The sequence below is a fragment of the Panthera pardus genome, unplaced genomic scaffold (genome assembly GCF_024362965.1).
Source record: "Panthera pardus isolate Hobbes unplaced genomic scaffold, ASM2436296v1 HiC_scaffold_15, whole genome shotgun sequence".
Classification (NCBI taxonomy): Eukaryota; Metazoa; Chordata; class Mammalia; order Carnivora; family Felidae; genus Panthera; species Panthera pardus.
Window position 1 is genome coordinate 14,125,485 of NW_026526710.1, and position 513,822 is coordinate 14,639,306.

The 513,822-nt window shown below is 47.5% G+C and overlaps 6 protein-coding genes and 1 long non-coding RNA gene across 18 annotated transcripts; 2 read left to right on the forward strand and 5 right to left on the reverse strand.

The window, feature by feature from the left end:
• Window positions 1-4,984: 4,984 nt before the first annotated feature.
• SPECC1L (sperm antigen with calponin homology and coiled-coil domains 1 like) lies at window positions 4,985-145,477 on the reverse strand. Of its 3 annotated transcripts, none has more exons than XM_053902143.1 (17): window positions 145,324-145,437; window positions 138,608-138,721; window positions 112,516-112,705; window positions 96,288-96,441; window positions 90,367-92,000; window positions 89,128-89,335; window positions 77,610-77,683; window positions 76,289-76,464; window positions 71,620-71,783; window positions 67,230-67,321; window positions 61,454-61,544; window positions 47,769-47,852; window positions 45,342-45,498; window positions 41,530-41,632; window positions 10,212-10,328; window positions 9,323-9,382; window positions 4,985-7,626 (listed from the first exon to the last, which is right to left on the reverse strand). In XM_053902143.1, the coding sequence occupies exons 3-17, from the start codon at window positions 112,666-112,668 to the stop codon at window positions 7,537-7,539; spliced, it is 3,357 nt and encodes a 1,118-aa protein (XP_053758118.1). In that variant the 5' UTR covers window positions 112,669-112,705; window positions 138,608-138,721; window positions 145,324-145,437; the 3' UTR covers window positions 4,985-7,536. The 3 variants fall into 3 exon arrangements, with proteins under 3 accessions (XP_053758118.1, XP_053758119.1, XP_019322640.2); XM_053902144.1 differs by having other exon boundaries at window positions 138,608-138,724; window positions 145,324-145,418; XM_019467095.2 differs by lacking the exon at window positions 138,608-138,721 and having other exon boundaries at window positions 145,324-145,477.
• Window positions 145,478-145,671: 194 nt separating this feature from the next.
• Window positions 145,672-146,436, forward strand: LOC128777018 (uncharacterized). The gene is made up of 2 exons (XR_008422163.1): window positions 145,672-145,926; window positions 146,217-146,436. It is a non-coding gene; the product is annotated as an uncharacterized LOC128777018 (long non-coding RNA).
• Window positions 146,437-158,516: 12,080 nt separating this feature from the next.
• On the reverse strand, window positions 158,517-286,136 carry BCR (BCR activator of RhoGEF and GTPase). 4 transcript variants are annotated; one of them, XM_019467092.2, is made up of 23 exons: window positions 284,805-286,136; window positions 220,854-221,035; window positions 213,033-213,137; window positions 212,493-212,678; window positions 207,422-207,529; window positions 203,666-203,726; window positions 202,329-202,381; window positions 200,276-200,416; window positions 188,986-189,107; window positions 187,591-187,759; window positions 186,911-187,030; window positions 185,956-186,031; window positions 184,425-184,529; window positions 183,703-183,777; window positions 180,251-180,348; window positions 178,289-178,420; window positions 166,350-166,409; window positions 165,552-165,661; window positions 164,105-164,244; window positions 163,117-163,251; window positions 162,248-162,353; window positions 161,596-161,758; window positions 158,517-161,248 (listed from the first exon to the last, which is right to left on the reverse strand). In XM_019467092.2, the coding sequence occupies exons 1-23, from the start codon at window positions 286,117-286,119 to the stop codon at window positions 161,159-161,161; spliced, it is 3,852 nt and encodes a 1,283-aa protein (XP_019322637.2). In that variant the 5' UTR covers window positions 286,120-286,136; the 3' UTR covers window positions 158,517-161,158. The 4 variants fall into 4 exon arrangements, 3 of the variants coding, with proteins under 3 accessions (XP_019322637.2, XP_053758120.1, XP_019322638.2); XM_053902145.1 differs by lacking the exons at window positions 220,854-221,035; window positions 284,805-286,136 and adding an exon at window positions 217,433-217,621; XR_002085149.2 differs by lacking the exons at window positions 158,517-161,248; window positions 161,596-161,758; window positions 162,248-162,353; ... (2 more) ...; window positions 165,552-165,661; window positions 166,350-166,409 and adding exons at window positions 171,700-171,961; window positions 172,638-175,778.
• A 10,308-nt stretch (window positions 286,137-296,444) lies between these two features.
• On the reverse strand, window positions 296,445-313,308 carry RAB36 (RAB36, member RAS oncogene family). Of its 5 annotated transcripts, none has more exons than XM_053902150.1 (11): window positions 313,050-313,303; window positions 312,193-312,275; window positions 309,074-309,165; window positions 307,135-307,200; window positions 306,607-306,708; window positions 304,128-304,192; window positions 302,469-302,524; window positions 301,354-301,431; window positions 300,936-301,026; window positions 299,179-299,316; window positions 296,445-298,694 (listed from the first exon to the last, which is right to left on the reverse strand). In XM_053902150.1, the coding sequence occupies exons 2-11, from the start codon at window positions 312,259-312,261 to the stop codon at window positions 298,630-298,632; spliced, it is 822 nt and encodes a 273-aa protein (XP_053758125.1). In that variant the 5' UTR covers window positions 312,262-312,275; window positions 313,050-313,303; the 3' UTR covers window positions 296,445-298,629. The 5 variants fall into 5 exon arrangements, with proteins under 5 accessions (XP_053758125.1, XP_053758124.1, XP_053758126.1 ...); XM_053902149.1 differs by having other exon boundaries at window positions 299,219-299,316; window positions 313,050-313,302; XM_053902151.1 differs by having other exon boundaries at window positions 299,197-299,316; window positions 313,050-313,301.
• A 4,205-nt stretch (window positions 313,309-317,513) lies between these two features.
• On the forward strand, window positions 317,514-417,565 carry RSPH14 (radial spoke head 14 homolog). 3 transcript variants are annotated; one of them, XM_053902147.1, is made up of 7 exons: window positions 317,514-317,624; window positions 319,554-319,811; window positions 320,881-320,983; window positions 323,933-324,051; window positions 392,337-392,562; window positions 394,420-394,556; window positions 416,635-417,565. In XM_053902147.1, exons 2-7 carry the CDS (start codon window positions 319,613-319,615, stop codon window positions 416,682-416,684), a joined length of 834 nt encoding a protein of 277 aa, XP_053758122.1. In that variant the 5' UTR covers window positions 317,514-317,624; window positions 319,554-319,612; the 3' UTR covers window positions 416,685-417,565. The 3 variants fall into 3 exon arrangements, with proteins under 3 accessions (XP_053758122.1, XP_019322632.2, XP_019322631.2); XM_019467087.2 differs by lacking the exon at window positions 416,635-417,565 and adding an exon at window positions 396,839-397,138; XM_019467086.2 differs by lacking the exon at window positions 416,635-417,565 and adding an exon at window positions 396,839-397,138 and having other exon boundaries at window positions 317,620-317,672.
• Window positions 331,811-385,510, reverse strand: GNAZ (G protein subunit alpha z). Its single transcript, XM_019467085.2, has 3 exons — window positions 385,278-385,510; window positions 361,056-362,235; window positions 331,811-333,722 (listed from the first exon to the last, which is right to left on the reverse strand). Exons 2-3 carry the CDS (start codon window positions 361,776-361,778, stop codon window positions 333,378-333,380), a joined length of 1,068 nt encoding a protein of 355 aa, XP_019322630.1. The 5' UTR covers window positions 361,779-362,235; window positions 385,278-385,510; the 3' UTR covers window positions 331,811-333,377.
• Window positions 401,146-458,364, reverse strand: LOC109277431 (sodium/glucose cotransporter 1-like). Its single transcript, XM_019467084.2, has 15 exons — window positions 458,175-458,364; window positions 453,840-453,911; window positions 449,052-449,156; window positions 447,696-447,755; window positions 438,638-438,742; window positions 436,674-436,779; window positions 435,331-435,411; window positions 430,603-430,823; window positions 423,768-423,903; window positions 421,199-421,306; window positions 419,571-419,721; window positions 409,269-409,437; window positions 406,646-406,861; window positions 404,233-404,332; window positions 401,146-401,935 (listed from the first exon to the last, which is right to left on the reverse strand). The coding sequence occupies exons 1-15, from the start codon at window positions 458,295-458,297 to the stop codon at window positions 401,508-401,510; spliced, it is 2,181 nt and encodes a 726-aa protein (XP_019322629.2). The 5' UTR covers window positions 458,298-458,364; the 3' UTR covers window positions 401,146-401,507.
• Between the last annotated feature and the right edge of the window lie 55,458 nt (window positions 458,365-513,822).

The window sequence follows — 513,822 nt, forward strand, 5'->3', positions numbered from 1 at the left end:
CACTGCAGGATGAACTGCATCAGATGGCCACAGAGACCAGGACATTGGTGGCCAAGGGCTTGTGGGATTGCATTCTTGAACCTCCTGGGGCCAGCACAGTCACAGGGAAAAGCCCAGGAGAGGGGCTTGCACAGGGCCAGACTGGACCCTCGAGCTGAGGCCCTGGCAGGAGCATGAGGTCTCCCACAGGAGAGGACAGTTAGGAGGTCGGAGCCCAGGTACAGCTGAGGAACTAGAACCTGAGGCCCATCACTTGCCTGGATTCAGCCTCCAATGCCTGACAGCCTCTTCCAGCTCTTTCCCAAGTCTGGGCTCCTGTCTCCATTCAGCCAGCTCGGCCCCTCAGGTTCCTGTTTCCCCTAATACCAGTATTAGGATAGGCCGTGGGGGGGGGGTGGTGGGGCAAAGGAGGGCGGACTGGGAGCGGTCAAGACCCCAACACAACTCCAGGAAACCCAGGACCTCATGGTGAGATGCAGAAGACTTTTCAAATTGGGAATAGTTCCTGGATGCCTTTCCAACCTCCAGCCTTGCCCTGTCTCCTACTTGCCCCCCGCTCCCCAGCTTAGGAGTTTGTGGCCCCAGCCATCTTCCCACTCACCTCCTGTGAGGGTAATGGGGGACGGAAGGGAGGTGCTCCCTACCAGGCAGGGACCCTACCGCTGGGGCGACACTGGTGCTGTGGCTTTCCCTCAAGTCTTGAGTTTCTTCCCATAGCCTCACCTATAAAATATGAGTTTTGTTTCTGCCCTGCCACTTCTTGAGCCAGAGTCAGACTATGATGTACCAGCTGGGGGTGCTGCCTGGCCAGGGGATCCTCCCTCATGCCCCTGGCTTCCCACCCTTGCTTCTGTGCCATCTCATGGGATAAATTACTCCTATGGTGCAGACAAAACCCTCCTGCCCACACTTGTTGGACCCATATTCATTCAAGTCCTCACACAACATACCCTGCAAGGAACAGCTTGCAGGGAGACACCTTTGGGTCTAGAAGGGACTATGGGGGTTCATGAGGCAGAGACCAACACTCAGCCAACCCCAGGGGTCACTATTGCCCCTCTAGCCCCCAGTATGGGCCCACGTGAATCTCTCCCCTGCCATTTCTATTCTGGGGCCCAGCACTCTTTCCACCCTGACCTCCCCATGTGTGACCTGGCTGTGCACACACCTGTCTCCACACCAGACAGGCCCCATGCCCAGGGACTGAAGGCTTCATTTCTGCAGCTGGTCCTTAGGCCCAGAATGCCAAAGCCCTCAGAGTTCACCCCCAGGGCCCAGTGGGCAGCCCCCAACTCCTCAGCATGGGTGCCCCATGCCTGGGGTAGCTGTGTCTCTAAGCCAGAGGTGATTAGGAAGGGCTTGGTTCCACCACAGAGCCAGCTCCCTGCGGCCCCTGGGACCTGCCTATCACGGGAGCGTCACCAGGTCCCCAGCCTTGCCCTCCAGCAGTCCTTCCCCACCCAGCCTGTTAGAGGCAGAGGGAGCCGCTCCTATGGTTCTGTGTCATCTGTCATGTGCCTCTGTCCAGGTCTCCAGTGAAGCCATCACCTAGACAGAATACACCCAGGAGCCTCCAGTTCAGTAGTGACAGGAAGCAGGCATGTGGGAGGGCTGTTCACAAACCTCATCTCCCCACTGAGCGGACATGCTCATAGTTGACCCACATCTCCTCCAGGACTTCCAACACCAGGGGCCTGGGCTCCTGGCACCACCACAGTGTTGGCCTTGTGCTCTGGCCAGTGCTGTGCCCTCCTCAGCCTGGAAGTCACACTCAGGTGTCATGGCCATAGGGGAGGCCCCTGTGCATGCCCAAGGGAGTTCTGAGGGTAGGGCACAGGCCTGCTGCTCCTCAGGCATGGGGATGCCCTTGGCAGGACTCGTCTTCTATCTCTGGGCCTTGGTGCCCTGCCCAGGTCCAGGCCAGGCTTTGAAGGCTATGGGCGCCCACCCTTCCTTCCGTCCAAGTCCAGGATCCTCAGGCCAGGCAGTGGGGCCAGCTGGGCTCTCTCCTGCTCCAGATTTCTGGTCTCAGATGGTCCACTCCCACCCCACCCCCGCCAGCTTTGTTCCTATCCAGGATGCACCTGGGCGGCCTCTGGCCCCTGATTGTTTGCTCTGAGGCCAGCTGGGCCACATCAGGGGGAAAGAAATGCCAGACCCAGGACAAAGCACCCAGTGGGTGCTGGGGCCAGTGTCCCTGCGAACCAGCCAGGCCACCCTGAGATACCAACTTCTCTTTCAAATGGGCGGGGCACTACACACTTCCTGGGGCTCTGGAAATGAGGAAGTGGGGGACCTCACAGGGTTCCACTCTATGCTTAGATTAAAGCAGGCCCCAAGAAGACAGAATCATACCAGAGGAAGCTCCCTGAGCCACCTGTAGGCACGGCAGCGCTCCAATTCTCCAGCCCAGTCCCCAGCAAGATGTTCCAGCCCACATTGGCTTCTGGGTATGTCAGCAATCCCACTAGGAACTCTGTGCCTCTGAGCTGATCTGGGCAGATCCGTGTCCATGTGGGAACTGAGGTCCAGACAGGAGTGCGACCTCGTCCTGGGCTCCATGATGGACAGGGACCACATGCATGCAAGAGCGTGCCCCTCAACACCCTAAGAATGGCCCTAAGCCAGGAGCCCAGGCACTGGCATGCAGAAGCTGCCAGACCACCAAACCAGTTGCCCTCTCCCCACACTCCCTGCACCCTTATCTCCATGCCCTGCCAGGCACTTCCCTACCCCAATTCACAAAGAGCAGGGTGAGTGACAGGAGGGACCAGGAGGGGCCTTTTTTTGGGGGTCATCACATTGCAGAAGTGAGAAGAGTCCCAGCCTGTCACAAGCTGGTGCTAGACCTGGGGGTGGAGGGGGAACCCAGGTGTCCCAAGTCCCACTTGGTGCAACCTGCTTCCTGCCCAATGGTCCTGTGCTCTTCCCCAGCCCTCCTCTTAGGACTACAACCCCTTCCTAAGAACCCCATACTCACTCCATAATGAACACATCCTCCAGCGACTCCTGGGGCCTTTCCTTGCTCTGGGTCTGGCTCAGATCAGGTGGCGGTGTAGATGGCAGGCTGTGCCCAGTCACTCTCCACCCCTCACCCTTCTGACCCACCCTCACAGCCCCCCAGCTCCCAGCTCTATCTCCACACTCAGCCTGCTCTCCCACAGTGCGAGCCAGGCCCAGGGAATGTGGAGCCCTGTCCTCCCAGACCCCCACCCTGCCTCCTACACAGATGCACTAGCTGTGGCCCAGCAAAGTCCTGACTCCGTAGGCTCAGGGCTCCTATCTAGTACTTTCCCAATGGCCTGGAGCAGGCCCTGACTAGAATCCACCCCTTATCCACCTGGTACAGAGCACAAGACCCCTTATATCTGCCCCATCCTCCATTTAAAGGACAACCCAAACCAACTCAGGTCAAACCAAGGGTGGGAGAAGTGCAGCCCAGCAAGAATAGGGCCAAGGAGCTGGCCACTGTGTGTCACCAGAGCATGGCCACCCACGGCCGAGGACCCCACCCTGCGAGGCTGTGGATGGAGGGGTGAGAATGCTTCTGTATCTCTCCCCTTCCAGAGAAACGTGTTTTCCTGCTTTCACGCATCAAAGCCACCCCCCCCGCCCCCCCCCTGCCCCAAAGAGGTTCTAGAAACTTCCCTTAAGTCAAAGTGGAAACAATTCCCTCCCCAGAGAGCTAACCAGGGACAGGAAGAACAAGTGCTAAGTCTAGGGAGGCAGAGGCCTCGGGCTGGTCCCACTGGGAGCCACCAGGCTCTAAGCAGGTTAGGAAGTTGGGCTACAAATGGACTCCTCTATGGTCCACCTCAGTCTGCTCCTGAGGCAGCAGGCCTAACAGGCAGGAGGGATGTTTGAGGGAGGGCAGCCCCCACACCTAAGGGGTAGCAGCTGAGGGAGCCTGTGCTGTCCCTTTGCCCAGGGGTGCTGGGTGGCATCACCCCTCCTGCCGATCACAGCAGAACAACCACAGCGAAACACACAAGCTCACCCCAGGCCCCACAGCTGGTGAGTGGGGAGAAGCTGGAAACACACCCAGTCCTAGCTCAGTCCTCACGCCCAGCCCTGTAACCCAAGGGCTTGGGTGCTGCACTCTGGAAGCTGGGCCGAAATGGACACTCATGGCTATCAGCACCGTTTAGGGGACTCTTGAGCACTCACAGGACATACCTCAATTCAGACCGTGGGCTCTGGGGCTCCCCAGGTGTGTGTTCAGTTACTGGACAGATGCTGACCCTGGGGAGGGGGGTCTCAGGCCCAGGAAGGGCCTCCTAGGTCACTGAGTGTCCGGCAGGAGGCAGCCCCACGGGACCCTCTGCATGTGACATGTTACATGTGCAATGTGATAGGACCTGGTGTTGTTCTGGGCTGCACTCTGTGGATTCATCATCATTCCACACAAGATACACAGGAAAAATAAGGCTTGACTGGTTTGGTTGCCTCTGAGTGGTATAATTATCGATTTTTTGTTTCTCTATAATTTTATATATTCTGAAAATTATCTCCAAGATGATGCATTGCTAAAAAAAACAACAACAAAATCTCCAAGCCAAGGCACCCTGCCCCCCACTCTGTTCCCCAGAACAGCACATGTCTGGGCTACAGTTTGGGAATGCCAGGGCTTCTGTTCTTGTAGGGCAACTTAGACTGTGCTTCTGGGGTCTTGGTATCTGTTACACAATCTCAGTGGTCCCAGGGCCAGCCACCCTTGTCTCAGGCCCGGGCACTTGGTCATGCCTGGTGGCTCTGCACAACAGCCCAGGGTGGGACCTATCACACACCTCCTCCGTCCCTCAGGTCCTTTCCCCACAATGTTTCCTGGCCTATGAGCTGAAGGGGAGGGGGAGATAAAGGGGACAGAGCCTGGGCTCAGGTGCCCTCCTCTTGCCAAAACCCAGTCCCAGGAGGCTTCAAGGGTCCTGTTCACACATGTCAGAGGGGCAGCTGGAAATGTCGAGCTAGAAAAGCCCAAGCCTGATGTCTTTCAGCAATTTTAATACATTTGAGAATATTTCATAGAACAAAATAAAAAAGTATTGTCAGTCAGCAGAAGCCCATGGTTGAGGGATACAGAAATGTAACTGGCCCTTTTGCAGTAAAGCTTGTGCTTGAAGGGAGAAGAGGCAAAATGACTTCCTGGAGGCTTCAGGTCAAGTGCCACTGGACCAAAAGCACCTCACAGTAGCACTTTTAGGTATGTATGACCATCTAGAATTATCCTATAAAGCCAACATCATAAAAAGAATCCTATTAGAAAAAGCAAAAATCACGCTTCCAGAATCTTCTCACCTGTGGACCCACATGCAAAATGTGGGCAGCCCAGCCAGACACCCCTGCACAGCTTCTTGTCAGAGAGACAGAAATGGGCCTTTAAACAGGTGGGCCTCATCCCGGCACTCCCCGCGGCCACCCTCTGCCCTGTCACTGACCTCATGGCAGCCTTGTGAGCACAGCCCCATGCCTACCAGCATGAGTTGCCAGGGCTGGCTCGCTTGGCTAGGAAGGGACAGATGTGTGAACTGCAGATCCAGGGAAATCTTTTCCTTCACAGAACAAAAAAGCACCCCCCAACACAATAAATAAACAAAAACATGGCCGCAGATCAGACATACTGGGTCCAGACAGGAGCACAGGCTTCCATGAGGGCGAATGAGAGCCAAAGCGGAACTCAGAAAGACCAAGTGGAAAGACACTGAAAAACAATTAGTTCTCACCTAACAGTCCCTCCTGTGACAGCACAGGGCAACTGTCAACAGAACAACAGAAATCAGAATAGAACCTCGTCAGGAAGGTTGAGACAGGTACCATCTCCCAGGGTCTTCCAGTGTGCCCTGGGGCTGGACTCTGCTGACCTCTCCTTCCTTAGCTGAAAATAGGCATTTCACAAAGAGCCTCCAGTTGGGGCAGCAGGTTAGGACCTCTGGGCAGGGCTGATGGGCACTTACCAGCCACCTGACTGTGGGCCAGCAGGCCACATGCACACAACACACAGCCCATTTCACAATAACCACATTCTTCTCTAGGCTACAGACATATCAAGTCCTAGTCAGGAACACCACACTTGAACGCAGAACCCTCGGCCCATGTGTTGGCCGGGCACCTTCTTCACATCCTGTGGTTGGGGCAGTGATCCTGCTTCCACTGGTGGCAACTCTTCCTCATGCTGCTTTGCAGGTGCCAAACACAGCTGTGTTCTAGAAGCAACAGGTCTTGACACTGTTTAAACCAACAGCTACTGTGTTAGGCACACAAGAGATGCAGGCTCCCTGTTCCCAAGAAGGGCTGAGTCCCAGTCTGAGAGTCATCTCACCAGGACACCTCATGATAAGGCTTTGGTTCCGCTGCACAGAAGAGGTGCTGGTGCGGCTGCCTGTCACTCGGAACCTGGAAGGTGGTGTGGCAGGGGACCAACTCCATCGCTGGGCTGCATGTCATGAGCCCTGAAGACATCTGCTGTAGCTGTGTATGCAGTGGCCTCCAAGACCCCCCTTGCAAGGAGAGTTAAGGCACTTCCTTAAATTCTTGCCTAGGAGGATTTCGTCTGAGTGACTCAGAGTGACTTTAAATTACACTGTCTGGGCTGCCTCCAGCTGTTTAGCTTTTTCTCCTGCTATGTCCGACTTCATTTCTGGCTTTCACCAGGCTAATGTCCAGATTTTGTGTTTTAGCTCTACGTTCACGAAACAAATTTAACTTTGGTACCAATAGAACAGGAGCTTTTCCCCCCAATATTGCTCATAAGAAAAAAAAAAAATTTTAACCAGAACTCCTTTTGACCAATTCTTTTGTCCAGAAACCTAATGCCAGAGCTGGGTTTCCAAGCCCCTTCAAGGCTGAAGGACGGGTCGGCAGAGGCGTGACAAGGGGGACCCAGCAGCAAAACCAACCATTCAGCAGCAGCAGACCCTTTGAGCCAGGAACTTGAGTCGCAATCATTTGTTAGCTCAAGTTGCAAACACTTAAATCACACGGGCCAGGACAGCCCTGTCACCCGGAAGCGGTGGCCATCCCACTGCCATGGGATGCACGCCTTGAAACTGAGCCCACGTCCAGGGCCGTGGCCTGTTCACCCAGCCATCTCTGCCAGGTGCCGACTTCCCTGCCCAGTTCTCCCAGGTGACAGAACCTGCGCTGGCAAGGAGTCCAGAAGAGCTGCAGCTAAAGCTTTCACTAACCCCCTGTGAGCTGCCCACATCATTTCACCCCCTTCCCCAAGTTTAGCTGTGCGTGAGCCGTTTTTTACACCCCGCAGCACTAATGTAGTTCAATATTCTCTTCAGAAAAGAAACTCCGCAGCAAACAGCGTGTGTGATGTGCATTGAGCCCACGCCGACCTCTGACCTGACAGGTCATGTACGAGGAGCCCAGTGTGAGCCGTGGGCCACAGACGCCTGAGTTCTCCCAACTCAGAGGCCCCGGCTGAAGGCTCACACGCTGCGGGGCAGCCCAGAGAGTCGCTGAAAGCTTTACGGGGTGCATAGCTAATGGCGTTGGTGTCACTTGGTAATGGGGAGAGTCCTTCTGGTGTGCTCAGGTTTCAAAGTACTTGTAGATTGCTGTCACGTAAAGCATCACGCTTTGCCAATCAGGCCGCTCGGTCCGGACCATTTCATTAATGTCCTGGCGGAGAAGGAAGAGACCTGCTTAGAATCCCAGGTCACCTCTGGGCCCATCCCAACAGGCTCCCCCCACAGCTGGGGTCGGGGGCTTCGACTCTGGGCTAAGCTGGATCATACCCACCAAAGGCCTGGCCAAGATGCCTGCTCCATCGCTACCAAGTGTGCCTGCGAAGTGTCAGCATGGTCCCTGAGCTGCCTGTCTGTGCCTGAGCCCTACCCCAGAGTCCCACACCGGGGTGCCCATGCTCCCGGCCACAGCCCTCCAAGGCTGGCTTTTGTCTTCTTTGGGGCCTTGCTCTCTGCCTACCTCTCTTAAACCCCTCCACATGGTGGCTTCTGAGAGCCCTTCTCACCCTAGTCTCTGTCCTGAGAGAGTCTCTGTGGGCCCAGGGCTCCCAGAACTCAACTTTCCAATGTCCTTCACCATGGCAACCATCTGAAATCATCAAAGACACTGTTCTCTAACTGTATCCTGCAGAATATCAGTGATCTGTGAGATGCCAGCTGATGAAACCCAAGACTTGGATATATGACTAGAAGACCCCAAAAGAGTTTCACTGTTGCTGAAGAACATCCATGACTTTTCAGGGGAGCCATGCTCAAGAGAACCCGTGGAACCATGGGTGAGGGACACAGAACATGTTGCCACAGCCAGCACAATGGAACGGGCCACCCAATGGTGGTATAGAAAAAAGAAAATACGTTTGTTCAATGTAAGATCTTGACTAAAAGCTCTTTAGGGTGGGGAAACGGACAGCTTTTTATATGTTAGTACTTTACATGTGATATAAAATACCCAGCTAACGGGAAACATTTCAATAATGGTAATTTCTCTTTCTCTCTGTACAGCTGAATAGAGGACATATTTCTGTCAATTCAGAAGATACAACTTCTGGGACTTTACATGAACACTCCTGTGGGGTAAATATGAATGTAAACACTTCTTCAAAACCATCCAACGGTTACAAATGAGGGTAAGGGGTGTCCTTGAGTCCCTGACCCAGTCCCATAGGGCTCTTTACTCTGTGGAAATCTCAAGCTGGGCGCCCTGGACAAACACCTCAGTAGAGTTTATATATATAATGAAAGTGTCTCTAGGTGTGGAAGTACTGGCTTTGCATCTGGACGCAGTATTTTCTTCAGAAAGTCAGACATAGTGACAAGGTGAGAGCTCTGACAGAAGCATGTGTGGTTTGAGCTACTGCGGGCACTGAGCAGAGGCCTAATGACCCTGAAATGTGGGCTCTCTACAACTAATTTCTCACACTGTGAGTGGCATTTGCCACAGCACTTGTGAAGCGTGGCATACCTGCTCCACCTCTAAAGTCTCCTTCCTCGAATCGCACTCGCCTCCTCTCCCCCTAGCATGACAAAAGGCAGACAAACCCACAGGAATGCATCTCTGACAATGACATGTTATTGTCATGAGATTCACCTGAAAAAGAAGGTGACTCTAAGGAAGTCAAAGTCGCTGGGGCTGTGGTCAAGATGACTCCACCCACCTCAGGTGCTTCCTCAGGACGCACAAAGCGCCCACAGGACTGAGGTGAAACCCCTGCCGGGGCCCCTCTGGCAGGATGCTCACTCGGCCGGCCAGGGCCTGTGTGGACCCCTGTCTCGCCCAGTAGCCACCCAGGAACTCTCTTAATGAGAAGGAAGCTCTTCCCAACAAAAGAAGGGGTCTGCCAGTGACTCACCAGTGTGGATTTGATGCCGACGCTCTCAGCTGCCTGAAAGGCCAGGGTGAAGTTCCTTCGCTGTAAAAGAAACTGTGTGACTGGAGTGGACAAGCGAGGCCAGGAGGAAGGCAACCTGCACTACCTGTGCTGCCAGGGAAGATGGACAGCCACCTCCACTTGGTGCCAGAACAAACCTACACTGGAGCCCCTGAAGCCCCCACCTACCCTGACCACCCCTCCGCAGGGCCCACCCACTCCTCTGGTGACCGGCTGTAGAGCAATCTCCACAAGCCCCTTCTTTCCTCGCTGTGGAAAAGGGATGCTTCTGACACATCAGCCCTGAGCTGCCTGGACCTGGACCCCAAAAGCTGATCAGAAACACCTGTCAAATGAGCTTCCTCCCCAGGGGAAAATCTTCAAGGGTTATCTGAGGGCAGGAGGGGACCAGAGGAAGGCTCGGGCTTGGGACCTCTCCTAGTGCCCATCTGGACGAGGGTTCTCCCCAACCTGTCTCCAAGCACCTCCCTGAGTGGGACACCCGGACTGCACAGGGATGGTGGGAGGCTGGCCTGGTGTGGTGAGAGCCCTGCCCAGACTGCTCATGCCTTGAGCAGTTCTCCGTGGCCAGTTCTTGGTAAAACCCTCAATTCTAAATATCATCACCCAGGAAGGCTGACAGCTCCCACAGGGAATGTTGTCACTTGGGGAATTCTGAATCCACCAAATGTCCTAGAAAGGTTGGTCAGGGACTGGCTGGCTCAGCACAAATAACTCAATCCCAGAACAAAACTGAGCTGGGATGAGGCCACTGTGAGCCAGCAATGTGACTTGGGTCCTGCCAGTGGAAGGCTCTGCCTCTCCTATGCGGTAAGGACTCCAGGAGCTGGCCATTCCACAGCCGGCCTACCTTATCTTGGCTGTTCAGCTCTTGATATGGAATGTGGGCCGGAAGGTACGTATGCAGGAGAGCACAGAAGGCCAACCCGTCATTCCAACTGCTGCTGAAGTTTGTAATGTCAATATTCTGAAGGAAAAGAAGAAAAACAGGTAAGTAACACACGTTGTGATCTTCTGAGGAGGACGGTGAGGAGAAGAAAGGAGGCCTCAGATGCCACGTGGCCTCCAAATGCCAGGCAGGGGGAGCTTCCGGAGAAAGCACAGAGTGCTAGGGGCCATGTCCCAAGACCAGCAGGTGTCAGTGACTGGCCTTGTAGCAATTCCCCACTCCATCCTATCCACCACCTACAGATTGCTGCCACCTTGGTGGCACACGTTTGAGCCACCTCCTCTTCACGTGAAGAACAGTGGGCACAGGGCACTGTTCTGGCAGTTCTGCAGCATCGTGGGGCCCTGGGGAGCAGAGTTCTACGCTGAGAAGTTATGATTCAGCCTGACCTCCCCTATTAGGGCTCAGGCACAGATTTATAGTACATAAAAACCCCTGTGTTCTGAAGGCATCAACAGCTGCCATCTTGCATTAGGAGACATTGGGAGCTGATTCATGCTGGGGCTGTGTGCGTCCCCACAGCGCTTCTCCCAGATCACCTCGACTTTCTTGTAAGAGGTACCTCATTCCATATTTATAGTATAATTATTTGCAACCATAAAAGTAACATATTCAGAATAGTTGACTATATGGTAACACGATTTGGCTAATGTGTAGCCTTTACCTTTACTTGCGAGAATTCTTTTTTTTTCTTTGAGAGAGAGATAGAGAGAGAGAGAAGAGCATGCTCACTCGAGTGGGGGAGGGGCAGAGGGGCAAGGGGAGGGGCAGAAGGACAAGGAGAGGGGGAGAGGGAGAGAGGGAAGGAGCGGGAGGGAGAGGGAGAGAGAGAGAGGGAAGGAGGGAGGGAGGGGAGGAGAGAGAAAGAGAGAAAAAGAGAATATGAATCTTAAGCAGGCTCCACACTCAGCCCAGAGCCTGACTTGGGACTTAGCCGTGAGATCATGACCTGAGCTAAATCAAGAGTCTGATCCTTGGGGCGCCTGGGTGGCTCAGTCGGTTAAGCGGCCGACTTCGGCTCAGGTCATGATCTCGCGGTCCATGAGTTCGAGCCCCGCGTCGGGCTCTGTGCTGACAGCTCAGAGCCTGGAGCCTGTTTCAGATTCTGTGTCTCCCTCTCTCTGACCCTCCCCGTTCATGCTCTGTCTCTCTCTGTCTCAAAAATAAATAAACGTTAAAAAAAAAAGAGTCTGACCCTTAACCTTCTGAGCTACCCAGGCACCCCATAAGAATCCTTAAAAAAAATTTTTTTTTATTTATTTTTGAGAGAGACAGAGACAGAATACCAGTGGGTTAGGGGCAGAGAGGAAGACACAGAATCCAAAGCAGGCTCCAGGCTCTGAGCTGTCAGCACAGAGCCCGATGCGGGGCTCGAACCCACGAGCTGCGAGATCATGACCTGAGCCGAACTCGGACGCTCACCCGACTGAGCCACCCAGGCGCCCCAAGAATCCTTTTGAAAGTAAAACTCCACAATTAAATTTTGGAAATTCACACACTTTATATAAATGCCACAAACTGAAAAAGCGAGCACTTCCCAAACACCTCTTATTTAAGGTCACACTGTTCTTTCATGCAGACTTCAACTGCATCAAGGGTTAGTTCTTGGGGGGGCTGGGAAAGCCCACATTTTATTATTGAAGGCAAACCACCCGTTCCTGGGTACAGGTTCCTACTCCTTCCTGGGACAAGTGATCACACAATATGAATACCATGTGTACATGTACAGAGTTTTACAAACTTTGCCATCCCTGACCCTGGTTTACAGACTGTTAGGTTCTCACACCGAGTAGGGGAATGGATGAGGGGCAGGTGGGGAGGACAGGACCAGGCCTGGCAACTGGCCCTTCGGGAAAGACAGTCTTAGTCCAGACTCAGCAGCTCTCAGGCAGTTTCCTTACAAAAGCAGCAAGCAATGTGGAAGAGCACAGAGCTGAACTTTTCATAAGCTTTTATCATCCAAGTGAATTCTGGCCCTCGAATGCAGACACCCAGAATGCTGCCCTCTGGGGGCGGGGGGGGGGGGGGGCTTCTACTCAAACATAAGCCGTCAAAAAGGCAGCAGCTCTGTGGGCAATTATTCCAGAGGTCATTTCCCCTCTGTAACCTGATTATTTGGGGCAGCCAGTCACGCTGATCTGGCCTGAAATCATTGTTCATAAACTGTGGTGAGAGAAATTACCAGATTAAAGCACAAAAGGATACAAACCTGCCAAGAGTCACAGGGAAGATCGCAGTAAGCTTTCAGGGCCATCTGACTTGGCCTCAAAGAGTGCACCCGCCCACCCTCCCCCAGTGACTGGGGCCTGACAGGTCTTCCCTGCCTCGGTGCTGCAGTCCCCACACTTCCTGGCCACGAAGACACAGTCCAAATAAGCATGCCTGTCCGGTTTCCGACAGCCCCTCCCCGCCCCCCTCCAGGGGACAATACCAGTCACCACCTCCTTTAAGGGCGCCGTGCAACCAGTGGTGTCTGACAGTTACTGCTGAGCCGCCACAGCAAACGTGCCACTTTCATCTCACATGAATCTCAGGAAGCAGCCAGCCAAGGGGCGCCAGCACCATCTGGGAGGAAACTGGAAGTAGGGAAGGGAAATGACCTGTCCAAGGTGCTGGGCTGGTAGCAGGGAGGATTGAGTGTCAGTTTAATTCTATCACCCGGGAGCAGTTTTAGATAAGGAGGCTGGGGCGCAAGGAGGCCCAGGTCCCAGAGCTGATCTATGTGGTTATTCAAACTCAGGCCTGTCCAAAGCCCATCCACACTCCAGAAATCAGACTAGATCTCATGACAAGTGCCTTGATCAAAGACCCGAGGGCACGGAGTATCACTGTGTGGAAAGCATGGCGAGAAGCTTCTTAATGACTGTCCAAGGCCTGTGGGAGGCCAACAGCAACATGTGGCTGCTAAGGACTCCCAACCCTTGCCCCCAGAGGTCACATTCATTTCTGGAGGAAAACAAATCTCTACTTCCTGCTGCCACAGCCCCCTCTTCCAGCTCCTGAAAGTCAGGCGTCTGGCAGAGCTGCCTACGTGCCTGGCTTCCCAGCACCTCCAGAGGAAACTGCTGCGCTCCAGCTCCCCAGCTGTGGGAACCCCAGCCTTCGCCAGCTTCCTCAACACAAACCCAACCTCAAACCTGGAACCTCCAGGCAGAGCAGCGACTTCATTTACAAAACATGCCAAAGATATTTAAACAATGAGGAAACAATGGCTTCTTGAGTTTCAGGGCAGGGGGTGCTAACTTTGAAGTACCTGACTACCAAACTTCCAAATCAAAACAAAGTCCAAACCCAGGCAGGCTGGCAGGTGTCACTGTCCCCGCCAGCTGGAGGCGAGCCAGGCTAGGCGCTGTACCCAGCAGGGACACTGAGGCCAACATGCAGGAAACCCAAGTGAGACTTTCAAATGCCCTGTCCCCGTCCTTCTATCTCCTACCCCCTCCAGAGAGACCCTGGGGGAAAATGAGGCCAGTGCTTCAAAGGAAATGGAGAAAAGCCTAAAATCTGAGAAAGCAGGCCTCAGGCAAGGCTGCCATCACCCCATGCCACCATGGCTGTGCTGGGCCTGCACCCTCTGCTCCCAATCTCACTGCTTATTCATTTAAAAACAAATTTTTTTTAACGTTTATTTATTTTTGAGAGAGAGACAGAGAGCATGAGCAGGGGAGGGGCAGAGAGAGAGGGAGACACACCATCTAAAGCAGGTTTCATGCTCCAGAGTTGTCAGCACAGAGCCTGACGCAGGGCTCAAACTGAGATCATGAGCTGAGTTTAAGTCAGATACTTAACTGACTGAGCCAGGCGCCCTTCTGCTTGTTCGTTTTTGATGTTCAGGGCTGGGATATCAATCTACTGTGAAATAATGCAGACTGAACATGGAAAAGTCTATAAACAATGAAGCTGGTTCTCTGAGGCTGAAAAGGGTGCTAGAAAATCCAGATGGGAAGACAGGAAAGTTCTGCTGGCTTCCTCTCTGGAGCTCTTAATTTTGAGGCTATTAATTTAGGCTTAAGAAGCCACCTCGTCACAAAGTTATCTGTAACAGCCTTAGGACTTTCACAGATATACTTTTTGGCATGTTTATTTCACAAAGGATGTCTAGGAATGGACCTTCTATTTTCAAAAAGTGGCATTTTCAGTGCATAAGGGAAGTCCTTGACTGTAAAACCTAAGTGTACTTCTCCCTGGACAGAAGGGCCATTTACACCTTACAGATTACCACAGGGGCTGCGGTAGGATCAAGGGCCTTCCCCCGCTGGATGTGCCCTGACTCCTACATGGATGGCTTCTTCAGCAGGCCAGCCAATACCTATAAAATGAACTATTCTTAAAGCCCAAAGCATGATGTTTTCAGGGAATACACATACCAATGCTTTTCTTACTGTTCACTATTCACAGGTACTGATAATAACAAGCTCTCTAAGAAGGAAACAGTTTTCTTTTTCTTTTTAAAAATTTTTTAATTTTTAATTTTAGAGACAGAGAGAGCACAAGTGGAGGAGAGAGGCAGAAGGAGAGAGAGAGAATCTTAAGCAGGGACTTGATCCCACGATCCTGGGATCAAGACCTGAGCCAAAATCAAGAGCTGGACTCTCAACTGACTGAGCCACCCAGGTGCTCCCAATTTTGTTTTTAAAAGAGACACAGAAGTAGTAATTACAAAAATAGAGACATACAGTAGTAATTATAATGCAAGTTTCTTTAACAAAAATTTTTTTAACGTTTATTCATTTTTAATTAATTTTTTTTAATGTTTATTATTTATTTTTGAGAGTGAGACAACATGAGCAGGGAAGTAGCAGAGAAAGAGGGAGACACAGACTCTGAAGCAGGTTCCAGGCTCAGCACAGAGCCTGACACAGGCTCAGACCCACGAACCGTGATACCATGACCTGAGCCAAGTCAGACGCTTAACCGACTGAGCCACCCAGGCGCCCCCAATGTTTATTCATTTTTGAGAGACAAAGAGAGAGAGCACAAGCAGAAAAAGGGAGAGAGAGGGAGACACAGAATCTGAAGCAGGCTCCAGGCTCTGAGCGGTCAGCACAGAGCCTGACGCAGGACCCCAACCCACGAACTGTGAGATCATGACCTGAGCCGAACGAAGTCAGACACTCAACCAACTGAGCCACTCAGGTGCCCCTATAATGCAAGTTTCTACTTAATGAATTCAGATTTTGCATTCAGTTTTCAGGTCAATTCAGGACTTTTCTACTTTTCTAGAGAAGTCTATGTTTGGATTAGGCGGACAAAAACGAGAGGCTTATGATACGTGCCAGAACAAAAGTTCAGGAAAGCATTCAGCACAGACTCAAATGAGGCACTTTGTCGCATTTTCTCCCACAGCCGCACGTCCTCCCATCGAGGAAATGTCCACTAAGAGATCTGATGGGGCAGATGGACGTGGCCTGCTTCACAGGCCCATCTGTTGTCCTTTTCACTATCATAAAAATTCAGACCAGACACCTAACACCCTCACGCCCCTCCATAGGATTGGCTGGGTGATTCCCACTCATTCAATTCTTGACCTGGGCCAGAAGCCCTCTCCTACTCCTGTGACTTAGATATGATGCTGTCCTTTGTCTGTGGCCTTCAGGTAGCCCCACTTTGGTGTGTGTTTATATGCACTGAGAGTTGAGCGGTGGAGTAAGAGAGCAAAAAAATTACACAAAATCTCCACAGAAAAAAATTAAAAAGTGTCATAAAACATCTTAAAATGTTTTAATTGGTCTGAAGCTTAATTAAGGGCCATAAAATACACCCCCAAATTCCACATGTTCTTTAAATAGTTATTAAGGTTCTGATCTATTTAAGGAAATGCCACTTTTATGGGCACAGGGCAAAAAGCCAAATACCATGATTCATCTCTCTGCTCACATCAATTTCCTTATGCCCGTCTCAACTGTGGAAGAGTGGGATCACAGCCAAACACAGACAGAGAGGCCAGGTCCTTCCTGCGACTGAAGATGCTGGGAATGCTACCTGCTGGGGGTCACAGCCCAGCCTTCAGGAGACACAAGTGAATTACAAACAAAACCAACCCTGCCCAAGGTGCCTCAGCCCCAGGCCATGGGTCAAGTTCTGGAGGGTGTGTGGAAACCTGAGAGAGGCAGGCAGGAGAGGGTACCTTTAAATATGTGGTATGGTAGGGGGATGTGAGGTCTAAATAGCATGAGGCTCTTGATCTTGGGGTCGTGAGTTCAAGCCCCACACTGGGTGTAGAGATTACTTAAAAATAAAAACTTAAACAAACAAATAAATAAAATAGAGGGAAAAAACATCAAGAGACAGTATTTACCATTGCTGGTAGTGTTAAACACGGAGGCCTCAGAAGACTCTGGATGTAACCAGCAAAAGCCTGCTTGGTGCCCAGGGCTGCCATGGTGTGAACTGGCAGGCCCACTCTGGCTGCAGATCTAAGGGAGGTGTCCTGGGGACCTTAGTGCTTTCTCCTTTTTGAAGGAGAGCTAAGCTCTCTCTGCTCCAGGTCAGAGAAGGAGAGGGGAAGGGAGGGGAGGGGAGGGAAGGAGGGCAGCATATATCCATGAGGCTTGCTCACCATGGAGTCCAGTGTTGGGACTACGTGGTAAAGAGGGAGGAAGGAAGGAACCAGCAACCCTGAAGACAGGGCCCTGCAGCTCGTGCCACTTGTCAGGGAGGGGCTTCTAATAAGGACCTTTGATCTTCACTGTGCATCAGAATCACGTGCAAGGCCTTTCCAAGGCCACATGTTCAGCTCTACCCCAGAGAGGCTGACCCAGTTGTCTGGACGTTATTTTCGTTAAAGGTCCCCAGATCACCTGAGTCAGGACCACTGATCTAAAGACTGACAGCGGTGGAAGTGCAGTGGATGGGAACATTTAAAGGTGAAATCCGGGAGTTCATGATGATGCTCACAGAAGCACACCCAGCCCAGCTTGGAAACCACTCACAGTCTTGAGGGCTGGGAAACCAAGGGAGAGGATCAAGCACCGGATGGAACTTCCCCGACCAAACTGGATGTCAAAGCAATTAAACAGCTGATGAAAGAGTTTGTGAAGAGGAATTCCAAAGAAGCAGGAGTGACTGACAGAAATGGAATGGTACCATTTGGCAACAGTGATGATGAGTGGCCAGGACCATCTCAGAAACACAGAGCCAGTCCTGCTCTGCTCTATCTGAAAGGGCAGGACACAACTCCACAACTGAGGTGTTTCTGCCAAAACCTGGAACCGGAATCAGATCTAACCTGTAGTTCTATTTTCCAGCTTATATTAGGGAGAGCAGCACAGGGATGTAGTCAGCAAAACCTAAAATGTAGAACTCTATAGAATACATGATCCACTTCCCTCAAGAGGACAAACTGAAAGGAAAAAAAACGGGGGTGAATTTTACGATTAAAATAGACTTAAAAGAGGTATGTTATCCAAATGCAACGTGTGAACCTTATCTGGATCTTATTTGTAACAAATCAATGAAAAAAAACCATGATTCAATCGGGAAGTTTAAACTAAATGTGAGAGGGCATTAAATGACTGGGAGTTGTTCTGGAAACCTCCAGGTGGGGGTGGAGAGTGCAAGGACCATGTGCAATGACTTGTGTCCAGGGGGCATGTGCACAGGGTCACTTTGCCACTCTCATTACTGTAGTGGGTATTTGAAAATTTCCACAAAAAGACAAACCAACCTACAACTCAACAACTCAGCTAAAAGATAAATAACCCAACTGCCCAAATGCAAAATCGAGCAAAGGATCTGAACAGATATTTACCCAAAGAAGACAGATGAATGGCCAACAACACATAAGAAGACACTCAACTCCATTCGGCAGCAGGGAAATGCAAATCAAAACTACCAAGAGCTACCACTTCATAGCCAATAGAACACATGTCATTTTACAAAACAGAATAACAGGGGCATCTGGGTGGCTCAGTCGGTTGGGCGTCCAACTCTTGGTTTCAGCTTAGGTCACGATCTCACGGTTTCATGGGTCCAGGCCCGTGTTGGCCTCTGTACTGGCAGCGCAGAGCCTGCTTTGGGTTCTTTCTCCCTCCCCCAGTCGCACTGTCTCTGTCTCTCTCAAAATAAATGAATTAAAAAAAAATTGAATAACAAGTGCTGGTGAGGATGTAAAGAAATGAGAATTGTACACTGCTGATGGGAATGGAAAATGATGTAGCTGCTGTGGTAGTTCCTCAATAAGTTACACATATAATTATCAGATAACCTGGCAGTTCCACTCTAGTATCCACATAAAAGTGAAAACAGGCATGGAAATTAATACCTGCCCAGGAATGTTCACAGCAGCATTATTCACAATAGCCAAAATGTGGAAACAACCAACCAACAAAAGTCTACCAACAGAAAAATAAACACAATGTGGTATATCCATACAACGGAAATTTTTGAGTCATAAAAAAATGAAGTACTGGGACACCTGGGTGGCTCAGTCGGTTAAGCGTCCAACTTCAGTTCAGGTCATGATCTCACAGTCTGTGAGTTTGAGCTCCGCTTTGGGCTCTGTGCTGACAGCTCGGAGCCTGGATCCTGCTTCCGATTCTGTGTCTCCCTCTCTCTCTGTTCCTCCCCCACCTGCACTCTGTCTCTCTCTCTCTCTCTCCTCTCTCCTCAAAAATAAAGATAAAAAAATTTTTTTAAAAAGTGAAGTACTGACACGTTACAACACGGATAAATCTTGAAACATTCTGCTAGGTGAAAGCTAGACACAAAGGCCGCATATTGTAGGACTCCATTTATACTCAACATCCAACTTACTGAGATTCAGAGAAAGCAGATTAGTGGCTGTCAGGGCGTGGGAATAGGGAGTGACTGCTAATGGATATGGGGATTTCCATTTGGGGGTGAGGAAAAGTTCTGGAACCCCACACAGTGGTGATGGTTGCATAACACTGTGAATGTACTTAATGCCCCTGAACTGTGGACTTAAAAATGGCTGGAACGGGAAAATTTTAGGTTATGTCTGTTTTACCACAGTAAAAACAACAACAAAAACAAAACAAAACAAACAAAAAACAAACTCAACCCCCCCCCCCCAAAAAAAAAACTGGCGAATGGTCTGAAGTAGTTCATGCTCAATAAACTCTATACACCAAGTAGATCTCATAAGCAACTAACTTATCCTAGAGCGTTCACTGGGAAGTCACGTTTCTTAAATATGATTCAAAGTAGGTTTTATGGGAACTTTTACAGCCCTACTTAAAAAATTTTCTTAAAAACAAGTAGTTGAACACAGAAGGCAGGGTATCAACCTGTTCCCTTCACCACCAGGATAAATAAGCAACTATGGTAACTAGAAAGGAAGCTGATCTATCATTCTCTGTATGGCTGTTCCAAAGTCAAGGGAGGGAAACTGCCATGATTCTGTGGGTGAGACAGCTACATTTAACCACAATGATGTTGCTCAAAGTAGCAAGCACATTTCTAGGATACAGCTCCAACTGTATCGAAGCTTCACAAAAACAAAATCTAGTATAATAATAACATTTTGGGCTATATAAATTGTTTCAGTCAAATGAACCAATTTTGGGGGAACAATTCAGAATAAGTTAGCAAATGTCATCCTAAGAGATGGGAGTAATATCCCCACATTTCCCATAAACTCCTTCAAAGGGAGACTTTTTGTGGAGGAACACACAGGAACCAAGATACCTGCTTTTTGAAAATTCAGGAAAATTGCCACTAGGAAGGGACGGTAGGCAGGAGCCGCTGACTAGGTCCTACTTGTCCTGGGCATATTATGAGCAGTCTTATGAGCAGCTTAGGAATCAGTCCTGCCTTTTCTAGATTTAGTTTAGCTTTGGCAGAGGTTATTACTCATCAAAATGCAATTTGAACTAAAGGAGACACACACAGAAATCCTCAAGCAACATTTACCATGGTGTGTGCTCTGGGGAAGGGCTTGCTTGGCAAAGGAGGAGAGAAGCTTCATCTCCTCATCCTAACCTTCCCAACGGCTTCCCTGAGAATTCTTGTGTTTGAGAGGAAGAAAATGAGGCATTCCACAATATCTTTGGGATAGCCTCCTTTAGTCTATCCTTAGGACAAGTGCTACCAATTTTGTACTCAGGCTCTGAAACAGACAGATGCAGGGCAATCTGGGTAGTGAAGGCTGCCCAATGTAAGAAGCCATGGCTCACACCAAAACCCTGTTCAAATGCCTTCTCTGAGAAAAGGCTCTTCAGAACCTTCTGGTGACAGAACGGAAGCTCTTTACCTTGCAAGCCTGACTGCTCCTCCATTTTAAGTCTTAAGAAATTCTTTACACTGATTTGAAAGCCACAGCTCTTATAGATCATCACTGAAGAGAGAGTGGTGTGACAGGATACCATGGGTTTTAGAATCCCACAGACCTGGGCTTTGAATGTCAGGGCCACTTCCTACTACTAGCTAGCTACAAGACTGGGGGAGCATAATTTACCTCAGAGAGTCTCCATTCTCTCATATACAAAATGGGAAAGATACACAATTATGAGGATTTAATAAGACAGAGTCTATGAGGTACACAGAACAGCTCCCTCTGCTAGAGTTTGGCATATCCCGTCCCCTTCTCCCACCTCCCCCAAGATGGTGCTGATTCCACCTTCTAAACCACAAATAAGCATAAGACAAGAGACTCTGTCCCCACCCCAGGAAAATCCCCGGAGTACCAGAAGCCAGCCACACTGGTTCCGAGCCCCTCTCTTCTAGTTCACACCCTGGGACTTCAGGACACCTACCATCTGGGCCAGGGAATATCTGATGGCTCTGTGACAATCACATGGACTTCTGTCACGCGTCTCCCCTGTGCCTACTGCAAATAGATAGCACTTACATGACTTTGTTTCCCTCTCTCGGGAGTGTTCTTTGCCAAGCACTGAACTCAAAAGCTAGCACCCTCTTCAGGCACTCCACAAAGGTTTGCTGAATAACATGCTTGTTTAAGAAAACTGAGTGGGGCTGAGAAAGAAAAAAAGAAAACTCTGAGGAAAAGCAGAGAAATTCAAGGGAAAAAAAAATCCAGAGTATCGGAAAGCTTCAGTATAGAGGTAGGTCTTAAAAAAAAAAAAATGCTTCAGGGGCGCCTGGGTGGCTCAGTCAGTTGATCATCCAACTCTTGATTTTGGCTCGGGTCATGAGCTCCAGGATGGAGCTCACATCAGGCTCTGGGCTGAGTGTGGAGCCTGCTTAAGATTCTCTCTTCTCCCTCCGCCCCTTCCTGCTCTCTCAGAAAAAAAAAAAAAAGCTTCAGCTTCTAAACATGAGGGCTGCTAGAAGACAGCACTTATAAAGCATAAAGGACAGATACAAAGTATACCTAGACTCATCCAAACACCTTAAATTTGAAAAATGTGATTTGTGCAAAAAAGGATACTACTACACAGAGACTACAGGATACTATTAATTCCATGCAGAGCAAAGATTCAGACCGCTGCATTCATGGCAAGCCCCAGTTAGGACGTTGCCCATCTGGACATACTGTTATCCTCCCGGTGAGTACCGAGCACTCACATTTCAGGGAGCACTCACGTTCAGGTGCACCTTCTGATGCAAGCCCAGACAGAATGTGAGCCTAGAAGGACTACTGACCTTCCTTGGCACAGCACTTCCCTTTCTGAAATCATAGGGCACATATCTGGTCTGACCCAGGACACTGAAGTACAAGGCAGCCTGGATGTGAAGTGGCTATGGTAGTGCAGCAGCTTGGGAAGGAAATGATCTCAGGAAAGAATTGCTCCATATGGTGTGCCCACCTTAAGATGAACTTATCTTACTGCTTACAGCAGGAACGGTTCTTCTAAATCTGTCAGGGATTTGTTTCTACACCTATAAGGTACCATTTTGGCAGAAGGAAAATGGCAAAATGTCCAAAAACAGGTATCACACCTGTGGAACCACTCTCTTGTAACCCTAACTCAATGGTTTACTTACCTTCCCATTGGTGCAGTAAATGTGAAGGAAATGGTGAAACGCTTTACACTCTGAACCAGATACAACCAGATACCACCAGTGGAAGAAAATGACGGTGTTGTCACAGGGGAGGGGATGAGCCTGAATTCCACTGGGACCCTGTGTGTGGCACTTTACTCCTGACCCCATACTTATTTTTCTGGTTTTGCTTTGCATGCAAGTTGGTTACAGGCACTTTTTGTGGGTGTCTTGGTAAAAAACACTAATTAGGATGTAGCCAAATAGAGAGGGTTGAGGGTCCTAAGGAGGGATACGATGCAGCAGAAGTATAAAGGCCACTCAAAACTGGATTCTACACAGAACAGTCATGAATGCTTATGATTACAAATCTGAGTCATAAAAAAGGTTACAATTATGCCCAGGAAACGGCATACTTTTTAAAGGCCTGTAAATACTATTATGTCTCAGAAATAATTTTGAGAGTTTCTTGAGGGCAAAGGTCATGCTCTAGACTGCATCATATCCTTCCTTGTATTTAATGACCATTCTAGCTGTGCCTAGGCACATCACTGAAGAAGATACATGGATGTCAAATACGCACACAGAAAGATGCTCAACAGCACTGGTTCCCAGGCAATAGGAAAATTAAAACCATGAGGAGATATCACCACACAGTTATCAGAACGGCTGGAGGCTGACCACACAGTCTCGGTGAAGATGTACAGGAACTGGAACTCTTGTGCACTGATGGTGCAGCCACTTTGGAAGACAGTCTGGTGGCTTCTTAAAAAATGACACCGGGCCTCTGGGTGGCTCAGCTGGTTGAACGTCCGACTTCAACTCAGGTTACGATCTCACAGTTTGGGAATTTGAGCCCCACATCAGGCTCACTGCTGTCAGTGCAGAGCCTGTTACAGATCCTATGTCCCCCCTCACTCTCTGCCCCTCCCCCACTCACACTCTCTCTCAAAAATAAACATTAAAAAAAAAGTAACACCTACACCAACCACATGGTCTAGCCAACCCACTTTCAGATGCTGACACAAAGACCTGCACACGAATGCCCACAAGAGCCTCACTTATAAGCAATAGCTGGAAACAATCCAATGTCTGGCAACAGCTGAATGGATAAACAAATGGTGATATGTCCATGAAACAGACTTGCTCTTCAGAACAAAAAAAGGAAGTGAATTATTGATACACACAGTATTGAATAAATCTCACAATCATTATGCTAAGGATAATGCCAAGTGAAAGAAGCCAGAACTCTCCCCAAATTGTACACGCTATGATCCCATTTATACAAAATTATAAAAAATGCAAACACTATACAGTGACAGCAGACCGTGGTCGCCTGGGGATTGTGGAGGAGGCAGGGAAAGGCAGGATGAAGGGGATACAAAGAGGCATAAGGAATCTTCTGTGGAGATCGATATGCTTACCATGTGTGGGGACGGTTTCACAGGCATAGGTATGTCAAAACTCAAACTGTAAACCTTAAACATGTGCGATTTATTATGTGTCAATTCTACCTCAATGCATCCTTTTTTTTTTTTAATGTTTATTTTTGAGAGAAAGAGAAAGCACTAGCAGGGGAGAAGCAGAGAGAGAGAGAGAGAGAGAGAGAGAGAGAGAATCCTAAGCAGGCTCCAAGTTGACAGTGCAGAGCTGGCCCAATGCGGGGCTCGATCTCACAAACAGTGACAAGATCATGATCTGAGCCGAAATCAAGAGTTGGACACTTAACCGACTGAACCACCCAGGCGCCTCAATGCATCTGTTTTTCTAAAGCAATCTCAGGGCCACAAACACATTTAGGTGGTGCCTAGGTTCTCTCCATTAAAAAAAAAAAATTGTTTTTTTAATGTTTATTTATTTTTGAGAGAGAGAGAGAGAGAGAGAGAGAGAGAAAGAGCTAGTGGGGGAGGGACAGAGAGAGAGGGAGACACAGAATCAGAAGCAGGCTCCAGGCTCCGAGCTGTCAGCACAGAGCCCGATGCGGGCCCTGAACCCACCAACTGTGAGATCATGACCTGAGCCGAAGTCGGTCACCTAGCCAATTGAGCCACCCAGGTGTCCCAGTTCTCTCCATTTTTAAGCCTTTTCTTTATCCCCAGTGTTTCAGAGTGCTGTAACTGAATGTAGTCTGGGGTTAAACCACAGTATGACCAGATACAATCCAAGTGACTCTGCTACAAGACACCCTGGGCCAGCTCTGAGAAGGCAGAGTCATGTCCTTGAGTTCTCAAGGCTCTAGGTAATTTGCTACACATGACTGTAGAGACAAATGCAATTCAGCTTTCATAAGGTAGACTTCTTTGCCAGACTGTCACTACTCTACCCAGGTTCCCTCTTACCTGTGAGGCAATGTTTTTAAAAATACCATTATAGGGGCACCTGGGTGGCTCAGTCAGTTAAGCATTCGACTCTTGATTTCAGCTCAGGTCATGATCTCACGGTTCATGGGTTCAAGCTTCACATCAGTCTCTGTGCTGACAGCATGGGAGCCTGCTTAGGATTCTCTGTCTCCCTCTTTCCCTCTCTCTCTCTCTCTTAAATAAGTAAACAAAACATTAAAAAATATAAGGTTCTGCCAGGTTAGTGTCACATTATTAGGTTCTCTACTTAAATAAAAGACAACAGCACATTGGATTTTTCAAAAAAGGCCATAGCACTATATCTGACCCTAAATCTTTTCCAGAACTTTACTGCATCCCATCAAGGGGCAGAATCTATCTCCCTTCCCCTTACAATTGGGCAGGCCTTTGTGACTGCCTTGGCAGATAGAATGTGACAGAAGAGATGCTACATGACTCCCAAGACTAGGTCATAAAAAGTGAGGGGACTTCTGCCCATCTCTCTCTTGGGACATTTACCCTGGAACACAGCCAGGAGGCTGTGAGGAAGCCCAGTCCACATGGAGAGGCTGCAATGTGGGCTTCTAGTCCTGACCCAGGGAAAATCTCGGCAACCATCAGCCACCAGAAACGAGAGCGGGAGCCTCAGATGAAATTGAAGGGAGCAGAGATGAGCCGTCCCCACTAAGCCCCATCCAAACTGTAGATTTATGAGCTAAATAAATGTCATCATTATTTTAAGCTATTAACTTTTGGGGTGGTGACTGTTATATAGCAGTAGGTAACCAGACCATCCTCCTTTCTCCTGGATCTAAAGAGCCTATTTGGAAAATAGTTTGTCTTTTCCTCCTCCTTCCAGTATCTAATGGTTAATTACCCTTTCCATAATTATGTATCGTGAGGCAGCAAACAGAGCATCTTTATAAATTACCTGCTTCTACAAACAGAGAGGTCACCCTAAATTTCCTGAATGACCTTGGGCTAAACTCATTTGTGAAAAGCCAGAGCATCATGTATATAATAAAATTAACCTGTCAAATTTCAACTCCTCTGTAGACTTCATATTGTTATGTTGGCATCATCCAAAGTGAATGAACACACACACACACACACACACACACACACACACACACACACACACACACTTTCTCATGATGTAAGGCAGTAAAGGACTGCTGAGATGATGCATAAAGATTATTTGACGCAGATAATTTAATGATTCTGCTTTTAGCAAAATAATTAAGCAGCTTTTGAAAATGTCACTTACCTGATTTCTCCTGTATTTCTCAGTATTCCTCATAAGAAAAATGCCCATTTACTAGAATTTTAGTGAAGAGCCTGGGACCCTGCTGGGGAGGCAGGATAGTTAGCAGAAACAGCCTGAGGCTGGGTGTTTGGAGGCCCAGGTGAATGATCTCAGGCAAGTCTGCCATTTCTCTGATTTGCAGTTTCCTCACCTGAGAAGTAGAACCTCCTGTCTGCGTAATTCCTAGGGGTTATCTCAAGACCAATGTTCTCCAACTTCTAAGAGTGGAATTTTGGCTGCTCATTCAGATTAAGTACTTCAACTTTTATCTAAGCAAATGAACTCCTGAGACAATTGTATTACAGCTAACCAAGAGCACTGGCAATCAAACCATGTTCCTACTTCCAGCAGGTTTCCATTATGGATGGGAGTTAAATGGGGAAAGAATGAGGGGAAGAGAAACGGAGCCCCGAGTTATGGAGAACAACAGGCCTCTAGGGCTCTGTTCAAAGTCCTCAGGTCCCTCTGGCCTCTAGCACTTCCACAGTCCCATTCTGTTGATGAAGTCATAACAAGTACACGTGAGGGGGCTGTCAGCCAGCTGGGGTGGGGGAAGGGGGGGTAAATATGATTGAGTAGTGTCACCTACCATGCATGAAAACCCTGATCAAACTAATGTATGGTAATGGTATTAAGCAATTAATTAAAAAAAAAAATTTACAGACTTGACATTTCTGGAAATAGATGTTAACGGTTGCTATCAAATTATGTTTAAACAGAATGTAAGAAGTACATTGTGATTCTGGGAAAACTTTGTTTCCCAGCTGCTATGTTTGGCATTAAAAGGAATCCCCTGAAAACAGGAAGCCATTCTTTCACTCCGCTGTGACCATGAGGCCACCCGCCTAACCTCCACTGTGTGCAGCAGAGGACACAGGCCTGCAAAGAGCTCAGAGATGTGAGCTCTTTGTAGACATGTGAACTTCACACTGGGCCACCACAAGCTTTCTGGACATGAGGGCAGAGAATGACGAGGCTGTGGCAGTGTGAATGGCTTCACTGGAGAGAATGAGTGGTATATGGAATCCACATGACGACTGAGTGGGACTACAAATCTGCCATTCCTTTTCCCTTTGTTCAAGTATTTTTAACCCCTGGAACAGTGATATTTACAAACAATAAGATTTCTGCATGGAAACTTAGCTTCCATCCAAACTGACAATGTAAAACAGAAAAAAAAAAAATTTAGACTTTCAACCTAGATTCAATTCAGAACAAAACTCTTATCTGCTGCCTGCACCTTTCTTATTTTTTTAACTCTGGGAAGTCATTCCTGTGACCTAAGATTCCAGTTATAGAAGAGGAAATGAAACCATCTAAGCTTTGCTTTGACAATCAGGAATTCCGAATGTATTATTTTAACTGCACTCTATCTACTGGCAGAACTCCCAGCTCTCCTGACCTCTCCCATTCCACCCTCTCTGCCTCAGTCCTAACTTGAACCACAAAGAGAGGATGCTAGGAAAGTGGAAGGAGAAGACAGGGAAGAAGGACTGGGGGAAGAGGCACTCCACTCCGTAATGTTTCTGTGTGAGAGACTGAAGACCACTCCGAAAAGAAGGGGAGTATCAGTGGAAACACCATTCCACCCTCAGAGTTGAACAGACAAGGGGCAGGGGGACCATGTGTGTAGGGTATGCTTCTCTATTCCCTGCCCCAGGATGCAGTGAACAAGAAGAGGAATCACAAGAAACCTGAGCTTTGGGGGCCAGTATATTCAAGTAAGGAAAGCTACCTTTATCCGGAGAATTCACTCACCCCACAAGTTTCAGAGTGCTGGAAATGCACAGTGGCCCAAGGGAAGGTGGCAAATGCCAGGTGCCTGGGCTACCCAGGTAGACACTAGCAAGTATCATATAAACACTTCATAAATTTATTAAGAGAACTTCTTTTTCTCCTACTTGTCTATACCCTGTCTAATATTTCAAAGGAAGCTATGGGGGACTGAGCTATTTTTATCTGTCCATTAGTTCTTACTCTACTGACTCTTCAATTCATGGGGACACACAATTCTAGGAGAAGAAAGGGTAAGTACTCCTTTGTTATTGTTGCTTAGTGAAAGAGAGTCGAGGGGAAAAGAAATACAAAAAGGAAGCATGTGAGGAAACTGCCAGCTGTGGTGGGGCAGAGATTGACAATTCCTCTCTCTAAAAAACAAATATAAAACTGGACAAAATTGTCAAAAATAATAATTTCAGCATTCTGGAAATGAATCAAAGGCAAATAATTTCAGGTAAGAACAGTGGGAGTCTGTAGCCCTCATGCCTAAAACTGCTCTCACCTGTTTCCCTCTTTTAATTAAAAAAAATAATAACAATGAACAAAGTAATAACGATAACACTGTACTACTGGGTTTATAACACAAATAAATTGAATATATATGGCAAAAGCAGCACAAAGGAAGAGTGAAGAAGAGGACCCACATCAATATAGCAAAGTTGCTATATTTTACCATATTAAGTCTGAAAAACCTTAAATCAATTGGGATAAGATATGTATTGTCATCCCTAGAATAATCATTAGAAAAATAACGATTTCAGGGCACCTGGATGGCTCAGTAGGTTAAGTGTCCGACTTTGACTCAGGTGATGATCTTGTGGTTCATGAGTTCAAGCCCTGCATTGGGCTCTGTGCTGACAGCTCAGAGCCTGGAGACTGCTTCAGATCTGTGTCTCCCTCTCTCTCTGCCCCTCCCCTGCTCATGCTCTGTCTCTCTCTGTCTCAAAAATAAATAAAAAAAATTAAATTAAAAAAATAATAATAATAATAAAATAATAAAATAACTAAATAAACTTTATTAAAAAAGAGGATAAATAACTTTTATAAACCTCTAGCTAGATTAATCAGGAAAAAAGAATATACAAGTTGCATTGTCAGGAATGAGAACAGAGACAACACTTCAGATTCTACAGATATCTAAAAGAAGGGAATATTATGAACAACGTTATGCCAATAAATTCTACAACTCAGACAAAATGAACAGATTCCCTGAAAGACAACCAACCAAACCTCACTCCAGAAGAAACATAATCTGAATAGCTCTGTATCCATTAAAAAAAAACAACTGGATTTGTAATTAAAATTTTTCCCACAAAGAGAATCAGACCAGGTGACTTCACTGGGGAATTCTACCAATTATTTAAGAGGGAAGTAATACTGACTGCACATAAACTTTTTCAGAAAACTGAAGAAGAATTCTTACCAACTCATTCTATGGGTAACATTACAGATACCAAATCCCAGGAAAGACATTATCAACAAAGCAAACTGATCAATACTCCACAGAGACATAGATGCAAAAATTGTATACAGAATTCTACCAAGTTGAATTTGACTTGCTACAAAGGATAATACATCATAACTGAATAGAATGTGTCCCAGGAATATATGGTTGGTTTGCCACTCAAAATAAATTATCTTCACTTGATCTTAGCCAAAAGGCCGAGAAGCGATCAAAATAAATTCTCTTAAACAAACAATGGATCAAAGAAAAAAATCACAAGGGAAATCAGAAAATAATTGGAGACAAAGGTAAAGTAAAACACAATATATCAAAATATATGGGATACAGAGAAAGCAATTTAGGGGGAAATTTATAGCAATAAACTCTTATACATAAAAAATAAGAGAGGTGCCTAGATGGCTCAGTAGGTTAAGCGTCCGACTTCAGCTCAGGTCATGATCTTGTGGTTCGTGGGTTTGAGCCCCACGTCAGGCTCTGTGCTGACAGCTCAAAGTTTGGAGCCTGCTTCTGATTCTGTGTCTCCCTCTTTCTCTGCCCCTCCCCCACTCACACTCTGTCTCAGTCTCTCTCAAAAATAAACATTAAAAAACATTTTTTTAAATAAGACCTCAAATCAACAAACTAACCAATTTTAAAACTTAAGGAAGTAGGAAAATAAAAACTAAACCCAAAGCTTGCAGAAGAAAGTAAATAATAAAGATTAGAGCAGAGGTAAACACAAGAGAACAAACAACAGACAAAAAAAATCAATGTAATAAAAAAATTGGTTCACTAAAAGGTCAAAAAATTGACAAACCTTTAGATAGACTAAGGAAAAAAGAAGCCCCAAATTACTAAAATCAGAAATGGAACTGCAAATAACTATAGATTCTACAGAAATGAAAAGGATAATAACAGAATACTACGAACAACTGTCTGCCAACAAATTGTATTACCTAGATGAAATGGACAAATGCCTAGAAACACAAAACGTATCAAGACTGAATTACAAAGAACAGAAAAATCTGAGTAGATGTTTAACTAGTAAGATGACTGAATCAGTAACCAAAACTTTCCAGTAAAGAAAAGCCCTTGACCTGATGGCTTCGTTGGTGGATTCTACATAACAGTTAAAGAACTAATCCTAATTCTCCTGAAACTTCTCCAAAAATTGAAGAGGAAGTAACACTTTCTACCTCATTCTATGAGGTCAATATTACTCTGATACCAAAGCCAGATAAAGACACTATCAGAGAACAATGCTCAAGACCAATATTGATGCAAAAATCCTCAACAAAATACTAGCAAACCAAATTCAGCAGCACATTAAAAGGATTATACACAATGACCAAGTGGCACTTATTCCTGGAATGCAAGGATGATTCACAACATACACAAATCAATTTTTTTGATATACTAACCACATTAACAGAATGAAGGGGAAAAAACCCACATGATCATCTCAGTTGATACAGAAAAAGCATCTAATAAAACTCAACAAACTTTCATGATAAAAACATTTGAAAAACAGAAATAGAAAGAAATTATCTCCACACTATAAAAAGCTGTATATGAAAAACTCACAGCGAACATCGCACTCAATGGTGAAAGACTGAAAGCTTTCTTCTAAGCTGAGGAAGAACAAGCCAAGGATGTCCACTTTTGCCACTTCTATTCAACATAGTTCTGGAAGTTTTACCCGGGGCAATCAGGCAAGAAAGAGAAACAAAAGGCATCCATATTGGAAAAGAAGAAGTAAAATCATCACTGTCTGCAGACGATATGATCTCTGTAGAAAACCCTAAAAATTCCATACATACAAACTGTTAGATATAATCAATGAATTCAGCAAAATAGCAGGATAAAGGTCAACATACAAAAATCAACTGCATTTCTATACACTAACTATGAACCTAAAAGGGAAATTAGAAAATAATTCCATTCACAGGAGCACCAGAAAGGATAAAACAAATAGGAATCAACTTAATCCAGGAGGTAAAGGACTTGTATGATAAAACCTACAAAATTCTGCTGAAAGAAAGTAAAGACATCCCATATTCATGGGGTGGAATACTTAATACTGTTATGATGTTATTATTACCCAAAGTGATCTACAGATTCAGTGCAATCCCTACCAATGTCCCAGTGAGATTTTTTTTGCAGAAAGAGAAAAACCCTCCTAAAATCAATAACAAACTCAAGGGACCCTGAGTAGTCAAAACAATCTTATAGGGGCGCCTGGGTGGCTTGGTCAAGGTTAAGTGTCCGACTTCGGCTCAGGTCATGATCTCGCAGTCCGTGAGTTCGAGCCCCGCATCGGGCTCTGTGCTGACAGCTCAGAGCCTGGAGCCTGTTTCAGATTCTGTGTCTCCCTCTCTCTGTGACCCTCCCCCGTTCATGCTCTGTCTCTCTCTGTCTCAAAAATAAATAAACGTTTAAAAAAAAATTAAAAAAAAAAATCTTATAAAAATAAGAACAAAGCTAGAGGACTCACACTTCCTGATTTCAAAACTTACTGCATAGCTACAGTGATGAAAATACTGTAGTACTGGCATAGGCAGACCTATATACCAATGAAAGAGAATAAAAAGACCAGACAGGGAAATAAGTAAATAAACCATGAATATAGTCGATGAATTTTGACAAGGGTGCAAAGACCGTTCAATGGGGAGGAGTTTTTTTCAATAAAATGGGGCTGAAATTGTTACCCTCTTGGCCACAGCTTCTGCTGAGTTTCTCTAAGCCTGCCTCCACACACCTTAGGACATGACAAACAACCTTGAGGGCAAAAGCTAAGTCAAACTTGGAGCTCACTACCCTGGGATTGTCTTTTCCCTGAGATTTAGGACCCTCAAATCTTGACTGTGTCCTTGTAGCTCAAATTTTAGCATCCCTACTCAGAGACTCTGAAACAAGCTCTGGACTACTGCTTTTTCTGTTTGGTCTCTGTCCCATGCCAAGAGTTGGCAAATAGTCAGTCCAAAGATTTAAAAAAGCAGGGGTAAATATGGGGCTCAACTCAATGTGTTTTCTTTCTGCAATTCTGGTTTCTGCCAAATTGGTCTTAGTTGCCTAGGTTAGTCCCCAGTGCCTTCAAACACACACACACACACACACACACACGCAGACGTGTGTGTGTGTGTGTGTGTGTGTGTGTGTGTGTGTGTGTGTGTGTATTTTAAACAACATAGTAATTCTAAGTGGAGTCTGGTCTGATATTCTTACCTAAAAAGAAGTTCTAATTAGTTTTAATTATTGATGTGTATTTTACTGACTAGTCCATAAGCTTCCTGAGAATAGAAATTCTTTTTACTTACTGATTCTGCTTTAACACCCATAACACTATCTGGCACAGACTTTATTTAGTATGTATTTGGTAAGTTAATTTTTATATCAGGAAAAATTGCTAGAATGCAAGTAAAGCACAGCATATAAAAACATCACTTCCAACCATTCAAGTCCATCAATTCTTCTTTTTCCACTAATTTCCACTAAGACATGTACAATCTTTTGTTCTTCAGCCCAAGTATTAATGAGCAAATACCTCAATAATACTTCTTAATGCTTATTTGAGATTATCTCAGGCAATTCTAAAAACTTTTTTTTCATTTATTAAAACTATTCCACCATAACCAGTAAAGAAATTGAATTAGTAATCAAAAATCTCCCAAAAAACAAGAGTCCAGGGCCAGATGACTTTCCAGGGGAATTCTACCAAACATTTAAGGAAGAGTTAACACCTATTCTCTTGAAGCTCTTTCAAAAAATAGAAATGGAAGGAAAACTTCCAAACTCTTTCTATGAAACCAGCATTACCTTGATTCCAAAACCAGAGACCCCACTAAAAAGGAGAACTATAGACCAATTTTCCTGACGAACATGGATGCAAAAATCCTCAACAAGATATTAGCCAGCCGGATCCAACAACACATTAAAAAAATTATTCACCATGACCAAGTGGGATTTATACCTGGGATGCAGGGCTGGTTTAATATCCATAAAACAATTAATGTGATTCATCACATCAATAAAAGAAAGGACAAGAACCATATGATCCTCTCAATAGATGCAGAGAAAGCATTTGACAAAATATAGCATCGTTTCTTGATAAAAACCCTCAAGAAAGTAGGGACAGAAGGATCATACCTCAAGATCATAAAAGCCATATACGAAAGACCCAACACTAACATCATCCTCAATGGGGAAAAACTGAGAGCTTTCCCTCTAAGATCAGGAACAAGACAGGCATGTCCACTCTCATCACTGTTATTCAACATAGTTGGAAGTCTCAGCCTCTGCAATCAGACAACACAGAAATAAAAGGCATCCAAATCAGCCAGGAGGAGGTCAAACTTTCACTCTTCACAGACGACATGATACTCTATATGGAAAACCCAAAAGATTCCACCAAAAAAACTGCTAGAACTGATTCATGAATTCAACAAAGTTGCAGGATATAAAATCAATGCACAGAAATCGATTGCATTCCTATACACCAACTATGAAGCAACAGAAAGGGAAATCAAGGAATCAATCCCATTTACAATTGCACCAAAACCCATAAAATACCTAGGAATAAATCTAACCAAAGAGGTGAAAAATCTATACACTGAAAACTAGAGAAAGCTTATGAAAGAAACTGAAGAAGACACAAAAAAATGGAAAAAGATTCCATGCTCCTGGATAGGAAGAGCAAATATTGTTAAAATGTCGATACTACCCAAAGCAATCTACATATTCAATGCAATCCGTATCAAAATAACACCAGCATTCTTCAGAGCTAGAACAAATAATCCTAAAATTTGTATGGAACCAGAAAAGACCCTGAATAGCCAAAGCAATCTTGAAAAAGAAAACCAGGGGAGCCTGGGTGGCTCAGTCAGTTAAGCCTCTGACTTCAGCTCAGGTCATGATCTCATGACCCATGAGTTAGAGCCCCGTGTCAAGCTCTGTGCTGACAACTAAGAGCCTGGAGCCTGCTTCAGATTCTGTGTCTCCCTTTCTCTGCCCCTCCCCCACTTGCACTCTCTGTCTCTCAAAAATAAACAAACATTAAAAAAATTTAAGAAAAAGGAAAAGAAAACCAAACAAAGCAGGAGGCATCACAATCCCGGACTTCAAGCTGTACTACAAAGCTGTAATCATCAAGACAGTATGATACTGGCACAAAAACAGACACTCAGATCAATGGAACAGAATAGAGAACCCAGAAGTGGACTCACAAACGGATGACCAACTAATATTTGACAAAGCAGGAAGGAATATCCAATGGAATAAAGACAGTCTCTTCAGCAAGTGGTGCTGGGAAAACGGGACAGCAACATGCAGAAGAATGAACCTGGACCACTTCCTTACACCATACACAAAAATAAACTCAAAATGGATGAACGACCTAAACGTAAGACAGGAAACCATCAAAATCCTCAAGGAGAAAAGCAGGCAAAAACCTCTTTCATCTTCTTACTCAACCTCTTCTTACTCAATATGACTCCAGAGGCAAGGGAAACAAAAGCAAAAATGAATTATTGGGACCTCATCAAAATAAAAAGCTTCTGCACAGCGAAGGAAACAATCAGCAAAACTAAAAGACAACTGATGGAATGAGAGAAGATATTTGCAAATGACGTATCAGATAAAAGGTTAGTATCCAAAATCTATAAAGGACTTGTCAAACTCAACATCCAAAAAACAAAAAAATCCAGTGAAGAAATGAGCAAAAGACATGAACAGACCCTTCTCCAGGAAAGACATCCAGGTGGCCAACTGACACAGGAAAAAATGCTCAACTAACTCATCAACAGGGAAATACAAATCAAAACCACAATGAGATACCACCTTATACCTGTCAGAATGGCTAACATTAACAACTCAGGCAACAACAGATGTTGGTGAAGATGCGGAGAAAGAGGATCCCTTTGGCATTGTTGGTGGGAATGCAAGTTGGTGCAGCCACTCTGGAAAACAGTATGGAGGTTCCTCAAAAAATTAAAAATAGAACTACCCTATGACCCAGCAATCGCACTACTAAGGTATTTATCCAAGGGATACAGGTATGCTGTTTTGAAGGGACACATACACCCCAATGTTTATAGCAGCACTATCAACAACAGCCGAAGTATGGAAAGAGCCCAAATGTCCATCGAGAGATAAATGGATAAAGAAGATGTGGTACATGTATATACAATGGAGTATATTACTCGGCAATCAAAAAGAATGAAATCTTGTCATTTGCAACTACGTGGATGGAACTAGAGGGTATTATGCTAAGTGAAATTAGTCAAAGACAAATATCATATGACTTCACTCATATGAAGACTTTAAGACACAGAACAGATGAACCTAAGGGAAGCAAAAATAATAGAAAAACAGGGAGAGGGACAAAACATGAGACTCTTAAATATGGAGAACAAACAGAGGGATACTGGAGGGACTGTGGGAGGTGGGATGGGCTAAATGGGTAAGGGGCATTAAGGAATATACTCCTGAAATCACTGCTGCACTATATGCTAACTAATTTGGATGTAAATTTAAAAAATTAAATTAAAAAAAAAACTATTCTGTACAAGATTAAGTGATTTCATTATCCTTTGGATTAAATAATCCAATTCTAGGTCTGGCATTTTATCAGAAAACAAAGATTTTTCATCCAAAGTAGGGCTCTCTTAAAGCATAAGAGACTCTTGGGGCGCCTGGGTGGCTCAGTCGGTTAAGCGTCCGACTTCAGCTCAGGTCACGATCTCACGGTCCGTGGGCTGATGGCTCAGAGCCTGGAGCCTGCTTCCGATTCTGTGTCTCCCTCTCTCTCTGCCCCTCCCCCGTTCATGCTCTGTCTCTGTCTCAAAAATAAATAAACGTTAAAAAAAAAAAATTTTAAAAAAAGCATAAGAGACTCTTAAAAACTGAAAACAAACTAAGGGTTGATGGGGGGTGGGAGGGAGGGGAGTGTAGGTGATGGGTACTGAAGAGGGCATCTTTTGGGATGAGCACTGGGTGTTGTATGGAAACCAATTTGACAATAAATTTCATATATTAAAAAATAAAAAAAAAAACAAATTTAAAAAACTGAAAAAAAACCAAAAACCAAAAAACAAAGTAGGGCTCTCTTAAATTAACCTTTAGAGGCTCCTTGATTGTATTCAGTTAGGTTTTTCCAGAACAAGAAAACAATGGTACACCAGCTAAATATAAAGCTGCTAAATATAAAATTTATAATCAAAGAAAATATACTGAAACTATAAATTATTTTCTCAATTACCTTATCAATCTGATATTGTCAATCCCTAACCAAACATAGCCAGAAGAATTGAAAGTAGTTGCCTCTGGGAAGGAGAAATTATAGAGGTTATGAAATAGGGCAATGTATTAGCACTTTTCCCCATAAGCGCTTAAGAATTATTAATGTTAGGGGTGCCTGGGTGGCCCAGTTGGTTAAGCGTCTGACTTTGGCTCAGGTCATGATCTTGTGGTTTGTGAGTTCAAGCCCTGTGTCAGGCTCCACATTGACGGTGTAGAGCCTGCTTGGGATTCTTGCTCTCTGCCCCTCCTGCACACACACACTCTCTCTCTCAAAATAAATAAAGTTAAAAAAAATAATGTTAACTGCATATTTACATTAAACTTAAAAGCATAACTGTAGAAAAAATAAATAAAAACATAATATGTAGAAAATGAGGCACTGATTTAAAACACAAGGAAGATTTAATCCTTAAAGCAATAATGCTAAAGGTTGTTAGTATGATGTCGTGGACTCATGATACAGCTTTGAGGCTGTCATTTGTCCTGTGGGGGTTTTCAGTCCCACATTTGTAAACCTGACAGTAAATCAGAATGCCAAGGCCAACAGTAATAATTCTAGTATTCTAAAACTTCAGTGAACAATAAGTGGCAGGACATAATTTAAAAGAGAAAGTGTATTCGTTAGATAAAAGGCAAACTCAGAAGGGCTTGTTTTATAATGGATGGTTAATGAAGTTACAGTGATTAGCACAATTATTTTAGGATGACTCTTAAGAGAGTTAAAGGAAGATGATATGGTATTAGGGAATCTATCTCCGTTGATTAGACAGCTTCTACGACATAAAGCATGCATGGTCCAAGCATTAATGATGCATTTGGGGCCTGAGAGAGCAGTATGTGCTGAGTGTCACGTAACAGGTCCTGCTCTAGTGAGCTAGTCAAGTGTCACAACCTGCCCTTTCCTGTAGACTGTGAGTAGTCAGAGACCAAAAAAAAAAAAAAAAAAAGAAAAAAAAAAAAACAACTGGTCCCAAACTGCTGGCTCCTAAGGATGGGTATGGTCATCCATACTTAAAACTAGATAAGGGAAGGACTCTGGCACTTCTTACATGGCTCTTGACAAATTAAGAGCTTTATCAGATATATCTTTCAGTTTACAAAGGTTTTTCATTTCAAACTGTCCAATTTTAACTCACAGAGTTTGAAATAAAAGAACCAGCATCCTATCCACTTTTAAACAGCAAGAGTAGAGATCTGTGTCACAGGAAAGAAAAAGTAAGACAAACAAAAAAGCCGTACGTAGGTTATCATTACAGAAGTGTCCACAGGAGGTAAAGAAAGGGGAAACTGGGTTTGTAGCATAAGACCATCTAGTGTACAGAAAGGTTTTATCTATGTTCATTATTCTGGTATGCATTATATTTCTCCCTGTCCTGTAAGTACCCACTCAATGAAAAAAAACTTAAAATTATTAATTGAAGTTTTTAAGTTGATGTGTGTGTGTGTTATAACAGTTGGAGTACTTCTGTAATAAAGATTTCCTTATAAGAGCAGCGATATGGGAAGGTATCTGTGTAATGTCTACTTAACACTACAGAAGGATAAGACAAAATCTTTGGTATGCCCATTTCCAAAAGTCTTAATGGGGGGAACCATCTGGAACCAGCCACATGACAAATCCCATGTTCACTGAAGCCTCAAATGTTTCCTCGTGGGTACAAGTGTGGACAGATGCCAACAGGAAGCGACAGTTTCCTACACTACAAACTCCTAAGCAGGGCATCCAACTCACGAAAACTCCACAGGACCTCAGGGCCCCCCTGTAGCTTTCCTCAAAGTACCTTGGGATTAGCCTTGCTCTTCTCCCCTACACTTCTCCCCCTTCACTTCCCTCAGATTTGTGTTTTTTTGTTTTTTCAACCAAAACAATGTACTTTAGGATTATAATCAGAGAATTTAAGTGGAAAGGAACCAAGGGACATTAGTTAAATCATTGATTTAAGGCTTGAATCATCTAAATTTGATTATTTAACATTTTAAAAGTTCATCTTATTTATTCATTTATTTATTTATTTGAGAGTGAGAGTGAGAGTGAGAGTGAGAGAGAGAGAGAGAGAGAGAGAGAGAGAGAGAGACAGGGAGGGAGGGGGAAGGAGAGAAAGAGAATGCAAGCTGGGGAGGGGCAGAGAAAAAGAAGAGAAAATCCCATGCAGGCTCCGTGCTGCCTGTGCTGGAGTACTTAAGGCTTTTAGGCTGGAGCTTCCTGTCTGGCTTCTTCAAAAAGCATATTTTCTAAGTTCATTCATGCTGTAGCATGTATCAAAACTTCCAATCCATGAACATGGGATGTCTTTCCATTTATTTAGATTTTCTTTAATTTCTTTCAGCAATGTTTTACAGTTTTAAGTGTAAAAGCCTTGTTCCCTCCCCCACTTTGGTTAAATTTATTTCTAAGTACTTTATTCTTTTTGATGTTATTGCAAATGGGAGTGTTTTAATTTCATTTTCAGAGTTTCCATTACTAGTGTATAGAAATGCAAGTGGTTTTAGTATACTGACCTTGTATCCTGCAATTTAGCTGAATGTTTATTAGCTCTAACAGTTTGTATGTTAATTCTTTAAGACTTTCTAGATATAAATCATGTCATCTGCAGAGATGGTTTTACTTCTTCCTCTTCAATAACTTATTTTTTTTCTCTTGCCCAACTGCTCTAGCTAGAATTTCCAGGAAAATACTGAATAGAAGTGGTGAGAGTGGACGTCCTTTTTTGTTCCTGATATGATAACAGCTTTCAAAGGGAAAGCTTTCAAAGTCTTTCACCATGAGGTATGCTGTGAGCTGTGGGTTTTTCACATATGCTCTTTAACAGACTGAGAAAGCCCCCTTCTATTCCCAATTTGCTATTTTTTATCATAAATAGGTTTTTAATTTTGTCAAGTATTCTTTCTGTGCCTACTGACATGATTATCTTCGTTTTTTTCCCTTTATTATATGTTGATTAATTATCATATGTTGAACCAACCTTGCATTCCAGGGATAAATCCCACTTGGTCATGGTGTAGGATTCTTTTTATTTGCTCCTGGATTGTTTGTCAGTATTTTGTTAAGAATTTTTGCATAAAGAATATTGATCCATAGTTTTCTCTACAACGTTTCTTTCTGGGCTGGTTATCAGGGTAAATTGGCCTCAGGGAGTAAGTCACAAAGTGTTCTCTCTTCTGTTTTTGGAAGAGTTTGAGAAAGACTGGTGTTAATTCTTGTAAACATTTGGCAGAATTCACCAATGAAGCTATTCGGCCTTGAGCTTTTCTCTGTTGGAAGTATTCTGATTAATAATTCAGTCTCTTTCATTGTTATAGGTCTGTTCAGATTTTCTTTCTTCTTGGGTCATAATTGATAGTTTGCATATTTAAGAATTTCCCCTTTCATACCTAGGTTACCCAATTTGTCAGCATACAATTGTTCATAGTATTCCCTTTTAAGTATTCCTATTATTATTTACTAAGTAAATAAGTACTCCCTATTTCTGTGAGGTCACTAGTAATGTCCCCTCTTTTATTCCTGATTTTTTATTTATTTATTTATTTTTTTTTTTTAATTTTTTTTTTCCAACGTTTTTTATTTATTTTTGGGACAGAGAGAGACAGAGCATGAACGGGGGAGGGGCAGAGAGAGAGGGAGACACAGAATCGGAAACAGGCTCCAGGCTCCGAGTCATCAGCCCAGAGCCTGACGCGGGGCTCGAACTCACGGACCGCAAGATCGTGACCTGGCTGAAGTCGGACGCTTAACCGACTGCGCCACCCAGGCGCCCCTATTCCTGATTTTTAATTTCAGTCTGCTCTTTTTTCCTTTGTCCATCTAGCAAAAGGTTTGTTGATTTGTTGATCTTTTCAAAGAACCAACTTTTGGTTTCATTAATCTTCTCTACTGTTCTGTCTGCTGTAATCTTTATTTCTTTCCTTCTGATTGCTTTTGGCTCAGATTGTTCTTCTTTTTCTACTTTCCTAAAGTGAAAGGTTAGGATATTGATTTGAGATTTCTTCTCTTTAAAGGTAGGTGTTTATGGTTATAAATTTCCCTCAGAGAGCTGCTTTCAATGCCTCCCATAAGTTTTGATATGTTGTGTTTTCACTTTCATTCTTATTTTCTAATTTCCCTTGTGATTTATTCTTTGCCCACTGATTATCTAGAAACTGTGTTTAATTTCCACTTAGTTGTGAATTTTCCTTCTGTTATACATTTCTAATTTCATTCCACTATGGTTAGAAAAGATACTCGATATAATCTCAATCTTTGTTCAAATTTATTGAGTCATTTTATGACCCAACATATACCCTAACTTGTGATGTTCTACGTGCACCTGAGAAGAATGTGTATTCTTCTGTTGTTGGATGCCAGGAGTCTCCAAGCCTATACAGAATATAACTCATTTATCCATATATATCTGTACAGATATGCAGATACACCATCTATCTACATTTAGTATCTAGATATATAGTACCTAGTATATACTTCAAGTCATGTACATCCTTGCTGATTTTCTATTTACTTATATCCCATTCATTTACTTTTATTTTTTTGCTAAGTAATTTTTTATTGTAGTAAAATATAACATAAAATTTATAATTTTAATCATTGATGAAAATATTAATTTAAAGTAAAATAAATATATTTTCACTCTTAGATCAGATGGGACCTCAGTGAAGGCAGTTAACAGGAATTAGTTAAGAAAGTGTTATATTGGGGCGCCTGGGTGGCTCAGTCAGTTAAGCATCCGACTTCGGCTCAGGTCATGATCTCGCGGTTTGTGAGTTCGAGCCCCGCATCGGGCTCTGTGATAACAGCTCAGAGCCTGGAGCCTGCTTTGGATTCTGTGTCTCCTCCTCTCTCTGCCCCTCCCATGCTCATGCTCTGTCTCTCTCTGTCTCTCAATAACAAATAAATGTTAAAAAAAAAAAAAAGAAAAAAAAAAGAAAGTGTTATAATAGCTGAATAAAAGTACTGGAAAGATTAGCTACTCTGGTAAGGTAAAAAATTTATGCCATCCAAGTGACACTCAGCCAAGTTTGGGATAGACTTTGTGTTGAATGTGATCCTGAAATTCAGCACAGGATTCCCCATTTTAATGTGAGACGTGTAGCAAGCTCTGACACTCCAGCACCTGGTTTGGCCCTTGCTCATGTGGGAGAAAGGAACCATATGATTACCTGATAGCCTTCTGTTTTCTTCTGACACCACTTCAGCAAAGCATTCCTCTTTGATCCTCCATATTCTCTCGCCAATGCAGACAGAGGGTCTTTCCTTTCTTCCCTAAGTGAAAATAAGGAATCCAAAGTTAAAATATTTTTTATTTGAGCACATTATAAACCAGAAATCCCACAAAGAAGAAAGAACAGTGTCAGTTTGCATTCCTGGATGGGATAATTGCACATACTAAGGCATCTAATAGCAAGATGTAGGCTTTCATTCAATTGATTTTACTTCTCAATTTTTACAGGATCCTCACAGACCCAGTTTCTGCTATCTGAAGGGATGGACTCTGTTTATCATCCACACGGAAACTGGCAAAGATTTAGTATGGTGTGCACTCACAATTAATGGAATGCTTTCCAGAATGCTCAGGAGGAAAAACAACCTGACAGTGGCTGCATATGAAAGCTGTTATGGCCGACTTTTATTCAGTATCTTGCCCTTCCATAATCTTTATGCTTTTGTTTTACTTTACTAGTTTTTGTTTTCAACCTTTTATGTCCTCAATCATTTCGTCTTTTTTTAAAAAATAAATCACTTGGTGGGGGGGGCGCCTGGATGGCTCAGTCGGTTGAGCGTCCGTCCGACTTCAGCTCAGGTCATGATCTCACGGTCTGTGAGCTCGAGCGCCGCATCGGTCTCTGTGCTGCTGACAGCTCAGGGCCTGGAGCCTGCTTCGGATTCTGTGTCTCCCTCTCTCTCTGCCCCTCCCCTGCTCATGCTCTGTCTCTCTCTGTCAAAAATAAATAAACATTAAAAAAATTTTTTTAACTATTTAAAAAAATAAATAAATAAATCACTTGGGGCCCCTGGGTGGCTCATTCAGTTAAGTGTCCAACTTGGCTCAGGTCATATCTCACGGTTTATGAGTTCAAGCCCCGCGTCGGGCTCTGTTGCTGACAGCTCAGAGCCTGGAGCCTGCTTTGGATTCTGTGTCTCCCTCTCTCTCTGCCCCTCCTCCACTTGTGCTCTGTCTCTCTCTCTTTCTCTCAAAAATAAATGTAAAAAAAAATTTTTTTTAATATAAATAAAAATAAATCACTTATTGTAAATACAAAGGGCAAGATTATGCAAAGTGAAGGATTAGAAGGAATAGTGCCTACCTTCAAGGTGCTTACATTTAGGGGAAGCAGATAAGACAACAGATGGCAACACACATTAAAACATTCATAAAATGTTTCAAATGTGTTTATTGTGAAGATATACACTCTTTATTGACTACAGGTAACTAGAGTTTTATCTTGCATAGAAAATGGGATTTTTCTGTAAACTCACTCACTTGTTCAATACCTCCTTATGGAACACCACTCTGCCAGGCAATGGATAGTAAACAACACAGGGTTCCTGCCCCCTCAAGGAACTTCAAAGTTTAGTATAAAGTAGACACACCACAGGAGTTCAAAAAAAAAAAAACAAAAAACAAAAAACAAAAAAAAACAACAACGGCTACTTACAATTCATGTCTTAAAATTATATGTAGAGTACCTTTTAGGCACTGTCAATTTCCTTGAAGATAGAATAAATATCCTGCTCTAAATAAGACAATGAATCAAAAAAGATTTTGTGATCACTCTGGTGATGAAGCAAGTAAGGCATACAATCTGACATATCCTGGACCAAATCCTGCCTTTTAGTAACTACTTGATGAATACCTGGAGAGAGAGCGCTTCTAAAATGACCTGCTCTTTGATAAGTGGCATACTCTTAAAAGTTTGTTCTATTTTTTAGTGATTACTTTAGGAATAAAGCAGAGATTCTATCCCACACCCCATAAGTATACTTATGCCCAATAAGTATCCTAACGGCTACTATATTACAAGTGGCTTAATATTCTTCAGTGCATTGATTCTATGTTTTCACCCTTCAAGCTATGCTAGAAAATCAAAGAGTACATATTTATAACTGAAGCTTTTCCAATTCAGAGGTGTGCTCAAGCAGCACCGGTTTGATTTATCTTAGAACCAAAAGTAAAATACAAAAATTTCCAGCAAGGAGTTAAGACTGCTGTCTTGAAGAAATATACTTTTATGTTTGCATGCCAGCCCACCAGACTCCTGCTTTGGTTTAAAAAGCCCAGAGAAGTGTGTTATAATACCACTGAACATAGGAAAAGAGAATGAGAATAAAGTTAATGAAATACGAACACAAAAAAAACAAGCCAAATGAATGAATGAATGAATGCATGAATGAATAAATCTCCAACACGCTTAAAATAATACTATTATAATCAATGTGAAAGGTTTACTCTGGCTCACACCAGGTCTGTTTGTTTATAGAAACAGCTTAAAATTAAAGTATCAAAGAAGAGTTAACTTTATGGACTACAATGGCAAGCTTCAGAAAAGAGCCTCCCAGAGCTGGAGGGTCGTCTCTCATAACCTCTTCATTATAAGATGAAGACACCTTCCATTATAAGATGAAGACACCTTCCAGTTGAAGATCACAGCTTCTGAGTAGGGGAGCCAGAAGAGTGGGTGCACTTCCCACAGGCATACTACAGGTATGGCCTACCACCCAGGACAGAGACAGGTGTGAACAGTGCTCTCCCTGCATGAGCCTAGGCAGAGCATGAGCTAACCTCATCATCATTGCACCCCTACTTGCTCTGATGGCGCACAGCTTATGGGACCACTATTCTTAGAGGTTGAGTCCCTAGAGTCAGGGCTTTAAACTAAAGTATATAACTTGAGTTTGAGAGGCCAAACATTCCATTTTATTCTCATACATATAAGGCTAAAGTTCTGAAATCCACTCCTATCCCTCCTTCAATTCTTCCCAATACACCTCGACAGTTTTCCTCACCCCTATATACGATGTATGCTATCTTTTTGAAATTTTTTTTTTCCTCTAAATTATAACTACTTCTTAGTCCCAAATGGATTCTGACATAAGAGAAGTATGAATAAAATATACTACTACATTTTCAGGTACTGTTTACCAAAGATCAGTGTGGCACCATGTTCCCACCTTCTGGTCTAGAACAATTAAAACCGTCTCTGGTGGCTCTCATTCTTCCATTCCTTTTCTAGAAACCTGCTGCCAAAACCAATCATCTTTCCCTGTGAAAAGCCTCCTGAGTCCCACCTTCCCTTCACCATTTCCACTGCTGTCATACTGATTCGGATTCAGCATCTTTGTCCCCAAAATATTATAATGTCATTTCAGTTGTGTTCCCCGATTTTTGTCCACAATGGAAGAATCCTTGAATCATCTCCTCACTCTGATTTATTTACCCCACTTTATATCTCCTACTATATCAAAGTGATTCAATTTGACTGTAAGGAGGTTCCATGCCTAGCCACATCCTACCCTATCAATCTTTTCTTCCACTGCCCCCAGATATGGTGGGTCCACACCTTCCTCTGGTCTTCTGTGCCCATCCTCTCTGCACATGGTGTACCACCTACCCATAGCTCCCCCAAACCTTGGTTACTCACCCTTCTGTACATTCACTCATGTCTCTGACCTTGCCAGCCCACCCTCCACACCCAGGCACCACTCCCCTAGGAAGCTTCCCCCTAACCCTCCACCCACACCCCATATTGTAATTCCACAATGCTTAGGAGGAAAGGAACCACCTCTTTGACTTTGCCTTGCTTTTTACTTCTATACCATCTTACCCAATTCTGGGCATAGAAGAGATGAGAAAACAATAACCCACAAAGAAAAAAAATCAGTGCTCGATTGCCATTATTTTATAATCTGATTATTGATCTCCGAAGGCTAGGAGAGGTATACATGAAATCCATCAGTATTAACTGTTCTCTACCTTATCCGACTTCGGGTGGTGGGGGTGACGGACGCCGTGGGAGAGGAAGACAGGGAAAGCTGTGGAGACGTGGTTCCCATAGCCATAAGAGAGGCCGGCGATGCTCCCTCGGGTGCATTGATGTCTCGTTTCATCTCTTCACTACTTCGTCGAGATACTGATTGTGAAAAATAGTCATTATGCATTTCATAATGGAGAAAGATGGTTACTTTTATAAAATACTTTTAAATTAGGTTTTTGAGACCTTTTCTTCAGGTTCCAAAAAAAAGTAGAAATTACCATATATGAAAAAAACTAACATTTCCTTTATCATACTGGTAACTTGGAAGGATTTATTTCTTTCATTAAAAAACCTGTAAAAAAGATGCGGTTGAGATATGCATTGAACCCCACATTTCCTGAAGGTATGGAATACATCTTATCCTTCAACAATCACAGAACATACTATCCACTCTCAACTAAAGTAAACATAACCCTTCTGAACATAGCCAAAATACCATTTAAGGGGAAAAAAAAGGAAAAATACATCATCATTTAATTCTGGGTCAGGCCATGTTTTAAAAAACATAAACCAATGAGACAAACAGAAAACCAAAAGGTGTCACTTCAACTACTGAGAAACAAGATCAGTCAGAAAAGTTCTATTTTGAAAGGCTACCACAGTAAGCCATCACACCTTGTTAGAATTACGGAAGTTCTAAGAACTGCTAAGTGGAAGTAGCTCCTGCTTTAGCCGTTGGTAACAGAGCCACAACAAAAGCAAATTTCTAGCAAGGAGGCACTGAGTTGGCACAGGTGCTCAAGGCTCTGGGCTGAATGCGGGAAGAAGTGAAATATGAGACAAAGTTCCTGACCTCAGACATATACTCTCTCACATCAGAAGATGCTGGATATACAGGTGCCCTGAGCTGGCTGTAATCAATGTTATACATCAGTAATTCTTCCCAGATTACTGAAACTGCCCCTGCTTTTACGGACTAAAATTTTCTTGGTGATTATAGGATGGTCACAAGCAGAATATAACTCTGCATTAGTGAAGTGATGTCTGTAAAGATCCAGAGGAGAGAGACGCTTTCTCCTATTACATGATCTTATTAGAATGATATATTTATAAATATTTCTGACATAATTTTGTGATTATTCTTGTTTTTCTTTCAATATCAGATCTTCATATGCCTTAAATCAGCAGTTTCTTTTAAGTGGTGTGCTAGGAAATTGGATGAGAACCCCTTTCATAATTTTATATAAAATAGAGGAAACTGAGGGCACACCTGAGTGGCTCAATTGGTTAAGTGTCCGACTTCGGCTCAGGTCATGATCTCGCAGTTCGTGGGTTCAAGTCCCGTGTCAGCCTCTGTGCTGACAGCTTGGAGCCTGGAGCCTGCTTCTGATTCTGTGTCTCCCTCTCTCTCTGCCCCTCCCCCACTCATGGTCTGTCTCTCAAAAATAAACATCAAAAAATTTTTAAAAATATAGGGGAAACTGAAAACGAATCAGAAGAACTCTATGATAAGAAAAGGCTTTGGAGGCACCTGGGTGGCTCAGTCAGTTAAACATCCAACTTCGGCTCAGGTCATAATATTATGGTTCATGAGTTTGAGCCCCGCATTGGGCTCTGTGCTGACAGTGTGGAGCCTGCTTGGGATTTTCTCTCTCCCTCTCTCTCTACCCCTCCCCCCCCCCCCCCAATAAATAAATAAACTTTAAAAAAAATTCAAAAAAGCAAGAAAAGGCTTTGGAATCTGAGCTTTGGGATGGTAATTTTGGCTGGACTTCCCACTAATACAAAGATCTGGCTATAATGCATAAAAACTGTACTAGCTTAAATCCCCATGCAAGTGGAAGGTTAACTGTATGAGGTAAAGTTATAGGAATTTCTCCTTTTCTGGTCCAATTTCTAGCTGAGTTATTAAGGGCAAATAAGGGCCACAAAGGGAAAATAATGCGAGCAACTGATAAACTGGGGTTAGCTCTATGAGACAAAGTAAGCTTGTTACATTCATCATTATAGGATGGCTTTTTTATACTGGAAAAATCTGGTTTCCAGAGAATTTTTGGTGTGCTCTGAAATAACAGTCATGACACACCTTGGGATTAATACTAGAATCTTTCACAACTATACCAACTTTGTATCAAGCTATATTTTCAGCACGACATCTAGCCCATTCTAGGCACTTCACAAATCTTGTTAAATAAATGGAACAATCTAGTTTTGGGCCATGAAATTGACTATTTTGAAATCAGGGCCATGAAATGTGATTTCTATAGAATCTGAAAAATACAACAGGGGAAATTCAGAGTGAAAATAATCAACTCAAGAACTAAAGAGGCAAGAAAAGCTAGGTAAGTCTAAAGAGAAAGTATTTAGTACCATCACTAAGACCTCTGGAAGTCTTTCTAAGGGAAATTCCAGATAAAAGTCATCACCTGAGATGGTCTTGGCATTTTCCATGGCAGGTACTCTTGGCAGAGAAGCAGGTCGGCTGGTTGAAGATGTTCTTAATAGGTGCTCTGCACAAAATGGGAAGGGTCAAAATAAAGACATCAGACACTGAACTCTGAAGAAACAAAGGCAGCAGGAAGGTGAGCTCTCCTCCTGTCCCCCTGGAAGCTAACCCTTCTTTCTCAACCCAGGGCACTCTAACAATTCCCTATGGAGTCCATGTCTACTAAAGAGTTTCCTGAGACAAAGACTGTGGGAAAACATTTCATTCAATGTTTGATTTCTAGAGATAAGATTTGATACAGATGAATGCTTCTAAATCACTGACTGCTACTTACCACTTTGACGCAACTCAACCAAAATTCAAAGATCCCCTACTGTATGTAGGTCTAAAAGTACAAGCTAAATCAAAGGCTTGCCCTTCTGTGCCTAACAGTAGTGGGGAATCCATACATATACACAACCAGAGACAAGTCAGGACAGGACGATTGGAATAACAGAATGACAAAGTATTATCAAACCACAGAGTGAGAATCCATTCACTCTGATTTTAGGCAGCAGGGAGGTCTTCAACAACATAATGATATTAAGCTGAGCTTTACTAGTAGAGAAGAAGGGTGGGAACAGTATTTCAGCCAGACAACAAGCAGAACAAAGGTATAAGAGCATTCAAGTTACAGAACGATAAAATCCCAGTGGCCTCAACATGGGGCATATGGAAATCAGAAAGGGCGACAGAGAAAGGGGCTTTAAAGGGAAAATGAGGCTAACTAACAAGAGCCTTCGTTACTTAGTATGTGGACTTTAGTCTGAGGGCAACAAGGAAGCAACAGACATTTCTGAAATTCAAGGAAGGACGCAGAGAAAGAGTGCCTCCACTGTGCAGTTTGCAGCCGCACCCTGTTCCACTCCTCCCTTGCTCTCTAAACACAAGTCATCTTGGGAGTTTCTGGAGTTCCTCAAACACTGGCACTGTTCTCCTCCCTCCTATTCTCCTCCTCCATTTCCTCCATAGCCTGACTACTTTCATCACCCTTCTGGTCTAGCTTCAACATCACTTCCTCAGGACCTGCTACCCCAGAGTGGGAGCCCCCAAACACAGACCAGCACACTTCTTACCTAGGGCTATAAGCCTAACAAGGCTGTTGTCAGGCCAGGACGACAAGCACAAGGAGGGACAGACTAGATGTTCTGCCTGGCTGCCATGTCCTAAGGACATGTGATTAGCATGAGGGAAAACACCACCCCTTACATTTAATGAAGACTTAGCCTCACTGTCCAAGAATGGCCCTATAGCAAACATATTTTAACAAGGGAAAAGACAAGATTTACTGTACATTAGTCAAACAGGTCATTCACCACTTCTTTTTAAGAACCAACAATTAAAAAAAAAAAAATAGTTCCTCTCAGAATGTCATGATGTCAAAAGTAACGGCATATGGCACCTTTCAAGGATAGCACCTCTGTTATTCCAAAATTTATTTTCTAAGTGTATGAAGAACATTTGGTTCTAATTACACACAACTTTGAGAAGGATGAACTTCCTTTCTTAAGGAAGACAGGACTTACACAGCCTACAGTCATTACATCTTCCCAATCCTGAACAAGTATCACCTTTGTACGAAGAGCCTGCAAGCAAGCATCAATCAGAATTCTGAACCCTGTCAGCAGTTGGCACTCATCCTCACAGGAAAAGCATATTATGCACAACGTCTGACAGACAAAACAAAGTTAGTAGAACACGGAAATAGTAGGAAACAGAAATCAACATTTTTAATTTAATCAAAATTTCCATTTTACAATTCTGTAGCTAGTCATTTCCCTAAATTCTTAATCTCCCAAAACACAGCAAATGAAGCAAGTGAAAACAAAGGTTGTACAGACAAATGAATCCAAACACGTAGCATGCTGGCCAAGGCCAGAAGCCCTTGCCATTCTCTCCAGGGAAAGTGTTTCTAAATTACCTGACTTCTTTCTCTTTAACACTGCACACCACAGGCACACAACTGAAAGAAAGTTCATGATTCCTTTGCTCAACGCTGGCTAAGTCTTTTCTTGCTGCATGTCTAAGGATCCAAATGTGTCTCAAGTCAGCAGGTGGTGCCCTACCACATACCAACACCTACTTTTTGAAAATGTACAAAATTGTACTGAAGCCCCAGTTCAGTTATTCTTTCCAAAATTATTTGTGGTAAACTCAACAGGCACAACACAGCCTGCAGCCATTCCATGAAGTATTTTCACCATGAGACTCACACTCGCTCAGAGGCACTTGCCCCAGTGGGAGCACATGTCCAAAGACTCCTGCTGTAAGCAGCTGGGTTCCACCTTCATGTCATACTGTCAGTTTATCTCTTTTCAGGAAGTAAGATTAGTGTATTACAGTCAAGTATGGCAAGCAGGAGAGACTATATTTTACAGTAATAGAGTCTATTCTATTGTCATATGGAGCTTTTCTTGTCTCTAATCCATTCATTAAACAAAAATCCCTTGGATGTCCACTACTCACTAGGCACTGGGCTTGGTACAAAGGTCAGAGAAAGGAAGAGAAGAGGCAAGAAATGGGACTCAGAATCTAGAGCAGAAACCAGGCTTCTTTAAAAAGTCTTTATAAGTGAGGGATGCTAGGAAAGAACAAGTACTCGGGACTCTGGAAACACAACAGGGGACGTGACCTGCTCTTGAGGGGAGGTCCGGAAAAGCCTCCCCAGGAAATAACATCTCAGTTCAGACAAGAAGGGTAATTAATAGCTTTTATACAGGCAAAGGAGAGGTTGGAGGACAGAGAGTGTTCCCAGCTGAGTGCTCAGCACATACCAAAACAACCCCAGGGTGTCTATGTTCAGAGGACGGGGTGGAGGAAAGGAGCAGATGAGGTGGCAAAGGCAAGCTGGAAGGGCCAGAGCAGGCAAGGGCAAGCATGCAGGTGATGCAGGCCAAATTGAGGAGTGTGGACTTTATCCTGCTGGCAGTGAGGAGCCAATGAAGGTTTTATTAGGAAAGCATCTTTGTGGATGAAGCGGAGTGAAGGGCAACAGTGCACGCAGGATGAGGAGTTAGACTGTACAGGGGAGGGATGAGAATGACTTGGACTTGGGTTGTGCCGGGGGGATGGAGAGAAGTAAACAGCTTCAAGAGCTGTTCAATGAGGCAGAATCAACAGACTTGCTGACCCAATGGATATGGAGGTGACAACGGATAAGGTTCCACATACACAGACAAGAAAAGGGAAAAGTACTGTGGGAGGAAGATAGATGAGAACATGCTGAATTTGAGAACCCTATGAGAGATGCAGGGGAAGATGCAGAGCAACAGAGGAGGTTCAGGAGAAAAGTCAGAGGGGATACATCACTTTGGAAATTATCAGCACAGAGCTAATGAGAATGAACTTGGTGACCTGGGGGCCCTGGTAACCTCGGTCAGAGCAATCTCATACACTGGTGGGGACAAAAGTAAGGCAAGAATGTGCTGAGGAGTGACTGGGGAGAGAGGAAGAGGACAAGCTGTGCAAGGAGAAGAGAGAAAGTATGGTAGCTGCAGGAGGTGGGGAAGGGGAGAGAATTCTTTCTCTTAACCTCGGTGAGATGTGAGCATTTTTATTTTATTTATTTATTTTTTTTATAAATTTTTTTTTAACGTTTATTTATTTTTGAGACAGAGAGAGACAGAGCATGAACGGGGGAGGGGCAGAGAGAGAGGGAGACACAGAATCGGAAGCAGGCTCCAGGCTCTGAGCCATCAGCCCAGAGCCCGACGCGGGGCTCGAACTCACGGACCGTGAGATCGTGACCTGAGCTGAAGTCGGACGCTTAACCGACTGAGCCACCCAGGCGCCCCAAGATGTGAGCATTTTTAAATGACAGTGGAAGGGAGCCAGTAGAGAGGGTAAAGTTGAAGATATAGGAGAAGGGGGTAATAGTCCAAGGCTAACAGCATCTGTGAAACCTAAGGGGATGAGATCCAGGGCTCAGAGGAAGCGATAACCTACATAGAAGTGTTCTGTTTACCTCCAACAGACAGGCAGTGATAACATGAGCATACTAGGTCTGCTCCTTAATTCTCTTATTTTAGAAATCACAGTAATAAACAGGTACAGGCAGTTGTCCCTATATTGTCTCCCAAAACAAATTTACAGGCAAAATAGTGGGTTTAGAAATAGGAGCCTAAATAGCCAATTTCTGTTCAGACAGTAGTTCCAAATAGACCGATGCTCCTGCCAAAAACAAGTACAAAATCTGAAGAAAAAAAAAAAGAAAAGAAAGTCAACCACTTAAAGACACTAAAGAGAATCCAAAAGCAGGCAGAAGAGGAAAGAGCAGGGGGCAAATTTCCCAGTTTATGGCTATAGGCATGAGTGTAGACCCCAGCTAAGGCCACAAGGGCAAATGGTAGAAAACCCACAGCTTTACTGCCTTGAAGAAGCAGAAGATATATTTCAGGACAACCAAAGATGCTGGAAAAGGAGGGAGTAGAGGAAATACCAGAAAGAATCACAAATTCTGTATATAAACTCTGCCCAAATCTCTCACTGACCTCCGAAAACCACAAGCACAGATTCTAAGGAGTTGAATTAAGGACAAAATAACTGAACAGGTATTTCAAGTGAAGGAAAAGAGAGGTTGGATGGAGTTTGAGGTGAGCCAAGTTAATTCCTTGCTATCAAACCCCAATTTTCTGCACAGGAACAAAATAGAAAACAATCTCTACAATGTGTGATTCACGCCACCCAGGATACAATCCAAAATTACTGGACATACACAGAAAGAGAAAAAACTGACCCACACTCAAAAGAAATGGAAACCACCCAAGGATGACCCATGTGTTGAATTAGCAGAAAAGAATTTTAAAGCAGCTATTATTTCAAACATGTTGAACATTATAAAAGAAAATATGTTCTCAACAAATGAATAAATAAGACATTTCAGCTGAAAGAGCTGCAGGAGTATGAGACCAGCCCTAGCTGAGATGCAATGCAAAGGGAGCCTAAAGCTGAATTAGGAGCAGACATTGAGAAAACTCCCAAACACCAGCCCCTCTCTAAACACTAGGATTACTGGAGTAACTGGAAGGCTGCTATGCACTGAGGACATCACAGCAACTTAACAAAACTCAAACCCAACCCAGCTCCTGCACAGATTAACTCAAACTCCCACACTAAACAACTAATGGAGACAGGTGCACGTGTCAAGGCAAAAAACAAAAAAAAAAAAAAAACAAAAACAAAAACAAAAAAACAATCTACTGCCCTATACAAGATGTCCAGCTTTCAATAAAGAATTCATACACAGAAAGCAAGAAGAAAGAAAAAAAAAAAAACCAGTAAATCCAGTTCACTATGTCAAGGCACAAAGTAATCAGTAAAACCAGACTCAGATATGGCAGAATGTTGGAACTATTGGACAAGGCATTTGAAGTACTATGATGAATATGTTAAAGTCTCTGATGGAAATAGTAGATAAACACACAAGACCAACTAGGCTTTCCTATTTGTTTTTAGCTTATGGTTTCGATCTCTCTGCTGAAATTAGACAAACAGAACTGTGAGAACCATGTCTCCGGTTACTGCTACACACCCTACAATGCACAGAAGAGAATGAATTTTACTGGATACAATTTTTTTTTTCTAATCAACCAGAACTGGGGCGGGGGGGGGGAGGGGATGAAATGCAGACTGTGACAAAATTAATCTAACTGTATTACAGAAGCATGATAAAACCACACTGAGAGTGATGAAAAAAGGGGCTGATCTACGTATCTTTAAGAAAACAGGGGTTTTGACCGGATACTCTAAGGTTAAACACAAAATGAACTGTGTGCATTGTACTTTGGTAGATTTGCTTCTCAGGGGGGTATGGTGTAGCAACTTTGAAACTACTGCATACAAACAGGAGGGTTCAACAAGTAAGTCAATATATTGTAGATAATGAGAGCCAGGTTTCCCATTGTCGGGAGAAAGAAGGTATAAATAAGGAATAGGAAAAAGCTTAGAATGCACCCTTTGGTGCTGGCTCGGAGTCAAAGACATTAGCACAAACTCATGGTTTTTGATATAGAAATAATACATATGTGTATGCACACATGGGTTGGTATACATGCAAAGTTTTCCTAGCTCCATCCAGAGAGGGACAGGAGGCATTGAAACCTCAATGAGCAAAAAGCCAGCACCCAGATCTTGTTTTCAAATACTATTCTCTAATAAAAGTAAGCAGGGATCCTTGGAGAAGTGGTTAATTCCAGAGCTAGTAGAGGAAAAAGAACAAGTCTGGATCACTTGGTGCCCAAAAGTAAGAAAGTGCTTTTGAGGGGAGGGGGGCTGTGTCAAAAGAACAAGGAATCAATGTGAAAGAGTTCCCAGTGGCTCCCAAGTTGAAATAATTTAACAAAAGAAATAACAGTAAGAGATTACAACCCAAAGAATAAAATAAATGCCCATGAGTCTATACTAATACAAATAAATGTTATAAATAGAACAGTAGGTATAATAATATAAATAATTCCTTACAGAAAGAAAGAAAACAAAATCATGGTATAGAACACCACAGTAATAATTACTGCAGGCAAAATACACAAACAGATGCTAAAAGCAGTGAAAGAAAGTTTAAACAGGAACAGGATATTTATTAATTACCAGCAGACAACCATCTTAACCAAGTGGTCATGGCCAACACCGCCAGTAGTAAGATGTACTGACCTTACATGCCCCTGATATGATGATACCCTGAGAAGGGCACCTCACCTCTGTCGGGGTGCTTTCCCGACAGTACATAACCTCAACCCCATCAGAAGGAAATACCACACAAACCCATACTGAGAGATATTCTAAAAAGTTCACTGGTTAGTATTCTTCAAAGTCATGAAAGAGAAAGACTGATAAACTGGTGGAGACTTTAGGAGGTAAGACAACTAAGTCTTAAAGTGGGGCCCGGGATTTGACCCTAGAATAAAAAATGGGCAGCAGTGGAAAAACTGGTGAAATCCAAAGTCTGTAGTTTAGTTCATAATATTTTAATGATACAGATTTCTTATTTTTGATAACTGCCCTATGGTTGTATAGGATGCTCACATAAGGGAAGCTGGGGAAAGAGTGTAAGAGAGTTCTGTAATATTTTTCCAACTCTTCTGTAAGGCTAAACTTATCTCAAGAGTTTAAAGGCTGAGAGAACACCATAAATAAATATTGCAATGCATGCTCAAGTGTACCGATTGCAACTTACCTTGAAAAGCATTAAAAAAAAAAAGCATTAAAAAAAAGATGGATAGAGGGATGGATAAATGTGATAAAGTGAACACAGCAAAATGCTATAGCATCTAGATAGTAAGATGTGGGTTTCCACTATATAATTTCTTCCAACTTTTCTGTATGTTTGAAATTTTCCTAATAGTATGTTGGGAAAAAAATATGAGCCTAGATACTCTGGTTTATCAAGACAAATACCAAGAACTACAGAGAAAAAGAAGGAAAGGGCAGGGGCGGAGAAGGGGAATGTTTCAAAGTGAATAGGTAGATACTCACTAGACTATAAATAAAAGAGAGTAGTGTAGTAGTATGTCTATTTGAATTTTCCCTAGGAATTGTGCTGCTAGAGCTGGATCTAGGGCTGAATCAGATCCAGAATCTGATTTAGATCTATCCTCTGAAGAATGAAAATTACTGTGAAACTGTAAACAGAAAGCTCTTTTGCTTTTACTTATATTAACTTAAAAGAGACTATAACTTTTAACAAAGATTTGGCTTTCTAGTAAAACCTCCTTTGTATCACATTTATTATTTGCACCCTTACCATAAATCAATGTTTTCAAAATACTGTGTTTTGAAACTTTTTTACATCTCTAGATTCAAGTAATACAATTTAAACAGATGATAAGAGTATGAATTTCTTGGGGCGCCTGGATGGCTCAGTCGGGTAAGCATCTAACTCTCGATTTCAGCTTAGGTCATGGTCTCACAGCGGTGGGATCGAGCCCCACGTGGGGCTATGTGCTGTCAACATGGAGCCTGCTTGGGGTTTTCTGTCTCCCTCTCTCTCTGCCCCTCCCCGGCTTGTGTGTGCACTCTCTCTCTCTCCCCCTCAAAATAAATAAACATTAAAAAAAAGAAAAAAAAAAGAGTATGAATTTCTTTGGAGCACCTGGGTGGCTTAGTTGGTTTGAGTGTCCAACTCTTGATCTTGGCTCAGGTCATGATCTCAGGTCAGGATCAAGCCCTGTGGCAGGCTCTGCACTAAGCATGGAGTCTGCTTAAGACTCTGACTCACTCATTCTCTCTCTCTCTCTTTCTCTCTCTCTCTCTCTCTCCCCCTCCCTCTCTCCCTCCATTCCCCCCACCACTCACTCACACTTGCTCTAAAATAAAAATTTTTTTCATAAAGTATGAATTTCTTTACAGAACATAACTACACTTGGATTAATCAACTTTCACAGATACCAAATATCTGAGCCATGACACAGGACACTCACCAGGTCACCCTGATACTAAGCAAACCTAGGTTCCCCAACCATCTGCAACATCCAGCTGAGGTCTTTTGCTTAACACTCTGGACCTTATAAGATCACTGTGCAAGTGGGGACAGTAAACACCTTTTCAACCACCTGTATGCATGTATCTGGTTAGCAGATCTATCCTTTCCTGCTTACTAGGCCATAAACACTAACTCATATCCTATCTACAAAGAGTCACTGAGGGGGCACAATCATGACCCTAACCAACATTACCAACCAAACAGCATTTGATTAGTCCATTTATGATAAGATTTCTCGACTGAAACATTTTTCTGCAACTGACACATAAGCATGATGCTAAAATAGAGCAAACACAAAACCCCTATACCTGTTATAATACGCTTAACTGACAAAAACACCAAATTCTCTAACTTAAGTGTAGTAGAACAAGAGGCAGCACCTTTTAAAATTTTGGTAATGAAGCCACTGAAATTTTCAAAATGAAAATTATACATTGTTCTTTAATTTATGTCATAATAAAAGAAACCATCAAGGAAGAAAAGTGCTTCAAGAGAGAGCCTAGAAATCCTACTCTCTTATCACAGTTTGGATAACCATGGTGGCTTTTTATGACCAAGAATCACTTGGTTGTTCTTAGTTGCTGGGTTTTTTTTTAAGTTTATTTTGAGAGAGAATGAGAGAAAGAGTGAGCAGGGGAGGGGCAGAGAACAAGGGAAAGAGAATCCCAAGCAGGCTCTGTGCTGTCAGTGTGGAGACCAACACAGGGCTGAATCCCACAAACCATGAGATAATGACCTGAGCTGAAGTCAAGAGTCGGATGCTTAACCAACTGAGCCACCCAAGCCCCCTAGTTGTTCTTTGTTTTATACGTGGTTTCTTTCTCTAATGACTGTTTAAAATAAAAGATCACACTATCAACAAATTCTCAAATAAAATTCACCTAAGTAAAGGGGTGGCTGGGGGCTCAGTAAGTTGAGTTTCTGACTTTAGCTCAGGTCATGATCTCGCGGGCTCGTGAGTTCGAGCCCCTCATCAGGCTCAATATCAGCATGGGAGCCCACTTCAGACCCTCTGTTCCCCTCTCTCTCTCTGCCCATCCCCTGCTTGTGTTCTCTCTCTCAAAAATAAACATTAAAAAAAAAAAATTCACCTAGGTATGTTGCCCACTCTCTCTTGTATTTGCGCTGTTTCAGCTAAGCCCCATGAAGCACAGTCTAAAGTGGAGAAGGAGACCTGAATTAACACAGACTGACCACATACCCCCATATCCAATAGCATTATCATTTGATACCTTACCAGGTAATAAAATGAGGAGAACCAGGGAAATGTTGCATTCAGCAGAGCCCTGGAGACATTTAACACATTTAGTCTGTGTCAATAACCTTGGCCCACCAACCTTCCACACCCCCATTCTGTACCCACAAAAGCCAAGTTAATAGGAAAAACTAAATAATATTCTTTGCCCAATTTCCCCAATTTGTCCTTTCCCAGAATTACTTGGGGTGCTTATGAAAATGAAGTTTCCAAGCTCCCTTTCCTAGAGAGTATATGGCAGTAGATCTGAGGTGAGGCCCAGGATTCCCTATTTTACAAAACGACTCAAGTAAGTCTTGTCAACAGGTAAGTTCAAGAAACACTGCAGGTGCTGGCTTTCCCCAGTAAACCTTGCCTAGTTGCAAGCCGATCAAGAAGAGCCTGGGAAGGTAGCTGCTGAAAGGGGAGAAGGCTCCCATGGTCGGCTTCAGCATGGCCTTCGGAAGTTTGGAAGGCCCTGAGTCACTTCTCATTGGAGCATGGGGCATCCCCATCTTTCTCCAACTGTGACATGGGGACTCAGTTTTTTCTGGTGTCCAAGGATCACCTCAAGGCTCTAAAGATAGGGTCTCTCCCATAGGCCTGTCACTGGCCCAGGGTTATTTTATACATATTCTCGAAGGCTGTGGTATCGTGGCTCCTGGCTCCAACTGAACTTGGCACTGACTGCAGACTTTATTGATAGAACTAGGGCACATGCAACAGGCAGCTGAGTGGGAGTGCTCCTGAACCCTTGGCTTCTATTTTTGTCCTTAGTGCCTGCAGCTTATAGATGCCCAAAACATAACGCGTAGTGATGCTTTCTCACAACCACCTGCCGGCAGCTAAGCAAAATTCTAGAGACCTTGGTTGCCTTGCAATGAACTAAAATCTTGTACTCAGACAATAAAGAGCCATCCTTCTCAGCCACTTGCGCTATTAAGTTCACACATAATAGTAATAAAATTTAACAGTGGGCATTTACTGTGGACTAAAATCTATGCTAAGCCTTTTACAGGCTTTAACTTCATTCACTCATCTTACAATTTATTATCAAGAGCCCAGTACTTTGTAACAAGTGCTGAGATACCTCAGTGAACCAAACAGACATAAATCCTTGAAATCACGGACCTCCCGGTTTAGGGAGGAGGCAGACAATAAAAGTTACAGACAAGTCAACTATGTAGCCTGCCCGAAGGGATAAGTACTAAGTTAAAATTTTTTAAAGGGAAGAGGGGTCCTGGAAAGGGCATGTGAAGGAGAGTGTGGTTTATAATTTTAAGTATGGCATGCAGGGTCCAGCTGAGGTGAGACTAGAACACCTCACCTGCATTGAAGGAAGGCAAGAGTGGGCAGTCCAGACACACAGCAGAGCACTCCAGCAGCAGACACGCCAGCCCAAGGCTCCTCAGTCAAGAGTGTGCCTGAGTGCCCAGGGAGCACAAGGAAGTCCATGTGGCTGAGCAGAGTGACTGAGAGAGAAATGTGGGAAGGCCAGAGAGGCAACCAAGGCCACACTGGGAGGGCCTAGAGACCACTAAGAGAACTCTAGCTTTTCTTCTGAGAGAAATGGGGAGATAGGGGAAGGTTTTGAGTAGAATGACGTGTTACAATTTCTATTTTTCAAGATTATGCTGGCTGAAGGGTTAAGAATAGACTGTGAGGGGGATTAAGAATCTTTTTGCCAGAACCCTTGTGAGAAATGATGGTGGCTTGACCAGGGAGATGGTGGTAGAGGGAAGAGCAATGCTCTGAGTCTGGATGCAGAGCCAATGGAGCTTCCTAAAGAATGAAACAGTTTTGTAACTTTGTAATGGTGACAGATGGTATCTAGTAACTAGACTTATTGTGGTGATCATTCTGTAAGGTATACAAATACCGAATCATTGTGTTGTATACTTGAAACAAATACAATGTTATATGTCAGTTATACTCCAATTAAAAAATGGATTTGATCATGAAAAAAAAAAAGAGCCACACAGTTCTCACATATGGGGTCTAAGATAAAGAAGGGGGTTAAGGATGACACCAATAAAACTGCCATTAACTGAGATGGAGAAGACAGATTACAGGTAGAACAAGTTTAGGAAATGTGAGAATCTTGTACTGGACACACTCAGTCTGAGAGCATTCAATATCAAAACGGAGATATTGAATAGGCAAGTGGATAGATGAGTCTAGAGTTAGGGGAGAGAAACAGACTGGAGATATCCATTTGACAAATAACAGTTAAAGCCATGAAAAAGAATATAGTAACAGCGTGAGTACAGAGAGAGAAGAGAGGCCCAGGGACTGAGCTTGGAGGCACACCACCACTGACAGGTCATGGAGGGGGAGCAAGCACAGGAGATGGATGAGCAGCCTGGGAGGGAGGGAGAAGACACAGGAATGGGCATCACAGAAAGCAAAAAGAACTTCCCAGAAAAGGGAGTGCTCAACAGGGCCACATGCTGCCTACAGTTCACAGCAGATGAGGACTGAGAGGTTAGAACCACAACATCACTGACAACCTTGACAGAAGCAACCTCGGTGGAATGGTAAGGGTGAAAGACGGAGAGTGGATTTAAGAGCCCGGGAAGAGAGAGATTTAAGAAGTTTGCGATTATTTCCAATTCACAGATGAGAAGACAGCCTCAAAGAAGTCAATGGCCAGGACACACAAGGCCGATGATATATGCACTCTACACATACATAATCCTTAATGAATTCATCTGGGAGGGAAGGGTGAGAACATGGTCAAGATGTAGACAGAGACTTGATACCTTCTACTCTTTTTTCCATTAACAAAAGGACCTTCTGAGAGGAGAAAAGCCCTTAAGTCATGATTGATGAAGGCACCAGGGCAAAGAGCCAGGGGTAGAAGGCAAGCCTTTGTACAGGGAAGGGAGCAGCAGCACCATCTTGTGTTCCATTGTCCCTAAATATGGGCACAACCAGTTCATCTGAACATTCAAGACTGGCTGCAAAGGGCCAGTTCCATTGCCAAAAGGAATGCCTCCTGCACCAGGTGCTCCATGGAGTCCATAGAGCATCCTCTGGTTCTTTAAAGGGTTAATTCTCTCAAGTCTGCTTATTTCCTCCCCAAAACTGCTGAAACTTTGTAGTCTCACGCTTAGAAGCTACCTGCCACAACCAAGAAAATGTGCAGAGAAACACATGGAGGTGTCCAGCATGCATCAGTGAGAAGAGCTCCAGGCTCCTGAGGGATGTACACCCCTGAGCACATCCATGCCTACCGCAAAAGAAGTCCGACATCTGCATCTCACAGCACCATCCCCAATGCCAGAAACCATTTCTCCAGTGCACTTCAGCACCACACAGGAAGAGGCAGTGTAGGTAAGAGAAGGAGCTCTCACTTCCAAAGGCAGGAGATGTGGGTTCTGGTACTGGCTCTACCACAAGCTGTGTGAAAATGGGCAAACCCCTTACCAGTGGACAAAGGAATGGACCTTATCTGGACCTCATGTCTCAGAGTCTCAGTTTCCTCTCGTGGACAGTAATACAGAATACAGAGGTTGAAAGAATGGGCTTTTTGGTCAGGCTGCCTGGGTCCACTATTCATGAACTACGTTAACCTGTATTAAATTATTTAACTTTCTGAAACCTCATTTTTAGTAGCTATAAAATGCAGAGGGCAGTACGTACCCCATCAAGAACTATGAAAACAAAGTGTCCAGTAATGGTGTGGACCCTCCACTGCCTACTGTAATGCTACGAGAGAGCTGTCTTCCAAGATGCATTTATTAATAACTAATCTCCCCATCTATAACTAAGACATATAATTAGTAAACTTCTGATAAAGATATATACCAGATCAGTTGAAATAATGTCAAGAACAAAGAAAATCAAAATTTAGCCAAAAAAGTCTAAAGAATAAAAAATGAATAGCGAAAGTGAAAGACTGTGACAGATATACCTTGAACGGGGATCTCCCCATAGTTTGGTCTCTTATCTGACAGCGCTGTCAAGGGTTTGGATGCAGAGATCGGCCCACTTATAGAATGTCTCTGAAATCATAAGATAAACGGTATCAAAGTTAGCTTAAATCTAGAGCTGGGACTCAGAAATAAAGTCAATGTTGTAGAGAGTAAATATTTAGTTATGAATTTGCATAATTCTTTCCACATGATTATAATAAGGCTAACCATACACACACTTACAGGCATATAATGCAATCAATACACTATTTTAAAAATTCACAGAAATATCCCATGTGCCCATTACTGTTTACCCCAATGGTAACATGTACAGTATAATATCACAACCAGGATACTGACATTGATACACACAAGATAGAGAACATTTGCATCGCCACAAGGATGCCTCCCGTGACTTTTGTATAGTCATACTTTCCCTCCCCACATCACTGAACTCTGGTATTTTGAGTGTGATCTCATTATTTTGTTTAAAGAAAATTCTTAAATATTACATACCAATCAGCTAAATATGAAATGTGCTCCTACTACAACTGCCCCAGTACAACCCGTCATCTTGATCCATTACCACTGCAGTGGCTTCCCCACTGGCTTCCCCATCTCTGATCTTATACCCTCTCTCCTCTGCTTCATCTCCTGCCATCTCTAGGTAATGTTCAAATACCACCAAACTACTTATTTTCATACAGTCCATGGTGTTTACATCTCTGTCCTTTCTGTCATGCTTATTTCCCCAGTCTTTTTTTTTCATCTAGTGAGCATCAAACTACTTATTTCATATTCCCAGGAGAAAAGTATGCACGGCTCAACTTCACATCCTTATCAACAGTTGATATGGTCTTTTAATTTTAGCCATCTGAAAGGGTACATAATGGGATCTTATTGTAAATTTAATTTTTACCTCCCAGTGACTAATGGTGTTGGACATCTTTTCATGTGTTTACTGGCCAATTGTGTATCTTCTCTTAGGAAGGGACTTTTAAAATCTTTTGTCTGCAGGGCACCTGGGTGGCTCAGTTGGTTAAGCATCTGTCTTTGGCTCAGGTTGTGGTCTCGCAGTTTGTGAGTTCGAGCACAGACCCTGCTTTGGATTCTCTCTCTGCCCCTCCTCTTCCCTCTCTCTGGCGCTCTCTCTCTCTCTCTCTCTCTCTCTCTCTCAAAAATAAATAAATAAACGTTAAAATCTTTTGTCTGCTATTTACTGGTTTGTCTTCGATCAAGAAGACAAATACATCTTGGAATACAAGTGTTTTGACAGATAAATGTATTGCAATCATATTCTCCCCAGTCTTTCATCTCTTAATTTTTTTGTTTTGTTTTTTTTTGAAGGAGAGAGACAGAGCATGAGCGGGGAAGGAGCAGAGAGAGAGAGAGAGAGAGAGAGAGAGATACAGAATTAGAAGTGGGCTCCAGGCTCTAAGCTGTCAGCACAGAGGCCAATGTGGGGCTCGAACTCACGAACTGTGAGATCATGACCCGAGGTGAAGTCAGACACTCAACTGACTGAGCCACCCAGGCGCCCCTCCAGTCTTTCATTTCTTAATTATCTCTCAGAGCAGTTTCAAATTTTGATGCCCAATTTATTACTTTTATTTTATAATTCATTCTTTTTGTGTCCTAAATAAGAAATCCTGGCCTTCTCCAAAGTCAGGATGATTTTCTCTAACGTTTTCATTTAGAAGTTTTGTAGCTTTACCATGTACATTTAGGTCTACAGTTAATTTCAGGTTTTGTTTTTTTTTTTCTTTTTAAGTTTATTTTGAGAGAGAAAGAGAGAACATGGGGAAGGGCAGAGAGAGAGGGAGAGAGACAGAATCCCAAGCAGGCTCTGCACTGTCAGCACAGAGCCCGATGCGGGGTTCAAACTCATGAACTGTGAGAGCGTGACCTAAGCTGAAATCAAAAGTCCGACACTTAACCAACTTATCCACCCAGGAGCCCCAGTTTCAGTTTTTATACATGCCTTGAGGTAATGGTTGTGGTTATTCTTTCCCCATGTTGATTCTAGCTGTTCCAGAATCCTTTGTTGGGAAGGCTATCCCTCTCAATTGAATTACCTGGGCACCTTTGTTGAAAATCAACTGACCTATTGCTGGATTTTCTATCTATTCTGCTGATCTAATGTCTATGTTTAAACTTACGTCAGTAATTGCAACTTCTGGTACTCTAGCTATTTGTGGGATGGGGAGTTTACCAGCTTAATAAAGACTCTGTAAAAATGAATAAATAAACAAACTAGGTTGGTACCACACTGTCTTGATTACTGTAAGTGTTGTAATCAGGTAGTATAAGTCCTCCAAATTTGTTTCCTTTTTTATCCCCCAGATGCTCTGGATATTCAGGGTCCTTTGAATTTCCATATAAATTTAAATTTTTATTATCAATTTCTACAAAATAGCATGCAGGACTGTCATTGGGATTGTGCTGAATCTACAGATCAACGTAAGGGAGAACTATAAGATAATAACAACGAGTCTTCCAATCCATGAATATATCTCTCCATTTATTACTTAATTTCTCTCAGCAATGTTTTATACTTTCCACTGTACAGATCTTGCACAGTATTTTGTTAAATGTATTGCTAAGTATTCCAATTAAAAAATTTTTTTAATGTTTATTTATTTTTGAGAGAGAGAGAGACAGAGTGCGAGCAGGGGAAGGGGCAAAGAGAGAGGGAGACACAGAATCCGAAGCGGGCTCCAGGTTCCGAGCTGTCAGCATAGAGCCCGACGCGGGGCTCAAACTTATGAACTGTGAGATCATGACCCCAGTCTAAGTCAGACACTTAACCCACTGAGCCACCCTGGCGCCCCAGTATTTCAATTTTAAATTATTCACTGGAGTGACTAGATCTAAGAGTTAGCAAGAGGGGTCCTCAAGACATAGCTAATCTTTTTATAACCTTACCTTGTAAGTGACATCCCATGCCTTTTGCCACACTCTATTCATCAGAAGTGAGTCAGGAAGTCCAGCCAACATGGTTCCATAAGAGTGTGACTACCAGGAGGTGAAAGTCACTGAGAAGTATTTGAGAGGTTGAGTACCCCAGTTACTCATGGATCTCCTAGGTCTTTTTGAGCTTTATTTTTAAGGTCTTTTAAGGTAGGTCTATCATAGTGTTTACTCAAGAGCTGCTATTTAGTTCTACTTCATGGTGTGCCCCTTAGGGGTCTCTAATGAATGTTCCAAGTATCGCAAGATTTCTCCATGGTGACCAGTGACAACTCAAACGATTCCCTGCCCTGTGTGAACTATGGGAAGTGTTTGCTTGACAGCTCCCTGGTAACTCTATTTCCTGAAAATTGTTCATGCAGCCTTGTGAGAATTCACCCTGTGACTGGCATTTAAGCAAAGACTCACAGGGATGCCTCTGCAGAGTTCTAGACCCTTCCTCTGTGTAGCTCCCTTCTCCCAGGTCCTCTGCCCTGCAAATTCTAGCTCTCTCATTCTTCCTAAATGCTGATCTGGGTCTCTTCAGACCCAACTAGTTCCCCCTTCCCAGCTCTATCTGGATTCATCTCCCCTGTAACCACCATCTGAAACCTCCCTACAGGACACGTGTGGACCCAGCAGGACTTTTATTAACTTGTACTCATGGATCACAGTCTTGTACTGCCTGTTGTATGTGTCTGAATATAACTGCTTCCTATAATTTGTCCAGTGCTCAAGTTGCTTGGGGTGGCAGAGCAATCTGGCCGCCACTCCTGCACAGCTAGAAGAATTCCCACTCAGAGAGTTTTGAAAACTAACAATGCCAATCTTGGGCCCTATTCCATAGAGATTCTCATTCACTAGGATGAGGCCCAGGAATCTATGATTTTCATGCACAATTAGGTTTGAGAAGCACTGTGCTAACTATAAATAACCAAGGACTACAAAGCTACTAAATGGGACTTGTAATTATTAACTTTTTCAACTTACAGAGATCTTTTACCTCCTATCTTTACAAAGTCATGCTTTGTACATTAAATTTCAACTGACATATACCATTTAAAGAAACTTCACCTTATTTGAAGTTTATATTTTGCACCTTTATTTTGCTTTTATTTGTATCTTGAGGTCTTTAGAAAAAGTGTGATTAACAGAGAGCACATAAAGAGCATTAAATCTGGGCACCTTGCTGGCTCAGTCGGTTAAGCGTTCAACTTTGGCTCAGGTCATGATCTCGCAGTTTGTGAGTTTGAGCCCCACACTGGGCTGTGCTGATAGCTCAAAGCCTGGAGCCTGCTTCAGATTCTGCGTGTGTGTGTGTGTGTGTGTGTGTGTGTGTGTGTGTGTGTGTCTGCCTGCCCCTCCCCTGATCGCACTCTTTCTCTCAAAAATAAACAAACATTAAAAAAAAAAAAGCATTACATCTATAGATGGGATATGGAATTCCCTTGCCTTCTTGTAAATTAAGAGCATAACACCTTCTATATACATGCAAATACAGAGCCACTAACTTGCAGCATTACAAATGCAGGAGTGCACTTTTACCCTAAATGTCACACAGGAAAAAGTTAAAAAAAAAAAAAAAAAGTATTCATTAGCAAAATACATGGCCAATAATAGTTAACACAGAACAAAAGTCTCCACTCACAAATAAAATGCTCCCAAACCCTATGGCCAAGGCTACCCTGTATCACAGGGTACTAGGTTGAAGGCCATTTTTTCTTTGGCTACTCTCACCTAAGTGGAAAAACTCCATCAGAGCCATTCTTTCCAAAAGTGGCTAACCAACAAGAGCACAGTGAGAGGGCCTCTTGGGCACTACAGAGCAATAGCCATCTGCCTTGCTTCTGGTCTGCATTTCCACAGTGGTCGAAGAGCAACTTTGGAGACTTGTCTATAATGGATTAGCAATGCCCTTGTGCTAGCAATGCCCTTGTGATATAAAATGGTCCACAATGAACCACACTTTTCTGAATTCATGCCTTGTGCAGAACCCTCCCACTCTGAATCTGTGCTAGCTTTATGACTTGGCTGGACCAAAAGAATGGGACAGAAGTGACACTGTCCAAGTTCCAAGACTAGGTCTTAAGGGGCTTTGCTAACTTCCACATTCACCTTCATGGAGTTTGAGACACTGCACCATGAAGGAACCTGAGAGGAAAGACCACATGGAGAGAGTGACCCAGCCATCCCTGGTGACCCAGGCCCCAGACCACCCTACAGCTAAGTGCAGCTGCAGAAGTGAGCCCACGCAAAACCAGCAAAGAACTGCCTGGTCAACACTGAAATGTGAAAAATAATACAACTGCTGTCTTAAGCCACTAAGCTTTGAAGTGATTTGTTATATAGTAGAGACTCAGACATGCCAACTACAGCTTCTACTTAGAGAGATGGTCCCTGGAGCCACACGCCCAGGTTCGAATCCCAGTTCTATTACTTCTTCATTATATGATCCTCAGCAAGCTGCTTAACCTTTCTGGGCCTCAGTTTCTATATGTGAAAACTAGGGGTAAGAACAGTACCAAATACTCAATAGAGCTGTTTTAAGGATTAAATGAATTCACATTATAAAGCATTTGGAACAGTGTAGAACACACAGCAATTACTCAACCCCTGTTAGCTACTGCTATTATTGGAGACTTTCAGAAGAGTAACATAATTGACCTTTACATAATTTATCTCAATGTAAGGATACTTACAACATTTCACAATTCCAAGTACATCCCTCATGAGGTTGTCACTGCCCCCTAACGTAACTGTAAATGACTCTGAAGAGGACTTTCAAGTGCTGAGGTCCTCACAGCCTACATGGTCATGGACACTTACCTGCATAGGGGAGACAGCTGCTGCAGGAGGGGTTTTCATAGGACTTGGACTCAGAGGCGTTCGAGGAATTGCAGCTGCAGCAGGGTTTGGTACTACAAAAACAAACAAATACTGAGTGTATCACCGTACAGTGGACGCTTTCATAACTGGTCTCCCCTGAAAGGTTCCCAAATTATCCAATGCTTTGGCTCCCCTGGAAACCGTCCTGACGTCTAACCTCCACAACACAGACACAGTTGTGCCTAGCAGGTGGTGCTTCTCCCGACACTAGGTGGACTGCCTGTTCCTCAGAGTCTTTGCGTTGATTCTCAACCCTGGTTATGCCAGTCATTTCATCTTTGCCATTTAATTAACTTTTGTAGTTAAAGAGCTCCATAAGCCAATGAAATTCAAGTTCAAAAAACCCAAGAGGAGTATTTCCATAAAGGCATCAGGTGAGAAGCCTGACCCACAGTGGATGCACATTCAACGAAGGAACACTGGAAAACAAAAACAAGAAACAAAGGAACACTGGGCTCCTATTCATCTTTTCTCATGTTCTCCTGTGGAGTTCATCACTTCACAAGTATTTTCTGGTCTGCATTTAATGCATGATGTGTAATTATTCACTCGCATGTCAGTCTCCCTCTCTAAACTAAACTCTTCAAAAGTAGGATTCATAATTTACTCACTTCTAGATACTTGGGCTTGGTACAGATTCTGGTAGAGGGTGCATAAAAATGGTTATTCATTTGAAGTTAAATTAAATACAAAACAGGACAAACCAATGAAATCAGACATATCACACAGTGAGAAAAGATGAAGAAGTAGATCACTGTAGATCACTGTGGACCTTTTAAGGCAGCCAAGCACTTATATTTAAATTGCTATTGGGGCGCCTGGGTGGCTCAGTCGGTTAAGCGGCTGACTTCGGCCCAGGTCATGATCTCGCGGTCCATGAGTTTGAGCCCCGCGTCGGGCTCTGTGCTGACAGCTCAGAGCCTGGAGCCTGTTTCAGATTCTGTGTCTCCCTCTCTCTGACCCTCCTCCGTTCATGCTTTGTCTCTGTCTCAAAAATAAATAAACGCTAAAAAAAAAAAATTAATTAATTAAAAAAATAAATAAATAAATTGCTATTTCTTTTTAAGTTTATTTATGTTGAGAGAGAGAGAGAGAGAGAGAGAGAGAGAATATCCCAGGCACGTTCTGCACTGTCAGCTCGGAGCCCAATGTGGGGGCTTGATCTCATGAACCATGAATGAGATCATGACCTGAGCCAAAATCAAGAGTTGGATGCTTAACTGACTTAGCCACCCAGGCGTCCCTTAAACAGCTATTTTTAGATTCATTTTTTTTATGGAGATAAAATTCACATAATAGAAAGTAATTTTAAAATGTATAGCTCAATGGTATTTAGTATATTTACAAGATTGTGTAACTATCATCACTTCTACCTAGTTATAAAACATCTTTATTACCCTAAAAGGAACCTCAGTATCTATTAAGCAATCACTTCCCATTGATCTCTACCTGAGCCCCTGCCAACCGCCAAACTGCTTTCTGTCTCTATGGATTTACCTATTCTGCCTATTTCCTATAAATGGAATCTTACAACCTAAAGTCTTTTGTGTCTGGCTGCTTTTACTTAGCATGTTTTCCACATGGTAGTATGTATCAGTACTTCTTTTATTCCTCCTTATAGCTGAATAATATTCCATCAGATGGACACACCATATTCTGTTCATCCACTGATCGATTAATGGACATCTGGGTTGTTTCTACATTTTGGCTGTTGTGAAAAGTGCTGCCGTGAACACTTGTGTACAACTATCTGAATACTTATGTTAACTTGTTTTGCACATATAATTAAGCAGTGGAACTGCTGAGTCACTTAGATATATTTTATTATAACATTGCTTTTTCTTTTTTTTTTTAATGTTTATTTATTTTTGAGAGAGAGAGAGAGAGGGGTGGGGGAGGGCAGAGAGAGAGAGGGAGACACAGAATCTGAAACAGGCTCCAGGCTCTGAGCTGTCAACACAGAGCCCAACGGGGGGCTCGAACTCACGAACTGCGAGATCATGACCTGAGCCGAAGTCAGACGCTCAACCGACTGAGCCACCCAGGTGCCCCTATAATATTGCTTTTTCAAAAAGATCAGTATAGAAGCAGATTTATCATCTTTTTGCATTAGAGCTCGTTTCATCAATATTTTGAATAACTGCATGACTTTTAGTGTAGTCATTCCGTTATTATTTCATTTTAGAAGAATAGATTTTTGTAAGTCTTTCTTTCATCTTAGTCCATCATATTACCCAGAGGTAGCCACTAACAAGAGTTCCAAGTGCATCTTCCTGCACTTTTAGTGCAAAAATCTATGTATTTAAAAAACAAAATCACGCTATACAATACTAGTCTGCAACTTACTATAAAGTATTGCAGGCATATTTTAACATCAGTACTTCGAGACTGACCTCATCCTTATTAAAAAATGCACAGTATTCTATTGTACTAATGGGTCATAACTGACTTAATCCTTTAAATGGGCACATAAGCAATTTTCAGGTTTTCCATTTTTTCAAACAACGCTACATTGAAAACTTTGTGTGTATAGCTGTATCTATGCATCTTTATAAACTTGTTCCAGTATTATGTATGAGAACTTCAGGGTCTCTGAATATGGCATTTTAAATTGGAAGATATTGTCCTCCAAAACATTTGTACCAACAGTGTGTGTGAGTATACAAGTGACTTTTGCTCTGATTTTAAGTCAAAGAAAACTGATTTGTGTATAGTCATAGAACATAGATTATAGAAACTCTATTATTAGAGTGAATTAGTATAAAGCCTATCATGAAGTTTAAAGAATTTTTAGAAGAAAATATAAATTTTACGACACCTTATATTTAGTTGTTTTTTTTTTGAGATTTTACTTATTTTTTAAATGTCTACTTATTTTGAGAGAGACAGAGAGAGAGAGAGAGAGAAAGAGAGAGCACAAGCACATGTGAGTGAGTGGGAAAGGGGCAGAAAGAGGGAGAGAGAGAATCCCAAGCAGGTTCCACGCTCAGCACAGAGCCCGACATGGGGCTCAATCTCACCTCCTCGAAATCACAACCTGAGCAGATATCAGGAGTTGGACACTTAACTGACTAAGCCACCCAGGAGCCCTAAGATTTTAAGTAATCTCCACACTCAACGTGGCGCTCAAACTCACAATCCTGAGATCAAGAGTCACATGCTCTACTGACTAAGCCAGCCAGGTGTCCCCCATTTAGTTGTTTTTAAAAACTACATCCCTGGGGTGCATGGGTGACTCAGTCAGTTAAGCATCCAACTCTTCATTTCAGCTCAGGTCATGCTCTCATGGTTTGTGAGATGGAGCTCCGCGTCAGGCTAAGGCTGACAGTGCAGAGCCTGCTTGGGATTTTCTTTCTCTCTCCTCCCTCTGCCCCTTCCCCTGCTTGTGCTCACTCTCTCTTTCAAAATAAATAAGCAAACATAAAAACTACATCTTTTTCCCTTTCCCAGAGTTGAGGATTAGAGAGATGAAAAGGAGGCAGGCATCTGAAGGTAGGAAGAATGAGCTTCTGGGTACAGAAGAGCCCATGTGACATGGAGCCTGACTTATTTCTGGACTGAAGTCCAGTGAGGCAGGAGTATAGAGAGCAGGGGAAGAGTGATCCAACTGAGGCAAGAGGAAGGCAGGGTCAGACCACGTATGCATCTGGGGATCTGTATTTCATTCTAACTATAATAAAGCAGCTAAAGGAGTTTAAGCAAAAAAAAGATCTTTTTGTCATGAAATGAAATGGAGAGAACTGAAATTAGAAGATATGGTGGTTGGTACTAGCAGTTGATTGTGCTGCTAGAGATGGAGACAAGTAAACAGAACAAAGATGTGTCTGCTAGAGGCTAGACCGACATATGGAGGTGAGAAAGAAAAAGGATTTAAGGAAGGAGGATTTCTGGCTTAATTAACTGGGTAGAACAGTGCTGCCAGTTATAAGGGGAAAGACTGAAGCTCAAGGACAAGAGTGCGGTTTTGGACAGAAGATGTGTAGGAGATACCTGAGTGTCAATGTCAAGCAGGCCTTTGGATTTATAGACTTATAGGAATTTAGAGGAAGGGAAAGAGCTGAATTCATACATCCGGAAGATTTTAGGCACAGAGAAGACACTCAAAATCCCAAGACTATCTTAAGACCAAGTCTGAGACCAAGATGTCTGAAGTTGAACAGATCCTAAGTCTCCTGCTAAAGTCACTTGACTGTAAGACTAACTCATTAATACTACATGAAATTTGATGAGGCTTAGAGAATAGGATGGTAAAGAAAATCAAACCAGGCCAGAGAATTGATGGTAAGTGAATAATGACTGCCTGCCCATGGCATAGGGTATAAGAAATTACCTTGCGAAGCACTGTCGAAGGATTTGATGAGGGTTTTTACCGTTGGGGTTGGCTCAGAGGAAGTTGAGGACCTTCTACTCAGTCCCATCCCTTGCCTTAAGGCTGCCAAATCTCTCTCAACAGCATTCATGTAGTTGTACACCCGGCCTCGCTCTTCCTCTTGCCTGAAAACAATATTGAAATCAGGGAGTTTTTACACATATACTAGCAAATAACATTTTCCCCTCCCTACTGAAAAGCACTAAAAAATATCAGTTTTTAAAAAGACATTATCAATAGAGCTGAGTAAATTACCTAGTCTAATATTCTCATTTGCTTGGTAAATTCCAGGAAATGATATTAAAATTTTTATATCAGGTTATACTAAATAGGTTAAGTAACCATCAGAATCCATTTTCATCTGAGTAAGTGTAAGGTGAGGACATCAGTAATCAATTAGCAGTAAAATGGGAAGTGGACTGGCCAAATATCTTGACTCAGAACTGGGGATTTCAAGGTTCTGTCCTGCTTTGAAGAGTCTGGGAATTCACCAGTACATATGGATTATCTGTACTAGCAGGATCTAACATGCCATGCATAGACATTGAAATACAAAGAAATGAAATCAAAGCTCATATTCTTTAAAACAAACAAAATCTGCTACAGTCTCCAAATAGATTTCTACAAAGGAAAAAAAAAAAAAAAAAAAGCCTGGGCCCATATTAGTAACATGAGTCTCTGAAATGCTCAGTGTGATGGATCATGAGTCATTGAAAAAAATCAATTACACTTTATTTCTGGCCAGCTCTAATTCACTGAGCTGACAAAAGTTTTCATCTGTAATGAGATTCAGTTGCAGAGTTTGTGCATGTCATAAAACTATCAAGTAAGATTATAGGTGGACAAAAACAAAGTCAGACCTTAGGAAATTTTGGTAGCCACTTGGCTCTTCTGACAGTTTTTTTCCTCCAGATGTACCACAGGGTCTCATGCTCAGAAGGTTTAACAAAGAATCTGTAACAGTGATTATCAAACTTTTTGGTCTTGGAGCCCCTTTTCACTCTTAAAAATTACTGAGGATCCCAAAGAGCTTTTCTTTATGTGGCTTATATCTATTGACATTTATCGTAATGGAAATTTAAACTAAGACATATTTAAAATATTTAACGAACTAAAAATAAAAATAAACCCAGGACTTATCAATATGACATATTTTTATGAAAAACAGCTCTTTTCTAAAACCAAAAAAAAAAAAAAAAAAAAAAAAAAAAGGAAAAGGAAGAAGAACAGCAGTGTTTTTACACTTCTCCAAATCTCTTTGATAGCTGACTTAATAGAAGACTGCTAGGGGCACCTGGGTGGCTCAGTGAGTTAAACATCCAACTCTTGATTTTGGCTCAGGTCATGGTCTCAGTCTCACAGTCATGGGATTGAGCCCTGTGCTGGGTTCCGTGCTGACAGTGTGGAGCCTGCTTGGGATTCTCTCCTTCCCCATCTCTGCCCTTCCCCACTTGCTTATGCACATGTTCTCTCTCTCAAAAAATAAACTTAAACAAAATAGAAGACTGCTAGATTCTCATTTCTTCTCTATTCAGTCTATTGCAAAATAAAAAAGAACAAGCCTCACAGATAGTAGTAGCTGGAAAAGATTGTTTTAATGATATTAAAATAGATAACTGTGGCTTTTTAGACAACTGAGACTTTTTCCTTGATACTATACCAAAATGTAGTAAGTGGTGGTTACTTAAAAGTTAGGTGCAATGTGGAATTTGAAACCATGTGAATAAACTTTTCCTATTCTGTCCATTAAAAATCTCCTAGCCTAATGTGGAGAAAGAGGAACCTTTTGCATTGCTGGTGGGAATGCAAACTGGTGCAGCCACTCTGGAAAACAGTATGAAGGTTCCTCAAAAAATTAAAAATAGAACTACCCTACGACCCAACAATTGTACTACTAGGTATTTATCCAAAGGACACAGGTGCACCCCAATGTTTATAGCAGCACTATCGACAACAGCCAAAGTATGGAAAAAGCCCAAATGTCCATTGACAGATGAATGGATAAACAATGGATATATACGTGTGTGTGTGTGTGTATACACAACATATATATACATGTGTATACATATACACACACACATACATACATACATACATACACACATACATGGAGTATTACTTGGCGATCAAAAAGAATGAAATCTTGCTATTTGCAACAATGTGGATGGAACTAGAGTGTATCATGCTAAGAGAAATTTGCTAGTCAGAGAAAGACAAATACCGTATGACTTCACTCATATGTGGAATTTAAGATACAAAACAGATGAACATAAGGGAAGAGAAGCAAAAATAATATAAAAACAGGGAGGGGGGACAAAACATAAGAGACTCTTAAATATAGAGAACAAACTGAGGGTTGCTGGGAGGTTGTGGGTGGTGGGATGGACTAAATGGGCAAGGGGCTTTAAGGAGGATACTTGTTGGGATGAGCACTGGGTGTTATATGTAGGGGATGAATCCCTGGATTCTACTCCTGAAATCATTATTGCACTATATTTTAACTAACTTGAATGTAAATTGAAAAATAATAAATATAAATAAAAATTTAAAAAAATAAAAATCTCCTAGTCTACCTGACATTTTAAATAGATTTTTACCCATATGTGACTGTGTAAGATCATGCATTGATCATACTCAGTGTTCACTGAGTTACCTGAATTTTCCAAATGTTGACATCTGTCATCATAGGATTTATTTTTTAAAAGTCACATTTGTTTATATCCCCAGTGATCTCATCAGGAAACTCTTTAAATATGGGAAGCTGTTCTCTGTCTCAAAAATAAATAAACATTAAAAAAAAAAATTAAAAAAGGGGCGCCTGGGTGGCTCAGTCGGTTGAGCGTCCGACTTCAGCTCAGGTCACGATCTCACCGTTCGTGAGTTCGAGCCCTGCATCGGGCTCTGGGCTGATGGCTCAGAGCCTGGAGCCTGCTTCCGATTCTGTGTCTCCCTCTCTCTCTGCCCCTCCCCCATTCATGCTCTGTCTGTCTCTGTCTCAAAAATAAATAAACATTAAAAAAAAAAAAATTAAATATGGGAAGTTGCCAAGCTTGCGATGGTGGATACAAGTTTCCCCAAATCCTAACATTCACTTGAAAGCCCACATTTTAGCACTGGCAACAAATATGACCAGCTGTTTTCCTTGAAATGACATGGACAATCTCTCTTAATTCGTCTTCAAGAAATATCCACCAAATCTGAATACCCATAGTTTGCCAGTCAGAAAAAAACTCAAATTAAAATAATCACAGAAAGCTTTCCTGGAGACAACCTTGTACTTGGGTATATAGCAGACAGAGTGCCAAGTGCTTTATATATACTTCCCATTCATCACATGGAATGTTACAAAGAATATACTCAAGGACCAAAAGTTAGTAAAATTATTACATCAAAGACATCTTTAGGACGCAATGGAATGATTCTATAAGAACAGAATTTCAGTTACTCGGGTTAGCTTTAGAATGAAACATTTCTGATACACCATTCATTTAATAGTATACAGAAAAAAGGTAAAGTAATAGGAGTTTTACACCAATAGAGAAACAATACTCTTCCACCTCATTCTACGTTCTGCTTAAGGAAGCCAAAGAAAAATGGTTTAGTAATACTTTTCTCTGGGTCATACACTAGAGCTAGGCAACAATAAGACAAGATAGCTTTTCAATGATATCCTGTTAAATATTTTTCTATATTTTTTCCTCTGTCTACTAATTAATGCATAATCAAATTCTTTTTTTTTTCTTTCAGTAAACTCTATGCTCAAAGTAGGGTTCAAACTCACGACCCTGAGATCAAGAATCACATGCTCTACTGATTCAGCCAGCCATTATCAAAATCTTAGTAATATCCTCAAACATAAAAACTACTGCCCCCCTCCTCCACTCATTAGATGGAGTTTCACTGAGGAACTCAGAGCATATCACAAATGTCATCTCATCTAATACTTTACATGGGTTTCCAATGACCTCTATGTTAGGTGGGAAAAAACACTACTATAGAGATCCAGATGGTTATAAACATTACAACAAGTGAAAACTCAAGCTGAGTGATGGAGAGAAACTCACTTTGCATTCTTTATTTGGATCTCTAATAATATTAAAGTATACTCATCATTGCCCTGAGCACTGTATAGACAGATCTCCTTTAAGCCTTACAGCAATACTGTAAAGCAGGCAGTACTGTCTCCATTTTAAAGATGAGCAAACTGAGGCTTGGGGAAGTTAAGTGGCCTGACCAAGAACACACAGCCAGTAAGAGGCAGAACTGGACAGAAGCCAAGCCTGTCTGCCTCCAGAGTATACATCCTTAATCAGAGGCTATTAATCTAAAGAAAAGTAACAGTACTGGAGTGTGTGGATATAGGAAAGGAGAGACCATAAGGTACCATTCTGGTCCCTTCAGAGTTATTGATTACAGACGCTGCCAACAGCTCTGAAAGATCCATATAGACTGTGCTATTTTACAGGTGTCATAAAACGAGGCCAGGAAAGCTGAGTAACTCCCACTAGCATCCATACTCAGTCACACTAGTGTCAACCCCCACATTCTTTCCGTAATACCACATCACAAAATTGGGATTTAAGTGTTCTCTATTAAAACATAAGCGCACAATTGGCTTCTTAAAACATACTTGCGTGACTTTATTTCCTCCAATTCTTTTGTGAGCTTCTCATTTTTTTCTTGAGCCTCATGTAACCGGCGCTTCAGATCACCAATCTCCTCTTGGGCTTCAGATTTAATATCATTTGCAATTACCACAGCAGTCTGGAGATCAGCTTGAAACTGCCGCCATTCTGCAGATTCTTCCTACATTAAAAAACTAAATTTTTATTTCTAAAAGAAAGTAATAAAAACTTATAAAAACAATAAAATGTATTTATGATTCAGACTGTAATGCACTGTCCTAAATGATGATTAATTTCTTTTAAATCCCAGAGAATTGCTATTACCATTTCTAACAGGCAACAGGTAATACAATTAATAGTAGTAAACTTGTTCTTAATGAGGAAAAGATTTTCTAGTTGATCTGTCTGCTAAGGCATCAAGCACGAGTGCTCAATCAGTATGAATGACAATAATGTCAAGCCTCCCTTCCTTATGCAAGTTTATAAGTCTTATGAAAATAAACACATTATTTAAAATTTATATAGCATTTTACCTCTGAAAAGCTGAAGAAGGTAGATAAATGGTGTGTGAACCATACTGAAAAATTTTACATGAAAAACTATAAATATCCTGACATCAAAAACTAACAGGAAAAAAAAAATCAAAAGTAAAGGAAAAGGAAGAGGAAGCCAGAAGAAAAACACAAAACTCAAACTAGGCAGACAAAATCATACAAAAAGAGCAGCTAAGGAACTGTATGATCTGCTGCTTCCCACAGTCATGGAGGATGCGGGTGTGGCTGGGTGGGCAACCCTCCTCACCCCCCGCCCCAGGGCGTCTCCTCCACCAGAGCCACAGCTGTCCACTCCCAGGCCCAGCATCCATCACCCCAAAGCAATTTTCTGACACCATGAATATAGCCTAAGTAACTGAGAAAGGACCCAAACTATGAGATGAGCTTCCCCAATCTGCATCAGAGTGGCACTCCTATTGGCAAGCTGATCAAATCCACAGAAGACAGAAAACCCAAATGGAAACAGCTTGGTTTGGGACACTTTCTAATCAAGAGCTTATAAACTTTCTTTCCAAAATATAACACTTGCTTTCTAAATCCATCTTTTAAAAATTACCACTCATAAATTACTAGTAGATTCTTCTATCCAGAATCTAGCACTGATCCCAACTTGAAATGATGCCATTTACTTTCTGCCCAAAGCCCAGTGGGATCAGTATTTTAACCGTATCTGAAGCTTAAGATGAATGCTAACACAGTCACAGGCTACATGGCACTCAACTTTCAGAAACCTAGGTTTTCTAATGAGATAATACATGAAGATTTATCCTACCCGAAGTCTCCTGTGGAGTGTCTTGATTTCTCTTTCCATGTCATGTTTTTGGTCCTGGAGTTTTTTAACCGTATCTGAAAAGAGCACAGAAGTTTAAATATTTATTCTTAAAGCTGTGTTCAAAAGGAATAATATAAAGGGAGGAGGAATTTAAATATAACATTAAAAAAAAAGGTCATCCTGCCCAAAGACTTTATTTTTAATACAAAACTTTAAAAGAAAAAAAAGAATGTTCAATCCAAGTATTAACCAATATTACTTTATATGGAAAATACCAAATTTAAATCACAATTTCTGGATTGCTTCCTTCCTCAGTGTCTAAATTCTGAAACAAAAAGTTAAGTAAAATCAATTGTTAGAAACACGCACATTGTTGGCTCATAACCAATCAAAATAACACTGACTACTATTAAAGTGTGAATTTTTAATCAAAAGGGTTATTCAACTAAACTCTTTATGAAAGCATAACTTACTTTACACACTGGAAGAAATTCTAAGAAAGTGGTGAATTAGAAAAATTTTTACAGATTTCATTAATTATCTACATAATACCCTGGAGAGCTGCTATTTACATGAATTCTATGGAAAGTCTTTTTATAGAATAAGTGGTATATTCATAAAGTAAATTAATACTCCTCAAATTAGTTCTTGCATAATATAAATTTTCTTCATATAATTCCACATTCACTGTAAACATTTAATTAGTACCACTAATATGCAAAGTACCATTCTAGATACAGTGGGAATGCAAATGTGAAGGTACAGTCAAGACTGGTGCCCCTGGAACGAGAAATGTATGGGAAGTCACATTCTATTTGGAGGTTCTGCTCAAAAATCCATGCTTAAGAGGAAATGTCTTAGGAGGTGCCACACTGGTAAATGCCACCAAGTAAGTCTATCACAGTTGGTTACTTTGATAGCTCAGCACTTTCTCTTGGCTTAAGCACCAGAAAAGGCACTGATATCTAGAGACAAATACTCTAACTTTACCAGTTGTCCCCCACTGCAGGAGAATCCTATCCTTTCTGTGTTCCAACTGTTTGACTGTTAGTGCCAACACTATTAAATTTCTTTACACATCTGTCTTGACCACTAGACTGGAAACACTTCAAAGTCAGAAGCTATGTGGTAACTTCACAGCCCCAACACCTGGCACACGGTAGAACTGTAAACAGAATGTCGAAACATGCAAGCTAATGGAAGGAGAAAGAGAAAGCAATACTAAAATCATAACCTATGGAGTTTTAAAAAATACTCCACTGACAGGACTGAACTTTCTTTTTTAATTTTTTTATTTTATTTTAGAGAGAAAGGGTGCATAAGCAGAGGAGAGGGGCGGGGGGGGGGACAGAGAGCGAGAGAGAGAGAGAGAGAGAGAGAGAGAGAGAGAGAGAGAATCTTAAGAGGTCTCCTTGCTCAGCACAGAGCCCAATGGAGAGCTTGATCCCATGACCCAGGAAACCATGATCTGAACTGAAATCAAGAGTCAGATCCTCAATTAACTGAGCCACCCAGGCGCCCCTGAACTCTTTATTATCAGGGACATCATCACTATAGACATTGGTGTTTTTGGTAAAAATTCTCTCCTATTCATTACATTTTGTAGTAGGAACCTAGGCATAGTGAACACCTGCATGCAATGTCACATGTAATCAAAAAATCTTTCTTAAGGGGCACCTGGCTGGCTCAGTCGGTAGAGCATGCGACTCTTGATCTCAGGGTTGTAGGTTCAAGCCCCACATTGGGTGTAGAGATTACTCAAAATTAAAATCTTAAAAAAAAATCTCGGAGTGCCTGGGTGGCTCAGTCAGTTAAGTGTCCAACTCTTGGTTTTGGCTCAGGTCATGATCTTGTAGTTCATGGGTTCGAGCCCCAACGCAGGTCCCCCATTGTCAGCACACAGCCTGCTTGGGATTATCTCCCTCTCCCTCTCTCTGCCCCTCCCCCACTCGTGCATGCTCTCTCTCTAAATAAATAAACTCAAAAAAAAAAAAAACCAAGAGAATAAAAAAATCTGTCAATCAATTAATCAATCTTGGGGCACTTGGTTGGCTCAGCCAGTTAAAGTATGTGACTTCTGATCTCAAAGTTGTAGGTTCAAGCCCCATGCTGGGTGTAAAATCTTAGAAAAAAAACTTCCTTAAGCTAACAAATTATTAGCCTTTTTAACGTTTATTTATTTTGAGAGTAAGTGTGTGCGCAGGCAAGGGACAGAGAGTGGGGGAGGAGCAGAAAGAGAGGGGGACAAAGGATCTGAAGTGAGTTCCCATGCTGACAGCAGCAATCCTGATGAGGGGCTTGAACTCACAAGCCCACAAGATCATGACCGGAGCCAAAGTTGGACATTCAACCAACTGAGCCACCCAGGTGCCCCAGAAATTATTAGTTTTTAATCAACACACAAAAGTAGGGGTGTGCTGATGATGTCTTTTCTTAGACTGCTTATCTTCCCCTCCCAGTTCCATCAGAAACCTGCTCTGTTGTAACCTGTGTGACATGATACCTTTAATTCAGCATTGATACATTTGTGTTCAGATATTTTTAAATGACATGAATTCACTTCAGTAACAACATAAAAGCCTAGAATATTTATAACAATTATATGTGTAATATTATAAATATATAATGATGATAAATTTTCTAAAGCTGGAAAAAAAAATAAATGAGTAAAACATGGGGGGAAAAACTGGCCAATTTTGGTAGCCAGTAGTTAACTCCCTCCCATTCATCGCCACAAAATTCTTCAACCAATTTCGGGCCTTTGAAATAAAAACTGTTCAAAATTTACATCAATTCAACAAATACCTCATAAGTACGTACTTTGTGCCAGGCTTTTTTCCAGATGCTTAAGATACAAGGGAAAGGGAAAAAAGATATAGTCCTTACCCTCCTAGGGACAGAAAAGAGGATGTTTTTATAATGCAAAGGATTAAACTTTAAGTCTGTCTCTGTATAAGCTGCCTCAGACCTCATTTAACCTGGAAACAGGGCAAAAGGGCTATTCAATTTGGTTAAGGGCAAAGTGGACACCGATGAGTGAGTCCAATACCCTGATCCATATCTCCAGAAGCAAGGATAACTCTGGAACCAGCATGGGACCTCAGCTCCCTATTACCTATACATAGACAAATTCAAGGTCTTGGTGATATAATCATACACAAATAAGAAGGGCAGAAACTGAAATATTTCTAGTGTTGAAAACACTAGGAGTTATATTTTTCATTTACACTATATTTAAATGCAAAACATAATTAAAATAGGCAAGCGAACAAAAAAATGTGAATTTCTCCTCCTCTGCTAAAAACCATTTTCTTTTTCTTCTGGTCACAAAGGACATATATACCTATCTTTATATATAATTCACACAAGACAAATGACAGCAAATCTTAGTACTGTTCAATTTAACATCTGGTGTGTCTTTGTTCTCAAGTGACATGTGAAGCCACCCGGCCATCTTAGACTGATCATAAAACCTCAAATTTCATTCATTTATTTTGTTCTTATCCTTCTCTCTTTACCCGCCACATAATCACTACTCTTAAAAGGACATTCTTACACACTCAGCACTATGTATTTATTATCGTCATGTCTTATTAATGCTTTTAAATAGGAAGCTGGCAGCCAATGGAGATATTTAAGCAGAATGAAGTACACTACAAGTGTCTCTAGGGAATTTGATTTAAACTTCATGAATCCCAACCGTATTTTCACTTTGTAACATAAAGTATTAAAAATGACAACAGGCTTTTCCTCCTTGGAAACAGAGGAATGTGTACTTATGCTCTTGTTTGGAAGACTATCTTAGCAAAATTGCCATCTGGCCCAATTAATGGTTACACGAAAGGATACTGTTAGTCTTCAACTCTGGGGCCTGTAAAAGCAGTTTCCTTCCTCTTCCAAGTTCTTCTACAATGAGGGACACTGCCATCTACTGTCTTCAACTCAAAAGCAACATTAAATTCTACCAAAGAACAGAAGTACTACTATGATCTCATTTTTAATTACAAGTTACAACTCAATTTTACAATGTTATTTTTATTCTAGAAATCAAGTAAATTGCTATTCTCACTGTAATTAGACCAACTTTGCTCTGAACAATTCTGAGCACTGCTCTGCCCATTTAATAATGGGGTTCATAATCTTTTCACCACCAAGAACTCTCACCCCTGACAAAGAAGGAACAATCAACCAGGCCTTCGTTCCGGCTCCAGTTATATACCCATCACGCATGCTGATGTTACTGGGCAACTACCATGGGCACAGGCTCAACCTGTGACTCCTGGGGGTAGAAAATAACGAAAGTTCACAAGCAACCTTTCCTGTCCTCCAAATCCATGAAACTCCTCAGAATACTGATATCCCAATACCATCAGACCCTTACATCCTATCAAGCACCTCCACCTAACATCAGGGGCAATTACCAGAGGAAGAGAAATGGCAAGAGTAAAATACCAGTTAAAATACCATGCCTTAGGGGCAGAGGGGAGAGGCAGGCAGTACATCCAGCCACCAGGCCACACCTTTATCCCCAAACCACAATTCCTGATGCTTTGAAAGAGGACACAGATGAGTTTCAAATAAACCATTTACTACTATGTTTTTTTAATTTTTTATTCATTCTTATCACCCCTTCCCCCCAAAAAAGTAGATACAACTTTTTCCCTTCGACTCTAAAGGGAATGCATGCTCACGATAAACTCTGGAAAACAGAAAAGCATTGTAAAAATAAAATTACTCATTATTTGCATTTGGCATATATCCTTCCAGACTTCATACGTGTGTGAACTTTTTTCCTAAAAGTGGGATAATACTAATTATACTTCTTCATAAGCCTTTCTACTTAGCAGTAGCTAGATAATGGACAACTATTAATCAATTCAGATCTACAGCACTATCTGATGGCTGTTAGTGTTCCACCAGTTGGACATATGATTTGTTTTAGTAATCTCCTATTGACAAACAGAACGGTTCCACAATTTTTGTCATAAACACGATGAGTATCTTTACACAATTGTTCAGATATTTCTTGCAGACACATTTCTAGAACTGTAAGAAGTAATGAAGGACAACTTGGAACTATTGACAGGATCCAAGTCAATCCGTTAGAAGGATCCAGCACAAGAATGCAGAAAATTTTTTTGAGAAGTCACCAAGTTATAAAATTTATTGTATAGAATACACTGTATCAGTATTTCTTAAGGAAATCATCATGCCTGGTCACCATTTCAGTGTAATGCTGTATTTAAAACTTGTATGTTTTTTAATTACAGAAATAATACACACAGCTCATATTCTACTGTCCCATTATCTGCTTTATTCCATCTATGGCTGTACACATAGACCTGTCTAATTTATCCTCACTGATGAAACGGCAGCCATAGTGGGGATGCACTGTGCTCACAGGTTATTAACTAGATCTCAACTTCCAAGTTTTTGTGGTAACCAGTAATTCTGCAACATACATGTCTAAGCTTATATTTGCAAACTAGTAAGAATGTTTCTAAACATTGTTGCTAAAGTACTGTTGTACTTTAAATTCTGATCAATACCCCGAAAAGGTTGCAGCAATCTATACTCCTTCCGACAATACACAAGAGGTCCCTTTTCTCCTCTCCTACACACTATCATCCTTTTTCACTTTTCACACCTGCCAAGTGAAAACTGGCATCTTGTTTTAGAGTTTATTAGTGAAGTCAAGCATATTTTCACACCTTTTCTGCCTTACCTATTCATACACTCTTTTTGGCTAATGGATTATCCTAATGTCATTGATATATGTCAATATATATATATATATATATATATTGATACATATAAGACTCTCCTTATATATTTTATATGTGCTACAAATATTTCTCTCAAAGTCCTTTATGGTACTTTTATTTTGCTGAACTGAAAATTTCAGTAATACATAGTCAAATAGGAAACTTTCCTTTATGGCTTCCCACTAGTGTTGAAAAAGGATTTCCCATCAAGAATTATACAACTCTCCTCCATTTCCTTCTGCTACTTCTCTAATCTCAAGACACGTTTACTCACCATAGTCAATAGTGTTCCATGTAAAAGCGCAAAACCTGTGTTGCTAGATGTCAGGCCCTAGCCCCCAATCTCAGGAACTACAGAGGGCAGGAAAGGAGCTATACATAAATGCAAGCACACAGCAAGCATTACTACACAAATACAAAGTGGTCAAAAAAGTCACTGTAACTGATGGGCACATCACTTGAGCCATACCCGAGATCTCGTTCATGCCACTACCCTCAACACCACTCAGCTTTGGTTTGCTGGACTAGCAGTGAAGTTATTAACTTAATTTATTCAGGCTCAGTTAAGTTGCTTCTTTCTGCTGTTTTCCTTTTAAGAAACTAAATGTCCAGTAAGTCCTGGTTGGCCTTTCTTACAAAGGACAAGGATAATTAATATTAGTGACTTCCACATGTCTCTCAATAATTGTAGAAGTCACTGTTCTAACTACAGGCCTCTCCCCTCAACGCAATGACTGGATTAAGGCTCCACTGATGATATATGCCTACGGGGGGCCCTCTTCTGGAGGCAGAAGTGGGTGGCTTCAACCAAGGAAACAGGTGTGTGTGCGTGTGTGTGTGTGTGTGTGTGTGTGTGTCTGTGTTTGTGCGCGCACGCGCGCGCCCCCATTTCACTGCTGGGCCAAATTGCCTCTCCCTAAGTGTGGTCTTCATTTCAAGACAACATGGCAGCCTGCTGTTACTTCGGGCAGGGCTTTACTTCTCTTTCTGATACCGAAGTTACGGCAGGAGCCCCTGGCACCACGTTCCCCACCTTATTTAGAAAAAGAATTCGAGGAGCGCCTAGGTGGCTCAATCAGTTGAGCATCTGAAACTTGACTTCGGCTCAGGTCATGATTCCAGGGTTGTGGGATCGAGCCATGCGTCAGGCTCCGAGCTAAGCATGGAGCCTGCTTAAGATTCTCTCTCCCTTTGCCCTTCCCAACTCAAGCTCTCTCTCGTAATAAAAAAAAAAAAAAAAAAAAAAAAAAAAAATTGAGCCTGGGGCAAACACCACAGCCAGCACTCTACAATGGAGAGGGTGGTACAAATGCTGACAATCTTTTATACCACAGCCTGAAACTGCTGCTCGTCCCAGACCCTATGACCCCTGAGGAAGAGGTTTTAGTACCCCACCCCCAAAGTTTGGCTGGGAATATCAATACTCAGAGTTTCAGTGTTCTCCTGGACTGTAGGTTTTTTTTTTTTTTTTTTTCTGTTCTGTTTGATTTCTCCATAACTCCAATTCTGTCTGCTTTATATATTCCAGAAGTTACTCAAAATTGTTGATCTACTGATGAGACCCCTCACCTATTTTCTATCTTTGGTTTAGTTTCATTGTAAACTTTTTTTACTTTTTAAAAAATGTTTTTATTATTGAGAAAGAGACAGAGACAGACACAAGCAGGGGAGGGACAAAGAGAAACAGAATCTGAAGCAGGCTCCAGGCTCCGAGCTGGCAGCACAGAGCCTGACACAGGGCTTGAACTTGAGAACTGCGAGATCATGACCTGAGCTGAAGTCAGATGCTCAACCGACTGAGCCACCCAGGCACCCACAGATTCATTGTAATTTTTGTATTACATGGCAGGACCATGTTACTAGGATTTTGGGAGGGAGAGGAAGTATATGTGTGGCCTCAGGCCATCATCTTGAATCAGAAGTCTTAACAGTATTTATTTACTGAGTGAATTTTATATCAGATCTTTCTAATCTGGATGCTAAATCCAAATAGTACTAAAAGGTACTGCAGGCCAAATCTAATCAGTATGGCACTGATGCTATCTGGAAAGCCATCTGGGACTCCAACTACATGTTATGCCCTATGACACTGTCCCATACTCACTGATGCTGTACTCCTTTTTTTCAATCTTTTTTTTTTCTCTGTCCTGCAGACTGGATAGTGACTACTGACTGATCTTCAAGTTCACTGGCTCTTCTATGTTTTTAATTTGCTGTTTAAATGATTTAGTGGGCTGCCTGGATGGTTCAGTAAGTTAGGCATCTGACTCTTGGTTTCAGCTCAGGTCATGATCTGGTACAAGTCCTGATTTCGTGAGTTCGAGACTTGTGTTGGGCTCTGCGCTGGCAGCACAGAGCCTGCTTGGGATTCTCTCTCCCTCCCTCTCTCCTCCTCTACTTGCGCTGTCTCTGTGTCTCTCAAAATAAATAAACTTAAAAACTATTTTAATGATTTAGTAAACTTTTTAAATTAGCTATTAAATTTCTCAGTTCTATAACACATATTAGGTTCTTTTTAAACAGTTTTTATTTCTTTCCTGAGATTTGCAATTTGTTCATTCATTACTGGCAGATTTTCCTCAACACCCTGAGTGCAGTTACAACAGCTGCTTTAAAATCCTCGCCACTAATTCCAAAGTCAGGATCATTTGGGGGTCAATGTGACTACTAATGGGTACAGTTTCTTTTTAGGGTGATGAAAAAGTTCTAAAACTGAGTATGGTAATGGTTGCTAAAATATTCCACAAATGAAAAGCTCAATTTCTCAGGGACCTGGGCTGGCTCAGTTGGTGGGGCATACGACTCTTGATCTAGGGGTTGTAAATTCAAGCCTCATTTTGGGTGTAGAGATTAAAAACAAAATCTTAAAAAGAAAATCTCAATTTCTCAATTAACAGCGTTCCTTGTTATCAAGTGCCCTATACCAAGTGATGACTTAGCATCAATACCAAGTGCTAGAATTCACTAAGAAAGAAATTAACTCCTATCAGAATACAGGATCCTGGTTCCTAAGAAAACTGTTAAAAGTCATTTTGAAGACAGGTGAGAAAATCTGAATGTGAGCTATTAGATGGATACTAAGGAATTATGCCAAATTTAGTAGATATGATTATAAGGAAAACAGGCGTTGCATGACACCAAAATATTAAGTGTCTCATGGAGTCTACAACTTACTGCCAGCTGGTTCAGTTAAACACACACATATACAGATACACACATGGAAGGAGAATATTATAAAACATTAACGACTGTCAAATCTAGGCAGTGGGTGCTATCTCTACCATGTTTGCAGTATTTATGTATATTTGAAATTTTCATTTTAAAAAAATTGGGGGGAGAAGATACCGGGCTAAAAAAATTTATTCAGTATTTTCAGCCACTTCATAATAAAAATCCACATAAAGTTTATATAATTTTTATTTTGTCAATCATTTTTCATTCCAGGAATCCTTATCAGCTAACATTTTTCTAGCCATTAACCCAATTACCACAAGGTGTCACTCTTTCTGTGTTCAAATCAAAAGGCCTGCAAGGGAAAAGGTTGTCATCAGTACTACATGGAAAATGCACTCAACTTCCAAGTTAATCTGAAAAACTTTAGAACTTCTTACATTTAGGAAATACAGTTACATAAATCCTCTCCGTTCAGAGACACTGAAATACAGACTAGATACAAATGTTAAACTCTCCAAAGTTTTTCACAATTTCAGATAAGAAAGTTTTATCTGTAGGACTGTAACTGTCTCCAAGAAAAGAGTCCGACAGTCAGCTACTTCAGTAGCCAAATGACTCAAAATGTTCAGAATAACCTTGGGGTCAGTCCACAGATGCCGAGCCAACTAGCCAGAGCTCAGAACTGGCAAAAGACATGTTTAGGACTCCTGCAAATGACCCACTCTCTCCTGGAACTAGCTCAAACCTCCCTGCCTCTGTGCCCACAGCACATGGGATCTGGCCCAACGCTGTATTTGCCTACTGATCCTCTGTCAAGGAATAACACAGAGCTCAAAGGATCGGTATCATGAACCACAAGGCTGAAAAGCTTTAACCAATGTATCCAAAAAGGTTATTCACATTCTCCTTGTCCCCACTTGGCTATCATTAAAGTGTACTACAACTTAAAATTTGTTAACATTTGAGGAATCTGGATGAAGAACACTAAGAATTTTTAAGATGTATTATTTGGAAATAATTTCAAATTCACAAAAAGGTGCAAAAACCAGTACAAAAAGCACCCATATGACCACTTTACACAGATTTGCTTATGTTAACTGTTTACCCATCTTTTTCATCATTTGCCATCTTCTATCCCTATCTGTCTTTATCTATCCCTGATATTTTCCCTGAATCCTTTAAGGATATACATCATGGTCCTTTACCTCTAGATATTCAGTGTGTGATTCGTAAGAATAGGGATGTTGACTTACATAAACAGTATAGTTATCAACTTTATAAATTGATATGGTTACATACGTTTATCTATAATCCACTTTTGTCCTATCTAGTTTTTTAAAGTTCCAGTTCTGTCAGAACACCCGTTATAGCATTTTCCCTACAGCGTTAGACAGAGTCTAGGCACAGGTATTGCATTTAATTCATGTCTCCTCAGACCCCTTTAATCTAGAACTTTTCCATAGTCTTTGTCTTTTATGACAGACACTGGCAGTTCTGAGGAATACAGTGCCACACATTCTTGTGTTTTTAGTAAAACATTCATTTTTTGTCTATTTAAAGTTTCTTTTTTTTTTTTTTTACGTTTATTTATTTTGAGAAGAGAGAGAGAGGGAGCATGCTCAGAGGAGGGGCAAAAAGAGAGAAGGAGACAGAGAATCCCAAGCAGGCTCCACACTATCAAGTGTGGAACCTGACATAGGGCTTGAACCCACGAACTGTGAGATCATGACCTGAGCCAAAATCAAGAGTCAGACACTTAACCGACTGAGCCATCCAGGTGCCCCTATTTAATGTTTCTTTATGATTCATTACAGTTATGCTTCAGCCAGAATATGGCCCAGCTGATGGTGAGTCTGATTCTCTGTGCCTCTGTCATTTATTTACAGGATCACCAGTGAGGTCAAAGTGTTGCCCAATTTTTCCACTGAATAATTTCTGGTTGTTTCTTCTTCCTCACTTGCAACATAATAAATAGTCTGTGGGAAGACATTTTAAGATCAACCAAATTTTTGCTCCTCATCAAACTATCAACACAGAAATGCTTTGTACTAGTTTTGCGATTTTTGTAAGTGAAATAATTGTAAAATAATTTCAAAAAACTTAAAGCAATTTAAAATAGGAGTTTCAATTCTACCAGATCATAAAATCTCCATGGTTGGGAGGAAAACCAGACAAATAAAGAAAAACCTGTGCTTTAGACATAAGATTATGAAGGATGACGGATTTTTGTCTCAGTATACCTGCGATCATTAGAACAATAAATGGCTTTTCTTAAGATCTAAAAAAATAAAATAACAATCAGTTTTTCCTTAAATGATTTTCTGTAACCAAGCACAGTTTTGAAGCAATGCTTCCTCTTAACAGTTCTTCCTTATGAACAAAACATAGCAGTCCAAAGACTATTGGCTAATGTGTGAAATACGCTTTGCCACATGCGTATTTCTGCAGGCCACTGTCTACTGTGCCTGTCCACTTCAGCAGTGACAGCGACCAATTTTCATTTTGTTACTGAATGCAAACTGTCCCCACTCGTTAACATGGGTACAACAAAAGGAATGAAAAGCTCCCCCATCACTTACTCTCTAAATCGGAAATAATGAGGTTGTCATGAAGTTTCACAGCTCGGTGTTGTTCTACTTCATCTTCAAGTTCAAAGATGGTTTCTTTCATGTCACTCCTCTCTGTGTCTTTTTCTTCCAGCTCTGATCTTAGTTTCTCTAATGTCATATTCAAATCTTCTATTTGTTTCTTAGCTTCTTCTTGGAAGGCTCGGTATTCATCTTCTACCTGTATAGAACGATAGTGCACATTAGAAAAGTAGGAGCTGCTCTACAATGGATGTACACACTGTTTCAAAGGAAGCAAAGCATGAGTTCCGAGGTATGAGCTAAAACTAGCTCCGTAGTAACTGTATGAATCTATGAAAAAGCACTCTATAATACGCTTAAACATAATTTGTTGCTATATCACTGACAAATTATATTAACATATCACTGAACTTAACTAGATTATTTATGAGGAAATTTAAAAAAATTTCCCTTCTCCAAAGTATGGACCAAAGACATGTATTTGATTAATAATTAATATCCCTCTCCCATCCCACCCCCCCTAAGATGTCTGATTTGTGACAGTTTCATTACCAAATTAAAAATGGAAACAAATTCTCAAATACTGTTATTGCAAAAGTATTAGCTCAAAGTGCCTTCCAACATATATGTTCCAACAAATAATACATACCCTAACTTGTATCTCTAAACATCATCACTAAAAAATTACAATCTAAATTATTTAAATTTTGGCCAAAGATATACTAGTGTTTCTTTAAAAACCAGTGCCCTAAAACAGGAAATAAAATGGAAGATAGAATAATTGGGTAACTCATGCAAATAAACACTGCATCAGCAATGACATGGGGCACAGACCCCTGGCCAGAATGCCAGCAACCCCAGGCTGTAGTTCTGCATAAGTCCTTGCTATTATGCTACGTATAAAACAAGGGGGCTGGACCAATGATCTCTAAGGTCCTTCCTTGTCAGCAACAAGACATAGTCCTCTATGTGCCCCTGGGCGCACCTAGACTAGGGACAAATTCTGTCATAATTACAGTCCCATCCTCTCACAGGCAGTGAAAGTGACATTTTTTCAAGAATATGTTTTACTGTATCCCAATAAAGGAAAACCATTCTCAAGCTTTAAAACAAAATCAGCCTACAAAAAGTGAATGACATATCACAGAAATGATACCGGCTTTGGTAAGCATGGTGTGTACTGCAGCTGCATAATGCTGATGCAGAACATTCTGTCTACTTAAACGGTACCTTTGCAATGGTGTCCTGCAAACGATTGGCATCATTTCGGGTGTGAGCCAGATCTTCCTGCAGACTACTAGCCAAAGTCTCTGCTTTTTCTTTGTCCAGCCTGACGCTCTCCAGGAGATCTTGAATATCAGATTTGTCTCCAGAGTTATGGATGGAATACAGCTCTGCCACCTTCTGCTTCTCATTCTCCAGCTGGGCCTTCAGACGATTCATCTCTATCTGATCACTGGCCACTGTGGCTTTGTACTCCTCTAGCGTGGCTGCCAAGGCTGCTTTACCCTTCTGTTCAGACTCAATGATGCGCTCCATATGGTGATTGCGTTCTTTGAGTGCCCCTATCATTTCTTGAGCTTCCTTGTTGTCTTGTTCTGCCATCTTCAAAGTATTGCTTAAATGCTGCTGGACACCAAGAAGCTGCTCTCGTTCAAAACGGGCATTCTCAGCTAGATCCATGTAACGTTGCTCCAATTCCATATAGCGTCCGCTTTTTACATCTTCATCTATGACATAAGAAATGTGATGCTCATCCAGAAGGGAGCGGAAATATTCAATCTGTCGGCTAAAGTGTTCCAACTTATCACTCTGCTGACATAAAGACTCCATAAGAATAACCTTCTCTTCTCCAAGCCTTTCATTTTCACTATTCAGTTCTTGGGTTATCTGCTGCAAATCAGCTAGCTCTTGCAGAGTTGCCTGAAGTTCCTCACTCGTGCTGTGTTGGTTCTCTTCCATCTGGTGTATCCTTTCTGTCAAGCAAGCGACGGACACTTCACTCGCGTTGCCGCTGCTCCCCTTCCGGGAGCGCTCTATGCTTGGAATGCCTTCGGACTCTGAGGACGATGGCGCATCTAGGGCATCGTCACTCGATGTGAGGGGCTGGTACACCTCACTGCACTCACTGTCTAGATTGTCCATTGAGTTGCTGTGCTGATGGTCCATGAGGGTGTTCTCGTCCTGACTCAAGAGATCCTCCACAGACCCAGGGGCAGAGCCTTCCACCGAAGAGGTCAGGGTCCCTCCTCCATCACTCTGATTGCCAGGGGTGATTTCTGGGCTCAGGGACTGATAACCAAATAGCTTTTCAGAATTATCCAGCCTCTGCTCTAGGGAAAAGCCCAGGGCATTCAACCTGTCCTTTAACATTCTGTTCTCATTTTTCAGCTGGTTCAGTTCTTCACGGATGGCAGTATTCTGTTCCTGCAACTGCAACAAGGTGGACTCAACATCGGTTGGCTGGTGAGCAATGACGGCTTCCTTCTCCTCAGACTTTTCATCACCCTCTGAATGATCTTCATTAATGCCCAGCTGGGCCCGCATGTCTCGGAGCTCATTTCTCAAATGTAAGATTTCCACATCCTTTGTTTTTGCCAACGTGAGCAGCTCTTTCACTTTGGCTTCCAAAGCAGCTTTGTCACTGATCTGATTGTCCGACTTAGACTTGCTCATGCGAACATCACATTCTGTTGTGGTGCGACTGCGGGAACGCTTGGCCAATGCCACATCATTGGCTCCTTGACCCGCAGAGGGTACTTTTTTGCTCTGGTTTAGTCGGGTACGTTCGCGTAATCTTTCTCGTGTAGAACTGGATTCTTTATTACCTATAGAAGTGCTCCGCTTGGTTGAAGAACTTGTGCCTAAATGTTTATAACAAAGAATGTAAGGCAAAGATATTAGCAACAAAAGGCACAGAGGTTATTCCCTAGGTCTAATGAGATGAAATCTAGAGGCCTACACATTGATTTTGACCGACATTAATCCTGCCTTAGATTCTAATCACTGTAAAATTCAGTTTCCTCAAAACCAAATCATTTATTTTTTTAATTATCCATGAAAAAGAAGTTATACATTGTATTGTACGCTTTAAGTGGGTGGATTTTATAAAATGAGAATTATATCTCAATAAAGCTATTAACATAAGAAAAGTTACCCATTAACTTGAATCCTAAACCATGAACTTTAAACAAGTGGCCAGGGGCATAATACTCTAGGGCAAGCTAGATGAAGCAGACTCTAGGATTAGCCAGTCAGGTAGCAAACTAACTATAGAAGCAGATGGTAAAGAAGGATGAGCAAGAAGGGAAAAGCAGCCTCTGGACAAACCAAAAATCTAAGATACCTGTAATAAACAAAAAAAGTACGATCAAAGTAAGTGCAAAAAGTTTTTCACATCACAGAATGACATATAAATAGTACCAATAACATTAATTATAATATAGCTAACATGTACTTAGTGCTTATTTTACACATACACAGATGAACACTTCACATACATTAATTTATACAAGCCTCATTATTATTATCATGAAGAAACACAGAGATGTTAAGTAATTTGCCAACATCCCACATGTAATAAGTGGATGAGCAAGGATTCAAATGCAGGCAGGGAGTCTGGCTCCAGAATCCACAACTTAAATAGTACACTATGCTGCCTCTTTAAATGTTAGAAAACAGGGAAACCTGGGTGGCTCAGTTGGTTAAGCAAACGACTCTTGGTTTCAGCTCAGGTCATCTCACAGTTCATGGGTTGAAGCCCCACACTGGGCTCTGTGCTGACAGCACACAGTCTGTTTGGGATTCTGTCTCCCTCTCTCTCTGCCCCTCCCCCGCTCACTTTCTCTCTTTCTCTCTCTCTCAAAAAGAAAGAAAGAAAGAAAGAAAGAAAGAAAGAAAGAAAGAAAGAAAGAAAGAAAGAAAGAACGAGCAAGCTGGGGTGCCTGAGTGGCTCAGTCGGTTGAGCGTCCAACTTCGGCTTAGGTTGTAATCTCGCAGTTCATGAGTTTGAGCCCTGTGTCGGGCTCTGTGCTGACGGCTCAGAGCCTGGAGACTGCTTTGGATTCTGTGTCTTCCTCTCTCTCTCTCTGTTCCTCCCTTGTTCACACTCTCTGTCTGTCTCTCAAAAATAAACATTTAAAAAAAATTTTTTAATAAATAAATAAAAAAGCAAAGAAAAATAAGATCTACACCTAATCAGTATTTTGTAAAAACCTGCTAGTTCTTTACATGGCAGGCACCAGGCTTCAGGGGTAAGAGGGAGCAAAAGGTCTATGTGATATAGGTAGACAGCCACTGATTCTGCCAGGGGTTTGGTGTAGAGCAGGGGAGGCCAGAGGACAGAACAAGGAAGCAGAAGTGAACAGGACACACAGAAAGGAAAAGTAAGGTCACACAATTAATGGGAACAGTAGGGGAAGTTTCTACAGGGCCCTGAACATCAGGGAAAATTTAGTGAGTCACAATAGTAAATGTTTAATAAGTGTTCTGGAGCAGGGAAGACACACAGAAAAGAGAATTTTTATGAAAACTAATCTAGAGGCTAAGTGAAACATATAAGGAAGAAGAGCAGTTAAAGGAGGAATGTGGACAGGCAGAATAGTAAAAGAAAAAAAAGGAGGGCCTACATTTGGGGAGTGAGATCTGGATCTCTGTAAGAACACAGAAGGGATAATACATCTGTAACAGATTTAGGGTAGAAGAAACAAGATGAGAAGAAACAATTGCAAACCAAACCAAAATCCGGTGTAAGAAAGAAAAGATCTGGACATGCCTGAAAGCCAAAAAGGAAAGGAGCCAGTAATGAGGGAAGGGATTGACAATGCCCCAAAAGGAAAGGAGAGGTAAAGAAACAAGAAAGGAAGAGACAGACAGAACATGAAAAAGAAAAGCTCCCCTTCTGAGATTATTGTGACCAGCGAGTAGATAGAAAAATCTGAGTTACAGACAAGTGAACTGGTCTTAGAGAAGTCATGAGGAGTAAATAAACATAGAGTAGATGACCTGAAGAAGTAAGGATGTTGTGATGGGCTGAATTGTGTCCTATAAATTCTTATGTTGAGGACATAACCCCCAGTACCTCAGAATGTGACTGTATTTTGAAAAAGAGTAATCAACTTAAAGAGGTACTTATGTTAACAGAGGGTTATTAGGGTGGGCCCTAATCCAATCTGACTGGTATCTTTATAAGAAGAGGAGAATGGGATACAGACAGAGAGAGGGACCACCATGTGAGGACACAAGGAGAAAACAGCCGTCTACAAGCCAAGGAGAGAGGCCTCAGAAGAAACCAAACTGGCTGACAACCTTGATCTCAGACTTCAACCAGTTTTAGTGAGAAACTAAATGTCTGTGTTTGAGTCACCCAGGCTGTGTATTTTGTTACGAGTGCCCTAGCAAACTAATACAGATGTATAAAGCTGCCACCAGTAGGGGCAATGGATCCAGGGAGGTGATAACTGAATTCAGCCTTGTGAGGGAAGGTGTCAGTAGGGAACCAAGGCCCAAATCCAAGGGATCTCTCCCAGTAAATTCTAAAAACTGGAAACAGGAAGATATATAGATGGTATTAGAGTACTTAATTTCCTTCTTACCACACAAGCTGGAGTGTTAAATGTGGTGATGACCTCAGGCTTGAAAATAAAAGACCTAAGGTGCAGCCGTTGCTCCACTACCAGCTTTGTGGCCCGGTACAAAGCGAGTACCCAATAAATATTTTCTGAACAAACAAATGCAAGGCCTTAGGCCAAGATACTTGAGCTTTAAGCATAGCTCTCACAACTCTAAAATGAGGATAATAATAGCCTCTACCTCATAGGGCTATAGTGAGCATAAAATGGAATGATGCCTAATATAATGCCTTCCATGTTTCCTCCTCGTGATCATACACATAACTATTATAATTAGCAGGAGGGTGTGATCTGGGATGGAAGGAAAAAACCACAGAAGGTCAAAGCAAGAGAGAGGACAGTAGGTAAACCTGAGCTAGAAAAAAGTCTAATACATACAAAAAGGGCTAAGAGCCTAAATAAGGATGATAAAGAAGGTCTGTTATAATCTTTACTAACAGGCTTTCATCAGCTGTATTACAAACATATGGTCTTGTGTTCATTGGAAGACTTAAAGTTTTTCTGTAAGTGTAAAAAGTAAAAAATGATAGCATTACTCCTTGGACTACAGGACGAGTTAACTTATGGACTCTATCAAATCTAAAGCCAAATTGCTACTAATGAATAAAGAAAGAATGGTAGAACAGGAATGAATGGATACAGGCATTGATCATCAAAGGCTGCCTATATCATGGAAAGACAGACAACCAAAAATGATATGCCTAGTAGTGGATGGACAACTACCATGTTTGAAGGAGTCTTGGGGGTAAAAAATGAACCTGAATCTATCCCATCAAGACTCTAGATCCAATCGCATTAACAGTAAACAAACAAAGGAACATGGCCAAGGACATCAAAGGGATGTGACATCAAAATACAGATCACAGGAAAGTATAGGTCAAACAAACAGTTTTTACAAAAATTAAATTATAAGATAAAAATAGATTTAAGAAAGAAAACTTAAGAGGGGCGCCTGGGTGGCTCAGTTGGTTAAGTATCTGACTTCAGCTCAGGTCATTTCATGGTTAGTGAGTTCAAGCCCCATGTCGGGCTCTGTGCTGACAGTTCAGAGCCTGGAGCCTGCTTCGGATTCTGTGTCTCCCTCTCTCTCTCTGCCCCTCCCCCACTCATACTCTGTCTCTGTCTCTTGAAAATAAATAAATGTTAAAAAAAAATTTTTTTTTAAGTTGTAAATTTGAGTATTTCTCTATATTTATGATTTGAAGAATGATTACTAATTATTTTAAGTACTGATAATGGCATTGTGATTTTCTTTTTAGAAGAATCCTTATCTTTCAAAGATAATTATATATTTGTGGAAGAAATTAAATGACACCTGGAATTTGCTTCAAAATAACAAGGAGGGGAGGTGGATGTCAAGGAATTCAGACTGGCCATCAGTTGATAAAGGTGATGAGTACATGGGGTTGAAATACAAATACATGTCTGACATTTTCTAATTAGTGGAACCCCTTAAATACCACTGCACTCTGGCTTCAAACAAAAAAGCACTTTAACTCTTATTCTGAATGCCACCTATACCTGTGCTGATCTTGGATTTATTCTCCACGGTGGTCATGGCAGGGACCGATGCTGAAGATGCAGCAGAAGGGCAGGTGCTTTTCTTTCCTTTAACACCATTAGTCACTGTCACCCCTCCAGCCATTCCAGCTAAGAGGTCATCATTGCTCTTGGTCTAGAAGTAACAGAAAAGAAAAACAAATTGACTAGATGAAGCAAGAGTAAATAACATTTTGAGACTAAAGCAAAGTTCTTGGCTTTTATATTAAATTCAAGAGCCTCACAAAGACTTTCTGACAGTTACCAATGCATCATACTGTGCTGCAGAGAGTACTTTACTGGTTTATAAACAATCACACATTTCTTTTAAAAATGCAAAACTCTGGGGCGCCTGGGTGGCTCAGTTGGTTAAGCATCTGACTTTGGCTCAGGTCACGATCTCACAGTTCATGAGTTCAAGCCCCACATCAGGTTCTATGCTGACAGCTTAGAGCCTGCAGCCTGCTTCAGATTCTGTGTCTCCCACTTCTCTCTTTCCCTCTCCTACTCACGTTCTGTCTCTCTCTCTCTAAAAAATAAACATTAAAAAAAGTTTTTTTAATAAAAATAAAAATACAAAAATATGAGTGTCAACCCTTGATAACAGCTCAGGTTGCGATCCTGGGGGTAAGGGATTTGAGCCCTGTGTCGGGCTCCATGCTAAGCATGGACCCTGCTTGAGATTCTCTCTCTTTCTCTCTCTCTCTCTCTCTCTCTCTCTCCCTCTGCCCCTCTCCCTAAGTGGCATGCTCTCTCAAATAAAAATAAAATAAAATAAAATTTAATTTAATTTAAAAATTATATATATAATCAAAAACTTTATGGAAGCCGACTGTGTGCCCACATGTGCCACAGTCAGTGGGGGAGTGGAAAAAGTGAAGACATACTCTTTATTACTTTCAGATAGGACGTGACTTACGAACAGGGATCATCTGAGCACTATCACATGGGCTCCCAGTAAAGTTCTGTAATACCAAAGAAAATGCCATCCTGCAATTTCTAGAGAGAAAAACCACTGAGAATCCGATATAATATTCATTGCTTTATAGTAAATCATGGATGTAAAGTGATGGAGCCATTATTTGGAAATTTAGTTTTCTTATCTGATCTAATTTTTTAGTAGTCTAATTTAAGCCAAAATTGAAAGGTTTTTTTTGTTTGTTTGTTAAAAATTTTTTTTTTTTAACATTTATTTTTGAGACAGAGAGAGACAGAGCATGAACGGGGGAGGGGCAGAGAGAGAGGGAGACACAGAATCGGAAGCAGGCTCCAGGCTCTGAGCCATCAGCCCAGAGCCCAATGCGGGGCTCGAACTCACGGACTGCGAGATCGTGACCTGAGCTGAAGTCGGACGCTTAACCGACTGAGCCACCCAGGCGCCCCTGAAAGTTTTTTTAAAGCCGAGGTAATATATAAAAAACTAGAGAGTTTATGGTTAGAGTGAGGGTTAGTCAGTCTAAATGATCATACTACTTGAGAAAGACCCTTTGTATTAATTTATTTATATTTTATAAAGACGACTGAGAAAAATATGAGCTTTTTACAAAGAAAACAGGTGGCCGCAGCAACTTCTAACTCAACACGTCCCCAGAGGCAAGGGAAACAAAAGCAAAAATGTACTGGGACCTCATCAAAATAAAAACCTGCACAGCAAAGGAAACAATCAGCAAAACTAAAAGGCAACTGACAGAATGGGAGAAGATATTTGCAAACGACATATCAGATAAAGGGTAAGTATCCAAAATCTATAAAGAACTTATCAAACTCAACACCCAAAAAACAGATAATCCAGTGAAGAAATGGGCAAAAGGCATGAATAGACACTTCTCCAAGGAAGACATACAGATGGCCAACCGACACATGAAAAAAGCTCAACATCACTCATCATCAGGGAAATTCAAATCAAAACCACAATGAGGTACCACCTTACACCTGTCAGAATGGCTAACATTAACAACTCAGGCAACAACAGATGTTGGCGAGGATGCAGAGAAAGAAGATCTCTTTTGCATTGTTGGTGGGAATGCAAGCTGGTGCAGCCACTCTGGAAAACAGTATGGAGGTTCCTCAAAAAATTAAAAATAGAACTACCCTACGACCCGGCAATTGCACTACTAAGTATTTATCCAAGGGACACAGGTATGCTGTTTTGAAGGGACATATGCACCCCAATGTTTACAGCAGCACTATCAACAATAGCCAAAGTATGGAAAGGGCCCAAATGTCCATCGATGGATGAATAAAGAAAATGTGGTATAGGGGCACCTGGGTGGTTCAGTCGGTTGAGTGTCCGACTTCCGCTCAGGTCATGATCTCACAGCTTGTGAGTTCGAGCCCCGCGTCGGGTTCTGTGCTCAGAGCCTGGAGCCTGCTTCTGCTTCTGTGTCTCCCTCTCTCTCTGCCCCTAACCCACTCGCATTCTGTCTCTGTCTCTCTCAAAAATAAATAAACATTAAAAAAAAAATTTTTTTTAAAGAAGATGTGGTGTATATATATACAATGGAGTATTAGTCAGCAATCAAAAAGAATGAAATCTTGCCAATTGCAACTATGTGGATGGAACTAGAGGGTATTACGCTAAGCGAAATTAGTCAGAAAGACAAATATCATATGACTTCACTCATATGAGGACTTTAAGAAACAAAACAAATGAACAGAAGGGAAGGGAAATAAAAATAATATAAAAACAGGGAGGGGAACAAAACATAAGGGACTCTTAAATATGGAGAACAACAGAGGGTTACTGGAGGGATTGTGGGAGGGGGGATGGGCTAAATGGGTAAGGGGCATTAAGGAATATACTCCTGAAATCATTGCTGTACTATATGCTAACTAATTTGGATGTAAATTTTAAAAAATAAAACTAAAACTAAAATAAAATAAAGTAAAAAGAAAACAGACATAAACTATACTTCAATTAAAAAAAACAAAATAAGCACTCTGGATAATGAGATTGGGTATAAAATTATTACTTAAAAAAAAGAATGAAAAAAATTTATTTCTAGAAAGAACATAGAGGAGTTAAAAATCTGTGAAAAAAGAAAAACTACCTTTTTTTAAATATAATTTATTGTCAAATCAGCTTACATACAACACACAGTGCTCATCCCATCAAGTGCCCTCTTCAGTGCCCATCACCCATTTTCTCCTCTCACCCACCCCCCACATCCACCCTCAGTTTGTTCTCTGTATTTAAGAGTCTCTTGTGGTTTGCCTCCTTCCCTCTCTGTTCATAACTAATTTTTTCCCCTCCCCTTCCCCCATGGTCTTCTGTTAAGTTTCTCAAGATCCACATATGAGTGAAAACATATGATATCTTTCTCTGACTGACTTACTTCACTTAGCACAATACCTTCCAGTTCCATCCACGTTGTTACAAGTGGCCAGATTTCATTCTTTCTCATTGCCAAGTAGCATTCCATTGTGTATATAAACCACATCTTCTTTTTTTTTTTTTATTTTTTTTTATTTTTTAATATATGAAATTTACTGTCAAATTGGTTTCCATACAACACCCAGTGCTCATCCCAAAAGGTGCCCTCCTCAATACCCATAAACCACATCTTCTTTATCCATTCATCAGTTGGTGGACATTTAGGCTCTTTCCATAATCTGGCTATTGTTGAAAGCACTGCTATAAACATTGGGGTACGTGTGCCCCTATGCATCAGCACTCCTGTATCCCTTGGGTAAATTCCTAGCAGTGCTATTTCTGGGTCATAGGGTAGTTCTATTTTTAATTTTTTGAGGAACCTCCACATTGTTTTCTAGAGCGCTGCACCAATTTGCATTCCCACCAACAGTGCAAGAGGGTTCCCGTTTCTCCACATCCTCACCAGCACCTATGAAAAACTACTTTTTAATAAAAGAACCAAAAGTTTTGTCCCATGAAGGTGAAAGCACAAGTTAACCAACCGATTTAATATTATTGTCTATCTGGAGCCAAGCTTACTCTTAGATAATCATAATAAATTCATTTCAATAAATCAAAATGGCTCACAAATTATTAATCTCTAAAGTCTCTTCCTGTTCTAAATGTTAGTGGAGTAGATTCTGTTCTCATCATTCAATTATAAAAGTTACAATATAATACCATTAGGTAGGTCAGTCTCACTAAAAAAGAGGTAGAAAAAGATTAATGTTTTAATTTAAATGAATTAAACTAATTAAGCTTTGGTAATTTAGAGTTGTCACATTATGAAAAATCTGGTTATGTAAGAAGGAAGGAGGATATTGCATTAATCATAAAGGATTGCTCATATTCTTTAAGACTAGTTCCTGTTTATGAAATTGATCATCAACTATGATACAAAAAAAATCTGCAAATTAAGTTCTACTTCCTTCCTGTCAATTTGCCCCTCATCCATTAGTCAGTATATAAACTCAACACACTCTTATGTTTTCAAATCACCTTTTATATTCTGTTAATAAAAGTTAAATATATATATAATATACAAATATATATATTTATATATATTATATATATATAATATATAAATATATATCTTTGAGGTATTTTTTTCTTTCTCCATAAGTTAAATATGTTTTCTTTCATAAAAATTACATCTGAAGACAACCCTACACAGTCATGTGAAAAGTGGCTTAATCAAACACACTTCTGTTTACTATTTGTCTTTGGTTAATGGTGGAGTTCAACATACCTCAGAGAACCAAGTCAAAAATTCTGCAATTATCACATTAACTATGATAGTAGAGTAATGGCACATGAATAAACCAGTGGAACACAAAAGAATCCCAAAAGAAACTGCTTATATAGATACCTGTTTTATGACCAAAGAAAGAGTACAGGAAAAAAAAATGGGTTTTTCAATAAATAGTACTAGGTTAAAAGTATATTCACACACACACACAAAAACCCCTACAAAAATGAGTAAGCCCTATTTCACACCAAATCAAAAATAAGTCCCAAGGTTTTCTATGACTCAAAATCCTGAATGATAAAACAAAGAATTGATAAACCTAAGTCTATAAAAATTAAAATCTTAAAAAAAATTTAATCCTGTGTATGATACACAAATATCATCGTAAGCAAAATTTTAAAAAATGAGAAACGGGGAGAGTATATCTGCAATACCTCACAAATAAACAGCTAATATCCTTAATACAAAAAGAACTCTTAGCAATAAAGGGGTAAAAGACACATAGAAAGGTGACCAAAATGAACTATCACATATAATGAATACAGACACAATACAAAAGATATAACCAGTCTAACTCACAATAGGAGAAATGTAAATTAAACAACATTAAGACACCACATCTCACCTAAGAGACTGGCAAAAATGAAGAGTTATGCCACGTTCCTTTGGGAAGGATGTGGGGAAACAGGCACACTCACAGGTTGCTGGTGAGAACACAGCTGGATGTGGCCTTATGAAAGGAACCCAGCAATGTCTAACAGAACTACATATGCATTTACCTTGTGCCCAGCAATCCCACCTCTAGGAATTTCACCCGAAGACATACCTCCAATAATACAAAAATACATACACATAAGGTTAGTCAATGCAGCATTGTTTTTAACTGCAAAACACTGGAAACACTTTGAATGTCCATACATAGGACACTAGCTGAAAAAACTGTAGTACATCCATACAAAGACACATTAAACAGAATGAGAAAGGCTGCCATAAATTGGTATAAAGAGATTTCTAGAATATATTAGGTGAAAAAAAGAAAATGGGCAGAAGTAGATCTAATTATGGCAACTTTTGGGTAACAAAGGGGAAATAAAAAAATAAATATACATGTATCTGATCATTTGTGCAAAAGGAACACAGGAAGGATAAAAACAAAAACCCAACCAGACTCTTAACCTCCTAGGGACAGGTGGGGACAGAGTAAGAAGGAATCGGGGAGGAGAGGGACACTTTTCACATCTTGTCCTAGTTCTGACATGTAGAATTGAACTGTGGTAGTGTTTCACATGCTGGCAGTAAATTAAAATTAAATAAACAAGGGTTTAAGGTTTCCCCTAAAACGGAACACAATAGGAACAAATAGACCAAACTGCATTTCAAATAAATGACATAGTCACACGGGGTAGGGGGCAGGGGAAGAATCCAAATATCTTCTGAAAACAGTATTTTGACCATAAATCCTCAAACTCTCAAGCTAACCACTAAAAAGTATACATTTTGAACTCTAGCTAGTAGATTTGTTTTTGGCAGTGGCATGGGTGAGCAATTCTCTAACTAGGATTTAGAAAATAAGTAAATATAGATAATGAAAACCAGGTCTTTCACTGTCAAGAGACTGGGATTACGATTACATAAAGTGAAAAGGCTACTCTAAACATTGTATGTATGTCAACTGGATTTGGAAGTAACAGTGTGAACTCATAGGCTTTTTTTTTTTAATGTTTATTTTTGAGAGAGAGAGAAAAAAAAGAGAGAGAGCAGGGGAGGGGCAGAGAGGGAGACACAGAAGCAGAAGTAGGCTCCAGGCTCTGAGTTGTCAGCACATTACCTGACTCGGGACTCAAACCCATGGACCGCGAGATCATGACCTGAGATGAATTTGGCCACCCAACTAAGCCATCCAGGCGCCCCTCATAGGTTTTCAATATATGGAGAGAAACAGATATGAAAATTGATACAGATGTGTGTGTGTGTGTATGTTTCCTCTCTTGTCTACTAAGCAGGCTTAAAAACCATACACTCAAAAGCAAGAGCACACCTCATTTCCAAAGGCTTTAAGTTCCATCCTCTACTAAAAGGAACAAGTCCTCTTTGGAGAAAAGGCTGACTGACTATAGGGCTGGGGCTGGAGAAATAGAAAACTTATCATGTCAGGATGTCCACTCTCACCGCTGTTGTTTAACATAGTGTTGGAAATTCTAGCATCAACAATCAGACAACAAAAGGAAATCAAAGGCATCAAAATTGGCAAAGATGAAGTTAAGCTTTCACTTTTTGCAGATGACATGATATTATACGTGGAAAATCCGATAGACTCCACCAGAAGTCTGCTAGAACTGATACATGAATTTAGCAAAGTTGCAGGATACAAAATCAATGTACAGAAATCAGTTGCATTCTTATACACTAATAATGAAGCAACAGAAAGACAAATAAAGAAACTGATCCCATTCACAACTGCACCAAGAAGCATAAAATACCTAGGAATAAATCTAACCAAAGATGTAAAAGATCTGTATGCTGAAAACTATAGAAAGCTTATGAAGGAAATTGAAGAAGATATAAAGAAATGGAAAAACATTCCGTGCTCATGGGTTGGAAGAATAAATATTGTCAAAATGTCAATACTACCCAAAGCTATCTACACATTCAATGCAATCCCAATCAAAATTGCACCAGCATTCTTCTCGAAACTAGAACAAGCAATCCTAAAATTCATATGGAACCACAAAAGGCCCCGAAAAGCCAAAGTAATTTTGAAGAAGACCAAAGAGGGAGGCATCACAATCCCAGACTTTAGCCTCTACTACAAAGCTGTCATCATCAAGACAGCATGGTATTGGCACAAAAACAGACACATAGACCAATGGAATAGAATAGAAACCCCAGAACTAGACCCACAAACGTAAGGCCAACTAATCTTTGACAAAGCAGGAAAGAACATCCAATGGAAAAAAGACAGTCTCTTTAACAAATGGTGCTGGGAGAACTGGACAGCAACATGCAGAAGGTTGAAACTAGACCACTTTCTCACACCATTCACAAAAATAAACTCAAAATGGATAAAGGACCTGAATGTGAGACAGGAAACCATCAAAACCCTAGAAGAGAAAGCAGGAAAAGACCTCTCTGACCTCAGCCGTAGCAATTTCTTACTTGACACATCCCCAAAGGCAAGGGAATTAAAAGCAAAAATGAACTACTGGGACCTTATGACGATAAAAAGCTTCTGCACAACAAAGGAAACAATCAACAAAACCAGAAGGCAACCAACGGAATGGGAAAAGATATTTGCAAATGACATATCAGACAAAGGGCTAGTATCCAAAATCTATAAAGAGCTCACCAAACTCCACACCCGAAAAACAAATAACCCAGTGAATAAATGGGCAGAAAACATGAATAGACACTTCTCTAAAGAAGACATCCGGATGGCAAACAGGCACATGAAAAGATGCTCAACGTCGCTCCTCATCACGGAAATACAAATCAAAACCACACTCAGATATCACCTCACGCCAGTCAGAGTGGCCAAAATGAACAAATCAGGAGACTATAGATGCTGGCGAGGATGTGGAGAAATGGGAACCCTCTTGCACTGTTGGTGGGAATGCAAATTGGTGCAGCCACTCTGGAAAACAGTGTGGAGGTTCCTCAGAAAATTAAAAATAGACCTACCCTATGACCCAGCAATAGCACTGCTAGGAATTTACCCAAGGGATACAGGAGTACTGATGCATAGGGGCACTTGTACCCCAATGTTTATAGCAGCACTCTCAACAATAGCCAAATTATGGAAAGAGCCTAAATGTCCATCAGCTGATGAATGGATAAAGAAGATGTGGTTTATATACACAATGGAATACTACGTGGCAATGAGAAAGAATGAAATATGGCCTTTTGTAGCAACCTGGATGGAACTGGAGAGTGTGATGCTAAGTGAAATAAGCCATACAGAGAAAGACAGATACCATATGGTTTCACTCTTATGTGGATCCTGAGAAACTTAACAGAAACCCATGGGGGAGGGGAAGGAAAAAAAAAGGGGGGGTTAGAGTGGAAGAGAGCCAAAGCATAAGAGACTCTTAAAAACTGAGAACAAACTGAGGGTTAATGGGGGGTGGGAGGGAGGCGAGGGTGGGTGATGGGTATTGAGGAGAGCACCTTTTGGGATGAGCACTGGGTGTTGTATGGAAACCAATTTGACAATAAACTTCATATACTGAAGAAAAAAAAAAGAAAACTTACATCAGAAATTAAGAGGCTGTTCAAAAAAGAACAGGAACATGTCAAAAGAACATAGGAGCCAGCTTGAAGGGGACAATCTGAGCATCAAAATAAATCATGCTAACCATTGACAGCCCACTGAATAAACAGTCCATTATTCCACACTAATATGCAACTACTAAATGTAGAAAGAATGATGGAATTAAAAAACTACCACTTGGCAAAAATCATACTAATAACAGATTCTGGAAAGAATTACCAAAAATTGCTAGTTAGGGTGTGAAAGTTTGATGACAAAGAGGGTATTTATAAAATCTCCCAAGTGTTTTTGATAAGATACTTTATTAATTAACAAGAGGAAACATGGTAACCTGATAGTGGAAAAAACCAGACACCACCCTAATCAAATTAAGTTAATATCACCAGGAATGGAACAGATTGACAGCATGTACTTCTGGAAATGCTATGCCAAGGACATGTGGCTTCTGTAGGACTTCTGCCAAAAGTGCATATCCTCAACCTAATCACGAAGAAACATGAGAAACCTAAATTTGGAAGATAGTCTACCAAATAAACTGGCCTACATTCTTCTGCAATGTCAAGGTCATAAAAGACAAAAACTGAGGAACTATTCTAGATTTAAGAAGAATTTGGAGAGCATGACAACTAACTGTAATTCACTGTCCTAGACTGAAAGCTGGACCAGAAAAAAATGTTCGTCTTTTTTGCTAAAATGGACATTGGCACAATTGGTGAAATTTAATTAAAGTCTATAGATGAGATACTAGCATTTTATCAATGTTCACTTCCAGATCTAGTAACTATACTCTGGTTACAAGAGAAAATATCCTTGTTTTTTGGGAAATGCACACTGAAATATCCAGCAGTAAAGAAGCATTATCTCTACAATTTACACTTTCAAGTTCAAGAAAAAATTATATATGTATGTAGTACACGTGTAAAGGGAAAATGACCAGCCATGATAAGAGGTTAACATGTAGGGGGGCGCCTGGGTGGCTCAGTAGTTAAGCATCTGACTCTCAATTTTGGCTCAGGTCACAATCCCACAGTTTGTGAGTTCAAGTCCCACATAGGGCTCTGTGCTGAAGGCGCAGAGCCTACTTGGGATTCTCTCTTTCCCTCTCTCTCTACCCCTCTCCTGCTCATGTGCACACATGTGCATAGTCTCTCTCCCTCTCAAAATAAATTAAAAATAATAATAATAATAATAATAATAATACTCTTGAAAAAATACAGGAGACTCTCTTCCTGACCTTGGGATGACAAAACATTCCATAAACACACACACATACACACCACACATCCCTAACTATAAAGAAAAAATTAACAAACTGGACTATATTAAAATTAAGAACTTCCATTTATCAAAAGATACCATTAAAGAAAGAGAAAGAAAAGGCACAGAGTGGGAGGACATATGTGCAAGACATATAAATGACAAAGGACTCACATCTAGAATAGCCAAAGAACTATAAATCAGTACAAAAAAGACACACTACACCACTTCATATCCATTTCAGTGGTTACTATTAAAGAAAAAAAAAGTGTGGTGAGGACATGGGAAAATTAAAATACTTGTTGGGAAGAGAATTCCTTGATGGGAATGTAAAATGGTAGAGCTGCTGTGGAAAACAGTATGGAGGCTCCTCAAAAAATTAAAAATATAATTATCATATGACCCAGAAATTCCACTTCTGAATATATCCCCCAAAAACTGAAAGCAGGGCCTCTAAGAGATATTTTCTCACACAATTTCACAGCTATTATTTACAACAGCCAAAAGTCCACACAGAAACAACCAAAGTGTCCATTGATGGAAGAATGGATAAACAAAATGTGGTATATACATACAGTAGAATACTATTAAACCTTTAAAAAGGAAATTCTGATACATGCTACCATGTGGATGAACTCTGAGAACATTATGCTAAGTGAAATCAGCCAGTGGCAAAAAGACAAATATGATTCCACTCATATGAAGTACTTACATAGTCGGATTCAAAGAGACAGAAGGTAGTTGCCAGAGGCTGGGGAGGGGGAATGGGGAGTTGTTGATTAATGGAGACAGAGTTTCAGTTTTGCAAGATGAAAAAGTTCTGGAGATGGATGGTGGGAACAGTTGCTCAATGTGAATGTACTTAATAGTACTGAACCGTACACTTAAAAATGGTTAAGACGGTAAATGTGTTTTACTACAAAAAAAAAAAAAAAAGAGTTAAAAAAGAGAGACAACATAGTAAAAAAAATGGGCAAGTGATTTTAAGAAGCACTTCACAAATAAGATATCTAACTGTCCACTAAACACATAAAAGTAAGATACAAAAATGTGCTTAATCCCACTGATAATAATGCAAATGCAAACTGAAGCCACTTCGGAATCCCTCTACATACACCTGAATGGTTAAAATGGAGAGTGACTTAAGTGCAGGTGAGAATGTGGAGCCACCAGCAGTGTAAAATGGGAAATGATCTGGCCCTATATCCAAGAAAGCTGAACATTATGCACCCTATGACCTCATAGTTTCACTCCTAGTTACAGAGCCAACAGAAATGGCTGTACATGTGGACTAAAAGACATGAATAAGAATGTTCCTGGGGCACCTGGGTGGCTCAGTCAATTAGGTGTCTGACTTCGGCTCAAGTGATGATCTCACGGTTCATGAGTTTGGGCCCCGAATCAGGCTCTGTGCTGACAGCTCAGAGCCTGGAGCCTGCTTTGGATTCTGTGTGTCTCTCTCTTTGCCCTCCCCCCGCTCACACTCTGTCCCTCTTACTCAAAAATAAACATTAAAAAAAATTTTTTTTAAATGTTCCTAACAATACTGTTCTTAGTAGCCACAAAAGGGAAACTCCAGATGTCCATCAACAACAGAACAGATGAGTGACATAGTCATTCCATGGATTAGTAATCTGCAATGAAGACAGAACTGCTGTTATAACTATATGGATAAGCAAAGTGATGGTAACACTGAGTTAAGGAAATCATACAGACACAGAAAAGAACAGAGTGTACAATTATACCTATGTAAAGATAAAAAATTAGCAAAATTCAGACACCTGGTTGGCATAGTTGGTAGAGCATGCAACTCTTGATCTCAGGGTTCTAAGTTCGAGCCCCATGTTGGGTGTAGAGATTACTTAAAAATAAAAATCTTAAAAAACATTAGCAAAAATAACCTCTGGAGCTAGAAGTTAGGATGGTAGTTACTTCTAGAAAGGGCAGAAATTAAGAGGGGACATGTGGGGAGCCACTGTGATATAAGTCTGCTCTGTTCCTTGACCTAGTGGTGGCTGCAGAGTATATTTGCTTTGTGGTGATTCACTACACTGAACACAAGTGCTTTTGTGTTCTGGGTGTATACTTCATCAAAAAACTAAAAACAGGGATGCTTGGCTGGCTCAGTCAGAAGAGCATGCAACACTTGATCTCAGGTGGGGTTGTGAGCTTGAGCCCTATGTTGGGTGTAGAGATTACTAAAAAAATAAAGAAAGAAAAGAAACTTAAAAAATTAAAAACAAAAAACAACTCTGTACTCACCAACTTCCTTTTACATGAAGCTACTGCAGGCTGATATTTTTCCCTATTTCAATTTTTGTTAACACAATTCTGCAAATGCATGTGCATTTCCACATGTAAACTCCACCCTCCCCCACCATTAACAACAGGCCAAAAAATAAAATTGATGGAGGGAAGAGATTTTTAGCCTACTTTTTAATAACAGATACAAAAATATCATTTGATAGAAAACTTCTAGATACAGGCGCACCTGGCTGGTTCAATTGGTAGAACATCCAACTCTTGATCTCAGGGTCATAAATTCAAGCCTCATGTTGGGTATAGAGTTTACTTAATAAAAAAAAAAAAAAAGAATAAAAAAAATTTTCATTTTTTTAAACATTTATTTATTTTTGAGAGACAGAGAGAGACAAAGCATGAGCCAGGGAGGGGCAGAGAGAGGGGGAAACACAGAATCCAAAGCAGGCTCCAGGCTCTGAGCTGTCAGCACAGAGCCTGATGTGGGGCTCGAACTCACAAACTGTGAGATCATGAACTGAGCTGAAGTTGGATGCTTAACCGACTGAGCCACTCAGGTGCACCAATGAAAAATTTTTTTAAAAAGAATGTTTAAAAAAAACCCTTCCAGATACAAATAATGAAACAATACAACTAATGTATACATGCTTCTCAAGGTAAAGTCCACGTTTCATGGTCTGCATCACCAACTCAAAATTTAAGTTTAGTTTTTAAATTTTGCCTTTCAAGTTTCAGAGGTGGATTGTTCAATCACACGGTTAACTAATTTTTATACCGAAAAGGTGTATGATCACAAATAATCATAATCATCACAGTCATCAATTATTTAGACAGATTCTAACTGAAGTAACTACAATTTACTACTTATCTATTAACCTTTAGAAAAATGTATTCTTGGGACAATAAAAAAGTATATTACTTCTACTACAAGGATTAACCATGAACACCTGAGCAGTGTGTGAAACCTGGAAAGTGCAGGCACATAGGAGACCAAATCATCCTCTCCGCTCACTGTGACAAAGAATTAGTCATACAAAGGCTCCAAACCAGACGTCATAGCTACTCACAAGAATGGGAATAATTTCCTCAAAACTAGGAACAGTGGGTGGCTCAGTCAGTTAAGCATCTGATTTTGGCGTAGGTCATGATCTCATAGGTTCATGAGTTCAAGCCCTGCGTCGGGCTCTGTGCCGACAGCTAGGAGCCTGGAGCCTGCTTCAGATTCTGTGTCTCCCTCTCTCTCTGCCCCTCCCCCATGCACTCTCTGTCTCTCAAAAAATAATAATAATAATAATAATTAATTAATTTAAAAACCTAGGAACAGCAGTAGTGTTGTATTTTATATTTACAAAAGTTCCAATCAGCAGTGAGGTGCTCTGGTCAAAAAAGGTCCTTTCTCCTCCACCTTAACTAAATCTAGCCCCAAACAATATTTGAAATGAGAGGTAAAGAAACGTCCCCAGGCCCTGCCACTATAAGAAAAGTGTTGAACACTGTGCAGTGACAGAGACACATATGTGGGTGCCCACATGAGTGGGTGAGTATGTGTACATGGTGTCTACATGATCAAAAGCCAACAGCTTCATTCATCTGGTTAATCATCAATGCTCCAACCCAGTTACAGGAATTCAAGTTGTGGGAAGTATCCAAATGCCAGTAGAGAAGCACAGTGAAGTATGAAAAATTAGGAAAATAAAATAACACTTAATTTTGTGGGGTCTCCAAACCCTTTTGATCTGAAATTTTCAATTTTTCTGTTCATTTTCACTATTTCTTTCTTTCCTTCTGTGTCTTCTTCAATTTCTATTCAGTGACATTTTTCTTCTCCTTTCTTAAGTAAAAGCAATTGCTTCAGTCTGGATAAAGTGTTCCCAAACAGTTTCACCTCTTCTGAGACCCTTCCCACTCCACACACCCCCTACTTAAAAGAGCCAACAAAGGAGAGCCACAGCTATGGACAGCTGGCCATGTGCTGGCACAGAGCAGGAATACAGTTGTTTTTGCTTTACAATAAAAAAGTACTCACTGTTCAAAACCAAACTACCACCAACTCCAGATACAGACCTCAGAAGATCTGAAATGCCTCCTCAGGGCACACTCCATAGTGAACCTTCAAAAACTCTGCTTGCCACTGATGGGGAGGCAACAGAAGGAAAGCAGAACATATCCAATGCCAATGTTTCAACCTGTTCTTCCAGTCACGTAAATAAAAGGTCACCCAGTCACAAAGACACTCTGCTCTGAAGACAACCCTAGCAACTAAGTAACCTGTTAGGTCAGAAAATGCCAGCTATCTTACACAAAAGAGTGACAGCACTGCCACCAAGGAAGCAATTCAGGATCCTGATTCAGACTAACGGAAGTAGGACAAAGGTCTATTCCTGGTAGCCATAGGATGACACCCAGCAGCTCATCAAAGCTGTAGCAAGGAAGAAATCTGGGGGCAGGTGGAGTATGTCTGGGTTTAGTTTTGACAACCCTGGAATAGAAAAACCAGCATTCCCAGCTAGATCTTTCAATACATATAAGGAATTCCCTCATCTGCTGTTCCCATGAGATGCTTCTTAAAATAATTAAGCCACAATCTATCAAAGCCCTGCCTGGACAAAAGGCTTTTAAACAGATCATGTTTCAAGCAGTGCTTGGTTTCTCCCTATCAGACTAGCAGAAACCCTCTCCAGGTTTTCTCCATAGAGTCAAAGTTTTTACTCAAAACACAAAATTCCCAGGACAAACAAGCAAAGAACAAATAAGTAGATTCTGCACGAAGAAAGACTAGAAGACTGTGTGGATCTCTGCAGTGGATCTAAGATTTGACCAGCAGAAAAATGGTCTGGAGTCATCTTGTCCCTTGGATGGTCCAAATCAACCGAGACACTGAGAACACCCAAAGAAGACTATTATTTTCAGAAATCAGTCCTGAGCTGGTAAAAATTTCTAGAGGTAATCAATAAAAATGCTACTACCTGTCATTTTCAAAGCACTTGCCATGTGCCAGATTCTGTGCTAACCACTTCCATACATTCCTCCTTTCATCCTGACTATGATGACGCCGTGAAGCACATGCATACAAAGCCTGGGTCCGTCTGCTATTGAAGCCCATAGCCACTATCCTGTACCAACAAGAACTAAACCAGCCTCAAAAAGAATGTAAGAAAAACGAGTTATGCTCTAACTAAATAAATATTACCCAATTTTAACGGGATTAATACAGGATTAGCTGTCAGAAAAAGAGTAACAGTTTACGGTGTGCAAGGGGGTAAGACTGGAAATAAAAAATCCAATCTAGGGGTTCCAGGAATGTTATTGCTGGTCATCCTTTAAGACCTGGCACACATGCTCTTTTCATAAAACCTTCTTTGGCTGGAAACAATGTTTTCCTGAAATGCTTACACCGCTTTCCTGCTCTCCCGGGTATCTGAATTTTTTGCGTGAATTTTAGTTATGTTTGTATATGACAACCTCCACCCGTTACACCACAAGCTCCTTGAAGGCAGACTCTACCTCCAGCTCACACCAGCACAAGAGCCTTGCACAAGGCAAGTGCTCAGTGATTTGTTTCACAATAAGCCTACTATTTGGTTTCATTCATAAAGTCAGACCAAACACACCAAGTATACCACACTGTGAACTCTTCAAAGGCTGTGTGTTCCCAGAGGTTCACAGAAGGCAAACCCTAAATAATGTTTATTTAATAAATCAAACATTTTAAGATTCACTCCTCCTAAAATCCATCACATATTCAAACACTGCCACATTTTAATACCTTTGACAATGATGCTGTTGTTCCAGGTTTTACGAGTTTGCCTCCTGTAGATGCTGAAGAGCTGTTTTCAGGTTTAGTTTTTTCTACTGTTTGTGTTTTGCTTATCCCAGACACTTTAGGCACTGAGCCGACACTCCTGCTTGCTTTCTTCATTCTGGGCTGCCTCTTTGTGATGCATTTACAAGCAAATCTGTGAAAAGAAATGGCACTATACTGAGAACACAACTGGAAGAAAACTCTGTAGAAATTTGTTTCTGAAAAATTTTATTATAAATAAATAAATAAAAAGATAAATAAAACTGTTTGAAAGCTCGATGTTGATGCAGAAAAGAAAAAGCTGAAAAGGTCTTAGACTTAATCAGAATGCACCCCATGTTTAAGGCATCCTCCTTGAATATTACTAGCTTGAAACTATTTTGTGCATTTCAGTTCAGTCATTAAAAAGAATATCCTAGATCTCTAATGGAACTGGCTAAATACAACACAGCATACATTATCTTTGGCATTTAATGAAGCAATAATCAACCTGCCATTTGAGAATTAGCCATTTTACATGTATCTGAGGGTGATCGTATTTTCCAAATTATCCAGCATAGTCTTAATTTCAAATACTTGCTGTGATAGCCTCATAGAAGCCAGGAGAACTTCCCAGAAACTCCAACATTCAGTATCTAAATATATTTCTCAGCTTCTCTCTTTTATCCAGAGGTAGCATCAAAATTCCTTATTGGAGGGGGGAGTACAGGGGGTACCTGGGTGGCTCAGTCAGTTAAGCATCTGACTTCAGCTCAGGTCATGATCTCGAGGTTCATGGGTTTGGGCCCTGTGTCAGGCTCTGTGCTGATAGCTCAGAGCCTGGAGTCTGCTTTGGATACTGTCTCCCTCTCTCTCTCTTTGCCCCTCCCCCACTTGTGTGCACTCTCTCTCTCTCTCTCAAAAATAAATAAACATTTAAAAAAGTCTTTATCATAACATAAACCTTGAGGCACCTGAGTGGCTCAAGTGGTTAAGCATCAAGTCACAATCTCATGGTTTGTAAGTTTGAGCCCTCTTCACTGACAGTGCAGTGCCTGCTTGGGATTCTCTCTCGCTCTCTGCCCCTCTCCCACTTGTGCACTCTCTCTCAAAATAAATAAATAAACTTAAAAAAAAAAAAAACCTTTGGGAAAAAAAGAATATAAATCTCAATTTTTTGGTTCAGAAAACAAGGGCATCTATATTACCTGTAAGGAATGTGGCAAGTCTACCACCTAATGGCTCATACCTGATTTCACAGCTTAGAGGACTTAGAATAACACTGGCAGCACACAAAACTGCACCCAGATAAACCTTTAAATATATTTTTATTAACTAAGCTAGAAAAGCAATCCCTACAGTAAAGCATGTTTGGAAAGATGCCATGGACCAGGCTGGGTAGAGCAATACAATTTACAAAATGAAAGCCTACTTGAATGTAAGAAAGTTTGTGTATGGTGACTCTGAGACACTATAATCAGCACAAAAAGAGGCTATTCTATTCTATGAAGATTTCTACACCCTAATAAAAATAAACTTACAGAAGAACCTTTGGAAAAGAAAAGGCTCTTTCCAATAGCCTTAATGAATACTTTACCTAGACTGAGCTCGAACACTCCAGATTTATCTTGCCTTGGCATAATACAAACTGTACCAACTGGTTTGGTGGCAGGAGCAGTGAGACAGGGTGAAGGGGGCTCTGCTCCACCCTCAACATGATAAGGCCTTTGAGAAAAAGGCACTGTTATTAACAGCAACCAAAACACAGCGACACCTCAGAGACTCTGCTGCCTACCCTTCCTCCAACTTCCTGGTTATTCCTTATAGAAAATATTGTATACAGTAATGATCAAATTATCCACCTTTTTTTTTTTAACGGTTTAGCTTTCTACTTTCTATTCCATTTGAGTAATCTGCCCAGTGGAAGTACTCCCTACAGTTCAGCTCCACCATCTATCTCCTACACCTTCCCAGAGGATACTGAAACTGACCAAGATAGATTCAAGTAGCTTCCCCCTGCCAACCAGCAAGGAATGACACTGGGTCCATCACTAACTCAGAGTACTGTGGAAAACAATCAAGTCCCCAAGAGGCTTTCCTTCAACTTTTCACTTTCTCTTGTTTACCTGTTTGGGTTTTTGTTTTTTGTTTTTTGTTTTTTTGTTGTTGTTGTTTTTCTGTTTTGGGGTGGGGGTAGAGAGACAGAGACAGCATGAGTGGGGTGGGGGCAGAGGGAGAGGGACAGAGAGAATCCTAAGAAGGCTCCACGCTGCCAGCACAGGGCCCAATGCAGGGCTCAAACCCACAAAGCCAGGAGATCCTGACCTGAGCCAAAACTAAGAGCCAGACACTTAACCGACTGAGCCACCCATGCGCCCCTTACCTGCTCTTTTCTAAGTCTCATATCTTGCATATGGCTCCCTGGAGTTTTGTTCTTTTCTTCTCCAAATTCTATGCCTGCACCCCTTTTCTACACCACTCAGACCCTCTGTCATTCTCTGCCTACTTGTCCAACTCCTGCCAAATTAACTTCTCCTAGACAGGCAGCACCCAACAGAACCTACTGCAATGATGAAAATGTTCTATGTGTATTTGTGCTGTCCAACATAGTAACCACTGGCCACTTGTGGCTACTGAGCACTTGAAATGTGGCTAGTGTGACTGAGGAACTTAATTTTAAGTTTCATTTTAACCAATTTAAACTTAAAGGTAGTGGTAGCTACCAAAATGGACAATGTAACAGACTGTCCCTTTCCTGCTACTATCACCTAAAACCTAATGAATTACCACTTTTGACCCACTAGGAAGGCTATAATCAAAAAGATAGATGGTAACAAATGTTGGAAAGAATGTGCAGTAATTAAAACCTTCACATGCAGCATAAAATGATGCAGCTGCTTTGGAAAAGAGTCTAGCAGTTCCATTTCAAATGGTTAAACACAGAGTTACCATACAATCCAGCAATTCTATTCCTGGGTTTATACCCAAGAGAAATAAAAACATTTGTCCACACACAAACTTACGTACAAATGTCCATAGAAAGATTATTCATAATAGCCACAAACTGGAAACAACCCAAACAACCTCAAAAAATTCTCCCAAATTAAACGATAATAGAGCATTTAGATTACTTTTCATTATCAGCATGTATTTGTTACTGGATACATATTACTATCACTTAGTTCTATTTACATGCTTTCTACATACAAAATAACTTTTTGTTTCAATTCCAAATGTCTATCAACTGGTGAAAGATAAAGCAAATATGGCATACCTATTAAATGGAGTATTATTTCGGCATAAAAAAGAAATGAACTACCACTACCAGGGTACCTGGGTGGCTCAGGCAGCTGAGCATTTGACTATTGGTTTCAGCTCAGGTCATGTCGTCATGGTTCCTGGGTTCGAGCCCTGCATCAGGCTCCACGTTATCAGCAGAACCTGCTTGGGATTCTCTCTCTCTGCGCCTCCTCCACTCATTCTCCCTTTCCCTCTCTCTCTCAAAAATAAATAAATAAAACTTAAAAAAAAAAATGAACTACCAACAGAAAGTATAACATGGATGAACCCTGAAATCATTATACCAGGTGAAAGAAACCAGACACAAAGAATCACGTATATATGATTCCATTTATACAAACTGTCCAGAATAGGCAAATTCATAGAGACAGAAAGTAGATAAGAGGTCATCAGAGGCTAGGGTAGCGGAAATGGATACTGACTGCAAATGGACACAAGGCTTCTTTTGGGGGACGAAACATTCTAGACATTCAGTTTTTAAATGGGGGAATTGTACGGAAATATGAATTATATCTCAATAAAGCTGTTACAAAAACAAAACAAACCCTGGGGCTCCTGGCTAGCTCAGGGAAGAGCATGAGACTCTTGATGTTAGGGTTCTGAGTTTGAGTCCCACATTGGGTATAGAGATTACTTAAAAATAAAATCTTTAAAAAAATTAAAAACCTAATAAAAATCAAACAAGGACTTCTAGAAAGTAAATCCCAACACTGTAAAATACCCAATAAGATAAAGAAAAGGACTACAGTCTTGCAAATATCTGAGATGAGGCAAGCAGCACAGCCAAAAGCTTTAAAGATGCTGAGATACATAACTGGTCCAGGCGCCTGGCAGCTTGAGATCTTAGGAGAACTTAGACCAGTGGTTCTCACCCACATTGGACCCAAAGCTCCCTTTCTATAATAAATATGTAAATACCCTTTACTACTGAGTGAAATCCAAAGCTAACCTATTTATTATATACATACAGATGCTTTCTAAAGACATATGTGGCAAATACAACTTTTTAAAAAATGTTTTATTATTTGTGTGTGTGTGTGTGTGTGTGAGAGAGAGAGAGAGAGAGAGAGAGAGAGAGAGAGAGCAAGCATGAGTGGGGGAGGGGCGGAGAGAGAGGGAGACAGAATCTGAAGCAGGCTCCAGGCTCTGAGCTATCAGCACAGAGCCTGACACGGGGCTTGAACCCACCAACTGTGAGATCATGACCTGAGCCGAAGTCGGACGCTTAACCAACTGAACCACCCAGACGCTCCTAAAACTTTTATAAAAATAAAAAATAGAAGTATTCTGTAATAAAATAAATGTGAATTTCAATATGTGAATGTTCAAGCAATACTATGCTAGGAACAAAACAGTCAGAAATCACACCTCCAGGTTAAATCACTGAATTTGACAACTGCAAATAGTCTTGACTTGGGCCTGTGGTGGTACTACAACTGAGATACCATGCCATCTATCATGCATACTATCAATAATATGATTTTCGGGACACCTGGGTGGCTTAACCGGTTGAGTATCTGACTTCGGCTCAGGTCATGATCTCAGGGTTCATAGGTTTGAGTCCTGCATCTGTGCTGACAGCTCAGAGCCTGGAGCCTACTTCTGATTCTGTGTGTCTCTCTCTCTCTCCCCTCCCCCACTCGTGTTCTGTCTCTCTTTCTCTCTCTAATAAACAAACATTAAAATAATAATAACAATAATAATAATAATGTGATTTTCTAAGAGGATGAACCACATTTAGTGTGATAGTCAATTTTATATGCCAACTGACTACACCACAGAGTGCATAAACTTTTGGTCAAATTATCCTGGGTGTAAGGATGTTTCTGAAAGAGATTAACATTTAAATTTAGTTTCCTGACTCCTTGAGTTGGGATGTTGGTCTTTTCCTGTCTTTGGACTCCAACTTGAAAAACTGTATCTTCTTGGCTCTCAAGCCCACCAACTTTCAGACTAGAATTTACACCATCAGCTCTCTTGGTTCTCAGGCCTTCAGACTTGGACCAGAACTTACACTGTTGGCTCTCCTGGGTCTCCAGCTTGCTGACTGCAGATCCTGATACTTCTCAGCTCCATGATCATGTGAGCCAACTCCTTGTAATAAATCTATTTTGGGGGAGCACCTAGGGTGGCTCAGTTGGTTGAGCATCCGACTTCAGCTCAGGCCATGTCATGATCTCACGGTTTATGTGTTTGAGTCCCACATCAGGCTCGCTGCTGTTAGCGCAGAGCAGGCTTCCAATCCTCTGTCCCCCTCTCAAACTGCCTCTCTCTCTCAAAAATCAATAAAACATTAAAAAAAAAAACTTAAAAAGAAAATCTGTGTGTGTGTGTGTGTGTGTGTGTGTGTGTGTGTGTGTGTGTAGATCTTACTGGTTCTGTTCCTCTGGAGAACCCTGAATAATAAACTTGGTAAAGCTGAGAACAAAACAATTTCTCCTCAATGTCTACAGTAACTGCATTCCTGGAAAATTCCAGGAAGTGTAGTTCCAAAACTACAGTTAAAAAATGCCTTCTTTGTGTAAAATCGAATTAGATTCTAGGCTCAGTCATAAGCATTTTTTTTCTATCTATGTAAATTATTCAGCAAGATATTCCAAAGTTGTGGCAGATCACAGGAAAAGTTTGGTTCTATGGAATGGACACTTCATTGAGTCTAGAATTCCATGGCCCCTACCTACTAAATTTCAACAGCAACCACCAACCATTGAGACAACCAAAAAAGCTTCCATGATTTTCTAAAACAACCCCTATCTAAGGACAAAAGTCTTCAAAAACAGATTATAATTCATCAGTAGACCTTGGCCCCTACCTGGTTAAGAAGGGGGAATCACTACCCTCCCTAGAGAGCCTCTAGAGTCCCCTGAGCATAGGAGAGATTACAGAATGGAGGGAAAGGACCAGCACAGTTCACAGCACTTCAAGTGCCTGGAAGTTTAAAAAAGGGGTGGTGTGGTATATGTAAGTAACTACTATCCCTTCCCCAATTCTGTTCAGGGCGTCATGTCAGCACCCACCTCTCATCCAGAGAAGTCAAGGTTCAGGGGGACTAAAAAGCAGACCTCCTCACGGTAGTAACAGTATGGATCCTGTCTCTCTATATATACTAAGAATAATCTCAAACTACAATAAATCCATGAAGTATGTTAGATATCTTTCTCAAACAATATTTCTTAAAAACATCAAAATTGACGCACTGCTCCCAAAATAGGGAAAGGCACTGAAGGCCTTGAGCCGTGCCCTTCCGCCACCCCCCTCCCCGCCCAGCAAAGGGGCAGGCATCATGTCCCAGCTGTGCAGTACCCAGTACAGTTCACTGAATCTTCAAAAGAGCCCACACAGGCCTTGACAGAGGCTCAGAGAGTGTAACTCTCCCTGGGTCAACTATTCTTAAGTGGCGGTAGTCTGAATCCAAACCCCACACCCTACCCACCACCCCATATGGTCCCCAGTGCAACCATACCCAAAAACCTCATCAGGAATGTGCAGTGGTTTTTGGGTTTTTTTTTGTTTTTTTTTTTAACATTTATTCATTTTTGAGAGACAAAGACAGAGTGCAAAGTGGGGTGCGGCAGAGAGAGAGGGAGACACAGAATTCTAAACAGGCTCTAGGCTCTGAGCTGTGAGCACAGACCCAGGGCTCGAACCCATGAACTGAGAGATCATGACCTGAGCCGAAGTTGGACGCTTAACCGACTGAACCACCCAGGCACTCCAGGAATGTGCAGTTTTGATCTGAACAAATATTTCATAAGATATGAACAAAATGTTACAACACTAAAACTACACTGCTCAATCTGCACCTTCTAAATTTATCTACTTGTCCTATGGGTCAGTGTTGGTATTCCTGACCACATTTTTTTTTTCATTTTGAAGGTACTGTCATGTTATTTAATATAAAATCTATAGATTTTTTAGAGCAGAAAATGTATCACCAGTTCTAAATCAGTATATATTAAGTTACAGCTATAAAAGTAAAATTCTAAGCTGCTATTTTTTCATTTAAAATAATTATTTGTTAGGCATGGGCAGAGACACAGCTGCCCTCATTTTTTCAGAAATAACCCTGCATTTAGAGGGCTGCAATCTGGGTGGCCAGAACTCTCACCAGGATGTCCTAGCCCAAGTATGGGCTCCCCAGAACAGGATTTACAGCTCCAGGAGCCCTGCCTAAAGCTAATTACACATGCACAGCCATACAGGAAGCTTGAGCTTCCTTTACATCTACGAGATCACATAATTAAAACCTACTGAGGAAAACAAATAAAGCACCATCTCTTACCTGCCAGATATGGTAGATAAAATACTACTTAAAAATCAAACCACAGGGGCACCTGTCTGGCTCAGTCAGTGGAGCATTTGACTCTCGGTCTCAGGGTCGTGAGTTCCAGCCCCAATTTGGGTACAGAGATTACTTAAAAAAAAAAAAAAAATCAAACCACAGACTCCTAAAAATGGAAAAATATCTTGGAGACCATTTATAGGAAATCCTGCATGAAGCATCACTGACAAAAAATCTTCTAGGTACAAGCATCTACTGTTGGAGGAGACTGACTACTAAAAGTTATGAAGCAAGTCATTGTTTACTCAACATTCAGTGAACACTTACTTTGTGCCATGGGAAATGCCAATTCTCTAGGACACTAGTCAGACAAGGCATAAATAAATGGACACATAAAGATAATTAAGACAAAAATACCCACTTTCAAGGAGCTCACAGTTTAGTGGAAGAAACAAGATACATAAATAGTGAAGACCCAATCCTTCATAAATTTTACCAAAAAAACAAGGTAAGTATATATACAAGGCAGTCCTCGGTTCTGCCTCTGGGGAACCAGTGTGAGGCACACACCTGCCAGAGGTGTGAGAAAGCTTGGGCTCACTTGAAGGACTCTTAAGAACTGGATGTGGCTAGAATACCAAAATATCAAAATGAGGACTGGTGGGGAAGGGCCCAGTGGACCAAACCCTGGCCTTCATCTGACACAGGAAGGCAAACCGCAAATAGATTGTCAGTGCAACCCTAAGTCAGATTTGTTATTTCCTAAAGACAAACCTGGCACTGTTGTGGAGGAGGGACTGAGGGGCATAACGCCATGGCAGGGCTTAGGCAAGAGAAAACCTGATCGGCATCTCTAACTCCCTTCCTCTGACCTGGCTCCAAGCTCTCTACTCAAAACAAAAGTACACTGTCACCCCACAGCTCTCCCAGGATCTGAAGACCACCACAGCACTTCTCTATGCCTGCCTTTCTCCCACATCACTCCCATGAATTTTCAGCCACTCCTTCAGATTCAGCACCATCTGTGTCTGTCCGAAATGTGGTACATGGGCCCCTCGGAACTGGGCACAGATTACACGGATCTGGTCTGGCAAACAGAGATCCTCTTAACTTACAGGAAAAAAACCTGCTTTTCTAGGAGCTACCAGAGGCACATACTGAGTTCATGGCTACCTAATTAATACTCACATTTCTTTTTCACACATACAGACACTAAACTGTTTTTCTTTTTTGCCCTCCCCCCAACATTTCATTATGAAAAATTTCAAACACACGGAAATGTTGAAGAAAGTATAAACACCTCACTTTTCTCCTTTTCATAGCTGTGTAATTTATACTCTGAAAAATTTTCATTTGGTCCGATTCAGCTCAAGGCTGAACAGGGTATCTTAAAATTCTTTTTTTTTTTTTTTTTTTTTTAAACGTTTATTTTTGAGAGAGAGAGAGACAGAGCTCGAGGGAAGAAGGGCCAGAGAGAGAGGGAGACACAGAATCCGAAGCAGGCTCCAGGCTCCGAGCTGTCAGCACAGAGCCCGACGGGGGGCTCGAACTCACAAACCGCGAGATCATGACCTGAGCCGAAGTCGGACGCTTAACCGACTGAGCCACCCAGGCGCGCCGGATATTTTAAAATTCTGACTCTGACTTGAAACTCACAATTCTCCCTCCAACAAGTGCTTTCTTCAACCTAAGTCCCACGACCACTCAGGATCCTTATCTACAATACAAGGAGGCTGGATTCTAGGATCTCAAAGGTACCTTCCAACTCCAAAAAACTTCTAACTTAGTAAAATTCACAGTACTGATGACAATGTTACATAAGACAGGGTAATGACAAAGACCCCTCCGGGTCTCAAAACAGTAGCAGAATAGTGAACTAAAATCAGGAGAGATGGGTGCAACTGTTTCCTCTTCTAGAAGAGGAGCTGATAAAACCTAACTATGGAGTTCTACAAAATAACATGTATAGATGAAGGAAAAGAACAAAAATCCTGACATATTTATTCCAGGAGAATTTACTTTGCCAGCACTCGAAGGTCAGAAAAACAGTGCAACAATCCCAAGGTCAGGGATGGCACTTAATCTCAGTGATTCAGAAACCCCATCCTCCCAGGGCACCTGGGTGGCTCAGTCAGTTAAGCACCCAACTCTTGATTTTGCTCAGGTCATGAGATTGAGCCCCATGTCAGGATCCATGCTAAGTGTGGAGTCTGCCTAAGATTCTCTCTTTTTCTCTCTCTCTCTTTAGTTCTCTGCCCCTCCACCCTTCTTAAAATAAATGAATAAACATTAAAAAAAAAAAAAAACTCCACCCTCCCCAACCACCCACCTATGAAGAGCACACCAATCAAGTTTCAGAAATAATGCCAAAAGAACCTTGAAAATTTATCTTAACTGTCATGATATTACATCAAGAAGGATCCACCCTGCTGGAGAACACAGACTGTCTTGGTAACTACCAGAGAGCTGAGGCCCATCCCTCACTAAGAAGCACCTTCAGCCCTGGCAGAGTGAGGGAAAGGAACCCTTGATGGCACCTACAGGGTCATCCCCTAACTACCTCTTACAGTCACACCTCGATCTTGATACTGTCACTAATTTTTCCTTTGAACTCCTACTATTCACCTCCAATTAGAACCTTTTTTTTTTCCTGTTATGCAAAATGTATTGCTATTTAAAACTATTTAAATTTAATTATTATTTAATTGATATTTTTAAATCTACTGTGCTCCTTTAAAACAACCAGTGATCCCCGAGACTGCTCTACCTTGCATGAGCGAACCTGTATCCCTGGGCAAATTACTCCACCTCTCTGAAATCTCAGTTTCCTCATATGTAAAATGGGCTGCTAATGCTACCTACCTTATAAGGATTTTGAGAGAATTCAATGAAGTAATGAACCTAAAGTGCTTAGCAGGGTTGACAGCCCACAGTATAGATGGATAAATGTGGACTATCATAACGTAAAAGAATACACCGCATGCCCCAAGTATGACTAATGCCTTATTAAAATACAAGCAGCAATTCAAAAGGCACTTTGTAAGAGAAACCCTTTATAAGGAATGACTAAAGACTGTTTATACTCACTACTTACATTAAATTATATACTATTGCACATAGATGTCAACAAACAACACTTGCTGCTGGTTCTTTCCCACTGAAAATTATATATCAGGAAATACTGAAAATACATGGTAGGGAGTTCACTGGAATGATAATCAGGAGACCTGGATTGTGGTTGCAAGCCTGACAAGTCTGCATGAACTTGGTAAGTCATGCTACCTCTAGGAGCCTTGTTTATAAGGCAAGGAGGATGGATTAGGATCTTTCAGAAATTCAAAAATTCTATGCCATAACTTATACCATTCAGAACCAGGAATCAAAACTACTTTTAAAAAGGAAACTGCTGGGCGTCTGGGTAGCTAAGACAGTTAAGCATCTGACTTCAGCTCAGGTCATGATCTCACACACAGTTCATGAGCTCAGGGCCCGCTTTGAGTGAGCCCCGTTTCTCTCTCTCCACGTCTCCCCACCCCCCGCCCCTTGCTCACTTATGCCATAAATAAATAAATAAATAAATAAATAAATAAATAAATAAAACTGCTTATTAATTATTATTTTTTATTCCTATCAATATCCCACTAAAAATCCAAAAAGGGTTTCAACCTAAACAATCTAGGGATGCCTGGGTGGCTCAGTCGGTTAAGCGTCCAACTTCATTCAGCTCAGGCCATGATCTTGCAGTTCGTGAGTTTGAGCCCCCCGTCGGGCTCTGTGCCGATAGCTCAGAACCTGGAGCCTGCTTCAGATTCCGTGTCTCCCTCTCTCTCTGCCCCTCTCCCACTCACATACATTCTCTCTCTCTCACAAATAAACATTTAAAAAAATTAAAAACAATCTAAACGTATTTGTCCCTTATTTTAAAAACTCCGTATTTGAAATGTAGGGATCAATTCAAATTGTAAATTAAGAACAGACTTAAAACCCTGAGGAGAAGGAATCACACAGTCAAGGGAAATTTAGGAAACTAACCACACTGGAGTCAGTAACTACACGTTACTAAATGAATCAAAACCAACAACCAATCTTATCAAAGCATGTGTACTACAAAAAAACAAACAAAACACTGAAAAGAAATTCAGCAAGAAATGTTTTAATTAGATAAATCATAATGCAACATACTGATCCACTGAATTCCTCAACACATGTGTGTTTATAACCCTTCTTTTGTGAACTGACACACAATCAGAGAAGTGCATTTAAAGAGAGACTTGGAGCAAGACTCCATTGAAAAAAGTCAAGACTTACTCAGAGGAAAAGCATGAGCACTGTCAGGTCAAAAAACCGCACGTGTGCAAATGGGCGATACACAAGATACACACAACAGGGACAGGAAGGAGAGAGAAGACTTTGGATGTACAATTCTCTGCTTAGTCTGGATCCATATACAAAAGTCCATTACTGCCCCAAATACTTCAATGCTTACTAAGGAGCTTACTGACAATTATAATGCTCACTATTTTCAAATGCTTATTTTTACTGTTAACACAATACCTTCTCTCTTTTATTTGAGAAAGAGACAATATGTGTACATGCGAGATGGGGAGAGGGGCAGAGAGAGAGAATCTTTACCAGGCTCCAAACTCAGTAAGGAGGTCAACACATGGCTTGATCCCACGACCCTGCAGTCATGACCAGAGCCAAAATCGAGAGTCGGATGCTCAACCGACTGAGCCAACCAGGCACCCCCCTTCTCATTTTTAACACCAATTTTTTAAAGTATATTTATTTAAGTAATCACTACACCCAATATGGGGCTCGAGCTCACTACCCCAAGATCAAGAGTCTCATGGTCTTCTGACTGAGCCAGCCAGGCACCCCAATACCAATTTTATTTCATGCCTAAAATGAGGGTGTGATTATCAACTAATGTGCACATTTAATACAGTAGTCTGTCTTGTTATGGTACTGTTTCCAGAAATCAATGATCCACATTATGACTTAGTGAGGAAAGGTAGCATTAATATCCACCTCTCCTCCACTTCCACCTCCAGCCCTGAGAAGGAAGGAACTTCACCCCTATGTCCTCTTCTTTACCCTAGGGGTGCGCCGCCCTTAAACACCTACATGGTCACAGAAGAAGGAAAAAACAGCTTCCTCTCTGATTTCCCCCACTTTCCCTCCCAGCTTCCTCCTTTCTGATTCTGGCCACACTCTATGAAGGGAGCAGGAGAAAGGCCACACTGACCAGCCATGCCCAACTGGATACTGAAGTTAGCAATAAGGAGCTAATGGTAAGCAGGGCCAGCACAGCCCCCAGGGGAAGGTCAGGGGCCAAGTCAGACTGTAGTGGAATGGGATAAAAAGCTGAATAGATGAAGGATAAAGACCTTTTCAAAACTTTGGCTTTGTTAAAGGGGAGAATGTCAGAGAGTCATGAGGACGTGGAGACACTTTGCTGGTGTTGCTGTTGTTGCCTGGAGACTGTCAGCCTGCCAGCAAGAAAGGTCGGTGCTGCACCAACACACCTGATTCTCATCATTGCCCTACGTGCTGGGAAGGAGGAAGAAACTGGGGTTAGAGAGGTAAACAGCTTGCCCAAAGTCTGAGCTCTTTCCACTAAACCATAACTGACAGACAGGATGCTAAGAAAAGGAGTTAATTATCAGCAACAAAAATTCAAAAGCACAACTCCGTGTCCATGTGTTTTTGGCCAGAGAGAAGCCCACTCATATTAATTTATGATTTTTCTCTATTACTCTACAAGACTTAACACAAGGAAATCTTTAGAAACTAGAAGCTCCCTGGATTTTTCAAATTTAGAACCCTAAGTTTTCATTTTAGTGCTTTCCAAATAATGACAAATCTATTTTTTTCACTTAAATTCCAGTTAGTTAACAGTGTAATACTAGTTGCAAGTGTACAATATAGTAATTCAGCACTTCCATTCCTCACCCCGTGCTCACCACAACGAGTTGCACTCCTTAATCCCCGTCACCGATTCAGCCCATCCTCCCTCCTGCCCACCTCCCCTATGGTAACCATCAGTTTATTCCCTATAGTTAAGCATCTGTTTCTTGGTTTGTCTCTTTTTCTCTTTTCAAAAAACCTAATCTCATATGGAGACCTCTTCAGATCCATTTCTGGAGATCTCTCTTTTTAATACAAGCTGCTGAAAGGCTGTTAAACTGACAATACTTAACATTCCAGACAAGTGACAAGGCTGGAAGAGGACAGCCTGAAAGAATTTCTGGCTACAGTACACAAATGATTTTTCCAGATTTAGTCCAAAACAAATTGGTTCTCAAAGTTCAAACTCCCAGAATGCCAGAAATGTTGAGTCTCCTCTGGCCATTCCCTCCTAAGCCAAAGTCTGTGAATATTTATTTACAAAAAGAAAACGTTTATTCAGGACCCCTTCAAACCATGGCTTTATGCTCAGAGTTTTGGCAGACAGTTACACACTTGCACAATGCTATATTCATAGAATAAACTGTCAGCCATATTTTTAATTAAAAACACCATTTTGACATATTCTTACATTTATAACAAACTCTGATCTGAAACACAAAATGAAATATTTTCTTTGCATTTCACTAATCGTTCAATGTAACAGTGTAAAAAATCCTTTAAAAATAAGCTTGGGGGCACCTGGGTGGCTCAGTTGGTTAAGCGTCCAACTTCAACTCAGGTCACAATCTCATGATTCATGGGTTCGAGGTCTGCATTGAACTTCAGTTCCTCTGGCCACCCCCCCCCCCTGCCCATCCCCTGCAGTTCCTCTGGCCCCCCCCCTCTGCCCATCCCCTGCACTCTCTCACTCTCTCTCTCTCTCAAAAATAAATAAACATTTTAAAGAATAAGCTTACAGGGGAGCCTGGCTGGCTCAGTCAGTGGAGCATGCAACTTTTTAAAAATTTTTTTAGTGTTTATTTATTTTTGAGAGAGAGAGAGACAGAGCGTGAGCAGGGGAGAGGCAGAGAGGGAGACACAGAATCCGAAGAGGCTCCAGGCTCTGAGCTGTTAGCACAGAGACGGATGCAGGGCTCGAATCCACAAACCGTGAGATCATGACCTGATCTGAACTTGGAGGCTTAACCGACTGAGCCACCCAGGTGCCCCAAACGATTCTTGATCTCAGAATTATGAGTTCAAGCCCCCACACTGGGCATAGAGCTTACTTTAAAAAAATTTTTTATAAATTAAAATAAATAAATAATACAAAAAAGCTTAAAATTTTAGATTTGAACCACTTCACTAGAACAACCAAAATGAAAGACAGACTAAGTGTCAGTGAGGACAGGAACACCTGGAACTCTCACACACTGCTGCTACAAGAATACAACTTACTGCTACTCTGGAAAACATTTTGGCAGTTTCTCATAAATTTAAACACATACTTACCAGTACTTCCAACCCCAGGTATTTATCCAAAAGAAATTAAAACACATATCCACACACAAATATTCACAGCGGCTTTTAAAAAATACATACAGGGATGCCTGGGGTGACTCAGTTGGTTGAGCATCCGACTCTTGATTTTGGCTCCAGTCTTGATCCCAGGGCAATGGGATTGAGCCCCAAGTCTGTCTCCGTGCTAGGTGGGAGCCTGCTTAAGATCCTTTCTCTCTCTCTCTCCCTCTGCCCCTTCCCTGACCTGCGCTCTCTAAAATAAAATTTAAAATTTAAAAAGTTAAAAGTCAAAAATAAATACAAAATACAGGGGAGCCTGGGTGACTCAGTCGGTTAAGTGTCCGACTTAGGCTCAGGTCACAAACTCACAGCTTGTGGGTTTGAGCCCCGCATCGGGCTCTGTGCTGACAGCTTGGAGCCTAGAGCCTGCTTTGGATTGTGTCTCCCTCTCTCTCCACCCCTCTCCCACTCACGCTCTGTCAAAAAAATAAGTTAAATAAATAAATAAATAAATAATACACACAATAACTCCAAACCAGAAACAACCCAAATGCCCATCAACAAGGGAATGGATAAACAAACGGTGGTATGGCTATACAACGAAATAAAACTCTGCAAGAAAAAGGAAGAATCCACTGATAACATTCAACAGCATGGATGAATCTCAAAAGCATTATGATAAGCAAAAGCATATGAAACCAAGAGTCAGACACTTGGCCAACTGAGCTGCTGCCGGTTGAGCATCCAATTCTTGGTTTTGGCTCAGGTCATGATGTCAGGGGATCAAGCCCTGCATCAGGCTCCATGCTGACAGTGTGGAGCCTGCTTGGGATTTTCTCTCTCCCTCTCTCTATGCCCCTCCCCTGCTTGTGAGCGCACATACACACACACACACACACTTTCAAGACAAATAAACTTTAGGGGCGCTTGGGTGGCTCAGTCAGTTGAGCATCCGACTTCAGCTCAGGTCATGATCTCATTGCTTGTGAGTTTGAGCCCCACATCGGGTTCTGTGCTGACAGCTCAGAGCCTGGAGCCTGCTTCAGATTCTGTATCTCCCTCTCTCTCTGCCCCTCCCCTGCTCATGCTCTGTCTCTCTCTCTCAAAAATAAACATCAAAAATTTTTTTTCAAAATAAATAAACTTAAAAAAAAAGCATTATGATAAATGAAAGAAGCCTGATATATTCCATTTACATGAAATTCTACAAAATGCAAACTTTCCTACAGTGACAGAAAGTAGATCAGTGGTTGCTTAGGGGTGGAAGAAGGGGAAATCAATTGAACAAGATACAAGGGAACTTTTGGGGGTTATGGAAATACTCTGTATCTGGACTGAGGTGCTGCCAATATGGCTATATACATTTTCAAACCCCACCAAACTGTACATTTAAAATGGAAGCATTTTTCTGTATATAATCATATTGTAAAGTTCATTTAAAAAAATACAATAAAAAAATTCCTAAATGCTCAATTAAAAAAAGCAAAAATTTAGATCTGAGAATTGTCTTGTCAATAGCACAAAAGAAGTCTTTCTAAACTAGTTAAAACAGATTAGAATTTGAATTTGGTTTGATAAAAATGAAATCTTTTTCAACAAGCATTTCACTAGTTAGATAAAATGAAAATTAATAAAAAGAAATACTAAGGAGTCCTTTTTCCTTCTGTCTACTGAGTACAAGGTCATGGTCTCAATAGTACGCAATTTTGCCCCCTAGAGGACCACTGGCACTGTTGGTAGATATTTCTGGTTGTCATGATGGAGTAGAGCTGTTACTGGCATCAAGCGGGTAGAGGCCAGGGATGCTGTAAACATCCTACAATGCACAGAACAGCCCCTTTCAGCAAAGAACTGTTTGACCCAAAATATCAATAGTGCCAGGACGAAGAAACCTTGGGGTACAGGGATTGGTTTAAGCCTGGAAGGGAAGATGTCTATCTTTCTGCACCTTACCATACACAGGGTCACATTCGCACAGACATTCTGTTGAATTGAGAAAGCAACTCAACAGAATTGGCTGATAGGAAGGGACTGTCCCTGCCACAGGGCCTATTACTACCCTGGATTTCCACCCACATTTCCTGGGAAAGGACAGCTCAAAGAAGGGCTCTCTCTGATCTCCCAGAATGAAATGTGAGAAGGAGCCACAGGTCTCACTGCTTAGCTGCACCTCTTTCTGCAGTCCCCTAGCTGCCTGGCAGAGACTGACCACCCCAGAGGGTATGTATGGCCGAACTCTACCGTTCTCACAACCCTCTGAAACCTCACTGGCAAGAGGAAAAGAAGTAAAACCTGCAGGCCAACTATATGCACCAAGCACTATGCTGGAAACTTCACACACATCATTCCATTCAACTGTCCTTCATCTAAGAAGATGGGTGATTATCAAGTCCACTGTAAAAAGGATAACCTGACCCTTCACAGCTGGCAAATGTACAGCAGGGATCTGAGACGGTCTGATTCCAAAACCTAGGGCATTCCACCACAACTGGGGAACTCTGTGGATTGTCCTTCTTTATCTCAAGGGGTGGCATGTACAGTGAGACTCCAGAGGGCCTTTGGTGTGCTCAATGTTCACAGATGTTTCACTATGGTAGAGTCGTGTCTTGCCAAGACTTACAGCATTCCCTCCTCTCCATCCCCACCACCCCTGCAAGCCCAGCTCCAGCCTATTTCTGTTGGGAAAAAGTATAGCCTGACAACTACCACAGCCTCATGATGTTCTCCCAGACTGCAATGCTCCCACACCACAACTGTTTCTCCACACCGAAGCACAAAGTCCACCCTGCACTCCCCTGTGGCAGGCAATGCCCCACTCCCTGCCTCAGACCAAACACCCCAATGACTAACACACGTCCTCCAGATCTCAGCTCCCACCGACCCTCCCCACCTGGTTTCCTGTTTTACACACAAACATAGCCATGCTTTTCCAAACACCCACACTTCTGCTCCTACCGTTACCTATCCCTGAGAGCTCCTTACCATCTTCTTGCCTGAGAAATAGCTGCTCACATGTCACGTCAAGATTCAGCTCAAATGACATCTCCTGGTACTTCCACTACAGCAATCACTTCACTGTATTTTATCTAGGCAGCATTTGGTACACAATTAGAGCAAAAAAAAAAAAAAAAAAAAAAAATGCTGTTTATCTCAAATTTAAATATAATTGGGCATCTGTATTTTCTCTGGCAACCCTAGGCTTGGCACACAGATCCACAAGTAGGGAGGAAAGGAAAGGCACCAGTAGGGAAGGGAGCAAAAGAACACAAGAAATAATATACAAAGTGAACCACGATGAAAAAGATGAACAGAAGTCTTATGCCATACTCAGCAAGAATATTAAAAGTCCGAATCTCTTTGCTTGACATCAGTCCTCCACAAAACAGCCTGACCTACAATTCCAAAACCAGTCTCTGGGACTCCTCTCCAAACAGCCTAAGTTTAGAGCAGCAGGCCTGTTTCTCTTTCACGAATCCAGCACTGGTCACTCTGCCTTACTCACACAGCTCCCACGAACTGATGTGTTCTCCCCTCAACTCTAATGTCCATTCACTGAAAATGCCTCCTCCTTCAAAGCCAACCTCAAAGGACGAGCACAGCTCATGTACCCTCAAGGTCTAGCTCAGACAACCTATGGCACTGATACCAATGGTCCCCCCCACCTCATGAGGGCCCCAGCCCTTAGACTGTAACTCTTCCAGCAATTACCAACACACCTTCAGATGCAGTTGTATAGAGACTGGTCCCCACACTGAGCGGGGGGGGGGGGGTACAAATACCCACTTATGAGGCAAGGCACTGAGGATACAAATACCCACTTATGAGGCAAGGCAGGGATAAGTATTTAAAGATATCATTTAACAACTGTAAAGAAAATGGAACCAAATACCTGAAAAACAGACAAAAATCAAAGCTATGAGGTGAACAGCCCAAATCTCTGCTGAAAAGGACATGTGTGTCAGAAGTAAATCCTAATAAAGTCTTTCTAGACAGGCCAATTAACCACCTATTACACAGTTCACCGCCTGTTATGAGACAACCTGTAACAGAGTGTAGAACTTCTGTTCACTGATTAGTGGTAGGATAAGGATATAAGACGAAAAAGAGAAAAACAGTGGAAAGCACTTCCTTCTGAGTTCAAAATGTCATAGTCCACACTTCCTTGTTAAAATGCTGAGATACACCATTTAACTCAATTACACTGATTTTGCTGTTGCCAATTTAGGATCATACTGTTTGTCTTCAATGTTCAAGCAATAAACCTCAGTGACATGTCAGAATTTGAATAAACCACAACCAATCTGGTATTAAGAAAATATAACATGTAAAATTTTTTTCTTTTAATGTTTCATTCCAATCTTTTAAAAAGTAAAATTTTAGAGCACTGCTACATGATGTTATTATTAGCAAGTTGAATTTCAGTAAAAGGTTATTAGTAGCATATATTAAGAATAACAGATTCCCAGGGCGCCTGGCTGGCTCAGTTGGTTCAGCGTCCTACTTGGGCTCAGGTCATGATTTCATGGATCGTTGAGTTAAAGACCCGAGTCTGGCTCTGTGCTGACAAGCTCAGAGCCTGGAGCCTGCTTTGGATTCTGTGTCTCCCTCTCTATCTCTGCCCCTCCCTCCTCGTGTGCGCTCTCTCTAAAATAAACTTTTTAAAATTAAAAAATAGTAATAATAACAGATTCCCATACAAGTATCACAGCATCTTACCCCCAACTCAGCAATGGAAATCTTCAAATTCTAATACAGAGCTCTGGAAACAAGTCAAAGAAGAAAGACTTTCAACTTAAGAGGTTGTTTAAAAAATATGGCTGTTTTCAAATCTGAAAAAATCCAGAAGGCAGGAATAGGACTAGTGAACAACAGATATCAAGAGGCAGATTCCGGGACAGCTAATAATCAGAGATGCCCCTACACTAAATGAACTGTCTTGAAAGTAGTTGGATCCTCCTCTTTGCTCTTCAAAAGCCTTCTACTAGTGGGGCTGGGAGGGCTGATTTATCACCAGACATCAGCGGAAATGGGAAGTTCCTACACTAACCTCAGTTAGCTAGGTATCAGATATTCACAATGGTTCATCTCTAAACCATCAGACAGCAGTGGGATAAATTCAATTATTTTAAAAAGCATTGTATGGTAGTATGGCAGGAAGAATTCTCCTAGCTTACTTTCTCACTTGCTTGTAACTTGATGCAATCTTTTTTTTCAGTTCAGCTACCCTTACCATCTGAAATCCACCACGCACACTTCTGACACAGCATGGCATGGAGATTTAATCACTGAACAAATATCTAAAGTCTGGGCTTCTGACAAATTTTTTTTTAAGTACATAGACAAAAGATAAACCAGTAACTGCTATGCAAAAATTCATTGGCCATCTGAGAGATAACAGGTCTTTTTCTTCTTGATCTCACTAATCTCTGAAACCACTTTCAAAGATGTGTGGTGACTAAGAGTTCTAATGATCCTTTCTCAGAAGCCATTCTGATGTCAACACAGAACCTACTACCACTGCTTACCACCCTCTCTGCCCATCTGCAGTGTGTAACTCCTTTGGCTATGCAAACACAGTGCCTATGTAGCTTTTTCTATAATCACATGCAACTGGGAACAAAACAAGGTAAGAAACCTGGGTGTTTATCTCCAAGGATATAAACCTGGGTAAGACAGTAAATACTGCATTAGCCTTTCTTCAGAGAATCTCACACTTACAAAATAAACCTCTCTTTAGCCTACCATCCTAGTATACACTCTTCCCTTTTCATTTCCAGTTACAAAACAAAATCTCTGGGTGGCTCAGTCAGTTGAGCGTCTGACCTTGGTTCAGGTCATGATCCCACAGCTCATGATTCGAGCCCCACATCAGGCTCCCTGCTATCATGACAGCACAGAGCCGGCTTCAGATCCTTTGTCCCCCCCCCACCCCCCCCACCTTAAAAATAAATAAACATTTTAAAAAATCTCCCTAGGAATACTATTGGAAAAAATTATAAATTCAAAATTCATTCTTTACTGTCACTTTATTTAAAATAATACAGAAGGAAGGGCACTTGGCTGGCTCAATTGGTACAGCATACAACTCTTGATCTCAGGGTTGTGAGAGCCCCATGTTGGGTGCAGAGATTACTTAAAACCAGAATCTTTAAAAACATAAAATAAAATAAAGTAATACTTGGAGCATGTGGGGGACTCAGTTACTGAGCATCTGACTCTTGATTTTCGACTCAGGTCATGATCTCATGGTTCGTGGGATCAGGCCCCATGTCAGGCTCCATGCTGACAGTGCAGAGCCTGCTTGGGACTCTCTCTCTCTGCTCCTACCACCCCCCACCTGCATGCATGCACACATACACTCTCTCTCTAAAAAATAAAAAATAAATTAAGTAATACAGAAGGAATAAGGATATATTCTAAATGTGAGAAAAATGAACCAAAGAGAATTATCATTAAATATTAGCAAGAGACTGTCCCACTTTTAAGTTTTTTTAATGTTTATTTTTGAGAGTGTGAGTGAGGGAGGGGCAGAAAGAGAGGGAGACACAGAATCAGAAGCAGGCTCTAGGCTCAGAGCTGTCAGCACAGAGCCCAACGTGGGGCTCAAACTCACAAACCGTGAGATCATGATCTGAGCTGAAGTCAGATGCTCAACCGACTGAGCCACCCAGGCGTCCCATGTCCCACTTTGAAAACTTGACTCTGAGTGGCTTAAGGAAAAAGAGGCAAGGAGAAGGGAGGAGGCCCAGCCAAGAGCTCAGGCAAGAAAGGATGCAGAGGGAGGAAGCAAAGAAACGTAAAAGGGGAGAGGATGTTGCTAACAGTGGTCTGGCATCAAGTTTAATCCCCTACTCATCATCCCTCAACACCCAAAGCCTTCATTATTAGGTAGTAGCTTCAAGGGCAGCCCCTCCAATTCTTGGGCAGTTTATGGAGCCAAATGTCAGTACAACTTTAACTACCACTTACCAGAATACCTGCCAAAGCAAAGGGAATAATTTCACCCCTCTTTACACATGAAAGCTCTTCAAATATTTCAGTTACAAGAGAAACAACACCCACCTAAGTCTTCCATTCTCCAGGCTACAAAGTACTGTAGTTCCTTCAACCTTATGACAAATGCATTCTAGTTGAAAGGCAGCAAAAACATAAAACTTTTAATCAGAAACCGTGGCTCAAATCCAAGCGTGGCCACTGGTTAACTCTGTATTTTTAACCTTGTTTCCTCATTTATAAAATTAAGGAAAATAATAGTTGTGCTAACTACCTCAAGATGTGTTGTGAGAGGACCATATTTAATGAAAGATACACATGAAATGTATGCTTTTTCAGCTCTGCTGCTATAGATGCTCAATCGATTCCACAGTACTATTAACATAAACCTCATAAACCTTATGAATTAAATTAGTTTTATAAATAAAGTTTTGGAACCCAACCCAACTAAGCACATGTGTGATGGGAGGAGTCAGAGCAAAGCCAGGAGAGGAAGTGATTAAAAATCCCAGTACAAAATAAACAAACAAACAAACAAACCAGTACAGCTAGACAGCTTTCTGATTGACATTTATATTCTATACTAGACTTTTAAGAAATCCAAAATTTAGGATGCCCGGCTGGCTAGGTTGGGGGAACATGCAACTCTTGATCTCGGGGTTGTGAGTTCGAGCCCCATGTTGGGTGTAGAGATTACTTAAAAAAAGATAACTAAAAAAAACCAAACAAACAAACTTTAGAGCATTTGGGTGGCTCAGTCAGTTACGTGTCAACTCTTGGTTTTGGCTCAGGTCATGATCTCATAACTCCTGGGTTCAAGGCCTGCATTAGGAGCAGTACAGAGCCTCCGGGATTCTCTGTCTCCCTCTCTCTCTCTGCCCCTCCCCCACTTGCTCTCTCAAAAATAAACAAACATTACAAAAAAAACTTTAACATAAACTTCCAGTTTGCATTTTTTTAATTTAAAAACAAGGAACATTAGTAACTGAAATGCCAAAAAACTTTTTTTGCAAAGTATTTTATTAACTACAGTGAAATTCTGGTTATTAATAAATGATTTGCATTCCATGATGATTGAGCTGGGTCTGGCCCAGCAAGCCTTTGAACTGGATAGGTAACAGGAAGGTTGAGTAAATGCGTGTCTAAAGTGTGTATTTCTAACTTCATTTCCAAGTCAAATACAAATATAAAAAAACAAAATCAGAACAGAAATGTTTAACTGCATTACTTCTAGAGCCAACCAAGAGGAGTTAGTGCAGGCCCCACTAGGCTGCATATCAATGTAAATCTGCCCTTGTGGGGAGGACATCTTTTTTCCCTCCAGACCTAACCACTCTAGATGACCCAGATTATTTTCCCTAAGCATCAGCATGAATAATTTAGAGTAGGCTTTACTGTAGGGGCAATTTCAATAATTCACAGGGCAGTATTATAAGTATATAAAAGTTCAGGAAGAAAACAAGACTATCGTGTGGGCCTGGAAGTTTTGCCAAGTCACCCAAAAATCCTCTTGGCTGCACCCATCAAAAACTTCCAACACATATTATATACCTTACATGGCTTTTTGGTCAAGGTTGTTTATTACTGATCACTAGAGTAAGGGGATTTGTATACAATTTATAAATATGCAAACTTTGCTACCAAGGACTTACCCACTTACCTTTCAGGCCTATCAGTTTATCCCCCAGAAAAACTCTGTATCTGCATTATCCAGCTGGTTTTCTATTTTCCCCTTTATGAAAGTTGCTTTTACCTGCAAGGTGAGTAATACTAATACTGACTTACAATAACTTGTAATGTTTAGGGTAATCTAGCCTTTGGTACTTCATATACGCTACTCAGAAACTGCCACAGACTCACACTGCACTGGTAAAATCCTATCTATATTATTTATTTCCCGACTTCCCACCCACTCCCCCACCAGAAAATAGAATTCTCAGAGTGCAGGGGAGTTTGGCTGGTTTGTTCAATGCTGTTGCCCCAGAGCTTAGAACAGTGCCTGGCACTTAACAGCCACTTAATAGATATCTGAACTGATGGAGCGCCTGGCTAGCATAGTTGGTAGAGTATGTGACTTGATCTTGGGGTCTTGAGTTTTACTCCCACAATGGGCATAGAGTTTATTAAAGAAAATGAAAAATAAACAAATAATTATCTCCTGACTTGAAAAACTAATATATTTTTATTATGGATTATTACTAGGAAGTCTTTAATCACGAGTAAGAGTGATACCAGCTAATTTTTTTAAGTTTGTTTGTTTGTTTATTTATTTATTTAGAGAAAGAGGGGCAGAGAGAAAGGGAAAGAGAGAGAATCCCAAGCAGGCTTATTTATTTAGAGAAAGAGGGGCAGAGAGAAAGGGAAAGAGAGAGAATCCCAAGCAGGCTCCACACCGTTAGCATGGAGCCCTACACGGGGCTCAAACTCACGAACCATGAGATCATGACCTGAGCTGGAAGCAAGAGTCAGATACTTAACCAACTGAGCCACCCAGGTACCCAATACCAGCTAATTTAATGGAGCTTCCAGAAGTATTAAGCAAAGAAAACAAGAAGCATGGGTGGTTCAGTTGGTTGAGCATCCAACTCTTGATTTCGGCTAAGGTCATGATCTCATTGTTCATGGGTTTGAGCCCCGCATCGGGCTCTGTGCTGAAGGTGTGGAGTCTGCTTAGGATTCTGTCTCCCTCTTTCTCTCTGCCCTTCCCCTGTTCGCTCGCTGTCTCTCAAAATAAGTGGATAAACATTAAAAAGAAAAAGAAAACAAGAAGCAAAAGTGTCAAAAATATCCCATTTATTTTTTAAAAGTATCCTCCAAAAACCCAATGCTGATGAGAAGGGAAGAACTTGAAACCCTCATACACTGCTGGTGGGAATGTAAAATGATGCATTTTTGGAAAACTGCATCACTGGTGGTTCCTCAAAAACTTTAGCATAGCTACCACATGACCCAGTGATTCCACTCTGAAATACATATGCAAGAGAACTGAAAATACTCATCCACAAAGAAACCTGTACATGAATGTTCACAGCAGCATTATTCATAATCGTCAAAAGTGGAAAAAACCCAAATGTCCATCAACAAAATATAAACTATTATTTGGCCATAAAAGGAATAAAGTGTAAATAAATGTTACAACATCAACAACCCTTAAAAAGATTACACTAAATGAAGGAAGGCAGACAAATGACCACAATTTGTAGGATTCCACTTATATGAAATATCCAGAATAGGCAAATCCACAAAGACAGAAAGTAGATTGGGATTTCCAGGGACTGCAGGGAAGGGAGAATGGGGAGAATGGGGAGAATGGGGGACTATTAATCAGAACAAGGCTTCTTGGGGTGCCTGGGTGACTCAGTTGGTTAAGCATCCGACTTCAGCTCAGGTCACAATCTCACGGTTCATGGGTTTGAGCCCAGGGTCAGGCTCTGTGCTGACAGCTCAGAGCCCGGAGCCTGCTTCAGATTCTGAGTCTCCCTCTCTCTCTGTCCCTCCCCCGACTCATGCTCTGTCTCTCTCTCAAAAATAACTAAATACTAAAAAAAAAAAAAAAAAAGTTCAAGGCTTCTTTCTGAGGTGATGAAAATGTTCTGAAATTAGTGAATGGTGATCAATGCACAACTCTATCGATATACTTAAAACCACTGAAGTGTACACTTCGAAAAGGGTGAACTTTAGGGTGAACTTTATCTCAATAAACCTGTTCTTTTAAAAGAAATATACATGGGGCATCTGGGTGGCTCAGTCGGTTAAGCATCCGACTTCGACTCAGGTCACAATCTCACCCGCGTCGGGCTCTGTGCTGACACCTTGGAGCCTGCTTCGGATTCTGTGTCTCCTCTCTCTGCCCCTCCCCAATTTGTGCTCCGTCTCTCAATAAATAAATAAATATTAAAAAAAAATACATGTTTGCAAATGAATACATGAATACATCATTCAGGTATTCAAATGAATATATGCACTCAGGTATTCCTGTGTTCAAATGAACACATGACATGATAAAGAATGTTAAAGAATAAAGTATGGGAGGGAGAGGGAGACAAGAGTTGAAGCAAGGAAGAGATAAACAAAAAAACAAAGACAGACCAGGGGCACCAGGGTGGCTCAGTCCATTAAGCATCTGACTCGATCTCAGCTCAGGTCTTGATCTCAGGGTTGTGAGTTCAGGCTCCACAGTGGGCTCTGCGCTAGGCATGAAGCCTACTTAAAGAGAAAAACAAAAACAAAAACAAAACAAAGAAGGATTAAAAAAATACAAGGCTGGGGGCACCTGGGTGGCTCAGTCGGTTAAGCGTCCGCCTTCAGCTCAGGTCACGATCTCGCGGTCTGTGAGTTCGAGCCCTGCGTCGGGCTCTGGGCTGATGGCTCAGAGCCTGGAGCCTGCTTCTGATTCTGTGTCTCCCTCTCTCTCTGCCCCTCCCCCGTTCATGCTCTGTCTCTCTCTGTCTCAAAAATAAATAAACATTAAAAAAAAAAAAATTAAAAAAAAAAATACAAGGCTGCAGGCCTTGCGTGGGGGGACTGAGTCAGGCTGAATAAGCGTACAATGAGGGGAGCATAAAGAATAAAAATGAGGGAGCTCCGGTTGCAGAGTCCAGCAGGTAATTTGTAACAGGGGAGAGACAGCAAACCTGGGTAACTGTAACGATTCAATGGAGTTTGCAGAAACCGGACCAGAAAGGGAGAACAAGAAAGAACATGAGAGAAAAGATTTAAGACTAGCCCAAACCCACTAATATTTAAAAAGAAAAGTGTACAAGAAGAAAATTTAATAGTTTCCGCTCAAGAATCCTTGAGCCTGGTAGGATAAAACCAAACCATAACAAGAAGCTTCCAGGCAAAGAAGGGAGTGGGCCTCAGGACACTGGCTGTCTTCTATGTAGGAGAAAAGGGGCATCTCTTGGGAGAAAGTGCAATTGTGACTGTTCTGGAAAACAAGCAGCTCCAACAGACTGCCTTGGGAATTCTCGGTAGAAGAGGTGTGACTGAAAAATGGCTGACTTAGGATTTTTCCCAAGAACATGAGAAGGGAGAGAGGAAGAAAAGGACACCTTTAATTTTTAACAGATACTTCTTTATAAATCTTAACAATGCTGCCAGATTTTTTGCATGCTTCTTTCCTAAGCTTAACCAAGGTCTTTTAAATTTTTCTTCGGATAACCTCAGTTCTTTTGACAAGAAGTATAATATGGGCTTTTATCATTTTTTTCTTAAGATTTATTTTTAAGTAATCTCTACGTCCAACATGGGGCTCAAACTCACAACCCTGAGATCAAGAGTCACACTCTCTCCCCACTGAGCCAGCCAAGCGCCCTTCCTTTATCATTTTTGTTTTCCCTAGGCTACACGCACAATGGATAAACTTGAAATTTAATATCTTGATTTCTTAAACCTTGATTGTCCAAATACATCAAATTAAAACAAAAAACCAACCAAGGTGAAGGTATATATACAAGGGGAGAGGGGGAAGCAATATACAACAAATGCATATTTCCTCTAGAGCCAGGAAGAAAGTTAATGCCCACCTGGTTTCTGGATTACAACACAGATATTAGAGATAGTCCCCTCCTTCAAGAAGTAAGATTTGAATTAGACACCAAGATACAATTAAATAGACTGCAAACTGGTGTGTACAATGGGAGGTGTCTCAGGGCCTGAGAGGTCATGCACACCTGGAGTGAAAAACTCCAAAGGGCAGGGACTAGGTGATCTCTACACTCTTGGTAGTGCTGACATGCCTAGCACATAACACACCCAGCAGATGTAACAACCTTCAGTCAAACCACACACTCTGCTGTGCACTGTGATGTCACTGGCTCATGGAGTAAACAGACAAAACACAGGCCACCAAATCCTACCTGGACAAGGAACTGGACAAGTATGCCGGAGATAGGTCAAGAGATCCCTTCAAGGCAAGGTAATATCTAAGCTGAGTTTGAAGGAGATAATTCAGATGAAGTGAGCGAAGAGCATTCCAGCAGAGGGAAACATGGAGACTGGAAAGAGGTAAGGGACCAAGAGTTACTCAGCAAAACTCAGTGAAGCACCAAAAAGGGGGAGTAGAGGGATGAGAGTGGAGGCCAGAGCCCAGTGATGAGGTGTCACAGATACCAAGCTAAGGATTAGTAAATCCGATTATGAAGATAGTGGGAGCCACTGAAGTCCTTAAAATTGGGGATGGGGGTGAGGGTGGGGTTGGGAGGAGTGACTATGAACAGATATATTTTGGAAATATGGAGGCAGGAACAAACCTCTGGATTTAATCAGAAAAGAACTACACTGAAGACATGGGAAACGATCAAGAAAAGCACTGTAAACAAGATCTGCACTCTTTTCTAGGGGACAAATTTCCTTTTGGGGGTTACCAAATTATCCTTTGAAAATGGACAACTTATGGAGCACCTGGCTGGCTCAATAGGTGGAGCACATGACTCCTGATCTCAGTGTTGTGAGTTCAAGCCCCACATTTGGCGTGAAGCCTACTTAAAATAAAAATTTGGGGGGTACCTGGGTGGCTTAGTCGGTTAAGCATCCAACTTCAGCTCAGGTCATGGTCTCACAGTTGGTAACTTCGAGCCCCGCATTGGGTTCTTTGCTGTCAGTGCAAATCCCACTTCAAATCCTCTCACTCCTCTCTGTCAGTACCCTCCCCTATGCGCAGACACTGTCTCTCTCTCAAAAAAAATAAACATTAAAATAAATAAATAAAATAAAAAATTTTTTAAAGTTTTGAACATGGAGAACTTACAGGTAGCTGAGAAGAGTACAGAAGTTAGTATTACGAAAAATTAAACTGCATTTGTAATTTTAATTCAAGACACTTAAAATGAGGGGCACCTGGGTTGGCTCAGTTGGTTGAGCATCTAACTCTTGGTTTCAGCTCAGATAATGACCTCACTGTGAATTCAAGCCCCAAGTCAGGCTCTACGCTGATAGTGTTGAGCCTGCTTGGGATTCTCTCTCCCTCTCTCTCTCTGCCCTTCCCCCACGCTTGCGTGTGCCCGTGCTTCTAGGCACTTTCTCTCAAAATAAATAAATAAACTTAAAAAAAAAAAAAAGACACTTTTAAAATATATGTTTGGAGCACCTGGGTGGCTCAGTCGGTTAAGCATCCAACTTCAGCTCAGGCCATGATCTTGCAGTTTGTGAGTTTGAGCCCCACATTGGGCTCTGTGCTGACAGCTCAGAGCTGGCAGCCTGCTTTGGATTCTGTATCTCCTCCTCTCTCTGCCCCTCCCATGCTCATGCTCTGTCTCTGTCTCTCAATAATAAATAAATGTTAAAAAAAATTTTTAATGTATGATACATTTTAATATATTACAGTTTTGTGAGTACAAAAATAAGTAAGTAAAAAAATTTACAATAACTAACTCTAAGTCCTATTAACAACAGACCAGGATGAATTTTATAAAGACTTCGCAGATATAGAGATCATCTGCTACATTAGTTTTGAGAGACAGAGCACAAGCTGGGGAGGGCCAGAGAGAGGGGGAGACACAGAATCCGAGGCAGGCTCCAGGCTGTGAGCTGTCAGTACAGAGCCTAATGTGGGGCTCGAACTCACCAGTCGTGAGATCATGATCTGAGCCTAAGTCGGATGCTTAAACGTCAAAATCTGAGCCGAAGTGGGACGTAACCCAATGAGCCACCCAGGCGCCCCTGCTACATTCACTTTGGAACAAAGCATAGCCACTTCTTTGCTTCAGCATATCTGAAATTCAATCTATAAGCCTAATTTCTTGATAAGCTGTTTCACAGCAAAATTCTAAAGTCACATACTAAAAGATTTCTGAGCTAACAGAGAAACCCCATGGGGGTTCTTTACCTCGGCAGCTAGTCTATTCACCACTAACAATTCCAACTACCAGGAGGAATTTCCCTGCCTAGGCTTATTTTGTTGGCACAAGCACACACACACACACACACACACAAAATATCCTGACACTTTATATCCAGTAGGAAAGAATAATCAGAATAGTAACATCTTTAATATCAAGCAAATGTAACAAAGCCTTCTCAGTTGCCTGTGTATTTGGACAGATGACCACGAAGTAAACTCATACTTACTTTTAAAAAATAACCTTTATTTTAATTTTTTTAGCACCAAAAGCCCCAGGAAATTTTCCCTGAACTCCCTAACAATAGCAAAACAATAGTTTCTAGGCTCTCTTTTTATCTAAAAATATATTATTGTGATAAGATAACCAGCCTGTATTTGCCATTTACAATCACCATATACCACCATTTGCCAGCACCATCATTTCATAAAAGATGTTTAATTTTTAACACCAAGAAAATGACATATATTTTTTTAGAAAGGGCAATCCTGGGGCGCCTGGGTGGCTCAGTCGGTTGGGCGTCCGACTTCAACTCAGGTCACAATCTCACAGTCCGTGAGTTCGAGCCCCGCGTCAGGCTCTGGGCTGATGGCTCAGAGCCTGGAGCCTGCTTCCGATTCTGTGTCTCCCTCTCTCTCTGCCCCTCCCCCATTCATGCTCTGTCTCTCTCTGTCTCAAAAATAAATAAACGTTAAAAAAAAAATTTTTTTTTTTTAAAAAAAAGAAAGGGCAATCCTTTAATTGAATAAATTTAATGAAAAATTTCCCATATTGTCCTTGTTTTTCTCAATATGCCAAGGCCCATTCAACACTCCATTTCAGGGGTCTGACCAAGAGTCTCCAAGATTTGTTCTCACCAACTCCCAGTCCTTGTGGAGGGACCACAAACAATGTCATGGAACTGGTGAGAAGACCCAGTTCTACCAAAAGCCAGAGGACTCTATTGACAAGGATACATTAAATGTTAAAACTGGCAACTTGGGCGCCTGCGTGGCTTGGTCAGTTAAGTGTCTGACTTCAGCTCACATAATAATCTCCTCACGAGTTCAAGCCCTGCATGAGGCTCTCTGCTGTCAACACACACAGCCTGCTTCAGATCTTCTGTCCCCCTCTCTCTCTGCCCCTGCCCTGCTTGCGCTCGCGTTCTCTCTCTCTCTCTAATCAATAAACATTAAAAACAAAAACAAAAACAAAAAACGGGAACTCAAGCTCCTTTCACCTCCACCCCTCCTTCACCCACTCCACCCCCATCCACACTTTACAAATAGGGAAAGGAAGGTCCAGAAAGGAAAACTGACTTGCCCAAAGCCATAAAACCAAGAGAATCTCTAGCCTGCTGACACCCTCACTGACTAGTCCTCGACTGAGCTGGACAGTTGATGTAATACTATATACAAGTTAGCCATGTGATTTAAATATGTATGTGGTTATATGGCAAGTCTTAGGTGAAAACCCAACCCTGGTAGTAATTTTGAACCCATATACTATCATCTGAGTCATCTGAAATTAAGATGTACTGTCTCAAATCAATTATAAAGAGAACCTCTGCTTCACAGAAACCCCATCTCAAGACACACAATGTAGATATACATCCTAAAAATGCAAGTTTAAAGCTTTTCTATGGCACAATATTCACTTTCTTACTGAAAATGAATGTCAAGAAAAATCCCTACACACCTAGAGTATACACAGGCTATTAAGAAACATTCTCCAGCTACCTAAAGTTGCTGAGTCTTTAAAGGCTCTGCTTGGTGCACACTAAATCAAAAGAGGGAAAGAGACATTTTTAAGAAGGAAGATAAATTATTGGATCAACTAGCTATTTCTTTACCAAAAAATTTTTCCCCAAATCAATAACCCTACTGCTCCTTACAGATATACCTATCAGTATTGTTTGACTATTTCATAACCTGCGTGTGTTATGCTGATGTCTACTGATATCTACAAAGCTCTGATTTCATCTCAAGATACATCCTCCTGGCTGACAGCAAACGCTCTTGGGCTCTGCAACATTTTTCAGTTTCCTGAATCTGTTGTAAACTTAGGAAACATTATCAATGACTTGAGACGCTCTTCTTACGATATTTTTCTCTGTAACCAACACACTGCAGAGAATTTATAGGAATTTTTCCTGGCCCTCCCATACCTGCCGGGAAATTACCAAGGGCATTAACAAATGAAGGATCTCTACATTTGAATGATCACAGGAATTCTTACTTGGTCTCGTAAATAGGCTGAAACTACGTGGAAACTGATTTATTTTCCAGTCATCTCCAGGGGAGGTGCTCAACAATGAAGTATGTCTTAAATATAACCAGTTATGCCATACAATGACCAGATTGAGTTAAATGCAGAATTCCTCGGCAAAACACCAGATTCATATCCAACCTGATGCAAGTAACCAGGTTTCAAGAAAAAAACATTCCGCTCGCATAAAGATGACCTCCCATGGGCGCGGGCGAGGGTGGGGGCGCGTGCCCTGGCGGAAACAGAGCCTTCAGGAGGCCCGGGGTCCGGCGCCCGCAGCCCTGCTCCCAGAACCGCGTCCTCGAGGCCCCGGGCAGCGCTGTCTCCGCAGGGAGAAGGGACCAGGGCTATGGGGCGCCGGCCCCAGCCTCTCCTGGGGAGCGAGGAAAGGAAACGGAGAGGGTCACGTTCAGCCCGACGCCTCAAAGGGACCAGCAGGCGGGGACTGGGGTGGGGGGGGTGCAGAGCCACCTGGGACCCAATAACAGACAGGAGTGGCCGCGGACCCAGGGGTCGGCCTAGGTGCCCGGGAAGGGGACAGCGCAGGCGCGGGACGGGCCGGGGGGGGGGGGGGGGGGGGGGGGGGCCAGTGGGGGACCGCGCAGGCGCGGGCCCGCTGGGGTCTGCGGGGCCGCCTGGGCCTGGCCGCGCGGGCGGCGCTGAGGAGATGGACAGGCCCGCCAGCGCACACTGAGGGAACCCGGCCCCGGCTCTTACCGCGCGGCGCCGCCTCGCTCGCTCGCTGGCTCCGGGATGGGGCCGGGCGGCGAGCTCGCCCGGTGGCGCGGCCCGAATCCGTTGAGTCCGGCCTCAGGGCAGCAGCCAACCCCGCGGCGCCGTTCGCCCGGCCCGCCCTGCCTCCTTCGCGGCCCCCGCCCTCGGCCCGCCCCTGGTCCGCCCCACACAGCGCCTGACAATTGCGCAGGCGCCCTAAGGCTCCGCCCACGTCCCGTCGCCGCGCAGGCGCCTACGGCCCCGCCCACTCCGTTCACCTCCCGCCGGTCTCTGGGTAGCGCAGGCGCCCTTTCACCTGGCCAGCCACAAAAAAAGACTCCGGCACGTGGTTCTGACGGGTCAGGTTTTGCGCCAGAGCTCCGGATGGCAGATGCTCCTGGGTGCTGCGTTTGGCGCGGTGGGGTGATGAGTGTAGAGCTCTCTTGTCCCAAAGCCTTACCTCAGCTCAAAGGTCCACCTTTCCTGCAGCACGTATTTACAGTGTACCAAGGACGGTGCCAGGCATGAGGTAGACAGTAGCGATAAAAACACAAGCCCTGCCCTCCTGGCGCTCCCCGTGCAGCAGGGGACACAGACACTAAACAGGTGAGCAACCAAAAACATGAAGCTAAGTATCTTTATCAAGTTAAGGAAGTTCTGTTAGGTCACTATTATCTTACAGATTTTTTCCTTTGCTTGAACTACGTTAATAAATGTTTATTACATCATGTTAGTTTCCCGTGAAAAAGAAAAATTGGACTTGATAAATTTTTCATACATTGCTGGACTATTCACTAATATTTTATTTAGCATTTTTGCATTTATGCCCATAAAGGATGTTGCCCTTTACTTTTTGCTTTCTTTTTTTATTTATTTTCTGTTTTGGAGAAAGAGAGAGCACCAGCGGGGGAGAGGGGCCGAGGGAGAGAGAATCCTAAGCAGGGTCCATGCTCAGCATAGAGCCCAACACGGGCTCGATCCTACGACCCTGGGAGCTGAAATCAAGAGACCTACGCCCAACCCACTGAGCTGCCCGATACCCCTACTTTTGCTTTCTTGTACTGTCCATGGCTGGTTTGGGATTTAATTTATAATAAAGTCATAATGAGTTGAGGCGACTGCTGTTTTCTTCTTTATCTGGAAGATTATGTATAAGAGGATGTTTCTGTTCTTTGCAATGTTTGCTGAGGTTGCCTATAAAATTATCCAGGCATGGTATTTTTCTTTGGTTTTGTTTGTTGTGAGACTTTTCGGGGGATAGGATGCTGATTTTAAACTAAGCATTCCATTTCTTTAATGGTTCTATATTTAGACAATTTTTTTTTAATGTAGGCTCTATGCCCAACATGGGGCTTGAACTCACTACTCAGATCAAGAGTTGCGTGCTCTACAGACTGAGCCAGCCAAGCACCCCCAGACAGAATTTCTACTTCTTTCTGTGTCATCTTTGATAAGTCATATTTTTGTAGGAAAGTGGCTGTTTTATTGATGTTTTCAAAAACCATTGGCATAAAGTTATTCATATAATTCCCTTATGGTTATTTGTTTTAATTTTATTTCAGAATTTTAATTTCAGAAGACATCCATTCCTATGGTTCCTCTTCCCAAATGCACTTACTTGTATTCAGTTTCTGGATATCCTTCTAGAGATACTTTATGAATATAAACAAATATAAAAAATAAATAGATATGTTCTAGGGCACCTGGGTGGCTCTGTCAGTTAAGCGTCCATCTTCGCCTCAGGTCATGGTCTCATGGTTTGCCAGTTCGAGCCCCACATAGGGCTCTCTGCTGTCAGCACAGAGCCCACTTTGGATCCTCTGTCCCCCTGTTTCTCTGCCCCTCCCCTGCTTGTGCTCTCTCTCTCTCTCAAAAATAAGTAAACATTAAAAAAAAAAACCCACATGAGCAAGTTTACCTCTGTACCGTCGGTTCCATCCTTTAGACCCTTACCTAGGTCCTCACGGGCCCCTGTGTCTCTGCAGCCATGAAGACAAAACCTGTTTCCCACAAGATGGAGAATACATACAGGTTTCTTACATTTGCTGAACAATTGGGGAATGTGAATATTGATATTATTCACCAGATTGATAGAACTGCAAGCTATGATGAGGAAGTCGAAACCTACTTTTTTGAGGATCTGCTGAAATGGAGAGAACTGAACCTTACAGAACACTTTGGCAAATTTTACAAAGAAGTTATTGACAAGTGCCAGTCCTTCAATCAGTTGGTCTGTCATCAAAATGAGATAGTTCAGAGTTTGAAGACTCACCTGCAAACCAAGAACAGTTTTGCTCATCAGCCCCTTTTGGATTTGGTTGTACAGTTGGCACGAGATCTGCAGACAGACTTCTATCCACATTTTCAGGATTTTTTCCCGACCATCACCTCAATCCTGGAGACTCAGGACACAGTTACTAGAATGGGCTTTCACCTCACTGTCCTATCTTTACAAGTACCTGTGAAGACTGATGGTGAAGGACATGTCCAATATATACAGATGACCCTTTTCTCTCTCTAATTTGGGTTTGGTTTGATTTTTGTTCCTTTTAAATTTTAGTTTATCTTACGTACAATTCAGTGCTGTTTAGTAAATTTATAAAGTTGTGTAAATACGACCATAATCCAGTTTAAAAACATTTCCATCATCCCCAAAAGATTTCTTATGTCTGTCTACAAGTCAGTTGTGCTCCCCCTCTGCATCAGTTTTGAGGGCAAAAGCATATGGCCTCTCCTTCACTAACGCTCTCTCTCTCCCTTTCTCTCTCTCAAATTGAAAGAGAGAAAGGGAGGGAGAGAAAAAAAGAAGGAAAGATTTCATAGAAACATTCTGCTTTCAGATTACAGGGGAAACCTTTATTGTTTTCTTTATAAATACTATTATTTATTTTCTTTTTTTATTGTCATTTTTTATTTTTAATGTTTATTTTTGAGAGAGACAGAGTGTGAGTGGGGGAGGGGCAGAGAAGGAGACACAGAATCGGAAGCAGGCTCCAGGCTCTGAGCTGTCAGCATAGAGCCCGACACAGGGCTCGAACCCACGAATCATAAGATCATGACTTGAGCCAAAGTCAGACGCTCAACCAACTGAGCCACTCAGGTGCCCCACTATTATTTATTTTCTATTCTTCTGCCTCCTTTCACTCAACATTAGGCCTATGAGATTAATCAATTTTGTTGCATGTACCTGTGGCATGCAAAATTAATATCTATTTGGTTACTGTATAGTGTTCCATTGTGTGAATTTACCATACCATACTAGATCCATTTTCCTACTGATGGACATTTGGTTTGTCTTCAGCTGTGAGCTGTTAGTGGATGGAAAATTGCATGAAGCAAAAAAGATTCCTGGATTCTCCAATGGAAAGTTATGCATCCTTGGAACATACCCTTCTAGGTTGTCTGGTTCTGATTTTGTGGGGGCTCTGAGCCTTCTATTATCTTTGAGCTCTTTTACAACTCTGCAAATTGTAGAAAACTGATAGCAATGCAAATGGTTCTTATCTAAGGATAACCCTCCCCCACAGTGGAAAAGTCAGTTTTGCCTCCATTTGCAAGTTTATTTCAATATTTCTGATCTATAAATGTGTCTGACCTTTGGATTCTACTTTGAACTGATAGTAGCATCTTTTTTTTTCTTAAAGTATATTTATTTTGAGAGAGAGAGCAGGGGAGGGGCAGAGAGACAGAGAGAGAGAGAGAGAGAGAGAGAGAGAGAGACCATCCCAAGCAGGCTCAGCACTGCCAGAAATAGGCTTGATCTCACGACCCTGAGCCGAAATTAAGAGCTGGACACAACTCACTGAGCAACCCAGGTGCCCCCTGATAGTAACATCTTACTGGCAACTTGTTTAATTAACAAATTGTTACTTGGTACGTGTTTATTTTATATCCACCTAAGGGTCATGATTTTACTTTTTTTTTTCATTTTTAAATTTAATTTTAAATTTTATCCTCTAACACTAGAAAGAAAGTTCCTAGGAATATCCGGGATCTAGCAAAGTACTTTTAATGAGCCAAAACTACTGAAATAGATGTTCTCCCATTGAAATTCCAAAGCAAAAGAGCCATTTTTGACCAAGCAGGAGGCTGCTGACATTTCCTGAGCAGCAACCAGGCCTGTGGAACCAGACCCTGTGCCTGGGGCTGGGGCTGGGGATGGGGCAGAGATGGCTTTGACCAGTTATCTAGCCTCTAAGAATCTTCTCTGGCCCAGGCAGCAGGGTAAACTGGTCCTAAATCAGGTAAGCAGTTGCTAAGGTGTCCTGGAGGAATCAGTGGTATTTGAGCAGCATTTCCATAAAGAGAGGGCACATCCCGGATAGAGGACAGCAGGAGAAAGAGCAAGGAACTGAAGGCAAACAGGCATTGGCAAAGACAAGGAACAGAGCAGCAGGCAGCATGGCTGTCCATGCAGAGGTGGGGGTAGGGGCAGAGCAGAGAATCTTCCCCACCAGGCCTTAGAACTTGGGTTCAATAGTGTGGACAGCGACTAGTAACTGCACCTTTGGGACACGGAAGTGATGTACTGCAAGATTGCCTTTGGAGGACCGGCGTCCTGGCATGCACAGGATTGGGAGGCAACCCTCACAGTCGGGGGCCTGCTCATGGTTCTGGGGGTTGGGGAGTCTGGGAGGTCTGGGCTAGTGACAGGGTGGGAGAGAAGGAGACAAATCTGAGGGTGGGGCACACAGAACCATCTGGACTTCAGTCTGTGGCTGGACCTCAGTGCTGGCATCTGTGTGGTCCCATCAACCTCATCCATACTCCATCCTTTGTCCTTGCTCATCCTCCTTGGCTCCCCAGAACCAAAGGGGAGGAAAGAACAGGCATTTGTTGCAGCTGCTGGCCTGGAGCAAGAGAGAACCTGGGGAAGCATGTGGCTCACTGCCTGTGCAGGAGGTCATCTATCAGTGTGTGAGCCCCTCCCAGGTCCCAACCTCCATCTGGCTATGGCCACCGAGTGGCAGGGTTTGGGACACTGTGATGATTCATTCGTGAGCTGAGAGCGCCCCTCGGGTCAGACCCTGCTGGCCCTACCATGCTAGGGTCTCAACACCACTAAGGTGTGCTGAGCCCTGCAGCCTGGAACCCCTTTGAGCTCAGTGCTGCTGTTTTCCCACTGACCCACTCAGCTCACCCGGATGCCCACCGCAATCACTGACTGCCCCACTCAGGCCCAGCTGCTTCATCCGCACCACAGCTGGAGAAATCAAACAGCATCGGCAGTAGGCCAAGTTGTAATCGGAAAACAACTGTTCCCAACAGTTAGCAAGCCATCAGCTTTGAGTGCCAGGACGTGGAGTTTGAGATTCTTGACATGCATCCCTCAGAGCCAGGGAAGCTCTGGGTCCCAGGAAATATGCAACTGTCAGCTGAGCAATGATGTGTCTGCAAGCAGAGATGGGCTGTTGGCCTTCCACATCTATGCTGCTCGCTCCAGGAGGGACCCATGTACTGGCGACCACAGCCTGAAACCCCAAAACCTCCTTGCAATGCCCAGCTGGCCTGCAGGTGACCCAGAAGGATACAAGGCATCCACCTTGTGGCCACCTTATGGCCTACAGAGATCAGACATAATCAGGCCCTCTTATGACACAGTCAGGGAAACTGAGGCCTGTGAGCATTTCTGGGGGTCCCAGACTTGAGCTCAAACCCTGGCTCAGACAGCCACTGGCTATGTGACCTCAAGCATATTCCTCAACCTCTCTATGCCTCCAGTTCTTCTGTGAACAATGGCAATACTCCCCTGCCAGTTGGGGTCCTGGGGGGACTAAATAACAGGACCCCACACTATTTCATGCCCCCTGCACACCACACTTCTCTTCGAAGTCTTTGGCACATGGAAATCACATGGCTAATAAACGGCAATGATGCATTTAGTGTCTGCTGACATGGAGACTGTAAACATCCCAAGGACAGGGCTTGGCATGTGGTAAGGGCTCATGACATGGTTCCTCTTGTCTCTCAGTGTCCAAGTTCCCATCCACAGAAAGCAATAACCCTTGTCCAGCTTCCTGATTCAACTACCCAGCACTGGGGACCTCTGGGAAACAAATGCACATCTTGATGGGAATATGGGGACAGCAGTGATGAGCTGGAGAAAGGGACTCTAATGTAAAATGTCCAGGGTTTATTTTTTTAATTAAAGAAAAACATTTTAAATATTTAGTTTTTGAGAGAAAGAGAGATAGAGCGTGAGGGAGGGAGGGGCAGAGAGAGAGGGAGACACAGAATCCGAAGCAGGCTCCAGGCTCAGAGCTGTCAGCAGAGAGGCCGATGCGGGGCTGGAACTCAAGAACCATGAGATCATGACCTGAGCTGAAGTTGGACTCTCAATCGACTGAGCCACCCAGGCGCCCCTAAAGTGCCTGAGGTTTAAGTAATGGTCATCGGTCTTCCTAGTGTCAGTGTCTAACTGAATCCTTATTTATCCTTATTTTCCAGGTGAGGAAAGTGAGCTTCAGTAAGATAAATTAATCATCCAAGAGGTGCCACAAGTCTTGGCTTCTAAATCCTGGGGCTGCACCCCCAGCTGGTGTTGCCCCACACCTTGCAAAGGAGCCTCCTGGGAATTTTGCACACAACCCGAACCTCCCAACACGCCCACATCGCTGAGAACCATGTTCAGGATTTTTGGAAAAATTCACCCTTTGAGGGTAAATTTCACTCTGGGGAAATTTTAAGAAAATGGGTAAAAAGAGAGGGACATAACAGTGTATCATTATCCTGTTTGGAACCCAAAGCACTGTTTTCGCAGGAAAACCTGAAGGCAATTCAGAGAAGCTCTAGAAATATCTGGAGGAAAGACACGCCTGCTGAGAAAACATGAAACTGCCCTGGGGAATTAATTTCAAACTGGTTAGCAGGACACACCTGTCACAGAAGCCAGGGGAGGAGGGGATCAGCAGGAGGGACAGGTAGCCATGTCAGAGGCTGTCAGGGCGGGAACGGCCTTTGGCTTCCAGGCAGAGCCAGACTGACCCGGACACAAAGGAAGTGGGCACTGAGGGGCGAGACTGCAAGGGCAGGCAGCCCTTCCTGGGAGCTCGATGGGGAAGGAGAAGGAGGGTGTGGTTGTACCTGGGCGGGGGGAGTGTCAAGAAAGGGCTGTTTCTTCTTTCCCTCCTGCTTTCTGCGAGCTAGAAGTGAACTGAGTGTGTTTATGGGCAGCAGTGTTGAGATATGTGGGGCATCCTGATTGCAGAGTTCAGTAGCGGGTGGAAAAAGAATTCACCCAAGGCAGAACACAGGAGATAGAAGGACTAGGGAGCAGTGGGCAGGACAGCAAAGGAGAGACTGTCTGCCACAGGGTGGTGGTGGGGGAGACTATAGTTACAGGGTGGAGTGAGGAGGCATGGGAACAGATGGAATTTCCCCTTTTTTGGTAACTGTGACTGGTTGTAAGTAGCCCATTGGTCAGTGAGGGCTTATGGCCATTTTGAGGCAGGCGGCTTAATGAGCCTGTTTGCATTCAGCCCAGTGGTCACTGTGGGCCCTTTTGCCTTGCTTAAGTTTCCATTGCTCAAGCCTGTTGCCTAAAAGTGGCCTCTACAGGATTCTCTGCAGAGGTGGGGCACAGGGGGTCTATAGGTTGAGCTGCCTGAGGAGACAGGCCAGGAAAGAGCTGTCTACTTTCTCAGGGTTTCTCTTTCTCTCTCTCTTTTAAGTTTATTTATTTATTTATTTTGAGAGCGAGCGAGAGAGAGAGAGAGAGAAAGAGAAAGAGAGCATGAGAGGGGGAGAGGCAGAGAGAGAGAATCCCAAGCAGGCTCTGCACTGCCATCACAGAGCCTGACACAGGGATCGAACTCACAGACTGTGACATCATGACCTGAGCTGAAATCACGAGTCTGATACTTAACTGACTGAGCCACCCAGGCGCCCCTCTCAGGGTCTTTTGTAGGCAGGGCTGTGGTGGAAGAGGGACCCGAGGACAGTAGCCAAAGCTCTCAGGCTGGGTTGTGTGTGATGATCCCCGTGTCTGTCTCCAGGGACCCCACCCCAGCCTTTCAGTCTCTGGCCCTAGGACAAAGGAGGGACAATCCATTTCTGTTCTGAGCAGGAGCGCATTTGGAGGTGGGAGAACAGGCGAGGAAGCTGGAAAGCCAGGGTCTGGCCACAGTGTTGGATTTACTAGCAGGATGACAGTATTAGTTTCTGGAGATGGCATTACACAAGGGGGCTTAACACAACCGCAGTGGGTTCTTTCCCAGTTCTGGAAGCTGAAGTCCCAAATGCAGGTGGGAACAGGGGATGTTTCTTTCTGGATTTTTGGAGGGAGAATCCCTGTCCATGCCTCTCTCCTGGCTTCTGGTGGCTGCCAACAACCGTCAGCTTATAGATGTATCTAGCGAATCTTGGCCTTCAATCCATGTGGTGTTCTCCCTGCGTGTCTATCTTCTCTTTTTCTGTCTCGTGTAAGGATGATTGTCATTGGCTTTAGAGCACACCCTAATCTGCGAGGATCTCATCTAGAGATCCTTACCTCAATGATATCTGAAATGACCCTTATACCAAATAATATCACATTACAAGTTTCCAGTTGGACCTATCTTGAGGGGGGGAGCACAATTCACCCATTACAGGGATGATGGAAGAGCCACTTCCTCTTTCAGAGGTATTGTCTGAACGTGGGAATACTCTCATAAGGAGAATCAGAGACAATGATGGCCATGAGCTGGCTTTAGGGACCACATGGTCCAGCCAGGACAGGCATGTGGCTTAAGTTCTAAGGACCTTGAGAGCAGCAGTCATACATTACCAAGGCAAAAGGCCACAGTGCGTACCTCCTGGCAGTGCATGCCAGTCTGTCCAGTATCCCAGCCTTGTTTCCCAGTTAGCTTTTACTCCACTGGGGCTTAGGAAATCCTCAGTACCCTGAGGCCTCCCCTCCCCTACCACATTTGGGGTTCAGCCTTGACCTGCCTGTCAGGTGCTACAATTTCTCACCCATCCACTTGGCCCGGGAAGTAGGAAGCACAGGCCTTGACCCTGAGTTGGGACCTCAGAACTCTAGGGGAGGGGTCTCGAGGCTGAGTAGCTGAGGGGATGGGGGGAGCTGCATAGGGGTTTTGGGCCCCTAAGGATCACCATTGTCTGGGGACCCTCACAGTGAAACAAGCAAGCATGTGGGCCTCAGCTTGGGATGACCCTGTATATGCCATGCCTGGGTGGTGGCTATGGTTAGGTCACTCATAGGAGCCACAGGGTGACTGTGAATTAAAAAAGATTTGCATTGACTATAAGCAGAAGAGGAGGCCACAAAATATGTTTGTCTGTGAGGTTCACTGATGTAGCCTAGACAGGGCAGGTGAGTGACACCCCCTTCCCTCTGTGTGGTCATCCTGGCCCCCCACGGAGGAGTATAGGGAGAACTTAGGTTCCCAGCTTGGTTCCACTTCCAGGAGCTACAAACAAATACAAACAAAGGTCATTGTATTAACCTTAGTTACCTCTCTAAGGGCTTCTGAATATAGTCACATTGGGGGTTAGGACTTTAACATATGAATTTCCGGGGAACACAGTTCAGTTCATAACAGCCATGGCATAGTGGAGTCTGGAAAACTCTAGGTCAGCCATGAAGAGTGTGGGAAGGGGGTAGGTAATGCCAACCAGGCAGAAGAGGGATTTTTGCTGCACTCCAGCACCCCAGCATGGCATCAGTAGGAGGCAGGTCTGGCAGGAGGTGGCCTGGGTGGGCCGAAACTCAGAGGCTGGAGACCGGTCTGCAGGGGTGGTTAGGGCTCCTGCAGTCACTGCTCATTGTCCAGGCGCCCCGAGAGTTGTTTCTTGGTGATCACCAGGTGAAAGGGCCCCAGTTGGGAAGTGCAGCCCAGAAGTGTTTACCTAATGGAGCACACAAACAAGGTCATAGATGCCTTAGCTTGTTCCAAACAACTGCTCGCCACTCCCCAACATTGTAAATACTGTCTCCAAAAAATAGAAAAGACAGCAGCTATTCCCCTCTGTCCATTGTTTTTCTCTCCTTCTGGCCCATTTTCCCCTGCAGCTGGGAGGTGGGGCTCACCTCCCAGAGTTGAGACAGCAAATCCTGAGGGGGGTCCGTCAACACCACTCCTTCATGTAATTTAAATGATAGCTGTATTTAAATGAGCATCTGCAGAATCTGCTTCCCAGTGGGATGGGGCTGGAGTTTCCCTGCTGGCTGTTGGGGGCCATGCCACGGGTTTGGGAGGTCCATCTGTCCTGGTCACTCAAGCTCTTCACCCCTGGGGAGTTCCTGGGGCCGGGGTGGCCACCATCCTGGCATCTCTGCTTCTGTGGCTACTCAGCCTGCAGCTACTTTGGGACCTGAACTTGCTTAGGTACCCAGACTTGTTTAGGCCCCATTCCTAAGGCCCCTTCTTTGTCCAGCATCCCATTTGAACTTACACACCCTTGGCTGCCAGGCTCAGGTTGCAACAGAGTGACTGAAAAACGTATGGAAGAGTTTCTGGTTGGGCCCTGCCTAATTCCACCCACAGGAGAATGGAAAAGTAGTTGGTGTGTGGACTGCCCTCAGTGTTCTAGCTGAACTGGCCGGAGAGGCGCCTAGAAGGCCCTTCTCTGGACACATGGCCACGTGATGTCCGGTCAGCTGCCTGACCCAGGGTGCTCAATGCATCTTGTTTGGGAGTGCACAGATGAGCAGCTTAGGTCCCCCAAAGCAGCTGGTTTCCTTTCTGATCTCAACACATCTGAGAGGTGCAACGGGGCCCTGTCTTCCCAGAAACCGTTTACGTGGGTGCCTCTTTGTCACGGCCCTGGTTGGCCTTTCTGGGCTACAAGTATTGGGGTGACAGAGACACAGGGCTACGCCTGGCAGCTGACCCATTGCTCTCCTCCACTCCAGTTACATTGAGTTCCAACACCCCTTCCCTCAGGCCTGACAGTCCCTCCTCATCCTGGCGTGCCCCTCAGCCTGCTGCTGCTTGCTGACCCATGGCAGCTTCTCCAGGAGGCCATTTGGGCCTCTTCAAGAGCTGGGTCTGTCACCCCCTCACTTTTTCTGTTTATCTTTCCAGAGCTATTTGTGATAGTCCATCGTTAGTTCGTGGAAATGTTTCCTTTTAATGCAATTGATGCATTTTTTTGAGGGGCAAGTATAGAAGTTTTGCTGAGATTTCTACACAAAACTTTGTCTCCTTTTATTTGCCCAGGGTGTGTACATGTGGGCTACCTGGAGGCCTCAGCCTGTGTGCCCTCACGAGCCTTGCCACATCTAGGCAAAGGCTGGTGGTCAAGGCCTGGCTCTGCCCTTTCCTGCAGAAAGGGAGCTAGCTTGGGGAGCCAGCAGAACGCAGAGATCCTAGCCTCTGCTCATCTACTGGCTCTGGGACCCTGGGTGGGGAGGACTTGGTGCCCACCCCACCCCCGGCCTTGCGTGCCTCAGTGTCCCCATCTATCAAGCAAAGGGATTGGACTAAGAGGCCTCTGAGGGCCCTTTGAGGTGGAAGATCTCAGATTTGGGACCACTGGCTTGGACTTGGCTGGACATGGAGCCTGCTCTTAGGAACTTGGGTAGTCAGCTCTTGCCCGAAAAATCAACTCCTAGTAGGAGTGATATGGTAGGGCTTTATTTTATTTATTTATTTTTTGAACGTTTACTTATTTTTGAGACAGAGAGCATGAACGGGGGAGGGGCAGAGAGAGAGGGAGACACAGAATTGGAAGCAGGCTCCAGGCTCTGAGCCATCAGCCCAGAGCCCAACGTGGGGCTCGAACTCACGGACCGCGAGATCGTGACCTGAGCTGAAGTCGGACGCTCAACCGACTGCGCCACCCAGGCGCCCCTGGTAGGGCTTTAAAACATTGCAAGGCGCCTGGGTGGCTCAGTCAGGTAAGCATCTGACTCCTGGTTTCGGCTCAGGTCATGGTCTCACAGTTTGTGGGTTCAAGCCCCATGTCAGGCTCTGCACTGACAGTGTGGGGCCTACTTGAGATTCTCTCTCTTCCCTCTCTGTCCCTCCCCTACTTGTGCATATGCTCTCTGTCTCAAAAATAAACTTAAAAAAATAAAACATTTTGTTATTGTTATTGGTTTTCAAACAGGACCATGACTGTAGGGACAGAGAAAACTAACTGTAGCCTTTTAGGGGTCGAATACTCGGACAAGGGCCAGTGGGAGCCTGTTCTTCATCGGTAGATGTCAGAGTAGACAGATGGCATGGTGTAGGTGAAGCTTTTCCAATGCAGGCAAAACCCAATGTCAACTCTTATACTTGCGAGAGGAGGGCACACTGTGGGAGGAGGACTTGTGGGGGGATATTGTGGGAGGGGATGCTGGAGGGGTGCTGTGGGAGGGGGCTCTGATGCCTTTGGAGATTCTGAGGGGGGAGGCTCATCCCAGGGCATCCTGTTGCACTCTCGGTGTGACCTCCTCCGGGTCACCACAGGCCAGTGAAACGGCCGCAGTGATGCCCCATAGGCAGCAGTGTTGGGAGGCCAGCCAGAGGGAGAATCACAGGGCAGGCAGAGGACCACACACCACACTGCCCCCACCCTCGGGAGCAGACCAGGCAGCCGACGAGGAGACCTTCCTCCCTGGGGGTCTGAGGAAGGCCTTCACTGGTCACTTGCAGTCTCCGAGGTGAGCCTTACCCTTAGGAGGGTCTCGGGGTGAGACGCAGGGGGGTGGCAAATGAGTGTGACCCAGCTTCCCCCAAGTCCTACACCGGTCTCCGCCCTGGGCACAACTTCCCTGTAAACTGGACAGACTTTTCCTGAGGGCAAGGCTGGTGGCAGCTCAGAGAGACCCATGCCTGCAGGCAGCAGGAAGGCCAGACATGGCAGGACCACCAAACCTTGGTGTCAGCGGAAACCACAGAGACCAAGGAACCGGTGCAGGGCCAGGCTGTGGGGGCTGGAGTCCTCCCTGCCTCTGGGCTTGGCATGGCTGGTACCCCCACCGCCCTAAACCAGAGGGCTCCAAGCTCCTGCTCTGCTGCTTCACGTCCCAACACTGCCTGCGGTGCCCGCCTGTGGTACGTAGACACCACTGGGCCTGGCTTCTTCACTGTGGTGTGCGCTGCCCTCCTAGGTGGCCTCCGGGGCACCCGGGCCCTCTACATCGCCTGCTGCTGCTTCCAGCTCTGCTGCCCACCCCCAGCTCCCACCCAGCAGCTCGGGGACCCTCCCAGAGGTTCCGATCGTGTTTTTTTCCTTCTGAATGGAGCAATCACCACTGACACAAGTAGTCTCAGGTAACTTTAATGAAAGTGTCAGCAGTCCCTTCCCCCACGGTGGTATAGGGATGGCTGGGCCCAAAGCAGAAATGCAGCTGCAGAGACAGCCAAGCTCCCTGCTCCAGATTCGGGGGCCAGATCAAGCTCCCTGCTCCAGGCTTCTCGTCTGCTGCAGAGTCCAGCAGCCATGCCTCGTGGAAGGTCATCTCTGGGCTTTAGCACTCTATTTGCCCTATGCTCGCTTTACCAACCCCCAGGCCCGTGTGTGAGACAGGGCGACAGAGGCGGCCAGTGACCACTGCCACTGTGACCCGGCGAAGGAGCGCTTTTAGAGCTATACAAGGAAGAGTGGTCATTCTGTCATCAAACAGCACACATTCTATATAAATAAAAAGTAAGAAGGGGGAGGAGGTAGGGGGAGGGAACGAAAATTGGCACAGACACTGATATATTGCTTTCCAGTTTCAATGCGACAGATGCAAATCATGACACCAGGGGAACAGAAACGAGTGCTGGGTGTAGCTTTTCTAAGCAGAGTGTGTTCCCCTTGCAGGGCTGGAGGGATGCTAAGATGGATGGGGCTGGGAAGCCAGGCCAGAGGCGGCCCAGAGCTGGAGGCCTAAGAAACCCAGTGAGTCCAGAAATGTGCAGAGGGCAGAGGACCCTGCTCCCTGCCTCTACCCCCAGGAGAGCCACACTCCTTTAAAATGGTGGGTCTGCTCTCCTCGCAAGGAAAAAGTACAAAGAAATAAATATGGTATGTGGACATAAAACCTTTAAGGGACTTTGTTTTCTGCTGCCCTTCCCCACCCCCACCCTGCTTCAGCAGGTCCACAAGCAGAGGGGAGGCTGGAGAGCACATGTCCCCCCATGTGCTGCGAGTTTGGGCAAGAGCTGCCTATTGACGTGTCAGGCGAGCCCTCCCACCCCCACCCCTGCCACCCAGGACATGGGAGGGATCATGGGACATTGCCACCGTTACTGGTGTAATCATGTGACAAGCAAACACCTTTTCCTGAGTCACACTATTGCTTTCCTCCTCTGGTTCACTACATTCTCTTTTCTTGCAAGACCAGCATGGAAACTTGGCTTCTCAAGGTTTTTCTCCTTGCCCTAACCCCTCTCTTAAAAAAAAAAAAAAAAAAAAAAAAAAAAAAAAAAGGATGCAATTGTTTATAGATCTATTTCTTCAAAAGACTTAGCGGCCTCCCTCGTTCTCTTTTCTACAAGCTGGATGGTCAGGAGGGTTACCAGGAATGTCCTGGCTTCTGTACCGGTATCTGGAGAGCAGGGAGGGGAGGTAGCTGCCAGTCCCTGTCCTTCTACCTGCTCCAGGACAGGAGCGCCCCACCCTGAGCCTGGCCAGTGGAACAGCCCCCTGCTCCTAACCACCCCCTCCCCCCACATTCCTGACGCTCAGGAGACTTCAGAACCGGCCCCTGACAAAAACAGAGTTGGCGTGTAGAGGAAGACAAAATGCCGCTGGGACACGAATTGTCCATGGAGTACATTCTAATATCGTATTAGTTATCTGAATCTGTTAGGAAAAAAATTAGAAACTATGTAGAAAACTTAAAAATATTCAAGTATCAAAAGGCTATTCAGATCAAAGTTTAAAACGAGCTGTCAGCAAGCTGTTGCTGCCGAGAGGAAACTTTTACAAAAGTTTACTGAGTTTGTTCAGCAGAGAGCAAGAGAATGAAGTGACTGATGTCGGGGGATGATCAGGGGGAGGGAGGGTGTGGGCAGAGGGGGCGACAGGCTGGAGGAAGCCAGAAAGACTGAGGCCTTTTTAAGCCAAAGAGGAGAGCTTGTGCCCAACAGGCAGTGGACAGGGTCACTATCCCTGGAGAAGAAGCCATAAAGTGCGCAGCCTGGGCCTCCCTCCCCCTGGTGTCAGTCCTGGACAGACAGACAGGCGTTACAAGGCTCCACGGGGAGCTGCCTTCTGAGGGGCACATGAACAGCAAAAACAACGCAACAGGACAGAATAGGAAGACCCATTTCTGGACAGAGTTCCTTCTAGAAAGAAGGAGAAGGAAGGAGGCGAAAGGGGTCAAACGCTACACAGTGTTGACTTAGCTTTTCAAACTCTGTTACACAAACAGAGTTAAATTTCTAAGTCAGGGAAACTGAAAAGCCCCCACCCACACAGGGACAGGGCTGTGGCCCCCACGGTATGAAGCAGCATTGGTGTTTATTCAAGACACGATAGTGAGGGAATCTGGTCACGTTCCCTTCTCCCTGGAGAGGGTGCATCTTGACAAGCGTTCCAGTAGAAATCTCTTAAACTCTGGTAAGTTCGTAGAAACCACTCCCTTCACCTGGTCCCACGGCCAGGCCTGCTGCGCGCTGAGGCATGCTGGCTTGGGGCACCCTCTGGTGGCAGCATGGAAAACCACAGTCTGAGGCTCCTTGCAAGCTCACAGGCCCAGGGGCCGGGGGGCGGGGTCCAGAACTGCCCAGGCCACTTAGCCTTTTGCCTTGGGTAGTTGTCTCTAGGCAGTCCCTAGACAAGGGTAGTCCAGCCCTTGGGGGCGGGGTGGCCTAATTACTCCTCAAGAAGATTCGGTTCCCACTCTGTGGATAGCCCGTTTTTCCAGGAGGTTTCCAGGTCGTTCTGCTGGCCTCTCAGAGATGGAATTGACCCTTTAGACTTCAGTGGAGAATAGGATGCTCTGTCTCTTGCTGTCTGGGGCAGGGATGGCCTCCAGCTGCAGGAAGTACAGCAGCACCTGGACCTGCCGGGGCAGAGCAGGGAGGAGGAAAGAGGAAAGTGGCTCAGAGGGGTGCTCACAGCTGCAGAGTGTGCTGGCGACACAAGCCCCTCCCGCCAAGAGATCTGAAGGCCCCTGAAAATATCAGACAGGCCTTGAGAAGCCCCAGTAAGAAACAGAAAGAAGGACAGTGGCCTGGGTCCTCCCTTCCCCTCCCAGCCACACGGCCTCAGGCAAGTGCCTCTCTCAGCACCTTGGACCCCTCCCCCTGTACACCTTGGATGGGAATAACCCATAGGACCCTGGGTGGGCCAGGCAGAAGCCACCTCTGAGATCAGGCGGCATGAGCTGGAGCCTGTTTCTGCTCATACCTGGGACATGACTTCCAGGGACCAGCTGTCGGTCATGGATATGGGCTGGCTGGGGTTGGCAGGGAGCTTGCTCTCCTTCTCTGATGGCCGGAGCAGCGTGGGGCCGAAGACTGTGGCAAGGTTGTGCAGGGACATCTTGTTCACCGTCTCCTTCTCTGCCACCCTGCAGAGGGCCAAAGCAGAGGGTGCTGTTGAGACACGGCCTTCAGGATGGAGGTGAGGTGGAGGGGCCAGACCACTCTGGAGGGTGGCTCAGGGAATGTGAGAGTGGGAGCCACCCCTTTCTGCCTTGGGTTGGCTCCACAACACAGACACCCCACCCCTGGATGTGCTGGAAGCAGACTGCACCCCGGTTCTTCTGGGTTGGAGGGGCCTAGGACAAAGAGCACCTGGGGCTGGCAGGTGGCTGGGCCAGCTGTGGGCCATGACCTGGAGCGGGGAGGAAGCCCAGGCACACCACGGGCCATGGCTGAAGCGCTTCACTCTTCCCTTAAGGCCGTGGAGCAATACCCAGAACGGATGAGTAACCACAGACAGGGGTGGGGGGAGAGGGCCCTAGGAGCCATGGAGTGTGACTAGGGCCTAGGAGCCAGTGGGCCACAAGAGAACGTGCCTTGCTGCCTGGGGGCCCCTGAGGAAGAGCTGGGGTTACCTTTTCAGGTGGTCCAGAAGGAAGAGGAAGGTCAGCAGGTTGGCCTCTGGGAGCGACAGCAGCAAATTAAGCATGCAGCTCTCCTTTGCAACGGGGTCTGAAAGAGCTGCAGGGGGTTGGGAGGGGTGTTATTCTCAGGGTCATGACCAAGTTGGAGGCCCCTCCTGGGGCTCTCAGGGCAGTCCAGGCCCATCATTGTCCTGGCCCACATAGCACTGGCCCCCAGTGAGGATCCAGTGCCAGGAGGTGGCAGGCATCACCGCCCTCCCAGCCGACCTGGCCATTCCCACCTTCTGCTCAGAAGAGCCCAAGGCATGAGGAGCTGAGCATGGACTGAAGCATGAAGAGTGAGGGCAGGAAGGTTTCAAGGCCCTGGAAGTTCCCTCATCACCCTGCATACCCTGGGGGTCCTCTGCTGAATGAATGGCCCTGGAGGCTGGGTGTGGAAGCTGCAGTTGCCTTGTCCCCCCACACCCCCACTTCGGACACCACCCTCCAGGAGGACCTAGGGTCAGGTTGGGCTTGAAGCCCTATGTGACGGGACCAGGAGCTGGGGTTAGAGGAGCAGAGGGGCACTGCAGTGAGGAGGAAGGAGCCTCCAGGACCCCATACTCCGGTGTGCCGCAGTGGTACCAGCCCTTTCACCCTTTTGGGCTCCTTGGAGGAATGGGGACAGCAGGAGGCCCTTTGAGGATAGGCAAAGGCCTTCTAGGACCAACTAGGTTCTTGGTCCACTGCCACTGTGAAGTTTGGGCTCAAAGGTGGACCATGGTGGAGGGGGTGCAGCTCACCCTCACCTTGCTGTTGACATCTCTCCCACCTCAGAGCACCACTGGACAGGAGGGGCTGGGAAGACCTCCCATGCTCACCGATGCCTTCGGCGAAGTTGGGGTAGAACTCGTCGGTGAAGAGGGGCTCCGGCAACTCACGGAAATACAGCTTCAGCGTTCCGGCAATGGCGTTCACGTCCATCTCACTCATCATCACGGACACATCCTTGTTATCTGGAAGGAGCGTGGAGATGAAGCACGACCTACCTACTCACGGAGACCAAGTAGGGTTCTGCTCTCCTTGCCTCAGGCAAGTCAGCCCATAGCAGGCAGATGGTTTTTGGGGTTCCTCCTTTGAGCAGGTTGTGTCTTCTTCCAAGCATGCCAGCAGTTCTGGCAGAGGAGGCATCCTCCCGACCCCTCCCTTGCTGGGCAAGGGGAGGCCTGGCAGCAGAGCCACCACGAGAGGCTGTCAAGGCCAGTGGAGGTATCATAGACACGGTGCCCGGGCAGGAGTTGGGTGGCTACGCTCTGCAGCAACTACCTGACGGCAGGCATCTTCTGATACCGGGATTATTTGTGCCACTCTACAGTTTAAACCAGTGCCTTCCCTCTGGCCTCAGGTGGCCACTGGCCCTCTGTGTCACAAACCAGGGAGGGAAGAGTATCCAGGCACGATGTCCTGACTCTGCCACCTTCTACTCTGAGGAGCCTCTGGGGTCTCAGTGGCCTCATCTGGGGATTGAGGTAGTTCCACCAACTTAGAAGTCAGACCACACTGACTCCAAAGCTTTGGTCAGCACCTCTTTCCTACCCTGTGAAGCAGGCCAAGCCCCAGTGGGAGGTGGGGCGGCCCCACATAAGCCCCTGGGCCAACTCCACGAGAGCCATGCACATGTGGCTCAGACAGGAGAACGGGCTTCTGCGGAACCTCCTCTCACCCCTCCCTCTTCTTTTCACTGGAAAAATCAGACAAGAAGTGAAGAAAATGTACGGAGCCTAATATACTCAGCAGGAGCCTTGACCATGGAGGGTGCAAGGTCACCACACCACACCCCATCCTGCACCGCGTGGGGCCGACACTCACTGACGTCAAAGGCCGCCTTCAGCGCCTGGATGTCTGTGGCCACTCCAGACACACGGTAGATGCCTACTTCCTCCATGCCCCGCCGCTCGATCTCCTCCACGCACTGGCGCACGATGTAGGGCACCTTGGACCTCTCTCTCCTGCAGGGTGAGGGGAAGCACCTTCAGTGCCTGGCAGCCCCTGGCTCAGGCCACGGGGCTGGACCCATCAACTGTCTGCACACCTGGATGCCTAGAGATGGGGGTGATGAAGACCCCCGGGTGTGGGCGTACACAGACCCTCCTGCTGCATGCCTTCCCTTTGCTCTCAGAGTTCATGATTACCATTGTTTAGATCTTATTAGGGTCTTTCTAAGGTAGTCAGATGACCTGTGAGTTATATGTGATCTTTAGGGAAGGTCAGGAGGCTTTCCTAGGTGTTATCAGCCATAGGAAGTCAGTTAAAACATTCCAGGCATCGGGTTAATAGGTGGCTGCGGAGTCCTGGACCCAGGCTTGGCTCTGCCAAGACTGCTATGTGAGAGGTGAACCCTGACCCCTCCAGGCCTGAGCAAGAGGTGAGCCCTGTACATAGCAGCACTCCAACACCTGCTGGATTGCTGGATGAACAACCCCACAGGGCTGCCTAACCTCAGCACTCAGAATCCTGTGGTTCTAAACACTTTTTGCTCACATCTTAACAACACCCAATTCCCAGAGTAGGAGTACCCTAAAAATAGGAGATGTGCTGTTTGGAAGGTCAGCTTTAGACTAGTTTAGCAACTGGATTCGGGAGCTCAGCAAAGTTCCTTCCCAAGCCACCCCCATTAGCGGTGCTTATTTGGGGTAACTGCTGACACAGTCCTCTCTGCTCAAGCCCAGGTCCACCCAGAGAGCTGTAGGGAAGGCTGGGGTGCAGCTGGGGGCAGGGAGTGGTGTTTGGATACAATTAGGTGTCCGGGGGACATGTGACGCAGGCTCTGGCCTTTGAGGTCAGGGGCCCGGCTGGATTCCAAACAGGGGAAGTGAATGGATTCTGGGAGGAAGAGGCCTGTGTCCCTGAGAACTGCTCTCAAACCAGCATACAAACTTCTCCTCACAAGTGACCTGTGCCCCAGGGGCTGGGGTTGCCACAGGAACCCTGACTGTGACAAATTCAGAGCCAGGGAAGAAGACCCTGACTCTGTGCTGCTCCAGTGGTAGTGTGGGAGCCAGCCCGCTGGCCTGCATGAGGGGGCGAGGACATTCCTGAACTGATGAGGACAAGTTTCTAGGTAAACACAGGAGGCAGCTAAGCACACTGAGTGCTCCATTGGCCTGAGAGGCATCCTGTGCTCAGAGGACCACGCAGAGAGTGGAGACCCTTGCCTGCTCTTTCCTTCAGAAACACCTGCTCGGCGGGGGTGGGACGGGGTGCCCTCTGTGCCTGAGGATGAGAGATGCATGAGCCCTCACCCCTCTCCACTCACTTGGTGACCACGGCAATCTTGACTCCGAAGACACCTGTCTGTTTTCGGGAAGGCATTCTCTTCAAGCTGAACTCCCTGCTGGTGAACTTGATGGAGAGTTTCACTTCAATCTGCAGGGGGAGGCAGGGAGCACAGCCCTCTAACCCTTCTGAGACTCACAGTCTGAGTTCCCAGAGGCCCTGGGGGCTTGGCAAATCATCCCCCTCCCCAGGTAAGCGGGCTAAGATCCCAGCACAGGGCAGCCCCCTGGCCCAACTCAGCAAGGGCCAGGAACAGTCAGGGTGATTTAAAGATTGGCTCTTGCAGGACACTGCTCCCCACCCTAATCCCCACTGCTTCTCTTTCTTTCTTAATAGTTAACAAGAGGAAAAGCATAGAAAGTAACATAACAAAAAGCCATGAATTATCTATCAAATGTAATATTTTGTTATATATGCCCAGACCTCTCCTGGTAGGTAATTGTTTTGTTTCTTTTTTCTTTCTTTTTTAAAGATTTAAATCCTTCTGGGGCACTGAAAACTAATCAGGGATCTCCATTTCTACAGGCAGACCCCAGGGTTGAGGCCCTGCCTAACTTGGTGGTACCACTGGATCACTGTTTGGGGAGGGAGGCTCAGTGCCTGGCTGGTGACTATGACACCAGCCACCAAATGTTCATAGTGACTCTGCTTTGCAGCACCGCTGCCTCCTGCAGCCATGCCCCACCTCACACACTAGCTCAGGCTTAGCCTCCTTCGGACTGTTTTGGAAGGAATGGGGGCCACCCTAATCTTCTGGGAAAAGTAGGTGCCAACATACCCCGTTCATGGCGATGACAGTCCGCTGCCAGTCTCTGTCCTGCAGGGCCTGGGGGTCCAGCTGAAAGCAAGCAGTCATGATTACTAGGTGCCCTGGGGGCTGTGCAGAGATCCTGCCAGGCAGCAAGCAGCCCAAGCCTGTGATGTCTCCACACTTAAGTCAGAATTGGAGCCGGACCTCTGCTGGCACCTGAGAGGGGTCCAGAAAGAGGACCTGCTAGAAAACCCCTGGAAACTGAGAGCTCTCCTATGCTTCATGTGTCCCAGACTCACCCCTGGTGTGAGTTGGTGACAGCTCTGGGCCCTGCACCCTGCTCCTCCCTCCGTGCCTTCTGGATGGGAGCTCAAGTCCATGGCAGCAGCTGTCCTGCTCCCCCTCACCAGCCATCACAGGTGCTACACACAGCTCAGTGGAGGCCGAGCTGTCAGCTTAAATATTTTGGGAAACCCCGTTTCAATAGTAATTTTCAGAAGGTGTGCCAGCCAAGAGTTTGAAACTGTTTTTTCCCTGTGAGTGCCTGGTGGTTTAATTGTAGGAGCCCATGCAGGAGGGGGTCTCCAGTCCAGGCCAGTCCTATGGCTCAGAGTCAGGCCCAGAAGGATCCAGAGCCCAGCTCCAAACCACACAGCTAGTGACAGGGCTGGAGGAAGGCCCTCTGCAGCCCTCTGACTTCTACCCCACAGAGTACTGTCTGAGTGCCGGCCCACGGGACCATGCTGCCCCATCTCACCTGACAGCTTGTGCTGCTGTAACATACCCAACTTTGTGCTCGGCCAAGCTCTCCCCATCTATGAGGTCTCCATCCTCCCTGTTTTGGGGAGCACACATTCACACCAGTGGGCTGGACAAATGAGCACCTGGGAAGAGCTTGTTTGAAAAAACAGCTCCCTGAGTTCTACTCACAGAGTTGCACTCACAGCTCAGGGTGGGATCTGGGGTTCACTTAACTAGAAACCTCCCTAAGTGATTCTGGTATAAAGCCAAGTTAAGGAGCCACTGTCTGACACCATGTAACCTGGTATTCCTCATACAGGGCCTTGTGATGCATGGCTGAAACTAGGCAAACCACTTGAGAGCAGGGTCCATGTCTCGTGATTTCTGCACACACAAACTTGTGTGTACACACACACACGACGGTACTGAGCATAGTGCCAGGTCCAGTGGGGTGCTCAGGACAGGCATCCCATGTTTATCCACTGCAAGGGACCCAAGAGATGACAGCCACGTGGACCTTGTGCAGGTGAGAAAACAAGGTCCAGTGGCTGCTACCTCTCAGCTGTGTGCAACGAGAGCCTCTATCCCTGCACTGCTTGGCATGGAGGCTCGTCACAGGCACTCCTGGGGTGTGGGCTCCCCTTACCTCCCCTTCACCATCCTACCGGTTAACATCTCCAAAGATTTGAAATGTACAGACACAATGACAAAGAAAAACAAAGGGTGGCAGAGTGTTTCCCTCCTGGGGCTGTGTGGTTACAGGTTCTTGCTCCATATCTGTCCCTGGAAGTTCTTGGGGGTGGGCATACTGTTGGGCCATGGGGACCCCACCCTGAGGGGCAAGGCCTGTCAGCAGGGACCAGTCAGTCACAAACCACTCAGAAAAGGAAACCTCCCAACTAGTGTTCCCCCGCTAGAGTGAATCCTAGGCATCCAGCTCAGGGAACAGCCTCCTCCGGGGGGAGGCAGGAGGGGGATGACGCTAGGGCCCTAACTCACTCTCAACCAGACAAGGTATGGTGGGAAAAGGCAAGGGAGGGGGGGGCATACTGCCAGACTATCACACTCAACTCCTGTGCCCTGGCTTCTCAGGAAGGAAGGGGATAGACATCATACCTCCGGCTCCTAAGGAAAGGGAGAGCTCAACACCGCCACCAGGAGTTTTCTTTAAAGGAGACACAGAAGCAGCTTCAGCAGGAAATCCCCTTCCCTTTCCCTCCCAGGAACAGTAATCACTGGATCCCTTTCCTCAATGTAGCCAACAGGCAGAGGGACCCCTGGTCCTACACGGCCCACCCAGGAGACCATGGCACCCCCATCTGCCCACCTTGCCCTTGCAGATGAGGTTTCGGATGTGGGTCCACATGGCCGTGCCCCGAGCACACAGATGCTTTTCGGCAGAGGCCAGTCGGCTCCGGCTGGCCCGGCTAGGGTGGAAGTACCGTAGGAGGCCCTGCATGGCGGCGGGGGCAGATGGCGTCTCTCGCATCCCTGGCCCTGCTGTTCTGAGAGGCCGATGTGGCTAACAGGAGCACGTCCAGACAGAAGCGCAGATGGACAGTAGTGTGACAAACTCCCGGCCTCTACTGCCTTTTGACCACGCTTCTCGGGAAGCCCCACCCCTGCAGCCTGGCTCACCAAGGTCAAAGTTTCCGATCACCCCTGGATTCTCCTTTTTTGTGTGTGTTTGGAAAATAAACCCCCGTCCCCCCACCAACAGCCTATTGGTTACGGGAACTCCAGCGTGTCAGTTTTCTTTAAAGCCCAGAAAAGCCAAACTTCCTTCTCAAGTGGCTGGTTTCCTGTGGGCGCATTTGGAGACATTGAGTAACACACGTCTGCCTGGCCAGTCTGTCTCATGGCTGTACATGTTCTAGAGACCCCCTCCCCAGAGCCAGTACCACACCAGCTAGTGACACCAATAACAGCTTGCACAGTCTCGACTGGACTCGAGCAGAGAACACCCTGTGGCCCCCCTCCCAGAGCATGGCCAGCCCAGTGGAGGGGGGGGGTTCAGTGCCATCATCCACCACCAGCACCAATGTCCAGCCCCACTGCTACCTGGCCCCAGAGGCTGTGGCACGAGCTGGCCTCCAGAGTGCAGATCTGGGCCATGGCGCTGCCAGGCGGCTCCTCACCCAGCCCCCAGGACTCGCGGCAGCTCCAGTGGGAAAGACCGACCCCATGCTGGCTCAGCTCCAAAGAACAGACTGTGCCGAGAAGAGCGGAAGGAGCATGAAGAATAACACGATGATGAAGCCCAAGGCTCAGTGCAGTCCAGTCCCAAACGAAATTCAAGGCTGGCACGCGCTCTCATGTGGCTATTTAAAGGACCAGAGAAGTAAACAAGCTGGGGACTGGGATTTGGAAAAATAGATGACAGAGTGGAGAGAACCAGGAAATGGTGCTTCTGATGCCTGTGGGCGCCCCTTGGGGTCTCAAGGTCTCAGTGAGGAATGTGCCTGCTGCAGGGGGGCTGGAGGACTGGACAGGGACTGGGTGGGTGGGGGGTGTCTGCTCACACTCAGTGTTCTCAGAAGGAAGGGATGGTTTCCTGCTTGTCTCCTCGGGGTTGGGTGAGGCAGGGGCCTCGAAGGAACAACAGTGGGTAAGTGGGGCTGGTAGATGGTTGCCCCCCTGTGCCCAGGTGGCTTTGCTGAGGACCAGGCATTATTACCCTGAGCCTGAGAGGCAGGACTAAACAGTCCGCAGGAGGCAATGCCCATTCCCTCCTCATTAGCCTCCGTGTAGACTGTAGTTCCCCCTGTGCCCACTGTCACTGCCCAGGATGGTCCAGCAGGGTTTCCCCAGAGCTCCTTACTGAGCTCCATGTCTGCACTAGAAGCTACTCCCTGGAATGGGACTTCTCAGAGCTGCCTGGAGAAATCTCTCCGGGAGGGAAATTTGGTCTCCCGGTTCTGCTTTTGTTGTCACAATCTGTTCTCCTGAGCTCTAGCATCCACATCTTTAATTCTTTGCTACCCTTCTCTGATCCCCACCAGGCTCCAGCATCACTTAAAAGGATAAAGGAACACTGCCCAGGACATCTATGATCTAAAAGACAGATGGTAACAAGTGTTGGTTAGGCTGTGGAGAAACAGGAGCCCTCAGACTCTGCCGTTAGGGATATAAAATACTGCAGCCACTATGGAAAAGTAGGGCAGCTCCTCACAAAGCTAAACTTGGCTGCTCGACACAGCATTTCCACCCCCAGGTCTCCACACGGGAAGAATGAAAACATCCATTCACACAAAGACTTGTGTGCCCACGTTCACAGAAGCGTTAACGGTAATAGCCCCGAGCTGGAAACAACCCAGTGTCCATCAACTGGTGAATGGATAAATAAAACGTGGTAAATGAATGTACAGAATGGAATATGATTCAGCCATAATGAGGAATGAAGGGCTGATACTTGCTATGATGTGCGGGATGCTCAAAAACTTGCTAAGGGGAAGAAGCCTGTTGCAAAAGACTACATAAATATACAATAATTCCATTTACATGAAACATGCAGGAAGGGCAAATCTATACACAAAAAGCAGATCGGCCTGGGTCTGGGGGTAAGAATGGTGAGTGATTATAAATGGGAATAAGGAAATCATTTTGGGGGATGGAAATACAGTAAAACCTTGGATTGCAAATAGCTTGTTCTGCGAGTGTTCCACAAGACAAGCAAATATTTCTAATAAATTTTAACTTGATAAACAAGTGATGTCTTGCAACACGAGTAGTACGTGATGCCAAATGTCACATGATCACAACTGAGCCAACGGTTCTTGAAATTTGCTTTGATATACAAGTGATTTGGGTTACAAGCATGTTTCTGGAACAAATTATGCTTGCAAACCAAGGTTTTACTGTATTCTAAATCTGGATTGTTGGTGATTGTTCTACAACTCTGTAAATTTACCAAAAATGATTGAATTGCATACTTATAATGGATGCATTCTATGGTATGCCAGCTAAAGAAAAAAAGATAGGGTCCCAAACTGGACCTCAGTTGAGCAAGGAGGGTCCAGGTCACGTGGCCACACTTTCTCCACGGTGGTAGTGGTATGCTTCTTCAGGACAAATCTTGGGGAAATCTGTACAAGAAGGATTTGCTCACATGTTTTTACATGTTCGTAACTTCTACAGCCAAAAATCTTCCTTAGATGTTTGTTAAAAACAATCATCACCCATTTTATGTTACTGATGCAAAAAACCCTTTGGACCTGCTCCCTCCAAGATGGTTTAAGAGGGGACATTGGTTTCTCCTCTTGCTCACCCCCAACGCAGGCTGCACCTCATTCATCTCTGAGCACCGCACCCCCAACCACGCAGGAAGGCATCCCTCCCCCCAATAATAGGAGGCCCTGGCACAGTGAATGGCTGTGTGGGTGGACAGTGCATGGCCCTGAGATAATCCCCTGTAATGAAAGGCTGGATCTCTCGGTACCCTTGTAGTAGTACCTGCTGTACGCAACTACCGAACTGAAAACCACATCTCCCCCAAACCCCATCTCCTTCCCACCTGACCACAGCTCTTACTCTTATTTCGGTTGACGTCTGCCTCTCCTACCAGCCCCGACGACAGGGCTTTTGTCTATTTCATTCGCTGTGGTATCTCAGGGCCAAGACATGTGTTTATAAGACATACAGTATAAACATATTTAATATACACGTGTTGCAGTACATATTGGCACAGAGTGAGCATTTGGTCACTGGGAACTGCTGAGAGCCAGACGTTTGCCCTCTTACAGGTGAGGGTGCCGAGGCTCCAAAGGGTGGCTGTAAGAGACTTCTGAAAGTGGCTTTTCCACCATGCTGCACCGAGCAGGGGCTGACTGTCATTCTGCTGAGGGATTTCATGAAAGGGCAAGTGGCTGGGTCTGGGCTCCCATGTCCATTCCTGTACCCTGTGGACATGTTAACTGTTTTTTCTTTTTTTTTTTTTAATTTTTATTAGTATTATTTTTTAATGTTTTTATTTATTTTTGAAAGAGAGACAGAGTGTGAGTGCGGGAAGGGCAGAGAGAGAGGGAGACACAGAATCCGAAGCAGGCTCCAGTCTCTGAGCTGTCAGCGCAGAGCCCAACCTGAGGATCGAACCCACAAACTGTGAGATCATGACCTGAGCTGAAGTCGGACGCTCAACTGACTGAGCCACCCAAGCACCCCATGACATGCTAACTCTTTAAAAAATGGTGGTAAAATATATATAACATAAAATTAACCATTTTTAAGTGCACAGTTCAATGGCATTAAGTACATCCATAATGTTGTGCAATCACCACCACTACCTATCTCCAAAACGTTTTCATCATCCCAAACATCATATCTGTGAAACAGTAGCTCCCCATTTCCACCCTCCTCCGGCCCCTGGTAACTTTTATTCCACTCTTAGTCTTGAGGAATTAGCCAGTCTTAGATACTTCATGTAAGTGTCATCATATATTACTTATCCCTTTGTGTCTGGCTTCTTTCACTTATGTCTTCAAGTTTCATTCATGTAGTGTGTATCAGAATGTCCCTCCTTTGTTCTGGCTGCATAGTATTTCATACGGATATATCACACTTGGCTTATGAACTCACCAGCTGATGGGCACTTAGCTTCTTTCCAGTTTCGGGTTGGCATACTCAGTGCTGTGGCTGCACACGTGCGTGTCCAAGTGTTGGTGGCATCTCCACATTCATACAGCTGTTGCTGGGCACTTCAGTGGGCTCTTGGGGCACAAGTGCCACAGAACTGGTGGTCGAATGAGGATACTGCCCGTGAGTGGGCAGACCTTACAGTGAGGTCTTGGTGAGGGCTGGAGTGTGGGTGCCAGGGCACCCCCTGGAAAGGGGCACCGTTGGACCTGTCGGTCTGTATTCAACCAGGTTTCTACGCGTGAGGCAAACAACCCAGGCTGGCAGAGAAGTTTGGGAAACCACATACAGACAGCCCTAAGTACCAGTTTCGAATAAAGTAAGGGTCAGACCAGAGATCTGAGGCCCCAGTCTCAACCAAGACTCACAAAAAAATGTTTAAAAAAAAAAAAAAATCAACTTTGACGTCCCCATTGGAACGTGAGTCGTGAGCCCAGCTAGACACATAAAATATCAGGAGAAATGGCAGATGACAATATTCTAGGATTTGATATAAAGTTAATCACTAAGAAGGAATAGGGTAGGGGGTTCAAACAACACAGAAAATTTGAAAATGGAGAAGAGAAGGGTGCCTGGGTGGCTCAGTCAGTTAAGCAGCTGACTTTGGCTCAGCCCTCCGTTCTCCTCTCATGGAGACTGCATCATTTAGGAGGGGAAGCATGGATCTGCCAAGTCATCTGAAGAGCAAGAGCTGGAACCTCAGACTCAGGCCAGTGGTTCCTGAACCCTCAGCTCACCACCATCATGTAAGGCAGTAAAACCAGACCGATCTAGGACCCCAGCTCTGGGAAATCAGGCCCTAGCTCCCCAGATGACTCTGACACCATGTGCCCAGACAGGCATGTGAGCAGCTTTGCTGGAAACTTGATTTCTGTCCCTGGCCCCTTGGAGGGACCTGCCTGGCCTCTGCCCTTCTGGCCAGCTGTGGGCTTCTCCTGGGCCCCCTCAGATACTCCCAGGGTGCTGCACCTTCTCCACCTCACAGGAAGGGCTTTCCACTAAACTTACGAGTCAAAGAGCATGTGGCAGGTGGGGGTGGAAGGCACCTGCAGGAGAAGGCCATGCTATTCCCACCTCCCCTACCCCAGCAACAGGATGGACAGGGCTACGTGTCTGTCCCACATGGCATACTCGGAAGGTGCCTGGTATTATTGGGAAAAGCCCCCACTCAGGAAGGCTGTCCCCCCCTAGAGTCACGAATACCCTCCCCTAAGGGTGCCCCACACAGAAAACAATGTCTGTGGGGGTTGGGGGAGGCAGAAAGAGGCCTGGCTAGGGTCACAGGGCGTCATCACCGCTCTTCCTCTGACTTCCTTCCTACTCGTATTGGGGATCCCGGGTTTGTAAACAAGCCCCCCCCCTCCCCACGGGAATGGGGGTCCTCAGGGGCCAGGCTGGCCACTGCCTACTCTTTGTGAGTCACAAACGGACCTTGGGTTATGCTGGGATTCCTTCCTGGCTAATGATTGCTCAGCGGCCAGGCTTTCCATTCACTCATCTCTTCCACCGAAGCAGACACAGACGAAGGAGTGGAGCCAGAGCCTGCCTTCTCCACTAACAGTGACGACAATGAGTAATAATAACAGTGGCAGCTGACACTGAAGGCCTCCACATCCGGCTTCGTGGCCCCCGAGTAAAGTTTACATTGAGGAAACAAGTTTATACAGGCAGTGATGAATTGCCCCAGGTCACAGGAGGCACACTGGGGCTGAGGAAGTGGACAGAGTCTCCCCTTGACCAAACCAGTCGGGCTCCTCTGAGTTGTTTTCCAATAGACCTCATTCTTGGGAATTTCCCTAAGAGCCCAATTTTAGCAAAAACCCTGCCTCGATATCCTTAATAGTGGATTACCCTCAACGTCTAACCAGATTCCTCATTTCTTCCCCCCGCCCCAGCCCCCAGTAACATCTGATTGCCCTGGCCTGCCCATTAGGTAGGTTTAGCCAGAATCTCCCTTACCCCTGATGTTTCCTTTTAGTAACTTCCAATCGATGACCGCCCCCCCCACCACCCCACACCCTGCTCCTTGTCTATAAATTCCCCCTTCCCTTGTTATAGTCAGAGTTGGGGGTCCATCTCTCTCCCCTGCTGCAAAACCCCCCTGCAGTGGTCCCTATACCTGTATCCCGCTGAATATTGTTCACCTTTCTGTTCTAATGAGGTTGTAATTTTTTTTCTTTTTAAATACAGTCCATGTCCTCTACTCCTGTCCCATCTTGTCCTACTGAAGGAAAAGCAAGGGAGATTATTTGCTGAGGAGCACCTCTCAAAGCACCTGTGAGGGGAAACGCAGACTGGGGCTAGATGGCGGAAAGGGGCAGAGAACAGCCAGAGTTTGGAGAAATGCCCCAAGCCAGCCCCCATAACACCACTTGCTGTCTTCTTCCCTGGGACAGGACAGGGTGCTCATCTGACACGTCCATGTGTCCGAGAGTGTTTGAGAGCACAGGTTATGTGCACAGAGGAATATTTTGTTTATATCCGGCAGTAATGTGGCAAAGGGTTTCCAAAGAGGTCTCAATACAATAAAAGAAGAGGACAAGTATCTGTTCTTTTCTCTCTTCCACTGAGACCCCCCAGTTACCCACCAGTGCTCAGAGGCTCTGGTTCAAATCTCACTGCCTCCTGGATTATTGGAAGGAGTCACCTATTGGAGAATTTGGATGATTTGAGTCAAAGGTTTGTGGAATCTGAGCCTCCTTTAGCCTTGTGTAATGGGCTGAAAAAAGGGGCCAGACACCCAGCCTGTCTGCATCCTCAGATTGCCATTGGGCTCTGCAAGATGGGGGTCAGGGCTGGGTGTGGAGAAGGGATGCCCAGGCTGGAACAGATGCAAGCATGGAAAGGGAGAAGGGAGGGGTAGAAAGAGGAACACATTAGTTGTGAAGCAGCAGAGCAGAGCCCAAGCTGTGACTGTTGCCCAGTAATGCCAAAACATGTCAGTTTTCAAAGATGTCCAGCACCAGCATGCTCACAGAATAGCAAAATCTGGAAAACTTAGTGTCCATTAAGAGCAGAATGGCTCAACGATGTGGTTGATTCAATCCATGGGATCCTCCGTAAAGCCAAGAAGGTGAACGCAATCTATGTGGAAATACAGAGTTGGATCTCAAGGACACTGGGGGGTCAATGTCTCAAGGACACTGGGGGGCTGCAGAGTGGTGAATGTCTGCATTGGGCATGCGAGCCATTCCCAAGCATCACCCCAACTTTGCAGTGGGTGTACGTATCGGTCAAGATGCGACGCATGCTGAGCTCATGGGGGTGACCCTGGTTGGGGAAGGTACCTGGCTCGTCAAAGATCCTTGGATAGGACCCTAAGAGTGGAACAACTGAAGAGCACTGGCTTTCATTTCTGCTTCTTCCACCCAGAAGCCTTTTGCCACCAAGACCCTACAACTGGCTCAATGGTGTGCCAGGCTCATGGGAAGCAAGGAGGAACCATCTCCTTCTCCCTTAGCATCTAAGTCACAGGTAGGACTCAGGTCCAAGACATCCACTGAGTGCCCCTGGACTAGGAGCTGGCCTACACAGACTCTGCCCATTGAAAGAGGATTTCAACTACCTCCATTACGATCTCAGTCCGTACTTCCTCACTGATGAAGTTCTTTCCAGCTCATCTCTTAACTACGGCAAAAGAATTAGCAGGCAAAGCATCCCCTGAGAACTGAAGCTACCCCTCAAGTAATAAGGACTATCCTGATGTCAGCAAGACACGACATGACTGACCCCAAGACAATGCTTCACCTGACCATCACTGCCCACCTGCATACGCCCACCGACCTTTGTCCCACACTTATCTCATATGAACCTGGAAGCATTTTTGGCACGTTGGAGACAGTCTTTGGGATTCTAGTCCCGTCTTCCCAGTGTTGGCCTCTCTGAAATAAATTCCCTATTTCACCACCACTCCTCTCTGTGCCTTTGGATTTTATCAGCAGTGAGTGGCAAACCTGGTCTGTTTGGGACCCCCTGTGCCCCAGTTACATCTTCTGAGAGGGGCCAAGAATCCTGCTTTCCCTATGCTGGGCAAGGCTGCCCCACTGATCCCCCCAACATGCACCCCACACTTCAGTGGACTCACTGGAGTATTGCCCCAGGCTGGTCTTACTGCCCACCTTAGGAGAGTCCAGCCCCAGGTCCTGTCTGTAGGGTCAGCTGAAGCCTTGGACCTGCTCTCCTAGGAAGGTATGGGATGTGGCGCGGGGGTGGGGAGGTGCTTCATTAGTTTCCTTTCTCTGTGTCTTTGTGTGGGGGTAGTGTCTGCCCCCTGGCTGGGTGATGTCTGCTGGCAGGTAGGTGGTGGTGGGGGGGGGGGGCGGGGGGGCCAGGTATAAGGTGGTCAGAGGAGCATTTTTACTTTTAGATCTGGTCTCAAGGTATGGGGTGGGAGTGGGTCCCTGGAGACCCTGAGCCACTGAGTTCCCTAATAAGCTTCCAGGGTGGGGAAACAGGCAGCGTGAAAACTGTCCTGAGGACCTGGTGAAACAGAGGGAATCCAGAGCCACTGCTCAGGGAGGACTTGCTGGTCTGAATGAATGCATGTGGGCCCTCCCCAATTACTCAGGGGAGACTCATCCTTCTCCTTCATTCCTACCGCTTAGTATTTCAGCCCAAAAAGAATTTTACTTCTTGCCCTCAGGGAAGGGAGGTGGGGCTTCATGGAGAGCCCCTTTCTCCCACAGACACCTGGAACGCCCAGCCAGCCCACTCCTGCTGGAGGCTTTGTCGAAGGATCTGAGGGTCTGAAAGGAGTGGAACAGTCAGTGCCCACCTCCAGGGCAGGGCAGGGAGGAAACTGCTCAGCTGGGTCTGGTAAGATGCCCTGTAAGGAATGTGTATATCAGGGTTTCCCCTGATGGGGCACAGAACTGCACAGGTGAGGCCGTGAGAAACACAAGGCAGGCGGCGCAGCTCCTGTCTGCCAAGAAGCACAAGGGCTGATGGTGGGCTTCCAGTGGCTAGGCAAGCTTCTGAAGGACCGAGGGCCTGCATGGTTTTCACTGAGGACCTGGGGTTCCCTTGCTCGTCCTGTATGGACACTTACTCTTAGCCCATCAGGGGGCTTCTATGCCAACTCTGGTGGGGGGGGGGTGTGTGTGCTGTGTCTGCCCTGCTTAGGGATGCAGTTGCACCCCCTGGAAGCCGGGTCTAGAAGCCATAGAGAAGATGTCAGGTGGGTAGACTCCAGGATTTTTGTGCTTTTTCTAATTTGAGATGGTCTCTGAACTGCTAACTGCAGCCCACAGCACCGCCTCACCGTTTTGCCTTTGGACTTTGCTAACTAAGGGTATGGAGGAACTGAGGCCCCCGCCGCAAAACAAGTCAAACTGAACTTCCTGTGGGGGCAAGATGGGGCATAACAGGCACTCAAACAGAGAGAGGGGCAGGAATTCCCCCAATCACTCCCAACCTGTGGAGCCAGGCAACCTCAGTGTCCCAGAAGGTCAAATGGGGAAAGAAACTGGAGCATTTGGAGGAGGGTGTGGGCGGGTTCAGGGGCAGGTGTACGAAGCTGTGTCGGAGGTGGGGGGGGGGGCACGCGGTGGTGGCAGAGGGACTCTGCAGGGGGCAGAGGAGGGCGGCAGCCTCACCTGGACTTGGCCCTTCCCCATGATCCTGTCTGTGCTCTCGCCGTCCTCCTTGGTGATCTTTGTTTTGTTGTAACACTTTTCATAGCAGAGAATCCTCAAGGTCTGGGAGCCTTCCAGCTCGATCTCAAACTCCTGTAGCCCCAAGAAAGGAAAGTCCCTTGTTAACAGGTCCAATGACTTCCTTGCTGCCCCAAAAGGACCCATGACTTGAGACCCTGCTTACTTTAGTCCTGTGACAAAGACCCTCAGAAGCTACTTCCCTGTGAGCATCCCATTGTGGCTCAATCTGGATGCTTCTGGAAGCTCAGAATGCCTCTCACACTGAATCCAAACTTCCTAAGCTAGTATGTCAAAAGGCAGTCCCCATTCCCCCTGCATCAGAAGCTCATGGGTGCTGGTTATAAATGCAGATATTCTATGGACTTTGGGTGATAATGATGTCAGTGTAGGTTCATTGATTAGTTGGGGAGGCTGTGCATGTTTGGGGACAGTGGGCATATGGGAAATCTCTGTCCTTTCTGCTCTGGACCTAAAGCTGTGGACCTAAAGCTGCTCTATAAATTAAGTTTATTTGAAAGCGGGGAAGGAAATCGACCCATGGAGGTGATATAGGAGAGGAAAGAACCGTTCTTATAGGTTTTCGAGTTGTCTGCTGTGGGATGTGTGGTGTTGACTTTCTCCTCCATCACCACATGATGTCTTCAGTAAATTCTACATTTCACACCAGTGTTTTTGCAGGCACAGGTTCACGGTGGGGAAATGGAAGAGGGTGGGGGAAAAGAAAGGAGATATTTCTGAGCCTGCATGGGGGTGGGGAGGGTGTGTGTGTGCCAGGAATGTGTAACAGCCCTGATGATCCATATGCACACCCAGGGTGGCCACCAGGTGATGCTGGTCTGGAATCCTCCATGCCTGGGTTCCTTGAGCCCTCTACTGCTGGTGCCTCCAGAACCCCTCCCTCATTGCCCCTGTCAGGTCATGCTCATTTACTCTCTGCAAAGCCTTTGATGGATCCGTCTGGCTGTGATGCTCCCTTGTCACGGCAGCCATCACCCTTTCTGCACAGATGCCCAGAGCTATAATGATTGGGCAATCCTATGGGCTCCCTGTGCCCCAGTCCTACTAAGGCAGCAAATCTGATGATGAGAGTCATGGATGCCAAGAAAGGAGAGCTGGGTGCTGGCCCCATGGCTCTACCAGCCACATGACCCAAAGTGGACCAGACAGCCACTTGGTCTTAGCTTCTTCTTCTCCAAGGGAGCAGGTGGTTTGCTTTCCACCCACAGCCTCAAGCATGAGGCTTTCCTAGGCCACAGCTACTCCAGAAACTGGGAAATGGCATTCTCACAGATCTGGGGACTTCATCAATATTGGCTACTCTATAATCATTCCCACACTCCCAAAGGCTCAAGGTGAGATGGTGAGCAAGTTACACAACAGCTCTCCAAGTTGAAGGAGAACAGAGCAGCAAACTATACAAATCCAACACTCGGGACAGGCAAGTAGGGTCCCTACCCCAGCCCTCCCCCGGCAGAGCCCCAGGCTTCCAGAAACCAAGAGGGCTACAGGGCTCATTCCAACTTGCGAGGAAAAACAGTATGGAAATCTACCAAGTAAACTAAGCAATAACAAAGGCAGCACAAAAAACCCTTTTAAGTTTCTTTTCCAAAACCTTCTCCAGAAAAATAGGCTGTTTCTTTGTGATGGGGAGTGAAGGGGGTTGGATTCTCAGGAACACAGAGATAAAATCTCTTGGACTGGTCGCCCCCCCTCCTCCCAGGAGATTCCTGGAATGCTGGTGGAATGTGGGCAGCGGAGGCAGAGGCGGCTGCCTGCGAGGAAAGACATTAGGGAGCCCAGGGCGGGTGGGGTGGGGGCGGTGTTCAGACTCTCCCCATGGAAAAGATCCTGGCCTGCCAGCCAGGGCCAACATACAAGACTTGCCTGGAAGTAGTGCCTCACCTCATTCCAGTTGGGCTCAGCTGTGTCTCTGTAAACGCGAGTCTTGGCTTTATTCACAAAATAACCGAAGGAATCAACCTCCAGGGTACAGTACAGATCTGTGGGAGGGCAACAAAGGGAAGGTGATCGTACTTTTCCATATTACCCGAATTTTCTATCAGAAGCAGGGGCTATTTTTGTAGGGGACCAAGGGCAGGCTGCCCCAAGATGGGCGGGCCACTGGGACAAGAAGATCATTCTGAGCTGAGAGCAATCAAGACCATCTGGGCTCAAGAGAAATTTTGCCCTTCCTGTAACTGCACAGAAGAATCTAAATTGGGGGGTCTTTCCCAGAATAAGGGTTATTAGCAGAGATAAATCTAATCTGAGTGACCTACTGGTGAGGCAGGGCAAACATCTAGTTGCTAAATATCTGCTCTTCCTGTCGTCCTGTGAAGTGCATTCCTTTCCTCTGAAGCCCCAGACCTCTGCCCCCTTCTCCTAGGTTCAGGATGACATATATGCCTCATTTTGCCTGTCTTTGTAACTTCCATGTCTGTGTGGATTCCCAGCGTGTGTGCTATTAAGTTTAATTTTTTCCTGTTAGTTGGCCTTGAAGGGGACAGGAGTTCTTGCTCCTTGACATTTTCAAAATCAGAAAAAAAAAAAAGTCTTAAGTTTCTTTTCAAAATAACACAACACTGAAACCAATAACCAATATTGCACTGCACATTAACTAACTAGAATTTTAATAAAAATTTGGAAAAAATAAAGCAAAACACCAGTGGCCAGCATGGGCCCCAACACCTCACGTGCAGATTCCGCCCCGTGGTACAGCTGAACCAGCACCTGTCAGAACGTGTGCTCACCTGGTCATTTGACAAATCCTGGCTAAAGCCTCTATGTGAGCAGAACCCTATGGGTGGTGACCTGGGCAGAGATGAACGTACCATCACCATCAGGAGGATGATGCACAGAGAAGGGTGGGGCTAGGGGAAGTGCCGACCACCTGCGCAGACCCTGCTGTAAGTTTACTAGGTCAACTGGGGCAAAGGGTGCTGCAGGCCAGGATGGGGCACCAAAAACAGCTCACTGCTGGGAGAATTGTGGGGTGCAGGGAGAGCGGAGGTAGGGACCAGGGAGGAGGCCACTCCCAGGGCCTGGATGAAGGGTGGGGCAGGTGGCCAGAGGTAATGAGGAAACTCCACGGACAGAGAATGTCATCTTACTGATATGGCTAGGGAACCAGATGGTGGTTTCTGTCCTAGCCACAGGGCAGAGAGGGTGGCACCTCTCACTGGGGCAGGGCATAAAATAAGAGAAACAAGTTTGGGAGCCCAAGTGATAGATTCAGTTTCGGGATGTGGAGCGTAGAGTGTGGGACACTGGGGACTCAGACAGAAAGTAATAGAGGGAGGCCAGGAGACAAGAGTGGGGACAGAGAGGCAGTTCCAGACATCAACTGCGCTGTTGATGGAAGGGCCCCTGGACCTAGGAAGAGGGAGTGTATGCAGTGAGGGAGGAAGGCCTAGATGGAACCCTTGAAAACACCAGCATTTGTGTGAGAGGGGTGTGGAGCAGGTGCTCCCAGGGGAACAATTACACCTATGTGACAACCTAATGGAGGTAAAATCTGCACACTGTACAATCCATTTGCTGTAAGTTTGAGGATTTTTAGTAAATCAGCATTGCCACTGTTGCAGAACACTGCTGCCCCCGCCCCCCCCCCCCCCCAAAGGCCCTTTGGAATCAACTGCAGGCAAATCTCCCATCCCCAGTCCCAGGAAACCCCTGCTAGGCTTTGTCTCCAAATTTTGCCTTAGAAATTTTACACATGTGGAATGATACAACATGTAATCTTTTGCACCTGGTGTCTTTTTTTGGGAATAATTCTTTTGAGGTTCATCCCTATCGTTGCCTGTATCAGTACTCCATTCCTTTTTATTGCAGAATGGCGCTCTGTCGCATGGATGAACGTGTTATGTTTATCAGGCACATCCAAGTCTTTATACAGACATGTTCTTATATCTCTGGAATAAATACTTAAAAGCAGGGCTGCTGGGTCACGTGGTACGGGTGTGTTTAACTTTTTAAGAAAGTGTGAAACTGTCTTCCAGGGTGGCCAAACCATTTCACATCCTCACCAGCGGAGTGTCTGAGGGTTCCCATTTCTCCATATCCCCACCAACAGTCGTCACTGTGTACCTTTCTGGTCATCACCATCCTGGTGGGCATGAAGTGGAACCTCAATGTGGTTTTATTTTTTTTTTTTTAATGTTGATTTTTTAGAAGGTGCAAGTGGGATAGGGGTGGAGACAGAGGATCTGAAGTGGGCTCTGTGCTGACAGCAGTGAGACTGATGTGGGGCTGGAACTCACAAACTGTGAGATCATGACCTGAGCCGAAGCTGGATGCTGAACCGACTGAGCCACCCAGGTGCCCCCTCACTGTGGTTTTAGTTTACATTTCCCTATGACCGTGAGCATCTTCCCATGTGCTTATTAGCTACTTGTATTTCTTTGGTGAAGTGTCTATTCAAATCTTTTGCTCATTTTATTTTATTTTTATTTTTTTTTAATGTTTATTTATTTTTGAGACAATGCGACAGACAGAGTGCAAGCAGTGGAGGGGCAGACAGAGACAGACACAGAATCTGAAGCGGGCTCTAGGCTCTGAGCTGTCAGCCCAGAGCCCGCCGGGGCTCGAACTCACGAACCGTGAGATCATGACCTGAGCTGATGTCGGATGCTTAATCGACTGAGCCACTCAGGCACCCCTATCTTTTGCTCATTTTAAAAAACTGGCTTGTCTCCTTAGCACTGAGGTCTAAGAGTTCTATAATATGCTCTGAATACAAGTCCCATATCATGTATATATGGTTTGTAAATATTGTCTTCTATGCTGTGGCTTGTCAGGGATTTCTTGTTTAGTTTTGCAGCATCAGTGGGACAGGTCAATAGCACAGTGCCTGTCCTCTGTCCTCCTAAGAGGGACGATGAGGACTTGTTTGGAGTGCCATGCTGAGAGACACAGTATGTGCCACCCTGGACTGAAATGCAACCAGCCCTCACTGATCTGACAGCTTGCGTAGCTGAGAGGCGTTCCCCGCCTGGGAGGGGAAGGATGAAAAGGGTAACCAGTTAGCTGTCAGCAGCCAAATCTACTCTACTGGCTGGGGTCAAAGTGCTCCCTGCAGCCCTCCTTGCCTGGAACTCAGGCTGTATTTCCTGGCTACAGAAAACTCCAGTGCCTGCAATTACAAGACCCGCCTGCAGGGGGCAACTCACCAGCTCACACATCCCGTCCACAGACCAAAGAAGGCAACAGTCCACTCTGGGTATCAACCAGCACAGGACCTCACCCGGTTAAGGGCCAAAGGCGCCTGATGATATTCTGAGCCACGACCCTGGTTCCAGGGTCCACAGCCTCCAGCTTGGTGCCCTGTCACCTTCTTCCTCAAAGTAACCACTTACTTGAACTCTGCTTAAAGCCGCTGGCGGAGTGGACGATGACATTGAGAAATCCATAGAGCCCCGGAGATTCATCATCTGCGCAAGAGACCAAAGAGGTGAGCATCGTTCTCCTGAGGGAGGCAAATGACAGGCTGTGCTTCAAAATCAACCCTCAACGGGAGGGTTTGCCATTTGCTCAGCATGGGGCCAGGTGATGTCATGAGCCAGAAACATAACCATTGTAGCCTCTGTCTCAGGGGTCTTAGGATCTGAGTTGGGTTTACAACACAGGCAGACCAGGGACTGGGTTGAAACACAGTAAGGTTCCCAGGACAGGAGAGGGGAGGGGTAGGGTGTGTCATGTGACATGCATGTTGTCATGTGAGGAGTGGCATGTGATATGTGTTCATGTGCACAAGCACATACCTATGAGTGGGAATGAGTGTACATAAGTGTGTGTGCAAGTGAATGCAAAACACAGCATGACCAAAGGTGTGGGTGGGAAGTGCCTGGCTGGGAGGACAGGGGAGCAGGACCAAACCCAAAGCACAGAGGATCCGAGATGCGTCATGTGACCAGGCACAAAGTCATGGGGACAGACCACCCCTGACCCATCCCATCTACCCCTGGGAGGGGCCAACAGACCCTATGCAGCACACACATTCTGTCAGGATGAAAACCCATGGTCTCACAGACAGTGCTGGCAGCAAAAAGGGAAAGCAGCCCTTGTGAGGACAGCCCACCTTCTTTGTTGATGGTCAGTGGAATGCTGTGGACGGTCTGAAGTTTGACACACGAATTGGTCAACATCTGCAGCTCCACGGATGTTAGGGAGAAGCTTTTGAAACCTGAAGAAAGTGGAACCCAGGTGCATCAGCCAGCCAGTCAGCAGACTCCAGGGACACCCAGAGCGCCTTCTCCAATGTGCCTGCACTGGACCTGCACCACACCCTGGTGAGGAGCTGTGATGGCCAGGAGGGGGCGATCTGCTCCCACAAGAGGAGCTGGTAAGTGGCCAAGCAAGGTGTGGCTTTGGCCCAGGCTGGGTTTGGCTGGTGGGGACGGGATTAGCATTATGCTTGCAAACCCATGAGCTGGCCAGGCAACTGTGAGTGGTGACCTGCAGAACCTTCCCGTGGGGTATCCCCCCACAGACACCCAGTACAACCCTGCCCTGCACTCTGCTAATGAGGGCTCCCCATCCCCACCCGGTGAGGAAAAGGGGTTTATTTCTGTTACGGTGCTGAGCAGAGAATAGACGCTGACATGCTGCAAATGGTTGGGGTCCCCTGGTTACAAAAGGAAACCCGGGACATGAGCATGGATGGGCAGGGCAGCAGGCACCGGCCATCAGAGCTGCCAGGAGTGCCTTGTCCTCCAGGACACAGGGGCACTGCGGGGGGTGGGGGTGGGGGGCACTGGCTCAGCACAGGCACGGATGATAAGCTTGGAGGGTAGGGAGCTCAGGACAGGGAGCTCAGGACAGGTAGGGAGGCATGTGGGGCTCCCAGCCCACCTGGGACACGGTGCTCAGCCTGGCTCTCTCTGCAGACACTCTCAGAACAGTGGGCACACAGAGTGCACATGGGAACCTCTTAACAAGACAGCTGAGGAATCCCAAACTATACAGCTGGGGGGCAGAGGAAGGAAACAGGACCTGTGGCAGAGTCTGTCTTCCCACCCTTGAAGACGGCCAGACAGAACCAGGGGCAGCTCTGAGCTTGGGAGAAGCAGGAAAGAACAGCTAAGAGAGGGAAGCGCCCAGGGAATGGACTGCCCCAGACAGGAGCAAGCACCCTATCCTAAGAGTGGTCAAGTGCTGGCCCCTCAGATAGCAGAGAGGGGCCAGCACAGTGTGGCTGTTCAGGCTGGTCCAGCCAAGGGCTCCTTTGGCAATAGCACCTGCTGAGGGGACAGGCAAGAGTGCAGGGGGAGCCACAGGGAGCAGGCAGGTTCAGGAGGCAGGCAGGGCATTGGGGGAAGGCATGGGTGGGGGGGTGGTGGGAAGGAAGGGTTCATAGGGGAGGTCAGAAAGTGGGAGGGGGTGATGCACAGGGGATGTGGGGAAGGCCTTGGAAAGGGGGTACAGGGGGTAGGGCCCTGGCAGGAGCTCCTGACCAATTTATTTTCTGAATCAGAGCTCCCTGTAGCCTCTCACTTGGATAAGAGTGCCACTGCCCAGCTCCTCAGGAAGAAAGAAAAGGCTTGAAACCACAGGAGGAGACGAGCATCCAGGCCTGAGGTTCTAAGCCTCTACATGCGGATGCCACTTACACTTCTTCTGCTGCTCCCGGATGTTCTCTCTCCACTCAGCACGCTCATAGTCAGATGAGATGAGGAATGTGTAACTCTAGGGAGTGAGAAGGAGAATACACCCTGGTTACCTCCACTGCAGCTCAGGCACCCACATAGAGTCCTGCAGTGCACCCCTCCAAGGCACACCTTGGGGCCAGAGACTGGCTGGAGCCTGGTGGCTGAGTGTGCTCACGGCTTGGCTCATGCTTCTGGCACTCTCCACCCTTCCTGCCAGCTGGGCTTCAGGCCATAGCTCCTGTGCCCTGGGCAGCTCTGCCTCTGGCACCAGCCCCCCTGCCTGGACTGCCTGGGCCAGGGCATGACATGTTGTAGCTTAGGGGCCACAGAGAAGGTTAGCAGGTGGGATCTGCAGAAGCCGATGCCACTTTGACTGACCACCTGTGTCTAACACACGAGCCCTGAGCTGCGACCCAGAGACAAGGCTCCTGCAGAGCCCACCAGCTGCCTCTCCTAGCTGCACGCTGACAGCTATGTGTGATGCCCACAGCCCCAGAGGGAGAGGCCCGGGCTCCAGATGGCCCCAGGAGCCAGACTCAGGAGAGAAGGTACCTCGCAGGTTCACAAGGTCCCTGGACAGAATCCCCGTACGAAGAGCCTGGTCTGCACAGATCTGTGAACCCCCTGCCCTATTTGAACTTCTTGGAGACGCTGTTACCGCCCAGCTGTGGGGGTTGAGCCAGCTGTCAGTCAGTCTGGGGGGCTCCGGCCTAAAGCACCAGTCAGAGGGACACATGGGCCTGGGTGTGCTATACTGAACAAGTGTCTCTTGGCATGGGAACATTCTCCAGAAGAAGAGGGCTGCTGTTGTAGAGGCCACACAGGAGCCAGAGACCACAGCTGCCACACAGCTGGGTGGTGAGTCTCGGCCACAGCACAGTGAGATTCTAGATAGACAGGAGCCAGGGGCACTCACCTTGCCATTGCGGTTGTGCACCCTGAAGGCCATGCTGGGGGACATAAGCAGGAGCAGTGACTCTTGCTCTGAAAGCTTCTTCTTCAGCCTCTCGATGGCCTTGCTGCCCTTGTTTGCTCTCTGTGGGGAGAGGCCACATGATCACATTTCCATTCTGGGGGCCCCTTGTTACCCGTTCCTGCCTGGCCCAGTCCCACTGCCCCCGGTGCCTCCCTCAACCTGTTCGGTTTGTGGTGTAGTAGGCCAGCAGGTGGGTGAGGGTTGAGGAGACCCCTGTCCTGCTGAGCCCACCTCAGCCAGGCATCCCCGAGCTGAAGCCCAACCTTCTGGGGACCCACTTTGTCTGTGGCCACCGCATGGTACCTGCTCTGGCCGGGCCTAATCCTACACTTGAATGCCCCATCTTCACTGTTCCTCAAGTCTTGTAAACCTCTCCAGAAACAACTGGGGGCCGGCCTAGGGTGGGCTGGAGGGGCTGTTCCCCCACCTGGAACGCTGTCCCCATTAGGGCAGCTGAGCACCCCTCCCACCCCCTATGCAGGATGGCTCCAAGCTTGACGGCGGGCTCACAGGGGTCCCAGCAGGCCCCAGGCTCAGGAGTGGGTCAGATACTTGTGTGCAAGGGGCTGCTGCCACTCAAGCTGCAGAGCCCAGCCTTGCTCCTTTCCAGCTGGTCTCACCTTCTCTCTCTGGATATCATTCTTGATCTGGGATATCTTGATCTTCATGGCATCCAACTCCTCGTCCAGCACCAGGGGGATGTTGGGAGCCGCCTCCGACTCATCCACTGTCTGGAAGCTGAGATCCGTGAGCGGGATGTACCATTTGCAGTCATACTGCTGGGTTTTGCTGAGTGAGGAAACCACACATTAACACTCTGCTTTCCTTCGCTAACGTCTCTGTTTTCAAGAGCCGGGAAACCCCAAGTTTGGGGCTTGCGCAGTTTACCTGAACTTAAAACCTAGCTTGTGGTCCATGTAGCAAGCTGGCATAAGGCCATCGGCAGACACTGGTGACCCTGGGAATGGGCACTCGGCACATGTGACTTAGGCCAGGTCCACCTTATCCTGGGCTGATGGTGGCAGCTCCCTGGCTCCCTGACGTGGGAGCATATCGGGGAATCCACTGGCAGGACAGGACTGCAGACACCCACAGAGCTGTAGAGTTTGAGGGGCTACAGACCTACCAGGGGTAATCCTCTGCCTTGACAGAAGGGGAAACTGAGGCTCTCTTCTGAGGTGACTGATTTAAATCTGCTCAGAACGGGGGAAAGAGCCTAGCTCTGGTCTTTCCCAACATAACCTTCTTTCCTCCATTCCAGCTGGTGCAACCTGGGTCATCTGAGTCCCAGGAAGAGGTGTGTGTGTGTGTGGTGGGGGAGCACCTGCAGCCTAGGCTGAGAACAATTTAGAAGCTCTCACAGGTATGGGGAGACAAAATACAGTGATGGTCCAGTGATACCGGCCCCACTCTGCCAGCCTGTACTAGACCCTGCAGCTCCCTCTCCTGCCACTTACTCTTCCTGGGTCATGACATGACAGTTGCCCAACAGTACCTTGTCAGGTAGGTCCCCCTTTTTTTCTTTTAATGTTTACTTATTTTTGAGAGAGAGCTAGAGACAGAGCACAAGTGGGGGAGAGGCAGAGAGAGAGGGAGACACAGAATCTGAAGCAGGCTCCAGGCTCTGAGCTGTCAGCACAGAGCCCGACGTAGTGCTGGAACTCACAAACCTTGAGATCATGACCTGAGCCAAAGTTGGACTCTTAACCAACTGAGCCACCCAGGCACCCCGATCCCCCTTTTATCTATAGGAGGCAATAGGCTGGTCACTGATCCTGAACTAGACTGTCTCCAGGTTGTTAATGATGACCTTTAACCCTGAGCCTGGCATCATGGCCAGTTGGAAACAATGTAACTTAAAGAGTATATCCTGACCACATAGTTACAGAACTCTTTGGGCTCATGTCACAAGAGAAAAACAAAAGCCAGGTTTCGTCCATCTGTGAAACCCACCCTGTCCCCCCGACCCCAAGACCCTTCCCACCCGGCAGGATGGGCGCCATGTAGTCACTCACCCTCCACTCTGCTTCTTCAGCTTGGTGCAGAGGAGCAGGTCGGTGAACAGGAAGACGTGGCGCAGCTTGCGGGCCCCCTCCACCAGCTCCACCATGAAGCTGTCCTTCAGCAGCTGCCGGTGCTATAGGGGGGGCAGGGGGATGGTGTGGGCTCGAGTTAGGGCAGTGGGCCAGCAGGGGGGCAGGCCCTCACACCCTCAGCCTCCTACTTTCAGGCCCACTCTCCAGTGCTCCCTCTGTCTCAGCAAACACACACTACACTTTCCTCTTTGTTCAGTAAAGTTTCTTGAGTGCTTGGCCTGTTGAGGAGGGTGAGTGGATAGAGTACCAGCCATTGGCTTGGAGGCTGGGGAGGGGGAACACTATAGCTACGTTGATGGCCTGCAGAGAAAATGATGGCAGGAAAAACCCCTGTGGGCAGGGCGGTCCACGCCTCTCCGAGACAGCAACTGGAGACGCAGAATGGGCAATAGGCCAGCCATGTGAAGGACATTCTTGTAGAGGGACCATCATAGCCCAGGCCTGTGGCTAGAAGAGCTTGGTGCTCCAGGCATGGGTGGGGCAGCCTGGTGAGTGGAGAGGAGGTGGGCCCAGAACACTTTAAGGGGGCAGCCCCGACAATCATGGTAGAGGCTGAACTTAGTTTTCCGTTTTTGTTTTTTAAAGTTTATTTATTTATTTTGAGAGAGAGAGAAGGTGCGAGTAGGGGAGGAGCAGAGAGGAGAGAGTGAGAATCTCAAGGAGGCTCCATGCTACCAGTGTGGAGCCCGATGCAGGGCTCGAACCCACAAACTATGAGATCATGACCTGAGCTGACCTGAGCTGAAGTCAGACACTTAACCAACGGAGGCACCCAGGTGCCCCTGGACTTAATTCGAGGGCAATAGGAAGCTGAGTAGTGTGCCTACAGATGGGACTCCATGCTCTAATCTTTCTAAAGTCAGTGCCCACTGACAGGCAGAAGCCCACATAGGATGCCTGGATTCCGACAGCCTGAGTCTGAGATGACCTTCCCAGGGCCCACTGGACCTAGACCTAGAAGGGGGATGCGAGGCACTAGCCCACCAGCAAGCTACACGCCTCTGCACCCGGGTACTTCATCTGAAAGACCAGAACATTCCCACTGGGTCACACAGCTCCAGGGGTGGCTGAATGACGTGAATGGCACACCAAGGTAAGTCAGTAATTCATCTGAAAAACAGTGCCCAGAACCTCATGTGGGTCAATGCTGTACCATGCCAAGGACACAAAGACAGGACGAGAGGCTGACGTGGTGAGCCTTTCCTTTCCCCGTGCACATTCCAAGTATGCTGTGCAAGCAAGTACACGGCCTGATTATTGGATGGGATCCCCAGAACACCCTGTGGGCAGGTCCTTAGGCCCATTTCACAGGTGAGAAATGGGAGCCTCAGATAGGTTTACCACCTGTCCCAGGCAGCACAGTGAGCGAGCAAGCAGCAACGCTGAGCAGTCTCTGTCCTTGGGAACTCACAAACCCAGGGGAGAGAGACCAGGTGCTTAGAGGCAACCCAGCCAGCCTGGCTCCAGGGAAGGCCCCCCAAAGAGGGTGACTCTCCACTTCTCACTGTGATGGCCAGGGAAGGGTCTGGAGGATCAGGTACATATATAAGAGTGGGCAAAGACCCATAGCATCTCCCCAGCAAGAGGCATCTCCAACGCCCTGTGAACTTGGCAGGCCCACACGCCTGGCTCCACTGCGACCTGCAGCCTCAGAGTTGTCTCGGGGAGTATCTGCCTCCCTGAACTTTCCCATACTCTCTGCGAGAGCTGGAGCCAGCAGGGCTGCCCAGAAGCAAGTATAGCTTGGGCTGGGCCCCAACACTCCCAGGTGCAAAGGCCACACGTCATTGTCGCATTCAGCTTGGCTCACAATGGCCAGCTGGGTCCTGGCTACAGAGAGCAAATGATTTAAATGGGAGAGCATGAGTGGAAGGGCTGGAAGGCTGCCTGTGTGCGAAGGCCATGACTCATTGTCACTCACCCTGTGCCTGCCTGCCATGGGCAGACAGCCCACCTGGCATTGACACCCACAGGAAGCAAAAAAGTGTGCACCTGGAGAAATGTCCACACAGGGCTGGAGACCCTGGGGTAAACCTGACTGCTGGGTCCTCACTGGGGAGCAGGTCTGAGACGGGTCCTGGGACCCTGAAGTCCCAGAGGAATGAGTGGACACATGCCCCCTCAGCAGGGACAGGACAGAGGGTCTTCCAGCCCAGAGGGCAGGGACCAAGGGACCTTCTGTGATGAAACATGGATCCTTTCTCCATACAGAGGGGCTGAGCTTCTGGCCACCACCAGCAGAGGGCCCCCTACGTCCAGCTCAGAAGTAGACTCCTCCCCTGTCAACAGGTCAGAAATGCCCAGAATCCAGGCAGTGACCACCCTCCACACACCAGCTGGCCCACCTTTTCTCCCTGCGAGGTCCTGTTGCTCACACATTCAGCTGAAGTGTCACATTCATCCTCCACAGGATCACTGAGTGTCACCCTGGTGCTTGTGGCAGCCCACACACCTGCCTTGCTGTGTTGAGAGGACATATGGCTGGCTGACTGTGGGGAGCACACAGGTGCCCCGAGGGCTCAGACTGCAGCCCTGGGAGGCTCTGATGGGCTGACCCTGTTCTGATACTGTGACAGTCGCCAGGCCCCTCCCCATGAACGCTTGCCTGTGCAAACCCTCATCTTTCTATGAGAAATCCCAAAGCTGAGGGCACCCTGACACTTCCCTCGAAGCATCCCAGTCCAAACCCTGCTCTGGGCCACACTCTGTCTCCAAGGGCCATGCAGAGCATGTGAATCATGCGTGTCACCTGCCAGACCCTGGCAGCATGGGTGGTGAACAGCAGCAGCTCTTCAGAGTAAGGCTCATTCACTGTGAGTTTTCCCTGTCATGTCACAGTTGGCCTCCCTCGCGAGGAGGCACAGGGCCTTGCTTCTGAACCCCAGTCCACCCTGGGTCTTGCAGCATGCCCAAACAGAAAATACCCAGCCAATGGGCAGGAGGGGGTTCCCAGCCCCAAGAAAACAGGCCCCCAATTACCATGCTGGCAGATCCACAAAGGGAGTCTGGACCCTGGCACAGAGACCAGAGCCAAGGGAACAGGAGGGCAGCAGACTGATGGAGTGTGAGGGAGATGGGGGCTGGACCTGAGGCACAGACTCTTAAGGCTGGTAGTCCCATCCTGATGCACAGTCTAGAGCCCTGACCCCTGGGTAGATGCCACATCTTGACTATGGAGGTCAGCCAGCCTGGGCCTGGGATCAGCCCTGCTCAGAGCCCAGCTCCAAGCCATACGCTGAGGAAGGATCCTGCTGCTGAAATAGGCCCATGAAGAAACAGCAACAAATCCCCATCTGCACCCACCCAATTTCAGGAAAGAGAGAGGCCAAGGGTAGATGATCGTGGAGGAGGACAGAAATGAAAGGAGGGATGGACAAGCTGCAGGTCCAACAGCGAGCTTGTGAGGGGATGCTCGGCCCTTTGATCGAGGCATCTGAGAGACTGCTGGACCCTATGGCCATCACTTGGGTCTCTTCTCAGAACCCTGGCTTCTGCAGGGACACCCTGACAGCCCACATGGGACCAGTGTAGAGCCGGGAGGCCTGTGCCTGCCCAGGAGACAGCCCTCTCAAAAATGATCATGAGCCCTAACCCCAGGCCCTCAGAACCAGTACGACTTCCAGTCTGGCCCACCTGTCAGGTCCTCCAGGGGCCACAGGCAGGGCCACAGCCTGGGCTGCACCTGGGTCACAGTCCCATAGCACTGTGGGCTGTGGTCTAAAGATGGTGTGACGCCAAGTGGCTGGTAAGGACTGTCCCTTTGACTCAGCATCTCATGCAGAGCAAACACGCCTGGGTAGAGCTGTAGGGAGAGAGCTAGAACCCACTGGACCCCAGGACAGGGTAGCATGATGCTTCTTGAGGTCTGAGGGACAGTGACTCAGAAGAGCCAGCTTGCTGGGGCCATAGGAATGTGTGTGAAAGAGAATCCATGTGTCTCTGTGTCTCTTTGTGTGCATCCCCAAGCAGGCAGGCATGTTTGTGTGTGTGTGTGTGCGTGCGTGCGTCCCTGTTGGTGTGTGTCCAACTAATCTCTTTGTGTGTCCCATATATATGTCTCTGTGTGTCCCCTGTGTGTATCCCTGTGTATGTGACCACATGTGTGGGTCATGTTCCTGTGTTTCTGTATGTCCTTCTGTAAGTTTCCATGCCCCTGTGTGCCCCAACCTATGTGTCCATGTGTATGTGTCCCCCATATATGTCTGTGTGTGTGTTTGTGTTCCTGTGGATATCACAATGTGTGTCCCCTCGTGTGCATGTCTTTGTGTGCACTCTGGGGCACCGTAGTGGTGGCAGGAGGGAAGGCACTCCCCTTGGGAGTGGGGAACACCTGCTCGAAGGGACAGCATTGCCTCCTTGAAAAACTAACATCACCCCGCCAGGGAGTGAGGTGTCTGCAGCCGCTGCTGTGCACCTTCACTGCCTGTGGCCCATCCTCTTCTCTCTGCAGGGATAATGCTGGCTCAGCCACTTCAGTTTTCTGAGCCTCAGTTTCCTTAAACATAAGAAGGGATGCAAATACCTGCCTGGTGGCATTTTTTAGAGGATTAAATGGGCCCCACAGGGGGCTATTGGTACTATAAGCCAAGTCCTCTGTAGGTACAGGCCTTGTGTTGAGAGATGCCCTATTGTCGTCGGGCCTCCCACAGTTGATGATGACTCTGAGTGGGGAAGGTACCACCACCCCCATTTCTACAGACAAGGAAACTGAGGATAGTGAGGTTACATCCTGTGTCCGCAGTCTTCTGAGGACGGGCCCCTCCTTCCCCAGGGGTCTTCCCCTAGGCTGGCCGGCCTCCTCCAGCTGTCATCTGGGCAACATTGGCCCTCACCCCTAGACAGAGCCCATTCAGGGAAGACCCATCTGGAAGAAGTGCATTGTTATGGACTGATGTTTGTGTCTACTCCAAAATTCATATGTTGATGCCCTAACCCTTAATGTGACAGTATCCAGAGGCAGGGCCTTTGGGGTGATTAGGTTTAGGTGAGCCCATGAAAGTGGGAGCCTGTGATGAGACTGGTGTCCTTATACGAAAAAGAAGACAGAGATCTCTCCATGTGCCATCTCCAAGCTGGGAGCCATCTCCAAGCCAGGAAATAGGCTCTTACCAGATCCTGAGCACACACCTTGACCTTGGGACTCCCAGCCTCTAGAACTGTGAGAAATGAACATCTGTTGTTTAAGCCCCTAGTTGATGGTATTTTGTCATAGCAGCTGAGCAGACTCAGACACAAGGTTCTGAGAAGAAGAAGCTAGAGCCCAAGGTTCCATGGAGGGGGTACTGGGAAGTTTCCTCAGGTACAGGAACTGGAGTTTAGTGATAAACCTGTAGGGCCTTGCCAGGTGAGACCAAGAAGGGTTGCCAAGGAGGGCACAGGTGGGGGCAGAGAGAAGAAGGAAGATGGTCAAGGCAAGGACCAATGAGGCATCAGTTGTTGGCTGAGGATGCCTGGTTTGGCTCCAAGCAGGGCCGGATTTAGCATGTTTGGCCCTGGAGGAGGCCAGGGGCCCGAACCTCCATTCCCATGCCCCCAGAGCAAGACCTGAACCTGGGGATAGCTGGCTGCATGCCAGCGACCCAGCTGACATTGCCCATCAGAGCAGCCCTGGCTGTGGGGTAACTCAGTGGGGTGTGGAGGTTCAGAAGGTGGAAGAAAAAGTGTCCCCAAAACAACATACCCAGCAGCTGAGTGTGTGCTGAGGGTCCTGCCTGACCCTCCTGCCCTCAAACCTGTTCGAGGGCTCTCAGTACCTCCCTGCAGAACACGCCTCCACTCCCTGGTCCCTGAGAAAGCCTCTTGTTTCCCATGCCCTGGAGAGACACCTCATAAGACAACTGATCGGGGAGGATGAAATCAGAGCATGACACCGCCCGGAAAGGACAGGAACCTGCTGGGTGGAGAGCAGGGTGAGCCTGGGAAGCACACTGCTGATTCATAGCAGTAATGTTCACTGAGCACTTGTTGGGTGCTGGGACCTGTGCAGAGAGTGCTTCATAAAACATCTCCTTTCACTTGGCAGGACTGTCCCAGGCAGCAGGTTCTAGCTCCACCACTTGTTGGAGAAGGAAACGCTCAGAGAGGTAAGTAACATGCCCAAGTTCCTAGAAGAATCCAAACCTGGGCCTGGACAGGTTGACAATCCAAGCTCCATTTACAAATATTTATAAAGGGTTGAGAAAAGACCCAGACATGGAGCACTGGCTTTGCCCTTATGGGGCTCCTATGTTGTGGACATCCTTTGAAACTGTGGACAGCACATGGTCTAGGCTCACCCCAATCCCACAGCTGAGCAAACTGTTGCTCAGAGGTGAGTGGTATTGCTGAGGTCACATGCCATGTCTGATGGCGCTGGAACCCCAATCCCTATGCTGTCTTCACCCCCACCCCCTTCCCACAGCATCTCTTACAAACTCTGCCAACAGGGTCTGGAGTCTCCAATTCTCTAATCCTCAAGCAAGAGCCCTCTCTTCTCCTCTGCCTGAGCCTCACCACCTCTCGTCCTCAGCCTGCACCAGTGACATTTCCTCAGCGGCTCCTATTCGGCCTGCCCACCTGCCTTCTTCCATGAGGGGCATTTGGGAATCTGGATAGAGAATGGTTCCAAGAAGTGGCTGGCTGTTGGGAAACAAAACACCCACACGAAATCATCCCGTTTGTGTCCCAGCCTGAGTTGGGGATGCCGGGCAGCACAGGGTGCAGTGCTAAGAACAGGCAGGCAGCCACATGGGGAAATCACTTGGCAGTGTAAAGTTAATTCAGCTAAATAAATGAGCACCCACCCACTAGCCCATAGGACCCAGGCCTGGGAAGAAAAGTGCCAGCAGGATCCCTTGGTCCTGACTGGTTCCTGGGAGCCTGAGAAGGGTATCCTCCTGGGATATGCTTGCTGCTCACAGCCCCTGGGGTGCCAGGGTGAGAGCATGCAGGCTGGTGACAGCATGTTCCAGCCACAGTTTAGTGTCAAGGAGACACCTGTAATGCTGCCCAAAGTCACTCTTCCTCAAAGAACACAGCCCTGGAGCTGTGGGGACTGGCTGAAAAGGATGATGAGATCATAGAAGCCATAGCAGGGGCTGGGGCTGTTGGCTCTGCTCAGGGCTCACACTGGGGCATCTCCACAATGCCCTGACTTACTCAGGTTGAGCAGATGGAGACAGGCCACTTCCCAGGGGACCAGCAGTGACTGTGGGAATACCTCCAAACACCCAAGCCAATGGAGGTACCTCTCTTCTCCCTAGAAACTGCTGAGAGAGCTAGAAACAGAGACACCCCTCCCCAACCCCTATTCACTGACATGTTCCCAGCAGGAGAAGCAGGGGAAGGGGCTCCACTCAGTGCTTAAGACTCTAGTAGCATGCTGAACCAAAGGGGCACATTCTCCTCCTTGTGACCACCTATGCCCAGGTAGCTCTTCATACATGGACCAGAGGAGGGGTGGACATTGGTTCAAAGGAGTGTCAGGGGAGTGAGAGGTGACGATAAATCATAACACACCTGTGATGAACACAGGTGCCAGGGCACATTTGGCCTCACATCCTGGGTTAGCTACTTAGTGGCTGTGTGACTGTGGCCAATTTCTTCAACAACCTTTCTGAGCTGCAGTGTCCTCACCTGGAAAATACCTCCTGACTTCACAGAGTCATCAAGAGAACTCAGAAGCCCACTTCCTCTCGTCTTTTGGAAACTTGATATTCAATGTCATATACCAAATTTAGAGACAGGAACACAGGAAAAAAAAACAACAACAGGTATTTCCAAATCTCAGGTCCTCCCCAGCTGCAAGTTCTAAGAGGAAGTAGCCCGCAGCTCCCACCCCTCCTGGGACCTGCAGATTCCCTCCTGACTGGTGATGTAGAGGGTGCTTTCCCCACATCTACAATATGGACAGTGTCCATGTGGGGAAATCAGCACCCCCTGCTTTTAGACAGCCCCTCAGAGGTCATGAGATCCTTTCTGCCTCACAACAACCCCATGGAGGGGCCACAGGCCCTGAGTCACTGTCCTCAGAGAATATGGACACTCAGCAAAGAAATAGGGACTTCCCAAATCAATACCACTGGTAAGTAGTGGGCAGGACTAAACCCAGGTTGGGAGACTACCCTTATAACATCCTTTTTTTTTAAGCTTTAAAATATTTTTTTATTAAAGAACTATAACCAAATGAGAATAAATCAAATAATAGTACTTTAAGAATAGCAAGTTTCCTCCATTTATTTCTTACTCCCAATTATACTTCCCAGTTACTCTCTTTCCCTATTTAATTCTGGTGATTTTATAATTTTGGAAGGTATGCTCATACCTCTGATCCTTGATTCACTGACTTGATTTATTCAATTTGTTGATTTGCACACTGATTCCTTGAGATAAAAAATTAGGACTTACCACACACTACTGCCATCCTCATCCTCCTCTCCTCTTCATGTCTGATGCTTATCCAAGTAGTGTCCTTTCTACCACACTGGGGACTGTAAGCTGGGTTGGGCAGCCTGAGAGGATACACTGAGGAGGACACTCCGGCTGCAGTCAGCTCAGAGTGTAAGTGCCCGACTGAATAGTGATGTCTGCTCCTGGAACAGTGGGGGTGGGGAGCATGAGTGTGGGCACCTGTCTGTCATACTGGGCTGGCCACCACCACCCTTACCATGCGTGGGAGGGAGAGGAGGTGCGTGCAAGTCAGACTCACGGCGTTTCAGAGGGCATTTGCTTCTCTCCTCTCTTGCAGCTGAGGTACCCAGGTGATCCCTCCCACTGAGCAAGTATCATCAAAGCCAACAGGGCCAGATGCTGATGGGGGAGAGGGTGGGTACAGATAAAAGCCCTTGTCCTCATGAAGTGCCCGGCCCCTACATATTTCCTGTCTGGTGGCCCTGAGACCCTGACCGTGGGTCCGCACGAAGGAAGCCTGTGATAACAGATGTGGGAACAAGGGCAGGGCTGCCAACTCCCAATTTTCCTCAATTCCCTAGGGCAGCTGCCTCCAAGGATCCGAAAAGCAAGAAGGGATTTCTCTCCAGGGATCCTGAACAGCAGGATAGGGGGGCTGAGGTCAGACTCAGCACCATATGAAAAGCTGAGAGGAAAAAGGACTCGCACGTTTGCTTCCCAGGAGGACAGTGCTCTCATAAAAGAACAGTCGGCAAAGGAGACAGAGCAGGTGTCCTAGGAGCTGGGCACAAACGCACTCAGTATAAGTGGACTGGGCAGAAGCAAATCCCACATCCAGTTAGGGAGGCCAAAGCTTGGCACTCCTTCGGGGTCCCTAAACTTGGGGCAGGAGTGAACCAGGGGCAGGGCCCCGTTGTTGCTTCAGGAAATGAGATCTGAACCCCCAGGGTCTGGCCACTGGACAGCTGGGTGTGGAGGTCCTAGGAGGTGCTGGGGACCCACTTCTGCCTTCTATGAGCTCAGAGACTGCTTCTGTATGTTGGCTGGCAGGGCTCTTTCCATAAACCATGCCCCTTTGGGTGCCCAGGCACCCATCAAGGTGGGCCCGCGTTCCCATCCTGCTGTAAAAAGGAGGAACAGGCCCAGAGAGGAGGAGCAAGCATCGTCCAGGCTGCGTGGTAGTATGTTCACAGCGATGCTGGCATTGGATCTCGATGTCGGCCTGGCTCCAGGCTCTGGTCAAGCACAGAGGGTGGACTGGAGGGGATACCTCTCTCCTCCTTGGCCCTTCCTGGCCCAGGTCCACCAGGAGAAATCCCACCAAGCCTGTCACTCATGGTCAAGCCTGATGAGACTCTGGGCACATGGGAGCTTTCTGCTCAGCACTTAGGTACCACTTCCCAAAGAGGAATGGGGAAGACAGATCTGACAGTGGCCTGCCCACCAGCCCAGGCAGGAGGAGAAGAAACCCTGAGATGGGAGGGTCAGGCCTCAGTACTGAGCACCTAGCACATGAACTGGAAGGAAGAAGTGGCTTTCAGTGGCAACTACAGTCAGGTTCACTGCCAGCCATGTCCTTCCTGGGCTGTATGGCTCCTGTCCCTGCATAAGACCCCAGAGGCAGGTCAGCTTCCCTTGCCATGGTGCTACTTCTGATAATAGATGCTCATGCTTGTGTGGGGTGCCGGCCTCCAGATTTATACAACTCTGCTCTCTCACTAAGTGCTGCCCGCCCAGGATGGCACCTGCCTAGCATCTCACTGGGCCCCTCCCAGAAGGGTCAGAGGCCACTGGGGCAGGCTGGGTCCATGAATTCTTAGCCCCTCTGTTCTATATCCTCTTTTCAATGATGTGCAGGCAGATAAAGACCAGGGGTCGCTGTTAAGCAAGGAGGGAGGAGGAGGACGAAGGAGAATCCTCTTAGCTGAAGACAAGTCAGGCCTATAAACTGCATGTACCTCCCTTTCTTTTTTCCTTTTAATTCCTTAAATCTGATCATACGGATTTCCTGTGCTAGCTACCAAGTCTGTGTTATACCACTTTACTTTTACCAAAGACCTATGTTAGTATCTGTTTTCAGTAACAAAAATGAATCCGAAGATTTTCACTTTTACAAATGGTAATGGCTTCTTCATTTTAACCATTTAAGTTTACAAACGATTTTTTGTTAAGTTTATTTATTTTGAGGTAGAGAGAGAATGTGAGCAGGGGAGGGTCAGAGAGAGAGAGAGAGAGAGAGAGAGAGACAGAGACAGAGACAGAGACAGAGAGAGAGACAGAGAGAAAATCCTGTCAGCACAGAGCCCGATGCAGGGCTTGAACCCATAACTGTGAGATCATGACCTGAGCCGAAATCAAGAGTTGGATGCTCAACCGACTGAGCCACCCAGGCGCTCCAGTTTACAAAAGATTTCACAGGAACACTCTACCTTTGGATAGCAGGGAAAACCTGGGACTGTTTTTTAATGAAAGAACACTGAGAAGGAACCATGTAGTTCCAGACAGACAAAATGACATCCTCCTTCTCACCAGTCAGACCATGAGCTGACAAGGGTGTGAGGAAAAGAAGGGGTGCCGTGGATACAACCTGCCACGATGGAAGAAGAGGTAGCCAAGTGAGGCGTGCAGCCCTGTAACTCCACCCTGACTCCCCACACAAGGGATTTTTACCCTGCCAGCGTCAAAGACCCTCAAAGGTAACACATTTTCTGTGTTAGGCTGAATGGCAGGCACAGTCTGCCAAAGACGAGAAAGGTGCCCTGAATTCCCCCTGCCCGGTGGGGCAGGCTAGCAAACCCAGACCATCCCCAGTCCCGCTCACCTCTCCCTTCTTCACAGTCATGGACTGGCGGCGGGGCGTGATCTCCTCATTGATGCTGGACAAGAAGTTCTGTGAGATACGTAGGGCATCCTGCAGCAGAGGGTGGTCTGGGTGGCTGGAGGGCGTGTGCTTCAGCAAGTCCTGTGTCGGGTGAAGAGAGGACTCAAATCAGAGACAGCACAGCCCAGGCCCCACCACTGTGTGCAAACTGTAGACACACACTGGGCAGACCCAGGGTCACCAGCTTGCCAAGCATCACCACCACCTCTAGACAGGCTAGGGCTATGCGGGTAGTGCTTGCACGAGTATCACCCCACAAGCAGGTCCTAAACCTAGACGGTGCTCCCATAAGCCCATGTTGTGTGCACGCTGCCAACAAGCTTTTCCACTCTCAGGAGCTAGGGCAGGATTCTCCATCTTCGGCCCTAACACTCTGGGTTGGATCATTCCTTGTGGTGGGGGCTGTCCTGTGCACTGTAGGATGTCAGCTCCCCATCCCTGGCCTCTACCCACTAGATGCTAGCTAGCACTCCTCTTCCTTTGCAGCTGTGACAAGCGACAATGTCTCCGACATGCCCCTAGGGGGCAGAATCAATCTCCTCTAGGACCACTTGTCTGTGTAAGCTCAGGAGAAAGCACCTGGCCTTCCTGGCTCCTCCCCCTTTAGAGACTGAACCTCTCAAATAAGATAAAAACAGAGGCAGGCAAACCATAAGAGACTCTTAAATATAGAGAACAAACTATAAGGGTTGCTGGAGGGGAGTTGGGTAGGAGCATGGTCTAAATGGGTGATGGGCACTAAGGAGGGCACTTGTTGGGATGAGCACTGGGTGTTATATGTAAGTGATGAGTCACTGAATTCTACTCCTGAAACCATTATTACACTATATGTTAACTAACTTGGATTTAAATAAAATTAAAAAAAAAAAAAACAGAATCGAGAGGGAAATGTTGACTCCTTCACCAGGAACGTGTATAATTTGTGCTCAAGGTCAACAGCACCCTGGTTCAGAGAAACAAACTCCGCCCTGGAGAGAACTTAGCTCTCAAATCCCCCTTGGTGAGAAGCCCCCTGCAGAGGTGAAACAAGTCTGGAGGAAGGTTCTGGTGTCAGTGGTCCCAGAACCCCCACACCACCCCCCAGGGTGGCTCTGTCTTCTCCCTATCAGGACGCTCAGCTCAGCGAGGGGACAGAATAAAGGTCTCTGACACTCCATTGGGTCACCTGCCAGAGCCTCCCAAACCACGCCTTTCATCTCCCTCTTAACTGGAGGAGAGTGAGGTATTATGAAATGTGCACTCGACAGAATGCTACATGGCTTAAATACTACAGGCAGAGCTGTTTGGGCTGAAGTAGGACAATATCTACCATATCATATTAAGAGGAAAAAAAAGCAAAGTGTGGAACGATACGTATAGCATGATGCCTTCTGTGTAATTAAAAAAAAAATGTTCAGGTATGTTGGCATGTGCATAAAAGAATCCCTGTGGTGCTGGCTCCTTTGTGGGGAAGAAACAGGAAAGGAAACTTCACACACTTTTATGACTTGATTGTGAATTTAAAAAAAAAACAACCACGCATGTACAACTTGCTCTAAACATAAATGAAAAGGGCCACCTGGGCAGTAGGATTAGGGGCCATTTTTGTTTCCCCCACTGCCTTTAGGAGCAGCCCCACTGAAGTGTGCTCTCCCCATGCTCCCTCTCCCCAGGTTGCAAGGCCGTGGTCATCCTCACGGGCCTGGAATGCACCTGCTGTCTGTGTCCTCACCCCATCTACCTTCGAGGCTCGTTTCATGCACTGGGACCAAGAGGCCCTTCCTACGTGGGACAGGGCACTCCCTCCCTGCACTGCCTCCTACGAGAGCACCCATGATAGCTCCAGAACCTGCTTTCTTCCTTGCCATGAGCCCCTCATTTCTGCATATTCAACAAAGGTATGTGGCAGGAAAAGGGGGAATGGCTGGGCAGCACTGACAAACATCAGTGTCAGGCCCAGAACAACAGAAGCCAAGAACCCCAGGGTGAGAAGGTCCCGGGTGGAGTGACTCACATGCAGAACCAGCGTGCTGCGCGTCACCCGGTCCACAGGCTTGTAGAGCAGGGCTGCAGAGAGATGGGCAGGGCAGGTGAGAGGTGGCCAGGCATGGAGAAAGCAGCACCAGACCACCCGCCTGCCTGTCCTTGCTGTAAGTGCTTGGGCAGAGGGAGCAGCCCAGCCCAACCTCCACATCCCCTGGGAACTACCCATCCCCAGTGACAAGGGCAAACAAACCCCAAGCACCTAGAAGGCCAGGCACGTGGCTTTGAGATTTTGGTCCGTAACATTAAAGCTGAGTCCAGAGCTACTGGTCAGAACCCAAGTTGATGCTCTTCCCTCTGGAGTTGGGGAGGCCACCTGCACTCGACTACAGATGGGCTGGCAAGGATGCCAATCCTGGCGGGACACCTGCTCTCTGGCCTGGTGGGTCCCCCAGAAGCAGACTGGCACACTGCTAGTGATGTCCATCTTGGCGCAGTTTGGAGGCCTGATTCGGAGGCTGGCAGAAACTAACTCAGCTGCCAACATAGCTCTTGGCTTTCAAGTGTTTTCAGACAGCTAGACTCCAGCAGCACAGAAACCCTGGCCAGCCTTGGCAGCCCCCACTTCTCCATGACGATGTCAAGCCCAGCCCAACACGGGCATGGATGCTTAGATGTGTTCTGACACAAGTCAGGTACATTTCCTCATGTGATTCCCACGACTACCATAAGACACGCATTGTTATTTATTCCCATTTTACAGATGAGAAACTGAGACTCAGAGCATGGTGAAGGTCTGGGACCAGAGCCATGGCTGCTGTTCTCTGTAACTATTCATGCTGTCCTAACAACCACAACTGAGAAGTGACTTATCAGTCCTGATCCCCTGCTCTTTGCCCAGAGTGAAGAAGGAGGCTGAACACACAGGCCTGGGAGCCTGATGACTCTGGCTTTATCCCTGCCTGGCCACTTAGGACCTGTGTTCCATATGGGTTACTTTCATTCTAAATCTGTTTTGTCATCTGAAAAAAGGGAAAACAAAATCCTCCTCACAGGGTTGCTGGGGAGAACATGATGACATTTTAAACGCCCAGCAGTGCCTGATTGGTGGGCGTTTGCAAAACCCTCCCATTCTTCCTGGTTGCTACTGTTGGTGGCAAGCTGGTCCTGCCTGTGTCCTTCCCCACCCTGCCATATCCAGTGCCACTTTTTCCACATCCCTGCTCTCAGTATTGGAAGTCAGGAACAGCAAAGGAGCCAGAGGCTGACCCAACTGGGTGCCATGTTTGTTTTTGCAGCCAATGCCCTATCCTCTCGCAGCAGCTGCCCCACAGGGAGCACGAAGAGGCCTCGGCATAGAGAACTCACTTTCCAAAGAGTTCTTGGTCGTCTGATCCTTGGCATCCTTGTTGCTTCTGGCTCTCAGGTTCTGCAAAGAGAAAAGCACATTTTCACACAGGACAACTGACGCGGCTTTGATGTGGCAGGACGTTCTGTGGTCAGAAACCTTTAGCAAGAAAACTCACCCTTCACTCACTGCAAAAAAATCTTAGTTGAGGCAAGCCTTATGGGGCATCCTGGACCATAGCATGAAATACAGGATGGGCAGAACACAAGGCATGCCCTAGGTGCTGTAGGTTCGTCTGGAACTGTTGATACTTGGGGACAGAAATTCTCTTACTGTGGGGGCCTGTCTTGTGCACCTCAGGCCACTGAGCAGCATTCCTGGCCTCTATCTATTGATGTAGCAGCACACCTTCCTCCTGCTAGGACAATCAAAAATCCCCAGGCATTGCTAAGTTGTCGCTTGGGACAAAGATCACCCCTGCTCAAGAGCCTGTGACATAAGGAATCCTATAAAAACAAGGCAAATCGCAGTGCCCTCCCTAAATGCATAGAACTGTTTTCTCAGAGAAGTTAAACAGTGGGCAAGGGGGCTGGGGGGTGTGAAGAGCAGTCACCTTTAGAAATGGCCAGGGCAGCCCCACCACCACTGAGACTAACACTGGATTCCACCTCCTCCCCACCCTCTCCTGACTTTGCAAATATACTGGCATACCTCGGGGTGCTGCAGGTATGGTTCTGGACCACTGCGATAAAACGAACATCGCCAAAAAGCAAGCCCAGTGAATCTTTTTTTTGTTTTCCAATGCATATAAAAATTATGTTTACCAGTACATTGTAGTCTATTAAGTGATCGACAGCATCATGTCTATAAGCAATGTATGTACCTTCGTTAAAAAATGCTTTATTGCTAAAGAATGTTAACCATCAACTAAGCTTTCAGCAATCATAATCAATGATCACAGATCATAAGAAATATAATAAAAAGGGGCGCCTGGGTGGCTCAGTCGGTTGACTGTACAACTTCAGCTCAGGTCATGGTCTCACAGCTCGTGAGTTCGAGCCCTGCGTTGAGCTCTGTGCTGACAGTTCGGAGCCTGGAGCCTGCTTTGGATTCTGTGTCTCCCTCTCTCTCTATCCTCCTCCACTCGCATTCTGTCTCTGTCTCTCTCAAAAATAAATAAACATTAAAAAATTTTTGAAAAAAAAAAAGAAATATAATAATATTGCACAAGCTTGAAATAGCCTGAGAATTACCAAAATTTGACACAGTGAGTAAATGCTGCCGGGAAGGTGGCACTGACAGATTTGCTCAATACAGGGATGCCACAAACCTTCAATATGTAAAAAACACAGGATCTGCAAAGTGCACTAAAGCAAGGTATGCCTGTAGCTGCTAACAAAGAGGTGCTATGATCCCCAGGAGGAGAGCAGAGCTTTTCAGTGGGTAGGTCATGCTTTCACACAACTGCATCAAAGGATTCACTGATTTGGTCCAAGGTACCAAGAAAAGCCAGGATATAAGATGCCTGGGTACCTGAAATCATCTCTGGAAAGAAGCTATGGTTAATCCCATTACTAGGTTGCTGAACAACAACAAAAACAGCATGGGAACAGGAAGGGACTCAGACATGGCTCTCCCAACCTCTTGCACTGCGGTAAACTTCTCAAGACTAAAAATGATGGTATCTTAAACTCCTTGGGACCAAACTCCACAATGCTCTTTGGAACCTCTCTTGAGAGTTTAATGGCCCTCACAGTGATTATTCCTCTGAACATCTGCCTCAGCAGTTCCAAAGGGGTGTGGGGGTATGAGGGCATGTGAGAGCTGAACCTGAGCCTCTGTAAAAATCTGCGTCCATGCTCACGTAGATCTGCGAGGCAGCCTTCACACCACATGCCCCTGGACAGTCCCATGCACATTAGCATGCAGAGCTCCAGAAATCCTGTCTCAAGGAAACTTATGATTTGGCTTAATCCCCCAGTTCTCAAACTTAACTTGATTCCAGAGGCCCTTTTCCCAGAACTCCATCATGTGGGAGCTGGCATTCCATGAAACCCAGTTTAGGCAGCTCTGGCCTAACTGGAAACTGCCCTGGCTCATTTTCAGGACTGGGAGATGAGGGACCACGGCTCCACAGCTCCCTCTCCTGGAGGTGACCATCCACTCCCCATATCTGAGTTCTGACCCCCAGAGTGAACCTCTACACAGCCTGCTGCTTCTGTTTCCTTTGGCTCCATTTTGCTCTGTCTGGGTGGTTCCAATCTCTCTGAGTCTCTTTAAAAAATATAGGTGGAGAACCAAAGTGGATGATGCCTCCAAAGTACAAGCTTCACTGAGGACCAGCTTTCGGCTGGCCCCAAGATGCTGTCACCCTCCCGGCATCCCTGCCTCAGCTCAGATTCCCACTTGTGCGTGGTCAGTGGGACCACGTGACCCTGGGTTGGTGTCCCATCATTGCTTCCTCCCTCCTCTTCTAGAAGCCTGTCTGGGTGGACTTGAGCTTGGCTCCATTTAACTAGAGCCTGCTCTTAAAGGATTAGGTCTCTAATTTGTCAAGGTCACTCAGGATTCTGTGCCAACATTGCAGCTGTCAGGGGTGGGGGGGAGGGTTGCTAAGTGAATGACCTAAAGAAAGATATGGTCTAAATGACAGGGAGGGACATCTGGAGCCAGCCTGGAACCCTGGGTGCATGCAGCCTGTTACCAGCAGCACCAGGCAGGGAGTGGATGGCCCCACGGGCTCTGGAGGAACAGCATGGCACCCATTACCACCATGAGGGACGATCAGCACCCACAACATGCCACCTCTCATGATAAATTACAAAATGGCACAAAGCCCCCGGAACAAAGCCAGGTATGATAGGGTATGATTGTCTCTCAGCAAGGGAGACCCCACTCACTCCCTATTTCTAGTTTCCATTTATCTTTCTTATGCTAATTTCTCCCTTGGAGCCTTTCCATCTAGAATCCTTGTTTGGTGGAGGGAAGGCAAGTCAGAGCTCCGAGGAGCTGGAGGCATCACAAGTGATGACAGGCCCAGAAAGAGGAAATGTCACCCCGATGCAGAGGGTAGAAACAGGATGTGGAAGGGTGGGGAAAACCCCTGCCGGGAACCCTGGGAGGCAGGCGCTGCAGGTCCTGGTCCAGGCATGGGCACCAGCCCCAACAGGCCACTTGTCCTGTGTATCTGAGAAAGTCTTTTGAGGCCCCTCATGCTAATACTGGGGGCTTGAGGTTTCAGTCCTCCTGGAGCTCCAGCCTGGAGCTTTCTGCCCACGTGGGTCTAGAGACAGCAGCTATAGCAGCTCCACGCCCCTGTGCTAGGGCTCAGCTTCCCTGGTGAGCAAGGTCACCAGCAGGCTACAAGAGAAACGGAGCAAAACACACCTCCCCACCTGCTCTCTAGTGACAAGGTGCATAGCTGGCCTCGGGACTCGCATGGCCAGACCTCTGCTCATGAGACAGAACTACGGACACTCCTTACTGCACACAGGTGGTACAAGACAGCATCTGTCTGGGGGACTTGGCAGAGCCCCAGAATTGAGTCCTGGACCCTAGAGAGTCAGGGAACTCATGGAGCTGCTCCTCCTATCTGTTCACAACAGAGTCCCCCACACAAGGCTGACAGAGCCAACCCAGAAACATCTGGAAACAGAGCTGAGATTTGCCACCAGAACTTGGCTTGGTGCACCCGGGTCACGGTGTACCAACGGCCAGCCCACATCCTACCCGTGGGAGGTGGAGGGGTGCACCTGTCTGAACAGTGTCACGAGTACCTCAGAGATTTCTGCAAACTGAGCGTTGGCCTGACAGCACTTCTCAGCCGTTTCCATGGCAACTCCGTAGTTATCTACAAAGGCCCGGTACACACCCAGCTGGCTGGCCTGTAGGAAGGAAGGAAGAGAGTGTGGGACAGGTGCAGGACAGGTGCTGCTGCTCCCCATCTTTCTGAGAAATGGGCTTCCGTGCACAGCTCTGGAGAAATCCCAGGTGCAGCAGGCAGCGCAGAGCTGCAGACACCTCAGCTCTTTCCCGCTATCGCATCCCACCTGCTTCCCCCCACCCCCCACGCACTGTGCATGCTTCCCTCTTCCCAAGTGACATGCTGAGAAGTGACTCACTGCCCCAGGCAGGTAACAGTTTCCTTCCACAGCTGCTTGTTCCTCCCACCTCACTCATTTTAATAGTGCCACCGGCAGTAGCTAAAATTTGAGGCTGTCAGTGAACGCGGACAAGAGTCTACATATATAGTGGGATGGAGTGGCACCTTTTCGTGCTGGCTGCAGGAGACTCTAGTGGACAAGGAGGTCGGCCCCCTGGCCTATGGTAGCCACAGTGCTCCGCTCATGTCTGATCCCTTCAAACACATTAGGAACACGCAATCTAGCTGCTCTTGGAGAAGATGGGCTCCCACTGTCCAGACATGAGGCCAGCCCAAACCTGGTAAGGGGGGTCCAGGTATTATATGCCACACCTGGCGTGCAGGAGACCTGCTGGCTGCCAGCTGCAAGGCGAGAGGCATTTTATTTGTCTTGTGTCAAACCAAAGGCATTAACAGAGGGTCTCTTCACTTAACCTTCTGGTCAGATACTCAACTGAGAGACAGCTTCCAAGGGCAAGTGTGTGTGTGTGTGTGTGTGTGTGTGTGTGTGTGAGCACACACGTGTATGTATGCACATGTGGGCCCTAGGTCACCTTCAGAGGCAGCCAAGGGGAAACCAGCCCCCATCTTGTACCAGCAAAGCCAGGCCTGGGAGGGTAATGGAGGACCCTGGTGACCGGCTGGCCAGGCCTTCCCACGGCAGCCGACCAGCTGGAAGCCTAAAGCTTTAGCTGATCCTGGTGTTTGTTCTGTGCTGAATCTAAATTTTATTTCTATATGCATTTGCATTTATATTGAATTTTATGTTTCTTCAGATGACAAGCCCAGATGCTGGGTAAGCCAGGCGCCCTTGGCACTGTCTGGTCTCTGGCTCCGCTCCCTGTGGGGGCTGCACGGAGGCCCTGCCGGGCCCCTGCTGCACTGATCACCCTGACAAGTCACTGCATTCTCAAATACCAATAGCTACGACAGTCAGACCCAGAGCATCTCCTTCTCTGTCTCCGTCACCGGTCACTGAGTGCCTCCCCCAACAAAGACTTGCTTTAGGCACTGTCACCACAGCCGCAAATCACTCGGACACAGTGAGGCCAGTAGCAGGAAAGATACATGATAAATTAATCAACAAACACGTAATATACCAAAGAGCTGAGAACAGAGGTTGAAAGCTATGGGGCTGCTTTAGATAATTTGGTGAGGAGCCCAGAGGGGATGTTACTGTTGAAATGCATCACTTCAAAATTCCTATGTTGAAACCCTAACTCCCAGCACCTCAGAATGTGTACTTAGAGAGAGGGCAGAAGAGGAGATAGGTTAAAATGAGGTTTTTAGTGTGGATCCTAATCTAGTAGGACTGCTGTTCTTGGAAGAGATAAAGGACACAGACCCACAGAGGGACACCTGTGAAGACACAGGGAGAAGGTGGTCATCTGCAAGCTGAGGAGAGAGGCCTCAGGAGACCAACCTTGCTGGTGCCTGATCTCGGAACCCCAGCCTCCAGAACTATGAGGAAATCCATTTCTGTTGTTCAAGTTGTGCAGACTGTGGCAGCCTTAGCAAACTGATACAAGGTCCAGGAGAGGAGAATCCCTTCCATTACTTCTCCTTCTCCCTTTCCCTACGGAACTCCCATCTCCCATGTGGCATTTGAGAAGTGCCCAAACAGTCTAATCTTTTTAGCTAATCTAAAATGAAGCTATACCAATAATGGGATAAATAGAGATCACGTGCCTCCTGATACGAGGCACTGAGGAGGACACGACATCACTGCTGTGGCTTGTTTTGTTTCATTTTGGCTGGAAGCACGAAACTTGAATCTATTCCTGAGGAAACATCAGACAAACACAACATGGCCTATACCATTCAAAAATGTCAAGGCCATGGAAGATAAGCAAAGGCCAAGGAACTGGTACAGTTTGAAGAAAACTAAAGAGATGTGAAAAGCAAGTCCATTTTGTAACCTTGGATTGGATCCTGAATCAGGGAATGAAAGTGGCTATCAAGAACATGATGGCCAACAGGAGAAATTTGCATATGGATTGCATATTAAATAACAGCACCACACCAATATGAAAGTCCCCGAATTCGATCACTGTACTACGGGTTATGGAAGGAGTTTGTCTTTGTTTTTAGCAAGTACACAATGAAGTATTTAGGGGTAAAAGGGCAGATATATCTGCAAGTTATTTTCAAATTATTTAGCACGTGTGTGTGTGTGCACATGTGCACACATGTTTATAAAAATGATAGAGAAAAAGATAAAACAAATTTGGCAAAATGTCACAACTGGTGTATCTGGCACATGGGAATTCTTGTACTATTTCTGCAACTTTTCTGGAAGTTTGAAAGGATCAGAAAAGCAAAAACATAGCTTGACAAAATTTCGGACAGAAACAAACCCCTGAGCAATTGCAGTTAACCTGTACGTTCCTGCAGGAAGGGATCCAGGCTTTCTGAACTACCAGACACAGCTCATAAATCCCTGGGCAGGGGAGGTGTCATAACTGGGGCATAGCAATGTGGGCTCCCCTGGTCCTAAAACTCTCCCAGCTAGGGAGCCTGATGGGGTGACCCCCCCACCCCCATCTGTGGGGCCAACCGCACTTGTGCTGGTCAGCAAGGAATGGCAGAGCCCCAGCTCCTAGCTGGGTGGCGCACATGAACACTCTCCACTTGGTTCCGGGCATGACTTCCCACTGTAGCTCCCTCTCAGTCCTGCTGCAACATCTGACCCACAAAGGTAGCTCAAGCACACCAGGGAAACCAGAAGAAATTTTCCAAATTCTGGCGTTCGTCGAACTATGAACATTTGAAAGATAATTTTCTGAGTGATGTTGGAATGTTATTCAGGGAAGAGTGCTGTTGCAGTTTCTTCTCAACAACACAATTCTCCCATTCTAAGGAGGGCTACAGGCTGAGCCAAATCTACTAGGTTAGAACCTGCTGACACTTCACACGGGGAGAAATGGGGTGAGGGTGGGTTTCAGAGCTGGGGGTGCTGCACCAATACAGTCTCCTGCTTTTTGGCTATGGAGAAAGGGGTCTCATGTGACAGGAATCTGAACAAAAAGGCATTTTTTCATGTGTTTCTTGTATCTTCATTCCGGCCTGGAGTCCAAGGTAGCTGCAGCCCAGGACAGTGTAGAGAGGACCACCAATAGGAAGACCACACCTTGGAGCAGATCACTCAAGCCCAGGTGCAAGCCAAGGCAAGGACTGGGTCTGGGCAGCTCAGAGGGCTGTGCTCTGAGTACTTGGAAGGGGCCTGTGACCTTGGGCCACCTCTACCCCTGGAGGATTGGTTTCCCTTGGGAGCAGGAAGGCTCCAGGAAAAAAGCATGTCCATGGGGCGCCTGGATAATCTGGTCTTGGGATTAGGAATCCTCAGAAGTAGAACCTCTATTACAGGGTCCTGCCTGGCACCTGCCTTCAGTGGCAGGCCCAGGACAGCTGCTAAACTCCTCTACTCAGACTCCCTTCTCCCATGGCCTCCTCTGAAAGGGACTGACTGGTTGCACACTTTAGAACTGCAAAAGAGGTGGGGACTCCTTTCCACACACGTTGGAACTTTGTATATTAGAAGACAGATGTCGATCCAACAGCTCTCGGGTTTTCTCCTTCCTCCCGAGTCCCTTAACTGTTTCTTCCTTTTGGACAAGTTTTACTTGACCCAGGTCTTGGTTAAATATGCACTTCAAGCCAATCCCTGTCCCAGATGTGGCCTGGCCAGTGCCAAGGGGCCTGCCACAGCATCTTTCATCTGATTGCTAGGTTTTATTGGTTCCATTGATGTTTTAGAAGCCATATACTTGGCTCTTCTTGGGTCCTGTGGTCAGCAAAGGGCTGCAGAGGCCCTTGACCTGCTTTCACGGTGGGCCCTTTCTGTCCTGATCGGGTGCTTCTGCCTCTGGGACCTGAACGGCCACAGCCTGAACCCACAGCCACCTCTGCCATAAGGATTCCTTGTCAGTATGGGCTCATCAAGCCCTTTCAGAAATTCTTATTTTGTCATCCAGCACCAACTATCCTTCAGTTTTATGACCCCTGAAGGCAGCAGCAAAGGCCCTCCTTTTGGAGACAAACCAGGATTACAGTCCCAGCAAATGACCTGCAGTTCCTCAGGCTTCTCACCCCCTCAGTGGTGAGGACAGGACCTGCCTTATAGGGCCTGCCTCAGCTAAGGTGAGATGGGCCCCCTTGTACCCTGCTACTCAGGAGCCAGACTGCCTCTCACTGAGAGGCTATGCCTCAGTCCACACTCCGCAGTTACAAACCACCCTGCCCTGCATTTCTCTAGTCTATCCATAAGAACCAGTCTTGATTTCTATAAGGCATGAAGGTGTCCCTGTCAAAGTCAGCATTAAATATGCCTGTTGTTTCTGAAAACAGCTGCTGGTAGGAGCTAAGGTGGGTTTTCCCCACCTCTCTCTACCAGGGCCCTCCTTCAGGCTCCAGGGGTACTTTTCCCGCTACCTTGATTTTTAGTGACCACATCTCCCCTCCCCACACCACTTAAAAAAAAAAAAAAAATTCTCCAAGGGCGCCTGGCTGGCTCAGTTGGTACAGCATGTGACTCTTGATCTCAGGGTCGTGAGTTCAAGTCCCATGTTGAGTGTGGAGCCTTAAAATAAGGGTTCGGTGTCCCAGAGCCCTTGGCAACACATGCCTGCAGGTCAAGGGAGAGGCTTGATCCCTGTAGAGCTGCAAGCTCCTGGGAGGCTGCCGTGCACCTGTTCCGAGTCACTCACCAGTTTCTGGAAGAGGTCACCCACTCGCTGCTGGTGGCTCCACTGCTGTACTCGGGGGAAGAGCCCGTCATAGAACTCCTTGTGGATCTCATAGAGCTCAGGCACTTTAAAGAAGATGGTCTCAATCTGCTGGCTTGTCAGCACTGGCTGAGAGGTGGTGGCAGCAGCCTTCAAAGGCTTCATGGGCTGGAAGAGGGCACAGGTGAGGTGACACAGGTGACAGGTGGAGTGGCACACATGAGAGGGCCTGCCCTTTCTCAGGTGCATGGTGTGACCACAGAAAGTCATGGCTAAGTGACACGTGTGTTTTTCTTTTTAAATTCCATTAAAAATAAAAATGTAAAGCCAGCTTGGTTTGGCACCTGTCCTATGTTAGTGTCCACTGCCCCACGGGGAAGCCCAACTTCTACAGAGGGGAAATTTCTGGCCCGCCTACCGATGTCTCAGTGACTCCAGGCAAGGGGGGTTGCCTTCTGATGGCTGACCTGGGGCCTGTGAGCAGCGTGCCCCGGCCCAGCTCAGGCCCTCCCCGCTCCTCACCAGCAGCAGCGCCTCCAGGTGGCTCAGGTAAGTCTCTTCGCTAGCCAGGATTCCAGACAGCACCCACTTCCTCATCTCCAAGCCCTTTTCCAAGTCCAGCTCATTCTGCAGGAGAAACAGACAGAGGTCAGACCTGGGGGACGATGCCCTATGTGGCCACTCTCAGAGAGGAAGGCCTGTTTCTCAACCTGAGGACAAGCCTCTGGAGAAGGCTCCATGTAGAAATAAAGGGAGGCACTGGAGCCTCGGCCAGTCGGCCACTTGTACATGGTCACTGAAAATTCTGGAGGGGTCATCCAGCAAAACCAAGAGCCACCCTTTGTCATGACATTGAGAAATGGGCAGCGTGGAGCTGGGCAGTTGGGGAAAGATGCCCCGGTCTGTGGGACTTTGTTACAGCTGCCCAGTAAACTGATAGAAAATATTGATGCCAAAGGTGATAAAAACTGCTGTATGACTAACTGGCCACTTCCCCCATGGGCCAGCTGGGTATCTGGGCAGCACAGGGGGCTATGCTCTGCACACTTGGAGGGGGCCTGTGACCTGACCACTAGCGAGGGAGTCAGGGTCAGAGGTTGGTTGTGCCCACTGCCTGCCCATGCTCCCTCTGCCTGGCTATGCCAACAGGTCCACTGTAGTCCACAGAAACTGAGACAACACCCCTGCCCATTCTGCCACTGGTTTTCCACCTATGGGTGAACATGAGACAACCACACTGTGGTAGCCCTCGGGTGTAGAACCAGAGTGCTGCCCCTTTGGTCCACTTTCCTGAACCACTCAGGGGAGATTGCTGGTCTGGGGCAGGTGCCTGGTCCTTGGCACTGCTGAATATCTAGGGCTGAAGAATTCTCTTTTGGATGCTGGGGGGCCCTATAGGGTGTTGGGCAGCATTTCTGGTTTCTACCCACAGGTGCCAGGAGCAACACCCACTCCTACCCCCAGCTGGGACAGCCACAAATGTTTGCAAGATGTTGCCACATGTCCTCTGGGGCCAAATCGCCCCTAGGTGAGAACCACTGGGTTCGAGGAAGGACCTAAGGCCAGCTCAGGCCTCACGGTGTCTCTACAGAGACTAGAATCAGGGCCTCCCCAGTATGGCCCCACTATGTGCCCCCAACCGTGCTTCCCTTTCCAATTTCCTGAAGTGGCAGGAGGGAGGCATTCAGTGACACAGATGGCTGGCCCAGCAGGAAGCACCCAGGGCCAGGAGTCGGGGGACAGGGCTACAGAGCCAGGCCTGCCTGGTGAGCCCCAGTCTCGGGCAACTGCCCTCTTGCCCTGGGCATCAGCTGCCTGGGTATAAACTGGGGAAGGAAGGCCCGATCCCCATGTCCCACCTGCTTCTGCTTTCTGGTCCCTGAGGCTTGTATCACATCCTAACTGCCCACTGTGGGACCATCCAAAAAGTCTTCCTGAACCACCACTTTGCTTTGGGAATCTCTAAGTGTGCATGAGCTAGGTGCATGCATATGTGTGTACATGCATGCCCAAGTATGTGCATGTACTCATGCATGCATACAAGGCAGCCGCCAAGATCATGGCTAAGTATTGCTCCAGGGAAAGGTACCACTCCACACAGAACCCCCTCCCCCACCCAGGGCACACTGGGCAGTGGCTTCACAGGCAGAAATCTCTAGGACATGTTGTGCCTGATCTTGAAACTTCCTGTGCCAGCAAAGTGCCTGGAACATATAGGTGCTCCATGAAGACAATGAACAAACAAACCAACGAATGAATGGATCTAGAACTCCTGGTTGGGCCCTAGCTTTGGCTGTACCTTTGTGAAGCTCTGAGTGCTCTTCTGGGACCCTGGTCTGTTTGACAAGCAGATGCCAAGATCCAGAACTGTGAGCTTAGCCTGCTCCAGGGCCCAGAGTGCCACCACAGTCAGTAAGTCTGTGACACACAGTGCACAGTTGTGCAGGGGTAGGGGATGCTGACCCCTCTTATCATCTCAGTCCACTGAGGTCACCATGCATGGTGGCAGCCCGTTGGGAGAAGTAGCTCTGATGACCCTGAACACGCTTCCCATCGTGTCCAGGTGCAATTTGTGCCCCAAGCAAGGGAAGAGGTAAGGTGAAGGGCACAGCAGGCTTCTTGGGCAGCAGCAGTCACCCACCCAGCCCTGCTGTGTGCTGAGGAACAATCTTGCTACTGTGAGCACCCGTGGGGGGGCTGGGGTGGTGGTGGTGGAGCCCCACCCAGCACAAGATGCCGGTGCTCACATGGGTGGCAGTGCGTCTCATTCCCACCCACACAATTTGGAAAGCTGGGAGGAAAAAAAGCGCAGGCAGGAAGGCGCCGGCTCCAGCTCTCCCTGTTCTGAAGGGTGTGGCCAGCTCAGGGGAATGTCTGGCCCGGGGAATGTGCTAGGCTGGGGAGAAGACATGGGTGCAGATACCTCTTTTTGGACCAGGAATCGTCTCCTGAGCCCCAGAATGGTGCTAGGGGCTGGTGGCAGACAGGGACGGCTCAGAAGTCAGCCAACTCTGCCTTGTTGGAGAGGGCGGGAAAGAAATGCAGAAGATAGAGAACAAAGGGCAGGGCCAGGACCAGGGTTATTTATAACCCTGCTTTGCGCACATGCCAGTTCTGGAAAGGGCACGTGAATCCAGTTGGGATCATGACGGTGGGGAGATCGTGGTGGAGAGAAAGCCGGAGGAGAAGGGCAACTGGAAAAAGAAGGCAGCAAGCCAGAAGGAAGGCCTCCCACTTCTACTCGGGCCAGGGCAGGGGCAGAGGGCAGGGAACAGAGCAAGCCACACAAACCTGAGGCAGACAGAGCAGATAAAAACAAACTGGGCATGACAAGGTGGGAAAGCTGACAGAGGGACCCAGGTGAACAGAACTGCCACCAGGCCCACAAGGGCAGGAGCTGGAATAGAGTGGCAGGGCAGAATTTGGGGAGCACCCTTTACCCCCAGCCCTACTCTGAGGGAGCCAGGGTGATCAGAGTGCAAAACCCTGGCTGTGAAGGGGTGGGCTGCTCCCAGCTGGGAGTTGACAGCCAGGTCTCTCAACAAAGGACCCTGTCTTCCTCTCTGGGCAGGGGCCATGCCTTCACTGGCAAGAGGGCTGGCCACTGTCCTAGAGTCCAGCCAGCAGAGGGCCAGGGTCTGGCCTCTGCATAAGGATCTGAGCTAACACGCAGGGCAGGCAGTACAGTTCTTATGCCTGCCCACTGATAAACCAACCTGGGAGGGCTCTCAGGAGGAAGCATACAGGCTGGGCTGGCACCAAATACCTGCTCTCTTCAACTCTGCAGAGAGGACAGGTGTGAGCAGACATTATCACTATTTAAGTCAGGACCCAGAGCTCCGCACTTGTAGCCAAGCTGAGCCATAGGGACGCAACATTTATCCTGCTCTGTCTGCTGCAGAGCCTCACTGGGGGACCGGAACAATCAAAGCATCTCTAACCAGTGAATTAGATAACAGCTCAGATAACAGCTTGACTCAGAGTTACAATTTCTGTTCCATGAGCACAACTATTGACCAGATACACTGAATCAAGTGATGGCCAGTATCAAAGTTATAAAGCAGGGTTGTTTGTCTTCAAACATTCCTGAGCCCCTTGTTGAGTTCCCTGGTAAAAACTGCCAATTTCACTTGCATTCAATCAGTAGGAGTGACTGATTGAATATGTGCATATACTTTGACTTCCACCTAAAAAAAACAAACAAAAACCCCACCCCAAACAAAAAATCCCCAAAGGGTCCATGGGCCCCAATGGGCTGAGGCAGCCCAAGGGCATGGCATTTCTGCCAAGCAGCAGAATCCAAGTGTGTGTTTGCTTTCTCAGCCTCTATGTGCCCACGAAAGGCCCCTGGCTGGCAGACCTATCCAGCTCTGCCACTCACTGAAGGGCCCCTGAATGTGAGAAATGTGGGCTGAGGTGGTATCGGCCCCTTCTCGCTGAGGTCCAATGTTTCTGGGCCTGCCTCTTGCTGGTAAGCTGGGGACAGGGCCTGGCAGGTCACTGCGGGGAGCAATGTCACACAGCGTGTCACAGAACCCAGTGAGGAGATGCTCGACCACTGTCAGCTCCCGTCTCTGTGCCTTGACGTCTCCCCTTATAAACAAATAGGTGGGATGATGTTGGGACTCTTGAGGATGCTAGGAAGGACTGACCATGCTGATCTGGCAGAACACAGGCCCTCTGCCACTGACCCCAGGATGGTAGCTGGGGGTGATGCCAGACCCTCACCCCTTTCCCTGACACTGTTGAAGGAAGGTTACTTGCTAGCCCACAGCTCTGACTACAGCCTCTAGAAGTGTCCATGATACTGCTTTGCTTCCCTCAGTTCAATGATGTCAGCTTTACCCTCCCAGCAGAGAGAGGCAGTGGTCATCAAAATGGCCTGCTCTTCTTCCAAGGGGCTTGCTAAGATGTATCCTCACCTGGCCATGAAGAGATGGAGGTATGCCTGATGGCTCTTGCCTGGGGGTAGCCTGCCCTCTCCTGCGGCTTCTGTCCCCATCTGGGATTGCACGGTCATCGTTCAAGGGGGAAATGCAGACAGCTTGGTCAACATCAGCAGGCACCTCAGAACGTCCAGGGGTGGAGAATGTCATAAGCCCTCAGGGTTGGAAGGTAATCTTGGTCACCAGGACCCACCCAAGGTGGCCTGGGTCCTTCCCACAGCATCCCAGGCAAGAGGATTCCTGGCCTCTGCTGACTCCCTACCTTCCCCTGGGGACAGGCATTCATGGAACAGACCTGCAACTTCGGAGTTCACTGAGCCACCTGGTTGCCATGGAGCGCATAGAAAGTTCTCCTGATTGCCCCCCAGCCCAAAGAGCTCAAGCTCAGTAGATGGAGATGAGCATCCTCTGGGAGGGTAGGAAAAGATAAGCAGGGATTTCCCCCAGCCTAACTGGTCAGGATTGGGCACCTTGGGCCTCAAGACCAGCATGCTGCTTGTGGGCATTAGAAAGTAACAGCTGTCTTCTTCAAACCAAAAATAAAAAAAATAAAGAAGAAAGTCTCACTGTCCAGGCACTGCACTGCCAGGGAAACCAGAAAGTCAATGCCAGGTCTATCTTTAGGGCAGTGGAGGGTGTCCGCCCCAGGGCTCCAAACACCTAACCAGAGGGCTTCGGGAACAAAGCTACACAGTCCTTTTCCAATCAAATTCCCATCTTACCACCTCACATTCATTAGGAGAACCACTATAAACAAACAAACAAAAAACCCAGAAAACAAGTACTGGCAAGGATGTGGAGAAACCAAAATGCTTGTTGGCTGTTGGTGGGAATATAAAATGGTGCAACCATTGTGGAAAATGGTATGAAGGCTCCTTAAAAAATTAAAAACAGAACTACCATAGGATCCAGCAATTCCATTTCTGGGTCATTCCCCCAAAAGAACTGATCTCGAACAGATATTTGTACTCCCATGTTCATAGTGGCATTTTTCTTAATAGTCAAAATATGGAAGCAACCCAAGTGTCTACCAACCAATGAATGAATTACCAGAAGGTAGTATATATGTACAACGGAATATTATTCAGCCTTAAAAAAGGAAGGGAATTATTCTGCAATATGCTACTACACGGATGAATCGAAGACATTACGCTTGGTGAAATAAGCCCGTCACAAAAAGATGAATACTGTGTGAGTCCACTTACATGAGGTGAAGTAGTTAATAGAGACAGGAAGCAGAATGGTGGTTTAAAGGGGCTGGGGGCAGGGGAGAGTAGGGAGCTGTTTAATAAGTGCAGATCTTCAGATTTACAAGATGAAGAGTTAGGGGGATGGACAGTCCTGATGGCTGTACAACAAGGTGAATGCATTTCATACTACTGAATTGCATACTTCAAAATGGTTAAGATGGAAAATTTTACATTATGTGTATGTGAATGCAATAAAAAAGAAAAGAGGGGCACCTGGGTGGCTCAGTTGGTTAAGCGTCTGACTTCAACTCAGGTTACAATCTCATGGTTTGTGAGTTTGAGCCCCACATTAGGCTCTGTACTGATGGCTCGGGGCATGGAGCCTGCTTCAGATTCTGTGTCCCCCTCTCTCTTTCTACTCCACCCCTGCTCACGTTCTGTCTCTCTCTCTCAAAAATACACATTAAAAAATAAAGAAAGGAAAGGAAAGGAAAGGAAAGGAAAATTTCCCATCTTCTCCAGACACTCCCTGACACCTCCTCTGGGCCAGGTGGCATACTTGGGATTGGAGACCCCATGTCTGGCAAGCACAGATGTATAAGACGAGACATGGCTATGGGCTCCCACGGGGGCCAAAGGAGGGAGTGGACACCCAGATGTGGATAGGCTCCATAGCAGTTAAGCCCTCAGACTATGGCTAAAAGCTGAGGGCAGAACTCCAAGTCAGTGTAGATGAGGGTCTGAAGGCAGAAGTCTGGTGGGGATGGGCAGCCAAGCTGCATGGGGTCTGGGCACAAGGAGGGCAGATCAGCCTCCTAGGGCAGCCCTATCCCAAGTTCAGGACTCAGCCTGCTTATTCAGGACTGGAAAGATCCCCGTCTGTACCAAATCATGCTTGTGAAGCAAGAAGCAAGGGAGGGCACTGAGAAAGGCAAGGTAGTTAAAGAAAAGAGTGTCATCTGAGGATTTGAGAAGGCTTCAAATCTGGTAGCTGCATGGCCTTGAGCAAGTTACTTCATCTCTCTGAACCTCAGTTTCCTAATCTGTAAAACAGTGAAACCAGATGTTGGATCAAAACTGCACAAGGTAGGTGTGTGTTACACACTGGCTTCCCTTCCCATCCTCGTGTTTCAGAATGGGAAGCCTACCCAGCGCCAGAGTCTTTAGAAATCACAAAAGCATAAATAAGAAGCAGTCCTGCAGCTGAAGCATCAGCCCAGCAGAAAAGCAACTGGAGTGAAAAGATATGCTTCTGGCACTTCCCACCAACAACGGAGAAAAGCAGATTCCTCTCTTGTATTTAAGCCTGGGGAGGACATCATCAGAAACAAGCTAAGCAAAAGAGGGAAGGTATTTGTCATGAGGGGCAACAGGAAGACAGTGAGGTGCAACCTGCCCCAGGGACAGGATCTCAACTCAAGAAGGAAAGAACCTGAGAAGTCAAAAGGACACCCTCTGTCCCAAAGGTAGGGGGTGTATGCCTGGGCTCTAATGTACCTCTGAAGTGCCCCTCCAGGGCAATGGGACAGATCAAAGCAGTGAGGCCACCAGCTCATGTGGGACTACCCTAGGAGCCTACAACAACCCCGGGGCTATGTGCTTACAAGAGAGGGGCCCAGGACCATCTCTGGGAGTGAAGGAGGGCATCTGCTGAATGTGCCAATACACACTAGCCACATGACCTTGGAGCTTCGGTTCCAAAGTGGAGGTGACATCAGGACCGTTAATGACAATGATACCTCAAGAGGAAGACCCTGGTCAAATGGATGGAGTCATCAGCAGCAATCCTTCTGGCAAAAAGGAGCAAGTGCATTGCATGCAGCACAAGGACAAGAGCCCAGACACTGTCCCCCTCCCCTGCCCCTCAGCACCACTGCTGGGACCGCCACCACGTCCTGCTGGTAGGACAGTGGTGGCATTCTCAGCCTCTGCATATGCTGCCTGTCTCCTCCACACTTGGCTGACAGAGTTCCATGAAGTCCCTGCTGAAAGCACCTAGCATGCTATTTCCAGATCAGCAGGTGCCCCGGATGGGGGAAAGAAGGCGTTTTTAGTGACTTCAACCACTGGTTGCTCCTGACATCACCTACTTGCTACTTGCCCCTGAGAGAGTGGATGTGCTGCAGGGCACCTTTAGGAAGTAGACAGCAGGCCAGAGCCAGATCTAAGCCTTATTTCACACCTGGCCCTCCCACCCTGGGACTCACCGCTTTGGTAGACTCCAGGGCTCCCGAGGCCAGTGCATCCCGGCTGCCCCTGCCCTTGCTGCCAAGGTGGGGCGAGGAAGAGGGTGAGTCATCGATGTAGGGCAGCCCATCTTGGTGCCGGCGCTGCTCCTCAGCCCGGTCTGCAGCACAGCTATAGCCAGGTGGCGTTCCAAATGACGTATCTGTGTGTAGAGAAGCAGCTGTGTTAGATATAGGGAGAGGGGCAAGAGAGAGCTCTGCCTGGGAGGGTCCACACCCCACCTGCCCCAGCAGGCATTGGGCTGATGCTGTCTATCACCCAGAGGTGTTGAACAAAGACTTCAGGTAGGCTGACCGCACCTTCACAACTGACTGAGCAAAGACCACAGGGTGAGGCAGGGCCAGAACAGTGGTATGCCCCCCAGACAATGAGACTGGGCTTTCAGGACACTGTCTGGGGCACATCTGCCCTTGTCCTGGGAGTGGGCCTGAGCCATTACAGAAAGATGGACCTCAAATGCTAGCATCTTGCTCTCGGGGATGGTCCTTGTGCACCTGTCCGTGGGGATCTGATGGGGGCGAGAAGCTCAGATCATGCCACTCCAGGTGCAAGCCCTGGCCACTGTGAGCAGTGCCCCAGGCCCACCAGTCCCAACCCAGGGAACGGGTGCTGCAGCCCTTTCCCCTCACCCCACTCTGCCTCTTGGCTGACTCTCAGCCCACCTCCCAGCTGGTGTGGCAAAGTCCTAGACCATCTTTACCCCAACCTGAGTGTCCCTGTGAGGACAAAAGTGGCCTACCCTATGGCCGGCTCCATGCTGTTCGGAACACCTCCATCCTAAAAGCACCTGAAGACAGTCACCCCTTCCTCCTGGCTAAATTACAAAGCCCATACCCCTTGGCCAGCCTTTGTATAGCTCTGTTTTCAGAACTGTTCTAATCCAATGGATCCTCACCAGGACATTAACCCACAAGGGCCCAGTCCACTCCAAGTCTCATGTGGGGGTCACTTCTTGACTCCTTCCACAGGGCATCTTCACAGCCCATGGGATTTCTGAGGTCATCTTGATTGGGTTACATCACCTTCCCCATGACTCACCGGCAAGCAGTCCTGTCCAAATGTCACCACCACAGGCAGCCTCTGCAGTGTTTATTTACAAGATTACAACTTCCGCCACCAAGCACACACAGCCTGGGGCTCAACCTCTAGGTGGCACTGACCACCCAGGCCAGGCAGGCACAGGCTTCCAGAGTCGACCCTGCAATTCTAGTGGGAGACTGTTTTCTCAGTTCTTTCCATGCAGCAGCCATGAGAAGCCGTGGCTGGAGTGACCAGGTGCTCACCACATCCAGCTATGACGGCTGCCAGTGCACTGTGCAACTCATCTGCCTACGTCCCAGCTTCCTCACACACCTCTGCCTCTCCCACTTTCTCCATTTCTGTGTCCCAGCAGGTCACACGCCCTCTAAGAGGTGTCCTTAGCCCTGGTTACACGTTAGTGCCACCTGGGGAGCTTCAAAAACAGAGACCAATGAAATCAGACGCTCAGGGAGATCTGCGTCCTGGTGGCTGCAAAGGCTTCCTGGGGGTTCTGGAAGAAGCCAGGACTAAGACTGCTGCACTGGCACAAGCTGGGAGCTGGCACTGTGCTGGCTGTCACCCACACTGTGTCCCTGCTGTCTGCATACAGGCGCTGACCACAAAGGCCAGGCAGAGCTCTGCTGCCCTGTGTGTCTGCAGGAGGGCTCCAACAGAGGCCAATTCTGAGTTGAAAGTGGCAGACAGGGTAGGGGACACTCAGAGCTGGGTGGGCTCCTACCGTGTCCCCTAACAAGCTCCATGGGCTACAGAGGAGCTCCTGGTACCATCACCGTGTTGGTTATCAATGCTCAGCCCTGCTGGGGTTTGTACTGTCCTACCAGGACAGTCAGAGGCCAAGGCCAAGTTCTGTCTCCTCCTCCTAAGTATCTCCAAAGGCACTCAACCAGCTCTGGTCCAGCATCCCCGAGGACAGATGGGGAGGGTTTAAATGTATTAAAAAACACAAAACCCTGTTAATGCAGAACCCTAACCCCACACCCCAGCCCCCAAACAGGTCTGACTTCAGCTTCCATTTCCTTCTGGGGAATCCCAGATTCTTTTTAACCAAAATGAACACAGAGGACTTCTTGTCCTCTCAACATCCATGATATGAACCCTGTATTGCAGCAGCCCCTACTGAAAACTTGCCTTCCATGGGAGCTGCTTTCAAAGGCAGCTCAGGCCCTGGACAGAAGGCTTTAGCTGTCAGATGCCTTCCTCACAGGTAGCCTGAATGATCCCCCTGGGCCAGGAGGGTCTTTGCTCTACTTCTGTAACCCAGGACACTTCCTCCAGGTGGGGCAGGTGGGCCAGTTCTATGGGCTGTGGTGTGAATTTCCCAGAAGTGAGGCTCCGGTCCTGCCCAGGTTACTACCTACCGGTGAGAATTAGTGCAGGTCACTTAAGCTGTCCGTGTCTCAGTTTTCCTGATTTTACAATCAGGCATGTGAACTATACAATCAATAGAGGCCCACTCAGCTCTAAAATGTTACGGTCACTGTGTGGGTCAGCCAGTCATGCCCTGCCTGCCTCCTGACCTCACCTCCTTCGACAGCTTTCTTCCTCTGCTCCCCACTCCTCCTCTGGACTCCGCTTTTATATTAGCACAGGATTTTCAGCGTCCGCACATCCTCTCTAAGAAACTTTAAACTGTTCATTTTTTTTTTTTTTTTGAAATAATGACCTTTTAGAAAGTCAACAGATTCATCACCTGGAAGAGCACCCTTAATCTGAGAACCACCACCTGATGTCCCGGTAACTACATTGAGCTCATGTTCAAGATCAAATTAATATCAAGTGACGCCCCAAGTAAGAACTTTAGGGTCAGACTCGGGGGGCTCTCTCCAAAGACTGTAAAGATTCCACATGTGTGAAACAAAGTGCTAGCTTAGCAATGTCCTAAAACCCAGGGCAAAACCTAGTGCCTGCTAAAGGTTTGCTGGCCAGGGTTGTGTGGGGCCATTGACTCTGATACGGACACTTCACCTCCACCAGGTGAGACTGAAAAACCAGGTTCCATAGCCGGACTCCACAAGGTAATTATAACCATCAGACAACTAAAAACCCAGCTGTTTCCAATTCTGCACACATATCCCCAAACTGATGTCTGAGGAACTGATGCTTTTATGTCTGGATTCCGGATGGCTGGTCACTGCTACTGCAGCATTCCACCTGAGGCTTCAGCCCATGGTCCCAGTGAATCCAGCCTGCTCCAGTGCAAATGAGACAGAGGGAGCAGGAAAGCTCTCATTTCCTTGTCGCCCATCCTAAGTGGCATACAGGGACTTCCTTTCACACTGCAGTTTTTCCACTCCTGGGTCCCCGCATCTCTTGGAGCACAAAGTATATTACTGGAGGGCTCTGGGAGCTGCCATTTCCCAAGAACCAGAGCAAAGTGAGAGAGGGGCCTTGCTCTCCCCTCCTCTACCAGGAACACCCAGTGGGAAGTCTCATTACCTCAAAGAACTGGGAACCTGGTGGCTGAGTTAAGCCCGGAGCCTCCTACAAAGTTCTACCCAAAGCTGAAAGCAAACACTGGTTTCAGAGGAGGGGGCAGGGGGAAGGGGCTACGATCCTAAGGCTACAAGAGGCTCAGGGAAATGAGGGTTGATCAACAGAGCAGCTAACCAGCGGGGAGGAGGGCGGGGGAGAGTGAGGCCCATTCAGAGCTGGCAGACAGCGGCTGGCTGAGTGTGGAAAAGGGATGTGCACAGTGAAATCCAAAACCTCCTCCGCTCCAGGCAAGTCGGCTTAGCAGCCACAATCCCTGCACTCTGCAAATCTAAAATCTAGTCTTTGATGCAAGAACAAAAGGCAGCCACCCCCACCCCCACCAAGTGGGAGGAATAAGTCCCCGTCAGCCCAGATCACATCCCCTTCTTACACCTCAAGGACAATGCTGGTTAAAAAAAAAAAAAAAAAAAAAAAATCCTTCAGAAAGATTAAACATAGTGTTACTATATGATCAAGCGATTTCACTTCTGGGTATATACTTAGAAGAATTGCAAACAGGGACTCAAATAGATATTTGCACACCCGAGTTCCTAGCAACAGTATTCACAACAGCCAAACTGTGGAAGCAACTCAAGTATCCACTGATGGATGAATGGATAAGCAAAATGTGGTATGGATATGCAGTGGAATATTACTTAGTCTTAAAAAGGAAGGCAATTCTGACTCCATGCTACAACATGGATGAACCTTGAGGTCATGATGCTATGGGAAATAAGCCTGTCACAAAATGCTCAATTTACTGTGTGAGTGCACTTATATGAGGAACCTGGAATTGTCAGAATCATCGAGCAGAAAGTAGAATGGTGGGTGCCAAGGGAGGAAGGAATGGGGAACTGGTGTATTGTGGGTACGGAGTTTCCGTCTGAGAAGATGAGAAAGTTCTGGAGATGGATGGTGGTGATGGCTGCACAACAGTATTAATGTACCAAATGCCAATGAGCATGAGTGGTATGCTTAAGAATGATTAAAATGTTCCATTTGATGTTATGCAACAAGTATATACCACATGCACATATTCCTAAGATCCCTCCCAGATAGGGGCAATGCTTGGGTAGCTGAGCTGTGGGGAGGGCTCAATCCCTTCATGTGGACAGCCCCCTGCAACCACATCTAAAATAAGCACAGAATGGAAACTTCCAAGCAGTGTGCTCCCTGAGTTGATGAGAGCAGGCTGGGTGGCGGGTACCCGGGCTTCATTATAGTCTTCTGTGTATTTGTTTCATAACAAAGGACAATAAAAGGAAGCCTTGCTCGGCTATGTGTATGTAGCCTCAAAAGGAGGCCCAGTGTCACACGGCCAGACCAGCCCAACTGGCACAGCCACTGTTTGTTTCCAGCAGCTACCCCTCTACTCTTACAGAGTTTACATATCATCTTTTCCAGGCCACGTCCCTGCCCACCCGCATTTTCCTGATGCAGACTGGATGAGATTCCTGCCAGCCCATAAGAATCTGGTAATCACAGATCACACCCAGTGCTGGAGCAGGACCCCTCACAGGATCACAGCACCACAGGTGCCCAAAGCCCTGCAGCAACCATCCTCAGGGCTCTCAGAGGGCCAGAGTTACCTGCCTTCAAAGCATCAAATGCCCTTTGCCCAGCTTCAGTCCTGTCAGCCCCTCCAGGGGCCCCCAGCCTCTCCCCACAGCCTGTCTTTCCCTTAGCCCAGTCTCGGTTCAAACATCTCCAGTAACTTCGACACTCCTTCCCTATTTTCATTATCTGCAAGCCAGGAAGCAAGCATCTTACTGTGAGGCCTTTGCCAGGCCCTGCTGGGATCTCTGCTGCAAGGGTTCCCAGGACACGTGTGCAGAACCAAGCTCAGACCACCGGCCACATGTCTCCCAGCTGTAGGAGAGGCCCTCCTGGACCCAATGTACCTGGAACGTCCCCAGATCCTGCTTCCATTGCCTTGCTGCTGCCAGAGGTACAGGGCTCAGATCCCAGCTCCTGTCCCACCCTCTGACCAAGGCACCCCAAGAGAAGAGCCTGAAGCAAATCCTCAGAAGGAACGAAGGTTATGATCTCAGCCCTCCCCTCCCAGAACAGATATGGGAACAGCTGTAAATGGCCAGGGGAGCGATCCTGATAAACACATACCAGGGTTGAGAGGAAAGAAGAAGGGATACTGGGAACTCAGGTGGGGGTGGTGTGGCAGGAACTTCATTATGCATTAAGACAGAGGCAGAGTGGTCTCCTATCCCTGTTGACACTGTTAGCAAATGGCTGGGCGGTATTTTACCAAGGTAAAAGAGGATCAAACACCATCTTCTTTCCGGTGGCTCGCCAGCTACAGTGGGCAGGTTTCTGCAGATGCAGGCACTGAGCCCCCACCTCGTCGTATCTGCAAAAGCCCTGCTTTCCCCTCCCTCCCTGGGCCACAGGCAAACAGCACAGTGCTGACGATGTTGTGGTACTGGTAACTTGCAGACGGCAGCTCATGTCCTTGGGGATGTCTTGCCAGGTAGGCATCGCCCCTCCAGGAGAGGCTCAGAAAACTGTGGCTGGAACAGAAAGATCTAGGTCTCACCGAAGGGCACACAGGTTCCACAGGTTCGAGCTGGCTCTGGACACCACGCTTATGCACAGCCTTGAGGCTTCCTCCCACACCCCGTGTGCTGAGAGCAGATTCTATCTACAGGATAGGCCATGGGTCCTGGGGCTCGGCTGGCTTCTTTACTGTGTAGCAGAACCCCAAGTACAGTCAGGGAATATCTGCGGTGCTTCAGGGAAGTGAGTTTCCCAAACAGTAGAAAAGTCTCATGTGCCACAGCAGGCAGGCATTTTTGCAAAATACCTGCTACCCTTTCCTGGGCACTTCCTCTGGGTGAGGGACAGTGCTGATCTCCTTGAATCCACTCTGACCCCTTAACAGGCAGAAACGTCTAGATGCTCATTTTTCAGACAAGGAAAGGAGTCTACAAGAGAGGAACAGGTGGAGCTTGACTACGCCGAGGTCCATTTGTGTCACCTGCATATTTGGTCATTTTCTGAAGACATTTCTAAAAGGCTGAGCTGATAACTACATGACTTAGCAATTCCTCTCCATATGACCAAAAGGAGAGAGAACAGGTGTTCAAAGCAAAACTTGTACCAGAATAATTCAAGCTATATTCAAGTGGCATTATTCACAACAGCCAAAAGGTAAAATGACCCAAATGTCCATCAACTGATAAATGGATAAATAAACTGCAGAGTATCTATATAACGGAACAACATTCAGTCTCAAAAAGGAATGAAGTACCAACACAGGCTGTAACACAGATGCACATTGGAAACGTTACGCTAATTGAGGAAGGCGATCATAAAAAAACACCTACTGTCTGATTCCATTTATATGAAATGTCCAGAAGAGACAAATCCATTGAGACAGAAAGTGGATACTTAATGAGTATGGGATTTCCTTCAGGGGTGATCAAAGTGTTTGGGAACCAAACAGAGGCGGTGGTTGCACAAAATCGTGACTGTACTAGGCATGAGCTGTTCGCATTGAAACGATTAGTTTTATGTTATGTCATTTCACTTCAAAAAAAAAAAAAAAAAAAAAAAGATCTGTTTTCCTCTGTTAAAACAGGGAACCCGGAACATTATCCAGCTGTTTCCTGAAGACCAAGAACATCATTCCGGACAGACGTCAGCACTGCCTGGCACCAGTACCTCAGGCCACCCGCTGCTTTACTTTCTAAGATATCTGGTTGGTTTGGGTGGCTTTCTGCTTTCTTCTCTGCCATCAGGCTGGCAGCTGTCCCTTCTGCTGTATCTACAGCAAGGGGGTCAAAATTCTTTATAAACAAGATGTCCCCCATCTAGTTGGCCACTGTATCCTGGAGAGAGGTCTGTTGTTAGAGCCCTTGGTTTTGTGGGAGAAGGAGAGGCAAAGAGAGCACCCTAGGATCCCGGGACCATGATCCTACTTCATGCTGCCACCCCAGCAATGACGTCACCAAGCTAGTGTGGAAAGCTCCGGCTACCTGGGTAGTAGGAGGTCACAGCCCAGACCAGCTTGTGCACACAGAAGGCCCTGAGGCTAGGCAAGTCTCCCTGAAAGGCCAGAAAATGCCAGCTGGGAAGGGCCCGAGCCTGTCCTGCTCAGGCCTGATGCTTCAGCTCTCCAGGCAGCTCTAGATTCCCTGAACAAGGCTAAGCTCTCTCGGAGGAGACAAACGGACTAATCACAATAGCTCTTATGACTCTTACACCTGTGGTTTGGGTTCCAGCTGGTTGGAGACTGAATCACCACAAGGTCAACTTTGAGGGTGACTTTTAGCAATAAAGACTGAATGCCCCCAGTGTGGGTAGACGAGGACCCCCAATCAGCATCCAGAGAGCAGTTAAAAGATTTTCTTCTATCTTCAAGGACCCACCCGTGCCTAAAGCTCTTGGATCCTCGAGGAGGGAAAGATTATTTATGTTCTGGGCCTGGGGCTGGAACCAGCTGGTGCCGGGGCGGGGCAGGCAGAGGCTGGAACACCAGCTGGGAAGCTGCAGCCCTCAGTCACCGGATGATGGGATTATTCTTCTTTAGCACCACCTTGACTCTGCAACAAGGTTCAGAAAGGTTTCTTGGAGGCAGTTTGGCCTCAGACAATGTTGAGTACCAACATTCAGCCAAGATGTATGACACTTCTATTTCTTTTCTTTTTTTTTTTAATGTTTATTTATTTTTGAGAAAGAGAGAGAGGGCACATGCATGAGCAGGGGAGGAGCAGAGACAGAGGGAGAGAGAGAATCTGAAGCAGGCTCCGTGCTATGAGCGCAAAGTCTGACATGGGGCTTGAACCCACGACATTGTGACCTAAGCCGAAGTCAGATGTTCAACCGAGCCATCCAGGTACCCCATGACACTTCTATTTCATGCCAGGCACTGTGCTGGGCATATGATGGCAGGCACCACAGACCCAGCCCCTGCTCCTGTGAGCTGCCAGAATTCCAGGAGTCACATGATATGTACATCATGGCAAAGCCACACATGAGGGGCAGCCAGACCCTCAGGCAGGGCAGCAAAGACCATCTCCCTAAGAAAGTGACCACTCCAAGACCTAAAAAGAGGCAGACACTGGCTACCCTCCAGAACATGAAGGTGGGAAGGACACTATAGTGTGTTGAATCGTGGCCCCAAAAGGACATGTCCATATCCTAACACCTGGCATGTGTGAATGGAACTTACTTTGGCAAAAGAGTCCTTGCAGATATAATTAAGGACTTCGAGATGAGATCACCTAGGATTATCCAATGGACCCTAAATCCAATGACAAATGTCCTTTTGAGAGACAGAAGAAGAGAAGGCTGTGTGAAGGTGGAGGCAGAGATTAAAATGCTGTGGCCACAAGCCAAGGAACGCATGGGGCCACCAGGAACTGCAAATGGCAACAGAAGATTCTCCCCTGGAGCCTCCAGAGAAACATGGCCCTGCCATATACCTTGATTTGGCCTCCTGAACTGTGGAAGAACACATATTTGTTGTTTTAGGCAAGGTAAGCTTGAGAGGGCAGGAGGAACACCCACTTTCCCCACCTCCACCTTCACACTGCCTGGGGAGGGTTAGGAAAGGAAATACACGTATATATATCCATGTTCATAGCAGCATCATTCACAATGGCTGAAAGGCAGAAGCAACCCAAAGTGTCCACTGGCAGATGAATGGATAAACAAAATGTGGTATACACATATAATAGAATATTACTCAGTCTTAAAAAAGAAGGAAGTCTGGGGTGCCTGGCTGGTTCAGTGGGTACAGTAAGTGACTCTAGATCTTGTAGGTTCAAGCCCTATGTTGGGTGTAGAGATTACTTAAAAATAAAATCTTTAGGGGCGCCTGGGTGGCTCAGTCGGTTGGGCGGCCGACTTCGGCTCAGGTCGTGGTCTCGCGGTCCGTGAGTTTGAGCCCCGCGTCAGGCTCTGTGCTGACAGCTGAGAGCCTGGAGCCTGTTTCGGATTCTGTGTCTCCCTCTCTCTGACCCTCCCCCATTCATGCTCTGTCTTTCTCTCTATCTCAAAAATAAATAAACGTTAAAAAAAAAAAATTAAAAATAAATAAATAAATAAATAAATAAAAAATAAAATCTTAAAAAAAAAAAAAAAGAAGGAAGTCCTATAACATGCTATATAACATGGATGAACCTTGAGGAGATTGTGCTTAGTGAAATAAGAAAGTCACAAAAAGAAAAACACTTCATGATTCCACTGACATAAGTATTAGTTTGCTAGGGCTGCCATAACAAAATACCATAGACTGAGTGGCTTAAACAATAGAAATCTACTTTTGCACAATTCTGGAAGCCTGAAGAGGACAATCAAGGTGCCGGCATGGTTGGGTTCTGGTGAGAGCTCTCTTCCTAGCTTGCAGACAGATGCATTCTTGCTGTGTCCTCATATGGCCTTTTCTTGGTGGGTGGAAAGAAAGAGGGTGCTAACTCTCCAGGTCTCTTCTTATAAGGGCACTAATCCCATCATGAGGGCTGCCCTCGTGATCTATCTCCCAAAGGCCCCACCTACAAATATCACATTGTGAGTTAGAAGGATTCAATGTATGAATTTGCGGGGGGGGGGGGGGGGGCACACATATTCAGTCCATGACATAGGAGGTACCTAGAATAGGCAAATTCATAAATTCATAGAGATAGATAATAGAATGGGGGTTGTTAGGGGCTGGGAAGGAAGGGCAGTGGGGACTTACTGCTTACTGGGTGTAGAGTTTCTGTTTGGGATGAAGAAAAAGTTATGGAGATCAACAGTGGTGATGGTTGCACAACAATGTGAATGTATTTAACACTACTGAATTGTATGCTTAAAAATGGCTAAGATGGGGGGAGCCTGGGTGGCTCAGTTGGTTAAGCATCCGACTTCAACTCAGATCATGATCTCGCAGTTTGTGAGTTTGAGCCCCACGTCAGGCTTGGAGCCTAGTTCAGATTCTGTGTCTCCCTCTATGCCCTTTCCCTACTCACTTTCTCTTTCTCTCTCAAGAACAAATAAACATTAAAAAAAGTAAAGACTTTAAAAGCCAAGGTTTAAAAAAAAATGGTTAAGATGGGGACGCCTGGGTGGCTTAGTTGGTTAAGCATCTGGCTTTGACTCAGGTCATGATCTCATGGTTTGAGTTCGAGCCCCGCATCAGGCTCTGTGCTGATGGCTCAGAGCATGGAGCCCACTTGGGATTCTGTATCTCCCTCTCTCTCTGCCCCTTCCCCACTTGTGCTCTCTCTCTCTCTCTCTCTCTCAAAAATAAACATTTAAAAAAATGGTTAAGATGGTAAATTTTATGTTAACCACTGCCCCCCCCCACAAAAATAAAAACTCAAACAAAAAAATAATGATCAGCCAGGTTTAGACATTTTTTAAAAAGAGGAAAGAAGTACAGTGTTATGGGCTGAAGCATGTCTCCCCTGCCACCCAAATTTATGTACTGAAGTATTAACTCCCAAAATATCCAAATGTGACCTTATTTGGAGACACAGTCTTTACCAAGTTCAAATGAGATCTTAGATTGGGCCCAAATCCAATATGACTATATCCTTATAGAAATGAGAAATTTAAATACAGGCCAGCAGGTAGAGAAAACACCACGTCAACGTGAAGACAGCCACCTACATACCAGGAAAAAAGGCCTGAGGCAGATTCTCCCTTACACCCGCCCTCAGAAGGAACCAATCCTGCTGAAACCTTGATCCCAGACTTCTAGCCTCCATAACTGTGAGACAATAAATGTCTATTGTGTGAGCCACCCAGTGTGTGGCTCTTTGTTACGCAGCCCTAACAAACTAACACATCGGTAGTTATGGAGATTGGGCACCAGCTCTGAGAAGCCACTTCCTACCAAGTGTCTCCATGATCATGTCTCATGGAAATGGGGCTCTGCCAGGCCAGCCAGCTGCAGCCACCTGGAGGCCATCCACACTCAGCAGCATACCCACAGCACCTCCATATTCCAGACTCTGACAGCAGAGAGAGAAGAAAAGGGCAGCCACTGAACCCCACATGGTCAGAGGGCAACAGGTAAGCCCCGGGCCTCATACGCTGCATTCACCCAACACATACACACCATCCTGGGCTCTCCTTAACCAGGGCCACTCTCCCTCAGAAGATAAGCTATTGCAGATTTGCCCCAGACTGTGCTACTTAAGAACAGACCAGAATATGGGGTGTCTGGGTGGCTCAGTTGGTTAAGCGTCCAACTTTAGCTCAGGTCATAATCTCATGGTTCGTGGGTTCGAGCCCTGTGTCAGGCTCACAGGTCAGAGCCTGGAGCCTGCTTCCAATTCTGTGTCTCCCTCTCTGCATCCCTGCCCCCCACCCCCTCATGTTCTGTCTCTCAAAAATAAATAAATGTTAAAAAAAATTTTTTTGTAAAAAACAGACCAGAGCCACTGGGATATCCTGCAACTATACAAGTCAGAAATTATAGAAAACCAGCGTTCTGAATCCACACAATAGTCCACCAACTCCCCCCTACCCCCGTCAAGGGCAGAGCAGGAAGGGTGGGAGACTCCCTCCTGAGTGAAGCCCCAGCACTTTTTTCCTTCCTGACCTCAGGACGTGAGATGGGGGGCTCACTTTGCTCCCTTCATCATGCTCTGAAAGGGGGATTTCCCATGCATGTAAGGAAATTGAAGATACCGAAGTGATAAGTTCACAGCACCTAGAAGTCAGAGACCAACTCTGGGGACAGACTGAGAATATGCCTGTAAGCCTGTTATGGCCTGAATGTTCTGTGTCTGCCCTGTATTCACGTATTGAAGCCCTAACCTGCAATATGATGGTACTTGGAGGTGGGGCTTCTGGGAAGTAATTAGGTTTGGATGAGGTCACGAGAGTGGGGCCTCCATGATGGGATTAGTGTCCTTATAAGAGGAAGAGACACCAGAGAGCATGCTTGCTGTGTATGCGCTCTCGCTCTCTCTCTCTCTCCCCCTTTCATATGTGAGGACACAGCAAGAAGGCAGACATCTTCAAGTCAGGAAAAAGTTCTCCACTAGGAACGGAATTGGCCGGCACACTGATCTTGGATTTCCTAGCCTCCAGAACTGTGACAAATAAATGTCTGTTGTTTAAGCCCCCAGTTTGTGGGGTTTTGTTACGGCAGCCCTCCTTTGTCCTCAGTGGATTTCCAAGGCCCAGGTCCTTTCCACTGGAGAAATAAACAAGGAGGAGGGGCAGAGGCGAGCTGGAGACTCCCTACCAGGCGAGGGAACCTCCTACTAGCCCATATTCCTACCTTGGAGAGGTGTAGGTCTGGCTCAGTTCTAGAGGATGGTCTGCAAATCTCACTGCTGCTCTAGTCCTGGGTCACCACCATCTATGGCACTCCTGAGAGGTTTATGGCTTCTAGATGCACAGGAGGAGAAGGGACCTGGGATGCCGGCTTGAGTTAGGGGCTCTGAGACTTCTGAGGGGCAAAACATAGCGTGGCAACAGGCACATGCCAGATGCATGGTTTCAAATCCTCGTGTCTCTGAAAGGGAGCCAATACCTTGTCTTACAGATGAAAGTTGAAGGTCTGGAAGCGGAAGCAACATTCCCTGAGCCCCATGGCTAACAAGTCGAGTTGAAAAGCAAGGATCCACCCAGGCAGGTGTGCCCAGCCAAGGCTACCTCCTGGAGGTTCAGAAGGTTTGGCCCCACCCTAAGCAGGATCCCCAACTTCAGGCACCCTGGGGATGAACCAGAGATGAGGTGGGGCAGCGGGGTGTGGGCATATTTTATGTTCTGCACCAGAATATGAGATGTACCAGATGTCAAAAGCCAAGGAACAGACCACCAGGCAGCATGGTCTCAAAGTCTAGGGCAGAATGGATTTTCCCCTGGAAAACCTTCTGTGCGTTTGAATCAAGTGGCTAAGAACTCTACCATCCTTGACTTACATATTTGGAAAAGGAAATATAATTCCTCTGTTCCAAGACTCCCTCCAACCTGCCCAACCTCCAGGGCCTTCTTCCATCATGCCCCCAAAAAAGACAACAAACAAACTGGGATTACCGTGGCCACGCGGAGACTCGTTTCATCTCTCAATGTTCCCACCAGTGAAATGGGGCTAATGACACTCTACCCTCATACCCTGAGGGGGTGATGAGCAGGTCACCCTTCCCCTGCCAGAGGGAGGAGGCATCCAGAAGCACAAGCATTATTTATCATAATTATCAGAAGCGTTGACTGTTCATATGGTCAAACCTGTGGTAGTTGCTATGTTGCTCCTTTCCAGAAAACCGCATGATTGCCTCTTGCCTGGCTTCTCCTAGAGTACTCAGCATCACCCTCTACTTCCTTGTGAGGGTGAGGCCTCCACTTTGGTTAATGTGGTAGGGGGGTTCGTGTGCTTGGGACTACTGGGATGATTCTTCCCAGGACTGCGAGCCTGCTGTCAGCAGAACCCATGGCACCCACCAGATCTCAGGCTGCTGTGGGTCGGAGGGTGACCCTGGCAGGGTGACCCCACCCACCTAGCCCGCTCCAAAGCCCACCAGGGCTCCAAATGCCAGCCCCATTCTGCCCTTCTCAGCAGCCCAGAGATGGCCTACGAGGAAGGCTGTGGCCCTCCACCGCCCCACAGCAAGGATCAGCAGCCCTGGAGCTTTCCCCATTCCCCTGGGGCCTCAGAGTCTCTGTGGAGCACAAGGTCTTGAGAACAGCTGAGGAATGAGCCGGAAAACATGCCAGCAAGGATTTCTGTCCAGATGAAAGAGGAGACAGAGGACTAGCTTTGGCTCTTGACCTGAAACTTGAAACTGTCATGTGGGAATTACCACCTATGGTGATAATCCCAGTTGTCATCACGATGTGACAGCCTGGTCCAGGCTCCATGCTCACTCCTCAGTTGGCCAGCCCTTGGGAACCAGGCTCGGTCCCCTCCACTTGCTTTCCCCAGCTCCGTGGGACGAGACAGGATTCACACCCCCAAGACACCCCCAATGGTACAACTGCCAGATGCCCACTCTGGCCTCTATCTTGGCCACTTGCCAGCCCAGCCAACAGACCCAGGAGGTCCAGATGAGGGTCTGCAGTATGCTCAGTCCTGAAAGCAACCTTTTGGGAAAAGCAAGTCCTCTGGAGAGAGATTCAACCCACAGGGCAGACCCATAGGCACAGGCACAGAAGGTCCTGGGCCCATCAGGTGTACAAATACTAGGAAGAGGCCCTTCCCTCAAGAATCAAGGGATCCCAAGGGAAACAAGGCATCTGGAAAGGCTCCCAGAGGCATCCGAAACCAGCTCTGAGCCTGGCACTTTTCCCAGAAATACTGCACATGGTAGAACAACAGCTTGGTTCAGCTGGGTCACCCTGCCCAGCAATCATGCTTATCAGGCTGGCACCTCACTCAGGGACTATTGAGGGCACAGAATTTGAACTTGGACTTCCCAGACAAACTTCAGGTCTGTCTCCTGTCTTTAGAAGCAGGCCAATCCCTGCTTCTTAGGGCCCTGACTCTAGCCCACTACCTAAGGTCGTTGTCCTGGCATCTCTTTACCTCCAGGGTGGGCACTGCCATCCCCCCTGCAGAGGTGAGCAGTGGAGACCCAGTCAGACCACACATTCACAGCAGCATCTGGCACACAGCAGGCATCTAGCAGGTGTGTGTCCCCCCTCAGTCCTTGTGAAAGGAACTCTGACAGCTTATGTACAAGACGCTTTGCTGTGCCCACATGGATCTTCCCAGTATGAGTTTTCTGTCCTCTTAAAACCAGTCTCAGCTGAACAGGTGTGTATTTCCCTGTTCTTGCTTTAATCCAGCCTGAGGCATGCTTTGCTCTTGGCCAGAGGGTGGGGGGGTATTGCTAAAAGAGCTGGGGGCAACTGGAAGGTTGGGCTGGTCTGTTAGAATGGCTGGACCCAGACTACCTCAGAGCCACCAGCTTTCTCCCAGCCCTTCCAAAGAGGCTGTAGGAGTCAGCACCACAGCAGCAGTGCAGACAAACATCCCCTAGCTCCCAACACCACTCAGCCATGGTGTACCTTGCTACTGCAAGGTGGAGACAGCCATGGGGTGCTCAGAGCCCACGGGACAGCAGGAGCCCAAGGAACCTGTCTGAAGAGGCCAACTTTTCTCTACGGGATGTAAGAACCTGGACAGCAGTGTCCAGAATGGCTGCATGTGGAAAGCATCAGAGCTGGGGTAACAAGCTGACACAAACATGCACATGCCATATTCCAAGTTTCCAAAAAGACCCACAACTCACCAGTGATTATGACACATCCCTTCTTTTCTGCAGCCTCTCCCGACATGCCTTAGAAGACATGGACCTGGATATTTACTTCCTCCATCCCCTGTGCAGAGGGCTCCCTTAATTGGAGAGTTTACACCCAATGATCTAACCCAGAGGGCAGGCTGGGGGCAGAGTTGCTTTTAGGGAATCCAGAGCCAAAAAACCCATGAAGTGAAACAGGAACAGAGTCTCTGTTCTCAAGCCCACTCTGGTTTCCACGCTCACTGTGGCTGAGGGAGTATCAGGCGCAACATATTGCAGAGCCAGGAAGGCCACCGCTGACCTTTGCCAAGCCACCCCAGGAGCGGCAAGGGCCCCCTCACCCTCAACGCCCCATTCTGGGCCTTGGTTCACACCCTCTCCACCCAGATGGCCTCCCTGGGCCTCTGAATTCTACCAGTTCTTCACCACCCGCTGCTCCAATGACCCCCTCCCAAATGTGACTTAACCTGATAGTCACCTCCCACCCCACCAGGGGGACACTCTCCTGGGTTCTTTTTTCCACTCACTGTGTGTAAGAGCCTGACTTCTCACCTACTTTACAACCCACATCGAGTCCCTCCTCGACTACTCATAAGCTCCTTAGGACTGCCAGGAGTCCTAAGTCCCATGACCACCCAGGGACCTTTTGTAAAGGGACCATCCCCCACCTCACTTATTTAGCACATGGTACCCCCTTCCCTCCCACCTCTACCTCCCCACAGGGCCAGGATCAAAATAAACAGACAACCACCTATACACATAACCACCAACAAACACATGGGGTTCTGGGAAACATGAGATTAAAGGCAACCCCCCCTCCTTTTTAAGCTGGTAAAATACATAGTAAATTTTCCATTCACTTTCTCTAGAGAGGCCAGCTGTGCACAGGTCTCTATAAAAACGCTCACTTAGACAATCCCACAGCTGACAGCCATCCGGAGGACTCAGCCCAGGTTTTCAGAACATCTGAAGGGTGTGTGGGTTGAGCTCATTTCTGAGTCACAAAAACCGAAAGTGATTTTTTGGGTCACTGACAACCAGGAAAGCCTTCAATGTCTGCCCACTGACCCCACGTGCCCATGGCCTAACAACTGATTTTCCACGGGCCCCTGGTTGGCATACCTCCTGCAGGAGGGGGGGCCACTGTGCTCTTCTGAGAACTAGGAGGGAAGAAGCTGACAGGGTGGGGAACAGGGTGCTAAGGGCCCAGGTGCCTATTACGTGCACACACAGGGCCAGCACTTTATATGCATCACTGAAGTTGAACCTCATTGTTTGGGAAAGGGAATAAAAAAGCAGTGATGGTATCTTCTGTTTCCAAACAAGAACAGCCTGTCACCACCAGGCAGAGAACTGCTGCAGGCTCCCTCCGCCAGGAGAAGGGCCAGTGGGAGCCGCACGGAGATGCTGCCAGAGCCCGGAGCCTACACAGGCTGCTGGGAAGCACATTTCAAGAACTGAGCATCCGAGTGGGGAGATGCTGCTGCAGGCAGGCAAGCAGGGCCTTGGGAGGCACTAACACAGGTCCTGTTCTCTGGTCCGGGCCCTGCCAGCAGACCTCAAGGGGGTCCCAGAAGACAAAAGCAGGAGCAGAGAAGCCCTGGAGGGGAAATTTCTCATTAGATCCCAAAAGCATGGGAAGAATCTTCTTTCCAAGGCTCCAGACCCAAGTCCAGGCTGATAGCATCTGAGCTGATTTCTGTCCCTCGATATTTTCCTTCTCTGTGTCTCTCTGCGTGTAGCACGTGTGTGCACATCTGTATACGTGTGTGAAGTGTGTGTGGCATATGTGTGTGCATGTGTGTGTAGGTGGCACATGTAGGAGGCATGTGCATCCACCAAAGGGAGCCTAACCCAGCCTCTCCAGCTGGGAGCTCCTGCTTATCTTTGCCAAACTGCCATAGAACAGCATCTCCTCAGCCAGACCCCACAGCATGGTCCTCGTTAATAAGCCCTCTCACCATCCTGTGACACAGAAGCACTTACAATCCCTCTCATTGGCTGTCTCACCTTGAGGCTGGGGCAGGACAGGGCCACGGGTGCCCACAGGTACATCAGGTCAGCTCACTGCTGACTAGCTACAGAGACACAGAGTTGGCGGGTACCAAGCTGGGCTGGAACCTCAATCCCAGTTAGGTCCCATCTGCCCCAGGCTCCTGCCTTTCCAAGTGACAGGATCTGCCACCCCCACGCTGGTTGCATCTGAGCTGCTGACCTGAGGCAGAACTCACATGCAGGGCAGCACAGATCTTGGCTCAAACCCAGACCTACCACTGCCCAGCTGGGTGACCTTGGCAAGTTACTTCATCTCTCTAGGACTCAGGCTTCTTTATCAATAAGAATGGCCAGCAGATCCCGAGGAGAAGGTGCCAGGCATGGTGCTTGGCACAGGGCAGCTTCCAGGGTGGCACGTGCCCAGGGTCCTATCACCCAAGCTGGGCCTGAGGCTTAGAAATCAGCAGGCTCTGTTCTCGGCTGAGCACTGGGTCTCGAGGCTTTCAACTGCTAGGGAGCCTAAATAGCAACAAAAAATTAGGGAGTAGAGCTAAGGCTAGATTTAGTAAGTTGACAGTGCATCCTGGGACAAGGTGACTCAGCATCTAAATGATGAGTGGCCTTCAGAGAGGCTGAGGGAGTCCTGGGGGGCAGGCAGGCATGCCAGGACCACAGGCAGAAGCAGCAAGGGCTGAGAAAGAGGACAGGAAGACTCGCCCCAAAGACTTACTAACTCATCTGGGACTTCCCTCCCCCACCTGAAGCTTCAGCCAGGGATCAGATTCTCCCTCTGAAAATGGGGCATAAACGTGGGAGCAGGCGTGGGTGGGGACATAACTCACAGGCCCATGTGCTCCATGAGCCCGGCCAGATGGTGCAGGTGGCCCAAGTATCCAGGGAAGAACGCACCGCGCATTCCTGTTGGATTCCATTCCTGCGGGAAGGGGGTGGGGAGAACACAGCCAGCACAGCCTCCACACAAGGCAGCCTGAATCCAGGACAGCCCTCAACACCACAGCTCCCCTACCCCCCGACATGTGCTTCTGGTCCCCATACAGAAACGGAGCACGGAAATCATCTCTGAAACAAAACCCCTCCTCCCCTGTTCCCAGGCATCTATAGCATGCCAGGCTGTTACAGACCTTACTGCTAACCCCAACACAGCCCTGTAAGTTCCTAGAATCACTCCCATTTGACAAATGGAAAAACAAGAGTTCGCCTGTCACCATCTGTCCTGTCAGATGGTTCTGGACGCTGGGCTCCCCATTCCACCTGTGGCCTCCACCACACAGAAGCTGGAACCCCACACCATGATGGAGCACATTCCATGAAGGAATGCTATGTGTCCATGACAACTGCATAGGGTGGGTGCTCTAGGGAATGACAGCTGGATGTGGGGTTGGGGAGCAGGCAGGTGGGAAGGCAGACCTTGGCATGCAAGACAGGCAGGAGTGAGGAGGCGATTTCTGGGATCCTGTGGCCAGGAATTCCCAATCTTGCCAAAGATCTCCATGCATTCATGGCCTGAAGCCTTTCTCCCCACTAGAAACACAGGCCGATGGCTATACCTACCCCTGAAAAGACCTCTGAGTCGGGCCACAGATATCAACAGAAGGGCCTGAAGCAGAGCAGGGATTGAGCAAACCAGGGTATGATACCGCCAAGTATCACAGGGGCCAATCCCAGGGAGCACTACCACACACACAAAGAAGGAAATTCAAAGGCAGAAGCTTGAACTTCTAGTTCCAGGCAAGATGGAGAAAGTGCACTCCATATTTTCCCACTCACCATGACTACAGATTTTGGACAAAACACATGAAATCACTATCGTGGGACTCTGAAAGGCAGATGAGAGCAGAAGCACCGGGAAGGCATCTCAGGACTTGAGGGACGCCCCGGAACTGCCTTCTCTGGTTTTGTTTGCTTTAAGCCTTATTTCTTTTAGAGCAGTTTTAGGTTCATAACAAAACTGAAAGGAAGGTACAGACTTTCCATAGTCCCCTGCCCGCACTCATGCACAGCTTTGCCCTTATCAACAACCCAGCAGAGCAGTGCATGTGTCACAAGTGATGAACCTACATGGATACGTCATCATCACCCAAAGCCCATAGTTTGTGTTAGGGTTTACTCTCAGTGTTGTAGATTCTATGCGTTTGGACAAATGTCTCATGACATGTATTCACAATTATCTTATCCTGCAGAAGAGCTGGAATTTTTTTTTACCTCCCATCTATCCCAGCATAAGCATTAGAGCAACCTGAAAGTGTCAACAGGCATAGACAGAAAGAAAAACAGAAAACCTCAAACAACAGAAAAGCCTGCTCTCTCCAAACAAAGGACCAGGAAGGAGGGATCCAGTGAATTAAACTCTTGTAATCTTAACTACTTTGCTCCAGGTAAACACCAGCAAAAATGAGGCAGCAGTTCCCCTCCCTTATAGACACAGCTGCAGCGGCAGTGGCCCTGTGGGGTGGAGTCCTGTGGCCTCTCCACTCTATACCAGGAGAGTACCACCAAAGAAGCAGAGCCCCATGGGGCACCTGGATGGCTCAGTCAGTTGGGTGTGTCTGACTTTTGATTTTGGCTCAGATAATGATCTCACAGCTCATGAGTTCGAGCCCCGAGTTGGGCTCTGAGTTGACAGCGTGGAGCCTGCTTAGGATTCCCTGTCTCCCTCTTTCTCTGCCCCCACCCCCACGACACATGCGCATGAGCTCTGTCTCTCTCTAAAAAATAAACATCTCACACACACACACACACACACACACACACACACACACACACACAAAAAAAAAAAAAAAAGAAGCACCAGAGCCCCTATCTCCACTGGTAGGGTAGCAGTGGACCTTTGGGTGACAGCATGGGAGGGTGGAGCCCAGCTTTCAAGTCAGGACCTGGGGAAGTAGAGAGTGTGGGACAGATCAGGGAGAGGAAGGAGATAGAGAAAGGATCCCTTAAGTCTGTGTGTGAAGCCCTAGGCTCACCCTCAAGCAGCAAATGTGTGAAACCACTTGTCTTCAGCACTGCACAGTCTGGGAACTGAACTACATAGGTGAGAACTGATACTACTGTCCAGCTTGCAGACTGATCCCCAGCTGATGAACAGCAGGGTGGATGATGGAACTACAGGCCACAGAAAGTGGGCTAGAATGTGCAGTCTGAATCGAACTGGGTTGACTGGCTGTTTAAACAACTCTATCAATATCTCCAATATACTAAAACAATCTAGACTCTTATCATGTAACATTCAAAATGTCCAAGATACAATCCAAAAATTACTCAACAAACAATCTGGAAACCTAAGCTATTAAAGGAAAGGGGCATCAACAAACATTACCCTCCAGATGACCCAATGTTGGAATAATCAGAGTACAACTTTATTATTATTTTTTTAATGTTAATTTATTTATGAGATAGAGACAGAACGGGGGCACAGAGAGCATGAACGGGGGAGGGTCAGAGAGAGAGGGAGACACAGAATCTGAAACAGGCTCCAGGCTCTGAGCTGTCAGCATAGAGCCCGATGCAGGGCTCGAACCCACGGACCACGAGATCATGACCTGAGCTGAAGTCAGACGCTTAACCGACTGAGCCACTCAGGCGCCCCCAGAATACAACTTTAAAGCAGCTATTATAATCGTGCTCCAATATAATATAATCTATTATAATCTATTCAATTCAATCTAATCAATATAATCTATTATAATCATGCTCCAAGAAGGGCAAAGACTCTAGAAACAAATGGTAAGAACAAGAGTCCTCAGCAAAGAAATAGAAGCAATAAAAAAAGAACCATATACAAACCTTAAAACCAAAAAAAATAACAACTGGAATTGGAATTCCTGGAAAGGAATTCAATAATGGAATGGAGATGGAGCAGAGTCAGCGAACTTAAAGACAGATCAATAGAAATTATCCAATCCAACATCACTCATCATCAGGGAAATACAAATCAAAACCACAATGAGATACCACCTTACATCTGTCAGAATGGCTAGCATTAACAATTCAGGCAACAACAGATGTTGGCGAAGATACGGAGAAAGAGGATCTCTTTTGCATTGTTGGTGGGAATGCAAGTTGGTGCAGCCACTCTGGAAAACAGTAGGAGGTTCCTCAAAAAACTAAAAATAGAACTACCCTACAACCCAGCAATTGCACTACTAGGAATTTATTCACGGGATACAGGTGTGCTGTTTCAAAGGGACACATGCACCCCCATGTTTATAGCAGCACTATCAACAATAGCCAAAGTATGGAAAGAGCCCAAATGTTCATCGATGGATGAATGGATAAAGATGTGATATATATATACAATGGAGTATTACTCGGCAATCAAAAGAATAAAATCTTGTCATTTGCAACTACGTGGATGGAACTAGAGGGCATTATGCTAAGTGAAATTAGTCAGTCAGAGAAAGACTAAAATCATATGATTTCACTCATATGAGGACTTTAAGAGACAAAACAGATGAACATAGGGAAGGGAAACAAAAATAATATAAAAACAGGGAGGGGGACAAAACGGAAGAGACTCATAAATATGGAGAACAAACTGAGGGTTACTGGGGGGGCGTTATGGGAGGGGGGATGGGCTAAATGGGTAAGGAATCTACTCCTGAAATCATTGTTCCACTATATGCTAACTAATTCGGATGTAAATTTTAAAAAATAAAAAATAAAATAAAATAATAATAATAATAATAATAAAGAAATTATCCAATCTAAATAAAAGAGAGAAAAAAGAGTAAGGAAAAATTGGAACAGAACCTCAAGGATGTGTAGGGCAACATCAAAACATCCAACATTCATGTCACCGAGGTCCCAGAAAGAAAGAGACTGGAGCAGAAAAAAATATTTGAAGAAATCAGAGCTCACTAATTCTCAAATTTGGTGATGGCCATAAATGTATAGGATCCAAGAAATACAGTGAACCTCAAACAGGATAAACAAAGAAAACCACTACCAGACACATCATAATCAAAGTGCTAAAAACCAAAGATAAAAAATCTTGAAAGAAGTCAGAAAAAAACCAACATATTACATATAGCGAAATGAAGATCCAAATGATTGTAGATTTCTCACCTGCCACTATGGAGATCAGAAGAGGGTAACATAATAATAATAATAAAGTGTTAGAAGAAAAGAGAGAAATTATCCTTCAGGAATGAAAACAAAATAAAAACCATCTCAGATGAAAGGAAACTAAGACTTAGCCTTTAGGACCCATTTTGAACTTCCAACCTCCAGAACAGTAAAATAATAAACTTGTGTTGTTTTAAGCCACTAAGGTTATGGTAATTTATTACAGCAGCAATAGGAAACGAATTCATGTGGCTTTGACCACATGGAATCAAACTAAAAATCAATAACAGAATGACATCTAGAAAAATCCCAAATATTTGGAAATTAAATAAGACACTACTAAAGGATCCACAGGCCAAAGAGGCAGTCCCAAGGAAAACTGGCACACGGTTTAAAGGGAATTAAAATAAAAATACAGTGTATCAAGATATGTAGGATGCAGCTAAAGCAGTGCCCAGATACAAATTTATAGTATCAAATGCTTGTATTAGAAAAGAAAGGTCTCAAGTCAATAATTTAAGTTTCCATCTTTAAAAACTAAAAGAAAAGAGCAAAATAAGCCTGTAGAAAGGAAATAATAAAGATTGGGGCGCTGGGTGGCTCAGTTGGTTAAATGCCTGATTCTTGCTTTCAGCTCAGGTCATGATCTCGCCATTTGTGAGATCAAGCCCTTCACTGGCTCTGCACTGACAGTGCAAAGGCTTTTTGGGATTCTCTCTCTCCCTCTCTCTGCTCCTCCCTCCCTTTCTCTCTCAAAATAAATAAATAAACTTAAAAAAATAAAGGCAGAAAACAATAATATTGAAAACAAACAAAAAAACAGAAAAATAATTGAAAACAAAAACTGATTCTGGTGGTGCTGGGGGAATTAATAAAATTGATAAACCTCTAGCCAGACTGACCAAGAAAAAACTAAAGACGCAAATTAGCAAAATCAGGAACGAAAGGTGAGGTCTTACTATGGATCCTACAGACATCAAAAGGAAATATTACAAACCACTTTATGTACATAAATTTGACAACTAGATGAAATGGGCTGAATCCTTCAAAGACACAAACTACCAGAACTCACTCAAGAAACAGATAAGTTGAACAATCCCATGCCTACTAAAGACACCAAATTTGCTGTTGAAAAACTACAAAAGTAGACAAACAAAAACCCCTAGGTCCAGCCAGTTTCACTACCAAACATTTAAAAAGAAATCACACCAATTCTTTACAAGTTCTTCCAGGAAACAGATAACTTCCAAACTCATTTTATGGGCCCAGTATTAGTCTCATATCAAAGCCAGAAAAAGACAGTACAAGGAAAAACTACAGACCAGTATCTGTCATGAACCTTGAATACAAAAATGCTCAACAAAATATTAGAAAATGAAAGGCAGCAAACACACACACACAGACAGACACACACACACAGATGCAGCTATCTATCACAACCAAATAGAGTTTATCTCCTGGAATATAAGGCTGGTTCAACACTCAAAAATCACTCAAAATTCCCAACAGACCTAATAAGAAAATCCATATGATCAGATCAATAGGTGCAGGAAAATGGGTTGCCAACCAGATTGGTACTGGCTATTGCTGTGGCTTCTAGTAGTTCCTTGTGCAGTCAAGGCAGAAGACAAGAAATACAGTTGATGCTTATTCAGCCATGTGCTTGTTTCTCAGGGAGGCTCTTTCCAAGACTCTGATTTGAATTCATGCTGAGAGTAAACTCCTTTGCAAAGTGCGTTGCCAGAGGACCCACTCAGACCTCCACATACAATTCAAGGGGAGGGCTCCTAGTTGTGAAGTCTGCTCTTGCCAAACTCAACTCCATGCTACCTCGACCCCACTACCTTCCCCACTGGGGAAGCCCCTCTGTTGGGGCTCCAAGCCTATTCCTCCAGGAGGTAGGACAAACCCAGGTGGATGTTCTTCAATCCACCAGAAGAGTAAATGGCATCTGCCCTGGAGGAAAAGGAAGCCAGCTGCAACCCATTCATTCACTTTCCCTGGTAACTTCCTAAAACTTCTGAGTTTGATTTTCTCTCAATGGAACCTGCTGGGGACAACTCACCTTGACCCCCATGTCCCCAACCATTTGTGACAAGGCTGACAAAAGCTGTTGGAAAAGGAGCCCTGAGCTGATGATAACCCAAGACAGATACAGGCTCAACACATAGACACAAGGACCTCACGAGATGGTCCAGCCTTCTAGAAGATTTCTATGGTGCAAGAACCACTCTAGAAACCAAATCTCCAATAACTCAGGGCCTTGGAAGTCTTTCTGAAGGGTCTTGGTGCTGTTGTGATCTGACCAGCAAAGGGTTTGCTATGAGACAGGGCAGTGGGTATGTGAGTGAGTGAGTGAGTGAGTGTGTGTGTGTAAAATGCTGATCAGAAAAGGTCAAAAGATTGTCTTCCAGGTGCTACTGGGGCCAATGCCCTGTCACCAAGCAGCTGAAAACCCAGGTATTGAGAACACACTTGAAAATAGTTTATCTTTTCCAAAGCTCTCCCCAGATGGGAATTTCTCACACTCCTTTGACAGCTTATCCCAGTGTTTAACCATGCTTACAGTCAAGATGTTCTTCCTTCTGTCCGACAGGGCAGCTTGGATGCTGGCTAATTTCCTGTGCTGTCTCTGAGGGCTGGACCACAGGGTGGCATGCACCTGATGGCTCCCTCCCTCCTTCTGGGCTGAGTGATACCATGCAAGAGACCCACCCCTCGCACCTCCGCTGGCAAGGGGATAATGGGAGTTACCTGGCAGACCTGTTTTGAGATTCTATCCTCCCCAAACCCAAATTCCAAGATCTTGCTCCTTCTGGTCCCCATCAGGTGGTATTAAGGAGACTCCTATATCCATCTTAAATCTAATTAAAAAGATAAAACTGCTGGAGAAAAAAACCTCCCTCTATGCAGAAGCGCTATTCCGGGGTCTTCCACCTCTGTGTTCTATCCTAAACCAGGGGTCAGTAAACTTTTCCTGCAAACAGCCAGCTTGTAAATATTTTCAGCTGTGCAAGACCTGTGGAATCTATCACTACTACTCAGCCTTGCCATTACAGAGGGAAAGCAGCCATACATCATGCATGGACAAATGAGTGTGCTGCATTCCAATAAAACTTTATTCACAAAAGCACATGATAGGCTAGGTTGAGCTGTTCCCTGGCCTGACAGGGAGAGGCCCCAACAACCTTCCTTTCCTCAGTTTCAGAACTTGGCTGTCTCTTGCCATCACTGTGGACCTAGAAATTTGTTATGAAGATTAGGAACCTTGCTCTTCATCTCTGCCCAGGCATTTAAATATTGCCAAGAACCCACTAGCACAGGCAACACGCCATGAGATAAAAGAATGTCTTCCCTAGCTCCCTTCATGTGCAGCACCTGATTACAACACACACACACACACACACACACACACACACACACACACACACACACTCATTCGTAGTACCAAAAAGTATAAAAGAATGACTTTGGGGGGAGGGGCACCTGAATGGCTCAGTCAGTTAAGCGTCCAACTTTGGCTCAGGTCATGATCTCTGGTTTGTGAATTCGAGCCCGACGTCAGGCTCTGTGCTGACAGCTCAGAGCCTGGAGCCTGCTTTGGATTCTGTGTCTCCCTCTTTCTCTCCCCCTCCCCTGCTCACACTCTCTTTCTCTCTCAAAAATAAATAAACATTAAAGAAAAAAAAAAAGGATGACTTTGGGCCCTGTAGGAAGAATATTTCTAAAGGGAAAGATCACATCAGTCATGGCAGAAAATATGAGCCAGGATCTTGATTCACACATAACAGAGATTCTACTGGAAAACAGCATAGGACATTTGAAGGAAATGAATCATTTAGGGAGCCCAAGGAGGAGGTTTGCAAGGTTTCTGAGGCGACACCACGCCCCACCCTGCCCCGACCAAGGAGGGGCCCCCAGTTCAGCAGGACTCCAGGTCCCAGGGAAGGAGAGCAGGATGTGGGCAAGGGAGTGTGCCAGGCTGGGTGGGGAGATGTTTGTCTAGGTTTCTACCCGCCTATTTCCAAAAGGATCTGAGGCAGCCTTAAGAAATTAAACAGTGTGAAAAAAAGACCACTGAGAAGAAAAACAAAAAGGCCCAAAGAAGTTTTAGGTCTCTGGGATGCATTAACCATGTCAAATGAATTAAATTTGGCCCCCAAGATTCTAGATAGCAAAGGCCAGACAAGGGGTTAAGTCTTGGATAAGTGCTGCCAATGGATGGAAAAGCTGGGATACAAGGGGACATGAAGGGATCTGGAATTCCTTAGTGTGAACTCCCAGGTCTGCAATTCTACCCATCCCCCAGGCTGCTGGATGTACCACAAAGAGACAATGGTGTCAGTGGGATAAAAAAAAGAGGTAAGGATAAGGAACAAGCCCTGGGTCATTTCAGCCTCCTCCAGACCCAGAGGGATTTCCTCCAAATCACAGTGAGTCCTGAACAGCTGCCAGCATAGACAGGGCAGAAGAGAGCTCAGGCCACGCCTTTCAAGTCTCAGGCATAAGAGCCTGGGGCACAGGTCCTGCAATTTGGTCTCTGGCTGGCAGTCTTGGCTTTGGCAGAGCCCATACCTTCCACCTGACCTGGCCAGCCTACCATAGACAGGATCTGAGAAGCAGGGGTGGGGGTGGGGGGTCCACTGACTGAGCGAGCCCAGAGGTGCATGGAGAGGAAGTCCCAAAATAATCACAATGCATGCTACTATGGGCTCAAATGACGTCTTTGGTCCAGACGGGTCCAGGGTCAGGGTCAGGTGTCCTCCTCTGTATTTAAATGGAAGAGGGGAATCCAGGCACAAAAAAACCACGACACCAAACTGTTTCTTTCATTAAGCAGGACACACATGATCTCAGTATGGCTCCAGGCAGGCTTGGCCACCTCCTGCTCAGGCACACCCTTCCTGGGGCAGCCCAGCCAACTGCCCCTGACTCCCGGACTGCCTGCAAGGTCTCTGAGGCTGCCTACACCTCGTGGTCAAGAGGACCAGAGAAACCGATGAGAATGCCTGGCTCCAGCCCCCAGCAGTCCGGGCTCATCAAGGGCTGCTCTGTCCAGCTTTGCGAGGAAGTCTCTTCTCTTCTAATGAGTGAAGGGCAGATGGCATCACAGTGGATGGGAAGGTGAGGAGTGGGCTTGCCTCCTGGCCTCTGCCCTCCCCTAAGAGAATGTGGCTTACCCACTCACTCTTTCACAAGGTAGCTCAGAGTGAGATATCTGATCCTCCCGGATAACGGAAGTGGGCAATGAGACTTAGAAGAAAAGTGTCCACCCCGTGCCTCACCCAGGCTGCCAGGGAGGGGGCAGCAGACACTTCCACCTTGACCATGGTACCATGGGCAGGTCACCCCAATGTCCCATTGCACAGTCTACAAAGAGCTCTGAGAAAATGTAATCAGGTCGAAAGTATAAAGGCCAGTCTGAAAAACCACCTCTGAGGCAGCCACAGGACAAGAGAGCCCTGGAAACCAGCAGGAGTGACTGCGGTGTGGCAGCCGTGGTTGATGCCGGAGGACCTGCGCCCACGCCCGTCTTCCTGTTGTGGAGTCAGTCCAGCATTTGCCGTTTCGGCACCAGCTTCCTTTAGACCGTGTGGACAGGAGAGATAAACTGGCCTCCAGGCTGGCGGCTGAGATAAAGGCAAGAGCGCTCCTGTCACTGCCTTTGAGCAGCAGTGGGTCCCAGGCACCAGGGCTTCTGCCTGTGGGAAAGGCAGGAAGAGGTAGGGCCTGGTTCAGGGCTCCCTGGGGAAGAAGAGGGAATGAGGAGGAAGAAGGGGGTCAGAGCCCCCGGTCATCTCTGTGTGGGCAGCTGGGTGAAAACCACCTATAACTGGGGCCTAGAAACAAACCTAAAATCTCAAGGCTAGTGACGTAGCCCTACTGTACCCTGGAAGGATGGAGAACTGGCCTGGCCCTTCACCAGCTGGAGACTGGGCTTTGAAGGTCCCACTCACCTAGCCTCTCCTTGAGCCCAGCGTGGCCCAGCAAGTCAGGAAGGCTGATGCTCTGGAGCGGGGTGGGGAGGGAACCACCGCACGTGCACTGAGGGCCTGTCTGGGAGACACCATCATGCGCGGGACTCCGTACAGGCCTCTCATCCCATCTTCTCAGAGGCACCCGTGGAGAGGGCTCAGCATCCTCATCTGAGAGACAAGGCTCAGAGACACTAAGAAAATGTGGGACAGCCCAAGGCCCAACCTGGAGCCACTGCTCCTCTCCCCCAATGGGCCGCACAGCGCAGGTGTGTGCACACACATACACAAGCTTACTCACACGTGCACACTCACAGAGGTGTGTGCACACCCATGGACACACATGGTCACGCCTGCTTACACTTATGCCAACTCCCTTGGTTGAGCCCTTGTCTCACTGCTAGGCCTCCTTGGCCTGCTCCATAGAGAGATGCCACCGGACACCCAGATGGGCCAAGGCGGGGACAGGAATTCCGCCCAGGTACCTCCGTCTAGGTCCTGAGGGGAAGGCTCAGGCCCTTGAGCCCGGCATCATCACAGGCCCCAGCGATCTGGCTTTGGCCTTTCTGGTCTGCTCACGGGCATATCGCTGTCAGGGCCCCCAAACCAGCTGGGCCTCCAGCCACCCTCACCCTTCCAGACCACATCTTCTTGTGCCCTTTGCCCTTTTGCCAAATCCCACCCTCCCTTAGCCTTCTCCACAATTTCCCCTGCTCCGCACCTGCACAGAAATTAGCATTTGTATGGTTTGACAGTCATAGCAATCTTTTCCACGAACATGTTGTGAACTATCACTGTGCTTCTCATTTTAATTCACATATTTGTGTCCCACATTACCACTGAGGCTGGAAACTGCCCATATCGAACTTCCTTCCACGCCTTACTGTGCCTACAAGGGGGCTGAAGACGAGACAGGAGGTGTGTGATCCCTTCTCCCTGCAAACATCAACATCCCTACTGCATGCCCAGAGTTGTTCCAGGTTCTAGGGACACAGAAGTGAACAAAGTACAAGCAGTGACCTGGTGCCTTGGGCAGGGAGCCTGCTCTTGAGGGAGAACAACAGGAGGGTTGGAACACCTGATGAGTGTGTTACTTTTCATAACAAACATGACTCCTCCTCCCAAGACCTGCCTGTTGGAAGAAATGGGGGAGGAGGGTAGGGAGAAAATCCAGTGAACTCAACCAAAAAAATAAAATTTATACTCACCACCAATTGGGGATCTGGCTCCAGTCCTGAGAAATAGAGCTTCTTTCGCCCTGGAAGGGAGACATCCTCACAAAGAACTGATCAGAGCTGGGAACTTCCCTTGAGAAGCACTGAACAATGTGGGTGGCCTCTATCTGGCCTCTGCATTCAGCATGGAGGTGGGTGAAAGGGACTCTCTGCTCCCCTTGTCCCAAGTCCTACAGAATACCCTTGCTCTGCACCCATTATCTCCTGTGCAGACATCTCTCGTTTGCTCTGGTCCTGGGGGAGGTGGCACAGAAACAGGAGAACCACCATGTATGATTTGAAGGGAAGAGGGGAGAAAGGCAGGGGGAGGACTGGCCAGGGTATGGAAATGGTCCCCCACAGGTCCCCTGCAAAACAAAGGTACCTCTGCTCTCCTCAGGGAGGGTCATCCTTGGATGTGAGCTTCAGAAGCCTAAAGTCTCCATCTGGGACACAAGCAGATCATTTTACATCTGTGCCTTGCATCTCCAATTCATAGAAGAGGAAGGGAATTGTGGATCTAAACTACTTGGGAAGAATGAAGTATGGCTCCCAAGGAAGCCATCGTCTGTGTAGATCCCGCCCTACTATCAACAGATGGTTCTAACAGACAGGCTTCAAAGATGCCAAGAGACTTCCAGGTGAGAAAGACTCCCTGGGCACAAGGGGGGGGGGGGGGAGGGTCGGTCCTCAGGGACAGTCTAATAAAGACAGAAGCTTGATTCTTTATCCAAAAAAACATACAGAATAACATAAATCCTGCTGAAAGTCCCACAGTATGTGTTGGCTCCTCTCTGGTGCTCAAACCACCTCAGGGAGCACTAAGTGCGGAGGCCACTAGTCCCATCTTCCTGACAGGAACATCGAAGCCCAGAGAGACTCTAGTCAGGGGTTTCTGACACAGCATCTCTGACAGCAACACCCACAGCTGATTTTGTCGACATCTCTGCTTATCACAAAGAACATGACTAAAGAACCAAGTAGAAGTGATGAAGTAAGCCGAGCTTTCCAATGGCCTGGGAAGGAAAGCACTCCTCAGGATACCACAGGCCTCCCGGGCAGCCTCAGGGCCTCAGGCTCAGAGATCCCCAGGTTCTTAGCACTTCAGGCCTGGAAGAAAATGCTGCCTCAAAGATAGCTGGAGCCATTAGGCCAACATAACCCATGTAGAGCAGCCATCCAGGGTTAGCAGACACCCAAACCACTCCCCTCCGGTATTGCCTGCACCCCACTTCTCCAAGGATGTTCTTCCCCCAGCACAGCCCACCTGAATCCAAAACATGGCTGTCACTTCACTATAGGCAAAACTTCAAGGCAACCCTCCTCCTTTCAGAAGCACTTTGGACAGAGGGAGAAATCTCACGGTTCCCACTTGAGGGATGAAGTGCTTCATGGACCCAGAGGGTGGGGGACAGCAGGGCCCCTGTGAGCTCTGCTGGACCTGGAGCTCACAAGGGAGCCGCTGCCCACACAGCCTCAAGGAGCAGGTGGCAGGTGAGCTTACTGCTTTGTGCAGCGCGCGCACACACACACACACACACACACACACACACACACACACACACGGCAGCCAGCCCCAGGAGACTGGGTCCTCTGAGGGACAGGCAGTGATAACAGGGCAGCTCCCTGCTCTGGAAAGCAAGGTGATATGCACACAAGTACCAAAGAGAGGCTGGACAGCACATTATGGGCCACTTTGAGAGGTCAGAAGAGGGAGTCAAGTCAAGAGTGAGAGAGGGATATGGGGTAGGACAAAGGAGGGTCATGAAGAAAGGAGCAGGGGAGCTGGACCCTGGTGTACACGTGGATCTGGGCAGGTGGAGACACGTGGAGGGCATTCCAGGTGAAGAATGCGGTGCAGAAAGCTCAAGGGAGGAAGAACTTGGAACCAGTGTAGGGGAGGGAGTTAGGAGGGTGGGAGAGCACAGTGTGGGTGGACCCGCAGGCCTTGGACCCCAGGCCAAGGGCAGCCTGGGCCCTGTGAAGACACAGGTAGTGTATCCACTGACTGACCTGAGGAGGGGCCAGGGGCCATGCCCAAGGGCGGGCCAGGGTCTCACAATCAAGGTGAGGGAGTCACAGTCAAGGCCACAGGAGATAGTTTTAAGGCACGGTGGGAGAGGTTGGAGTAGGAGGCTTCCTGCTAAAACACCATCTAACATCAGGGGTAGACCTGGAAGATTCAAGCACCCTCAACTTTTTGCTGACTCATTCCAATTTCCAGCTCTGAGAAGCCCCAGCCGCTGGAAGATGTCTCCCCCACAGAGGCCATCTGTCAGTTTGTGCTCTTCGCTTCTTCACTTTCTCCCCTCCCCCGGATTATTGTGAAAAGATTAGGTTTCCTGTTTTCACTGCCTGGCAGGCCCAGCCTTCTGTCCATCCATCCACTGTCACAGCCATTAGGGTAGTAGCAGGGCAGGAACGGGCTGGCACGCTGCAGGCCCTCCTGGCTCCCTAATGAGGGATTAGCCACCTCCTCACCCTGCACCAGCTGGCCGCTCTGTAAACACCACTTCCTCCCCACGAAGGGCGGGCAAGGCTGCGACCTCTCCCACGGGCAAGGAGTCTCTTAATGAAACAAGTAAATAGGTGATTCATCCTAGCTGCTGACAGCCACTCATCCTCAGAGCTGGCTCATGCCAGGACAGAAAAATCAGCCCTTTTTGGGGTGCTTCCTCTGCCTCTTCTCCCTTCTCCTCCCCCAGCAGTGGGTCCTGGACCATGGCCCCACTGCCCTGGGCTGGGTGTGAAGGGCCCTCACTAGGAGGACCAAGGTCCTCCACACCCGTCCAGTCACTTGTGGCTTGAGTGGTGAGTGAAGGCCGGCATGCTGTCAGGCTGGTTTCCAGCCTCCGCTGCCCAAGCTGACCCCAGCCTCCCAGCTAGGCTGCAGAGCTATCACTAGTCACTCCGCCCCACCGGGACCAGACCCCTCCTCGCAGTGAGCTCTGAGACCAGGAGGGCCTGAGGCAGCACTTTCCAGCTCTCAGACCCACAGCAGCAGGCTGCACTGGGACAATGTGGAGGAGAGGGGAGTGTCAACCAGCTTCATCTGCCTTAGATACTGGAGGTCCCACAGATTCTGACTAATCAGACTTCTGCAGCTGTTAAAGAAAAAGTTGAAACCCTGTGGGGTTCCCCCTCAGGGAGGGAACTCAGTTTCTGAGCGATTCACCCTCACTGGCTGGTCATGAGGCCCTGTCCTGGTCACGTCTTGGAATCTTTACATGGCCTTGGGAGATGTGAGGGGGATGAGGGGTCAGAAGCTCTGAGGGTGACCAGCAGCAGGAGCAGACATGGATGTTCACCCAGCTCTGAGGGCTTCTCACTGCTTCTGACCTGCCCGGAGAGCCAGGGCACTGGCAGGGCCCCGAAGATCAGGTCAGAGCACAAACTCCAGGCAGAGGGGGCCAGAGGGACCAGCCAACAGCACCCTATGGGAATTCAGGATGAAAAGAAGAATGAGAGCAGGAACGCAGAGAGAAGGCAGGTCCCCATGCAATAGGAAAGGAATTTCTCTGATCAGAGGAGGGTTATTCCACAGCCCACATTTCCTCTAGGGGCATTTATTTGCTCCGGGCAGGATCAAGCCCTTTCCCTGCTCTTCCGGCCACAGTCCTGCAAGACCCAACTTTTTCCCAGGAGGCAGGATTCAGTAACCTGGGACACGACTCTCCTTCCAGCAGGATGTGGGTGTTGAGACCTCTCCTGTCCCAGCAATCAGCCCCGCTCATGGCTGGGCAGGCAGCTGGAGCCCAGAGCCCCAGCCTGTATGGGAATGTCTCTCCTCCAGTCCCCATGCTATCCCATGCTTAGGCAGAGCGTGGTTTCCCAGCTATTTATTTAATTTTTTATTCTGAAGCATTTTCAAACTCACAAAATCTTGCAAGGAGATTACGAAGAACCATTTGTTTAGGAGAATAGCAGTGACCTACAAATAGGAACATGGGAGGACAACTCAAACCAACCAAACAGCACTGTCCTTGGACACAAGGGTACCCATGATGTCCTCTATTCCTATATCAAGATGGTCAGTTCTTGCTGGCTGAGCCCACGCTTGCCTTAGGGAGGTGGCTGACCAATACCTCCAATGGCATGGGGCCATTTGTGCTATAAGACCATCCACCCTCTGTCCGGATGACAAGGAAGAAAGAGCACCATGGAGCTGAAACGTGTCCCACAGTGCCAGTCACTACCTCCAGACATCTTCCTGAAGTCCAGGCTGCAGAGGTCCCACACTGACCAAGCTTGCAAGTTTAAAAGACCTAACAGTCGCCCTCACCCCACCCCTAACCCCACCATTCTCAAGCTAGGTGCCCAATGAACAGCATGTGGAGAATTTTCATTTTAAACCTATTACAAGACATGGTAGTAGCCAAAATCAAAGGGAAGAAACCACATACCTCATCTCCTTGATGATTTGTTACACAGCAAGAGATGACACATACAATGCTACACTTCACTTTTCCAGTAGGAACAAGTTCCATGTTGCTATATAACTTGCGTGGTTATCATTTGATGATTACATAATAGTCTACCAAGTTATTGTAACCCCTTTTCTATCACAGGGCGTTTATTTTGTTTCCAGTTTTCCACTGTTATGAACACAGTGAATAGTTTCATATAATAATACCAAAAAGGAAAAAGGGGGGAAAAAGTCCTGTTTCCTTAGGAAAATACCCTAGGGTGGGATGACTGGATCTGAGCTTATAAACATGTTAATGACTTTTGAACAACGTAGACACTGGAATTCAAAGAGAAAGATGCCCTTGAAGCATGGTGAAAAGGAATAACCTCTCGCCTTCGCTTTCTGCAAAGGCATCTGTGCTCTGAAGCCAGGGCCCACAGATCGAAAGTGGGCTGCTGACACTTATCAAGGCCCTCAGCCCCAGTCAAAGAGGAAAGAGCTGGGAACACCTATCCATAAAATGCACCCACAGCTTCCTCCCAAACACTCAAGGGAAATAGAAGGTTATACACAAGATGTTTCTCAGTTAGACTTTGTAATTACCAGCTCTGCCAGATTTCCTGAACATGCCAAAATCCATGGGAATCTGGTGATTCTAGAAAATGGCCCAGGTTTCCAGGAATGGTGCAATTCCTGGAGTCTCAGTCATCGTCTGACTCCTTTCTTGACTCACTGGTCCCATATCACTCTTACATGTCCCTGTCTCCTGAAAGCAGGCTCCAACCCGGATGCCTGAACTGCTGATGGGGGCACAGAACCACAGACCCGGCCCAGGGCTGGGCCCAACACTGCTTGGAGAAGAGCTCCAACCTGCCCACTCTGTTCCACATAGGAAGCAAAATGTCAAATCAAGCAGATCCCTGTCCTACCTCCACTCTGGTTTTGTCACTGACTTGCCCAGGGGCAGCTGGAATCACACAGAAACACTCCCCTGGCTCCCCTCACTCATCAGAGAGGCTTACCACTTCCCAGGAGTGGCTGACTCAAATTCCCTTGGCAGAGAAGGTGGCTGGAAACGGAGGTAGGACTCGCAGCCAGGAACGCCCCTTTCCAAGAACTCCAGCCCTTTTTATCAGCAACCTGCTACATTCTAGAAGGCTGTGTGCTCTGGCAGTCACTGTAAGAGAACAGTTCCCTCCTCCCATCTCCCACTAATGGTGGCTGAGGGGTGCCCTGGGTGCTCATGCAGGAGGGGCCCATCTGCAAGGGGTCAGGAGTAAAAGCACATACACCCATGCTCACAGTCAAAAGGGAGAAGTAAACCAAGTATCCATAGATGGAAGGGGTAAACAAAAAGGAGTATAATTCAGCCTTAAAAAGGAAGGAAATTCTGACACATGCTACAACATGGATGAACCTCACACTATGCTCACTGCAATAAGCCAGTCACAGAAGGACAAATACTGTATGATTTCATGTATATGAGGTCCCTAGAGTCTTCAGGCTCACAGAGACAGAGAGGACAATGGTGGCTGCCAGCGAGTGGGGGAGGGAGGATGGGGAGTTTAACAGGGACAGAGTTTCAGTTGGGGGAAGATGAAAAAGTTCTGGAGATGGATGGTGGTGATGGTTACAAAACAGCATGAATGTGCTTAATTCCTCTGAACTGCATGCTTAAAAATTTTTTTGCTATTTAAAAACAAAAAGAGCAAAAGGAAAGTTTTGTGACTGGCAGAAAGCCTCCTGCCTTTAACCCTTTGCAAATGAAGGTTTGGACATAGGGCTCGCAGCTGCCAAGCCCCCTTACCTCAACCCCATATCTGCCGCCAAACAGAGTGGATCATTGTCATGACCGACTTGGTTTCTCCACTCTGGGAAGGAAGTTGTGCCAGGCTCCCTGGCTGGCGAATGCTACCTTGGAGAAGACCCAGGACACTGATCTCCAGGAAGAGTCTCTCCACAAATCCCCAGCCACTGCCCCCAGGAAAGCACACAGAATGAAAGTATCAGCAACAAGCTAGAGTCCCAGGACAGAGGAGGCTGACCTGGGCCAGGCTCTGCTACTGGGGCTTTTGTCTGTTCCCTAAAAATGTCAATCTAAAATGTCAAAAATGTCAATCTAAAATGCCCCCGTTAGGGGCGTCTCAACTCAGTCAGTTGAGTGTCCAATTCTTGATTTCGTCTCAGGTCATGATCCCAGGGTTGTGGGATTGAGCCCTGTGTCAGGCTACATCCTGAGCATGGTGCCTGCTTGGGAATCTCTCATTCTCTCTCTCTCTCTCTCTCTGTCCCCGTCCCTCCCTCCCTCCCTCCCTCCCTCTGTCCTTCCCCCTCTCTAAAATTAAAATAAAAATAAATAAAATAAAAATAAAACAGTCATTTCAAAAGAAGGGCTCGCATCGTTTGTGAGTTCGATCCCCACATTGTGCTCTGCTGTTGGCTCAGAGCCCTCGTCAGATCCTCTGTTCCCCTCTCTCTCTGCCCCTCCCCCCACTTGCATGTGTGCGCGCTTGCTCTCTCTCAAAAATAAACATTAAAAAAAAAAAGAAAAACCACTGCTTAGAAATGCATACTCTGGACTTTTCCAACTCTGATGAAAATAGGCAGCTTCTCATCTTCCACTTTGGCCTCTAAAAAAAAAAAAAACAAAACAAAAAACCCCAAACCCAAACCTCCAGCCAGCTGATGAAGCAGCCAACATCCTCTCCTGCTATCTGTCATAACAGCAACAATGATAACAACAATAAAATGAGAATAACCAGTGTTATTAAGCACTCGAAGCATGCCAGGAGCTGGGCTAAGTGCTTTTCTTGCACGCATCATCTCACTGAATCTTCATGGCAAGTCCCTGAGCAGATAGCTACTCTGATTCCTATCTTACAGATGAAGAAATGTAACCATCCTTCATCAAGTCTCAGACATACATTCTCCAAAAGTTTCAAAGCAGGGTCTTATAATCATCTCTGCCTGCTACCATGACTGGAAGTGTTTCCTTCTTTCCTAGTGGCGCATCAACTAATGGTGCACCTCACCAAGGGAGTGTCCGAATGAATGAAATGCCCCACCCTTCCAGTGATGGAGATAAAGATTCCTCACATTGCCAAGTCTTCTGCACACAAGACCCTGATACCTGACCAAATAATTCATTCCTTGGTCTGGGCAATACTCGGAACTGGCTCTGCAGTTTGCCCCTGCCATGTCTCTTGGCCAGAGAGCAGATGCATCTATTTTCCTCTTCGAATGAGAAACACACTAAAGCACACAGTTATAAACACCCTGTCTGTCAGATTCAGAGTGGGTGGCCTGTGGAGGTTATCACATATACCGGGAGATGCAGAGCAAAGCTCACGGGTGGGCACACTCCATAGATGCAAGTCTACAGTGCTGTCCAGTTCCAGACAAGAACCATGCTCCTGTCAATGGCCCTGGCCCCACAGAGCCCGAGGGGGCCTGCTCCAGGCACTAGCAGACCTGTGGGTTTTGTGGACCCAGGCAGCAACAACTCTGGCAAGCTTCCAAAAGTGTATTCCTTGCTAAGGCCCTGGGGTCCTGGGCAAAGGGTTGGTGTCCCTGTAGACTTCAACTATCATAGAGGTTCCTAGGGACATGTGTCAGAAGTCACATGCCCAAGGACTATGGGTGGCAAAGAGATCCAACTGTGAGGACAGCCCACCCTGCAGATTCTCCCTTTGACTGAAGTCAGTCCTCAATCCACAGCTTGGATTCCAGGCTGCGGGTGACCATCATGGCCATATGCCACGGCAGCTTTTCTCCTGCCCCCAGCCCCCTTTCTGGGGCCTGGCCAATCTGGCAGCAAAAATAACAGGGGAACTCAGCATCTGGACTCACGGGGAAGAAGAGCAGCGCACAAGAAAATTGCAGGCCCTTCTCAGAGGCTGAAGGTTCCAACCTCTCATCCACATGCCACTGGGACCAAACCCTTGGGGGAGGCTGAGGCAGGTGGGTTACAGGAAAGGGGAGCCAGAAGCCCAGACAGGGGTTTGCTCCCTGGTACCCTGAGGGGAGCACCCCGAACCCAGACAGAAAGGCCAGGCTTGTGGAGGAGCCAGGGACACACCGAGGGGTGTGCTCCTCACCCCCCACCCATCCACCAGGATGCAACACAGCCTGGAAGATAAGCCTTCTAAAGAAACCATAAAAAAAGGACAGTGTCCACCAAAAGCCACATGCTGTCTAACCTTATTTGCATGAAATGTCCAGAAAAGGCAAATCCACAGAGATAGCAAGATCAGGACATTCAGCACTAAAGGGTGAGAGACGAGGAGAGACCTCTGGGTGTGAGGTTTCTTTGGGGGTGATGAAAATGTTCTGGGACCAGATAGTGGTGGTGGTTGCATCACTCAACTCAATGAACATACTAAAAAACAGCAAACGGTACGCCTGAAAAGGGCAAAATATGCATATAAATAAACATATTTATTTATACATAGTCACACACACATATGGTACATAAGTTCTATCTCAGTAATGCTGTTCAAATAGAACAAACAGGAAAAGGACTGTATGGACCCGCCAAGATGATGAAACACTCCTCATTAATAAAAAGGAACGAGGGGCGCCTGGGTGGCTCAGTCGGTTGAGCGTCCGACTTTGGCTCAGGTCATGATCTCATGGTCTGTGAGTTCGAGCCCCGTGTCGGGCTCTGTGCTGACAGCTCGGAGCCTGGAGCCTGCTTCAGATTCTGTGTCTCCCTCTCTCTCTGACCCTCCCCCGTTCATGCTCTGTCTCGCTCTGTCTCAAAAATAAATAATAAAACATTAAAAAAAAATTAAAAAAAAATAAGAAAAAAATAAAAAGGAACAAGCTGTCAATACACAGAACTTGGATGAGTCTCAGCTGCACTAAGTGAAAGAAGTCAGACCCAAAAGGCCACACTCCGTAGGGTTCCATTTATATGACATCTGGGAAAAGGCAAAACCACAGGGACAGAAAGCCCGTCAGTGGTTGCCAAGGGCTGTGGGTAGCGGACAAGATGCCCCCAAGAGACACGGGTGATGAACATTCTAGGGTAATGGGCCATTCTGGGGTGACGGCACTTTTCGGGGTAATGGACTTGTGTACCTTGATTGTAGCAGTGGTTACATGACTCTGTCAGCACTCGCGGAATAGTACACCAAAAAGAACGACACTTACTGTCTGTCAACGCACACGTGCTTATGAACCTCAACTGACATGATAGCACTTTTGAATCTTTGGTATTTTTTTATAAAGAATTGGGAATTGGGAATATAGGTATTCTTTTTCAAAACTTTATTTTCCTAACACAGACAAAAATTCCTAACTGGAAGTCTATTGAAGGAGGAAAGGTAACTGACTGAAAAACAATTTGCTGAAGAGAAGCATTAGTAACTACATTTGGTAAGTAATGTTAACTTACTGCCATAATTATTTCACAATGTATACATACTTCAAGTCATTATGCTGTACACCTAGAACTAACACGATGTTAGATTCCAATATCTCAATAAAAATACACGAGGTAAATAAATGCAAAATCTGATGTTAGAAAAAGACCACAGAATGTACAGATTCACGTGCACAGCAGCATTATTTACAACAGCCCATGGTGGGGGCAACCTAAGCATTCACCACAGATGAATGGATAAAACAAATGGTATATAAATGGAACATTATTCAGCCTTAAAAAGGAAGGAAATTCTGGGCACAGTTGGTTGAGCGTCTGACTTCAGCTCAGGTCATGATCTCAAAGTTTGTGGGTTCAAGCCCTGCATCAGACTCCCTGCTCTCAGTGCAGGGCCTGTTTTGGATCCTCTGTCCCCCTCTCTCTCTGCCACCCACCCCCGTGCTTGTGCCGTCTCTCTCAAAAATAAATAAAACATTTAAAAACAAATAAATCAATAAAGCCTACCCTGGCTTTGTTTAAAAAAAGGGGGGGGGGGAGGAAATTCTGACCCCTGCTGTAATGTGAATGAACCTTGAAAACATTAGATTAGCCAGTCACAGAAGGAAAAATGCCATACGGTTCCACTGATATGAGGTACCTTGAGTAGTCAGGTTCATAGACACAGAAAGTGGAATATGGTGATGGCCAGAGGCTGAAAGGAGGATGGAATAGGGAGTTAGTGTTTAATGGGGGCAGGGTTTCAGTCTGGGAAGATGAAAAAGGTGTAAAGACGGATGGTGGTGATGGCCACACAACAATGCACACCAATGTGAATGACTTAATGCCATTGAACTATACGTTTCAAAATGGTTGAGACGGTACACCTGAAACTAATGTAACATTGTGTCAACTACACCTCAACTGAAAAAAAAAGTTAAGGGATGCCTGGGTGGCTCAGTCCGCTAAGCATCCAACTTCAGCTCAGGTCATGATCTCACAGTTCATGAGTTCAAACCCCATATTGGGCTCTTTGCTGTCAGTGCAGAACCTGCTTTGGATCCTCTGCCTCCCTCTCTCTCTGCGCCAACCCCCCCCCCCCCCACCGGCATCCCCACTTGTTCTAACAAAACATTTTAAAAAAATATTAAGATGGTAAATATCATGTTATTTGTATTTTGCCGCAATTAAACAAACAAATTTTTCCAATGACTCTTTCCTGTTCCGGGCCTGGCGAGGGCTTACCATCACAACCTTAGTCACAGCCTCCAACCAGCCACAGGCACAGGCACAGGCCCAGGAAGAAGAGCACTGACAGAACGAGGGTTGCTTCTCTCTGCTTTTCCAGCCTGAGGTTGTCACAGCCACCAAGAGGTACTCATGGAGGTTTTTGGACAGCTGCCCCACACCATCCTTGCAAGAAGCCAACTGAAGCATAGAATTCCACAAACACTGAAGCTCTCTAGAGGGTATGTTTTGCACACAGACACAAAACACCACACTGTCTGGACTGGTGCTCCCCAGCAGGAGACATGCGAGCCAAGAAGCCACAACAAAGGTGAGTGCAGGAAGGTGCACCTGCCTCGGCCAGAGCGGGGCTGTCAGCTGCTCAGCTTAGGGAGGAGTTCTGTCCACCAAGCACCCAGAAACCCACAGAGGCCTGGGCACGTGGAGGGTGGAAATGGAGCAATGTCTGTGGCTGCCAGAAAGGCTCTTGCATCCCATACTCACCCCATCCTCCATGTAGGTATCACCAGGGCTTTCTCTGGCCGGAGGCAGCACACCAGACTGCCCTACCTCATGAAAAGTCAGCCCCTTGTCCCAATGCCATGCTCCAGCTGTCCCAAGCCTCAAAGAATACTACAGCAAGCCATGCCATCCCACTCCTCCATGCCTCTGTGCACAGGTCTGCCGCTGTCTGGAATGCCCTCCCTCTCCCCCACTCCCACAATAGCCTAGCACACTCCTTGCTTTCCATTTGGGTCCATTCAAGGCCCAACTAATGGCCCACCTTCTCCAAGATGCCTTCCTTGAGCTAACCCAGCAGAGTTAGTCTCTTCTTGGTGCCCAGTTGGTACTGACCTCCATCACATTACCCATATATCACGTGTTCCATGTCTATGGGTTCCTTGGGGTCAAGGACTATATCAATGCCTAAGCACAGGGCTTGCACCCCAGTAGGTGCTACATAAACTTCAGATTAACACATGGACGAAGAGATGGTTGGAGATGCGTGATGGATGGATGGATAGATAGACAGATGATTAATAGATGGATGTCTGGACAGGTAGATGATGAATGGAAGATGGATGATGAATGTTTAGTGTTCTCCTAAAATCCATATATTGAAACCTAATCCCCAATCCGATGGAATTAGGAGGTGGGGCCTTTGGGAGATGATTTGGTCATGAGGGATGCATGTTCCAATGAACACTAATGAATGGGATTAGTGCCTTTATAAAAGAGACCCCAGGGAGCTCCCTCATCCCTTACACCATGTGGGGACACAATGAGAAGACAGCCATCTACGAACCAGGAAGCGGACCTCACAAGACACCAAATCTGAGGGTGCCGTGATCTTAGATGTCCAGTCTCCAGAACTGTGAAAAATAGGTATATGTTGTTTATAAACCACCCAGTCTATGGCACTCTGGTATAGCAGCTCAGGATTCAGGATTCTAACACCCTGTTCTTTCAAGGTAGAGGGGTTTGTTTATAGCTTTGATTAATAAATGACTATTTTCTGAGCTTTTTGTTATAGAAATTTTCAAACACATACAAAAACTGAGAGCACAGTACCATGAAGGTCATGTCCCATCACCTAGCTTCAATGACTGTTCACTCATGGCCAGCCTTGTTTCAAGGCATGAACATTGAACACTGGGAAGCAGCTGGGAATTGTTAACCAGGCAACCATCTCCCATCCCAGCTCTACCCCTCCAGCAACTTCATGGAGGAAAGAGCCCTTGTGGGGGTAGGAAGACTGACCCTACCTGCCTCACAGGTTCTGTGAGGAACACTCACGAGGGCTCCTGAACAGATGTGAGACACCCATATAGGGTTCTATTAGCTTATTTCATAATCACTACGAATTAGAAGGCAGCTCACTATAAGACAGAGGTCAGCAAACTCCAGTCCACGGGCCAAATACAGACTATCACTGCCTGTTTTTGTGTGACCTGGGATCTGAGAATACTTTTTATATTGTTATTTATTTAAAAATTTCTTAAGATTTATTCATTTTGACAGGCAGGGAGAGACAGAGCATGAGTGGAGGAGGGGGAGAGGGAGACACAGAATCTGAAGCAGGTTGTCAGCACAGAGTCTGATGTGGGGCTCTAACTCACGCACTGCGCGATCATGACCTGAGCTGAAGTCAGACGCTTAATTGACTAAGCCAACCAGGTGCCCCTGGTTTGTTTGCTTTTTTTAAAATTTTTTTTTAACATTTTAAAATTTATTTTTGAGGGAGACAGAGCACAAGTGGGGGAGGGGCAGAGAGAGAGAGAGACACAGAATCCAAAGCAGGCTCTAGGCTCTGAGCTACTAGCACAGAGCCCAACATGGGGCTTAAACCCACGAACTGTGAGATCATGACCTAAGCCAAAGTTGGATGCTTAACCAACTGAGCCACCCAGGCGCCCCTCCTGTTTTTTATTTTATTTAACAAAAAAAAATTTTTTTTGAATGTTTATTTACTATTGAGAGATAGAGAGAGGCAGATCGTGAGCAGGGGAGGGGCAGAGAGAGAGGGAGACACAGAATGTGAAGCAGGCTCCAGGCTCCGAGCTGTCAGCACAGAGCCTGACGTGGGGCTCAAACTCATGAACCACGAGATCATGACCTGAGCCGAAGTCAGACGCTTAACCGACTGAGCCACCCAGGCGCCCCCTGTTTTTTATTTTTAAATGATGACACTTTAAATGGTTATATAAGTACCTACTTAATAGCCTCGATTTCTCCTTGGCCACAAAGCCTAAATTAGTTACTATCCGGCCCTTAAGAAGAGGTCTGCCAACCCCAATACTGCAGAGCAAAGAGCAGAGGCTCAAATAACCGCCCTTGGTTCAAATCCAGGCTCTGCCTTGGAAGCTTATTACCCTTCTAAGCTCCTGCTGCCTGAGCATCAACGTGGCAGGCACCACCTAGCTCCCTGACGGGTGGAGTGGGGCTCAGATCCTGGAAGGATCCCATTACAGAGAGCAAAGCCAAACCCAAATGCAAAGTTCCAGTAAAGGGAGGGGTCCTCTCTCTCCTACAAGACCACCAAAGAGGGAACACTGGCACGGTCTGGGGGTATACTCCCTGCACTGGGAGTCAAAGTGCGCAGGGAGCTGAGTTTGCCGAACAGAAAGTTCTTTAGGAAAGTGCAGACTTCCGCTGAGGCATCCATGCCCCACTGGAGTGCAGACAGTAAACAGAGTCTCCTTCCTGTCCTCTAACCCTCCAGGCTGACCAACCCATCCCCGGCACTGGCCAGCTCCAACACAAGACAGTCTCTGCTCTACTGGCAATAAGAATGCTCAGGCAAGTGTAACAGGAACCAGACAGAGAGCTCTCCCTACAGGCAGCAAGCCTGGGACTCTGACCCCAGGTGGGGCCTACACCAAGCAACAAGCTGCTGGAGACGGGTCATCTGTGATGAAGGAAAACAATGGCCCCACAGTACCAAATGTCCCTACCGTTGAGGTGTAGAGACGCACACAGGAAATAGGCACACACGTGAGCCCTGCTCATCTCAGTGCTAGCCTTAGTACAAGCGTGCCTGACTATGTAGGGCTGTGCTCCGGCTGGCAAGACACCAGCTGGCACTACCAGGCCTCCCCCTGCCAACCACCTGCCTGGATACTGTCACCTCCACCGGGGCAGACAGACACCTTCCACACTGCCCTCACACCCTCCCACTTCGATCTGGGCCTCCTGCTGTCCATGCTCTGCATTTCAGCAAGTTGCCCAGGTGACACCTGCACAGCCTCTGAGCACCTGCTCCCAACCCAAGGACTGGCCAATGAGCAGAGAAGGAAAATGACAAATGAACCAGCAGAGAAGCATCATGGTTCCCATTTAAACTTACATGCAGAGCCAAATCCACCCCTTGGCTCACCACAGGCTCCCTGGACCCCAGTCACTGCAGGCAGCCAGACCCAAGGGGGTCTTACAACAAGACTGCTTTGAGACCCCTGCCGAAAAGGTTTTCCAAGTAATGTGCTGGGAACTCAGAGCAGCATGACTTAATTTTATTTGGAATCATGGAACTTAAAAGGGATCTTAAAGATGCTACTATGTGGCTTGCTCACTTATAGGTGGGAATTCGGAGGCCCACAGAGTTTAAGTGAGCTACCAAGTATCAGAGCCATGGAACAACCAAAATAGGCAACACAGAGCAGGACTAAGTGTGAGCCCCAGCTCTACAATCCATGCACAAGCCAGGATGGCTACAACTCCTGAACTGTTGGCTCCCAGCAGGACTAAAACAATAAAGTGGATGCCCACCGCAGTGTGGTGAGACAACTTACTGGTGTCAGAAAACTGTCCATTCCCTTTCCTCCATAAGCCCATTACACTACGCTGCCCTCCCTCCAAACATGGCCTTGCTGCTGCCCTGACATGGCTTCTGTCGGCTGAGTGTGGCCATGCAAGCTTCTCTCCCTTCTATAAAATCCTTTTTTTACCATGGTGTTCAACTCCCTTACAGCTTCCATTAAAGCCAGGCAGGAACTCCATGGGCCACAATTAACTGGACAATTCTATCTAGTACACCAAATCCACGGCCAGGATGCATGGAAGAAAAGCTGATGTGCTTTTCCGATACAGTTACGAGCAGCCCAGGCCAGCAATAAACTATCAAGTTTCACGATAAACAAGGGGACAGCCAGTTCTTTCCCCACCAAGAACCAAGGAGCTCACAAAGAACTAAATGTCATGTAGCCAGTGGCCTTGGGAAGCTTCCCAAATGAGAGACTGGATGGGTGTGGCCCCTGCTCAGGGCCTCTCCTGATTCAGGACCCATGGGACCTGCTATTTCTGGGGAACATCAAGGAGCTAGGAATTATGATGGGACCCAGTTTAGGGCCAAATGCCTCCTAAAGCAGACCTTAACCTCAGATCCTGCTTCGCTAGATAAAAACCTCAGATCACAATTTTGGAGTTTTTTTTTTTTTTTTTTTTTTAGAGAGAGACATTGACAGAGCTCAAGTGGGGGAGGGGCAGAGAGAGAGAGGGAGACACAGAATCCAAAGCAGGCTCCATGCTCAAGCTGTCAGCACAGAGCCTGACTCAAAGCTCTAACCCACAAACTGTGAGATCATGACCTGAGCCAAAGTCAGACGCTCAACTGACTTGAGTCACCCAGGCGCCCCACAATTTTGGAGTTTTGAGAGGCGAGCCTCCACAAAGCCTTCCTCCCCTTTCCCCTTGCCTCAGGGAAAGTTTTATCTCCTAATGGAACCACTTCAGTAAAGACCTGCAAAAGGAAAGGGCAAGAAAGAAGTCCAAAGAGAGTAAAGGATTAATTCTAAAACGAAGGGTAACCTGGAATAACATTCCTAGAAGGTAATTTGGCAGAAGGTATCAAGGGTCTTCAAACCAGGAACACCTCTGACTTGGTAAACCCACTCACAGATGCCCACCCTCAAGGAAGGAGGCAGAAATGTGAATAGAAACCCGTATCAGAAGATGTTCACTGAATGTAATGAATGACACTGAATTGTATACTTAAAATATGGCATATGCAAACAATGGGATATTATCCAGCCTTAGAAAAGAAGGAAATTCTGACACATGCTACACCATGGATGAACCTTGAGGACATTATGCTCAGAGAAATAAGCCAGTAATACTGTATGAGTCCATTTATAGGCGGTCCCTAAGAATAGTCAAATTCATAGAGACAGAAAGTAGAAGGGCGGCTGCCAGGGGATGGGGGAGGGAGGCTTAGGGAGTTAGTGCTTAATGGGGACAGAGTTTCAGGTTTGCAGGATGAAAGGCATTTTGGAGATGGATGGTGGTGCTAGAGGCTGCACAATAATGTGAATGTACATAATGCCACTGACCCGTACACTAAAAAATGCTTAAAATGGTAAATTAAAAAAAAAGTTTTTTTAATGTTTATTTATTATTGAGAGACAGAGAGAGACAGAGCGTGAGTGTGGGAGGGGCAGAGAGAGAGGAGGAGACACAGAATCCAAACAGGCTCTAGGCTCTGAGCTGTCAGCACAGAGCCTGACGCAGGGCTCAAACTCACAAACTGCGAGATCACGACCTGAGCCAAAGTTGGACGCTTAACCAACCGAGCCACCCAGGTGCCCCTTAAAATGGTAAATTTTATGTTACATGTATTTTACCATAATTTTATTTTTTATTGTATTCTACCACAATTTCAAAAATTATTTTTGAGAGAGAGAAAGAGAGCACGGGCGGGGAAGGGGTAGGGAGAGAGGGAGGCAGAAGATCGGAAGTGGACTCTGTGCTGACAGCAGAGAGCCCAATGCGGGGCTCAAACTCATGAACTATGAGATCATGACCTGAGCTGAAGTCAGACACTTAACTGACTGAGCCACCCAGGTGCCCCGTACACTTTATTCACAATATGTATATATATATAATATATATAATATATACAATACATACAATATATATATAATATATTATTTTGTAATCTCTACCCCCCAATGTGGGGCTCAAACTCATGACCCCAAGACCAAGAGTTGCAGGCTCTCCTGACTGAGCAAGTCAGTCGCCCCCAAACTGTATACTTTATTTATTTTATTTTTTAAATGTTTATTTATTTTTGAAAGAGACAGAGATAGAAAGACAGAGCGTTGAGCGGGGGAGGGGCAGAGACAGGGGGAGACACAGAATCCAAAGCAGGCTCCAGGCTCTGAGCTGTCAGCACAGAATCCAACACAGGGCTCGAACTCACGAACCGTGAGATCATGACCTGAGCCGATGTCGAACGTTTAACTGACTGAACCACCCAGGTGCCCCCAAATTGTACACTTTAACTGGATGAACTGTATGGTATGCGAATTATATCTCAATAAAACTTATCTTTAAAAAAAAAAAAAAAAAAAAGATGCTCACTAGAGCGCCTGGGCTGGCTCAGTCAGTGGAACATGCAGCACTTGATCTTGGGGTCATGGGTTCGAGCCCCATGTTGAATGTAGAGAATACTTAAAAAAAAAATTTAAAGATGGTCACTGAAATACTGCAATTATCAGCTACATTCAGTAAAACTTTAAATGTCCAACAAAATTAATTAATATCAGATCAGTTAAACTGTAACTCTATCACAAAGTAAAAATGTGAGCCTTAAAAATAATGTTTAAGGGGCGCCTGGGCAGCTCAGTCAGTTAAGCATCCGACTTCGGCTCAGGTCATGATCTCGTGGTTTGTGGGTTCGTGCCCTGCATCTGGCTGTGTGCTGATTGCTTGGAGTCTGGAGCCTGCAGCCTTCTTCACATTCTGTGCCTCCCTCTCTCTGCCCCTCTGTCTCATGCTCTGTCTCTCTCTCTCTTTCAAAAATAAAAAAAATTTAAAAAAAAATGTTTACAGAAATATTCACTAAAACAAGAAAATGCTCACATTAACTGACAAAGGCAAGACACCCAAGTAACGTAGCAAGATCTCAGCTACATAAAATTACAGAATATGATTTTATAATAAAATCTGGAAGAAAAGAAAATCTCCACTAACACTGAGCAGAAACCTGTCTCCCTGAAGCTTCAGGTCATCAATAACAGGTCAGCTGTCCAAATAGGACCTAAAAGAAATCCGTGCCCTCTTCCACCCACCAACCATTTAAAGCATGTAGCTAGCACTCATGGGTTCCTGGAGGTGAATGGTTCTCAACCCCGGCTGCAGAGGGAATCACTCACAGAGCTTTTCCAGAAACCCAAGGCAGCTTGGAGGAGGAAATCGAACAGCCATGTGTGGACTGTTCATGAAGACGGGTGATGTCTGGGAGCGGGGAACAGCTGACAGCCAGCAAGAAAATGGTACCTCAGTCCTACAACCACCAGGACCTGGATTTTTGCCAACAGTCTGAAACTGGGGGAGACACAGAGCCCCAGATAGGAATGACAGGAGCCTGGGCCCTGAGCAACACTTTGTAGCCTTGGGAGACCCTGAACAGAGGGCCCAGCTAAGCCATGCCCTGACTGCTGATCCATGGACACTGTGAGGTTTCAAAACAAAACTAAGAAGAACCTCACAAATCAGATTCTCCGGGAGTGACCAGCTGTGAAGACATGTGTGTGATTGCTTTAACTATAGCAGAGGCAGTCTATGTGGGCAGCTAGGGTGGAGACCTACCTCTTTCATTCTCTGCCAGGCCAAACACCCCCATTTCCCGTAACCACTCTGCTGACAGCCTTCAGGCTTAGCGGCATGGAGCAGAGTCCAACTATGGTGCGCCGAGGTCTGCACACTTCCATGAATACCAGGCAAAAGTTGGACTCCTAAAGATCATGTGCTACCCTGCTGGCCCCTGACCCCTAAAAGGTCCCAGTCAAATGAAAACCCCCAGACTTTTTCCAAGTGAACTACAGCCCCGCCCAGCCTTTCCAAAACCTCTCTGAAGCTTCCAAACAAAACAGAGCTGACAGGGAACAGCCAAGGACAGTATAGGATCCTGACCCACTGCTCCTGCCTGGTCTGTGTACCCCAGAGCCTGAGAGTCAGGCCAGTCTGGGTATCTGAACACACACTGCAATGCCTGCAGGTCCCACCTCGGCCTTTGATGTCCAAGGTCATATTTATGCTCATGTCTAGTCATGCCCAACTTAGAATTCAATAAACAAAAAGTGACCTTCCTCTCCTTAGGAACAGCTCTGATTAATTCACACAATGGAGGGAACTCAGTGCTTTGGGGCCAGGGAGAAAGGGGGAAGAAATGAGAAAGAGACACCCATGTTCTGTTCTCTCAGATGTAAGCCCCCTGCTGCACCCCCAGGGCACTCTGGCTCTGGCAGCCACAACCCTGTCTGTTGCTCCTTGAAAGCCAACTGTGACAGTTTCGCACCTGCAGAATTAGGAAGCAGGCCCCTTGCTGGCTTTCTGGGGGCCCGGCTGCCCAGCCCAACCCAGCAGACATTTCCTGAGCAGAACAAAGTGCCTCCCCCAGACAGCTAGCAGGCTGGGCCTCAGCCCATTAACCTTCCCGGACTTCCTTGCCAGAGTTTCTGGAACCTGAGACCACAGACTAAGCGGGGATAAATAAGCAACCACAGGGCTCATGGGGCTAGGGAAGCCGGGAGATGACAAAGGAATTTTGGGACCAAGTCTCTGACGCTTCCTCACACGCCCCTTTCTGGAGCCCACAGGCTTCTTTCTAGAGCTGTGGACATCCTTTTCCAGAGCCACACGGGTCTACTTCTGGAACCCCACTCCGCTTCCTAGACCCCCACCCTCCCGCCCCGCACACCTCTAACAGCCCTTCTGGAGCTTTGCCTGCTCTTCACAGAGAAGAATCTGCTGCAACAACTCACACCATCTGGACACCGAAGAAATACCACAGGAGAGGAAACCACACTTATGTTAATAATCACCACCCGGATTTCTTAGGGCCAAATTCTAACAGTGGCTCACCAGCTGGTTTGGGGGGCAAGCGTGGGCCCATCTGACTGTTCTGTGACAAGATGCTGTTCCACAAGCGCCTCCCTACCAGGCACCCATGTGCATGGCTGTCTCAGATCCCAGACCATTACTGTGACTCACTGGGGCCCCTAAACCATAGGCTCCCTATCTAACACCCCATTAGCACAGGGTTCATCACTGCATTCCTCTCCAACCACACTTGGCCACCAGCCACAGGGACACAACCCACATGGCCACCCTTTCATTCCCCCTCTCTACCAGTCATAGGGCAGACCTCTCTGTCCCCTCTCAGACCTACTAAAGGGAGACCCCCACCCCAACCCTCCCAAACTTGCTTTCCGGCCTCACAGCCACCTTTATCTCTCTCGCCCTCACCCGTCAGTCACCCCCTACCCTCTGGGCCCCAGGGTGAGCCTTGGGTGTGTCCCTGAAGCACAGACACATGCACAGAAGGCCCTCGTGACTGGATGCCAGTAAAGCTACATTGCTCCTGGATGCTGTTCAGTACTTGGTCAGTCCTTTGCTGGGGCCACTAAATCCCCCCACACACCTTGATCACCTCCTTGGAGTTCCCACTTGGACCAAGCAGGCCCATGAGTAGACACTTGGAGCAGAAACCCCGATCCCAAACCCCTGACCCCTTTGCATTTCTGCAACATAAACTCCCCTCTTGGCTCAGACTCCTCCTTTCTCTCATGAGACCCCCCAAATATGCAAATCCTAGGCCTGCTCCAGCCCTCTTCTCCCTACACACCTGCTCTGCTTCCAGCCTTCCTCATCTTTCCTTGCCCGGCCCTTTCTCTTAGGTCTGCAGCCTGCTGCCCCACCCCCATGCCCGCACTGAGGCCTCTAGCACAGCCCTCTCAACCCCCAGGCTCCCCCAGTCTCACCTCCTTTCTCTTCTGTCACCCCCTCCCACTGTCTGTCTGCTCTTGTCCTCCCCAACCTCCCCCCAGCCCCACTCACACTGACACAACTCCAGGAGCCCTATCTCCCACCAGACCATTTTGCATGCTCCTGGCAAATGCCTTTCCAGAGGTTCAGCTCCAAAGGCATCCTCTCCCCTGCTCAACAACCTTCGACCTGCCCCATCACCCTCCAAGAAAGCACAACAAACTCAGCCTGGCTTCTGGGTCCTGCAGAACATGACCCCAACCCTCTGATCCACCCTCAGCTCCCCTGCTGCCCATATTTTATACCAATTCTCCAACCAAACAAGTTCTGCTATTTCCTCAGCCCAGTGACTACTTTCCAGCCTCTGAGCTCTTGCCCACTCTACTCTCTGGCTAGCAACCCTCTTCCCCAAGGACATGGGACAGACACGAGGCCTCCCTGCCCACATGCTCCCCAGCACCACTCTCTCCACAGAGCCCCGAGACCTGCCCCACATCACAGTATTTCAAGTGCCAGCTCATCCCTGCTCCTACCCAGGTCTGCAGGCTCCTCACACTCTAGTTAAGGGCTGAATGTGAACCATCTTCATATTTCCTAGGACAGCGGGAGGCACAAACCCTCCTGAAGAACAGTGTTTTCCCATCCCCTTTGCCTCTTAAAAAACGGAATACTTTAATACTACTGAACTCTGCACATAAAGTGGCTAAGATGGTACATTTTATGTTATGTGTAACTTTTTCCATAATAATAATAAAAAAAAAAAACACTGAAAATGAGGGAAAGAAGGGTTCAGTGAGACAGGTGCAGCCAGACCCTGGTGCTGTCCAAAGTGGCTGAAGAGCGAGAGGGCTCAGTGTCCTGTCTTTCTGGCTTCATGGGGGGTTTGGAAATGGCAATGTTTTCTACATTAAGAAAGCAATTGGAAAGAAGGAAGGAAGGGAGGGAAGGAGGAAGGAAGCAAGGAAGAAAAGGCCTGTAAAGTACATTGTACATTTTAGGTGACAATCCCATGACTCCAAATACGAACGTGGACATGTTAACCCATGTTCCTACAGGAGGAAGTGGAAAGCTTTCAGAAGTCAACACTCAAAAGTGAGTTACCTTTTCTGGTCTAAGGTCTAAGACTTGGGCAAAAACAAATATTGTTTTGGCACACACCGGCTTGCGCACGCACCCAGAGAACGAACATGCTGTGTTGAACATCCACTTAAGGTAATTCACAGGTCAGGCCACTGGGACTTCCAGCCAATCGGATGATGGCTCTGAGCCTGGTGTGGCAACCTTCGTGCTTTGGAAAGGACAGGAGAAGTGGGTACCTGTATCACTGGTCCAGCCTGTGCATCCCCAGTCTCACATCACAGCCACTCCATGACGGCAGAGAGGGTTGTGGGACAAAGATCACCCTGTCTGTTCAACTGTGGAAGAAGTCCAAAGAAGTGGATGGCCTTGAGTCCTGTACCTACAACCTCAGATACCTCCGCTACGCCAGTCCTTGCTGCTCGTCCACGAGAAAACGCAAAACTCTGCAAATGCATCATGCTACCCAAAGCATTGGCTGCTCTTCTCCCTTGAGCGGAGGCCTCAGTCAGCTCAACCTCTTGGGGACTTGGGGTCCAGCCACCACCCACGCCTGGCACCAAAAGGCTTGAGGAAGAAGCTCTGAAAACATCACGCTAAGTAAAACGATCCAGACACAAAAAGACAAGTGCTGTTATGAGTCCACTTATATGAGGTCCCTAGAGCGGAAAGGAGAATGGTGGGTGCCAGCGGCTGGGGGGTAGGGGGAACGGGGAGCTGCTGTTTAATGGGGACATAGTTCCCGTCTGGGAAGATGAAAACGTTCTGGAGATGGATGGTGGTGATGGCTGCATGACAGTGTAAAAGCACTTAATGCCAATGAACTGGACACTTCATGGTTCAAACAATATATTTTATGTTCTATATATCTTACCACAATGAAAAACGGGGTGGGGGAGCAGCGCCTAGAGGAAAACCACAGCCCTAGAGGTCCACAGATGGAAAGGGCTGCCTCTGAGCAAGCAGGTCCCTCATGGACAAACCCGTGAGGCTGGCGGCAGGATGAAGCTGAACTGCCCTGGCTCCTTTTCCTGGTGAGCCCAGCAAATTCCCAGCCACCACTTGGCTTCCGGCATCCCATTCCCCCCAGGGCTCTTCCCCAAGGAAAAGGAGACTCCACCAGTCCCTCCAGAACCTCCACACACAGGCCTGACCAGGGTCCCCATGAACCAGCAGAGTGGGTCAGGGCCCAACCAGCCATGTACCAAAACACCGTCTGGAACATTACTCAGCTGCCAAAAGGAATGAGGTGGTGCTGAAATGCGACAACATGGAGGAACCCTGAAACCTTACTCTGACAAAAAAGGCCACGTTACACAATTCCATTCAGGTGAAATGTCCCAAAAAGGCAAAGTTACAGAGACAGAAAGTAGAGTGGTGGGGGCCAGGGCCTGTGGGAGAGAGGGGGTCATGGTGGCTAAATGGAGCAGTTTTCTTTTGAGGTGATGGAAAAATTTTCTCAAATTAGACAGTGGTGATGGTTGCGTAACTCTGAATATACCAACAAACACTGAATTGCACGCTTTAAACGAGTGAATTCTGTGGTGTGGATTCTACCTCAGCCATTGAAAAAACACCACCACCAGTCAGGAACATAGCTCCTCATTTACAGGTGAAGGGAGGGAAACCAGGGAATTAGCTGCCTCCCATCATAGCAGGCCCGAGACAGGATGGAAACCGCACACACCTCTAGGTCTCCAAGCAAGATTTTCTGGAGCTCTTAAAAAGACAGCGAGGAGGGGGAGCCTGGGGGGCTCAGTCGGTTAAGTGTCCAACTTCGGCTCGGGTCATGATCTCGCAGTTTGTGAGTTCGAGCCCTGAGCTGGGCTCTGTGCTGACAGCTCAGAGCCTGGAACCTGCTGCAGATTCTGTGTCTCCCTCTCCCTCTGCCCTTCCCCCACACTCTCTCTCTCAAAAATAAACACTTACAAAATAAACATTTCAAAGACAGTGAAGAGAAAAAGAGACAGATCTCTGCCTGCCCCAGGTGTGCTACAGCTCCAGCTGCCCCAGCCCCTCAGGGAGGGGGTCAGGTGTGGCTGGGGAACAGCAGATGGCAGTGGTCACCGTGGGCCACCCTAACTGCCCCTGAGGCTCTGGGGGAACATCGCCCAGCTCTTCCCCATGCCCCACAGCTCACAATGGGGTCAGCTCCTCACCCACCCTCCTGCTCCAGGGGCTGCCCCCCCACCACACCTCACATCACCCTGCCAGGGCCGGGGCCAGCTCTCCAGTATCCTCCCCAACTGTACACAAAGCAACACCCTCTGGTCTGTGCAGCCTTAGGCAATCTGCAGATAGAGCCTGCATATGACAAAGCATTAGTAATTTTCAGGGCTTCCCGTCTTCCTCCTTTATTTCCTATTAAAATAAGAAAGTCTGTGGTTTTCATTTCCTCTCTTGAGGCCTCACAATCACTGAAAGTGAGAACAAAGTGGTTCTAAGCCTTTCCTCCACAAACTTGGTTGGGGGGGGGGGGACTCTATGAGAAAAATTAAGGTCTCTCTCTTCCTCCAGCCTCTAGTTTCTGAGGCCCCCCAAAGCCATAAGGCCACACAATCACGAACACTGCAAGAGGACTTCACTCTACACAACTAGTGGGTGGATGTGGCCCCAGCATGGAGGGCTCGGCAACATCGGTGTGTAGCCCCAGGTACCCTGGGCTGATGGCACATCATAGCAGAGGAAGTAGCGAAAGCTTCATTTGCGGCCATGATGCAGAAAAGATATATGCTGTACATTTAGGATGTAAGAACTCCACTCGACGCCCAAAGATACACTATGAGAGGGAAAAGATGGGGCCCACGGCCATGGCAGACCCCTGGAACCCCTGGAGCTCATACTGGGCACTCTTGCCGAGCCAAGTAGGTAAAACGGCCTGCACCTACTGAATTATGCATTTCTCCTTTAAAATCTCTTGCTAAATGGCACTCAATCAACCTGCATTAGATGCCTAAGAGGGAGACTTCATGAGACCAGACAAGGGGCCAGACCCCCAGGGACCACTCGCTCTATGCACTCATGTTCCCTCAAAGTCTCCCAAGGAAGGGCCATGGTCTCCAGCCCACAGAATGAACACCCTGTGCAGGACCACACCCTGGATCTACCTTTAATGTCTGCCTTTTCTCCCCGGACTAGGTTGACATACATTGCCTCTAGATTGCTTCTAGAATATCTACCTTGTCATTTGCAAGTATATATGTATATATATGATATGCAGAGAATCTCTTCCTGCTCTACGGGCATGCCAAATGACTCTAGCAGCATATATTTTTTTTAATGTTTATTTATTTATTTTGAGAGAGAGAGATAGCGAGCAGGGGAGGGGAAGAGAAAGGGAGACACAGAATCCCATGCAGGCTCTGCACTGTCACCACAGACCTCCACACAGAGCGTCAGCCCACGAGCCATGAGATCACGACCTGAGCTGAAATCAAGAGTCAGACATTTAACTGACTAAGCCACCCAGGCACCCCTCCAGCAGCATATTTTAAAAACAGCACACCAAGCCTTTAAAATGAAGTCAATCTTCAAAGGATCTTCAAAGGCTCTTCTTAAGGCAACAGAAGTACTCTGAGTAGCAATTCCCTTGGCCAGCTCTATCCCTGGATTTGCTGTGGTTGGAGCAGCAGGTCTCTCCCTATCCTTCTAGTGTCCCCTTGCATCTCTTGGCCAGCCAGAGATAGTTCCTTCCTAGTGCTCCTTGGGCCATGCACTGACCCTCCATGCATGTGGCCAGCATCTCTGTCACATCTTCTCAGCCAGGCCTTGTGCCTCTGTACCTCCTGGAACCTGCTCACAGCAGAGCACCGTTAGCCTCCACCAACCCCCACCCTCAGCCCTTGACCGCTGGGTAGAAAAGGCAGACAGGCAGTGTCCTCGAACATTTTTGTCCTCTTGGGCCCTTTGTCACATGACCTGCTACAGGAATGAATCTTAGCAAAGTACCCCAGGAGGATGTAGGGAAAGTGAGGAAATTTCCTAAGATATTTGCAAAATAAAAGAGAAAAAGGACATTTCTTGGGTGGCTGATACATTCACAGACCTGCCTAAAGGCTGGGACCAGACGATTCCTATCACGGCACTTAGCTCTATGTGGCTGTCTCGCCAGCAGACCGAAAATGACCTGCTGGGAAGCCTGTTGCCTGACACTCAGCACCATTCCTGCCTGAAACGTGTTTGCTGAACATCCCTTCCACCTACTGGGCAGGGGGTCACTCTGTGACCACTCTCCTGTGATTGGTATCACCCCATGGTCTGAGGAGAGAGGTCAGCACCAGCCCCTCCACCGACCGCTTGACCTTGGGCAAGTGTGTTTGTCTCACAACCCCTCAGATCCAGTCAGATGATGGCATATAATTAAGTTCATAATCTCGCTCCAGCCACGGCACAAGAATGTTGAGGGCACATGAAACAGCCTCCACCAAAGCTGTAGTTACTACACAGGTGAGGCATCACAGTCTTTCTGCACCAGACCTCAGCAGGCGCATCTTTGAACCCGCCAGCCATGTCTCCCTTGGGCGCCGGCCACCATCCCTGTCCAGTCATTTTGCAAGGTCGCAGTAGCAAGTGCTAGAATCCAAGACAGCTAATTAGCAGGCCCCAGTCTGAGGACTCGGGAAGCTCTCTAAGGTTGAACAGGGTAAGAGCAAGCCTCAGCAAAGAAGGAAAAATCATCTCCAGATAATTTCCAAAGCTTTTCCTTCCTGGGGCACATGTATCACTGGGCCCCCGAAAATCCAGTGCCGCTTACCTGATGGGGTTAAGTGAAATTAACAACAGGGAAGGGTCTGAGCAAACAGAGACCTCAGAGAAAGGGTCTCATTTCTTCTCTAACCCACAAACACCCACAAAACCCAAAACACAGACAGATCCACATGGGCTCGGTACACCACTATCTCATCAAACATGGTTAAGAGCCTAGACTGAGGCATGTCCTAGGACACCAAGGTAAGACCTTGTCTTAAGGATTTCACTATCCTGGAGAAGGAAGTCAGAGAGACACAAGATTAACAGGAAATAGCTGCAAACATACAGTGGAAGAAAGATATACAGTTAGGGAAGACGCCAGGACATCACCAAGATTTTGTTTTAGTATGTTCGTTTTTATTTTACTTTTTTTAAAATTAAAAGAATTGTGTGTGTGTGTGTGTGTGTGTGTGTGTGTGTGTGTGTTTAAAGACAAGGCCCCTGGAGATTAGCCTTTCCACAAATCTGTGAATAAAGGCGAGAGAGAATTTCCTTAGAGACAGTACCCAGCACACAGTAGATACTTAATAAATACTTCTGAGTGACTGAATGGGGAGAGGTGGTTGCCTTGGTAACAGAAAGGTAGGTAGAAAGCAGGATAAAAAAGATATGGGAAGAGCTGTGCTAATAACCTAAAATTTTAAAGAAAAAAAAAATCGAATAGGACAAAAGGATCTTAGCAATAACGTGGTCCAACCACTAACTTGTTAGGCAAGGAGCGAGATGTGGCAACCCGTAGAACTTTAGGACACAGCCCTCCTGATGCCAGGCTGTGTTTTCTTGGCTCTATGAGGTTCCCGTACAACACATTACTCAAATTCTTCCTGAAACACAGTCGGTGAGGGTAGCACAGGCTCCATCTCTCATTGCCATGGCAGCCTTTCCTCTGTTGCCCAATGAGGGACTCATGGAGTGAGTCCAATACTTCAAAACATGACTGCATTTGGAGATGGGGTCTTTAAAGAGGTGGTTAACTTAAAATGGGGTGGTTAGGGTAGGCCTTAACTCAAATGAATTGTGTCCTTATAAGAAGAGGACATTTTGGACACATGGAGAGGCATCAGGGGTGCACGGGAACAGAGGGATGACCACGTGAAGAGGCGGGGTGGAGGGGAAGAGCAGCAGGGGAGCATTTGCAAACCAAGCCAAGGACAGAGGCCTCCGAGAAAACCAACCCTGACAGCACCTTGATCTTGGAATACTAGCCTCTAGAAATAAAAATTCCTGTTACTTAAACCATCTTCTGTTTTGTTATAGCAGCCCTAGCAAACTAATACAAGGGGCCACTTTACAAATGTGGGTGTGAAAGCCAAGGAAATATCATCATCACTAACAGGTGTTTTCCTAAAGAGAACATACCTATTAAGATTAGAAACGGGAATTAAGGATGAGACTACTGCTCCCGGCAACTTCAAAACCCTACTTGAGTGAAATAAACCAGACACAGAAGGACAGATATTACAGGATTCCACTTATATGAGGGACTGAGGGACCAATTCACCGGGACAGAGAGTAGATTGGTGCTTTCCAGGGGCTGGGCTGGAGAGAAGATGAGTTAGTGCTGAACCGGGACAGAGTTTCAGTTTTGCAAGATGAAAAAGTTCTGGACATGGATGGTGGTGATGGTTGCACAATGTGAATGTATTTAATGACACTGAACGGTAAACTTAACAATGGCTAAAATGGTGCATTTTGGGGCGCCTGGGTGGCTCAGTTGGTTAAGCGTCCAACTTCGGCTCAGGTCACGATCTCACAGTTTGTGGGTTCGAGCCCTGCACTGGACTCTGTGCTGACAGCTCAGAGTCTGGAGCCTGCTTCGGAATCTGTGTCTCCCTCTCTCTCTGCCCCTCCTCTGCTCATGCTCTGTCTCTCTCGGTCTCAAAAATAAATAAAACATTAAAAAAAAATTTTAAATATAAAAATAAAAAACAAAATGGTGCATTTTGTTACATATGTTTTACCATAATAAAATAAATAAACCTATCACATGTTATACAAGTAACATTTTTCTTAATGTTTCATTTTTTTGAGAGACAGTGAGCAAGAGCAAGCAGGGGAGGGACACACACAGAGAGAGAGAGAGAAAGAGAGAAAGAGAGAGAGAGAGAGAGAGAGGAGAGAAAGAATCCCAAGCAGCCTCTGCATTGTCAGTGCAGAGCCCGACATGGGGCCCAAACCCACAAAGTATGAGATCATGACCTGAGCTGAAATCAAGAGTCAGACACTTATCCAACTGAGCCATCCAGGGTGCCCCACTTAAGTAACATTTTAATTTAAATTACTACATTGCTTTCAAAGCAGAAAACAAACAAACTAAAAACCCAAAACAAAATCCTACATGACTGTATTCTAGTCAGGGGGAGGGACCCCAATGAAATTCATAATAAATAAATCCATCACCCCTACTACCCCCTGAACCTTGATCTAAAAAGCAGCCACAGTCAAAACTCAGGCCTAATGTTTGACAACCTGAGCGCACTTGAAAATGCCAGTCTATTCGTTGTGAATGAGGAACCCCTCAAACCACAGGGGTGAGCTGCAGATAGGTGAGCTGCCTCAGGCACTGCCGGGTCTTCTCCCAAGTGGGCTGAGCTTATGGTTCACCTAGATGCTTTGTCCTAATAAAGGCAGCAGTCACATACACAGGGCCACAGGACTCCTGGCCAGCGAGGGGAGGTGGCTACTGAAGCCTGAGACAAAAGGGAGGAACGGAAAAGGCACATTCCCTCCCAAGAGCCACGCAAATCGACAGCATTCCCAGCTAACTCCTTCTTTAGTGAATTATTTAGTGAAATATTTCATTCTGTTCCCAAAACAAGGAAGTCATCCTTCCAGAATTGGAAAACCCTTATAATATTTGAACTAGACTCTGCTTCCACCCTGTTGATGACTCAATGGTCTCAGACTCTACCTGGTTGGTTCTGTCCACTCTGCCTCTGCTCACGAGAGGAGCCTATACTCAGTTCAAAGGTGACCACAGGCTCTGATGTAAAGAGATGACGATCGAGCCAATGCAAGGCCTGAGTGACCTTTTCCTGGCCCAGAGTTACTCAATCTAACTGGTGGCTGATCCGTTCAATCACCCAAGGGAAAAACAAAGCAATGATCATTCTGGTGACACCACACTGCCACAATCCAAAGAGAAAATTAAACTGCTTAACAGAGATGTGAACACATAGGGAAGCAACTCACATGAAAGCCCATAAAGAAACATAAGACATGGGGTCAGATCTCACAAATGATACTTGGAAAGGGGCCGAGGGACACCGGGGCTGAGTGTTCAGATCAAGAATTCCTCAGACCTGCAGGGCGCCTGGCTGACTCAGTTGGCAGAGCATGTGACTCTTGATCTTGGGGTTATAAGTTCAAGCCTCTCATTAGGTATAGAGATTACTTAAAAATAATTTTAAAATCTTAAAAAAAAAAAAAAAAGAATTCCTCAGACCTAAAAGAGTAAAGGCTCTTGGGTTGTCTGGTCTCTCTTGTGAAAGGCTCACCAAAGGTCTCAGAAAGGGAAGTTCAAGGACAGGGATGGAGTTAGAGACAAATACAGGAGGTAAGATGCTTCCTAACTTCTCAAATCCACAACCTAACCCTGTAGCTGTGAAAAGGCGGGAGGGATCTTCCAGTAAGTGCTATGTGTACGGCTCTGAGCCAGGCTTCCTGGGAGATCCGGAAATGAACCAGGGATCCCTGCCTTCAAAATACAACACGGTCTGTTCTACCATGGGGATGAACCTTGAGGATACTATGCTAAGTGAAATAAGCCAGACACAGAGGAACAGATCCAGTGTGATTTCGTTTATATGAGGTACTAAGAGTAGTCAAATCATAGGAACAGAAAGCACAGTGGTGGTTTTTAGGAGCTCAAGGAGAGGAAATGGGGAGCTGCTGTTCAGGAGGGAGAGAGTTTCAGTTGGGGAAGATGAAAAGAGTTCTGGAAATGGATGGTGGAAATGGTTACACAGCAGTATATGTTTAATGCCACTGAACTAGACACGTAAAAATGGCTAAAATGAAAAAAAATGGCTAAAATGGGTTAAGATGGTAAATTCAGTTATGTGTCTTTTATCACAGTAAAAAATAAATAAATAAATAAATAACCACAGTCCAGAGAGGGCTGACATGGGTGCCCCAGAGCCTTTGCTCCCACTGCTCCTCAGGGCAGCCAGCTTTCCCCACTCTTTGCCACTAGACATGTGCGGACAGGTGAGGCCTCTCTCCAGTTCTGCTGCCTCCGGAAGCTTCCCTGATCTCACTCTCTCTGAACACATAAACGATGTATGTGTGTGCTCCTGTCTCCCATTAACCTGTAAGCTCCCGGATGGCAAGGACTACACTCTTTCTATGTCGCCTGCATGGTAGAAAGGGAAGGGCTCACACACAGCAGGGCTCACGGCTGATGGGCCCTGAGTGTGTGCAGGGGAAGCACCCCTGGACCAATCCAGTCATGATTTTCAGGTTCAGTGTAGGGCGATGCAGAGAACACCCTAAGGTGGCCACGTTCGGGAAGGAACACATTTGCATTCCCGCAGGGACCCGGAACCCCTGGAATCCCAGCTCTGCCACTTCCTGGTTTCATCTTCAGCTATGGTTGGGCAGACCCATCACAGGGTGATGTAAGAGCCTGCGAGGGGGCCCTGCATGAGGCACACCGTCCCCATGCCTGGCACAAAGTGGCAGGTGGTCATTTCAGCTTCTTCTCTCGACACCAGGGGCCCTCAACTCAAAAATATGAGAGCACACACATCCAAAGGGATGCTGAGGCTATTAGATCCAGGTCTCCATGTCTGCTGCTGCTGTGAAAAATTAGGGTGCTTCCACTCCCTTCCACGCTGTGATTTTCCTCTTTGTCCCTCTGCAGGGCGCAGCCCTGGCCAGCAGGCCCCACGGCTGTCTAAAGAACATCAGTAAACAGTTTGGAAAGAGACAGATGGCTTTGCCAGCACAGGTTCCCTCCTTCCCCTCCAGCCACTACCCTCAGAGGAGTGCTGAGCACAGAGCTGAAGACTCCCAGAGCTAAAACCTAACAGGAGAGAAAACATGGGGCCTTGAAGACATTCAGAGAAAGATCCAGAAAGTCCTCAGAGTGGGGTCCGAGTTGTAAAATTAACCCTGCAGCCATTTTCTGAGAGCCTACCGTGGGTTACACACAGAGCCAGGGTCTCACGCTGGCAGCAGCTGTATGAGAGAGAGGCCAGAGGAGTCGAAGAGAAGCGGAAGAGAGCCCAAAGGGCAACCTACTGAGAACACATTCGGTCCAACCGGTCCCCACTTTCTGGAAACTCAGAATTCACCATCAGTAAGAGAATACCAGTTCAGATTGCAGGTCTCCATGAAAACCTCTCATTTTCTTTATTGAGCACGTTCTCCCGCATCCCGGTGCGGGATCCCGGCCAGTTCAAGCTGGCTGGCTCCGTCGACAGCTGGCCAGACAAGGCTGGTGCCCAGTGACCACAGGGCAATCCTCCAGACCCCAGACGAGCCGCTCTGCCTGCAAAGCAGGCTTCTATATACTACAGCCTTCCACCCCCAGCAAGGGACCCAGGGGATGCAGCTGGGTCCAGCCACAGGTCTGAGCAGCAGACCGCAGCCACCCCAAGCTGCAAATGGAAGATCAGCAACTGGCTGTATCTAAAACAAACAGGACAGAGCACTGATCACAAAAAGGCCTCTTGACAGAGCCAAAAATAACCTTACTTGTTTCAAGAGGATTCTCAGGATCGAAGCACATACAACTCCATCAGCAGAAAAAGAAAAATCAATGGAGCAGAAAACCAGATCAGCCCAACAGGGACCGGGACTCCAAGAGATTCCCCACAGCCACACACACACACACAGCCCATCCAAACCCCACACCCGCCCCACCCTCTTCTTACTCCAATCTTACAAACTGTGCCTGGATCTTAAAACCCAGTCCCATCACCCCCAAAGTTATATACACAATTCTATGGGTTTGATCCCAAGAGTCAGACCACGGATTAGGAGGCCAAAATGAGCACCAGTGTATATTCATCCTTGGGAAGCCAAGGAAGCAAGAGTGCACTGAAGGATCAGAAAATGAAGCTGGGGTAAGATGCACACAGGAACCTATGGATGAGTAATGATGGGTGATGTCTGCCATCAAAGCCAGGCAAATCAGAACAGGTGTGGCTGTGCTTCAGCCCTGGATAAAATCTTTACCCCTGTCGATTTGCAGTGGCCCACTGAGTCAGAACTGCCTGTCACCTCACTTCCTCCTAATTCCTATTTTCACCTGCTCTGACTTGCATTCGGGCCGACGGTTAGCAAGAGAACCTGACACTTTCTATGGCCTGGGAGCAGCTAGCACATCTTGGGTTCTCCAGACGTGTCTCGTAACTCTTCCAGGTCAGGAACAGTCGGGGTGGCAGGGAATTCCCAAGACACAGATCAATCTCTACTGAAAACACCCGTTCCAGACAGCAGAGATGGCCCCCACTTAATACCATCCCCACTGCCTAGAGTAAGTAGCATGATCAAAGGGCAAGGAGATCACTGCCCAGGGCACCATGGTCCCAACCCAGAGAGTATTCCCACAAGAAGCACACCACTCCAGAACCAAAGAACAGCCGCCTACCATCCCCACACACTGCCCCTCCCAACCCAACTGCAGTCCAAACACTGGGAATCTGCATTCAGGAGAAAGTGGGGGGATGGCATTTGTTCAGGCACAAGAGGAGCATGAATCCTTCCTGTCCAGCGTGAAAATCAATCCAAAAAAGGTTATCTACCTATTTCTCCCTTGGCCAACGACCCCTTTTCTTTTCAATCGTTTCCAGCCAGAGGGCAGGTGTGCCCACCCAAGGTGGTGGAGGTACCCACCTGCGTCTCCATGGAAGGTGCCATCCTGAGGCAGCCTGCCAGACAAGCTGTCCCCATCGCTGGGCCAGATCTGCCCGGTCTTGCGGACGCCCACGATGGTGGCCTCCGACACGATGACCTGGCCCTGCCGGTGCCGCTTCTGGCACTGCGGCGTCGGGGGGCTGCTGCTGTCAAAGGATTGCTGTGAGTTCTGTGAGGGTGACCGGCTCTTGTCTCGAAACATGCGGTAGGTGGTGGGGCTGGGGGACACGCGGCTGGACTGGCCGGAGGAGAAGTCCTCCTCGCTGGAGGTGAGGTTCTCGTTGGAGCTGCAATCTGGCGTGTAGCCCCCTCCGCTGTCCTCAAAGCTCCGAGGGGAGTAGGACCTGCGGGGCCAGGTAAGGCGCTTCTCCTGCTCCGAGGTGCTCTGGCTACGCAGGAGCGGGCCCTTGCCCTCCCCTTCCATCATCATACCCCCAACGTAGATGCTCTGGTAGGGCTGGTACTCCAGGGGCGGCCAAGGGGGTCTGCTGCCACCGTTGGCATTGATCAGGTTGTCCTTCAGGAAGCGGGGGTTCAGCTCCGCGTCCTCGTAGTCGCCGTCGAGGCCGCAGCTGCTCTCCGAAGTACGGCCCCGGTTAGAGGACCTGGGTGCGTCCCCCAGGCTCGGCCCGGTGGTGCCGTGCTGGGACTTCTTACGCTCCATCTGCATCGCTTGGCTGCCCAGGGAGCTGATCCGGTCGGACACTTCTTTGTCGTTGACCTTCACCAGACCGCGCTCATGGTGAAACTCGACGTTTACGTAGAAGGGCTTCTCGGTGTCCGCGGCTCCGGGCTGGCCGTGGCCCTTGCGGATCCTCTCAAAGTTGGACCTGAGGGCCGCCACGCTGGTGGGGGGCCCGCGGTCTTCCCGGTCCGCGGCCGCGGCGGCTCCGGGCCTGCGGGCGGCCCCGGGCCTGGCCTTGCTCGGGGAGCCCTCTCCGTCGGGTCGGGCCTCGGGCTCCTCGGCGGGCGGCGGGTCGGCGCCGTCGGCGGGCGCGGGCGGCGGGCGTTGTGCGGACGCGCGGGGCTCGGCGGCGCCGTCGGGGGGTTGCGCCGCGCGTCGGAAGCCCCAGCGCTGCCGGTCGTAGCTCTTCTTCTCCTTGGCCAGCAGCGTCTGCAGGTAGATCATGCGGAAGCGCTCCTGGTTCACCTCCTGCTCCAGGCGCCGGATGGAGGCCTTGCAGCGCTCCAGTTCCTGCTCGATGTCGCCCACCGAGCGCAGCTCCATGCGCGGCGGCTCCGAGTCCGGGAACTGCGCCTTCCACGCCTCAGCGAAGCCCACAGGGTCCACCATGGCGCGGCCGGCCTCACCTGCACCGCCCGGCTGCGCGCAGGGCCCGCCTCAGCGGCGGCTCGGCGACCTCTCCAGGCCCGGCCCCAGGCGCCGGGCGGCCCCCATGTCCCCGCGCAGCGGTGGCGGCGGCGGCGGCCGAACAATGCCCGCCCCCTCCCGGGCTGCAGGTGAGGCGGCGGGCTCGGCTCCCCGGGGCGGCGCGGGGCGCGGGGGAGGGCGCGCGCGAGGGGGGCGGGCGCGCGCGAGGGCGGGGGAAGGGCGCGGGGCTGCGCGCGCCGCTATTGTGTGCGGGGCTTCTCCGCGCGGCGCGGCGCGGGCGCTGCCCTCCGCTCGGCCCGGCGCCGCTAGCCCATGGCCGCCGCCCGCGCGCTCCTCTGCTCTCGCTCCCGCGCCTCGCCCCGGCCGCCGCCGCCTCCCAGGGGCCGCGCTCGGCCCGGCCCGCTTTCGCCGCACTCCCGCCCGGCCCGCACTCGGCGCCGCAGGAAGGGGAGGGCCGGGGGGCGGTGGCCGTGGCGCGGCTGACGGAGCCCGGCGGGCCTCTTAAAGGGGCCGCGCCGAGGGCTCCGGGGGGGGGGGGGGTGAACTGTGGGTGGGGGGAGGGGCTGCCTAGGAGCCGCGCCCCCACCCAGCCCCTGTCCTCCCTCGGTCTCCGCGCTTGGGGAGACTCTGTCCCAGGCGGTGGCCGAACCCAGCTGTACCACGCAGAGGCCCTGGCGAATTCTGCACTCCTGGAGCAGAAACACCTGGATCTTCACTTCCCCACAGCCCGGCAGCCACTCTCCAGCTTTGGGGCTGAGCTCTCTGGGGGCCACCCTCCTGGCCCCTATGCGCACAAGAGCCTGGAGTGGCAGGTCACCTAGGGAAGCAGGGTGGGCTAGGTTGGGCCGCCGAGACCAACAGCGCTTATGTGCCCACGGGTCCCAGCACTGTGGGCTTGGGGTGGGTGATGCATCAGCTGCCACAGGGCATTGTCGCAGAGATAATCGATAGGAATTTTTCCCCCAGGTCACTCAACACCCACATGGCCTTCCCTGTGGTCCTGAGCTGTATGTTTGTCCGCTGGCCTCTCCTGAGCTTCAGAGGCCAGGGAAGTTTTTCCCGGATTGCCTGACTCAGAGCTTATGTGTTTAGTCTCCCTTTAAGGGGGTCGTCTTTGGATTGGGTGGAATACAGGACAGTCTAGAGCCAGCAGTGAAACAAAATCATCTCTGGCACTCCAGAGATATTAAACACACAGCAGAGAGCACACGTCAGGTGGTCTGATGGGCACCAAATGAAAATACCCAAACCAGCTTGCTGGGTGGGAGAAGAGGAAACAGGATTTGTCAACCAAAGAACTGGGCCTGGGTCCTGATCACCACTGCCTCTGTTCCTCAGTTTCCTTTGGCATTGAAATGAGAACTAGGATACCTGTCTCTGGGGGCTGTTGTCCCTGCATGGATGTAAGGTGTAATCTTGCCCCCACTCCAGGTCCAGTGCCACCCAGAAGAGATGCCCCAGCATCTAATCTAGAAGAAACAGAGCCCAGGGCTATTAGCCAGTCCAGCCTGGCTGGGGTTCACATCTTCCCCACTCCAGGTTTGTGACCTGAGCAGTTCTTTTCCCTTCTCTGAGCCTCAGTTTTGCCCCCATATATAAAATGTGAGCACCATGTGTAAAGCACCCAGTTGGGGCAAACATGAAACCCACCCTGATAAATGGTATGTGATGCTCCATCCACGACTGCTTGTTAAGGCTGGTGCTCTGGGAGATGGCCTTGGAGGGTTACTGGAAAACTCTTGGGCCCTGACATCCAGGTGCTTCTAGGCACAGCTCACTGCCGCCCTCTGCAGGCCTCTCCACCCTCCTGCTCTCTCTCCTATTTCGAGGCCCTCTGTCCCCTTACCCAACTCCTTTACTTTGCAGAACCCCCTCAAGGCAGGCAAGTCCTCCTGTAAAGCCTGTTTTGCAGTCAAAGAAACAGAATGAGTTGATGTCCTGACATTGGGGCTGGACAGGCGAGGCTGGAATCCTAGTAGTACTCACATCCTCAATGACCTTTTCTTTAAAATGGGAATAAGTCCTGACCTCACAGGGTGTGGCACATAGCTGCTTATGATCAATATTAGCTGCCTTCCTCAGGTGACCTGCTCAGGTCACCCAGTAAGTTGGGTCAGACAGGCTTCCAGAACCCCATTATCTGGCTGTCTCCAGAGAGAATTCCAAAAGCACATACTGCTTTCTTCCCTTGCTGATGGAGCCCCTCCATTTCCAGGGCAGGGAATTGTGGGCTCATCAGGGACTTTATCATTAACCACCTGGGAAAGAAAAGGATACTTTGCGGAGAATGGTGGGGGGGGGGGGGGCTTCATCTGTCAGTGGGGTGTCGCTTTCTCTGGTTTGCAGGCCCCAATTCAGCCCCGCCTCCAATATTGTACATAAGCAAACTTAACTCAGAAACCGGAAGATAGTGGCTATCTGCCCTGTGAGATAGCTTCTTCTGGCCCCAAGGACACTCCTCTCATCCTTGGTTCTTTCCTGAAAACACTTCCACCCTGGGTCTCTGGTCTTTTCCTGCAGAGCTTTCTTATCATCCTTCCCTCCCCCAGGGAGGAAGGAGTGAGGAGGAACGTGGGGCCCAGATACAATCCCCCATTAGGTGTCTGTCCCCAGCTAGATCTAAATTCCCAAGACGGAGCTCTGTCTATTCAGTTTGCCCAGTGACTCCCCAGTGCTCAACACATAGTAGATGCTCAGCCAGCGCTTGCCAAAAGAGGAATCTGACGTGTGTGTGTGTGTGTGTGTGTGTGTGTGTGTGTGTGGCCTGGAGGAACACACAACATGGAGAGAAAGATGGACATGAGTGGGGGAGGAAAGGATAAGACAGGCAGAGCCAGGCCGTATCAGGGGTGTGTGTGCTATGTGGGGATCCAGGACAGGGAAGAGGTCTGGGGAGGCCTGCCAGGAGAGGTGACATCTGAGTTTGTCCTAAAGATGAGGAGCAGGAAGGCAAAGACAGAGAGACTTCAAAGTTCTAGGTATGTTTGAGGCACAGTAAGGTTAGGAGAGGAGGCTGTTATGGGTGGCAGGAAGAGACATCAGAGGCAAGGTAGGACCTTTCAGGATTGTAAGAAGTTTGGGTTTTATTCTAAATGCAAGGAAAAGCCTCTGAAAGGTTCTGAGCCTGTAGTGTCTGGTGGAATTTTCCACCAGGATGAACATGTTCTACACTCTATACTGAACAAGACAGCAGCCACTAGCTTCCCCATGCGATCACCAGGCATTCAAAATGTGGCTGCTGCAGCTGAAGAACTGGAAAAATCTAGTTTGATTTAAAATTAAGTTTGGGGGCTGGGGCACCTGGGTGGCTCAGTTGGTTGAGTGTTTGACTTTGGCTCAGGTCATGATCTCACAGTTCATGGGTTAGAGGCCCCTGCCTCTAACCAGCCCCAGTTGCGCTCTGTGCTCACGGCTCAGAGCTTGGAACCTGCTTCGGATTCTGTGTCTCCCTCTCTCTGCCCCTCCCCTGCTTGTGTTCTCTCTCTCTCTCAAAAATGAAGAAACATTCTTAAAAAATTAAAATTTAGTTTGGGGGTGCCTGACTGGCTCAGTCCACGGAGCATGCATCCCTTGATCTCAGGGTTGTGGGAGGGAGATTGAGAGAGAGAGAGAGAGAGAGAGAGAGAGAGAGAGAGAGATTATCCCAAGTAGGCTTCATGCTCAGCATGGAGCCGATGTCGGGATTGATCTCACAACCTCAAGATCATGACCTAAGCCGATATCAAGAGTAGGACGCGCAACCAACTAAACCACCTGGGTGCCCCAAGTTTGATATAATTTTAATTAATTTAAAATCAAGTAGCCACAGTATCTGCCATAAACAGTGGAGTGACTTGCTCAAATTTGTTTTGTGGACAGGTGAGAGATGGGAGGTGGAAGCAGGGTAAGTGGACAGGGGCTGTGCCACGGGTCCAGGTGAGGGGTTCTGGTGACTCAGACCCAGGCTAGGGGGAAGCAAGGCACTAGAGAGGGGTTCAGTTTCCAGGTTTGTTCTGTATGTGTAGATAGATTGGATATGGAGGCAGGAAGGGGGAGTGTGATGGGGAAACTGGGGTGCCCATGTGAGGCTTCAAGTGTCTATAGCTCATCTACAGAGGGGAGTCAGGTAGAAAGAGTGTGAGTCTGGGGTACCGAGGAGCCATCAAGAGCAGAGACAGAGGGGCGCCTGGGTGGCTCAGTTGGTTGAGTGGCCGACTTTGGTTCAGGTCATGATCTCACGGTCCGTGAGTTCGAGCCCCGCGTCGGGCTCTGTGCTGGCAGCTGGAGCCTGGAGCCTGCTTTGGATTCTGTGTCTCCCTCTCTCTCTGCTCCTCCCCTGCTTGTGCTCTATCTCTCTCTGTCTCTCAAAAATAAATAAATGTTAAAAAAAAAAAAAAAAAGCAGAGACAGAAGTGGGAGAGTTATGTTAGTGGGAACAATGGGAGAGTTAGTGTTTATGGCCATAGGGCTGGAGACTCTCCCCGAACCCCTGGGAGGACTAGGTGAAGAAGGATTAGGGACAGGACTAGGAGGGAATTAGAGGCAGAGAAACTGAGAGGCACTGGCCAGAGAAGTGACAGGGATCCAAGAGTCCTGAGAGGTCTAGATCGAGTGAAGAAGGCAGGGCCCCTGTGATGACTGCCAAGTTCTCAGGTGGCAGTACCCTGGGTCTGGCACTATGAGGCCAGCAGAGCCAAGGTGGGCCTCAGAGCCTGGCTGCACAAGCTGGAAGCTGATGCTGGCTCATGGAGCCTTCCAAGGGATTCATCAGGTGGAGGGGACTTCACCAGGGGCTCTGCAAGCCCCAAGTAGCAAGTGACATTTATTTTCTTCATCATTATGCTTTTCTAAATTCTTCATAATGAAAATGTCTATCTTTTGTAATGAGAAAATAGATTTTGTTTTTTGTTTTTTATTTTTTATATCTATATTAAGGTATAACGGATGTGCAATAAGCTGTGCATATTTGAAGTGTGCGCTTTGATGAGTTTTGACATCTGTGAAACCATCACCACCATCTGATAACAGACATGCCCATCACTCCCAATAGATGGTGGTTATGTGGCTCTGTAGTTTATTTAAAAATCAAACACACACAACACATTGTGTTAAAAAAAATCACACACACACACACACACACACACACACCCCTCAGGCACTCTCAGTCATCCCTGAGCCCAGATGGAGATGCTGGCAAAACCCTCCCCAAGGCTACCTGGCTGCCTTTTCCCTCTTTCCCTTTACTGGAAGGAGAGTCTGGGACCCAACACCTCCCTCTGCTGGAAAGAATGCAGAACTTCCAATGTGTCAAAACTGGCTCTGGGAAACAACCCAATGTCCATCAACAGATGAATAACATGTTACTCAGAATGTGGTACATCCATACAGAATGTGGAATATTATTCAGCCATAAAAAGGAATGCAGTACTGATACTACAACACGGATAAACCTTGAAAGACTTCGGCTAAGTAAAAGAAGGCTATCCTAAAAGGCCACATACTATATGATTCTATTTATGCGAAATGTTCAGAATGGACAAATCTATAGAAATAGAAAGTAGGGAGGTGCCTGGGTGGTTCAGTTGGTTAAGCGTCCATCCGACTCTTGATTTTGGCTCGAGTCATGATCTTGCAGTTTGTGGGATTGAGCCCCACGTTGGACTTCGTGTGCTGACAGTGAGGAGCCTGCTTGTGATTCTTTTTCCCTCTCTCTCTGCCCCTCCCCTGCTTATGCTGCTCTCTCTCTCTCTCTCTCTCAAAATAAATAAATAAACTTAAAAAATAAATAAATAAAGTAGGTTGGTGATTGCCTGGGCATAAGGAGGTGAGAGGAATGGGAGTGACTGTTAATGGTCATTGAGTTTCTTTTTGAAAATGTCATAGAACTAGATAGTGGTGATTTTTGTACAACTTTGTGAATACATTATAAACCACTCAATTATACACCTGAAATGAGTGAATTGCATGATAGGTAAATTATAAGTCAATAAGGCTGTTATATTAAAAAAACAAACATCACTAAGGGTAAGTTAAACCAGCCCTTGGGTATAAGCAGCCCCTGGTCCTGCTCACTGAGGGGTAAGAAGGAGCATTTTTCTAGCATGTCTTTTAATGCTTCCATCAGACCAGGGATTTACCCCCACTCCACAGATGAAGACATGTTTCCAGGTCACACATCCCTTCAGCTGTGGGCAGGCTTGACACTGTCTTCCAGCTCAAGAGCCTACGTTCTTTGCATCATTCTAAAGTGAGAAGGCCCCACTGGTATGAAACCAGGAAGAGACTGACATCATTCAAACTTCTATTTGTTCATTGTAAAATGGACTGGCCACCCCTGTCCTGGGGGACTTCCAGGCACCAGGTCTGCCAGCAGTGGTTGGACGGGATGTGCACTGCACAAGGGCACTCATCAAAGGGGGCAGGATTCCCAGCTTAGACCTGGTAGATATGAATATCAGTGGTGACAGCAATTGTAAAAAGGTGTATTTTCTTACAAAATCACTTTATAACGGCAGTTTTCTAACATAGGGATATCAAACGCTTTGAGCAAGAAGTGCTAGTTTTATTTTTTTTTATTTTTTTAAAAAAATTTTTTTTTTTAACGTTTATTTATTTTTGAGACAGAGAGAGACAGAGCATGAACGGGGGAGGGGCAGAGAGAGAGGGAGACACAGAACTGGAAGCAGGCTCCAGGCTCTGAGCCATCAGCCCAGAGCCTGACGCGGGGCTCGAACTCACGGTCCGTGAGATCGTGACCTGAGCTGAAGTCGGACGCTCAACCGACTGAGCCACCCAGGCGCCCCAAGAAGTGCTAGTTTTAAATTGAGGTGAAATCACATAATAAAATTCGCCATTTTAAAGTGAACAATTCAGAGAGATTTTGTGTATTCACAATGTTGTGCAACCATACAGCTTGTATCCAGTTCAAAAATATTTTCATCACCCAAAAGGAGACTCCACATCCATTAAGCAATGGCTCCCCATATTTCCCTCTCTCCAGCCCCCGACAACCACTAATCTCCTTTCTGTCTGGACATTTCATATGAATGGATTCATATAATGTGTGACCTCTTGTGTTTGGCTTCTTTCATTTAGCATAGTGTTTTTTAAAAATTAAAAAAAAAGTGTATTTTGATGCTTAGTTTTGAGAGAGAGAGAGAGAGAGAGAGAGAGAGCAAGTGGGGGACAGCAGAGAGAGAGAGAGGGAGACACAGAATCTAAAACAGGCTCCAGGCTCTGAGCTGTCAGCACAGAGCCCAATGCGGGGCTCAAACTCATGAACCATGAGAGCATGACCTGAACTGAAGTCTTGAGCCAAAGTTCGATGCTTAACTGGGTGAGCCACCCAGGCACCCCAATGTTTGTTTTCGAGAGAGAGAATACACATGAGAGTGGCGAGTGGGGGAAGGGCAGAGAGAGGGAGACAGAGGATCCAAAGCAGGCTCCAGGCTGACAGCAGAGAGCCCTATGTGAGCCTCAAACTCACGGAGCCTTGACATCATGACCTGAGCCGAAGTCGGACGTCTAACCAACTGAGCCACCCAGGTGCCCCTCATTAAGCGCAGTGTTTTTAAGGTTCAACCATGTTGTAGCCTGTATTAGTGCTTCACTCCTTTTTAAGGCTGTAAATATTCCATTGTATGGATATACAACATTCTTTTTTTTGTAAGTGTATTTTTATTTTATTTTGAGAGAGAGTGCGTGCAGGAGGGGCAGAGAGAGAGGGAGAGAGAGAGAATCCCAAGCATGCTCTGCATTGTCAGCACAGAGCCCAATGCAGGGCTGGAACTCATGAACCGTGAGATCATGACCTGAGATGAAACCAAGAATCAGATGCTTAACCACCTGAGCCACCCAGGCGCCCCTGGATTTACCACATTGTGTTTACCCATTCATCTATTGGTGGACATTTGGTAGTGTGAATAATGCTGCTCTGAACATGTGTGCACATGTACTTGTTTGAATCCTTGTTTTCAATTCCTAGGAAGGGGATTTCTGGACCACATGGCAAGTCTATGGTTAACTCTTTAAGGAAGTTCGCGGGTACCTTTTCTGCGGGTACAAAGGCACTTTGTGGGCACAATGGCTTTGCCCATGAGACAGTCTTCGGGCTTCCATCCACCCAGCCCTTGCCAGCTGCCCAGCCTGGGGCTAGGGTCTCCATAGATGTGACTTGCTTCCCCCCTCACAGCCACAGAGAAAAGGGCTCAGAGAGGCACAGTGATCCCTTAGTCACACAGCGATAAGTAGGGGTCACAAGTGCCCAAGTCCCAAATTGGTGTCCTGGACCACTGTGCCATCAGGTGGGATTGTCAGACGTGGTTTTTAGACAGCAAGGCTTTCTGCTGTAACACCTACCCTAAGACCAACTTGAAAATCTGGGCCTTTTCTTGCTCCTTCCCTGTCCTGACTGTACCCTCGTCCTCACTAGCTCTGGGGGCTGGAGGCCAAAGGAGGGCTCCCTTCAAGCAGGATGTGGCCATGTGACCCCCATCTGTCATCTGTCCTCCATCATCTGTCATCTGTCAGCCCTTGGGAGCTGCAGGCAAGAACAGAAAACTAGGGCGATCAATACAGCTATTCTTTAGTCTGTTTGCTTGTGCTGTACTGGACAGTGCGTGGCTGGGCACCTCCTCCAGACCGCCAGCCCCAGGCCCAGAGTGGGGAGCAGCGACCTCTGTGGGACTTCCTTGGCTAAGGTTTCCCAATGAGTGAGTGTGTGGGCCTTCCCTCCCAGGCCCCCCTCAACTTAACTCCACCTGCTTTCTGCAGAATCAATTATTGATGAGGCCCCTACAGCTAGGGAGTCCCAGGGGGGTATCCTGGCTGTCATTTCCAGCTTTCACAGAGACAAGATGAGCTTGTTCCTGAAAGCATGGCCTGTGAGATGATCTAGGCTGTGGCTACCAGTGGTCAGAGGCCCAGAGCACCCTCAGGCCAGGGGGTGCCACCCACCTGTGGGGCACAAGGGAGCCCTGGGGCTGCTTTGTTTCCCAGACCACCCACCATGTGTTCCTGAACAGAGTAGGGAGTAAGCAGAGCGAAGGGCCTGTAGACAGCAGGCTGGGGTGCAGGCTCAGACAGGTGGCTGGCTGGTGGTCCTGAATGCTGGGGAGGCGTCTGGATGTGGGGGTGGAGGCCAGGAAGGATCTGGGCTGCCTGGAAAGAGGCGGAGGCGGTGTGACAGCCACATTTCCCGTCTGCCGATCAACTTCCCTCAGGGGAAGGCCCGACATATGGGAGGTGACATTGGGAGCCACAGCAGATGGCAGAGGAGCCCAGGAGCTGCTGGGAGGGGGTCTCATATCAGGGCAGCGCCTGAAGTCCTGGGCTTCTTGGGCAACGGTGTACCCAGGGCCCCCCCCCCCCCCCAGTCTTCAGGAGCCCTTTCTCCCCCAGAAGAGGAGGGTCCTCCCTAAGCTGCATGCTGCTTCTTCTGAAAGCTCCCCCCACCCCATGCCTTCTCTCGGTCCCTGCCCTGGGCTTCCTTGGTCGCCGTATCCCCCCTGTAGACTCTGAACTCCTTGTGAACCTGGTCCTTTCCCAGGTACGTTAATTCTCATCCGTGCGAATGTATGAACGTAAGTGACCCTCTGTCCATGTCTGTGTCCCAGTTACCTAGATCTTAGTTAACCTGAGGTCTCCCTGCTTAGGATGCCCTGGGTCTCTCTGGAGAATGAGGTTCATTTGGGGGTGGCTCCCATCTCACCTCTCAGCTGAAGTGAGAGTTGAATGGATCTTCAGTCTTTCCCCACCCACTCTAGTGGCCCAAAGCAGGGCTAGGGGAAGAGAGAGGCCAGCAGGTGCCCAGGACACAAGATTAGGGAGGTTGGGAGCAAGTGCCCCACTCTGAGTCACTGGGGAGTCTTTGTCACGTCACATGGCTGCAGGGCCTGGGGGAAGGCTGACCCAAACTGTGGAGGCTCAGGGAGCAGGGGGTGACAGAGGAAGGGATTGGTTAGCTCATTTCCTGGCTCTGCTGGGGACCCTGAGGAGGGCTGGGTGCAGTTGAGGACATGCGAATAAACCCCTTTTAGGGGTCACAACCCTGGGCAACAGGGCAGTGGGACCACCTGACTGGGGGACCCATGTAAGGGACACAGCATCCCAAAGCTGAGGCTGCTTGGCAGGGAAACGGGGCTGAGGGACAAGCCATTTCTGAACCACTTGTGTTGTCCTGTTTCTGCCCCAGAAATTACAGCCAAGTCTTGAGGTGTTTGAAGAGAATGTCTTTGTCAGCTTGTCAAGTGATTCTGACAGAGGAGACTCTGAATCAACCGGTGGGAAACAACCAAGCACACAGTGGACAGCATGGGGAAAGTTTAATAAAGGGCCACGTACAGAGAGTGGGCACACACAACATACTGTGGTTGGTTCTAGCTCAGGAGCTAGCAACAGGACACCTTTATTGTCGCCCCCCCCAACCCTGGGGCCTGAAGGGGTGAGGGGAGGGAGCCAATGGAGAGCGCCAGCCCACTGTGACCGGGCTCCTCCGTCCCGTGACACTTTCTGTTGTGTGCCACAGCCCTGGTCCTAATGTGACCTGCCCGCCCCCCAAGATTGTGTCTAGTGGACCAAGCTGGGGACCCACACCACAGAAGGGCCAGCAAGTCCTCTGTGGGAATCCTGTGTGAAGCTACATCTATAAGATGGTCACTGAAGCACCTTCGGTAAAAGCTAAAACATGGACACAAACCAAATGTCTCCCTCAGGGGACAGGGCACTTGGGACTCTGGTCCATCACGGGAAGGAAAATGGCAGCTGCTAAAGAACAAGTAGGTTCGGTGTGTGGAGAGGGCTCCTGCAGGTTGACAAGAATGCAGGCTGCCAGGCAGCATGTGTGGTGGAAGCTCATTCTGGTTAAACAAACAAGCCCACAACCATGGTTGTGCTGCCCAGGAATAGTCTGGGAGGATTCCCACAGCCATTAACAATGCTTACTTCCAGGGACAGGAGGGGGACTTTTAGTCTATATACAAAGCTTTGTAGTGTCTTGTTTTGGCTTATCACAAGTGTGTACATAATTCCTTTGTGTGATTTATATAAAGAAGTATTTTATAGCTATAAAAAAAAGACAGCTAAAATGTGAAGGGAGAATGAACAGAAAAAAGATGCCAGGTTCTTCCCCAACCAGCATTTGGCAGTTGCTATCAGCCGATGAACGCCACTGGGCACTTGCAGTGTGCCAGGCACTGTATGGGGTACTGTTCGGGGCACTGACCAGAACAGCTGTTTGCAAAATGCTCACCTGAGAAGCAGGTGGGAAGTGCCCAGATGTGCCCACCTGCTTGTGGCACGGGGTGGGCAGGGATGAGCAGGCACCCACCCAGGGCCGCGGAGTGTGGGGTGTGTGGGGGTAGTCAATAGCTCCCACAGAAGAGTAAGATGAGGGTATAGAGAGAGCGGGCACTCTGGGAAGGAGCTGGGGAAGGGGTGCCTGGGTTGTTCCTTCTGGTTCTGGATGTGCAGGACAGGGTGGTGTAGGTGAGGAGCCTGCTAGACTCTGGAGGGCCTCTGATATCCTCGAAAGATACGTGGATGCCACCACAAAGGTCCTGAGAGGCACACACCCAGCATTTTCTTGTTTTCCAGGCCCTTCCTGTGTAGGCCGGAGGGAGAGAGGGATGGCAGGGCAACCGTGGACACCAGCTCAGCAGTGTCTGGGTGACCATTGCTGGTAACAGCAGGGCAGTGCCATGCACATTGGATGTAGTAGGAATTTACCTCAGGGGCAGCTGGGAAGCCTTCTTCCCATAGCACAGCTAGGGAAACTCATTGTCCAGGTGGGCCAGAGGGGCATGAATAGCCTATTCTGCACATTCTCACCCACTGACCAATAGGACAGGATCCCAGGGATCAAAGGTGAGCCAAAGATGACCCCTTGGCCAAAAGGGGCCTGAGAGACCATCTTGTCCATCCTCCTCCAGAGGGGCAAGGCTGCTGAGGGATCCCATAAGTCTGTGGCAGAGGGACAGTGGACGATGAAGCCTGGGGCTCCGAGGCCCAGAACTTCAAGTCCTGTTGAGAACAGAAAAGTCCCAAGCAGGGATGACAGGTGGATTTTCCCTCATATGCTGACTTTGACAAGTCCTGCTTGCCTGGACCACTTAGATGAGAAGGATTCTGAGGCCAACCCAGGAAAGCTGGGAGAGTGCCTACATGGGCAGCTGATGTGTGCCGAGGGTAAGAGATAGTGGGGCACAAGTGTCTCATATCTGTAGTCCTGAGGCCTCTCAAGGCCAGGTGAATCTAGAGGAGGGACTGGCCTTCCAGATGATCACCACAGTATACCCACAGCTGGGCAGTGAGAGGCTCCTGGGCAGCCAGAGCAGGTCTTTCCTGGCTCCTGACCTGCTAACGACAAGTGGCTGAGCTCTGGGGCTCAGCATGGTGCGTGGGCAGACACGGATGGCTTCCTATCACCCCTCCACGGTCATGGAAGGCACTGTCCATGCATGTGCAGGGAGTAGAGGCTTCGGATGCAGGCCCCAGCTAACAGCAACCCAGGCTGGAGGATGTCTTGCTCTCCTGGGTCTCGGGTGGACTCCCCTCCATTCCTGTAAGGTTGGAAAAAGTCACATGGCCTCAACTAAGCACCTGTAGCTGACACTGGGCAGCCTCCCTCCCCTGCCACTGGTACCCTCTGGTGACTCCACTGGTCCCAGCTGAGCTTGACCTCCTGGGCCTCTCAATCAAGGCCCTGATTACCTGGCACAGGCTGAGAGGCCTAGGATGTATTCTAGGTGGCGGAACAGCATGGGCAGAGACACAGACTAGAAGAGCCAAAGCCCGGACACATCCATGCAGCCAGGGATGCCCAGCCTGGCTCATGAGGAAGCTGCTGGAAGGGCAAGGAGAGCCAGGGAGGGAGTCTGAGCTGGCAGGCAGGGTCAGGGAGGCTGTGGGCCTGAGGTCCGAGTAATGGCAAAAAGGATAGCCCAGAGAGGACAGCACAGGGGGACGAGTTAAGGGAATGGGCTCTTGGGACAGGGGGATGGTGGACATAGATTTTAGGCTGCAAGCCTGCTCCCCAGTCCCCACCCTGCTGTCTGTACGCACGGATGAGGTCTCCGTCGCCGACCTGGAGCTGGGCACTGCTCCTCCTCTCCAAGTCCTGCAGAACCGACTGCTCGAATGCCAGGGCAGCTACACGGCTGAAGAACGCCTTCACATTCTCCCCTGTGGGCCCAAGAGACAGCCCTGACCCTGTCACCTCTCCCCTCACCCACAGACGAATTTGTGAGCCAACAGGTGTGGGAGCCAGGGTAGCCCGCCTGTGGGGCTTCCTGAGGCGGCACAGTGCAAAGGATGGGGCGGGCTGGCCCGGCCTCCCACCTCAGGGGGCTCTGGGGCCCCCTGCCCTGGCAGCTCCCTCAAATCTGAGGCTTGGTTTCCCAGCATCTACTCTTCCAATTATTCGCCACTGAACATCTCCTGTGGGCCAGGCACTGGGATGTGTGGAGATCAGAGGGTGTCTGCTCTCTTGTCACTTTTGAGCACCTATCCAGTGAGCAGTTGTGAAGATTAATGTTCTGTCAACTTCCACATGGAGACTTTGTGTATCCTCCTCCAGGTGGAGGAGAGCACCCATCTGGGCACAGGGCTAGATTCCAACTCCTGACATGCACATGACCCTTGTGCAGCTAACAACCTATACAACTGCTCAGGGCAATCCTGCTTGGCCCATAGGAGAATTCTCAACGAATGTGCTGTTACTCTAAGAGGGTGGGTTCTCATAGGCACAGTGGATGTTGTCAGGAAGGGGCAGAGGGAACTGGGCATGGCCATTGCCACACTCTTATCTGTGTCAGGCTGGAAGTTGTGCTTCCACCCGTGGTGCCTATCCCACCATTACCTCACCAAGTCCCTGGCCAGATGTTTACCGCAGCCCCTCACCCAGGGCAAGGACTACAAGGCATAATGCCTGAGTCCCCAGAGCCACTGGGGCCTTCTATGAGCTATGCAATAACTGCATGTTATTTTCATTTCATCCCTGGCAACAACCTGTGTTTTTAAAGTGTGTCCTTTGCTTCTCTGCATTTTCTAACTTTTCCACCATGAATACACATGGCTTTTATAATTTAAGACATGTTTTTTTTTAATATATGAAATTTATTGTCAAATTGGTTTCCATAAAAGACAACATGTTTTTACAGTAAAAACAAGATGAGATAGAAAGCATCACCCATTTCTCAGATGAGGACACTGAGGCTGAGAGATGTTAAGCATCTTGCCAGGGCTGAAGTAAACAGTGGCTCATGGGTGAAGGTGGCACAGGGACCGAGGGCTCACTGTGGCTGGGGCCCAGTGTGGCTGGAGGACAGATGGGTGGGATGTGGATGAGGGCCAGGGGGCCATGAGCAGTGTTGCAGTGTCTTTCACGATGACACCCGGGGAAGGGGTGGGAGCCCCCAGTTACTGGACCCTTCTATGTGCCAGGAGGTACCTCTTACCTGGCTACCTCAGGTGGGGGGTGGGCAGAATGGTACAGTGGTTACAGGTGAGGGCTATATTCCAATCCCAGCCCTGCCACTTCCTCCCTATGACCCTGGACATGACCCACAGGGATAAAATGGATCTGACTCAAGGAGGGAGGGGGTTGCATTACAGAACACAAGCATAGGGCCAGGTGTCGCTATTCCTGTTGCCCACGGGGGAGGGCTCCTAGTCTGCCTTTAGGGATGGGAGACTCCTCTCAAGCAATGGAAGGCCCTGCATCGTCACCAGCACAGCTGGCTGTGACTCAAGCATTCCACAGAGACACAGAAGGAAGCTCTGCATGTACTGTGGCAACTCACCTGTCTTAGCTGACACCGACCAGTACTCTGCCCGCATCTCGCTGGCCAGGCGCACAGCCTCCATTTCTGCCTGCTCACATGCAGCCCCTGACTGGGAGAAGCAGCCCTCCTGACCCAGCTTTCCAGGCCCTCCCTGTGGGGAGGCACTTCCTACTGGGCCTCCTCCCTCCCCATGTCACCCTGGGATGGTCAGCCTCAGTGCACAGGTGGGGGTACACATCCCCAGGGGTGAGACCCCAGTGATCCCTCAGACAAGACAAAACAGGAACAGGGAACTCAGGTGCCCCTAACTTTCAGCTCCTGGCCTCCAAATCCCCATCTAGGCATGTCAGCACCACCCTCCATTCTCCAAGCTTAGGCTGAAAGTGCATGCATTTTCCCGGGCGCCATCCTAAGCCTCTAGCTCTGGCGTGCTCACCAGAAGGTCCTTCTTGGTTCCCACGAGGAACACGAAGCAGGAGCCTGGCTCGTTCTCCCTTAGTGCATCCTCCAGCCACTGCCTGGAATGCACAGAAGGAAGACAGGCTGAGGAGGGCATCCGTCTCCCTAGAGACGTCTGAAGAAGACCAGGGAATGGAGGGTGCAGACCTGGGTCCACCCGAGAGCTAGGAGCATTGAGCCTCCAGTTGCAGGGAGGGCACCTAGACCCAGCTGGCTGAGTGGGGCGCTGGTCCTGCCACCAGCTGGACTGAAGGTGGGTGGGGATGCAAAAGCACTTGTCAGGGGAGGTGAAGACCCTACCCTGGCAGCGCCCTCACCCTGTGTCAGCTTGGGTGAGTGCTGTCCTTTCATCAACTTAAACAATCACCCCAGCCTCCCTTACGGGGTTTGGGAGAAGCTGGATATGAATGCCCCAAGCCCAAGTGAGGTGAAAGGACTTTGGTCAATTCCCAATTCCCAGCAGAAGCAGATGGCCTCCCAGAATTGGTCATGTTACCAGGTCTCCTGACTGATCTCTACCCAAGACAGCAAATACTATCCCTTCAGACAGGACTGGATATACGTCATTTGTAGGACCCAGGGCAAAGTGAAAATGTGAGGCCCCTCCTCCAGCAATTATTAAAGCTTTCAAGATGGTGACAGCAGAGCATTAAAGCAAATGCAGGCTCAGGGCGCCTGGTGGGGCTCAGTCAATTAGACGTCCGACTTCAGCTCAGGTCATGCTTTCATGGTTTGTGAGTTCGAGCCCGCATCAGGCTCCCTGCTGTCAGTGCTCTCCCTCTCTCTCTGCCCTTCCTCCATGCACACTCTCAAAATAAATAAGCATTAAAAAAAAAAAAAGAAAGAAAAGCAAAGGCAGGACCTTGTGAGTGCTGGCCCCAGTATGACTGGGCTGCCCGTGTATCCTGAACTGGCACTGCCTTCAGCAGATGGATGCAAATTTTAAAGGATAATTTGGCAAATTGGACAGTAAGTGGCCTGTGGGCAGTCAGTTCTGACAAGTGAGCCTGGTCATGTGCACCCACCAATGGGGGCCCAGCTCGTGGGTGTTCCCAAACCCAAGAGGACCACAGGGGCCACAGAGTCCCAGACTTGCCTGGTGTGCTCCAGAGTCTGCACATCAGTGAGGTCAAAGGCTGTGATGATCACTGTACACACAGGGAGAAGCCAAGAGCAGGTCAGCAACAGGTGAGGCCAACATGGTGCGACCAGGAAGGGCTCCCCTCATGCAGCTCCCTGCTCCCCAGGAGAAACCCAGAGAGGAGCCTGGCTCCCACACAACTGCCAGAGTGGTCCCCCAGGCAGTCGGCTCTGGTCCCCACTGTGGGGGCTGGGGAAGAGACACTCCATAGCTGCCCCTTGGGACCTACCTACCCACCACCCTTTCCAACCCATATCCAGAGGTCCAGCCCCAGGGGTTATCCAGGGAGGCAAGATGAGCTCATGGGCTCCTGTGTTCAAACTTCTCTTCTGCCACTTACAGCTGAGGGAGCTCAGATGAGGGTTTTAACTGCTGAGAGCCTCAGTTTCCCCATCTGTGAAGTGGTGAGAATGATATCTCAGGCTCTCAGGGTTGCCATGAGGATTAAGCAAGAACAGCTATTTTTACAAGCTCTTGATCTAGGGCCTGATGCAGGGATTTTGACCAATGGCAGCTATGGCTATGAGGACAATTAGCAACAACCAGCTTTAGGAAAACAATTTCTGAGGAGCAAGGTAGACAGAAAATTGGGAGATGCAGCCGCTGCCCCCTAGGTGCCTCTCCTCAATGGCTCCGCCCTGGACCCGTTTTGTCCAGGGTGTCCAGGAGCCCGTTGGGAGTCCTGAGGGAAGCCCCATGTGGAGGACATTCCAGAGTGGCCCTGGGGAAGTAAGCGGGGCTGGGCAGAACCTTCCTCTGCACCTTGGCTGAAGGTTGTAGGAGGCCGCCTGAGGCAGAAAAGAATGGAAATGAAGGAGGACACTGAGGACCTTGATGGGGGTGGGCCAGGGTGCAGTTCCCAGGGGTGTCCCGGTGCCTCACACCTCATCCTCAGGACGTGTCATGCCCCTGAGAAGACGTGCCAGTGCAGGAACTCCAACCCACAGCCAAAGTGCTTATGGTTTGTTTCCTGTTTTTGCTTTTCTCAAATCTCAAATGGAAACTTGTAATTTCTTTACACCAGTACTGAGTAGACATAACTGTGCCTCAAAACTTGAGCCTGGTTTTGGAGCCTGTGAGCGGTTCTCATGTCTCCCATTGAAACCCCTTCTTCCTGGGAAGCTGGGGTTGGAGTGGGGAGCTTATGCTGCTGCCTACTGCCTGGGAGGCCTGCCCAGTGCCCGGGCCACCCCCACTACCCCCCATCCGCAGGTGCAGTCCTGTGGCCCTGCCACTCCTCCCCTCCAGCCTAGCCTCCCTGCACCTCCTCCAGGAGTCGACTATGCTCTTCTTTTCTTTTTAGGGGGTTTCTAGACATGCATCTCCCTCTCTGAGCATCCTTCTGAGCTGAAACTGTGGCTGAGACTCACAGGGAGCAGCCACCAGCACAGGGTCCCTGAAGGATGTGACTGCGGAGGCCAACCACCGGCCGGGTTGGCTGGAAGGCAGTTTCTTCATCCCAGAGGACTGGCCAGGAATTTTCTCAGTGGTCCTCGGAGGACAGATTTGGTGTCTGCGTGGAGGACCTGGACTTCTTGTTATAAGCCCAGTGGGAGCCTCCTGCTGTATGTGGTTGAGGGCCCCACCATTGCCATCACCCAGATGCTCACCCTGGGCACCCCGGTAGTAGGCAGATGCAATGCACTTGAACTTCTCCTGCCCTGCTGTGTCCCAGCTGTGTGGTGGCAAAGACAGAAAGGGAAACAGAGAGGTGGCAGATTAAGCAATTGCAGTGGTCTGAGCCAGCAGGCTAGTGGGGCTGTGGGTGGGCAGGCCTGAGGGCCCATCCCAGCTACCAGCCAGTAGTCCCCGCCCACCAATTCCTCATGATCTCTTCCTAAGGTGCCCCATGGGGGAGCTTCCTGGCTGGATTCACCATGCCAGTGGAGGAGGGGGCATGGCCCAAGTAGTTCTACTGCCTGGATAAATGGAGTTGTAGCTTAGTCCCTTTGGACCATGCCATTAAAAAAGAGAGTATGTTCCCTGATATGCTTGCTCTGAAGATGTGGAAATCCACCTGCAGGGGAGGCCCTGTGAATGGGAATGGGGCTCCAGGCTAGGCTGCCAGCTATGGATCTGCCCTTGCTCATGTGTGGCTGGGCCATGGCTTCAACATTCTGTACTGCAGCAGAGGGGATGTTCAGGTTCTGGGTGGGGGGGGTGGGAGTATATAACAGGGACATGGTTTGCATCTCCTGGGTGACTCTGAGCTCTGGCTCTCTGGAGGGGCACAGCCCTGATTTTATGGAAAAGAATGCCACAATCGATTAATGATGTCTGCCATGAGCACACTATAGGAGAGGGGGACACCCATGCTGAGATCTACTTGCTCTTGTTTAGAAACAGGCAGGTGATCAATATGCAGGCCTAAGCCTGAAAATCCATTCCCTTTTAAAAATAATAGATCGGGGTGCCTGGGTGGCTCAGTCGGTTGAGCATCCGACTTCAGCTCGGGTCATGATCTCACAGTTCGTGGGTTCAAGCCCTGCACTAGGCTCTGTGCTGACAGCTCAGAGCCTGAAGCCTGCTTCGGATTCTGTGTGTGTGTGTCCCTGTCTGCCCCTCTCCTGCTCATGCTCTGTCTCACTCTGTCTCTCAAAAATAAATAAATGTTAAAAAAATAAAATAAATAAATAGATCAGAATTTAACTCTTCAGCAAATGGAAAAGTAGACAAGCCATGAATAAGACCTCAAAAGTCTGAAATGTTTTCATGTGATTCAGCATGACGCAGAACATTTTGACTCTATTCTTTCATTAATTCATTCATATTGTCTTTCATTTCTGAAGATGACTCTGGATGGGAAGCTGGAGGGTGGCCTGGAGGTGGGGCCAGATGGATAGCTAGCAGTGGCCTCAATGTAGGACAATAAGAAGCCAAGCCAGGACAGTATCTGTTCTAGTTAGATGTGGCCAGTGGCCACAACGGGGAGCCCAGCACAGGCCATTCTCTGCACGGCTCCACCTAGGCTGCCCCATCAGCTCTGTGCTCCTCAGCTCTCCTGGCTCCGGAGCCCCTTGATCCCACAGCCCTGCATTTTCACAGCCTCTTCTGCTCTGGTCTGGCCCTGTACTCTCCCTTGTGCAAGATTCAGCAGTGCCACCTGTATCACTAGGACTGCACTGGGGCTGTCCTCAGGGAAGCAGACATTATCATGACAGAGTTAGGAGCTGAGGTCTATGAGAGGGTGACCTCCATCTTGATGACCATAGATTCCCCGGCTAAGCCCAAGCAGGGCATAGAGGATGGAGAAACGAAACCAGAGGAGCAGGGGTGAACCCCAGGGAGAGAGAAAAGAGAAGGGGACCAGGACAGAGGCAGTAGGCAAGAGGAGGTATAGGAGCAGCTGGGCAGAGAGCATAGAATGTGCCATGCAGGGCAGCTTGGAAGCGGGGAGGAAGCCACACAGGAGAGGGTAGGGCTGGTGACACAGAGAGGCCTGCAGTATCCTCCAGGTGCCAGAGGAGAAGGAAGGTAAGGTCCAGAGCTCTAGTGGGAAAGTGTGAGGCTGGGGAAAAGACTCTGGGCTGTTCTGAGGGAAACTGGAGGGAGAGGCTGAAGCCAGTGGGTCACTGAGAGGCAGAGACATGGGGTCTGGCAGGGAAGCAGACAGACACAGGGAAATGGAGCAGAGCAAGGGCAGGGGGTGGGGGTGGGGGTGGTACATCAGGCCTGAGGAAGGCACATGGACTAGGTGCCTTTTGGCTCCATTTTCCAGATGAGAACAGATGCTCACAGGCCTGAGGTGACTGGGATCACCAGGGGCCAGGCAGACCTGGACCCGGAGCCAGAACCTGAGGGGTGGGCATTAAGAGAGAATGAGGGTGAGTAGGCTCATTGGTCTGTGAGGCCTTTCCCAGGTCTGATGACCAATGTGAGACACCCATGGGGACTGAGGGAGTATACAGGGCCTCGGGGAACTGGAGAAGTCCAGTTTCACATAACTGTTCCTGTTTGTCCAGACAGGTCCTCACTGGGCACCACAGGGCACAGTCAACAAGGAGCTTACCAAGGCTTTCCCCAAGGGTCTCCTCCGCAAAGCCCACCCATGAGCCACACAGGAAATGCTGTGACATGATGGCGACTTACATTTGGAGGCTAAAGGGAATCCCAGCAATCTCAAAGCGCTCGATTTCAAAGTCTACCCCGATGGTGGCCTTGTAGTCACGGTCAAAAACATTCTTGCAAAACCTGCGGGAGTTGAGGGAGTCATCAGAGAGGCTGTGTGTGGAAGCTTTGCTCACGACAGCCAAAGTCTGCAGGCAATGAAAAATTCACCCTGTAGGGAATATAAGGAGATGATGGTTCACAGGGATAGACCCTAGATGGAATGAGCTGCCAACAAGAGCTTTATGGGGGTGGAGCAGCAGCCTGGAAGGCAAACACTGCAGGTCAGGGCCAATGAGGTATGAGCCCGTGGTCCCAGGGTATGGTGTCATGAATGCCAGGCTCCTGGGATGCTGCGCCCTCCTCCTGACCTGCCACTCCCTGGTTCCCTGTACCCCCTCTGGAGACATGGTTCCCATCAGCCAAGCAGTTTGGACTACGACAAAGTTATATGGGCCTCCCAGGCAAAAGTGTGACAACCGGTGCTGGGAGGTGTGGCGGCAGGCATACCTGTGGATGAGGCTGGTCTTGCCCACGTAGAGATCGCCAACGACAACCACCTTGGAGAGTCTGAGCCTGTGAGAGATATGGGTGTGTTGCTCTCAAGCTTGGCCACAGAGCATCTTCACACATATGGGCCCTTCCTTCCCTGAGCTCCCCACTCATGAACCACCCCTCAATCCTTGACAGGGGACAGGCCACCTGCTGAGACACTCTGGGATGTCTAGCCCCATCCCTGGTATTCAAAGGGGAGGGCAGGAGGGTCTGCATTTGTTCTGGGGACTCTGCCGTTTCTGGGGCCATACCCTTGTGCCACTGGGCCAAGCTCTGTCATGAGGATAAGAATTGGGCATGATGAGAGGCTGAGTCTTGGGCTGACGGGGTGGAGGGAGGAGTCCTAGGTGGTGTGATCTACAAGCTGGGGGTGCAGTAAGGAACCAGGAGCCACTGATGCAGACATAACACCCATGTGCAGGGAATACAGGCATGGGGGAAGAGAGCCCCTGCGTGCTCATACCCCCCCTGGGGCTGCATGGGCTCTTGCTCTTTGCAAGCAGGTGCTCCCTGACCAGGACACCATGGCCACCAACTGCCTTGGAGGTATCTGCAAGGTCCAGGCAGGCCCCAAGAGGTGAGGAGTGGACAGGAGTCGGACCAGGACACGGCACCAGGCTGTGGCTTGAGGCCAACCGGCTCTGAAGTTCTTGGGCTCCCCGGGGACCCTGCTCACTGAGAACAGCCACAGCCTCACCCTGTGTGTGTCCTGCACTCCCTGCGGCAGCATGCCTGGGACTCCTGGTGATACTTTAAGTTTCTGCAGCTCGCGCCACAGGAGCTCAATGGGGAAACATTTGACCAGGCACTCCCTCTGCCGGCAGACCGCGAGAAGGCACTTGTGTCACCTGGTGACCCGGTGTAGTTCCCCTGGTCATGTCCGAGAGTGCAGCAGCTGTGTCTTCTCTGCTCCCAGCTGGCTTCTAGTTCTGGAGCAGGGCGGCCCTGACTCCACTTCCCAGATGAAGGAGTAAAGGTACTGCTGAGGTACTGTGGGGGTACCCACTGTGCCTCAGTTTCTGCACGTCCCAGAGCTGTTGTTGAGGGTCAGAGAGGTCATCTGCGTGAAGCACCTTATAAGGTACCAGTACGTCCTAACTGGTGGCCAATGCTCTCAGCCCATGACCATGGCTGCTTTGGCTATTCTGACCTGAGCGCAGCCTCACCTTGTGCCACCTTGGGAGCCTCAGTGCTGGGTGTCCGCTGCCACCTCACTATACCGTGCGACACCTGTGAGCTCAGCGGACTGCCTGAGCAGACTGTGAGCTCCTCAGGAGGAGAGGCAGAAGCAGGCCCTGGTCCCTGTGTGCCAAGAGGAGTAACTGCTAACTCCCTGTGCTGGCAGAGCTGGCTGCTGCCAAGGCAGGAACGAGGCGGTACCAGGCGCTACAGGAATGAGGTGGTACCAGGTGCTGCCGAGGAGGGAACAGGACAGACACGGCCCATGCCCTCACAGGCTAGGTCTCGTGAGGAATCCAGATAGGCAAACTCGGAATTCTGTGAGCTAAGTCCTTGGGACCCAGAAGCACACAGGAGGGGCACCCCACCCAGCCCAGGCTGGGGAGCAGGGGTGATGGGGGACTCCCCTGACACTAGACTGTGAGCTGAAAGAGTAGGAAAGACATTCCAGACAGAGCAAGCAGACATACACGGAGAGAGACCTCAGGCTGAAAAGTCATGGCGTGACTTACTGAGAAAAGGGAAAGTCGTTCTCTATGGCAGAGGTGGGTCAAGCAAAGCCAGATCAAAATCCCCATCAGCTCCAGGCCTGTACTGGGCTGCACAGGTGTCATCTCTGTGTTTCATTTGTTCGTTCATACATTTATCCATGCATTCATTCCTTCTTGCCACCTCCCCACACATCCTGCACCCCCTGGCATGTGGGGTCACTCACCCGACGGTCCCCGTGTTCCTGCTCTGGCAGGTGCTGCTGACCTGCCCGTGAAAGTGCTCCTTGAGCTGCAGGCAGGCGTCAGGGGTGTACCACTGGAGAAAGACAGACAAACAGGTGGGCACTGTACCCTGTGAAGCCACGGCTCCATCACCAAGCAGGGCAGCGAGGTGGTGACTTGTTTCCCAGCATTCTCTCCCGCCCCAGCCTTGAAGCTCCAGCTTCATTAGCTTTCTCTGATCCCTCTGTCACATCTGTCTTCTATCCCATCAGTGGCCCTGAGGCTCCAGGGTCTTGTGAGTCCTGAGGAGCAACAGCAGAGGCCAGGCCAGACCAAAGGACCCAGGTGGTGACTTGGAGAGCTGGGTCTAGCCTGGGGCAGCTGTGCCTTTGCTGTGGGCATGTGGCAGATCTCTGTCCTCTCGGGGCCCCTCAGGGTGAGATAAGGGGTGGGCTATGAGGGCCCTTTTAGCCTCCAAGGTCCTTCCATACTTTCTGCAGATCTTGGGTGCCATTTTTCTTTAAAAATATGCATATGTGCACATGGGAAATGTCCTGGAGGGCTCTTTTCATCTTCCACATTTCTTGGAAGGCAAAACTGGGCTATGGTTTAAGAGTACGATCTCTCTTAAACAGGAAGAGGAGGACCTGTGTCCACTCTTAGCTGCTGTGTGATCCCAGACAGCTGTCTAATGTCTCTGAACTTTAATTTCCCCATCTGTTAAGACTTCAGAAGCCTGGAGGCATAGAATGAAATCATGTTGTAAAGCCATCAGGGCAGACCCAGCCTGGCACATATTAAGTGCTCAGCAAATGTTCACAACTATTAAGAGGTCATGACACATGTTGAGTGCACTTTTGTTTTATAATTGGAAAAGACGATATTAAACAAGCTGAAGGTGACTGTTATGTTTTACTCTCAGATTGGCGGAGGCTAAGGATAGAACATGGTAAGGACACGGGGAGAAGGGCATCGTTGGAAGCTGTTGGTGTTCTCTGCTATGATATGGTAGTAGTCCCCCGGGCCGCCCTCTGTGTCCTTCAGAGGGGCACTGCTTGGACCCACAGCTCCCCTATGGCAAGAGCTCCACCTCCTCCCTTAGCCCTAGTATTTCTTCTGCGTTCCCAGCCACTGAGATGGGCTCTTCCCTGGCCCATGTGCCCCCACAGCTCCATGTGGGACAGAGGAAGCAGGGACAGTGGAAGGAGCTTTACAAAAGGGTAAGTCACAACATCTCAGTAGGCCCGTTTCCTCATCAGTAAAGTGGGGATACTCATAACAGCAGCTCTTCATATGGTCATTGAAGGATCAAAGGGGTAATGCAGGTGAACAGCTTAGCCCCGTGGCCCACATTCATGTGGAACAGTGTCAGCTACTTTAGGAGAAAGCTGGCTGCTTTTTCTTATCGACTTCCATGTCGGCTTCAAAACAGGGGCCAGCCTGGCCAAAGTGGTCATTAGAGGAATCCCACCATTTTGGATGCACTGAAGAAATGTAATAAGGAAGACTGGGCAGGAAGCGTGGGCTGATTTTGGATACAGGGAAACTGAGGCACAGAGTAACAGGAGTTACTGACCATGAATTTCTCAGGTGTGAAATGGTGTGGCCCTGGGATACAAGATGAAATGCCACAGATGGGAGTGGGGAGAATATTACCCTCTGTGAAAACACGATGGATGCCCCAGGGTAGGGGAAGGTTGGAGCTCTGGAGTCAGACCCACATCAAGTCCTGGCTCTGCCACACCCAGCTGTGTGATGCCAGGCAGCTCTCCCTACTTCTCTGAACCTTGTTGGTCTTCTCTGTAAACGGGGTCCTCTGTCCCTGAACTGTTTTGTGCCCATCACACTTCCCTTCCTTTTGCCTCATGAAACATCTGTGTCCATCATCCCTGGTTACCACTGTCAAGCTTTCTAGGGAAGCAATTGCCTGGGCTTCTGTTGAGATGGAAAATTCTGGGGGAATTGTCCACAGATCTGAGGCACCACAGCTTTCTCTGTGGGTGTGTAGAGGAAGAAAAGGTGAGAAGATATGGTTGCAGACCCAAGTTACCCAAAGTCCTACAGCCATCTCCTTCCTCCTTAACAGTCTGGGCACAGAACTCAAGAAAAGAGGTCACTCTACAGAGAGGATTTTTCCCTCCATGCCTGTCCCAAGTCACATGGAGGCAACCACTGACAGCAGCATCTCATGTGTCCTTCCAGAGGTATTTTTGGCATGTACAAACACATACATTTGTTTTCTCCCCTCTCCTTTTTTCCACCCATGGAAGTACACTACACACTGTTCCCTTCCTTGCATTTTACTTAATTGACTTTGGCCATTACTGCACATCAGCTCCTGAAGGGAAGGAAGCCTCATTCTTCCTCACGTCTGTTAGGAAGTAGCATTTTGCTGTTGAAGCAGCCCCCTCTGGAGGACATTTACATTGTGTCTGACCTGTTTTACAAATTGCTTCAATGCCTGGCCTTGAATGGCTGGATCAGAAGGCAGGGGCAGCACAAAGGTGGGAAATACTGTCTCACTGCCCTCTATAGGGGTTGTACTGATTTGCATCCCCTGATGCAATTAACACTGGATTTTAATACACATGGCAGAGAGCTGTGGGTTTTCAGCAGGAACCAAGCCGAATGGTAAAGAGGGACACCCCCGGATTTGGTTTCAGGAAACTAGAATACTATTTTGATAACAGTAGTAATAATGAGAAAGGCAGAAATACCCACAACGCGGGTAAGGGAGCTCCCATTTACCAAGAGCCAGGCACCCAGTGTGAGAGGAGTTATCCTTATGTATCAGCAGCTGAGAGGTTGAGTGACGTGCCCACAGTCACACAGTTAAATGACAGAGTCAGGATTCACACCCAGGACTGTCTGACAGCAAAGTCTGTGCCTTTAACCTCCATGCCACCCTGTCTCCTGGTGTCACCCTTAACTTGCTGGTCCACTTTGGGAGAGTCAACACCAAATCTCCCTGCTTCTCTAAACTCTGGTAAGTTCCCAGGGTCTGTTAGTGAGGGACTGATCTCCTAGGCTCCTGTGCTTTGTTTCCAGTGATGAATGCAGGTGGGGAAATGTGGATTTGGACATGAAACACACATAAAGGGCTGGCCTAATGACTCTCTACCTTAGGGAAGCTGGTGATGATGCGGTCCCGGCTCACAGGTGGCCCCAAAGGCGTCAGGGAGGACCTCATCCTTCCAGAATGTCCTGTGGACCCAACCAGGGGAGAGTTAGGGAGCTGTGCAAAACCCTGGGGACTCAGCCTCAAGTTTATGTTTAACTTCTCAGCAGCTTTAAACATTGATCCTGGCTTCCTTCTCAGTCAGGGATACTGGCCAGAGGTCATCTCTTTCCATCTGCAGACAGTATGGTTGGGGTGGGGGTGGAGGGAACCAGGCTTTCCTAGTCCTGCCTGGGAGTCAGGAAGACCTGGGTCTCCTTCTGCCGGGTATCCAACCAGGAGAGGCTGCTCTCTGAACTTATCACTGGGGTGCGAGTGAGGCATTGCACAAACGCTGAGCTGTGCATCATGGCCCAGGTGGAGGAAGTGGAATTGCGGTGGTGAGGGGTGGTCCCTTGCTCCTAGTCTCTAAGGGATTAAGGTTTGGGTGGTGGTGGGGGCTTAGGTTACAGCCCACAGGCGTTTCCCTGTACCCCCTCACCATGCCCAGCACCTGGCCCCTCAGGCCTATTCAACAGTCCTGCATCTTCTGTCTTCCCCATTTCCCCACGAGGGTGGCCTTGGCCGAGGCCTTAACCAGGCCTATCGTCCTCCCGGATCTAATCTGACTCTCCTTCAGGACCAACACAGGCCTGGCCCGAGGTGGGCGCTCAGGGAATGAGGCCCCGGGGCTGCAGGCCTCGGCTTTCAGGTTACCTCGGTGAGAGGTGGGCGGGGGCGCGGAGCCCTCCCAAATAGGGCCTCCGGGACAAGCCCATACGGGGGCGAACGAGGTTGGGGCAAGGGTATGGCGGACTCACCCACGGAGGTTGCGAAGGCTCCAGAAGCTTGGTGACCTGGTCAGGCTGGGCCCCGGGCAGCGATCACCATGACAACGAGCACCACGCGAGACTCGCCGGCTTCTGACGAATCCAGGGCGTCGGGGACGGGGTCTGGGCGGGGCTCACAGCGGAAAGAGTCCCACACGCAGATAGCGCAGTCGGTCACCGTAGCAACCGTAGCCTCTTGGGGAACGGCGGAACCCTCCAGGACACTGCACAGGCGCCTGCGATCACCTTGGTAACAAGGGCCGGAACTGGCAGGCAGGCTGTGGGAGGGGGGCAGGGCGGGTCCAGGGGCGGGGCCGAGGCCCTAGGGGTGGGGCTGAGCGTGGAGAGACTCGCGCACCCGCCTCCCTGGGATAGGTGGTGGCTCAAAGGAACGGATAGAGATTATGTGAAGTATTTAAATATTTATTTTCAGAATATTAAATATGATTTTTTATGGTTATCTAAATTTTTTATGTTTTTCTTTATATATTGGTATGAAGGGATCTCCAAGATCCCTTGACTTCTTGTTCTCACAACCCATATCTGACTTATCGGTACATCCAGTAGGTTCTACCCTGAAAATTTGTCCAGTATCCTCTTACTCTCTTCCACTTCCACTAGTATTGCTCATGTCCCAGCCATTATCTTCTCTCCCTGCAGCTGGTCGCCTTGCCTTCACCCTTGCCCCTGACCTATTCCCAGCTCAGCAACCCCAGGGATCCTCCGGTTAAAACAGATCAGATCATGGCAATCTTCCAATGCCTCCTCATCTCTTCAGAGTAATAAAGTCTTTACAATGGTCCAAGAGGCTTCACCTAATTTGCTCTGGCCTTATTTCCTCTCTTATCATCTTCTTCTTCTTCTTCTTCTTCTTCTTCTTCTTCTTCAATTTATTTTATTTTAGGCACACCTGGGTGGCTCAGTCAGTTAAGCCACCGACTTCAGTTCAGGTCATGATCTCATGGTTCATGGGTTGGAGCCCCATGTGGGGCTCTGTGCTGACAGCTCAGAGCCTGGAGCCTACTTGGGATTCTGTGCCTCCCTCTCTCTATGCCCCTCACCTCACAAAGCTCATGCTTTGTCTCTCTCTGTCTCTCAAAAATGAATAGATGTTAAAAATTGTTTTAATAAAATAATTTTTTATTAATGTTTTTTTTAATTTTAGAGAGAGAGAGCACATCGGGGAGAGAGGCAGAGGGAGAGAGAGAGAGAATTTTAAGCAGGTGCCACTCGGAGCCCGATGTGAGGCTTGATCCAATGACCCTGGGATCATGACCTGGGCTGAAATCAAGAGTCAGATGCTCAACCAACTTGAGTCACCCAGGAGACCCTCCTCTCTTATCTTCTACTGTTTACTCCCCAACCCCCCATCCCACACAGGCTCCACTGGCCTTGTTGCTGTTCCTGCAATGCACCAGGCACTGGGGTATTTGCACACTGGCTGTTCCCTAGGTCTGGAATGCTCTTTCCCCGGATATTCACATTGCTCCCCTTCTTCAGCTTCTTCATGTTTGCTCAGATAACACCTCTAGATGAGGCCTCCCCAAAGCAGCCTATTTACAATGGCAGCATTCTCCCAACCCCTTAATTCTGCTCTGTTTCCCCCAAGCACTTACCATTTTCTAACATATTATATAATTTATTGTTAATGTTGATTGCCTATCTCCCTCCACTGGCAGCAGTGAGAGCAGGGGTGTTTATTTATTTCATCCATGTATTGCATTGGCTAAACAGTGTGCCTGGACAGAGCAGACATTTAGTGAGTGTTAAGTGAGTAAATGAATATTAAATTAAAAAAAAAAAAGAAGGTGGAGAACACTGTTTGAATCATATTTACTTGTATAAGTTTAGCTGAGCTGTGGAAAGCTACCAGTGGTTGTTACAAGTGAAGACAACCAGTTGGCTGGGGGCTGAGAAAGGAGGGAGACATTTTACTTTCATACTTTCTAGATTTTCCTCTATGTGCATATATTGCCTATTCAATAAATAACTCAAATGAAAATAAACAATTTGGGACACAGAGAATAAATAAGATCCCCCATCTCTGGCCCTGCAAAGTCAGACTTGATTATTTTGGTGTGTTTCCCTCCTTCAAGTCTTTCCCCCAGACACCTCCTCTCTGCAATCAGGGCATAAGAACTCTTGCTGTAGCATTGACATTTAATTGGAGTCCAGCCCCCTGCAGTGGCCTACCATTTATTGACCTTAATCTGCATAGTTCTGAATCTAATGATGCCTGAATATCATATGGCTGGCTTCTGGAGCTCATTTTATAATTAATTTCTGTAATTAATGGCTGTTTATAAGCTGACCTGAGTCACTGAGCTCCTGTAAGCTAATTTCTGTTTGAAGAGTGAGGCATGTGGGCTAGATGGCCTCCAGAGGCACTTGTAAGACTGTGTAATCACAAAATGAGAGAGTAGTTAGCTTTGGAGAGGAGGATGGGGTATGTGATAGGGAAAGAGGATGCAGGCGTTGATAATGTCTGGTGGTGAATTCATAGATCGTTGTTACATTTTTATGCTTCATAAATTAACATATATATAGCGTAATGTTATGTGTATCTTTAAGAACATAACAAAAAAGAGATTGAAAAATAATAAAATACAAGGATAATTAAAAAAAAAAAAAAAACAGGGGCGCCTGGGTGGCTCAGTCGGTTAAGCGGCCGACTTTGGCTCAGGTCATGATCTGGCGGTCCGTGAGTTCGAGCCCCGCGTCGGGCTCTGTGCTGACAGCTCAGAGCCTGGAGCCTGTTTCAGATTCTGTGTCTCCCTCTCTCTGACCCTCCCCCATTCATGCTCTGTCTCTCTCTGTCTCAAAAATAAATAAACATTAAAAAAAAAAATTAAAAAAAAAAAAAAAGACTCCAGGGGCGCCTGGGTGGCTCAGTCGGTTGAGTGTCCAACTTGGGCTCATGTCATGATCTCATAGTTCGTGAGTTCGAGCCCCATGTGGGGCTCTGTGCTGACAGCTCAGAGCCTGGAGCCTACTTCAGATTCTGTCTCTTTCTCTCTCTCTCTCTCTGCCCCTCCCCTGCTCACACTCTGTCTCTCTCTCTCTCTCAAAAATAAATGAACATTAGCAAAAAAACTCTTAAAAAAAGAGACTCTGTAACCAGATTCTGAGAGGCCTAGGGTACCCAGTTTTGAGAATCTACTTGATTTAGCTTCCTGATTTCACAGATAAGGAATCTTAGACTCAAAAAATCAAAAGAATTTGTCTAGTGAGTTAGAACTATAATTGGAACCCAGATTTTCTGAACTCCTAGCCCAGTGCTCTCTACACCACCTTCCTAAAAAAGCTAAGAGGCTCTGCTTAGAGAGATCTTTTATGATTAGGTCCTTGGAAGGACAGCAGTAGGGGGCAGATCTCCACATCACCATATGGGATCCTTGGCCACAACAGATTAAGTCGTGGTTAGTTATCTTCATTTCAAAGCTAAATGTGCTGGAGGCTGATGCTTGGTGCCTTTGTTAAATTTCAGTGCTGAAGACTCAGGCTTAGGGGGTGGACTTATGTGAGTTGCTCTACCTCCTCCTATGCCTCAGTTTACCCAGCTATAAAATGGACCTGATCCTGTACTTCAAGGGTTTGTGGTGAGGATCACACAAGATGGTGAAGGTGCTTTGTAGATTATAAATCTTGATTCAAGCCCATTAACCATTCATTTATTCTACATTTACTGAAAGCCTTCTAGTATATTCCTGGCACTGGAAAGACAAGTAAACAAGATTGACATGGTCTCCACCCTCAGGGAAGTTGGAGTCTGCAGGAGGAAACAGAAATAAGTAGAGAATTAGAGGAGAAAGTTTGCCAATGGGATAATTAAGCTGTGGGAACATTTACTAATTTGGAATTGGGGAGAGGATAGGCTTCATGGAGGAAGTGTATACCAAGCTGTGTCCTGAAGGACAAAGAGGTGGTCAGTGTTACAAGTAGCTCAGGCTGCAGAAAAGAGTTGACCATTTGGGAAATTAGAATCCAGCATGACTGAAGGAGGCCCGTGACCCCGGGCCTTAAGTGGCAGGCTAGGAGTTTGGAATCTATCCTGAGACCAGTGGGGTGCCACAGGAGGGTTTTATGCAGGTGATGGCTGGGTCTGGCTTGCTTTCAAGAACAATTACTCCAGCCAGTAATGTGTTGCATCCACTTCAGGAGCCTATCTGTGTCATTACCAGGTAGTCGGCAAGTAGATAAGGAACATGGGCCAGGGCTAGACGGTCCCGGGATCAGGCCTGTGTGGTTTGAAGGAAGGTACTGAACCTCTCCGAAGTTTCTGTCTGTGAACTGGAGTTTGCTCTGAGGATTAAAGGCATGCAATGCTCAATTCAGAGCGTACAATCGCTTCCTTTCCCTTCCCTTCCTTTTTGTGCCATGAACAAAACTGAGCTGCCTTTGTTCTTCACAGTAACCCTGTAAAGTATCTTTATCCCCATTTCACAGCTTGTCCCAGCCCGGTGCAGTTCGCGCCTGCGCCTTGGGCACTGAGGACGCCACGGGGGTAGCTTGGCAACCTGGTCGCCTGGCAACGGCGTGCGCTTCCGGGACCACGCGCTGAGGCAGGTGAGCCAGCGGCCGCCAAAGGGAACAGGGGGTCCCCAGACCCATCCAGTAGGGTTCACATTGGGCTCATGTTCTCTTATCCCAAGGTTCTCTCACCTGGCTGGACTCCCTAACCCATGCTCCTTAGAGGAGGGCAGGCCCTTGTCCCCAGCACCCATTGTTCCTTGCCGGGGGAGTCCAGAAATGGCCACGTTCCTTCCATCTAGGCCCCTTCCCCTCTTTCCCTGTGGTTTGGTGCCCAGAATCAGAGTCTGGCTCATCTCTTTTACGGGAGTTGACCATTCCTCCTGGAGTTAACTGTCACTGCGACTAATCGCAGTAACCACCACCACTATAATAATAACCCCAGAGGACATATCCCGAGCCTGGTGTGCCAGGCCCACGAGTAGCAGTTCATATGACAACTCCAGTAGGGAAGGAGGTGCTATTATCACCTCTCTTCTGCAGCTGTAGAAAGACACAGACAGACATAACTTGTCAAGGGCCACCTATGGCCTAAGTCTGAAGTCTGTTCTTAACTACAGCTGAAACTTTGAACTACCTAGGGCTTAGGAGTGCCAACGCTACCCTTTTCTCACAGTCAAAAACCCATGTATAACTTCTGACTCCCTCCTTAACTACTAGTATGCCCACTGTTGACCAGAAGCCTTAGCAATAACATAAACAGTCAATTAACATGTATGTTATGTTATATTTATTATATATTATATTCTTACAATAAAGGAAGCTGGAGGAAAGGAAATGTTATTAAGAAAAGCGTAAGGGGGGGTGCCTGGTGACTAATTCGGTTAAGCGTCCGACTCTTGATTTCTGCTCAGGTCATGATCTCATAGTTCATGAGATTGAGCCTCATGTTGGGCTCTGCAGTGCGGAGCCTGCTTGGGATTCTCTCTCTCCCCCTCTCTCTCGCTCTCAAAGTAAATAAACATTTTTTAAAAAAGAAAAGCATAGGGGCACCTGGATAGCTCAGTCGGATACTTTACCAATCTGAGCTCCGGTCATAATCTCACGGTTGGTGAGTTCCTGACCCGTTTTGGGCTCCACACTGACAATGAGGAGCCTGCTTGGAATTCTCTCTCTCTTCCCCTCTCTCTGCCTCTCCCCAACTTGTGTGCGCAGGTGCGTGCTCACTCTCTTTCAAAATAAATGAACTAAAAAAAAAAAAAAAAGAAAGCATAAGGGAGGGAAAATACATTACATAAAAAGTATTTATGCAAAAGTGTATTATGTAAAAAAGTACTATGTTATAAAAAATCCACGTGTAAGTGGACCCGTGAAGTTCAAACCTGTGTTGTTCAAGGGTCAGCTGTACTAGCCACACTGCTTATAGTCGCTCAAAGTATGTATGTGTGTAATAAAAATAAATCACACTTTAACCTTAATTCCTTTTTTGTGGATGTGTCAGGAGCATCTGGATATGGGTCCCTGATGGATGAATGAAGTAGACCTGGATTTGAACATTGGCTACTGGCCTTATCAGTTCCATGACCTGAAGCAAACTCCCAACCTTAAGCCTCAACTACTTCCTTTGTAAAATTGGGATAATGCAAGTCCCCTCCTTCTGGAGTAGTTGAGTTAGATACTAGATATTGCTGGCAGAAGATAACTACACGTGGTGACCATATTAATGTTTGCTTTTTTGGTTTGTTTTGTGTCTTTGGTGCCTTTACAGGCCCCAGCCTATAAAGTACTGGTGGTTTCCTCTGTCATTATGGGTGGGAGAACCCTGGAGTTTGCAGTGTGGGCTACTATTTACCTTTCCTGTGACCTTGAGCAGATTCCTTCATTGTTCTCAGCCTCAGTTTGCTCATCTGTAAAATGGAAGCAAAAATATCCCCCCGGCTGCCCTTACAGTTTTGAGAATCAAATGAGAAGTAGCTTCTAAATCACAGTAGTAGTAACAACAACTTTTTGGATTCTCTCAATCAGTGGTTTCTGCAGAGCTTTGTTTTGGAAGCTAGAGAGTTGCCCTCTGCAGGCGTGGAAAGATGGCCCATGCCCGGATCTCCATGTACCTGCCCCCCGACATCAACCCCACCCAGGCTGCCATTGCCTATGGCTGTTGGGCCCTGCCCAAGCTGAACGAGGAGCTGCAGTCAGAGGACCTGCTGACGAGGCAGAAAGCCCTCATGGCTCTGTGCGACCTTATGCACGACCCTGAGCATGTCTATGTGGCCATTGACACAGGTGAGAGTGTCACAGCCCAGGTAACCATGACTAGGATGGACGGACAGTGGCTCAAGGTGGGAGGTGCTGCGGCGACCTGGCCCCTTTACCGCATCCCTCCTGGCTGGTCAGTCAGTCCCTGCCCAGACACCACTCGTGTCCCACCCAGAGCCACAAATCAGCCCCCTCTGCTATGGCTCAACCAGGTGGCCACAAATCCACCAAACAGTTCTGTTTATGTATCTAATTCACAAAGCTGTCACAAAAGATAGGCACACACCTTATGAAAACCACACGTATATCTGGGAGCTCTATGTCCCTTGTGTCCCACTCTTCTAATTCTCAAAATAAGACTTGAGGTGACTTTCATGGCATGGTCACACCTTTCTCAGATCAGGCACATGATGGATGAACTGCTTCTTCTCCCTCCAGCCTTAGTGGAAGGGCTAGTTAATTCCAGCTTTGCCTGAGGTTCCTAGAACCAGGGCCCAGGACACTGGGTGGAGCTTCAGTAATAAGGGTTGCTATTTAATAAGCCTGACCCTGGGCCGGCATCACCCCAGTGCAGAGCCTGTGTTGTCTTAATCCTAATAGCACCTGCTTTGGGAGGGAAGATTAGAAAACTGACAGATAAAAATCAGAGACTCAGAGGAGGGGAATGAGGCTAGGGTTGCCAGATAAATAAATAAAGCAGGATTTTTATTTGTTCAACCTGGCATCTCTAGGTGTAACCTATTCACAGGTAGGACTACTTTGGGCCTGGAATGAGAATTTGACCCCTCAGTCTCTCTAAAGGCAAAGGCCATTTTCTTAATCCTGCAGTAGACTGTGAGAGGAGGCATTGGTGGGAAGCCTGCAGGGCTTTAGATAAAACGACCCCCCCCCCCCCCTGCCGCCATGTGAGCCTTTGTAGCACACAGAGACCCCTTTGGTGACTCTGAAATATTTTGTAACTGACATTATTCCCTGAGGCCTGAAAGCAGCAGAGCCTCTGGTAGTCTCTTGCTGCCCAACGTTGGCTCACCTGTTGACTGCTAGGTTCATTGATTTCTGAGAATGGTAAATGTTCAAAGGTTTTTGTGCCTTGCAGGCTGCCTGGAGAGCCTGAAAGCTTTGCTGAAGGATAACAATGACATGGTGCGGATAAAGACCACTGAGGTGCTCTACATCATGGCGACCCATAATGTGGGCAGGTGGGCAGCTGTCTCTGGAAACGAATGTCATGCTTTGGAGCCACATCACTCCCCTGGGTGGCATGCCCTTGGATGACCTTGAGCACTCTGAATTTTGGTTTATCAGTTTGTGTGTATCCGGGGGAGGGAGGGGGTGCTTTCCCATATCAGTTCAGTTCACCCTCTTGACCTGGGATAACTAGGTTTACCTGGTATTGAAAACAGAACCAAGGGGCCCCTGGGTGGCTCAGTCAGTTAAGCATCTGACTCTTAATTTCGGCTCAGGTCATGATCTTGTGGTTGTGAGATTGAGCCCCACATCAGGCTCTCTGTGCTGGGTGTGAAGCCTGCTTAAGATTCTCTCTCCCTCTGCTGCTCCCCTGCTCGCTCGTGTGCTCTCTCAGAAAGAAAGAAAGAAAGAAAGAAAGAAAGAAAGAAAGAAAGAAAGAAAGAAAGAAAGAAAGAAAACAGACTTGAGAATCACAAGCAGCCCTCAAGCCCTGCCCAGGCACTGATGCCCAGTGTGCACATGTCCAAAAAGAAGGAATAGAAGGGCAGGGTGCTCAGTGTCTCCCGGCTTGTTTGACGTAAACAACAGATGGTCCTTTACAGAAGCTTGAGATCTTTTCAGCGGTGTCAGGGCATCTTACAAAATTCAAGGTTGCTCAGTCCTGCCTCTTCCCAAGCTCTCTGTGCCTCAGTGTCCTCATCTGCAACTGCTCATTGGGGCAGTTAACACTTAGAGGCAAGGGGGTGAAGCACCTCTCATTCTTCTGCTCCTTTGTTCTCTTTCTGGACTGCCATGGACATTGGGTAGTAACCCCCAAAAAGGGCTGACAGATGCTGTGAGGACAGGTACTTGGAACCTGGGCAAGTACAAGGAAACTGTGAGCATAGCGAGGGTGCCTGTAGGTTTGTTTAGTGGCAGTGGGAGGTTGGGGAGGTTGTGTGGGATTCCTGGATATGGCCACATTAGCAGGGGTGGGGAAAGGGGACACACAGCGAAGAAACTGTCACTGATCAAGGACCTGCTATGGTCTGGCCCACATACTCCTTCAGCATCCACTATCCCTCACACTGCCACCTCCAGGCATGGGGAGGAGAACTGAGTGACCAGGGCACAGGATTCTAACACACTGGCTCGCTCCACCACACCACAATGGACAGAGAATGCAAAGGGCCAAATATAACCTAGGCCAGCTTGAGAAGTTTGCCTGAGTTCGGTGGTGATCTTATAACTTACAGCCAGTAGCTTGTGGAGCCCGTCAAGCTCTAAGTACCTGCTCATGTTGAAACCCTTGTGCCTCTTGCACCCACACAAATAGCAACAGGAAGAGGAGATAAGGGTGGCAGCCCAAGGCTCGACATCTTGTCACCCTGAGGAGTTCATGTGACAGCCCACGAATGGGAGAGCCTCACGGGAGGACTAGCTCCCCCTGCCTGCCTCTTCCTTGCTTGCTGGTGAATGGGGCAGCTGCCCTCAGGGCAGACACAGCAGACTTGCAGAGCAGGAGTGATGTGGAGGGGTGACCAGGCACTGACTGAGGAGGGCAGGACACCTCATGATGGGTGGTCAGAAAAGGTCCCTGCAACCTGGGTATCCCGCTATGATTTTCTTGTCCCAGAACAACTCAGAACTCGCCACATGGTTAAGTCCTGGCCATCACAGCAGGAGCACAATTGGTTGGGCACTTCCTGCGTGCCAGGCACTGGGCACAGGCCTCACAGTGAGTTCTCACTTATTTCTGATCCCAGGCCTGAGAGAAGTGACCTCAGAAGCCCTCACCATATGCTTCTGGTTAATGAGAAGAAATGGTTACAAAGCCAGGAATTGAAGAAATTGTACATTCCCTTTAAACTGTTCATTAAAAAATTTTTTTTAATGTTTATTTATTTATTTTGAGAGAGAACAAGTGGGGGAGGGGCAGAGAGAGAGAGAGAGAGTCCCAAGGAGAGATTCTCGATGTGGGGCTCAAGCCCACGAACTGTGACATCATGACCTGAGCCAAAATCAGGAGTCACACACTTAACTGACTGAGCCACCCAGGCACCCCTAAACTGTTCATTTTAACTCCAAACACAAATAATTAGGCATTCACCAATCCCTGTGTGTCACCCAGGCCTCTTCTTGGGTGTGGGCCCACTGGTTGGTGTTTCCCGTCATCTCTTTTGCTTAAACCACACCTGTAACATCATCTAATTTGCAGCTTTGGTTTCTTTAAGATAGAGTGGAGAACTCAGACATTAATGGAGTAATCTGCATGTAAAAACCTTCTAGAATCTTTTATGATCATCTCACTTTTTTTTTTTTTGAGACTCACTTTTGAGTCTTCCTGAAGCAATCAACTTTGTTTTCATAAGGAATTAAAAAAAAAAAAACCCACAAAACTCTTCTCACATCTAATTGGCTTACCTAATAGCTAATTAACTTACATAATTATAACAACAAACATAACAGGCACACATAGGTTTGGAGGCCAGCATCTGGCTGTTGGCAAGCTCACAATTCAGCTGGGAGAAAAGGAAGAGGCTTTGAGGGGCGGGGCTTGCAGAGCCTGGAGCTTCAGGGGGTGTGTGCCCTGGTGGGTGCAGCCCCGATTCAGGGTGGGTCAGTTGTGAGGCTCTGCTGCCTCATCATCCTCATTTTACAGGCTCACAAGAGTGAAAGGAAGGATCCAGGCGCACAAAGAGCAGTTGGAGTCCTAGCTAAGGAAGGGGCAGAGCTGCATGATTCCAGTGCGTGGTTCTTTCCACTGCCACCCAAGCCACACTCCTGGCCTCTAGGGATTCTGTAATATATGGTCCACCTCTGGCCTTTTTCTTCTTTCAGGAAGCCAGAGGGATGTGGTCTGCACCAACCAGCACAGGCTCAGTCAGTGGGGTTGCGGGTGGGCAACTTCCCCCTGGTTTTTACTGGATCCTCTCTGGGCATGGTCTTAATTATGTCTAAATCTGACTTCTCTTCCCCAGAGAGGGCTTTTTAGAGCACGATGTCATCCTTGCCTTGTCCTACCTGCTGAACGACCCTCAGTCAGCCTGCCGGAAGAACCTGCACCTGGCGTTCAAGCATGTGGCTCAGCTACCTTCAGGTAGGCTCTCAGTGGGCACTCAGATGGCCCCTTGGTCTCCACTCTAGGTCACTCATGTGCCCTGCTGCAGATCATGGTCTAAAGCACGTTTTTTAAAAAAGGTACAATTTTATTAAGATACATCATACATATCAAAAAGGCACAAATCATACATGAAGGTTTTATTACATTGTACCAAGTGGACATGCCATGGAATCACTACCCAGATTAAGAAATTTGTACATATCGCCACCACTCTGAAAACTTCCCACATGCCCCATACCAGTTTCTACCCCTCATCCAAAGGTGAACAGTATCTTCTATTCATAAGACCACAGATTAGTTTATGCCTTTTCTTGAACTTTACATCAGTGGAAACATATAGGCTGAAATATTTTGTTTCTAGCTTTCTTTTTGCTCAACGTTTTATCTCTGAGATCCACGTATGGTTTTTGCTGATTTGCACTGGAGTATGGTATTCATGTTATATGAGTATACGATTCCAGTTTATTTATCCACTCTGTTGCTGACGGACATTTGAATCATGTCAAGTGTATGGATACCAAGAATAGAGTGTCTGTAAACATCCTCTTGTCTTTTGATGGATGCGTAGAGGCATTTCTTTTGAGACATACCTAAGAGTGGAATTGCTGGGGATAGGATAAGTTTATGTTCAGCTTTAGAAGGTACCACCAATGGTTTTCTAAAATAGTTACACCAATTTACACTCCCACTAGCAGTGTCTTAGAGTTCCACATGCTCTCTATCCTCACCCACACTTGATCTTTCCTGGCTCTTTATTTTAGCTATTTTGGTGGGTGGGTGTGTGGTAGTATCTCATTTTGGTTTTAATTTGTGTTTCCCTGATGATTATAGCCCTGTAAATGTCTTCCTTTGTGAAGTGCCATAGCATGTTTAAGGATTAAAGAAGGCCTGCCCCAAAGGCCCCTCTACCCTCAGGCTCAAGGTCCCCTTCACCTGACTGTTTCTGCTAATTAGATGCAGAGTCCAGGGTGATGGCCACCCACCTGCTGCAGCTCGAGAGTTGAGATCTTGTGTCAGAATGACATTGCCTTGTCACATGGTGCAATGAACATTTTTGAATGGGGGGCTTATTCCAAAAGGCATGATATCAAGGTCTTCAAGGGGGTGCTTTAAAATTAAAGTTGGGCAAAAAGGCATTGCAGCCCAGGAGTGAGACAGCCCTAGGTTCCCTCTGCCCTCCCCCTCGTTCCTTGCATGCCCCTGGATGGATTATTTCCTCATCTCTAAAGTGAGGCTGATACTACCTGCCTCGGAGACCTGAAGTGAAGGCAAGTGAGAAGATGCTTGCCAAGCATGTAGTGTATCACCCTGCACGAAACACGCCATAAACATCAAGTCCACATGTGAGCACTCTCTGAGTTGAGGGTCCCAGAGAGAGATGACTATGGGATCAGGTGCGGAGAGGTGGACAAAACAGAGCAAGCCCTTGGGGGCCTGGGATTGCTGCTCATCCGGGAGGCACGCCTTCTTCCAGCTGGGCTGGGCATGTGAGACCAGATGACAGAAGCTTCTGGTAGTTTTTTTGTTTTTTTTTTTTAAAGACCTGCTTATCCCTGGCCATATCCCAAGCCAACAGAATCTGTTTCTAGGAATGGGCACACATATCTTCTCAAATGCACCTTGGCTGATTCTCCCTCGAGGCCATGGTTGAGGGCCACTGGAATACTGGGATGTTTATGAAGCTCCAATGCTCAGAGCGGAACTAAGTAAATGCCCTGTGCTCACCATGGAGCAACTCTCCTTGAGGTGTGAAGCTCCCAGCCAGCCCTCTTAAATGATTGTGACCTGTTTAAGCATTCAGAGAAATACAGAGACAATAATAAGAAACATTGAGTACCATCATGGCTTTGCTAAGTCTTAACCTTCTGCCGTATTTCATATTTGCTTGGTATTTTTGTTTTTTAAAAAAGTAATGACAGTCAAAGCACCCTGTGAAGCTCCTCACCTCCCCACCAAAGCACCCTTTCTCCTGCCCTCCCTGGAGCCACCAATAATTTCCGAGTATATCCCTAACGCATGGCTTTATAATTTACCATGAATGTAGTTATTTGGTGATCTTGCCTTGCATGTTTTAAAACTATGTAAATGGATCTTACTGAATGTATACCCTTGCTACTTAGAGAACCTAATGTTATAATTTTGAGATTTATCCATGTTCTGTCATGGGCTCCGTTTTCCTATTTTATCTGTGGCGTGCCCTTCTGGTGTTTGAACAGACGCTTACTCCTGCTCGGCTGATGCGGCGTGCTGGTTGTCTCTGATCCTGAGCATTCCCGCTCAGATTTTCCTGGAGTCCCTCCAAGGCCTCTGCTGGAGGAGAGCATCCTTGTGGGGGTGGGAGAATGCATGGCCTTCAGCTTGGCCAGATGCTGCAATTGCTTCCCAGCCCACCCTCCTCCAGCCGGAAGAGAGCCTGGTGCACATCCTCACCAGCAACCTGATGGTGTGCTGTGCTGTTTCACTGTTGTGTGGCTTTGCCATCCCCTGTGACTGGGAGAGGCGGCATCTTTCCTCTGCCTGGCGCCACTTGTGTTTCCTCTCCTGCCCAGTGCCTCCCCGGAGCCTGAGCACATTCTGTTGAGTTGTTTTTCCATTTCTTATTGATTTGAGGGAGTGTTTCATATATCCTGGATTCCAACCCTTTGTTGGTTACATACACTGCAAATACCATTTCCTGGGTTGTTTGCATGGCTTTTCACTGTTTATTTGCTTATTCATTGGCCCAGAAGTTTTTTGTGTGTGTGCATGTGTGTGTGCATGTTTGTGTTTGATGCTTAAGAGCTCATGAAGATAGTCTGTCCTATTTTGTTCTAAAAGTGTAAGGGTTTTGCTTTTTACATTTAGCTGGTGAAGGTACCTGAATTGGATTTTTGTTTGTTTCTAGGTCTTCTTGTATAGCCCTTGCCAGTCCTACACTGTCTTGATTACAAAAGCTCTATGGTGATCTGTGTTCTGGTGGGAAGGGCCCCGCCCCATCTCCTTTCTGCAAAGTTGTTCTGGAATCCACAATCACTGGGCCCACCACGAGGAGTAGGGGGGCTGTGGTTCTGACAAGTCTGACTGGGGGCCCCAGCGGTGAGCCTTGGCCTTCTGTCACAGGATCTCTTGGCTGCTACTCCTTGTCTCTGGTGTGTCTGGAAGGGAGGCCTGGGACACTCTGGTGAGGAATGTGCAGTAGTGGTGGGTGGGGGTAGCTGGAGGGAGAAAGGGAGACACACAGTGTGCCAGACACCGCAAGAGGTCTGCCTGGGGGAACTCAGCACGATGGCTTCTGGGTTAGACAGTATGGCTGTGTCCTAGGTGGTGTCCTCACTGGGCCACTGGGTGGGGTGAGTGGATCCACTTCAGTGGTCCCACTCTTAACCAGGGTGTGGCCTTGGGCAGTAACATAGCCTGTCAGAGCCTCAGCTTCATTACCGAGCACGGGAATATGTGTGCCTCTGTGGTCTGCTGGGATAGTCGGAACTCAGCTCTCCTACTGGTGGTCATTGGTATGGGTTTTCTATCCACTGCCACACCAGAAGGCACCCTCTGCACCTGGCAGAGTGCCTGGCACTCAACAAATGTTGGCATTTAGGTTTTATGCCGTATTTTAAAGGATCATTTGTTAGTTATTTGCCGCAATGCACTTCCTCCCTTCTTTCATTAATTACATAGTTGTGTGTTGGGCCCTTGCTCTGTTCCAGCCACTGTGTCTCACTTGCTTCGTCTGTAGTGTTGGGTATCTGTGGGGGGGGAAGTAGGTCTTCCCTGAGTCCTTGATGTCTGGCCAGATCTGGCCTAGTGTGTGGTTTCCCAGAGTAACCAGCAGGGGGTACCACAGGATCGATGACTGCCTGACAGAGCCTGGCTGTCAGGCCCCAGGGTGGTGCAAGTCAGGCACGGGAGAAACCAGGATTGGAGAGGCAAATACCACGCAGAAGCCTCCAGGCCACGTTCCCTGTCAGCCGGGCCCTAAGTGACCGCTAGGGATTCTGGGGGAATCTCTGTTCCCTTGTTTCTGCTAACCGCACACAGAAACAGGTCTCGTTTTGTGGCCAGGCGTGCTGTAGGAGAGAACTCTAATGCCGAAATTGAGGATTCTTCTGTAACTGGACTTTGGGATGTAGCTGAATAGTACCGGGGACCTGGAAGTGTCTCCCTACCAGCCCCACTGGCCATGACCCAGGCCCCTTGGGCCCTATGACAGTGGCCTGGAACCAGGGTGACTGGGTGCACCTGTGAGACTGAACTCTGAGCTGCTGGCCCAGCTGTGGCAGGACCACGGTGTGGGGACTGCTGTGTCCCCTACACACTGTGTGCAGCCTGGCTTGGGTGAAGCCGTGAGGGTTAAAACAGGTGTCCCTCCCTACCCAGAGGAGAGCACCAGCTGGGGAGGGAGCTAGGGATGTGAGTCCTCTCCTATGGACACTGGCTCTTCAGCTTCAGAAAGGAGCAGGGTGGGCCTGGGGAGGGACAGGGCATGCCAGGCATGATGTTGGATGCTGTTCTGATCTTGGCAGTTTTGAGGTGCAGGGGAACATCAGAGCTGAAGCAGTGGGAATAGCAGAAGCCTAGGGATAGGGGGTGCTGGAGAAGCAAAACAGGATGTTCTCACCCTTCCACAGTGTGCCTCAGCCAGGCAGCCTTAGCCAGGCAAGCTGCTGCACCCCTTTCTCTCCTTGAAGGCTGCCTCGGGAGGTGGCCCAGAGTAGCCTCCTGCTCCTCCTAGCCCTGACACCACAGAGTACAGGGATGGGGCTGGCTGCCTCAGGGGGGTGGGTCTTTCCTTTCTCACCTGCCTTTAGGATGGGATGCACCCGGCCCCAGGCACATCCTCAGCCTGATAGTCCTTGGTGGGCAGTTGCCCCCTTCCCAGACTTAGCAAATGACGATGCCCACCAGTGGGGACACTGCCCACCTGGTTCCCAGCCTGGTGCACCTGCATGATGCCTCCTGTCCTCACCCTCTGCACACACTTGCCTGCTCCAGCCGGAAGAGTCTTTCCCTGTCTGGCCTAGTCAAGGCTGGCCACTGTCCCAGCAGCTATCCTTGTGGTCTCTCTGGGGGTGGGCCATCTTTCTCAGCCTTCTCTATGAGGTCTTTGTAATATACCCAGGTGGTTTGGGACAGCTTGTTACACAAAGAGGGTCAAGACTTTCCGGTGCATGCACTGGGCAGTACCAGCTGGCCCCTGGCCTTGGACCTACCTCAGCACTGAAGCCCCTCGCCCAGCTCATCTCTTAGTGAGGTGAGCCCCCAGGGTGCCATCCAGCCTTGGTGGGGCCCCCTTGTCCTCATGGTGTACTGCACCCCTCCCTAGCACCTGCCCCTGAGTCGGCAGACCTATAGCCCATGCCTATTTGTCCTAGATGGCCAGGGCCTTGCATGGGCTCCAGGGAAGGTGGACAGATGGAGCACTGCCCCTGGGGTCCCAGGCCTGGTTGGGTCACTTGCTACACAGTGTGATGCCAGGAAGTCATTCCCCCTCCTGGTCTCTGCTTTCTCCTCTATAAAATCGAATCAGTAATCTCAGTGTCCTGAGAGTGGAGGAGGCTGGGATCAGACGAGTGGGTACGGGGCTCAGCGCAGGGCCATGTGGTGTGCAGTCACTGAGGGGAGCTGGGGTTATTGTCACTGACCCATCACACTATCTTGGATGACCGAGAGAACTACAGGGGAGGATGGCAATACCCCCATGAGCCCACAGGGCAGTGTGCCCTGTAAGAGAGCGTCTTTTGTCTTCCTGTCAACCCTGGCCTCCTCTCACTGGTCCCTCTGCTGCTGGTCCTAGAGCTCATTTCTCTCTGGCCAATGCCACCATTGGTGGACCTTTCCTGGGCCTTTCTTTGGCTTAGCATGTGCCTTCTCCATACTGGGAACTGTTTGGGCACAGTAGAGAAAGGAGGTGGGTCAGAATGTGCCAGGTACCCTTCCCACCTTGCCCTGGAGTGAGCACTTTATGCAGTAGAGTGTGGGAAGGAGGGGACATGCAACACCCAGAAGGCTGAGCCCCGAGGGATAGACAGTTCTTGGACTTCAAGGGTGGGGAAAGGCACATGAGCATGATTAGCAGAACAAGAGGCAGACATAGCATGCCCACGAGAGGAAGAACCAGCACAGACAGAGGGTGACTAGACTTATCGTGGGGATCATTTCATAACATATATAAAAATACTGAATTATTGGGGCACCTGAGTGGCTCAGTTGATTGAGCATCCGACTTCGGCTCTGGTCATGATCTCGTGGATTGTGAGTTTGAGCCCTACATCGGGCTCTCTGCTGTCCGCGCAGAGCCCGCTTCAGATCCTCTTTCCCTCTCTCTCTCTGCACTTCCCCTGCCCCCACTCTCAAAAATAAACATTAAAAAAAACCTCTCAATCCCTATGATGTATACTTGAAACTAAGAGGATTGTATGTCAATTATACTTCAATAAAAACAGTCAGCCCATGAAATGAAAAAAAAACCTCACTGAATGCATGGTCTCCAAAATGTGGAAGAGAAGAATATAGAACACATACTTACCAGAGTTGATGAAAGGAGGCAGGGAGGGGTAGTTCATGTAAGTTTAAAAAAAAAAAAAATCAATGCAGATAGATTGCAGCAGAGGGCGGGACATTGAAGAGTCTGCCCACTGGGCTCTGGGGACCAGGCTCTGGGAACTGGGAGGACTGTCCCAGGGAAGGCACCTCCCATCCCTGAGCACATCAGGAGAGAAGGCAGAATCCTTCTATTTTCCTTCTATCTGTGTATTTTTAGGTGAAGGATGCTCATGGTGAAATTACTGCTCTTTTCACAGTTGGCATTAAAAGCGTAAAATAAGTCTCAAAGATTTTAAGTCACACGCTATTTCTTCTTATACAAAAGTCCCCTTGGGTTTTTGCTGTTTGGTGATGTGGGAAGGCGTGAAGGGAATCCCCACGAGGCTCGTGGTGGGGGAGGGAGAAAGCCCAATCTGTATGTGTCTGCACGCTGTGTGTCTGCGTGTGTGCGTGCGTGTGCATCTCCACTTGCTGGTCCTCACTTAGGGCTTTGTGTGGGTCCTGCATTTGAGGAGGAGGTGCAGAGTGGCTCTGGGCTCCCCATGGGATGCTGTCTGTCTGGTGCAGAATGATCAGGGGCAGAGCCAGACAAGAACCCCAGGCTTGGGAAGCCCTTGCCTCTCTGTTCCGCCAATCCCTGACCTTGACCTTGGACACCTTTTCTCATCTGTAAAATGGGGCACAGCTAACAACCTGCTACCATAGAGATGTTAAAATAATCTGTAAGGAGCCTAGTGCAGACTGAACAAAGTTGCTTGACTACTAACTAGTGCTTTCCACCGCATGGAGATGCCTCTAACCACACAAGCCAGGGTCGGCAAACGGTGGGATAGTGGGGGGACCCCTCCTCCCCACACCTTGTAGGACCCACCCTATACTCTTGGGCATTGTCAGCACCCTCCAGGCTCTCTACCTCTTCCACTCTGTGGGGATGAGTCTGACTCTGGCAGAGGTGTCTTTAGGGTATGACGGGTCTGGGTGTTGGTGCAGCCTGGGCCATTGCTGGGCAGGGGTCTTGGAGCCATCATCACCCCTGAACCTCAGCTCCTCCAGACACAGGGGCCTGGCAGGCCTCCCCCTGTCTTGATTTCCAAATGATTCTGCCTAAATGTGTGGGTTAGGGGAGAGAAAAAGCACCCTGGGCACGGAAGGTGTCTCTGGGCACCCTCCCAGATGTCAGCCGCACACATACAGCACATCAGGACAAGGCTCAGCTCATTCAGGGTATTTTATTTTCTTAAAGTAGACAATCTTTAACTTTCATACAATCACCAGCTCCTCTTTCCCTCTGTACATCTCTTAAAGTCCTTGGCTGTGATTCCACACACTGACCTTGGACATATAGGTACCGAACAGAGGCTAAGAGAAAAGGAGATTTGGCAAGGGCTTTGGCGGTGCCTTCCCTCTCAACAGCGGGGGTTCATATTTACATGCGGCCCTCGGCCAAGGTCCTTCCATGATGGTGGGTGCCACAGGCCCTGGGACATGAAGGGCCAGAGTGCGAAGTCCCAGCAGGGCCTCCCTCAGGCTACAACGCTCGCTGAGCCTTCACAGGACTTGTAGCTGCTCTCAGCCCATCTCAGGTGTAAGGTGTGCAGGGGCCAGGGCCCCATCTCTTGCTTCCCCTTCCTCCACTTGCAAAGCCAATGGATAATTTACTCTTTAAATACCAAAGACATTTAGCTATTGTTCATTCGCTCCTAGGTGAGGAACCTTCTTTAAATACATCACATTTATTTTCTGAAATAAAAACGAAGCAGAAATCGCACCAGTAACAAGAGGACGCTGCACAGGCTTATGTACAACGCGGCCCCCCGAGGCTGCCACAGGGCGGCCGTCCGCCCCAGTGTCGCTCGGGAGCAGAGGGACAGACTCATCCAGATAACAACTTTTACACTCAGCAAGCCAGACACAAAAAGGACCACCTGAAAAAAAAATATGTTTTGAAAATCTGCATTTTAAAAAAGAATACTCAACTGCATTTGAAATTTTCCATATTTCTGCGAAACACCACGAGATTTGGCCAAAAAAAAGGATGTCAGAGAAGAAAAACCAGGTTTTGATTTATAAAACATCAGACTAGTAGAAGAAAAGCTGGAACCCAGCTGGCCTAGTTTGAAACAAATCGTGCCACTCATGTTATTGTGTGGATTTTTGCTGCATATTTTGAAGCTGTTTAAAAAGAGCTGTGAGTGGCTAGAGGTCTGGTTAGTGCTGTTATCTGGCCTTGCACCCTGGTTCCAGAACGAACGTGGTACAGAGTAGGCCAGCAGTAGGCGTGGCCAGCAGGGAAGGCGCATGGACCCTGCTCTGGTCCTCCCTCCTGGTCAGCAGCAAGGTCCCCAGTCCCAAGCTTGGGCAGAGCTGGCTTCCTCCAGATGACCCAGCCGCCTCTCCTCATAGTCCCACGAGGACCCCCATGCAGAGCGGGGCCGGCTCGGGAAGGCAAAGTGAAGGGGGCATAAAGGGCTCATAGTGAACATGGTGACAACTGCTTAAGTCTTCAAGAGGCCTCAACGCTTTGGGGAACTTTGCCATCTCCAGACTGTGTGTGTGCATATGTGTGTGTGTGTGTGTGTGTGCGTGTGTGTCTACCTACCTAGCAATCTATCCGTATATATTTATGTTTGCGGAAATGTGGGGGCCAAGGAGGTGGAGGGCCGGGGGGGGGACATTTTTCAGGTCCCCCATTTTCTGCCCCTAGGCTGGGTCTCCCTAGCACGAGTGGGGGTGTGACACCCCAGGGGTTTCGCCACAGGCAAACTGGCCTGCCCAGCTCCTCAGCAAAGGCCTATGTACTTGAGATTGTTCTGTATGATGACGTCTGTCACCGCGTCGAAAACAAACTGGATGTTACTGGTGTCGGTGGCGCAGGTGAAGTGGGAGTAGATCTCCTTGGTCTCCTTGTTGCGGTTCAGGTCCTCGAACTGCCGCTGGATGTAGACAGCGGCCTCCTCGTAGGTGTTCTGGCCCTTGTACTCAGGGAAGCAGATGGTGAGCGGGATGCGCCGGATCTTCTCCGCCAGCAGGTCCTTCTTGTTCAGGAAGAGGATGAGTGAGGTGTTGATGAACCAGTTGTTGTTACAGATGGAATCAAAAAGGCGCAGGCTCTCTGCCATTCGACTCTGCAGGCAGGAAAATGCTGGTGTTAATCAGGGGATGCAGCAAGGAAAGGCCCTAGACCCACAGCCCTTCAGAGAGAAAGGCCCCTTGGGAAGGTCTCCCAGCCCAGCACTGGCCCTGCAAAATTCACCCTTTTATTGGGAAGTCTTCTTCTGCGAGGCCAAGTCTGTCTTCACCTGCCTCCCACAGGCTCTGGAGCCCCTACAGTGGCTGGCACCGCCCTCCGCGCCCTGATACTTGTTAGTAATGGGCGCTTCTGCTTCATCGGTGCCTCCTCTGTGGCTCGGGGCTGCTTCATGGCCTCCCTTAGCGGCAGGGACCTGGGCAACTCCAAGCTCATAGCTAAGGGCCCCATCCCCTGCCACCCCACGCTGGCTCAAGTCCCCCATGCTGCCATCGCATCTCCCTCAATGTGAGCGTGGCCAGCTTCCTGCCCAGCCAGCAGCTCCAGCCCGCTAGGGCTTGGGCCAGTCCTCTAAGCCTCGACCCTGCCACGTGGTGCCATCAGTCCTCAGCCAGATCTGTGAACTAACAGCCTGTGCTTCCAAAACCGAAGGCTCCAGTCTAGAGAGCTGGGGAAGGCTCAGGCCCCTCTGCCCCGCCCAGGTCATTGCGCTCATGTGAGGACAGAGGCCTACCAGGCTCAGTGACCAGAGTATGGCAATGGCCCTTATTTACCCCCTTCTTTCTGAGGACCTTAAATGGGTTGTAGTAACTGAGTTTTTAGGGAACATAATGTATTTGTCTGACTCCCAAACTCACCACTCACCATTTCCACAGAGAACTGACAATTCTAGCTTCTAAAAAGAACTGCTGGTGAGTTACTATGGTGAAAGCTGCCCCTCGTTTTAAAATAAAACGAACAAGCCAAATGTCCGAACAAAGCCCGGAACTAGTTTAGTTTAGATCCAGGGTGTCGGAATTAAGGACTTTCTGACTAGATTATATCACCGGTGACATGGTAACAACAAAGGAAGCTGCAGCTGGTGCTGATGGTGTGGCCATGGCATGCCAATTTGTTCAGTCCTTACACCTTCTGATTCCCATTTTACAGATGAAGAAACTGAGGCTTGGAGAGGCAGGAAATGTGCTCCATGTTCCACAACCAGGAGTTCAGGCTCACTTGGAGGGTGGATGGGCAGCACTGTTGGACCCAAGTGAGATCACCCCAGGTGGGGCTGTCCAGGAGGATGCCACAGTGAAACCCTGCTCTCCCAGAGATCCTGAATTGTCTGAGATACACGGTCTAATAGCATCAGTGCTAGGAAGGAACCAGGTTGAGTGGGGAGAGGATGCCCAGAGGTACTTGTCATTACTCTCCAACCTCAGAGAAGCGGTCTTCAGATCCCGTATTCCACCTTGGAGAAGAGGTTTTCCAAAACCAATCTTGTGCCTTCTTTAGAATGAGCTAAGAAATACCAGAAACCCTGGAAAGTGGGTGGTTTCAGGTCTTGGGGAAGCAGGGGCGGGGGGGACCCTTCTCCAGAGAGAAACAAGATGCAGGATTCCCATCCCCAGCAGTGCCTGGAGGAGTCACATGATGTTCCCAAAAGTGAGATAAGTGGTGGTCTAGGAATGTCACATTCTGCTGGAGACTAATTAGCTCTAATGGATTTCTGGAAGCCACACTGTAAAGCCTAACAGAGCTATCAATTCTCACAGGAATGATGTCATAATCAGGGGCTGTGCTTCTGACCCCAAACTTCACATCAGATAAATAACAGAAACAGTCATTAGCACGTATGCATGAATTCAATGAGCAAACACTTGCTGAGCATGCCCTAAGGGCCAGTGACAGGCCCCAGCTCTCATGTCAGGTGATGGAGCCATGACAGGTGCCCAGGACTCAGAGGGGGACGGGCTGGCCACCAGCAGGTAGGACCCAGCAGGCCAGTTCCCAGGGTATGGAGCTGGTGTTCATGGAGTGGGGGCCAGGCAGAGAAGCCAGGACACAGCCAGGCTCCTAGAATGGGTATCTGCTGGGTCACCTGGGGTGAGAGCCAAGGTAGCTCTTATACCTGGTTCAAGCCCAGCAGCTCTGGGCAGGCTGTAGAGTCTGGGAAGTGGAGGGGCAGGAGGGTGTTCTCAGCATGCTGAAACAGCGCGTATGTGCTGGCCGGTGCTCATGCCGAGGCCTCTGCTGGTCGGTCGTTTGAGGGCAGGCCCTGCGTGGCACTGAAGGGGTCAACGGGCCACAGGGCCCCTCCCACCCCATGGCCATCTCAGCTGCTCTTCCTGTTCAATATCCACCCCAGGTTCCTGACTTCAGCCCCAACTGACCAGTCCTTCCTGTCCCATGTGAACCTCTGCCCCACAGACAGCTCTTGGCAGACTTTTTGGTCCTTAGACATCTCCCTGAGCCTCATGTTCCTCTGTACTTGAAAATCTGGGAACTCAGGCACTTTCCTCACAGGGCAGCCATGCCCTTGGCAGTGCCTCACAAACACTCATAGGATCACTACTGCCTAGGACCACAGGAGTCTCCTTCTTGCTTTTGTGTTTTTTGGGGGCTCAGGTTTCCTGCTTGTCTCTCTTCCTTGGGATAAACCATGGGTAATCACGCTGGCCATCATTTACACACCTGCGAGGTGATAGGCATCAAAGAATAACCACAAAACCTCTATCTGTGTAGATGCCCTGCCTGCATGGGCCCTGCCAGGCAGGATTCAGCACAGCCTGCAGAAGGCACTGACTGGGTACTGGCTTGTAGAAACGCACATGACCTTCAGAGCTTGTGAAGCACCAGGCTAGATGCTGCACTCCACCTGTTATCCCCTACTGCTCTCTGGGTGCTAATGGCCCACAAGGGGTGCCACTTGGCCAGCGCCCCCTGTAGCTGCAAATGAGGCCCCTTGGCTGAGGAGAGCTGGTGACGGTGGGCAGAGTGGAGCTGGAGTCCCCTGGCCTTTTGACTCGGTGCCCTCAGTGCTACTGTCACTGTCGTGTGCTCACTCCTTCATTCCAAGCGCTCCCAGGTGGGCAGAGCAGTGTCCTGACACCTCAAAGCATAAATCATTGAAAAAGGAACGTGCTATTTTGGGCTGTAACTCTGGAAACTGTGTGAAGCTTGCATGAGTGTGAGTATGGGAGGAATGCCACTGGTGTACTTCCCCGCCCAGCTTCCAGGGCCTCCCTTCCCCTCCTCTCCACGTTCTGCTCGCTATGGCCTCACCTAAGACCCCTTCTTCCTGGAAGCTCCTCTACTTCCGCCCCCATATCCCTGTTCACCTCGCAGCAGCACATGTCTGGCTATGCGTCCTGCACCAGGGTAAAGTCCCAGCCCCTCAGTCTGGCCTTTAGGGCTTCCCCTGGTACCTCTCTCTACAGCCCTCGGTAGGTATGCACAGCCTGGACACCAGCTGTGGCCCCATTCTTCTGCTCCTCGGCCTGGGTGGGGCTCCCCCATGTCGCTTAGTTCCCCTATGACTCTGCCCACTTGGTATCATGGGTCAGAGCTGCCGCAGAGGGCCCCAAAGGTGGTAAGAGAAAACTGGGCACCATCCTCTTGAGGTCCAACTGGGCCACTGGGCCCCTACGGCAAATGAAGGCAGGGGCAACTTTGGGATCATTGCTAGTATATCACCCCCTTGTCCTGTGAAATTTCCATTAGCCTGACACAAACATCCTCTTGGACCCAGAATCTGAGAGGCCACCTCTGCAGCCCATGGCTGTGCTGTGAGCAGGAGGCTACAGATTTCACACGTGGGGAGATGGGGGCCCAGACAGGCTGACTCCCAGGGCTCCGTTAAGAGCCCTGTATCTCCAACAACCGCTTGCTCTTCCAGGAAGAAGCCCTTCTTGCCTTTACCGCTCCAGCTGCCAGTGGAGCAGTCATGGTTGTTTCACCCAGGAGGCAACACACCCACTAGCAGCTGCCTGCAATGCCAGCCGGGGGCTCTGAGGCCCACCCAGCTCTCCCCAGGGCCTGCTCACCAGAAAAATGGCACTTTCTAGCAGTCTGGGATTTGTCTGCGCATTCATTTATATAAATAACATGGAGCAGATGATTCCCATCAGAAGCTTATGCAGTGGCGGGAATCTTACTGCCCAATGGTGAGAAATGAGTGATTTGCAACAAAGCATGTCAGACAGCAAGAGGCAGTTGGGTGGCTGGATGTAATCCCTGGGGTGGTAAAGAAGTAATTTCTTGGCCATTTGCAAAAAGAAAGCTCCTGCTTGGACAGGTCCAAATATACTCAGTGTCACTGAATGAACTTTCTCCCAGGGTGGCCTGTGGATGTCACGAGGCTGGACCTAATGGCCTGTTGCTAAGGAGCTAGCTGGCCTGTGAGTCTGGAGTCTCTGTTCAGTGCTGAACTTGGCAGCAGAGGCCTTCACCAGGCACATGGCTACCATGTGATAGCACCCATGGTCTCCTGGATGGGACCAGCTACATTTTGAGGCCAACAGCCAGGGTGAGCTGGGATGCAAAGGAGAGCCTGCATGTGGTGGTGGTGGTGGTGGGGGGAGTTGGTACATTGCCCCTTGGTTCTGATTCTCTACGATGGCTCTCCTTGTGTCACAAAAGGGCTGTCCCCTATCCCTGGTTACAAGTACCGGGTCTGGAGCCAGGTGCCTGGTGTTCACTGTCACCACCAGTGTTTGATGTGCCTTGGACAAGTCATTTCTTCTCTCTGGGCCTTGGTTTCCTCATCTGTAAAATGGGATGGTCACGGCGTTCAATGTCAAGATAACTGTGAGGAGGAATAAAGGTGCTGATATGAGAAGAGCCCAGATCTACTGGGCCTTTTCCCATGGCTGCTGCTGCTGCCCACTGGGCACTCTCCCGTGTCACTCACTGCCCCTTGCCCCAGCACAGGGCTGTCTGTTGTCTCCTTTCACCTCTCAGTGGAAGACCCACCTCCCTCAAGGAGGCCTGCGTCCTTGCACTAGGTTCCCTTAGCTTTTTAGTGGGGCACAGGACAGCCCCAAGTGCCAGGCTGAGCACCTCCAGTTACCATCGTTTCCCTGATTTAACAGGTCAGGCCCATGAGCTTTGTCATGACAAGGCAGACTTTGGTTTCCTTGCGTGCTGGCTGGGTGGGAGAGGGCTGTCCCAGAAATCCAGCCTGGAACCCAATCATGGACACTCAGGTACAGCTGCTGCACTTTGCACATGAGGATAATGGGCCCTGCTACAGGCAAAAGGGTCTGTCCAAACGTTTCCCGCACAGCCTCTTCCAGAACATCTGCCTCCTACTGACTTGAGAGCTCATTGGCCTGCCTGAGGTAGAGGGGACAGCGGGTGTCCTCCAGCCGTGGTCCTGGGTCCCTCTCTGAATTCTGGTTCCTTGCATGGCTGGGGCAGGGAGCACTGCTCAGCCCCCTAAGGCACTGTAGTTTCTAGAGGGAGGTAGGGGAACAGGGTAAGGGAGCTGGCTAAGGACTACCAGGTTGCCAGCCCAGCCTGCCTTGGGTCTTTCTAACTTGTCTCTCTAGGGGGCTCATTTCAGTCTCCTGCCCTCTTGGGCCATCCTCCCTGCCTCCTGAAGCCTGAGCCAGTTTCTGGTCTCGTGCAGTTTGCCTCCACAGTCTGTGATAGAGAGTGTGGGGTCCTGTGTGCAGCATATCTGCAACTCAACAGGCTTCTGGGGCGGACGAGGGGTGGGGCCTGTTTTTGGAGCTGGGTACCTTACACCATAGCCTGACCAACCCACACAGCAACATACATGTCACTTTCCAGCAGCACCAAACGGTGGGCAGGCAGGCAAGAGAAAGAGGCCCAGGGCCTCAGAGACTCAAGGTCTGACCTCTATCCACCGCACCTCTCCTGATGGCCACCCAGACCTTTGGGTGCCCACAGGGCGGTGCCCTTCCTGTTCTCTCCTCACAGGCCACCACAGGTGTTCTGTTAGGACCCAGGTCCTGTATGTGGTGATTCACTGACCACCACTGGGACTGAGGACTAAGCTGTGGGGAAGGGGCATGGGCATGCTCTGAAACCCTCTCAATTCCCAGATTTATTGACTGAGCTCCTGGGGCTAAAGCTGGACTCCTCAGAGGGGCATGCTGGCCTTTCATGATATGGGTGCTCTCATCTTTCTCCCAGCCCCCACCTCCACGTCACTCCTTGTTCCTGGCCCTCACCTGCTCCGCAGTACCTTACACAGGCTGTCTCTAGTCTGTGTCACTCTGGGCAAAATGCTTGTCTCTCAGTGCCTCAACCCCTCATCTGTGAGAAGGTAGTAAGAGCAGCCTCATCAAAAGGTGTGGCTTTTAATGGAGAAAACGCACACAAAGACTCATACGGTTTCCATCATTGGTTGTGGGGCCCTGGGTCCTCCACCTGTCTCTTGGGCCTTGAGGCCCCATCTAGCTGTCGGGTGGGCGGAGCCATAGGCATGCTGCATGGCCCCTGTCTAGATACAGCCGCTTAGCGAACCTTGCTGCCTTGTTATTATCACACAGGTCCCCCACTATTCTGTTCCAAGAAGAGGTAGGCTGTATGGATGCTGCTCCTTGCTCCCTCTGGGGTCCCCAGAAAAGTGGAGTCCCCACACTACAGGTGGCCTTGGTTTCCATACCAGCTCCCAGCTCTGTAGTCCTCCTGGGATACTGGTCCAGTCCACCCTGTTCCCAGTGCCCTCTTCTCTTATGTGGACACACATTCTAGGAGGGGGTGGTGGGACCAGCACCTCCTGACCCTCCAGGGTCACACTGGTTTTGGGCAGCCATATGCAAATGCTGACTCATGCTAGACATGCCATCAACTAGACCCTTGGAACAAGGGTCCCCCTTGGGGAAGGCCAAATGGGGGCCTGATGGGTAAATCTGAGTGGGGGATATGCCAGGAGGTGGTAGCATGTGTTATGTTGTGTGGCTGGGGAAGGCTCTGTGCTGACCCGTCCTGTCTCCTTGTCTGCTCACTCTTCACCAGGTTCCCACTCTCCAGGGTCCGGCACAGGGCTCACTGTGGTCACAGCACAGGGCACGGCCAGCTGGTATCCACAGAGGTCTCCAGCTTTAGACCTCACACAAAATGCAGGGGATGTCAAGGTTTCAACTCTTCCCAGCACTAGCCTGAACCCTAGGGTCAAGTTGACCTGGAAACTTCGGCCTGTCAACACTTCAACACCCCTTCACTGCTGAGCCCCTGCAATCCTCACTCCTTCCTTATCTCCCTGGTAGATCCTCTCCAGGTGCCCTTTTGCATGAGATGCTGTTCTAAGCATAAGGGAGACAGAGAAAGAGCCAATGGTTCTGTCATCAATGAGCTTGTCCTGGGCAGGATGGAATGAATGAAGTGGTGTGGCTGTGGAGCGGTCAACAAGGGTCAGAATCCTTGATATGTGAGTCACCAGCTCTCAGCTGTTCTGAGCCTCAGTTTCTCCACCTGTAAAACGAGGTTGAGTAGCGTGCCTCCTCACAAGGTGGCTGAGGACTGAAATGTGACATTCAGGGAAAGCTAAGTCCCCATGCCCAGACACTGTGGCTGCTAGCAGCCATCAGGGGTATGACTGAGCCAAAAGAGGAGGCTTCCTGGAGCAGGGGGTATCTCTACCGGGCCTTATAGGGGGTAGGGCTCCGAAAGGAAAAAGGAAGGGCAGGGAAAGGCCCTGGAGTAAAGACCAGCCAAGGCATAGAGCTGCTGTGTGGGTAAGCTGGGAAGGGTGGTAGAAGGGATGCAGCAGGGGGCCAAGGCCTTGGCACTGGCTCAGCTGGGGCCTCAGAGCCCAGGTGGGACTCAGTTTCCTCATCTCTAATATGAGGTCTCAGTTTTGCTATAACCTGGAAAGCTCAAGTCTGCCTGTTATAGAAAAGCCTGGAGTGTTTGTTCATGGGAACTGTGAATTCGGCTTTTCACACTGGAAGTAAGGCTGGAGGCTGGGCTATGCACATGAATGAATTCCATTCACCATGGATGGAGCCAGCCCCATAGCTGCCCACCCTGCAGCTGAGCCACCGGGCCTAGCCCCGGGCAGCAGAGTGCCAGGTGCCAAGGGCGCCAAGGGTGGGACCTGGGCACTGAGGCTGCCTGGCAGCGCCATGGCCGGATGGGCCAAGGGGGAGGTTTCATATGGGGCTGGACATCAAATTGGCACCCTTCACAAAGTAACAGCCAAGCCTCTGGCCCCTCTGGGCTCCCTCTGTGGTGGAAGCTTGGGGGCACCAAAGACGGGGGCTCCCCGTCAGCTGGCAGGGCATGGTCTGAAGGGTGGGGCATTGCTGACCCGGTGAGTGGCATGTCCCAGTGGGCAGTCTGGTGCCCACCCTCAGTGCAGTGCCAACTGCCTCTTCCCACTGCATCGCCAGCAGAAGCAGGTGAGGCCCGGAATCCTGTGCTCTGGGACTGGTGGGCGGGAGGAGCCTCCGAGACTTCCCTGGCCCATCCTGAACCCTACCAAGGTGAAGTTGGCTTTGCTGTCTCCAGACTTTTCCAGCAGAAATAGGGGGAGTGGGCCCCACCCTCAGACCTATGCCCCAAGGTACTGGCTGGAAGGAGCAAGGGGTGGGTAGGGCCTGTGTTAGGTGTGTTTGCAGCTGTGGACTGGTGTAAAGACAGGGTTCTGCCTCCAGAGTAAAACCACTCCAAGGATGGCGTCAGTCAGTCAGGGAAACAGCTTATTCTTTGTCTCCAAAGAAGTGGGGCGGCAGGTCTTTGGCGCTAAGACAAACATATGTGTATGTTTCTCTTCCTGTAAAGCTGCAGAGAAGCCTAGAGTGGCCAGGGGATGCTCAGATGGCCCTGCCAGGTGGCTATGAAAACGAGGCTGATCTAGGGATGAGGAAGAGGCCAGCCTGGGCCCAGACTGCAGGCTGCCCATTGGCTCAAAACCCTTTGCTTCCCCAGCCAGTTCATAAGTCCACTGAGGGTCCTCATTCTTCCAGGGTTCAATTCCCTTTTAGGCTCTAGCTTGTCCAAGAGGAGCTCACCCTGGCCTGGATCTACCCTCAATTTGAGGGGTACAGGCAGAAGGCCTCCGCCGGGGAAAGGGTGGTGGTGGCAAGAAACAGAGCAAGAGCCCCATCCTGAGCTGGAGGCCTCCTCACACCGTACCTTGGGGGCTGTCCCTAAGGGAAGCAGTGGAAGAGGGACAGGTACTGTTAGGGGCAGGAGACAGGGTGGGATCTAGGGGCAAGAAGGATGCTAGACCAGCAGAACCTCATCTAGGCACAAGGCCCTGTGCTGTTTTCACAAAGATGCTGTTTGGTCAACGTTCGGATACTCCGCTCTCCTTTCAGAGGAGTTACGGACTCAGTGAGGAACCGGGGTCAAACAGCATATCTGGGCTTCAAGACATCCTTTGCCATTCACCTCTGCTGAGAAGCATCTCCAGCCAACATCCTGCCTATCTCTACACCCCACCACACCCCACACCGAAATCAGGCAGTGCCCAAGACTTTCTGAGGTGTCCCTCTGCGGCTGGGCTGAGCTCACCTCCCTTGCCTGGTGGGAGCCTAGAGATTTGTGGCTGTGCCCCTGACCGGCAGACAGACGGCTATGCTGCAGGGAAGTCTCTCTTGGGCTTTGCCACTCTCCTTTTGAGCCGGAGGGGGAGGCCACTGTACACACTCCCCTGAACTCAAGGAGCTTGGGATGCAGTTGGGAGGTGATGGTAGGAGGAAGGGATGGGCAGACAGACAAAAACCACTCAGTGAGGCAGCACGACTGCTCCTGCTTGGCAGAGGCCCAGTGCGGGAGCAGGGGGAGGAGGCCTGAGTCATTTCGGCTCATGCCTGCAGGGATGGGGACAGGATGCTCGGAGCTCCCCAGGCAGCCCCAGCTCAAGGTTGTTGCCTGCTGGAATCCATGTTTCTTTACCTTCTTCCCCTGCCGCATGGTATGTGTCCCCTCATTGGAACTGTCTCCCGGAAGGCAGGGCCTGTGTATTCGGCTCACCCAGGCCTGGATGGAAACCACCATAACTGTGCAGACAAGAGGGCAGATGTGGTTACGGTCCAGCTGCCAACAGGGAGACAGTGGGTAAGGAGGCCTCTGAGTTGCCCTCTGTGCTCACCAAGCTGAGAGCATGGCAGCCCCTGGGGTCCTTCCAAATGCTGAGCTGCTGAGAGTCTGTCATAGCAGCTGCCACCCAGGGTGGCTGCTCCCCTCCCTCTGTTGAGCCGAGTACTCAGATGCTCAGCAGACTCACTGCTGTTTCCATGACAACTGAGGAGAAAGCCTCCACCCTCAGAGCCTCACACAGCAACACAGACCGATGGCGGGAGGCTGCTGATCCTTGAGCTGGGCCAGGAGTCCCTTCCCAGGGGCACACGGGCCTGGCCCTGGCTGGCTGGAATAACCAATATTGTCCATCACTATCTACTTGTTGGGGGGTAGGGGAGGGTCTTTGGGAGCTGAGTGGACCCCACTCTTCCTGAGGGACAGGGTAGTGGACAGAGAAGAGGGGAGGTCCTTCTGTGACCTACTCCTGGCTGGAGCACCCCTGGGTGGAGGGGGCCTCCCGATGGAAGAGGAGGTGAGGTGCTGGTAGTGTCACTGAAGGTCGTGTCACTGATAGTGTCTGGCCCTTGGCAGAGTTAGCCTGTGGCAGTGTTAACCTCAACAATTGCCCCTGATGGCTCTGGGCCTTGCTTCTTCCTTTGTGTGGAGGCTACCCTGATGCCTAGATGTCCAGTTGTGTTCATCTCAGAGAAGAGGCTTGTAAGAGGCTCCCAGACATGCCACGGAGGGAAGCCACAGTGGGGTTCTTCCTGATATTTCCATTTTACATAGAAACTGGGGCTCAGAGGGTTAACCTGGACTGCCCAGGCCCCGCTGCCAGGCCTACCACCCCCATCGCCCAAGGAGAGCCCCCCGTACAACGACAGCCACCCAGGCCTGGTCATCCCCCACTGCTATTGGCTTCAGGAAAGGGGGACGTGTCTGGGGACAGAGCTGGATGACCAGGGTCACTTCCAAACCAATCTGGTTAGCATTTCCTACTTCTTCCTCGCACAAACCTAAATGCTGCCTTGCCAGACTAGAGAACTGGATTAATGAGGCTAATGAATCAATGAGCCCCTGACTGCCTCTAGAGCCAATGTGCAGGGACAGCACAGAGAGGAGAGCCACCAGGGCAATGTGGGCAAGCCAGGAAGCACTGTTGCTCACCCTCGTCCCCTCCTCCAAGGCATTCAGGACCCCTGGGGTGAGCAGCACTCCCCCTCAGGACAGCCCTGCTTCCCACTGCTGCCAGGCCCAGGTCGGTTGCACCCACCCCCCAAACTTAGGCCCTCAAGGCCCTGGAGATGCGCTGCCCCCATAGCTGTGTGTAAACCCTCAAGATGCCCAGGCTGAGACAGACGGACACAGCCCTGTCCACACATAGGGACAGCAGCTCATGCCCCTCCTTCCCCTCTATCTGTCGCAGCAACTGGGGGCTTCCTCTCCTCAGCACCGCCACACCCTCCCACTTGATGTCTTCCTATCCCATCCTGTTCTCATGTCCCTGGGCCCAGCCACAGGCCTCCCCAGTGTAGGCCATGGTTACCCCTGCTCTCTGACCCTTGGTCAGATGTCCACTCAGATCAGCACCCACCCCTCTTCCATCTGACCCCTTTATCTCTCTGACTTACCAGCTTTAGGGCTCCCTGGGTGGCATGTGTGGATAGGCTGAAAGGGTCAGCAGCTGAACCCTTAGCAAGTCAGGAAGCAACCCTACAGGGTGAGGGCCTGAGTGAGGAGCCCTCAGACTGTCTGCTCCAACAGGGCTACCCACCCACTCTGCGGCCAGATCCATGGAGGGCTGCCTTGGTTCTCCTTGAGCTTTACCTTACCCGAGAGCCTTGGGTCCTGCGAGCCATCAGACGGCAGTTACTTTGGGCTATCATGCAATGAGTCACAACAGAAATGTGGTCAATAGGCAATAATGAGAGAAGGCTGGAGGCCCAGTGTCCCACCCACTGAGCACCACTGTTTGGGTGCAGCAGCACTGAGATGCAAGCCCAACCTCCCCTGGCTGCTTCGGCTGCCCTTTTCTCCAGACCTCAGTCAGTCCCTTGGATACACCTTAAGCTCCTACCGAATGTAGTGCACACTCCTGCCTCGAGGGACAAACAGAGAAGAGCAAGGAGCAGTCCTGGCTTATGAAAACCGAGTCTCCCTAGGGGAAGGACACACATGCCACCAACTGTCCGGCACCACCCCATGCAAGCTTGAGGGCAGGTGGCACGGAGTGGGGTGTGCCAGCTGGGCTGGGCACTGATGAATGAGCTGATTTCTGCCACTAGAGGAGGAGGCGGCACCCCAGGCCATGGGCACAACCCTAGCAGAGGCCAGGTGTGTGTGTGGGGCTACGGTGTGCAGAGGGCCCAGTGTCAGGCTGTGGGCTCTGCCCGCATCCTGTCCCATCGATGGTACTTCCAGACACACCTGGAAGCTGTCCACACCTCTCCTTCCCAGTGCTACCATCTCTTGCCAGACTGTCTCCCTGCTTCTGCTCCGTGACTCTGTCATGGCCCTATCACTGCAAAGCCTAACCCTTCCAGTCGCTTCTATCACAGTGGATGATACCATGCTTTCCGCCAGCTCCCTGACTCATCCTGCCCCTCCCCGCCTGAGGGCCTCCACCACTGCTATGCTTTTCCTTCCCTTGGGTTCCCACAGAGAGGATCAGCTCCCCAAGGCCTTCTGTGAGCCCCCTATCTGAAGCACCCGCCCTAGTCACTACCTTAATTTGCTACACAGCTTCAGGCCCAATTGGATCCTGCTCTTGGTATTGCTCATCATCTGCCATGAACACAGTGCCCCGTCCGTCAGGGGCACTGGTCTCTCCAGTGCCCGGCCAGGGTGGTCTGCTGGATGCAGGGTGATGGCAGCAGGGCCAGATGGTGCACGCTGTCGGCAATCTTATTGGCATCACAGCCGTGTGCGGGGCTGGGGTGGGGTGGGAGGAGCCGTGGGTGCAGAGTGCCCCTGCCCCACAAATGGCCTGCAGGCCTCATACTGCCCCTGGCCTCCTCCCCTGCCCGGGACCCCAAATGTGTGGCAGGGACTACTGAGGACAGCAGGGCTGGGCCTCCCTCTCTGAGACAGGCCTTATGCTGCCCTGGTCTTTCACAGACAGTTGGCCTGTGTTCTTCCTCACTTCAGCTCAGTTGTTCAGTGGCTCAGTCTGGCAAAACTAGCCGAAAAGGTGTTTTCTAAGTAGGCGCTCTTCTGGCTTTAAAATGATCAGGAACTGCCTGATCCTGTGTCTTGGTGGATGTGGTCTCAGGTTTATTTTCCTACTTCAGCCCCTTGTGGCCAACCCCAGGGGGTTCTGTGTAGAGGCCCCAGGCCCCGACTCCACTGGTGTGTTCCCATCCACACCTTGTGAGGTGGGTCTGCCTGGCACCTGCTCCTATCACCCCCAGCCTCTGCTGCCACCTGGGGACGGACAGTCCTGGGGCCACACAACTCCCTGGCTAGAGTGGAGATTAGCATGTGACACAAAAAGATTAGCAACTCAGGGTGGCACACCTCATGCCCTTGGACAGTCCAGGTTTTCATGGGGCCCCTGACCTTCCTATCACCTTGTCCTCTCCTTCTCTTCCCCAGATCTCTCCTGCCCCAGGGCCCAGCTTGCTGCATGTCCAGGCAGGGAGGGAGGGGGACAGGAGGCTCAGAAGTGGCCCATTTTAAAGTGTTCAGCCCTGCAGGCCTTGGGCCAGCAACGGATAGGGCTTCTCTGGGTTGGGGGTGTGTTCCGACCAGTCCAGAAGTCAGAGTCATTGCTTGCCTGTCCCTTTGCCCCCCAATCCAGTGACAATTGCAACGCTCATAGTAACAGCACTGGCCAGGCCTGCTACTCAAACAGCAAAGCCTGTTTAAACAAGATAACAGGCTGCCAGTAAAGCTGAAATTCGGGTCTTAATAGCCTAAAACCCTCCGAACCTGCCAGAAACGGGAGACAGCTACTTCCTGCCTCCCATAGCAGTTCAGCTTTGGACCACCCGCCGCTGATACTTCTCACCCAGCTCGGCACCCACCCTCCACCCCCCTTCTGTGGGCCATTTTGTCTGCTGGCCCCTGTTTTCCCCATGTATACATGGAGGGGACTAGGGAGACCCAAAGTAATAGCAAGGGTGGCAGCCTCCCAGTCCCTGAACTCTCATGCCCTGGGCAGGGGAGAGCCATGGGTCCTCCTTATAAGGTGGTAGAGAGAGGGACCAGCTGAGCAGCCTGAAGTTTCCTCATCCGTGTGGTGGGGGCCACACCCTGTCAGGGTGAGGGTCTTAGAGGTTTGTGTGCAGGGCCCCATGGCTGCATCTGGGGGTCTAGTCTCTGTCCTCTGACCTGCCTTCGTCTTCCCACCTGGATGTCAGCCCCTGGAGAGAAAGGGCTGGGGCCTGGGTGCCACCGACTCTCCCAGGGTGCCTGCCTGGCACAGGGCTGAGAACCAACGTGCCTGAATACAATTGTGGTCAGCCCAGCTTGCCCCCTTCCATTTCTTCTGTGGCCAACCACAACCCACACAGCCATCCGAGCTCTGAGTGCATGCTGTGCCCCAGCCCCATGGATTGCCCAAACTCCCCAGGAGGTGCGCAAGGGACAAGGGGCCGGGAGCTATGCCACTGGGCCAGCCTGGACCTGGGCAATCTAGGCCACACAAAGCCCTGGGGCTCCCAATTGCCGAGCTGTCCCCCTGAGAGTCTGAGCGGGTGTCACCAGCACCCCAGACACACACACATCACTTGGTTTTGCTTTCTGCTCTCACTGAACCTCGGAATCGACTTACAGGATCTTAAACCCAGAAAGGACCAGAAAGGACCATCCCTCTCCCACAAGTATCTGCAGAGCCCTGGGGTGACAGGACCCTGGGGCTAGTGTGACATGGGTGGTGAGCAGCCTGTCACTTGAGGGGACAGATTAGGTATGAGAAACAACTCCCAGTTTGGGGTAGCAAATTCCCAGGGGAACACTGGAAACATCTTCTCTGAAAGGTTCCTGGAGTTCCCATATTCTGCTCTCTCACTTCACACCCAGCCCCAGACAGGGGAGGGGCCCCTGGGCCACCCAGCAGATTATTGGCAGTACTGGATGAAGTCTAGGCTGTGGCCCCACCTGCCCTCACCTTAACCCCCTGCCCCCCCACCGCCTCAGGCAGGAGCACGTCTTTTAAAGCCCCAATGCATTTTTGCTTTAGCTGAAATGAGAACTGTTTCCTATTTGTTTTTGTGTTAAATCTTGCCAGCTTGATCTAAGTCCCCCTGCTGTCAGTCACCGATGGGAAATTAGCAAACAGCAGGATGCAGGTTCGTGAAGACTGGAAACTGGCAACACAGATTACAGGCCTGGCCCAGGGCTTGCAGACCATCACTGTCACTGAGGGAGGAAACAGAGCACAAAAAACTCTCCCAACTTTAGCTCCAGAGGACTCCTCTGGAACCTACTAGCCTAACACCCTTGTCTAACTCTGTTCAACAAGGAGCATGCTTCCGTACTCCTGGGCATACTCCTGTACTCCTGGGCCATACCTCCAGGAGCAAAGGCTGCTGAAACCACTGGCAGCCAGTTCCTGCAGAGACATGGGAAACTGGGGACAGGGTCGGTGGGGTGGGGGGCGGGGGGAGATGTCCCCATTAAGACACCTTAAGGGGGAACCTCTGGCTGTGGGTCATTACTGCCCTAACCCTGGCTTCTCCATCTGCAGGGGATGAGGGAGGCTAGTGCAATCTTCTGGGTCTTCTGGGATCTCAGCTCCGTTGAGAATCTGATCAGTGGCAGAGGCTCTCCAAGGAAGGATTGCCCATGCATGTGTGTTGGTGCAGCCACACAATGGGAGTGTGATTTAGGGAATTCTGCAGGCCCATGGGACCCTCCATGGATCCCAAGCACTGCCAAAACAGGGGCCTCCCCCTGGGAATGGCTGTTGCTGGCCCAGTGCCTGACACTGCATTTGCCCGAGGTGGTGGCTGCTGGCTTTATCCTGCCCGGGAGGATACAGGTACAGTACCTGTCACTGGTTCATTGATACACCCTGTACCCTGCTAGGTTCTCAGCAGCAGACAGTGCTTTCTTGGTGCTCACTCTGGCCAGCTCTGTCCAACCCTCTCAGGTCATTTACAGGTGAGGTAGGGAGGTGAGACAAAGTGGGTGGTGTTCCATTTTTGGCCTCAAGTCCTCGTCTTCACTCGGGAGACAGTCTTGGTCTTCAGGATGTGCAGATCATGTGTCATTGCCCCCTGGGCGGCCCCCAAACACCTCACGCCACCTGCACCTGTGCCCACCTGCTTCACCAGGGCTGTGCCAGCCCATCCTCCCAGACAGGCAGTGTCGGGGGAGAGAATGGGGTGGCCCAGGGTGACGCCCAGGTAAGGCCACAGGTGGGTAGGACAGTCTGGGCCTAGTTACAGAGCCAGAGCAGTTCTGCCTTGCAGACAGAGCACTAGGTGGGAACAGGGACAAGATTTGAGGGAAGGGTGAGCCAGGGGCCAGCTAGTCAGTGGTCACAGTCACAGTCTCACTGACTGTAGGCTAGACTCACACACTGTGAGAGCTCTGGGGGAAGTCAGGCCTCCAACTTCCACAGGTTCCTTGCTGACCAGATGAGACCTCCTGCCCCGCCCCCCTCCGCACCCCCCCCCCCCCCCAATACCACTGTAGCCAGGGGAACTGGGATGCCCCTAGGAGAAACCTGTCCTGTCCCAGACCTGGCAGTGCCCCAGTGCCTTTGCTCTGAGAGCTTTGTGCCAGGTTCCCCGGTCAGGAGGGGTACAAAAAGCCAAAGTGTCTGAGTGTCAGAGCAGAGCATGATAGGCCTGTCCAGCACTGCCCTTATCCTGATTCAGTGGGGTCTGTAGCCTCTGTGATATGATGTGATGTCATGTCTTAAGAGGCACTTGAAGCCTGGCCCTGGGAGGGGTGTGTGGGATTAAGGGGGGAGGTGGGCAGGATGGCTACCGATAGGCTCCCTGGGGAGCAGACTACCCTGGGGAACCAGTCTCAGCTCAGGCCACACATGGCCCCAGCCTGCTATATGGTGGGCTGGCCTTAGCTTTGGCGGAAGGTGGGGGGGGGGGGTGTTGCTCAGCTATATGCAGGCTCAGCCCACTTGCTTGTCCAGGGGGAGGTCATGGCAATTTCTCATGAGAGGAAAATGAAATGGCAGGATGGTACCATGTTCCCCATGGGCCTGTGCTGATTCCCATACCACCTTCCCTGTCACTCAAACCAGGGTCTAAACTCCAGTGCCTGTACTCTCCAACAGAGCACCAGCCCCACAGTTCCAGGCGCTGAGGCACCAAAAACAGGCACAGGTAATGGCAAATATCATCAAGACTATGTCTTGTCCTTGAGCTGAGGGGCTGTTTCACTTTACAGATGAGGAAGTCAAGACTGGATCAGATCATCCAAGCTGAGAATGGGCAGGACCAGGGGCCTCATCTGGCCAGGTACTGCTCCCTTTTGCCTTCTGGGATCCTGTCCTTGGGCAGAGAAGGCTAAAAAGGGAGCCAAAGGGGATGTACCTGGGAGCCCAGTGGGCACTGAACAAAGCACCATGGAGTAGAAGTCTCCACTTAGTGCCTTTCCTACTGGCCCAAGGGTGGGAAGCCACCCAAGAACCAAAGGTTGCCTCAGTCAGCCCAGGGCCTTTGGCTGAATGGGTTTATTAATGAAATTAGAGAAAGTGCATGAGCCAGGGCTATGCCAACTGGAGGTGAGGAAGGCAGGATTAGAGTGAGCTGTGGCCCGGGCTCCTGGGCCAGCCTGAGCGTTTGTTCTCTAGATCTGAGGACATGTGTCCAGTCGGGAGCCATGTGCAAGGGGAGTAGGAGTGCCTTTTGCTCCACTGTCAGATACCCAGGGCCCCTCCCCTTCCCTCAGCTGACTGCTACTCTAATCTCCCCAGAAACTCTAGACTGTCAGAGCCAGTGGGGCCTCAGGGGCCCTACAGATGGGTAAAAAGGGGTCCTGCAGGTAACCTGTTAGCACAGAAGCATTTCTGGTGTTGTTCAGGGCAGTTGAGGGACTCCCCTGGGTTGCAGACGTCCTATGTCCCCATCTCTGCAGGTTACTGAGGGTCCCCAGCTCAGCTTGGCCCCCACTACTCTCAGCCTCCTTCCTTCAGTCTGTTTTTTCTTTTTTTATAATCTTTTTTTTTTTTTTTTTATTTAGAGAGAGAGAGAGAGAGAGAGAGAGAGAGAGAGAGAGAGAGAGAGAATGCGAGCAGGGGAAGGGCAGAGAGAGAGGGAGATAAAGAATCTGAATCAGGCTCCAGGCTCTGAGCTCCAGGCTCTGAGCACAGAACCCGATGTGGTGCTCCAACCCACAAACCGCGAGATCAAAACCTGAGCTCAAGTCGGTCAACCAAATGACTGAGCCACCCAGGCAACCCTGCAGTCTGTTCTTGATAAGTGGACAAGTTGTTTTTCAGTTCTCGGATTATAGAAATCCCTTAAAACAATAATAATCTGTGTCTTAAAACCCAGAGCTGTTCTGATGTGTGCGTAAGGAGCAGAGCTAATGCGCTGGGGAAATTAATTACCCCACTGGTCTGGGTAGCCAAGTCGGATGTGGGCTGGGAAGTGTTACCATGAAGCACAGAATGGAGACATTCTGTGGTCAGCTGAAGGGGCGTCCTCTAGAGCAGATCATGTGGCAGAGGGGGGAAATGCACAGATTGTGGGAGATGCAATGGCCCCAGCAGACCCCGGCTCCACCATCCCAGGGTATGCAGGCACCAATGCCCATCCCAGACTGCTGGGGATTGTTTGCAGCACCCGGGACCTTGGCTCTCCTGCAGGGTAGTCAGTGCCCTAGCTCTCCATGCCCCCTTCAAACAGCCCCTGGGTCTTGCCTTTACTGGCTGCTCCCACAGCCCCCACAGCCAGGCTGGATTCTGCAAGGTCCACATTGAATACAGATTACCACCCCTACCTTTATCCCAATCCACCCAGGCCCTGATCCTGATGCCTCGGCCCCCCTTCTCTCCTGCAAGTTCGTCTCTGGGGCAGAGGAGGCCCTTCTGGCTTCTCTAAACCCAGACAGCTGCTTCACAGGGGTGCCTTGAGGCCAGCGACAGCGAGCATGGGGCCAGTGGAAATGGGTGCTGGCCGAGCCACCCCAGCCCTTCAGGGGCTGCGTGATATCATTCTCATCTGACCTCAGAGAAGGAAGGGACACAATCATTTCTGTCCCTAGATGGTGAGCTTCTTGCACATAAGAGGTGTGTAAGAAACGCTTCCTGAATGAGTATCACAGGGCTTGTCTTCTCAGATGGAGAAGAATACTGGACAGGCCCTGGCTCGAGCAGATGGTCTCACGTTAGTCTGCTAACGTGCTGACAGAGAGAAAGCAGAACTACCCAGCTCGGAGTCTGCTTCTCTGCGCAGAAAGGATTCTCGTAAATCTGCCTGGGGAGAGTGGGAGGGGGAGCCCAGGACGAGCGTGGAGTCACTCTGGCAAATTACTGTTCTCAAGCGGGATGAACGTGAACAGAAATAACACCTGCGGTCACAGGGCCGGAGTAGGGAAATGCTGAGGAGGCTGAAAAAGGGGGACACTGCCTAGCTTTTCAAAAAGACACAGACGGTGAATCCTGTAATTCACCTATCAATGAGGCTGCCTAGAAGGGGCCCTTCTGGCTAGGCTTTGGGGTCACTGGCTGCAGTAGGCTGGTGAGTGTTTAACAGCAGGTTGGGAGGACGCTGATTTGTAGCATCCGCCAATTTCTGTGGTGTGAATACGTTCTCCTGGATGATTTTAAGCTACCAACATGATGTCTAACAGCTAGCTCATCAACTTCTTAAAAATTGAAAATTTGACACTTATGAGCTGGTACTGGGCAGCTCTGGCCCTCCGGTGGGCTGGTGTGCAGAGAGGGAGGCTCTGTTGCCGCCACCTTGGCTTTCAGTGTCCTCTGAGGCAAGTAGTGGGCCAACTCTGCTGGCACAGTGCTGACAGTGCCTGCTTGCCCCCCTCCCTCCTGGTTCGTCAGCACTAGGGCAAGAAGCCGACCCCAACTCGCCTATGAGGGAGGCCCACGATGGAGCCCAAGTTAGTCGACTTCCTGTTTGGGGAGGGCCACCAGGCTCAGAGATCCGAGGAGCGTTGTGGAGGTCCCTACTGCAGATTCTGCCAAAGCGTGTGGCAGTCTGTCACAGTGGAAGAGGGGGAGGGATGGGGATCACATTCCAGATATGCTTAGTGACAGCCTGTGCCTGGGGGGAAAGGGGCCTCCAGTGACACAGCAGGAGGTGACCACCATGGAGGTGTGGCTGATATGCTCAATGGCAGAGCTGGGTCCCAAGGATGAGGAGGTATGGGATAAATGAAAGGCTGTATTAGGATCCCAAAGTTCCACTATACAGAACGGAGCAGGGATGGAGGAGCTGGCCATGCTGAGCAGCAGGTGGGCCTGAGCCCTGGGCTGAGGTTCATCCTTCTGTTTGGCTGGTATGGGACTGCAGACTTACTCCAGGCAAGGAGCCAAGCACAAAGGTAGACAGGAAATGGGAGCCCGTGGAAGTTCTCAGTGCAACAGGGATGAAGGAACATAGGAAAGACCTATTGACAATGGCCTCAGTGGCTGCATGTCTCCCTGGGAACACAGGAAAGGAAGTCTCAGCCCAAGGAACTGACATATCAGTTGGCAAGATCTATGGATCACATATAGGCATCAGGCTGTGCTGCAGGGGAGTGACAGTTGATGGCTGCTGCCTTCTCTACGCTCCCTCCACTTCACCTCTGCCCATCATGGGCTGGAGCCAACACTCCGTGGGGACTCATTTGAAGCTCAGGGTGGCCACACACTGAGTGGGGGCCATGGGCTCACTCCCAGGGTTCACTGAGGTGAGAACCAGATGGCCTTAGCCCTGTTAGGACTATGACAAGGGCTAGGCAACAGAGCAAGGACCTTGGATGGGCCCAGAGCCTGAGGAGCCCACATGGAGGCAGAGGGACTGTTCACAGGTACTGACAGCACCTCTGGGCCACCAGAAATCCAGTTGTGAATGCATGTGTGCCTGTCCCCCTTGCAGCCAGCCACAGAGAGAGAACTGGTCTAATCTGTGGGAGGGATGCCGCTGGGGAGAGTGTGTGGCCAGCTGAGCCCTGTGCCCACCTGTACCTGCCATGGGAGGCACTGTCATGGCCCAGCTCTCTTACTGCCTTTGCTCTTCAGAGCAGCTCAGATCTGTGCCTGGGGTTGTCCACTCCAAGGAACCCAGGCCCCTCTGCCAGCCAGGCCCTGCCTCCTGGCTCTGGTCCAAGAGGTCTCTGATGTCCCAGGGTCATCCACAATTTGTGGAGGTTGCAACAAATTGGATGTGGCCTTGGAACATCATGAGACTGGAAGGAGCTGCTCAGGGAGACCAGTGCCTGGGGGGCAGGAGGAAGGCCAGTGGCCTCTATGCAGGTCAATGGCATGCCTCCCTGGAATTGTCCCAAGTCCCCATGGCACAATTCCTGGATCTATGTCCTCGACCAGTCAGGAGCATGAGGCAGAGTGGGGATGTACTCTGCTCAGGCTGCCTGTGGTCCTGGCACTGATGGCGTGGGGGCAGGGCCAACTCTGACAGCCACTCAACTGTCCTGAGCCCAAGGGTGGAAACCAGTCCCCGCCCCAAGGCCTTCCGTGGAGCACCCCTGTACCTACAGGATGTGGGGATTCTGGAGTCCCTGGAATCTCTGAGGGAGCACTGCAACTCCCCATCCTCTGAGAGCCCAGGGACACATGATGCATGATCTCTAGGCCTCAGTTTCCTTACTTGCAAAACTGGCTGGTTAGGGACACTAAAGGATATATGAAGTCCCTTCTAAATCTAAGCAGAAGTATCATCCACATCTGGCTATTTCTCATTCTAATCACCTCCTTTGGACCAGCTCTGTGATCACCAGCTCTGTTAACAATAAGTAGAAGCCTGTCTTCCTGCAATACAGTGCATCACCTTTAACATGCCATTTTGTGACACAACACAATGTTTTAAAGTGCCAAAACCAGTTCCCTTTAGGGCTGAATGATAAAGCAGTCCTAGGGTGTGGGTACACAGTTTGTAAGACAGCCTTGAGCAGCCCTCTCCTCTGGGGCACACTGCACAGGCCACCCCTTAGGGCCCAGCACTTTCAGGGGCTCCCCAGAAGGGCTGAGTGTCCCAGTGGCTGTGCACCCAGAAGATGGGACTCTGAACTCTGGCTCTTCCCCAGCCTGCATGCTTCCTGCCCAGTCCAGTCTGCTGAGCACCATTGTGTGCCAACCCTGTGCCCATAGCACATGCCATCTAGGGTGGGTGGATGACAGGGCTGTGGACCTGTGACCTGTCTGTAGTTCAGCTCCCCTGGGAACTGAGGGCCCCAGGATGAGGAGGAGGCCCCAGCTGAGGGCCAGAGCTAGGCAGAGGTAACATCGATAGTCTAGAGTCTGGTTATGTAGCCCCCGCCACCTGCTGAACCTGACCCCCTAAAGGGCATGTTCCTGTGTTCTACCCATCGCCCTAGGGACCCTCCTCAATACACATCAACCAGCTGTCTGTTGGATAAGCAGTGGGGATGCCAGGGTTCCCACACTGAGCCTTGCCATGGCCCAGAGCACCTGTGGTCACAGTTGGTCCTAGATGAAAGCAAATCAAGGGACACCCCTGGGAACTGCTACCTGCCAGGTTCTGAAGGAGAGGCAGGTATCCCAAGGCAACATGAGGGTTTGTAGAAATGATGCTGCAACTATGCTGGATGTGTGCCCCTCTCCCCACCAGCCACCCCCCTCCCTACCCCCCCAATAGCTCTTTGTGCTGCTTGGATGGTTGGGCTCATCTTGGCGTCTGGCCTTGAGTCTAGGCCTTACATCTGCACAGCAGGTACACAGCAGGTGCACAACACGTGCACAACAGACCCTCTACAGGGCTGGGAACACTAACAGCTCCACCAGAAAATGGGTAACTAGTGAGCTCCCTGTGGGTTTTCACATGAGAACACTTTGACACTTCCTAGGCAGGCCTTTTAATCTGCCCCTTCTGAAGAATCCCCATACCATTAAGCAGCGGCAGAGTCCATTAGCAGATCCACAGGGGCAGAGATTCAGTAGCAAATGCCCACCCCCTGTGCCCTCCCACGGTTCCCAGCAGGGTGTTGGGGCCCTACCTGGTGGGATGTGTGATGAGAAGTTGGGTGAGACGCCCACAGGGGGGCCTTGGGCACATAGCCTCTTGGGGCTATCACAGTGGGATAGGTGCTTAGTCGGTACACCTCTGCGCCTGAGGGGGGCCCATGGCTGAGCTTCTGAGTTTAAAGCTCTGTCTTTCTTTACTCCTGGAAGAGGCCAGGGACAGGCCCAGAAGGAAGGCGGAGCTGCCAGGAAATGGCTTTCCCAGAAAAGGCAGGCCAGAGGCAGGGAGACCTGGTGTGGCCCCAGGCTGTAGGTGTGGCTCAGGGAGGGATCATGACCTGTCCTAAGCCCGGGCACTCCCATCTATTCCCCCACCAGTGACTGGGACAATAGGCACAGCCACCCCACAGGATCAGTCAGGTGACACATCCCTGTGCTCTCTGAGGGGGTCCCATGTGGCGATAGTAGAGGCCCACCTGACTCTGGAGGCCCCAGGTGCCTGCTGGTACTGTATAGGGGCATGGGGCCCCAGGTAGGCCCGAGGACCCATTAAATCCTTCCAGGATGAGGGTGGGGAATCACAATCAAGGCTGGGCCTGGCTTCTTGCATCTGCTCGTTGCCATGTTCCACGGACACCCGGAATCTGCCTCCCCCTGCCCAGGTGCTGCCCTGCGCTTGCTGTAGCCCTCCACAGCCCTCCACAGCCCTCCACGCCCAGGAGCCTAGAGATCCTGACGTTACCCTTGGCAACGTGCTGACGCAGATGCCAGCGGGCGGTGGGTGGGGGGAGGTGGTGGTGGTGGCTGTGGCTCGTTTGCCAGGCATGGGGGCGGGGGGCTCTGCCAGCCCGCTGTCAGAGGGAAGACGAGACCTTGAGAGCTGAGCCGGGGAGAAGAGCTCTGGGGAGCCATGTCCAGAGCCTGGCACCGGGCCCCCAGGTTCCCTTGGTTTCTGCAAAAATCACCATGGCTGGTTCTTGGCTGCCTTGCCTTTGCTGCGGCCCAGGGAAGACAGTTCAGGGCCCTAGAAAAGAAGGCATGGGTAGCAGTCCTGTCCCATCCCCTATGGTGGCACTTGCCTTGGCCAGGCAGGAGGAGGACAGGGGCACAGAAGAGGTGGGCCAGCGGTGGTGACGGGAGCTGCCTGCAGGCGCCGGCAGAGGCAGGCTCTTCTTTCTGCCTGGCCCGGCTCTCCCCTGGGCTGTCAGCCTACCACAGCGGCCAGCCGGCTGGAGGAATCACGGAGGGTATTGTCTTTCCTCGGCAGCCTGTTTGTTTTCCATCCCGAGATATTGCTGGTAGAGCATGAAAGGTCACAACTATTTGGAATCCAGTGAATTTCCAGCCCCACTTGAGTTTCTCATGAGGAATTTCCTTTTCTGGGGAACAACTACCTCCCCAGGCCTGCTGAGACCAGGGTGGCAGCAGTGGTGGGGTGCAGGCCTGGCTGCTAGTCCCTCCCTTCAGAAAATGCCCTGAGCAGCTCCAGAGCCTGGCAAATGCAGGCTTCCCAGAAACACCCCTCCCCCCTGCAAGCCAGGCCGGCAGCTGCCAACACCGCCCAGGGCTGCCCACTGGGCCGCCACAGGGACAGGGCTGGGAGTAGGCTAGTGATGCGACGGCCTGTGTGGGGCTGCCTGTGCAGTCCTTCGTCCACCCAGCCCAACTGGGCAGCCATTCACTTGCCCACGAGAGGGGACCCACCTGTACTGACAGGCTGCAATGGAGGGGTGTGCTGGTGTTGGGGTCAGGGAAGGCATTTCAAGAAGGTAACACCTGAGATGAGACCTGAAGAACTGGGGCAGGCAGAGACAGGGTGGTCACACACTTAAGGCTGGAGACAGCAGAGCGTGTGAGTGAAACAAGCCCACGAAGGTCAGAGGAGAGAGGGGAGGGGCAGCAAGGAGGCAGGCATGGGCCAGGTGGAGCCGGTGGGGCCTCAGGCAGGAGAAGGCCTGGGCTCGGGCCCATCTTTAAGGACACTTGGGTGGCCTCCTGGCTGATAGGTTCAGAGAGCAGAGATAATAACCAAATCCCTCCATGAAGCACGTGACCAGCTCAGGCCCCAGGCATCCTGCCTCCCACGTCCTGCCACACCTGTGGGCACTGGCTTGGTTGACAGAACCTGCCAACAGATGATCTGGGAGCCTGGCCCATTGCTGGAGGAATTTGCCATGCTTGCTCTGGAGATGACAAATGAGGCAGCCCCAAGATCCGAGGAAGATCTGGGAAGGTCCCAGAGCACAGGCTACCACCAGCCTCAGGACACCACAGACATAGGCAGAAGCCTGGAGAGCTGACCACAGGAGTACCGTGTTCTGGGGCCTCACCTGAGCAACTTGCTTTGCATCATGGCCTGGTCAGCCCCGAGTCCTCTGCTCACAGCAATGCCTCATCAAAGAGCCTGACCTCGCCCGTCAGCTGGGATGTTCCTTCTGCCAAGAACCACACATGGCACTGAAGTGGGTGCAGGCAGAAGAATAAGAGGAACTAGAACCCCTAGAGACCACATAGTACTGGGAGCAAGGCAGGCCCTGCCCCACGGATGTGGTGTCGTCAGCCCAGACACCCTCATACCATCACTGCCTGGCACGGCCCTGGAGAGACCCCTGGATGCATACAGGAGAGATGAAGGGAGCCCTGCCTCTGTCTCCGTAACTACCTGCAGCTGTTTCTTTCCTCTTCTCCAAGAGGCCGGGCTTCCTTGAAAACCTGACGAAAGCTGAAGACCTTCTCTCTATCCAGAAAAATGCTCAGGCACCTGGCAGGATGGCCACAGCGCGTAGCCATCCACAGACTTTCTTGGGGCCACAGGGCCAACTAAGACTCCCAGCTAAACCCAAAGAATAAAGCCATCACCTGCCTTAAAAAAAGACTGAGTGAAGAACTAAGCTCCTTCCTTGCCATTGCCCTGGTTTCCTGAACACTGTAGGGTCAGCCCCCCATCCCTGCCATTTCTCAGCATGGTGGGTCCCCCTGATGACTATTGTCACCCTTTCCCCTGCCAGCCCACCGACTCCCTGAGCTGCTGGCACCCACAGTCCCATACCACCTACAGCTACTTGCAGACTTCTGTTTGCCCCCATGCCCCCCACCTCCAGGATCAAAGATCTCTTAAGAGCAGATTCCAGATCTTTGCTCAGTGCTTCTGCCGGGCACAACACCTCCTCTGCAGGACAGCCAGGTGGGGCAGCCTTAGCCAATCCCATCCCATCTGGCTGCTCAGCCTCCACCACCACCCCTGGGCGCCCAAGGAGACTGTATTGCTTGTGCACTGGGCCTTTCGCCTTGGTTGAGCTGCATCGGTTGCCCACCCTCTCCTTGCCAGCGGCCTGGCTCCCTTCCCTGCCCAGGTTCCCCATCGAGCCCCTCACTGGCTCAGCACCAACCCTGATTGTACCTCCCTATGCTACATACAGTCTCTGGGGCCTCCACCTACCACATGCCTTTGAGCCTCCTGCCCCACACAGTGGTTCTCAGCCTGGGCTGAGGGCCTGAAAGAATCCCCATACCCACCCAAATCCTGGGGATTAAACCTCAGAAATAGTTCTTAACCCTGTCACCGCCAGACTCCCAGGATCCAGATGGGGTTGTGGGGCCATGGCTGCAGTTCCCAGGACCCAGTGCCAGGGATTGGCAGGAGTTTTGTGTATTTACTGAATTGCCACATGGACCAACAACTGGATCCCTAGCTTGGGCCTTGTCTCCACTCTCATCCTGCAGATCTGTCAACCTCCCTCCCAGCCTCCAGCGTTACCCTCCCCCACACCTGAATGCCCCCCAACATCACCTGAAGTGAAGCCCCTCACAGGGCCGAGCTTCCCCAGTGACCTCCAGGTGTCCTCTGGGCTCCAAGCAACATGCTCTTGGGGCTGTGAAGCAGACCCCACTCAGCAAAGGGATGGCTCTCCATGCCTAGAGTATTTCAGGCATAGGGTGTGGGCTGCTCGCGGCACTCAGGTGGGGGCTACCTGGGCACCTAGGGTCTATGAGCACCTAGAGGGCAGTGCTGTCAGCAGCTGGATGAGGGCATCCATACCCGGTGGAGCCCGAGGGTATGGTGGTTACTCAGAGGGTATTCAGAGCTCTGAGGGCCTGTCAGGGTACTGAGGTCAGAACGGGACCTGCCCATGCTGGGGCAGCCACTGAGAAAGGTGACAGCAGACACTACTCCAAGGTCCTGTAGTGGCTGTGATACCCAGCACATTGCACACTGTGCTCCCAAAGACAGCACGTCGCTGGAACCACCCTGGCTCCCCTTCTGACTGCAGCCTCTCCTGTCCTGCCCTGCCCATACCCTCAAGCCCACCCCCTTCCCAGGAGCCAGCGGTGGTAGGAACAAGCAGAAGAAAAGCCTGGCACACTCACCGTCTGGTTGTCCTCATAGAGTTTCAGGTCGTAGCCACTAAGCTCCACACAGAAGATGATGGCTGTGACGCCCTCAAAACAGTGGATCCATTTTTTGCGCTCTGATCTCTGCCCGCCCACGTCCACCATCTTGAAGGTGAGCTCCTTGAAGGTGAATTTGTTCTCCACTATGCCCGTGGTCATGTCCCGGGAGCGCAGAATGTCCTCAACAGTGGGGATATAGTCGGGCGCGGCAATGCGCTCCAGGTCGTTCAGGTAGTAGGCGGCGTTGTCCTCCAGGTGGTACTCGCTGGAGCGGCCGAAGCAGGCCTGTGCCCCGGGGTCGGCCCACAGCCGCCGCATGACCCCCAGCAGCTCGGGTGTGATTTCACCCTTGCTCTCGGCAGGGCCCGTCAGCGCGAAGAGCTGGACTGCGTCGTAGGCGCGGTCCGGGTTATGGAAGTCGATCTTGAGGGCGGCCAGGGCACGGATGATGCGGGTCAGAGAGTCGATGGCGTTGTAGATGATGAGGGGCTTGTACTCCTTGCAGGCCTCCAGGTTGAAGCCACCACTGTGGATGATCTTCATCTGCTTCACGATGGTGCTCTTGCCCGAGTTGCTGGTGCCCAGCAGGAGCAGCTTGATCTCACGGCGCTGCCGCTGGCTCTCTGAGCGCAGGTGGCGGTCAATTCTCCGGGACCGCCGCGCCGCCTCTTTCTCCTCTGAGCTTTGCCGACATCCCATGGTCCGGCAGCGGCGGGCCCAGATGCAGAGCAGGGGACGGGGCACCTCTCCCTGTTGCCACCAAGCAGGGGACGCTGAGATGCAGGCCGGGTATGCCCGGCAGACGGAGCCCTGCGCCCTGGAAGCGCTCAGTGCGGGTGGGGGGGCGAGGCTGTGCCACGCTGCAGCCCCTGCCCCAGCACCTCTTCTCCGGCTGGCATGGCGATCTTCTGTTGTGAGGAGGTGGCCAAGCCCTCCCTCTAGTGACACTCCACCTGCCCAGGCCAATGTGGGGCCTGATACGCCGTAGTCATTCCCTGTTCTCCGACGGTGGGAAGCTGTACTGTAGCGGCTGCCTAGGCTGCTGCCGTCTGGTTGCTGGTTGCTGTGGCGATGCTGCTAAGTGCGGCTGGAAGGCCAGCCACTGGTGCCGCGGGTGCTCCCTGCGGCCCCCCTGCCTTGGGCATCCGCCCTTCACCTGCCAACACAGAGAAGAGGGTGAGCCTCCTCCCACTGCAGGCTGGGTGGGAAAGGGTCAGACCTCGGACGTCGTCAGGAAGCAGCCTGGGGAAGAGTGAATCAAACCCCCTCCCTTCCTCCGAACTCTGCTGAGTCGTGCCCAAACCACAGCAAAACAAACGTGCCTGGGAGCCACGCCCCACACCCCTCCTGGTGAGCCAGTTTGCCTGAAGCCTGGTGCTTGAGGAAAGGGTACCCAGAGCCATACCAGCGTTTTCAGAGTGACGGAGTGAGTACGGAGCCCTGCCACCCCTCCCTGCCCACTGGACCCAGGCAACCTCCCCCTCCCAGAGCCTCAGTCTCTGGGTCAGGTGGTCATTAGGATTCAATATGGCAATCCTGCTGTGATGTCCCTCCCACAGCCTCCCTCACCCTCTACTACACCTGCTGGGACTGTACCCACATGTGCCACAGCATCAATGGGTCTTGGCCCCTCCTTGGTTTATGGTGAGGTCCCATGCCAGAGTAACTGGATGACCCCCACTCACCACCAGCTCTCAGGAGCTAAGTCACTCCTGCTCTCCCAGGGCAGGACATTCACCAGGAGGAGGCTGGCCAGGCCTGGCAGCAAGCAGACAGGCAGGGAACAGAGCAAGGTGGAGACCCCAGGCTGGGAGCACCACAGGGTAGATAGCAGCCTGGCTCCTGGTGGGTGAGGGGGAGGGAGGCTCAGGCTAGGTGGGCCCAGTTAGGGGAGCAGGGGCTGGGGGGTGGGATGCAGGGCAGCAGCCATATGTGGGAAGCAAGACAGGCCAGAGTATGTCTGAGGGCATCAGGAAATGCTGAGTTCAGGGCAAGGCAAGGGGGCAGCCCACCAGCTTCCTGGTTTCAGGCCAAGTCTATCATGTCCCTGCCTCCCACCTTGATGGTCAGTAAGGAACAGTTGTGCTCATGCCCTAGGCAGGGCCTCAGCACCTCAGTGCCCAGCCCTAGCCAGCCACCTGCTGACCTAGGATGCCCGAATGCTCTTCCTGGGCCTCCCCCATTGACCTATGAGCAGCTGAGCCAGAGCCCTCCCCTCCAGGGCAGTCCCAAAGCTCAGGCTCTGCTCTCCCCACCTGGGAGCCTGCCCCACACAACTCTTGCCTCCTTCTTCCAACCTCTGTCCCAGCCTGGCTGCCCCCTGCAGCCTCCTCATTCTGCCATGGCCAGTGTCCTCCCCTCTAATGTCCCCATTCCCCTCATGGTAGGTCCTGGTTGGGAAGGACCCAAGGTGCCTGGCGGATCCCAAGACCCAAGGGCCTCATCTCATTTCTCCACCGGTCCATCCTCCCAGCTGGCCTCTGTGCCTGCTAGACCTGGCAATTCTGCTCCAAAGCAGGCCCTGAGGGCCTGATCTTTCCCTGGCTCACCTGCCTCTGTGGCCAGGGGCCCTGTAAGCACCTCTCACACCACCTCTCCCCCTCAGTAGAAACTTCATGTGTCCCCAGTGCTTCCAGGATGATGAGTCTCATCCCAGCTGTGTGGCCTGGGCACTTGACTCCACATCACAGAGCCTGTCCCTCACCGGTCACAAGCATCTGTTAGAGATGAAGTGTTCAGTGCAGAGCCTAGTCCCCAGCCAGTGGCAGCCAGTGCCCCAGTGTCCTCATCACTTGTGGGTGCCTGTCCCCTGAGGCCTGGAGCAGCACAGTACCCTGCACACCATGGGAACTCAGTAAGCACTGGTGGGAGAGAGGACGGGAAAGACTCAGGCTTGAAGAGACTGAGGAACTTTGCCGCTTTTCCACAGTCCCATCAGACTGAGGATGGGGGACATGCTGGGTATGTACCCCTGTGTAAGCAGAGGTCAGGGAAGGGATTTGAGCAGCAGTGAGTTCCACATGGTGGAATTACATGGGATTTTTTTCTTCTTTGCATTTTACCATATTTCTTGTATCTTCTTGATGAACTTTTGTTTTAAGAAAGGTTTTGTAAACAAGAGTCAGGGCTTTAACAAGGCCCTGTCTCTCATGCTACCCAGGACTTGCCTCTCTCCACCCTGGACTCTGAGTGTGTGGAGCAGGGACCCAGTGGCTGCTCCTTGGTCCCTACTGATGACCCAGAAGCCCCCTGGGTGTAGAAAGAAGTCCAAAGTCCCCAGCAGCTGCCGCCCAGGGCACCACTCCTGCAGGAGTGCTGATGCCCTCCCTCCTGAAGGCAATGCCAGACAGGTTGGGGGTGCCCCATGTTGTCATTACTGTTTTCCTCAATTTGTGCTTGAAAATCTAAGGTACACCCAGGCCCCAAGTGACCAATTCTCTCTCAGTTGGTTAGTGACAGGGACAAAGATCATCCAGAAGGGCAGGTTCCTTCCACCATTTACTGTCACCTAGACAAGCAGCAACAAGGCACCAGGTCTCCATGCCTTGGGGCACCCTTTAGTGACCCCACTCTTGGGACATGGTCTAGCCCAGACAGGTGACATGGCCTGAGGTCGTGCAGGCCAGTCCTCTGCCTCCATGCAGAGCTGCACCCAAACAGACCAAGACATTGGCCGCTTCCTTGCAGTGCCGCACATGATCACCCTGCCTCCAGATCCTTCTCAAACCCAAATCCTTCCCCTTGCAACTTCGGCCCGCGGACCTCTCCAGGCCCAGCACAGGCTGTGCTCTGGAGGGCTGGCTCAGTCACCCCAGGCTGCTCATCAGTGGCCCCCTCGCCTTGCTCCTATACCAGAACTCCGCCTATTCTTCACAGGCCAGCTCACGCGTGGCTGCCACCCCGCCAGCAGGGCACCTTGTACCTGCCTGTGGCCTGAGTCTCTTTCTACTGTGTCCTTTCTTTCTCTGGTCTCTCCTCCTTTCTTTCTCTGGTCTCTCCTGGGGTTTCCTTAAAAAATGGTGATGCCCTTACGAAACACCATATACAAAAATTAACTTAAAGCAGATCAAAGACTTAAATATAAGACCTAAAATGACAGAACTCGTAGAAGAAAGCAGAGGTCAAGAGCTGCATGAACTTGAATTTAACAATGATCTCTTGGATATGACACCAAAGGCACAGGCAAAAAAAGAAAAAAATAGCAGGGGCACCTGGGTGGCTCATTTGGTTAAGTGTCTAACTTCGGCTCAGGTCATGATCTCATAGTTTGTGGGTTCAAGCCCTACATCGGGCTCTGTGCTGACAGCTTGGGGCCTGGAGTCTGCTTTGGATTCTGTGTGTGTTTCTCTCTCTCTGCCCCTCCCCCACTCATGCTCTGTCTCTCTCTCTCAAAAATAATAAACATTAAAAAAATTTAAGAGGGGCGCCTGGATGGCGCAGTCGGTTAAGCGTCCGACTTCAGCCAGGTCACGATCTCGCGGTCCGTGAGTTCGAGCCCCGCGTCGGGCTCTGGGCTGATGGCTCGGAGCCTGGAGCCTGTTTCCGATTCTGTGTCTCCCTCTCTCTCTGCCCCTCCCCCGTTCATGCTCTGTCTCTCTCTGTCCCAAAAATAAAAAAATAAAAAACGTTGAAAAAAAAAAAAATTTAAGAAAAGAAAAATTAGACAAACAGGACTCCATCAAAAATAAATTTTGTGCATAAAAAGGCACTATCAACAGGTAAAAGGGCAACCTACAGGATGGAAGAGACTACATGCGATTCCTATATCTGATAAAGGATTAATATCTAGAATATACAGAGAACTAAAACTTGGCCACAAAACAACCTGATTCGAAATTGGGTAAAGGACTTGAATGGACGTTTCTCTGAAGAAAATAAGTGGCCAAGAAGTACATGAAAAGAAGCTCAACATCAAGGACCATTAGGGGAATGCAAATCAAAACCACAGTAAGATATTACCTCATACCTATACAAATGACTACTATATTGAAAAAAACAACAACAACAACAAGAAAAGAATAAGCAGAAATTAGATCCCTTGTTCAGTGTTGGTAGAAATATAAAATGGTGCAGCTGCTATGGAAAACAGTATGGCAGTTCCTCCTCAAAAAATTAAAAATAGAAGGGTGCCTGAGTGGCTCAGTCAGTTAAGCATCTGACTCTTGATTTCAGCTCAGGTCAGGATCTCATGGTTCATGAGTTCGAGCCCCATGTCAGGCTCTGCACTGATGGTGTGGAGCCTGCTTGGGGTTCTCTCTCTCCCTCTTTCTCTGCCCCTTCTCCACTTGCTCCCTCTCTCAAAATAAATAAATAAACTTTAAAAAAAAAGTAAAAATGGGGCGCCGGGGTGGCTCAGTCATTTAAGCGTCCGACTTCAGCTCAGGTCATGATCTCACACTCCGTGAGTTCAAGCCCCACGTCGGGCTCTGTGCTGACAGCTCAGAGCCTGGAGCCTGCTTCACATTCTGTGTCTCCCCCTCTCTCTGCCCCTCCCCTGCTCATGCTCTGTCTCCCTCTGTCTCAAAAATAAGTACAAACATTAAAAAAAAATTTTTTTTAAAGTAAAAATAGGATTACCAGCAATTCCACTCCTGGGTATTTACACAAAAGAATGGAAATCAAGGTCTTGAGGACATTTTTGTACACCTGTGCTCATAATCACATTATTCACAATAGCTAAGAAGTAGAAACAATCCAAACGTCCACTGGCAGATAAATGGATAAGTAAAATGTGATGCACCCATACAAGGGAATATTATTCAGCCTTTAAAATGAAAGACACATGCTTCAACATGGATAAACTTTGAGGACTTTATGCTCAGTGAAATAAGCCCATCACAAAAGGACACTGTATGATTCCACGTATATGAGATCCTTAGGGCCATCAAATTCAGAGATAGATGGTTGCACAACATTAGTGATGTATTTAATACCACTGAACCGTACACTTAAAAATGGTTAAAATGGTAAGTTTTACATTACATCTATTTTAACACCCAAAAAACCCCCAAACAATAACAAAACAAAACAAAAAAACACACAAGTCTTACGGGTAAGCCACTCCAAAAATAAAAATAGTGAGGAGGCCAACTTGTGCAAGAGAAAGAGGCAGGCTCCTGCCTGGTCCTGGCTTCACCCACTAGTGGAAGGTCACTTAGGGGCCACATCATCCGTCCTGTGGACTGGAACACCTGACCTAGTGGCCCTCAGCTGGTACCAAGATTCATGAGAGGGTGAATCTCGCAAACCCAGCCTTCGGTCCAAAGCTGCCTTATCCAAGGAGGTGTGACTTGTGTTTTGGAATGACCCCAAGGCTAAGGGCCGAGCTTCTGAGAATCAGGAGAGCAGTTTAGGGGCAGTGGGTGGGGAGCCTGGGGCTGGCCACGTGGTCCTTGACCAGGGAAGCCACAAGGGAACATGGGAGTAGAGGGGAAAGAAACACAGTCAGGTGGCGACTGTGTGCACTGGGCCAAGTCTGGGAGCTTCTGCCATCTGCATGGGGCAGCCCCCAACAGTCACATCCGAGGTGGGTCCCTCTATTAGAGGTACCCTCTTCCTTCAGATCACCAGAATCAAACAAGCAGAAGGCCCACTCGGAATTCTCCCTGCGGCTCTGCAGGGCTCGGCCACATTCCAGGGTGTATAGAACCGGTGGTGGGGAACAGGGATGTGCACTGACATAAGGAGGGAGGCCTGTGAACAGGAGCTTTGGCCAAGGTCCAAATGGGACCTCAAGACAATCCCATTCTGAGGGTCAGCTTCTTTGCCTTTATGTGAGGCTCCTGCCAGTCCTATCTCTTTTAGTCTACTCTGGGCTTTAGTGGGCTTCTTTAGGACTCCCCGTCAGCCTAAAGACAAAGGGCCAAGGGCAGGACGACCACATTGTTCCCTGGTTCAGTAAGTGCTCACGGTTCCCCAGGGCCTGACACCCACAGTCCCCCACCACAGCACTGCTGGGTCTGGCTGGAAACTGAGCAAATGGGTGAGGGAAAGAGTGCCAGGCAGAGGAAAGGCATGTGCAAAGGCCCTGTGGGCGAGGGGAGAGATGAATCACGGTGTGACTGGGGAGATGAAGGAAGGTCAGAGTGGCTGGACAGAGAGAGGAGTCACAGGTGAGAGGATGAGGCAGGGTTGATCAGAGGTGCCCACTGTGTAGGTGCATATTTGTGACCATGTGGGTTGAGTGTGTGTGCGTGTGTGTGTGTGAGTGTGTGTGTCTGGGGTTGCACACTTGCAGATGTGTGTATGTGCCTGTTTGCAGGACTGTGTATGTGTGTGTGTAAGCACTGGTCTAGGTATGTGCCTGTGTGCAGGTCCGTGTATGCGTGTGGGAAAATGTAAGTGCTTGCTCAGGTCTGTGTGCGGCTAGCTGTGGTGTGCCTGCAGCAGAGTGTACAGGGAGAGAAGGTATGGGTTACAGTGTGGAGCTGGGCTGGGGTGAGCGAGAGGGGCTGAGGGGAGGAGTCAGGGGTTACTTACCACTTACTGGGGCTGGGGCTTTGAGCCTGGCATTGGGGTGGGGTTAGGGGGCACTGTTGAACGAAGCCAAGACCCATGCCTGAGTTTTCACAGGTGGAGGGAAGTCAGAATCAGGCCAAAGGCAGCAAATTGATGGAGAAGGGTGCCAAGCTGCAGAGTCGGGTCGGGGGCGCTGGGGTGAAGGCTGCAGGTCTGTGAAGGCGGGCAGGGCCTGCTTCCTGACAAGTGACAGGTGACCATGAGCAGGTGGTGAGGGGAGTGTAACTGCTGGGTCAAAGGCCCTGAGGTGAGAATGTGCCTGGCCAGTCTGAGAGACAGGAAAGAAAGTGGGTAGCTGGCATTGAATGTGAGGGGCTGACAGTAGGAGGTCACTGTAAGGGGTTCTGCTGTTTCTCTGAGCAAGTTGGAAGCCAACCAGAGTGTGAGTGAGGAGTGCCCTATCTGAATAGAACAGGGTGGGCTCCTACATGTAGTTATCCAGGTGACAGGGCAGCAGCATGGGCAAGGGCTAGGGGTGGGGGAGGCAGGGCTGTATGGTGGACAGTGCCTGGTGACGGAGTGGGGTTGGTAACACTTATGTCCACTACTGTCCTCGCTCACGGCTGAGTTAAGGGCCAGGACAGAGCAGGGCGGAGCAAGGCTGTGCAGCACCTTGCTTTTCTTGTGTGCATTTGTGCATGCTCCCCTACAGAGGAAGAGAGCCTAGGGCCAAGGTCACCAAGGTGTTGCCCAAGCCAGGCTAAGCCAGGGGTCTCCAAGGAGAGAAGACAGCTTATCAGCTTACAGGCCTGGAGAAGGCCTGGCCTTGGCAGGTGGGACTCGCTCATCACCAGGAGGGAGGTGGAAACAAGAAGCCAAGCCCCTCACTCTGTGGACTCCCTCCTTACCCAAGGAAAGCCCACTCCAAGCTGAGACGCTGAGTCCTGGGCTATCAGAAAGGGGTAAATCGGGGGTGGGGGGCAGAATTTGGTCCCATTGAGGAGGTAGGCCCACATCTAGACTGAATAAATGGAGAAGCATGGTTGTGTTTGATGCCCAAGCAGAAGCCACTCAGATGGCCAGCTGTGGGCGAACAGGGGTAGAACCCCAGAGGCAGAGGGCAGCCCAAGTCTCAGGGCCAGCAGGCAGGGTGAGACCACATACCCAGGGTACCAGCAGGCCCCCGGTTTTCTTGCAGACATGACACACGTGCCCCTTGGAGAGTGCTCAGCCCCAGTGTGGGGATCAGCAAGCAGTCTGAGGTCCTGGGCCTTTCCATTCCCCCAGACCTGCCCACTTGTCGCCCCCCATGGAGGCCAAGCATCAGCCTGCCTGGGCAGGGCTATGACTCAGCACTACTGTCCCCTGGCCCCGCACCCCACCCCAGCTTGCTCAGACACCTTCTGCTCTGGCAGCAGTGGCTCTCCCACCTGCCAGCTCCACCTTGGCACCTGGCAGCTGCTCTATGGTGACCTGGAGTGGGAGGAGGCTGGAGGCCCAGCCTGGGTGTCTGTGACTTCAGGCCCTTCCTTGCATAAGGGCATCTGGGCAGAGCAGGGAAGGCTCTGCCCCAAGTCCCAGTAGGCTCATGTCTTAGGGTTTGCAGGCACTGTCAGGAGAGGCATGTTGGGGTACCCTGACATATTGGGGTCCACATGCCTCTCCTGCTTACTGGCCTTGGCTTGCAGGTCAGAGAGGCTCCCATCGCCTTCTAGGGGCAAACCCGCCCATGTTGTTTCCATCCCATGTTGTTTCCATCTTCTTCTAAAGAGCGAGTCTCCCTCCCCGCCCTCCGGAACCGTCATCCCTGCGTCAGCTCCCACCGTGGCTTTATTTTAGAAACACAGGGTCCGGAAAAGCCTCTGCCTGTACAGTCACTGATTATCGGTTTTCCTCCCCTCTTAGTAAGGAAATGTTTCCCACTGCCCTTTCATGCCTGGCGCACTAGAATCCAGTGTTCTACTTTTGGTCAACATTTGTGCACACTCCTTCCTGCCTGAGTGTCATGTGCTGGGGTTCCTTGTCTGCACCCCGATTTAGGTCTTCTAGAACCCAGCCTGGACCGCAGGGGTCTTCTTAGTGGCTCTTCTGTGGTCTCGCATAAGCTGATGTACTTTCACTGCCCCGTTCTTGTGCTGGTTTGGACTTCCCTCCCCTTTCAATTCCCCACTTCTCCCCTGTCTGAACACAGTGAGGCCCAAGCTGGTATGTCACCCTCTCTAGCACTGCTGTGCCCACCAGCCAGCACCCTACGGGTGTGTTACTGGCCCCATCTGCATGCATCGCCCTAATGGTCTGGTTGCCAGAGCCTGGCAGAATCTTCACGGTGCCGTATCCTTGTGTCCTTGGACCGTCAGGGATAACTATGGGCTGGGCCTGGGGAGGGTCTGTCCCAAGGAAGCTGGGCATCGTGGTGTCAAGGCCAGGCTTGGCTTTACTTTCCAAGCCCACACTCTGCCTCCTTAGGCTGCTGAGGCCAGCCATGGTGGGGGACACAGCCGGCATCTCTCTCATGTGTGGGTCAACCCTTCCCTTTCCATATGTGGGACAGGTGGTGCCCACCCGTCCTCATATACACGTCCTGTCTAATCGGCCTTATATCGTCCCAGGGACATGGGTATGACCATACACATGTAGGAACTAGGGTTTGAGGAGCAGGGGGTGCTTCCTCAGGGCTGCCTGGCTGGCAGCCTGTGGGGCTCAGCCTCCACTGGGGCCTCCGACTTCTGTCCCCACGACACAACCCACTTACCTGCTGTGACTTACTCAAAGTTTCTCTTTAAATTGACTTGCATTTTTAAGTACTTTAAAAATGACTTCGTATTCATACTTAAATGGAAGCTGAGGTTGCTGTAGGCAGAAGGAACCTAAACTGTAAGCTGGTGTCACTGCTGCCTGCAGGGACGCTGGCCATGGAAGGGCCAGCGGGGCGCTGGCTGTTTGTTAAACAACTGGGATTAGCGCGCTGGAGGGTGTGAGAGCCACACTGGCACCAAACTGAGATTTTCTCCTTGAAGGAAAGGGATTGAGAGAGAAATGAGAAAGGATTACCCTCCTCACGGGGAGGGCAGCTGCTGCTCACAGCTGTGGCCTCAGGCCACCTTGTATGTTCTGGAGGTGCAGATGGATACACAAGGAACCCAGGCCCAGAGGTCCTCTAGCTGGGACCCCCGGGCTGAGACAGTGGGGTAGGAGTGCCAGCCCCACATCCCTTGTCCTCACTTAGGCCAGAGACCATCTCTCATCTCAGGAAAGAACACCACTCTGACCTCAGGAAGTCACCCCCTCTTCTGCTCAGTTCCATCTGCCTGTTCATCAGGGCACCCTCTGCTGCTTCTCCCATCACTAAATGACCTAGCACGAGGTGCAGTGGGCATCTGTAACCAGGCCTGAGGCCTTCTACACTCAGATCCAAATGGGCAATCAATCAATCAATCAACCAACCACTAGGCCCCAGACGATCATCACTGCACCCTCTGGGAATCAAGCCTAGTGCGTGGCAGCTCAGCTCTGGACTCGGGGACATGGGCAGGGGAGGCGTGGAACAAGCTGAGTCTGTGCCTAGAGGAGCTCATATCCTGGCTGGGGAGACCATGAGCAAATAAGTGTGAGAGGCCATTTTTGATAAATGGCAGTGCCGTGGAGAAGAGGGAGCAGAGGCATGTGGTGGGAAGATCCAGGGAGGTGACAAGACACGATTGTAAGAAGCTATTGTCATGTAAGGGTGGGAGAGGGGGCCAGAGCAGGAGGCAGGCAGGGTGAGGACACCTGAGGGGGACACTGCCACAACTGCTCAGTTGGGCAGCAAAGACCTGCCTGGCCTGGGCCCAGCTCACAGCAGGCCCACCTGAGCAACATCCTTCCCATGGTTCCCTAGGGAGTGGCTCAGTGACGGCTGCCATGGCAGGGACCAACTCCTCCCAGGGGCCAGAGGGCAGAAACTGTGCCCACTGAGACCTTATTTCTCCCATGAAAGTGCCTTTGGTGGTGGTGATGGCGGGTGCATCAACCTGCACCCAAGAACTGTGGGCAGTCTGCTGCCAGTCCCTAGGTGGGACCCTGGACATGTGGGCTCCCCAGAAAGGCCGGCAAGGCAAGGCCCAGGAGTACGGCTGAATGCAACATGTCTCCCCCACTTTAGAGCTTGTGGGCCTGACCAGCATCACGTATAGCAGAATCTGGGTCGGCCCATTCCAAATGCTCCAATGGTTTTGGACACAACAACACATATTTCTGGACTAAAAAGTCTTATCTTCCTGAGGAGATAAAAGCCCCTGCTTGCCTTGGTGCCAGTAACACTGGATGGAGGACAGGGATAGGCCACCCTCCTAGGAGTTGCCCTCTGGGGAAAGCTGGCCTCCACACCCCACCACTTCCTTCCTGGGATCCCCCACCCCCCCACCCCCCCACCAGAAGCCTGGTCCCTGCCTCCCTGGCTGCGTTCCCCACTCCCCTGTCACAGTGCCCTGCCCCAGCCCACCCCACTGAAAACATCCCCCTCTGGGGCCAAGCAAGAGCTTCCCCCACTGTGAGAGCCCCCTCACTGTTGCAGCACCAGGCAGCCCCCTTGGAGCCTGAGGGACTCGGTGGAGACTTGCCGCCTGGCCCTGTGTGACCTTGAGCTAAGTATCATGTGCTACTGGCTTGGCACTGGGACTGGACTTCACCCCGGGAGAGTCCAGCAGGGATGCCCAGGACTGGCCCTTCATAGGCCTCTGGGCCGCTGGCTGCCTTGCAGGTGACTTCCCTGAGCATACCCACCATGCCCTCAGGTCGGTCTGACCTCCTATTCGAGGCCCACCTTACCCTCCCTCTCCTTCTCTGTTGCCAGCTCTGTAAAGATGTGTAGAACAGATGGATGGGTAGATGGACGAACACCAAAAATTACTGGTTCACAGCTCCAAAGCTTCCCAGCACTCCCTTCTGAGTGGGTTACCTCACATGACCTTGCCTGTGGTCCTGTGTGGTCTACTGCCGTCCACACCGGGCCTCTGAGACCCCAGCAGGGGACTCTGACCCCTCTGCCGGTGCCTAACCTCCCCCAAATGTCCCAGGGCATTTCACCCACCCCTCCCCAAACTGCAGGCAAGAGTCCTCCTGAGCCTTCCTGCCTCCCCCTCCTACCACCCCTGGGAGTTCACCCTGCCCTTTCCCGCCTCAGCTGGTCTGTAATCCCACCCAAAACTCTATCCTGACCGTTTCTCATCCTGCTGAAAATAAGAGAGGAGCCCGGGGAAGGCATGGGTGGAGAGAGCACACCCGTGCACCCCACCCCTCGCACCCTGTGCACCAGCATCTCCTGGTCTCTCTCACACTGAGAAACCCCACACTTCCCTGCAAGTTGCTCCTGGACTCTCCCCTGGAGTGGTCCTGAGGAAGGGGCTTCCAGGTTGGCTTGCCCAGGAGAGAACTCTACAGTGTGGGCAAGCAGACCTTCCCCTGCCCTTGTCTGTTACTGACCCATCATTTACAAGCTTTTCAGGTAGACAGACCTACCGCTCCTTGTTCTAAGGTTAAAAAAAACAACAAAAACCCAACCCTGTAGATTCCACCAGGGGTGCGTGCATGCGTGTGTGTGTGTGTGTGTGTGTGTGTGTGTGTGTGTATTTATTATAGGTATATTTTCAAGATCGGTTAATGACCAAAAGTTGCCATCAAAGTTGGGACTTCTGGCTGGTTGGCATATTGAAATATGACTTAACACAGGGAGTCATAAGAAATGATAATACGAACTTTAAACATTTTAATTTAACTTAAGACAGATAATCATACATTCCTTTGCCAATTTTGGGGGCGGGCCATCTTTTCTCAGAGCACAGGCTCACTCATTTGAGTTACTGTCACTGTTCCTTCTCAAACCAGAGCACATTATGTGTGAGGTCCAGTTGGCTTTCTCCGGGCAGTGTGAGGTTGCAAAGTACCCAGGACCTGAATCCTAGGTTGTCATGGCTCTCTGTCTCCAGTCTCACAGTTTGGTCTTGCCCAAACCAAACCTAATCACAGCTTGTACTGAGGCTTTCCAAAGCATCCACTGAATTTCCACAGAATCCCTCTTTACGTTCATATTTCATCAGTGTGTATGGTGTTCAAGGATGTAGTCACAATGACAAGTACAACTGGCACACACAGGTTTGGGCCAAACACCAGTGACTCAAAGGGATGGCTGCCAAAGTGCAGGACACTGGCTCCCTGCTGTTCTGGAGCATTCGGCCGGCACGCTTTATCGTGAGAACAGAGCACGCCCATTCATCCAGGGAGCATTGGTGACGGGGGTAAAAGGGTTAGAGCTTGCTTAGAGCACCAAGATTTCTACAAGTTCGTAAGTGACTCTGCATTTCATTGATCACAACAGCTTCTTTGAAAAAATGGTAGCATGTGCACACGTGAGACACTTCTGTGCTGGGGAAACAGGACTCTCTGTGTTGGGTTCTTTGCAGCCACTCCACAGCTACCGGGCCTCAGGCCATTGGATTAGCTTATCCATGTCCCCCCAGCCTGCCTGACCGGCCCGGCACAGGCAGACCCATAGCGAGTCTCCTCTTAAAAGCAGCCCCCCTTTCTTTGCCTCTTCCTAGCTCCCTGCTTATTTCGGAGCCAGAGTCTGAGCAGATGGGGGAAGGACCAAGGTTGGGTGCACAGTGTCCCCAGCTGCAGAGAGGCCCCAACAAATGGCTCTACCCCAGCTAGGCAGCCTCTCAGCCTTAGGGCACTGAAGACGGCCAGGGAGGCCCTTCCCTATGGCCCTGTACTGTCCTGTGGCTCTAGATGCCCTCAGCCTTCTAGCCCACAGCTGCTAAGGCTGACGAGATGAGATGTGATAGCATCGCCTGAGGAACACTGACTCAGGAGGAAATCAGGCCAGAGATTTCTGAGCCAAGAGTAAATAAATAAAAATGAAAAGGTTCCACATACAAGGAGGAGGGAGGCACAGATGTGCAGGGAAGACATGTGGCCTTTACTAAAAGCCGAGTGGAAGGGGTTGCTGCCTGGGGTGGAGCCTGGCTCCCGGTTTCCATAGGGAAGGTAACTGCTGACTTTTAGTCAGGCCCGTGGGCTGGGTAAAGACTCTGATTTAACCACTCTGGGTCTCTTGCCCTGCAATTTCCTGCCTCTGAGTGTGGAATCCCAAGATCCTACCCCCCACTCCAGCTATCGTCCCCCCAGGCCAGACCCTCTCTGCTGAGGGCTCTATGGACCAGGCAAGTGCATAGCTCCTTCCCCGAGCCCCTTCTGCCTCCGTGCAGCTCCTTTTTTTTTTTTTTTTTTTTTTTTTTAATCTTTCTCACCTGAAAGGTGAGCACCACCCTTTTTCTTCCTTGACCTTCCCCACAGCCTGCTTCCCAAGCCTTCTGAACTCACGTAGGCCTGCAGGCTGTGAGTCTGGGGCCCCTGCAGGTCACTCTCAGTGGCTGGTACTGGTCCTCCCATCTATGCCGGGCGAGCCCTAGGAGTCTCTAAGTCTGCGGTAACCTCTGACCCTGTTGATGAAGTTCTCAAAAAGCAGAGCCTGAGATGGCGATTCTTGGGCATGTGACTGGTCCAGGGAGCAGGTTCAGGAGACAGGGAGACAGGACAGGGCCAGGCAGGGAACCAGGCAAAGGTGTGGTTTCAGCCACCTTCTTGGTGTGGCCTGATCCCAGGGAGCTGTGGAGCCTAAATGAAATCAAGGCTGTCCTACCTTGAGGGACAGGACAGGGCCTCCCAGGGCCCAAGGCTCTTTTCCAGCAAGGGGTGCAGCTGTGAGCAGGCAACACTGATGTGGTAGGGGACAGTGTGCCGACAGGAAAGGGGATCTGGGGGCATATGTGGCATGTGTCTACTGCATGCTCTGCTCTGCATCCCTCTGTCCCCTGCCCCCACTCCTTCTGACAGAACCCAGTGCCTCAGGTCAGGGCTAGGCCTGGCTGGCCTCAGAGGAGCCCTCTGTCTGAAATCCAGCCACCAGCCTCCAACCCCCCAGCCCCTCACTGGGACTGCCACAGTGACCTCTCAGGCACCTTTGCTCTCTCCTGGCCTCTGCACTCTGTGCTCCCCCAGCAGCCAGGGGGATCTTTGTCAGACTGTAAGACAGAGCATCTCTCCTGTGCTCAAAACCTTCCCACAGCTGGCCATCTTAGTTCTGAGCCAGAGCCTGAGTCCTCCCAGGGCCCCAGGGCTCTGTGACCCTGCATCTCCCCCCGCCCTGCCGTGCCCCCTCCACTTTCCATGCTGGGTGCACTGGCCCTCCTGCTGTCCCTTGAGTATCATCCACAATCTCAACTCCGGGCTTCTGCACTGGCTGTTCCCTCCACCTGGAACACTCTTTGTCCAGAGAGCCAATCCATTCTTTCCCCAAATGGCTCAGATGTTCCCAACTCAAGAAGCCTCCCTTGCCCATTCTATTTATGACTCCCCAAACATCCCACAACACTGTGTTTTCTACCAGGGCACACAGCTTCCTTACCGTGTTTACTGCCCCCCCTTGCCCCCATCACACTTACCCCGCTCCCCATTCACACTTGTGAATGCCGGCTTCGCAGGGCAGGGACGTTGGTCTGTGTGCCAATGATGTGTCCTACAGGCCCAGGAGTACCCGGCAGGAAGCAGGTGCTAATAAATCCACCCCAGCCCTTTGTACTGAATGAGGGAGGGGCCAACTCATCACAGGGAGGGGACAGCCAGGGACTTCTGGGAAGTCTTCTGGAAAGGCCCTGGGCCTCCCCCAGATGAACACGGTAGATGTGTGGCCACCTCCCACCTAGTCTTGGCCAACCCTGATACTGCTCTGCCTCTGAGCCCTCAGCCCAGATGTCCCTTCATCTGGTAAGCCCATAAGAACTGGGCTTCCGTTGCTGCCACCGGAAACTTGCCCCCACCCCAACTCCATCCCTCCCTCAAGGCCCTGAGGCCCCTTCACAAACCCTGGTCCTCACCCTTGGCCTCCCCACCCAGCTCCAGCCTTTCTGTGCCAGTGACAGAACACAGCCTGGGGCTGCAGCTCTTCCTTTGCCCCAGTCCTCAGCAGCCACAGTGGCCATACCCCCACACCCCCTCCACACCGGTCCTCCACCCCTCGCCCGCCCCAGGAGAGCCCCAGAACAGCCAGCAAGACAAGACGAACACACCCAGAAACTCAGGCCACGTAGGAACTGAGCCCAGTTGAGGAGCTGGAGGAGCCAGGGCAGGGATGGTGGGTGCAGTGTGGCTGTGGGGCTTCCTGGAGGAGGCGGGTGGGGTTGGGGCCTCAGACAGTGCCATCAGTGTTTTTGCGCCCTCTTCCCTGCCATGAGGTGGGGCAGGGCTGGGGATGTGCGTGCATACGTGCGTGGCGTTATCATAGAGGAAATCAATGCCTGGCACTGGCCCAGTGTTTAAGGGAAATGAATAGATTTTGGCCGAGGACAAAGAGAGTTTGATTAATCAAAAATTGGATAATGGAGGCAACACTCTAATTATTTTTCTTCCCAGCATTTTATCGAGAAATATGTTTGCACAGCATATCAGAGGTAACAGAGTGGGTGAGGGGGGGGTGACCATGCTGGAGGAAAGCCCAGCCTGGGGACAGGGACACCGCACCCCACATGTACTGATGTGGAGGCTGGCTGGCTGGTCCTGGTGGTTACTCCATGGGGCCACAGGAAGCAAGAGGGGACATGTGGTGCAGGCCTGAGGCTGCACACAGCTGGGGCAGCTTGGGTCACAGCAAAAGGGGTGGGCAGGGTTGCTTGCTGACATGGTGGCCAGGGGGAGTGGAGGTGCGGCACCACCAGCTCAGGTCACTGGGACCTCCTGCAGGGTGAAGGCTGCAGGTGTCAAGTACTCCAACCCATGGTCAAGGAGGGTCTTTGGAAGTCCCTCTGGGCAGTTTGGAGCAGTTTCTCATGTTCACCTTGGTGAGCTGCCCTGTGGCTGAGGTCAGATAGGACGACCGGGCCCCACAGGACCTTCTCATAGCCCTCCCTTGTCACTCACCTCCTCCTCCTGCACTGTCCCCACCACTACAACACCGTTTCTGTGGTCACCTAGTCTCCTAACTCCAGGCAGCCTTCTTGGAGCTCAGCATGAGGCTCACTAAATTGCTCATTCATTCATTCAGGGTACAGAAAGAGGCTGCCATGGGAAGAAACATGCGTAGGGTCCTGGGTTGCCTGTTAGACTCAGGAGGCTGGTGGAGGAAGCACTGAAGAGGAGATGAGTCCTCACCTAATCTGGGGGATCAGAGTCAGTGTCTGGGAGAAGGGAGAGATGAAGGAGAGATGAAGGATGAGCTGAAGCTTCTAGGCAAGAGTCACGGTGTAGTGGGCGGGGTCAGCCAGTCCTTGGCAAACACATCTGAGTCTAAATCCTCCCTCCAATACCCACCATGGACATCACTCGTCAACCATGACCACTTTCCCTCTGAGTCATAACATAGCCCCAGAATCCTTCTCAACACTCTGTGCTTTGGACAGTCACTCCAGAGTTGGTACAAGAAATGAAAACTATCTATACCCTTGACCAAGGCCAATTTAAAGGTGAGGACACTAGACCCAGACAGTGAAGAGGCTTCACCAGCGTCAGCATTACAGGGAGAGCTGGGACTAGAACCCAGGTCTCCTGATTTCCTCTCCAGTGCTTTTCCCCCTGCACCAAGCGGCTCTGCTGAGCTGGTCTTGGGGCACAGGCCATAGAAAGGCCATTCAGCCATCACATGGTCACTGCAGACACGTGTTCCTTTCCTACCACCGGGATCTAGTCTTGCTCTCTTACAACAGTTTCCTATGGACATGCCCCTATTTGTCATGACCATATGAAACCTCTACGTCTGACCAAGGACTTGCCAGGTCATACCATGTCACTGAGGGGCCAGGTGTCAAACTGAGGCATCTGATTTCCAGTGGCAGGGACCCATGCCTATAATGGCAGCATGAGAAGTGAGGCACTCACCTGCCTTGGCTTGTGAGCGAACCACAGTCGGGCCTCACTGGTGCACAGCCAGTGGTGTCCACCTATAGGTGATTTGTGTTTGTTGGCCAAACCTTAAGGCCAAAGACACACCTCTTGGGATCAGAGGGTTGAGCTGGAGCACTGGTTCTCCAGTGTGAGGACTATAGCCACTAGGAAGCCCAGCCCTCTGCATGAACGTGGCTCAAAAGATCATGTTAGCCCTGACCACTTGCCAGTATTCATTTACCCCTTGAACAGCCATTTCTTGAGGCCCTACTATGGCCAGGCCAGGCTCTGGGGCTGGATTCTCAGTGGCAAACAGCCAATGAAGGTCTTGACCTTACAGAGCTTACATTTAGATCCAGGAGAGAGATAGTATATAAAATAAATAGAACAGGTAATAGGTTATATTGTGATGAGTGCTAAGGGGAGAAATAGAGGCAATTACCCACTTGGGAAAGCCACCCCATCTTCCCACGTCTCAGTCTCCTTGACTATGAGGACAAAACTGAGGTAAAAATCAGCCCCTTCTTGGAGGAGTTGGTAGTGGAAAGATAAAGTGAGCCTCTGCCCTTCGAAGGCACTAGCTCACTGTAATCCACAGCAGGTTCTGCTGCTGTCCTCATGAATGCCTGTGTTTGGGCTCTGGGGGAAATGTGCATAACTGAGCCTACTGTCCTCTGCTCCAACACCACAACCTTGACCTCCCTGGCTCACAGGGGCATAGAGCCTTGCTGAAGGGCTCAGGGCTCAGATCCTGGAACCCTGCCTGGAAAGCTCTCCATTCCAGAGGTTGGGGAGGGCTATTCAGTTGGGGCAGGGTCTCTTTCTGAAACGTTTGCTCTGACCACTGTCTGCACAGCCAGGAAAGGCACAGCCGGCCTGGACAAACCCTCGGGGAAGGGTGTGTTTCTGGCTAGAGGCTGCTGGAAGGAATGCCGGGCTTGACACTGTTTGTAAGGCCTCTCCCTGCACCGTGGTTTTTAACAGTCTCGCTTCTTAGCACTTTTTGATGGATTCTCCAGGGATGTCTCTAAAAGAGAGTTATACCTTAATTTAGAAGCAAATAACTCAAAACTCTGTGATATACCAGGTTCCTTTGGAAAAGGGATGAACTCAAGGAAGCCATTGTTGTATGAAGCCAACTACGTGCCAACAGGACTGCCCAGCCCTCAGCCCTTGAACCGTGCCTCCCTCCCGAGGTTAAGGGACAGAGGGGGAGGAAGCAACACTCACAGGAGGCCAGAGTGAGGCTTGCAGGCTGGCTCCGACTGACCCTAGTGGCCCCAAGTGCCAAACACAGCCCGTGTGCCCAACTGCCCAAGGGAGAAGGGGGAACATGGTGGCAGGCCCGTGGAACTGCCCTCCCAGTGCCATAACCAGGCTTCATGGGCAAGCACTTGGGCAGTCAGTCAGGGCCCCATGTCTCGTGTAATGCTCTACTGTCTTGAAATGTTTAACAACTTTTACCAAGGGCCCACAAATCATATAGCTGGTCCTACCCCTGTTGCTCAGTCCCCATGCACTCCACGCATACCTTGGGGTTTGCCTCAGAGGCCCCGCTCTCCTGAGAACACCCTCTTCCACAGTCTTCCTCCACTCCACGTGGCCACTCCACTCCACTCCATGTGGCCATCATGATTGTGCTCCCACCTCACTTGCTGGTCAATCTTTCTCAATCTCTTTTCTGGAAGCTCCTTCTCGGCTCATGCTCTGAGAGGTGAAGGCCCTGAGGCCTGACCCAGCCCCTCTGGTCCCACCTACCCTTGATCCTCAAGTGACCTTGGCCAGTCCCTGGCTTCCCATACACCTGGTGCCAAGGACTCCGGGTTTCTACCCCCAGCTTCGCTCGCCCCTCTGACCGCCACATGTGTCCATGTCTACCAGGTCTAACCTAATTTCCAATTTCCTACCTCTCATGATGGAGTCCGCATCTTCCTTCTCTGCCAATGCCACTGCCATCCCTCCAGCTGTCCATGCTTCCCGTCCATCATTAGGTCCTCTTTAAAATAAACCCCATCCAACCACTTCTCATGACCCCTACTGCTCCCACTGTACTGGGTCAGCAGCCTCCTGCCCCTGACTGCTGTAACAGCCCCTCACGCCCCGCCCCCCCCCCCCCCCCCCCCGTTCTTGCCCCCATGTCCATCAACCACACAGGTCTTTTAACAGCAGAATTAGTTTGAGTATCTCCTCTTCTCCAAGCTTTCTCTCCTCTTCCTGCCTCACTGGGGCCTGCCTGACCTCCTCCGTAAACCACCCTCCCTACTGGGCTCTGGCTACCTGGCTTTCTGGTGAGGCCTCCAGCAGCAGAAGTGGGTCAGCCTCAGTGCCTATGCACCTGCCACCCTCTTTCCTGGTGCTCTTCCTTGTCAGTCATGACTCACCCGTCACTCTCCATGGCACTGTGCCAATGGTCCCTCCATGCAAAGGGACCCCCTGACCCTCTCCCATCCCCCTCCCATTTAATTTGGTTCTCTTCACAGCACCTACCTTACCTGGCATTCAGTTACCCAGGTGTTGTGTCAGCCTCTCTGAGACTGCTGTGAGCACCATGAGAGCAGACGCTGCATCTGTCCTGCTCCTTGCCATATCCCTGTGCCTGGCACAGTGCCTAGTACTCGGCAGGTTCTGGTAAATATTAGCCAAAGGAATGAATGAATGTGCGAACCATTTCTGTTTCCTCGGGCTCTGTACGGAGGGCTGACATCTCCCATGTGCTCCAGGAGCCATCAGATGGTCCCTGTGGTTAGTCCCTGTCAGTTCACTACCGCGAGCATCTTCCCTGCCAGTGTGGATGCGTGTAAGGGGCCAGACACACGGGGAGGTCCCATGCAGGGATAGGTGCAGGGACAGGGCAGGGAACTCTTGGCTCTGTTTATGGATGAAGACAAAGAAGCTCAGTCAGCACAGGGTTGGGCCAGGGGTGATAGGGCCAGGGCCTGACCCAGGTCTTTGGAGGCCTTAACTGGAGGGCCCCCCGAACCTGCTTTGGGGCATCTGGGCCTTTCCACGTCAATCCCCGGTCTGCCTAAGCTGTGTCCGGCCACTGCTCTGGGGCTGATCCTCAGCATTTGCCATGATGCCCCTATCCATTTCCTTTTGCCCTCTTTCCTGCCAACCACAGCGCCTGCAGGCGTGTGTCTGGAGGCTCAGTTACCCCAGGTTTCCTTCCTGGGGTTGTGGGAGAGCAGTATGCTAATCTTCTTCTTCCAGAGTTCTTGCAAGCCCAGCCATGGTCAGCAGCAGTGAGAACATCCTATACCCACACAGCATTTTAGGTCTTCCGAGTGCTAGCAAGAGACAGGATAGGGCTGCCTCATCCTCACATCCAGGGACGGAAGGCACGGCACACACTGCCATCACAGGTATGTACGCATGAGAAAAACACACAGAAAAACACGCTGTTCAGGCCACACCCCGAGTCTCAGGCCAGCCCTCCCACCATTCAGTCATCCATCCCACTGGCCTCTTACAGGGGCCCTTGCCAAGTCCACCTGGTTACCCAGAAGTTCCTGAAATCACCCTAGAAGCTTCTGAGATCTGGACCAAGGAATTCCTGAGACTCCACGAAACAGAAGAGCTGAGAGGTTAGGCACAGAGGGAGGAATCCATTCCATATCCCAAATCTAGCATCCCACAGACTCCTGCCAGAGTCAGAATGTGGCCTGGCAACAGGCACAAGAGTGAAGTGGCTCTATCCCTCTTGGCATAATCTGCACCCCTATGAGGGCAGGCAGGCCTTGCTCTCACTGCAGCAACATGGGCTTCAGCCAAAAGCTGAAAGTGAGTGTGTGTTAGGAGTTTGGGGGGGGGGGGATGCCACATACATGAGTAACAAACAGCCCCTTCAGAGGGAGAGCGAAAACATCCCCGGGTATGAGCAAGTGAGCAGATCTAGGGCAGAAAGTGACACTGGCCTTCCAAGGAGGAGGGACTATGTCTTATTTACCTCCTGTCTCAGAAAATCAACGTCTGTTAGAGGGACACACAAGAGTTTTAAGCCAAATGCCAGTGTCTTGTCCCTGGAGCACGAGGAACGTTGAAGGCACACCACTTCATTTGAACATGGCCAGGCTTTCCCATTCAATCAGCCCCTAAATGGAGACTCCCAAGCCTCCCTGTTACAGTTCACAAACATCCACGCCCCAAAGGGGCAGAGTCTCCAACTAAATATCATTCTCCATCCTGGCTAGGAAGGGGGCCAGGCTGTTGGTGACCCAGTACCCTGGCCTTGCCCATGAGACAAGGTGCCTGGAAGGGCAGTCTAGGTTGCAAGGAGACCCCAGAGTCTTTCAAGCTCTTCCCCAAGCCCACCCCAGCTCCTAGGTCACAGAGCTACTCCCTTTTACAGATGAAGAAACTGTGGCCTACCTGGAAGAGCCACAACTAACAAGCAGTGGGGTGTTCCATTTCCCCAGCTCCTTTAGCTCCTGTGCACCTCTCACCCACCTTTCCCACCACACCACCTATGTCTTCCCAAGCACATCCTGTGCTCCTTCCAGACCCAACTGCCTGAGTGCCCTCTCTGTGGTTTGTTCCACTTTCTTCCCTCTGCCCACAATGCCCACCCCATATGTGCTCATGTCCTTCAAGCTCCAGTTCAAATGTCACTTTGCCCACAGGCCCATCTGACTCCAGCCCAGACCTCATCTCTAAGGTCCCTCCAGAGGCCCTGGCACCCACACTCAGGGTTGGGAGACATTTCTCCCCTGTGGGGTGGTGCGTCGGTCTCAGGAGGGCAGGCCTAGTCCACTCCTACCTCACCGCCAGGCTCTGGGGGAGCAAATGCTCAGTAAATATTTGTTTAATCGAATTTGGCCAAGGAGCCTCCTCTAGACAGAGCCCAAGGCAGCCGGACTCACTCCCCAGAGCAGGGAAATCACTTGGGCAGAAGGGAGTCCATCGGGGGCTGGGATGCCTCACCAAAACAGGCAGACCTCGCCTACCAGGCGGGTCCCTCCATCCTGAGACAGGGACTCTAGGGAACCCTGGTCTCCGCACTGTCTTCTTCTTTCTTGTAACAGAGATCCTCAATTCTCGGCCTAGGCGGAGTCCTGCCATCATCACCAAGGCAGGCTCAGCACCGCCCTGCAGGCAGAGCCCCCGTGGATCTCCCGCAGGATACGGAGCCCCAGCCCCAAGGCCCTCACACCCCTCCCCCCAAACACCCCAACACCCCCACCGCCTTTTAAGGGAAAAAAATATTGAGCCAGGAACATATCACAATCGCAGCAGGTCGATACTCATCTCTTGCTCTAAACGCTTCCAAAAGAACCTGCTCTCTGCAAGACCGGTGACGGAAAACTGCGAGCCACTCGGCCCCGGGCCCAGGCCTCCGGGGCCCTCTCCTTCGTTTCAGCCAAGGCCACAGGTCGGCGCTCCTGCGGCCCGGGGTCGCCTCCTCCCCGCTCCCCTGGGAGGGAGACCCCGCCTCAGCGCCTCTCCCGCAGGTCTCCTGGCCCCGGCTCCGCACGGGCGGCTTTTTTTTTTTTGGGGGGGGGGGGGGGAGCGACGCGGCATCCCCGGCAGCCCTTGCCCACCTCCCGGGCCCGCGGCCACCCCCTCCTGCCAGCTCCTCAGCCCAGTGGCGCCCCTTCCCAGCACCTGCCCGGCCCGTGGTCTCCCCCTGTCCACCTCGCAGGCATCCCCACCCTGGTCGCCCCCACCCCGGCCGGGCATCCCTTTCGCTGCTCCCCGGCGCCCCCCGCCCAGGCGGATCCCTAGCACAAAGGCCCGGGTGGGGCCCCGGGTGGGGGTGGGGTGGACGCCCCAGCCGCGTCCCCGGCCCCCCGAGGTTCAGCGTGTGCCCCGGCCGCGGGTCCGCTCACTCACCTCCGGGCCGCCGCACGGTGCATCGGCCGAGCTGCTCCGGGTGGGGCGGGGCGGGGCGGCGAGCGCGGGCCGCGGCGCCCTCGTTCCGCACTACGCGGGCGGCGGCACCCGCGCGGGGACGTGACCGGACCGCGGGCGGCGCACACCCTCCGGCCGGCTAGGCTCCCTCCGCCCGCTCTCCCGCGCCGCCCGCCGCCCGCCCGCGGGTCCGCCCGCCCCGCGCAGCGCTGCCGCCGGCAGGGGGCGGAGCCGCGAGCGCAGCGCGTTGCCAGGCCAACCGCGGGCGGGGGTGCCGCGCGCCCGCCGGTGACCACGCGCTGGGCGCCACCGCCCCGCCACGAGCGCCGGCTCTCTTCCCATTGGGCAAGAGCGGCTGACCGATGCATATGAGGCCCAATGGCAACGGGCAGGGGTGGAGCCACGGTGCCGCGCGCGCCGCAGTCCCGCACGAGCTGGCGCTGCCCGTACAGGCGTCCCCGGGACCTGGCTGCGCGAGGGCACGGCTCCGAGCTAGCAGGACTGCTTCTCAAAGAGCCAGAGACAGAGCTTAAGAGTGGCGGAAGGCCCGGGCCCCCCGTTCGCCTCCCCCAGTTTGTATTCGAACCCAGCTTGGCACTAAACTCCGCCACCTTGGGCAACCAACTGACCTCTCTGAGCCTGTTTTGCAAAGTGGGGCTAGTGGCACCTGCTTCCCTGAATTGTCGCGACCAACCGCTGGAACGTGTGCAAGGCTATGAGGCTATTCAAACCCTAAAGGTTTACACCAATGAGGTTAGTGCAGCGATGGGAGGGACATTAGTCATCTTTGCTGCTTGCTACCCCAGCGTGAAGGGGCTTTTTAAACGGTCCCTGGCAATCCTGGCCATAGAAGGTTGCCTGGAAAAGGAGGAGAGGAGGAAGGGTCCAGGATGTGTCCCTTAGATCAGAGAGGCAGGAGGGAGCCAGCCAGCTCAGTTAAGGCCAGGACCCCCGCCGCCTTTTAGAAGCTTGTGGAAGGTAGAAGGCATCCAACCGGCAGCAAAATGTACCTGAGCCAGTCTGCCAAATTCTTTCAATTTCCGGGGAGGCCCATTTGCGGGCCTCAACGCCAGGAGTCCCTCACTCCTGTGCTTAAAAGACTTGGGCCAGAGAACCAAGATATTAATGCCACTCCTTGTCTTTTCCATCATTGTAACTTGAAGCTTGGTGTATTCTAGAGCATCCCTGGTGAAATGCAGATTCTCCTAGGGACACCTTCCTTATCAATTTACACCCTCATGGTCACATTGCAAGGATCACCCAACACCTGGCAGGAGCACTGGAATTGATCATTGGCAAGGGCGGATTGGGTGGTCATCCCAGTCCAGGTTTGTGGTTTGAAGGCAGGGGCGGGGGTCCCATTCTGCAGGCTGGACGCTGTAGCATTGCAACATTATCCCATAACCTTTCTGGGAATGTTTCCTCTGCTTTTTGAGATGGAGACTGTTGGACTACATATCCTGTGACATGACATGCCCACCTGTGAAGAAGTTGCCCAGATTCTCAGGGACAGGACAGATGTTGGTGATGGGCATCCCGAGGTGAACGTAGACCTGGCACAGCGCTGGCTGGAGGTGGTCAGTGAGAACTAAAGGAAGGTGGCCAAAATTGTGGGGCTTCTCTGGGTGCATGCCCTCAAACCCCCAGCCTGGATCAGGCTGGGCCCCTGCCCACAGGACCACTCAGAGGCCAATGGATGTGATACCAGGAAGATGATTGGCACAGGCCCTGCCCTGATGTGGATCAGAGGTGAGAGGGGGTGAGGGTGAAGCACAGACCCAGCTCTGTTGCCCGTACACCCTTGGGTGAGTTATTTCACCTGGATGAGCCTCAGTTTCCTTTTCTGTCAAAGGGGACACTAATAGACTGTCCTTAGTGATTCTGAGGGGAAGTGCACGTAGGCACATGTCTAGAGATGGGTGAGGGCAGTTTCTGTTGTAGGATTGGGGTCAGAATTGAGCTGTTTGCAGAGGCAAACTAGATGTTAGTGTAGATGACCCTCTACAGCAGTCCGGGCATAAGATCGGAGCTAGCCCATGAAGCAGCCCAGTGGAGCTGGCTGCTACCTCCCTCACCTGACCCTAGGGGCCACTAATGATTGTAACCCTTCATACAGCAATTATTTGTTGATGACCTCCTCTGCACAGACACAGTTCTGGGATTTAGACAGGCCCGACCCTGCCTGTGGACCTTCCTGTCTGTGGGGCAGTAATCCACCATTACTCTTGCCTCATGGAGGAGAGCCCTCCCCAGAACCCTGGGCACACATGCAGGGGGAGAACTGGGCACTGGGACAGCAGAATGGAGGTGGCCTGTGACCTGGGACAGGAGAGAAGCATGTTCCAAGGTGGGGGATGTGCTGGATGTGAAGGAGCTATGATGATTGGAGGAACCCATGGGAGACCAGCATGGCTGGAGCCAGCAAGCAAGTGTGGGTGCCAGAATACAAAGCTGGAGTGGAGCTGGGGACAGTTGAACCGGGCCAGGGGCCCTTATGCAAGATTGGGGATGTTGACCTAAGAACCACCGGAGAGTTTTAAGATTAGCTTTTTATTTTATTTTAATTTTTAATTTTTGTTTATTCATTTATTTTATTTAGAAAGAGCATGAGTTGGGGAGCGGGGCAGAGAGAAGAGGGGAATCTTAAGTAGGCTCCATGCTCAGCATAAAGCCCAATGCAGGGCTCGATCCCATGATCCTGGGATCGTGACTGAACTGAAATTAAGAGTCGGACACTCAATTGTGCCACCCAGGTGCCTCTAGCTTTTAATGTCTTTATTTTTTTTAAAAATTGTTTTAAGTGTATTTATTTATTTTGAGAGAGAAAGAGAGAGCATGAGCAGGGGAAGGGCTGAGAGAGAGGGAGAGAAAGAATCCCAATCAGGCTCCTCACTGTCAGTGCAGGGCCAGGTGTGGGGCTTGAACCCACAAACCGTGACATCATGATCTGAGCTGAAGCCAAGAGCCAGATGCTCAACCTACTGAGCCACCCAGGTGCCCCCATTTTTTTTTTTTTGAGAGAGAGAGAGAGAGAGAGAGAGAGAGAGAGAGAGAGAGAGAGAGGGAACAAGCAGTAGAGGGAGAGAGAGAGAAATCTCAAGCAGGCTCCACACCCAGCGTGGAGCCTGATGTGAGGCTCAATCCTATGATCCTGAGATCATGATCTGAACCGAAACCAAGAGACGCTTAACTGACTGAGCCACCCAGGCACCTGAGATGGTGTAGGTTGTCTTAATATGCAGAATCAAATAACAAAAATGTCAACTATTCATCCCAGAGAAAATAAGAAAGCAGAGATTCTGCATGAAGCTGAGTTCAGCATAGGGCTGCAGGATCACTGAGCGACAGAGTGTGTCAGGAGAGGGCCATGTGGTGGCTGCAGCCATGACAAAGAGCTGGCCCTGGCAGGGGGGGGGGCAGAGTGGGGAGGGTGGGGGCCAAGGAAGAGGCCCCCATGAGAAGAGGTGCTGGAGGAAGGGTGGTGCTTGCTAAGCACATGAAGGACCAGTGGGAGAGGTAGCCGGGAAACCAGCAAGTAGAGGGTCCTGGAGCCTCAGGAAAAGTGTCTTGAGAGGTAAGATAGGGTCAGCCACATCATATGCTATTGAGAGGCCCAGTAAGCTAAGGACAGGGATGTGTCCTCATGAACAAAGGTGGGCACAGTTGGGGGTCAGTGTGCCAGCAGTTCAAGGCATGGGGGCCACATGAGGCTAACACTGGACAGGTGGGTCCCCCTGAGGTGCAGATGGCCTGGGGGCTGGGGCTGGTGCCCCATCCTCAGTCCTTCCTAGCCAGGAAAACAGGACCAAGAGATAACAGCTTGGGGCTCTGTGGTGAAAAGAGGAAGGGGGCCCTAGTGATTAAGCCTTGGACTTCACCAATCCTGCAGGGACAGATGGCTGAGGAGTGGCCTCTCCAAGTGGTATCAACCTATCTCCAGAAAATGACCAAAACTCAGTCACAGAGCATTCCGTGCCTGGGCATCATGTCCCTTCAGTTCCAGAGCAACTGGTGGAGCTTTCTGGCTCATCAGTCACTGAATCCGTCCTGGCACACCAGCCATGCCAGACCAGGGGCCCTCCCCAAATACACCCATGCCTCGTGCCTTTGCCCTTCTGCCCCATGAGGCCCAGCTCCCCTGGGCCTACCTTCCTGCACGCCCAGAGTGCCTAGGATGCTGGAACTTCTCATCTATGTGAGTATGAACCTGTCTCGTCACGACTGGTCCCGGGCAGATTGTGCCATTGGTCTCCCCACTACCCGAAGATGGGGGTGGTGGCATCTTGCTAGTCTCTGGATGCAGGCAACAGCACCCTCCTGTCTGGCTCTTCTCCCGGCTTGACCTGCTCTCCCAAGCCCCTCTGGCTGACTCTCAGGCTGTGGCGGGGCTGAGTGGGTTTCTCCAGTTTATTTCCTTGGGGTCTGTGCAACCCCCCCAGCCCCAACTTGAACAAGCCGTTGCAGATCTGGGTTAGTTATAAATAGCCAGGCCTGCAACTCTCCTTTTAGCTGAAAAGCAAAGTGAACGAGCAGAGAGAGACACACCCGGCACGCGTTTTATTTTTAATCTTCTCCCTCTGTCTCAGAATGAACTGGGGTCCCAGTGCTCAGCATTTCTAGGAGCAGAAGCCCAAGACAAATGCCTGGGTCCCTGGCTTTGCCCCTGTCTGCTGTGTGATCTTGGGCACTTGAGTTGCCACTCTGGGCCTTGGTTTCCTCACCAAGGGAGGGAGCAGTGGAGGTGATCACCTCTAACAGTTGGACTTGGACTGTCTTCCTCTGCCCTTCCCCCTCCCCCCTGGCCCCTGCCTGTGCCCAACAACACCTTTGGGAGGAGAGGGTCCCTGGAAAGCCTAGGTGCAAGTGAGGCCCCAGTCAGGCCTCACTTGGGATGATGCACAAATTGGGATGATGCACAAATTCCTCATCCCCAGCCCTTTGCTTGGGTGTCCCCCAGCTAGGAACTTTCTTCCTCTATGCAAAATCTTTCCAGCCAGCCAAATCCTTGAAATATCGAATGTTACCTCCCCATGGTGAGCTAGGAAGGGGCTGTCTGGGTCACGTTGTGTCTGAGTTGGACCCAGGGCTGGGGCAGGTAGGGAGCCTGTGGGCAGGTGCCTGGGAAATGGCAGGTGGGAAATGGACCTGGAGCAGTCCAGGTGTGTGGTCTGGCAGTGCCCTGATGGGGAGGGTGAGGCTGAAGGGGAGAGACAGAGGCTGTGTTCCTGCAGGGCAGGGACTGCAGCTTTTGTTTTTGTATCACACTCCTCTAGTGGATCTCAGTGATGGTGGAGTCCCTTATTATGCTAGGCCCAGCTGTTTTGGGCTTATGATGATAGTCCCTTACAGAGAGCATGTTCCCACCCACTACCCATTGGCATTGCACAACTCCTTGCCAGCTAGGCTGGTTTCAATAATGAGGAAACCAGGCTCAGAGAAGTTAAGTAACTTGTCTAAAGTCACACAGCTGGATATATTTAGGAGTACAAGCTAGGCACTTTTGGAAATCCGTGTGTATTAAATCTTAAAAAGCCTAGTACTCTTTAAAAAAAAAAAATGTGTATTTATTTTGAGAGAGAGCATACATGCAAGTGGGGGAGGGGTCGAGAGAGAGAATCTTAAGCAGACCCCGTACTGTCAGCACAGAGCCCGACGCGGGGCTCCATCTCACGAACTGTGAGATCATGACCTGAGCTGAAATCAAGAGTTGGAAAGTTAACCAACTGAGCCACCCAGGCGCCCCAAAAAGCCTAGTCCTCTTAAAGCAATGGGAAACTGCTTTTCCTGTATCATGAATGCCCTGAGAACAAATAGGGCAGACCTACTTCTTCCATCATGACACCCCAGTGAGAACCTGGCCGGGGAACTAGGAGCCACTGGACACGCATCTGTGCCTCTCCGCCCCCTCACCCTGGGGGCACCTGCCATTTGACATCCTCAGGAAGTGAGGGAGGAAGGCTGGGGTGATGTCTTCAAAGAGGAAATCCCTGGTGCTAATTGGCACTTAGAGACCTTTCGGCTAATTAACCTGTTTATTTGTCTCTCTAGAGCAAATTAGAGGGTTTCTGGGGAGGCGGAAGAGAGAGGTGTTGCTGGTGGCCACCTCCATGGGGGCTATATATGGCTTCTTGGTGGGTGGTGTGGGCCACTGGGGAGGCCAGGAAGAGGGCTGGGAGGTGGGCTGGGAAGTGTGGGCTGCCCTTCCATCAGTGCCCTGCTCACTTCCCAGTAATGGCTGCTATGGGAGCAATTCTGGGCACATGGGAGTTAGGCTCCTTGGGGGTGCCGCCCGGGCTGGTTCCAGGTTCCCCTCCAGACATCTGCCGGAGGGAGGAGGAGCTAGCTGGAAGGAGGGAAGTGGAGTCCATCCTTGGGGAGGCTCACCACACCGCTTCTTCCAGCCCCAGTGCCCCAGCCATGCTGCCATGTGGAGTTCCCCTTTCTGAGGGGGCTTTTTTAGACCTCCTTGGCCAGAGTTCATGGACTTCCTGTCATCTTGGGTTGGAGGCACAGCTCTTTTTGTATATAAGATGCCAGCCTGTTAGCTTCTACCTCAGACTTGATTGCAAGCTCTTTTCCCTTTCCCCAAGGGCTGGCCAGACTGGTCTGGGGTTTCCAGCAGCTTAGAGAGGTTTCAAGTGGGAAGGAGGGGTTTGGGTGGTCCCCCTCCTTCCTTCTGGTGCAGGGTGGGGAAGGGAGGGAAGCTTCTATGCCTGGCCATGCAGGGATGGCTGTTGTGCTTACACAGGATGGCCGCTGCTTCTCAGGCTACTGAACACCTGTTGAACGCCTGTAACTGATGTCCCCCCAGTTACAGGTGACAACAAGGCTGGCACCTTTGGGGGTTCTCCAGGGCTGTGTGGTTCCCACTCTGGCTTGTCATCCATAGCCTCCTGCTAGCTGCTCAGGGGCCCAGGAGCCAGAGGCATTTGCAAACCTCCCCTGCCCCACCAGCTCTGCAGAACTTTCCTGGCTCCTGCTTGCTGCCCAGAACGGGTAAGGGGGGCTGGCCCACACTCAGTGCCCTTTCCTGTTCTGCAGGAGCCCAGGGCATTGTCAACAGTGGCCTGATCCCCTCACTCGTGTGGAAGCTGCAGAGGGAGGAGGAAGAGATCCAGGGGCTCCTCTTGGACACACTGGCGGCCTGCCTGATGGAGGATGCCACCGAGGCGCTGGGTAGCCACGTGGTGCCCTTCCTGAAGCAGAAGCTCCTTAGCACCAATGATGACATTCGCAGCAAAGCTGCCCGCACACTCATTGCGGTCAGGTGAGCCTGGCCCGAGTGGATGGAGCAGGGAGGGTGGGAGTGGCCGGCCCTGGGGCTTCTGCTGAGGCTCAGAAAAGGCAACTGAGCTGCCCCCAGCCCTGCAGCAAGCCAGCCTGCCCTGGAGGTCCAGGGAGCCCACCTCAGGGCCTGCTTCCCCTGGCCTGCTTGTGCCCTGGGGGAGAAGGACCCTCTCCCCTGGGGTGGCCACAGCCCTGTTGGCCTGAGGGTGTCCTAGGTTTAGCACTCACAGTCCTGTGTCCCAGGAAGCCCCCAGTCCTGGGGAGCATGAGATGGTTTTTTACCCCCTCCCTCTGAGGAGGGCAAGCACAGGAGAACTGGTGGTGACAGGGGTCACTGAGTGTTCCCTATGTGCCCGGCATTACCTACAGACCGCACATTTAGACATTCCTCCAAGGAAGGTGAGTATCTCCGTTTATAAGTAAGGAAATGAAGGCACAGGGGACCCAGGGTTACACAGAATCATAGTCTAAATCCTGGCCTGGAGCCTGAGGGAGCACAAAGCCTCAGAGCTGGGAGGAAGGGCGGTAGGGAGGCAGTGTGTGAGCCTGGACAGAGATGTTCCCCAAGGATGGGTGGTCCCTCGTCCCCCCCAAGTCCATGCCTTAGATATGGCCACCTGCCTTCATCCTGACACCTCTTGCCTCCCTGAGGCCTGGCTTTCCCTCCATCTGGGATTCTCTCTAGAAACCCAGGCCATCGTTTCTACAAGTGTGGCCCTTGATCCAGACCCCTGGGAGCTTATGAACATGGAGATTCTGGGGCCCCACCCCACGCCCATCACCATCTGCTCTTTGCTCAGAGGTCCCCTTCCAGGGAAGCCTCTAAGGACCATACCTGCTCTGGAAACTGGCAGCCTCCACCAGCCTGCATGTGCTTTGCACTATTCCCTCCTGTTTTGTGTGTCACCCCCAAGGGGAGTTCCTGAGGACAGGGCTTTGTTCTGTTTGCCGCTTGGGACTAGGGGTTCAAAACAGGGGGAGCTTTGGTCCCCTAGGAGACAGGCAGCACTATCTGGAGACATTTTTAGTTGTTCCAATGTTGGGGAGAAGGGGCACTCCTGGCATTGAGGGGGTAGAAGCCAGGGATGCTGTTGAGCATCCCACAATGCAAGGGACACAAGAACCATCCAGCCCCAACATCAGTGGTGCTGAGCTGGAGCAACCCTGCTCTGGCCTCAGCATCTGGCCCCAGGGCCTGCAAGGTACTCGGGCAGCCCTGGCTGTGGGAATGAATGAACACATGGGACCCCTGCAGGCGGGCCTCAGGACTCTGCATCTTTGATCAAGCTCCCAAGGGGAGCTCATGGGGAGTCCATCATGTACATTTTCACAGCTTTGTACAGTGCCAGGATTAGAAGTGACTTACAGCATCCTCTCTCCTGAGGGTGGCTCTCTACCGGTGTCTCCCTGGCAGCTTGCTGCTATTTGTGTGGCTGAGCCCATCCCTGGTAGCTCTGGCTCTTACATGGAGTCAAAATGAGTGTCCCGGTGGTTTGCACCCCTGGGTCCTGCTGCTCCCCATTTTGGAGCTGGGGGGAACAGGTCTGTTTTTTTTTTTTCATGTGATACCTTAGGACAAATCTCCATCACCCACCCCACCCTGGCTCCTCTGTGGTTTTGCCTTCAGTGGCCACAGGCCATGCTCCCAGGTTGTCTGAGTGTGGGGGGGTGAGACCCAAATCTGTGCTCCCTGGTGCCTTGGTACCCATTGGCTAAGCCTGGACCACCAGGGATAGTCCCAACACAAGTCTTTCTGGTGTCCCCTGGGGTGGTCCTGGGCCCTGCTCACCTCCTCTTGCAAAAGTGAAGCCACATAGTTGTTCCCTCTCTGGTCTAGCATCCCTCTGGAGGGCAAGAACCAGGTGTGGCAGCATGACGTCATCCCCATCCTGGTGCACCTGCTGAAGGACAAGGTGGAGGAGGTGCAGGCCAATGCCGCTGGGGCCCTCATGTATGCCACGGTGACAACTCAAGGTGAGGCAGCTTGCTGGCCAGGTGCATCCCCTGTATAGGTGGTGGAGCTTACTGGGCAGTGGGGGGTCACTGCAGCCTCCAGCATGCTGGCTGTCCCTGCAGGCTTTCCAGAACTCTCGTTTTGTGCTCAGCATCCTACTGTCCCCTCCCTGCCCCACCAAAATACTTTCCCGGCCTGTTGTTGAAGTCCTTTCAAGTTTGGGCCCGAGGCTCCACCCTCCTTCTTCTTCCTGGCCACAGTGGGCCACCTACCTGTAGTCCCTCCTGGTCACTCCCATTAGGACCTCTGTCCCCTCCTGCCAGGCTGTTCCCTGGGACTGGAATTCCCACCTCCAACCCAGGACGCTTGTAAGCCTGGATTCTGGGATTAATTATGTCGTTTGCCGTCCTTGATTTGGTTATCTTGAGCCCTAGGCAAACAACTGGAGCCTTGCTTTCATGGGTTTTTAAAAATTTTTTTTAAATCTTTATTTATTTTTGAGAGAGAGAGAGAGAGACAGAAACAGAGAGTGAGTGGGACAGGGGCAGAGAGAGAGGGAGACACAGAATCTGAAGCAGGCTCCAGGTTCTGTCAGAGAAGAGTACAGAACCCGATGTGGGGCTCGAACTCATAAACTGTGAGATCATGACTTGAGCCGAAGTCGACGCTTAACTGACTGAGCCACCCAGGTACCCCTTCATGGTGTTTTTTTTTTTTTAATCAAAATTACTTTTTTCAATGGGTGGGGTAGGCAGCAAATAAGAGTATGAGATTACCTCTCCCACCTGGGGAACCCCAGCCAGTCAGGCTTCCATGTTAAGTTATCCAACCCTGGGCTAACAGGAGCTACTGGGCTGGTTTCCCCACCTGGAGGCCAGGGTGGGTAATCCCACTTGACCTCTGAAAGCTGTCTGTCCTTCCCCATGCTCACAATTGCCTGTACCAGCCCTATGCCCCGTGCTCTCTTGGTGTTCCATAGAGGACTGACTGGGTCTGACTCTCAATCAGCATGCTGTAAAGCCCCCCAGAATTGGCCTCTCAGCCATTCCCCACTAGACCCTAATGGTGGAATTTGAGACATACCAGAGGAGGAGAGGTTGGGGCCTTCCTGGAGCCACAGCCTCCTTTCGATTATGCAGTGAGGATGCTGACCACCAGGGCAGGGGCTCCCCCCAGCACATTTATTTCTTGGGCGTCCTCAGTGCTGTGTCTCATTTGGGCTTCCTGTGGGAGTTCTTGGAGGGCCGGAGGGCTCATGGTGGGCCCAGGTAACAGCTAGAACCTAGGGATGTGGGGCAACTTTTCACAAAGCTGGCACTCCAGCCAAGGGTCCCCAAGCCCCTGCCATGTACCAGGCCCTGTGCTTGGTGGTGGGGACCTGGACATCTCAGCCTCTGGTGAACATTGGTGGGAGTGGCAGAGGGTTGATGATATAGAAGAGAAGAAGCATGGCATGTGGTGGCCCAGGGCAGGGGCTGAGCCTCCTCTGGGAGGGGCATGGGTGTTGATCCAAGGGACAGTGGGAGTCAGCACGGTGGAAGGTAGCTGGACAGGTCCCAGCATTAAGAGAAGAGTACAATGGGGTGCCTGGGTGGCTCAGTTGGTTGAGCGTCCGGCTTCGGCTCAGGTCACGATCTCACGGTTTGTGAGTTTGAGCTCCGCGTCGGGCTCTGTGCTGACAGCTCAGAACCTGGAGCCTGTTTCAGATTCTGTGTCTCCCTCTCTCTCTCTGCTCCTCCCCTGCTCGTGCTCTGTCTCTCTCTCTCTCTGTCTCTCTCTCTCTCTCAAAAATAAATAAACATTAAAAAATTAAAAAAAAAGAAAAGAGAAGAGTACATTAAGCATAGCAGGAAGGATGGGAGGCAGGGGGCAACCATCTGGCCTTTTAGCAGGCCAGGACAGCGGGGAGGTGGTGAAGGTTAAGGAGCAATGTCTTCTTTACACATTAATGTCTGTGCCCACCACTAGACTGTAAGCACCAAGAGGGAGAGAACTATGTGAGTTTTTGTGCCTGACACAGAGTAGGTGCTCAAGAAGCATTTGCCACATAAATCAACAATTGGGTTTTACTTTTTGTGTTTCCTTGTGAAAACTGGATTGCCGGAGAGGCATCAGGGTGGTTGGGGAGAAGCCAGTTGAGGGGCTGGAGGGGCAGGAGATGAAGAGGGCAAGGTGGGAGGCAAAGGAAGATGCTAGGCCTTCGAGGGAGTGAGGAATGGCACCTCCCCTGAGGCCAGATGCCAGGATTGGGCTGGGGTGAGAGGAGGCCCCCTGAGGAACGCGTGGTGTTGGTGGCCCACAGGAAAGTATGCTGCCCTGGACACAGAAGCCATCCACCCGCTCCTGAGCCTGCTTGGCTCATCCTTGAGCAAGGCACGGTTGAATGCCACCAAGGCCCTCACCATGCTGGCTGAGGCCCCCGAGGGCCGCAAGTTTCTGCAATCTCGTGTGCCCGTCTTCCGTGTCCTGGAGGATGACACCAGTGTGGCCGTGCGGCGGGCAGCACAGATCGCCGTCAAAGTCATTGAGTGGAAACCCTGAGCCTTTTACTGGGCCAGATCTGATAAGCTGCATGCCTGAATAAATGGGCTGAATCTCTTTATCTTGCGTCTGAATGGCACTTTATATTCCTGGAGTGTGGTCACATCTTCCATTTCCTGCAAAGGGGAAACACCCGGCCTCAAAGGACTGGGTCATGGTGGCCAGGCAAGGAGGCATGGGCTAAGTCCAATGCCCAGGGATGGGAGGGTGGCATTCTGGCTCTCTGCTGGGGCCAAGAGTCCCCACAGAAGGTAGACAGCAGGGCTAGGCCCTCCAGAGACAGGGAGGGGCAGGAGTTGGATTGGGAGAAGAAAGACAGTTGGATCTGGCACAACCCAAGTTTCAGACATTTGAGTGACCAGGCCCTTAGGTGTGGCTGGATACTGCCCTGTTCAGCCAGTTCTTCCCCCTTTTCACAATGGGTGTCAGGAGGGAAGGTCACAGTGCCAGCCTATGTGGGCTCTTTCAGGGGGAATGTGAGTTGTATGAGGCCCCCTAGAGATGCACGCCCAGGACAGATATCTTCCCCGAGAAACAAGAAGTCTTAAGAGTAAACTCCCAGCTGGCCTATGCCAACCATACCCCAGCCCCACAGCAGCCCTCTGTCCAGCCTTCCACTTGGGCCTCCACCTGTCTCCACTTGCCTCTCTTCTCCCCCAAGTGAAACTGGCAAATGAAGCTGGAGAGCTTGAAGGGGTTGGAGGAGAAGCCAGGCTGTGGAGAGTATGAGGCTTGGGAACCCTTTAATCTCCTCCAGCCTTCCCTGCCTGGTCTGGCAGGATGATGGTTCTCAAGCCAGTTCTGACCTCTGTTCTAGAAGCTTCAGGAGGGGAGCTTAGCTTCAGGGGAGCTTTTTGAGGCTCCCTGACTCAAACGAGGCTTTCCTCATTATAGCGCCAACCTGCAACCATATTTCCTATGGGACAGAACTTCCCAGGCTCATGGAATGCCCACTTCTCCCAGAATAAACGTTATCAGCAGAACCAGAGTCCTCAAGTGAGCACCTTCTTATAGTTCTTTCAGTGACTGGGGCTTTCACTTTCCTAGAAGCAACAGAGAAGTTTGTGTCCCTGGAATTAGAGGATTAGCCCAAGTAGGTGCTCTTGTTCTAAAAGGGACTGGCTGCTGAGCCCATCTGGGGTTTCGGGTAAGTCTCATTCTCAAAACCGGCCCCATAGGAGGAAACCTTTTCTCCCTCAGCAAAACAGATGCTTGAGGACCCCACTTCTTCATGTCCCCTTCCCACCTCAACCCATGGCAGCTCTGGCCAGGGTCACTGACTGCCTTGCTGCCAACACCCTGTGCTCTTTGTGTTTGATCCACGCTGTGGCCCAGGTGTGGATACTCCCTTCCTGTAGCAGCTATCTTGGGCCTCCTTCCAAGGCTCTGGCTGTGCTCTCTTTGGTCTCCTTTATAAAACTCCCTTTCTCTACATGACCAGTAGTGTTGGCATTTCTCACAGCTTTGTCTAGGCCTGCTCTCCTCCCACTCTGCCACACAATCTCACCTTCCTGGTATGGGCCTTCTCTACCAGGTTCTCTTCTTAGCTAGGCTTGCCCACTGCCTTGTCTCCCCCAAATCTGGGCCTGCAGCCCCAGCCTCTCTCCTAAGTTCTGAACCCTTCTATCCAACTTAACATCTATCCTTAAATGTCTCCAGGCAAGAGTTAACGCCAATCCTTCACAAACTGTTCTGAGAAACAGAAGAGGAAGGGACACTTCCCAACTCGTTCTATGAAGCTAATTTTACCCCATACCCAAACCAGACAAAAACATTACAAGAAAATAAAATTATAGACCAATATCCTTCATGAATATAGACCTAAAAACTCAACAAAATATCAGCAAACCAAATCCAGCCACACTAAAAAAGCATTATACACCATGATGAACTGGAATTTATTCCAGGAATGCAAGGTTGGTTTAACATATGAAAATGAATCAATGTAACACATAACTACAATAAGGACAGAAATCACATAAACATCTTAATAGATGCAGAAAAAGCATTTGATGAAATCCAATACCCATTTCTAAAAAAAAAAAAAAAAAAATCCAAACTAGGAATAGAAGGGAACATCTGCAAAAAGTCATCGCTAATATCATTCTCAATTCTGAGAGCCTGGATGAGTTCCCCATAAGATCAGGATATCTGCTCTCACTACTTCTATTCAACACTGTACTGAAGATTCTAGCCAAAGCAATTAGGGAAGAAAATGAAATGAAAAGCATCCAGATTAGAAAGAAAAAAGTAAACTATCTCTTTTTGCAGACTACATGATCTCGTACATGGAAAATCTCAAGGAATACACTTAAAAACTATTAGAACTAATCAATGAGTTCAGCAAAGTTGACAAAGAAAACAACTCCATTTATAATAGCATCAAAAAGAATAAAATACCTAGGAATAAATCTAACAAAAGAAGTGCAAAACTCGAGTACAAAAAATAAAACATTGTTGAAAGAAATGAAAGAGGACCTAAATAAATGGAAAGACATCCTATGTTCATGGAACAGAAGACATACTATTGTCAAGATGGCAATAAGTATCTTCATGCAACTCAAACTCAGCATGTCCTAAATGGTGCTCAACTTTTCTCCCACATCCACTCCTTTTCCAGTGTGGCCTGTCTTTGGAATTGGTGCACCCTTTGCCTGCATGCTTAACCCAGAGAGTCATCCTGGCCTCAACCTCCAGAAGTCTAGTCAGTCAAGTCCCGTTACTTCTGATTGCTGGCTTCTCTTGACGCCATTCCCTTCTCTTTTCTTCTTTGCCACTAACTTGCCTGGGTTGCTCTAAACAGCCTCCTAGCGGGTGTTCTTGCTTCCCTTTAATCTTTCCAGCAACAGCCAGCAAATCTGAACCTGTCACTTCCCCACTGAAGCTCCCAAGAACTTATGATCCCAAAGTAAATAAAGCAAATCAGGCCTATGCTCACCTTGCCCTCCCTGTGGCCCACTGTTCTATGCATAAGCCATGTCTTGGCATCCTCAACCATGCTTTCCACTCTTGTGTCATGACTTTCCACATGTTGTCCTTTCTGTTGTCCAGTGCACTGACTTCCTTCTTTGGCCAGGGGAGGCCTTTCTTGACTCAGACTAGGTGGGCCTCCTTGTTGTATACACAACTCATGGAGAGCCAGTGTGTATCTTTGGTATCAGGCAGGGCTGTTCCAGGCCCTATGCCCATTCCCAGTGTACTCAGTTCCCTTGCTGAGCCTGTCTCTTCCCCTATGAGATGTGGTTAATTCTAGTCCTTCCACAAAGTGTGGTTCTATGGCTTGAATGTGATAATGCACTTACCCCTGGCAACAAAATAGTAGGCCATATTAAATGCTGGCTATCATGGCTAGTGTTTCACTCTCTGCTTCCTATGCTGTATTCACAACTATTTCCTTGTAGCGGCTGGCACATAGTAGGCACTCAAAAATGTCAGCTGAAGGGATAAACTAGGGAGGAGAGACTGCATGTGAGTGTGCCTTGAGTGTGATTTTTGTGATGCTGGGTGGGCCTCTGCCAAATCACTTTAAGGCACCTGGAACTTCATCTAAAGACACATATTATTGATTTTTGAGAAGAAGGAAGAGGAAGGAGCAGCTTATGGAGTCCCTGCAGAAACACAGCCTCAGAGTGGCCTATACTTGACAGCTAAAGGAGTTTAGCTCCTGGATCCAATGCCCAATAACATGCCAATTGTAGGTAGACTGGGAAGGACTGGGAAGAGCTCAAGAAGGAGGAAGTTTTCCTTTCCACCTGCCCTTCAGGGGTGCGGTATGGCTTTAGCCAGACAATGCTGAGTTGTTGAGAGGACTGTTTCACTGAACAGAGACTGCTTCAGCTCCACCAGTGGTCCAGACAGGAGCCAAAGTCCCACCCGTGGGCAGCCTCGGCTTCAGCTGGTCTGTGAGGTCTTTGGCAGTGGGCACAGCACCTGTAGGTGGGAACCCCCACGTGGGGGTGAGGCTTACATTACATGGCATCTTTGCCAGCAGGGCATACCTTTAAAAGGAGGAGAGAACAAAGCAAATGGAGGTTGGGCATAGGAAGGAAATGGTTACAGTGAAGTAAACACAAGCAAAAATCTCAAATATATCTAGAAATAAAAAGCCAAAATTAAATTTAAAGTGAAAGTCAGTGTTTATGCAGTAGAGCCATTTGGAGAAAATGACTCATTTTGTAAAGGAACAGATGTTCTCATTTGCATAGTCTCTGGAGTCGCAAATGGACTTCACCCTGTCCCCTCAGCATGCATGCCCTGCAGCTGGTGGCACTTGATTTGTGACACTGAGGGAGTGTTTACATTAGTGTAATCCTTGGTCCCATATCCATGAGTCTCCCGGTAGGAAACACTTTCTCCACTGGATGATGAGGGACTCTGGAAGAGGCTGTGGTTTGCTTGCTCTTCCCAGACACCCCTGGGCCCCAGCTGCCTTAGTAGTAGTAGATGTGCAACAGGACTATGGTCAATATCAAGAGGAACCCACTGGCATTGGTAATTTCTCTCCTGAAGGGGATCTCTGACATGTCATCATACTTTGTCCCTTCCCACATGTCACTGTGGTTTGTCCCTTCTAATATGTCACCACTCTCTGTCCCTATATGTACATCATGGCACTCTGTCTCTTCCAAAGTGGCACTGTGCTCTGTCCCTTCAGACGTTCCACAGCACTTTGTCCCTTCAGACCTGTCCTGGCACTTTGTCCCTTCCAATATATGCTCTGTCCCTTCCGATATGGTACCACACTCCATCCTCTCCTTGGCTACTTCTTCTGGGGCCAGTTTGGGGCCAGGCTGTGGCTCCAGTCCACAGAATGCATTCCACGCTTTCCAGAAGCAGCCCTGGGTCTCCTCAAATGCATCTGGAATAGAGGGAACAGGCAAAGATCAGGATCACAGGCCAGGACACAAGAAGGGCTTTCTATGGTGTCATATCTCAGCAGTCCCAGAGAAAGACCAAAAGACTCTCTCCAATATGATCAGTCCTCAGCCCCTGCTATGGAACATCTACCACCATCCTCAGAGACATGGGCGAGTGGGATAAGGGGCTTTGGGAGTTTGGCAGGAGTGGGGTGGGAACTGCCTGGGGCCATGCTTGCCTTCTGGCAGAGCCTTCAACAGGGCCCAGATCCTGGAGTGCCTACCCTTCTCTGTCTTAGGCACATGGCCGAACACAGTTTGGTAGGTTTAGGGCACAGGACTGCTCCTCTGAATCTGCCTCCCCAGTCGCTACTCTCTAGAGGATGGAAGAAATCCCCTGATTTCTGGACACTGCTCTCCTTGGCAAGCTCTCAGAGAATGTTTTCCTCAGGCAGGTATCAGTCTCACGGCCTGGCCCAAAATAAGTTACTCCGGGCACTTGAAGGGGAAATCACTGATGCTTTTCAGGAGGCAAAGGAGGGAAGTCTAGGATTTACAGGGAATTTTCCATTCAAATTAGTCAGAATGCCTTTCTGGGACTTAAAATTGCTCCCTGTCTGTCTGTACAGCTCCTGCTGGCTGCTCCTTTGGCCTATTCAGGCTCGGGTCAGCACCACGGCTAGCTCCGGCACACCAATGTGGGTCCAGCGGCTGCCTGCAAACAGTTTCCTCCTTGATTACCAGATGGGCATATCTCAGTTCGAGTGTGCACCCAACAGTGTTCGTTGCGACCTGTTCTCTGTCTCATTCTGTTGGGCAGCATCCATGCCAGCCATGTCCCGAGGCTGAGGTAGCACCATGGATGACAGAACCCATCAGCCAGGGACAGAGGAGCCTCTGTTACACAGGGAGGGCTGCTGCAGCAGGAGGACCTCAAAGCCAGGGACACAGATCTCTGCTGCCAGTGCTGAGAAGTCCTGAGTGGCACATTCTCAATACCCATGTTATCATATTGTCATGCAGCTGCCAGGCCCAAGAGGCTACTGTATGTAAAAGGCAACTGATCATTTTGATGATGGCCCAAGGGTTATATGATGGGCAGTGGGATGGCCAGTGGCCGAGAGCACACATTTTAGAATCAAACTTGCCCATGTTCACATTGGTGCGCTATTTCTGCCTGATTATCTGTGGACCTGGGGCAAGTTACTTAACTGTTCAGTGCCTCAGTTTCCCCATCTCTAAGTGGGGATGATAATTGTACCTATCACACACACCTATCACACCACCTGGCACATCCCAAGTGAGCAGTAAATATTAGCCACTGTCATTATCATCATCATCATCCACCCATGACTATGGAGAGAGGAAGAAGAGGAACGGGAGGTGCACCAAGAACAAGCACCTGGCACCTAACAAGCCCGTTTCCCCCCACCAAGAGAAGAGACATTCCCAGAGAGTCCTACATCCTCCAGGTGTGTGGGACAACCTTGCTTAGGATAGACCACTCTTCTGCTCTGCACCTGCCCCCAGGGCCTCCTCTGCAGATGACAAGAGGGAGCCTGGGGCCTCTTTGGGCTCTGAACTTCCCTAGCAGTGGTGGAGGGGGGCCCCAGAAGGCTGCCTCCTCCCCTAAACTCACAGCCTCCCTGGGTACTCTCTGCCTGAGACTCAGGACTAATCTCATTAGGCCTTTATCCCTGTTTGCGTCAGGGCCACAAGAAGCTCAGGTCACCCCCCACCCCCACCCCCACCCATGGCCCCAACACTCCTTTTCTGACCCCATCTGCCGAAAACCTTCCTCTGGGCCTTCTGGAGTCCCCCCCACCCCCGGAACATTCTGCTTCTGCTTGCTGGGACTGAAATCTAACTGTCCTCAGACCTCTTTTCCCGGAGCCCTCTCTCCCTTTTCTCCCTCAGGTTTCTCTTGTTAAGGCAGGGCATCATCTCTATGTGGCTAAATCCAGTGGCCAGTCCTAAGGCTTCATCTTTCTTCACTCATCAGTATTTGCTTCTCCTCCAATGGCTTCTCCTAGGGTGTCTCTTGCTTCTGCCTGGGCCAGATCCCTGTCTCCTCCCCCTGCCCCTCCCTTCCAAAGGTGGCTCACTGTGTCTGCTGCCTCTCCCCAGCCCAGAAGCCTCTGCATAGATGTCCAGAGACATCTCAACCTCAACAGACACCCCAGAGGGGGCCTCTGCCTGGAAAAGCATTTCTGAGAGGAGGGACCATGGGGCAGTACAGGCCACATCCACCCAAAACACTATCAACCAGGACCTCCTGCAGGGTTTGGATCCTTCTCACCTGGGTGTGCTTGGGGTGCTGGTCTCCTCCTTTGTATTTCTGCATCCAGATCTACCCTTTCCTCTTGACTATTTCGTAAACTCCAACAGAGCCGGTGGAGCTGGGGAGAGAGCGGGGGGCATGTCACCATCTAGGGCCCTGTCACACAGACTGTACCCAGTCACAGCCAGAAGCTGGGCACCAGGGTCTCCATGGACTGAGATGAGACCTGGTTGTTCAACTCCAACAAGAGACAGAAGGAACATGGGGTAGGGAAAGCATGGCACTTGGGGACCTTGGATTTCAATTCTGGCTCTGATACTGTGTGCTTGCATGGCTTTGGCACAGGGGACACAAACTGTCTGGGGCTCAGTGTCCTTCAACTGTATAGTAGGGGTAGGAGAAAAAGTGCTCAGAGCTCCTTCCAGTTCTAAGAGTCCAGGAACCTGTGCCCTTCAGGATGAGAGCAGCCGCCTGTCACCTTGGTCTGCTTCTTCCGGTGGAGGAGGAGGCCCTCTGACTGGATGAGTGGACAGGGCAGACCCGGGAGCTGCTTTCCTTCAAAGAGCCCCTCCTGCCTGTCAGAGTTGAGCACTAACCCAGCCCAGAAGAGGCTTTACCTGGTTTACCTGGCCCCCCACTGAGCTTAGTTACTCAGACTCAATAAGGCATTTGCAGATGCAGAAGGAAGTGTCCCTTCCCTTCTGCTCTGTGACTTTGCTCTTGTCCTGAAAACACACATGGAAACTTTGGGAAGTAACAAAATCCAGCCAATTGTTGTTGTTGCTGTTTTTAAGGGCCAACTAAACGAACATTTCCACCAAGCCTATCCTGGAATAGATTTTGATCTATTGTACCAGACTCATTATATTTGAATCCCAGCATCCCTACCCCAACATATGGCAGGGATATGAACAGGCTGGGTTGGCCCCTCTCTGGCCAGCCCACTCCAAGACCTGCCTGAGCCCCACCTCTCAGACTAAAATGTTGGAACTAAAATTCTGTTGTATTAATAACAGAGACTGGGTTTAGCCTCTAATTGCTTCCTGATGATGCCATATGTGTATATTTGCCTTCCCAACGACACTATCAGCCCCTTTGGAAGAGGTTGCTGGGTGCACTAGAAGAGCCTGGGTTCATGTGCTGTCCCTGTTGTCCTGCCTCCTCTGGTAGGCGGTGAGAAGAGGGCCTGGCCCACTGACACTGATCCATAAGTTCCAGTTCTCCTGTTCACTTCTCCCTCCCTTGTTGGCAGCTGCTTTGTGTTCTCCAGAGCACCTGGCACACTGGGAGGCAGGTGGTAAACAATCAACAAATACTTGGCTGCTTGAGAAGTGGGCACAACCAAACAGTTGAGAGGAAGAGAACAGCAAAGAACACAATCTAGACAATTAAGACCCTGAGCAACAGGAAATCAAGTTCCCCACCCACCGCCGGATTCTCAAGGCGCTGGGAGCTGGGCAGTCTCCCAGCTGTCACTGATGCAGCGGGTGTGCACATCCCACACCCCTGGTTGTCCTCCCCATATGCTCTAGCCCTCTTCCAACTGGGCTCTGTGCACAAGAGAGGAGTGAATCAATTGGAAACCACTGACCAGGAAGCATGGCCAGAGGGAAAACCCAAGATTGAGGGGGAGACCCTGAGGCAGTCTTCTGAGTTCAAGGCTTTTACCCAGAACCCAGGAAAAGCTGCAAAACAGGCATGTAGATCTCATAGACTCATCTTCCTTCTGATCTCCTCCCTAAACTTCAGATACAGTAGGGCTTTCTGGCTTGGCCAAGTCCCTGTCCTGCGAAGCCTACTGGCCATGCTGATGGAGGTGATGTAGGGGAGCCAGGTTGGGGCCCAACCCTACCACTTACCTATTTGTGGTACCTTGGGCTTAATTTCTTGACTTAATTTCTTGACTTAATTTCTCTGGGCCCAGACTTCCTATATTCCAATTGGGGCGACTGATATCTACTTCCTGGGAGATGGGAACAGCAGCTCAGGAGAAGGCTGAGAGGCACCCAGCCCTGAGATGAGCCACCAGAGGCTTCCAGTATTCCAGTCCCCTCCCCCTTCCTGATGGCTTAATTCCCTGAGGATGGGTGGAAGCTGGGACTGCTCTGATTACATTAATTCACACTGAGGTTAGTGAACTTAACACTTCTAAGGAAAATTTGCATCTTAAAAGCCAAACTTCTCATTCTAAGTGAATATCTAATTGGTGAATTGTTGGAAAGTCTTTTAGTTTAGTTTTTATAGCAGGGCCCTTTCTCTGTTCTTTGCCTATTACTGACCCATCCCCCAAGCCCAGTCCCTAGCCCTCCCTCTTTTCAAAAAGAATGCAGGAATTCAGTCACTCTCTCCCAAACCAGCAGAGCCTAGTTATTGCTCACGGGGACTCTGGGACTGAGGGTTGATCCCAGAAAAACCTCACGACAGCACTTACATGTTTATCGGGAATTGGGTCCGTGAATAAAGAGATCCCCAGGATGGTGAAAAGGCTGACTATGAAGAGGATTACAGCAAAGTAGAGGTAGTGCATGCCACAGATGATCAGGGGGCACTTGCTGTTTGCCCCACAGCTCCAGGGTCCGTAGGCAAACTCAGACAACATTCGAGAGAAGCCAATCAGAAGTCCTCCGGTCAGCCCCCAGAAGGCACCCTGCCAAAGGAGGAGCCCCAAGAGAGTCATCTGGAGGGGATGGGTGGTGAGACAGACCATCAGCCTCACCTCCCCACCAGTTGAGTTCTGAAATTAAAATCATCATCGTAACAAAGGCTTTAAATATCTTGTGGAAGGAAGCAGAATGTAAGCACCAGTGAGGAGGCCATGCCTTCTTGGGCTGAACCAAGACCTGAGACCCCTGCACTTTCTCTTAGGTCAATCAGAGAACTTGAGAAACACTGGAAACACTTTTAAGTAAGATCATAAAAAGGCATCTCAAACATCATGTGTCCGAAAGGCTGTGGTGACACCTCCATCTCCCTGGTTGCTCAGGTTGAAACCCCAGGAGTCATCCCTGGTCCCCTTATTTCCATCCTGCCCTACCACCAACCTATCAGCAAATGCTGTTGGCTCTGCCTCCAAAGTATATCTGGAATCCCATCACCCTATGGCTACCGCCCTAATCCTGAAACTGCCATCTTCTCTCACATAGGTGGCTTCCCTTCCTGGCCCCTGCCTGCCCACTGTCCTCACAGAAGAGTGAGCTCTTCAAAGCATGCATTAGAGAATGCCTTGTCTGTCTCTGCTTAAACTCTCCAGTGGCTTCTCATGGCCTGCCATCAGAATAAATCTCCACCCTACCCATCAGTTGACTTCACCTGGCTTTGCCACTCTCCCCTTGGTCATTCCACTTTAGCCACTGCATGCAAACTTCCTCCTGCATGTTTAACCTGCCTGTTTTGCTCTTGGCTCAGGCCTTTGCACTTGCCCTTCCCTCTGCTTGGGTCTCTCCCTAGATCTTGGTATTTCTGGCTCATCCTTCAAGGTTCAGATTCAAGGTCACTTTCTTAGAAGCCTTCTCCTACCATTGGCTAAGGTCCTTGTATCCCCCCTACCTCTAGTGCCTGCCTTGCCACCCTCTACTATCCTTTTTTTATCTTTTAAACAATACTGCATCACTATCAGAAATCTTTATCTGCTTATTGGGTATAATCTGTCTCCTCCAGCCAGACTGTCCACACTTTAAGAGTAAGGACTTCATCTTAGCTCTAGAGCTGTATCTGGAGCTTGACTTAGATGGAGATGGATGTCAGAGGAGACAGAAGATATGGTACATGGGCAAACATCTTGGAAAAAGGCCTAAAACCAAACGCCAGGTGGACGATCCACAGGAACAATTTATTGAAGGAGATGTGCAGAACGGGAAGATCTAGAAACAGATGGACAGCAGAAGCCAGATGAGCATGCCATCTGAAGCAGAGTGGAGGAGAAGGCCTAGAGAAACTCTCTAGGTCAAAGGGGTACCTGCAATTGCTTGTAACCTTGGACAAGGGATGTCAGGGGAACCCCTGAGCAGATTCCCAATTTTCTTTGGCAGTAGGCTCCAATACCTCAATGCTGGTGTCATCATTGGGAGGCAGATTCTCATGACAGCCTGACCCTCTTGCCCATGCCCTTGCCAGCAGAGCAGAGGGCAGCAGCTCTGGCATCTGCAGAGTCCAGCCACCCTGCCCCCCACATTCTTGGTGCTAAGTTGAGTCTTGGTGAGCTGAGCAGAGCAAGGAGCTCTGGCAGGTTGGTCTAGAGGATTGGACACCTGAGATGGGCCTATAGGAAGCACCAGCCATGTGGAAGAGTAAAAAGATATTCCTGGCAAAGCAAACAGTATATGCAAGTGAAGGGAGAACAGAGAAGGCATAGGACAGTTAGGTAATCAGCACTGCAAATCAATTGGAGTAGCTGGGGCCCAGGGGCTGTGCATGGAGAGGGCAAGGGCCAAGAGGTAGGCAAAAGCCAGATCACATGACACCTTAGACACTGTGCTCAGGAAATTGTGCAAGGCCCAGCTACTCGGTGCTGCTAGGGGAAACAAGTTATGACTCAAATAACAAACAAAATATTCTAGCAAACCATGCTTTCAAAGTCTTATTGATAAAATGATTGAATCATTAGTAGGAATCTTTATTTAGTTTAAAGTGTGAACGGAAGATATGGTCTTCACTATAGGAAGGGTGAAAGGAGCTCATGACTGTACATCCCCCTGTGACCCTGAAATCACTGAGTATGACACATCCATGTACAGAGGCAACAGAATTATATTTTCCTACAACCAGATATGTGTGAAGAACGAGCATGCACACTGCATCATCTATGTCATGGTTAAAAGTGGATTACATTGTAAAGGGAAGAAAAACAAATTAGAGCTCACCTTTTCCCTGAATGCATGAGGGAGCTCAGACTAAGTCTACCCAGGAGGAAATAATCTCTTGGAAAGCAATGATGCAATGGTGTGAACTCTTGAAGCACAAGAAACCCTTCTAGGGCAGCTCTTGCAAAGACAACTATGATGTGAAGGCAAGTCCTCACACTCTGTCTTGCAGTGGCCATGCCAACACCTACCTACCTTTTCAGTGACTCTCTTGCAAAATACAGCAAGCAGGAAGATGGCAGCAATGGGCGGGGTCAAGTAGCTCATAACTGCATGTGTGTATTCAAATAGTCGTTCACTGTATTCTGTTTCCATAATAGGGACCCAGAGGATAGTGACAGCAAGTAATATTATAACAAAAAACCTGTAAATTATACCAATAGTCAATGGCAATTTGATGAGCTTTATTCCCCCCGCCAGTAAAATATCTATAAACCATAAACTATTAGCTCAATTATTCCTTAGATTAAATTCAGATGCCCATTCATAAATGTGGAACAGAGGAGACAGCTACATACCTAAATACTGATAGAACCATAAAGCTGCAGATAAAAATCATTTAACTTCTGAACAAATAAAACTGTCCATTTGCCTGTTACTAGACCATGGATAGATTTTCACCACATTTGGAGGGTGTGTTTGGTCAGTCATGCTTACATTATAGTACATGGAAAATATCAAATTCTTGAGGATAGCATGCTATAAGACATTTCAGACAGATTAGTACAGCACATAATTTTGAAGATTTTGACAAGTTCAGAAACTTATTTAAATTTTGCTAAAAATTTTATGAAACTGAGTGGAGGCTCCAAATGTTCATTATTTTTTCTTAAAAAATTTTAAATGTTTATTTTTGAGAGAGACAGAGAGACAGAGTGTGAGCAGGGGGGGGAACAGAGAGAGAGGGAGACATGAATCTGAAGCAGGCTCCAGGCTCCGAGCTGTGAGCACAGAGCCTGACGTGGGGCTAGAACTCATGAACCGCGAGTTCCTGACCTGAGCCAAAGTTGGATGCTTAACTGACTAAGCCACACAGGTACCCCCATTATTTTTTCTAAGTAAAAGATTGTAAAATATGTATTGATATATAAAATTACACTAGATTACATGTCATCCCAATGATGAATAAATCTTAGTTCTGTATCAACAAGGGCTTAAAAATTATAATTTAGAGTGAATGACTATAAGATATGAAGGACAAATTCCTTGATAATCAAAGAAGACACAAGGATGTGAATTCCCACCCAAGTAATGATGTGATAGTTTGCATGAGACTAATCCTCCCACAGTAACAATGATAAGTTGGGGGCCAAATATTAAACTGCAACACTCAGGGAGCCAAAAAGCAGGCGGAAATGGGAAAGGATTTAATCCTTGAAAGAATACAACCATAGTGGATGCTATCTACACTACCCAGCTTTTCTTCTGAAGGCTCTTCCTAGTTTGCATGGTGTGGGTGGCTAGAAATTAGCAGAGAGCCTCACTATTACTAGGTTGGGGTATAAGAAGATAGAGGATGGGGGGGCGCCTGGGTGGCTCAGTCGGTTGGGCGTCTGACTTCGGCTCAGGTCATGATCTCACGGTCCGTGAGTTCGAGCCCCGCGTTGGGCTCTGTGCTGACAGCTCAGAGCCTGGAGCCTGCTTCAGATTCTGTGTCTCCCTCTCTCTGACCCTCCCCCATTCATGCTCTGTCTCTCTCTGTCTCAAAAATAAATAAACATTAAAAAAAAAATTAAAAAAAAAAGAAAAAAAAAGAAGATAGAGGATGGGGATTCAGAGTGGTTGAAAATGCTATGGGGGAATTTTAGAAAGGAGGGAGCTACTGAACAAGGGGGTCCAATCTGTGCATACACTTCCCTTATATCCTTGGCTGATCCCCAAACTATACATGTGTGGGAGAATCTCCAAATAGTCTATCAACAAGTGGCTGCTGGAAGGTTGAAAGAGTTGAGCAGACTTCAGTGGCTGCCTACACTGGGAGAGACAGAAATTGGGAGTTGGAATCTCATAGAGTTAGAGGGCCTGTCTAACCACCTTAGGCTTTTCACTGAAACTCCTGAAGGGCCATGCCATAGAAGTAGAGACTAAATCCCAAGACTAAGAATTTGCCATAAGACTGAGTGAAACTGAAACAGACCCACCCTAATAAAGTATAAAAACAGACCTCTGCAAGTTTAAGGTGATCAGCTAGTAATTTACCCACATGCTTGAACCAATACACTTTAGAAGACCATGATCAGAGTCTCTACAATAATGTATTTATTCACAACATTCAGTATACAATAAAATTTACTAGGCATGGGAAGAAATAAGAAAATGTGATCTTTAGTCAAGAAAAAAGGCAACTGATAGAAACAGACCCCAAGATGGCTCAGGTATTAAAATCAGCAAAGACTTCAAAGCAGCTATTATAGCTACATTAAAGGACTTAAAAGAAATGATGGTTATGAGAGAATAGATGGGAAGTCATAATAGAAAACTGGAAACTATAAAAAGTTTAAAAAGGAACCAAAATAAAAATTTTAGAACTGAAATTCCAGTTCAATATATGACATGAAAAATTCACTGGTTGGCCTTAACAAATTGTAAATGGTATAAGAAAGGGCCAATAAACCCAGAGGCAGACTGATAGAAATCTAAACTGAAGAACATAGGGAAACTTTTAAAAAATTTAAAATAAACACACCTCAGTGATCTGTGAGACAATATCAAGAGGGCTAATATGTGCGTAAACAAAGTCATAAAGAGGAGAGATGAAACAGAAAAATCGACAAAGAAACAATGATCAAAAATTTCTCCACTTTGGTGAAAACCATTTATGTACATATTCATATGCTCAGCAAAACCAAATCATGATAAATATAAACACATGCACACATACCCTTAAGCATATCGTAACAAAACTGCTCAAAACCAAAAATGAGAAAATCTTGAAAGCCACAGGGGGAATAAAAAACATTATAAATAGAAAGCAGCACTATGAGTTTTGGTGACTTCTTATCAGAAATAAGAGGTCAGAAGAGAATGAAAGAGCATCTTTAAAGTGGTGAGCAAAGTACTGCCAATTCAGAATTATATACCCAGCAAAAATATCTTTCAAAAACAGACAAAACAAAAACATTTTCCAATAACCAAAAGCTGAGAGAATCTGTCACCAACAGACCTGCATTATGAGACGTGCTGAAGAAAATTCTTCAGGGTGAAGGGAAATTACAGAGATGGAAACTTAAACCTAAGGTTGTAATGATGAGCACCAAAAAGGTAAAATATATGGGTAAATATAAAATGCTATATATTTATTTTTTCTTATTTTAATTTAGTTTATTTATTTTTTTAATGTTTATTTTTGAGAGAAAGAGACAGAGTGTGAGTGGAAGAGGGGCAGAGAGAGGGAGACACAGAATTCAAAATAGGCTCCAGGCTTCAAGCTGTCAGCACAAAGCCCGACATGGGGCTTGAGCCCACAGATTGTGAGATCATGACCTGAGCTGAAGTCAGCCGTTTAACTAACTGAGCCACCCAGGTGCCCCTATTTTAATTTAGTTTAAAGGCAACTGACTGCTTACAGCAAAAAATTATATTGCTATCACTATACTATATAGCAATTATATACACACATATATATGGGGTTTATAATGCACAGAGAGATAAAATATATGACAAGCATAATGTAAAAGATGGAAGGAGAAAATGGCATATACTGTTGTAGGGTACTTACATTTGACATAAAATGATAGAGTATTAACTCTAAGTAGACTAAGATAGATTAATAATGCCTATTGTAATGCCTAGAACAACCAAAAGAAATTAAAAACTATTTCTAATCATATTAATGATGATGTTAAATGCAGATGGACTTAACTCTCAAATTAAAAGGCAGAGACTGTGGGTGCCTGGGTGGCTCAGTTGATTGAGCGTCTTGACTTTGGCTCAGGTCATGATCTTGCAGTTTGTGAGTTCAAGTCCCACACTGGGCTCTGGTGCTGACAGCTCAGAGCCTGGAGCTTGCTTTGGATTCTGTGTCTCCCTCTCTCTCCACCCCACCTCTGCTTGTGCTCTGTCTCTCTCTGTCTTTCAAAACTGAATAAACATAAAAAAAATTTTTTTTAAGGCAGAGATTGTCAGATTAGATATAAAAATCAAGGTTCAACTATATCTGCTTTACAAGGCACTCACTTTAAATATATTTAAAGGTTAAAAGTAAAATAGATTACAAACACTAAGCATAAGAAAGCCAGTGTGGGCTATATTAATAACAAAGTAAGCCTCAAGACAAGGAGTATTATTAGAGACAAAAAGCTACATTTCATAACGGTGAAAGCATTAATTCCTCAGGAAACCATAACAAACATAAATATGTAAGCACCTAATACTAATACTTCAATATGTATAAAGCAAAAATACTCAGAGAATTGCAGTGAGGGAGAAATGACAACTACACAATCACAATTGAAGATTTTAATACCCTTCTCTCATTATAGAATATACTGAATGTATATACGTATAGATATAACATACACACATCATATACATAAAATTATATATACAATATATAACAGAACTAGACAAAAATTAAGAATACAGAAATGTCAACACATTTCAAAAGATTAAAATGTCATATAGAGTACATTCTTGGATCACAGCAGAATAACTTAGATATCAGTAACAATAAAATAGGAAAGTGCCCACTACTTGGACATCCAACAGCACACTTCTAAATAACCCATGAACAAAGGAAAAAATCGCAAGGAAATTAGAAAATATTTTGGACTGAATGAAAATGAAAACACAACCTATCAAAACTTGTGGGATGCAGCTAAGGCAGGCCTTAGAGGGAAATTTATAGCTTTAAATGGTAATAATAAAAAATAAGAAAGGTTTTAAGGCAATGATCTGAATTTCTACTTTAAGAAGCTATAAAAAAGAAGAGCAGTGTAAATTCAGAGTAAATTTAAAAAAAAAACAAAGAAAGAAAAGAAAAACAGAAATTGATGGGGGAAAAAACCCACAAAAACCAAAAGAATCAACAATTCCAAAAGTTGGTTCTTTGGAAAGATTATTAAAATTGAAAATCCCTTAGGCAAATTTTATCAAAAGAAAGATAACCCCCCACCACAAATTACCAATATCAAGAATGAGAGTTGGATTATTGCTAAAGATCCTACAGATTTTAAACGGATAATGAAATTATGGGAGGTGCTCAGAGCCATCCCAGTAAAGATGCTTCTGAACATCCTGCTTACCAGGATATCAGGGAATGCAAAAACCATGCTAGGCAAATAACCTGCACCAAGATCAGGACTGAAATACACTACTTGGGTGATTTAGCTTGACAAGACTGATTACCAGATGTAATGAATGCAGTCTGGCAAGATGGCTTCTCCTAAAAGCATGTCAAAAAATGCATAGATGATGGCACAAATCCTTAAAGGTATGGAGATTACAGAATATGAGTTAAAAGTTATAAATCAGATGTTGGGAGTTTGCATTCTTTTTTGTTTCAATGTTTTATTTATTTTTGAGAGAGAGAGAGAGAGCAGGGCAGGGGCAGAGAGAGAGAGGGAGATGTAGAATCCAAAGCAGGCTTCAGGCTCCAAGCTGAGCTGTCAGCACAGAGCCTGACATGGGGCTCAAACTCACAAACTGTAAGACAATGACCTGAGCCAAAGTCAGACACTTAACTGACTGAGCCACCCGGCACCCCTGGAGTTTGCATTCTGAGATGTGACCACAATTCTAGATGATGCAAAAATTTGTTTAAGCTATGTTAATAAAGGTACAGTTGATGCAAATGTGAGTAGCAATCGAGTGTCATGCTGACCATTTTTTTTTTCTTATAAGCATTATTTTTTTACCGTTCACAGTCAGATATACATCTGAAATAGATTTTGTGTATGGTGTGAAGTAAGAGTCAGCATTCTTTTTTCCATGAATAGCCAAATCACCCAGGACCATTTATTGAAAATCCTTCTCCCCATCAATTTCTCTACTGCATTATACTGGAATCTTTGCCATAAATCAGGTGACTGTGTATCTGTGGGCCTTCTTCTGTATTCTGTCTGTACTATATTCCATTGATTTAGACAAATCAAATTTGATACAAATATTTGTACCCAAATCACACTGTCTAATCAGTATCACTTCATAATAGATACTGGTATCTGTTAACTTAAATCCTCCAGCTTTGTTCATTTTCAGGAATTGCTTTGGCCTTTCTTTTCTTCTTCTTCTCCTTTTTTTTGGTTTTGGCTTTCTTTGCTCTTTACATGTCTGTCTTAATTTTAGAACTGGTTTGCCAATTTTTACATGCACAAATAAATCTGCAATTTTGACAAGGATTACTTTGAATATGTAGAATAATATGAAAGGAATATAGTGTCAATATTGAATCTTCTAATTCCTGGATATGGTATATTCCTTTATATACTTCAGTCTCATTAATTTTTCTCAACAATGCTTTGTAATTTTCAGCAATTTTCTCACTTTTGTGAGATTTATTCCTAAGTGTTTGATATGGTTTAATGACACTACAAATGATAATGTGTAAAATATGATTAATTCTTATATTTTGATCTTGTACCAGTCTTGTTAAATTCACTTTTAAATTTTAGCAGTTTGTCTATAAAGTCTTTTATGATAATTTTATTTCTATCCCCATGCCATTTATTTCCTTTTCTTACCTTTTTGTGCAGGATAGTACAACTCCAGCAAAACTTTGAATAAAAGTGGTTGTGGTGGACATTTGTGTCTAGTTCCCAATCACAGGGGAAAATATTTTCAGATGTAAACATAAAGTATGATATATACTATAGGTTTTTTAATATATATGTATATTAAAATATACATATATATTTAAAAGCCAGAGTAAAGAAGTGCCTTTAAATTCCTAATTTTCTAAGATGAAACAATAAATAAATAGGCATTAAACATTCTAAATTATTTTCATCTGTTGTGATGATTGTATTATTTTCTCCTGTTTTCAGTTAATGTGGTCAGGTACGTTGATTGATTTTTGAATTAAAAAAACTATTCTTGCATTCCTGGAATAAACCCCAGATGGTCATGGTCTATTTTTCTTTTTCTATGTTACTGGACCTGCAAATATTCTGCTTAAAATTTCTGCATCTATGTTCATATTGGCATGGTATGCATTTTACCATGTTTTCTTTAGGCTTGCCTCAATCATATTTTAAAGATATCTCTTTTCAATGAGTTCTCAGGATACAAAATGAACATACAGTAGTGTACAAAATCAGTAATGTTTCTATACACTAACAATGAGTTACCTGAAAAAGAAATAAAGAAGACAATCCCATTTACAATAGCATCAAAAACAATAAAATACTTAGGAATAAATTTAAACAAGGAGGTGAAAGATTTCTACACTGAAAACTCTAAGATGTTGATAAAAGAAATTGAAGAAGACATAAATAAACAGAAAGATATCTTGTGTTCATGGACTAAATGAATTAATATTAATAAAATGTCCATACTACTTAAAGCCATCTGTGGATTCAGTGCACTCCTTATCAAGATTCTAACGGCATTTTTTTTTTAACAGAACTAGAAAAAGTAATCCTAAAATTTGTTTGGAATGACAAAAGACCCTGAATAGCCAAAGCAATCCCGAGAAAGAAGAACAAAGCTAGAGGAATCACACTTCTTGATTTCAAACTATATTACAAAGCTATAGTAATCCAAATAGTATGGTACTGGAATACAAAGAGATGCATAAACCAATAGAGCAGAATTGAGAGTCCAGAAATAAACCCATACATATACAGCCAACTAATATTGGACAAGGGAGCCAAGAACACTCAATGAAGGTGGTCTCTTCAATAAATTTGTCCTGGGAAAATAGGATATTCACATGCAAAAAAATAAAACTAGATCCCTATCTTATACCACTCACAAAAATTAACTCAAAATGGATTAAAGATGGGGCACCTGGGTGGCTCAGTCAGTTAAGCATCTGACTTCGCCTTAGGTCATGATCTCACCATTTGTGAGTTTGAGCCCCGTGTCAGGCTCTGTACTGACAGCTCAGAGGCTGGAGCCTGCTTCAGATTCTGTGTCTCCCTCTCTCTCTGCCCTTGCCCCACTCGTACTCTCTCTCTCTCTCTCAAAAATAAACAAACATTAAAAAATTAAAAATGGATTAAAGACTTAAATATGAGACCTGAAACTATAACTCTCAGGAGAAAAGATAGGAAATAAGCTCCTTGATATGGGTTTTAGCAATGGGTTTTTGGATATGACTCCAAAATCTCAAGGAACAAAAGCAAAAATAAACAAATAAAACTAGGTCACGCTAAAAAGCTTCTGCATAACACAAGAAACAACAAAATGAAAAGGCAACCACAGAATGGGATAAAATATTTGCAAACAACACATCTGATAAGGGGTTAATATCCAAAATATATAAGGAACTTATACAACTCAATAGCAAAACAAAATATAACATATTCCAAGTAATCCAATTAAAAACTGAGCAGGGGCGCCTAGGTGGCTCAGTTGGTTGAGTGTCCAGCTCGATTTTGGCTCAGGTCATGATCCTAGGGTCATGGGATTGAGCCCTGTGTCAGGCTCCATATTAAGTGTGGAGCCTGCTGAAGATTCTCTCTCTCCCTCTGTCTCCCTCTCTCTCTCCCCCTCTGCCCCTCTCCCCTGCTTGCACTCTCTCTCAAATAAAAAAAAAAAAAAACCTGGGCAAAAGACCTGAATAGACATTTTTTCCAAAGAAGGTATTCAAATGGCCCATAGGTACATGAAAATGTGCTCAACATCACTAATCGTCAGGGACATGCATATCAAAACCACAGTGAACTATCATCTCATACCTGCTGGATAGCTATTCTCAAAAATGCAAGAGATAACAAATACTAAGTATTGATGAGGATGCAGAGGAACAGGATCCCTTGTATACTGTATGCTGGAATGCAAACTGATGAAGCCACTATGCAAAACAACATGGAGGTTCCTCAAAAATTAAAAATTGAATTACCATATAATATAGCAATACTACTTGTGGGTATATATTTGAAGGAAACCAAATCACTGTTATGAAAAGATATCTGTACCCTCATGTTCATTGCAGCTTTATTTACAGTAGCTAAGCCATGGAAACAATCTAAAGGTCCACTGACAGATGTTCGGATAAAGAAAATATATGGATACACAATGGAATATTATTCAGTCAAAAAAAGGAAAGAAATCCTGCCATTTGTGACAACATGGATGGACCTTAAGGGCATCATGCTAGGTGAAATAAATCAGACAGAGGAAGACAAATACCATATGATCTCACTTACAGGTGGAATCTAAAAACACCAAACTCCCAGAAACAGACAGCAGATTGGAGGCTGCCAGAGGTGAAGAGGGTATGGAAGAAATGGATAATGGAGGTTAAAGGCACGAGCTTCCAGTTATAAGAAAAATAACTTCTGGGATGCAATGTCCAGCATGGGGATTATAGCTAACAACACTGTATTGTATATTCAAAAGTTGCTGGGATGGCAGATTTTTAAAATTCTCATCACAAAAAAATATGTACCTATGCGTGATGATGGGTATTAACTAAATTAATTGTGGAACTTCTTGAACCTCTGGGTAATGATCCACCAGTTTTGGAAAATCTTGGCCATTATCTTTTCAAAATTGCTTCTTCCCAAACTATTCCCCTCTTTCTGTGATTCCAAGTGACATATATATTATTCTTATGATTGCATTCCATGTATATCTTCATTTTGTGCATGTGTTTCATTTTTGATATTATCAATTGATCCATTGCCAATCCATTAATTATCTGCTATATCCAATCGTTAACCCATCCAAGTTCTTAATTTCAGATATTTATTTTTCTTTTTTTAAGTTTATTTATTTATTTTGAGTGAGAGAGAGGGAGAGAAAGAGAGAGAGAAAACATGAGTTGAGGCACAGAGAGAGAGAGAATCCCTATGGAGTAAAGACAGCAACTATGTTTTACACATATACATCCCCCACCCCATGCCTAGCATGGTGCTGTATGGCATCATGGTTAACAGCATGGTCCTGAGATGGACATGTTCTCCTACTTACTGCGTGATGTTAGGTAGACCAATTTCCTTCTCTGAGCCACTCTCCCCCCATTGATTGGTAAGATGAGAATAAGAACAGTAAAACTTACCTTTAAAGGTTGTCATGAGGACTAAATGAGACAATGAGGTAATTCTGTAAATTTCCTCACAAGGACTCTTTTGGGGGGGGGTACATTAAACTATGCTAGCATTTTTTAATCATCGTGATTATTATTTTTTCCCAAATGGAAACAAGTTTCTTTGTGATTTTAAAAACAATACATCATCATTGCAAAACTGCAGCAAAAAAGTACAACCATACTGTATTTAAACAAAATAATTCTTATATACAGTATGATAGCCTAATTTTTCACATAATCACTTCTGGTGGGCATTGTTTTCATTGACAGCAGAAACTAGCATGGTTAGAGGAGTCCTTCACCTTCCTGTTACCATGAGCTCCTTTTCAGTGGCCATAGGCCGAATCTGGGTATAGATGTCCATTGTGAACAGGGTGCTGGCACAGTTGAAAATAGAAGTCAGGGAGGACATGAGAGAGGCCCATAGTGCGGACAGCATCAAGCCTCGTATGCCTAGAAGAGAAGGGACATTTCCTAGACCTCCAGCTCTCTGGCCATGCCAGGAGATGCCTTAGGCCTCCTAAGGCACTTTTCTATATACTACATTTTCTCCTACAAAAAACATTCAAATTTTATTTGGAGTGGCATTCCATCTAAAATAGATTAAAGCATTACATTTGTCCTTGCTTTGTGATGAAACTTACTAGTTTCCTGCACTGTCTTTATATAATAATGAGAGTTAATATCTCTTGGGTGGTTATTTTGTGCCAGAATATTTCCTTGGGCATTAGCCTGTACCATCTTCCCTACAGCCCTGTGAGATGGACTCCACTGCTGCCTCACTTTTACAGATGAGAAGCCAGTGGCTCAGAGAAGGTTCAGACTGGAGGCAAGGGATGTGACTCCTTGTGTCCCAGTGTCCTCATCTCTAAAGTGGGCATAAAAGTACCTATCACACAGGGCTGTTGTTAAGATTAAGTTAAGCAGATGGGTTAACAGAGAGCAAGCACTCATAAAATGTGAGCTATTAACATAACAATCTAATATTTTCACCTGAAAGGCTATCCTACTGCAGGGACTTGACTCTGCAGAATGATTTCTACGTGTTGATGGGAGAGCCTGAGGCTTAACTGGAGCCTGAGCTGGAGGCCCACTGCAGCAAGGTTCCCAGTGTATTCTGTAGGCTACTGGGCCAGGCAAAGACTGGTGTCCTTGCATCTACCTCCCTTCAGGTGCCCTGCAGTTGACCCTCACTTGAAGCCCTGGGTGCTTTAGGATGGGCTCAGCTGCGTAACCTGGACAACTTCCTTCCTGAACTGTGCAATGGTCAGTATTTCTCTCACTCAGATTCCATCTCTATTGGATTTTATGGAAATAGCTCAACTTTGATCTCTAGAGCTCTTACTGATCTTTAGAGCTAATATGGGATTTAAAAAATGTTTGGCCATCTCCATGGGATTTGAGGAAGTAGTTGAGATGAACACACAGACTCACTGTTAATTTGCAGTGAAAGCCATCTCACTGTTGGTGAACTGTCCATCTCCCTGATCACCCAGTGGACATAAGCTCTTTGAGATCAGGGCTAGGTATTGCTCATCTCTGCCTTCTCATTGCTTAGGACGATGCCTGGCACAGAGTGGAGCCCTCCAGCGGAATGAGTGAGTAAAAGCTTGAGTTAAGCAGGGGAAGTGAATAATGCAAATCGTGGGCATGAGCTAGCTGTGCCTCTGAGAGTATATACCTTGTGTGAGCGTGTGAGAGATGATGGAGGAGGAGGCCCGGCTCCTTCCCTCAGGGCAAGCAAAGCTCCATTTACATCACTAATGTCCCCCCTACTTCACAGCCAACATTTCCACCCAGAAAGATGGGCTGCCTGGTAGATAAGCCACCCCCAGCTTTCACACTGCTAACTATCCACTTAAAGCCTGAGGGCACAGGTTCCAATGGGGACACAGATGATGTGGTTTCCATGGCAGGGCCCATCTCTTACCTTCGGGAAGCAGCTCTACCACCAGCACCGGGTAGGCAATGGAGCTGCAACCAGTTCTGGTGCCACAGAACCTCTCACATACTGAAGGTACAACACATGCCACTTTATCTGCAAGGGGAGGTAACAGTCAGGTCACACCAACATGTTGGCCTTAGAGCTCTAGAATCTGAGTTGAAGGAAAGGGAAGCAAATTAGGAATCCTATGTGGATGTCAGATTGGTCTACTGGTGACAGCTCCAATTCATGATCCTTCTCAGGAGGATCACTCCTCAGGAGCTTGGGGTAGAGGCAAGGGCTAGGAATTAGGCTCCTAGGAGCCAGATCAATCAGGGCTTCTACCAATTCACTGCTTGACCCCACGCATGTCATATGGCCTCGACATGCCTTTCAGTGACCACTGCTAGGTGACAGATTATTCATCCACATACTAATGCGTCAACAACTCATAACCTTATTTGCTTAGCCCTCACAGGAGTGTTATTTCAGAGTATTTGGGAAGGAATTTTGGACAAAGGGAAGGAAAGGGAGTAAATGTGATATGTTGTTTAAGAGCTTAAATTAGGAATATAAAGTTATAATCTGATATAAAGTTACCCAAAACAACAAATCAACTTTTATGACAAAGAAGCAGGATATTGTCCCAGTTTATGGGGCAAGCTATTTACTGGGGACAGCTATCGAGCCTAAGCACTGGTTACCAAACATCTTGAGGAAGACTAATACTAAAGCTTGATTAGAAACTCAAGGGGGCAGCTGCATCCATTTACATCTTCCCACTCTCCCTGCCTCCTGCTTCGGGTAACAGAACCTCTGTGACACTTGGGGTGGTATAGGAAGGGCCCAGGAGCCAGGCCTGGCCATTCTGGAAGTTCCTTCCCCTTGGCTACAAGACTGGTCCCTATCACTAAGTGAGTTCACTAAGACTCCTCTAGGATTTTTGCTGGAACTATAGGGAAAAGAAACACTTGGTGGGTATTGTTGAGCTGGTGGGATAGAGGTCTGCTGCAGCTGGTGACCACTTTGCCAACAGAAGGCCCGAGGATGACACGAGCTCTGAAGAAAGAGGAGCTAAAAAGGTGCATGTCATGTTCAACCAAGGGCCCCAAATAATACAGTGTCCTAAACAGAAAAACAGATTTCAAGAACCACACCTTGGCAGTTGGCAGTGTCTGGCCCCCAGCTCTGGCCAGGGGAGAGACCCAGAATCTAGGGCCAAGAGCACTTGGGTTATTGGAAAAGCATATTCTTCCAGGAACATGGACAGGTGCCAAGCTTCCATGATAAGTGGCTTTCTGGCTTTATACACCTGGCATGTGCAAATGGATATGTGAATCTGGCCATTTCTGAGGACTAGGAACAGGTGGTTCCTGGCTCTCCACCAGTGCATCCCATCAACTCTGTTCACCCCTTGGTCAGAAGGCTGGAGAGAGTTGGGGTTCTCGAAACCCACTCCAGCTAGAAGGAGAGACCATTCCCCGCTCTTTTTCCCTCTCCCTAAGTAGTTTCTTCTCTAGAGTCCAAGATATATGTGACTCTTCCCAGTCTTCTTCTTTAGTGAGCAGGGTGGTCTCTGCTGTGGAGTGGGTTAGGGAGGCAGGTCCACAAAGCCCAGGACATTCTGGAGTCCTAAAGAGCACAGCAGCATATTTCTTAACCAATGAGGAGGCATGAGACCCCCAAATGCCACCTGACAGTCAAAGACCAAATCTGGGAATGCTGAAACAAGGCCTTTCTCTCTGTTAAAACTGGAAGGGAATTAGGATTAAAAAGAGGCATGCCTTGGGGCAGAACGAAGGATGAATTAGGCTTAGAGATGTCTCCTGCACCTGTTACTTAGCAATAAAAAGTGTTTTACATTCTGTTTGGCCTTGTCAAAGATCAGCAGCAGAAGATTCCCATGGAAGCCATCTGCTTTGCGATAGTGGCTGCACCTATCAGAGAAAGTGCTCCATGAAGGTTTAATGAATAAACAAACCTGGTACCTTGAGAGACAGTACGGCTAGTAAGACAAGGTTGAAATGGGAATAAGACATCCGCAGAATTATGATAGCTCATTAAGGGAAACAGAGATGCTTTAATGGCATTTAGTAGAAAGAACGTGGGCCTGAGTCAGACCCACTTTGGGGGTTTACATAAAGCTCCCCCTCTGACAAGCCCTCCTCAAGGTCTAAGTGAGCAGTGATAGCATCTTTCAGATCCCCAGCACAGCACCTGGCACAAAGGCGTGCATGCCATGATGATGCATCAGTGCAAGGGGAGTAAGTAAGCCTTCCTGCAGATTGTGCCTCCAAGCCCTGGCAGAGACTGGGCTCTGGCTGCATGGAGCATTGGTCAGCTCTTCCCTGCCTGAACTCTTCGCACGGAATTTCTCTCTTGCCACCTACATCCATGGTCTCTGCCAGACTTCTGTTCGGCAGCATCCCTAATCCGAACCCCTTAGCTCCCTAGAAAGGAATCTGGGGCATCTCAACACCTCCCAATACTGTGGGAGGCCTGATGACCCTAAACGTCCTCTAGATCTCTAAGAAAACAGAAGATCAGTGTGAACACATCAGAATTAAGAATTTACCCGGGAACAAGATGCGGCTGATCATTCCCGGCATCACTATGCTAAACATGGGCAGCAGCTTCAGGTACCCACAAAGGACGCAGCCGCCTCTCACATGAGACATGTTCTTCCCTGCCAGGCATCGCTGGACAAAAATCTGCCAAGGAAACACAGATGGGTGAGGTGGGGGGTGGAGCTATCAGTGAATCAAGTGTGGGCTACCACGGCACACACAGGATAACTGTGACCTGCTGCAGCAGCAGGATGTGCCCTCTGGTGGGTTCTTGCTAAGCTGCTCACCCCAATCGTCCAGGCATCTTCAGGGCAGGCAGGGCCAGAGGAGATGCACGTGACCAATAGCATGTTTTGCTCAGTGCACAGTTGCCTGAAGGGACAGGAATGGTGTGCGTGACCTTGGCCTCATTGTTAGCACTGCAAACCAATTACAGAGGCACAGTGCTTATGAACTGTCCCCTGGCAAGGACGAGACTCCCTCCTAGAGGGCACAGACTGTCCCTGTGGGGCCAGAAGGAAGAGGGCCCTTGTGACATCAATCAAAGCAAAGGGTCCCCGGCACCAAATGAATTTTCAGAACTGGGACTAACTTTGTTCATCTAAATTGAAATGAACCAGTATAGATCTTTAAAATGCAAAATCTCCTAGGAGATGTCTCACGACCCATTTCATAGTGCTCCTGCCATGAGAAGCAGTGTGCACTCAGGCCAAACAGAATGCTACAGCTGGCAGGTGGAGAAGCACTTAAGAAAGCACATAAAGACATGGTCCGGTGCATCACAACAATGCAGTATTATGTATGTACTCAAAGTTCGTTTCTGAAAAACATTTAGATAGTGTGAAAGATGCTCACAGTGTGATGGTAACTAAAAGGCATACAGGATCCAACAGCAGGCTGTACACCGTGGCTCTGTACTGAGAAAAAAAGTGCACAGGAATAAAGTGACATGGTTAGAGTGGTTAATCCTGGCATGGTAAAATTAGCAGGCAGGATGGTCATCTTTATGTTTTGTTTATTGTCCAAATGCATCATTTTAATAATAGGAGGAAGAGTCCCAAAGTGGTGCTCCTCATGCAACAGGTACTGTTTCTCAGGAGGTCCACTGGTATCCTGTTGCTGGCCTCTCAGTGAACGCAGGCTTCCACTTGAGTGGGTGTGGGTGGGCAGCCAGGCTGCATTTCCTGGTCTTTACTTAGCCCAGTGCACAGAAGAGCCAGTCTCTCAAGAGAGGGGATGAAGGAGGAGGGCAAGGACAGAAAGTTGGCTCTCATTCTGAGGCAAGGGTGATCAGAAAGGCAGTACATCATCCATGTAGGAAGTCCTAAGCACTTTTGTACATTATCATATATTACAAAGTGGGGCAAAGAGAGGACTATTGTTTAAAAATGGTGGTGGCCCAAAGTTAATTTTCCTTCCCTCAGATTGTTTGCTTCTCTTTTAATCAAACATTTTTCTTAAGTCACTTTCTTTGCTAGTTAGAAGTTATGTATTCTACTTCTGTGTATTTAATAATGACCTGTAAAATTTTCACATAGATACAACTTCAAGTCTACAAATACAAGTCTTCACATCAACATCCCCACCCTTCTGAACAATTTAGAGTCCACAGACAGATTTAACTCCAAACTGTGGTCCAATATTTTAGTTTTGTTCTATTTTTCACTTCCTGTACTTGTATTATTATTTTTCAGCCCATTTGCTCAGGACCTGTCACTATCTTTGCTATTTTTCTTGCTCATGAGTATTTCTTTTCTTTTCTTTTCTTTTTTTTTTTTTTAACGTACATCCTTCAGTCCTTCTTTAGGGAAGGTTATGTCTTAATTTTGCCCTTGGTCATGAATAATACCTTAGCTGGGCATGTACTTTAGAGGTGACAGTTTCCTCAATGCCTTTGAAAATTTTACTCCTCTGCCATGGGTTATATGTCTGCAGCTGAGAAGCCCGTTGTTGGTATAACTGTCTTCTTTCATCAGTAATCTTTCCTCTTAGGTACCTTTCAAAATCTCCTTGTCTTCGATGTTCTGAACTTTCATTACGGTTTCATTCCATTTCTTTGTGTGGATTTGTAAATTATTTCTGCTTGAGATTCACTGTGATTCTGGAATCCAATGCTTCCTGCTCTTTTAGCAATGGCAAAACTTCTCAGCCACTTTCTCTTAAAATATTGCTTCTCTCTCCTTTTCTTCTGGAGCTCCAACGAGATATATTTTAATCCTGATTCTCTCTTCCATGTCACTTTGTTTCCCTTTCATACTTTCCAGCTTTGTGCTTTCAATTTCTTCAGTTATCTCTTTCAGATGACTATTTTTTCCCCTTCAGCTATGCTTAATCTGCTAGTTTTTAAATGTTTATTTAAGTAACCTCTACACCTAATGTGATCTACGACTCTGAGATCAAGAGTTGCATGCTCCTCCCACTGAGCCAGCCAGGTGCTCCTTTAATCTGCTATTTTAACAGCTACTGAGTTTCACATTTCAGCAAGCCTATTTTTCATATCTAGAAGTTTGATTATTCAAATCTGACTGATCATTTTGGTAGAATGGTGTTAATGTTTTTAGTTCCATTTTTATTTCTTTAAACTTTTTTTTTTGTATTTGGTATTGTATACCTCAATGTTCTGAAGTTTGGGGGTATTAATTCTGCTGTTTCTGGCTCAAGGTGGTTTGATTCTTCCGTGTCTTCTAATTTCAGCTTAGGGGCTCGTGTTGGGCAGGCATTCATTTGTGGGAATCCTGCAAGACCTCGGCTGAGGGTGCATCTCTCCAGGGAAAATCTGCCATTACTCCTGCCGGGTCAATGTGTAACAAATTTTGGATGAGTTTATGTTCATTTCTTCCCATGGGGTTTCCCTGACAATTCAGGGAATTAAATTAAATTAAAAATTTAAATTAAACACCTAAATGTATAGGAAGGCTAGTCTTCCCTTGTGAGTTCTCAGGGGAGAATTTTTCTTCCTCCTGGGGCCCAGGTTGATTTTGTTTGTTTGTTTGTTTGTGTGTTTGTTTTCAGCTATTTCTCCTTGCTGGTGGGCAGATATTTTCCCAGTCCACCTTTTCACTGAGGTAACAACCTTCACTCTTCACCACTCATGAACTCAAGGCCTTTCTCCTGTTCTCACCTGGCCAGTTAAACCTAAGCCTCGGAAATCCTTGCTTGGCAAATGCTCTCAGGGCACCATAGGTGTTAGTGTCAGCTTAACTCTCTCTCTCTTTTAAATGTTTATTTACTTATTTTTGAGAGATAGAAAGAGATAGAGAATATGAGCAAGGGAGGGGTAGAGAGGAGAGAGAGAATTCCAAGCAGGATCCACCCGGTCAGTGCAGAGCCCAACGTGGGGCTCAAACTCACCAACCGTGAGATCATGACCTGAGGTGAAACCAAGAGTCAGATGCTTAACCAACTGAGCCACCCAGGTGCCCCTCAGCGTAACTCTCTTGAGTTCACTACTCTCTTTGGTTTTTTGGCCTCTGGAGATTTTCTTCCTTTCTTATGAGCTTTGCTATGACTACAAAAAGATGCTTGTTACATTTTACCCAGTAGGACTAGAAAATTTTGTTATGGGAGGTAGTTCAGGAAATCTAGTTTACCCATTGTCAGAAGTGAAAGGCCAGGGGCAACTTTTAAATTTGCAGAAGAAACTGAAAAGAAAAATACAGAAAGATCAATAAACATGTGATAAATAGATCGGCAAAAATACAAATAAAAAAAAAATCCTCAGAGCTATATTGGAGAGAATACCCATGTATTGTGCTCTGGATCTCATTTCTTGTCTTTCCACTCACTACATTTTAAAGACCCTTTAGTGTTGCTACAAGTCATCTAGTCCATTGCTCTCATGACTGCACGGTATTCCACAGTCTTACTGCCCCCATGCCATTTTATCTACCCACTTAGTTGTAACCAGCACAATCAACATTGTGATCAACATTGCATATTATAGTCCCTCATGAACTTGCATGAGGATATTTTAGGTAGCTTCTGAGGAACACCACTGCTAGCTCAGAGTACGATATACTTACTTTTATAAAATACTGCTGGATTACCCTCCAGAACAGATCACACCAGTCTATACTTCCACCAGAAGTACACGAGTTTTTTTTGTTTTTGTTTTTGTTTTTTGAGAGAGACAGAGATAGTTTAAGTGGGGGAAGGGCAGAGAGAGAGGGAGACAGAGAATCCCAAGCAGGCTCCACACAGTCAACACAAAGCCCAACTTGGGGCCTGAATTCATGAAACCACGAGATTATGACCTGAGCTGAAACCAAGAGCTGGGTGCTTAACTGGCTGAGCCACCCAGGAGCCCTTGTGTGAGGGCTGACCTGGGCATTATCAATCTTTCTAATTTTGCCAGGCTTCTTGTGGTTTTAAGCTGTACTTATGTGATAACTCTGGGTTATATGCTTGTTAGCATTAATGCTTGTTTCAATTTCCTTTTTTATAAATGGCCTGTCATTATCTTTTGCCCACATTTCTATTGGAGCTCCTTTTTCTTATGGATTTGCTATTGTTTCTTATTCATGATAAATCCAATAATCTTCTCTAATCTGTCATCTGTTGACTTTATCTATGATACTCTTTGTTAAAAAGTACCTATTGTGTATGGGCCCCTGGGTGGCTCAGTCGGTTAAGTATCTACCTCTTGGTTTTGGCCCAGGTCATGATCTCAAAGTTCGTGGGCTTGAGCCCTGTGTTGGGCTCTATGCTGACCAGATTCTCTCTTTCTCCTTTAGGATTCTCCCTCCCTCCCTCTCTCTCTGCCCCTCCCCTGCTCATATGCTCACCAATACTCTTTCTCTCTTTCAAAAATAAACTTAAAGAAGTAAAAAATAAAAAGTACTTATATGTAATGTAATCAAACCAGTATGATTTGTACTCCCTGATATGTCTTAAAAATATTCTGTTATCTTCCTTAGACGCATAGTTTCACTTCCCACATTTAAGTCTTTAACCCACCTGAAGTCTACCTTTGTACTAAGTGCTGGCTGGGGGTGAAGTTTTGTTACTCCAGATAGTCCATTGGTTTTCTAACAACTAAGTTTTCTAACAAAGAGTATGTATCTCCCCCATTTTTCTTTCTTTCTTTCTTTCTTTCTTTCTTTCTTTCTTTCTTTCTTTCTTTCTTTCTTTCTTCATTCATTTAGTTAGTTAGTTAGTTAGTTAGTTAGTTAGTTAGTTAGTTTTATTTTAAGTTAGGCTCCAAGCCCAACCTGGGGCTTGAATTCATGACCCTGAGATCAAGAGTCTGTATGCTCTACTAACTGAGCCAGCCAGGTGCCCCACACCCCTGTTGATTTCTGAAGCCTCCTTAGATACATATTAAATTCCTATAAGTACATAAATCTGCCTGACCTCTTTATTCTGTTCCATTAGTCTGTGTGTCTATTCTTGGATATTTCAAACTATTTTTATTATTGCTACCTTGTAGATGTTGAAATATCTGGTTTGGCAAGTTCTCTCCCTTTGTTGTTCAGTTTCAAACTTGGGTTAGGGATTTATAGCATTTTCTTCTTCCACAAAATGTTTAAACCTTTTTTTTATTGTGATATAAATATGAAAGTATTTTTTTATTGTGATATAAATATGAAAGTACACGGTAGCACATTAACAGCATACAGTCTAACACCCATCCAAATCGAGATGGAACATTGCAGGTACCCCAGAAGCCTCCCTGTGGCTTTTTGTTTTTTGTTTTGTTTTGTTTTTTTGCAAAAATTAATGTGAAATTCACATAATATATAGTTAACCATTTTAAAGCGAACAATTCAGGAGCATTTAGTGCATTCCCAATCTTATGCAATTACCACCTCTCTCTACTTTCAAAACTTTTTCATCACTCCAGAAGAACAAACACATCCATTAAACTGTCCCCCTCCATTCCTTCTCTCCCAGCCCCTGGCAAGCACTAATTGGATTTCCATCTCTATGGATTTGCCTACTCTGGACATTTCATATAAAAGGAATCATACATTAGGTGATCTTTCTGTCTGGCTTCTTTCACTTAGTATAATGTTTCCGAGATCCATCTAGGTTGTAGTATGTGTTCCTACTTCATTCCTTTATATGGCTGAATAATATTCCAATGAATGGATACACATTCTGTTTTATTAATTCATTGGTGGGTGAACATTTAGATTGTTTCCACCTTGTGGTACTTGTGAATAATGCTGCTACATGGGACTTTTTTTCATCTCAACCCCTTCCCTTGCTCCAGATATGACTGCTTTCATGACTACTTTATTTCTTCCTTGCTTTTCTTTATATATATGCCAATTACTATGTATTCCTAAATGACACAAGTTAGCACTGCCTGTGTTAAACTTTATAAAAATGTAATCATGCAGTGCCTAGCCTTCTGTGTCTAAAATCAAGCTGTGAAGATTCATCCATGTTATTGTGTATAGCTGTACTTTCTTTTCATTTCTCTATTGCCTTTGCACCATGTGAATATTTCATAGCTTATTTAATGAGCTACCATTGATAGTGAGCCATATAATATTCAGAATAAATTTGAGTCCTTAAAAAAATCCAGCTGAAATAGTGATTGGTTACATTTAATTTACAGACTCAGTTGGGGAAAACTGACATGTTTTTCATGTGATAATGATGGGAAGAAGGAAACAATGAAAATAGATGATGGGTTATAATGGGACTGTGAGTGAAATTCCTTTTAAACAGAATTTCTTATGAAGTTCTTTAGGCAATAAGTAAAGACTGGAAGGGAAACCTGATCACTGAGTGCAGTCAGGCCCGCTGTTGCCTATAGAGACTGGTAAAGCCTAGAATGCAATGAGACCGACCAGCCTCCAATGTAGTCACTTCACCTGCACCACGTCTAATTACCTGATCAGTGCACCAGTAGTATAAGGAGAGGGTGGAGATGCCAAAGACAATTCCAGGCCATGGGAGGTCTCCAGTGACGGGATCTCGGAAGATATGGAAAAAATCCAGGCGAGGAATAAAACACTCTGGCTTGGCAGTCCAATTTCCTTCATGGATTGGGTCTGGCTTACTATGTGGGTATTTATTCAGTAGCTCCTGGTATCCTCCCACTTCCTGAAAGGCTTAAAACATGATAAAATTTATCAGTATCTTACACCACACAATAACATATGTTTGAAGACCCAAGATTACAAAGTGAGACCCAGTTTCATTGACTGTACCTAGTATAAAAAGCACAATGGACTGAAAAATAGTCAAAACTGTATGTGCCTAAAAAAAGACATCATCTCTTCCAAAGAGAAATGGGAGTACAGTGGACATTGGTGGTTGTGTGCGCCCCGCCCCCCCACTCCAGCTTCTGGTAGCAGAACCCCTCTTTCCAGTTGCATTCCATCCTGTGTCGCTTAGGTGGGCCTCATCAAACTGTCCACCATTCCAATATGGCATGTGCCCCAGGCCTGGCCAATGCTCTGTCCCATGGGCAACAGCTGATGTGTCAGGAATAGATATGAGACCCAAACTGGGCTAATCAGAATCTGTCCCAGGAGACTTCTGCTTAAGGAACCAAAAAAGCCTTCTTCCTTTCTTTGGGGTTCTGAGCTAGTCTGGCAGTTTGAAGCTCTCTTGTTTACCTGGTTCATTCAGAACCCTGGATCTAGGCATAACTGAAGGTACTGTGCCCCTGGAATTTTTACTTACGTGAGCCAAGAAGGTATTTACTTGCTTATGCTAGTTTTGAACTAAAGTTCTATCACAAGCTTTCTAAAGAATCTTGGCTAGAATAGAAATTAATATTCACTTTCCTGCAATGCCAACAAAATGTTTATAAAATGTCATATTTGAAATTTTCCTCAGTCATAGCATTCATCTGTCAATATCCTAAGTGGTATACAATCTTAACATTAAAAAAAAATGTTTTTAAAAGGCACAAAACACCCATAGTTCCACTTAACTAAAAAATTCCCTTTATTTTGGCATATTAAAACATGTTCCTTTGATACAGATTTGATTATTGAAATGTGTTCAGAATCATTTAGAGTTGAAAGTAGTCAATAAAAGAATACTGAGTGAAGACACCTCATGGCACTTCTATAAATGAATTCCATACGGATTAAAAGAAAGCAAAATACTAAACTACAAAGTTATTAGAAAAAAACACAATATCTTCATGAACTACAGAACTAGAGAGTTGAGTTAGTCTACCTTCTTAGACAAGTCACAAAAAGGAAGAGGAAAGTTGGTAAATTTGACCTCAAAATTTAAAATTTATATGACTGAAATCAAGTTAAAAATCTGTCAGGCCAAAAGAAGAAATTTGTGTCATGTATAAAGAACTCTTATACACCAATAGCCAAGGGAAACTACTCAGAAGAAATATAGTAGAGAATATGAGTGGGTAATTTACAAAAGAGGAACTCCAAATGGCCACTAAGTATATAAAATGATGCTTAACTTCACCAGTCTCTAGAAACTTCCAGTTAAAACAAGAATGAGATACTTTTTTTTTCCTTCCCCTATTTGGCAAATTTTTAAAAAGGCTTAAAACATCAATTATTGGCTGTAAGGGTAGGGAACACATATTCTGACATATATTGCTGAGAATATGTTAATACAGCCACTTTGGAGGATAATTTAGGGTATGTCTCAACAAAGCTGGGTTTATTCCAGGAATTCAAGATTGAGTTAACACTGAAAAATAATTCAATATAATTCACCATGTTAACAGAATAAGGGAGAAAAATAATATAATCATCTCAGTAAATGTGGAAGAAACACTTGCTACAATTCAAAACCTGTTCATGATAGGGGTACCTGGGTGGCTCAGTCGGTTAGGCATCCAACTCTTGATTTCAACTCAGGTCATGTTCTCACAGTTCATGAGTATGAGCCTCATGTCGGGCTCTGTGCCGACAGCACAGAGCCTGCTTGCAATTCTCTCTCTCTCCCTCTCTCTCTGCCCTTCCCCCACTGGTGTGCTCTTGCTCTTGCTCTCCCTCCCTCTCTCTCAAAATAAATAACTTAAAAAAAAAAAAAACGTTCATGATAATTCTAGCCAACTAGGACTAGAAGGGAACTTGTTAGCCTGGCAAAGAGTATTTACCAAAAATTGACAGCAAATGATTTATTTAATGGTGAAATATCCAAAGATTTCTCTCTAAATTGGCAAAGAGACAAGGATGTCTGTTGTCTCTACTTCTATTCAACACTGTACTAATGACCCTGGCCAGTGCAATAGGCAAGAAAAGGAAACAAAAGGTATAAAGTTTGGAAAGCAAGGGAAAAAAAGATAACTTCTTGACCTGGGTACTTGTTACCAGGCTGTGTTCACTTTGTGATATCTCATCTAGCTACATACTTTGACTTGTGCACTTCTCAATAAAGTTTACTACAAATACAAAAACAAAAAGATTTAATAGATCTCCATTCACGGACATAGAAATTTGCCCAAGATATAGAACCAGTGGTGGAATAACAGGCTGCAAAATTTTGTTTTGATTCTGTTAAAATATGTCTCTCATAGATTAAAAAAAAGATTGTATACATGAAGAATATATCTGGAAGGATATATACAAAACTAATAATACTAGTTGTCTCTGGAGAGTTGAATTGAGAAACTGAGAGCAATGAATATTTCACTGTGTACCTTTTTGTTTTGTTTACCTTGTGTGTGTACTACCTAAAAATTAAAAACAAAAAATTGCAGCTGGATGTGTATGGGGTCTCATGGTGACTAGTTTGGACAATACTCATTTGGATGTATAAGATCTTGTATATTTTTAAAAGAAAACAATTATTCCATTAGTTTAAAATAGTTTACCTACCAACATCAATGCCCTAATTATAAAAAAAATCCCATTACATTTCTCAGAAAAAGTCTTAGTCTGTTTGGGCAGTTATAAGAAAATACCATAGGTTGGGTGACTTACAAACTGCAAATATTTACTTCCCATGGCTCTGGAGGCTAGGAAGTCTGAGGTCAAGTGCTGGATGATTGGGTGTCTAGTGAGGATCCCCTTCCTGGCTCATACATGGCTATCTTCTCAATGTGTCCTCAAATGGTGGAAAAAGTGAGGGGGCTCTCTGAGGTCTCTTTTATAAGGATACTAATGCCATTCATGAGTGCTCTGCTCTTATGACCTAATCAGTTCCCAATGGCTTCGCCTTGGGGGTTAGGATTTCAACATATGAATTTTGGGAGGGAGACCAATATTCAGTCTATAAGAGTAAAGAATATATAATTACTTAGAGATATAATTGCTAACATTAAGTGGAATATTCCACCTGCTCCTAAAGTTTAGTCAGATGTCATTTTCAACTATTGGGGTGAGGGTGGCAGATTTTAAAAATGTTGATGTTTAACACTAGTACACAATTAAAAACAATGGCTTAATGTGTTCTATAGTTTAGGGTTTTGTCATTTAAATTAGTCAGTGCTTCCCAATTCATTAAAAAAATTCCTTAGATTATGCCTGATGTGTATTTTGTGTTTCAGCGATATAGCTCTGAGTACACCTCACGGCACACTAATGCTTACTGAATGTTAAGAGTGAGGACTACGTGACTCTGTTTGATTCTATCATTTCTCATTCAATGGGGCTCAACAACATGCTTTACGGAACCACAGTCCTTCAACTGTATTCACGTACCATTTCAATAATTTTTCAATACCTGAGACAAGAGTTTTTCCTTCTAGATTTATGTAAGACCAATCTCTGACCCATGGAGCAGTGGGTAACACCATCCTCACTGAGGTCATTATCTTAGCTAGTGGGAGAAAACTATCATTTTAAGGTTAAATGTATTTGCCATTACAGGTATTATAATATGTTAGTTCACATAGTGGAATTTGGTGTTTAGAGACTCAGCTATGATTTCTGCTCTTAGTGTGTCTCATGAGCAAGTTACTTAACTGAATAACTCAGTTTCCTCATCTGTAAAATGGGGATAACAATAGTAGTTATGCATCACAGTGATGTGAAGATTAATATGGATAAATGCCTACGTGGTACCTGATACTCGATTTCTGTTAGTTATTATTTTCATTCTTACCACTTAATAAGCACCTACCATATGCCTCAGACTGCACACTGTGTGCAGGATACAATGGTTTTGGTTCTTAAGAAGTTCTGGAGCTGAGGGGTATGATTTATTTATATGACACAATCAATGAACAATCAAGGTATGTATCACAAAAATATCAAGGTGTGTGTAGTAGTGATTTGAGTCCACAGAAGAAAAGACATGTAGATGGAATAATAACAGAATCACATTTTTGGAGGTGGGTCTTCTGTTGACCTTGATGGGTAGATTTAACTGTGTGGATGAAAAGGAGAGGGGCTTATAACTGCAGAGGAAGAGCATGGGCTGAGGCATGGAGGTGGGGATGAGTGTGGTGGGCCAGTCGATCACTGTCCCAAAGCACTACAGTTTGTCATTACCACTTCTACGTCTTCTGAAGTGAGCAAAGGTTTACTTCTCAACTTTTTGTGTGACCTGAGATAATGCTCTAAGGGATCTGAGGGCCTCAGTCTCCTCATCTGCAAAAGATGAAAGTGCTGAAATGGCCCCAGACAGCAATCAGACTGGAAGATTCCAGCCATGGTGCCCAGTCTTCCAAGATTGACTTACCAAAGACCATTAACAAGATTGATCCCAGAACCATAACAGCAGCATGTAAGGTATCAGTATAAACTACAGCTGCAAAACCACCTGAATAGGTAGGAGAAAGAGAAACAAAAGCAACATTTGAGACTCTCTGCTGCAAGTCACTTCTGTATCCCTATTCTACATGCTTGTCTCCTTCCAGATCTCTCCATTCACACCTTTGTACCTTTAAGTCAGTAGGTCTTACAATAACATGCTTAGTCTTGGTACATCCTGTGTTCTCTCTTTAACATCCCTCATAATCTTTTGTTGGATTCTTATCTTGCCCTTCTATGTCCCAATTTCCCTTTACTTCCCATTTTTTGGATGAATGAAAAGCTGGTAGTTTTCCTAAGCAAAAAAGTACATCTTTAATCACAAAATCTCAGTTTGGAAGCAACAGTTAGCAGCATCTCTGGTCTCAACATGCTAGATGCCAGCAGCACCACCCCCCCTCCCTGGTTGGGACAACCCAAAATGTATCCAGACATTACCAAATGTCACCTAGGAAGAAACCCCCAACTCCCACTCCCTTGTGCATTGAGAGCCATTAATTGAGTGCATTCCATTCCCTACCCTGATCCTCCTCACTCAGACAGTGGTAAACTGCCAGGGACGCTCACCAGCATCCAAGATTTGCACTGTGGCTGGAAAAAACAAGTGATGAGGGCCCCCGCTCTCAAAACTTAGGCAGAGACTCTGGGACAGAATTGCCTACATAAAAGATGCTATCTGATGGCCTGACCAGGTTACCAGGTGACCAGGATGACTGAAGCTGCCGCCTCCCCCTAATTCCTTTTCTGTTTCTACTCTTTTACTTAGCAGCCTGCAGTGTCAGATGATGGCCCGCTCCAAACATGATCACTGCCATCCTTGCCAATGCCCTTAGAAAGCCCCCACTGGCCTGATCTGATTTCTAGAGGTAGTATGTCACTTAGGCACCCTGCCTCCATTATTTTCACTGTTCCACCCCCTCAGGCCTAGCAGTATGATCTATAGACTTAGGGAAAATGCAAAAGCTGAGACCCTCTGCCTCCTTGTCTACTAGCACTCCACTATAAGTAGTAGAGCTTTGGGGCGCCCGGGGTGGCTCAGTCGGTTAAGCGTCTGACTTTGGGTCAGGTCATGATCTCATAGCTCGTGGGTTCAAGCCCCGCGTCAGGCTCCAGGCTGACCGCTCAGAGCCTGGAGTCGGCTTCGAATTCTGTGTCTCCCTCTCTCTCTGCAATTCCCCCACTCACACTCTCTCTCTCTCAAAAATAAACATTAAAAAAAAAAGTAGAGCTTTTGTGTCGGTATAAATACCTGTGTGGTTACAGTAACCTCACCTGTGATGGTATAAATGCCCATAATTGTCAGCAAGATTATGGTGGCCAGGTAGACGTCTAACCCCAAAACCAGTCTCATGAACATGGCACCAGTACAGATCTCCACCTGAAATGAGTACAAAGGAAACAGGCTGCATTTTCATTTCCAGCTCAATCAACAGCAGTATCATAAAGACCCTAGAAGCCATCTGCAGGAAGTGGTCTATGGTTAGCACATTCACTCCGTCACTAATGGACATGGGGTGAGGCCTACCCAAGTTCTGTTGGGAAAAAAGGCTTATGCCCCATGAGTTCAACCAAGGTCAGCACTTTTAGGGCTTGGGTCAATCCAATGAATTCAGTTCATACAAAACTTAGCCTATTCCTCTCTAGACCCTTAGAACAGGGAACATGCTCAGAGAGTGAGCTGTTCTTATAGTTCTGCCATTGGAAGAGGCAAAGGGGACAGCTCAACAGGGGCTGGTAAGTTTTTTCTCTAAAAGACCAGATAATAAATACTGTAGGCTTTGCAGGCCACATACTGCCACTGCTTTCCACAACCATTTAAAACTATAAAAAGCCATTCTCAGCTCAAGGACTGTACAAAGCAGAACATCAGGTTGATTGGCCTGCAGGCTGGATTTGTTGATCCCTGGTTTGGCTGGCACTGATTTTAAAGCATCTGCATATCATTTAACTGGCTAATCTCTTGCCTAGTTATTCTGGTCTCCAAAGTAGGGATGCAATGGGCAGAGATCCTCCCTTTATTCATCTATCCATTTATTCACCAAATGTTTACTGTGCACCAGCATAGCAGATACTCGACAGGGTTCAGAAGACACGGGGCTACTAAAACTCAGTTGCTGCCCCCAAGAAGCTTATATTTAGTGACAGAAACTAAATAGGCAATTTCTATGTAGTGTGATAGGTGATACTCACATTGTATATCTGTATGGATGCGTGCATGTATTTATTTATTTATTTATTTATAGTTTTTATTATAGAGACAGTATGAGTGGGGGAATGGGGCAGAGGAAGAGAGAGAAAGGATCTTAAGCAGGCTCCACCCTCAGTATACAGCTCGATCACATGACCCTGGGATCATGACCTGAGCCAAAATTAAGAGTTGGACACTCAACCAACTGAGCCACTCAGACGCCCCTCATTCAGTCAGTTAAACACACACTCACACACACACATTTATCAAGTGCCTTAGGTGCCAATAATTTTCTCAGCACAGTGGGTAATGCAGTGAACAAGCCAGGCAAGGCTCTCGGCCTCAACAAGCTTGCACTGAAGTGGAGAAGGCAGATAATCAGAAAGGTAACAGATAAATTATTCTCACATGGTAACAAGTATTACAAAAAAAACCCACCAAAACATAACAATGAAATAGAGATTGACTAGGTACACCCATGGAAGGCTTCTTCAAGGAGGTGATATTTGAAAATTTTTTTTGAGGGGGGGTACATTCTAGACACAGTGTGAAACAAATGTCAGGGGCTTTCAGTGGGAATAAGATTGGCAGGTTTGAGAAACATAAGGCAGGCAGTGGGGCCAGAGCCTGGTGAGAACAGGGGAGGAGACCAGGAGACAAGGCTGGAGAGGCAGGGACTAGAACAGAACATCCTCACAGATCATAACAAGGGGCTTAGGTTTTCTTGAAAGGGTGGTGGAAATTCCTGGATTGTTTTAAGCAGAGGAGTGACATCACTTAATGACATGACATAGATTAAGGCCAAGGTTCTCTAGAAACGCAGAGGGACCTGTAACTGAGGCTTGGGAGACAAATAAGATGCCCCTGCCTTTATTTTTTGCAAAGTATTACTAAGCTATTTTTTTTCTCTGCTCTAGCTTAGACAGAAGAAAACGTAAGTAACTTATGGGGCCACAGAGTGAACTGCTGACACCAATCTAGCACCATCCTACCTACTGAATTTTTGTTGTTTTGTTTTGTTTCTTGGGATGGCTTTTATACAACTCACCGAGATCTTATTGAAGATATAGAGGAATAAGTACAGAATAGCAAGGAGGAACTGGATCCGGAAGCCACCAAACCTCTTCCTCAAATATTCTGGCATTGTCATCACCTGTACAAGCAATAAGAGAAGTCACCACCAGACAGAGTGCCAGAAGAGGCAGACCCACAGGGATGCGCCTTGATCACAATGTGCTGGTCATCATAGAGACACAGCTGATGGTGGGGGGGGGGCAGGGATAGAAGTTGCAGCAGGGTCACCCACTCTGGCTTTGGATTCCATGCCACCAGTTAAGATGGGGGAAATAAGAAAGGAGAAGCAATAGTATTGTCTTCAAGAAGCAATCTCCTGAAAGTAGGAGGAAATCTAGCCATTTGAAGATGTCTCATGATGACAAATCACTTTCATGAAATAATCCTAGAGCAAATTCAAATACCTTATCACATACTACAAATATAACAAGTACTCAGGAGAGACAGAATTTGGGGCGCCTGGGTGCTCAGTCGGTTAAGCAACCAACTTCGGCTCATGTCAGGATCTCACGGTTTGTGAGTTCGAGCCCCGCGTCGGCTCTGTGTTGACAGCTCAGAGCCTGGAGCCTGCTTCGGATTCTGTGTCTCCTTCTCTCTCTGCTCTTTCCCCACTCATGCTCTGTCTCTCTCTCTCTCTCCTTCAAAAAGAAATAAAAACATTAAAAAAAAATTTTAAGGAGAGACAGAATTTGACTCAACAGCTCTCCAACCTGGTCATCTGTGCCCATGTGCTCTCATGTGTGTGCTGTTTGCCCCAAACAATCCTGTTCATTTCGATTTCCATGGTCTCAGGCTGCGTGCACCCCACGACAGGGATGCACGCATGCACAAGATGTCTCTTTGTTCATTAGATGCTTGGACCCAAGTGCAGTGCCAGGCTCACAGTAGGTGAATAAATGTTTGTTAAATGTATACTGTCCCACTTCTATCCCAAGTATCCTCATATGGGCTGCTGTCACAGAGTGTAACAGAATGGCTTAAGCAACAGAAATATTATTATCTCTCAGTTCTGAAGGCTAGAAGTTCAAGGTGTCAGCAGGCTTGGTTCCTTCTAGGGGCCGTGAGGGAAGGATCTGTCCAGGCCTCTCTCCTTGGCTTGTTGATGGCTGTCATCTCCCTGTGTCTTCCTATTCTCTTTCCTTTGTACATGTCTGTGTCCAAATTTCCCCTTCTTATAAAGTCATACTGGATTAGGGCCCACCCTAATCATTTCATTTTATTACTTTGAAGATCTTATCCCAAAATACAGTCATAATCTGAGGTAATTTCCTTGGGATTATGGCTTCACCATTGCAGATGCTAGACAACATGGCAAATAAGCCTTTCACATTTTTAATGCCGCTCTACAAATATTTACAAATTTTAACAGTTTTATAAGGCATAATTTATGCACATAAAACTCTCCCATTTTAAATGTAAAGTTTGATGAGTTTGGGAAAATGTACACAATTATACAATCACTACCATATTAAAAATATTAATCATTCTCTTCTTAAGATGGATTTTATTTATCTATTTATTTATTATGGGGGGAGGGAGGGGCAGAGAGACAGAATCCCAAGCAGTTTCCATGCTCAGTGTGGAGCCTGACACGATACTCGATCCCACCACCATAAGATCATGACCTGAGCTGAAATCAAGAGTTGGATGATTAACCCACTGCTCCCCCCAGGTGCCTCACAAAATATTAATCATTCATAATGCCCTCCATAAACCCCCTAGGGTTTGCAGTTAAGGCCTTCAACCCACCCTTGGTCCTAGCTGTCCCCACGGATTTGCTTTTCTAGAATTTTAAATAAATAGAATCATTTACTATGTACTTTTTAATGTCCTGCTTCTTTCACTGGCCTCATGTTCTTGGTTGAGATTCAGCCACATTGTTGCATGATCCCTCTTTCATGCTGAGTAGTATACCACATCACATGTTGTTTTTCTACTCTCTTACTGTAATTTAGATTATTTCTAGATTTGGCTATTAGGAACACAATTGCTATGAAGCTTCATGTACAAATTTGTGTGTATACAAATGTTTTCATCTCTCTGGGGTTGGTAAAGATCTATGTCCAGGGAAATACTACTGACTGGGTGGTCAGGTTTAATTTGTGAACAAACTGCCAAAGTGTCACGGCCATGTGATTCTGTATTCCCTCAAGAAATGTATGAATCCCATTTGCCCCACACCCTCTCCAGCTCTTCTCCTCTTAGTCATTCTGGAACAGTGGTATCTTAAGTAGCATTTTCCTACTATATAAAAAAAAATATCTTTCAAAGAGTTAAAGGTTATGGGGCACCTGGGTGGCTCAGTTAGTTAAGCATCCAACTCTTTTTTTTTTTTTTAATGTTTATTTCTGAGACAGAGCATGAGTGGGGGAGGGGCTGAGAGAGAGGCAGACACAGAATCCGAAGCAGGCTCCAGGCTCCGAGCTGTCAGCACAGAGCCTGACGTTGGGCTCGAACCCACAAACCGTGAGATCATGACCTGAGCCGAAGTCGGTCACTCAACCGACTGAGCCACCCAGGCGCCCCAACATCCGACTCCTGATCTCGGCTCAGGTCATGATCTTGCAGTTTGTGAGACTGAGCCCCATGTCGGGCTGCAAGTTGACAGCGCATAAGCTGCTTGGGACTCTCTCTCTCCCTCTGCCTCTTCCCTGCTCAGGTGCACTCTCTCCCTCTCTCAAAATAAATAAATAAACTTAAAAAAATAAAATTTTAGGGGTGCCTTGGTGGCTCAGTTGGTTAAGTGTCCAGCTCTTGACTTTGGCTCATGTCATGATCTCATGGTTTGTGAGTTTGAGTCCCACATCGGGCTCTGTTCTGGAAACAGAGCCTGCTTGGGATTCTTTCTTCCCCTCCCCCCCCAACTTGTGCCCTGTTTCTCTCTCTCTCAAAATAAAAAATTTTTAAATGTTTATTTATTTTGAGACAGACAGAGAGAGAGAGAGAGAGAGAGAGAGAGAGAGAGAGAGAGAGAGACTGAGTGCGAGTGGGGGAGGGGCAGAGAGAGGGAGACACAGAATCTGAACCAGGCTCCAGGCTCTGATCTGTCAGCACAGACAGAGCCCGATGTGGGGCTTGAACTCACGAACTGCAAGATCATGACCTGAGCTGAAGTATGACACTTAACCAACTGAGCCACCCAGGTGCCCCTAAAAATAAATAAATAAACTTAAAAACAAAAATTTTATTTTGAAGTCCCATATATCAATTTCCTCCTTTATGGTTTTAGGTTTTTTTGTGTTCTGGTTGAGAAATCTTTCCCTACTTAATCACTTTATTCTTCTTTATTTTGTTTTGCAATAAGGTTTTTTTAAATTAGCTTTAGGTGTACAAATAATTATTTGATATTTGTATATATTTCATCTACATTTTTGAAGAGTACTTTTGCTGGATATGGAATTTGTGGTTGACATATTTTTATTCCTTTCAGTATTTACATATGTCATCCTAATGTTTTCTGGCTTCCATTGTATCTGATCAGAAGTCATCCATTACCTGTATCATTTCCTCCCTGCATATAATGTATTTTCTTTTAGTTCTCTCAAAATGTCCTCTTTATCTTTACTTTTAGCAGTTTGACTATGATGTTAACCTAGGTGTAGCTTTGTGTTCATTGGTGTTTGTTAAGCTTTTTGCATGGAAAATTAACATTTTTCACCACACTTGGGATACTTTCTTACTATTTCTTCAAAAAATTTTTTTCTGCCTCTTTCTTGCTCTCCTTTCTGGGATACCAATTACATGTACGTTGGACTACTTGATATTGTATCACAGGTCTCTGAGGCTTTGCTCCTTTTTCTTCAAATTTTTTTCCCTTCTGTTCTTTCTCTTGGGTAATTCTTATTGAATTCACTGATTCTCTCTTTTGTCATTTTTTTGGTGCTGTTGAGTTCCTCCTATGTATTTTTCATTTCAGCTAGTGTGCTTTTTAACTTTAGAATTTCCATTTGGTTCTCTTCTATAGTTTCAGTTTCTCTGTTGAGAGGCTGTATTTGTTCATTCATTAGTATCACATTTTCCTTTATTTCTTTGAACATATTTATAATAGTAGGTTCAAAGCCTTTTTTTGTTAAATCAACATCCGGGCCTGCTCATTTATTTACTGCTTTTTCTTCTGGAGTGTGGGTCACATTTATATTGCAATTTCTTTGTGTGTCTAATAATTCCTGGTTGCAGACTGGCCATCATAGATCATATGATGTAGCATTCCACAATCTGCTTTGTTCTTCTGAAGATTGCTGTTTCTTGTTGTTGTTGTTGTTGTTGTTGTTGTTGTTGTTGTTTTGTAGGCAATTAACTTACCTGGACTCAAACTGCAACATCTTTCATGTCATCCCACCTCCCACTCCTACATTGAAGTTTATAGTTGCTGATGTCTATGATTGTTTTTTCAGCTTCTAGCTGCTGCTAATTTAGCCTGGTCCTATGGAGGTTTTCTTTGCACTTGAGTAGTCTCACAGTCAGTCAAGGTTTCATGCAGAATTTATGCCAAGTTTATAAACTTTGATTTATACTCAAAGTTAATTCCCTCTTTGTCTCCCTTGTTTTTGGTGCTCCCACAAAAGTTTCCTGTTGCTTTGTTAGCCCCCTGTTCTCTCCTCTGTTATGGGTAAGACTTGTTCTCCACTGCCTACATTGTGTGGGTTGGGGAATGTACTCAGTCCTAGGCACTGTAAAGTCACAGATTTCACACGTATAGCTCTGTCTCTGTAAGACAGAGCTCCCTTTGGTTTCTGTCTTTTTTTTTTTTTTTTTTTTTTGGCTCCCTGGGTTCTCATGCATGCATCTGTACTTTGGTGGTCAGCCAGGGATCTGAGCTTTTTCTATCTTACTTTAAAATTCCCCTCTACCTCAAGGACATAAAGATATTCTATACTTCCTTATAAAAATTCAAAATCTTTTGCCTTTCCTATTTAAGTCTTTAATCAATCTAAAATTATTTTTGTGTATAATAGGGATCCAATTTAATTTTTTTCATATGATAATCAATTGACCCTCCTTTACTCAGTGATCTGCAGTGCCATTGATGTCATAAACCAAGTCCATGTATATGAGCGTTCCTTAGTTATTTCTCTTTTACACTTGTCAGTGTTTTAATTCTTGTGTCAATACCATACTGTCTTAATTACTATAGCTTTATAGTAAGTCTTGATATTTGAGGGCAAATCTTTATTATTTTTCGTTGATAGGAGTATCTTTGCTACTTTTATGCTTTTTTACATACATTTTCTTTTTTCCAGCTTTATGGATATATAATAACATACAACATTGTGTAAGTTTAAGGTGTACAACACAATTTGATAAACATATACTTGCAAAATGATTATCACAGTAAGTGATACCTATATACATATACTTGCAAAGTGATTATCACAGTAAATATCTCCATCACCTCATATAATTACCTTTTTTTTTAATGGTGAGAACTTTTGAGATTTACTCTCTTACAACTTCTAAGCATATAACACAGTATTGTTAATGATAGTTACCACACTACTTAAAAAAAATCCTTGTAGCCATTCTGTGCCTTTTGATTGGAGAATTTAATTCCTTTATATTTAAAGTAATTATTGAAAGATAAGGACTTAAATGCTATCTTACTCATTGTTTTCTGGCAGTTTTGTAGTTCCCTTGTTATTTTCTTCCTCATGCTGTCTTCCTTTGCAAATTGATGATTTTCCATGGAAGTATGCTTTCATTTCCTCCTATTTATCTTTTGTGTATCTACTGTAACTTTTTGCTTTTTTGTTACCATGGGGTTTACATAAAATGTCTCATAGATGTAATAGTCTATTTCAAGGTGATAAATTTGATCACATACAAAAACTGTACCTTTTACTCCCCACCTCAACATTTTATGTTTTGATGTTATAATTTCTTTTTATATTATGTATCCATTAACAAATAATTATAGCTATATTTTAATATTTTTATTTTTTTATTATTTTTAAATATTTATTTTGAGAGAGATACAGAGAGCGTGAGCAGAGGAGGGACAGAGAGAGAGACACAGAATCCGAAGCACGTTCCAGGCTCTGAGCTGTCAGCACAGAGCCTGACATGGGGCTCCAACCCACAAACTGCAAGGTCATTCCCTGAGCCAAAGTTGGACACTTAATGTTCTGAGCCACCCAGGCACACCTAATTATTTTTATTTTTTAATATGTATTTAGTTGAGAGAGAGAGCAAGCAAGTGGGGGAAAGGCAGAGGGAGAGGGAATCTTAAACAGGCTCTATGCCCAGCAAAGAGCCTGATGTGGGTCTCAGTCTCACGACTGTGAGATCATGACCTGAGCCAAAATCAAGAGTCAGATGCTTAACCAACTGAGCTATCCAGGTGCCCCTCTCCTTCATTTCTAAAGGATAACTTTACCAGGTAAAGTATACTTGGTTGGCAGGGTTTTTTTCCATCACTTTAAATATATCATCCCACTCTTTCTTGGCCTGCAAGGCTTCTGCTAAGAAATCTGCAGATATCATTATGGAGGTTCCCATGTATGTGAAGACTTTTCTCTTGTTTAAAAAATTTTCCCTTTGATTTTAGACACTTTCATTACAAGAAAAAGAATATAGTTTTAGGTTGAAATTTGGTGGGGGGACCCATAGGCTTTATGATCTTGGATATCCAAATCTCTTCCCAGATTTGGGAAGTTCTCAGCCATTATTTCTTAAAATAAGCTTTCTGTCCCTTTCTCCCTCTCTTGTCCCTCTGGGAGCCCCTGATGTGTATATTGTTTTTCTTAATGGTATCCCATAGTCTCATAGACTTTCTTAACTTTTTCATTGTCCCCCTTGAGTGAATTATTTCAAATGACCCGTCTTCTACTTCACAGATTCTTCTGCTGGATCCAGCCTGCTATTTATGTGATCTATTGCACTTTTCATTTCATTCATTGTATTCTCCAGCCCCAGAATTTGTTTGATTATTTTCATGATCTCTCTCTGCTAAACTTCTCATTTCCTCCATGTATTGTTTTCCTTATTTTATTGAATTGTCTTTCTGTATTTTCTTGTACCTCACCAAGCTTCTTTCAAACAACTATTTTGCATTCTTTATCAAACAAATCTCAGATCTCCATTTCTTTGGCATTGGTTACTAGAAAACTGTACTCCTCTGGTGGTGCCATGTTTCATTGCTTTTTCATGTTCCTCAAAAAAAATTTTTTTTAGGTAGGTTCCATGCCCAGTGTGGAGCCCAATGTGGGGCTTGAACCCATGGCCCTGAGATCAAGACCTGAGCTGAGATCAAGACTTGTACACTTAACTGACTAAACCACCCAGATGGCCCCATGTTTCTCAAATTTTGTATTACTGTCTTTGAGGAAGCAGTCACCTCCACATCTTTACTGACTGGCTTTAGGAGAGAAATACCTTCTCTAAGCTCTGCTAGAAATTCCAAGGCTTTCTCAGACTTTTTCTATGGATACACCTGCTCCACATTTCTTATTCCTTTTTGGGGGGAATCCTTTTTAAGATTATATGTCTTCTCTTGATCCTGCAAAGCCAGGCCAAGTTCTGACAGCCTCCCTTTGCTTGCTTTCCCTAGGGCAATGCTGAATGCTCAAGTTAGTGTGCTTTCCTCAATCCCACAGAGTCAGTATGGCTTTCTGTGAATGCTCACTAACTTTCTACAAAAAACACTTGCTCTTGCCACCATCAGGGATGCAGAAAGAGAGCTGGCCAGAGGGTGGAGGTGCATGTGGGTGAGGTGTGTGGCATGCTGGGGTGCCCTTGGGCCAGTTGAGGGGATCTATAGGTGAGGAGACCCCAGCGGCTCACTGGCAGGCTTCCTGATAAGTCTGCAAAGTAATTAGTAGGATTCATGTTCCTCTGATCATGGCTGAGAGCCATGGCTGCTGTTCTCTCAGCCACTCCCCAGCCTCCTAGATGTGCGGCACACCTCCATATTCTGGATGGGATGAGAAACAAGTGGGTCCTCTTGGCAGACTTCTGCACAACTAGATTGCTGAGCACTTACTCCCATACTCTCAATTTCCCCTGTGGGAGAAATTTCAGGCTGAGAAGGTCTCTTCTGGCACTTAGCTGTGCCACCTTGGGGAAGGGGTGGGACATAGGTACACTGAAACTCTTCCTCTCACTCTCTTCATTACATCCAGTCTTCGATTTTCTTTTTTCCAACAGTGTGCTAGAACTTCTCTAGTGGAATTCTGGTCTTCCACAAAGGCCCTCTTATCTGTGGGTGATTACTGAATTGGTGTTCTTTGAGGGAAGATGGCAGAAAGCTCTTATTCCACCATGTTGATGATGTTATTCCACATATCTTCACAGATGTGCAGGCCAGATGGTCTCTGTTCTCTCTCAGCTGGTCACTGACATGTATTTATCCCCTTATCTCCTACATACATTTTATTATAAATTTTTTTAAGTTTATTTATTTATTTTTGAGAGAGAGAGAGAGAAAGCATGAGCATGAAGAGAGGAGAGGCAGAGAGAGAAGGAGAGAGGAAGAGAGAGGGAATTCCAAACAAGCTCTGCAATATCAGCATGGAGTCCAACATGGGGCTTAAATTCATGAACCATGAGATCATGACCTGAGCTGAAATCAAGAGTTGGACACTTAACCAACTAAACCACCCAGCTGTCCCCTACATACATTTTAGAATCAGCATGTCAAGTTTCTAAAAAAATTCTGTTTGGAATCTCATTCCCAGCACAGACTAATTTGGAGAGAACTAACATTTTTAGGATATTGTCTTCTAGTAATTAACATAGTTGTTCGTTTCATTTATTTAGGTCTTATTTTTAGATAAAGTTTTCAAACGTTTTCTGTAAAAGCCCTTAAAAGTGAACCCTTGAATAAGGTCCAGAGGGAAACAGCAGGCAATTACCAGCATCTGTGTACCCAAGGCCGAGTGATGTTATTTCAGGCATTTCTCAGGGTTTAGGGAAGTCAGTAAAACGATCAAAAGACTGAGAAGTTTAACTTGCCTCCAGGATATGTTTATGTACACATGAAATATTTGTAAGAAAAAATACTATAGAGAACAGAGTAACTGATAATGGCTACTCACCCCAGCCTTAATGTAAATAGGAGAAAATATCCAACCAAGAACACACAGCAGAAACGGAGCCTGAAACCAAGAAAGAGAATTACATTAGGGTTCCATCTAGGGCAAGCTCTTAAATGAGATGCAAGCTCAGTGACTTCTGTTTTGAGTCTAACAAATGTATCAGTACTGGGGAACCTTATAAACAACAGCCCAAGCACGCACCTTCTAGTACAATAAACTACTTACAGGCACTTGATCTTTGCCTATGAAAGAGTGCCTTCTTAATTTGGTGGGGGGGGGGGGGGGGGGGAGGGGGGAGGGGGAGGTTTAACTGAGCCAGTTTTCAAGGTATTTATTTTTACTATTGTTTGTCTACTTCCAGAGAGGAACAAAGGTAGCTTATATATAGAAGATAGTTAAAAAAAAAAAAAAAAAAAAAAAAAGAAGTATCAGAAACCATTCAGAGAAATGAGGGAGAAACTCTACCAAAATTTCATACAAGTTATTGAAAATAAGGAATAAATTTGGCTCTGGCTTTCTTACAAAGAAGGGGTAAGGTAAGTTGAATTTATAAAGAAGATGCTAGTAAATTCTGAGAAGTAAATGGTGGTAAAGGCCAGGGCTTTTTGCTAGGTTTGAAATTGACTCTGCTAGAAGTGTCGTTTATTTTTGTAGTCTATAAGGAGAAAGATTAGACTCAGAAAGTAGGGAGCTTTCTGATTTACCCAGAAAAGTCAGATGGTTTATACAGAAATAAGTTAATAAGCCCAAGACTTATAAATTCACTTATATTTAGGCGAACAAATTCTATGTTCTACAACAAATATATCCCACAGATTAAATAAATAATCCATTTAATAGGTTTTATGGTTCAAACCTAGTATTCTTAGGAGGTCATTTAGGAATTTTGTAGTAATTAGTTGAATATCCTGAAGAGCACAGTTGAGCCCATTCTCAATACATACTTCAAATATACACATGCATATACATACACACATACATGTACATATAGACACATATACACATATATATCTGTATGTATATCTACACATAAACATGTATGTACACATCTATTTAAATGTTAATATGGTCTTTTCTCTTTTTCCTCCCTGGATGGTCTCCTAAAAGTTCTTTGTTCATTGTATTCCTATAGCCCTTGGGATGTAAACATTCTCTGTCTCTTCATTAACTTCATTAACTAAGAAGAATGAAAACTAGCACAATCATTTTGAAAATCAAAGACTTGGTTCTTTTCTTCTGTGACTTCTAAGAGGTCTTCAATATTTACCAGAGGTAGAAAGCAAGTTTTTATATTTAGGAGTTTTATTTGGACAATAATAAAGAGGGAGGTTAGTTGCTGCACAAGGTATTACTTACATTCCATTCAAAGGCCCCAATAGCAATCCCTGAAGTCGCTCCTATTCCAGCCAGGCCCATGAAGTGGCCACTGCCAATACTGGAGGCAAAAAGAGAAGCGCCTATCTGAAAATCAAAAGGTGATTACCTAGCAGAACTATCAGTCCAACTCCAAGAATTCATTTTCACAAATGTAAACTGAATTTTCCATTTTCTCAAAGGGGATTATTCCCTGGGCAGAATTCCCATTTATGTTTCTTCTACACAAACACCCTACCTACAAATTAGAAGCCAGTGAGAAGAGAGAACATGAAAAAAGAATGGCCATTCTTACATTGCCACATTTCACATGCTCCACCTACTTACTTGCAATTCCCTAATGCAGAAATATTAGCAGAGTGCAATTTCATCATTGTCTAAATAATTTAAAAATATCAATAATCTAACTGGTTGTAAGTGATTGGTTAAAATACTAAGGTGCATGAATATGATGAAATACAATGTAGCATACAGAAAGAATAAAGGAGCTTTTCATTAAACAATAAGGTAAGCAGTATGTATGATATAATCTCATTAAAATTTTATGTGTGCATCTTACACTTGCACAGATATATGCTTATATATGCATGGGAACGGTTCTGGATATATATATATATATATATATATATATAACAAAATATTTCTGGAGTTATGGTTATAGAGATGGAATGAGGAGAAAATTTCAAGTTCTATACTTAGACTATAACTTTTGGGCTTTTTACAATCAACATCTGTTACTTTCAAAAGAAAAAATTCCTAGAGGTATTTAAATGAGCAAAATCCCTCCTAAACCAATAACAGCTTTTTAATTGAGTAGAGATAGCCACTCCATTCAAAACAAAAATCCAACTATGATGCCTTTGACATGAGATAGATTTTAAACTAAATTATCAAGAGAGGTTGAAAATAATGAAGCCTTTTAGGTAAAAACAAACACCTCATCACTGACAATATTGACATAGGATAAAGTAGTATTCAAGATCAAAAGCATTAGGGGCCCCTGGGGGCTCAGTCAGTTAGGCATCCACTCTTGATTTTGGCTCAGATTCATGGGTTCAAGCCCCACGTCAGGCTCTGTGCTGGCGGTGCAGTCTGCTTGGGATTCTCTCTCTCTCTCTCTCTCTCTCTCTACCTCTCCTCATAAATAAACATAATAATAAAAAAAATTTTTTAAAGTAACTTTATAGTTACCTTATAGAACTACCTTTTACAAGGTAAAATGCACTAATAAGCCATCGTTGAGAACATACAGATATCAAATACCTTAACAGGGACAATTGTAAGGCAAAAAAGTCTTAGAAGTGGCACATAATAAATACTCAAATAATAGTAGTTATTTTTATTATTAAGAATGTTCACTACATTTACCATAATAGTTAAAAATTATATACAGTCTAATTTGCCCAATAATATGGTATTTAAATGGTGGTGTGTCCATATGATATAACACTATGCAACTGTATATAAATATAAAATAAATCTACCTATCTATGTTTATACAGATGTTGGAAGTTGCTAGCATGTTATTAAATTAAAAGATAGCTTTAAAAGGCACCATTTGTTAATTTAATAACTACTAATAAATGTCCATTGCCAACTATGCCCAGGCACTGTTCTAGGTATTAGGGATACATTAGTGAGTAAACTAGACAAAAATCCCTACTCTCATGAAGCCAACATTCTTTTGGGAAAAAGAGAATAAACAAAATAAATTAGAAGATTATTTTATAGCATGATAGTAATAAATACTATAGAGGAAAAAAAACTGGAGAGGTGGATAGGAAGTACTGGGAAATTGGGTGGTCAGGGTAGACTGTCTGAGAGAAGACCAGAAGAGGTGGGGGCATAAGCCATGGGGATTCTGGGGAGAGTGCTCCAGCCAGAGAAAGCATCAGGGGCAAAGGCCCTGAGGCAGAAACACAGCTGGGTTGTTCAAGGACACTGGCTAGAGATGGGGAACAGGCATCCTGGGAGGCAAGGTCAGAGAGGTAACGAGGTACAGGACATCTGTGCCCTACTACAGGCCACTGTAAGGGGCTGGACTTTCATTTTGGGTGACATAGGCACCCCAACAGGGTTTTAAGCAGAAAAGTGACATGGTCTGACTTGAGTTTTAATAGGCTCTCTTTAGCTGCTCTGTTGAGATTGCATATAGAAGAGCCAAGGTAGAAGGAGGGAGCTCAACAAGCTGTTATACTTAATCCAGGTGAGAGACAATAGCAGCATGGACCTGGAGGCAGAGTTGATGGGAAGTGGTCAGATTTGAAAGATATTTTTTAGATCGAGTCGCAGGATTTCCTAATAGATGGGACGTTGGGTACAAGAGAAACTAAAGCATCTAACAAGCCTCCATGTTTGTTAACCAGAGCAACCAGAAGATGGAGTGTTGCTATTCAGGAGAAAAGAAAGGTGGTGAGAGAAGCAGATTTGCTGAGGGAAGTCCAGGGCTCCCTTTGGGGCTTGTTCAGTTTGAGATACCCGATAGACCTCTCAAGTGCAGTGTCAAACAGTACAGGTGTCATGTGTGAGTCTGGAGTTCACATGAGAGACCTGTGATTTGTTAGCATGTAACTGGTATTCAATGCCATGAGCTAGACGAGTTGCCAAGTATTTGAGTGTGATTGGAGAGAAGCAGTCAGGCGTGGGCCCTGGGGACTTCCAGTGTTAAGAAGCGAGGGAGATGGGGAAAACCAGCTGGGGAGACTGACCATGAGCAGCTGGGGAGGCAGCTGGAAAGGAGGAGAGCAAGGCGACAAAACAGGGAGGGAGGGAGGAAGGACTAAGAGCCTCAGAGTTTCACCACTGCCAAGCCAGCTTAGATGAGCACTGAGAACTGGGCACAAGAATAAGCCATGTACAATTTAAAAAAAAAAAAAAAAAAAGGAGAGAAGGAAAAGTCAGTCACATGGAGGGCCTCAACAAGAGCAGCTGATACCCATCAGGTATCTGCTAATAAGAATATAAAACAAAAAAGATAGCCAGAGTGGCAAAAATCATTCTTTTAGTTTCCTTTACTAATACCATAAAATATTTTGTTCATGAAGCAATAACCCTAACAATGAAAAGAGAAGCCACAGCAAAGAAATTAATAAATCATAACATACGTAAACATTGGGAGGGCAAAGCATGTTACTGTCTCTTGGAAACCGTTAGAAGTGTCAGTTTTATGAGGTAATATGGGAAAGATTGTCATTTCTCTAGGTACAGAAAACATGACTACAGGTCTAAGTGGCTCAGGCAAAAGACTGGGGGTCTCACAGCCCAGGAAGAGGCTGTGTTGCTGGAATCCTCTGCAGAAAAATAAACTAAGGTAGGAGGCCCATTGCAAACATTTTTTTGCTGCATTCAATCTCTTTCTAAAGCAGGTTTACAAAAAAAAAAAAGAAGATTCAAGTATAATTCAGAGAGTTAAATGCCAGGAAAATGCTTTTCCCCAAATCTCCCAGCTAAGAGGCAAAGCCATTTCTGCTAGGTTGTTGGATCCATCAGAGTAAGTGTACTTTCCTTTTCCCTTTGAATAAAGGCAATTTCTCCTTCTGAGACAAGATTTCTCTCTTTGAAGTACTACCCCAGTGTGAAAAAAAAATCTTTGCCATAAGACTGGTTAACATTTGAGGGCAAAGAATATTAATGAGTAAGGGCCTGCTTCTTATATAATTCTCTAAATGTACCTTACATTCCTGTGCTGGAAATGCATGTACATTTTTACATGTACATGTACATTTTACATGTACATTTTACAGTTAATTTTTTTTAATGTTTGTTTATTTTTGAGAGAGAGAGTGTGAGGTGGGAAAGGGCAGACAGACAGGGAGACACAGAATCCAAAGCAGGCTTCAGGCTCCGAGCTGTCAGCACAGAGCCCCACGCAGGGCTTGAATTCATGAGCTATGAGATCACAACCTGAGCTGAAGTTGGACACTTAACTGACTGAGCCACCCAGGCGCCCCTATTTTTACATAATAAGTTATAAAGCAGCACTGGCTCAGGCTTGCCTTGGGTCCTAGGAGGTTGGGCCCTTCTGGTGACCCACATCTTCCTCCTCCCTGGGGCACTCCTACCCACTCTATCCTGGGTACAGGGTCATGGACAGGCAGCTGCCTCTTCTGCTGTGGGGGTTTTGAGGCACTCCTCTTGGATGGAGTCACTTTGAATAATGAATAATACATAAAAGACAAGAAATGGTTTCTACCCTGCCTCCCTCCATCTAGCATCATGCTGTTCCATACCCAAGCTTTGGTATATGCTGTTCCTTCTGCCTGGGATGCCCTCACACTCTACCTGCAAACACCTACTCCACCTCCAAACCCTGCTCAGATAACCCTACCTCTAGAAGACCTTTCCCGTCTTGTACCCCCTCCACCCAGCAAGCCTGAGTTTACCTTTCATCAGTATCTGGCCTGTGCACCTCCCACCAGACTCACTGCTGTCCTGCACTGTAACGTGATGCAATTTGCTGGATACACATATAACTCCCTTTCTAGATTGCGGGCTTCCAGCAGGCAAGACTGTCTATTCCCCACCTGTGTCCTGGAACCTAGAACAATGCTTTGTACATACCAGGCACCTAATAAATGGTTAGTGAATTAAACTGAGTTGAATGAAAACATTTTGGTAAGAAACTACTTACGAGTTAAGCAAACTCTAATGAAATGACTTTCCCAATTTAGCAACTTCAAATTATTTTGGGTATAAGATATCTACATTAAAGTAACAGACAAGTTAACATGTGGCCGCCTAAGCGGATTGCCACATGCAAGCCTTACTCACCGGCCACCATGCTAGATTGCGGCCAGCCAGGAAGAAGTCGTCTACTGTCCCACGACTGCTTGACAGGATAGCCTTAAAAACAAATGAACAATAGAAATACAAGAAACAAACTGCTCCAAAGACACAGATCTCTCAAACGATCACCTTCATTTATCCATAAATCTCTTTAGCAGAGACCCCCCCAAATCCATTTTCCCTTTCTTTCTTTTTAGGAATAGAAGCCCCTACTCACTGGGTTACTCTGGCCACCCAGCAGGAGACTACAGTCTCTTCTAGCTCTGATTGTGTGGACATCTCCATTTCTCTACACTTCTGAGAAATTAATATTGCTTTATTTTTTTCCCCAACTAGTTAACCAGTGTCATAGCTTCTAGCAGAGTCTGGGAGATGAGTGGTTAGTGAATGTATGGATCAGTGAGGAATGGCAAACCTGAACAGGCGCCCAGCTTCTTCCAGAACAGCTGTCACTCTGCCATTATTACGGTGTCCTTCCAACACATCCAAGTCCTCTCTACTCAGGCTCCCCAGCTCTGATTCCCAGACTCTGATGTGGCCGAAAGACAATCCTGGGGATTTCCTGGAATGCCTAGGACTGGCATGACCTAAGGATGACAGCTGATTGACAGAAATATGTTTCTGTGGGAAGAGTGAACTTAAAAACTGCCGTCTGAGGGGTGCCTGGGTGGCTCAGTTGGTCAAGCGTCTTGACTCTTGATTTCAGCTCAGGCCATGATCTCACAGTTCCTAGGATTGAGTCCTGCTGGGCATGGAGCCTGCTTGGAATTCTCTCTCTCTCCCTCTCTCTCTGCCCCTCCCCTGCTTTCTCTCTCTCTCAAAATAAATAAATAAACATTAAAAAAATCCTGCCATCCGAGGTATCTATATTATAATGCAATTTCCTCACATCATAAAGCCTCAAACCAAAGAAACAACTCTCCAAATCAGACACATTAGGTTAGTCTCACCTCATCTAGTCACTAAATATTTACCAAGGGTCTACTATGTGCAGAGCTGAACTTTTTAAGGAAAGCATCAGCTGGGAAACTTTTAAAAGGACTTAAAAAAATTCATCTGTTCTCAGAATAAAAGCATCCTCGCTTTCCACAAAGAGAGGACCAGACAGTAAGAAAAGCAGATCCTGGGGAGAAGGTGGCTTAAGTGCCTGTCCCTGCCTCTTCCTTCCTCCATGCTCTCTTCTTGGAATAATAACACCACCACAGCAGCCAGGCTGGTGGGGGAAGAAGATACAACCAACTCTTTCTCAAAGATCTCTGGGCTGAGACTGATAAAAAGAGAAAAACAAAAACAAAAACAAAGTGTAAGTTTTTTCCCTTTACCATCCTATAAGAGCCAAGACACTAGCAGCAAAGACTGATTTCTCAGTTCCCTGGGGGACTCAGCAGACAGGAGTTGATGAATGCTTTCAGAAAGAAGTCCCATCTGTGTGAATGTGGGCAATTTGGTTCAGCAAGAAAAGGGTGGTTTAATAACTGGAAGAAAATAAAGCTAGATTCATCCATTGAATCATACATAAAAATAATTTTCAGATGTTCTAGAGATTTAAATATGAAAAAACTATAAACTATTAGAAGAAAATTTGGGATAATATTTGTACAAATTTGGAATGGGAGAAAACTTTCCTAAGAAAAGCAGGAAATCTAGAAGATGCAAAGGAAAAGAGAGATAGTTGACTTCTTCAAGGTGAACAAAAACTCAAATGACAGAAAGACACCATTAATAGTTTAGACCAGTGGCTCTCAACAGAGATGATTTTTTTCCCCAACCACTCAGGGGATATTTGGCAGTGTCTGGTTACATTTTTGGTTATGAATGGGCAGGCGTCAAGGATACTTCTAAGCATCCTATTATGCACAGGACAGATACCCACAATGAATTATCTGGTCCCAAATATAAGTAGTAAACACTGGTTTGGACAAATGACAGCTTGGGGAAAACAGATGAGCAAGTCAAATGACAAAGAAGTTGATAAAAGCAAACAACACAGATAAAAAATGGCAAATAAAAAGATGCTCAACCTCACTAGGAGTCTAGGAAGTACAAATTAAAGCTACAAAGACATACCACTGTCCACCCATCAGGCTGGCAAAACACACACACACACACACACACACACACACACACACACACACACAGTAATGAGCAAGTCTTGGGGGAAAGAGCATGATCATATCCTGCTTGTGAAAAATGTAAATCTCAACAAGCTCTGGAGATTAGCATTTAGTAATATCTACTAAAATTTCAAATAAATGTATACTTCTGACCCAGCACTTCCAATTTTGGGAATCCATGCTACACAGATTAAAAGTACCAACACAACAATACCTGGCATCAAAACCAATACCTGGCAACAATCTAAGTGTAGATTAGTAGGGAAGAGCTGGATAGTATCTATTTGTGGGGACTACTAGGCAGTTAATAACAACATAAGCAGTATCTCTATCCATTGACCTAAAGGATTCTCTCCATATATAGTAAGTGGGGGAAAAGGCAGGCTGCAGAGTAATGTGTATGATACGATCGCATCTTCTATAAAGACAAAACACAAAATTCTACGTGTGTCTGCATGTTTGGATAAGCACTGAGAAAGGGGAGGGATACATGACCCATGGTTATCTCAGAGGGATGGGAATGGATGGGGGAAGAATAGTAACTTATTCTTTATTTATGCATCTTTTCGCTCTTACAATGAGCATGTTAATATTTTCCTAATTAAAAACAATGTAAGATTATCCAAAAGAACAAATGGAAAGATAATACAAAGAAGGGAAAAGATCAGAGCATTCTGGATAACTATGTATGTTTTATGGCTCCCAGAACAGAAGGAACAGCAGGTTTCTTTAGGAAATGACCAGATGGCTTACCAGTCCTCTGACCTTGGCCAGACTTAGGCCCCAACTGAGTCTGGGACAAAACTGGGTGGGGGCTTCCCAATTCAATGAGAGCACTAGAAGAAGGATCCAAAAATAAGTACTCATTACTCAGAGACCCTGTGTCTTTGGGTACTTAGAAGGATGTTTCTCATAACTGAGGCCAATTAAAAAAAAATCCTCAGTTTGAATGATCTGGATAAACACCCCAGATTTCTCCTTTATGTTTGGAATAAAGAGCCTATATTTTCTCTTCTGGTACAAAATTCTCTTAATAGGATGGAGACCATGTCTCCATTACTCTATCTGCTTACTAGCAGCATAGTGACTTAGTGTAAGCCCTCAAAAAGAGTGTCCAGTGATCGTATTTTGAAAGGCACAGTAAGATTCTGCACAGTAAGATCCTGCTCGTAACCTGGTGAAGTGTCCCAAAGTAAAGGTCACATGGGCATGAAAGCTTCAGCTGGGTGGGGGCCACCCAGAATGAAAACTCTCCCATTGGTTTAGTGAATGGTGGCAGTCACCAGATACTCCTGCTTGGTGAAGCAGGCCAGGCAGAGGCTTCTGATGGTTAACAACTTATCGGAGGGGTGACACCATGACACCAACCAAAGCTGTCATACCCATCTGATCTTTCGCTGGAATGCAGGCCTGTCCCAGGGTAGCATGGTTAAAAGACACCTTTTTGAGTGCTTACGTACTAAGCTCTAGTGGGCAGATGGCAATAAAGGAGACATGGTCTCCACCCTCTTAAAAGAAGCTTGTACGAAGAAATAAGCTTTTTATTCAGATTTAAAGGGAACACTTAGAGCCCTAAGTTACTAGTGACCTTTGAGATTTTGCTAGCAAGGCAAAGGGATTAAGATCATGAGTCAGATCAGACAGCTCTAGGTTCAAATCTGGACCCAATCTTTCCCTGGTTACTTAAATTCTTTGAGCCTCAGTTTCCTCAACTGGGGAATTAGTGGGAATGACAGTATGTTATTCACAGCAGGGTTGTGAGGACATGAACTTGAAGCACTCACAGCAGACCTGTCACTTAAAGGCCTAATCAGAGATAGCCGTCACTATTATCACCATCATCATCATGATCTTAATAGCGCCTGCTTATCAAACACCTCTCAGGTTCCAGGCAGCGATCACGGGGGAGGGATTTGAGCCTGCTCATTTATTTGGGTGGTGGTGGGGGGGTGGGGGACACGTGAGATTAATCAATATGGCTCCATTACTGAGGATTTGCATTTATTTACCTTTGGCTGGAGGGTAGGAAGTAGGTAGGCACAGGGAGAGTGAAGAGGTCTCCACCGGCCAACAAGGGCTGTGCATAGGCTGGGGCAGGATACTGGGGCGGGATGCAAGGTCGGGGACCAGGTGACTGGCAGGGAGGGGGTCAAACCCAGCCTGGGGTCCAGGGCCCCGCCTTCCCCTCCGGGCCCCGACGACGTACCCACAGCCCGATGCCCAGGACCAACAGGAAGTACAAAACCATCACCAGGATGTCTAGGGCGCTAGTGACGCCGAAGCCCAAAGCATTCCAGCTAGAGATGTCGCCATACCACGAAAAGCTCATGGTGGCGCTTCTGGGCCAGGTGAGTAGTGCGGGCTATCACAGGAGGCGGCAACGGCTCTCACTTTGGCTTCGGCTGTGGCTCCGCCACCGTAGTGCGTCACGGGAAGGGCCGCGGGGCAGCCTGGGAGTTACCTGCAGGCCTCGCGGCCCAGCGCGGCCAAGTCCCCTCCTCCCCCCTCCCCCCACCCTCCCAGGTTGGGGATCCCGGCTTCCTTAGGGGTTGGTCTATTTAGTGAGAAAACGAAAAGCCTTTCCTCACTGCTGTACCAGGTACAACACCTCCCCCCCCCCCCCCCCCCCCCCCATTCCCCTGGGTGCGCTGCACTTCCTGGAACTTGGACTTCGAGTTAGGCTGGACTGGGCCAAGCGTGAGTTAACAGGGGCAGGATCAGTCGCTGTGCATCTTTCTGAGCCATCCTTGGGGCCTGCAGCAAAGTGAGAAGCCCGTGATACTGCCATTGTCTTCATTTTTGCGTTAATTTGGATTTAGTAAAACAATTACATTAGGATATTATTTCTCGAGTCCTGACTTTTTCGATGCCCCCTTAAATTCTGCACCAAGGAAAATGCCTCACTCGCCTCACCCTAGTCAGGGTCCTACTTGGGCCAACTGATTTCAGAGGGGCCCCAGCTTTTTGCAATTTGATCTTTCGCTGGTGATGTGAGCATTTTTAGTCTGGGCCAAGCGTTACTCTCCTTGATGTTTCTGCCAAAGATGTTTTTCTGCTAAATTGTACTTTTTGAAATTTTGGCTAATAATACTAACAACAAAAAATACTAGTAACAATAATAATAGCTAACATAATAGTTCTTGTTATATTTCCTTCTTTGCACTTTGCACATGTTAACTCATTTGATTTTCACAATAAGCAAGTTGAATTTATGACCACAAGGATGGGGGGCTGCTGGGGGGGCTGTTGCTTATACTGGCTGGTAGCCATTTAGAGGTCTATGATCACGGCCTCCTGAGCAGAATTCTGTAATCCTAGTTCAGTGCTGTTCAAAAGAAATATACTATGAATCACAGATGTTATTTAATTTTTTTTCCAGCTTTATTAAGGTATGATTGACAAATAAAAATTGTGTGTATTTAAGATGTAGGTGATGTTTTGACAAATTACCATAATCTAACATATCAATCACTTCCCATCATTACCATTTCGTGTGTGTGTGTGTGTGTGTGTGTGTGTGTGTGTGTGGTAAGAACACTTGAGATCTACTCTGTTAGCAAATTTCAAGTATGCAGTACATTATAATTGACTGTAGTCACCATGTCATACACTAGGTCTCTTGAATTTATTCATTTTATAACTGCAAATTTGTACCCTTTGATTAATATCTCCCCTTTCCCCCCAGGCCCACCCTCGCTTCTGGTAACCACCATTCAGTCTCTGTGAGTTTGGCTTTTATTATTGTTATTTTTTTAGATTTCACGTATAGGTGAGATCATATAATGCCTTTCTGTGCCTAGTTTATTTCACTCAGCATAATGTCTTCCAGGTTTATCCATGCTATTGCAAATGGCAAGATTTTCTTCTTTTGTGAGGCTGAATAATATTCCATTATGTCCATATATATCACATTTTCTTTACTCATTCATCTGCCCCTGGATGCTTAGGTTGCTTCCATATCTTGGCTACTGTATAATGCTGCAGTGAACATGGGGGTGCAGGTATCTCTTTGAGATAGTGACTTTATTTCCTTTGGATACATACCCAGAAGTGGGATTGCTGAATCATGTAATAGTCTTTTTTAATGTTTTGAGGAACCTCTATGCTCTTTTCCATAGAGGCTGTGCCAATTTACATTCTCACTAATATTTTTTCCCTTTTCTCTACATCTTTGCCAGTATTTGTTATCTCTTGTTTTTTTGATAATAGCCATCCTACCAAGTGTGAGGTGATATCTCATTGTGGTTTTGATTTATATTTACTTGATGATGAATGATGTTGAGCATCTTTTCATATGCCTGTTGGTCATTTGTATGTCTTCTTTGGAAAAGTCTCTATTCAGGGTCTTTGCCCACCATTTAACCGGTTGTTTTTGTGATATTGAGTTGTATGGGTTCCTTATGTATTTTGGATATTAATCCCTTATCAGATATAGGTATACCTTTGGAGATCTTGAGGTTCAGTTCCAGACAACTGCAATAAAGCGAAAATTGCAATAAAGTGAGTCAAATGAATGGTTTGGTTTCCCAGTGCATATAAAAGTTATGTTTACAGCATATTGTAGTCTATTAAGTATGCAATAGCATTATATCTAAAAAAATGCACATAACTTAATAAAAAATACTTCTGGCTAAATAATGCTAACCATCATCTGAGCTTTCAGCAAGTCATAATCATAATCACACATCACCATAACAGATATAATAATAATGAGAAAGTTTGAAATATTGTGAGAATTACCAAAATGTGGCACAGAGACATGAAGTGCACAAATACTGTTGGAAAAATGGTGTTAATGGACTTGTTCAACTCAGAGTTTCCACAACCTTCACCTTGTAAAAAAAGTGTGCAAGAAAGTGGAGTGCAATAAAATGAGGTCTGCCTGTATAGAGTTTGCAAATATTTTCTGCCATTCTGTAGGTTGCTTTTTCATATTGTTGATTGTTTCCTTGGCTGTGTCCCAGATATAATTTTAAATTTTCTAGTAGCCACATTAAAAAAAAGTAAAAGAAACAGGTGAAATTAGTTTAAATAATATATTTTGTTTAACCCATTATATTCAAAATATTACCATTTCAATGTAATTAATGTCAACATGGTTGAGATATTTTATATTCTTTTTTCCACATTAAGTCTTCAAAATCTGGTATATATTTTACACTTACAGCACATCTCAGTTCACATGCTAACTTTTCACCAGAAGTACTTGATCTATATTTAGATTTAATAAAAATTTTAAACTGTTTATTTATTTATTTCTGAGAGTGGGGAGGTGCAGAGAGGGAGAGAGAGAATCCCAAGCAGGTTCCATGCTGTCAGTGCAGAGCCCAACTTGGGGCTTGATCTAATGAACTGTGAGATCATGACCTGAGCCGAAATCAAGAGTTGGATGCTTAACTGACTGAGCCACCCAGGTGTCCCTAGGTTTAAGAAAATTTACCTTTGAAAAAGTAAATTCACATACCAAGTTGTTCTACATATACTTAAAAGTTTTCCAGTAACTGAACTAAGTACCCAAATTTCAAACAGTTTGTCATTAACTTACAAACTATTTCATCTTTTTGTGAGAATTTATTTGACTTGGAAGCAAAAGCATATCCTTTTCAAAACTACAACTGTCCAAGTTAATTCACTAGCTCTGTTGTCAATGCAATATTATTAACAATGAATTCAAAAAGGCATTACATAGTTTGAAAAACATTTCTAAACTGATCAGTAACACAAAGCATTCTTCAAATTTTTCTTGTAGTTTTTGCTGCCAATTACAGAACAGCCAGTTGACAATTAAAATCTTTGACATATTGAGTCATGTTAGGAGAATGCATAAGATCATTATTACTGATCTGTGTCGTAAAGTTCCAATTTCAACATAAATTTTTATACTTGGCTAGCTATATTACAAATAAGTTTTTCCCTTCTTTGACTATTCAAATTTGGCCAGTTCATACATAGTACACGTTAGTGAAAGGATGGGTACAGACTGCCGGTTTTTGTCTTTGATTATTGGATATTTAACAAGCATTCCTTTTATTTCAAGGAAATCTTGAATTGCAGTTGACATTACAGTAATTGTGAAGTTTTCAAGACTTACCCAATGAGCATTGGCAAAAGCACAACTTCATTAAATTCATTGCCTTCTATTTCTTTGAGCAGTTCTATAAAATGATTATTCATATTATTCGCACATATATATTAAATGATCTTCAGAACTGTATCCATCCATGACACTTTCCCTAGAGTCTGCTATAAAAACTAAGCGCAAGTTTTTTTTTTAAGTATTTATTTATTTTTTGGGGGAGAGCGCAGGCAGAGGAGGGGCAGAGAGAAGAGGACAGAGGATCCAAAGCCTGTGCTGACAGGCTGACAGCAGTGAGCCCGATGTGGGGCTTGAACTCATGAACCACGAGATCATGACCTGAGCCAAAATTGGGTGCTCAACCGACTGAGCCACCCAGGTGCTCTAGTTATGTTATTTCAGTGGTTGTTTTAGAGCTTATAATATATATCTTTAACTTAACCCAAGTGATATTATTTCACCTCATATATAAGAACTTTACAGTTGTATGCTTCCATTTCTCCTCTCCAGTCTTTGTGATATTGTCATACATTGTACTTTCTATTTGTTATAAATTTTAAATTATACATCTTATTTCTTTTTAAAATGGTTTGTTATCCTTAAAAGAGATTTAAATAATAATTTAAAAATCTTTACTTGCACCATTACCATTTCTGGCACTCTTCATTCCTTTGTGTAGATCCAGACTTCCAGCTTGTGTCATTTTTCTTTTGCTCGAGTGATTTCCTGTAACATCTCTTGTGTGCGAGTCTGCTGGTGATACATTCTTTCAGCTTTTATATGTCTGAAAAATCTTTACTTAGCCATCTTTTTGAAAGATATATATTTTTTTAACGTTTTTATTTATTTTTGAGACAGAGAGAGACAGAGCATGAACGGGGGAGGGGCAGAGAGAGAGGGAGACACAGAATGGAAGCAGGCTCCAGGCTCTGAGCCATCAGCCCAGAGCCCGATGCGGGGCTCGAACCCATGGACCGCGAGATCGTGACCTGAGCCGAAGTCGGACGCTTAACCGACTGCGCCACCCAGGCGCCCCGAAAGATATTTTTACTAAGTGAATTCCAGGAGGATACTTTTTTCTTTCAGTACTTTTAAGATCTTGCTCTACCATCTTCTAGATTCATCAATTTTGATGAGAAATTTGCTGTCATCCTTATCTTTGTTTCTCTGTACATAATGTGTATTTTTTCCTCTGGCCACTTTTAAGATTTTCTCTTAAAGGAGTTGGTTTAAGAAATGTGATGATTAAGATGTGCCTTGTTAGGGTTTTCTTTATGTTTTTGTGATTATGTTTGTTAAATTTCTTACATGTGTTGGCATATAGTTTTCATCAAATTAAGAAAACTTTCTGCCATTTTTTTCAAATGCCTCCCTTCTCTTTCAGAGGCTCCAAGAACATGCATATTACATCACTTGAAGTTATCCCCCATGTTACTGATGTTCTGTTTATTTTTCAATCCAAATTCAATTCCAAATTTCAATTCTTTTCTTCTGTAATTTCTAATCTATCATTGATCTCATTTTCATCACAGATGTAGTTCTTGAACTTTAGTTATAAAAAAACTTTTCCATATACTTACCTAACATATTTGATCTTTCCTGAAGCTTCTTGCACGTGTAAAATGGCATAACAGCTGCTGTGGGGACACCTGGGTGGCTCAGTTGGTTAAGGGTCCAACTTCGGCTCAGGTCATGATCTCAGTTTGTGGGTTCAAGCTCTGAGTTGGGCTCTGTGGTGTGTGGAGCCTGCTTGGGATTCTCTCTCCCTCTTTCTCTGCCCCTCCCCTGCTCATGCTCTTTCTTTCTCTCAAAATAAATAAATAAACTTAAAAAAAATTGCTGTAATGTCCTTGTCTATTCATTTATTATCTATGTCAATTCTGGGTCAGTTTTGATTAGTTGATTTTCCCCTGATTATGGATCATGTTTTCCCTCTTCTTTGCATGCCTGGTCATTTGTGGTTGAATGACAGACATTGTGAATTGTATTTTGTTGGGTGCTAGATATTTTTGTACTCCTACAAACATTATTGAGTTTTGTTCTGGTGTGTGGTTAAATTACTTGGAAACAGCTTAATCAATTCCAGACTTGCTCTTGAGATTTTTTTTTTTTCCAGGTGAGATCACAGGAGTGTTAAGGCTAATTCCCTGCTACTCAGGCAAACTCTTCTGAGTACTCCACCCAAGCTTTATAATTCTGAGGTTTTTCATGCTCACTGGTGAGAACAGGCATTATTTTCAGCTCTGAATTTTCTCTGGGTATTGGTCTCTCTAATTGTTTTTTTGTAGGTTTTCCTTGGCCTCAGGTAGTTTCCTCAAAGGCTTACACTGATCACCACTTAGTTGAATACTTGAGGGTGACCCTCTGAAGATTTGCCAAATTTTCTTCTGTTCAGCATTCTCTTTTCTGACACTCTGCCCTATGAACTCCAGCTGCTTTGGATCCTGGAGCATCTTTATCTCTTTAACTCAGGAGGACCACTGGGGTCTGCCTGTATTCTCCCCACTCAGCCTGGAAACTCTCTCCAGAGAGTAATCTGGGGGCAATTGCAGGGCTCACCTTGTTTGTTTCTCATTCCTTCTTTCATTGCCTGATGTCCAGTGATTCAACAACCATTTTTTCATGTATTTTGCTTCATTTTTTCCCCATTGTTTCATGCGGGGGAGTAAATCTGGTTCCTACTACTATATATTAGCCAGAATATCCTTTCCTTAAAAAAAGTACCCAGATTTATTGAGATACAATTCACATATCATACATTCCAAATATTTAAAGTGTTCAATTTGGTGGTTTTTTTGTATACTCACAACTCACAGAGTTGTGCAAATATAACTACAATCAATTTTAGAACATTTTAATCATCCCAGAAAGAAACCCCATACACTTTAGCTGTTACCCCCATCTCCACTAATTCACCCATTCCATCCCAGACCTAGATTTGCACATTCTAGACATTTCATGTACATAGAACCATACAATATGTAGCCTTTGGTGTCTGGCTTTTTTACACTTAGTAGAATGTTTTCAAGTTTGTGAAAATGTTCCAAAATTGATAAAATATTCTAAAATTCATAACTTTGGGCTATTATAACTAATACTGTTTTGAACATACATGTATATGTTTCTGTGTAGACACATGGTTTCCTTTCTCTTTGGTATATGCCTAGGAGTGGAATTGCTGGGTCATATCATAACTCTGTGTTTTGCTTTCGGAGGGAATGCCAGACTGTTTTCCTGTGTTGCTGCATCAGGGTTGTTCCCACCAATGACATATGAGGGTTCTGATTACTCCGCATCCTCACCAGCACTTTTATTGTTTACCTTTTTGATTATAGCCATCCAAATATGTTTGAAGTAGTATCTCATTGCAGTTTTAATCTAATATAGATTAAATGACTAATCATGTTGAACATATTTTCATTTGGTTATTGGCTATTTGTATATCTTTCATGGAGAAGTGTCTATTTGGGTCTTTTGTACATTTTTTTTAGTTGGGATGTCTTTTTATTGTTGAGTTGTAAGAGTTCTCTATGTATTCTGGGCACAAGTCCCTTGTCAAATATATGATTTGTGAATATTTTTCCCATTCTGTGACTTGTCTTTTCATTTTCTTGATGGTATCTCTGAAGCACAGAAGTTTTTAATTTTGATGAATTCCAGTTTATGTATTGTTTTCATTTGTTGTTCATGCTTTTGGTATTATATCTGAGAGATCATTTGCCTAATCCAAAGTCATAAAGATTTACCCATATGTTTTCTTTTAAGAGTGTTATAGTTTTAGCTCTTACATCTAGACTTTTGATCTATTTTGAATTAATTTTTCTAAATGGGGTGAGGTAGGGGTCCAATGTAATTCTTTTACATGTGGATATAGTTTTCCCATCACCATTTGTTGAGAAGACTATTCTTTCCCCATTGAATGGTCTTGGCACCTTTATCAAAAATCAACTGACCATTGAAATATGGTTTTATTTCTAGACTCTTAATTATGTTCCACTGATCTATATATGTATCCCTCTGTTATCACCACATTGTCTTGATTATTATTGATGAGGGATTGTAAGGCAATCTGTCACCCTGCAAACAAACCTGCTCCCCCACCCCAGGTGGGATATGTGTGATATTCCTCAGGCACTTCTGGCTGCCCAAGAACAAAGGAAAGGACAGAAAACAAATGGTTAAACTGATAGAGTCTCCCAGTTTGCAAATATCTTACTAAAATTATAAGAAAAGGGCAGTCTTATCAATAGCCTAATCTCCAGGACTCCTTACACTCTTGATAATGCTTTGCTAGAAGGAAAACAACCTTAGCTTGACAACAGCTAGGTCCTGTAACCTGTAAGTCATTTTTAGCATATGGAAATCCCTTAAAAAAATTTCCTCTTGACTTATCTCCCGCAACTCCATAGTATATACCCCTCTTCACAACCCCAGTGCAGCTCTTTCTGCCTACATGTCCTGTCCCTGTGCTTTAATAAAATCACCTTTTTGCACCAAAGATGTATTTCAGAATTCTTTCTTGACCATTGGCTCTGAAACCTTCACCACCACCCCCCCCCCCCCCCACCACAACCCTATCATTATTGCTTTGTAAATAGGTTTTAAAATAGGGAATTGTGAGTCTTTCAACCTTGGTTTCTTTCAAGATTGTTTGACTATTTTGGGTCATTTGAGTTTTCATATTATTTTTAGGATCAGCTTTCTAATTTCTACAAAGAAGCCAGATGGGGTTCTTAAAAGGATTGAGTTGAATCTGTAGATTTTGGAGAGCATTGTCATGTTATCAATAGCATCTCATCCATGCACATAGGATATAGCTCTATTTATTTAGGTCTTCTTTAATTTCTTTCCACACTGTATAGTGGTTTTCAGAGTATAAAATTTTCCACTACATTTGTTAAATATATTCCTAAGTATGTATTCATTTTGATCTTATTGTAAATGGAATTATTTTTTTACTTTCGTTTTTGGATTGTTCATTGCTAGTGTGTAGAAATACAATTGAGTTTTTCCAGCTTTATTGCAGTATAATTGACAAATAAAAGTTGCATATATTTATGGTATACAATATGATGTTTTGATACATGTATACATTGTGAAATGATAACTACAATCAAGCTAATTAACATATCCATCACCTCACATAGTTGTAATTTTGTGTGTGTGTGTGTGGTGAGAACATTTGTTTTCTTAGCAAATTTTAAGTATACAATATAGTATACTATAGCTATCATGCTATACATTAGATCTCCAGAATTTATTCATCCTGAATAATTGAAACTTTGTACCCTAACATCTCATAACTGATTTTTGTATATTGATCTTATATCCTGCAATTTTGCTGAACTTGTAAATTAGCCCTAGTAGTGTTTTTGTGGATTTCTTAGGATTTACTATATATGAGGTCACATCATCTGTGAATAGAGATAGTTTTTACTTCTTTCCTTTCAATCTGGATGCCTTTTTTCTTTTTTTTCCTTGTCTAATTGCCCAGGCTAGAACCTCTTTCCCCAACCAGGCCCATCTGATAAGCTTCACTCATCGCAGCTGATGGCTTTGTCATTTTCAACAATGCCATGGGGCATACATTGCTTCACAGACTGATCCAATTAAATTTAGGTTCATTTGCCAGGATAGTTTTTGAGGTCAGTGTTTGAGATTTGTTCTGACCCCAGGAGGGCTCTTCTTAGTTGTCTCTTTTTCTGATTTTCCCTGGTAAATTAGCTGGCCTATGGTCTAGTTTATCTCTCTAGTGAAGTTAACAGTCTTCTCTTAATTGCATTTTACCACAGGTCTGTTGTTTTGAGAGTGCCTTTAGGTTTGAGCTTCCTCCTACTCTGTTGCAAATAAAGCCAGTTCACTTGGGAAGGGCTTCAGAGATCTTTGTTTTGTCCTGCCTTTCCCCCTGAGCAAAATCTCAGTCTTAGCTCTGAGCCTGGGGCAGGGTCTGACAACTCTGCTTTAGGAACTGGGCACTCATCCAGGGGCCTTTGATCTTCTTAGCTTGCTGCAATGTCCACTTTATGAGTAAGCTTCAGCAAGGGTGACGTGTATCCCAGTATTTCAGTGTGTCCTCTCCAAGGTAGAGCGTCTGTCACAGTGAATGCTGAGCGGGACAGAGCCCCCAACCTCTCCCTGGAATTTAGTATCTGCAGTAGGTAGCTGGGGCTGGGGGGTGAAAAATGCTGATGGACTGCCCTTCTCTGGAGGATACTATAACTTTTAAGTTGGAGCTGGTTGAGGAGGGTGCCCTGTGTTTCTTGGCTGCACTTGCCAGGAATGGTGTTTCTAATCACATTGGGCTGGGGGTGGGGGGGGTGGGGAAGGGAACAGGTTATGATCGAAATGCTACAGACTCTCACTTCTTTTGCCAGGTTTTAGTAGATGCTCTTGAATAAATATTTCTCTCTCTTTTATTTCCAAAGATATTTTATTTATTTATTAAAAAAATTTTTTTAACATGAAATATATTGTCAAATTGGTTTCCATACAACACCCAGTGCTCATCCCAACAGGTGCCCTCCTCAATGCCCATCATCCACTCTCCCCCTCCCTCCCACCCCCCATCAACCCTTAGTTTTTGAATAAATATTTCATTAGCTGTATGCCCTCAGGTCTGTTTCCAGAGACTATAAATATAAATATGTAAATGTATATATAAAGACGTATATATACACATATATGTATATATAGACTTTAAATGTTTATGTATAAAAATATATATTCTTAAAATTTATGTATATTTTAAGAATATATATAATAAGTATAAATAAAAATTATATATATATATATATAAATTTAAAAATTTACCAGTTTTCCTGCAGAGTGGATCTGTGCAGCTCTTCGTGTTGCCATTTCAAAAGTTAAACTCTTAAATTAAATAAACAAAAAACTCAACAAAACAAAACAAAAGTGGAACTCTCCCTCTCCCCAGATGGTTTTTGAAACTCTGGAAATAAATGCCCAGCTGAATGCTTACACAACTTCTACTGCAGAAAAGACTTGAGGATTGATGCCCCAGTGAGTCAAACCTCTTACCTCCTTTCTTAATAAAAAAAAAAAGAATTTTTTTTTTTTTTTTTTTTTTTTTTTTTTTTGCTGGCCACACATTAATTTGTAGAGTAAAAACCCTTGTTACCTTGAATTTTAATTTTCCTAGCTCTTTTGTCATAAAAGGGTACTCATAATCTAGCTAGATCCTAAAGCAGGATTCTCTTAGGATTGGATTCATTCTTTCCACCCTGTTGGGGGACAGGGGCACATGGGAAACAACCTTGTTTGAGGTGCCCGTGTTCTTCCAGCATTCACCCCACCTAGTGGGCAAATTTTATATAGACAACTTTGAGTCTAGATTAGATTTAGTAGTCTCTGGTACCCTCCAGTGATAAATCACAGTAGCACAGTGATTTCTGGTCATTAGATTATATTCGTGAAGTGAATTGATTTTTTTTTAAGTTTATTTATTTATTTAGAGAGAGAGAGTGGGGAAGGGCAGAGAGAGGGGGAAGGGAGAGAGAATCCCAAGCAGGCTTCATGCTCCCAGTACAGAGCCCAACATGGGACTTGAAATCACCAACCTGAGTGGAAACCAGGAGTCATATGCCTAACTGAGCCACCCAGGCGTCCTTGGTGAAGTGGATGTAGTACATCAAAGGATGTAGCACATCCATATGCCTCCTCTGTTGGGGTTCCTATGATTCCAGATCCTTTTTTTCCCCATTCCACAGAGCAGTAAGGGATCATCTTAATGGTTGAGAACCCATTTTATTCTAGCAGAGAAGGCATCCACTGGGATTGACCTAATTGCAGGTGTCCTACCACCCCAGCCCTCTCTCTATTGTTTGTCAGACCAAACTACCTGAATTTGTGACCCAAAGGTTGAGAAGCCTATTGTCTTTGTGGTCAGTCCAAAGCTATGATCTTGTACTCCTGAGCTGCATCCTATGCTGTGTTTAGTTTAATTGGACATCCAGTCCACGGACTCTAGTTATTATTTTATTCAAGAAGGATCATTTAGAAAAAAAAAAGATCCAACCTCCTTGGTGGTAGTTTGTCCTAGAATGTTGGTTTTAATTATTGCAGGCCAAACCTCTTCTGCCTTCTCACCTTACTTGAGATTTCCCATATGAAAAGCCCTAAAACTGATCTAGGGATAATCATTTTTGAAAAACATGACACTCCCCGAAGTCAGAAGTTCTACATTCGGAGACATCATTAAGGGTGTGAGAGATGACAGAATGATTTCCTCCATCCATGCAACTTGGAGACAGGGAAATATTTAAAGAGAGAAAGGTGAACATCTGGCCTTGGCCTCATCATATGAAGCCTCTGGCAGGGGCAAGGGTAGAGGAAAATTGATGCCCTCTTTTTTCACATGCAATACAGCCTGTGTGGGCTCTTGCACACATAACTCATCGTCCTTAACTAGAGCTATAGGCCTGAGGCATTTGCAAGAGTGTTTATATATGGTTCCAAGTTGTCACAGCTACTGGGTGCATCAGAAATTTCTTTTTTTTTAATTTTTAAATTTCTCTAAAGAAAATTTACATCCAAGTTACTTGGCATATAGTGCAACAATGATTTCAGGAGTAGATTCCTTAGTGCCCCTTATCCATTTAGCCCCCTCCCCCCCCACAGCTCTCCAGTAACCCTCTGTTTGTTCTTCATATTTAAGAGTCTCTTATGTTTTGTCCCCCTCCCTGTTTTTATATTATTTTTTCTTCCCTTCCCTTATGTTCATCTGTTCTGTATGCTAAAGTCCTCATATGAGTGAAGTCATATGATATTTGTCTTTCTCGGACTAATTTCGCTTAGCATAATACCCTCTAGTTCCATCCATGTAGTTGCAAATGGAAAGATTTCATTCTTTTTGATTGCCAAATAATACTCCATTGTATATATATACCACATCTTCTTTATCCATTCATCCATTGATGGACATTTGGGCTCTTTCCATACTTCGGCTATTGTTGATAATGTTGCCATAAACATTGGGGTGCCTGTGCCCCTTTGAAAGCATACCTGTATCCCTTGGATAAATACCTTGTAGTGCAATTGCTGGGTCATAGGGTAGTTCTATTTTTACTTTTTTGAGGAACCTCCATACTATTTTCCAGAGTGGCTGCACGAGTTTGCATTCCCACCAACAATGCAAAAGAGATCCTCTTTCTCCACATCCTCACCAACATCTGTTGTTGCCTGAGTTGTTAATGTTAGCCATTCTGACGGGTGTGAGGTGGTATCTCATTGTGGTTTTGGTTTGTATTTCCCTGATGATGAGTGATGTTGAACATTTTTTCATGTGTCATTTGGCCATCTGGATGTCTTCTTTGGAGAAGTGTCTATTCATGTATTTTTCCCATTTCTTCACTGGATTATTTGTTTTTTTTCTGTTGAGTTTGATAAATTCTCTATAGATTTTGGATACTAACCCTTTATCTGATATGTCATTTGCAAACATCTTCTCCCATTCTGTCGGTTGCCTTTTAGTTTTGATGATTGTTTCCTTCACTATGCAGAAGCTTTTTATTTTGATGAGGTTCCAATAGTTCATTTTTGCTTTTGCTTCCCTTGCCTCTGGAGACGTGTTGAGTAAGTAGTCGCTGCGGCCAAAGTCAAAGAGTTTTTGCCTGCTTTTTCCTCAAGGATTTTGATGGGTTCCTGTCTTACATTGAGGTCTTTCATCCATTTTGAGTTTATTTTTGTGTATGGTGTAAGAAAGGTCCAGGTTCAATTTTCTGCGTGTCTCTATCCAGTTTTCCCAGCACCACTTGCTGAAGAGACTGCCTTTATTCCCTTGGATATTCTTTCCTGCTTTGTCAAAGACTAGTTGGCCATACATTTGTGGGTCCATTTCTGGGTTCTCTATTCTGTTCCATTGATTTGAGTGTCTGTTTTTGTGCCAATACCATACTGTCTTGATGATTATGGTTTGTAATACAGCTTAAAATCTGGGATTGTGATGCCTCCTGCTTTGGTTTTCTTTTTCAAGACTGCTTTGGCTATTTGGGGGTCTTTTCTGGTTCCAAACAAATTTTAGGATTGTTTGTTCTAGCTCTGTGAAGAATGCTGGTGTTATTTTGATAGATATTGCATTGAATATGAAGATTGCTTTGGGTAGTATTGACATTTTAATATTTGTTCTTCCTATCCAGGAGCATGGAATCTTTTTCCATTTTTTTGTGTCTTCTTCAATATTTTCATAAGCTTTCTATAGTTTTCAGTGTATAGATTTTTCACCTCTTTGGTTAGATTTATTCCTAGGTATGTTATGGTTTTTGGTGCAATTGTAAATGGGATCAATACCTTGATTTCTCTTTCTGTTGCTTCATTGTTGATGTTTAGGAGTGCAACCGATTTCTGTGCATTGATTTTATATCCTGCCACTTTGCTGAATTCACGAATCAGTTCTAGCAGTTTTTTGGTGTAATCTTTTGGGTTTTCCATATAGAGCATCATGTCGTCTGCAAGGAGTGAAAGTTTGACTTCCTCATTGACGATTTGGATGCCTTTATTTCTTTGTGTTGTCTGATTGCTGGGATTAAGACTTCCAATACTATGTTGAATAGCAGTGGCAAGAGTGGACATCCTTGTCTTGTTCCTGACCTTAGGGGGAAAGCTCTCAGTTTTTCCCCATTGAGAATGATATTAGCGTTGGGTCGTTCTTATATGGTTTTTATGATCTTGAAGTATGATCCTTCTGTCCCTACTTTCTTGAGGGTTTTTATCAAGAAAGGATGCTGTATTTTGTCAAATGGTTTCTCTGCATCTATTGAGAGGATCATGTGGTTCTTGTCCTTTTATTGATGTGATGAATCACACTGATAGTTTTGCAGATATTGAACCAGCCCTACATCCCAGGTATAAATCCCACTTGGTCGTGGTGAATAATTTTTTTTAATGTATTGTTGGATCCAGTTGGCTAATATCTTGTTGAGGATCTTTGCATCCTTGTACATTAGGGAAATTGGTCTATAGTTCTCCTTTTTAGTGGGGTCTTTGTCTGGTTTTGGAATCAAGGTAACGCTGGCTTTATAGAAAGAGTTTGGAAGTTTTCCTTCCATTTCTACTTTTTGGAACAGCTTCAAGAGAATAGGTGTTAACTCTTCCTTAAACGTTTGGTAGAATTCCCCTGGAAAGCCATCTGGCCCTGGACTCTTGTGTTTTGGGAGATTTTTGACTACTAATTTAATTTCTTTACTGGTTATGGGTCTGTTCAACTTTTCTATTTCTTCCTGTTTCCGTTTTGGTAGTGTATATGTTTCTAGGAAGTTGTCCATTTCTTCCAGATTTCCCATTTTATTGGCATATAATTGCTCATAATATTCTCTTATTATTGTTTTTATTTCTGCTGTGTTGCTTGTGATCTCTCCTCTTTCATTCTTGGTTTTATTTATTTGGGTCCTTTCCTTTTTCTTTTTGATCAAACTGGCTAGGGGTTTATTAATGTTGTTAATTCTTTCAAAGAACAAGCTTCTGGTTTCATTGATCTATTCTACTGGTTTTTGTTTGTTTGTTTGTTTCAATAGCATTGATTTTTGCTTTAATCTCAATTATTTCCTGTCTTCTGCTGGTTTGAGGTTTTATTTGCTGTTCTTTTTCCAGGTCTTTAAGGTGTAAGGTTAGGTTGTGTATCTGTGATCTTTCTGTCTTCTTTAGGAAGGCCTGGATTGCTATATACGTCCCTCTTATGACTGCCTTTGCAGAGTTCCAGAGGTTTTGGGCTGTGATGTTATCATTTTCATTGGCTTCTATGTACTTTTTAATTTCTGCTTTAACTTCTTGGTTAGCCCATTCATTCCTTAGTAGGATGGTCTTTAGTCTCCAAGTATTTGTTATCTTTCCACATTTTTTCTTGTGGCTGACTTCTAGTTTCAGAGCGTTGTGGTCTGAAAATCTGCACGGTATGATCTCAATCTTTTTGTACTTGTTGAGGGCTGATTTATGTACCAGTATGTGATCTATACTGGAGAACGTTTCATGTGTACTGGAGAAGAATGTATATTCTGCTGCTTTAGGATGAAATGTTCTGAATATTTCTGGTAAGTCCATCTGGTCCAGTGTGTCATTCAAAGCCATTGTTTCCTTGTTGATTTTCTGTTTAGATGATCTGTCCATTGTTGTAAGTGGGGTGTTGAAGTCCCCTACTATTATGGTATTATTATCAATGAGTTTATGTTTGTGATTAATTGATTTATATATTTGAGCGCCTTCACATTTGGAGCATAAATGTTTACAATTGTTAGATCTTCTTGGTGGATAGACCCCTTAATTATGATATAATGCCCTTCTTCATCTCTTGTTACAGTCTTTAATTTAAAGTCTGGATTGTCTGATATAAGTATGGCTATTCTGGCTTTCTTTTGTCCACCATTAGCATGATAGATGGTTCTCCATCCCCTTACTTTCAATCTGAAGGTGTCTTTAGGTCTAAAGTGGGTCTCTTGTAAACAGCATATAGATGGATCTTGTTTTCTTATCCATTCTGTTACCCTATGTTTTTGATTGGAGCATTAATCCATTGATGTTTAGAGTGAGTACTGTAAGATATGAGTTTATTGCCATTATGTTTCTTTTAGATTTGGAGTTTCTGGTGGTGTTCTGTGGTCCTTTCTAGTCTTTGTTGCTTTTGGTCTTTTTTTGTTTCCTTGTCTTTTCTCCCTCAGAGAGTCCCCCTTAAAATTTCTTGCAGGGTAGTTTAGTGGTCATGAACTTCCTGTGAAAATGAATACAATGAAATAGAATAAAATGAAATGATGGAAGTAAAACAGAATTTGAAAAATTTACAAAAAAGTAAAAGTATTGTAGAAAAAAATACTTTTAATAAAAATTGAAAATAAAAATACATTTTTTCTCTTTCCCTATTCAAGAAAAAGAAAAGAAACGAAAAAGAAAGAAAAAAAAGAAAATTGAATAGATGGACCAGCGAACAGACTGAAATACCATTGAAATCACATTGTCTTCCCCTAGGTGTCAAACTATGAAACACTTTATAGTCTGTAAACTAAGCAGGTGGAGAGACTTGTGTTCCTGAAGAGCAAGGTTGGCCCAGTTGCGTGGGGCTTAGTGTAATGGCTCCATTCTCCACTAGATGGTGCTGCTTAGCTTACTGGGGTGGATTATTGTGGAGCTTGTAGGTGTGTATGTGCATGCGCAGGAGGGGCAAAAATGGCGTCACCCAGCTACCCCCAGTCTCTAGTATTAGAACTCTGTTCTCCCTGATCGGCAGTCACGCATCCTTCCTTTGTCTCCGGTCCGTCCACTCCCTGCATTTACACTGTGACCAAGCCGTCAGTTTGCCAGGTAGCACCTCCCTCCTGCATTTTATCTCAGATGCGGCTGTGTTTCCTGACCCCTTGCTTCTGAGGGACTGTGGCTTTGACCCACTCAGACCCTCTGGGAGAGGGTCTCACAGAGCAATGGCCGGGTGCTGGCCCCACCCAGGAACGTTCCGCGGGACCGTGCTGTTGCTGATGCCCGTAAACTGTGGCTGGGTGCCAGCCCGCCCCAGAAAAAGTTCATGTGATCATGCAGCAGCAGCCCTTCAGGGATTGTGGAAAATCACAACATGCATCTGGCACCAGGCTTCACTCTTAAAGACCTTGTTCCAGCACCAGCAAATGTGCTTGTTCTCTGGGGTCTGCTGGAACGGGGCACAGCCTCTACCAAATGTCCTTCCATCAGGGGAACCGCCTCTCCTGTGTGGCCCCAGGACTGCCTGGACTTCACTCTGCTCCTGGGGATTCGCCCTTCCCACCAGAGCACCGCCAGGTATCGTGCTGCGGAGTTTCAGGCTCTGTGCTCCCCCTGTTTATAGTCTTAATGGAATTTAAACCCTCTCCTTTCTCCCTTTTTAATTCAGTCCCTGTGGCTGTTTCCACTTTTCCATTTTCTCTCCAGCTTCTGTTTTTGGGGGGGTGCTTTTCCTGTACTTCCCCCCGCCCCGTCCCCAGTCTCTGTCCTCTCTCTGCAAGCAAAAACAGCTCCCTGCCCTCCGCGGCTTCTCTCTTCTCCAGTTCACGTCTCTGCGCCACATACCTGCCGAGTTCTCTGGTTCAGGTTGTGCAGATTGTTGTGTTGTTAATCCTCAATTCAGTTTTTTAGGTGTGCAGGCTGGTTTAGTGTTGATCTGGCTGTATTTCATGGACGCAAGATGCAAAAGAAACTTGCATGCTGCTCTGCCATCTTCAGAAATTTCTGATTTCTTTTATACACCTCTGGACAGGCTGCTCTAACTTAGCTGTCCTGGGATTAAATCTCACGAATCCTGGGAGATCTTGTACTTGATGCTGCTCATCGGAGAGGGAACCTACATCCATTCTTCGTTCCCTCCCCACATTGGCTGTCCTGTGTTCTCACTGGCTGATCTGTCCCACCTGATTTAACCCTAGTTTGGATTGATCACAGTTGGGTTGTTTGGTCATCACAGTTGCCTTCAGGTGTTCCCTGTGGCTGTTTGCATTGTACAGGACCCAATGCCTGGAGGTCTCACCTGTTAGAACTCAGAGGACATGGGATGGAGTGGAGGGGGGTGAGCCCAGAAGTTTTGGGAAAGCCAGATGCAAAATATTGAACTGTATCCCCCAGGAAGGCAGTTTTCTCAAGAAGTTTTTGATAAAGACTACCCCCAAATGATCAGTCTTATTTCCTATGGAGTGGGTTTCTTATTTTAGCTAATGGTAATTGATTTCTACCTGTACCGGGGGGGTTATGTTTGCGTTAATAATTTTTCCCACGCCCCCACGCCATGCCCAGGTCCCTTTAGGTTTTATCTGACTGTATGGGGTCACAGGTGAGTGAGGTATATCTATATACCCTGAACTAATTCCCTCATGGTACCTCCCCTTCCCCATCTCCCACTTCCCTCTGGAAGAAGGTGTTTTTTATTTTGGTTTTGGCTTTTAGATCCAATGATAGCAACAGTTTGGAAATCACCCTGCTTTCAGGCCATCTTTTGATGCCATGTTGTGTCAATTTGGGCCGAGTTTGATCAGGAAACATTTACTATAAAGAGTTAACTCATCAAAAGGGTAAAAGAAGGTGCTGAGAGGTGCACTAATGTACTACCCACTACCTCTAGGCGAAATGAGGCTGGACAATAAATAAACTAAGGGCTTAGGAGAGGGACTCCATACAAGGCTGAGATTCAGACCCTTCCCAAGAGGGCTTTGCAGAGATATGCAGCCTCCAGACGGAGAGAAATGTGTCATAGGGTGTTGGCCAAAGCTGGTCCCTAGAAGTGGTTCATCATTGCAGAGGGCATGGGGTGGGGTGGACAAGTCTTCAGGAGTAGCTCCTGGGGTGGGGAGACATTTGCTTGGGGATACAGCCAGAGCGGGTGTGTAGAAATAGCAGCCAGGGATTTATGTTTGAATTAATACTTTTTCTCCACATTGCCCCTCCAAGGGATCTGGAAAAAATGGACTCCTGGACTAAGCAGAAGCATTCTAGAAGAATACACTATTGAAAGGATTCAAAGATAAATTGATTGATTGATTGATGTTTATTATTGAGAGGGGTGGGGCAGAGAAAGCAAGAGACACAGAATCTGAAACAGCTCCGGGCTCCTAGCTGTTAGCACAGAGCCTGATGTGGGGGCTCGAATCCATGAACTGTGAGCTCAATGACCTGAGCCAAAGTCGGATGCTTAACTGACTGAGCCACCCAGGAGCCTCAAAGATAAACGTTTAGCAGTCAGCAGTCTGTTGGGGATTGGGGTGGCCAAGAGTTAAGTGTAATGTTTTTCTATTCCAGAGGCTACCCTCATTTCTCCACCTGTCCTACCACAGGTGGGGATATAAGGCTCTGAGATCTGGGAGCCAAGGGTTACACATGAAACAGAGGGTAGTCTTGGATCAAAGAAAGCGTTGGGGTATGGGGCCAAATTCCAGGTCCCAGGAGGGAAGACTCATCATGAACAAATGTGGCCAGATATGTTAGCTCGGTGACTCTTGTGCTAGGGATGCTGTGGTGACTGCTTTGGATTTATACGCTGTTCTGGTAATTCTCCGTCAGGTGTAGACTGGTGGGTGGTCTGCAGTGGTGACCTGCTGGCATGACGTGGGAATTTACTGTCATAGAAGTTCACTTCTTATTCCAACCCTGGGAGCCACTTCTGCCCAACAGGGAGGAAGACACCATCCTGGTGCTTCCCAGGCACTGAATCTTTTCTGGAGATGGTGGACCCCAGGAATGAATAAGACAGAGGGGAGAAACCCTTGGGAGGTAGGGGTGAGGTGGGGATGGGGTTTCCCATTTCTTTTCCCACCCTCTAGACACTTCTCTATGTGATCTGGGATTTGCTTGGCTCTGCCACCGGGTGTCGCTGTCTAGTCATTCAGAAGCACAGGGAGCTGACTATTGCTGGCCCAGACCAGAGAAAGAAGGACCAGGCCTCCGCAGTTAGTCAGTGGTGTGTTGGAGACTGCTTGCACCAGCTCACGAGAATTATTGATTGAACACATTTCTTCTGTGTTCGGTGAAGCCCCTTAGTAGCTCGAAATCAACCATGGAGGGAGTAGTTACACCATGGAAATTGGCAAATGCTACAATTAGGGCTTCCCCCTCCACCCTGCCAACATACACTTGCTGAGTGGGTTGTTCAACATTTACCAGCAAACCACTGGGTGTAGTGACAGTTTAGTGACATGGGCTGGGAAACTGAGTCTTGGGGAGTTTATTAGATTAGTGGCAGAACTGGAAAAGAACCCTACTGTGTGTGAAGCACTGCATTAGGTGTGCTTGGAGAAAACAAGGGTGAATGAGTCTGTCTCCTTTGCTCACTCTGAAGAGGGAGATTAAAGGCGTTTTGCAGTGGGAGCCTTACCTGGCATCTGGCACACAAGTGGGATTTTGCCTGCATTATCTCAGAGCTATAAGGGAGGTTGCTGTAAGAACATGGGGGTAAAAAAGGAAAACACTTGGTAATGTCTTCTGGTGGCAAGTAGGACCCCCACACTGCTGGTGGGCGTGTGAATTAGTGCAGCCACAACAGGGGGCAGGAAAAGTGAAAAATATGCATTCCTTTTTACTCAGTGGCTCCACCTCTGGGTGTATTTGGAACAGCATTATTTGCTAATTGCTGCATTATTTGTAGCAGCAAAAAATTGGAAACCTAAATGCCTAGTATATACCATGAATATAGTATATATCATTTACCGGTATATTATATATACCTATGTGCATAATGATATATATGTGTATAGTGATATATATGTGTGTATAGCGATATATATGTATAAAATGGTATTTATGTGTATAGTGATATATATAAATATACATGTATATAGTGACATATACGTATATATGTATATGACATATATGTCATATCTATATCTACATATCTATATCTATATATCTATTTATCTGGTGATGCCTGTGACAGTTTTTCCAGACTCCAGTCATGCAACCTGGAGAATTATGCCTCATATTGCCCTAGTTTGTATAATAATAAAGACTTTATTATTTAGCACCCTGAAAAGGTATATACATTTGTAAAAATATATATATGCTTATGTAAACAGGTATACATATGTATAGTGTTACCTTTATAAGATGGACTATTCAGCAATTAGGATGCATAAACTAGATATTATTATTATGGCTAGATTTCAAGAACATAATGTTGAGCGAAATAAATGTAGCTAAATAATATGTATGGCATAAACCTTTTCTTTTAAATTTGGAAACACATTCAAATTTCTTATCACAGCTTAACATGACTTGTTATCATTTATGTGTATAAGTGTGTTTGTTTATGATCTCTCCCTTTTTTAAATGTAAGGCAAGGACTTTGTTGTGTTCATTTCTATGTCCACTTCTGTTTCAATGTATAATTGTACATTCACTTTGGAAAACAGTTTGGTGGTTGCTTAAAAAGTTAAGCAACCAACTACATCTACCATATACCCAGTCATTCCACCCCTAAGGATATACCCAAGAGAAAAGACAGCATATGTTTATACAAAGACTCATACACAGTGTTTATTAGAACACTGCTTGGCAGTAAATGATCATTAAAGACTTGACTGAATGGATGAATGAATGGGTGCATGAATATTTCAGAAAGGAAAAGGTGTAGTCTGAGTGGGGAGGCTGTGCGACATCAGCTGGTCTCAGGCAATGCAAACCAGAATCTTTCCAGAGGGCCCGGGCAAGGGCTAGTGTGCAGAAGTGGCCCACCCTGGCCCTGAAGGTGTGAGAGGTGTGAGAGGCCCTGAAGGTGTTGGAGCTGGTCAGTCAGGGCTGCTGAGGTGAAACTGGGCCTTTGACACACCTGCCCACTGACATCTGTACTCAATAAAAAGGAAGGAAAATGAGTGAGGTGCCCTTTTGTTGGTATGGCCTTGCAGTATCCCCCCAGCACCCTCTATTGGCAAAGTCTAGCTTTGCACCAGCTGGCAAGACAACTTTCTATCCAATAGATGCACCTATCTCTACACCCTTGCTCTCCCAAATGAGGAGGCATGTGCTCCCAAGAGTCATTGTACCATAGCCAGTTATATTAATTTCTCCTCAAAGTCAATCACAATTCCACTGAATATTCTGCTAACCTCCAACAACTTGTATGTAAAATGATAATAGCAGAAAAGAGAAAATAATAAATACAAATGCATATATACATATAACAAGCAAAAAAAAGCGAAAGTTTTTTTTTATTGGTCATGAATAGAGTTGCCAGATAAAATACAGGTGCTGAAACAATGAATAGTTTTTAGTATAGGTATGTCCCAAATATTGCATAGGATATACTTATACTAAAAAGCTTATTTGTTTCAGGTAAACACCTGAAATCCATCTGTATTATTTGCTAAGTCTGATGATCCTAGTCATGAGGCCATAGTTGATATCTATGGCTTTTATTCCTCTACCAATTCGATATTTCTCTTTTCCTTAGCTAGGACCTCAGCTGGTCATGGATCCTCACCTGGTGGTTAAGGGGGAGATCTAAACCCTCATTCTTAAAGGCTCTGAGTATTAAGAAGCACTAAGATGCTTAGTGCTTTGGTAGACAAGGCTCCCCTGCCCCCACTGTGTAGCACCAACCTGATCTCTCCTTAGTAATCTGGATGAATCTGCCCCACCAGTAGAGTAGCCCCTTTCTCTGTCTGTTGGTTTCAGTTCAATAGAACCATTGTAGTGTGCCCTGGTAGAAGGATTATCTTCTTGGGAACTCATTTTCCAAAGCAGCAGAGCTCAAAGCTGCCAACACAGGAAGAAAACATTCCCTGAGTGAATTATTAGGATTAATTGTAAAAGAAGCCACTCTCAGGTCTATCCCTTGATTCCCAGACTTGTGTATCCTGGCTCTGGGGAGAGACTGCATCATATAAGTGTTTCTGATTCAAAGCATAAACTGCATCCTATAAGACAGAAGCCCCTATTTCATGGTTAACTTGTGCCATAACTGAGTCTTCAGTAAGCCACTCCACTTTTAAATAGGCCAGCAGCTTCTGGGTGATGGGGTATGAGATACGACCAGTTAATTCCATACATTTCTTTTGTGGTCGAATACATTCTTTGATTAGACCCTGCTGTGGGGGAATGCTATGGTGGTAGTTAAGGCATCCCAAGAGTCCAAAGATGGTGTTACTGGAAGAAGCATTACAGGCAGGAAAGGCAAATACATATCCAGAATTTGTGCCCCTTCCATGATGGAAGAAGTGCAATGGAACCAACCTGTCACCAGGTGGCTGGCTTGGTTCCCCAGGGAATGGTGCTATGCTAGGGCTCCTAGTTGGTTTCTGCTCTTGGCAAATTAGCCACTAGGTGGCAGCAGTAGCCAGGTCAGCCTTGATAAACCCACTGGGCAAACATTAGTGGCTGGGAATGATGCTGCCTGACATCATGAAGTGTATCATTTTGTCCACATGATTAGTGAGCTCTCCTCCACCGAGAGTGTTCATATGTCACTGATGATATGGGATGGGACTGGCTTCACATGCTGTCCACTCTAAGAGGTGTATCCCTATACTTCTTCTCATTCTTTGTCATTAATTTTCAAATACAGACCCTTGATCTTTCTGAGTCCCTAACTGTCTCAGTCTGCTTCGGTTGCCATAACAAAATACCATAGACTGAGGGGCTTGAAAAACAGACACTTATTTGTCACTAGAGGCTGGAAGGTCTGAGATTGAGGTACTGGAAGATTCAGTTCCTGGTGAGGACTCTCTTTCTGGCTTGAAGACACTCGCCTTCTCACTGTGTACTTACATGGCCTTTACTAGGTATGTGAATGTGTGGAGGGGAAGAGAGATAGAGACAGATAGAAAGAGAGAGAGAGCATTCTCTTTTCTTATAATCTCATCACAAGGGTCCCTTCATGACCTCGCCAAAACCTAACTCCTAAAGACCCACCTCCAAATACTATCATATTGGTGGTTAGGCCTTCAACATCTGAATTTGGAGGGGCCTGGGAACAAATATTTAGCCTATAACACGACCATCCAGACAAACCACTGGCAGCTCTTAATCACTGTGAACCCAGATTTCTTGCCATCTCTCAATCCGGGCTAAGTAGACCTGAAATGTACCTCTCAGTCTTCTATTCCTGGGAATGCTGTTCTCTACTTCTGTCTTTCAGGGTCACCCCTGAGTGCAGCTGCAGGTGGCCACTTTCAGGTAGTACCAGCATATTGTGCAGACCCATCAGGAACCAGGTTCAAGACCACCTTCTTTGGATGTGTCATGTGCAGGGGTGAAGACCTGCCCTACTGAAGCTGTTTTGCCTTCATGAGGGAAGCCAGCCAATGTGGGGATAAAGTTAGAGCAGGGAGAATCCTAGAGGAACAGGGCTAGGACCTCTGGGTTCATGTAGCTCTGAGGGTTCCATGTCTGGATTCCCAGTTATGTGAGCCAATAATTCTTTCCTTGTTTGAAGCCACTTTTTGGTGTGTTCCACATGATCACTGACTGACAATGCCCATTAACAGAGGTCTGCACACATGCTCTGGAAGCATGGAGAGCTGCCCAGTAATTCTGCCCCAGCCTCAAATATTGGAGAGAAAAGGCAAAGAAGTTCCATCATACAAAGGCACCTAAAATGTTGGAAACGTAAGGAGCCCAGACATTACTCTTATGCAGTGTAAATGCTTGGTACACATTTCACAAATGAATGTTGCATGAAGAAAGCCTTTTGGAGAAGAGTTTCCATTTACAGGAGTGGTGGGCTAGGTTATTCAGATAAATTAAATATAAATGGATGGAAAAATACTGCATAATTCCTACTGCGGAAAGGAAAGCTGGTGTGGTTATATTGATATCATATTTAAAAGCTTTATGGCCAAGAAGCATTACTTGAAATAACTTGAAGAGGAAGATAGCAGATTGGAATACTTAACTGACTTGACCTAATGGATTTATTTATAGGACATGAATCCAAAATTACAGTATGTATATTCCCTCCAAGCAGAAAGGGCCATTGACGAAAGTGGACCATATACTGGTTTATAAAGCAAGCTTAAATTTCAAATGACGGAAATCATTCAGCACATGTTCTCTAAGCAAAATACTAGAAATCAATGACAAAGAAATACTAGATATCCTCATGTGTTTGGATGCCTTTTATTTCTTTTTCTTGTCTGATTGCTGTGCCTAGAACTTCCAGTACTTTCTTGACTAAAAGTGGTGAGAATGGACATCCTTGTTCCTGATCTTAGGGGAAAATCTCTCAGGTTTTCATCATTGAGTATGATGTTTAGACATCTTTTTATGTTTGGAAATAAATAAGTATGCTCCTCATGGTTTAGAGAAGGACTAAAATGAGAAATAAAATGGCATTTTGAACTGAACGATGAAATCCCTACATAAAAACCTAAGGGACACAGCTAATGTGGTACACAGAAGAAAACTAATTTAAGGAAACCTTAAAATGTTTATATAAATTTGACAGAAAATAAAAAGGCTGAAAATTAATGAGCCAAGCATATACTCAGCAAAGCTAGAAAAGAACAAAATAATCCCAAAGAAAAATAGAATGAAGGCAGACAGGAAAGGAAATACAAATACTGAAGAAATAGATAATAAACATTCAGTATTTATGATACAACAAGAGAGCACAGTTTGGTTGCTTTATGATACAACTGAAATTGAAAATTATTTGGTGAATTAATCAAGAGCTAAAGAAAGAAGGCAAAAATTATGCAAATCAGGAATGAAAAAGGGGACGTTTTTTTCCAGACACGGAATACCCAAAATGGATAATGACAGTCTGTTATAACAGCATTATGACAATCATTTGACATGAAATGAGAACATTCCTAGAAAAATCTAATCCAACATGTATATTTGACTCAAGGAGAAATAGAAAATCTCAGTTCTTCAAAAGGCATTGAACCAGGGCGCTCGGGTGGCTCAGTCGGTTAAGCATCTGACTCTTGACTTTGGTTCGGGTTATGATCTCACGGTTTGTGGGTTTGAGCCCCAAATCAGGCTCTGCATGACAGTACAGAGCCTGCTTGGGATTCTCTCTCTCTTGCTCTCTCTCTGCCCCCCACCCCGATTGCACTGTCTCTCTCAAAATAAATAAATACGCTTTAAAAAAAAAGGCATTGAATCAGTAGCCCAAAATTTTCCCACAAAGAAAACTGTCTTGGAGAGCTTCACTCGTCAGCACTTCTAACCTTACACAGGTTCTTTCAGAGAAGAAGACAATTCTTTTGGAGAATAAACATTGTCTCATTTTATGAAACTAACACAACCTCAATTGTGAAACCTGACAAGTGCAGCAAAAGAAAAATTATAGCTCTCTCTTAGGAATAAATACAGATGCAAATATTTTAAACACAGTATAAGCAGACTGAATTCCAGCTATACTGCAGGATATTACATAAAGGATAAGTCTGGTTCACGCATTCTGAGAATGCAAGATTGGTTGAACACTAGAAAATCTATGCAATTTACAACATTAAAAAAAAAACACCCAAACACCATATAATAAAATCCAATACATGACTTTAAAAAACCCATCATACAAGGAATATGACAGAACTTCCTTGATCTATGAGAGAATCTTTAAAGAAAATTCTAGCAGGCATTGTGTTTCATAATGAAATGGTTAAAAATATCTCTGTGATAAGACAAGGATGCCCATTTCCCCCCCCTGCTGTTGCACCTGTATTACAGTACCAGCAGAGGGAGTAAGCAAGGCAAATAAATAAAATATTAAGAATTGAGAAAACAGTAACAAATTGTTGTTATTCACAGATGATATGCTTAAGTGTGTAGCAAATCCCACAGAATGTACAGATAAATTAATAGAACCTATAAAAAAGTGCAACAGATTTACCAGATCCAATATAAAAAATGGAAATGTATCTCTATACATCAGCCGATGATTAGAAAGTGACATCTGAGAAGGCTACAATTTACAACTCATTAAAAATATCAGTTAACTAGGGACTAATCTAAAGAGATGTCCAAGCCGCTTGTCTACAGGGAAAAGTCTACATGCAACTTCATTGTGAAGTATTAAAACTTATTAATGGAAGAAGGAAAGGCTATTGATGGATTGAAAGATTCAATGTGGTAGGATGTCAATTTTCCCCCAATTGATTGGTAAATTCCCCTGAGAACTTGTTCAAGGTGCAAACTTTCTGTACCTTTTTAAGCGGACAAAAGTTGGGAAGCTGATTCTAAGAGAAGCTTAGATCCTCTTGCCCGAGATGAGTGCTCTTCTCCTTCCTGGCCTTCTGGGCAACTTCAAGGTTATAAACAAGGACGACCTGGTTTGGGGCACCTGGGTGGCTCAGTCAGTTAAGCTTTGGCTCAGGTCATGATCTTGCTGTTTGTGAGTTCCTGCCCCACGTTGGGGTCTGTGCTGACAGCTCAGAGCCTGGAGCCTGCTTCGGGTTCTCTGTGTGTGTGTGTGTGTGTGTGTGTGTGTGTGTGTGTGTGTGTGTGTGTGTGTCTGTGTCTCTCTCTCTGACCCTCCCTCACTCAGGCTCTGTCTCTGTCTCTCAAAAATAAATAAATATTAAAAAAGAAAAAAGAAAGAAGAAGAAGGACCTGGTTCTTTCCATCGCCCACTCAGAATTCTACCTCTCTATCCTGGAGGACCTAGAATCTGGGTCTTCTTTTTCCCAATGCAGGAGGTGACCTGGTGAAGTCCCTGTTATGGACACATCACTGGCCCAGCTTCTGCCCAGAGTGTGGATCCCAGGGAGGTATTCCCAGGCTCCACTACGAGCGCAGGGAGGGGCTCCAGTGCATGGGGACCCAAACGAGCTAGCAGAGACCAGGATGGCAGGGCGGGCTCAGGGTGACCAAGTGACTGAGTGACGGGAAACTGAGGCTCTAGAATCTAGGGTCATACTAGGCAGGGCAGAATGGGGACCAGGACAGCGGGGTTTAGTGACTGTTGATTGACCCCCATGGGCTTTAACCACCACCAGTGGGTTCTCTTTAACCATCACCAGTGTCGACAAGTGTGGTTGGGGGGCATGCACACCACTGAGGGAGTAACCTGGGAGTGCCAACAATCCAAGGAAGGGCGCGAACATGGTGAGTGGGGCTGTGGCCTGTCGCCGGGTGGTAAATTAGTCCAGCTGCTCTGAGAACTGGCTGCAGCTCATAGTGAAAGTGAACATACACACCCCGTGTCCTGGTGGTTGCAGGAATATAGATGCTCTGTGTCCCTGCAGTTCCAGGTCTGGGGTGTGCACCAGAGATGTCCAGGGGTTCCCTGGGCCAGTGTTTGTGGAGGAATGGGACCTGCCCAAATGTTTATCCATCGCCTAGGATGGCCAGTACCATGCTGTCTAGTCACACACTGAACCCTGAGCTCAGTGGTTAGAGCCTGCTTGGTTATATGTAGGAAGTTAGAAGGAGTAGGATAAAGTCAACATGATGTTCAGGTACATTTGAAAACTTGCTCCAATGGGGCACCTGGGTGGCTCAGTCAGTTAAGTATCTGACTCGTGATTTTGGCTCAGGTCATGATCTCACTGTTCCTGAGATTGAGCCGGAGTTGGGCTCTATGCTGACAGCATGGAGCCTGCTCGGGATTCTCTCTTTTTCCCTTTCTCTGCCCATCCTCCACTCATTCTCTCTGTCTCTCTCTCTCACTCTCAAAAAGAAAAAAAGAAAACTTGGAACAAAATACAAGGTGCTAAGTATGAGCTGCAAGTCCCCAGGGACAGCTGACTCCCTCTCCTGCCAGAATTCTGCCCTTCCTTGGATCGGGTCACACTGGCCTCCTTGCTGTTCTAGCAACTTGTCAGGCACATCCCACCCCAGGGCCTTTGCACTTACTGTTCTTTCTGCAGGGAGCACTCTTCCCCAAAGGCATCTTCCTCGGCTGGTCCTCTCACTTCCTTCAGGGGTGGCCTCTCCTGACCATCTAAACTAACAGTTACCACTCTTTCCCTTCAACCCCTTTCTTTTCCTAAAGAACTCATCACACTACATATTACAGCATAATGTGTTGTTTGTTCTGGCCTCTGGCACCCACTGGAACTTTGCTCTGGGACTTGGTCTCTGAGGCCACAGCCGTGTCCCCAGGGCCTAAAGTATTGCCAGGCTTTGGAGCAGATCAGCTGCTTCCTGGGGAATGAATGGTGCTTGTTTTCTTTCCAGGAAGTAGGGAGAGCATGGGACTTGGGGTGGGGGTGGAAAAAAGTGGAGTCCAGCTTGACCAATTGTTTTTCTTCTCTTAGGAAAAGAAGTGAGCTAGTTGGCCACAGGTTAGCGTGTGTTGCTTCTGTGTGACAGGTCTATGTTGGTATTCTTCGTATTTTTGTGTTTCCATAAAGTGCAGCCCCCTCCCCTCCCAACCCCCTCCCATCTAGCACAGAGGAGACCCCTCTCAGGGACCCTATTGTTTGGAAATTCCTCTTCCCCAAAGCGCCTTTTTCCCTCATGGGGGGCCATGCACCTTTCATGTGAGGGAGGTGGGGGTTTGAGATCCTCAGCTCCTCAGTCCCAGCCCCTCCCCTGGGAGCAGGCTCCGTCTCTGTGCTCTAGCAGGACCCTGGGAACTGGAATGAATTGGAATCTGAGAACCTAGGCCTCGTGGGCGAGAACACTGGCCTGGAAGTCAGGGACCAGGGCTCCATGTTACCTTCTGTATAGCCTTGGCCAAGTCCCCTCTGTGGAAGGAGAGAATAATCTTCCCAGACTTGGGCATCTGGGAGTTCTGATTCCTGTGGTTATTACCAGTTTGACTGTGACCTTTCAGAGAAGTGACAACAGCAGCCACTAGAGGGCACTGTCAGTTTGAGGTTTGGTGCCTGTACCAGTGTGTGGATGTGTGAGCATGTGCGTGAGGGTGTGACTTGTGTGTGCATGTGCATTTGTGTGAGTGTGAATGTGAGTGTGTGTGTGTGTGGTACATTGTACAGGGACACTCGGGGCCGTTGACCAGAAATGTGGCTGGGATGCCTCCCTTATGGCCCATGGAGGACAGTGAGGGAGGTGGTGACATCCCCCGTGTGGGTGACACCTTTGCAGTGTGCACCGTGACTGTCTGGCTGGGCCCTCAACCACTCGGCAATTGGCAATCATGCTTCTGGGGTCAGCTCCTGACACGCCTGAGCTCCTCTCTGCAGGAGGGACCTGAGGCCCTTTGGGCTGGGAGAGTGCTGAGAGCAGAGGGGCTGGCCTATTAGGAGAGACCTGAGATGTGAGGTGTGGGACAGTGTGGTCACTCTGTTCCCTGAGGCCTGGAAGGAAGGGCTGTAGGAGGGGACAGCTTTTTCTCTGAGACACTGTGCATCCTTCATGTTTACAACGGATAAGCACCAGGCACCACTCCCCCGGCCCCCTCGTATGCTGTCTGCTCAGGGTGGGACTGAGACCTACTTACAGAAGGATCACACAGGGATCCCTGTGGGTGTTGCCCCTGAGCCTGGACCTTGGCTGGTGGAATCTTGAGTGAGAAGCTGAGAGACTGGGCTGCGATGCTCAGCCTTGAATATGCTGCAGCTCTGCAGGCCCAGACGAAGGTAGGCAGGCACTGGGTTTGCATGAACGAAGCCAGCCTGAGGCCTGTTGACCAGAGAGGAGCCTGAGGCTGGGAGACCTGGAGTGGAGAATGCTGACTTTCTGGACTTGACTGCAGACCCTGAGGGATTTTCAGCCCAGAGTAGTTGATGCTGAGTTTCAGGGTGCAGGTCATAGGTCTGGAGCCCAGCAGAGAGAGGGCCCCCTCAGGGCCAAGGGCATGTGAGTGCCATGTTGGGGAGAGCACTGGCTTTGAGTCTGGTGGCCAGGCTCACAGTGTGACCCTGGCAAGCCCTTTGCCCTCTGCAGGCCACAGTTTCTCCTGTGAAAGCTGAGTGGGTAGAGCCCAGTCTCTAAGGTCCCAGCTCTTCCCCAGTGACACCCCTCAACATCCCCTCTGGTTCCTGGGGCAGCTGGGGCCCCTGATGGGCCTGACAACCCAGGCTTTGAGACCCCTCCCCCAGGGTAAGCCCCAGGCTGTGCTGCTGGAGGTGCTGGGGCTGGAGGTTTCCCCTCCAACCTCCACATCAAGGGCAGCTTCCCCAGGAAGACCACACTTGGGTCTCTGGCCTCAGACACTGAGGGGCCCTGTGTTATCTGGGGCAGAGGAGACCAAATCCCTCCCAGGGTCCTGACTGTGGAGACCAGCATCAGGGCCTCCCATGCCTTCCCACAGCCCTACATGTGCAGACCCCACAGACCCCGGCCCATGGTCCCCGACTCGCAGCCCTCACACCCTCCCAGCACCTCCAGAACAGCCAGAGGACGAGCTCACAGCCCCGAGCTTCTCCTCCCACCTGGAGCTCGGGGCTGCCAAGGAGACACAGAGCAACCATCGGGGAGAGGGGTCTGAGACCTCCTGAGGAGGGGCCACCAGGAACTCGGAAGAAGCCCTGGAGCCCCTCTCTGCCCCCTGCCTCAGAGCAGAGCAGGAGTCAGGGTGGGACAGGTAGGAGGGCAGCGTCCTCAGGTGCCTGTCTGTCCTTGCCCTTGCTGTCCCTTCCTTAGGTTCCAGGGGGGCCTTCAGGGCTCTGAGAGGTGGGGTGCTGCCTTCTGGAAGTCAGTCTGTAGCATGCTTCCAGAGGCTTAGACAGGCATGACCTTTGATCAACGTGGCAATGGTCAACCTGAAGTCAGGGGTGGGACGTGAGCAGGGGGGTCGAGGCCAGGGGCATTGGCTGTGTCCTGTGCAAACTGTGGTACCCAGTGGGTCCTGAGACAGGCTTTTAGAGCTGCACATTCACAAATGTGATGCATGCCAAGGTTTACCTGCCCCTGTGTGGGTGTGTTGTTCAGCAACAAAAGGAAAAGCTCTCCATGTGTCTATCTATCATCTATTGTCTGTTTGTTGCCTACGTGAAATGCAAGGTCAAGTCTGGAAGGACATACTCCACATATGACCACCACAGTCTCCAGGCTGTGCTGGCAACTTCTTTATGCTGTTCTTCTGTTTTATTTGAGAAGAATCTTTGAATTCCTTTTTGTAATCAGAAAAAAAAAACTAAGCTGTCTCCATTTTTAAAAACAAAACAAATCAAAACAACGTGGGTTGCATGTTGATAGAACCCCGGAGAAACCCTAACTCAGCTCCAGAGGTGGTGGCGGGCTGGCTCTGGAGGCCAGGAGCACAGCCTGGTGGTGGCTCCTCCGGGAGTGAAAAGGAGCCTCATCAGCATGGGTGGATGTCAAAGGCGCAGTGTTGAGAGAGAGAAAACACACGCAGCCTCACTGAATCTATATGAAGTTAAAAAACAGGCGAAGCCAACAAACAGTTGGTTCAAGGGCACCCGGAGGACATAAAACTATTGGACAAAGTGTAGAGATGGCTAACGCAAGGGCTCCTGAGGTCCTGGTCACTGTCAGAGTCTGTGGGGCTAGTTCATGGAAAGTTCACATCATGTACAGTTTGCCATTTAAAAATGAACAGTTCGGTCATCTAGTACATTCACAATGTTGTGCAACTGTTACCACTGTTATTACTATTTAAACAGACAGACGCATTTTATTTATTTTGTGGTTGCTACAGTTTACAATGAAAATACGATTAAAATATCCTTCAAAATAGTAGCATTGGCTCCTCTGGGTGAGGTATGAGGGGTGTTTGGCTTTGTTTTGTTTTTCCCCTCTTGTTTGTTTTTCTTGCTTTTCATGTTGTTTACACTAAGCAGTTATTATTTTAAAACTGAAGACCAAGACCGATAAACTCTGTTTTGAGAGGAACTTAGAATAACAAACAAGGTGATTCTTCCTTAGGCTGAGCTGACACCTGTGTCCCTGTAGCGCATCTACTTCCTGTTGTGTCCACCTGGGCCTGGAGTCTGGGCCCCCAGAGGTGCCCGAATCTCTCTGCTAGGATGGCCCTGAAGTAGGAGTGAAATCTCTTCCGGGCTCAGCAATCTCCTTCCTGCATTATCCGTTCCACGTCCTCTGGCCGGCGCCTCGTCACACTCATGTTTGATCAGCTCTTTTTGTTTCGGACTCTGGTTTTGTTGATTTTTGTTAACACAAGCTCCTGAACTAGAACTGCAGGTCCCTGGGGAGTGGGCCGAGTTGTTCTTCCACCAGCCACTACCTCTTTCTCCCTCAACTTTAATATTATTCTGAGAGTAGAACAATTTTGAGAGACGAATTTAAAAACAAAGTTGAAATTCCACCACAATCCCACTGCTTCATCCAAATGGTGGCCCCTGCTGTTTCTATTCCTGTCCCCACCCACCCCAGACCTGGAAGCCTCTGCCTGGTGCACGCTGCTTCCAGGTGGTGGTGACACTATCTCAGGCCTGTGTTCCAGGGCAGGGCCCTGCTCCTGGGCAGGGAAGTTCTCATAGTGGACTGAATCCCTGTGTGCTTTGCTATCCCTTGATTCACCAAGTGCTCTTGGGTGAGCCTCTGGCCTTATTTTCCTAAATGAGGGTCTTAGATTGGATCGGTGTGGTTAACCTCCAGGCACAAAGCCCTGGACCTCTCCCCACAATGCACATTTATACAGAAAAATTTCAGGGTTTTGTGAACTCGTGAGTTAGGCATCCTAGAACACCTCAGGCCTCCAGGGCATCCTACTGTGGGGAGAGAGCAGTTGAGCCTCTTTTTTGTGACTCCAGACAGCAGACCTCACATCCATTATTTTAGCCCTGCCAGGTGCTGTGCTGAGTGCTTTCCAGAATTATCCTCCTGAATCCTCACACAGCCCCGAGGGATCATCATCATCACCTGCACATGACAGAGGAGGACACAGAGAAGACAGTCACCTGCTTAAGGTCATGTACTTGGAAAGTGGTGGAGCCAGGACTAGAACCCAGGTTTGTCTGGGCTCCAGGCTCCAAGCTCCAAGCTCAGGCTCTTCTCATGATCCAACCTCCAGCGGGGAGTCAGCTCGATGCTCTGCAGGGTCTGTCCACACCAAGAACACAGCTGGGAAACTCTTTGGAGTTCCAAAAGCACCTTCGTGCCTGCCCGTCCTTTTAGTTGACTTCCCAGCAGCTGAGCTGGTGAGGTGGGCAGGGCAGATACTGACCGACATCTTTGTTGCCTGTGAGGGGACAAAGCCTAAAGACATTCAGGTGGTCATGGCCCCAAGGTCACACTCAAGTCAGAATCAGCATCAGAACCCAAATGTTGGGTTCAGTCACTTTGCACAGAGCTGCCAGGGGCCAAAGATTCTGTGTTTCTCATGGTTAGGATCTTCCCAGCCACCTAACTATCTGTCTACCCATTCACCCATCCAAAACTAACCTACCCAAGAACCCATCAGTACATTGACTCCTCTACCCACCCATCAGTTATCCATCCACACATCCATTCATTCATCACCAGTCATCATGTGCACACACATCCATCCCTTCCTTCCTGCTCCCCTCATTTGAATTGTGTATTGAGAGCCTTGTAACTCCCTGGCCCTGAGCTGGGAGTAAGGTGAACAGTCTGCATACCTGGAAGGAGTCACATCTTTCCCTTTGTCAATGGGGGTCCTGGAAGGGGCAGCTGAGGCAGGCAGCAGGCAGACTGGAGTGGTAGCTGTTGAATTGCTATTCTTTTGGGCTCTAGGACACAGCACCCGACTCACTGAATTGGGCTAAAAACTTGTGGAGAAAGTGAGGAGTGAACAGCTGGGATACAGTGTCTGTCCACATGTTACTTATAGACGAGATAGCTGGCAGCGTAGGCTTCAATGTAGAGTTTCTTTTGAGATTTTGTGAATGTAAGAAATGACATATCTACAAGTTACTATATTACTAACATAAACAAGATTAGAATTAACGAACTATAGGTACTGTAGAGTGAGGCTCCAGTAACAATTTCTAACCTGTTTCTGTGATTCATTGAACCACGCATCCTGGGAAGGGATTTATGCACATTTCTCATGCATTCTGCATTAATGGACATACGAGGTAGCAACCAATATGCTCAATACTGACTGGATCAGAACACGGGGAGAGGAAGTGATTGCCAAGGTACATTGTCATCTGTGTGGCAGAGAAGTTTGTCAACCTAGGTCTTCCAACCTATGCATACTAGATAATTCTTCCTGTCCAAGGAACTGAGGAAAATTCTCAAAGTTTATTCTTGACTGCTTCAGAAGGTGCTTCTTTCCATCATATCTGCTGATTCTGGACTGACCTTGCCTCACGCTAATCTGCTTTATGTGTAGGAAGCTTTTTATTACTCTTTGCAGAAATTGCTTAAACTCTTGGTTTGCAATTGCTCACTCTTCTGTTTTCAACTGCTTTCCTCTAATCTTCCTTGCCAAATGCCTGCTGCTAGGTAGGTATTCACCACTCCCAGAATACCTTCTTTCTTTTATTAGTAGCTTAGCAACTTCCCTTCTGCTTTCTGACCCTGTGTGGAGCTGGAGCTAGAATGGAGTATTGTGGATGTGGACAGGACCTGAGATTTAGGGGAAAGAGTCCATATTAGTATTGTAATGACTCTTTCCATATACATGTCCCCTGTTGTATCACTGCCCGAGAGAATAGCCCTCTGTCTCTCCATTAATGTTATCCCAAACCCTGCACTTGGCAGGTCATGGGCGTAGCAGGTGAGCAAGAAATATTTGCTGGATGTTAAGGGTTGAAAAAAAAAGACACTTCCTTAAGTGAGGAAAACTTCATTTTTCATAATTATACAATAAATGTATAATCACTGTAGAAAATCATAAAAGTCCAATGTGCAAAGTGAAAACCAACCTTACCTAAAGTTTCAGCCACAGGTAGCCCCAGCTCACAGATACAGGTATGGATGTAACTATGGATACAGAGACAGAGACACATGTTCACACGTGTCACATCTTGTCTTGTGACCTCTTTGGGATAACATCATGTTCAAGACTTCAGATGCTGTTCAAATCTTCCAATACGCCATTTTTAGAGGATCATTGATCTTAATCAGTTTCTTGTTTTGTTTTCTGATTATGAAAGTAATACATGTTTGGGGCGCCTGGGTGGCTCAGTTGGCTGAGCTCCATCTCTTGATTTTGGCTCAGGTCATGATCTCATAGTTGTGAGATCAAGCCCCATGTTGGGCTCTGCACTCACAGCAGGAGCCTGCTTGGGATTCTCTCTCTCCTTTCTCTCTGCCCCTTCCTCTCTCTCTCTCTGTCTCTCTGTCTCTCTCTTAAAATAAATAAACTATAAAAAATAACAAATAAAAATAACACATTTTCTTTGAGAAATCAGAAAATACAGAAAAGAATGAAGAGGAAAATAAAGCAAGCATCTGATCTCACTACCAGAGAGGACTCCTGTTAGTATGTTGGTGTGTATGCTTCCAGACTTTTCTCTGCATGCAGTCATGTCCTTTTCACAAGGATGGGCTCAGATGAGACCTTCTCTTGTCATCCGCCTGTGTGCCATTGTTCCCCACTGTGGAATTGGTCCACAGCACTTATCTGGGGCTATTTGGAGCTGTGAAATTTGGCTGTCTGAACGTATGGCTGTTAGAAAGCTGCTACAGGGTGCACTGTGCTGGTGATGAATCTCTACCAGCAGGACTTAGGGTCAAAGGGAAGTGCATTAACAGGCCAGGACACAGGGGATGAATTTCCTCTGGAAAGGCTGGGCTGTGTCTCCCTGAGTCCCTTTGGAATCATGGGGTCTTGGGAAATCAGGATGCTTGTGCTCACCCACTGGTCCTGTCATCTGTTCATTCTGCTGCTGGGAGGACCTGAGGCTGGGGTTCCAGTCCCTAGGTGCTCCCTCCAGTGCTGATTCCTTCTGTGACCCTGGTTATCCCTTCCTTGGGGCCCTACTGGCAATGGAGGACCACCACTGGCTGGTTCTTAGATGCCTTGAGGCTGGGCCCTCCAGGACTCCAGGTCTCAAAGTTGAGCTCGGGGGAGGCAGCCAGGGGGCAGCACCACGACCAGCCAGGGCTGGAGGGGGCTGGGTTGGGGAGGGCTCTGCTACCCCCACCTGGGAGCTGCACAAACATCCGGCTGTAGCCTTGAAACTGCCCCTGTCCTAGTCCCTGGCCACACCTGGCCCTGTTTGTCACACGTCCCACGCCCTGCTGGCTGCAGGCTGGGTTTCTCTTCCCCTTACTTCTTTCTTTTGGTTACCCCTGAGTTCTGGTTTCAGCCAACGCGGGGTTAACTTTAGCCTGGGGATTCCCGTAGGTGGCCAGCTGCAGGCAGGGCCATGACTCGGCCTCCCTTGCCCAGATCCCCTCCCCAACCTAACTTCCACCTTGGACCTCACTGTCCCTGCAGGTCCAGGGCCTCCCTGTGCAACCTCTTCATCCAGAATCCTAGTTTTCTTACGGGTTCTGGCCCTTGGGGCTTCTCACCCAGCTCTCCTTGAGCAGACAGGAAAGTTGGGGCCCAGAGAGGGGAAGGGACTTGCCCAGGGTCACATAGCATGTCAGCAGCATCCCCTGGGCAAGAGCCTAGGAAATGACAGCAATAGGTGGGGGTTGGTGAAGGGCACCATGGGTTAGGCACATCATAGGCATCATCTTAAATCTCTACACCTACCCTGTTGGGGGGAGACTAGTTATCTCCCCCTTGTATAGATGAGGAAACTGAGGAGACACAAATCACCCAAGGTCAAGGGTAGAGAATGGCTGTGTGTGTGTGGGGAGCCCTGCCTGCCAGCCCTGGGGTCTGGGCTTCTACTGCAGAGTCTCCCCAAGGCCCTTAGCCTGCTGGTCCTCCCTCCTCTCAGCAGTGGGGCAGAGGAGCTGTCCGAGGGGTCTGTAACCCTGGCTCTGCCTGACATCCACTTTTGGGCCCCTTTTACACCTGAAAGGGAGTTGGGGCTGTAGAATGATAGAGGGAGGCCATCCCATGTGAGCATATCTGATGCCTGGCAGAGGGAAGCTCTCCATACAGAACACTCCTATGTGAACTCGGGCAGGCCCTGTTCTCTGCTGGCCTCAGTTTCTCCACCCATCAGATGAGAGGCTGGGAGTTGGGACATGTGGGAGCTGGCCCTGGCTCACTCTGTGATGTTAACCATTTTGAGCCTCAGTTTTCCCACCTGTGAAATCGGATGATGATCCTGGCTGTCAGTCTCACAGAATCCCTGAGTGGTTCAGCTGAATACCACATGTCACCATGTTTTGTAAATGGTACAGGGACAACAGGCCACTCAATAGGGTCTCAGGGATTTGTTGCCTTTTGGAATCGAAGATCTAGTCAGTGCTGAGGCCTTCAGGGCCCTACCCCTATGCTTCTGCTAGGCTTCAGGGCTCTGGACAAATCCTGAATGCCTCTCTGGCCCTGCCCTGGCCTGCCTCCCAGCATCCTCTGGATGCCCCCTCTCCTCTGCCTGATGCTCACTGTCTATGTCTGATTCTCTTTCCTTCCCAGGTCAGGGCTCAATCATGTGGCACAGAATGCCAGGGTTTTCTGGGTGGTGAGCAGGATGGTGGGCCAGGCAGCATGGGAGAATGGAGTCTGGGATCTTTGAGGTGGAGGGTCAGGGTGTTTCATTGGAGCCTGAGAGCACCAGCTGAGGGGTGCTGCAGTCCCACTCTGTGCCTTTGCTCATGCTGACCCCCCAGAATGTCCTCCCTACCTCTGTCCTTCCAGCTCTGGGGGTCTACCTCCCAGGCCCTGTTTTGAGGTTGCCAAAGTTGCTGCTGCCACCAGACCCCATTTTCCTACTGTGCAGGACACCCAGAATCCCCCACTCCTTGTCTTCTCCACCAATGTTTGTTGGGGAGGAGGGTCTCATCTGTACTGAAGCTCTGGGCTGGGCAGGGATGAGTGTCCATCATTTTAGCTTCACCCCCAGGACGTTACCTGGGCCAGGCATGTATGGGTCTGTCGTGGGTAGGTGGGGGGGTGATGTGAGTGAACAGTGTTGATGAGGTGATTGCCCATGTCTGGAGTGAGGGCCACACTCTCCCAGGCTCATCAGTAGGGGCACTCGCCCTAGGCCTGCCCACGGGATACTTCACATCTCCTGTGTCAGGTGATGTGGTGTTCTGGCAGATGCCAGTAGGCCTGGCTCCTGGCTTCCCTGGGCTGGGGGAGTTACTTGGTACCCCCCAAGAATGAGCTGGTAGAAGATATTTGCCATCTTTGGGGGTGAATCCAGGCATATGTGATGGGGTCCTGGGTTCCTATTCCCCATCCCTATCAAGACCTCAGAGCCTTGGCATGTCCTGGGAATATCTCTGATTGGAGAAGGACAGGGAGGAGAGGAGAAAAGGGGAAGTCAACCTGGAGGGTAGATCAAGAAGGTCTATAATGGGGGTGGGGGGAGCTTGGGGAGTTTGGCTACCCACTGGGCAGGGGGCCTGTCTGTCATACCTTTGCCCTTAGTGTCTAGACCTAGCACTCAGTACATGGTCAGACTAGGCAGTGAATGGTAGCTGAAGCCCCTCTTCCAAAGGTGAAGCAGGTACTTTCCAGGTCTCACTTTGACCTTGGCTAGACCAGTCCCACCTTTCCTGGGACATGGGCAGTTGAGAGCCCCTCACAGGCCAGGCCCCCAGAAAGCCTCAGGGAGGCTTCATGGATGAATGGGTAGATAGATGATGAATGGATGGACAGACAAACAGATGGATGTATGGACAGAGATATAAGTGACTGACCCATCTGAGGTCCTGACCACTGGGGAAGGACCCCATGAGGCCTCTTGAGGGACAGCTGTGCTTCTAGGCTACCCAGACCCTGGGCTCCCAGAGTAGTGACTGCGAGGGTCTACATTTCTCCCCCCTTCCCTCTACTCGGCCCAATCCCCAGAGTTCTAGGTCTGGGAGCAGCAGGTCAGGCGTGACCAAGTGTCTCATGTCTAGCCCCAGCTACCATGACCACTCAGGGCTCCTCTGAGCAACAAGAGTCTGGCTGTGTCCCACATTCAGTGGCATATCCATCTGTGGCACTTAGGAAGGTTCATGGGGCATCCCGAGGAGGGGGCAGAATTGACATAGAACAGAATACTGCTCCTGAATGTTGACTGTGATCTCAAACCCTGCCCGGCTCAGGCCTGGGCACAGGGGCTTGGGGGGCCTTGATGCTGGGATGCAGGCCCCTTCTCCAGCTGGGCTTGTGGAATCTTCTGCAGCTGGACCCCCTCCCTACTCTGGGGAGGAGGCACCTGCTACTCGGGCAGGGGTTGGGGCCAGTTTGGGTTTCCCCAGCTATTTTGGGCATCAGGGATTCTTGGTTTCACCAGGCCAGCTGCATGGGGGTGAAGGTGCCAGGCCCCTGAGGTGCTGGCTGGGGTTGGAAAAGCCCCATGATAATGGCAACAACAATAAACCACGGAGACAAGCAAAACATCCACTTTTCCATCTGATTGGCCTTCCCTTCCCTCCAGGGGGTGAGGTTCCATTATTATCAACCAGGCTGTACAGAGGGGAAACTGAGACCCCAAGCAGCCAATTATAGCTACAGGGACCTGGCTCTGAGTCAGGGCTCCTCCTGGCCCCCTGGCCTCCTCTAGCTGCTTGGGTGTGAGACCCTGGCCAGATGCTGCCTGGCTCCTTCACCCTACTTTATTTTCTCCATGGCACAAACTCTGTCTCCTGTATGACACCATTCACTTATCTGTTAGGCTTGTTTCCGTCTCCCTCAAATGTGAGTGCTGCAAGTAAGACTGTGCCTGCCTTGTCCCCACTGTGGTTTTTGCACATAATAGGCATCTAGGGAAGACATGCTGACCAGGTGACTTTGTTCTGGGTCAGAGGCCTCATCCATGCTGTGCCTTGGTCCACACTGGAACTGAGCTGGAGCTCCTGTCTGACTAGGGACAGCTGAGAATGGGGTTCCCCTGGCCGCTCTGGAGTCCCACCTTCTCTAGCCTGCTCTGCCCTGCAAACCTGGACCCAGCATCCCTTCCCTCACAGAGCCGCTCTTGGCTGCCTGGCCCATGGCAGCCTTTCTGTCCTCTGCTGGCAGCCAGGCTGGGTCTGGCCAGTTTCCTTTCTCCTCCCTGGGGTGGTCAGGAGACCCCAACACCTCCCCATGAAGGCTGGGCACTGGGTGGGCAGGAACTGCCTGACCCAGTGAGGGTGCATGGCAGGTTTAGGCTCTGGATCAGCAAAGCACTGGGCATAGCGTATGCTTAGTGGACACTCGGTGGCTGTTGGCCCTAACATGAAATGTCTCTGGTCTGGACACTGAAGAGCAGGAGGGACCTGGGGCTGAGTCAAGGGTGTTGATATGGCCACAGGAAGAGGGTGTGACCACAAAGGGATGCCCTGGTAGGTCATGCTGACCATCAGCTACTCTGTCCCCAGAGTGGACACAGGGGCTTCTGATGACCCTAGCTCTGTGATGCTGCCCACAAAAGTCACTCAGTCCTGCCCCTGGTCTCTGTCCTTGTTTCCCCAAGACATTCTCCTTGATACCGACTGGATTCCTGGAGACAAGGGCTGCCAGAGGACCTGTCCCTTGTTGGTCCCCATACATGCTATAGTGTCATTGGGTGGGAAATAAAGTCAGGGTCACACCGTGGTCTCTCATGGGCTAGGCTGGTGTGAACTCACACCCAAGGGCTCTGGGAGGGGCCGACAGAGACCAGGAACCTCATGGTGACCCCCAGGTATGGCCCCTGGTGAGGCCATCCTGGCAGCTGCATGTCCCATGGTGGTGCCTCTATCAAGGCCTGACCCATTGAGCACTTGATGGTGCTGCATGATGTCTGGTACAGCTGACTGCAGGGCCTCATGGTTGGTTTTCTGCCCCCTGCCCCCCAATTATAACTCATTATAAAGAGCATCATTCATTCAGCAAACAGGAGCTCACAAAACTTATCATCTAGGGGCATCTGGGTGGCTCAGTCAGTTAAGTGTCTGACTCTTGATTTCAGCTCAGATCATGAATTCACAGTTTGTGAGTTTGAGGCCTGTGTCAGGCTCTACCCTGACAGTGCAGAGCCTGCTTGGGATTCTCTTTCTCTCTCTCTCTCTCTCTCTCTCTCTCTCTCTCTCAAAAAAAAAAAAAACCTTAAAAAACCAAATTTATCATCTAAATTGAGACATTTCTGGGAGTGGAAGGAGGACTATTAATAACTACACCAGGACACAAGCCTGAACCCGTAATATCCAGGACACAGGTCCCCCCTCCAACACTCCCTTCCAGACCCAGGTGTTCTGTTTTGGGGGTGACTGTCACTTGCGGGGTTCCTGCCCAAATAGAATTAGGTTTGTTGTGGTCCCAAGTGATCGACTGGCTTTTTAGAAAAACTGGCCCTGCCCCAACCCCAGTACCCTCTGTGACAGCTGAGGCCATCTGCAGTTTCTCAAGGTATCTGAATAGGAGCAGAGGTTCCCCCAGATTACCCTAGAAAGTCCTCACAAAGGTGTCCTGTGCAAGGTGCCTCTGGGGACTTTGCACTACAATGTTCGGGAAAGACCTGGCCAGCTCTGTGGATGCTAGTTTCGGATGCTCCCTATGTGTGCAGCCGGGGACACCTGCCACCTGGCCCCTGTCCTCCCACACATCCTGTTCAGGAGCCACATGGAGGAGGTTAGATGTGTGATCATACAGGAAGATGTGGAACCTTTGCTGAGGCCACAGAGACCTCAGAGAAGAGGCTGATATGTAGGGAGGGAGGGAGGGTGAAGGAGAGTCCACTCTGAGATGTGGATTGTCATTGTGCTGTCTCATGTGTCACTAAGCCATTACAGTGGGCATTACAGTGGGCAGGTGACTGTTCGACACCCCTGGAAACTGTATTTTCCAGGTGGCTGGAAACCTGGGTTTGGATCTTTGTGCTGGGGTGTGGGTGTTCTTGGTGTCCATATCCCCAGAAGACACAGGCTGGGGACAGACCCCATTCTCAGTGCTGCCAGGCTCAGTGAATACTGTGGGGGTGAAGGATGAGGGTGTCTCCTGTGTAGGCTTGGCTGAGCAGCACTGCCTACATGCCTGTGCAGGCCTCACAGGGGGGCTGGGCAGATGGGAGTGTCTTGCAGCTCAGCTCCTTAGGAGTCCTGGGCTTCCCCAGGGCCCAGAGAAGACACCTCTCTCCCTTCCCCCCAGGGCCCAGAGCTGACACCTTCCTCCCCTCCCCACAGGGCCCTAAGCTATCACCTCCTTCTCCTCTCCCCCAGGGCCCTGAGCAGCAGCAACCTCTCTTCCCCTCCCCCGCAGCGTTCCTCTGCCCTGCCCTGCCCTGTCTGAGGCTATTCTGGGCTCTAGCTTTTGGTCTGAGAAGGAAGCCACAGCCTCCTTACCCTATCTGACTCAGTCCTCTCCTTGAGCCCAGGCCTCCAGCAGGCAGGAGGCCCAGAAGGGAGAGGGCTGCCCAAGGTCACAGGACAGGGGCAGGCCAAGCTCCCCTCCCCTGACCTGCTACTCTTCTCTTATTTTGTGAGGCATTCATCCTGTGTGGACCTGCTTGCTTGGTGTCCTGGGGCAGTCACTTCTTCAAGGGAGGGATGACCCTGCTCTGAACTGGGCAGGGCAGCCCCAGTGTGACCCGCCTGGTCAGTGACCTTCAGGGAAATGGACTATGACAGCTCTAAGGGTCCATGAGGGACCGTGATGGCAGGTGGAGGCATGCTGCTGATGTTTCTGTTGGTTCAGTTTTAAGTGAGCAAAATCTGTTGCATCAGATGCTCCCTTGGCTGGGAGCTGATCTGGGGAACTCAAGGATGAGGGTGGGCAAGGGATACAGGAGTGCTGATGCATAGGGGCGCTTGTACCCCAATGTTTATAGTAGCACTTTCAACAATAGCCAAATTATGGAAAGAGCCTAAATGTCCATCAATTGATGAATGAAATTGTGGTTTATATACACAATGGAATACTATGTGGCAATGAGAAAGAATGAAATATGGCCTTTTGTGGCAAAGTGGATGGAACTGGAGAGTGTTATGCTAAGTGAAATAAGTCATACAGAGAAAGACAGATACCATATGTTTTCACTCTTATGCAGATCCTGAGAAACTTAACAGAAGACCATGAGGGAGGGGAAGAAAAAAAAAGGTTACAGAGGGAGGGAGCCAAAATATGAGAGACTCTTAAAAAATGAGAACAAACTGAGGGTTGATGGGGGGTGGGAGGGAGAGAAGGGTGGGTGATGGGCATTGAGAAGGGCACCTGTTGGGATGAGCACTGGGTGTTGTATGGAAACCAATTTGACAATAAATTTCATATTTAAAAAAATAAATAAAAAAATAAAATATTTATAGCCATAAAAAAAAAAAGGATGAGGGTGGGGGTCAGCAGTAGTCTCCACAGTTGTCTCCTTATAGCACATGAGCTCTTCTGGGGCAGGTGGTCTTTGTCCCTTGCACCCAGCTCTGGCCCACAGCAGTGCTCACTGAGGGTTTGTTGAATGAATGAATGTGTGAATGAATGAATGACATGTGTTGGGATGAGCTGCTGTGGAAAGATCCTGGGGAGCAGGTCAACAGCAACTCACCATGTGGCCCTAGCAGTGCCCTTCCTCACACCGTCAGAGCCTCAATTCTTTGTAAAATAGATATACAGCACCCACGCCTGCTTTGCTTTGTGGATTCAGAGTCCTCCCATGACTCCCCTCCTGCCTGCATCCTACCCACACTAAATCAATATAGAACGAAGAACTCAGGTTCTAAAGACCCTTAAGGATGCCCCTGATTTCTGGAGGTTGTGGGGTTCTATGTGCCCAGCACCTTTTCCTGGTCTGACACAGGCACAGCCTCCTCCTATGGGACAGTGGCCTCAGGTTGGGGATCCCTGAACACCAGCAGGAACCAGGCAGGCGCAGCTTCCTGTCTGGCATGGGGGGAGGTGCGGTGACTTGGGTCAGGAAGCCTGGGTGTCTATCCTCTGTGTGGCCTTGACCAGTTCTGGGAACCTCTGTCTCTTCATCCCTAAGGTGTGTGTGTGTGTGTGTGTGTGTGTGTGTAGGGGTATTAGCACCTGCCTGTGTGTGTTGACGGGGGTGGGGGTCTGGGAATCACATAGGTAGAGCATGTCAGACATCAGAAGCAGTGCTCAGCGAGGGGGACACTGTCCATATGGCCCATGAGAAAACAACTGTGGCAGAGCAGGGGACAATCCCACTACTGGGCAGCAGTCCTGGAGGGGCCCAGTGATGTTGACCCAGCACTCAGTCAAGCCTCTGTGGAATGGAGGGAGGTGTGGCCCCCACCTCAGCCCCTCCCCCCTGCCTCCCATCAAGCTGACTCAGGTTGTTGGGCTCTATTGGGGCAGGGCACCACCATCCGAAGTGAGGTCAGCAGCCTGGTTGAGTTGTGGAGCCCAGGGCCAGGCTGGGAGATAGGGCCCATTAAAAAAACAACAACAATAACAAAAACAAACAACAACAAGCCCTTTTTAGATCCAGTTTATGACTTAGAAAGAGTGGCTGATGGGGCCAGCTCCCTGTGACCCTGAGTGACAATACCAGAACAAAGTGGATGGAGGAGGACAGAGGATAGAGAAGAAGGCTCAGGAGAGGGACCTTGGGGGCCTGAGGAGTTCAAGATGGGGAGAATGGTGTGCGGTTCTCAAGTCCACCTAGAGGTCGGCAGAGGGGAAGACTGTGAGGAGACAGTTGGATTAGGGCACTTGAGGGCCATCGATGATACCCTGGCAAATGTAGGGGAGAGGTGGGGTGACAGGCAGACCAGCTAGTTTGAGACAAGGTAAAGGGGCCGTGGAGCCCCGGAGTCCTTAGAGTCATGCTATAGGGGGCAGGTGAGAGGTAGGTAGCAACAGGAGAGAAGGTGGCATCCGAGATGAGTTCTGGGGTGGGAGAAAGAGTGGGTTTACTGCCAGAGGGACAGGAGAAGGTGACTGGAAGGTCGATTGGCCTGGATGTGCCATCCTGGAGGGTCAGAGTGTGCATAGGTGAAGGGGTGCCTGGAGGGGTATCCTGGGGCACCAGGTGGTCTACTCTGGAGTGACTGAGTGCCTTGGAAGTCACCGGGGATGCCTAATAACCGAGGGAGGTCAGAGGCCCTGATGGACTGCCCAGTGACCCAGCTTTACGGGGGGTTTCCCACACAGTCTGTTAGAGGATGGGTTCACACACTGATGCCCCATTATTTTCTTACTGGGAAATAGAATCTTCAAGAGTTTGTCTGGTTACAGATGGGCCATTCCTAGGCCAGGCATTTCATTACTTCTGGGTCACTTCTTCCGCCTGGGATCATGTCTGTGGTCCTGTCATGGCCATCTTGGGAGGGATGGTGGCTCCTCACATTGAGATGTTGAGGCCTGAAATCTGGTGCTGGGCCTGAGAAGCTGCTCTCTGATAGAGATGGAGTAGGGGCCCTGAGGCTGCCGTGACTGCTGGCTGTTACCGCTGCAGCCAGACCAGTCAGGGCCAGGGGAAGGGGACTGGAGTGGCATGCATTTACAGTGATGGCAGGGAAATGGGTGTCACTGAGATTTCATTAAGGGGACTTGGGTGGGAGAGTTTTTGGGAGTTGGGTCCCAGAGGCTAATCACCCTCCAGCCCTGCCATGCCGCATTCCTCACAGGGTGTCTGTCCATCCTAGAGCCTGAAGGTTCCAGAAGTCAGGTCCCCTCTGCTGAATGCCCTTCTGCACCTTCCCCTGGAGGTTTGGTGACATCTCAGGGCAGCAGATGGAATCCTAGAGGAAATGGGAGTGCCGGAAGGTTCTCAGCAGGAAAGGGCAGAGGTGAAAGTGGACTGAGGTGGGGGGAGCCAAGAACAGAATGGGAAAGCAGCCTGCTGTCCTCACCTGTCAGGGTGTGTGCCATCTGGAGAATTCCACTTGAGTCAATGGCTCCATTCAACAGCCAGCCCTGAAGCAGTGGCTGTGCTTGGCACTAGACCCCCTTTCCCTGGACCCCCATTCAGAGAGTTTTGTGTGCTTTTCCATGAGGAGATTATCCCCCCTGACTGAAGGTGTTACCGAGAATCCCTGGATCCTGAGGGGGAGCAGCTAGCACAAGGGAGTCGGGGGATTAGGCTGGAGAAGCCAGCTGCCAGGGACTGAGTCTTCTGGTGGTGTGGCAGCCAAGGGTGAGCCCTGCTGTGACCTTCACCTCCCAGGACTGAGACTGAGGTGGGGTCTCCAGGAGAAGGAGACCTTTTGGCCCCTCCCCTGCATGCCCTGACCCTGATTTTTGACCCAGAGGAAGGTGAAGAAGCATGAGGAATGCAGACACTCCAACCTGAGGCCCTGTCCCCCTCAGTCCCTCATTGGTCCCTACAACTCTGTCCTCTTAGGCCGTGGGTCCTGGGGCAGGGAGGTGAGTCCAGGGGGACTCAGAGCTCTCCAGGGATAAAGCTGGACAAATCTGGAGGGCCTGGCTTGGGTGGGCAGGGTGCTGAGGGTGGCCTGGGACCCGGGGTCAGATGACATCTGGAGTAGGTGGTGTTGGGGTGTCCAGGTTCAGTTCTTGCTGTGACCTTGGGCAGGTCACTTAGGGTCTCTGGGCTCTGGTGTCTCCATCCATAGGACAAGGATCATAATAGGATCTTCTTCCAAGGGCAGTTTGATGACTGACAAGTAAGGCCTAGAGAGCATTTAGCTGGGGACCAGTTGGAAGAAATGCCCCAAAGCCATAGCTAAAATCAAAGTCCTTTTCCTGTGACCCTAGCAGGAGAAGGGACTGAAAGAGGCAGGTGGGGTGGGGTGGGGTGGGTGCGGTGCGGGGTGAGCCTGGGCCAAGGAGGCCCTAGGAGTGGCCCAGACTGGGCAGGATGCAGGGAGGGAGAGGAACATGGGAGAAAGTTCCCAGACCCCTAGAAAACTGAGCAATAGTGTTGTGGTCAGCTTGAAAAGAAAAGCTAATAAAAACAAGATAAAAGGGGCCAGCCAGATGCCCAAGGCTGGATATTCCCCTTGCATACTTTTGGCTTCTGTAATCTTGTTTGCCTCCTGTGTCCACCAACTGTCAGATAGCACCACTGATAAGTGCTCCCTCCCCTTTTTCTTTTGTCTCTCAACCCCCTACCATCCCAGCCATAAAAGGAGGCTGATACCAAGGTTCAGGGCTCAGCCTTTGGAGGTGACTCTGCTGGGCAGGCACTGGTGCACAATAAAGTCTTTTCTGATTCCTTGAGTGTGTGTGCCTTGTCTCTTCCTGTGTGCCAAGTATTTGTTGTAACAAGCTGAATAAGGCCCCCAAAGGTGTCCATGTCCTAACCCCCAGAACCCGTTCCTTTACCTGGTATCAGAAATTTTGCAGATGTGATAGAATTAAGGACCTTGAGGTGGGGAGATGATTCTGAATTATGTGAGTGGCCCCAGGTAGGGTCTTCCCAAGGGAAGAGGGAGGTGGGAGGCTCAGAGAGAGAGGAGATGTGGCAGTGGAAGCAGAGGTCAGAGAACAAGGGACAGAGACTTGAAGATGCCACTGAAGCCTTGACAGGAGGGAAGGAGGGGTCGAAAGTCCAGGAATGCAGACAGGGATCCAGAGGAATCTGGAGTCCCCAGAAGGGGTGGCCCTGTGACACCTGGATTTCTGCCTTCGGGACCCATTTCAGACTTCTGACCTTCAGACCTATAAGAGAATAAGTGTGTGTTGTTTTCAGGCACTCAGTTTGTAATGATTTGTGACAGCAGCCATAGGAAATGAGCTCAAGGAGCCAAGGGACAGATTTTCCCAGGACACTTAGTGTGGCCCCTGCCCACAATGACATGCCTGGCCCATCCCCCTCTAGCCCCTCATAGTGCAGGGGAGGAGTGGGAGCCCAGGGATCCAGCAGGAAGGGCTGAGGGTCCTTGGTCCTTTCACCACCCCTCATTGTCAGAAAGCAGCCAGAACCCCAGACCCCCAAAGCCCCCAATGCCACCAAGGAAGTCCCCGGATGGATGTTGGTTTTCCCAATAACATCCAGGATTGAATGGAGATAGTTCTGAATAAATGATGCTCCATCCCCCTCCCCAGAAGATGGCAGGTGACTTTCTGAGCCACACACCTGAGATAGTACCCCATCTTTCTTTGGCAGAGTTGGGTCATGAGTGGGGGAGTGGCTCATAGGTCCTGGAATACCCAAGGGGCTATCAGACGGAGTAGGAGTGGGCTTAGAGATGCAGTGGATGCAGGGAGCTGTGATTTTGTGCCAAGGGTCCATTCTGGATCCAAGGGCAGGAGCTTGCCTGGCTGAGCCACACTGGGGCGAATCAGGGAACTGAAACCATGTAAGCACCCCCCACCACCTGGTGATGGTGACCTGGTAGTAAAGGAGACAGAGGACTCCCTATGCAGAAGCAGCTATAGCCTCCTCATGGTCATTGCCATATGCTGAGACTGCCAGGTAGTTATCTGTATGTCAGAGCCTGATTCCCATCAATGGGAAGGCCTCGGGTAAAACACGTCCCCACTTTTTATTATGGTACAAGATGCCTGAGACAGCACTGAGACACCAGTTTCCTGCCAGCAAAGGCTGTGTTTATTCTCAGAGAAATTAGGAGGCACTTATTTCCCTCCTTGCATTGATTCCTGGGGAGCTCAGAGCTCATTTTGGCAAGTGCCTGAACCTCGGGGCAGGCCTTTTATGGGACAGTTTCCTTCCTGGCTTCCTCCTATTCCTCTTATATCTCTGAACCTGTCATCACGTGAGAAATAAGAGTGGTCCCCAGATTTAAGAGCCTGTGGAGCCAAATTACTGGAATGTCCTGAACTCTATGGGTGCTCCAGCCTGAGGGAGTGACATGGAGTGGGTAAAAGTGGGTGGGAGCTGAGCTGGGCAGAGGGGGAGGAGGGCATACAGGAGGTGAGGACCAGGAGCAGAGGGGGTCCAGGCCAAAGGAAAGAGAGGATACTGGGGGTGTAGAGGGTCCCCACAAAGTCAGGGAGGGAGGGCTTATCTGGAAGTCAGCAGCCCTGGCCAACTCAGACCAGGGAGGTAGCAGGGAGTGGGCATAGCTGTGTGCTGGAGGAGGAATGGGGGAAGGAGGGGACAGAGGTACTGAGGTTCTAGTGACCAGACTCCTTCAGGTGACCAGACTCCTCATGTCCTGGCTAGTTTCCTGGGAGATGCCCCCAGGAAGACCATGAGTGTTTTTGTTTCCCCTCAGGTTGCTTTCCCACTGGGTGCCAAGGATTGCACGCACCTCACCTTGAGGATCCTGGAAGGTTGCAAATTAAATATGAGACCAAAAAAGAATGAACAGAGAGCAATGGTTTCTGATTGACAAAAAGACATTGTATTGAGAGCTGATTCAGTGTAGGGAGCAGGGCTGGGGATGATGGGCATGGGGCCTGGAAAGACCCCTCATGTTTGTCAGGGGAATCCCAGTGCCTGAATCAGGGAAGCTCTGGCACCCTGTCTTTCGTCTTAGTCTCTCTGCAGGTTCACCCATCCTCATAACTCACCATCCCACCCCTGAGCTCCTCTGGTCCTGGCTGGCATCAGCCTTGAGACCTTGTATCAACTTGGGAAAACCATCTGTCCTACAGCATCGGGCTGTCTGAGATCTCCCCCCAGGTAACTATCCCTAGTATCTTCATATAGGGCTTCTGTCTGTCTGGCTTGGTCTATCTGTATTCAACAGGGTTTCTGTTTTTCAGGTTCTCCTCCCTTCCAAGGAGGAGCTTCTTACCTCACAGTCCCAGACAGTGAGACCCCAGGATTCCAGGGAGGAGCTTAGACACCAACAAGGAGGCCCTGGGGAACCATAGGCAGTGGGGCCCCAAGACCACTGGGGGTGGACATGGTCAGTACAAGAATGGTAAATATAGGGAAGGTCCAGAAGGTGGGTTATCCTGTCCTGCTGGCCTGTCTTCTATTCTGAAACATTCTCTGGGCTATTCTGGATAAGAATGAAAATATCCCATATAGAAAAATGAGGACTCCTTCTACCCTAGCGGCTGGAGGAGATGGTTAACTGGAGAGAGAGCTCTGAGTCATAGTGAGGAAAGGTAGGAAGGGGTCACTGGAACTGGCCCATTCTGTCCCCACCAGGTGCTTCAGAGCAGGAATAGGCTACAGGCAGTGGGATGGCCAGACAAAAAGGTGAAGATTCCAGAATGCCAGAGTGATTCAGACCTCAGCCACACTCAGGATAGAAAGGAAAGAAGAATGCTCTCAAATTTGACTCTGGTCCCCAAAGAGAGAGAATGGGGGAGACTCACCTAGTATCGTCACCTGGGTCCCTCCATTGAACACATAGCACAGTGATACAGCCTTGAACACAAACCCTCTGTCACCCTGGCACCATACCCTCTCCCCACCAAACCCAGGCCCATCTGCAGCTGCTTGGGAGGCTCAGAGTCCAGCCTCCTCTTTGTGGGGGTTGGGCTGGCCCATGGGAGCTTGAGACGGGGCCCCCCTCCCCAATGCACCTTCCCTTCCTCATGGGGTGAGCTTCCCTCCAGCCCCCACCATGGAGGGGTAGGAGGGAATGCCTGAGTGACATATCATAACTCAGGTAGCTCCTGGCAGGAGCTCTGTGTATGGCTCAGCTTGCTTGGGGAATGCTACCTGGGAGATCGGACAGCACGGTTTCCAACACAGACATCACGGGGCCTGTGCCTTCTGCAGAGCTGAGGCCCGTGGAGGGTTCTGGATGCCACCACATGTCCTAGGTACATGCCCAACATGGCCATGTGTGCAATAGCAGGTGTTCCTGTGTCATGGTGTGTTTGTGCAAGTTTATTGGGTGTGTGTGCATGTGTAGTCTGTCTGTGTGACAAGGAGCCTAGACCTGCCATTCTGAGTTAGCTCCTAGCACAACAGACTTCCTGGTTCTCAGGGCCCATTCACAACGCCTAAGAAGGTGTCAGTTCACAGTTCAAATATGCCCAAGGTACAATCCAGAATGTAATCTAGACATTGAACTCATGGCCTCAGTGACCACCCAGGGACATTTTGGTTTAGTGCTTGTGATGGCGTCAGCAGTGGATGGACTCTAAGGGGTCCCTGCCTCCCAGGGCCTTGAATACAGCTGGGCCTCCCGTGACACATGTGGGTGGAGGGGCCCCCAGTGTAAGTGTGGGTTTGAGTGGCCAGGGTCCAAGAACTGAGGGTTCTGTAGTAAGTATGACAGAGATGTCTGTGGGAGGGACACAAGACAGTGTCCCTGGGGAGGCAGGAGAGGGGGGCTGATAAGAAAGGGAGAATGTTCTAGTCTGTGACGATGTGGAGTGTCTGTATGAGGTAGGAAACCAAGAAAACATGGCATCAAGTGAGGGCATTCATGGAAGTAGAGTGGGACATCTCAGGAGGGGGACTAATACCAGACAGTGAGGACCCAGGTCCAGAGAGGAGCTCAAACATTATATAAGAGTCCATGGGGAGCCAAGAGCAGTGGACTTCTGTGTTGCTGATGGCTGATGTGGTCCATGCAAGAAAAGTAAGCATAGAAATATGGCAGAGGATGGTCTATCTGGATTCTGCTGTTTGTATCTCCTCTTCTGGAATATTCTCTGGCAATTCTGGCTGAGAGTAAAACTACTCCTCAAAATAAAAATGAGGATGACTTCTGCGGGTTCCTCTCCAATAAACCCAAAACAATGATGGTCCCAAAGATGGTTGATTCAGGACAAAAAATGTTAAACCCAAATAACCAGAGAGCAAATTTATGACTGAATAAAGACAATTTATTGAGCATTGATTGGGTGCTGGCAGAAAGGCTGGGATAATCCTGTCTCAGGGAAGTCCCTCCTGGAGGTCCTGTGGCTCTAGGCCTCATTGGGTGGGTGGGGGTCTTGTGACCTAAGAGCACTCTGCAGGGACCACTCTCTTCTCCAGGTGCTCCCCTCATACGTGACCTGGGGTGTAGCTGCTTCTAGATTTCCACTGGTCAGGTGACAGGCTCAGGAAACTGCTGGCCACGTACTTGTTGCTCTGTTTGGAGGGCTTGGTGGTCTCCACACCCTGGGTGACGGGGGTGCCATTTGCCTTCCAGGCCACTGTCAAGTCACTGGGGTAGAAGTCACTGATGAGGCACACCAGGGTAGCCTTGTTGGCACTGAGCTCTTCAGAGGAGGGTGGGAAGAGTGTGACCTAGGGGACCGACTTGGGCTGACCTGTGGGGCGGGGGAGTGGTAGTAAGTCAGAGATCAGGTGTCCATGGCTGAAGCTCCTATCTCAGTCCTGATGTGGGGAACAGCTCTGTCATGTCCATGGCTCAAGTGCCCCAGCTGGCTGAGTTCAGGTCAGCCATGGGTAGGGTCACTCACCTTCTGTTGGAATGAATACGACTGCCACATTCAGTAGTGTCCCTCCTATGGCCTCAGACTCTCTTCAGGTCACATGTCCTCCTAATCCACACAGTCCTCCCCTGGGACTTGGTGGCACTGGCACTGAGGCCTGCTTTCCCTTGTGAATCTGTTTACCCTTGGATGTTGGTATCACTGCCATAATGCCAAGTCACTTACCTGGTTACTGTATAGCTGGTCTGTCCTTGTTGTAGGGCTGTATTCCCATTTGAAAAGTAGGTTTCCTGCCCCCAGAGCCCCTCACACCATCATTGCAGCCTCCCAACAGGGACCCTCCCTGGGGATGCTGAGTGGGTAAGAAGTGGGAGTCCCTGGAGTTGGATTCCAGGGAGTCCTGTAGATGGAGGGTTTGTAGGTGAGGTGAATTTTCAGTTCTGAGGGATCTCCCTGTTCTGTGAATTGATGCTGGGGACTCTGACTGCCATGTCTGGAAGCCTGGCAGTCAGTGTCCCTATCACCTGTCCGTATCAGGGGACTCTGGCCCCATATATCTGCTCATGGCTCTTTCCTGCTGTGGTGGGCCATGAAGGGATGTACCTGTGCTGCCTGAGTGTCCTGACTGAAGGATACGGTCCTGAGACCTGTCCTGTTTCTGGTGTCCTGTCTGTGCCTATGGAGGTGGAAGGTCCCAGCACCAGGACCCCTTTTCCTCTGACGTTCTCCCTTAATCCTTGACCCCCTTGTCCCACTTCCTCCTCCGTGTCTCCTAGTACCCAGACCAAGGCTCTCCTCACTGTGATTCAGGAAGTCCTCTGCCTGGGACACCCTGAGGATGGAACCCAGTGTCTGAGCCATCCCCAAAATCCACATCCCATGGCCCCTCTGGCAGCCCAAACTCCAGTCACATGCACTTCATCCCTCAATTCTCGGACTCTTTGAGCCCAGATACCCTAAATGGGGAGGCGACCATCCCCGAGTCTAGAGGACAAGGTTCCCACGAGGAGAGAGCTGGAGCCACAGTGAGGTCTGAATTCAGGTCTAGATCAGGAACAGTTTACAGGGATGGTCCCCTGTAGCCCTGACCAGACAACTGACAAGTCAGGACTGGTGGAGGCTATGAGGGGCAGATAAAAGAGGCAAAACTTACAGACCCCCCAGACCTTCAGCCTAAGCCCAGGTCACAGTAGAAAGCACAATAGCCTGAAATTGTACACTGGATCTGAAAGAGGAGGAAAAGGGGGAAAACTCACTGAGGACAGTCAGATGGGTCCCTCTACTGAAAATAGGACACCGTGACACAGCCTGGAACACAAACCCTCTGTCAGTCCCTCCACCCCTGACCCAGGCCAACCTGTAGCTGCACAGGAGACCCAAAGCCCAGCCTCCTTGTTGCGGGTGCTGGCTGGGCAGATGGGTGGGTGATGGGGATAATCGCTGGTGACCTGGATTTTCAGTTCCATGGAGGGTTCAGATTCCATCCTCAGTCATGGGGAGGGGTGGAGAGACCCTCTTTAGGTATGGCATCAGAATTCAGCTAACACCATCCTTAGGAAGGTGCTGTGTGCTCTCCTCAGTCTGTGTCAGGATGTCATTGTAGAAGGGGTGAGCAAGGGTGTTTCAGCACAGAGGTGATGGAGCTGAGAGCCCTTTGCAGAGTTGGGACTCATGAGGAAGGTCCTGGATGTATCACTACATCGTCCACACAGGAAACAGTGGAGGTTTGGGGTCAGGAATGGAAAGTGTTGAGAGGAGACTCATGTTTCCCCCAAGCATTTAGATCCTTCTATAGGGTCCTGAGCTCCTGAATCCCTGCCTTTGGCTGGTTCTTCTAGAAGGTGGCATGATCACTGTTTAGTCTCTGTCCTTAGCCCCATGAGGAGAGTTGTCATGCCATTGGGGTATGTGGGCTGAATGTAAGCTGGATAGACCTGGTGGGTCCATCGTGCTTGGGGAGGCACGCACTGGGTCCAACAATTTCGCTCTGAGCTGATGTGTGGGAGTCTGTGCTGGTCCCTTGAACTGACTGAGAATCACACATGCCCCCACGTACAGGAGCATCACTAGCACAGGGTGGTCCCACCACATAGGACAGATACTGTTTCCCTACACTGGACCATGACTTTGTGAGGGTCTCTTTTACCCAGGGCCCTGGCCTGCATCCAGGCCCAGGGCTGTTACCTGCAGAGCTCACACAGGAGACACACAGGTCTGGCATTCTTTCTGTGACACAGTTGCACACTAAGCCAGCACTCCTGCTGTCTTTCCTGATTTGCTCTCACTTCATCTCTCAACTCCCTCACACCAGCTCATGAGGTTGCTTGTCTCACTCCACCTAGACCCCGATCTGCAGGGCCTTCTATTGTCACTGGC

What these genes read in the sequence shown, in the direction of transcription:
- SPECC1L (XM_019467095.2), bottom strand. Translation starts at nt 112,668, where the DNA reads ATGAAGAAAGCAAGCAGGAGTGTCGGCTCAGTGCCTAAAGTGTCTGGG. An exon ending in CACTCCACAGGAGACTTCGG is followed by an intron (nt 76,465 to 77,609) that starts GTAGGATAAATC and finishes TTTTTAATGTAG; the next exon opens with GAAGAATCTGCAGAATGGCG. An exon ending in GAGGAAATAAAGTCACGCAA is followed by an intron (nt 71,784 to 76,288) that starts GTATGTTTTAAG and finishes TATTGTTTTCAG; the next exon opens with GCAAGAGGAAGAGCGAGGCC.
- BCR (XM_019467092.2), bottom strand. Translation starts at nt 286,119, where the DNA reads ATGGTGGACCCTGTGGGCTTCGCTGAGGCGTGGAAGGCGCAGTTCCCG. An exon ending in GACCAAGAACTCTTTGGAAA is followed by an intron (nt 202,382 to 203,665) that starts GTGAGTTCTCTA and finishes ATCTCTCTGCAG; the next exon opens with CCCTGCTCTACAAGCCTGTG. An exon ending in AAGATTGCCGTGGTCACCAA is followed by an intron (nt 164,245 to 165,551) that starts GTGAGTGGAGAG and finishes CTCACCCTGCAG; the next exon opens with GAGAGAGAGGTCCAAGGTGC.
- RAB36 (XM_053902152.1), bottom strand. Translation starts at nt 312,261, where the DNA reads ATGAGGTCCTCCCTGACGCCTTTGGGGCCACCTGTGAGCCGGGACCGC. An exon ending in AGGAACACGGGGACCGTCGG is followed by an intron (nt 307,201 to 309,073) that starts GTGAGTGACCCC and finishes TATCTCTCACAG; the next exon opens with GCTCAGACTCTCCAAGGTGG. An exon ending in GAACCAAGAAGGACCTTCTG is followed by an intron (nt 301,027 to 301,353) that starts GTGAGCACGCCA and finishes TGCTTCTCCCAG; the next exon opens with TCAGGGGCTGCATGTGAGCA.
- RSPH14 (XM_019467087.2), top strand. Translation starts at nt 319,613, where the DNA reads ATGGCCCATGCCCGGATCTCCATGTACCTGCCCCCCGACATCAACCCC. An exon ending in CTATGTGGCCATTGACACAG is followed by an intron (nt 319,812 to 320,880) that starts GTGAGAGTGTCA and finishes TGTGCCTTGCAG; the next exon opens with GCTGCCTGGAGAGCCTGAAA. An exon ending in TGTGGCTCAGCTACCTTCAG is followed by an intron (nt 324,052 to 392,336) that starts GTAGGCTCTCAG and finishes CCTGTTCTGCAG; the next exon opens with GAGCCCAGGGCATTGTCAAC.
- GNAZ (XM_019467085.2), bottom strand. Translation starts at nt 361,778, where the DNA reads ATGGGATGTCGGCAAAGCTCAGAGGAGAAAGAGGCGGCGCGGCGGTCC. An exon ending in TCTATGAGGACAACCAGACG is followed by an intron (nt 333,723 to 361,055) that starts GTGAGTGTGCCA and finishes TCCTGCCTGCAG; the next exon opens with AGTCGAATGGCAGAGAGCCT.
- LOC109277431 (XM_019467084.2), bottom strand. Translation starts at nt 458,297, where the DNA reads ATGAGCTTTTCGTGGTATGGCGACATCTCTAGCTGGAATGCTTTGGGC. An exon ending in TTGGGGCCTTTGAATGGAAT is followed by an intron (nt 447,756 to 449,051) that starts GTAAGTAATACC and finishes TCTTGGTTTCAG; the next exon opens with GCTCCGTTTCTGCTGTGTGT. An exon ending in GGTAGAGCTGCTTCCCGAAG is followed by an intron (nt 419,722 to 421,198) that starts GTAAGAGATGGG and finishes CTTCTCTTCTAG; the next exon opens with GCATACGAGGCTTGATGCTG.